This window comes from Panthera leo, chromosome A3 (genome assembly GCF_018350215.1).
Source record: "Panthera leo isolate Ple1 chromosome A3, P.leo_Ple1_pat1.1, whole genome shotgun sequence".
Lineage (NCBI taxonomy): Eukaryota > Metazoa > Chordata > Mammalia > Carnivora > Felidae > Panthera > Panthera leo.
In genome coordinates this window covers 72,380,799-72,957,514 of record NC_056681.1, presented here as the reverse complement: position 1 = coordinate 72,957,514, position 576,716 = coordinate 72,380,799, and the positions used below count along the sequence as shown (strand labels likewise).

Genomic DNA, 576,716 nt, shown 5'->3' with positions numbered 1-576,716 from the left:
TTTTCCTTTTTAAATAAAATCCTCATGTTCTCAGAATTTAAAAAATGTTTTTAACAACAACAACAAAATTCCCAAAAAGAGCTTGGTTAAATAAATAATGATACACACACACACACACACACACACACACACACACACACACACATATATACACAGACACACACATACACATATATACACACACACTCACATACATAAAAAATATGTAGACTCTCAAGCATAAAATAAAAACAATGATATTTTATAGATATATGTAAAATATGGGACAATTATCAGATGAAATAGCAGGTAACAAAATGAGTTTATGATTCTATTTTTTTTTTTTTTTTGAAAACATACCTTTAGCTGGAATAGTATACACCAAAATGTTAAAAGTTAGCACTGGCTGGTGGTATGAAAAGCAATTTAATTTTTCTCATTTTTCTTTAAAAAAAAAAAAACCCCTATTTTTCTTAGTTCCTAAAAAGAACACTTTGATTTTTGAAATGAAAAATTTTAAGTATTTGTACAGGTGGGATCCCAATGTGGTATGCAGTTTCTCGGACAGAGCAGAGCCTGGCAAGATAGTCAGTCCCCTCTTGGATAACAAGGTTCTCTGGCAGGAACATTTTTTGGACTGGGGAGTAGCATCTCCTACGGGTTCCTTGAGCTCTGAACCTGATATTCCTGCCTCATTTTCCCAGATATGGGCAAGGGCTTTGAGCTGATTTTGTCTTTCTCCCTACTTACCAGCCATCAGTGATGCTCCAGGGCTTTCAAACTCTCCGATAAGCACCCAAGGCCCCTGCTTTCCCCCAGTCTCATCCCCTGGAATGACCACATATACCTTCATTCCAGACATTCCCAGATTCAGATGTAACACCCCTCTCTCCTAATCAGCTCAAGATCACCTCCTGCAGGTGTCTTCATTGTACCCCTATGCCCATATCTAGCACAGCATTCTGTACCCCAGACTACAATGCTGGCCCATTCTTGCCCACGTTCTTGACTTTGAGTGGGTTGGGAGGGATGCAAAAGAGTGGTAGAACCAGTAGGCAGGAGGAGAGGGGACTTACTGAGGTATAGTTGACATATAAGAAATACAATGAGTGCTCGCTTCGGCAGCACATATACTAAAATTGGAACAATACAGAGAAGATTAGCATGGCCCCTGCGCAAGGATGACACGCAAATTCATGAAGCGTTCCATATTTTTCCCTCTTGCACTGTTGGTGGGAATGCAAATTGGTGCAGCCACTCTGGAAAACAGTGTGGAGGTTCCTCAGAAAATTAAAAATAGACCTACCCTATGACCCAGCAATAGCACTGCTAGGAATTTACCCAAGGGATACAGGAGTACTGATGCATAGGGGCACTTGTACCCCAATGTTTATAGCAGCACTCTCAACAATAGCCAAATTATGGAAAGAGCCTAAATGTCCATCAACTGACGAATGGATAAAGAAATTGTGGTTTATATACACAATGGAGTACTACAGGGCAATGAGAAAGAACGAAATATGGCCCTCTGTAGCAACGTGGATGGAACTGGAGAGTGTGATGCTAAGTGAAATAAGCCATACAGAGAAAGACAGATACCATATGTTTTCACTCTTATGTGGATCCTGAGAAACTTAACAGAAACCCATGGGGGAGGGGAAGAAAAAAAAAAAAAAGAGGTTAGAGTGGGAGAGAGCCAAAGCATAAGAGACTGTTAAAAACTGAGAACAAACTGAGGGTTGATGGGGGGTGGGAGGGAGGGGAGGGTGGGTGATGGGTATTGAGGAGGGCACCTTTTGGGATGAGCACTGGGTGTTGTATGGAAACCAATTTGACAATAAATTTCATATATTGAAAAAAAAAGAAATACAGTGAATGGCACATATATAAATTACACAGTTTGAGAAGTTTTGGCATATGTATACACCTGTGAAGCCATCACAATCAATGAGCACATCCATCGCTCCAAAAGTTTCCTCATACCCTGCTGTAGTCCATCCTCTTGTCCCACCTCCATGTATTCACACCCCCCCACCCCCCAGACAACCACACATCTGCTTTCTGTCACTATAGATTAGTTTACATATTCTCTAATAATGGGATCACACAGTATGAAATTTTTCTGTCTGCCTTCTTCATAATTACTTTGAGATTCAGCCCTGTTGTTATACACAGCAATACTTTTTTTTTTTTTTTTTTTTTTTATAGCTGGGTAGTATTCCATTGTACAGATACAACACAGTTCATTTACACATTCACCTGTGATGGATATTTGAGTTGTTTCTGGTTTGGGGCTACTACAAATAAAGCTGCTACGAACATTTGTATAACAAGTTTTTGTGGCGATACGTGCTTTCATGTCTCTTGGGTAAATGTCTTAGGAGTGGAACACCTGGGTCATATCATAGGTCATAGTGTAAGTTTTTTAAGAAACTGAATCATGGAGTATTCTAATTTAATTAAAAAAACAAAACAAAACAAAAGACAATGAGCAGACAAGTACCCAAATGCACTAGGGGAATATCCTTTTAAAAGAAAGATAATAAATCCCTTTTATAAGGGATGAGTCATTTTATAATGTGAATAATCATTCTCTGTAACTTTTAAAATTCAGTCTTCACATTTGAAGTCTTTTTTTTAACTTCAAATGAGTCATGCCTATATCAATTACAGTTATACAAAAATTTGCACTCTATCCACTGCCCAATTCCCCTACATTGAGCCTCATTCTTTTCAGGATTTGGATGGCACCATTTAATTGCTTCTTTCTCTGTAATTCTCTACAGTGATGTTGCGAGAAAGAGCATGACACTGTGATTCTATCAGTCTTGAAGAAGGACCCTTTCTTTTTATATGTTCCGAGAAAAGACAGTAACCCACTCATGTGACTTTGGGGAAGTTATGCTAACTTTCTGTGCCTTTGATAGTCACCCTATTCTACTGGGATTCAAAATTAGATGTGAGAGTTAAGGGCCTCTTGTTTAAATGACTATTCTGCAGTAAATACAACTTGAGCTAAAAATAGAAAAAGCAATTCTACGTGGAAACATTCTTAGTCTAGGATCCTCCCCCCAACTTAAACCTATTTAAATTCAGAACAGATAGAAGCATACATTTGTAGAATACAAAAATAAGAGTAATCTGGAACACAGAGGAAATTATAAGAAAACTGCTCCTTGGTTCTATCCAAACTTCAAAAGATTGAGTTTTCACTGGTAAACACTGTATTCAATATTCTGTGGATGCTTTACACTACACAACAATTTTCTAAACAGATTTAAAGGACTCTAAGTATAAAAGCATAATAGAGCTAAACAGTCTGACAACTTTTATTATTTCTATTAACCCTTCTGCTCTAGTTTATACAAACCAATAAATCTCATTCTCATTCCAGATGAAAAGAAAGGAAATTCTACACAGCAGTCAAGTACATTTCTATTGCAGGCTGGGAGTATCTTTGCTTGAGAACTAACACGCATGCCAATGATTCCTCAGCACAAAGACCACTATGATTTTACATAAATGTTACAGAAGCAGGGGAGAGCCTGGGTGGCTCAGTCAGTTAAGCATCCTACTCTTGATTTCGCTCAGGTCACGATCTTGTGGTTGGTGAGATCAAGCCCTGTGTCAGGCTCTGTGCTGCTTGGGATTTTCTCTCTCTCTCTCTCTTTCTCTCTCTCAAGCCCTGTGTCAGGGTCTGCACTGCTTGGGATTTCTCTCTCTCTCTCTCTCTCTCTCTCCCTCCCTCCCTCTCAAAATAAATAAATGAACATTTTTTTTTAATGTTAGGGAAACAAACCGTTCAAGTAACAAAACCCAAATCAAGCTTGCTTAAGCTTAAAGTTGTCTGTCATAGGAGGGAGGAAGTCAAACAGACACCTGCAAGGAGGTCCTGGGAACACATAACCTTAGAACAGGTGTTAAATAAAACTCCTTAGATCTAGGCATTCCCCTCTTAGAAACCTTCAGAAAAATGAGAATTCAGATAAAGGTTTGAATTCAGTGATGCTCATCACAGGGCTTTTTATAGCAGCAAAAAAGGTGAAGACAACCTAAATGCCCAGTAATAAGAGTGCTATATGGGTACTTTACACAGCCATGAAAAAAAATGTTCAAAAAAAATTTTTTAAATGGACACAACTCATGACATAACAAAGGGAACATAATTATATAAAAACAAAAGTATAATTATGTGGTTGTATGTATGTGAGCAAGTATGAATAAACAAGACCAGGAAGAAGGACATTTATCAAAATGTTAACAAGGGATAGAATAGCATCAGGATCACAGGAAAATTCTTAAATGTATTACTTTCCTAATCATAAATTTTTTCTTTAATTATGTATTTCTCAAAACAAATATTTTACAGGGTTGTTGGGTTTTTTTTAAGCCCTTAAAGTACCACATTATTTCTCTGGAAACATCTAAGAACTTAACTATGGTCACCAGCAATATGGAATGCCTGTTTCTGTAAGGGTCTATAAGCAAAGCCTCTAATAAGACAATTTGGATTTAGAAAAGAGAAAAATCAGAAGTCAGCTACTTAAAAATGATTCTTCAAACCACAGAAGTTTCAAGAAAATTACTTTAAATGGTACATGGCTATAAGACACTTAAAATATGATGTTTAAAATTTTACTTTCCATGAGGTTCCTCAGGTACATATTTACTCTAAAAGACTATTCTCACAGGGGCACATGGGTGACTCGGTCAGTTAAGCGTCTGCTGATTTTGGTTCAGGTCATGATCTCACGACTTTGAGATTGAGCTCAGAGTTGGTCTCAGCACTAAGCATGGAACCTCCTTAAGATTCTCTCCTTTTGCTCCTCCCCCACTAACATGCTCTTTTACTCTCTCAGTAAATTTTAAAAAATTAAAAAGTTAAAAATTATTCTTACATAATATGATCAACAATTTCCGATCAGTTCTTCATCAAGAATGTTGACCACCACAGGAGTGCCTGGGTGGCTCAGTCGGATAAGCGTCTGACTTTGGCTCGGGTCATGATCTCACGGTTTGTGAGTTTGAGCCCCGCGTTGGGATCTGTGCTGACAGTTCAGAGCCTGGAGCCTGCTTCGGATTCTGTGTCTCCCTCTCTCTGCTCCTCCCCCACTATGCTCTGTCTCTCTCTGTCTCAAAAATAAATAAACATTAAAAAAAAACAATTAAAAAAAAAATGTTGACCACCACAATAGTTCAAATCATAATATCTACAATTTTCTGATTGTAATCAGAAAATATTTGAAAACTATAAAGAATTGTTAATAATGTGGACAATCTTTAACCACTGAATATAGATTTGGAGACTCTTCATAATGTATGACTACGTGAAGGTAAAACCTCACAGTGACAGACACGATGCCTTGGGGATTCAGTTTTTGCTGTCAGTCAGGTTTATTATTAACAGTTTCTCTGGACCCCCCTAAATATTATGAGCTATCACCCTGACTTTGGTAAAGTCCCTCAGTGTTTCTTGACAGAATTATGGCCTACTCTGCCATTTTGCCCTACAAAAATATATTCTCTTCCATCCTGGAATTTAAGTGAGCTCTGAAAAATACACAGACTTGCCTAAAATCTTTCAAAGCCTCCCACTTCATCTTTGAGGTAAAACCTCATTTCAATGTATGTAAGACCTCTTTCATCTTGCCTCAGCCACATTCAACACAGTCCCTCCATGCCAGCCATAGCAGAACACTTCCCCAAAGCACACTATCTTCTTTCTCCATGGCTGTGTGCATGCTGTTCCCTCGGGTGGGACTTCTCCACCCCCTAATATTTCCAGCTAACACCATTCATTCTTCCAGAGTCATCTCAGGTCATCATCCTTCAGAAAGCTGTCCCTATCCCCTCATATCTGTCACCTACCTAAATAAGACATGTCAATTCTGTGTCCACAGTTATACCAATGACAAGGACTTGTCACTGGTTCCCTATTTCCTCCTCTGAACACTTGTCCCATGAGGGCAGAACTGGTGCCAGCACAGAGCCCAGCAATGGGAAGTATTCAACATTCCAACTGAAGCTCCACGCCCATCTAGGCTACTGAGGGAAAACTAAGATGTGGCAGATTAATCAGAGAATTCAGTTATTTTAAAGTGCTTATTCCCAATCAGAAATTTCTGGAAAACTAACTTCTGAAAGAACTTTCTTGCCACCACTTCAGTAATTTCAAGATTGTTCAGATGTCCTACCTAGTTTCCCTTTTACGTGGCGCTACCTGAATTAAGAGCACGACCAGAGAAGACCCTTTAAATATTTTGGGAATTAAAAGATCTGTTTAGAAAATGTCTGAAAGTTGTTTTCTGTTCTCTGCATCATCAACCAGAAAAGTTAAACAGATTCTTGGGATGGCTCTGTGAGATCAGAATGGATGATGAATGCTAAAGCGTTCCTTGTATTCATATAGAAACACAGTGAGGATTAAAACTATTTCAGGCTCAAAGAATAGATCATAGGTCCTCTCTTTGATCCAGAAAAATCCAACTGATTCAAAACCACAGAGAAAAGATCATTTCAAAGTAAAGAACATTTTCTATAAATAATCCACATACTCAGTAATATTTTGCAAAACATGCCCACTTAGGGATTTCTGTGAATGCTCTTTGCAAAAGCTCTTCATCATTTGAAACATATCAGCTCTCAACTCAGAATTATAACTGCAAAAACCAGTAACTTACATCTCTATATTGCCATGTATTTTTCCAAGTACTTTCAATTACATCATTTTATTTGATCCCATTTTTGGCACTCATTCTATCTCTAGAAAAATGGATTATTACCTTAGCATCTGATGCTAAAAGATGTAAGACGGTAACAATACAAAGGCGTAAGGGTAATAATACTCTTAATTTTTGCCAGTGGAATTAAATACTGTACACAAGTGTGTTTGTTCATGATTAGTGTCTTTACAAATGAGTCCTTTGTAAGATTAATAACTTCATTAAAATTGAAAGTAGGAAAATAATTCACAGAAAGTGTGAAAAATTCTGTTATTTTCCCCCTATACAAAATGTACCATCTGGAGTTATTCTGTAGCCAAAAATATAACAAGAGATAGGACTTTTTTTTTTAATGGTGAAGGGAAGGAGGAAACTATAAATCACAAAGAAGCCACTAGGATGAGATAATGCACAACACTGAAATCTGAGGAAGAGGGTCCCAAGAGATCATCCACACACTCACACTCAGCTTGTGTAACCATGCAGGACATGTGACATGCCACCTTTTATAATGAAGCAAGAAACAGCACTCTGGGATGAGAAGAGGAACAGAATTCAACACGCTGCCAAAAATAAACAATAAAATGAAAAGAAGTAGATTTCGGAAAGAAGGCAGATTCTAGAAAGAGGGTTTGCCTGAAGAAAGCATCATTTAGAAAATCTACATCCTTCGGCATACTACATTTTGCCTCTACCATTTTCTCTTTTCCTTAACCCTACCGCACTTGGATTTTATGTGACCCGTCTGAATAAAAATGATCTAGTCTGATCCCATTCTCTTAACCTCCATCTGCCCTCCCTCCAGAACATGGGAACCCACAATGGAAATTTCACTGGAAATATGAGCTAGCACCACCCTTCTCTCCCACATCTGAGAGTTCAGCTGAGACGGCAAACAACTGGGGAAGGTATTTCTTCAACAGAAGGGATTTTTCGCCTCTCACCTAGTTTTACCCCAAATTCTCAGGCTTTAGTTCCTTAAAGGGCATTCTTCGGCTCTGCAGAAAATAAAGCTTAATTCTCTCCTTCCTGGCCCTGGACTCCTCGGAGTTCACATTTTCCTGCCCTTCACCCTTACCACACCCCGGCAGGCCAGCCTGCTTTAAACAGGGCCTTTCAGCAAGATGCGACACATAATCCATCTCACCAACTGCTGCAAGACTTCTGGTGCCAAAAGGCCATTGAGAAAAAGGCTGCTAAAAACGTATGTGGTAATTCGGTACTGGCAGGTCCTGCTGGATTAGCTCTATTCCAAGTCTGTCTTTCCTGTGTCAGAACTCTCCAATGTTCATGGCTTCTCCCTGTTTTGCTGACATCCTACAGAGAGAGCCTGAATCTAAACTTTCTGCCATGTTGGAAACATTCTATATCTTCACTGTCCAAAACAGTAGCCATGAGACTTATGTGGCTATTGAGCACTTGAAATGTGGCCAGTGTCACTGAGGAACTGAATTTTTAGTTTTAGTTACCTTTAATTAATGTAAATGTAAGTTGCCACATAAGGCTCATGGCTACCCTGCTGGACAGCATACACTAGAGTCGTAATTCTGAGAGCAAAGAGTAATATGCAAACTCGGCTGTATGTTTCAATCACCTGGAGAGCTCTTAAAAGTCCCAGTGCTCATTTTACCACCAGATGATTAAAGCAAATTTTGTTGGGGTGGGACCCAGACATCTGCATTTTTAAAGGCTCCTCAGGTGATGTCAATGTGCTGACAAGAAGGAGTATCACTGCTCTAAAATGCGAAAATTTCTACCATTAATAGCCAATCCTCATCCAACAAAACACTGACAAACACTAAGCTATGTAAACAATTAGGTCAAATATTCTCCCCATCATGCAAATCAATCCCAAGACACGAGGACAAATTTAGAAGAATTCCTTCAAGAGCAAAATCATGTCCAAAAGGAATGGGCTGCTAAAGCAAGCAAGGAGTAGAAAAGGAAAGAGCTCAAAAAGGAAAGTAAAACAAGGAAGGAAAAGAGTTTTTCAAAATAACTATCAGCATCCAGAGCCTGGCTAGCCTGTGTCTTTACATACAAGTAATTTATTTTCTGGAAAGGCACCAATTAGCAACAAAATGCACCTCCAAATCTAGCACTTTGAATAAACAGCTCTAAGTGGATTATTTTTCCTTGGCTAACTCACCCACATACTATCTGCATCTGACAGCAAGCTCTTGCCACTGTTGGTTTTTCTTCAAAGAGTAACCTGACACTTGTGCCTTTTCATGGAGTACATGAAACTTTTTAAATGGCAGTAATTAAAAAGCCAGTATCACTCCAAAACCCATGTCTTCTGGCTCGCTTTTCTCGGGTGGGCACAATGTCAACCTTCACTTGCCATTACTAATTTCATCAAGTGTATCATTAACCTGGTGCAGCTCTGTTTCTGAGGCTTGACTTAACAGAGGCATTATACCCAGAGTATAAAAAAATGCAAACAGTCACTCAAGTTCCCACAGCCTCTAATCTTCCAATCAGCATTTCCCAAAGGCACACAGTGCCCTTCAGGTGGAATGCTGACAGAGTTCCAAGGCTGATGCAAAAAATTCACCAGCATTTTCTAGGCAGCAGTACTGAAAGTCAAAAACAGGAAGAGGCGATTTTAATGGGAAGAATATTTGAAGGTCACTCTTAATGACAATAAGTTGTTCCCTCTACTGAGAGGTGAAATATAAATGATCCAAAATTACATCTTCCCCCACTTTCCCGGATTACTACTAACATAATTCAGTCATAAAACTGAGAACTTGAGTTGACCAAGGATTCAATAATTCACCTTAACCAACAGCCTCCCCTCCAAGGAGAAAGGGCTGGCTTAAGTCCATCCACATTCACAGCCAAGAAGTTCTCACAGAGCAAATGTAATCCCTGCTGCTGTGGCAAACCAGATGATATTCCTTTTCATCTTAGCATTGGTGGGTACCCAGCAGCAGCTCCTTATAACAACTTCTCAACTGTCCATTCCAATGGAGAGTAAAACACATGGGCGTTTTTATATTATAGTTCACACAAAGTTTACAGTAGCAACTGGACTATACTTTTGTATATATATCTGAATGTGGGGTAGACTGAATAGGGTAAAAAGGCTCTTTAGACTATATAACTAGATGGTCAGATAAACAAAGAAAGACAAACTGAAGATGAATTTCAGATAAAAAATTAATTTTTGGTATAAGTAACCCCCAAATATTGCATAAGGCGTATTTATACTAAAAAAGATGTGCTGTTCATCTGGAATTCAAACTTAACTGGGCATTCTGGTTTCTTTGTTTTTCCCAAATCTATCAACCCGACATATCACTGTGCTGGGAAAATCCAGCTTGAGAGAGTCAAGGAAGAGACCTAGTTTTGGCATCCCCGCCCCCCAATCAACTATCCAACCATTCCTATTTCTCAGGGCCAAGTATAAAAACTGTGTCCCTAGTGTGAACACTAATTTGCCACCACCTGATAAACATGTGTCCCAATGTCTTTCCTCCTCTGGACCACAGACGTTAATTATATAACTAAGTGCAAATACCTGGGGATTTGGCATAGTAAAAGTAAATTTTAGTTTCAGGGACTTTATCTGAAGAAAGGCCTCAGATAAATCAAGTAAATTAAGTTTGAGATGGTGCCATAAATAGAAGCAGTCATTAGTAAATGTTATTATTCCATCAATAAAATTAAAAGCAAAATATCCTATGGAGAAATAATATGAAGATACCAGAAAGTAAACTGAATATGTAAGAGGTTGTCATGTGAATTAAGTATCCTAAGTAATAGTTTTTTTAATAGATGACTTTAGTGAACAGTTATTATGTGCCAAGCAACATTCAAAACACTTCACATGTTCTATTGGACTTAATCTGATTCCCCCAAGAAGTGAGAACTATCATCACTCCCATTTTACAGCATGAAGAAACTGAGACACAAAGATGGAATAATTTGATAAGCCTACAATGACCATATTACCTGGTTTGCCTCAGACAATCCGAGTTTATGCATGCTGTCCTGACACAGTTGTTAAGAGGGCCCCCTTCCACTCTCATAAACTACCCAGTTTAGACAATAAATTACCTGGTCACTTACCAAAGACCCACACTCAATAACCAGCAGAGGCAGGCTTCCATCAGGTAGTGTGGCTCCAGAAACAGAACTCAACTACTGTAAGATACCCTCCCAAGTCTTACCTTCCACAGAAGACTGGGATGATGGGATTTATTCTTTTTACTTTCACCCCATCATACCCCAGATTTCCTGCATGCTGACAAATCCATGTGGGTAGAACTGGTTAGACCATGTTTTTCAGAACTGTCCTTTATCCCCTTTTAAATCATTGATAAAATAAAACACAAACCCACTGTGGGCACAGAGAATTCCTGTCAGCCTCTATTCACATCCCTGGGTCTGAAAATTTTTAAACGTATTCAGCTTATCCGAGCAATATTTAACCAAATCCTTTTCTACTTTACAGTGACCTTCACCTTCTTCCAGACTAGCCTGAGCTGCCAGGACACAGGTGTTTGCTATTTCTATTAAGACAAAGGTGGGTATGCTGTATGTGCCGACTTTTAGTTTCATACACAATGGGCTTTCTTTTTTTCCCTAATTCAAAAGCAAACAACTCTCTCATTTTTTTTAATCTATGGTAAAACACTATCTATTTTCCCAATAAATATTTCCCATTAAACATTAATGCTAGTTTGACAGAGTGAAAACAGCAAACATGAGCATTTACTTGTAGCCTCACCATGTATGTATAGTTTTAAAATGGCCCAAGTAAGCAGTGGTGGCAACTTCAGCTCTTACCAACAGGTTGTGTGGCTTCACCTGGCCTCTCTGAGCTGGTCTCCTTCTTTCCCCAAAAGGCATGGACTACTAAGATCCATAGGGTCCTGCCCAGCTCTAAAGCTTCTAATTCTATGTATTCTCTACAATCTTTCTGACCATGAGCTGCAGCCTACAATGGGAAAACATTACTCTACCACAAAATTTCCTAACAGCTGGCTTCCTAGCAGGTCCACAAGATCCACGATGGGGCCACATTACTATTCCCTGAAGGAAATGAACAATCCTCCCTCCAAAGCAGACCTACACCAAGGCTACCTTTACTGAAATTTAACATAAGATCTGAGGTCTTCAAACACAGGGAAGACCTGCCACAGGCAAGGGTCCCGTGAGTAGGCTTGGGAGCAGCCCTGTGGTAAAGAGCGATGGCTCTCATGTTTGTGACACTCCTCGATATATTAAGTTTGACTTCTGTCAGCGCTAGGCCATGTGAAAAATGCTTTTTAATGTTTTTGTGATGGGTCATGAATGCTTTTTCAACAATGATACTAAAATCAACAAAAAGGATAATGGAACCATGGCTCTAAAGAAGATTTTCCCTGCCTCAAATTGTCCCCAGTCACCTTCAAAAGGCAGGTTTACTACTGGCCAGGTCCTGATTACAATGGCAGTGGTAAAGGGGCTGGATGGGCAGCAGGGTGCTACTGAGTTAGCTGAAAGATTTAGAAGCTGTTTCCCATCAGGAAACAATTGCCCTGGGCAATTTTTCACTCACAAAGGAAAAAAACAAAGAAAAGACAAAATGAAAACTCAATTCTCAGCCTGGATTTCATACAATTTCTAACAAAAACTGACTTCATCAATTAAAAAAAAAAAAGACAGAAAGAAAACAAAAAAGCCATAAACTCAAAGGTCTGGAGAGTTGGTCATTATTAAGTTTTACTCATGCATAGTCATGAAACAGGAAGAGCACCTTCTTACCTAAAGTTTTATTACATGAAGTTTACAGCCACATTTAAGTGAAAGCTTCCATATACTGAGATTTGTTACATATGCAGGCATAAAATCCCTGGCAACAAATATCGTGTTTAAATCCAAAGCCTTTTGGTAGAGAAATATGCAATACCTCTCAAGAAAAGTTCTCTCTCTGTTTACCAGAGCTCTCATTTCAGTAGTGTCAAAACTTCTAGAAAATTTGTTATGGAAACTCAGAGGGAACCCACAAGAAATGCTGAAGCCAATAAAAAAATTCTATGCATTTGGGTCATTTGTTCAAACCAACTTAATCTTTTCTAACAACTAAGATGTGTGGTCACGGTTTGTTTACCTTTCTCTTTCCAATGGTAGGCTTGAAACACAACAGAAACTAAATGAAGAAAAAATCATATGGATTCAACACAGGCATATAACCAATAATGACGAAATTTTTAAAAAAGACTGTTTTAAAAAACTGCGGGCCTGCAATTTGATTCATAATAGAAATCAGACTCTTCAAGTAAGCAACTCTTCTAACAATAAAAACAAAGCTTCTTCCTAGTCTATGTAATAAAATGAAACTCTAGTTTTTGCTCTGTTTCATACTAGTGTACCCCAAGTACATTTTATGAAACCTTAAGCCTAAGAGAGACTATAAAAAAAAAAAAAAGAATTCCAAGGTCAGGTAAATTTGGGAAACACCATATATTTATTTCTCTCCCTCTACCTCAGAATACCTATTAGCTTATAAAAGTTCTAACCTGTTACATTTTACTTAGCCTAGCATTCTCTTCATAAATAATACATGTTAACATACTGCAAAGCTAGTGCTTCAAAGAACTTGATGGACAATGTGAAGCCAGACCATAGGACCTACACTGTTACCTAGGTTTGGTCAAAAACTTCTAAACATCACACATACCCAGTCTCTTCTCTTTCTGGTCATATGGATGGATTACATTTGCCTGCTCCCCTTGCAGTTGGGCAAGGTCATGTGACTAGTTCTGGCCAAGGTCTTTTCTATGACCTATCAGCCAGGGTTCTTGAGCTAGAAAATGTGAGGCAGAGCCCCCTGCCATCTTATGATGGACATGTAACATGAATCAGAAATACACACTTTTATGGCTTTGAGCCACTGAGATTTTGGAGATGTTTGTTACTACACACCAATCCTAAACTGCTTGATACACTATGGAAGGGAAATGTCTTAAATAGAGCTATATAAGTTGACTAGATGTGACAAAATAAATACACAGATATATGAGAAGAACGGGCAGATAGACAGCAGAATAAGCTTATAAAAATGAATCTTTATGAAAGCCACTTTGGTCTACTGAATCTTACATTAAGCAATGAAGATGAGGGAGTTAAAACTAAACAACATGGTACGGACGAATTTGAAGTGACCAAATTTAGTTTGTTTGTTGACAAGGGTGGGGAGTGAAGGTGGGCAGTAAGGGACATAGAATCACTTACTGAATGCCAGAAATGTGTACAGACTGACACAGTGATAGTTGGTAGATGATAACTACCATCACCTGGCATCATCATTGGCATCATCTCCCCTTCACACGATACAACCAAAACTCTATTACATAATTTGTCTAAGATCATATTGCTAACAAATGGAACTCATGTAACTACATGTTCCATTCTTTTTACTATACCATTCATCTGAATAAGCAGAAAAATCTAAGTCATGAGATTAAAAAAAAAAAAGTTTGGAGTTTTATTGCCGAGGCACTTTATAAGAATGTGAAAGTACTGTAGAATCAAACTCTGGCCAAATGGTATGTCCTGAGCTTTCAAAGAATAAACAGGATGTTCTTATAATTAACATACTAACTGTTTACAAGGCATGACATGCACTTTTGAAAAAAAGTTTATTTTTTCAAATTATAAAAGTAAGACATGCTTATTGGTGAACATTGGAAAATACAGAAAAGCAATGAAATGAAAACAAAAGTCACAATCCCACCACACTTTACAAAAACTTAAAATGTGGAGTATTTCCTTCTTCTTTGTGTGTGTGTGTGTGTGTGTGTGTGTGTGTGTTGTTCTACATAGTTGAGATCATATCATTTTTTTTTGTTTTTTTATTTAACTTTATTTTTTATTTTTTAAAATTTACATCCAAATTAGTTAGTATATAGTGAAGCAATGATTTCAGTAGATTCCTTAATGCCCCTTACCCATTTAGCCCATCCCCCCTCCCACAACCCCTCCAGCAACCCTCAGTTTGTTCTCCATATTTATGAGTCTCTTTTGTTTTGTCCCCCTCCCTGTTTTCATATTATTTTTTTTCCTTTCTCTTATGTTCATCTGTTTTGTCTCCTAAAGTCCTCATATGAGTGAAATCATATGATTTTTGTCTTTCTCTGACTAATTTCACTTAGCATAATACCCTCCAGTTCCATGCACGTAGTTGCAAGTGGCAAGGGATCATATCATTTATATAAATTTGTGTTTTGCTTTTATTCCTTTATATTAAAAAGCTCTATGTTATGAGAATGTCTTCAATAATATTTTTATCAATATAATAATAACTAATAATTATATATTTGCCACTATTAGACTAATCTCATTATTTATATCCACTTACTTAATCCTCACAAGAACCCTCAAGGTCTGTATCATCATTGCCCCCATCTTACAGATGAGGAAACAGAAGTACAGTAGGGTTAATGACATGCCCAACGTCACAAAGTGAGTCCATGGTAGATCTGGGATTCAGACCCAGGCAGCCCCTGGGTTGGCACTTTTAACCACTACATTGTATTGCCTCCATAATACTTCTTCCACTAACTTACCAATGATGAGTATTTGGTTTATTACCATTTTTTCCCTATAATAATAATGTTACAACAGACATTGTCATGGGCGTTTAAAGCACTATTTTATCTAAGCCTATTCAGACAGCAACTCTTACCATTCCAGCAAGTTGAATTTATTTTCAGCTAGCTGACAACAGCTGTAGAAACATCTAAGATGGCTAGCATTTCATAAACCAACTCACTACTCCATCTACCCCTGGTATGAACTTCCATGTGGTCCTCACCTGTCCACTCCACTGCCATCTGCAGCAGATTTCTGTAATGTTTCCATCTGCCTTCACACTGCACAAAGAGCCAGCTAAAACCCTGTGTCTGTTCTGTGCATCCCCTAACATTTATAAGCAAATTCCGTAAATTTTTGCCTGGAATATTTTGAATGCTAAATATTTGTTCCCAGTCTTATGAGCTTGTGCCAATACAAGGAATAGAAACCCAGAGAGATGACATCCAGTACGCAAGTGTAAAATTAAAATGAAGAATTTTCTAATTGAGACAATAACCTAGGAAAAGGATATTCAAATATTTTACTTTTTGTCTTCTTATAGTGAATGATTGAAGGCTCTTGCAAGATTAAATGATCTGAGTTGAAAACTATCCAAAATAGTTTCGCAAGCAGATCAGATAATGGTGTGTTAAGTAAAAAGAAAACTGGTGGCTCTAGCTCATAGTTCATATCTTCTGAACTCGATTTACCAATCTGCCTATCCAAGAGTATGTTTAAAAAACAAGGAATGTGTAGAAAACAAAAACATAAAACAACTTAGAAATCACAGGCTCAATAAATACATTTTCCAACATATCAACAATAACATACAAAGAACTCATTTGCCATCTAAAAATGAAAAGATCAGCACAGCTAAAGAAGATGTATCCATGCATTTTCCACAGAACATTTTTCCATGTGGTAAAAACGTAAAATGTTTTTTTTTTTACATATTCTAAAAACATACGTAGAAAGATAACCTCAATTCTATTGACCAAAGTCCTGATAAGTATAAAATAAAAATCTCTGTATAAAGGCACTTACATAAGAGCCAGACATAATGCTTCTATACGAGAAGAGGCCCTCTGAAATATGTGTACGATACTGAAAATGACAAAGCAAAATTCATGACTTCTAAATCTAACCACAGCAATACATAAGAAACAAAGCCATGGTGCAAAGTACTCTAAAAAGCTCTAAAATTACTGCAATTAGTCTAAGTCCAAATTTCTAATGGACTTTAGAGGATAATTAAAATATCTGTTAGTAACATCTTTCAAGAAATTCTTAACAGAAATTTGGTTTGTATTTAAGCCCTTCAAGATGAAGTTCACTGTTTTTTTTTTGTCTGTTTGTTTGTTTTTAATGTTTGTTTATTTTGAGGGAGAGAGAGCACAAGCAGGGGAGGGGTAAAAACAGAGGAAGAGAGAAAAATCCCAAGCCAGCTTGAGCTCGACATGGGGCTTGATTTCATGACCCTGGGATCATGACCTGAGCTGAAATTCAGAGTGGGACGCTTACCCAACTGAGCCACTCAGGTGCCCCTCACTGTTTTCATATTATATTTAACATCCAAGTCCTCTCTGTTCTTATTTTATTTCCTCTCAGTAATCTAAATGTTCCTTTTTTTAAAATGTCATCTTCACAGTACCCAAGCTAGTAAGTAAGTTGACTGTATTATCCCCACAGGCAGCCCCCACCTCCACCAAGCCTCATCCTCTGCAGGTGATGATCATGTCACCATCGGGCTCAAACCTGTACAGGACTCCTCCGAAAGACTGCACACCCCAGTCCTTCTTAGTTTACCATCCTGACTTTGAAAAACGAGCCTATCTATTTTTTTTTTTAAATTGAGAGACCAGAATTAGAAAGTAAATCAATTACAAACAAGAATCAAGTGCTGCAGATAAATGGCAAAAACTTTAATACAAACCCAAAAAAGCGATAAACAAAGAAAAAAAGATTCTGCAGGACAGTAACCAATGCCCTTTACTATCCTTCTACAATGTTTTAGTGTTCACACATCAACAATTCATATCCACATATATTTTATGACATAAAATATAGGGCTTTAGTTTTTATCCTTTAGGGCCCAAATTTCTATTCAAACCATGGAGACTACATATTTTGCAGTGAGAGGGATGAGTGGGGCAGAGGAACCTCAATGTGAAGTTTGGGATAAGGCATTACTAATTAGTCCAGATAAAATTACCCAAGATAATATGTTACACAGAAGAATTTTCCTATATACAGGCACAAGATTTTTTTAAGACTGTTGGAACAAAAAGATAAATAATAGTAAACCTTACTAAACTAAAGAGGATAGCAACCATTTCTATTTCTTGGGAATATGTTTACAGGAGTGATTTTGCTCAAGTGAAATGACAAGTTTCAAGATATTTTGTGAACGGTCGCTATTTTAAGGCAGGCCAAGGCCGCATTAGTGCTTGTCATACAGCTTGCTCCCAATCTCCTGGCAGTTCTCCAACACATTCCAACTTCTGATGCACAGCCTTGCTGGAATCACATCCCACTTATCTCTAAAGATACACTAAGTAAGATGTGGCCACATTACACAACCAACCTGCCATTTATTCCCATCAGATCACTTTGCACAATGTCTGACTAAAAAAAAAAAAAAATCAGACCACCATCTGTGTGGATACCGTTTAGTCCAAATGATCCAATGTACAGTTGGTTCCCAAAACAAATATTAGAATACTGATCAAACTGGGGGGGGGGGGGGGGGAATGCTGTACTTCACTGCCCAAAAGAAGGCTGAGTACTCCTCAACTAACGAAGAAGAACGGATATAGAGAGGGAAAAGCAAGATTAAATCTTAAAAAACAAACACCTTAATTACAGATGCTAAAACCCTAGTCATGTTCTCACTGTCTACATTTTGAAGCAGATTATTAATCAGGATATATTTTAAAGGATTATATCAGTATTTAATAAGTCCCATTATTTTCTTTAAAAAACCAGTGTAACCTAGTAATACATCCTCTCAGTCAACATACTCTCTAATTGTTAATATTTGGCCAAAAAAAAAAAAAAAAAAAGTCCTCTTCAAAAACAAACCGGAATGGTTAACCACATGCTGCTACATTCCATTCTTGCTTTAAAAAAATATATTTAATTAGCACATTTGAGCCTCATACTCTGCACAGCTGCACAACATTCCAGGGATAGACCAGCCATCAAGGTACTCTTTACATTAAATATCTACTTACTCTAAAAGTTGAGAAGACTGAGAACCAGTTTTCAAATATGACCCACTAAAGATATATTTATTGCACCTGAACAAAAGTTTTCTTTAACAAGAGTGTAGCCCAACAAAAATGCACACTATAATTAGGAATAAAATATTCATGTAAATATACACTAACAAATTAATTCCTCAGAGCTGGAAATATATATATAAATAAATACTAAACTGACAGATAAGAATAGTCTTATGCAGGAATAAAACAATAAATTAACCTGCTCTCTAATTTTTTTTTTTAATGTTTATTTACTTTTCAGAGAGAGAAATACAGAGCGTGAGCAGGGGAGGACAGAGAGAGAGGGAGACACAGAATCCAAGGCAGGCTCGAGGCTCTGAGCTGTCAGTGCAGAACCCCACACAGGGCTCAAACTCACAAACTGCAAGATCATGACCAGAGCCGAAGTCGGACACTTAACCGACTGAGCCACCCGGGTGCCCCAAATTAACCTGCTCTCTAATTAAACTTTCACCCTTTATGAATTGAACAAGATTCTTAGACCTAAATGAAAGCTGGTATTCTTAAAGTCAGGAACACACTTCAAAAGCAAAATAAGCTTTTCAAAATGAGAAATCATCCTGATTATCACGGAAACTCAGAAATTCCTTTAGCAGTGGGTGTTGATTTAAAAACAGACAAAAACAAACCAAAACAAAACTTACCTTTAAAACAAAGAATAAACCACTAAGTGTGCACTGGCTTCTTTCCTGCTCAATAGCACAGCACACGAATGTCTTTGCTCCAAGGATCATGGTACACCCTTGACTCCGTCCCAGGAGATAAGTTGGGTATTTAAGGACAGCTGGCAACACAGAGTTGTCAACCTTGCTGTGAGAAGGACCAGGCCCCTCTCAGAAAAATTACCCAACTGATACCTCTGACCACCACTCGCTTCCTTAAAAAGTGACAGGTGTACTTATCCATTCAGAGGTCCACATAAGGCCACATCCTAGTCCCCCCCCCCCCCCCCCCCGTCTCCCCGTCACCTGGGGTGCAGGGACCACGTTGAGCACTGTCTCACCTCAGTGCCTCCCCAAGTGCTAGACCCAACATGTGCAGGTGCCTGGAGGTTAAGCTGAAGTACCTACTACAGGTTTCGGACAGCCCAGGCACTATAACCATCAAGCATTTCCCCTGATGAGTTGTGGCCACCCTCAAAAAGAATGATTCCTATCAGGTTGGGAGTTTCTGAAGAATCCCTTATTTGGAGAGAAGAAGTCCATGTAGCACAGCTAAGTTCCAAACCCCAATCTCGGTCCATCCATCACCAAGCCCAGCTGAGTTTTCCTCTACACTGTAAAAGGAAGTACCACTGGCCTTCAGTATTTAAACCCGGGAAGAAGGACAATTGCCACTTTTCCTCAGGGCCCACCACTCCAAACAAGACCAGTAACAACCACAAAGTACCTCATGGAAACTGCTAGAAAGGACTTTCTTTTCCAATGAAAGGGTATTCCACTCATTTCCCTAAGCACATGAAAAAAACTCTTTTAGTACCTTTTTAAGGAAAAGGCCAATACCAGAATTACAGTAACAAAGAAGCACTAACAAGTCACCTCCATCCATCCAATGTCCCAGGGCTTAAATAACTGGCTTGCACAATCCAGTAAGTACGTTGCTTTTTCTCGTTGAAACAGATCTTAGAGCCAGAGACAGTACTTTAAAGAATTCAGCCAATACAAAGACCCTAAGAAGGTCGAGCTCTAGTATACGCTTTCAACAGTTACAGCCAAACCCATCCCAGTAAAATTTATTACCTCTGAAACCAAAATGCTAATAACAATATCCATTCCATTTGTAACATGTTATGGGGTAGCTGTTTTAAAGATTCTCTGAAATCTGAAGATAAAAGTAAAATCAGATGTTGTCCAAAGCATATAGAGATGTCCCTCGAGGGAATTAATGCAACTCTGATGAGAATTCTTTCCAAAACAAAACAGAAAACACACATTATCTAATGAGAACTTAATTTCTGGTATTTTTCCACTATATTTTTTTTCTTTTTCTTTTTCTTTTTCACTGTATTTTTTTCTTCAAAGAAGAAAAGTATCTATAATAAAATTTGGATTTTCTGTTTCTTCACCATTTTTCTTTACTACCCCCACCATTAAAAACAGCTCAGGCAACAGACAGGGTCCATGCCACAGCTTTAAATACGACCAGTAATAGGATTTTATGTTTTGCCATGCTACATGTATCAAGTGATTATTTAAACTGTCAAGACTTGACATCTTTAGCCTGAGATCTGAGAATTTGGCCCTTATTTGTGAGATGAACAAATATATACACAGGGAAAAGAGGTTTAAAGGATAAACACCAAAATGTTAACTGCGTGTTGCTGGAGTCACTGAATATCTAGTGAGTTTAATTTTCTTCTCTGCATTCACTTTTATTTTCCATGATCTACAATAAACATTTATTATTTTGGTAATAAAATATTAAAAAATCTTTATGTTAGATGATTTTATGCTAACTTATAACCTTATGAAAGTATATATTCCTCAGAAGCCACTCAGAAAAAAAATTACACATACTATATATATATTAGCAGACACTGTCAAATATTCAGGGATTCCAAGAAGGTAAAAAAAAGTGAATATTTTAACTCTTACTGACTATTCTACTCACTATAAAAACACTCCCATGCTACTGATTTAAAAATACAATAGAAAATGTTTAAACATCAGAGAACAAAATAAATAAGCGTTGTTTTAGGGAAGAACCCAAGTTTTCCTTCCCCTTTAAATAAAAGGCTAAAAGGGGGAGGGGGAGTAAACCATGATAAGAACATGCATTATCCCACCCCAAAGACTGTAAGCCGGTGAAAAACATTTCAGAAAAATGAACAGCCCTTGAATGTTTAGATTTAGCCTTGAAGCAAACACACTAGAACAAAAGTTATCCCTGAAACTGCTACCCAAGAGGGTAAGGAAACAACAAGAAACTCAGAGCCAGAGACAGTAGCCATAGACGCTGATCTCCTGGAGGATGTTTTTTACCTGCTCCCTTGTGGCCCAATTCCTACATTTTGCCCACACTCTACGGAAGTACTAAAACGCCAAGGCTCTAATAAACTGCATATTTAAATACGGAATGGAAAAATCTTTTCAAAATTTCAATGCTCTTTACATCTTTAGTATTAATACTGCTTTCCTGTAAGTTCTGACAGAAGAAAGTTGAATAGCAAAGGGTATATTTGGCTGATCAGTCATTTTACTTATTAGTTGTTACCCATCTAAAATGAGGCTTATTGGTGGTATTAGGATATTTTTGATAAAGAGCAAGAGTTTATCGTTAGGTACCTCTAAAAATTTGGAAAATGTGGAGATGACATTAGAACTCTTCCACAATCCCATCACCAGCGATAACCACGTTCTAAGCACAGATATATTTAATTATACATATATACTTCCAAAGAATAAATTCTGCTAACATATAGCATTCTGCATTTCATCCTAGTTCATCTGTTGGATAAAAATTTGTAATAATGTTCTAATACAGACTTTACTGAGTAGCCAATGGCTTCAAGTTTATATGTTAACATCAAAAACAAGGATGCTCCATATTCCACATCAGAGATGTCAAATGGCTTTAAAAATCGCTCAGGTGTTTACTTTCATAGTTTAGAGTTTATTAAGAATGGAATTATGACACCTATAAACAAGGGTCAATTTCAAAGTAATCTTGAAATTATAACATCTTACTTTCACATCTCAAAGCACATTTAATCTGAAACCCTCCCCAATCAACCACTTAAAATCGATGGCAGAAAAAAACACAAAACTCGTGGAAGTGAATCAGTTCATTTCTACAAGCTACACTTTACAAAGTACCAATACCGTTGGGATTTGCACCATGAAACAAAAAGTACTATTTCCTTCCAAACATTTCCACCAAAGATGAAGGGCAATGTGATTCATTCCTAAGATTCACCTTCAAAATGTTATCCCCACAAAATTCCCCACTTTCAAAGCCTTAAAATAGCCTTCTGCTTCCGTTCATGGTGGAGATTACTCAATCACACATACATCTCTTTCTCACCTATGTGACAGACAGATGCAATAAATCATATGCATACCTAAGAACTTCCTTTCATACAAAGAAGGAAGGATATTATTAAAATTCATTCCTCTCACTCTTAGCCTACACTACTCCCAAATGGTGAGAAACCATTAATTGGAAGTAATATACATCTGGAGTTATTTTTATTTTAAAATTTTCACTTGGAATTTTATCCATATTTCTGACCAATTCCAAGGAAACATGATGGCCTAATTGTTACATCCCAGCAGTAGCTGGGTTTCTACAAGTGAGAAAAGTATGTCATAGAATTCCAGGGCCCTCTCTTCCCAAGTGTGCATTTTGGAAACACTAAAGAATCCTGGTCTTCCCCACCTTTCTACCTGACCCAGGTTAGTATAGAGTCACATTAGCATGCCATCACATCTGAATGCTCTACTTCCTCTCAGCTCTATACCCTGAAGATACAGATTTACGCATTTTTCCTCTGCCCTTAAAAAAGTGTACAGAAGGACAGATGAGGCAATCCTTTGGAAGTTTAAACTATTCTTTAATAATGATCTATAGGTGGCCACATTTGCTTTTTTTCTTTCCTTTCTTAAAATGAAAAGCTGCTTGCTTTTTTGATCATTTAAAAACAGCCCTCATGGTAGTCTATTATATTTACTGTACTCTTCTCTATTTATAAAATATTTCAAAACTCAAAATGAGAAACATTACATCATTGGAATTTCCTTTCTTGTAAGAAAGGAAATCACCCATCAACCCACCATCCAAAGCAAACCATTAATATTTTAATGTATTTCCTTCCAGTCTTTTATTTAATAAAACAAAACTGGAGTTAAGCCCTATTATATACCCTTGCATAAAGATATTTCCACTGGATATGATATTGTTAGCATTTTCCCATTTCAGTAATATTTTAACAAACCAGTACTATATTGAATTCCAGCCAATCCTGTGCCATAATTTATTTGAGTATGTCCCATTTGCTTTTTCATTATAAATACTGATAAGAAAATCCTTGTTTAGAAACCTCTGTCCTTGGGTGGGGGTGCCTGGGTTAAGAGTCAGTAGGTTAAGAGTCTGACTTGAGACTTGATCTCTTGGTTCATGGGTTCCAGCCCCACGTCCAGCTCTGTGCTGACAACTCAGAGCCTGGAGCCTGCTTCAGATTCTGTTGACTCCCTCTCCCTGCCCCTCCCCCACTCTCACTCTGTCTCTCTCTCTCTCTCTCTCTCAAAAATAAATAAACATTAAAAAAAATTTAAAAAAAAACAACCAACCCTCTGTGCTTGGGGTGCCTGGGTGGCTCAGTTGGTTTAGAGTCTGGCTCAGGTCATGATCTCATGGTTCGTGAGTTCCAGTCCCATGCACGTCAGGCTCTGTGCTGACAGCTCAAAGCCTGGAACCTGGTTTGGATTCGGTGTCTCTCTCTCTCTCTCTCTCTCTGCCCTCCCTCGCCCCCTCTCACACTCTGTCTCTCTCTCTCAAAAAATAAAAATAAAAAAATATTTTTTTTAAAGAACTTAAAAAAAAAACAACTCTGTCCTTATTTTTATTTCTTTCTTTAGGTTACAGAACTGCAAGTGGGATTTCACTCCAAAAAATTATAAACATTTAAGGTTTCTGTTATATATATAACCCAGTGTTTTCTACTAAGTTTGTATTAACCCAAACATTCTCCTGACAGGTAATGCAGAGCTTCTATTTCATGGCATCCCAGAGAGTATTATCTATCTACTAATTAAAGTGGAAAAATTAATCTGATTGTTTTGTGTTTTGTATTATTGGTGAGTTTGAATAATTCAATATAGTTATAGTTATTGAACTATCTGTTCATATCCTTTCCCCTGAATAGTAGCATTTTAGTGTTTCCTTGTTTGTTAAAAGTATTAGTTAGGTTTGCCTTACCTATAATTCAGACATAAGGACAAGTTTAATGTAGATTGAACTTAGCATTATTTATCTGAATGATGGTATTGTTTACCGGGATATATCTTTTTTGAATAAATCAAAATATTTATTTCAAAGAAAGCATAAAATTGAGACAAAATGTCCACGTCTCATGCTAATCAAAGGTACTGTAATGGGCAGTGGATTATCTCACTTAACTTTAATGATCCTTTGTGACAAGTACTGTCAATACCACCACCATGCAGATGGAGATACTGAGGCACACAGACAGGTTAAGGCAGTTTGCCCAAAGTCACTTAGCCTGTAGAAGGAGTCACTAGGTTGTGTAACTCCAGAGCCTGAAACTTGGGACCCTTGCATCCAACAGCCTCCCATCAGCCACACTAGCCCTGATGTGTCTCAACTTCTCCATTATCTCCACTCAGGGTTCTACTGGAACCTCAAATTCAACATGTTTAAAGACAAAACTGATTCTCTTACCAACCAGATTTCCATTCTTTCCTGGGTCTATTTCTCTCATCATCACCAACCATGCTCTTTGTCATCATCCAAATTTGAAATCTTTGTCACCTGAGCTCCTCATCCAGTTAGCTCCACTTCCCATCCATGTACCCTACAAACAGCTGGCACAGGACTGGGCCTTCACAGCCTTTCTCCCTTCTCTCCCCTCCTTCTCATTTCCTTGGCTATCACCATAACCTGCTCCCTTAACCTTCAGACCCCCACAATCACCTATTTCTTGTCTCCCTGCTTTTGGTTTCTTCCTGTTCCACTCTATTCTCAACTCTTCCAGAGTGCTGTGTCACTCCAATATCTTACCATCACAGAATATTAGGGGTATATGGGATCTTAAAAATTAAGCATTAGATCTGATCAACCGGTAGTCACTGCCTGAAGCACTGCACTGAGAAAGTTACTGAGGCTCTATCTCAACTTTGCAGAAAAAGTATCAGGGCTGATTTTCTACGTCTGCCAGGGACAGAGGGAATGATACTCATGTGCCAGGTTTTATCCCCCACTATAATTTCATCTAAGTTTTTCATTTTACAAATTTAGAACTGAGAACAGAAGGGTAAATGGCTTGCCAAAGTCACACACCAGAACATTAAGAGGTCTTTTATCTTCTGTGGATGTATAGAGAGTATATTCTATTCAGTAGAATATACAGTCCTTAGATTCAGGAACTAAATCTTATTTAACATTAAACCAGCCATACCACCATCACTGCAACCCAGTTTCAAGCCCTGGCAAGAGAAGGTACCCAGTAATTATTATCCAGTATCCAATAAGCGTATCAAAAACTAATACTGAAGAGTAATCTTAGAGATGCAGCAAAGGGAAAAGAGTAGTATAAATGCTTCTTGGTAAAAAGAACTATCATACTACTTTCAAGAACGGGAACCTGAGCTGACAAAGAGTTTCTAGTAAGTGGTCTCGTACAACCTGTGCTTATCAATACATAAATTCCATTGGTAAAACAGCCTTTTAAAAAATAAAAGAATAAGCTGTTTAATACCTCTTTTGACATAAAAATATTAAGGTAGTTTGGGGAAAGCATTTAAAAGAAGTTAGTGGCTCATACAGCTTAGGCAGTTTGAAGAGAAAGTAAAGGAACTGTTATTAACTGAATACCTACTATGTTCCTAGCACCATACACTGTGGTCTCACAACTGTATGAGGAAGTATTAACATTTCAATTTTACTGATGAGGAAACTGGTTTCAAGAGTAACGAACTAGCCCAAGGCTAGAACCTAGCTATGGCCACATGAACAATACAGAATAGCATTAGGATCTGAGCCCAGATCTGTTTGACTCCAAAACTCATGCTCTTTCCCAACTGAAAAAAATTTTTCTGCAATAACAAAATTATCCTCATAAACCTTAAAGGACAAAACCTGATTATGACACTACTGAAATTATGAACGACTGTTCATCAAAAGAAACTAAGAAGAATTTTTAAAAACAAACACAAACTGGGAGGCAATTTTTGCAACACATATAATCCACAGGGATTAGGAAGCAATCTACATAAAGAACTCCTACAAAACAGTAAGAAACAAATTTAAAAGATAAACAGGCAAAAGACTTAACAGGGACTTCACAAAAGAAGGAACCCAAATGGCCAATAATATAAATAGATACTTAACCTCAGTAATCAGGGAAATGGCAAATAAAAAGCGCTACGAGACATTTCATAAACATCAACTAGACAACAGTTTAAAGTCTGTTAAATGAAGTAGTGGCCAAGTTGTGGACTAATCATAACACATACATTACTAGTAGGAACACAAACAGTACAACCACTTGGGAAAAATAGTTTGGCATATCTAGTAAGGTTGACAATCCACATACTCTATCATCCAGCAAATTTCATTCCTCAGAGAGGCAGATAATATGTGTATGTATGTTTAAATCTATCTCCTCATATGTATTAAGAGACATGTAGAAGACCCATTCACAGCAGCCTTTTTGTAAGAGCAAAAAACTGGGATCAATCCAAATCTCTATCTACAGTAAAAGGAATAAATAAGTTGTAGTGGAATACTATACAGCAGTAAAAATGAATGAACCACAGCCACAAAATGAATGAATCCCAGGAATAAAATGTTAATCTAAAAGTTCAAGACACAGAAGGGCGCCTGGGTGGCTCAGTCAGTTAAGCGTCCCACTTCGGCTCAGGTCATGATCTCACAGTCTGTGAGTTTGAGACCCGCATCGGGCTCTGTGCTAACAGCTCAGAGCCTGGAGCCTGCTTCAGATTCTGTGTCTCCCTCTCTCTCTGCCCCTCCCCCGCTCATGCTTGTGTCTCTCTGTCTCAGAAATAAATAAACATTAAAAAAATTAAAAATAAATAAATAAATAAAAGTTCACCAGACACAGAGAAATACATGAAGTATCATTCCTTTTACATAAACTTCAAAAACATACTAATATTAAAAAACTTTAAAGGGTAACCCATAAAGAAGAACAAGGGAAGGATAAGCCTAAAACTCAGGACAGTGGTTGCTTCAGATGGGATGACAGAGAATCACTCAAGGGACTATGAATGTACAATGATAAGGTTTTTCCTCTACTAGGTGGTGCTTGTGTGAGTGTCCACTGGTTTATGATTCTGTAACATATCTTTTATGAGCATTATTTTGTATGTACAAATCACTTAATAAAAAACTTCAAGAAGGCAATGGACCAGAGGGGCAGGACAGCGAACATACCAGAAGTAACTGACAACAGAGAACAAGATGTCAGTCAGAAGAGAGCAAAGGGACCAGAGGGGACACCTTGCACTCACTCAGGCAAGCTTTCCAGACTCTAGTTCTGCTGTCTCAAAGCCAAGGCCTTTTTCTCTAGACAGGGAGGGCATATTGTTTACCAGCTTTAGAAGTGTTCTAGAAAAGAACTAAAAAACTTGACTAACCTAAATAAACTACAAAAAGTAAGGGTCTTCCACCTAAAGATTAAAGAACTTTACAATGTACTCCTGTATTAAGTGATTTACAGTCAGTGCATCCCTTTCTTCAATACCACTTAATAACACAAAGGGAAAAACGTGCTGATACTTTAGCAAAAGACAAAAGAAAGATACCAGAAGGAACCTTGTGATACAGAGGTCCCTTAGCTGAAGAAGTAGAGCAGTTTCTCCATTTAACATGCATACAAGTCACTTAGGGGTCTAGTTAAAATGCAAATTCTGATGGGGTGGATCTGGAATGAGACCTCTAAGAATCTGTATTTATAACTCCTGATGTTACTGTTCCACAAACCTTACTACCATACCATATCAATACATTATGAAAACGCCTTTTTGGGTAATGTCTAAAAACAGAAGTATGGGTGCCTCTAACTGGGATAGCTTCATTTTACCCACTAAGATACAGAAATTGATGATACTAATCCTACACTATATAAACTTGGGTACAGGATTACTGTTATCAGAAAAATCAAGAAGGGGTGCCTGGGTGGCTCAGTGGGTTAAGCATCCGACTCTTGATTTCGGCTCAGGTCATGAACTCACAGTTTGTGAGTTTGAGCCTCACATGGGCTCTGCACTGACAGCAGGGAGCCTGCTTGGGATGATCTGTTTCCCTCTCTTTCTGCCCCGCCCCCCCCCATAAAACAAAACATTAAAAAAAAAAAGAAAAAAGAAAAATCAAGAATACTAAACTAGGTCTTTTGCAAAGAAAAGGTGCTTTGGGAGACAGCAAGGACTGAAAATTTACAAGAGAAACCCATGAGGGGTTTTACTCACTTCCACAAACCTATAGAAGTAGTCTTTCCAGAAGACATATTAGTCCCTTCCTAATGGAAAAATGGTTTCCCAGTAGTATTGAAGAAACCAGGACTACCCTAAGGAAAGCCACAGAACATTAGTTAAAGACTGATTATAATGCAGATGTTGGTCAGGGCCCAAAATAATTAAAGGAGCATCACATCACTGTATATATACATGTGTGTGTATAGCTTTAGACTCCTAAGAATATGCTCTTAAAATGAAAAGCTTATTATTTTAACAAAAACCACATCAAATAATATTCACTCATCATGTCTGTTTGTTTAGTAGTAGTAAAATCCTTCCATCTCAAAATAGTACTTCTACACGTAGAGTCATGCTTTCATACAGCACTCAATAACCACTCAGACTCTTCCAAGGAAACGCCAGTGCCAAGTCTCTGCTAAGGATGTGTCACAAGTAGAGAGTGAAGTCTTCTCACTTGCTCCTACAACATCACAGACTGTCGTTACTAGTCTCACCCCAGAGATGCTCTGCACAGAAAGCCTGCATAGCAGGAGATGGCCAAGTGACAGTAGTTTCCTTATGGCCCCAATGCTACTCTCAGATGAAGGGTTTGGTTAGTCCAGAGATGACAGAGTTACAAAGAGCATAACCTAACAGAATTCTGCACCTGGTGTGTACGTCAGAACAGCTAAACCCCCTGTGCCATCAACACAGGATATTTTTTTACAACATAATAAATCCAAAATGTCTGGATAATCCATGGAAACAATACTCCCAACCATCCGTAGGCATCACAATTTTATACAACCAGAGCAACGATGAAATCCAAATTAAAAAAAAATTCTGTATCTTAATGGCCGTCTATTAGAGAAATTCAAAATAATGCACATAAACCACACAATTTAAATTCAGTTCTCCTCTGAAGAGCCCCATAAAATCAAATGCCACTAAGCTGGATTCATTAGAGTTTTTAAAAATAAAAGTAGATACACCCTTGCATTGAAACACTGACCTTCCCTTCCAGTTAGCATACTGAAATTCTCTTTTTCACTTAAACATTTTAGAAGAGCCTGGGGTGACATTTAGATGTATCCCATTTGCCATCGCACACTGAATAAATGAATTGTGGAAGCAGCATTTAGAAGAGAAATTCCCAATGTTCCCAGACTAAACAGATGAGGACACTGGGAATCATCTCCTCTGACCAAATACCAGCCACCGAGGCCTTGGTGGTCTCCCCTTTCTCTTGGTCTCCCTCCCCAGCCACATCTGCAAAAAATATGTATGCAAAAAATACATATAAACAAACACAAGTGCAGTCAGTTACCATGATAATTCCATTAGTCATGACTGTACACTTAACTTGGCTATCTAAATCAATCTGAATACCAACTGACCAACAATCATGACACTCACTTACCTAATAATCCTTAGTAAAGAATCCAAATATGCAACTGTACTTGATTTACAGAAAAAAGCAAATGATGGAAATACAGCAAATACAGGTTAAAGAAACAATTTTTAATCCATCAAAAAATACGTTCCTTTTTAAAACAACTTACTGAATGTTAGTATTTTTAGAAATGTCTCAGAGACGTAAGAACTAAAACACACCAATCATTTCATTTCAAAAAAATGGTTTCCTATAGGAAAGATTCATATTCTTAGTATTAACCAAAGACAGAGGTACTGTAATGTCATCGCTGTGAAGCTCCAATTAATCAACTTTTCACATATGAAGAAATCGATGGATAGCTGGGTTGCAGTCACAGATTATGGGTAATGCACAGAAAACACTGCGACTCCCAATACTGACTGCACCACTGCCTCTGCACACCCCCGGGCCTGTCCTCCCTGCAGCCCCTCCCTACGGCTCAGGTCCCTGGGTCGAAGATCAGATTCCCGTCCGCAACCGCAGGCCGGCTCCCTCAGCCTGCATTGGCGCTGCAGGACGCCCCTTCTTCCCAGCACAGCCCGACAGGCGGGGCGGGAGGGCTCACCCCAAACAGCAGACTCCCCCCTCACTGCTAGGTGACCTGGTCCTCCTGACGCCACATCCAGCTGAAGCAGCATGACAAGGTAGAAGCAGCTCCCAGCCGCGGCCAAGGGCAGCCCCGGGCCTGGGTGGGGCCGGGCGGGGGCCGCAGGCGCCGAGTGGCCGTGCCAAGCCCCGGCAGCGAGAACCAGGGGAGGCTGCGATACTGCTGCATTGTGCTGCATCACGGCGAGGGCACTGGGAGCCATCCATCTTGCCAAAAAAGCACATCCCCGCCCAAATAAACCCCACCGAATCCATTTTTCTCCTCTGCTGAAGCACCGTCACACTCGCCCTCTCCTCGCTCTGTGGCCCTGCTTTTGACTGGAAAAATAATGGACTTGGTTTCGTATACTGACATCCACAACACTCCCCTCCCCATCTGACGGCAGGCACTTGGCATCTCTCCTCTCACAAAAACAAAGAGAAGGCTCCCCCCAAAAAGGAGGGCCGCGGGCGTGGTGTGAGAGATGAAGACGAGAGGGGCTTCCAGCCCACCACCCCAAAGGCCAGCCCGGAGGGTCACCGCGCTGATACAAACCTGTTGAAGAGCCGGTGGCTGGAGCTGAAGGGCGGGCGCCGCCGCCGCTCCGCGCCCCGAGGCGGCTCACGCCCAGCCCTGGGAGAGTGGGGACGGCAGGGAGGGCGGGGGGCGGGCGCCGGGAAGGGCGGGGGGGGGGGGCGCCCGGCCGCCGCCTCCGGTTTAGCTGCAGCGCAGCGCAGCGGGGACCACGCCTGGCCGCATCCCCCGTACCGTTACGCGCACAGCCCGGCCCTGTCAACGCCGCCCCCGCTCCCCACCAGCCCCGGCCGCAGGGAGGGCACCCGAAAATACGCCCCGCGTGCTGCCCACTCCGCACCCACCCCCGCACCAGGGGCCGCTGCGCCCAGCTGGAGGGAGTAGGCGGCGGAGGCAGGGAGGAATCCGCGCCGCTGCGTCCGAAGATGGGGCTGGGCGGCCGCGGTGCGCACGGGGGAGCTGCGTTCGCCTCACTGCGGAGCCTGCCGCCCCTGTCCGCATAGCCCGCGTACTAATAAGCACTGGAGATCAAGGCTCCCCGCGCCGCCCCCGCCCCTGCTCCGCAGTCTCCCTGCCCCCACGCCGCTCCCCAGGCGCAGGGCATTGGCGGGGCAGCGGCGTCCTCCGGGCCTGGGCCCGCGCCCCTCCTCCTGTCCTCCCGCCGCCCAGGAGCCCGCCCGGGAGGCAGCCCCAGTGAGTTGGCATCTTCCAGCCTAGGCCCCCCACCTACCTCCCGAGGATAAGGGGGTGGGGGCGCCGGGGTCCCGTCCTCCTCCCGCTCCTCGGCGGCCGGGCGGGTGGGCCGGGAGGCGACTCCGCGGGGCTGTCCGCGGCTGGGGCCGGGGCTCACAGGACGGGACCGGTGGGCGCTGCTGCGCGGGGCTGCGCGCTCGCTCCGGGCGGAGAGGCGGCCGAGGGAGGGACTGGAGGAATCCGCAGCCTGCACGGCAACAGCTGCACTGATTCCGGGGGCTGGGCGGGAGCGCGGGGCGGGGGGAGGAGGGGAGGGAGCGGGCCGGGAGGGGGCTAGGGGCGGGGAGAGAGAGCGCGCGGGCGCCGGGAGCGCGCACACACACGCGCGCGCACACGCTCTCTCCCGCACACCCTCCACACTCCTCTCCGCTCACCGCTCCTCCCTCCCTCAGTTCCTCCCTCTCCTACCCTCGGCGCCTGTCGGGAGCCCCGCAGCCGCCCACCCAGCGCCTGCAGCGCGCGCCAGCCGAACCTCCGGCGCGTCCACGCACTCCCCAGCTGAGGCTCTCCTCCGGCCCGGCGCCTACCTCGTCATATGCCGCGGGGACCCGCCAGGCTGGCCTGGCCTGGGTGGGCACCGCCGCCGCCGTTACCCGGGCGAAGGGACAATGGGGGCTTTGTCCCCCACAGCCGGCGAGGGCCAATTTCACGTTTAATTTGAGGCTAATTTGATTATCGCTTTAGAAAGGGGCAGCCTAATTTTCTACGTGATTTGTGCAGCCTCTTTTCGCCCGCGATGTTGGCGTTTGGAACGCGCTGGAGAGTGTTGAGAGAGGTTTTAGAGCGTCTTTTGGTTGTTTTGGTTTTAGATATAGGTGGTGATGCCTTATAGGTTCCGCCCAGCCTCATGAAGAGCCACAGTGACCTCTCCGTGGGAAACGTTGGGCGGTGGGGGCAGAGGGTTGTTCCTCGGTGAAATCACGATCTTCCCCCGATTTGTGAGTGCTTCTTCACCGTGTCCCTCAGGGCGGACAGTCCCTACAAGTGGTTTGTCCAACTCCTGCCTCTGGGCGTTCTGGCTCACTCACTTTAACCTAAAACCGGGTGCGTTTCCTGAGCCACCCGTGCGGAGTGGGGTTGTTCAGGCAGCAGGGCAAGCCCCGCGATGGTTTTAGAATTTGTTTTCTTCCCCTACCCAAAAACCCTGAGACGGACACCGGCCGTTAACTCGAGTTTTTGTCAAGTGCTAACGCCTCTTCCCAACCAGCTTGCCCACCCAGTCAGTCCCCAGGCTATGTAGAAATTATGGAACCGCCACTGTTGGGGAGAAAGGATGGTGTCATCACCATGTCCACGAATAGAAACGCTCTTTAGAGAGCAGAGTCGGGGGAAACTGACGTTCTGCCTGCCTTGTAGGTAGCCAACGGCTGCACTGCAAGCTTTCACAAGGAAGAGGGCCCTTCTCCTTTGAATACGCCCAAAGGCTTCTCTCCCTAAAGATCTGACCTCAACCGCTGAATAAAGACAAAAAAAAAAAAAAAAAGGCAATTTAGATCATGCTTCGATCTCAAATCAATAGACCCGAGGCCTGGTGGGTTTATATTTTTGCATGTATTTTTTAAATGAATATATTTTTAAGTAAATGTAAATGAAATTGTTCCAGCAGAGTGAAGATGATTCTTCCTTTTAGCGCTTCACCATCAGTTTGGATGTTTGGATCAATGTTTACTTTTGATATATATGAAAAAAAAAATTGAGAAAGGCAAGTAATTTAATATTTTTCCCAGAGGGTTGATCAACACCGCCAGAAGGTGAACTCTCCAAAGACAGGGTTCTTTTGTCTGTTTGTTCACTGTTTTGCACATAGCAGGCGCTTAGGAGGTGCTCAAAAATATTTGTTGAATTGTACAGAATTAACACGTAAGTGGCTGCCCTCATTAGGTAATACAGGAAATCCACCAGGAAGGAAAGTTGTTTCCCTTTCACTTATTTTGCTCCATAGCCCTCAGCAGTCCCTACCCACAATGTTAATGAAATACCAAAGAAAACAATGGCAATTGTGGAAAATGCCTGTTTAAATTCTTGCAGTGTTACTCTGAAATGGTGACTCTTAACAGCTTCCTTTATCACAGATAACAGTACTTGAATAAATCTCCATTTAATGGATGAGTCACCTCCCCTACCCCATTCCACTCCCACTTAATTTTTAAAAATTTCTTTCAAAAAGGGAGGCCACACACAACCCTAGCAAGGTACTCTAGTAAAGTGCCAATAAGTATTTCAAAAATGTGAAAGGCAAGGATTCAAAGTTTCACTACAAATACCTGAGTTTTCATCAGACTTTCACTATAAGTACCTCACAATTTTGAATTTTTTTGATGGAAAAAAAAATCATCTAGAAGAGCCCAGTGTACCACTGACCAAAAAAAAGTAACAGGACAAATAAAAGAGTCTAAATATGGAGAGATTATTGGTGAAGACCTATATCTCTGTGAAAGGCAATAATCTAGAAAAGGATAAAAAGCCTTAGTAGTGATGGTAACTCAAAAGGATTATTCTCAAATATGTCAGAAGCTGCTTTGTTGAGTTCTTCCTCACAATAGAAATCAAGATGATTTAAAGGAACCTAGAACTCATTGATAATCATGTCTGTAACATACTATACTCTTACTCTCCATTTTTGAAGCCACGTGATTATATATCTTTGTCTCCCATAGAAATAGTACTTTATTCCAAAACTTTTGCAGATACAAATTGTTATTTTAACTTGCCATTCAAAATGTAGACGAAAAGATTGTCTATATATATATGTCACTACAGACTAAATTATGATGTTATAATACACAGTTCCCAAATCTCAGTATAGCACACGAGTTCCAAATCAACGAGTTAATTTATTGCTGATATCAAATCAACTGTGGTTCCAAGAGACCGTCTCTTGGGCGAAGCTGTCTTCTATGTGTCAGCTCAGCATTATAGAATATGTTAATATTATGGTACCTCCATGTCAGTGGGTACTTGCACAATCTCCATTGTAAGGAAAGACTATGATGGAGGGTTAAGTACCAGCAACTAAATACTTCCACCCAGAAATGACGTAAGGTTACCTCCACTCACATTTCATTTGCCAAAGCAAGTCCCATAGCTATACTTGAAACCGGATATTGACAAACAATAGTATTGTCTGCCTGTTTTATTTAGAAAAGAGAGACTGGTGCTTAAAGTATTTCCTTGGTTACATTAAATCAACCCAATTAAAACCCATCTTTTATTGTATTGATAATACCCTAAAATTTGAAATTGAGAACACATTTTGAACATTTGAATAAATGTTTTTCATTTCTATTTACTCCTAAACTTGACTTCCTTTCAACTCTGAACTAGTCTGGAAGTTTCCTCATAGTAGAAATGTTCTATTTGGGGCTTCAGACATATTAATTTAGCACTGGGAAGATGTAAAGACTTACATGTTTGAGCTACCAATATCATGAATTAATAGTTTTTAATATTAAAGCACTAATAACACATTTACTGATGTATGAAATAATTCATTCTCTCATTTATTCAGGAAATATATATACTTTGATCTGTTCTAGACCATGAAATACAGCAATGGGCAAAATAGAAAAAAATCACTGCCTTCATGGATTTTCCTTTCTAGTAGGGGATACAATCAATAAACAAGTAAGATATATGTGGGATAATAAATCTCAATAATCTAAATATGTAGAAATAATATTTATAAAGTGATGAGAATAAGAAGCCTAGCTTTCTATGAAAGTCTCCTCAAATTTTCTATTAATAAAAATAAACGTAAGTAGCAATTGTAAAATGCTTTCAGTTTTTAAAATGCTTTAAAAAATATATTTTTTGTCCTTTTTGTTAGTCCTGTGGGGTAGATATTAATCCCATCTTGTAGATTAGAAAACTGAAGACAACAGCAGGTTAAATAAGTTGCCCAAGGTCACACTGCTATGAAGAGCCACTGGTATCTGCTTAGAAGATAGCATAGCAGAGCTGTGTGCTTGACATTGCATTATTATTAAGAAGCAGTTTTGTTTTGCAAGATGAAAAACTTCTTGAGATTGATGGTTGTAATGTTTGCACAACAATGTGAATGTACTTTATGCCATTGAACTGTACACTTGAAAGGGTTAAAATGGTAAATTTTATGTATTTGTTACCACAAGGTTTAAAAATGTTTAAAAAATGTTTTAAATAATTTTAAATTGAGACCTCTAGAATAATAGAATAACTGCTCTCTTAACTCTTCTTCAGTTAACACATTTGGATTACACAATTCATTTCCTCTGTATTGTGAGCAGATTGACTGATGTCCATAGCACACCAAGCACACTTTGACAGTGGGCTGTATTCTGCTACAACTGTATTTTTCAGTTCCTGCCATCGTGCTATGTACTTACCAAGTCAGTTGAGTTTATTCCCAAATTTATTTATGCCAATTATACTTGTTATAGTTATACCTATTTTACTTAGTAATTATTCTTATTATAATTAAGCATCACATAAGCCAAATAAATATGAGTGTGCAAAGAGACTTATTTCAGCGATAACTAATTTGCATATTTTAAAGTTTATTTGCTTATTTTGAGCAGAGGGATGGGGGAGAAGAGCGTGTGCACATGCACATGAAGGGAGGGCAGAGAGAAAGGGAGAGCGAGAATACCAAGCAGACTCCATGTTATTAACTCAGAGCCCAGTGCAGGGCTTGATCTCATGAAGCCTGAGATCATGACCTAAGCCGAAATCAAAAGTCAGACACTTAACCAAATGAGCCACCCATGTGCCCCTAAGTTGCATATTATTTAAATGTCTGTTAAAGGCTAAAAATACTGCATCAAATTATATGTGGGCAAGATAACACTAAAATTTAGGGAAGAATGGAAATCATAAAAACTTTGAAATGTCTGGAGGCAAGTTGCTTTGCAAGCGTCTCTAAATTCTTAGTCAACTTAAAAGAAATCAAACTATCATATAGTTGTGGCTTATGCAAAAATAAGTGGTCTTTCACTCAGTAAACATGTTGGAGGAAACCTTTTGACTATCAACTGATTAGCAGGTAAATTTAAATTCATGTTTCAAGTAAAGTAAAATTTTATGTCTTTTTCCAGATATAAATCTATTGTTATTTTTTCAAAATGTGCCTCATGGATTAGGCAATGAATTGTTAGATGTGACACCAAAAGCATGACAAACAACAATAAATACAGACAAGTTGGACTTATGGAAATTGTAAGCTTTTGTGCATCAAAGGGTATTACCAAGAAAATGAAAAAGCAATCTAGAAAATAAGAGAAAAGATTTGCAAATTACACATCTAATAAGGGTCTAGTATCCAAAATACATAGAGAACTCTTACAACTCAACAACAAAAAGACAACTCAATTAAAAAATGGGCAAAGGACTCAAATAGAATTTTCTCCAAAGAAGATAATACAAATCGCCTATGAGCACATGAAAATATGTTCAACATCATTAGTCATTAGAGAAATGCAAATCAAAAGTACTATGAAACAGTATTTTACACCCACAAGGATAGCTTTAATTTTTTTTTAATTTTATTTAAGTCCTAGTTAGATAACATGTTGTGTAATAATAATTTGAGGAGTAGAATTTGGTGATTCATCACTTACATATAACACCCAGTGCTCATCCCAACAAGTGCCGTCCTTAATGCTCATCACCCATTTAGGCCATAGCTTTACTTTAAAAAAAGAAAAAGAAAAAGAAAATAACAAGTATGAATGAAAAGAAAATTCAGCAAGATGTAGAGGAATGGAAGCCTCATATATTGCTGGTGGGAATGTAAAATGGTGCAGATGTTGTGGAAAAGAGTTTGGCAGTTCCTCAAATAGTTAAACAGGATCACCACATGATCCAGCGGTTCCATACCCAACTATATGCCCCGAAGTCCAGAAAACAGGTATCACGCAAACACTTGTACACAGATGTTCATAATAGCACTATTCACAATAGTCAAAATGTAGAAACAACCCAAATGTCCAACAATGGATGAATCAAAATATGGTATATACATACAATGGAAGAGTATTCGGCCATAAAAGGAATAAAGCACTGATACATGTATAATGTGGGAAAAAAAGACACAAAAAGTCAATATTATATGATTCCATTTATATGAAATATCCAGAATAGGTAAATCCACAGAGATAGAACACAGATTGGTGGTTGCCAGGGACTGGGAGAGGAGCAGGGGAGTGAATGGGGTATACTTAATTTCATACCTAATTGGTATGAAATTTTATTTTGGGTGATGAAAGTGTTTTAGAATTACGTAGAGGTGGTAGTTACACAACATAATGACTATACTAAATGCTACTGAAATGTCTGTTTTAAAATGGTTAGTTTTAGGTTATCTGGATTTCACCCCAATTAAAAAAATATAATTCAAAAGTGAAAATCTTTTTTATTTCTCATTTAACATTATTTTTCAACAACCAACCAACCACTTGTCCCATCTGGTGAATAGGCTTCTGCATATTCTTTAAAACTTTCCTACAATGCACGACTTGAGAAAGGGTTTGTCACCATGTACCTCTCATATATGTAAGTTGATTATTCCACTTGCCTATTTTCAGACAGCTTGATTCTAATTATCCCACCACAGAAATGTTAAAGGGATTCTGAGTCCGTATTGTTTTGGGAACAAACTAGAAAAAGTTATTGGACCCTCCCTTTGGCATATAGCACTTGAGGATGTAGCAGCAGAAGACCTCTCCATAAAACATCATGCACTTTTTCTTTATTTTCTCAGCCTGCAGTGTCTCATACAATAATAGCCACTAGAAATGTGGCTGGAGTGACAGAGAACTGAATTTCTAATTTTACTTACTTACTTACTTAATTTTTAATATTTGAAGTTTTAATTTCAAGTTTAGTTAGTTGATATACAGTGTAATATTAGTTTCAAGAGTAGAATCTAGTGATTTGTCACTTACATACAATATCCAGTGCTCGTCAATTTTACCTAATTTTAATGAATTGAGATTTAAATTTAAAAATCAGTTCTTGGTTTGAGTTATCAGAAAAATGTTAACTGTATTTGGAACAACTTGGATATTCGAATCTACTTGCTTTAACTGTAAATTTTGTGACGTCTACATACACACCAGGTTCAGGCTTAGTTAAAAAAAAAAAGGAAATAAAATATCTCAATTTTTCAAATATCTGTTATATGTTGCTATGAAATTATCTTGGATATGATGGATTAAATAAAACCTATTTTTAAAATTTATTTTACCATTTATTTTTATTTGTTCAAATATAGCTATTTAAAAATATTTTTAATGTTCATTTATTTTTGAGAGAGAGAGAGAACATGAACCGGGGAGGGGCACAGAGAGATGGAGACACAGAATCTGAAGCAGGCTCCAGGCTTTGAGCTGTCAGCACAGAGTTCAATGTAAGGCTCGAACCTAGGAACCGTGAGATCGTGACCTGAGCTGAAGTCGGATGCTCAACCAACTGAGCTACCCAGGCATCCCCCCAAAATGTTTAAATTACATATGTGGTTCACATTATGTTTCTATTGGACAACTTTGTTCTAGGTATTGTCAATGGGGACTCCAGTTATTGGCATCCTCCCTATTTAGGCTGAGGAAAACTGAAGAAAAGCAACTAGAATTTGGAATATGCTACCAAGTGAGAATCCAAAGTGAGGCCTAATCTCCACCTTCCCGGCTTTCCATAGTGCCTCCATCACAATGGCCTTGGTATGTGTGGGTGGCAAGCCTTGGTGCTCCCTTGTGAGCAGAAGGCAGGCATGGCTAATATTTTCATGACTGGTGTCATTCTTTCAGAAGTCCAAAGATGACCTTGGCAATGACAGAGAGGCATTGCCTAGAGATAACCCCACCCCCCAACGTGACATAGTTTGCCAGCCTATGTAAAGGATTCCAGAAGTGGGCTAGATTCATGCCTAGAATTCATTTGAGAAATTGCAGAAATTCATAGGCTGATGGGTGAGGAACAAAGAGAAGAAAAATCACTTCCCCACAGAGGTCAGAAAAGTTTAACATGCCACTGGTTTGAGGAGAAGTTCTTCTGTCTGGATTGAGTGATTAGATCTTATCCACTTTGCCCCCCAATCATACTTTTGATGTTGGAGTGTCCTCATTTCCCATCCTGGGCCCTCAGATTCTCAGTAGGTGGGGATGCCCAGCCGCAGCATAAATGCTGTGTCTCATGACAATAAAACACTCAGACTATCTGAACATTTGCTGTGGAGGCAATGAAATTCCTTCCTTGCTTGCTTCTCATGGTTGGCAGGCTCTTTTCTTCTCTTGGGTTTTTTCTTTTATACGCAGGCTAGAGTAAACAAGAGTTCAATTTTAATGATAAGCATTTATTTAAGACTGAAACTGGAGCCTGTAAAGAATCACAAAAATGAAGAAATACTGTATTTGCTCGATTTCAGTTAGTATTTCCCCTACATGAGATATGAAGTATAATAATTTTTTGTTATTGTTTTAACACTGTTATTTTTGTCACTCACATACATCTCTAGGCACTCCGCTAAGTACACATACTCATTTTATTTATTACTTGTTTGTTTATTACATGTATTTGTACTTTTATTACTCTATCTTACCAATGAGGAAATTGAGGCACAAAGAGGTTGGGTTACTTGTCTGAGGTCTTACAGCTAGTAAGTGATGAAAACAGAATTCAAACTCAGATCTGACACCAAGTTTCTAAGTTTGTTTCTAAGTCTGAAAAGGGAAATAGGATCTTATGACATTTTACTTACTAGCTTTACACTCAAACATAATGAGTCAAAATATGGGGCCAAAGGCACCCTTCTTTTTTTTTTAACTGAAATTGCTTTAATAAAACTTTAAAAAGACTTTTTTTAGATGAAGGTTGTAAGGAAGTATCTAAGTTTGAGGAAGTTTTAAGCACCTGGATTCTTATATGTTTTTGTTTCAAAGTTCATGCAACTTGAAAGCCATCAGTTCCTTAACAAGTCCTGCCAATATGAAATAAGAAAAGATACTTTAAACAGAAAATCCCCCTGTGTTTGGTGAACAGAGCGGTATTGTTGTTTGCTTTTTTAAGGGGACAGAAGATGGGGGTCGTAGTGGGGGTGTTTGTTTTTATGAGGTCTGCTTTGAAAAGCTCTTCTGAAGCCTTCCCAGGAGTAACCAAGCAGGAGTGCTGGGGTTTGATGCAATATATACTGGCTAAACGTGGGCCTGCCTCAGCTGCAAGTAATTTAATCTCAGGATTCTCTCCAAATGGGACCCTGGACCACAGCAATCTGAGAATGTCATACATTGGATTTCTAATTGCTGCAGGACTCTGTGGTAGAAACAAAAATATTTATAGGTCTAAGTTTCTTAAGGTGGTGGGTTACCTAAATTTGAGAAGAATGTGGGATTTCACCCATTGGGGAGGAAAGTTTACACCATCTGATGGATAGATTTTTTGGGAAAGCTGGAAAAGTTATCTGAAAACATTCCCTGAACTGTGTCATAGCTGGTGGAGTGTAGATGCTATCACTTTAACCATTCCCCCCACTTTTTTTTAAGAATTTATCTCATCTTGGGGTGCCTGGGCAGCTCAGTCAGTTAAGCATCTGACTTTGGCTAAGGTCATGCTCTCACAGCTTGTGAGTTCAAGTCCTGCATCGGGCTCTGTGCTGACAGCTCAGAGCATAGGGCCTGCTTTGGATTCTGTGTCTCCCTCTCTCTCTACCTCTCCCCTGCTCATGTTCTGTCTCTGGCTCTGTCTCTCTCTCAAAAATAAATAAACTTAAAAAAAATTTTTTTTAAAGGATTTATCTAATCGTTTAAAGTAATCTCTACACCCAACATGGGGCTTGAACCCCGCAACCCTGAGATTAAGAGTTGCATGTTTCACTGACTGAGCCCACCAGGCACCCCATCTTTAACCATTCCTAAAAGGAGAATCAGAGCCTTCTCTGAGTCCTCTGATCCTCTGTTCATTTGCCCTCCATGAGGATTTGAGAATTTGCTAGGTTGCCCCCTCCCTTCCTCCTCAATTGAATTCTCCCAGATCCTCCAGGAAGAATAGGGGTGCTTATATTGCAGCCCAAGGCCTTTCCTTTAACTACCAGCTACCTCCCAGGTGGGTGGAGGCCTCTGGCTGCGGAGCATCTGTCTGCATCAGGTGGCATGAACTGTAGAATCAAGGTGGCTGGCTTGAGAAGAAACCTTCAAGAATATCCAAATGGCCAAAATTTCACCTTTCAAATGGCAAGTATGCCACAGGGATTCATATCTCAGTACAAAGCTACAGCAATAAATTAGTACATCATTCCTTAGTTCAACCCTAGCCTCACTGAAAACTGAAAATAAGCAAATAGGATAAACATCTGTTTCTGTTAAACATTGTCACAATCAGAGGTTTCTCTTAACTTTTTCTTCAAATAGGCAATGCATTCGCATAATTAAAAAATCAAAATGGTAGGGGCTCCTGGCTGGCTCAATCAGAAAAGCATCTGACTCTTGATTTGGGGGTCATGAGTTCAAACCCCACATTGGTGTAGAGATTATAAATAAATAAATAAGTAAATGATCAAATGGTGTTAAAAGGAATGCATTGAAATTCTCATTCTCACCCTGTTCCCACCAGTCCCAAACCCCAGACCATTTCCTATAGGTAACCATTTTATTTTTTTAAATGTTTTTATTTATTTTTGAGAAAGAGAGACAGAGACAGAGACAGAGCATGAGTGGGGGGAGAGACAGAGAGAGAGGGAGTAGGCTCCAGGCTCTGAGCTGTCAGCACAGAGCCCAACACAGGGCTTGAGCCCTGACCTGTGAGATCATGACCTGAGCTAAAGTCAGACGCTCAACCGACTGACCCACCCAGGTGCCCCTATAGGTAACCATTTAAAAATTTTTTCTATGTACTCTTCCAGGGCACCTGCCCAGTGTCCGTTTAGGCATACATAACCAAAATCAAATATATATTCTTATAACTTCTCTCCCTTTTCCGTAAAACAAGGAGCATTCTACAAACACTGTTTGCACCTTGCTTTTTTTTTTTTTTTTCACTTAATGCGTCCTAGAGATCTTTCCTTAGTAGCTTTCCTTATGGTAAGCTTCCTTATTCTTTGTTGTTGTTATTAGAGCTGCACAGTATTCCATTTTATGCCACACTTTTTTTATTCGGGTTGTTTCAGTCTGTGTTCTTTTATAAACAGTGCAAGCATTTCTAATCAGACATTTCTGGCTCAAATTTTGTTCCTTCTATTCTCTTGAAATTCTTCAGGCTTACAGAGGGCTGCCCTAGGGGTGCACACTAGACTTACAGAAGGATAGATGTAGAAGAGGCTTTAGAACTGGCCTAATCCAACCCACTGTTTTAAGGGGAAATCAAAGCTCCCATAAAGTGACTTCCCCAGGGTTACAGAGTGGGGCCAGAGTCTAGGTTTACTGCTTCCCTGCCTGAAATTGTACCGGCTAGATCACACGGCTGGATACTGAGTGTGTGTGTGTGCGTGTGCGTGCCTCTAGGAATATAAAACTCATTGAATGCAGTGTCAAACATGGTAAGAGCCAGGAGGAGATTACAAAGCCCCTTTCAGCATCGAATCCCTTGGAGCAGGAAGTCACCTGGTTAGGGAAAATCTGGAAAGGCTTCATCAAGGAGGCAGCATTCGTGGTGGGCCTCAAGGGATGGATAAGATTTCACCAGGGAAAAAAGATGAAAGACAAGAGTTGTGAATATGGGAAAATATCAGGTATCTTTGGGTAGCAAGGCGCCTACTGTGGCTGGAGCACAGTGTATGATTAGAAAATAAGACTACTAGTAGTTTTAATGAGACTAGTGAATGCTTACCCTAGACTAGGTGTTATTCTTATTGCTTTATCAATACTAGCCTTTAAATTTCACAACCCTGTGAAGCAAGTACCAGTTGCTTAAAATTATCCCCATTTTACATGTGGGGACACTGAGGCACAGAGAGATTGATAAGTCAACTTAAGTCAAATGTTACACAGTAAAGTTACATTCTAGAGAGTCCGACTCTAAAGCAGTGTTAACACTTCTCCATGTTCTTAGGAAATGAGACTGGAAAAAGCCCTATTAGAGAGGATACTGGAATGCTTGTTGAAACACAGAAAGATTTATACTGCCTTGTTTGTAAATGGAAGGAGATACATGTTTATTGAGCATACATACCTTAAAAAACATGTGAGATAGATATCATTTTCGATAGAATTCAGATGGGGAAACTAGGGTTCTGAGAGGGAAAGTAACTTGCTAGCTAGCAAGTGGCAAGAGAGCCCCTGAGGCCGGCATGTGAATGAAAACCAGTGCCTGTGCCCAGGCTGACGTTTATCCAAACACAGCCCATAGAATACTAGTGCCTAGCTAGGAGGGGAATGGGGTTTGTGGTCAACTAAACTTGGGAAATGCTAAGATAAACAAAATTAGACCTCAATTTAATTGCAGATTTTAATATACTTTCCATGCTTCATAAATAGAGAGGTAGATGTTGCATCACAGACTTACCATGATTCACTCTGTTCCCACCACTTCCAAGCCCTTTGTTCAAGTCATATTCAGTGGAAATAGTGCTGGGAGGTATACTGGTTTGGGAAAGCCTGAATAGAACATACTGGAGAAAGGAAGGAAAGATGTGTTTCGTGATCAGCTGGGCATACAGGCACTCTTTACAGATCTATAATGTTAAAATATGAAGGGCACATGAATCTTACTTTCTGAGGATGGCACAGAAAATACATTATCTAAACTTCCATATCTCAGAAGACTGGAATGTTTTGTGGGTTTTTTGTTTGTTTGTTTTGTCTTGGTTTAAGTATCAAAATGGGAAAACCTGATTTGATTTCTAAGCTAGAAATCTCCCAATTTCTATTCTAGTTCTTTCACACCCCAAGGTAAAGATGTTGCAGTGTTGGGAACCAAAAAATATATGTAGGGTATGCTTTTTAGGTTATGCCCGTGAACTTAACTTCTGATTAGCTGGTGGTTTAATTTATAATCTGATATTGCTATTGTATTACTATAAAAGAGAGTATGCTCAAAAAGAATACCTTCACCCTTTCCTTCAAATTGCCTCATGAAATGTAAAACTTACATGTATGGCATGAGTAAACCAAGTAAAACCTTTGTCATTAAAAAAGTATTCTGCAGAACACCTGGATGGCTTAATTGGTTAAGCATCTGACTTTGGCTCAGGTCTTGATTTCACAGTTTGCAGTTCATGAGTTCCAGCCCTGTGTCAGGCTCTGTGCTGACAGCTCAGAGCCTGAAGCCTGCTTTGGATTCTGTGTCTCCCTCTCTCTCTGCCCCTCCCCCACTCATGCTCTGTCTCTCTCTCTCTCTCAAAAATCAATAAACAAAAAAAAATTTTTTTTTAAGTATTCTGCAAATCTTAAACACAGTGTGAAAATAATACTCTTTTACCGGCTACAAATTCTGTATGTCAAAGGTCATTTCTGTAGGCAATTGTTATTACATTTGATAAGTTGAATGGAGCTTCCTTTTCAATTCTATGGGTATTTTTTTAATCTGCAGGATGATTATTGGAATGGCCAGAAATGCTATCGGTGCTGATTTTATTACCCCCATAAAATGACCCAGCTCTAAGAACAAGAGGGAGATTTAATAACATCCATTCTTATTTAGAGAGCTGGGGTGTGGGTAAAGGCTTAAATACAACCCTGAGTTCTTGCAAAAACTGGTGGGATCACTGACAGTAGTGTTATTTCATACTTCTGGAGACATTTGACGGGGATCTCTTCAGATACAGACAAGATCGACTTTTGGATATTTTTCCTAAGAAAGTTTTCATAATAACATACTTTGCTGCTGCTGCTGTTGCTCTAAAATTTAATTTTAGTGACTTGAAGCTGTGAGTAAAGTTCAAACTCCCTCTTTTACCACTGCATTCTGATTGGAAGGTAGCTTATTTAGGATAACCATCAGTTCTTTTGCCCGGAGTCTACAGTAAGAGGAACCCAAAGGAAAAACACAAATAAAAAGACGGTATTCACTCATAATCTTTCTTAGGCCAAAATGAACAATATATATATACAAATGCTAGTGAAACAGATTGAAAATAGAACCCCACAAGAAAGTTGAAAATGATGCTAACTAATTGCAATAAAATACAAATCCACCCATAACCTAATTAATATAAATATCTTCTTTCTTTTGCATACCCCATAACATGGACATATACATTGAAATGTGTCTCAAGCACGGGCAACTGGGATCCCCAACCTATGAAACATACCAGCCTTATGAAAATGTTCTCATCTTAGGAACCACTGGATTTGGGATTCTGTACCATTCTAGTGGCTTCTTGGTTTTGGAATTGGGTAGGAAATCTTGGGTGAAAGGAGACTCAAGATCTGCGTCCTGAATTGTAACCTTGGCACCACCCACTCTGTGAGCTCAGACAAATGACTTCATCTCTGGTGCCTGTTTTATTATCTCCCAATTTCTATTCTCGTTCTTTCATATCCAAAGGTGCATGTCATCTGAAGCCTTGGGCACTTTGCATCATAAATCAGAAACAAATCCAGGAGGGAGAAAGAGTGAAGGAGACAAGTACCTGGCTAGGAACACTAAGTTTCTGCACACACTTTGTATTAGGTTTTGTTCATGGTGTTTCATGTTCTGGACCATTCCTTCCACATTTATACATTTTCTCTTGGTCCTTGGAAAACTGAAGTCTCTGTGGAACATTCCATGAATGATCATCAGCATTACGTTCTACTAAAATAACTGGGACCTATTTATAAACCACAGGAAATTGTTCTTGCTCAGGATACTGTCTGAATAAGTAATTTAAAAAGTGGAAAACACTGTCAGTCTTCCATATGTTTTCTCTATTTATTGTTTCCCAAACTGGCCTTGAACATTCCTATCTCTATACCTTTGTTTATGCTATTCTCATAGCTCACATACCTTCCTCACTTATTCAAATCCTCTCCTTCTTTAAGATTCAGCTCAAATATCACTTTTTTCAGGTAGAAATTTCTATAACTTTTGACATGGGTCCTCACCCCCCACAACCCTCAAAACTATGAGTCACTTGTACCCCCAACACATCACTTAGCACTTAAGTCCTACCCTATTTTGTTTTCTTCTTGTTGCCATTACATAAAATTGGGATTTCCAGAGAGACTGTGAACACCTTGAAGAGAAACTCCCACATGAATAAACCAAGATAGCATCTGATACATAGCTAAGAACACAGAAGGTAGGGGCGCCTGGGTGGCTCGGTCGGTTAAGCGTCCGACTTCGGCTCAGGTCATGATCTCACGGTCCGTGGGTTCGAGCCCCGTGTCGGGCTCTGAGCTGACAGCTCACAGCCTGGAGCCTGTTTCAGATTCTGTGTCTCCCTCTCTCTGTGACCCTCCCCTGTTCATGCTCTGTCTCTCTCTGTCTCAAAAATAAATAAACGTTAAAAAAAAATTAAAAAAAAATAATATTAAAAGAACACAGAAGGTGCTTAGTGTTGTGGATATAAGGTGATGGTTTTCAAATGGTCTAAAGCCAAATAAAAGAAAATCACAGAAACCCGACGTGCAAAATAGACAAAAGTTGACCCAGTGTGGTAGAAGTTGGAGTATAGATAGGGACACTGGCATCCCATAAAATGGGCCCCATTCCCTACCCTCCTCTTTGCTCAGATGCTGGAGCATCCCCACAGCTCACACTCCCTTTCTCCCTTGGCCTGTCCATGCCCAGTGTCCCTAGGCTTCTGTGCTGGGAACCTGACCTTCCCAGCACCTTAGTGGCCTCATTCCATTCCCTCCAGGCATAAGCATAGATGTGTCTGAGCTGAGCTGTTAGAACTCTCCAGTGTGCTAATGTTACCTACCCGCTCCAAAATGTTTGCATTCTCATAGAATTTTTCTAAAGAGAGCACCTCAACCACACCCATGGATCCCTAACCAGTCACTTGGAGAACTCAATATGGCTGATCATGGAACAGTCCTTTTGACCACATTCCCTCTTTCCTACTGCCCCAGCATATTCCCTTAGGAATGCCTGTGTGTTTGAAATTCTGGAAGTCCCCAATAGTATTTTCTGTCAACACAAACATACTCTTCCCCATAAGCAAAATTCTCTTTCTCTTTCATATTCTCAATTAATTGGAAGGAAATAGAGCAAAGTTACCGGTAGTAATTTTTTTTAATTGAGGTAAAATTGACATATAGCATTATATTAGTTTCATTTTAATGAAATTATAATGATTTCATGCAAATACATTTTGCAAAGTGATCACCACAATAAGTCTAGTTAATATCTGTCCCTGTTCACAGTTACATTTTTTTTTCTTGTGATGAGAACTTTTAAGATCTATTCTCTTAGCAACTTTCAAATATGTAATACTGTATTACTAACTACAGTCATTCTGGTGGTACATTTTGTGTGTGTGTATTTTTAATGACTGAAACAAAGCAGATTTAAAACCTCAGCTCCTGGAAGAACCATTTGTTCTTGCCCGTCCTGTACCTCTCCTGGAAGTTTACCTTGGCTACTAATCAAGCCTTGCATTTAAGAGCAGGGTCTCTGAAGACATCCTTGTTGACGACAGTTTTGTCCAAGGGGATATGCACAGAGTACTTTATGGGCATGCATGATTGTAGCTATAAACTTTCACAAAAGACTTGATCTTTGACCTCTTGATGATTTCCTTCTTTCCCATGGCAGCTTGTCACTTTGCAGGGATAGCGGTCAATTCTAGCCACCAGAGCATGGCTGTAGGGACAGTCTGAGGTATCAACATCAACATTCTTCATGGTAACTGCTTTGCATCCGGAGTAGTGACTGGCCAGGACCAGCATCACCTTCCCCGGTTTCATGAACTTGCCCATCTTGATGCCATCTAGATGAACTTGCCCATCTTCGAGCCTCTAGAAGAAAGCTCTGGTGGTATTTTAAATGGCACAAGACACATCTCATTCAGAGCACAGAAACAGAATGAAGAGTGGCTGTACCGTCCACTCCTTGGCCTGGCATCATTCCAGCCCATTTGCCCCAGTGCTGGACTGCACTCCTCCAACATTGACCACTATGGCCTCCTGCTCTCTCGGGCTCCACACTCGCATTCTTGCTCCTCCCCTGATTTGCCAAACATGCTTATTGGACTAACAATGGGTTTGTCCTTGACTTTACACCCTGTTGACCTCTTTGATTATGGAGATCCAGTTTTCACTTCAGACCCCAACTCAGACCCTGGTGCTCTTAGTTTTGTTCACTGGCCAGTGGCCTGTCTGGGTCCACAGATCCCGGCAACTTCAACCACTTCAAAACACCAGGCCCTGCCAACCACAGACGGCAGGCCACACTTGCCAGCTGCAATCTGGGGCTATCTTCCAGGAGACCCTCTTGCCTGTGCTACGAGCCCACTTCCATTCAGTTCCAAACCCTTAACTTAGCAACTCCGATCTCAGTAGCCTCCTGACTTCATACTGCATGTGTTCTTCCCACTATTTACACTCAGATTACCTCTACAGACTTTGGCCTTATTCACCTTTACCGCTCCATGTGCCCTCTAAAACCCTTTGGCTTCCCTGCCCCCCCGTACCTGGCCCACTGCAAGGAGAAGTCATAGCCTCACCATCACCAGTGTGGAACATTCCACTGGCCCCTGAGGAGTGGGCATAAGCCAATCAGGAGAATGATTTTCCTGATAAACCAGTCAGAGAGAAGAGCTTTTTGGTGTTCTTAAGTCCACTGTGCAGGTCAGGAGATTATTCTCAGAGAGAGATATGAAATAGGGAATGTAAATCTGGAGTCTTAGTCCAGTTACAAGGAGGTACACACATTTTATAAAGGGAAAGTGATTTAATCTCTCTCCCATCATTTTACCAGATGGGCTGAGTCCTGCTGGGAATGTGCTGCGAGGGAAACGTTTATCAGGAAGAGAAGTAAAGGACCTGGGATTCTTGTTATCCATCTTCCATAAGCAGTCATTTCTTTTTTCTTTTTTTTTTTTCTTTTTTTTTTTTTTTAGGGAGAAAAAAGTGTTGGCCTGAACTCCTCGTGCTTTCTTATGTAATAAAAAAGTCAAGCAAAGGTCATGTCTTGGTTCAGCCTGGACTCGGCAGACTGCCTGCATTATTACAGTGCTGGGAGTCTGAGGCTCTTTGCTCCTTGAGGATTATCATGCAATTCCTCCACAAGTGGTAGGCCTCTTTCTCTGCAGAGGGGGCCCATCTCAGGGCAGGCCATTATGATGTCTACTCTGTTGTTGATGTTCAGCAAGAGTTATATACATCTTAATGGTTTTATAGTAGAAATATTACACTTGGGGGCAAGATTTCCAAAACCAGTTCTCTGACTATGCTAAGTCACTAGCCTATCTGGGTCCCTTTGCTCATTTGTAAAATTATAAAGGTTGATCTCATCAATGAGGTTGATATAACCTTAGAGATACCCTCCAGCTCTGATATTCCCCAACTTTGTAATAAATCCTAGTTGGCATCCAAGCACTGATCAGAACTCTATAAACCAGATAAGATATTCTAGAATTGAATATATTAGTATCCCTCAGGGATCATAGTAATAGAGTCTTTGCTTCAAAAGGAAATCAGCTTTTTCTTCAATAAATAACAAAGATTAGGGGCACCTGGGTGGCTCAGTTGGTAAAGCATCCAACTTTGGCTTAGGGCATGATCTCAGAGTTCGTGGGTTCAAGCCCCACATTTGGCTCTGTGCTGACAGCTCAGAGTCTGGAGCCTGCTTTGGATTCTGTGTCTCCCTCTCTCTGTGCTCCTCCCCTGCTCACACTCTGTCTCTGTCTCTCAAAAATGAATAAACATTTTTTTAAGTTTAAAAAAGTAACAAACATTAAATGAGATAATATATCCATGGGAAATCTAGCATGGAGGGGCACAATACATTTCAGTTAATGGGGCATTTCCTATACTAGCATTTCCCAGAATATAATTCTAGAAAGACTATGCTTTCACTGAGATTCACCAAGGCGACTGTATCCTAAAACGTCCTTTATAATGTTTTTTAATACATTCAGGATCCAATCAAGGATCACATAATTGCATTTAGTTATTGGTTGTCTTTAGTTATTTTTAATCTAGAATAGTCTTTTTTTCATTTTTCATAACATTGATAATTTGAGGAGTCTCGCCTGGTTATCTTGCAGAATATCACACGATCTGGATTTATGTGGTTGTTTCCTCATGTTTAGATTCAGAGTTAACTTGTTTGGCAAGAAAACTGCAGAAGTGATGTTTGTACTGTTATTTTTTAAAACTATTTTTATTTTACCTTTCATCTGTGATCAAATCTGATAGAAATACATAAGGTGGAAATGGAAGGCTCCCCAAAATGCCAGCTCCCGGAAATAACCAGTATTTACATTTTAGTATATATGCCATTACATTTTTTTCCTTCGCATAGAACAAAAATGGAATCATTTTCTACATCATTTTTTGCAACTGGCCCTTTTTCCTTATTACTGTTTCTTGGAACGCTTTCTGTGTGAGTACCTGTAGGTCTATCTCATTCCTTTCAGCGGTTTGTTTCCAGCTTTTAGCTCTTAGGAATGATGCTGCAACCATCATCCATGTACATTTTTGTCTTTGTGTATGTCTGTAAGTTTTTCCATAGATTCTATTCATTAAAGTAAAGCTTCTGGATCAACTTTGACCTTGCAAAACTGCCACCACAAAACATATCAATTAACACACTCAACAAATATGGAGGAAAGTGACTGTTTCCTCACATCTTCTCCTGGTTTTACCACCACCATTTTTTTCTTTTCTTTTTCTTTTTTTTAGAGAGAAAGAGAGAGCACAAGCAGGGGACAGGGGCAGAGGGGGAGACGCAGAGGATCTCAAGCAGACTCCATCCTCAGTGTGGAACCTGACGAGGGGCTCAATCCCATGACCTGAGCCAAAAACAAGAGTTGGATACTCAACCAATTGAGCCACCTAGGTGCCCCACCAACACCCTTTTTGATCTTTGCCAATGGGAAGTGAAACTTGCCTTATCATTATCACTTGAATTTTTAAACTATAAGCAAGGTTAAGTATATTTTTGTATGTCTATTTCCTGTTTTTTAAGGTTCCCTCCCTGCCCCGAATTATCTATATCTATCCTTTGCCTATTTTCCACAGGATTATATTTTTCTTATTGATTTGTAACACTCATTTTTATGTTAAATAAGTTAGCCATTTGTTTTCTGGAGGTGTAATAATTATTTCGTCTAGTTAATTGAAGCACCTAAGTAACACCCTGTGACAGGTGCTCCAAAGAATACGCCCAACTAGAAGAAAGCCATACATAGATCCTTCTCTTTGAACTTTCCATACAATGAATAGGGGCAAAGCACCTACTTGATTCAGATCTCTATGCATAAATATGTCATATGTTTATAACATGTATGCTGGACACTGTGTGTATAATTGGAAAGTGGCTTTTCAAAAAATGTTTTCTCTGTGGTAAATTTCTTTCAAAAAAAAAACTATGTTGAGATTCTTTAAGACAAAATTCTTAAACTACTGGGCTGGGCTGTGGGGGGGTTATAAGGTAGAAGCGGAAATTGTTCTGAAGCTGGAAATAGGGTGCAGATAATGAAATCCAGTGTTTACAGCTGGCCAAATCTTCTCCGCCCCCCCCCCCCCCCCCCCGCCATGGCTAAACACAGTTTGGAAATCATGCCTCTGGAAAGTCTCAAGAAGCTCCGAGAAGAGCATCTTCAGAAGATAGACTGTGTCCACTGAATTTTCTCTCACCTCGAGTTTCTGGGTTATGTTCTGTGGCTTCTCGTTGGCAGTCTGCCGATTGCATTGTCAGATGCACTGCCGGCCCAAGTTCAATCTTCAGAAATCTTTCCAAACGAAAATGACTTCTGGGCCAAAGTTGTTTTTTGTTTTGTTTTGTTTTTGCTTTGTCTTTCCTAACCCAACCAAGTTGGATTCTTTTTCTCACAGTTTGGATCATGTCATTGCATTTTGTAGGAGCAAGATTGTCAGCTTCAGAGACACCTATATTTGGTGATAGTGAGTTATGTTCAGCTTTTTTGCAACATTCTTCTTAATCATCTATCCCAGTTAAGTGGACGTGCTGGCTCTGTGCCTGGTACAAAAATTAAAGATTAGTTAACTGGATTCACTAGGTACATTGCTGCCAGCTCAATTTAGGACACACAATTAACTCTCTTACCTCCTCTAAGTGCCACACTCACTCCTCTGGCCTAAAAGTAACACATTTTTTTTTTCTTGTTCAATACTAGTGACTCCTTCATAGAAAGAGACAAACGAAAAAATAATCTCCAACTTTTGAGACCCCAGAGCTGGATTTGTCAGCAAACTGGAATACGTTCAGTCTCCAATAATAAAACATTTTCATATGTTGCTCATAGGGAGTTAGAATACATTTGCTGGGAATTTGATTTCACACATGTAGGCGGTCTAGGAGGGCAAAAGTGAGATATCCACCCCCAGCCCCCAGCACAGCCAAGAAATAGGAAATGGAGAAATAAACACATACAGCCAAAAAATAGGAAATAGGGAAACAAACACAATTTCTGAGTGTTAAACTATGAAGTCAACACATAATGGCACTGTGCAGACAGACATACATAAAAATCTTCTTAAAGGGGCAGAAATCAATATCTATCCTATGCCTTTAAGGTTAAACTGCTGTGGACTCCAGGATAAACTCACATTGAAAGAAAAAAATGCACATTACTTGTAAAAGGAAACACAGCAATGTTGCATGACAGCTTTTTTGGTGGTTATATAATATAGATATATTAATTTTGTTTCATCATTGCTATTCTTTCCATCTGCCTTTTTTCCCACAGGAGAGACTCACTGGAACAAAAATACTTTCCTTTTTTATTTTTTTAACGTGCTGTAATTGCTAACATAGTGGATCTGCTTCAGGACTGTGATTAAAAACACTCATCTGACTTGGTTGGGACAGAACCTACTATACCTACTTGATTTGTTAAGCTACAGCTGAAATATTTTGATAAGAAAAAAATAGGAAACAGCTCTACAAATAAACAAAGGTATGTCTGCAGTGAAATCAAAACTTTCCCGTCATGAGAAATAAACTCATAACATCTCTTTTCTGAAGCAGAGAAAAGCTGGCATAGAATATGGCTTATTGTGCTACTGATAAGTTCATTTAAAAATTAGGTCTTATGGATGAAGCATATTGACTATCACATCTTTTGGTTCCGCTCCTTAGCAGCTATTCAGTGAACTAGGACTTCATAAACAGAATGTTGAGAAAAATATTTCTGCTGCTTCATGGACACACCCATAACACATTCGACAGTGGTCTCCCACGCCCTGGACTTACACACTCATTCTGTACCACGCAGCAGACAGCAGTCAAGTACATGTTGATTGGATTGTACCACAAGGATATTCATCCTAGCTAATCATCTGTAAGGGAGATTGTTTATCTCCTAAAAATGTCGAATGTCTAGAGATTTTGACTGAATTTTGGCCATCAAGTTTGATGCTCCCCTACGACTGCACCAGTTAGAAGAAAAACCAAACAAACAACTATTGCACTCCTCATTCTTTTGTTTGGAGTTATTGTGCCATGATTACTTAATTTGCTTTTCATACTTTGCAGAGAAATTTAACTAGCTCAGATGTTTAACTCTTGGGGGAAAAAATGGTTACTAGTCACACGTAGCAACTACCTCCCTTGAGAAACGTCACAAGGACGTTACAATTGACTGCTGGGTTTGTTCAGCATAGCATGCAAACCAACTTAACATGTTTACATCCAATATCAAATACTATCTTAAAAACAAAGGCACCACTCAAGCCAATCTAAGCAAGGACCCTCATTTTTAGCACCGTGGCACTTCTCTCCCTCACTCTCACATTTTCAACATGTTAAATTGGTTCTGTTCTTACAATATAGGAGTGCGTGTATGTGTCAGAACCACCAAATGCAAATAAAAGGTGGTCAGGGCACCATTCCATGACCGTCCGTCTGTAGAACTCAAAGCTGTTGACCATAAGGAGAAGGGAATTCCAAAGCAAAGGCCTTGTTGGAAACCATGGCCTCAGGGATTCAGTGGACACTGCTCATAGGCCCTGGGGAATAGCTGTGCAACCACCCCAAACCACAGTGACGCCAATGAACTCGTGGAGTCAAACCCTAACAGCATACCTGAAAGCACAGGGAGAAAAGCATTTCAGCTGAATAGATGGATTCTGAGATGAAAAGCACTTTGGAATAGGCCGTTCCCCAAGACCCCACCCTGAAAAAACCCTCTACTTGCTTTGTCTGAAATTGTCTTACTTCTTTCGTTTAGGGCTTTCTTAAGGCCTTTTTAGATGAAAATAATTTGAGAGAGGTATAATATTGTTCTTAGTATTATGCTAATGCATAATAGCTGCTCTTAGTTACCCATGCCTTTACATGAACAAGGAATAGAATGTTCCTAAGATAAAATGTGCTCCTAGAGCACAGGGACACAGGAAGAACCAGCCTTCTATGGGTCCTTGGGGAGAGGATGCTGCAAAGGTGAGGAGCTGGGGCTTGATGCTTGACGTTTTGCTAATGGCCTCTCTGGTATCCTGCTTAAATTTCACTCCAGGGGACAGTACTGGTATTTAAGCTGCTGTGAAGCAAACGGGGAGTGGGCTGCCTGAGTGCCGAGTAGGAGAAAGAGCTGCTGATCTGCAGAGGCAGCGTTGTGTAGCAGAAAGAAATGGGGATGGTGGTTGGAAAACCATTTTGTAGCTTTCTGTGGCTTGTAGGTTCTTCCTATGTAATCAAGTCCCCTTGCATGGAAGATCAGCCTTTTCTAGGTATTTATAAAATTAACATTTCAAGTTAATTCCCAAACCCAAGCCTGCCAATGCACAGGGCTGGAGAAACTTCCATAAGCAAGAAATGGCAATTGGTGGATCTCAGGAGAGGAGCCAACATCCCTCCCCCATTCCTCACTTGCTGCCACTACTGTGTCTCTGCCCAGAGATTGAAGTTTTGTTTTTCACCTTTCTGAGTGGATCTCAAAGCCTTTGACAGACAAGAATGAGGGTTATCCCAGGACAGGGCTCTTAGTTTGTATTCATCAGATTACACTTGGCCAAAGCAACAGTCTCAGTTGGAAGCAAGAACAGGCTTCATGCTTCCTAAGAAGTCTCGTAGGGATTTTGAAAGCACAGGATGAGACTGGAGTATGAGGCAAGTCTCAAAGTAACTAAAAAATGTGGCATCAGTGTGCCTCCCTGAGACTTACACACTGCATATGTTGTGCGTATTCCTTTAATTCAATAGGCCAGCTGGTGGTAGTGGTGATAGTGTGCAGTAGACAATAAAAACCACCGGCATTTACATAGCATTTATGACACACCAGACACTGTTCTAAGACCCTTAATACATCAATAAATAACAATTCATAAGATGGGTACTATTAGCATCCTCCCATTTGACAGATGAGAAAACTGAGGCACAGAGAGATTAAGTAACTTGCCAGAAGTCACATAACAATAATAGAATGCATTACCTTTTAAATTGTAAAAATAACCGCACTGCTATTGCCTTCATTCTGCAGATCAGGAAACTGAGGCTCAGAGGTCTGATGTAACTTATCTAAGGTCACACAGTGTTGAAGTGCTAGCGTGGCCCACTCCTAACATTTAGGGGCCTTGGAGCAAGCATACAAATTGAGACCCATATTCCATGGCAAAAGCTATACAGCAAGCTTAAAGTTAAATACAATATCTTCTCTTTTCCTGCTTCATAACAACTTGGAAGGCCAGATTCAAATTTAGAATTTTCAGACTTCTTGGTTTGAGCCAGAAAGAGGCAGTGCACAGCGAGCCATGCCCCAGTCCCTGGCCTGGTTCCCTTCTCTTCCCAGCCCCAAAACTCACACACGGATACTTCAGCACACGCTGTACAACTCTTGTCTGTTCTGTCTACAAACAGCTGCCCCTAAGCCACCCTGAAAGCTAGGAGATACATACCCTTGGGAAGGCATGCCTGGGAAGAGGCCTGTGCAGGTCCTGCAAACAGACTTAGGGCCATGAGCACAGGGAATTCTGGTGTCTCAGTACCTGGAGCATGGTCTAGAGAAGATAGGGGCTCTGGTGGGCATGTTCTTTGACCTACTGGACTCTTGCCTCCATGGAGTGGAGCTTGACATGAGGAGGGCCAAGGTAGGGCTCTCTAGACCTCACAGCTCAGAACAGATGCCCCTCTAGTCAGGCTCTGAGAGAAGCACTGGTAGTGGTCACAGGGCTTTAAACCTGTCTGCCTGACCCCAACGTCCTTGCCCTACTGAACCACCATTAATGTCACTCTTCTGCTTCTAACTCCAGTTTTCATGTCACTGGGACCTGAAGTGGTAGGTAGAGGAACAGCATGGGAAGGAAAGAACCCTAAGGTGGGGGGCAGGGGTGCAGCAGATGAAGGGAAGAAGTTCCCCTCACCCGCTCTCACACCCTCCTTTTCCACCCAGCCCTGCCTCTGGCAGCCAGCTAGGACTGCACAGACACTGCCCAGAGCAAATCCAAGTTCCAACCACACCCTTTCCTTGTTTATGAACACAAAGCAAGGGAGAGAAAAGGAACAGCTTTGAACTGTATTCTTTCAAAGATTGTTAATTCTCTCTTAACCTGTTAGATAAGACTTCTGAGCCATTAACTTGCCTAGAGAAAAAGCCCTTTTTCCTCCTTCAGTTATTAGAAGACAGCCAAGGGGCCTGCAGGCCTAGCTGGTCCTGCTCCTGCAGTTACTTCCTGGCACCTGGCATGGGCTATTTACATGGATTTAGGAAGGATCCTGTCAATCTGTCCAGGCTTCTAAATTTAGTTTCCATACATAAATGCAATTTCCTGTGTTAGCTATCATAATTGAAATTTTCCACAGGCTTAATTTTGTGTTGTTGACGCTCAGATGTCATCATTCGCGGTGTCATGCTTCCCTTTTTAAGGAACTACATTAACACCCCCACTAACCCACAGCTCGCAAGCTCCCGACTGCATTCACAGCTAAAACTGCAGCCAGCAAAGGCCGTGGACCCCGACTGCCTGCCGCAGTGCACTCCCCCAGCGGGCCTCAGTTGCACCCTTCTCTCCTTTTCCACAGGCACTGGGGGAGTGAAGACAGACCTCTTGCCAGAATACCAGAGCGTTCATGTCCCAGTCCTGGGACTCAGAAACCCATCCAAACCAGCATGAGGAAAAACAGTATTTTGTCGTGAGGTGTAGGCCACACTCGGCCGGAGAATGCCTCCAGATCTCTCCAGAGGATTGAAAACAGGAACAGGAAAGCTGTCAGGAACTGACCTCTCTTCTCGCCACCCCCACCCGCCTCGATAGTTATTGTATCTTTTCTCTCTCCCTACGGTCCAATTCTCTTTGCTTCTCCACTCCTTGGCACCCCGAACGGCTGGGCAGGAAGCCCCACAGTCCTCTCCTGGAGAGCCAGGCTAACCACAGCTCAATTCCAAACTGAGATAATTTGATTGGCCCTGCTTGAGTCAGATGTCTATGTCTGGTCCAATCAGCTATGGCTCAAGAAGATGGGTGGAGTCAGAGACAGTATGAATAAGCCTGCAGTTCAGGTCCTTAGGATGGAGTAGATGAGAAGTTCTCATTGATGTGGGTGGGCAGATGCCCTGAAGGCAGGTTGGGTCCCCTACCCAGATTGTACCTGTTTAAGATAGATGAGTATCTCTTTACCTTTGCCTTAACTCTTTGAATGATAAGCAGTTAGAGGTCAGGTGTCACTGTTTTTTTTTTTTTTTTTTTTAATTTTTAACGTTTATTTATTACTGAGAGACAGAGAGACAGAGCATGAGCAGGGGAGGGGCTGAGAGACAGGGAGACACAGAATCTGAAGCAGGCTCCAGGCTTTGAGCTGTCAGCACAGAGCCCTACGCGGGGCTCGAACTCACAAACTGTGAGATCATGACCTGAAACAAAGTCGGTCGCTTAACCGACTGAGCCACCCAGGCACCCCCGGGTGTCACATTTATGCGAGTTCTGTTGCACATTGTACATGCTTCTTTACCAGGAATTGTCATGATGGCAATCTCCTCACCATCAGTACCCTTTCTGGCTTTCTGTTGTGGAGCCATTCCTGAAGGCCAAACTCAGAAGTAGAAAGAAATATTGTGGAGAACCCAATATGATCACCACATAGCATTTTGCCTGGTTTAAGCCTGCTTGGAACTTGCATAGAAAAATGACTGTCAATTTGATTCACTTTTTAGGCCCCGAGCCTAATCATAGCATTCATTGCATTTACTTGACCTGTCTAATATGTAAAAACAATAGCCCATTCTACACTCTGAAATATCATAAACCTCTCAGTCCATAAATCCCAGACCAGGATATCTGAGGAATTTTTGGCAGATCCACCCAAGGAATAAGGCCAATCTAGATGTGAGAGGAATTTCTTGAGTTTCAAGCCAACCAAGAACATTAACACTTCACCCATATTTCAGAGGAATGCAATCATTTTGTACAGTTGGACAGTCTTTAGGGAATGGGCAATATTACTATTATACATTTTAAGAAATGTGTATTTGGTTTCCCTGGTATTAATGTTCACGGGGAACAAAGCACTCATTGCAAACTAAATTTGGGGCATGGTATAGTCTATGCTGCCAGATTCGGTTTTTTCTTCTTTCTTTCTTTCTTTCTTTCTTTCTTTCTTTCTTTCTTTCTTTATTACTCTTCTTGATGGAATGACTGAAGAGATATTCTGCACCAAAATCAAGATGTAAGCTAAATTTCATTAATCTCTTTATTAATTCATTTGTTGTTCATTGGACATTTGCTATGTGCTGATCCCTGCACTAGATGCTGTGTATGCAGAGATAAAGGACCCAAGCCTTGCCCTCAACCCACTCACAGTTCATCAGTGAAGAGAGGTGTATAAACCAAAAATGACAGTGCAATGTAGGAGGGGTGATAAGTACATAGAATGTTAAAGGAGGACAAGGAAGGCACTTCTAACTCAGCCTGGGTTGGGTGGGGTGAGGAAAAACTTCCTGGTGGAGAATGAAGTCTAAGTTTTAAAAGGAGTTAACCAGCTAGATGAAATGGGAATGGTATTCAGGAAGGAGGAGAGCATGAAAGAACATGATGCATTGCAGGTATTTGGTGATAGGCTTATTTTGGCTGGGGTAAGGCCAGGATTAGTACAGATAGGGTTGGAAAGGTTGACCTGGGACCAGGTCACAGGGCTTTAGGTCAGGCTAAAGTATTGGGATTTTATTCTTGGGTAAGATGGAGTCTTCACAATATTTCTTTTTTTAGGAAAAAAAATTATTAAAATGTAAAATATATGCAGAAACATGCACATGTGATAAGTGTTCCGCAAGCACATGTGATAAGTTCATGAACTGAACACAGCTAGATACCCAGAAACTTGATCATCATGTAACAAGAACCCCTGTAGGCCCATTTTGTTCCCTTCAAGTTAGTACATCCCTCTCCAAGGAGGCCCACTTGCTTAACTTCTAACACAATGGATTTCTTTTGCCTGTTTTTGAACATTATTTAAGTGGGACTTTACTACATATACTTTTCTGTCTGGCATCTATCAGCCAGCGTTATGTTTCTGAACATCATCCACTCTGACACATGGAGATATAGTTCATTCAATATCATGGTTGTATAATATTCCATCATATGAATTTGCCATAATTTATTTATACTTTCTACTATGTACCAACATGTGAGTTATTTCCTGTATGAGGCTACTATAAGTTGTGCTGCTATGAATACTCTTGCATATGTCTTTTGGTGAGTATATGTATGCATTTCCACTGGATAAAACACTGAGGAGTGGAATATCTGGGCCTTAAGCTTAGCATATACTCAGCTTTATTTGGATTCTGCCAGTTTTACAAAGTGATTGGACTAATTTAAAGTCCCAGTAGCAGCATATAATTCCAGTTGTTCCAGTTTCCAACAATTGATATTGTTCATCCTTTTCATTTTAGCTATTATGGTGTGTATGTGTGTAATTGTTATGGACTGAATTGTGCCTTGCCCACTCCCCACCCCCAGCCTGCTAAATCCATGTGCTGAAGCCCTAACCTTCAACGTAACTGTATTTGGATTTACAACGTTTACAGAAGTAATTACATTTCAATGAGGTCATCAAAGGGTGACCCTAATCTGATAGGACTGGTGTCCATAGAAAAAGGGGAAGAGACACTAGAAAGCTCTCCCTCTGTCTGTGCACACACAGAGAAAAGGCCATGTGAAGACACAGTCAGATGGCCAACTATCTGCAAGCCTGGAAGAGAGTCCGTATCAGAAATAAACCCTGCTGGCACCATAATCTTGAATTTCCAGCCTCCAGAACCGTGGGAAAATAAATATCTATTATTTAAGCCACCTAAGTCTTTGGTATGTTGTTATGGCAGGCCAAGATGACTAATGGAGTATTGGAATCTCATTATAGTTTTAATTTGTATGTTACTCCTCAAAGTGTATTAAATAACAAGAAAGCTACTAGGTTTATACTACAGCTTTAGGACTAAAAATAAGGAGAAATAACAGAAAGCTAAAGGAACAATCTAGGCAAAAATTTATGAGAGCCTGAACAAAGTCAGAGCCAGTGGGTTGGAGAGAAGGAGTTAGGTCAATAAATAGAAAAGAAAAGAATTGGCAAATCATTTAGATGTGGAAAATAAAGAAGAGAGAGGTGCCAATTCAGCATTTTGTCCAAGAGTGGCCCTGGAGTCAAGCTATGTGAATTCAAAACCTGGCCCTATCACTTAGTAGCTGTCTGACCCGAGTTACATATTTTATCATACCAAACTTCCATTACTTCAACTATAAATTAAGGAATTAATAAAAATAACAACTTCTTTCTAGAGTTACTATGAAAACTAAATGAGATAATGTAAAGTACCTATGGGAAAGAAACATATATCATATAATTATATAAATATAATTAATGTATATAATTTATATATTCCTATATAAATATACAAATTTCTATATAAAAATAGAAATTTCTATTTAATATATAAACTTAATATAATATCAATACATTAATGTTTATAATTAACATAATTATAAATTTTCAATTAAAATTAATATTATATATGATTAACACAATTAATAAAGAGCCTATATGATTTAAAATTAGTATAATTACAAATGAGTTACAAAATTAATATATTATAATTTAATAATATAAATTAATTAATATAATTACTTTATAACTTCATAAAGTTAAAACCAGAGGCTACAATTTATTTATTATTAAAATGTATTTATTTATTATTTTTAAACATGCAAGAATTAGAAAATTCTTTTAAAGTTTGATGAGTACTTGTTTTCTATTATTTTCTTTGTGAATACTTATAATCGTGGAATACATATAAATTTAGTTTATTTTGTATCCATTCTAGATGCAATATCTCAGTGAATATGAAAATATGCTTTATTGAGGATGATGACAAGATTCCATTTTTCAGTTTTCTTTGCCCATTTAGCTGATGAAAAGTATAGGAAAATATGTCCAGAAAGTCCTTAAAGTCATAATTAGTCCAGTCGAGGGCAAGGGATTAGTAAATTAAAGGTGTCATTAAATGACAAATATTTTGTTTTGATTTAATTCATGTGAAATAAGTTAAACTATGCAACTGTGTTTTTAAACCATTCTTGCTCAAAGCAGCCTTCTCATTATAGGACAGGGACATAGTAATGAATGAGGAATTTTGACACCAATTTAGTTGTTTGTAAGAATGCGCAGTTACTAACACAAGTGCTTTTGAGAATACAAAGCATTAGATTAGTACCAATGTTTGCTTTATAGTTGAATAAAGAAAAGTAGTAATTACTGTATTTCCATACTGGTTACCATACAATTTAGGTTAAATTTACACATATTCTATATCATGTCATAATAAAGTTGAAACTTCTGTATAAATAAAAGGTGATTTCAATGAATAACTTTAAACACAATGCAAGTTTTGTCTTTTCCTTGACATTAACTCAGAGCAGAGTATGTACTAGGTACTCAGTAAACGTTAGTTAGCTGCCTTCACTACCACCCACCGCCACACCACATTGTCAATATGGAGGTATCTAGGATTACTTCTGTGTAGATTGCAAAAATCCTACACTTCTCCACCACACTGTGTATGTGTATCCACATCACTTGCAATTTGACTTCGCAGCTTTTTCCATCAAAAGGTGTTGGGTATTTCTCCATTCCTTGACTCTGGGCTGGCTTTGTGACTTCTAGCCAATAGAATGCAATGGGAGTGATAGTGTATTAGTTCCCACCTTAGGCCTCCAGAAGCCTTGAGTGGTTTCTGCTTTCTGTATTAGAACTCTGCCCCTCTGCCGTGTGAATACACCTAAGGTGTAACATGTTGGAGGATAGACCATATGGGCCCAGTTGGTGTGGCTGTCCCAGCAGAGACTCCAGACATGTGAAAGAGCCCAGCCAGGACCAGCTGAGTCAGGGTCAGGTTAACAGAAATGCCCAGCTGACTCATAGATTTGTTAGCCAATAATAAATGGCTGTTGTATCAAGCCAGTGTTTGGGGGTGCTTTGTTAGGCAGCTGTAAATAACTGATATAAGTTCCAGAGACATAACTAAGGTAGAGACTCCAGGAGGAAGAACCCATCTGAGGGTAGAAGAGCTCTGTTTCAGACATGTGGAGTTTAAGGTAGCTGGGCAATGCTCTGCAGAGGAGTTGATCAGTACAATCTGACATGGCAGCAGAGATTTAAAAGGATCCAGCATTAAGCGGAAGCAGAAAACCCAGGAACCAGTTATATTTTCTGGGAAGATAGAAAAGAGAGCTGAGGAAAGTACCTCAGGGAAGCTAACATTTAAGGGATGAATAGAGGAAAAACAAAGGAAGAAGGAAGAACCAGAAGAGATGACTCTAATGGAAGAAAGACATGAGACTTTAAAACATTATTACATATTAATTTTATTATGATAAAAAAGAAGGTAAGGAGAAGATCCAGAGCAACTTCCCATAGCTAGATGACTACGTATGAGGGAAGCATGGGATGATCCTGAAAGATCATGAACGAACTCATATGGCATCCCAAGGGGTCTGGATTTTATAATAAAAACTTTTAACAAAGGAGTAACTTGGACAGATTTTTTGTTTGGTTGGGGTTCATTTTGTTTTGTTTTGTTTTGTTTTGTTTTGTTTTGAACTTCACTCTGCAGCCATGTGGTAGATGGGCTAATTGGAGAGAGCAAAGCAGAAGTTATGAACCCTAGTTGGGAAACTGTCAGAGAAATCCATGAGAGAAAGGATGAAGGCTTGAGCTTGAAGACATGGCTGTGAGCATGAAGAGGGAAGAGGGATTCAAGCCAATGTCGGGCAAAAGAATGGATTTGACTTTGTGACTGAATATACACAGTAGGTCAGATGATACACAACCACTCCCCTTTTTCAGGCTTGGATGGTGCAGTAACTGGTCTAATTTGATGGAAATAGATGCAATCCAGGGGAATTCTCTGGCCCTGCTAGCCTGTGACTGTGACATAGTTATTCTTCCTTTATATGCCTAGATTCTTATAGCATAGAGCCTGCACCAGAACCACTTGCTGGGAACCCACTCCTGCCAGAGTGTCCTGGCTGTCATTTCTCAGTGTCACAGAGCGTCTCTCCACTGAGTTACAGAACAAGTCCCTTGGGTGATTCCCCTCTAACCTTCTAATCTTGCTGCTTTGCTGCTGTTGCTACTACTCTTCATGCCCTTCTGAGATCCCTACTCTGCGGGATCAGCTGACTTATGGTGTGACTGCTGCCTGTGGGCCCCCTTCCAGCCTTGAAAATGGGATGGGCCTTCTGAAGACTAGCCAGGTCCAGAATTGCTGCCTCAGTCTGGCGTCTTCAGAAATTGGCCCCGTTTTTGCCTCACGTTCTCAGCCCTCGTGTGGTTGCTAGATCAGGACTTTGGCGTTCTCATTCACTGCTTCCATGTGATAGTAGCAATTCCTCTTCGTGTAGAACAACTCTAGGCTTCTCTGTATCTCAGATTCAATCTCAGCTGGTCTTAGGCCCTAGATCTTTTTCTACTCCAGTTCAAAAACACGCCTCACCTTTCATTTCTTGTCCTAAGAGAAACCACATCAAGGGATGATTGAGCAGAGACATCCACTCTCTGCTGGGAAAAACTGCATCCCCACCCACCAGCATGTGGTTTCATTCCATTGCTCAAAAGATACAACTACACAATAGTTCAAGGTTAGCATACTTTCCCTACCCTGGGTCACTCACTCCTATGCAGGGTTACCTTGATAAACGGGGAATACAGGCAAAGGTTTATAGGAAGATCGTGTGTCTGTTTTGCTCCTGCTGATGCTGAGAAGATGTGACATTTAGGTCAATTTGAATGTGAAACAAGCTCACAAATGGGTGAGTCACACACACAGAGGGATATTTCAGTATGTAGGTGGCAGTGGAAGTGATGGGTGATGGGTGATGTGTGATGGGTGATGGGTGATGGGTGCTGGAGCTGGTTCATACAGCTGGTAAGGGCCAATTCTGTGCATCACTTCCCAGCTCCACAAATGGTTGGTAGCTTGAGATCAGCAGTGATGAGAGAATTTACACCACAGAAATCAGCAAACAGCACACGTTTTTACCCTCCCTGGCAGAGCTGTTCGTTAACGTTTATTGCACGTTGTTGTGGGTTGAGGGTGAAACCATCCAAGGAGGGCAAATATAGTGAGAGAGGAAAAGGCCAGAGAAAGAGTGCTAAGGACATAACATTTAGGGGGTGGACAGAGAAAGAGGAGTTGTAAAATAGAACCAGAAGCATCTAGGATGCAGCAAAAGGTTGTGCTATAGACACTAAGAGAGGGGAGATTATAAAATCATCCTGTGGGCTGTGTGTCTCAAGATGCCCATAAGCAAGGTTGGATTATGTGGTGGAGACCGACTGATCAGAGGTGGTTATTCTTATTTTAAAAAAAATTATTTTAACTGTTTTGAAACCTGTTTTAAGCAAAACATGGTCAAGTCAGTAAGTGGTCACAATTGCTGAAATAACCAGCCAAGGATTTTCAAATCTGGTTATCTTGGTCACTGCGACAATGGAATGGTGTAACAGTTTATTCTTGAGCAACAGACCTATTCAAAACTTCTGTCTGATCAAGTTGTAAACATCAAATGATATTATCTGGGGACTAGAAAAGACCTTCAATATCATCAGTACTCTGATCATCCAGCCAAGAAAACTGTTCAGAGAAGGGTGACCCAGCATGTCAGACTGACACATAGCTGGCTGCTGGTGCAGACTGAATGGATCCCCAACTGCCAGCTTCTCTCACCTGCTGTCCTTACCTCTTCACAGAGACTCTCCCTAGGAGTGAAAGATTAACATAAGTTCAGCTGAGATGAAGCGTTAAGCAAAAATGTCGGCAGTCTTTGCAAACTTTTTTAAAAAATTCAAATGAATCGGGGTCACTGTCTCTTCTTCTTCCTCTTGTGGATGCATCTCCAAAAGTATGCAGGCTTTAAGCCCACGGTGGACTCTGACTGCCATAGCCAAGGGAAACAGGAGAGTCTGGGGGCCATTTAGTTTTCAAGATGATTCCAGGAGGAGCGTGTTGGCAGATGTTCTCTGGATCCAGGAAGCTTGGTACCAACTACCTTAGCTTGTCCTGAGTACCAAGGAAAGGCCTGTTTGCTGCATCAAAAGACAAAGTTTTGAATCTGCTTCGAAATCACAAATATTATGCAATGTTTATTTAAAATATGACAATTTCTACTAGAAATAAATAGGGAAAATAACTTTGGTTTACTGGGAATTCAAATCTATCCACTAATATTATTTTCCAGTTAAGCTCTTCAGGGGAACTGTGGTTCACAGTATCAGCTTACTGAACAGTTTCATTTCCTGATTGCTGTTCAGAAGCTCAGAAGACACCCCCACAACTTCGGGATGATGTGGGAGAACATTCTACTCCTTTCCTTCATCAGAGGGAGTAGGGCTGGGAGGGCCGAGAGCTGTTAATTGAGTTTTCTTACTTTTTGACTTGAGTGGATCAGAGCTAAGGTTCCAAACTGGAACCATTATGATTCCTCACTAGATAGTGAGCCAGTGTGTACCCCTGTTTATTGCCCTCCAGGAGCCTGTTGGTCAATGAAATGCATAGAACACTTAGTCCTTATTGTTATTTGCTTCTTAAGTATGACTGCAGTCACCAGTGCTGCCCTGAATCCTAAATTAATTTCTTAAAATGGCATCTAATGGACTGTGACACATGTCCCAGCTGCCCACACTTTCAGATTCTAGTTGGCTAATGCCCCTTCAGCTCAGAATCTCTCCTCTCATTACAACTTCATTTCCACTCACTGTCCTTTGCATTCTGCATATTCTCTGCAAGCAAATTTTCCTCTTTTCATATGAAGTAGGTCATCTAAGGAAATTATTCACATTTCCTTTTGCAAAATATATTCTCCTTCTCATGTGGGCATTATTCCTAAATAATTTGGTTCAGTAGTACATGTAAATAATGCTTGATATCATCTGCCTCACTTGGTTTTGTTTCTTAGTTTCCTCCGTAAACTACACACTTTTTTCCAGTTGTCTCTGTTACTGGTACCCTTTTATTATATTCTTTAAGCAACATTTATCTTTAAAACCATTTACAGTAAAACGAAAGGAAAGTCTCCTTTGTGTTCTGTGTAACATGACTGATCCTGAATGTCTTGATTATTAGTTCCAGGAGGTGCTACTAATCTCCTTTACATATTATAACTCTGTCGATCCACCAGTGTCTTCTTAATACATCACACACACATATGTGCACACACACCCATGTGCACATGTGTACATATATGTACATAATCATTTATTTATTTAATGCAGATATCTTATTTGGGTTTTTGTTTGTTTTGGTATGTCTGGCTTTATAATTGGTTGATGTATGGGAAAAATTCTAAGTAACATTTCAACGCTAGGTTTCTGAAATCACATGCGCACTAAAATACCCTAATAGAGAATATTTATTAGAGAGTTTTAACTTGGCAAAGACATGTGAAGAAGCAGACTTGGGAAACTTGCCAATGTTTGCTTGTTGATCTTGAACCAATCATTTGTGTCAGTGATTCCCCATGGTGTCAGGGATGATATTTCCAAAGGATAATGGCACGATGAGGGAAATGAAGTCAATAGAGGGAATGCATGAGGAAATGAAGCCAACCTATAGTTTTCACGAAACAAAGTTTATTCAATTTAAAAAAAAACAATGAAGGTGGGGGCACATGGCTGGCTCAGTTGGTGGAGCATGTGACTCTTATACGGGGGTTGTAAGTTCGAGCCCCACATTGGGTGTAGAGATCACTCAAAAATAATAAAATCTTAAAAAACAATAATAAAATAAAATAAAAAGTAAAATACAGTGAAGGTTATGCCTTTTCTGCTCTTTGGAAGTTAAATGTCCTTTATCTTATGGCATGATGGTGACAGTAACAGATGATAATTTTTTCCCTAGTATCTTTACTCAGCAAAATAAAAATAAAATTATTACTCTGTGTTGGTCTCTCACAGGTTTTCTTAGGGAGTATTGTAATCCCAAAGTCTAGAAAGTGAGCAGTTTAATTCCTTGTAATTTTCTGTTTGCTTACTATACCTCTAACACACACACACACACACACACACATCCTCTGCCCTCTTTACTGTCACTATGGCATTTACTATCCCCAGATCAATTTAGAAATTGAAAGTCATGCCTGAACTGGTATCTTCTTCCTTCCCACTTATCATGCAGGCTTTCTGTGATTCTTACTGTCCAGTTTTATGGGAAAACAGATCCCCAGAGATGCATTTGTGCGTGTATATACGCATCCAGTAACAATTTGTCAAGGGCCTGGGTGTTAGTGGAATAGCAGTGACTAAGACGGATGAGTCCCAGCTCCCTCAGGGTTCATTCTCTGTTGAGGTGTGGGGCAGAGCTGTGGGGTAGAGGGGAGAGTAATATGAAACAAATCCTTAGTGACAGAATTCCATATAGTGATAAATATGAGGCTATGGAGCCTTTGCAGGTTATCGTCATGACCACCAGAGTGACTGGAAGGGGTGCTGGGCAAGGGAGGGCCTACTTTAGAGGGGAAGTCAGGGAGAGCTCCACAAGGAAGTGATGTTTGAATGACAATAAGAAGCTCTCCATGAAATGACTAGGAGAAGAGTGCTCCAGTCCCAGGGAACAGCAAGTGCAAAGACCCTGACACAAAATTTGTTTTATGGGTCTAGAGTGAGGGAATAGAAGCAAAAACTCTGTTCTAAACATATTAAGATGATCGTTGGCATCCAAGTGGAGATCTTACATATGAAGCTGGATTTATTAGTTCTGAGTTGGAAGAGTTTGAAGCTGTAGATAAAATTTGGGAAGTATCAGCATATGGATGACATTTAAACCAAGGAGTGGGTAAGAAGATAGGGTCAAGGAATGAATGACCCTTGTGTGAACTGACATTGAGAAATCAAGGAAGAACAGTTAGCAAAGGAAATGGAGAAGGGGCAGCTTGTGAGGTAGGAGGAAATCCAGAGAAATTTAGAGATGAAAGCATTGTAAAAGTGAGGGCCAACTGTACCCAAACCCAATGTCAGTGGTATTTTTTAGATTCAAAAAACACTCTTCATTTATGTTGTTTCAATATACCTGCAGTTATAATACAGGTAAGGGTAGCTCCTTTCACTTGATTCAGGCACCACTTGATTTAAATTAACGCTGGTTCCACGTTCACTTTCTCACTGCTCAGCTCTGCTTGCTGCTTATGCTTCCAGAACAGCCTGGGCCACTGGAGGCTGAGCACCATGCTAAGCTTAGTTACATTCCCCATCCAGAGCCCGACAGAGTTCAGCCCACTGACACAGGGTTCACTCTTAATTACCCTTCAGATTTTGAAGGCTGACATTCCTTTCATGCTGAGAAAAGAGGATATAAAGTTTTCTGGGATGCTGAGTCAGCTCTAGTTCCGAGTTAGAGTCAACCCAGTCTCCCTCTACCTAATCAATACAGATTAAATTTATTTTGCAGAGAATAATTTTGGTTTGCTTTGACTAGGTTAGTGACCTATCAGATTCCCCATCCCATTCCTTGTTTTAGACTGTTGCTGTCTTTAAAGACTGTCTCTTTTTCCTCTATGGGTTTGAAAAAACAGGTAGAGAAGCAGAACATTTAGAAAGCAGCTTCACATAGGGCTTCTCATGTTCCTCTTTGTTGGGGAGATGGCTGCGAAGATAGCCTAGAAACCGCTGAAGCCTTATATTATTTTGTGTTGCATTCGTTATTGCTATTATTCTATTTTTTTAGATCATTTGGGCAAAGGCATATGATGGAACCAAAAAAATGCTGGACTGGAATTTGAGAAAACCAAATTCTGCTCCTAACTCTGGCAAGTCAAAATCTCTTTGATTTTCAGAGTCTCTCAAGGTGAGGGGGCAAGCCTACCTGTATTAGCTGTCTGATAGGTTAAAGCGTAATTTTCAAAAGGGTAAAATCCTATCACTCAGGCAAATATAATAACAATACATGTCAAAGATTTTATTTATCAAGGGGATACATTAAGATGTTAAAACTGGTCAAAAGAACATTGGAGATTATGTGTGTGTTTGTGTGTGTGTGTGTATGTGTGTATACACAATTTATAAAGAAAAGTAAAAGATTGTTAAGTTAGATATGAAACTGATCAATGTCCTGTAATCTTTGTGCTTATCTACTCTATTGGACATAAATTACTTGCATCTTCACAAGACAAAAGTTTTCATGTTAGCCTCTATACCCTCAGAGTTTTAGAGTCAATAGAAAATTAATCTCAGTTTCGCACTGAAAGAAGACCCAGTAATCTTTTCTTCCTATTTTCAAATGTCACATAATCTTTCTGACGAGTATATATGTATATATATTTTTGTATGCTATTATATTATATATTATATTATGATGCTAACCATAATTTTATATATATATATATATATATATATATATATATATGTATATATCAGATTATCAGATATTATATGTATGTATAATGTCAGGTCTTATATACTGTGTGTATATAGATATATAATGCTGGTTAGCATTTCTTCAGCACTTACTACATGCTGGCCAACACTGACATGTATTGCCTCTTTGGATGCTCACCACAAGCCTATGAGGTAGACACTTTTATTATCCTCATCTTGTAAGGGAGAAAAGATTGAGGCTCAGAATGGTTAATTAATCAGCCCAAGGTCACACAGTTCATGAGACAGGGGTGGCAATCAAATTGAGATCCTATTCCAAAATCTTTGCTTGAACTCTTGTTGTTATTATTATGTTAAGGGTCAAAAGAAATAATGAATGTGAAAGTGCTTTCAAGATTGTGAATGTGCTAGAAAATGAAGTGTTATTATTAAATCTCCGTCCCTATTAAAGAATAAGGCAGTAAGAGTTACTTCCGGCTCAGTGCAGAGGGAGATGTGTTAATTATGGAAAAGGTCTATTGCCCTGGGAACACCTCTGAGACTTTATCTTAAATCTGCTCCCTTGAATTGTATAGGTTTTACTTAACTCAGCCTACCTTTTCCTTCCTCCTTTTTTTTAAGTGGATTTCATTGAGACTCTTAGCCCATTCTTTATTACATGCATGGAGATGTGTCCACTCTGAAACCTCTCCTCACTTCTCTTTGTGTTTCTTTTCTCAGCATAGTAAACTGGAAAGGACACAGATCTCAGACCTGGACAGGCCTGAGTCTGAACTTGAGCACCATGAATCACTCAGTGAAGACCTTGGGCAAATTACTTAACCCAGATTGTTGCATAGTCTGTCTGACTGCGCCAGCATCCCTCAGGGCAGTGGGATACCGCTCACTCTGCATGCAAGAGAGGAGCCTGAAGAGTCTGAAATTTCAGGTCCTCCCTGGTGAAAGAGCAGTATTGGTACCCACCTTGAAGGCGGTTTTGAGAACTGATATTTAGTAGGATGTCGGAAATGTTAGTTCTCTTCTTCCCATCTTCTTTCCAATGAAGTTTATTAATTCACCATTCTTCTCTCCTCTGGCCCCATTTGTTCCCTTCTTCTCCTTCCCTTCCTCTCTCCTGTCCATCAATTCTTTCATCTCCTGTCCTCTCCCTCCTTTCCTTTCTCTCCTCATCCTCATCCTCACCATTCCCTTCCCTCCCTCTTTTTGGCCCCACCTCTCCACTCCCCTACGTCCCTCTGTCCTCTCCCATCTCCTCTTGTCCTCTTCTTTCCCATCATCTCCTAAATCTCCCCCTTCCCTTCCCTAAGCTCCTTCCTTACTGGTGCCCCCTCTTCTTTCCTCTCCTTCTCCTTTCTCCCAAGGTCCCTGAGACCAGATGGTTCTTAAATAACGAGGTTGGTCCTTACCTTAACTAATTTAGAGAAACTTTGCTATTCCAATCTAGCAGAACTGCTGGGCCCTCTTTCTGTTCCAACTCTCACTTGATTGATGAGGGAGCTGAGAACAGACAGGTTAAACCCTGCATATCCTAACTTCCGGGTAGTGCTCCCCCTAACACATCTTGACCTGCATCTGCCTCCGCATTTTTGACACAAAGTTGTGGTTCATCCCCATCTTTGCCTCATGCTGTATTGAGGGGACTGGAAGAAATGGGGCAATGACCCATTTCTGTAGTCTGCTCATAAAGAGTGGGGTAAGGTCTCCTAACCTGAGACCATCAAAGAGAATATGTCATGGTGCATAAAACAAAAAGGTTAAACTTCACCATCACATGTGCAGCGTCTTACTTAGCTACTCGGGAAAAAACAGAAAACACAAATTGCAAGCTAATCCCTCAGTGGTCACTTTCACAGAGAACCACAGTTTTTGCATTCAGTGTCCCTGGAAAAGGAACAAAATGCCATCTGGCAGGCGATAAGGCTGGCGAGGAAGAGAGGTGATGAACTTGGTGAAGGTGACCAGAGACCGAGCTACCACACTCACCATGCCGCCTGCAAGTTCCTTAGTGGGAAAATGAAGATGCCCCACCAGAAGGTATGCTTCCTGCCCAGCCCTCATGCTCTTCTCACACTGGTTTTCACTGGTCCCCCTTTCTTGGCTCGAGATATCAAGGAGGGAAGCTGGGAACTGGGGGCTGAAAAGGTTCTCACCTCAAGGAGGAGGTGCTTAAGTTAGGATGATGGGTCTTGAGAACCCCACAGGCAAGGTATGCAACAGTCTCTAGATGCACAAGAGGCTACATTTAATTCCCTTGTGTTATGTCTGAACCTTTAATAGGTGGTAGTTACTGTTTTTCAGTCAGCTCCTCGTCAGAGGAGGGCCTGTATCCACACTGAGGCTGGAGCATTGAATAGATGTTGCTCCTGTTTACCCAGACCCAGGGAGGGCAGCAGTAATTCTGGAGGCTTCTCTCAGGGCAAGGTGAAGAATAGGCAGGTCTATAGGCACAGAAGGTAGATTAACGGTTACTGAAGGCCAGGAGGAATGGGGAGTTTCTTCTTCAGGTGATGAAAATGTCCTTGAATTAGATAGTGGTGATTGTTGCACCGTTCTGTGAATATGTTAAAAGCATTGAATTATGCACTTTAAAATGGGTGATTTTATAGCATGTGAGTTATATTTTAATTTTTAAAATTTGAGGGATAAAAGGGGGCAAAGGTGAATTTCAGAGCAATGTTCAGGGTTGTCAAAGCCAATAGGTGTTCTCCCCTCAGGTATCCTGCCCCTGTATCCTAAATGTTTTTAAGTGTCTTATATACTTTTTCATAATGTTCATTCTTATGGAGGGATAATGGTCCACTGTGTATCATAATTCATAAAGAGATATTTCCAATGTTGGTGATTTCAGAATGTTCCATGTTTTTCTATTAGAGATGTCAAACAAGGTCAATACAGCTCTCTGCACTGTGCCACAAATCTTAGTTTTCCACAAACTTCGTCCTGGAATCTCTGTTCTTATACTGCTGGACAACTCATTGTCCCTATTTTATTTATTTATTATTTTAATGTTTATTTTATTTTTGAGAGAGAAGGAGAGACAGAACGCAAGTGGGGGAGTGGCAGAGAGAGAAGGAAACACAGAATCAGAAGCAGGCTCCAGGCTCTGAGCTGTCATCACAGAGCCTGACATGGGGCTTGAACTCACGAACTGCAAGATCATGACCTGAGCAAAGTCAGACTTTTACCTGACGGAACCATCCAGGTGCCCCACATGGTGCCTATTTTAACTCTCTGTGCCTTTTTGCCTATAGTTTCTCTTTGCCCCCTTAGAAAGCCTCATCATGAAAATCTAGCTCATCTAACTTCCTCTTTGTTTTTATTGCTGGACTTACCGCACTGTTTCGTAATGTGGTTATTTGTCTATTTGCCTGCTTTGCCAGACTGTGAACCCCCTGAGGTCAGATGTAGTGTCTTATTAATTTCTAATTCCCTAGTGCCTCTGGTTGGAATGTGTAAAATATATGTTAACTGAATTTAATTGAATTGCAAAGACTCTGAAGAACTGTGCTGAGGCTGTCTCTTTGCTTCTGTTCACTTATTCTCCTTAGTGTGAATGGCAAAAACTGGATTCACTAGGTTAAAAGCCACGATGTCTCTCCTGACTTGCCACCGTGCTTTCTCAAAGCTGGTACAGATTCGTAGCGCCACCCGAAATGAATACCAACCAGTATCACTGTCACCTTGCCAGCTCATCAATTTAAAAAATGCTAATTTAGTAGGCGTCAAATAACATTTCAAGGTTGCTTTAATTTGCATTTCTTTGGTCACTACCAGGGCTGAAACATTTTCTCAGGTGTGTATTTACTGTTTCTATTTCTCCTCAGGGGGAATTGCTTGTTCATATTCTTTGCCCATTTATCTATCAGAGTAAAGAAATATAGCTAATAAATTTGAATAAGGTCCTTTTATATTTTATTTATGACCCTATAGTCTGTCACATATGGTATCTATTTTTCATATTCTGTATTTTGTTTTCTTATATTTTTGCTGTTTTTCATCATACAGAAGTTTAAAATTTATATACATATTTACCTATCACTTTGTTTATGGTTCCTTTTGAAGCGTCAAGAAAGAAAAAAGTTCTTTCTCACAGATCTGCTCCATCTTTTATTCAACATTCTTTTTTTTTCTTCTAATAAAACAGTTAACTCATTAATTTAGCTGAATTATAGTGAGTCTTAGCTATTTTTAAAATCACTAATTTCTATACCTCTTATCAAATATTTCTTGTATCAGTTATGATTATGCAACTGCCAGTAACAAAAATCCAAATAACAGTGGCTTAAATAGATAGAGGTTTATTTTTCTCACTTTATAAGAAGTCCAGAGGTTGGTAGCTATTTTGAAATATACCTGTGGGATTTTAGTTTACAGAAGTGACCCAGTAATGACACAGAGAGATCCATGTTACTGAAAAAAAAAAATTTATTACTTACATTTCCTGATTGAAGAGGTCACACCATGCCATGCTGGACCACAGAAGGAGCATCAGGTTTTGGTCAGAAGCAGTAGCTATGGAAAGCCTAGGGCAGAATCTTTATGGGGGTTTCTGCAGGGAAGGCAAGGCAGAGCAAACAGCTTAGGAAAAACTAGTTTGAATAATTCTGGTGGGTTTTGGGCTATAAAGGTGGTCTCTCTAGTTGCCTGGTACCTGGCCCTGAGATGATTTAGGACAGGAGAAATATTGGCTTGGTGTGTAAGAATGAAATAAAGGGAGGGGTTGGTGTGTATGTAAGAAGCATACTTCCCAAGTAAGTTGTTTACTATCTTGAGATATTAGCTAGCCCTGGAAGGGCTGTTCTCCCGGGCCAGTAAGTTTTTTTTTTTTTTTTTTTAACGTTTATTTTTGAAGGAGAGAAAGACAGAGTGTGAGCGGGGGAAGGGCAGAGAGAGAGGGAGGCACAGAATCCAAAGCAGGTTCCAGGCTCTGAGCTGTCAGCACAGAGCCTGATGAGGGGCTTGAAACCACAACCTGAGAGATCATGACCTGGGCCGAAGTCAGACGCTTAACTGACTGAGCCACCCAGGCACCCCGAGGCCAGTAAGATTTTTAAGATGTCAGGACAGATATCAGATATAGAAAAGTTTAAAAAAAACAAAACAAGACAAAACAAAGCAAAACACCATGATTGATATACTAGCTTTTGGCCTCATTTCAGTATCTCAGTGATTTGGGGCTAGAGACTAAGATTCTCTTGGCCTTTGCTTCATGCTTATCACCTCATGGTTCCTAGATAGTGCTGAACCTCAAACTATCTCCTCTGTATTTAAAGCAGGAATAATGTTGTATTCAAAGCAGGAAGGAAGGGCAGTGGGAACCACATCAGTTGCCTTTTATCAGGAAAACAAAAATTTTCTCAGAAACCTACCAGCAGACTTTCACTTACGTCTCATCAGTCAGAACTGCATCATGTGGTCACATCCAGCTGTAATGGTGGCTGGGAAAGAATTTAATTCTTCCTGCTTTAATAGTAGAAGACCGCAAAAGAGAAGGTTGAGAAAGACCACTGAATCAGCCAACTAGAAGTGTCTGCCACACACCTTCCTTCTCTCCTTATATTAAAAAAAACTATTTTGCACTAGATTATTTTATTTTACTTTTTGTGAGCAAAGTGATAGAATTTTTTGAGTGAAAGTACATAGAATGAGAGGGGTCCCAACTGGGTTGCTGCCAAGGATTTTTTGTCTCTGACTTTTTATTAGGACTTTATCAGGAACTGGATAACAAGTTTGTGACACTCTCTTCATGGCACCTAGCATGTGCAGGTCTGGAATGCATTTATCCTTTTTTCCAACCCCACCTCCGCACCCCCACAGCTATAGCCTCCCACCTGTGTCTGCAGCTGGAGGCAGGGGGTGAGGTGGACTCCTTGAGGAGTAGGAGGGCTTAGGGCACCTAAGGTGAGCCTTGAAGCCTAGGGTGCAGGCCTGGGTGGAATGAATCAAACTATATATATGTATACATATGCATATGTGCATGTATGTGTATATATGCATGTAAACACATACATATATATGTATACACATACACATATATATAGTTATACTTTGATTTATTCCATGCAAATGCTCCTATAAATTGTTAGGCCTTTTTAAGTCTCCTTATTTGGTTCCACTAATCTGTGATCTATCTGTGATCTATCTAGCACATTATTTTAATCTTTATTATATAGTAGTTTTTAATGGCTGATATTGGTAGAAACTTCCATTGCCTTTCTTTTCTATACTCTCTGTTGATGGTGTTGTTATTATTTTTATGCATACATTTTAGAATAATTTTGTGGATTGAACATAATTATTGGGCTTTCAACCAGAATAGTATTAAATCTATAAATTTAATTAAACTCAAATCCAATCCTATTGGTTGGTTCAGACATCTTAATGTTATTGTCTTTTCACCTTGGAATTGGCTCTATTTCTTCACTTATGTGATCATCTTATCATCTTTTAAATGTTCTAACAAAGTTTTGAAGTTTTCTCTTTAAATGTCACATTATGTAGCTCCTAATCATTTTAAGTTTGAAAATTTGTGAGTGTGATGTGTGTGTGTGTGTGTGTGTGTGTGCCTATAAATCAGATACTTTTTTAAATTATGTTATCACATTGCCAACCTGGCAATTAAGTGTAGGTAGGAGTTGTCTTGTATTTTATGTTTGTCTTGAAAATCAGACTGTCTCATTTAAATGAACTTATAAATTGTAGATAAGGGACTTATCTACTTTTTGATCAAATCTCACCTTCTGTATCAGTTAGTTTGGGTTTGATTGTAAGTAACAGAAAACTCAAACCAAGCTGCCCTAGACAAGAGAGACTCCCATCAATGAGATTAGTTCAGCCACTCTACCAGGTAATGAAGTGTTTAATCTCTTTTTAGCTCTGCTGGGCAACATAGCCTTGCTGCTGAGGCTGCTGGTCCTTGTGGTGATCAGATGGCCAACAGTAACCATTAAGTCTTTGCACTTCCTTATTCATGTCCATTAAAGAAAAGACAGTGTTTCAGGGCACCTGGGTGGCTCAGTCGGTTAAGCATCCCACTTCAGCTCAGGTCATGATCTTACGGTTCATGAGTTCGAGCCCCATGTCAGGCTCTGTGCTGACAGCTCAGAGCCTGGAGCCTGCCTTGGATTCTGTGTCTCGCTCTCTCTCTGCCCCTTCCCTATTTGTACTCTGTCTCTCCCTCTCTCAAAAATAAATACACATGAATTTAAAAAAAATAATTTAAAAAAAAGAAAAGACAGTGTTTCTTTTCCAGACCTTCTTCCGATGCAAACCTCTCTCTTTTCCACATCTTTTCAGTCATATTGCAGATTAGTCCTTGCTTATACCTGAACCAATAATTGGCTAAAAGGATGAACTTATGCTATCAGACTTGAGTTGAGGGTGATGAAATTATTTCCCCCAAAGCATGTGGGCTTCATGTAGAAGGTATAACTATCCCTGGCAGTCCAATCTCCACCACCAAATTAGGGTAGTTACCAAGAGTTGAACAATGAACATTAAGGAGGCAACAATAACGTCCACCACACTTTAGATTATTCCAGGACACCTGCCTTGCTGCCCTAAGTCCAAGTTCCAAGTCTCTCTTATGTTTGCTTTTAACACAGGGGATAATACCACAGTAGACCTGCCTGTTTACTTATGGGACAAGGAAAATAATAATGTACTTATAATTCCCTGGCCATCTTATAAGGAAGAGAATCTTGCTAATGTTTGGAGAACTTTGTTGGACACCTGAGATGTAAGACTTAAGTAGTCTGCATAAGGAAGAAAGATTTATAGAGCAGCTTTCAGGGCAGATGCAGGGACAGGGGCCTGTTCCTAGACTGGGAGACTGGGGGTGTAAAACGGTGGTGGGGTGAGGAGGTTAAGGATTGATATAATATGAGGACAAAGATGCTTATGGAGACTTTTGGAGAGAAATTATGTGTATTGTGAGGTGTAAACAACTTATCCTATTCATATTCATTCTTCAGTAAAATATCTTTCATCTTGGCCTAATAGAGTGAATTTATTTTAGGAGCATGAAGAGAAGGGTTTGCATTCAAAATGGCAGGGTTGAGAATGGGAGCAAGCTTTGGGACATCATGATATTTTGTCTGGACTCCTCCCCAGACTCCAAGTTTTGTGATGGCAGGGACCAGGTCTGTCTTGTTTACCTCTTTGCCTAGCTCAGTGCCTAGTACACAGGAGCTTAGTAAGTATTTGTGAATGAATGAATGAATGAATGAATGAACTAACAAGCCTGATAAAATCAGAGAAACATTTGTCGAGTCCCAAATCTGCCATTTTCTCATTTGTGGAATGGAGAAATATGATAATCACCTCGTAACCTTATCGTGAGATTTAAGTCTAATTTAATAAATGGTAACCAGAATTATAATTATTAGCTCTTCCCAAATTCTACCAGCTAAGCTACAAAGACTAAACATAACAAACACTAACATTTATTGAACATATTCTTTGAGCAAGATCCTTTGGTAAGCACTGCATGTGTATTACTTTAATTTTAATCCTCCCGACAACCCTATAATTATCCAGATGTCAGTTATTCCTCCAGGACATTCCACATGCCCAACATCCGCCAATATCTCTAGTCACTCATAGGCACCAAAATCTAGGAAGGGAAAGAAGGAATGCTTTGCTGATCTGTTATTTGCTACTTGACTCTCTAGAGATGCACAGCTCCATTGTTCTAACAAGATTGGATAGAATGTAAGTGAGTGACAATTTACTTTTAATAGTGAAATGTGATAGATTCATGGTTGTTGTAGCAATGAAGACCGCATGACCTTAGAGGCAGGCAGAGGCTGAGCCTGTGGTCACTAGAAATAGGAAACAGTGAGAATGGATTTGTGAGCACCAGGAATCAGCGATCTTTATTTTCTCACAAGGTCCATTCCTGGAACAGTTGAAAATGCTAAGGGCTAAATTCAGGTTTCTGGATGATACTCAAAGATTGCCCAATGAGAAGGAGAAGGGAGAAAGGGACTTTGTTATAGTTCATATAAGTCCTCTGGGCATATTAACGTTTGGGGATGTTAGTTTTCTCAATTCTAGAATAGGAATAACTATCTGATTCATCCTCTTCTCTCATAGGAGTATTTCAGTATTTAATAAATGATGTTTAGAATTTCTCTATGAAAAAATGCTACAGAGATATAAATTATTTCAATAACTAAATATATATTAGCTCCATGTGTACTCTGAAGAGTTGAAGGAGAGATAATACAGACTCATTTAAGATTAATTTCTCCATGAGGTTCAGATCTGTGTTGTGCCCTGAAGTCTCCTTAATAATACATTTATGACTCTACTTGTGTATAGAATATTAATAAATGTACTGTTAAAATTGTGCATGCTCTGAGATGCAGAATCATGTGCTTGTTGCTGTTCTTAACTCCTTAGATTTCTGTCTTTTCAGAAAATATCAAGTGATCACTTTGACAATAATGTGTAACACTATCATACGAAGTCGTCACTTGCTTTACATGTCAAAGGGACTACTCAAAGCTTAAAGCAGTTGGCAAAGAAATAAGGTAACAAGAAAATATGACTTCAAGAATTTCAAATCTTCTAGACTAAAATAACTCCATTGTGTAGGAAAAGTGTTTTCATCAAAGCAGTCGAAGATTTTAATTGAGAGTGATAATGATGGTCATGATTGTTACTAAGTTTTGGTAGTTAAAAGGAATAAGCTTCAGGGGCACCTGGGTGCCTCAGTTGGTTAAGCATCAGACTCCGGCTGAGGTTATGATCTCGCAGTTCATGGTTTCAAGCCCTGCATTGGGCTCTGTGCTGACAGCTCGGAGCCTGGAGCCTGCTTCGGATTCTGTGTCTCCCTCTCTCTCTGCCCCTCCTCTGTCCACACACTCGCTCTCTCAAAAACAGATAAACATTAAAAAAAAAAAAAAAAACCTTAAAAAAAATAATAATAATAAAAAGGAACAAACTTCAGTTATCTGAAGTAGATCCCCTGACATGGAATGTTCAGTCTCGCCTATAAGCTTTTCTGTAATTGATTCTAAAGAATTTGGCATGGGGAGACCTGTGTTCTGGTCTGTGTCCTGCCACTAATTTGGTGGATGTGGGCGATCTTAAAAAAGTCACCCAATCTTGCTGCATCTCTGTTTTCCTACCTGTCAAGTGAGGAGAATGAAGTAATTAATCTCTATAGTCCTTTCATCTCTAAGATGTTTCAATCATTTCTGGGAAACTTAGTGCTTATCTTTGGAACACTGCTAAGTAACAACCTGAAATGAGAGCTTAACATTAAATGAGACTCACTAGGGTTACAGTAATAGTTAATGCTGACATTATTGAGTGATTTCACGGCACCAGACTCTGTGCCCCATACTTAGTACTTACTATCCATTTAATCCTCAGAACAATTTCGGGAATACCCAAGCACACATCTCAAACAAGGAATTCCAACAGTTTGTGGAACTTCAGTTATCAACCGACTGGTCCTTACTTACATGAAGACTTATCTAAAGTCTGTTGTCACTTTGGAATAAGTCCAGGGAGGGACGGTTGCTGGGATTGTTTTCCATGGCTTTTTATCCACCTTAGGTGTTTGCTTAGGTGTTTACCAAGCACCAGAGTAGATCAATTCTTAGCCTTCATTTTCCTAGACATTTTGGTAGCATTTGACATGGTTGATTGAAACAATTCTTAAAACATTTCCCTCATCCAGCTTCCATGAGCCTGAATCCACCTGGTTCTCCTCCCTTCTCTCTGGCTACTCTTTCTTAGTGACCTTTGCTGGATCCTCCTCATCTTCCCAGTCTCCACTTGTTGAAAGACCTCTTCTCTTTTGCACCTGCACTCACCCTTTTGGTGATCTCATCCAGGCTTGTGGCTTTCATTAGTACCTATATGCTGATCATTCTAAAATTAACCCTCCATCCGGATCTCTGCTCTGAGCTCCAAACAACTATATTCAGCCGTCAACCCAACTTTTTCCCTTGGATACCTGATCTCAAACTTAAAGATCTGGACTTTCAAAGTTCTCCTCCAAACCTGCCCCTTCCCCAGCATTCCAAAATGCAGTAAAAGGCACTATAGATACCCCTAGCGGAGAAACTAGGAGTCCTCCTGGATTCCTCTCTTTCTCTTACATGCTACCTTTAATCCATCAGCAAATTCTATCAGTGCTAGCCTGGAAAAGTATCCAGAATCTGAAGGCTGTTCACTAGCTCTGTCATCTCCCGGCTTAGTCCACATGCTAGCACCCTTACTGAGACTATTGCAGTAATCTCTGACAGAACTCTTAGCTTTCACTCTTGCCTCCAACCTGTTCTCCAAACAGCAGCTTGTATTTCTTTTAAAATGTAGGTCATTGCAAACCCAGGTACCTCCCATATATTGGCACATTCTCACCTTGGCCTGTGAGAGCCTGTGGGATCTGGCTTCCAGGTTTCTCTGCAACCACTTCCCTTGCCACTGCTCCCTCACTTACACACTCTGGCCACACTTGACTTGTTCTGTTTTTTCAACACATCCAGTAGACTCAGGTCTGAGGACATCTTCCCTTTCCCTTCCCTCAGTCAGGCAAACTTTTCCCCCAGAAATTTGTTTCATTTCCCTACTTCATCCAGGTCCCATTCAAACGTCACCTCATCAGAGAAGTCTCCTCTGACCTGCTATATGAGAAAAAGGTTCCCCCTTCTACCAGACACTTTCTATGCTTTTATGCTCCTTTTCATTCTTTGTAATTGGTAACCTCCTTCTCTTGTTAGAGGCTTTGTCTATTGTGTTTAATGCTGCATCACTGTGGTTACAACAATGCTTGGTACATAGCAGGTGCTCAATAAATATTTGTGGAGTGAATGAGTACGTCAACATTATAATTAGAGACGCAAATTTTATGATGTGAATAGATAATCCACTGAAGGAGAAACAACAGTAAGAAAAGACGTTGGCAGCAATCAAAGTAATAATCTGTTCCTCTGACTTTTGAAGGTCTGGTCTTTTTCCTGCCCTGCTTCAGTTGCTTATGAAAAGCCCTCAAGTCCTTGTTTTTAACTTCCTTTCTGCTCCAGTGACATGCTGTTCCTTATTCTGGTCTCAGTGGACTCCCCAGGCCCAGGCTGTATATCTATCTCTCCACCTCTGGCTTCCCGTTTTAGGTTTTCCAGGTCCTGGTGACCTGTGGGGACACTTTTCTTTATTTTCACACCTATGCCAGCACTATCAAAGTTCAACTCATTAGTAAAATAATACATTGTAATTGCTTTACACTCATCATCACAACAATACATATTCAATTTATAATTAGAAAAAAGGCAGAGAATAAAAATTGTACAAAATCTCTCATACGTACTCTTCAGAGGTCCCTTTCAAAAGACTATTAGCATTTTGCTTTAACTTAGCTCTGTGTGGTGTGCCTGGGCGGCTCAGTCTGTTAAGCTTCCAACTCGGCTCAGGTCGCGATCTCATGGTTTGTGAGTTCAAGCCCTGCATTTGGTGAGCTTGAGCCCTGATTCGGGTGAGCCCCACTTCCCTCTCTCTCTTCCTCTCTCTCTCTGTCCCTTGGGGGATTCTCTCTCTCTCCCTTTCTCTACCCCTCACTCACTTGCGCTCTCTCTCTCTCAAAACAAAACAAATAAAACTTAGCTCTGGGTAGGAAGCTATCTTGCCCCAACTATGGTCATGTAAGATCTGCCCTGGCTGGTTTAGTCTTCTGGTCTCCTTGCCAGAAAAAATGGAAATAATGTAACATTTTGTTAGTTGGTGAATCAGCAAAAAACAAAACAAAACAAACACATCTAAATAATGATAGTACCATGCTGGTGAGGTTGTGATTAAATTTACAAATGTACACGTATACAAATATATGTAATATATACATGTATATGTGTAAAATATATACATATCACTAGAAAATTTTAAGCTAAAACAGTCATTCTGCATGAGAGTTTGACAATATCTTATAAGTCATAAAAATATCCGTTGCTTTTTTTGAGGTATATTTGACATATTATATTCATTACAGATATATAGTATAACAATTTGATATTTATATATATTGTAAAATTACCAGCACAGTAAGCCTAGTTAACATCTGTCACCATACATAGTTTAAAAAATTTTTTCTTGTGCTGAGAATTTTTGAGATTTACTCTCTTAGCAATTTTAAAATATGCAATACAGTATTATTAACTACAGTCATCATGCTATACATTACATCCATATGAGTTTAGAGGTTATTTTGCACTTAAAATAATCTGCTAGTTGGGGCACCTGGGTGGCTCAGTGGGTTAAGCGTCTGACTTTGGCTCAGGTCCTGATCTCGCGGTCCTTGAGTTCGAGCCCTGTGTCAGGCTCTGTGCTCACAGCTCAGAGCCTGAAGCCTATTTCAGATTCTGTGTCTCCCTCTCTCTCTGACCCTCCCCTGTTCATGCTCTGTCTCTCTCTGTTTCAAAAATAAATAAATGTTAAAAAAAATTTTTTAAAAATCTGCTAGCAGAAAAACTTACAAAGATGTTATTAGTATATCTATTTTAGCCAAAATATAATAGTATAATCTATTTTAGCCAAAAAATGTAAAATCATCTGAGTTCAATAATGAGGAAAGGGTTAGGTTGTGATATATCTTAAAGAAAAAACTTTCCATTAAAATTATAATTGTAAACAATATATAGAAAAATAGGAAAATTATTACAGTGTAATATTAAATGAAAAAAATATAAAAATAGATTGTAAACAGGTAAAAATATTTAAGAATATGGACTATGGACAGGGAGTGGAAGACAAAACATGTAAGAGAAATCTTTATAACAGAAGGATGGAACGATGAGTGATTTTTTCTTTTTTCAAAGTATTATTTGAATATATTTACTGCAATTACAGTTTTAATGTATTTTTTGTTTTATTACAAAACACAGAGAGCAAATAAACATAAGTAATTGCTGATCCCTAGAAGTTTATACTCTGTGTTAGATGTTTGTGGCCTACTCAGCAGCTGTTCCCAGTCCCCTTTGACCCAGTGCTCGTCATGACCCACTCCTGGCCACTGCAATCCAAAGGGAAGCCTGTTGGACTACAGCTGCAAAAAAGTTTCCTCCCTGATAAAGTCCAACCCACTAAGAAAATCCTTTTCTGCCTTTGTCTTTTTGCTCTGCCTTTTCCCTCTGGAAGTTGTGGCAGCCACCTTGAAACCTCACCAACTCTTTGAGGAGGGCAGGGTAGAATGACTAGACAATACCACTGAGTTACTGAATAAACTCAAGGACAGACCGCCTCAAGACTTTTTGATAACTACGTAATAAATGTCTTTGTGGTCTGAACCACTATTAGGTTTTCTATTACTTGAAGCACAGTGCATTTTAACTGATATAGCCTGACAAAAATAAGACTCTGGCACACAGAGCTATCTAAGTATATGGAAACCACAAAGTGACAGGGAACATTGCAATAAATATACAGAATAATTTAGAGGAATGTTATACTCCTACAGAAGGAAGCAAAAAAACAAAAAACAAAAAACAAAGCAAAACCAATAACCCAATAAGCACTTTTTTTTTTGTTGCCAGTTTCCCTGGATCTGTCAATATTTCTTGGTAGAAAAAATATTAATTTATACTTCTGATTAAAATAAAACAAGCACCCAGATACTTTTTTTTTGGCTTGTAATCTTTTTCAAGTGCGTATGTCTCAGGGAACAGTCTTTTAGGGAGTGATATGGTAGTGTTTTTTTCTCCCTTCCTCCATCCTCTGACTTCTTTTATTATTATAGAATACTACTAAATTATGTAAGATGGAGCTCCCTGGGATTCGAGAATGCACTGCCTGGTGGGGCTGGGGAGGAATGTGATTTCTTTATTGATCTAGTATTGGGAGTCTCTTCAACTCAGGCTCTGTGTCTACTCAATACAAATCTGTTTTTGAAGATGATAATGAGTAATTGAGTTTGCTGAGAAGGAAATTGATTGCTTGAAGCTGGAGAAGTGGGTGACGAAATATCTTATTAAAAATAGACTTTAGAAACACAATTCTAACTTATCCAACTTTTTCTAAATGGTAGGTGACCCTTAGCTTAAATAAAAAGCCAGGAGAATGGATTCTGTGATTATTTTCAGCGAGGTAGTGAATCCTTGACTTGGTATAGACACTGAAATGAAATTTAAATAGCACATAAGTGATGTGAAGACATTTGCTCTGCCCTACAGTGCTCTTAAATGATGATGGGTTGGGGGTGAAATGGCCACAATGTGTTTCATCCCTGCATTGGTGTTGGTTTGGATGCTCTGGCTGTCAGGGGGCAGTGGGAGGAGAGAGGTAAAGGGCCTCCTTCATACTTTGCTTCTTCATGATGTTCCCTCTTGAAGCTGTTTCAGGAGACAGGGATGCTCTCAGTTCAGATGGCAGTTATCTGCAAGTAACAGAAAACCCGTCTTAGAGTGTCTTATACAGATATCTATTTACTTTTTGTTTTTCCACATAACAAGAAACCCAGAAGTAGGCTGATGCTCATTTAATTCAGCTGATCAAGAGTAGCACCAGGCACCTAGTCTCTTTCTATATATCAGTTGCACCATCGTTAATGTGCCAGTTTTCACTTTCATCCTTGACTCCTGATAATGGCCAGATGTTTATACTCTGTAATTAGAATCCAAGGCAGGAAGAAGGGAATGGGAGAGGAGGATGATATTAACTATATATATATATATATATATATATATATATATAATCTGGAAAGCAAAATATTTTGCAGAAAAATTCAGGAGACTTCTTGTTTATGTGTCATTGGTCCAAACTGTGTCACAGGGCCATCCCATGATGCAAGGGGTAGGGGAAAAAATAGCCTGTTACATTGCCAGCCAGAGCAAAATTGGGATTCTGTTAACAAGATGATTCCACAAAAATATAGAAAGAATAGAAACATTCTCTCCTGCTTTGCTAAAGATCATTGGACAGCTTTGGGTTCTTCAAGGGCTCCAGAAGCCATGGTGGAACCTGGTTGGAGACAGTGGCAGAGCCCAGGAAGGAAAGCAGTGTTCATGAAGAGGACACCCTGAGAACAATAACATGACCTCTCTCCTCACCTTTTACTCTCTTCTCCCAATGAAAGCAGTAATGACTCCTCTGATGGCAGATTTTGGAGGAAGGAACTGGGCATACCCTGGTCATTCCTTTGCTTCCTCCTCTCCTTTGGGACTTCCTGATTCTTCTGTTCTTAATCATACAGGAAGCTTAGTGCACAGCCCTTGACCCTGTGGATGAGGAGTAAGATTGTCCAGCTGTGCCTGTGACCAGGGGCAGTGTGGAATAACTGTTGTACAATACAACGATACAATATTGTTGTACAACTAGCTATGTCCTCTAATTTAGCATTTCTCAGTAAGAAAGCCCATAATTTTCATTTTCAGTTATCTGACACTTATGTCTGTCTCTTAATTAGTATTGAACTCAGATGAGTGAAATATAGGTACTATGTATGAACTCCCTAATACCCCCACATGCGTGAGCCTCTAGGTGTTCTCAGACTGGTATGCCGCTGGGACACTCAAAGCTCTAATGATCCACACTGATAACCTGAAAATGGAAGGTACCCTCCAAAGATGTGGTCTCCTTTATTTGAGTAATGTTTGGCTTCCCTTTCTGTGACTTTCTTTTCTGCCAGGATCAGGTAGTTGGCTACTTTTAGACCCAGCTGGACTGATAACTCATACAAAGTGAATCCAACATAAGTTAGCTGAGGTTTAAAGATGATTAAGGCAGTAAGACTGCCTCCAAATTACTTTAAGGATGGATATTTAGAGTTAACAAAAAATAAGTCTTCATTCTTGGATTGAATGAAAAACAAACTCCAGAGGAAAGAAAACAGATTTCTGAAAATATCTTTTTCTTCCCCTCATAAAAAGAACATTGGCAATTCTTCATTGTCAAGCAGCTGTGTTTGGAAACTTCTTATTCATCTAGATTTGGGGTTACTTAAGATCCTGTACAAGTCATGACCCGTATACCTAAATCTGATCCAAAAGAAACTCTCATGTAAAAAAAAAAAAAAAAGAAAAGAAAAGAAAAAGAAAAAGAAAAAGAGAAGGCATTATATTCGGGAAAGTTCAGCCATGAGAACAATAGTGAGAATTTCCTGAAGTGTTTTCTAGATCTTACCAGCTCTCTGTGCCTAAACATGCATGTAACCAAAATGTAGTTTTGTGGCTTCTGGGCAACTCTCATAATTTAAAGCAAAACCATTAAACATCAACAGACCCACCCATGTAGAAGAGTTAAATACATTTTCGCTGTTTGGGTGCCCAACAGGATTACTATTTGCCCTGAAAAGACTTCTTTCCAGGATGTATTAGTCCTGTAATGTGGTAGGGAGGCTAACTGAGCAGATCAGAGGGCCCTGGGGTACCCTGACCTTCCCAGTTCTGATGGAAGACTGGCAGTAGGGCATTCCCAAAGGTGTACCCTGGCCACTCAGGGCTCCAGTAGCCCTTCCTGGTGTTGTGCATGTAAGAGAACCTAAAGCAAAGTTGTTGAAAAATCCTTAAACTGCTCTGAGCAATCAGCTGGAAGCTGATTGCATGGAATGCTATTGGTTTAAATTCCAGATATTTAGGGGCGCCTGGATGGCTCAGTCGGTTGAGCGTCAGACTTCAGCTCAGGTTGTGATCTCATGGTTTGTAAATTTGAGCCCCGCGTCAGGCTCTATGCTGACAGCTCAGAGCCTGGAACTGTTTCGGATTCTGTGTCTCCCTCTCTCTCTGCCCCTGCCCACTTGTGCTCTGTCTCTGTCTCAAAAATATATAAACATTAAAAAAAGTTGAAACTCCAGATGTTTGTCCCAAATAAAAATGTTAAAGTTTAACTGCAGATTTCCCACCCAGGTGAAGCTAATGGACAGGTAACATTGACCTTAACAGTTGTAGCCTGAATCCTTTTTTCCTTTATTCACCAAAATGCACCCAACCAAGTAAAATTAGTGTATCCATCAAGGTTTTATCAGAGAAGCACAATCACTAGGGGTGACCTAATAACAAGGGATTTATTTTCGGGGTTTGACCTTATGCCGTGTGGGAGCTGGTTAAACAGTCTCTGTGAGGCTTTGCTTCTGCCTCTGCCACTGGAACTTGAAGTTAGCAGACAAGCAGCTGAGAAGAAAAGATGGGCGTGAAGGGGGAAACATAGACACACCAGAATAGGTGGGAATGAGGCAGAGACTGCAAGGATGGCTGGACCTCAAATGGCACTCTCGACTACCTTCAAGGCTCCAAGTCTACATAGTGCAGGTACCCTGCAGAAGAAGCCGGCAGCTTCTCTCCCACAGAGAAGAGTGCACCTGGCCATGGAGCCCCAGAAGCTGATGCAGGACAGCCGGAAGCACTATGGCCAGGCCGCAACAGTGGCCTATGCCAACCAGCGGAGCCACTGAATCTGTAAAGACACACGTGAGTGGCACTAGCGCCCCGTGCAGGTACCAACCTTCCAAGCACCAAAAGAAAATGGCTATTTCATTTCTGTCTTCTGAATCTCAAACAAAATTTCTCTTCTGACCCAAGCCAGCTGTGCAAAGAGAACTCTGGGAAATGTAGTTCTAGCTTAGCTAAATTGACATAATACACACGCATCCCAGAGAGGAATAAGGCATCCAGGTAAACTGTAGAAATAGTAGTATCTTGATTATGTTGCTGGATGGAAAGCTGAATATGCTTTATAATCAAGTAGGTCAACTGAGGGCAGGAAAATGGGGCATTTTCACTTTACATGACAAAAGAATCGGAGATGGAGCATATAAAAGCTAAAAGCCCAGCATAAATTACTCAAAATATAAAAAGATACAGAGAAAACAAATAGACACCTTGAATAGAATCAAAGTGTTGGAGGCGTACAAACTGCCCTAGGGAAACAAGATTCCTTGAGAGGGCTCTAGTAGCAACAGCAATATAAGCACCAGCTGAACAGACATTTAGGTCTTCGCTGACATCCGTTTGAATGAGGAGCAGGAATGTGCCAGAGAGTAAATCGGGGGATTTCTGTGCTTATAAAAATCCCAATGAAGGAAAGAGGTCCAGCTCTCCCTGTCAATTCCCAACATCTCTAGAGAAGGCATCTCTGCTAAATCATCCAAAAGGACAAAGTGAGGTAATGTACCATAATCCATGACCTGCCAGCATTGTCACATCCTTAGTTGTTTGGGGGATCCCAAAGATGGATTACTGACTGGGTTCCTGGAATTCTTGACACACACGTGCTTGCACACTCTCTCATCCTCTCTCCTCTCTTTCTGTCACATTTTTCAACCCTCATAATTTTCTCTAGTGGGAAACTGGAGCCTTGAGTCATACCAGATGGATAGAAGGAACCAGCCACTTACTTGTGCAAAGGGACATGGCAGCCTTTAAAATGATCACTGTGATAACTGTTAATGACAGACATTCTGAAATGTTTCAGAGACATTTGGAAGATGTGATTTATCTAGAGAGGCTTATGTTATTTGGAACTGTCACTTTTTCTATATATCATTAGGCAGTGCCTCCTGCTAATTGCATACATACAGTTGCCTTCAAGTGCACTTATCCTTGACCTGCCCACATTATAAATATTTTAGATCTATGTGCTTCTAGTCTGAGAAGATGACTGTGATTCATCCTTTCCTCTCTGGGTTGCAAACCAGGTTGCTCTATACAACTAGAACAGGAAGCCAAGACTCATTATATTTTGGTTTTTATAATAATATTTTAAAGGGAGAAGAATTTTTACTAGCATGAATGCCATAAAGTGTAAATAATGACTGTATATTTGAAAGGGAAATTAATGCCATCAAAACTTAAATTAAGAGGAAAATAAATACATTGTTTAATTGGTAAAAAGATAGGCTTCTGGTTGACCCTACAAAGAAACTAAATGTTTCCCTGGATATCCCACAGTACCCTCAGAATGTTGTTTCTAGAAGTCAACAGAAACTAGGCCTCTACATTTAGAAAGTATGAGTGCAATTTATATCGACTATTTTTTTTTTTTAATTTTTTTTTCAACGTTTTTTTATTTATTTTTGGGACAGAGAGAGACATAGCATGAATGGGGGAGGGGCAGAGAGAGAGGGAGACACAGAATCGGAAACAGGCTCCAGGCTCCGAGCCATCAGCCCAGAGCCTGACGCGGGGCTCGAACTCACGGACCGCGAGATCGTGACCTGGCTGAAGTCGGACGCTTAACCGACTGCGCCACCCAGGCGCCCCTATATCGGCTATTTCAGTTAACTTCTGATTGATCGGAACTGGAAACATTTTCAGAGCACAGAACATGCAACAACTATTGAGCATCTCAGCAACATAAAAAAATATTGAGATAACATTAGTTCATGATTTCTATTACTTACCCAAAGTATTTCATGGATTATTTTAAGATATATGTAGTTCAAGTCAATTTCCCAGAGATCTACATGATGACCCTCCAAAGGTTTGAAAGTTTTGACACTAAAGACAGAATTTTAAATAAGAACCCATAAGGAATGAAGTCTTAGCTGCTTAAGGCTCTAAATTGAAATGGATTAAGTTATTTCCAGTTCCATCTGAAATGATGGTTTCTGACAAGTTCCAAAGAGCTGAACAAACCTGCCATTTTGTCTGAATGATGCTCTCTTTGAGGACAGCTTCCTTCCAGGGGTAGATTGCTCACAGCTCTCTTAGTAGGGGGAGCCTAAAAACATAGGCTGGCTTCAGACAGAATCACTACCTAAAGCCTTAATAAGAGTAATTCAGACCAGCTAATGGCTGCAGCGTGTGGATGTGGTCAGATGAGGGGACCACCCTGTCTCCAGAGGTAACTTCCTAGTGACCTTCTTTCTTACCAAAAAAAAAAAAAAAAAAAAAAAAAAAAAAAAAAAGTTTATTAAAACAGGCATGTCTTCCTTCCCCCTCCACGTTCTTGCTTCCTCCTTACAACCAAACAGGACAAAATGGCTGTGTGAATGAATGCTTTGAATGCTTCCTCCACAACCTTTGACATTACCACCTGGATGAGTGAGGCCTATTGTTTCTTTTCCTCCTTCCCCAGCTTGGCTCTGAAAGGACACTGATGCAGTTACTGATAAATTATTCACTGGGACTCAATGACCAGTCCTTAGTTTAATAGAATGGAACGGATTCCTCTCAGAGTGAAAGCAGGGCCTTTACCACGTTTGTGAAGGATTCAGCCTCTTTCTGGCTGCTACACTGGATCAGGGAAGGCACTCCGGTGCCTCTGTATGCTGGGAGGGCATCGGAGCCTGGAAAAGCCACAAGCGTGTTGTGCGTGTTCTCCCACAGCCTGCTCTCTGGGGTACTCTTGGCCTTGAAGGCTTGACTGGAGAGTTCTTCCTATTCCTATGGTTGCCTTAGGAAAGAGCAGGACAAGGTATAAAACATTTCCAGCACTGCAGAAGGTTTCCTGGATGCACCAGTTTCTAATAGACTCTGGGACCATAACAGACTCTTGATTAACAGAGGCCTCCAGTTTCAGAGAAAATCACAAACCCGTGTGACACCGGTGACCTCCCCTCATCCCCAAGAGAGAACCACCAGCCATTAAGCCCTCATTAAGTGAGCTAGCCCCCCCCCCCCCCACCCCGCTCCTCACCACCAAAAAGAGAGCGGTAGCCCCTGAGAAGGGGCTGGCAGTGTCAGGGCAGGTGTCATCCCCCACACTAAATATACAAACCCATTTCCAAGTCCACTCTGGAGAAGGAAAGAAGAGCTTTGAATCGCTTATGACATTATGAGCTTGGACAAATTTTAATAACTAAAAGTGACGTGAAAGATATCAAATCTGCCTAAAATAACACTAGGGGATGAAATGGACAATTTGAAAGGACATGGTTGAAAGCAGTGATTAAAAAAATATAAAGCCAATTCTGTGGCTCCTGGGTGACTCTGTCAGTTGAGCGTCCAACTTTGGCTCAGGTCATGATCTCACGGTTTGCAGGTTCAAGCCCCACATTGGGCTCTGTGCTGACAGTGCGGAGCCTGCCCTCTCTGTCCCTCCACTGCTCGCATGTGTGTGCCCTCTCTCAAAAATAAATAAGCATTATCTATATATCTATATCTATATCTATATCTGTATCTATATCTATATCTATATCTATATCTATAAAGAGCCATTTCCTTCTTCAAGGTAAGGCTCCTCAAATAAACTGGTTACCTAAAATGCATAATAATCTGGTTTCTGCAAATTTTAAGTATAGAGCTAAAGCAACACCACGGAGAAGAAGAGAATGGCCAAAAACCTCGAATATTTCTAGTTTTCTCTCTCCTGAAGATGTTTCACCCGTCCATGAAAAAGAACACCTTGACAGCCTGAGGTTTGAGCACTGGGCAAGGAGTCAAGAGACCAGAGCTCTGGGTCCTGCAAAGGCAAACAAAGTTGCAGGCTTGGACAAGCCCCACTGCCTCTCGAGTCTCGGTTTTCTCATCCATCAGACGCCCTGCAGCACCGGCTCCCCAGCTGTTTCCAATTTCCCCTCAACTTGCTCATGAATGACTCATAACCTGGTCTTTTATAGGGGCCAGAACATTTGAAACACATCAAATATAGGTTAAATACAATTCAAACAGTTAATCCACATAAAACACCAATTATGTAAGTAAAGAGGTTCCTTCACTCCAGGGTTTGTGTGTTGCTCTGGAGGTCGGATTAAATCTCGTGCACATTCCAAAGCGGAGTTACTAAGTGGACGTTGATGATGCAGCAGGAGCCTGATACTGTGGCTGTGAGATGGATCACCTGGGACCCTCAAGTCTCTGCCCCCATCAGCAAGTGGATGCAGGCAGCCAGCCTCATGCTTCTCCAGCACAGCTGTTTTGCCATCGCAGTATTAAAGGGAGAGAAGAACTACATCAAAGCTCCAAGCAAACGATGTAGTTGTGGCTTTTTTCCCCAGAAAAAGTTTTTAAAAAGTTAGTTATTAAATATTTCAAATGTATAATAAGATATAGATAAAAGTATAACAGTACACATTTACCTTGTCCAGGTTTTAAGATCATTAACATGTGGCTACATGTCCTTAGATTTAAAAAAACGGAAGGAAGGAAGGAAGGAAAACATTTTAGTTGGAGTCAGAGATGCCTCCCCAACCTTGACTGAGGAGATCCTGCCTCTTCCCAAAGGTAATAACATTTTTATTCATGTGCCTTTTTCCTGCTCATGTTTTTATACTTTTTCTACATGTATGTTCATAAATATATGCACATATATAATTGTGTGTTTTCACATTTTACATAAAGGGTATCCTACAGAACGTGACATTTTGTAATTTTCACTTTCATTTAGCATTACATTTTAATCTGTGCTGAAATATGTAGATGTTTATTCATTGTAACTGGGTATACTATTTCATCATATCATGAATCGTATGATGATGAAACCACAACCTGCTGTTCCCCCATCAGAGGATATTAGCCCTTCTAATCCTCACATGACATTCACATTACAAACAGTGCTGCAGTGGACACCCTTGTATATCTGTCTGTCTTCTTCTGTACCTATCTGAGTGGCCAGTACCTGAAGGGGAAATTGATTCCTAGAAGGGTGTAAGCATCTTGTACATCAGTAGATACTGCAAAACTGCTCTAAGTGGCTTTGCAAATGGACACCCCATCAGTAAGATAGGAACTCTCGTTGCTCAACATTCTTGCTAACATTTGGTATTACCAAGCTTGGATTTTAGTCATTCTGTTAAGTGTGAAATGGTATCTGTCTCATTTGTGATTATAACCAGCATTTCCCTGATTACTAGAGATGTGGAAGATTTTTTTCATGTTTATGGGACTTTAGAGGTTTGTCCTTTATTTATTTTTAAAAGTTTATTATTTTGAGAGAGCGAGAAAGCACAAGTGGGGGAGGGGCAGAGCAAGAGAGAGCGAGAGAGAGAATCCCAGGCAGGCTCCCTGCTGCCAGCGCAGAGCCTGATGTGGGGCTTGAACTCACAAACCGTGAGATCATGACCTGAGCCAAAACCAAGTGCCGGAGGCTTAACAAGCTGAGCCACCCAGGCACCCCAAGTTTTCTCTTTTACTAACTTTCTATTCTTTGCTCATTTTTCCATTGGGTTGTTGCCTTTTTTCTTACAGGTTTGTATTTCCTTCTGTTGAGATACTAATCCTTTCTTGGTTGAAAATAGGAGCTGCAAAATATGCAAAATACCTGCTTTTGCTGGTGGATGTGCCTGTCTCTCTGGATAAGAGTGTAACAACTGACACTTGAGCTTGGACTTGGGGATGGAGAGGAGGAATCAGCTTTTCATTTGACTCTGCTTTGTGGCTCTTAATTGCAGGCAAAAGTATTCTTAGGCCCAGCCTAGCTCACTACAGTAGTGCAGTGAGATTGGGGGCTGAAGCTCCTGAGAAAGTTAGTTGTTTTGTTTTCTTCTCTGAGCACCTCGTAGGAACCGATGGCTATCTAGGAAGGGCTTAGGATCCTAATGATCCTAGACCTGTGTTTCTCATGGCTACCTGCACATTCAAATCTCCTGGGGAACTTGCAAAAATAATATGGATAACTTGGCCTTACCCCTGAAACAATTAAATAAGAATTTCTGAGGATGGATCCTAGGCATCCCCATTTTATTTGTTTATTATTTTAAAAAAAAAATCTTTTAATGTTTATTTATATCTGAAGGAGAGAGAGAGACAGTGTGAGTGGTGAGGGGCAGAGGGAGACACAGAATGCAAAGTAGGCTCCAGACTCCAAGCTATCAGCACAGAGCCTGACATGGGGCTTGAACTCACAAACTGCAAGATCATGAGCTGAGCTGAAGTCAGAAGCCCAAGCGACTGAGCCACCCAGGTGCCTCCAGGCAGTAACCTTTTAAAACTTTCCAAGTGATTGTAATGGGCAGCCAGGGTACCGAACCACTGCCTTCAACAAATACCACCTTAACCACGGCCTGTTGTTACTTTCAACACTTTGAAGTTTAAGTCAAGACACCTATCCTCATTAAGAATTATTAATTAGCTCTGGGGAGAGGTTAAGAGTTCTCTAAGCAGATAGGAAATAACTATTAACACATGTATTTTTAAAAGGCCAAGAGACTGATTACTATGTGACACAAAAAGCTTTTAAATCACATGCAGTGCTGAGGTCAGTAAGCTAGGGAGTTCTGTACTCCCCCTTCCTTACCCGGTGTATTATTTGATCTCTATTATGGTCTCCTTGGAAGACAAAGATGTTCAGTCTGTAACATTTTTGCAGCTGGAACAGTGGTCCCTGGAGCCTGAAGCCTTCATTTTATTCTGAGGGTTGTGACGTTGACCCTGCAGGATTTATAGTATTTTTCTGTCCTGACTATCCTTTCTCTATTTTCCAGTTAATCCCTCTACTCAGAATCTTCTCTGCTATGTTGTGCTGAATTTTAGTTTTACAAAGGATCCCTTCAGCGTTGATTACCTTAGATCCTATTCTCCAGGGCACCTGGGAGCTTCCCTCGGCTGCAAAGCCTTCTTTAGGGCCAAACATCTCTAGCACACGTAACAGGGAAGAACAGAGGTTCTTGGAAGATGCTGGGTCTCTGTGGACAAATTTTCCAGGTTTCCCTTTGAGGTTGCTTTGTTCCTCTCTCCAGGGAAGAAGGACAAGATTTCCTTTGGGCATTGACAGACTGTTCAGATGCAATCCCAGGGATCTTTGAGGTAAATGAGCAGAAGGTAACTGGGCTGTTTTCAAAAGGGCATGTGTCTAAACTCAAAAGGAAATGTCTGCTGAAAGGAACCACTAGATGCTTGTTTTCTCTAATGATTAGAAACTACTGATGAATTATGGAAGGCCCAAAATTTCACATCGTTCCTTCCCTCTATGCCCCCAGGGTGACACTGACTTATGGTTCATTCTTCACCACTCTTACCTCAACATTCAATGACAACCATGCTTTTTAGTCTCTTTCCTTGCAACTGAGGGCATGAGTCTTTTCCTTCATCTTGTTTTCCACTTCATCTCTTAATTTTTTCTTGAAAAAAGGTTACTCTTTTTCTCATGCTAATTGTTTGTTTTGAAACTCGGTTTCTTTTAAAACCTTTTGTGAGGGGTCCCTGGGTGGCTTAGTCAGTTGGGCGTCCGACTTCGGCTCAGGTCATGATCTCTGGTTCTTGAGTTCAAGCCCCGCATGGGGCTCTGTGCTGACAGCTCAGAGCCTGGAAAGCGTGTTTCAGATTCTGTGTTTCCCTCTCTCTCTGCCCCTCTCCCACTTGCACTCTGTCTCTCAAAAATAAATAAACGTAAAAAAATTTTTTTTAAGTATTTAAAGCCATTTTTTAGTACTCCCATCAAAAGGTTTACCCCCACTCTCTAACCTTCAGTGTTCACTCAGGAGGGCAGATCTGGAAGGGGACAACAAGGCAATTTACTTTGTCTTTATAAAACTTCCTTATCTTTAATTTCTTAAAATGGGCACATATGACTTCTGTTAAAAATCTTAGAAAGTACATTTAGTCACAAGTAAAACAGAAAAAAGTGCACCCTTTGTCAGAATTTATGCAACCCCATAATATTCACATTATGTGATAAATTTATATATTCTACATACACACAAATGTAGATGCATAAATATAAATATGTTAGCATTTATAAAGCAGTGAAGACACCATCCAGACCATAGTCAATAAACTAAAACAAATAGATGTGCCGTCATTCATCAAAATGAAAGATTTTTGTCTCTAAGTGAAAGGAAATTCCGAGTTAAGGGTGAAAACACAGTGCTTGGCCCAGCCTTGCTCTGCTGATGGGTAACTGCTGAGGTTTCCTTTGTTCTCATGTGAGAAACTGGAATGAGTTAAAGGCAAGGAGCATGCTGAGCTTGAACTCCTTCCATAGTTTCAAAGTGACACAAGGCATGATTTAAAGCCAGACAGCCTGCCCAGGTTTTTAGTTCTTAGTGGAAGCTGTCTGTCTTTGATGGATTACATGGGACTGGGGTTTCTGAACACCTATTGTGACTGACCCAGGGCTGAATGCAGCCAGGCAGATGGTTTGCTGCATTCCCATAGGTTTTCCAGTTCCAGTCAAAGCCCTTGGATTTGAGTAGCCATGGGATTGACCTAGGACATGTTGGCTGGTCCTGGACCTCGTATCCACAGATAGGGCCCCAAAGTGTCTAGGCTGTTTCCATACCAGACCAGGGCACCCGAACCTTGAGTATGATAGTCGGCTCTGGGTACTGACTATGACTTTTGTCCTCCATAGACTAGGGTTGGGCTCTAAGCTAAGTTCCATTAGGAGGAGGAGGCAAGGTCAACCAGGAGTTCTCATAGCCCAGATAGCCTGAGACAGACAGAATCCTAGTCAAACTCCTGTCCAGCAGGTAGGTCCAGCCAGACCTGTTCTGACTGTAGCACTAAAGGTTTAGCCAACCCTGGGTCAGCTTTGGTTTTGGCCCAGTTGAGTTGGTGTCAATGCTGCTCTTCCAACTCAAAGTTTTCTTTGAAAGCAACCAAAAATAAGAGAGAATTACGCTTGGAATATATTTTTTACACATATGTGTTTTTGATCATAGTACTTTGTAGCCGCAGTTCTTTTTTAGTTGTTAGAAAAAAGAAAAAAGTCTAAATCCTGAACAAACAGGGGTGCCTGGGTCACTCAGTCAGTTAAGCGTCCAACTTTGGCTCAAGTCATGATCTTAGGGCATCCAACACCACATCAGGCTCTCTGCTGTCAGGGCAGAATCTGCTTTGCATCCTCTCCCCCCTTCCCCCCCCCCCCCACCCCTCCGTTGCTTATGTACACGTGCTCTCCCTCTCTCTCAAAAACAACAACAACAACAATAATAATAACAATAATAGAACATTTAAATCCTAAACAGACAACTGCATTAAGTGGTTACAATGGTGGTTTGAAATGATGCTTTCAGTAATTTTTTTTTTTTTTTAAGTGTAACTTGTTTTCTTTGGCATAGAAAATTCCACAGGGACTTGTGAAAAATTATAGGGGCTTCTTTGTGTTCTTAGGCATTAATTCAAAGAATTGTTGATGGATCAATAATGATACAACTAAACTTCTGAGAGAATTCATCCTACTGGGGTTTCTTTAAGTTTAAAGGAAAATATTTTGTGAGGCTTACTTGGATGGGGGAGAATTAAGTGTGGATTCATGATTGTTTAGGGAGGGATAGTTTGGGAACTTTCCTAATGACCCCATTCCAAGTGAGGAGCCAAGTCCAGCCCCTGGGACCACACACTCACATCCTTCCGGCTATTCTAGCTGTGGGGGGAAGTCCAGAAGCACCTCCTGTCCTGGGACAACTGGTTAGGGTGGAGACCAGTCAGAAATATAAAGCGAAAGTACCAGAAACTCTTGCTGTTCATGTCCTGAGCCTAAATTCTTACTTGACTCATTTAACCTCCTTTAGCCCCCTGAATTGATGCCCTTGGAGAACCTGACTTTCCCAAAAGGATAGGGGTTTATTTATAATTATCATATGACCAAATCCACCGTACTGGAAATTCATCATATGCATGCTTAATATATAAAATAGCTCAACGGTTCAGATTCATTCCCATTTCATTTCAGCTTTCCCCAAACCTATCCTGGCCAAAATATTGTAATATTTAGAAATGGCCTGGGCACTTCTGTTTTTATTAAGAACAGACGTGCTTATAGTTGGAAAGTCTTTTCTCTCACTGTCTGTGTCCACCTGATAGCATAGCAGAGATTCAACAAATACTTACTAAATAAATGGATAAAGAACAAAAGCTAGTTTGGTTCCATTTCGAAGCATTTATCAGGTACCTTGTATGTCCAGGAAGAATGAACACAAATACCTGCTCCCAAATCGGGCCAATCCCAACCTCACACTTGGTGTGTCATCCAAATAACTAAGAGATGATCCCCCTCCTATTGAATCACATGTTCTCTGAGCACAACTTGACGGTGAATTTCTACATATACAATGGGGTCAACATATCTATAGCAGAGTTTCTCAACCTGGACACTATTGACGTTTTTGACTAGAAAATTCTTTGTGGTGGGGACTGCCCTGTGCCCTGTGGGGTATTTAACAACTTCTCTGGAGGCTGGTAGGACCCACCCACCACCAAAAATGTTTCTAGGCATTGCCAAATTTCCTGTGGGGGAAACAAATCACCCTGGGTTAGAAACCATGAATCCCTGTAAAAGAGTAGTATGTGGTTATGCCATCTTAAACAATACTAAAATTACAGAAAAACCCAATAACGCATTTTTTTGGTGTCGTTCAGTGAAGGTGTTTTGTAATATTCTTCTCTAAGGAACACACACTGAGTGGACTATTCTCTGAGAAACAAGTCTTTTGTTTATGGGAACAATAAGTGTTGTTTTAGGGCAGAGATTTATAGTTAAAAAACCAAACTAAAAATAGTATTTTATTTCTTTGAACGAGAATAATAGAAAAATGAAGACCCAAATAGTCAAACCCTCACCCTCGTGGACTCTGACACTTACAAAAGTAAAATGAATAAGTACACACAATAAAAAGTTAATATAAGAAGTAAAAGTGGAAAACAAATGTCTCCCCCTTCCCCAATGCCCCTAACTCTCCCTAGAGCTAGCCACTTTAAACATTTTTTATTTCAGAAAAAAAAAAATTACAATAAGGAGGGTTTAAGCTCACCTTTGGGAGGTTAGAATAGATACAGGTATAAACTTGGAAACAGGGCAGTGACTTGAAGCTAATACCAATTCCGAACAAATCAGAAAGGAAGACCTGGGCTTTGAGACTATTCATTATTTATCTACCCTCCCTAGGAAGGGATAGTCTTCTTCTTCCCAGGCTGCACTGGCTGTGTGCTTTAGAAATTAAGCTGTTTTAGTTTAAATCTGATAGGGTTTTCACTCCTAGAGCAAGCTCGCTGAGACTGGTTTCTGGCAGGGAGTTGTGTCCCCATCTTTGTTAAGGCTGACCTGCTGTGATTGTGCCAGGGACTCATTTACGGCCTTTTTTCCCTCGGTACACAGGGCACCCACTCTTTCACTGCATTAGCGTGTTGTTCCGAACAGAACAATTCAGCCTTTGTCATCGTGCTGAGGTTCCCCCGCCAGGCCTCGTGAATGGACACAGGTTTCTAGAGAAATGGGCACCCATCGGTACAGTTGTTCCTGTCTTCTCCTTAAAGGTGCCTGTGGATTCCAGTAACTTTCTCTGAGTCGGCTCTTCAGAAAGTCCTGAATTTGTTTGATGTTCTGAAACACTTTGGGCTCTTTATCTAAAAATGTAGACATGATGAAGAATTTCCTAGCATTCTCTAAGCACGCTTTTCATCCAGTGAATGAATCTCTTTATGTGTTCTAGCCACTAACACCCTAAAGTTCAGATGCATACAAGTAAAAGGGGGCATTTGTATGAGGATGACAAGATTTCAGGACAACAGATTTTTTTTTGACTATTTGTGAACTTTTGTGACATTTCCCCTGTTAATATATTACCAATTGTTCATTCACATTTTCATGCAGTCACAGACATTAATTAAACAATGACTGTATGCAGGAAGACTGTGTTGGGCACTGTGTGGGATACAGGGGTACATGGGAGGGAGCAGAGCAGAGTGGTCCAGAGCTCTGAGTTTGGGAATCAGAACACTCTTTGGCTTTTCCTCTTCTGGGCCATGTGACCTTGAGCAAGTCACTTAACCTCTCTGTGTCAGATTCCACATCTGAAAAATTATTATAAGAATTAATTAATACATGCTTGCAAAGCACATACTGCCAAGCATCTTCCAACTGCTTGTTTGTTCATGGGAAAAAAACATTTATGTCAATAATTATAGCCTGTGTGGTAAGGAACAATAAATGCTATGAGAAGGCAAAAGGAGGGTGTATTCACACAGTAAGTAGCATTAGCTACTGTAATTAACAAGCTGTGCACCTGTGGTTTAGCACAGTAGGCATGGTTTTTCCAGGCTACCTTTGTTCCAAGTGACTCGGAGGCCCTGGCTCCTTCCATCTGTGGCCTTCTAGAGCCTCATAATCATTCACTTCAAGGTACACAAGTAGGAAAAAGGAGAGTATGTGTGAAATACTGCTTGGGATGTGTTGTGGCGAGGCCTATTAGTTACCTCCTGTTGTGAAACACAGGGCCCCAAACCTAGCAATTTAAAAGAAGCCCTAGTTTCTGCAGGTCAGGAATTCTATAGCAGCTTAGTTGGGTGGTTCTAGCTTTGGGTCTCATGAGGGTGGAGTTAAGATTTGGCTGGGCTGCAGTCATCTGAAGGCTTGAATGAGATAGGAGAATCCTCTTCCAAGAGGGCTTATTCACATGCCTGTTGGCAGAAGGTCTCCCTTCTTGGCTGGCTGTTGGCAGGATGCCATGTGGACCTCTCCCCTGGACTGTTTGAGTGTTATTACAACATGGTAGCTGGCTTCGCCCAGAGCCAGTGATCTGAGAGGGAGAGCAAGGAGAAAGCTCTAATGCCTTTCTATGATCCAGTCCCAGAAGCTGTGTGCTGCCATTCCTGCTATATTTGCTCATTAGAAGAGGGTCACTAAAGCGTGCCTGGGTGGCTCAGTTGGTTGAGCGTCCAACTCCAGCCCAGGTCATGATCTCACGGTTGATGAGTTTAAGCCCTGTGTTCGGCTCTGTGCTGACAGCTCAGAGCCTGGAGCCTGCCTCGGATTCTGTGTCACCCCCTCTCTCGCTTATGCTCTGTCTCAAAAATAAATAAAAATTTAAAAAAAAATTTAAGAAGAGGGTCACTAAATCCAATCCACATCATGAGAAGTAGAGTTAAGCTCCAATTCTAGGAAGGAGGGGTATCAAATGTATATTGAGCCCAGAGCTCCAAAAGCCCTTCGAGTGTTCTAAATGATAAGAGTAGATAAGAGTGTCTTTGGTTATTTAACAGAAGCCTCTTTCAACCATACCTCAGTTTATTTGAATGAGGTGACTTTTGGAAAGACCTGAGGGTAAGGAGAATCAGCCTGTGGTCAGAGGGCTGGAATTTTCAGCCCCACTGCCTACAGCTTTCAGTGAGAGACTAGAGGTTGAGTTCATTGCCAATCATGCCTAAAATGATAAAGCTTCCATAAAAATCCTCAAAATTGTCAGTACAGAGAGCTTCCTGGCTGGTTGAACGCATCCATGCGGTAGGAGGGTGGTGCACCCCAGCTCCATAGGGAGAGAAGACCCTTCTGGATCCCCCCCTATGAATCTCTTCATCTGGCTGTTTGTCTCTGTCCTTTACCATATCCTTTATAATATGATACACTGGTAAATGTAAGCAGGTGTTTGCCCGAGTTCCGTGAGTCATTCTAGCAAATTACCAAACCTTTGGAGGGGATTGTGGGAATCCCAATTTATAGCCAGTTGGTTATATGTGCAAGTGATAACCTGGGATGTACTATTGGCATCTGGACTGAGAAGACAGTCTTGTGGAACAGAGCCTTTAACTTGTGGGAGCTGAATGCTAATTACTGGATAGTGTCAGAACTGGGTTGGACAGGATGCCCAGCTCATGTTGGAGAATCAGTTGGTGTAGGGTACAAAACCACACACATACCTGGTCACATAAGTGAGTAGAGCAGTGGAGGAAAACACCACTGGAAAAGAAAAAGGGGTTTCCTCTCATAGCTTCTAATTCCTTCATGGATCCTCATTAGCTATGTACCTTTGGGCAGTTTACTTTGTCTCTATCAGCCTTGGTTTCTTCATCTGTACAATGGGAACAATAATATCTCTTTTCATGGGTGTTAAGAGGATTTTAGAAAATGTGTAAAATACTTAGGGCAGTAAATGGTGGCTCCAATGATCAATGGAGTTTCTTCATGGTGAATAAAGAAATAGTCATAGAAAGTTTTAACAACACGCTCAAAATAAGATAGGGGCTTAATTAGAAACTGGACTAGAACCAGTATGAACATAGGCATAGAGATCTAAAAATAAGACCTGGGTCTGGAATAGAGGTAGCAGAAGAAGCCACCTGAGCACAGAGGGACAGGGCAACACCAGCCCTTGAAGCAGGAGAGGAACTTGAGCTGATCTAGTAAAGAGAAGGATAGGGTCATAAATTCTTGGGCAAGGAGGCGTTTTATGCAAACATATTCTGAGATTCAGTTACAAATAGATGAATGATATAATTAATACAATAGACTTTGAATCAGGAATAGGAATACACTCATTCAGCCACCAAGCTCAGTGGTGAAATATCTACTAAAACGCACCCAGAGACTTTCATCATTCTCAACTTGTAGTCAGGGAAACAGGGAGACTAAAAAAGATATCACCAAAGAAACACTGTTTTGAAAATATCTGTACAAGAAAGAGGAGAACCAGCTATGTATTCTGTGCCCATGTTCCCATGGTAGCATGTATCTGTTTGGAGCACCTGTCCCATAAAGCACAGGTGTAATTGTGTGTGTGTGTGTGTGTGTGTGTGTGTGTATGTATGTGTGTGTATCAAGGGCAGGTGTGGAGAATTCATACCAAACTCATGTGATGTTGCAGTTGTGGGAGAGATATAAGCACATGGTCCCCCTGTGGCATCCACAGGTGGATGAGAAATTCCCAGGAGCTTTTTGAGCTTTTAGCTTTTATGGAAAATGATCTGTGGAATAGCGTCTCAGAAGTCATTTTGGTCAATATAGAAAATATCACCTGGGGGTGCCTGGGTGGCTCAGTTAGTTAAGTTTCCAACTTCAGCTCAGGTCGTGGACTCATGGTTTGTGGGTTCGAGCCTCATGTCAGGCTCTGTGCAGACAGCTCAGAGCCTGGAGCCTGCTTTGAATTCTGTGTCTCCCTCTCTCTGCCCCTCCCCTGCTCGCTCGCTCTCTCTCTCTCTCTCTCTCTCTCTCTCTCAAAAATAAGGTAAAAGGCAACCAACAGAATGGGAACAGATATTTGCAAATGACATATCAGATAAAGGGTATCCAAAATCTATAAAGAACTTATTAAACTCAACACCCAAAAAACAAATAATCCAGTGAAGAAATGGGCAAAAGACGTGAATAGACACTTCTCCAAAGAAGACATCCAGATGGCCAACCGACACATGAAAAAATGCTCCACATCACTCATCATCAGGGAAATACAAATCAAAACCACCATGAGATACCACCTTACACCTGTCAGAATGGCTAACAGTAACATCTCAGGCAACAACAGATGTTGGCGAGGATGCGGAGAAAGAGGATCTCTTTTGCATTGTTGGTAGGGAATGCAAGCTGGTACAGCCACTCTGGAAAACAGTATGGAGATTCCTCAAAAAATTAAAAATAGAACTACTCTATGACCCAGCAATTGCACGACTAGACATTTATCCAAGGGATACAGGTGTGCTGTTTCGAAGGGCACATGCACCCCAATGTTTATAGCAGCACAATCAACAATAGCCAAAGTATGGAAAGAGCCCAAATGTCCATCGATGGATGAATGGATAAAGAAGATGTGGCATATACATACACACACACACACACACACACACACACACACACACAATGGAGTATTCCTCGGCAATCAAAAAGAATGAAATCTCACCATTTGCAACGATGTGGATGGAACTGGAGGGTATTATGCTAAGTGAAATTAGTCAGAGAAAGACAAAAATCATATGACTTAACTCATATGAGGACTTTGAGACAAAACAGATGAACATGAGGGAAGGGAAACAAAAATAATATAAAAACACGAAGGGAGACAAAACAGAAGAGACTCATAAAAATGGAGAACAAACTGAGGGTTACTGGAGGGGTTGTGGGAGGGGGGATGGCCTAAATGGGTAAGGGGCACTAAGAAATCTACTCCTGAAACCATTGTTGCACTATATGCTAACTAATTTAGATGTAAATTTTAAAAAATAAAAAAATTAAAATAATAATAAACAAACATTAAAAAAAGAAAAAAAAAAAGAAAGTATCACCTGGAACTTGGGATCTCAACTTTGTGCCTCCTGCAAATAGAGAGGCACCCTGTGTAGTAGTGGGGTAGTCAGTGTAAGGTTGTGGAAAGAACTGAAGACATGTGGCCAGATGGACTTGGATCAGAATTCAGCCTTAGTACTAACTCACTGTGGGGCCTTTGGCAATTTGTATCTGAGACTCTCCTCTGAAAGAAAATGGTGTGAGAATCAAAGGAGCCATCTTAAATTAAAGGAGCTGGTACCTGGCCTGTAGGAACCACCTAACACACTCCTTTCTCATGTCTCTCTCCTCTTCTGAATAAGAGACTATTAAACTTCAGAGTACATAAGAGTCACCCAGGAAATGCAGGCCTTCCTCCCACCTAAGAATCTGATCCAATACCTTTAGAGGGGGGCCAGGAATCTGCATGTTTACCTGGGGCCACAGGGGATATGATGAGGTGATCCAACAACCATATCCTAGAAGAGAAAAGAACTAGAGAAACATAAGAAACAAAGGATAAACTGTCAAGTGAACACCAAGGGTTCCTTCCTGGCTATTTTTATTAACCAGGGGATGAGGAGGGGATTGTTGGGGGAAAGCCACATCACTTTCCAGAAAAGCCTGTCACTCTGACCCCAGGGCAACAAGCCACATTTATAGAAAAAGCTTGTCATTTTAAAAAAAATGCTTATTTATTTATTTCTGAGAGAGAGAGAGAGAGAGAACCTGTGCATGTGCCTGTTGGGGAGAGGTAGAGAGAGAGAATCCCAAGCAGGCTCCATGCTGTCAGCCCAGAGCCTGATGCAGGGCTTAATCCCACAGAACTGTGAGGTCATGACCTGAGCAGAAACCAAGAATTGGACGCTTAACCAGTCGGTTAAGTACCAGACTGTACCACACAGGTGCCCTGCAAGAGCTTCATTTTTAAATTGAAACAATGCAATCTCCTTGTGTAAGTCCAGATAAGGAGATGGGATCACAGAAGCCATGCTTTGCCCAAATCCATAGCTTCTGTTCATTTACTGCTTCATTGTTTCACTTATTCTTCATGAATTGACTGCCTGTTATATGAAGCTTGCATGAAAGTACAGGACCTGCTCTCTGCCCTCAAAAACAGGAGACGTTAAAAAAGGACAATTTGAGTATCTACAAAGACAACAGTACAGAATGTGACAAAAGTACAGACTGAGCGGTAGAGATAACGTGTTCTGTAGCTGTGGGAATTCACGGGATGGGAATCCAAGAATGGTTTACTGGAGCCTTTGGGAACTGGGCTGGGGCTTGAAAAGAGAGTTTGATTTGGACAGAGAGTGAGCAGAAGGCATTCCAGCTTTCCCCCTTCATTGAGTACTTCTTTTTAATTTATTGTGTGGGAAATCATTACATATCCTTCACATACCCTCCTGCATACCCTCTGTTTGTAAATGTGTTACTAGTTTTGTCGTTGTTGTTCAAACTAGTAATTCTTCCCTTCACTGTTGATGATACTGTTTTCTGGGAAAACTGAATGCTCTTTTCTTCTACCCTAGACAAGTTTTTGGTAAATTCACTTGCATATTTCCTGAAATACATTAAAATTTTTTTTAATGTTTATTTATTTTTGAGAGGGGGACAGGGGCAGGGGCAGAAAGAGAAAGGGAGACACAGAATCCAAAGCAGGCTGTCAGCACAGAGACCAACACAGGGCTTGAACTCGCAAACTGCGAGATCATGACCTGAGCCAAAGTCCGACGCTTAACCAACTGAGCCACCTAGGTGCCCCTTCCTGAAATACATTTTATAATAAATTTCTGCTGTTCTAAAAAAAAAATCTATTAACACATATAAAACATGTGACTTGATCAGTTAATTAGGGAAGAACTCAAATTGCTTTAATACAGAGTTTTTCTGTTGAAAATCTGTTGACAAACTCTGTTCAGGCTCATCTAGGTGCAGGCCTAGAACCCTGGATAAGCTCACGTGGCTGCAGAGCCATATGAGGGTGAGATTGTCATCAAGAATGAAGAGCACTGGTTATACATCCAACCCAGATGACCCAGAGGAATATTTTCACCACAAACCCAGGACGATTCTATCTGTAGAAACTGCCACACAGTGGCAACCTGAATTAGTGGACTAAACTACAGACCGTTGCCAGGCACCAGGATGATAAAGTCAGTGTTTCTTCCAACCTGATTTCCAAATCAGGTGAAAAGAAAAGGAGTCAGTTTCAGCCTGCTGTGTCCTGAAGCTGCCTGGTTCTGCAGGTCTCTCTAAATAGCTCCAATCGATTACCTGGGATCTGTGGAGATGCTCGTTAAAGAGAAAGGGTCCTAATATGTATTAAGCTCCTGTTAGATGCCGAGTGCTGTATATATGTCAGTCCTTAAACCTCACATCTGCTTTATGTTTAAATACGTTCTCTACCTGCTTGATCTTTTTATACCATAGGTAATATTATTAAATCATTAAATTAAGATCCAAAGATTAATTAAATGGTACATTGATGCAGAACACTACTGGTTTATTTGACGCGAATGTCCATGCCTTTCTTCTTCTGTACTATCCAGCCCCAACACCAAGCCGAAGGAGCTGTGAAAACAGACACATGCATCAACAGAGCACTGCCTGTCAACATACTGGCACATGGGTTGTTGAAAACACAGGGAGATCTGGGTATCCATTAAGGAAATAATGACTGTGATTTTTCCAGGAAAAAGAATATCCATAACATCTTGCACTGTGGTAGTCTCAGGGGTGGGCTGGAGCCAGTTTGTATTGGCTTAAAAGAGCCAGTTGTTAAATTTTCAGGAATTTTGTGAGTTGTTAAACTTGGCCATTATTAGATACTAAACTACATAAATTTTTGATTAAATAAGATATTAAAAATGAATGCCATAAATACAACTCACTTCCTCGTTATTTTATTACATTTTACCATTACCTCTGCTCTTAAGGTAAAAATGATATATGATGGTACGCTATTGTGTGCATGTCTTCTCAGTACTCAGCAACATTCTGATGGGATCTTGAACTCCATCTTGGATGTTGTAACTACACTAAGAAAATTAATAAATATTACAAACCAGGGTGTAGTTTCTCCAAGAGAGCTGGTTGTTCAACATTTACCAACCCACCACTGGGCAGTATCCATACAAGTGTTGTCATGAATTCCCTTTATAAGAAAATAAACAGTCCACAAGGACTAATGAATACCTTCTGTAAGCCCAAAGTGCTATCCACACAATAGAGAGTTGTCCAGGAGAGTGGAAGTCAGGAAAACAAATTCTGTTGGAGTGTTAGTAAAGTGAGTAGTATAGATTCCTTACATCAAAAGAATGCTTGGCCATTCACAAAATTGTGACACAAACTCTAGTGTGAGCTTCACACTGATCCTGTGGTCGAAAAAAAAAAAAATCTAATTTGTTGAGCTTACAATGCTCAGCTAATAGAAGCCCTGCAGTGGCCTAACGCTTTTTCCAGAATGCTCAGCTTCTCGGGCTTCAGTGCTATTGGCCAAGCAGTGGCAGCCCTAGCTGGTGAAGTGCGTGAACACACGTTCACAGCAGGTTTCAGGATGTGGTTTGTGGATGGCTTGTTTTCACTAGGTTAGTAGGACTCCTGATTCTGGGTACTGCCAGCCCATTGCCCCAGTGAGTGTCCAGTGGTTTATTCTAGGTTACCTTCACCAAAGGTTAGATTTACCTCCATGGTAGTAAGATGTCTGGAAATGAGTAAGACAGAATAATTTGTAGAGGGTCAGAAATGAAAATCATGGCCTTACATGTAAAATCATATACATCTATTTTAGTGCCAACAGAAGGGGCCATAAAATAAACTTGAAATTTTATGGTAAATATGGTCTTTCAGGTATCTTCAAAGCTTAGTGGGTTGATACTCATGACAGAAATATAGTTAAGATTTAATTGGATATGATTTCTTTTCTTCCATCATCTTCCCTAAAAATTTAGAAACTGATTTATGTTACTGTAAAAATTTTAAACAATATGCAGGGGCACCTGGGTGGCTCAGTTGGTTAAGTGTCCAACTCTTGATTTCAGCTCAGGTCATGATCTCGTGGTTTGTGAGTTCGAGCTCCACATGGGGCTCTGTGCTGGCAGTGTGGAGTCTGCTTGGGATTCTCTGTCTCTCCCTTTCTCCCTGTTCTTCCCCTGCTTGTGCTCTCTCTCTCTCTCCCTCAAAATAAATAAACTTAAAAAAAATTTAAACAATATGCAAGGATGTAAAGCCAAAATGGGAGTTGCTTCTTTATCCCTGCTCTCCAGGGATAATCACACTATGGTTCATATTCTTCTAGAATTGTATCTACACACACACACACACACACACACACACACACACACACACCCCTCTACATGATTTGAAAATTTTTAGTTAAAAAAATGAATCATACCATCTGTAAGTAGTCTTGTGACTTGCTGTGTTCATAATATATCTTAGAGAAGATCTAGACCGTATTTTGAATGTATAATAAAGAATTCCATTGTGCAGGTATACCATAATGTATTTAAAAAGTTCCCCATTGAAGAACATAGAGATGTTCTTCAATTACTTACAACTAAAATAATGCAGTAAATAAACATTCATATAAATATGTTCTTGCTTAATCGTACAGCTGTTTCTGTAGGATAGTTATCAAGGAATAAAATTATAGGGTAAAAATGTATGTGCATTTACAATTTGGTAAGTTTTGTCAAATTGCCTTTCAAAAGAGTTGTACTTCTTTATACTCCCACAGTAAAGTACCTGTTTCCCCACTGATTCTTTCCAACATTTTATGTGAACAACCTTAAATTTTAGTCCATCTCAAGTGAATAGCTGTATCCTTTTATTTTGCAATTATGTGACATAATTGTGCTTGTTTTTTTAAATTTTTTTAAATGTTTTATTTATTTTGGGGGGAGAGAGAGACAGAGCGTGAGCAGGGGAGGGGCAGAAAGAGAGGGAGTCACGGAATCCGAAGCAGGCTCCAGGCTCTGAGCTGTCAGCACAGAGACCAATGCAGGGCTTGAACCCATGAACTGTGAGATTGTGACCTGAGCCGAAGTCAGACGCTTAACAGACTGAGCCACCCAGGCGTCCCTGCTTGTTTTTGTATTTTTTCTTTGAATTGTCTATTCATGCCCTTTGCCCATTTTCCTATTTTTATTGACTTAATTTGATTTATGTAAGCTCTTTATATAGAACATTTGATATCTTTATGTATTAAGGCTATTAATATTTGTAGCACTAAAATATTTTCTTGTATTTATTTTTTAACTTGACCAAAGCTCTATTTTGGGCCATATTTATATTTTGCATTCTTGTGTAGATAATTCTGATCTGTTCCTTCATAGCTGCTCTTTGGGGTATTGTTTTGGATATTCAGAGATGTTGACAAGGTAACTAGAAAGCCTTAAGAATAAGCCTTGAAAATTTGACTAAATGTCATATAAGACAGCATTTTAAAAATACTAGATATTCTATTATATGTGGAAGCAAAGCAAAAATACTTTTCCAATAAGTTTAATAAATTGTTTTTACAGGCCAGGGAAGTAAATGCAAGTACAAAGCTGTCCTGAGCCTTCTTTCTGTGAGTGGCAAACACACATGCACTGGAGTAAGGGAGCCTGACAGGAAATGGGAAAGGTGTCTTGACATGTACTTTTCGTCATTTGCTCTGGATCTGAAATTTAACACTTGATCATTCTGTTCTTATTTTCCATGTAAAAAGAAAAGAAAGGATTAGAAATCTGTCAAGTGCCCTGTGTTTGAAAAGTGACCACTATTTTCAAGCTCAGGCCTATCTAACCTTCTCTTTGGAATACATATTTTGGAAAATGTGTATAAGAATATTCCTAAAAAGGGACCAAAACTGGTTGATGTTTAAGTTCTTTAAATAGAGACCGATTGCGCTGTAACTTTGGAAGGAATTAGTTATTCCCTAAGAAACTTAGGGTATACTTACTGGTTTTCTAAGCATTATTTTACCTTTACTTTAAATATCAAAATCTTTGCGCTCCTTTTGCCCTGAGACAGCTTTTCTTTTTACTTTAAATGCCATCAGTAGCCAAAGGAACTATGGATGTCCAACCAATTATTAAATATCATTCTTCAACCAGATAACTCAAATTTAATTACTCAGGATAACTTGTTTTCAGTAGGACTTCCCAGTGCATTGGTATATGATTGCTTAAAATAGCTCATAATAGAGTGAGAGAAAAGAAAAAAAGACTTCCATAGAAGAATAACAGTGTAGAGCAAAGAGTGCTCAGCTAAACCAGTTACTTTGGAGAGCACTGAGTATGAGAGAAAACAACCTTGCAGGAGGATGTTGCACAGTAAAACACAGGCTACAGTGATTGGGAAGGAGGCAAGAAACTCTACCTCTGATCTTCAGTGTCGCCCTGCTATTGCCTTGGCAATGGCAATAAAGAAAGTGAACTTGCTATCTAACATGCAGAAATAAACATGACTTCCTGGCCATTCATGAGACTTAATGTGGAGACTCACAAGAAAAATGGAAGAATAAATTTTGCCCAACAGGAAGAGACTATGAGGGAGATAAATATATGAGTAGAAATCCAAAAAGTTGGACCATGCATGCTGGAGAATATCTGAGTACAGAAAAGAGGAAAGAGGATCACAAGCAGCACAGAGATGGGTAGTACCCTAGTCCATTTAACTTACTGGGTGACTTCATCTATTTGATCCTTACTCCAGGTCTCCTTCAGTCCAAAGGCATAGATCACATGCTGTGCTAACCTCTGTCTTCATTCATTGGGGAGACACCTACATTTTTGAGGGGGGCGGTGACCTGTTGGCAGCTGTATTTTTTAAAACGAATTTTAAGACACAACCTCTGAGCATTAAATCCCAAGAGGAGCATCTTTCTTTTTAGAAAATGTTTATTTATTTTTGAGACAGAATGAATCCAAGAACAGGGGACGGGCAGAGAGAGAAGGGGATAGAATCCCAAGCAGGCTCCATTCTGTCACCATGGAGCCGGATAAGGGGCTTGATCCCATGGATCATGAGATCATGACCTGAGCCAAAATCAAGAGTCAGACGCTCAACCGACTGAGCCATCCAGGCGCCCTGGCAGCTGTATTTTCAGAAGACAAATTATATTAGGGTGAAGATTATTCTCTGAATTAAGGTAGCAGCAGTATAAATCCTAAAAACATTGACAGAGTACATCTTGTGTTCCAGGCAGGCTACACAGTAGACCCTAGAGATGCAGAGTATAGAGATAGACAAGTACGTGCTGCAAAAGTGACATGCAAACAGGGTAACAATGGGATATTCAGCTAGGAACAATTTGTTCTGCTTGGGGTTGGTGGAGGTGGACCTTCAGAAAATGTGAAATGGGGGAGGTGTGAAGGTGTGGGCCGTCCAGACAGAGGGAACCGCATAGATAAAGACCCAGAAGCACTAATGTGTTTGGAATGTTCTGGAAAGAGCAAGTATCTCCAGGTGTGAGCACAGGGCATTGGGCTGGAGGCATGGCTGGTTGGAGGGAGGCTGCCAGACTGGGGAGTAAGTCCTTCTGACAGCAGTGAGAGGTCTTTAGAGAGTTTTCCACAGGGTTGAGCTGCATGAGACTGAGGTGAAACTGCAGAGACCAGTGCCAACAGTGAATGAACAGGATATGAGAAGCGAAGGCTGACAGGCCAGTTAGGAGACCATTGCCTGTAGATGAGTGGAGTGGTGTGGTCTTGAACCAAGGAAGGCAGAGGCAGTGGAAATAGGAAACAGGAAACAGATGGAAGAACTAGAATTTGGTGACTGATTGGAGATAGGACACAAAAGTTTTTAACCCATTGGGTGACCTATGATGCCATTAACTTAAAGGCAGAAATATGCAAGGGGGAACATAGGAGTCAGGCAGGAGTCTCATTTGGGACATAATGAGTGTTCCAGTTATCTATTGCAAGACAATAAACAACCCCAAACTTAGTGGCAAACAACAATAACCATTTTGTGATGGAATGGGAATGGCTCAACTCTACTCTTCAGTCTGGGGCCTCTGCTGAAAGAAAGACAAATGCTGACCATAGAATAGCCGGAGCTGCAGGAGCCTCTTCCGAGTTGACTTTTTCACTCATGAATCTAGCACCTTGGTGGAGAAAACTAGAAGGCTGGGCTCAGCCAGGACCGCTGGTTGGAATGTCTACCTGTGGCCTTCTCTGTATGGTAGCGTTGGGGAAGTCCAACTTCTTACATGCTGGCTTCGTGTACCAGTAAACCATGGCCTTTTATGACCTAGCCTTGGAAGTCTGATGTCATCGCTTCTGCCTTGGTCTACTGGTCCTAACAGTCACAAGGTCATGCAGATTCAAGGGGAGGGGACACAGACTCCTCCTCTCAGTGGGAGAGAAAGTTTGAAGTCATGTTTCGAACCACCAAAATCAGTTAGAATAAAAACAAGAGGACAAATTGAGACACAAATAAATGATACAGATCCTGGCAACTGATTGGATATTAGGTCAAGGAGGAAGGAAACCTCAAGGATGAATATACACATTGAAATTTCCCACATTATAATTTTATTACTCGGTGTCAGAGGGCAGACTTGGAATCAGACTACGTGAGTTTCAATACCAGCTCCACTGCTTATTAACAGTTTGGTCATAGGCAAGTTACTTAATATCTCTGCCCCTTTTTCCTTAGCTGTTACCCCATTTTAATGGGTATGGTGATAGTAACCTACTTCAAAGTGTTGGTGAGGATCACAGTTAAGAAACATGAACTCGATTTAACAGTACCAGCCAAATAGCACTCTCAATACATATTAGCAGCCATTATTGTTTGCAAAGCATTCCACATGCATTACCTCATGTATTCCTCACTAGGACCCTGTGATGAAGCTGTTTGCATTATCTCCATTTCACAGATGAAGAACCGTGACCCTGAGAGGTTAGGTAACATTCTCACGGTCACACAGCCCGGAAGTGGCAGAGATGGGAAACATGCCTTCCTGCTTCCCTAGACTGAGCTCTTCCCAGAGCAGCTCTGCAGCTCCCAAGGCAGACGCATGCATAGGCCCCTCCTGCGCTCACCCACACCGTGGGATTAGCTTCCTGGCAAGCTGCTGTGTTTCTGGCACTGGTGTCGTCCTCCAGGGAGATGCCTTTGAGGCGGCCTCGGCCCTCGCCCACTATCGGCATGTCTGAAATTTACTAGAAGCAAGATTCCTACAACTGTGACAGCAGGTGTGACTCCCGCAGGCACCCGCCTCCCTGCTTGAAATCTGCAGACTGTTGCATTTGCTCTGGGATGGGCATGGGGTGGGGTGGGGTATGGTCTTTTCCCTAAAGCTGATTGGAACCCGGGATTGGACAGGTTAGTGCAACCTCTGCTCCCCAGGGACTGAGCAGATGCCAGGCCCAGATGTTTCTGTCCCCCTTCCTGGCCAGAAGGAGAGGCCCACAGGGCTGTGGGGGGAGTGTTGAATAAGGACAGGCTTGCCTTTCCTGGAAAAATCCAAGGCAAGCCAGCTGCCTGGTGAAGGCTGTCAGGTCCCCAGCAGTGGTACCTGCAGGGTGGCGTCTCTCACCCCCTGGGTGCTCTGGCCGAGCGCAGTACTTTCCCCAATCTCACCCTGCCCCGTCTTTGCATTTGGGGGGCTCAAAATGAAATCAGAAAAAGTTCAGAATGGTGACAGATTTTTCTCTTCCTCCTTGAACAACCTACAACATTGGCACATCTGTGAGAAAATGAATCTATCAACTCATCAGAGACCCTGAAACTGTCTGGAAAAGCATAACCATGTCCGCTGCTTTCTGTTAAAGGGCACCCTCTGGGCCCTGAGGAATTGTTCCTGAATTACAAAGGAGGAACAGATCAAATGCTTGTCATAACACACTGTAGAAAATAAGGAGTAACCAGAAGTTCCCATTCATCTAAGGAATCTTTGAAAATCCTGTCTTGGGTGGAGTGACATTTGGTAACAATAAAAACAGTTCAGTAAGGGCGGGCAGCCCTGTTACGGCTAAAGCTGACTGGCAGACTATCCCTCCAGGGATTGTGTCTCACCTCTCAAAGCTTCCAGGAAGTTCCCAAGAATGTCAGGAACCCTGTCTGGCCTTGGTGGGTCCCAGCCCACCCCCCATCCAGGCTTGCTCTCCACCCACATCACAAGAGAAGGGGCCTCCTTCATAGAATTTTCTTCTTAAGACCAGGTGACTCCTTCTGCTTTTCCCACAGTTGAAGCTGACCAGGGTCAGCGTAGGGAGAGTCACCAGGCAGAACTACCCACAAATTTGTGTGCGTCCAACAAGTTACCTGGTTCCTGCCCGGATCGGATTCTCTGGCTAGAATCCTGGATGGTAAAACCTAAAAACATCACATGAGCTCTGCAGTGACAGATCTGAGTTAACACACTTGCTACTCTTCTTTACATCGGTTTTCTAAAAAAGCACTAAAATAGGGGTGCTTGGGCGGCTCAGTGGGTTCAGCATCTGACTTTGGCTCAGGTCATGATCTCACATTTCACAAGTTTGAGCCCCAAATCAGGCTCTCTGCTGTTAGCACAGAGCCCTCTTCAGATCCTCTGCCCCCCCTTTCCCTCTCCCTCTGCCCCTCATGCTCTCTCTCAAAAATGAATAACCACTAAAAAAATTTTTTTTAATAAAAAGCACTAAAATAACAGCTAATATTTGTAATGTGCTGTTAAAGGATATATGTAAAGTACGCTTTATAATTAACATCTCATGATTTCCATAACATCCTTGTAGACATGGTAGGGAATTTTATTTCCTTTCCTTCTTCTTTCTCTGGAAATGTAATTTTCACTCTTTTTTTTTTTTTTTTTTTTAAGATAGCTGGCAGCCCTGAAATATAACATAGGATTTTTTTTAATGTTTATTTTATTTTTGAGAGAGAGACAGACAGAGTGTGAATGGGGGAGGGGCAGAGAGAGAGGGAAACACAGGATCCGCAGCAGGCTCTGGGCTCTGAGCTGTTAGCACAGAGACCAGCACAGACTGAGATCATGACCTGAGCCCAAGTCAACCCTTAACCAACCAAGGCACCCAGGTGCCCCTAATATAGGATTAAAGTAGGATAGGATTACTCAGTGTTTTGTACTGTGTGAATGTACTGACAACCGTGTTAGAAGCAAGATGAAGAAGAGAAAACCCCACCGGACTGCCCTGCAGTGGGATGCCCTTCATTGCCATCAATTAATGAATTCTTTTAACAACTCTGGCAACTTTGGTGTTATTAAAAAAAACAAAATTCATCTGTGTAAGTTTAAAGATCAAATTTGGCTTTCTTCAATAATTTATGAATCGAGCATCATTCCATCCAGCAGATAGAAAGGAGCAATTTTGAGCTGCAGAAAAGGTTTTTAAAAGCAGAGAGGGAACAGGAGAAATGAAATTAATAGCAAAGAGTGTATTGTTTCAGGCAAAGTCACCCTAGTAGGGGGAACAGACAGGGTCTCTCAGTGGGTTACCTCCTCCAGGTTGGCTGGTTAAAGGTCACATTCCTTAGGGGATTGAAACTGTAGTTAGGTTAGATAGTGAGTCTTGGTTTGCTGACATGGGCCTTAACATAAGTGACTCCATCTTGGGCCTGTGGTTTTCTTTTTAACAGTGTGATTAGAAATGCCAGCACCATACTGATTTGCTTAGCAAGGAAATTTTTAATATATATATATGAGCAAATAAATGCATTCAGTAGTATTCTTTTTCCTCCCTCAGAACAGTGCTTCACTGTAACCCAAGAAATTGTCCTAATTGAAACAACCATTTTTATTGGCCTATTAAAAATTTCACAGGTGGTGCTTCTGGGTCATTGTTGGTTAAGTATCTGACTTCAGCTCACATCATGATCTCACAGTCCATGGGTTCAAACCCTGCATTGGGCTCTGTGCTGACAGCTCAGAGACTGGAGCCTGCTTTGGAATCTGTGTCTCCCTCTCTCTCTGCCCCTCCCCTGCTCATGCTCTGTCTCTCTGCATCTCTCAAAAATAAATAAACGTTAAAAATTTTTTTTCAATAAAAACATTTTTTTCCACAGGATCAGGACTTCAAAGATAAGAAAAGGAACTCCACATCTTGTCACTTTACACATTTTAAAGCACTTTCAAATAAATTTTTGTTTCTAGTTTGATCCTTAAAATCACTAGTGACTTAGAGTGAGTGTAAATGTTCTTGGATTACAAAGCTGATATTTATGTGGATGAGGTGACCTGTTCCAAGACCTATCTTGGAGTTAGAAACCAGATTTTCCAGCATTTGGCTCAGGTTTGGTCCAAGCTGCCTCCGTAGAGATTTTCAGGATTTTTTTTTTTTTTTTTTTGTCTCCTGAGTAGGGATTACTGATAGGTGTAGGAGTCAAGATGTCTGTATATCTTGGATCATTTCGCTTCAGACAGTAATACAGACACAAACCCTACGCAAATTTTTGAAAGTTTTATCTATGTCAGTTTCATCTTTTTGGTAAACTACAGATATAAGTTCTTATTATGAGAGGAATATTATACTGTGACCCAGAATGGTGGTTAAAGTTCTTGTGGCCAGATGGGTGCCATATGCATAAGGTGCACAGCACCATAGGTGAACAAGGGCCGTTAGAGCAAGTGGGGAGCTCCTGGGGAAGCTGGGACGTTGTTTGAGAGGTTTTGGACAATCCAAATCCAAGATTTGGAAATCTTGGATTCAAGATGTCCTAAAAGTTGGGCTGGACTTGATTGAACTGCCCTACTGGGGCAGAGTTGCAATCAGATTCCCAAGTGAGGCAAGGGTGCACCAGAGAAGGGTGTACCACAGCTAAGGAAACACCCAGGCTGGATCTTGGTGCTCTCCTGACCAGGTTCTGCATGTGGGACACAAAGGATGTGATAGCCATGAAGTGATAACCCACTTCAGGGGAAATCCCCTTGCCCTGGTCTCCTTCCTGGTCTGGAGGACAATGTCTCTAAGAGGGCTGTTATGAAGAGATGGAGAGCTTCTTAAGAGGACACACACACTTGGGGCCTAAGGTCTGGATCTGGCAGCCGTGTATTTGAAATGTTTCCGAGGTGCCTGGCTGGCCCAGTCAGTGGAGCGGGTGACTCTCTATCACAGGGTTGTAAGATCAAGCCCCATGTTGGGTGTAGAGATTACTTAAAAATAAAATATTTAATACAATAAAAGGTTTCTGAATTATGATATCTTTATTTTTTTTTAATTTTTTTTAACATTTATTTATTTTTGAGACAGAGAGAGACAGAGCATGAATGGGGGAGGGGCAGAGAGAGAGGGAGACACAGAATCGGAAGCAGGCTCCAGGCTCTGAGCCATCAGCCCAGAGCCCGACATGGGGCTCGAACTCATGGACCATGAGATCGTGACATGAGCTGAAGTCGGACGCTTAACCGACTGAGTGACCCAGGCGCCCCTGAATTATTATATCTTTAGAAGGGGCCTGGACTCCATAGTTTTCTATAGGTTCAAGTACTGCCTATTGTCTTATTTTTAATAACTTTATTGAGATATACAGTTGGCCCTTGAACAACATGGGTCTGTACTGCGTGTGTCTACATATATGCAGGTTTTCTGGGTAAATATGATACGGTACTGTAAATCTTTTCCTTATGACTTTCTTAATAACATTTACTTTTCTCTAGCTTACTTTATTGTAAGAATACAATATATAATACATAACATACTAAATATGTGTTAATCTACTGTCTGTTATCAGTAAGGTTTCTATCAACAGTATGCTATTGGTTAAGATTTGGGGGAGTCAAGGGGAGCTTGGGTGGCTCAGTTGGTTAGGTGTCCGACATCAGCTCAGGTCATCATCTTGTGGTTCATGGGTTTGAGCCCCACTTCGGAGTCTGTGCAGATAGCTCAGAGCCTGGAGCCTGCTTTGGATCCTGTGTCTCTCTGTCTCTGTCTATGTCTCTCTCTCTCTCTCAAAAATAAATAAACCTTAAAAAAGATTTAGGGGAGTCAAAAGTATACATGGATTTTAGACTGTGTGTGGGGGGGTTCAGCATCCCAATCCCCTGCATTGTTCAAAAGTCAAGTGTAATTGACATGCAATAAAAATTTGCTATTTTAAAGTGTAGAATTTGGTGGTTCTTATTATTAGGCTGTATGTTGTCACCACTACCTAATTGCAGAATGCTTTCATCACCTCAGAAAGAAACCTTGTACCCATTATCACTCCTCATTCTCCCTCTGCCACTCCTAGCCCCTGACAACCACTAATCTGCATGGGTTTCTGTGGATTTGCCTGTTTTGGACATTTTCTATACCTGGAATCATACAACTTGTCTTTTGTGTCTGGCTTCTTTTACTTAGCATAATATAGTTTCAATGTCCATACTGCTGCATAATCTTCCATTGTATGGGTACACTGCATTTTGTTGATTCATATATAAACTGGGGGCATTTGGATTGTATCTGCTTTCTGCCTGTTATAAATAATGCTGCTATGATTATTTGTGTATACATTTTTGTGTGGACACGTTTTCTGTTTTCTCGGGTGTCTTCCTACAAGTGGGATTACTGGGTTGTATGGTATCCCACATACAATTTGATTTTGATTTTGCCATCCCAATGGGTATGAAGTCATTTTTCATTGTGGTTTTCATTTGCATTACCCTAACACCCCTTGATGTTGAGAATTGTTCATGTGTTTATTGACCATTTGTATTGTTTCTTATGAGAAAAGTTTATTCAAATCCTTTTCCATCTTTAATGTGGTATTTTTTTTTAATTGTCGAGTTTCTGAGTTGTTTATGTTTTGGATACAAGTCTCTTAAGTGATTTGCAAATATTTTCTCCAGTGGGTTGAATTTTAACTTTTTTAATAGTGCTCTCTGAAGCACAAATTTTAAAGTTTTGATAAAGCCCAAATTTACCTATGTTTTCTTTAGTTTCTCGTGGTTTTGGCATTATGCAAATCATTGCCTAATCCAAGGTGATAAAAATTTATGCCTATATTTTATTTTTAAGAGTTTTTGTTTGTTTGTTTGTTTGTTTGTTTTAGTTTACACTCTGATGTTTAGGTTGGTGATTCATTTTGAGTTAATTTTTGTTAAAAGTAAAGAAGGGTCCATCTTTATTCTTTTGCATGTAGTTATCTAGTTGTCTAGTGCCATTTGTTGAAAAGACTATTCTTTCCCCATTGAATCGTCTTGGCACCCTTGTTGAAAATCAGTTGGCCACAGGTGAATGAGTTTATTTCTGGACTCTCCAATCTCCACTGATCTTCATGTCTATTTTTATGCCAGTACCACTCTACCTTGATTCACGGTAGCCTTGTAGTAAATTTTGAAACCAGAAAGTGTTAGTCCTCCAACTTTGTTCTCCTTCAAGCATGTTTGGCTATTTGGGGCCCCTTGCATTTCAGTATGAATTGTAGGATCAGCTTCAATTTCTGCAAAAAAGGCACCTGGGATTTTGAAAGATACTGTGTTGATTCTGTCAATCAGTTTAGGGAGTATTGCCAATTTAACATTATTTGTTCCAATTCATGAACATGCTCTGTTTTTTGATTTATTTAGATCTTATTTACTTTCTTTCAACAATATTTTGTAGTTTTCAGTGCAAAAGTCTGACACTTTTTGCCTCACTTATTCCTAAGCATTTTATCCTTTTAGGGAGTGGGATGGAAATTGGGCAAGTTAAAATACCACAAAGCTTACTGTTCTAACAGAGATTCAGTCATTTTTAGTGAATAAATACTCTTCCAATTGTTGTAAGCCCTTGGTTAACTTCCAGAATTTTAAAGTTGATTTCAACGATATTTGTCAGTGTTCTCATTTGTTTTATGGAGGAGTAGATTTTTGGAAGTCTTTATTCTGATGTGACAGAAATCAGAACTCCTCATTGTTTATAACACTGCCTTTCTTAGGTTACCTTCTGGTCTCTGAGGACATTTGAGATATATAGGCAAGTGACTGGCAAACAAAGAGGTATGACACAGAAGTTCATTGGGCTACAGGGCATCCTGGTGGATGTCATATATTAACAGATATATTGGGCCAAAATTCCCATCACTGAGGTCACAGGCAGAGTCGTAAAACTGAGGTGTTGTAAGTTGTTCCTCAGTGAATTAGAAGTGAGACAGCAATGAAGTGTCTAATAATAGGGCACATTTTTCATGTTTCTTGGTGGAAGCTCAAACCAAGAGGTATATTGTGAAATCCCAAATCTAGGAATGACAAATGCATTTTAAGTGTCAACTTTAATCAATCATAATACTAACCTGGAGCTCAGTGTAAAGAAGATTCTGTGATCATGGGGCATCTGGGTGGCTCAGTTAGTTGAGCAGCTGGCTCTTGATTTCAGCTCAGGTCATGATCTCATGGTTTGTGGGTTCCGGCCCTGTGTTGGGTTCTGCATTAATAGCACAGGGCCTGCTTGGAATTCTCTCTCTCCCTCTCTTTATGCTCCTCCCCCATGTACATGTGTTTGCTCTCTTTCTCAAAAATAAATAAACATTTTAAAAATATATATTTAAAAACAGAAAATTCTGTGATCATATGTAGCCTTAGTGCCAATCACTGCATTGGTCAGGTTCAGCCAGGAAATAGTGGCCACTCAAATGGGGTGAATGAGGAGTTTTAATAAAGGGATTATTTAAGACTCTGTGGCAAAGTTAAAGGAAGTCTGTGAGGGACGCTGCTCTACACAGGCCAGAAATTGTGATTTCCACTCCAAGGCCTACAGAATGTTCCAAAGGATTGATTGAAGAAATGAGAATTTCAGTGATTGATCTAGAGTTCTTCTTTTGGCCATTTTTTGGTACCATATGTGAGATTACTTGTTGTAAAATCAATACTCTGTCCTTAAAAATTTCAGAAGTTGTAATTTAAAATGCTTGGGAACATTTTTATAGCAAAATGAATATAACTTATTACTAACTTTTATCAAATATTTAAACTTTCTCTAATACAGTGAGAGATTCCATACTACTAAGGATTTTCACTGTAGACATCATTATCTTGCTTAATTCTCACAGCAGATGAATCCATATTGCAAGGTTTGAGAGTCCCCAAGACCACCCTGACTTCTGACATCAAATTTGAGGGTTGTCAAGACCACCTTCACATTCAATAATTTGCTGGAAGGACTCATAGAACTCACTAAAAGCTCTTATACTCATAGTTACGGTTTATTACAGTGAGAGGACACATGATAAAATCAGTAGAGAAAAGAGGCACATGAGGCAGTGTCCAGGAGAATTCCAAGCAAGAGCTTCCATTTGTCCTCTCCCAAAGTTGTTGTGGAGTTGTGAGCAGTACTAACTTCTCTGAGTAATGTGTGATGATACACATGGATTATTGCCACTAGGATGTTTTGCTGAGTTTTGGTATCCATAGTTTTTATTGAGCTTGGTCATATAGTCAAGGTTAACTGCCTACCTGGCTGACCTTAGTCTCTCGCCCCTCCAAAGGTCCAAGTAATACTGTGTGGCCCAAGATCACTCCCCACCACCAAAAATTACATCGTTAGCACAGACCTTCTGACATGGCCCAGGGTCCCAGGTAAACAAAGACACTTTTGTCAAGCAGAATATTCCAAGGTCTTAGAAGTTACTTCACAGGGGTCAAGGGCAAAAGCCAGACCTCTCTTTGGGCAAGGTTCATCCTTTACTACATAAGCATGTACTAAGGTTATAGAAGCCTAATATAAAAACAGAATGCCTATAGACAGGCAGACATCTGATAGGGATTTTCCTTTTGTCTTCATAGCTCAGTGATATTTTTAAGTGTATATAAGAATTACTGTGTACAGAATTTTATGTACTGGACATCATGGACTGTATAGGGGACTTTCATGGGAACTTTGGCTTTATAGGCTGCCTCTTAAAAATACCTTCTCATTATCCCCAACTCCTTCCACAGAAACACATAAGCTCTTGCTGCTATAAAAAAAGAAAAGCAAAAGCAAACAAACAATAGCACCCTAAAAAAATGGTTTTTACAGAAGAACTTAATTTGGAAATTTGGTTTCTGTTAGTGCTACAATTAAGATTCTAGACATGAGGGGTACAGGGTGGCTCACTTGGTTAAGTGTCCAACGCTTGGGTTTGGCTCAGGTCATGATCTCTCAGTTTTGTGAGTTTAAGCCCCCTGTTGGGCTCTGCACTGGTAGCATGAAACCTGCTTGGGATCCTCTCTCTCTCTTTCTCTGCCCATCCCCTACTTGTGCTATCTCTGTCTCTTTCAAAATAAATAAATAAACTTAAAAAAAAAATTCTAGCCATGAAAACTGTGCTAGGTCATACATTTTTTTCAATTCATTTGCTTAGGATTGTGAAACCAATTACTGGGAACTCTGGGGACCATTTTGGGGGTATCTCTTTCTGATGCAAAGTTGACTAAAGAATGAGGAAATTGTATGAAATTGGCATTCTCAATCTACAGAATCAACAAGTTGACAGAGCAATTTGAAGAAAATTTTTATAATAGTTATTATTACAAGTAAGTAAAATGTAACATGTTTTTTCTATTTCTCCCAAAATTCACTCCTTCAGAATTGTTCAGTATGGTTATCCATCTTTGATTTTGGTGGGCATGTAACAGTACTGGGCTCTGCCTTCTTGGCTGAAATACTGTAGATGACTTTGATATAATTCATCAACAAAAAGCATTCTCTCCAGAAACCTTAATAAGTTAGCAATGAGTTTCTGTGGTGGGTTTGTTTTTTTTTTTCTTCCTTTTTGACATTTTGACTTACAGTATTTCCTTCACAGGAGCCATGTTTGAGGAAAACAGTGATTCTCACTAATGGCTACATGCAGCCTGTCCTTACAACATGAATCCAGATAACCAACAAAATATCCTAATACCAATAAATATTTGTTTTGCATGACACACTAGTAATTAACTTTGCAAATTTGCTTTTTTGAAAAAAAAAAAAATCTTTGTTGCACAATAGATCACTAGTTGCCAGACTATGATTTCACACACTAGGAAAATTACCAAAATTTGGGGGGAATTGACATAAAGTCATCAGATATTTTCTCTTGCCAAATACAGACACTACAAGGGGAAAAAATCCCCTAGAATCTATTGTCAGAATTATTTCATGAAAGAATGTTTTTGTGTTAATAGGTAAGTTAATCAATATTATTTGCTGATTTAGTTTCCTTGTTTTTCTGCTTATATCCTACTTTTTCTGTCCAAGTTCCATACCAAGCTTTTGTGTGTCATCCTTGTGCACAGGCCATGCAAACCTTCTCTGGATCATTCCAATTTTAGTAGATGTGCTGCTGAAGTGAACACTGTATTGATCTTTTAAAGGACATCTTTCAGGGGCGCCTGGGTGGCTCAGTGGGTTGAGCATCCAAATCTTGGTTTCGGCTCAGGTCATGATCTCACAGCTTCATGGGTTAGAAGCCCCATGTCGGGCTCTGCGCTGGCAGCTTGGGGCCTGCTTGGGATTCTCTTTCTCTCTCTGTGTCTCTCTCCCTCCCTCCTCCCTTTGCCCCTCCCCCATTCACACTTACTTCTCTCTCAAAATAAATAAACTTCAAAAAAAAGACATCTTTAAAAACAAAATAAAATAAATGACATCTTTCAGTAGTAATTTCATTGAAGATGAGCAATTAAAACCATGGCATCTGAAGCAGAATGCCTGTGCTTGAATCCCAGTTTGGTCGGATACTAGCTGTGTGACCTTGGGCATGTTACTTAGCCTCCCTGTATCTTAGTTACATCATCTCTAATATAGCAATATTAATAGTATCTACCTCAGAGGGCTGTTGCAAAGATTATGAGTTAAAATATATAAAGCGCTTAGAACAGTGCCTTGTAAAGTTGTGTTATATAAGTACTTGCTATTATTGCCAAACTGTGTATGTCTTACAATGTCCATATTTTGTCCTCATTCTTGAATTATAGTTCAGTTAAGCATGGGATTCTATGTTGAGCAGTATTGCCTTCCACCATTTTCAAGGTATTACTCCATTTTCTTCTTGCGTCTCTCATTGTGGATGAGAAGTTTGTCTTTTCTTATGGGTAACAATCACTTTTCTCTCTGATTTGCTTTTAAAGTTTTTCTCTGTACATTTGTGGTTTTATTATTCTATGTCCATGTGTGGATTTAATTTCCTTTTTTCTAGCTCAAAATTCATTTTGCCTCTTCAAATTGAAGATTCACATCTTTCTTTAATTGTAGAAAATTCTCAACCATTGATTGCATTAGTTATGAATAGATTCTGCCATAAGTGACCTTAAAAAACAACTCTAAATCAAAGTGGTTCATACGAGATGGAAATTTATTTCTTTTTCACACATATTAGGCTATCCAGGTGGTATTTGATGGTGTCAGGGGCTCAGGGACTCTTCTGTTTTATTCTACCATTCATTCTCAGTAAGTAGATTCTCTAATCAAACTTAAACAATACCATTAGTGTTTTAGCTACTAAGAAGGAAAAGGTGGAGAGAAAAATCTTACCTCCTCCCTTTAAGGACATTTCTGGAAGTTGTACATGCTGTTTTGGCTACATCCCAGAACAGAGTCATATGGCTAATCTAGGTATAGGGGAAACTGGGAAATATTGTCTTTATACTGGACAGCCAAGTTCTCAGCTAAAAGTTGGTGATTCAATGAAAAAGGCAGAGAGGCAGATTGGTTACTGAGAACAGGTAGTCTCTATCATAGCCATTTTTATTGCAGATTTCTCTCATATTCCCTCTATTGTGTCCTTCTGGAACACTTAGTAATGTTCTATTCTCTGTGCCTCTTTCTTTTTAATATTTCTTTTTATCTTTTTGTGTTTCATTCTGTGAGATTTCTTCAACTGTCTTCCAACTTTGTTTTAAGCTATGTTTAGTCTACTGAGCTTTTTGTTTTTTATCTACTGAGTTAAGTTTTAAAAAATGATATATACTTTTTACCTTTAGATTTTTATAGCTTTTTTCCCCTGAAATATGCCTCTTATTTTTTTGTGCTGTTCTGGTTTTTCTGTATAGTTTTTATTTTTTATGTCCTGAATCATTTAAGCTTAGTAATTTTATAGTCTCTTTGCTCTCTTGTCTGTAATCCTTGGGGGATGAATTCTGCTGACTCCCTCCCCTGGAAGATGGGTACATTTTTTCCATCTTAGGTATTGCTTTCCATCCTGTACCCAGGATTGTAAAGTGTGACAATGGGGCAGTATTATGTTTGTCTGTTGTCTATACTTGGGTCCTTCACGTTTCTCTGATTCTTCTGGTTCTTTGGTTCTCAGGTTTTCTGTTGCAACCTTGGTTTGGGTTTTCTGCGCTATTACTCATGAATACACGCTTGGCTCCCATTTTTTGCACGACTTAGTTTAGGAGGTGTGTTTTCTGGGTGATAATCAGTTTATTTTACCCCCTACCTTGCAGTCTAATCAGAAAGAGAGATTCTAGAGTCTTTTTCACAGCAGCAAAACTCTTCTGGAATCCTGGCTCTATGCTCAACTCCAGTTCCACTGCATGTGGGGCCTTAACCCCCATTGCCACTCCTAAGGTCAAATTTGATTCCACCTCTCTGGTTGCCTTACTTCTTGATCACCACTTTTTAGCATTCTCCTTATTTCTGGAACTTGAGGATTTCTGTCTTGTTTTAGTGCTTAGTTACGTACTTCAAAGCTTTTTGTAATACCTTATCAAGGCTTTGTCTATGCAGGAATAATGAAGTCTTCCCACATCAACTTAGTCCATCCTAGTGATAAGAAGTCTAATAAAGAGCATTTTAAATCCCAAAAAGCAATAAAGTGATAATCTCTTAATAAAAATTTTGAAATATTTGCTTTGATACTCCTTACACTGTCCTTGTTTTTCCATTTGTAATGGGCCAGCACTGCTCTGTGCATTGACATTTGGGGATGAATGGACAGAGCACTGGGAGGCTTAGGTTCTGGCCCTGGCTTTGCTGCTTGTTAACTGCAAACTGGGGGAAACTCCTTCAGTTCTCTGAACCTATTATTAGCTGTAAGATTGATATACATGTTATCATTTGCCCTGTTTCCATCTGATTATTATAAAGATCCAATGAGATAATAGATTGGAAAATGCTTTAAACCTTAAAATACATATAATTAATAGCAATGTTAAGGACTGAAAGCCTTTGGCACATTCGCTAAGATATTTAAAAAATAGTAAATTTTATGAAGAACCATGTTTGTTTGTTTTTTTCCTCTCTTTGGTAAACAGAAAAAACAACCCTCTATCCTGGTAAAAGCTTTAATTCCATGAAAATACCTAATAAAAGAACTGTTTGAAAGCATTCAAATATTCTTGTGAAATTTAAGAGCACTATTTGTAGCAACAGGCACTTATAACTTTAATAGACTATGGAATTCATTGTGGAGAGACACACCCCAGCGGTTAAAAAAAAAAAAAAAAGAGAGAGAACTGAACCTGGGAATCATCAGTGCATTTTGTTGTTATATGTTTTCTCAAACAATGGATACTAAAAGTTCAATTATTATTTTGTAAAGAACCATAAGCTTTTTGAAATGCAGAAACACGTCCCTATACTTGAAAACATTGAGAACCACTAATCTAGCCTATGATAGTAGTCCACTAACTGGGCTATTTGACCCCAGACCCTCGATATCGCACTAAAACACATTCCCTAAGACAGAAGTACTATATCGGTCCTCAGTGATGTCTGCCAGTCAATTGTGAGGTCTATTGCAGAGAATTTATAATTTCTTACTGATTAAAGTACTAAGTTTGCAAATGATTTACTTAATATCAGAGACTGATTCAAGATGGCAGACTGATCATACACATCTACCACTTACTGCTCACTAAATCTCATAAAATATATGTAAATAGATACTGATAATAAAATACAGTCTAATATCATTGGAAACCAGGGAAACCTATTATCAGAAGAAATATGTTTGTGTTAAATTCTGAAAGAAATTACCAGAGAACAAATGCTTGGAGGAATAAAACTAAATGAAAGAAAAACCCAACACATGTGGAGATGACTGAGGTCGAGGTAGGTTGGACAGAACTACACACTTAGAGCCATTGGATATTAAGAAGTGGAAGGAGCTCAGGAGCATTTATCAATTTGAAAAATTAGGAACTGCATGTGGAGCAGCAAATCAGTAACCCTTACCTGTTCTGCATGCGCAAAGCGCTGGGCTGCTGTGGATGAATTGAATCATACGCTGGGGCTGGAAAAGCAGACCAGTGCTCAAGTAGCTACTGACCTCCAGGAGGATCAAAGATACTATCACACAAATCATCCTCAGATCCTGTCTGACTGCAATATCCCAACCCTGTCTTAAAGTCAGACTGCAGTAGACAAAAAGAGTTGACACTGACAGAGATCTGGGAGTCACATAATCAAAGAAGAGTATACAAGCAAAAATCACCAAAAATTTGAGAAAAAAAACCAAACAAACTACAATACAAAGAAGGTGAGGCATCATGCTTAACAAAAATTAACAGAATTAAGAGAACAGAAAAAGACGTTAAGCTTAATTACAATATTTTAAGAGTATCATATTCATAATATAGGAAGAGTCTTATGTATTCAGGAGGCATTTCTAGATCTTGGAAATTAAAAAATAAAATACTTATTAAAAAGTGTTTTTCAGTAGATGGCCTGATATAACAATTGACATGGCTGAAAAGCAATTTATTTCGTATACAGTTAGTGTGAAGGGATGCTTGCATTCTTAGTGGTAAAGTACCATGAAAAGGATAATGAGAGGGGTGCCTGGGTAGCTCAGTCAGTTAGGCATCCGATTTTGGCTCAGGTCATGATCTCGCAGTTTGTGAGTTCGAGCCTAGCTTCGGGCTCTATGCTGACAGCTCAGAGCCAGGAACCTGCTTTGGATTCCATGTCTCCCCTTCTTTCTGCCCCTCCCCCGCTCACATTCTGTCTCTCTCGGTTTCTCAATAATAAATAAAGGTTAAAGAGTTAAAAAAAAAAAAAAGAAGGATAATGAGAGAAAAGATAAAAGGGATAGAAGATAAATCCAAGTGTTCCATCATTCGGCTAGTAGCTGTTCTAGAAGGAGAGAAGAGAGAAAATGGAGGGGATGGAAATAACAGAAAAGGCTACAGAGTAAAATTTTCCAGAGTGAAAGAAAGACAAGTATCTTCAAATTGAAAGTGTCTTACCCCTATGTTTATAGCAGCACTCTCAACAATAGCCAAATTGTGGAAAGAGCCTAAATGTCCATCAACTGACGAATGTATAAAGAAATTGTGGTTTATATACACAGTGGAGTACTACGTGGCAATGAGAAAGAATGAAATATGGCTCTTTGTAGCAACGTGGATGGAACTGGAGAGTGTGATGCTAAGTGAAATAAGCCATACAGAGAAAGACAGATACCATATGTTTTCACTCTTATGTGGATCCTGAGAAACTTAACAGAAACCCATGGGGGAGGGGAAGGAAAAAAAAAAAAGAGGTTAAAGTGGGAGAGAGCCAAAGCATAAGAGACTCTTAAAAACTGAGAACTAAGGGTTGATGGGGGGTGGGAGGGAGGGGAGGGTAGGTGATGGGCATTGAAGAGGGCATCTTTTGGGATGAGCACTGGGTGTTGAATGGAAACCAATTTGACAATAAATTTCATATGTTAAAAAAAAATTGAAAGTGTCTTAATTCTATTAGCTCTAGTTTTGTTTTAACCATTCTCTTTGTTTTACTGCAGAGTCTTAGTCAGTTGGGTTTCCTTTTTGTGTGTGATTTGCGATTTTTGTTTGTGACCTTCCCTTCAGTGGGGACTGTTTCATCTGTGGTTTGTAGAAATATCTCTCCAGGAGGGTTTTGTATTTACTTTAGTCAGACAGCTCAGTGGTAGCACCAGCAGGACTAATTTTTATGTAAATTTGGTGTCCTATGAAAGGTACTGTATGTGAGTTCATATTTCATACTGGAATATGGTACACACGAGGTTTTACTTTCTCACAAAGATTTTAACTATCTATAGCTGTAGGAAGAGGCAAACTTTCTTGCATCTGCTTGGTCATATGAGTGAAATTCTTCCAGTCTGTCTTGTACCAGTTGGCCAGCTGTTTGAGGGCTGTAGCTTTATGTGGGTTTCAATCTCAACTCTGTACTTTGGAGGCCATACGTTCCATCTCTGTTCCAATATGAATTAAAATTCAAGTGCGTAGCATTTAACACCTCTCTCTCCATCTTTGCTATCAAACCCCACCCCTGCCCTTTCCCTACACATATACTTAAGCTTATATTCTTTTTGCTCCAGTTCTGTGGTATATCTATACTATTGAAGTCTATCCATCTATTAAAATAATGACATACTCTACACGTGTTGACAAAAGATCTTCAAGAAATATATTGATACACAAATAAGCAAGTTCTCTATTTTGGAACATGAGGGTTTCTCTGTTTTGTGCACTTGGCTACATATGTGTTTGTTTCATTTTATTTAGCATTTCAAGGTGTTTGTAATGAGAGGGGTTCACTATTACCCTTAATCTGCTATATTGCAAGAACAGAAAGTCCCCAATACACAAATACAGAATAATGGCATCCATTCATTTGAAGTCTATTAAAATTTCTTTAGTGGAGGAGAAATGGATAAAGATACACCTATATATTTTTTTGTCAACACTACAGATAACAGTGTGAAGCTGATATATTGCCATGGAAATTTGCTGGGCTTATAAATACTCCTTTAGCACAGATATTCCACCTACTTCCACTTGTGTGCAATAGAACATAGCTTCTGATAGATACATTTTGGCACACCAAATGTGCCAAATACAAGAGCTGGTAGAATTAACTACGCCGAACTCATCTAAAAAGCAAAGATTGAGTTAGTGCTAGAAATGTTCTAAGTAAAATAGGAAACAATGTAAGAAATATTTTTATATTCTAGGTACCCAAATGTCTTTGAATTAATTGTGTGTGTGTGTGTGTGTGTGTGTGTGTGTAACTAGTACCAGGAGAAATGTTTTTAGATTTTTCACACTCTTAATTGTATATAGAGGGACTAAAAGTTTAAGAATAAAGAGGAAAATTTAAGGTTATAGGAGAACATTATCCTTAAATGGAAATTTTAATTATAGTAATAGTGATGATGTAATTACATTGGTCACTTACCGATCAGTGTGCATAATCTCATGCTCACTAACCCTTGAGAAGTTGCTATTATCCTGATTTTACAGACAAGGAAACTGAAGTCTAGAGAGGTTAAGTAATTCACCCAAGGTCACACAAGTCATACATGGTGGAACCAAAATCCAACCCTGCTTTGATCCCAGAGAATGACTATCTCATAGGGCCTCTCCTTTAAAAGTATTATATTTGTCAGTTATGTTCATTTTTATGCAAACCAAAATTGTTTTGTTTATAAATAATATAGCACAAAAATATGTCTCATAGCCCACCACTCATTAGAGACCACTCTTAAATTCTGGTGTATTTTAATTGTCTTTTTTTTTCATTTTCCCATTTATGTGAATTGAATTTCTTTAGTTTATTGATAAGAGAAAAAGCAACTGTGAGGGCTTGTATGGTGATTCTGAAATTTGTCTACATTCCAAGGATTAGATTTTCATCTGAAGAAGGTAATTTATCCTGATTTATTCTGGCTTTTTATTGGTGGATTTAAAGGATCATGCCTGGGGAGAAGAGCATTTACTGCAGTTATTTGGAAGGTGTCTGCAGGCTTCTCTCTTCTCTCAGGACTTCTGGGGCATGCCTTGGCTGCCCCTCTGACGTCTGTTTCTGATAAGTGAGTTTCAGTCTCTAACAGCTCTGGGGAATTTTGTCGGCAGAGACCTGGTGAGATCATTTTGCTTTCCGCTGAGTTTCCTTTCTCTGTTTTTTTGGACTGTTCTGATGAGCATGACCCCGGAGCGTTCCGTAATACCTCTGTTCCCGTAGGAACTATTGGCCTACTCCCTGGTTTTATCTCTGTCTGCACAAAAGCTCCATGTCGCTGGAAAGGAAAACAAAGTTGACATTAACCAGGGCACGCAAGTTGCTGGAAGATGCAGCTGGGAACTCAGTTCATGTGTTAGCTCAAGTCCTGGCAAGGCAGGTACTTCTTTCTCTGCCTCTTCATTGGCTGTCACTTGACTCCAAAACCCAAGACAGCGGCATAATCATTATTAGTGAAACTTTTAAATCACTTATAACATAGGGCATGCCAGAAAATAAACGAGAAAGGAAACACAGAAAGTCAAAGAAGCAGAATCTCATTTCTCATTCTCAACAGTTCTATCAGTTGGATTGTTTAAGACCAGTCATATCAAATTCATTTCTTGCTCTATAGGGCAACTTGTGGTTCATAGACCTAAGGGTTTGTGACTGTATCCCAAATGCCTGTTAGTTTTCAACAAAAGACTTAAGGTGAAATATGAAAACAAACATTTGCAGTTGGAAAAAAATCCAGCAACTATTACATTGCTGTTTGGCTTTGTAAATCTTACATGCATTCCCCTGCCACACCCACATGAGCATATCCAAAAGCTTATCAAACTGCTTTGATATTACCTCAAGTGAATGATTACAATAATTTAAACCAAACTCCAAAGACTGTGATCCAAAATTCTGACATCATTCCTTAGTTTTAACCATGGCATGTTGTTAAGATCTTATCCTATCAGCCATGCTAGTTTGTTTAAATAGACTTTTAGAAAGATGGTTATGACTTGAGAAGGCTTAACATTCTGCCATAAATCTGTCCCATCCTAAAATATTAAATAATTGATTCTGAATACTCACCTTTCCCGGGATGGGCTCATTGGGACTTTTCCTAGAATCGTATTGATGTAAATAAGAGATGTGTTCTATAAAATTCTTTTGAAGTTCTGCTGATGCTTCAGGAGAGGCAAGTGGAACTGAGCGAAAAAAAAGATTGTGTGAAGTCAGGACAAAAATTAGATTTGTATGTGGAAATATAATCAATATTCATAATCATGCTTTATCAACAATTGTAATAAAAGTAAATTCTTTTAGGTATGGATAAATATAATGGATGCATCATCCTTTCTCCATGAAAAGAACCAAATCAAAACAATCAACTTACCCCATATGTGAATTATTAAATTCTAAAACTAATATTAAATATTACTACTAAAATTCTAAAACTAATATTAATGCAATAATGGCTTTGAAAGTCTGTTAGAGGGGCCCTTGGGTGACTCAGTCAGTTAAGCATCTGACTTCAGCTCAGGTCATGATCTCATGGTTTGTGAGTTCAAGACCCACATTTGGATCTGCGCTGAAGTGCAGAACCTGCCTGGAATTCTCTCTCTCTCCCTTGCTCTCTGCCCCTCCCCCGCCAAAGTAAATAAATAAAACTTAAAAAAAAAAGTCTTTTAGATATGCTTCTTGCCCAGATACCAACCAAAATTTTAGGAAAAGTGTAAGAACAAATCATTTGTCAACTTATATTTTTACTACTGGAAAGGCTATGAGAAATTTATGCAGTTGTTGTTCCCAACTTAGCACTAACAGAATGAACTGGAAAACCCCAGGGCTGCTGTAGTGGTAGCTGAACACGTGATTCTTTTCATTTCCCATTGACAGACATTCTGAAAACTTGTAAGAGTGTTAAACCTTTTAAAAATCACTTTTAAATAATCTTTCTAGCTGGGTGAATGGTATATAGGGGGTTCATTATATTGGTCTCTCTCTATTTTACATTTTTAATAACTCTTAAAATTCATTTTATTTTTACTTTTAGCACACAAGGTTATAAAAGGGTCACAGCAACTCTCAGTTTAGTGAGGTAAAATTATGTCAAGGAAAAATTAAAAATTTCTCCCTTTTATAAAAAATTGATACATAAGAGTCTATGTACACCTACCACATCTCTGGAATAACATTCAAGAAACTGATAAAGTGATAGCTACAGGGGGAGGGAATTAGGTGACTCGGGGACAGATGGGGATTCACTTTCACTGTATATACTTTTGTGCTATTTGAATTTTGTATCATATGCATGTGTGTTAACTGTTAAAAAATGAAATTTAATTTTTTAAAAATCTTGCCTTTAAAATTAGGGAGAATATATAAGAAGGAGAAATATGTTAGTAAATTCATACTTATTAAGCATTCATGAATTCAATTCAGAATTCAGACATTGATATAAACTAACTTTACTAGCAGGAATGAGGAGTCTTTAAGTATTTACATATTACATTATATGAAATGGCAATCTTTCCTCATTACCAGGGAAAAACTGCTAACTGATAATATTTTCTTGATTTCTTTTTTTTTTAAGTTTAGTTTTGAGAGAGAGAGAGAGAGAGAGAGAGAGAGAGAGAGAGAGAGCATGAATGGGGAGGAGCAGAGAGTGAGGGAGAGAAAGAATCCCAAGCAGGCTCCCCACTGTCAGCACGGAGCCCAACGCAGGGCTTAATCCCATGAACCATGAAATCACATCTTGAGCTGAAATCAAAAGTCAGATGCTCAACCCACTGAGCCAGCCAGGTGCCCCAATTTTCTTGATTTTTAATTGAAGTAAGTTACTCAAAATGCATTTCTTCTTAATCATTACCTTTTTTTTTTTTTAGGATTTGTTAGTGCACTAAGGAACAGCAGGTGCCAAAGAGTTATTAAAAATGTGTGGGCAACTATGACATTGAGAAAATTCTAACCATAACTTACACATATTTTTTTCTACCAGTTGGGAAAAGACTACCAGGTTTTGGGTGAATGCCATGGTCCAGCTCACAGAACATTAGTGTTTTTAGAAACATAGTTTGATAACTTCTTGAAAAAAATGAAACAGCTCTAAATTCAGTGATTCATCTGGTGGGGTTAATGGAGTGTCCAAAGCATGGGCTTTGGGATATGATAGACATGTTCTTAAATTCTAGCCCTACCACATTTCCTAGTGGTGTACAAATCACTTACCTTCACTGAAATTCAATTCCCTCCTCTCTAAAATGCAGATAATAATATGATTCCAGAACTGAAAGATGCTGGATCAAATTAGAGAGGGTCTTGCATCTTGATGAAAGAGGAAACCATGAAAGGGAGAAGAAGCAGGACTGATGAACTATCAACTCTGAGAAACCCAAAGGCTTTAGTGGACTGGTGTGAAGGGTTGGTGGCAGCTTGGGCTGGATGGTAGGAAGGTCAGGTTTGGGTAAGAGAGAATAAGTGGGGAAGAGGTCTCAAAACCTGCTCTTGACTTCCCCCCACATTGCCTTGGGAAGATCATTGCTTGCCTCAGGGGCAAGAAACTGGTGGCAACTACCTAGCCATCTGTTGTCAACTTAGTAACATTCGAACAGGACAGAAATCCCTCCAGGTAAGGAGCTGACGAAAATGGGTGCATGCTGTCCTCTTAGGCGTTTGTTCTGCTACCATTCCCCAGAAACCATCAGTACTGGTAGGGTTGAAAACATTAAGAGATTGTCTTTTCTTGTGATGCCTCTTTATAAGAGTTTAAAGTAAGGGGGGGGGGGAGGTGTGGTGTTCTGACTAGAGAACTGGCCTAGTACAGGGACAGCAAATGGAAATGGTCAAAATTGGTTTTATGGGGTCTGACACTCTCCAGCTTCACCCTCCTTTTCTTTCCTTTAAATTCACTGGGAGGCACACAAAGCCAGACCCTAGTCCTTAGACTTTCCTCCCACAGGGCTGTTGACCCCTTGAGGAACATGACCTAAGATAAACTAGACAGACATTATAAAGAAAGACAACAAAATTTAAAACATATATTATGTGAGGCAGAGTAATTGGAACTGGTTCTCCAAGAATTTAAAATAAGCATAAAAAATATCCTCAAAGACACAGAAGGTATTATTAATATGAAGCAAGAAGAGGTCAATAAAAAGAATCATGTAAATATCAGAAATCAAAGAAAATGTAATAGCTAAATTAAAAAAGATGTGATCAATAAAGACTCATGAACTAGAAAGACAAACTCTCCCAAAGGTAGCAGCAAAGGATAAAGAAATTAAAATATAAAAGAATGGATGGTAGAATTCAGGAGACCTAAGTAAAGAAACAGAGGGAAGGAAATGGTTAAAGAAATAATGATGATAGGGGTACCTGGATGGCTCAGTCAGTGCAGCATGTGACTCTTGATCTCAGGTCATGAGTTCAAGCCCCACATTGGAGCCTATTTTTAAAAAATGATAAATATCCAAGAATTAAAGAAAGACCAAAGACCTCAGGTTGAAAGGGCTCACAAATTACCAAGCAGGGTGGCAGGTCCAGGAGTAAGTTGAGGCAAGTGAGACCCATGGGATGTAAAATTGAAGGAGGCATTTGCATAGTCCTGGGACTGAGTCCCTCATCAAGTTTTGCTCCCTGGGTCTCTCATTTGCCTCACTCTCCTCCCAATCCTGTAGGGTACATAAGGAAAAACTCACATCCAAGACCCTTTATAGAGAAATATAAGGTTATCTGGGGCAAAGAAAATTCTAAATGCTTTGAAAAAGAGAAGTAGATTACTTACAAAGGAGGAAAAAGCAGATCTATATTAAAATTCACAGCAACAATCTTGGACACAAGATAATAATTAATATTTTTAAAATGTTAAAGGGAAAAGAATTTCAAGCCTAGAATTTTTATATCCAACCAACCAGTCATTCAACTGTGAAGCCAAAATAAAAAAATATTGGGAGGCAAGTAAGTCCTCAGACTATTTCCCCATAAAACAGATCAACCTCAAAAAATTCCAAGAGGAAGAACTCAAATAAGAATAGAAATAAATCAAGGAGAGTACATAAGATAGAAGAAAATAACAAATTTTTTTATTTCTTTAAAAAGACATGGACTAAATAACAAAAAAAATAAGTATACCCATAACAACTCAGAACTAAAATTCTACTGTTTATTAACATATTAATGGAGATACTGGAGAATATTTTATATATATATATATGAAAAAAGTAGTAAAATGATTGCAGAAGAAGAGTAAAAACTGTCATTATTTGTAGGTAACATGATTACCTGAATAGATAAACCACTAGAATCAACAAAGTATGAGAGTAAGAATAGGGGAAGGTAAGCAGTTAAGTGTATAAAAATCAAAACCATAATCTACTAGATAAGAAAACAAAAAATATGTTCTCTGTGGGAACAAAAACTGAACAATATCAAGGTTTTAGAAACTAACAACTAACTTGCAAGACATCCACAGAGAAAAAAAATTTAACTCTCTTAAAGACATAAAAATAGAACTGAATAGGGGTGCCTGGGTGGCTCAGTTGGTTAAGTGTCCAACTTCGGCTCAGGTCATGATCTCACAGTTCGTGAGTTCAAGCCCTGCATGGGGCTTTGTGCTGACAGCTCAGAGCCTGGAGCCTGCTTTGGAGTCTGTGTCTCCCTCTCTTTCTGCTCCTCCCCTGCTTGTGCATCCTCTCTCTCTCTCTCAAAAATAAATAAACATTAAAAAAAATTTTTTTAGAAAGTCTGAATAGACTTTCCCATTCTGTTAGATAGGATGAGATAGTAGGTTACTATAAATGTGACCATTTTCCTAAATTACTCTATAATGTCAACACAACCCAATCAAAATTCTACCTGGATAGTTTGAAGAATGTCATAAATTCCAAAGTTTAAATGGAAAAATAAAAGTCCATAAATAGGTCAATTTTGAAAAGGAAAAGCAAAGAATGGGTATTTTCCTGATCATATATTAAGACAAGCTAAAAATTCAGAAAATTAAAATACATTAGTACTGATCCAAGTCCTAAAAATTAACCAAAGGAACATAATGGAGAGCTCAGAGGCAGACCCATAAGAGAACCATAACATACAAGTAAGGAAGTCCAAAGCAACAAGGAAAACATGGATTGCTTAGTAGATGGCATCCAGGATACTTCTCCATGGAGAAAAATAGAATATCTCCTCTATTTAACACTGTTTAACATTTTTAACATAAAGACAGACTCTAGGATTAAAGACATATTTATGGAAGGTAAAATTATAAAAGCAAGGAAGAAAATGTAGAATATTTTTGTGACTTAAAGATAGGAAAACTCTTCATAAATACCCAATGCACAATCCAGAGGTGAAAAGTTGATAAAACTTGATTACATCGAGGTTTAGGACTCCTGTTCAGTGAACAGCATGCCAGACAAAAATAATAAATAGTGGAAACATTTTTAACCCAAACACTGAAAGGTATAGGACATCAGTGGGAATGGCAGAATAAGAGCCTTTGAAAAGCTGCTCCTCCATAATAGCAATGAGAACTCTGACAAAAAGAATCAAAATAAACTTCTCAGAACTCTGGAAATTATGGGCATCTGTGTGGCTCAGTTGGTTAAGCTTCTGACTCTGGATTTCAGCTGAGGTCATGATCTCATGGTTCGTGGGTTTGAGCCCCACAACAGACTCTGCACTGACAGTGCAGAACCTGCTTGGGATTCAATCTCTCCACCCCTCCCCTGCATGCACTCTCTCTCTCTCAAAATAAATAAATAAACTTAAGATGAAAAAACTCTAGATATTAACCAAAAGCTCACAACAACCCAAGGAGTATTTATTTAAGAAAAGTGACATTTTAACTTACCCAGTTTTCGTGCTTCTCTCCCCACCTCTACAGAACCCTTACAAACAAAGAGCCTTGCAATGACAGCGAAACAATATTTAAAAATTAAAGGCTTAAGGAAAGAAATATTTTTCATTTGTAATATTAAATCTGGGATATTAATTTAAATCATAAGTAACTATAAATAACTCTTTCTATATACAAAGTCCCCTTTTAAATATTAAAAATCTTATCCTGAAACATATTACTCTCAAAGGATTAACAATTGGATTTCCTGCAGATTTGATGTAACAATAGGATCCAGAAGACAATGGAATAATATCCTCCAAGTACAAAAGGTAAATAACCACAAACCCAAAATTGTATACCCAGCTCTACTTTCGCTCATTAGAGTGAGGGCAATTTAAAGACATTTTCTGACAAAAGAAGAGTGAAGAGTTGGCTACTCCTACACTATCATGGGAAGAACAATTTAGGGATGTTGTGGTGGTCTGTTATATAGATAGCCATAGTTTATTGGTCTCCCATTACTCATATCCTGGTACAGTCCCCTTCTTGTGGATGTGGGCTGGACTTGAGATTAGGTTTAACCAACAGGACGTGGCAAAAGTAACACTCTGCCAGTTCTAGGCATAAACCTTAAGAAAGCCTTTCAGCTTCTGTTTCTGCATTTTTGAAAACCTTGAGCTGCTATGTAAGAAGTTCAGCTACCCTACTGGAGAACCCACATGGAGAGACCACATGTAGAAAGGGAGGCCTGGTCATTCCAGCTCCTAACTGAATCTAGTCCTTAGATGACCTGCCAACTTAATGCAGCCACAGCAGTGCCCACCACCAAGATGAGCCAAAGAATTGCCCAGCTGAGCCTAGCCCAGATTACAGAATCATGAGTAAATAAAATGATGGTTGTCTGAGACAACTAAATTTGGGGGTGACTTGTTATGCAATTAAGCAACAGAAATACTTCAGAAGGAAGTCAATTAAGTCAATTATAATGACTTATCTTTTAAGTAGTGATCTAGAACCTCTCAGAATCTCAAAAATAACAACTTAAAAAAAAAACACTTCTTTATGGGGACTAATAAATAAAGGGAGAGGAAAGGAATCTGAGCTATCAGAGAAATTCCTTACCCAGACGTTATATCTATTAAAATTAGACATAACTACCATATGCATTTATGCATATATATGAGACTTTTAAACAAACCAACAATAGTAAAGAACATCCAAGTAGGAAAACATCAAAGAAGATATTCAAGTTCTTAGTGGTTATTCTACTTCAGAATTCAAATTGAACCCAAAGTAATTACTTAAAAGAAGCCTTGTTATATGAGGATTACGAAACATAAGGCAAAGTCCATGAAGAATGTTTGAAATCCCCTCTCTGTTTCTTGGAAACTTGATCTAATTAAAATAGAAAATTTCTAAACAAGGATCCACAAAACAAGTTGGTGTCTAGCCGTCTATATTTTATCAACAAAGCCAGGATTTATTCAAACACACAACTTAATCCTTGTATTGGTGGGAATGTAGCAGCTTTTACTTTGAGAAATCTTAACTTTTTGTGTCTGCTTAAAAAACATTCATCAGTAATATTTTTCTATCAGAAACTCCATTCTTCTAAATGGTATTTATTTTGATCTTATATAAAAATATTATTAATGTAAAAAATAACACTATAGATGTTCAAAATACAGTGAAAAAAACTTGAATGTATCTATGGCAAGAAATCATTAAGCTACACCTTGGGACAAATAAAGCAACACAAAATAAATCCTACTTTAGAAAATTATTTTTAATGATAATCTGAATTTCAATTAAGAAAAACATTAAAATAGCAAACGGTTGATAAACAGCCAAAGTTTCATTTAAGTGTAAATGACTTCCTTCACAAATTATATCAGCCTTTCCAATTTATAAAGTTTTATTACAAAAAACCCAAAGTGAACACTTATTCTTACAGGGACTCAGATATGATGGAGCATAGCCATTTGTTGAAATGACCATGGATGGCGGCCAGGAAATTGTGTGGTAGTACAAGAATAAAGGGCACTTTCATTATCAGCACAAGATGACATTGCTGAAATGCCAAAGACCAAGCGTAATTAAGTGGGCTGATGGAACAGAATGACCAGGAGATGACTTTTAATTGGTATTATGCATGTTTACATACACATTTTCTATGTCTGTATGCGTTTATATATACATATATATATGCATATATATACATGCATATATATACATATATATATGCAAATCTGGATTATACAAACTGGTATATATACACATTTTAAAATGCTAAACTAAAATATTTTCTTTTAAAAACCCTTTTCACTAGTACCCAAACACCATCTAAAATATGAATAAATTGCAGGCCTATATTATAGTGTGTATGTTAGTTTAAATTACAGTATGTCTTTAGTTTAATCTGTTGAATAGTATGTAATTATCATTAATTAATAAACATTTGTTGTGTCTGGGTATCGTACTATGATCTGGGAAACAGTAAAGAATTTGGCAATGAGAAATACCAATAAAAGAACTGAGAAACAGAAGAATGAGGAGTAGGAGGGGGGTGGTGAAGGGAGAGGGAGGGTGGGGAAAGGGAAAAGAGAGACTTCCACACCTGTTTTCAAAGCTAAATTCCAACTGAACACATAACTTAGTACAATGCAAAATTAATAATAGAAATAGCTTCCTTTGTTGTCTAGTATGTACCAACATAGCACATAGTACGTTGTGGTAGGCGCTTCACATATTTTTATTTCTCATAACAATCCTGCAAAGTAGGGATTATTATTCCCACTTCATGAACTGAGTAAATAAAATGATGAAATTTAAGTAATGAGTCTACAACTAAACTACTGTAAGTGCTAAATCAGTATTAAATTCTAAGAGAGTGAGTGTTGGATGATGATAAAGTGACCATGATTTCCAGTTAAACATGGCAAATTCAAAATGTGCATTTCCCCCTATTTCCTCCCCAAACACCAGTACAATGATAGTAGAGACATTTAAAGAGCTTCAATCCTTCGAAAAAAAGAGAACCAAAGAAGAACAAAGATCTTAACAAATTTGGAAGCCGGAAAGCAGATGGTTAAGTGGCAATTAACTTGAGTAGACCACAAAAAGCTGGAAACTAAGTACTTATGGGGATGGGGTGGGGTCCCAGTAAGGCTCAGAAAATGCAGGTATTAGATATTTCAAGGGCAGGGATCACGGGATGTGGTACAAGGTGAAGTTGCAAAGAGAGGACTATCTGAGAAATTTCCAGATTTTTTGTTCCCCTCTCCAGGGAGAGATTTGGAGGATTCCACTCTGGGAAAATAGACTGGCTTGGCAGAACAGAACCACAGGTACTGACATTGGGGGCATCTCTTATGAAATGGCTGGGCCTTGCCTGGTCATTCTAGAACAAAGCCTAGCTCTCTGGTGACATCTTCTACCATGTCCCATACTGAACCAGAGTAGAAGCAACCACTCCTTATGAGAAAGAACAGGACTTGACTGGTTACTTAACCAAAAAAGTTAAAACAAAGACTCCTAGAAAATTATAAATACCAAACTTAGATACTAGTTATTCTCACCAGTTCATTCACCACATTTTTGTTGGAATGCCAATGCATTTCCTTTGCAGAAGTATCCATTGACTGGAATTGAACTTTGTGTTTCTGTCACAAACCACATCGCTAATATATCCTTTCTAGTTTGTTTCTTTAAAACAGATTGGAAAGTTAAAGACACATTTGAAATGAAATGTGTACAGAATCCTTTAAGATTTTAAAAAATTCACTCCAGCTCCTCTTATTTATAGTGATTTTGTCTACACCTAATTAGCACTTGCAAAAGTTAGGGACCTTTTGGCAAGCCTTTCCAAAGTATTCAACTTTGAGTGTTTTATAGAAAGTCTTCTAGTACTCAGATTTTGATTTATAAGAATATTAAATTATGGAAATACAATAACAAGTACACAGGCATAAATTGGTTTAGAAACAACCATGACTCTTAGAGAACATTTTCTGCCTCCTTGGCCTGAGTTACATGCCCCTTCTCAAAATCCCCCATCATGATGTCATGAGCAATAGGAGACAGACTGATTCCATAGATTAGACTGACAGGTAGGCCATGGTGAGGAATTTGAAATTGATTCTACAAACCATGAGAAGTAACTGGAGGATCTAAGGGAGGAAAGTGATATCATGAGTGTTTTTAAAAGATCCTTCTAACAATGGTGTGGAAAACATTTTGGAGGAGAAAGAGAGGAAGCGGGGAAACAGAAGCTGTACGACATTGGTAAGATTTGGAGTGTATTTTGGAGATGGAGGTGTCAAGATTTGCTGATGGATTGGATAGAGTAGAGAGTTTGGGGATGACTCCTAGGTTATCAAAACTTGAGGGGGAATAGAAGTGGGATTTATTGAAAAGATAGGTTTGAAGGGAGAAAATGAATGATTCTATTCTAGCCATCGTAAGTTTGAAAGGAGATGAGCTATCCAAGAAAGGATGTTAGGTGGGTGGCTAGATAGGAGTTCAAAGTTCAGCAGAAAGGCCAGAGCTAGAGAGATAAATTTGTTCTAGTTCTTTTGACTTCAACCTTAAACTTCTGTTCCTTGATTCACCTGTTTAGGATAGTATCTTGAATACTCATGTTAAATAAGATATTAGCACCTTTCTCTTATACTTCCCATCTTCTATCAACTGGATATGTGCTTTTCTTGGTAAGGCTAATAACACAATTCTGTTCTGTAACCACATTTAGTATTTCCATATTCTGTCTATATGATGCTAAAAGCTGAAAACTATGAAATAGTGTTTATGATATAATTATGTGAATTTTGTTCACTTAAGGGCCAAATATTGAGCTAGGACTACATTTCTTTCTCAGTGCGTTCAATACCTGGTGCCACTTGAAAAAGAATGGTTGTAGTATCAGTGTGAAATAAATCCTCTTTCCTAAGGAAAAAAATCTTTTCCCCTGAAAACTTTGAAGACCTAAATTCTGTTGTGCTTTTGCATCAGTGCTGCTTAATTCCATACTTATTTCTTAGATGGTGACTTATTTTTCTTTCTCTTTATGGGAACGGATAGAATCTTCTTTTTATAGTTGTTGCTTTTCAATTTCATAACAGTGTATAGTTTGTATCTTTTTCCTCTTCATACTTGGAAGCACTCTCTAGACTCTTCCAATGCCTCTCTTTTATATGGGGAAATTTTCCTATTGAGTCCAAATTGAATTCCAAATTGAGTTCAAATAGCAGTTATTTGCTATGTAACCTTCGACAATTTATCTAAACCCTGTGCTTGCTTTCTTCTCTGAAAATTGAGAGTATTAATAATATTACCATACTAATATATTCCAGAGGGCTGGTATGAGAATTGAATGAGGAAATACTTAGAAAGTTCCATAAAGTGCCTGGCAAATGGGAAGTACTCAATGAATATTATGTGTTGATAATTATCTCCACTTTCATTTTTTATTCTTTGCTTTTCTGGAGCTCCAGAAAAGTTGGACCTCCCAGACTGATACTCCATTTTACTTTTATTCTCTCATATTTTTCTTATTTTGTTGTTGTTGCTGTGGTTGTTTTATGCTCTGTGATAATTCCTTGACTTTACCCTGTAAACATTAAAAGAATAATTTTGCATAATTGTACTTTGGCTGTCCATTCTTAAACTAAGACTAGGATAGGAGATCAACTTGAATTACAAAAAAAAATAACTGGTGTGGTAGTTGACATCTGGCTTAGACATTGGGCTCAACTAGTCTTAATGTTGGCATAGAGAAGAGTGTTCACGACTGGAGTGGTTATTTAAAAGACAGACTTTTGGGGTTCCTGGATGGCTGAGTTGATTAAGTATCCAACTTAGGCTCAGGTCATGATCTCACAGTTTGTGGATTTGAGCCCCGCGTCAGCTCTGTGCAGATAGCACAGATCCTCGGAGCCTGCTTCGGATTCTGTGTCTCCCTCTCTCTCTCTGCTCCTCTCCCACTCATGCTCTGTCTCTTCTCAAAAATAAATAAAAACATTTAAATTTTTAAAAAATAAATAAATAAAAGATAGACTTTTAAGTAACCCTTGGACTGTCCCCTTCCCCCTTCATTCTTGCCTTCTGCTATGCCTGTTGACTGAGCCTACAGCTACTTTGGGGTTTTGTCAGGCAGATTGGCTCTTTGCTGCATTTCCCTCTATATTTTCTAAGCTATTGCTTCTTTGCTCTCTTTAATCTATCAGCAAGTTTTCATTCCTTCCCACACCACAGAAAGTTCTTCTTTCCATTCTCTTCATCTTTATGGGTTGATTGCTTTGTTGTCATTGAATAGACTCTTGGGAGGTGGGAGACTTAGATTTTTGTGTTCAGTCTGCCATCTTGAATCACAAGTGAAAACTTCATTACCTTTCTAAAGGACAGACCATGTTACAGATTATCTAACAGTTCTCTCCATTAACTACTACCCTTGAGGTGGAAATCATGCTGAATATGACTATTTTCCAATATCCTGACCTTCAGTCTATCTGCCCTTTGTATCTTAACTACACTGGCCAGATCACAGAGGCTAAAATAGGCCTGTTGACTACTAAAAGTAATCCTTTGTTGTCTACTGTCATGTTCAGAAAATTATTTGAAGTTTAGCTTATGAACTTTTATATTGTTTTGACTTGGTCTTGCATTTCTTTAACATTTACTAAATCTACTTCAGCAGTAGAGATGACTAAGACATATGGTAGGAAACAGATACCACTTGACTAAATGTGAAAGATTTAGGTTATTGTTATGATACTGTCAGGTAAATAACTTTTATATCTGACAATGTTTTAGTGGTCCATGTTAATAGTATTTCCTACAATGTGTGGTGGGATACCTGTGAAATAATCTCTTGGAAAAAGAGTGAGGTGGTCAGTAAGTGGGGAAAACATAGCATTCTTTATTCTTTTTCTTGGAATGAATGCATTATGCTTATGTTTACAATAAGAGTTTTAAGAGTTCTGTGGTTTAAAAAGATCTGTTCAACTTTATAAATTTAGTTTTTGCCTCCACAGCAGTCATCTCTACACGTGTTGGGTTTTTCTTTCATTTAGTTTTGTTCAGGAGGTGCCAGTACATGTAATGCATTTTAATTTGAGAGCAGAATAACCTCAGAGAGTGGGAAAGAGGTTTTATCATAGCTAACCTTACCTATTCCACAAGAAGGCTTTTGCAACTTGCTGTGTTTGACTGGCAAAACCAATGGACATGTTGGTTTTTGAAAGTCACTCCTCTGGGTGCTCTTAGTGTCATAAGGTGGTTGGAAGGGGTGTTCCATTCCTTTACTGTGCGACCACCAGTCACCCTTTAAGGGAAAAAAATTGGAAACACAAAATTGGATACTGTAGAACATTTTCATGTGCTGCTTGATATCTGTGAATATTTAGTAATTCAATCCAATAAGCTTTTGGATATTCTAGTACGAAATGGAATTCTGAAATCTAGGAATAAGTATATTTTTTCAAGGACTTAAATTTTTAAATGGTACTTAAAAGTGAATTATCATGTACTTTTAGCTAAAATATAGCTACTAAATTCTTAAGGTACTTTCTATCAACAGATGGAGTGGTAAAAATCAACCAAGTAGTTATATTTCTATATGTTGTACTACCATTTTATTATATATATGTATATACATGTGTATATATGATTTAATCTAAAAATTATGTTCTATACTTTTCATTATGAAAGTACAAATAATGTATTATCATCTAAGATGGTGGTTTTCATAGTTTTTAGTCTGTGATCAACAGCATGAAATATACCTCATATCATATAAGAGCACACAATGCATACACATACATAAAACTAAGTTTTACAAGACAACACTTATTCTTACTATATGCTTGACTATTTCTCTATTTTATCGTTTGTCTCTTCTATTTCATTTCACAATGCTAGTTGCAACCCACATTGATTTATAATTCACTAATGCCTCAGTTTGAAAAAAACTTTGTTCAAAGGAAAAATACCTCCAATGTTACTGAATTTTTGATGGTAAAACCTGCCTTAGGTACCCAGGAAAGGGAGAATTGATCGATTCTCCATTAGTACATATTACAATCTGATCTCTTAGAAGTTGTGAAAACAGTGAGGGGAACCGTTACTCCACTTAATGCTAACTAAATATGTATTTTTTAAATCTAGTTGATCAGTTAGACCCGAGACAACCTTGAGAGAAAACAACTGTGACAACCAGGAGTTCTTGGATATTATTAGACAACAAAAGTAACTTTGGGTATAATCAGACACCTACCTTGGGCTTTGAGGAAAGAGATCAGGCTTTTAAAAAATCAACCATGATGTTATAGTCAGAGGCTTTAAAAATATGATTCAAGGGGGATGAATATGAGATTCAAATAAGTAAAATTCTGACAGTGCAATTGAAGCTACATTGATATAAAAAGTAAGAGGCATTTGAAAACATCTATCTGGCTCCATAGGGAGTCAGCTCCCAGCTTAGTTTCTAAAAAGACAGGCATGTGTAAAAGAGGTACACAGTATCAAATTTTAAAAAATAATAATTTCATGGAGTCAACTTGTCAGGAGATTGTCAAGAAGCTTAGATAGAAGAAATTCATGAAATATGCTAAAGGCAGCAAAAAATAGGGTTTTCTGTGAGAAAAAAAATCTGTTACATCAAAAAAATCACAGAAGGACTAAGAATTTGGAGAAGAGTACACAGTTCAGAGCTGAAAGTCAGAGCTACTCAACTTTAGGTTCTTCGTTAAGTGAATTATCCTCAAACTGAAAAAGACAGGATGAACGGGGACCTAAGAGGGAACTGAGCCCTGACTAATTAAAGAGAGAGCTAGACCTCCCTTGGCAACTTTAAATGAGTGCCAGTTTTTAGGCCAATAACAAATTGTAACCAGGGGTAATGAATAAGATTGCAGAGATCAAAGAAATTTAGGAAGTAGGGAATTTTGGAGACTAGAAGAGATGGGCTAATACCTCATTTTTCAGAAAGAGCTGAAAGGTGAATTATCAAAATTAAGACTACTTGATGTCGATCCTGGGAATTCTAGAACAGATTACTAAACAGATGGTGTCTTCTCACTATCTGGCTGAAAATAGTCACATCTAACTGTTGTCAGAATGCCTGCTTCTTGCAGCCCTCCTCCACTGCACAATTATCATAGTGCTTATTATGCCCCGAGGTCTAAAATTTATAGGCCTTCTCTCCCTTAGCCTTGTCACGATTCTGCAAGTAGATATACCCACTTTACAGATGAGAAAACTTTTGGGAGATTAACTTCCCCAAAGTGTATCCCTAGCAGGCAGCACAGCTGTCCAAGTCAGACCCCTGCCCCCATCTCTGCATGCCTCTAACTTCTGTGCTACACTGCTTTATCAAATCTTCTGTAGAGGGGTGCCTGGGTGGCTCAGTCAGTAGAGCATGCAACTCTTGATTTTGGCACGGGTCATGATCCGAGGGTCGTGGGATCAAGCCCTGCATAGGGCTCTGTGCTGAGAATGGAACCTGCTTAAGATTCTCCCTCTGCCCCTCCATTGCACGTGCACTCTAATGCGCTCCCTCTCTCTCGCTCTAAAAAAAAAAAAAAAAAGCTGTAGCATGCAAAGCCAGATAAGCACACACCTACCTAACTTATTTGAGAAGTGACAATGTAACAATAAAGAGATTTTAAGTAAGTATCTTGAGAAAGATCTTCTGTAAAAAGGTTTTAAGGAGCACACTGTGTATTATCTTCTTTTGTTGATCAGGAATTTATTTTACTAACACCCAGGTTACTGGATAACTGACTCTGGGAAAAACAAACTGCTAGGACATGCCTGGAAGCATTCAATCATTTCTTGAACAAGAGTATAATGCAAAAGTTCTCCTTAAAGCATGAACTTTAGAACTTTGCCAAAATGGTCTCTTTAGTTTCACAAAATATAAAGCAAAGAATGAACAATGGCTCCCAAAGTGTGACTGATGATTTGAAGACCTCAGAGTTGGTGGAGGTATTCTGATTAGTGTCATAAATTGGATGAATCTTCACTTCAGCAGAAGGAAATCCTACAGTTCAAAAAAAATGCTGTTTTTCTCTTTTCTATTTCTGGAGAGCCTGCCCTTTGCCTGAAAAGTCTGGTTTGTTCCTGGAAGAGAGAGAGTGTGTATGGGCCCATGCACATGTGCATACCATTTTGGTCCAACATTTGCTCATAAGAGATTATAAGATTAAAGGGATAGGTGGAAGCTTGTTTTTTTTCCCCCCTTTGCCTCACGCTGAAGTAAAAGACTAATAAAAATTTACTGCTCTGTGGACCATCACTTGAAATGGATGGTGAGGGGTTGACATGAGTTATTTATGATGAAACAAGGCAAACCAGGAAAAATCCTCTACTGTGATTGCTTTGTCTGAACTTCAGGGGTCAGTCCATCTTTTGTGGATTGCGGAAGGGGTTTTGCCTAACAGGATAGCTGCTGTCAGTTCAAAACTTTGAATACAGAGAAAGGAGGATGTCTTCCCTTCTAGCCCAAGGCCTGCCTCCTTTGCCGCCCCAGGATCATAGTCATTGGAGCTCCATGGTAAGGAGACATCTGGAGATTCCTGAGGAGAGGGCTCCCATTAATCTCCACCCCTGGAAGGCCTTTTGGCCATTACACTGTGAGCTCCTTAGCCACATTGGAAACCAATGTGGGACAATCTTTGTTATATTACTGCTATCCCTAAGCCTTCAGAAGTGCATTAGGAGACACTAATTACTTTTCATTCTTTGGGAAATTAAGGGAGAATCTTTGGGGAAGAAGCAGTAAAAGCAATGGGGGCACCCTGGAGAAGCCGGTTAAGAGAATGCAAGAGGTGGGGAGCAGACCTCCACGGCAGCAGTGTGGCAAAGATGGCTGCTCATAAGAGATCACAAAATCGCGCTTCATGGGTTCCTAGGGAAATGCAGACTTCTGACAGCAGCTTTTAGAGAATCACACGCTTTCTTGGTAGAGTTCAATGGCTTTAACAAAATGAAGTGCTATGGGAAACACTGGGAGTTACACCGTAGCTATGCTCTTCTCCATTTTGCTGTGGAGACCCAGAGTGCTGACAATACCTCTTTTTAAGCAGGTCATGTCACCGATAAAAGTTATTCCTGAATTGTGTTTTTGGGATACCAGTTCTGTTAGCGTATTAATAGGTGTTATAAACAAGATTCCAAAGTTAGATAAATTAGGGAAATATTGGGAGAAGTAAAGTTAAATAAGTTTATCACAGGATTTCTTAGAGCCTTTATGTACAAATGTGATTTGTAAAGTTTTAAGATCTAAAAATTCAGCTTTTCCAAAATGTATTTGACTTTGGAATTTTATTTTGTTGAGTACATAGGCAGGGCTAATGCTCTGAAACATAAACTTTGAAAATAATAACTAGCATAATCTCTTAAAATACCAATACATATATTTTTAATGTTTATCTTTTGAGAGACAGAGACAGAGCGTGAGCGGGGGGAGGGAAAGACAGAGAGGGAGACACAGAATCTGAAGCAGGCTCCAGGCTGTTAGCTGTCAGCACAGAGCCCGACGTGGGGCTCGAACTCCAGAACTGTGAGATCATGACCTGAGCCGAAGTCGGACGCTTAACTGACTGAGCTACCAAGGGCCACTAAAATACCAATATTTAAAAACACAAGACCACCAAACTGTTTTCTTTGAAAGTGATTGAGCCACAGCTCCTTTTTACTTTTTCTGGCAGCTCCAATTTTATGTCCCTAGGTCGAACTGTGTGATTGTTTCATTTAAATATCTTGTAAATAAGTAAAATCAACCAACCTGGTGTTAGGTTCGTAAGATATTATCTTAGCAAAATACATAAGACAGCAGTCCATTTAAACATTAGGCAACTTTATTTTCTTCATCTTTGTTTTAAAGCCAGTACTACTACGAACCAGTTAATTAAAAACAAACAAAAAACAGCTAACCTTTAAGAAGAAACTTGTCATCTTAAATAAAGGAACAAAGTGTACAGATCTGTGAAACGAGCATTACTCAAGTATGTGGAATTGAGTACACTTAAGGTTCTTGTTCTGTTTTTTAAATAGGACCATTGCCTTCACTCCATGCCCAAATCACATTCACTCTTAATTCTGGGATGCACCTTCATTCTTCCTTTGTACCTCCTCACTCATACCCAGGAGCAGTCTTTCCTATGAATCCTCTTCCTTCCTTTAACGCTACCTCTACCCTCTCTTACAGGCCTCTGACTCATGTAGCCTTTAGCACCAAATAACAAGAATCCTAATACTCTGCTACTCTGTTGCCCAATCTTGACAGCAGCTTCCAAGACACCTACAAACTAGGAGTAAGAGAAAAGTAGTTGGATTAATTTTTGAGATTTTTACATTTTATATCTCTCTTCTCAAACTGACTTCTTTTCTTAGTACCTCCAAGGTAAGGATGGGTTCAGTTAACAGCTGGGTTTTAATTCAGCCCTGAATAAAAAAGCTCAGGAGAGTCTTTCATTAACTTTATAAGAAACATGGGAACTTCACTAACCTGGATTTACGCACTAGACTTATTTCCCCAGTGTAGGCCTGGACTATCAATATCTTTAAATCCCAAATTGCTTGTTTATAAAACAAAATAGCCTTAAAACTGCCCATGTAAAGATTTACTACATGACATTAAAGCATATTTGACTACAGAAATTCCTGCCCCAAGAAGATCTCCCATTCACATACAGTGTCCTGGCATGCCATGTATTTTATGACAAGAATATTTGATGTTACAGAGGTGAAGACAGGTCATTAAAAGAAATCTCCATTTAAGTTGTAAGTTAAATCACAACTGCATATAAACTTAAATGACAAAAGGAACTTTGCAGGTATGATGTTTAGCTTTCCCAAATTAAACATTTTGGGAAGAGGACATTATCAGGATTATCTAGGTGGGCCCTATGTAATCACAAGGATCTTTGGAAGAAGGAGGCAGGAGAATCAGAGAGATTTGAAGATGCCATGCTACTGGCTTTGAAGAGGAAGGGGCCACGAGCCAAGGAATGCAGGCAGCTTCTAGAAGCTGGAAAAGGCAAGGAACTGGATTTTCCCTTAGGTCTTCCAGAAGGAACCGGCCCTGCTTATAGCCAATGAGACTAAATTTGGACTTCTGAGCTCAAGAAATGTTGAGAATAAACTGGTGTTGCTTTAAACTAGTGTTTAAATTTGTGGTAATCTGTAACATCAGTAACAGAAACTAATACAAAAAATTATACCTCAACAAGCCTAACTTTAAAGAAAAAAGATAATGGAATATATTTAGTATAACAGTGAATAAAAGTGTGTTTTGACTAAACCAATAGTCCAGGGTCAGAAACACAACTGTAACATTGTAATGTATCTCAGATATCTTCATTTACTTCTTTGTGTTATGTTATCCAATAGTACCTCTTAGAAACTATCACACAGATTAAAGTATATAACTTATATAAACACTTAGCTCATCCCTAGCACTTCATACACTTTAAATAAATGGTAGCTATTATTTTATACAGAGTATCATGGGAAATTTTTATCTTAGAATATGTGACACAAATACAATATTATTGATTTCTTCAGTATCTGCCAAGCACTACTAAGTAGCTATAATCTGACCCAATCTAGAAAAACAATTATTTGGATTCCTTCCTTATTTATATATTGTTTGTATGTGACAGTTATCTGTAAGAATAGTCCCAGGTTACTGCTTTTAACTACTGGATTATAAGAAGTATTAGTCTGAGCTATGTCACATCCTTTACGTAGTCTGTGACTAAATTATCCTGCAAAACAGCTTCTGAATCTAAATCTGTATTTGTATATAAGGAACATCCATCCAACCTGTTTTTCTGGCCCTTTTTGGGGATCTATGTAAGGAACTGGTTCATTCAATGTTCTTGCATTTGTATGAATGAATTTTGCATAATATACACGTCCTCTCCCGACACATGGTTTTGAACATTGTACACTTTTCCCGGGTTTTTCGTCATATTTGATTTCTTCTTTTTTTTCAGTTACATACTCTATACCAGCATCTTCTATTTTTTTATGCTGTCTGAAAAACAGAATTAAATAGTAAATAATTTATCCCAGTGAGCATTTCCATACTGTGTCGTAACTGTATAAAATAAAATTTAAATATATTTCGAGTATCAGTCAAGACAACTTAGGTTTTATTAATAGTTATAAGGGAGTATTAAAATATGGACGGGTATCTTTTCATTTCAGTTCATGTAAGAGATAAAGGGATTTGTGTTATTAATGATTATTCATAACAATATACCAGTGCAGCATACAGACTTGGATTTGCTTGGAGTAAAGAATGAATAGTGATTTGATAACGTTACAGATCATGTTTGCAGTTTCATTCATGTAGCTAAGTTACATGCTAATCTTAATTCATCTTCTTTAAAAGTTACTTAGTAAAAATCAGTTACCCAGACAAGGACAGCTTTTTAACTTTAAAAGTTCACTTGGCAAACCTATAAAAGCTACAAATGACCACTATAATTTATCTTTTCAGGAAAAGAGCACTGTATAGAGATCAGATCAGTCAATTCAATCTCATCACTTTTTGCTTTTAATAACTACACTGGTACCAAAAAAATGAACGTTATTGAATTTTTAAATGTTAAAAAATGTTTAGAAAGAATTTATAGAATTTTTCTCCTTTGAAATAAAGAGTGATAGACATTATAAAAGGCAGTAATTTAAAATCTCACATACTGGGAAAATAAATGGTAAGGATGAAATAGATGAATGTGAATACTTTTTTACATAAAAGCATTTAAACTCAAAGCCCTGACCCATGGAAGATGAATAAATAGGATTCCAAAATTACAGAGAAAGTCAGTAATTCTGCTTAGTCTTGGCCCTTAAAATATAACCTCTACCTTAACTTCAAACCAAGGCTGGGTCCATCTTTTCAATTAAAATCCCCAGATGAAGAGGCACTTGGGTGGCTCAGTTGGTTGAACCTCGGACTCTTGATTTCAGCTCAGGTTATGACCTCACAGTTGGTGGGACTGAGCCCCGGGTGGGGCTGCATGCTGACAGTGCAGAGCCTGCTTGGGATTCTCTCTCTCTGTCTCTGTCTCTCTCTCTCTCTCAAAAATAAATAAACTAAAAAACAAAAACAAAACACCAAATAGCTTTGCATTGCATTTACAGTGAATATTACTTCCTTATCATAGCTCTGAGGCCATGTGACCCAGCTCCCCAACTAATCTCTTCAAAGGCACTCAGACCTCTCTCCCCTCTCTTCTCCAGACGGCCCGCCTACTTTCAGTTCTTGGAAGCACAAGTTTTCCCCCCTCAGGGCATTTGCACACACTCTCCCCTCTGCCTGGGCAGCTCTTTCCCAGCTCCCTGCAGGACTGGTCCATTATCAATCAGGTCTCAGCTTATGAGCCATCTCCTCAGAGGATTTTCCTAGATTTCCTGCTTCCTGCCCTATGTAGTCTCTATTTTAGTACTTTCTTTCATAACACAATTTATAATTTATGTACCTAGATTTTTATTTGTTTGTGGTAAGCACTATAAATATCCTTTACTAGTCAGTAAGCTCCATGAAGGTGAAAAGACTGTTTCATTCATCATTACATAGCCACCTATGAGGGGAAGCATCCTGTTCATCACAGGTAAATGGACTGCCATGATAATATTTGCATATTTTTGGTGCATCTGTATTTTGTTTTATTTTTGATGTTTATTTATTTATTTTGAGAGAGAGAGAAGGAGATAGAATTCCAAGCAGGCTCAGAGCCTGACTCGGCTTGATTCTAGGAACCAAGTGATCATGACCTGAGCCAAAACCAAGAGTCCGATGCTTAACCGAATGAGCCACCCAGGCGCCCCAACTGGAATTGTTTTTCAGTCTGGCTGAGTGTAGCTGTATACTCCCAACCCCCACTCCAATACACATACAAACAATATTCAGCACCCTTGGATTCTAGTTCCCTGAATCCCAACAAAAATTGCCCTCTTTAAAGGGTCTGGAAAAATTGATTACTGATAAAGTGTAAATAATTTATAAGGCTTTTTCTATTACCTTTCCAGAGACAGAAGTATTTGTTTAAAGGTCATGATTGATTTATTATAGACTTCTGATGTCAGTTTTTTCTATCTGCTTCTCATGGTTGTAACTCAGCAGTACACCTGTATTGCCATCAGGTCCTTGAACAAAGGACTGTGGCTACATGCTTACATATGTATGCATTCGTTCAATTAAAGTATTTGTGATGTGAGTAGCTATAGATTAACACATAAACATGAACTATATGATTTTGTAGTAATTTCTTACCAGAAGGAAACACAAAAACACTAATGGGCAGTGAAGAAAGACCTGGGTTGGAATCCCAACTCTGCCATTTACTATCTGAGCTTTGGTTTCCTCATTTGCATGGTAAGGGAAAGAATACCTATTATGAGAGATGTGACAATAACGTTGAATAAGTCATTCTTTCAACAGGTATTTATTGACTTATGTGCTGTTCACAGCACCGAGGATAAAGGAATAACAAAACAAAACTTCCTGCCCTCACAGAGCTTACATTCTAGTGAGGGAAGGCAGATGAGAAAGCAAATAAGTAAAACATACAGTCTTTTAGATGGCATTAAGTGCTAAGGACACCAATAAAGCAGGGAATGGGGAAAAGGAGTGTATGTATGTGGGAGAGAGCCTGCATTTTTAGACAGGGTGGAGGCTGCATTATGAAGGTGGCAACTGAAAAAAGGAAAGAGGGGAACAAGCTAAGAGGATATTTGAGGAAGAGCATTCTAGCAGAGTGAACTGTAATTGCCAAAATACTGCAGCAGAAGCACCTGTCCTTCTCGAAGGTGGTGCTTCTCGAAGTGTGGTCTCAGGAGTAGCTGTATTGACATAAATTGTTACCTTGTTAGAAGTACAAATTCACTGGCCCCATCCCAACCTGAGGCAGGTTTCCTGGGAAACTGTTTTAACCAGCTCTCCAGGAGATTCTTATATAGGTTAAAGTTTGGGAACCATTGTTTAGTGACAAACATAGAGCAAATACTCCTGGCTCCATGTCATATTAAGCTGTAACACCTTGGTCAATAGTTTTCAGAATCTATGGTACATCAGAATCACCTGGAGGTCTTGTTAAAATCCAGATTGTTGTGCTCAACCCCAAATTTCAGATTCAGTAAGTCTGTGGTGGGGAGCCTGCAAGGATATACTTTAAAAATTTTTTTTAAATGTTTTTATTTATTTTTGAGACAGAGCATGAGCAGGAGAGGGGCAGAGAGAGAGGGAGACACAGAATCCGAAGCAGGCTCCAGGCTCTGAGCTGTCAGCACACAGCCCAATGTGGGGCTCGAATTCACAGACGGTTGAGATCATGACCTGAGCCGAAGTCAGACGCTTAACGACTGAGCCACCCAGGTGCCCCTAGGATATGCATTTCTAATCGCTTCTCAGTTGATGCTGATGTGGCTGGAGGACCACACTTGAGAATCACTGCAGATGACAGCATGGAGGCCTATGTGCTGGAGCAGACTGGAGTCAGAGGATAAGCAGCAGAGAAGACCAAATAAAGGAAGAGGGGCAGTTGTGCAGGTCCCATAGGCTACAGCAGAGGCCTTAGCTTTCACTCTGCAATGGCCAATGGAGAAGAGTGATCTAACTTGCGTTGTAAGAAAGACCAGACTACTGTGTTGAGGACGCTGCAGAGGCAAGGAGAGCAGCAGAGACATTACAACATCCCGGTAAGAGATGCTAGCAGTAGTTGGGCCAGGGTGGGGATGATAGTGGAGGTGGTGGATTCTGGATATATCTTAAAGATAAAGCCTACAGGATTTGCTAATAATTTAGTTGTGGGGTATGAGAAGGAGTGGATGATTCGACAGGACTTGAAGAATTTTAGGCTAGGTAATGCATGTAAGGTGCCTGACACACAGTGGGTGCCCAGTAAACAGCGTGTTTTAAAAAGTATCACTGTCAGCGCTCAACTACTAGAAAGGAGAGGTAGGATGGAAGAGGAAAAGCTTTGATGGCCTGAGAACCACCCCCCCCCCCCCCTTCGGGTCTCACTTCACCGTCCCCTAAGGAGGGAAATATTTTTTGTAAGGGGAAATAGAAAACCAAACCCCAGCACTTACTGCCGCTTATCCTCCTTTCCCTCCATGGGCTCCCACGGCCTGACACGAGGCAGCGAGGAGCCTCACGCGAAGATCAGGCACTAAGCCCTGCTAGGAAAGAGGTGCGTGGAGAGCCGCCACTGTGACTCCCGCGTTGCTAAGCGACGGCGGCCTCCAGGCTCTAGGCCTCCGAAAGCGGCGTGGGGGCGGAGCCGGAGCGCGCAGGCGCAATAACCCGGCTCGGCTCCGCAAACTAGCGGGAGAGACTGCTTGGCTCGGTGGGGGCTGCTGGCGGGATCTCTGGGCGGCCTTTCCGGACACGCCCCAGGCAGGACGTTTTGTATTTGAACTTGGTCTTTGCTATCGGGCCGAGCAGGGTGTTTAGTAAGGCCCACCCTGTCCTTGGGGATCGGGAAGGGCGGTTCCCAGAGCCTCCCCGTGGCCCTTGGCTCTGGTGCCGGAGACTGCACCGCCTGCGTCCCCGCCGAGCCCCGCAGGAGGCCTCCCCGGCGTTGCCCACGTCTGCCGGAGCTGGCTCCAAAAGTGCACGCAGGCAGGGGAGAAACTTGTTTACGTGAACCGTTAAATACTGTGCAAGTCATGATTCGCTGTTGTGGGCTGACTAGTCTTTGCTTGAGAAAGCTTGGCTGTCGCTCTTCTCCGTGATTTCTGGCAAATCTTCCTTCACCGACCCGGCAGCAAGCATTAAAACAGAGCAAGGGAACACTCATCTCCTGCAAATGAGGCTCCCCGCGGTGTATGCATCTGCTCCAGCCTGAGTGGGGTTCAGAATCAGGCGGAGGGGGCTGTAGGCTATGGCAGCAGGTTGGATTAGGGATGAGTAGCACTTATCCAAAAAGAGCAAGTTCCTGGGAAGAGCAGTTGATGACTTGGGTCCACCTTCTGGCCCCGGATTTTCTTACCTCATTTCACCATTGCTTCCCAGTTTCCACTACCAGAGCCAAAAGTCTTTGGCATCAGTCATGGTAACTCTTGCATTTGCCTGGATAATGGGAAAAGAAGAAGCTTTATTCAGTTGAATTCGGCTGTATAACTAGGGTATGCATACGCCTATGTTTTGTAACCCAGAGCCAGTATTAGTGAGTATGTATTTAGTTTACATTTACCTGGAGTAACGTAGAGAGAGCCGAGTTTGGTTCCTGGACTCATTTGTACATATGTGAGTTTAAGTCCTTCCTATGAGGAAGAATATATGAATAGAAGTTTGATAGCTAGTTATCTACCCACCTACAATGGTAACAATAGTGAAGTGTGTAAATACGGGTATGTGTGTTTGGGAAGTAAGAACTGGTGGGTAAATAAATGAGAAGAGTGGGTTGAAAACCCAAAAGTGGGGTAACTAACTGAGCTCCTGCTTGGGAGCCAGGCGTTTGTTGGGCACTGTATTAAACACCACACACTTACGGGGTTTTATTCTAACCATCAAACTCTGGGAGCATAGGCCTTAGTTCACTGTTTGAATCCTATTCCACCAGTTTGGTAGCTGTTTCAGTTGGGCAAATGACCTAATCTCTCTGAGCCTCAATTCCCTTGCCCACAAAATGAAAATATTCTTAAGGTTGTTCTGAGGTGTGGATGATTCAATACAGGCAGAGTACTGACAGGAGGACCAGGCTCCCAGTCAATCCTTGGTCATTATTAGCTAGGGTTTTGATTGAGCAATTTGATGTGAATATGCTACCACATGTCTTTAAAACTCAGTCAACTCTTTCATCATTCCCTCTAATTTTTATTCCTTTTCTTCAAGCTCCTAAAACCACCCACTTTTGAGTGAGTTGGACAATCCCAACTGCTTGCTGTGAAGAAATGAGGAATTTCTCACCTTGTCCCTTTCAAAACAACAAATTCACCTGCATCCATACAAGCTGACAGTTGTTGGGTTCTGTTTTGAGTTGTGTAGTATGAGTCTAAAATCTAAATATATTTATGTCAATCTCTTTCCATTAAGCAGTTCATATATGTGTAGATTTATTGAGGGATATAAGAAGCATTTTTAAAAGATAATTGTGCTTACCACAGAGAAGTCACAATCTAGTTAGGAACACAAGACATACATACTGGAAAAATTGTGAACAGCAATGATACATGATAGTATGGAACTGATAGTCACAAGTCTCAAATTTCAGTACTGAGGATAACACAGTATTATAAAAATGTGCCAGTAATTTTTTTTAAAAGTGCTAATTACTTACTGGCACATCTTTTGCAGGGCACTGCAAAATAATGTGGATTTTATAATAATTATTGTCTTTTTAATGTAGAAAAAGCACTGGGCTACTAGTTTTTTCTCCTAGTAACTAGCTATTTTGACCCAGGAGAAACACTTAAACCTGCCTGCTGTAGATTCTTACTTGTAAAACAGAGGTAGTCAGATTAGATAATCTTTATGATCGCCTCCAGTTATAAAATGCAGTGATTCTTCAGGGAAATTTATGTCTGAAAATCAATGAACACACTAGCTTCAGTAATACATGTAATTTTCTCATTTATGTTAGGTAGTTTGGATTCTTGTCAGCGAAGTAATTCAAAGTGGCTTACTAATATTGTTCAAGTTAAAAATACCAGTGCTATTTGAGCTAGAACACCATATGTGAGGAAACACAATAGGATAGAAATTGCTCATCCAAAATGTTATAGATGCAGAAAATTGTCAACACTTTTTTTCGAACCCTAGGAGAATGCCAAAAATAATGAAGGTACAGTTGTATAACCTGATAGGAAAGGAGGGTCCACCTTCCTCTCATTTCATCCTTCAGTGATGGGATACCGGTGAGGATCTCAGAATATGGCATAAAACCATATCCACCTCTACTTTTAGTTTTTTTAAAGATAGTTTATTTGCCTCATATATATGTATTGTAAAGATTAAATGAGAAAATAACACACGGAGAATTTACCCTGGAACATAGTAAGCACCCATTATGAGTTGGCTGTTAGTATTCTCCCTATTTTTATAATTAGTAGGGTAGAGGTTTCATCAAGTACATGCATCATGATTATCTTGATTTCATTACCTTAGACTAAGAATTTTATCATACCAAAATATACATTAATTTGGGGTAATGGAAGTGAGAAATGTTAATGTTAGGTTTGTGTATCTTTGAAAATGAATAGATTCAAATGACTTACAGATAGGAAAGGAACGCTGAGTTTTCCTCTGGTCTGAATTCAAAACTAATTGATTTATATTGTACTTTTGAGAGAGAGCTTATAAAACAACCATGAGATGTTACATGTGTTGAAAGGTAAAAGTCTCTAGTATAAATCATATAGAACACTCTGATATAAGTGATCCTGGGTATATGCATGAATATGTTTATATACATAGAATGTGTACATAAAAATATCTCTTGAAATAACAAAAACAATTAGATAGCCGGCTTACTCCAAAATCATTGTTAAAAATCATGAGTTTGGAAATCTACCTGATTGAAGGAAGAAATCTATATTTTATGAGTGTGGAGCATTCCAGTCACCTCTATAATTTCATAATTCACGGCTTATTTTGAAATAACCCACCTATGGTATCTTTTATAGAAGCTGTACAACCAAAGAGTGAGTAAAGAGCTGGTCCCAGGCAGCCTTTAGTAAAGGGTGGTGTTGATGCTAGAGTGATGTCCTCAGTAGAGTGCTCAGGTAGTAAAGATTGGTTGAAAGAATAGCTACGGACATAGGGACCTGGGTGGCTCAGTCAGATAAACATCCGACTTGGTTTCAGCTCAGATCATGGTCTCATGGCTTCGTGTGTTCATGCCCCATGTTGGGATTCTCTCCCTCCCTCCCTCTCTAGCTGCCCTCCCCCCACTCTTGTTGTCTCTATCTCTCTCAAAATAAATAAACGTTAAAAATAAAAAAAAAAAATAGCTATAGACACATTATGTCCTGAGAAAGCAAAGCAAAATGAAACCTGGTTGAGGTGTTACTATTCTCAAAAAGTTAGGAATCCCTAGTCTAAGCTGTCTAGTTTTGATGGTTTTCTGTGTCCTAGCTTATTTTGGAGGCAACTGTCCTTGTGCTCTATGAAGAATTCCAGAGATGCAATCACCTTCCTTGCAAGTCATTATTACATTTTATTATCTAGTTACTGAGCAATCCAACATATATTCCACACCTTGCATGTTCTGGCCTGTTCTGACTGGACCATGAGATTTTAGTTTAGAAAAGTACCTTGCAAATAACAGGTTCTATCAATGAAATTGATGCAGAAAAATCTTCCTTGTATCCTACAAAATACATTGTATGACTTTGAACTTTTCAGTGTTTTTTATGGACATAGTAATTGTTCAACAAACTCCTTAGAGAATCTCCAGCTTTTAAAAATGGTAATTAAAGCTAACTTGTAAGCCAAGAAACTTAAGTTCTTCAATTTCTTTCTGCCCAATAAAATCTACCTTTGATCCCTTCAATGATACAAATTACTATTCTCTATACTTAGTAGAGGAGAACTAATACCTATTAAAATTCAGGGCAGAGTTTAAGTCCCAGCTCTGTATTTTTTTTTAAGTTTATTTATTTATTTGAGAGAGATGGAAACTGCGAGAGTGGGGTAGGAACTTAGATAGGGAGAAACAGAGAATCCCAAGTAGGCTCCATGCTGCCAGCACAGAGCCCAATGTGGGCCTCAAACTCATGAAACAGTGAGATCATGACCTGAGCCGAAACCAAGAGTAGGACATGTAACCAACTGAGCCACCCAGATGCCCCATGTCCTAACTCTGTTTTTAAAGCTCTGTGATTCTGGGTAAGTTATTTAAATCCCTTGAGCTTTAGATTTGGACTATGTCTCTTATTAATCTTTAAAAAAATAAATGAATAAGACACCAAAAGATTAGGGATAAAAGAACTTACCTTGTAGGGCTATTATACTAAAGTGTAGAGCTTGCACAAAGTAGGCACCCAATATGTATTGTTTCCTACCACCCTCCCCTGGCCTTACCTATGGTGGAAGCTCCCCCCACACTGTGGGAAAGTGACATAGCAAGGATTTGTTTTCAGATCAGTCTCTTTTTTATTTATTTATTTATTTTATTTTTTTTATTTTTGGACCAGTCTCTCTTTTTTATATCCCATTGCCTCTACACATAGTTTCTCTACCTCTTGTTTAAGTCATAGCCATAAAAACGGGCCATAAAATTCAAAATAGGGTCTTCCTAAGGTCACTATGGTGTGGGAATGGGTAAAAATAACTAGAAAGAATTAAACTAGCGGATGTTTCAGGAATGGAAGCCTTCAAAACAGGAAGGCTGTGATAGGGGAGGAGAACATTCAGAGATGGAGGGAATGGGGTGTGTGAAAAGTGAAAGTTTGCACAATCTACTTGTGAAACGTTGCCATACACAGTGTATTGTCACAAACATCCTGCAGTTAGGGCTGATGTTGAGGTGCCAGAGTTGGTAAAACAGAAACCGTAGCAATCCAAGAATACGCACACAATCACCAGTCACCACAGCTCCTGGTGCCACAATGTCAGACTGTGGTGAGGAACTGGTAAACACTGGTAATTATTTTTATATGGATGGGTAGACCCATGATAAATTTTAAAATGCTCTTCTTCTTTAACACAAGTGAAGAGTTAGGAGATAAGCTTCCATTTAAAGAAAAATGGGAACTTTGACCTAAAAGTTGGAATATACCTAAAAAGAAACCACAGGTGAGGCTTTAAATAGAAAAGTACAACACTTTTAATTAATAAGGGTAGTTTACCTCAAATACATCCTAGGCCCATCTTTTTTATATGACATGGCAAATCAATATTTCACGGGTGCTTGCTTTTAAACTATTATTCTAACCTATCCTTTTTCCCTTATGTAATTATACTGGTATTATGTGCTCCAAGTTATAGTTAATTATTTTGGTATTCATACGATTTTCAAGAGTTTGGAAACTTAGCTTTTTTTTTTTTTTTTTAATCATCTTAGGGTAAGCAGGGAGCAGGCTAGCAACCTTCCTGATTTAAATTTCCTTTATTTATTTATTTTTTTTTTGCTTTCTCTGCCAGTGTTGTTCTGAGGCTTTAAGAATGAGTTGTAGGATTTAAGATTGAGGAAAAGATATCTTACAGGATTTCCTATATTTTAAGAGCAGGAAGGCAGCATTAGAAAGAATCCTGGTATTACTGCAATTTTTTTGCCATGAAGAGAATAGGTAGGGAAATACCATAGTCCTTACATTATCATGGCTAGTTAGCATCGCGGGCACCACAAGGAAGCCTTGTGAGCCACCATTGAAGGTAACAAGCTACCACAATGAGCAAGGGCCTGGCTCCCCTGTCAGAAGTCCAGGGGACAAGTCTGACCTCTCTGTGCCTTTGTCCGGACACTGGGCTACCAACATTTCTCCTCTCGGCTCCGGCAGGGCTAAAGGAGCAGTTGTACACCAAAGGGCTTTGCTAAACTCCTCTTCCTTAAGTGCAATGGTTGGACCATGCTAGTGTCCTAACCTCACCCTCATGGAGTGCATTGCATGGGACAAAGCAACTCCCCACATATTAAGTACAGTTTGTATCAGCAGCCACTTTGGTAACAGACTCTCCTGCTAGTCTTTCCTTTTGGTTTTTGTTCATATTTTAGCTCCTGCTTGCTTGTTCGGCCTGCTATTAATCTTTATTTTAAGTTATATTTCATCTGTATTAAGACTGTGAAACTGAGAAGCTCAGCCATAAGATCATCTGCTCAAGGGGCGCCTGGGTAGCTCAGTCGGTTAAGAGTCCAACTCTTGATCTTGGCTCAGGTCATGATCTCATAGTCATGAGATGGTGAGATCCAGCCCCACATGGGGCTTAGGGCTCAACGTAGAGCCTTCTTGGGATTCTCTCTCTCTGCTTCTCTCTCTGCCCCTCCCCTGCTCACAAACACATACTCTCTTAAAATAAATTAATAAACATTAAAAAAAAAGATTATCTGCTCCAAACTTCTATTTCTCTCTCTGAAGATGGGCCTGACTTGTGTAAAAGATAGGACTTTGCTTTGACTGCAATATAGTTTGATTAGATTGGGTGAGAACAGAAAGTTTTGCTAATGGGAAAACAGAATTATTTTAAATATATTATTTCCTTAATGAATGTTTGAGGTTATATAAAATAAAATATATAGGAGCCATAAAATTTTATGTTGCCTGTACTTCATCGGGTTATATACCAAAGTTACTATTTTCCTTCTATCATTTTCTACTCATGTCAGAGTTGTGATTTTTCCCCCCTTAGGATTACTACTCTTTAAACTTTCTCTTTTTTTACCTTCTCAAAGAAAATTTTTTATACTTTTTAACTTATATCCATTATGGTCCTTTCTTCTGAAATGAGTATAGATAGAATGGAAATTCTACTTCTTTTTTGATACTCTTTTTGTCTCATTCAGTATTTACAGGAATTTACCATAATGGTCACAAACTGTGCCCTGATGTTGGGACCATTTCTTAATGACTTGACTTTGCATAAGTTTTGTCTTTCTTTTTTTTTTTTTAATTTTTTTAATTTTATTTTTTATTATAAAATTTATTATCAAATTGGTTTCCATACAACACCCAGTGCTCATCCCAACAGGTGCCCTCCTCAATATCCATCACCCACCCACCCCTCCCTCCGAACCCCCATAAGCCTCAGTTCCCAGTTTTTAGGAGTCTCTTATGTTTTTGCTCCCACCCTCTCTAACCATTTTTTTCCTTCCCCTCCCCCATGGTCTTCTGTTAAGTTCCTCAGGATCCACATAAGAGTGAAAACATATGGAATCTGTCCTTCTCTGTATGACTTATTTCACTTAGCATCACACTCTCCAGTTCCATCCACGTTGCTACAAAAGGCCATATTTAATTCTTTCTCATTGCCACATAGTATTCCATTGTGTATATAAACCACAATTTCTTTATCCATTCATCAGTTGATGGACATTTAGGCAATTCCATAATTTAGCTATTGTTGAGAGTGCTGCTATAAACATTGGGGTACAAGTGCCCCTATGCATCAGTACTCCTGTATCCCTTGGGTAAATTCCTAGCAGTGCTACTGCTGGGTCATAGGGTAGGTCTATTTTTAATTTTTTGAGGAATCTCCACACTGTTTTCCAGAGCGGCTGCACCAGTTTGCATTCCCACCAACAGTGCAAGAGGGTTCCCGTTTCTCCACATCCTCTCCAGCATCTATAGTCTCCTGTTTTGTTCATTTTAGCCACTCTGACTGGTGTGAGGTGATACCTGAGTGTGGTTTTGATTTGTATTTCCCTGATGAGCGACATTGAGCATCTTTTCATGTGCCTGTTGGCCATCTGGATGTCTTCTTTAGAGAAGTGTCTATTCATGTTTTCTGCCCATTTCTTCACTGGGTTATTTGTTTTTCGGGTGTGGAGTTTGGTGAGCTCTTTATAGATTTTGTATACTAGCCCTTTGTCCGATATGTCATTTGCAAATATCTTTTCCCATTCCGTTGGTTGCCTTTTAGTTTTGTTGGTTATTTCCTTTGCTGTGCAGAAACTTTTTATCTTCGTGAGGTCCCAATAGTTCATTTTTGCTTTTAATTCCCTTGCCTTTGGGGATGTGTCAAGTAAGAAATTGCTGTGGCTGAGGTCAGAGAGGTTTTTCCCTGCTTTCTCCTCTAGGGTTTTGATGGTTTCCTGTCTCACATTCAGGTCCTTTATCCATTTTGAGTTTATTTTTGTGAATAGTGTAAGAAAGTGGTCTAGTCTCATCCTTCTGCATGTTGCTGTCCAGTTCTCCCAGCACCATTTGTTAAAGAGACTGTCTTTTTTCCATTGGATATTCTTTCCTGCTTTGTCAAAGATGAGTTGGCCATACTTTTGTGGGTCTAGTTCTGGGGTTTCTATTCTATTCCATTGGTCTATGTGTTTGTTTTTGTGCCAATACCATGCTGTCCTGATGTTTACAGCTTTGTAGTAGAGGCTAAAGTCTGGATTGTGATGCCTCCTGCTTTGGTCTTCTTCTTCAAAATTACTTTGGCTATTCGGGGCCTTTTGTGGTTCCATATGAATTTTAGGATTGCTTGTTCTAGCTTCGAGAAGAATGCTGGTGCATTTTTGATTGGGATGGCATTGAATGTGTAGATAGCTTTGGGTAGTATTGACATTTTGACAATATTTATTCTTCCAATCCATGAGCACGGAATGTTTTTCCATTTCTTTATATCTTCTTCAATTTCCTTCATGAGCTTTCTATAGTTTTCAGTATACAGATCTTTTACATTTTTGGTTAGGTTTATTCCTAGGTATTTTATGCTTCTGGGTGCAATTATGAATGGGATCAGTTTCTTTATTTGTCTTTCTGTTGCTTCATTGTTAGCGTATAAGAATGCAACTGATTTCTGTACATTGATTTTGTATTCTGCGACTTTGCTGAATTCATGTATCAGTTCTAGCAGACTTTTGGTGGAGTCTGTCAGGTTTTCCATGTATAATATCCTGTCATCTGCAAAAAGTGAAAGCTTGACTTCATCTTTGCCAATTTTGATGCCTTTGATTTCCTTTTGTTGTCTGATTGCTGATGCTAGAACTTCCAACACTATGTTAAACAACAGCGGTGAGAGTGGACATCCCTGTCATGTTCCTGATCTCAGGGAGAAAGCTCTCAGTTTTTCCCCATTGAGAATATTAGCTGTGGGCTTTTCATAAATGGCTTTTATGATGTTTAGTATGTTCCTTCTATCACGACTTTCTCAAGGGTTTTTATTAAGAAAGGATGCTGAATTTTGTCAAATGCCTTTTCTGCATCGATTGACAGGATCATATGGTTCTTATCTTTTCTTTTATTAATGTGATGTATCACATTGATTGATTTGCGAATGTTGAACCAGCCCTGCATCCCAGGAATGAATCCCACTTGATCATGGTGAATAATTCTTTTTATAAGCTGTTGAATTCAATGTGCTAGTATCTTACTGAGAATTTTTACATCCATATTCATCAGGGATATTGGCCTGTAGTTCTCTTTTTTTTACTGGGTCTCTGTCTGGTTTAGGAATCAAAGTAATGCTGGCTTCATAGAATGAGTCTGGAAGTTTTCCTTCCCTTTCTATTTTTTGGAACAGCTTGAGAAGGATAGGTATTATCTCTGCTTTAAATGTCTGGTAGAATTCCCTTGGGAAGCCATCTGGTCCTGGACTCTTATTTGTTGGGAGATTTTTGATAACTGATTCAATTTCTTCACTGGTTATGGGTCTGTTCAAGCTTTCTATTTCTTTCTGTTTGAATTTTGGAGGTGTGTGGGTGTTTAGGAATTTGTCCATTTCTTCCCGGTTGTCCAGTTTGTTGGCATATAATTTTTCATCGTATTCCCTGATAATTGCTTGTATCTCTGAGGGATTGGTTGTAATAATTCCATTTTCATTCATGATTTTATCTATTTGGGTCATCTCCCTTTTCTTTTTGAGAAGCCTGGCTAGAGGTTTATCAATTTTGTTTATTTTTTCAAAAACCCAACTCTTGGTTTCATTGATTTGCTCTACAGTTTTTTTAGATTCCATATTGTTTATTTCTCCTCTGATCTTTATTATTTCTCTTCTTCTACTGGGTTTGGGGTGTCTTTGCTGTTCTGCTTCTATTTCCTTTAGGTGTGCTGTTAGATTTTGTATTTGGGATTTTTCTTGTTTCTGGAGATAGGCCTGGATTGCAATGTATTTTCCTCTCAGGACTGCCTTTGCTGCATCCGAAAGTGTTTGGATTGTTGTATTTTCATTTTCATTTGTTTCCATATATTTTTTAATTTCTTCTCTAATTGCCTGGTTGACCCATTCATTCTTTAGTAGGGCGTTCTTTAACCTCCATGCTTTTTGAAGTTTTCCAGACTTTTTCTTGTGGTTGATTTCAAGCTTCATCTCATTGTGGTCTGAAAATATGCATGGTATGATCTCAATTCTTGTATACTTATGAAGGGCTGTTTTGTGACCCAGTATGTGATCTATCTTGGAGAAGGTTCCACGTGCACTCGAGAAGAACGTATATTCTGTTGCTTTGGGATGCAGAGTTCTAAATATATCTGTGAAGTCCATCTGATCCAGTGTATCATTCAGGGCCCTTGTTTCTTTATTGACTGTGTGTCTAGATGATCTATCCATTTCTGTAAGTGGGGTGTTAAAGTCCCCTGCAATGACCACATTCTTATCAATAAGGTTGCTTATGTTTATGAGTAATTGTTTTATATATCTGGGGCTCCCGTATTCAGCGCATAGACATTTATAATTGTTAGCTCTTCCTGATGTATAGACCTGTAATTATTATATAATGCCCTTCTTCATCTCTTGTTACAGCCTTTAATTTAAAGTCTAGTTTGTCTGATATAAGTATGGCTACTCCAGCTTTCTTTTGACTTCCAGTAGCATGATAGATAGTTCTCCATCTCCTCACTTTCAATCTGAAGGTGTCCTCAGGTCTAAAATGAGTCTCTTGTAGACAGCAAATAGATGAGGCTTGTTTTTTTATACATTCTGATACCCTATGTCTTTTGGTTGGTGCATTTAGTCCATTTACATTCAGTGTTATTATAGAAAGATATGGGTTTAGAATCATTGTGATGTCTGTAGGTTTCATGCTTGCAGTGATGTCTCTGGTACTTTTTCTCATAGGATTCCCCCCTTAGGATCTCTTGTAGGGCTGGTTTAGTGGTGATGAATTCGTTCAGTTTTTGTTTGTTTGGGAAGACCTTTATCTCTCCTTCTATTCTAAATGACAGACTTGTTGGATAAAGGATTCTCGGCTGCATTTTTTTTTCTGTTCATCACATTGAAGATTTCCTGCCATTCCTTTCTGGCCTGCCAAGTTTCAGTAGACAGATCCATCACGAGTCTTATTGGTCTCCCTTTATATGTTAGACCATGTTTATCCCTAGCTGCTTTCAGAATTCTCTCTTTATCCTTGTATTTTGCCAGTTTCACTGTGATATGTTGTACAGAAGATTGATTCAAGTTACGTCTGAAGGGAGTTCTCTGTGCCTCTTGGATTTCAATGCCTTTTTCCTTCCCCAGTTCAGGGAAGTTCTCAGCTATTATTTCTTCAGCACCTTTCCCTCTCTCTTCCTCCTCTGGAATCCCAATTATGCATGTATTATTTCATTTAATTATGTCACTTAGTTCTCTAAGTCTCCCCTTATACTCCTGAATTTTTTTTAATCTCTCTTTTTCTCAGCTTCTTCTTTTTCCATAATTTTATCTTCTAATTCACCTATTCTCTCCTCTGCCTCTTCAATCCGAGCTGTGGTCACCTCCATTTTATTTTTCAGCTCATTTATAGCATTTTTTAGCTCCTCCTGACTGTTTCTTAGTCCCTTGATCTCTGTAGTGATAGATTCTCTGCTGCCCTCTATACTTTTTTTCAAGCCCAGTGATTAATTTTATGACTATTATTTTAAATTCATTTTCTGCTATATTGCTTAAATCGTTTTTGATCAGTTCATTAGCTGTTGCTACTTCCTGGGGTTTCTTTTAAGGAGAATTCTTCCGTTTCGTCATTTTGGATAGTCCCTGTGGTGGCTCCAAACTGCAGGGCACTTCCCCTGTGCTATCCGGAGTGACTTGTGTTGGTGGGTGGGGCCGAAGTCAGAACTGATGTCTGCCCCCAGCCCACTGCTTGAGCCACAGTCAGACTGGTGTGACCTTATCTTCCCCTCTCCTGGGGCAGGACTCACTGTGGAGTGGTGTGGCCTGTCTGGGCTACTTGCACACTGCCAGGCTTGTGCTGCTTTGATGGGATCTGGCATATTAGCTGGGGTGGATTGGCAAGGTGCACAGGGACGGGAGGGGCAGGTTCACTTCGCTTTTCCTTCGGTGATCCACTTCCAGAGGGGCCCTGCGGCACCGGGAGGAAGTCAGACCCGTCAGAGGGATGGATCCGCAGAAGCACAGCGTTGGGTGTTTGCATGGTGCAAGCAAGTTCCCTGATGGGAACTGGTTCCCTTTGGGATTTTGGCTGGGGGATGGGAGAGGGAGATGGCACTTCCCAGCGCCTTTGTTCCCTGCCAAGCTGGGCTCAACAACTCTCCCTCCTGTTGGTTGTCCTCTAGCCCTCCTGCTCTCCGAGCAGAGCTGTTGACTTATAACTTTCCAGATGTTAAGTCCCGTTGGCTGTCAGAACTCACCCAGTCTGGCCCCTCCACTTTTGCAAGCCAGACTCTGGGGCTCTGCCTTGCCGGGTGGGCTGGCTGCCCCTCTACTGCCCTGGCTCCCTCCTGCCAGTCCGTGTAGCACGCACCCCCTCTCTGCCCTTCCTACCCTCTTCCGTGGGCCTCTCATCTACGCTTGGCTCCAGAGAGTCAAGTTTTGTCTTTCTAAACCTAAATTTCCTTATCGTAAAGTGGTAATAATTATCATGCCTGCTTTCCTCATTGTGTTCTTGTGAGGCTGAAATAAGATGGTCCATAGTGTACTGCCTGCCACCTGGCAGGTGCTCAGCCACTTGTCATCTGGCAGCATTGCCATCAGAAAATAAATGACTTAAACGTTGGGATTTTCTCATATTCCTTTCTGTGCACCCAGCCCCAGGCACAGTGCTTGGCATCAGTAGATGTTTCCTGAATAAATGACAGAAATGTCCACTAAGTTTTATGTGGTCCCGTTCTTTCTCTGCCAGCCCGCTGGCTTCTCCCTGCTTCTGGAATTTTTCATGGAGAGTTATGGATATCAGAGACTGGAATCCTGGAGTGTCCCAAGACCTTAGTGTTTATGTAAGAAAGGTTTCATTTTTTTTAAATCAGACTGCCTATTTTCAGCAAGGGCAAGGGTATTTTTCAACCCCCTTTTGGCTTTGGACTTGACATGCTCACAAGGCATGGATCTCTGTCTTCACACTGAGCCTACTGATCTCACAGCTCCACAGTTTGGATCCTCTGGTCCAAACAGTATATTTTACCACAAAATCATTCTCATTTCTGCTTTACTCTGTTTGCAGATACAGTTAACTTACCTGAACTGTGTTCACTCCTGTTTGGAAGAAGGAACTTCCTTTCTCCTTTGTTCGTGGTTTAAAAGGAAACCATTGCTCCACTTCTGGCATCCCTCTCTCCACCCACTTTCATTATGCTGGAGAACAAACTTGCTCAGTGGACTGTTAGAACTGGACTTACCAGTGGGTAGGATCATTGTGTTAAAGGTCATTGCTCAGGGATGGTGGACTTCCTGTCTCCAGGAATTGGACAAACTAGACAGGGTCTATCTCAGCTGGCCTGGCCATTTTAACACTCTGTTATACCTGCAGCTGGATGGAGCTGATGGCCCAGTCATCCATAATCATGCAGCTATTTGGAGAGGGTATAGAATTCAAGAGAAATCCCAGGGGAAGTAAGAGGGCTCACTTTGCCCTCCTACTCTAAGTCAGTTTCTGTAATCTAGCTTGTAGTCTTTTTTTTTTTTTATCCCATTGTTGAACCGGGTCCTTGTGCAGTTAATGAAAGTATTACTATGTTTGCTATTTGGCTATCATTTCTTGTCTATATCCTTCTCTGGCAGAGAATCCAAAGGTAAGACCAAAGCCATGTGCAAAACCAAATCCTTAACATCATTCTCCATTCAGACCAACCTACTTCACCAAAACGTTTTAGACAGCCACTGTAAGGATCTTTTTCTAAAGACATTTTGCAGTAGTAAGAGAGGTAGCTTATTCTAATCCCCTCCTATTTGTGCTGTTGATGAGGGAGATATTGCTGCCCCACAGTTATGGGTGTGGTTGAATACATGACACCTGACATTGGACAGATGACACTAGCAACAGTTCGCTAGTCACACTCATAGCCAAGGGGATGGACACCAACCCATGCAGGGCCACACAGGGTTGCAACAAGCACAAAATGTACAACCAGAGGCTGTGGGAGGCAGGCGAGATGAGGTCACCCCTGGTTTCCACTGAGGAATGTGATTGGCTTGCTTGGATAATTTTGCAGGCTAGCAGGGACCAAAAACTTGCTACTCAGGGATAAGCCAGAAGTGCATCTGGTCCCTTGGAAGGAGGGTTGTTTGGCTAGGGGACTTTCCCATGGGAGCAGAGTGGGAAAGACACTTTGCAGTTAGGCCATTTAAGGCCCTCCTGATTTAACCAGGTATCAAGGCAGCGCTTAATACTGGGCCTTAATTTTTTAAGATTTGCCCTGCACAGACCACACTAACAAAATATCATTCATTCATTACCTTGGAACTTTACCATAGATGTGTGTTTGTGAAGTTCTTATTTCCCAGTCAAATTGTGAGCTACTCAGGGACAGCCAGCACTTAAAAAAAACAGTGCATATTATAGTTTGGAAAAACATGATTTGCAGTAAAATGACCCGTTCTATCTTATATCAAAGTGATATTTTCAAATTTAGTCCTCTGAATACCATTTAATACACTCAAGTTTTGTCTTTGGACGTGATTAATTTTTTAAATGTAGCAAAACTTTTAGTACCACAGGATGTGCTAGGTAGAATTTAAACTTGTGTCAGTGAAGAGTTTGAACTCATGGCTGGCAACGTTGCCCACATACACATATACTGCTGAATTAAAGCCCTGTGATGTGCCAGGGATTGACAGCTCTACACATTTAGAGTTACCCGCGTTTGCTGACATTCTAGAAGAGCTAATGTGGTTTTTTTCCACTCTGTTTTCAAACAATGGGTAAAACAATAAAACGAATGGAACATTGGCATTCTTTCTAAAATCAGAGTTAAGCTAAGGCCTAACTACCAGAATGCTGATGTCTCAACTGTATTATTTGGGCTGCATATTTTAGGCACTAATGGGGCCCATTAAGAGGTCTAATTGTTGCTACACTGAAGCACTGTTGGGAAGGAGGAAATGTGAGGAGGTCAGGTTGTAGACATTGAAAGAATTTACAGTATATCCCCTCAATTTTTTAAAAAGCTAATACTACATCTTTTATTTATCTCAGGTTGAGTCCATTAAACTGATTTCATTTTCTACTTTATTAAAATATTTGTTAAATTCTCCGCAACTATAAACACAAAGCTCTTTCCCTTCTGTTATATACAATTAGACAAGTGAATGAAAGTTTCACAACTTAACTGATTTTTTTATTGTCAGCGTAGTCCATTATGTCTCTGAGATAGAATGCCTTTCTTATGCTACTTACAAATAATCCTGTCTAGATCCCTCACCATGCAGAGGAAATGTTGTTGTTAAGAAACTATTCATTTCACTTGCACATGAAAATTTGAAACTAATTTCCTTAAATTCAAATGAGATGGGGCGCCTGGGTGGCTCAGTCGGTTAAGCGTCCGACTTCGGCTCGGGTCGTGATCTTGCGGTCCGTGAGTTCAAGCCCCGCGTCAGGCTCTGTGCTGACTGCTCAGAGCCTGGAGCCTGCTTCGGATTCTGTGTCTCCCTCTCTCTCTGACCCTCCCCCATTCATGCTCTGTCTCTCTCTGTCTCAAAAATAAATAAACGTTAAAAAAAAATCTTTAAAAACAAACAAACAAACAAAAAAAACAAATGAGATTTCCATTTTGCTCAACTCTTTGTTGGTGTAGAAATTCCTATCCAGAGATGAACACTGCTTTGAAGGATCAAGTGCTAACTCAGTTTCTCTACTATTAGAGTTTGATTCTAAAACTTTTCTGGTGAAATCACTTCTTATAATTCCAAGTTAGGTATTAGGAATTTGATGTACACATGTTTTCAATAGGTTTTTTCCCTATTACAAAAGAAATACATGCTTATTATAGAAAAAGTTGGTAAACATATACATTAAGCACGATTTGACCTGCTAGAGACAACCACTGTTAAATTTCAGTGGATTTGTTTCCATTTTTCCCTCATTAGTCTAGAGCTGTGCTGTCTAATATGGTAGCCACCAGCCAAGTGTAGCTGTGTCTCCCTAAACTCCATTCTGTCTCTTCTCTTCAGTAAGGCCTCCAAACACTTCCTGCCCCCACACTCTGGAAATTGCCTCTAGGCAGAAAATAATGGGACTTACAGGGCTCACTTCATTTGTTCTCCTTTCCTTGGGATCACGGCCCTGCACTGCCTGTTCTCCTGTCTCTGAAAACACTTGTTGCATATATTTTGTGCAGTGTCCTAGTTGTTTACCATGGAAGGCTAAGTTTAGTGCTTGTCACTACATCATGAATGATAGTGGAAGTTTTTATTTTATGTGTCTCATAATCAGCATATGCTTAGATTATGGGAGGAGTGTTTATAGGGGAATTTAAAACACTTTTTACATATTTTCATGAAGCCGTCGTCTTCTGTTTAAGCCCTTGAGGAACTATTTCTTTTTCTGTGTCTAATTCAACAAACACTCTTGAGCACTTACTATGGCCATGTGTTGTCCTAGGTGCTTCAGATACAGCAGGGTACAAACTTAAATACATTCCTGTCCTAATGTAGCTTACACTGGGATAAGACAATAAATTAGTAAAATAGGGATTATTAGTTAGATGGTGATAAGCACCATGGAGAAAGAAGTAGCTAAGGAGTTAAAGGAGTGTGTTTGACAATTTAAGTAGGTGACCAGGGAAGGGCTCCTTGATGAAGTGACATTTACCCAGAGACCTGGAGTGATACCTGTGGATCCAAGAGAAAAGCATTTAAGTCAGAGAAAATAGGGGTGGAAGGACCTGAATGTAGAGGATACCTGGGACTATCAAGCAACAATAAGGAGTTCCATGAGGCTGGAACAGGTGAGCAAGAGGAAGAGCAGTAGGAGATGAAATCAAAGACATAAGGGGAGGCCAGATTATAGATGATTGTAATACAATTGTGGCTTTGACTTAGAGTAAAATAGCCTGCAATCAGAAGGTTTTAAACCAAAGAGTGACATGTTCTAAATTTTTTTTTCAAGGCAAAATCAAGAGTCCTGAGCCACCCAGTTTAAATTTCTGTTTTAATAGTATTGCTAAATACTGTGTCAAGTACAGGGTGAGGAAGGAAGAAGCAGGGAGTTTGGTTAGGAGACTATTAGAGGAACAACGGGGACTAGGATCACTATCCTGGAGGTAGTGAGAAGTGGTTGGATTTGAGCACATATTTTTTAGCTCTTTGTTATGGAAAATATAAATAAAGGAAATGATAAAGAATGGTCTAATGATCTATGTGCCCACTTTAGTAGTTGTCAGCTCATGTTCAATCTTGCTTTATCTATACCTCCAGCCACTTTCTACCCCTCCCTTCCTCCTACTGTATTATGTTTTTCTAATGTTTATTGATTTCTTTTGAGAGAGAGAGAGCAGGAGGGGAGGGGGAAGTGTTTGCAAAGCCTGCCTGATTGTCAAAATCACCTGGGGGTATTTTTAAACATGCAGATTCAGGAACAAAAGCCAAGAAGATTCTGGTTCAGTAGGTCTGGGTATGAACCACCTAGTAATATGTGTATTTAAAAGGCTTCCTAGGTAATTCTGATAATCAGCTGGTATTAGCAACCACAGCTCTACATCATTAATGAAATTTGCCAGTTTTAATAATTCCAGAATAGATAGCAATTCCCCTATTCCCTTCTGGGTTTCCTGTAGTCTGTCCATAGCTTAAGTGTGTCTGTATGTGTATGTTGCCTGCTCTTCAGAATATGATTTTTACATCTCAGCTAATTTCCCATAATCCATATTTTTTATTTTAATCCGCATATCTCCCCCTCCCCCACAATAGCTCCCTGCTCTTTTCAAAGATAAATTTTCATTATATGCTATCAATGATAAAAGCAGATGTTCCCTGAAAATATTTTTCTATTATAAATAACTTTTAGAGGTGTGTACTTCGCCTGATTCTAAAGGATAATGTTCCATTTACCTTAACTATGGTGCTTTTTTCGTAAATTTTAAGGCTAATTTGGTTTACTGTTCATCTTTTAATGAGAAGAATTTGATTACATATTGGTATTTGCCCACAGAGGGTAGGTATCCTTTTCAAGTCTAAAGCCCTAGAATGGTTGGACTCTTCTAATCCAGTATTTTGTAATTTTGCTATGAGATTTCTAGGAGCTTTAATTTTTTTAATTATGGAATACACATATGAAAAGATATACTTAAAAATTTATAAAGTTGAAATCATTTTCAAGTGAACACTTAGGAAGCTACCTGGCCTCACTTCCATGCTTTAAGTAAAGGGACCACCCAGCATGCTACAAACTGTGTCCTTCTCTTTCTGATGTGCTATGACTGAAAAGTTAAATTATCCCAGTTAATAGAGAAAGAATGGTAGTTCAGAGTAGATCAGAGAACAGAAAGTTTGATTATGCTTCTGCTACCTCAGAAAATAGTACCCAAAACGTAGGATTGTGTTCCATTTGTTCTGGTTGTTGTAGATAATGCATCTCAAAAATAATAGGATGTTGTGTCTACCTGTTCATGCCAATTTCCTGGTTAAGCATTGCAAGCATGTTGTTAATCCAGATTACTGTGTACTGAATTCAGTAGAAATTCTGTCTTGATGCTTGCAAATGACTGAATGACTGACTATAATCCTTGCTTTTAATACTTGTTTTGAAACAGAAACTCTATTTCCAATACAATTAATCTCTTGCATGTTCTCTTTCCGTATGCATTTTTAGTATTTGTAAAAAAATGAGAAGGGAAGGGAATAAAAGCAGCAGCCACCATATGGGAGGCTTATAGCCACTGCTACTTGCAGTGTCCATTGTGCCAACATGGAAAATAAAACTAAAAAAAGAAAAACCTAGTTTGAGTATAAAAGAAGCATCTTGGACATCCAACCAATAATGTATACAGACCTTTAAGCAGCAAAGAGAGAATAAATCATGTCTCTACAATGGGGAAAAATCCACTTTCTGTAGAAAAATCTGCCAGTGAGCTCACACACTAAGACTTGAGACTTTCAAGTCTGATAATTCTAAAATTTTATTAAATTTTTATCAGACTTTGGTTTTATTCAAAAACAATTTGAATCAATTAAGAAAAGGAAAATTATCTCTTAGACATAATTCTAAATATCAGGTTAAAAATCTCTAAGCTATGCTTATAAAATGCATTTTAATTAAGCCACTAGTTATATACTTGTGTTTCCTCTTGCATATTTTTCATTTTGGCACATAGAAACAAAAGACAACAGAAATCGATTTCAGAAATATTTTAGTCACCATGGACCTTTGTGGAGACCACTATGAAAAATAATTTATTTCCAATAGTACTTTTCATAACTTCCACATTTCAATGGAAATAGTTAAAGGTAGAGTATATGTAACACAGTGGCTTGATGGAAGTAGTCAAGAGAACAAGAAATGAATTTGAGTTTAACATGTATAGAAACTTAGAAAAGAAGACCCCAGATACTAAATTCATAGTCGTTTTGTTGTTGGTGTTGTTGTTGTTTGTTTTTGTTTTACTTGAGAGAGAATTCTTCTCAGCAGATGTCTTGCGAATAATCCTAATGCTTGAAAGAGAGGAGAGCAGGGCTGCTTTGATTGGAGCAGATATGAGGACCCTCAACTAACCATCTTTCGCATGGCCGTTCTGTACCTCTCTCTGCACCACCTCCTGGGTGGCTTCTGGCTTACAGGAATCCTGCAAAAAGTCTTGATTTAGTTTAGATTCTTGACTTTGCAAATGACCTAGGCATACAATTAATGGATGGATTGGACCCAGAATACAGGTCTTTTGATTCCTATTTCTTGCTGCACAGAGTTGCCTATTGTCAGTTCCTGCAATTTGTTCCAGATATAAAAATCTTGTCCCTCTATGTAGTGAACAATTCTTTGATATCCAAATTAACAGAGGCCAGAGAGAGCTACCGTGAAATATATTCATGATCTATATACCTTCCAAATACAGGCTAATTTTTGGAAGTAGATTCTGGTTTTCTATTGTCTTTTCTGTTGTAATTATGAGCTTAGCGATAGGTACTTCTGAAAAATTCCTTCAATAGACAAAGTTAAAAATATCTAGTCATAAAAATAGTGACCAGTTTCCAGCACAAACTAGTGGGTGTTGCTATATCTCCTGACAACCCCCCCCAACACACAAACCAGCCACCTGTTAGCTCTGTTCCTTCAGTGCTTCTCTGCTCTTTGTTAACATAAGTAGCTACCTCTGAAGCACAAGGATCCCTCAGGCAGTATATTCCCTTGAACTTAGAGATTCCCTGTGTCAGATGAAACTTCAATTGCTTCTTCTCAAGCTTAGAAGCACATACTCTTCCTAAGGAAAAGTCTCATATATCTCTCACAGCGTAGTTGCTTCTATTCACCCTACCTGGTGAAGGGTCTATCTTTTGCATATTCCCTCCAGTCAAGAAGACTTCCCTGAGCTTTACTTCATGAGCTAGCTTTTTAAAAGATAGGCATTTTCGGGGCACGGGGTGGCTCAGTCAGTTAAGCATAACTCTTGATTTCTGCTCAGGTCATGATCTCATGGTTCATGGGTTTGAGCCCGCATTGGGCTCTGCACTGACAGCATGGAGCCTGCTTGGTTTTCTCTCTCTCTCTCTCTCTCTCTGTCTCTCTCTCTCTCTCCCTCTCTCTCTGCCCCTTCCCTACTTGTGCTCTCTCTGTCTCAAAATAAATAAACTTAAAAAAAATAAAAGGAATTTTTATATGAATTTAGAAAATAGTATTTAATAGGTTTTTACAGATCATACCCCTGATTCTGATGCGTGTTTCCTGAAGAGGGTGTGGGCATGTGAAGTGTTGTAACACTTACTGGTTGATAGTCACTGAAGTAGATACCCATCTTCTGCTTAATTTTTTTTCTTGATTTTTAAAATGTCTAATTCTGACTAAACTTGTCAAGGTTTATCTAAAATACATAAATTTAAAATTCCCTGTGTGCATTCACTGTGAAATTTGATATAATCAAGTTTACTGGTAAGATGTGTTCTCTGGTATCCATAATACATTTTTACAACTGTTTGACCTTTTTTCCCTCTTGCTTTCTACCCATTCACAAACACTACTTTTAATCATTATTTACAACATTTTTCATCCTGTGATGGAATTTCATTATGTGTTAATCATCAAGTAACCTTGACTAATGTGATTCACTTTGTGCAGTTAGAAGATTGTGCCAGTAAGGTATGATTTTCTTATAAAGACAGTTGGGAAGGGAACCACCAGATTATAGTAAGGAAATAAAAAGTGACATATTGGTGTCACTTCTGAGATGGTATTTTTCTAAAATCACTTAGCCTTTCTATGTGTAAAGAGATACCGATTTTGTTTCAAACTTGAGTGTGCAAGAAATGTCTATTTTATTTTCTGTAAATCAAAGCAAATCTCTTTCAAGCCCCATCCTGTCTGACCGGTGGGAGGTTAATTCTCAGTCATCCCTGGGATTGTCTGCGCACTTCCAGAAGGACCACAGAAAGGGTTTCATGCAGAGAGAACATTCAGGAAAGACTTCTCTGGCTTCTAGTCCATTCCAGTTGCCAGGACTATTGTCTGAGCCACCATGGTCCCCTGTAGCAGGATGCTTTGTGGCATTTTTGGGGACAGGAATCTTGCTGGTACCAGGAGTCCCTGGGCCTGGGACCCCTCTTCTCTGAGTGTTCAAGCTGCCCCCTTCTCAGGTGTAGCCATCCTGCACAGGCGCTGCTGGGGAGAAAGGCACAGGTCTCCATCTCTTAGGAAACCCAAGGTCTTTGGTACCTTCTCAAAGTCTTGAATAATCTCTTCCTCTTGGCTCTTGCCAGTTCTGCTTCTCTTTTACCTGCTAAAAGCCTAGTGTTAATCTTTGTCCTCCACTCATAGCATCATATGCCCTCTTTAAAATTCAATCTTGGGAGAGAAGTTGTCTCCAGGACACTAGCACCAAAAGCTTCCCTGAGCTTAGGGAATACAAAGGCTTTTCTCCCTTCTTTCAACCAGGAGTAGGGAAATAAGAGAAAAATTCAAATGACTATCACAATAGATCCTCCTGTATAATATTTGACATGTATAATGCTTAAGATGATGATGACATTAGAATAATAGGAAAGTTGTTTTATTCCTTTAAGTGTGTTTGGAAAGTTTTAAAAAATATCTTGGTCATTCCCTGATTTTGTGTTGTCTTGTGTATGGTAGATATCAATATTATTATTATCCACAGAGTTAACGTTTCAAAGGAATGATGTCAGTCTCGCCTCATTTTCTTTTCTCAATTCTACTCTTGGAGCAGGTAAAAGAAAGAGGCCTGAAGTCTTTGTCCATGCCATTGAGAGTAGCAGTTGAGATTGGTTCTACAGACAGAATGGTAGTTTCTAATGTGGATTCCTAGGGGATGTGAAATTGTCCAAGGCAGACAAGATGCAGGAGGCAAAGTGAGACCAAGCATGCAGGGCTCCAAGGACCTCCATGCCCATTTCAGTCATACTAGTGGGCTTTTTTACTTACTTTAGGTATTAAATTCCGTGTAAAATTTTGTTTTAATGAAGGATTCCATTGGTACAAAAATTAGGAGATCACTGAAGGACATACACATGTATATGCCTACAACATTTGAAGTCCCCTAGTATTTTGAGTTAAAGATCTTTTTTCAATAATTCTATGGCATAGAAATGAACCTTCTCCTTAAAATATCCTGTTGCTTAATTACCATTTACATGTGAAAATCCCTAAATGATAAGTCAAGTTCAAGGGATAGTATGATTTACTTGGACTGTCGGTTCCTTTTCTGGTTAACAGGACAAACCATTGTACATAGTTGTTGACATAAATCTTGCTGTTTGTAGTAGTGAAATTGTGGGTTCTTAACAGTTACCATCACTCACCTGCTCACTACACAGAACAATAAAGGTCATAGATGGCATTAGGTTACTCCAACCAAAATATTGAATGTCTCAACCAGAATTTAAAAAATTCTTTATTGATATTATTTTGTGGTTATACTGATCATCATATACATTTATATCTAACTACCGGTTCTTATTAAACAAACGACTCAAATTTAATAAATTATTATTCAGGAGGTTTTTAGAATTCAGACAACAATGCTTAATTTTTAAATGGTTAAGCTTTATTTTATACCTAGCCAAATAACGCTTGCTATAATATTCACTAAAGATTCCACGAGACAAGTTTAAATATTCATATTAAATATTTTGTAATGACCTTTACAATACTATGTTTTTGCGTCTTAAAAACATAGTCGAGTAAAACTATTTTAGTGTCAGACCTTTTTAGTAACATATATTCTGTTGTAGCTTTCAGAACAGAAAGTTCTTTTTTTTACCCTACTCTGCTACTATTATTCTAGTACATAGACTTGAGAATATATGGTGTTTGTTGTGTAATATAAGCATTAAAATTTTTATTTCTCTTCTGTTAGTATCGAATACTAAAATTTGAGTAGTCAAGTTGAGAGATGGTTTTTTCATTAGAAAAGTTTGTGCGGTCAATGCGAGAACTAGGACTTCCAACCTTGCTCAGCCAGGACATCCTACAAAAAATAAACAAATGAATAACAATTAGCACTCAAAGCATCTTTGGACTATCCAAAATTATCCCGCCACAGGTTACAATGGGAGTTTACTTTTACTAAGTAACTTTTGCATCTAATGTGAAATATAATTTTTTATATTGTATACATCATGTATCAGAGTACCAGAAAGTTTAACACATAATTAAATAGGAACAAAGAAAAGCTTATAGCAAATTAAGCCCAGTAAACTCCTGATGATTTCATATTTTCCCTGTTTTAAAGCATTCAAAGCCATTAAAACCTAGCTCTTGTATGTAAAAGGATAATATTTTTACAAAGAAGTAAATAATAAAAACAATTCACCATTGTTTTTTCTCATTACTCAGCACATGGTAGGTGTGTGTACATATGTATATGTACATATCTGCCATGTGCTAAAAGAAAAAATGAAAAAAAGTGTAAAGAATGTGATTTTCCATAAACATTTTAGATGAGGAGTGCCTGGTTGGCTCAGTCAATACAGTATGCAACTCTTGATCTCAGGGTTGTAAGTGCAAACCCTACTTTGGGTATAGAGATTACATTAAAAACTAAGATCTTTTTAAAAATTTTTAAAAATTTTTTCTTTTAATTATTTTTGAAAGAGAGAGAGAGCATGAGCAAGGAAAGGACAGAGAGAGAGGGAGACACAGAATCTGAAAGCAGGCGCCGGGTTCTGAGCTGTCAAGCACAGAGACGGATGTGGGGATCTAACCCAAAACTGTGAGATCATGATCTGAACCAAAGTCAGATGCTTAAACTGACTGAGCCACCCAGGCACCCCTTAAAAAAATAAAATCTTAAAAAATTAAAATAAAATTAGCTGAACATTTTCTGATCTATTCAAAAACGATTTCTTAATACATATATTATCAAAATGGCCACGTTAAAGAGACAAGTTAAATGCTCTGAAACTATTTTTCAGCTTCTATGGTGCAATGGTTTTTATTTATTAGCAATATATAGGTGTTTAATTTATGCATTTGGGAACTTATCTGCAATGCTTCCTTATATAATTCAGGCTTAGTTTAATATTGTTGACCCCAGAGATATTACTGTTAAAGATTTTCCAGAATCTTTCTACCTATTAATAATTAGTTGGGATGACAGATTACATAGGACTACAGGTAAACAACCTGAAGCAGTTTTATATAAGCACTGGCTGTTACCCAGCTGTTGCTGTAGAAACAGTCCACAAGTTTGCCCATATCCCCAAAATTCTTTCAAGTTGTGAGGCTAGTACCACATACAGCTGTGTACTATCATATGTAACACTCTCCTGTAACCTTGAATTAAAAAATATTTTCTATGCTAAAGTGGTCCGATAAGCTGGAAATTACTCTTAATCAGTCTAGAGAAGAATGCCAATGATTCAAATTGCCATTGAATTATTTAACCCTTTCTTTGATTCTTGTGACAGTTTTACTAGGTGAATTTTCATGTTTCTCCTTTCTCAGAAGCTAAGCCCAGTAACACACCTTATTTTCTTCAACTCATTTAGTTAAAATCTTCAAAGTTGAAATTGCACATGTTGAAGAACAAAATTTAGTTATTTAGAAAAGGAGCCACTGGCTTCAATTTTACTACTATCTCCTTGAAATCTTTTAGAAAACAAAGGCCAGAAATAATAAAAGCGAAAGTATATTAAGCACTATTTGCTCAGTGCTGTGCTAAGTTCTTTATATAGACTCTAACCCTGTAAGTTATAGTCCATCATTACTCCCAAGGTATGGATGAGGAAAGAGAGAAGAGTTAAGTAATTTGCCCAGGGTAGTAGCAGTGGTGGTGATGACAAACGGTCAGATTCTGGCTGTGATTTGCTGACAGATTGGACATGATGTGAGGGAGAGAGGACTGAAGGATGACCCCAGAGTTACTGGTGAGAAACTATTTGGTAATGGTTGTGATTCACTGAAATGGAGAGACCGTGTGAAGAGCAGATTGGGGAAAGATTAGAAGTTCAGTTTTGAGTAGCCAAATTATGGAAAGAGCCCACATGTCCATCAACTGATGAATGGATAAAGATGTGGTATATAAGCACAATAGAATATTACTCAGCCATTAAAAAGAACAAAATCTTGCCATTGGCAATGACATGGATTGAGCTAGAGAGTATAATGCTAAGTGAAATAAGTCAGTCAGGGAAAAACAGATACCGTATGATTTCATTCATGTGGAATTTAAGAAACAAAACAGAATGTAGGAGAAGGGGGGAGGAAGAGAGGGAAGCAAACCATAATACTCAACTATAGAGAACAAACAGGGTTGATGGAGGGAGGTGGGTGGGGGATGGGCTAAATGGATGATGGGTATTAAGGAGGGTACTTGTGTTGATCACCGAGTGTTATATGTAAGTGATAAATCACTAAATTATACCTCTGAAACCAATATTACACTGTATGTTAACTAACTAGGATTTAATAAAAACTTGAAAAATAAAATCATATTTCCTAAAAAAAAAAAGTTCAATTTTGGAAAGTTGACTTTGAGATATCTATTAGACATCTACATGAGATGTTGAGCAGGCAGTTGGATCTTTGAGTCTGGCTGGAGGAGATAAAGTTGGAATTTGTCTGCAGGTAGTACTGAAAGCCATAAGATTGGATGGCATCACTGAGAAAAAGCATATAGAAAAGGAAAGAGGTACAGGGACTGTGTCTTAGGACACCCCAAAGTTAAGAGCTCAGGAAGCAGAGGAAAAACCAGCAAAGAAGAGAAGAAAGCATCTAGGGGGTAGAAGCAAAACTGGAAGGGCATCCTATCCTAGGAGGCAAATGAAACCCTCCACAAATGGATCAACTGGGTCCCTGCTGCTGGCAGGTCAAGTAAGGTGAGGACTGAGAATTGACCATTGCATTTGGCAACACGCTGGTCACTGATGACCTCGATAAGTATAGTTTTCGTAGAGTTAAAGCTGTATTTCAATGGGCTCAAGAGAGAATGAGTGGAGAACAATTAGAACCAGTGAATCCAGGACAAGTACTAGTGGGCCTATGAGTTGCAATGACTAATCCACCTAGGATGAAAACTCAGTGTATTTAGCTAGTTGAGAGCCTGACTACCTACTTGTAGCTGGTCTTCAACACCATTAAGAAGTTCACCAGCCACAAGTAGGGCCAAGGATAAATCTATGCCACTGCTAGGGGCAGAATGGTCATGCTGTTAGGTGATTCAGCTATGGGTTTGTATCAGATGCAGGAGGGCCACTTTGTGTCATGGCTCCAAGCATGCCACCCCTACTGCTAGGAGCAATCTTGCCTGACCTGCCTACTTACTGAAGAGTGTTCTGGTCACCTATCACTTGGCAAGCCCTGAGACTTCACTCATGTGCTGCTCCTGCAGTCAGCCCTTTATAGGTGTGGCTCAGATCTGGGAGATGGCAGAACTGCGAGATCTCCTAGCTCAAGTGTTTTAATTTCACCTTTTTGTTTCAAGAAGGTTTAAAAACCACATAATCAAACAGTATCAGTTAATTCAGTTCAGTAAATATTTAAGTAGCATTGTAAGCAAGGTGATATCCTTGATAATGGAATGCATTACAGATATCTAAAATGAAGTTTCTTTACTATCCAAAATATATAAATAACTTATAAAACTCAACACCCAAAAAATGAATAGACATTTTTCCTAAGAAGATATACAGATGGCCAGTGGACCCTTGAAAAGATGCTCAATGTCACTCATCATCCAGGAAATTCAAATCAAAACTACAATGCAATACCACCTCACACCTGTCAGAATGGCCAAAATGAGTAACACAAGAAACGACAGGTGCTGGTGAGATGTGGAGAAAGGGGAACCCCTCTTAGACTGTTGGTAGGAATGCAAACCAGTGCAGCCACTCTGGCAAACAGTATGGAGGTTCCTCAGAAAGTTAAAAATAGAACTACCCTAGGATCCAATAGTTGCACTACTAGGTATTTATCCAAAGGACACAAAAATACTAATTTGCAGGATAAATGCTCGCCAATGTTCATACCAGCACTATCCACAATGGCCAAATTATGGAAACAGCCCAAGTGTCCGTTGATTGATGAATGGATAAAGAGGATGTGGTATATGTACAATGGAATATTAGCCACAAAACAAGAACAAAATCATGCCATTTGCAACAATGTGGATGGAGCTAGAGAGTATTATGCTCAAAATAAGTCAGAGAAAGACAAATACCATACGGTTTCACTCATATATAGAATTTAAGAAACAAAACAAGCAAAGGGGGAAAAAAGAGGCAAACCAAGAAACTATAGAGAACAAACTGATGGTTGCTAGATGGGAGGTGGGGGGATGGTTGAAATAGGGGATGGGGATTAAGAATGGCACTTGTTGTGATGAGTAGCAGGTATCGGTTTTAAGTGTTGAATCACCAAACTGTACACCTGAAATTAATATTACACTGTATGTTGACCAATGGAATTTAAATAAAAACTTGGAAAACACAAAATCTGTGAAACTGGCTGCCAAGAGAAGCCAAAGGAGACATGATGACTAATGCAGTATCCTGGATGGGATTCTGGACCAAGAAAAGGACATTAGTGGAAAAACTAGTGAAAGATAAATAAAGTATGGAGTTTGGTTAAAAATAAAGGAATAAAATGAAATTTCTTCCCTCAGTAACTCACAATCTAACAGAAGAGTTTGGAGAATAATAAAAATTACTATAAAGTAATTCAGAATGTGATGTGCAATGTGATTTTAATGTAAAGGCAGAGGAAATGGTTGGGGTTAATTTCTGGTCAAGGTACTCAGGGACATCCTTGTGATGCCAATGGCACTGGAACTAAATTATAAAGAAAATCATATTGAAAATTTCAAATCTTAGGATAGGGAATGCCAGCTTAAGCTTGACAGGAAACTAAGAAGCATAGGGAAAAAAATGCATAATGTTAACCAATTAAAAATGTAAAACTTTAGAGAATGGTCAAAAAAAATGTCTTAAGCAAAGCCATAACAAAGAACAAACCGGAAAACTTACCTGCAATTTTCTTACTCTACAAAGAGCACTTAAAAACCAATACATAAAAGATAGCCATTCCATGGAAAAATGGACAAAGAATGTAAACATAAGAAATATAAATGGCCAATAAATATGTGAAATATTCTCTTACTCATAATTTTAAAATTATAAATCAAACAAGAACAAGATACCATCTGTTACTTATGAAATGGCAAAGATTTGAAAAATTGATTATATCTAGTAGTGATAGTTTAGAGGCACTTTTCTAGATTGATGGGAATGCAACTCTGTACAGCTTTTTAAAAGGGCAACTTGGAACTACCTATCAAAATTTTAAATGTCCATGACTTACAGACGTGCTGTCATAGAGAGGGGGCCCTGGGATGCGACTCCGAGATGGAGATTAGTTTGTAGGGATTGCTCTTGGGTTCAAGAACCATGGGAGGCAAAGAAAGTAGACAGCATTGGCCTGAGGGGGAAGTTGGGTGAGATGTAGTCTCAGTGAAGACCTCGGCCAACACACAGGAGCTCTGAATTAGGGAAGACCCTTCAGGGCTGTCCCAAGGTACAGTGAGAGGGCTGGGTCTTTATATCCCACCCCTCCCCCCATTAGCCAGTCATTACAGAAGAGCTGCCCAGAGAAGGGGTGACTGTTTGTGTTATGACTTCCTTTTGCTGGGGCAACTTCTGAAGAGGGCTGACAGTTGAGGGCCACCTTCCACCAACACTCCTGGCACCTGGAGAATAAGCCCACATATTCTCACAAGTGGGCAGCCAGAATGAATAGAAGATGCAAGATAGAAGTAGTAATTAGTGGGACAAGGGCTCAGGGCAGGTTCGTAAGCAGACTCGTTACATTTAGAAGACAGGACAAATCTTATCTGTACAGAAGACAGTGGGTCAAAACACACACACACACACAATTTGATATGAAGAGGCATTTACATAAGATAGCCTGAGGTAAGGTAATTTACTGAGAATTACTGGAGGTGAGGTAGGGTTGAGGAATTTAAGTGAAAATGGTGTTAATAATTGCTATGGGAGGGGCACCTGAGTGGCTCAGTGGGTTAAGGTCTGATTCTGAATTTTGGCTCAGGTCATGATCTCACAGTTCGTGAGTTCGAGTCCCACATCAGGCTCTGTGCTGACAGTCTGGAGTGGAGACTGGGATTCTCTTTCTCTCCTTCTCTCTCTACCCGTTCCCTGCTTGCTCTCTCAAAATTAAAAAAAAAAAAAATTAAAAAAATTAATAATTGTTATGAGAGTTAATTGCTGAAGAGCAAGGGGAGCCCTTGAGGATGAATAGATGGCCAGGAATGGAACATGTGCCTGTCTGCACTGCGCTGAGCTCTACTTCCTTAGACATCTGTCCTCTAAGCACAGTGGAAACAATAGGGCCAGGGATCAGTGCTTGGGCCAAAGGCTTCTCCATAGGGACATCCCATCTTAGGGGCAGAGTAACAATTCAATCCGATGTTTCCTGGAGTGAGCAATGGAAGGTAGGACATCCCCCAACCTGGAGTGGACTTCTCCTTAGCCAGCTGCGGAGCTGTGGTCTTAGGTTTACTGGAGTACGGTGAATGAGCCATTTCATGGCGGAGCTTCTGATTTTGGTACCTTTGTACCTCTTCTCTTAAATTGGGCAGATCCTCCACAGAAGGTATGTCCAATATCCACCTAGAGTCTATAAATTTGGCTATGTGTGTTCTGGGAAGAAGGGTAAGACCTCAGTATTTAGTGTGTAATTTTCACTGAATATCTGTTATCAGCACTTGATCTTTTTTCAGCTGTGCCTCTAAGACCCTCTCCAGAGCTTGAAATTCTGGCTTCCACCTGGGTGGGTGGTGCAGCCACTCCCCTGTAAGGGATGGGAGATAAAAGCTTATTAAACAAATTTTAAATCCTTGTATTTTTGACCCCACATTTCTGCCCACTTCTGCCCACTGCCTTGGGGAGTTTCCACTGTGTTAAAAGGGCCATTTCTCTGCTTCTCCCACTGGACACTTACCATTCAGATCAGTGTGACCATTAGCTCATTTGCTTTCTAATTTCCCAAGTTTTGTTGCCTTGTTTTCCAAAGTATTGAAGCTTTCTCTCTCATTCTTTGTTCTTCTGGGTGTTTAAACCTTTTTTAAAAAATCAATTTTACTCATACTTAAGTGGGGCTTAAATGGGAGAAGTAAATGCATATGTTCAAAATGTAACATCTTTAATTGGAAGTATGGCTTTTTCCTTTATGTTTAAATCTTCAATCCATCTGGAATTATATGATTGCATTATATGAAAAAGAGATCTTAATTTTGAATGGTTAGATATTTTCCCCAGCACAACTGTTATCAGAGACTGAATCTACGTATATGCCTGAATCTTTTTCTAGACATTCTATTTGACTTCACTGATAGCTTTGGTTAATCCCTAAACCATTACCAAACTATTTTATTTTTAATAAAATTTGTTAAATTGGCTTCCATACAAACCCAGTATTCATCCTAACAAGTGCCCTCCCCAATGCTCATCACTCACTTTCCTCTCTCCCCCCACCCCCCATCAACCCTGTTTGTTCTCTGTGTTTAAGAGTCTCTTATGGTCTGCCCCCCTTCCCTCTCTGTAACATTTTTCCCCATTACCTTCCCCCATGGTCTTCTGTTCAGTTTGTCAAGATCCACATATGAATGAAAACATATGATATCTTTCTCTGACTTATTTCACTGAGCATAATACCCTCCAGTTCCATCCATGTTGCTGCAAATGGCATGATTTTATTCTTTCTCATTGCCAAGTAGTATTTCATTGTATATATAAACCACATCTTCTTTATCCATTCATCAGTTGATGGATATTTAGGCTCTTTCCATAACTTGGCTATTGTTGAAAGCGCTGCTATAAACATTGGGGTACATATACCCCTATGCATAACACTCCTGTATCCTTTAGATAAATTCTTAGTTGTGCTATTGCTGGGTCACAGAGTACCTCTATTTTTAATTTTTTGCGGAACCTCCACACTGTTTTCCAGAGGGGTTGCACCAGTTTGCATTCCCACCAACAGTGCAAGAGGGTTCCCATTTCTCCACATCCTCACCAGCATCCAGTTTCCTGATTTGTTCATTTTAGCCACTCTGACAGGCGTGAGGTGTTATTTCAGTGTGGCTTTGATTTGTATTTGCCTGATGATGAGTGACGTTGAGCATTGTTTTTGTGTCTGTTGGCCATCTGGATGTCTTCTTTGGAAAACTGTCTATTCATGTCTTCTGCCCATTTCTTTACTGGATTTTTTTTTTCCAGGTGTGGAGTTTGGTGAGTTCTTTATAGATTTTGGATACAAACCATTTATCCAATATGTGATTTGCAAATATCTTTTCCCATTCTGTCAGTTGCCTTTTAGTTTTATTGATTGTTTTCTTGATCAACAAGACCTATTGATGAGGTCACAATAGTTTATTTTTGCTTTTCATTCTCTTGTCTTTGGAGATGTATCGAGTAAGAAATTGCTGCAGCTGAGGTCAAAAAGGTTGTTGCCTGTTTTCTGCTCTAGGGTTTTGATGGTTTCCTGTCTCACATTCAGGTCTTTCATCCATTTTGAGTATATTTTTTTGTATGGTGTAAGAAAGTGGTCTAGTTTCATTCTTCTGCATGTTGCTGTCCAATTCTCCCAGCACCATTTTTTAAAGAGACCATCTTTTTTCCATTGGATACTCTTTCCTGTTTTGTCAAAGATTAGCTGGCCATACGTTTATGGGTCCAATTCTGGAGTCTCCATTCTATACCATTGGTCTATGTATCTGTTTTTGTGCTAATACCATACTGTCTTGATGATTACAGCTTTGCAGTAGAAGCTAAAGTCTGGGATTGTGATGCCTCCCACTTTGGTTTTCTACTTCAGTATTACTTTGACTATTTGGCGTCTTGTGTGGTTCCACACAAATTTTAGGATTGTTCGTTCTAGCTTTGAGAATGCCGGTGCAATTTAGATTGGGATTGCATTGAATGCGTAGATTGCTTTGGGTAGTATTGACATTTTAACAATATTTATTCTTCCCATCCATGAGCATGGAATGTTTTTCTGTTTCTTTGTGTCTTCTTCAGTTTCCTTCATAAGCTTTCTATACTTTTCAGCATACAGATCTTTTACATCTTTGGTTAGGTTTATTCCTAGATATTTTATGGTTCTTGGTGCAGTTGTAAATGGAATCAGTTTCTTTCTCTGTTGCTTCATTATTGGTGTATAAAAATGCAACCGACTTCTGTACATTGATTTTTGTTCCCTGTGACTTTGCTGACTTCATGTATGAGTTCTAGCAGACTTTGGGTGGAGTCTGTCGGGTTTTCTGTATACAGTATCATGTCATCTGTGAAAAGTGAAAGTTTGACTTCTTCTTTGCCAGTTTTGATGCCTTTTATTTCCTTTTGTTGTCTGATTGCTGATGCTAGCACTTCCAACACTATGTTAAACAACAGCGGTGAGAGTGGACATCCCTGTTGTGTTCCTGATCTCAGGGGGAAAGCTCTCAGTTTTTCCCCATTGAGGATGATATTAGCTGTGGGCTTTTCATAAATGGATTTCATGATGTTTAAGTATTTCCTTCTATTCTTTCTTAAGGGTTTTTATTAAAAAAAGGATGCTGGATTTTGTCAAATGCTTTTTCTGCATATATTAACAGGATCATATGGTTCTTTTATTAATGTGATGTATCACATTAATTGATTTGCGAATATTTCCTGCAGCCCAGGAATGAATCCCACTTGATCATGGTGAATAATTCTTTTTATATGCTGTTGAGTTTGATTTGCTAGTATCTTGTTGAGAATTTTTGCATCCATGTTCATCAGGGATATTGGCCTGTAGTTCTCCTTTTATGTTGGGTCTCTGTCTGGTTTGAGAATCAAAGTAATGCTGGCTTTGTAGGATGAGTCCAGAAGTTTTCCCTCCTTTTCTATTTTTTGGAACAGCTTGAGAAGGATAGGTATGAATGCTGCTTTAAATGTCTGGTAGAATTCCCCAGAGAAGCCATCTGGCCCTGGACTCTTATTTGTTGGGAGATTTTTGATAACTGATTCAATTTCTACACTAGTTATGGGTCTGTTCAAATTTTTTATTTCTTCCCGTTTGAGTTTTGGTAGTGTATAGGTGTTTAGGAATTTGTCCATTTCTTCCAGGTTGTCCAGTTTGTTGGCATATAATTTTTCATAGTATTCCCTGATAATTGCTTGTATTTCTGAGGGATTGGTTGTAATAATTCCATTTTCATTCATGATTTTATTTGGGTCATCTCCCTTTTGTTTTTGAGAAGTCTGGCTAGAGGTTTATCAATTTTGTTTATTTTTTTGAAAAACCAACTCTTAGTTTGATTTGTTCTGTTTTGGTTTTTTTTTTTTTTTTTTTTTTTTTTTTTTTTATTCTCAATTGTTTATTTCTCCTCTGATCTTTATTATTTCTCTTCTGCTGGATTTGGGGTTCCTTTGCTGTTCTGCTTCTATTTCCTTTAGGTGTGCTGTTAGATTTTGTATTTGGGATTTTTCTTGTTTTTTGAGATAGGCCTAGAATACCAAACTATTTTAATTCTTATAGCTTTAGAATATATTTTAATGCCCAGCAGTCTCTGTTACCCCCCAACCTCATTATTCCAATTGTCATTGTTTATCATGAAGTCTATTAGATTTTAGCATAATTTTGTCCAGTCCAAATCCCCTTATAAATCTTAAAATACCCTTGTAAATTTTAAAATAATTCGGAAAGAATGGACATTCTAACATTTAATCTTATCAAGAGTAACAGATTTTCCCTATTTCTGTTCTTTACATTTCTCCTCAAAATTTTGTAGTTTACTTAATTCAGGTTCTTAATTAAATACCGATAAGTTAATACTTAGATATATTTTATTTTTCTTGCTATTTTGAACAAGATGCTTTTTAATCATCATGTTTTTAAACTGGTACATAGGGAAACTAGTGATCTCTTCATTGGAATCAGATGCCTTACTGAAGTTCCTTAGAATAGTTTTCTTTGGGGTTCCGAGATAAACCACCCTATGTACTTCTCCAGAATTCATTGTTAGTCAGTTTTTATCACATTAATTGGATAATTTCAAATTGCTCCTTATTGTAGGCTATCTAGTCACATTTTTGTTGGTACTAAGCCTTTGAAAGAATTGCTTTAGTACATAAAGAAAGAATCATGAACAGTGTTCACTGAGTCAAGGGGCCAGTATGATCAGAGTACATTGCTCTGGCTAAAGCATATTTTACCTATTAGGTCAGTAGACTCAATAAATACTGAATGGATGGATGGTTGGATGGATGAGTGAATTATATTTGCTTGAGAGACACTGAAGTATAATATTTATGCTATAAATCTGAATCTGCTCTATGTGTGTATATCTTTCAGGTATTTTTATTTAAGTAACATGATACACTGGTAGGCTTTTAAAGCCTTTTTTTTTTTAAATAAGAAGGTTCAACTAATACAAATGGAAGAATAAGAATGGAAAGTGGAAAATTCTGTTAACAGAAGTCATGTTACTTGATAAACATGTCCTCCCTTCACTCTAATATATTTTAAATGCTGTGTGTAGAGATTTTGAAAATTAAAATATTTCTGTGAAGTCAATTCTTTTACCAAAATCATGTTGCCTTTAACAATTACAAAGTAATACGAGGACATTTCATTATAGATGCATTTGTTACATGTTTCATGAGGATTATACATGGTTATAAAAATAATTTTTATGGAGTGGCAAAAGACAATGATCTTGCATGTGTTTTAAGTATTCTTCAGGTCATCTTTGCATGGAAAAAAAGAATAAAAAACAGTGCTGATAAATGTTAGATGACCAGGGGAAAATTCCATTCGTTTACTAAATTAACTATGTTGTATTTTTCTGTTCCTACTCAGGCAGTCACCAACTATTGGTCCCCTCAAGGGTTTCCACAGCATTCTGATTCTTTGGTGCAGATGGCACACATTTGGCTATCCAGTATAGTAAAAGCCACACATTTATGGCCTCAGCAGCCAGCAAAGAGGCCAGCTGTGACTTTCTAAAACACACTTAGTTATTTCCCCTCCCAGAGACCCTTCTCTGACTGCCTCTATCTAAAAAGGACCCGCCCAACTATTGTGTGCATCATGGGAAGTATCACATTCTGTAATTTCTATGTTTATGTAATTCTTGATGTGTTCGTTACATGCCTCCTCCATATTAGAATGCAAATTCTATGAAGGCAGAGGAGGAATCTGACTATTGCATCCCAAACATCTAGCATGATGCCTGATGACAGGGGGCACTCAGTAAATACAACACATCCTGAATGAACCCATCTTTGTCATTTGCCTGCCTTCTTTGGGTCTACAGCTTCCATGCATGAGAAAAGGGGCACATTTCTAAGGTTTTCCACAGTTCACACACAGAAGGGAGCCCTGGGCATGAACTTTTTAACTTTTTAATTTTATCTCCCATGAAATAACCCTCCCCCCATTTTTTACACACTTTGAAAGGTAAACAAATAGTTGCTCTTATTACAGAAAAGTGATAAAATTCATGTCAGTAACAAGTAAGGACTATGTTCATCCTCACAGAGGAAACTGGAGGCCTATGGGTCTGACCTAATAACCTGAATGCAAGCACGTGAACCAAGTTTATTTGTGGAATCAGTTCACTTATTTTTGCCAGCCCCCAAATTTTACTGCAGTTCTTGTGATTTTAAGCTTATTCATTGTATACATTAGCATAGTAACTGACTTCACCCAGCGTTTAGGGTGATTATTACAACACCCCTGGAGGTCCAAGTCCATCTTGCAGACCAAGTCACATGACATGCCACCATTTCAATCAAGTTCAGGGCACAGTTGGTTGTATATGCTCAGATGAGTTTTAATTATCAAAAATCCTTAGACATTGTTCTTGGAATCTCAAAGCTGTATAAACACCTATTGTAGTTGTATTTATTCAGGGTTTTAAAGCTTTTTAAAAAGAAGAGTCCTTTCTTCCAACATAATCTTGCATGAAAGCTTAATGCTTATAGAAGTGAGGTGCTTCTCTGAAGCAAGGGAATGGTTGGGGGTGAGGTTCAGAACCTCCCCCTCAGGCCTCTGTTTCCTGGCTATACCTTGAGTACCTCTGGGGAATCCCAAGGGCTCCAAAGAGCTCAATTTAAAAATTGCCCTATTAACCTATCACTGAGCAAGGATATATGGGATGGAATGTATGGAGAATCCATAATAAGTAGAAGTGGAAACCAACATAGGACTGTCTCTTCTATTACTCAAGTCATTGAGTGTTTCCTACAAAATGTACTAAGTTCCTGAAGTGATAGGAAAAATTCCATTTAATATCCTTATTGAAACAAAGAGGTAGAATTAAAGCACTAGAAAGCCAACACTATTAATAATTCATAGCAGTTCTATTTCCTGGGACTGAAGTGGGGCGGCATAATCCTTTCGGACATCTCTGCAGCACCAGTGTAAAACATAGACCAAAGCAAGAAAGCAGACAGTAAGAAGAGACAGTTAATGAATTAAGAGCTAATATGATGCATAGTGGAAAATATTGAGTTGCCTGCCCATTTGAAGCTTTTAAAGTATCATCAATAATGGAAGGATGGCACATATTTTTGCTATTCTCCTTTCTTAAGCATGTTTCTTACTCAGTTACATGTGGACAAATACTACCATAGACTTCACTAGTTTAAAAAATTTTTAACATTTATTTATGAGACAGAGACAGAGCACAAGTGGGGAAGGGGCAGAGAGAAGGAGAGAGGGAGGTACAGAATCTGAAGCAGGCTCCAAGCTCTGGGCTGTCAGCACAGAGTCTGACACAGGGCTTGAACCCATGAACCCTAAGATCATGACATGAGCCAAAGTCGGAGAATTAACCGACTAAGGCAGCCAGGTGCCCCATCAATAGGAGCTTTTTAATGGTATTAAAAAAAATTTTTTTTAACGTTTATTGATTATTTTTGTGTGAGAGAGAGACAGAGTGCGAGCAGGGGAGGGGCAGAGACAGAGAGAAGACGACACAGAATTTGAAGCAGGCTCCAGGCTCTGAGCTGTCAGCACAGAGTCTGACACAGGGCTCCAACTCTCAGATGGTGAGATCATGACCAGAGCCAAAGTCGGATGCTTAACCAACTGAGCTACCCAGGTGCCCCTTTAATGGTATTTTAATAGACCGTTGACCCTCGAACAATATGAATTTGAACTGCATAGGTCCACTTACACGTGGATTTTGTACAGCACAGTACAATAAATGTGTTTTCTCTTATTTTAATAACATTTCTAGCTTATTTTAAGAATATAGTATATAATACATCTAACATACAAAACATGTGTTCACCAACTGTTGATGTTATTGGCAAAGCTTCTGGTCAATAGTAAGAATTAGCGGTTACATTTTTGGGGAGTCCAATGCTATATGTGGATTTCCAAGCACATAGAGGGTTGGTACCCCTACCACTGCATTGTTGAAGTGTCAACTGTAATGTCTAAACTTCTGCCATATTGTAGCTCATGATCAGTGAAGAGTTCAGTGATTATCAAGGGAATCCTAGCACTTTCATAATTAACCTGAAGCCAAATTACTCTTCTTTAAAATGGAGATAACCCTCACCTTACTGAGTCACTGAATGGATTAAAAAGAATGTATATAAATTGCCCAGTACAACATCTGACACACAGTAAGCTCTTAATAGCAGCTCTTACAGTGTAATTGTTCTCTGTCTTTGCCAAAGATGGTGGACTGGCTCTTAAGCAAGCTCTGTGACCGGCAAAGTCACACTCTTCCTGTGGAATTCACTCATAAAACCTGGAGTTACTGCTCAGCATGTCATTCAATCTCCTCAATTGGGAGAGTCTGGGAGAGCTACCCAGGCTATGCCCAGGATTCTGAAAAACAGCCAACTGGATCAAAGGGCCTGGGAGCAGAGGAGGCAGAAGAAGCAAAGGCAGTCACTTCTCTGTCATACCACAGTTTCGGGTCAGCAAAGTGACAGATACTCTCTCCTGTTTAGTGGAAAGAAAAGACAGAGTGGCACAGTGGTAATGGAGGTGGACTTTGGATCAGTTCTGCTTGAGTGCAAATCCAGCTGCCACTTCCCCGCTGGTCACAGTGGACAAGTACCTTCAATTCTAAATGTCTCATTTGTAAAATGGAGAGTATGTCACCTGACCCAGAGGTGTTATGAAGATGAAAGGAGACAATCTGTAAATTGTTTCAGACAGTATGTAGAAAGTAGTAAACATTCAAAATTTAGCTGTTTTCTTAGGGTACCATAGTAGGTAATGAAAACCATCTTAGCTATTTTAGAATGCATTTAATATAGGGCATTGGGTCCTTGCAAAATCACTATGAGTCATAGACTGGAAGAACATATTTAGATGGGGCCTGTTGGAGCAACTCTGTAGAATTGGCTGCTCAAATATGAAATGTTAAAACTGTGATTCTCCTGAAAATATAAACGTAAGTGTCAAAGATTTCTATTTGACACACGAAGTAATGACAGAACCTGGTTCAAAGGAGAACATATGTAGACATATGTGTGTATATACATTCATGCAATCAGGGATGCTGAACTCAACTGGCTAATAGATATGAAACTGGTTTAAATGCTACAGGGCAGGACTGTCCAACACTGCTGTATTATGAGCATCGTGTACAATTCAAAATCTTGAATCTTGTACCATATTAAAGTAAAAATAGGTGAAATTAATTTATCATTTAGCCCAATATGTCTAAAATACTTCAGTATATAATCCATATAAACAATAAATGAACAAAATGATAGAGTTTACATACCTTTTATATTGAGGCTTTGAATTCTGGTATTTTACACTTACGACATATCTCAATTCAAAGTGGCTACATTACAAGTGCTCAATAATTGCATATGGCTAGTGACTCCCATATTATTAGAGTTTTAGGGCAATAAAAAGAATGTTTGGGATTATCTTTTCTTTAGGGCAAAAGTCAATTATATATCTACCAGAAAAAAAGGTAACTTGCTTTGCTATGAACAAGGAGTATTATTAGCATTTCTTTGGTTTGCAACAAGTAAATTTCTACCTTAGAGTTGTCAAGTAGTGTAGTTAGTAGAAAATCAAAGGGGCATATCTGTAACATCAGAAAATTGCTGAAAGTTCCCAAAACAATACCCAGAACTTTCGTGAAAGTTCCCTAATCTCCATTGCTAAGCCTTGGACAATTTTTTGTGTGTGATAGGCCCATGAAGGGAGCTGCTGGGAATCAGGAGACTGTCACTGAAATAATTGCACTAATGGACATGCTACCCTAGCCACAGTCCAGGCATCAGGAAGTCTCACCAGGATTACTGGCTCCAGCATCACGTAATAGCAGCTAGATCCTCACACTAGCTAAGTGGATGATTCAGGCATTTCTGCTGCTTCTCTTTCCACCTATATCAATTTCAAATTCAGATTTCACATGAGGACTTCTGATGGATGAAACCTACATCACATTGGAGTCTCTAGCTGTGAAGGAGTGAGGGAAACACGGTTCCTGGCTCTCCAGGGTCTGCAGTAAAGGAAAAGCACCAGAAAGACTATGGAACCAAGAGTGAGCAAGGCAATATACCGTGTTTACCGCTGCTGTCATTCAGTTGACAAGAACTTGATGAACTTCTCCATTATGGGATACAGAGGATAAGTACTTTTTTTTTCTGGTCTGCATGACAGCAACATTTTTGTGGGCTCTCTCATATCTAGGGTTCCTCTAAGCACTACAACAGAACTAAGGAACACTAACACTGAAGAGTCAGGTGAAAAAGGAGAAGCAGATGGAGGACAGGTAGAAGGAATGAACAAAGAACAGGGAGGTGTCCAAAAAGTATGGTGTTAAAGAAAACAAAGGGCACAGAGTATTTTAAGAAGGAGGGAGAAGTCAACTTCCAAATGCTGGTAAGACTCTAAGAAAAACATGAGCTGAAATGTACTTTGGGGACCTTAGCAAGATCAGCTTTGGTGATGTGCTGGGGGTGGAAGCCACATTAAAGTGGTTTCAGGAGTGAGGGGGAAGTGAAGAAATGCCGACAGCAAGAATAGATCAATCTTTTGAGCTGTCTGACTCTGAAGAGAGGAGAGACACAGAGGAGCTTTATACATCTTTAAGGCTCTGTTTTTGGCAAGCAAGCAGGCCTCGATTCTGAATTTGATGCCTTCCAATATTTATGAGCGCTTTGTCTCAGAAGAACAATATTTGAGGAGGATTGTTTTACTAACACACAGTCTAGGGCGTTTTCTATTCCAGATATGTTAAAATCTACTCCTACATGAAGCCAAATGAAAAGTGAGTTGGCCAGACTCCCCTGTGTTTTCACCTCTCCCCCTGACCTCTCTACTTCCCCCCAAAATGCTCACGAGGCAAATTGAATTTTGGGGGGTGATGTCATTAGTTGATGGAGGGCTACTAGATAGAACCAAGCTGTGATCCACCCAGAGCAGAGGTAGTTATTTTATACTTTTTTAAAAAGCCTTGTTCCTGGCTCTCTTTTATGTCCCCACCCTTGTTTTTTGCCCTTTTTCACTCTTTTGTTATAGTTTTACATATTCTGACAAGTCACTTTAAATTACGTTGGGAACAAAGTGAGGTATCAACACATAACACTGAGGGTTTCTTTTTTCTTCTTGCTGATACTGTTTCTTTGATTTTATAAAGGAGATTACTGCAAAGGAGGGTAGAGATTTATTTATGGAGTTTTGCTTTACAGCCAACTTTACTAGATACTTTTTTCATTAAAGCAAGGCATGCAATGTTCTGAGGTCATAAAGAGTGAGTGAGGAGATGGATTAAATGTGTGATGGACCTTAAGAAGGGCACTTATTGGGATGAGCACTGGGTGTTACATCTAAGTGTGAATCACTGGGTTATTCTCCTGGAGTTAACATACTACACTGTTTGTTAACTAACTTGAACCTAGATAGATAGACCATTAGGCTGTCTTTTAACGGTATCACCTGTGACACCATATTGCATTACATGTTCTTAACCCTAGAGATGTGGGCTTTCAGAATGCCTTTAAAGATGTGCCCAGAAGTCAAAATATTGAAACTTTTCTTTATTGGGATGTTTCATAATCAGGGAAATGGTGTATGGTCCGAACCTCTTAGGGTTAAAAAAATTCTTTTCAGATTTTCATTTTCCCCTAAGGAAGGTGTTTTATCTTTAAATCCAAGTAGGTGACTCAGTTCATAGGGGGAGGCTCATGATAGGATAAAAATGCCATTGAAATGTCAGTTCATAAGTGGTCACCTGCAAGTGGGACTTGGATATTATACCCTGAATATTTTTTCAGCACTAATGTGTTCAATGCACATAAGTTTTAGTCTGTTTTAAGTGATTCAGAAAAAAGCCATTCCCTTTCAAAATGTTTTCCTTTTTGTATTCATAAAAATAGATGCCAATTTCCTTTTACAAAAATAAAGAACAAAATAGAAGGTGAAGAAAAAATACATATCCTAATATTAATGTTTTTTTACAGATAGTAAAAAATAGTCATTGCTTAATCCCAATGAATGCTTTAGCCTAAATTTTAAAAACTAAAATTGCATGTATTATTGTCACCCCCAAAACAAAAAATTCAAATAGTGTGTGCTTGTTAACTGACTTTAAACTTGTTGTATTTTTCACAAAGAAATTTCATAAATAGCTTTATGAATCTTATAAAAATGAAAGGATATCATCAATTTATTCAAGTTGCCTAGCTAGTGGGAAGTGACAAGGTGAAATAAGAATGGGATTACAGGCTGAGAGGAGGAAGGGAGAAACACTTAATGGAAGAGACTGAAAGACAGGTAATGATCCTGCCCTAAAGTAAAATTCTCCATAATTTTAATATTGCATTCTAAGATGTGTTCAGTTTCTGACACCATTAATAAAATGATCAAAGACTGTCTAGTCACCAGAATCAAAATGCAATTTAATTATATTCTCTCTGTTTTGAATTGATAGCTTCTTAGAAAGAAGATGGCTGTCACATTTAGTTTTCCAAATGACTTTTATATGAAGCTGCTCAAACTAGGCATATAAACCCAACTCACCAGAGAGATGTGCTTGCATTTAAAGAGAATTAAAAGCCTAAGGTTTCAGGACTTAAAATCATGAAGCTGAAGTCAGAAGATAGGTCCTACCGTGGAAGAAAGTGGCCTCCCTGACATTGGGTCTAGAAAGTGCTCTGTGAGCCTGGCAATCATCCAGATGAGGACTAATGTTTGGGAGCCTCTTATAATTGGACACTCTTTCCTGCTACAGCTAAACTTGGATCAAAGAAAGAAAGAAATTAGCTAGCAGCTTCCTGTAGAATCCGATGAGGCATCATTACCTTGGTGGAGATGCCAACAGTCTTCAGTGGTCTAGGAAATTGATCCTAAAAGCTTTCTCTGAAATGATCAAGTTTAGGAGCACAAATAAATGCTAGCCAAATTCATAGATCAATTTATAAAACAGAATGCCGCATAGTCATTTATATTGGGCACTGTATTTGTCAAATGTATCATCCACTTGTGCAAGAATTTTCCTACTTGAGCTTGCTGAAATGGAATTACATTAGATTGCTTTCTCCAGTCTAGGCATATTTTGGCCTAGAGAATCTGCACTGAGAGTACTTTCTTCCCTAGGTAACAGTGAAGAAGTGGTGATAATGGATAGCCTTTTTAAGAACTCTTCATCACCCCTGGTTTTCACTTAACGCATCATTGCCTCAGACAGGTTAATAAGGCTGCGGATTTCTTTACGGTTACTTTGTTCCTGTCCTGAGCATATTCTCTGGCCACCTGGATTATGCTGAAACAGTCTAGTCTGTTCTTGTTTCTAGGGCAAAGAGAAGGAAAAACCTATCACTTTTTTTTTTAAACTTACCACTTATTGTACCATATTTATAAACTACATCTTAAGGCAGTTTTCTTTGAAAGAGATAATTTTGTTTGTTTCAATTTTGGAAGGCAACATCTCTGCTATTCTCCTTAGATTCGGAAAAGGTAGGAGAAGTGAAACCCTTTCTGAACAGTGGCCACAGACATGGTAGGTGACTACAAGCATGCCTCTTTACCACAGAGAGAATTCTTCAGAAAAGGGAATGCACTGAAGTGTCAGAATGTTCTCCATGGCAATCAAGCAATAATACTCTCGTGGCAACATATAGCATAGGTGTGCTGGGTCAGAAAATGTTTCTGTGACCAGGGGTACTACTCAAACTACCCTCAAACTTAGAGACTCGAAGCAATATTTATCCTGCTATAAGTCTACAATTTGGGCAGAGAGAGCTCATCTCTGCCACACTCCATCAAGAACACTGAAATAACGGGAAGGCTTAGTCACTCACACGTATGGCAGGCTATCCTTGGAAAACTCCATGAGCTAACATCTAGAACAGCCAGGGCTCCTTAGGCATCTCTCTCCAGCACGGTGGCTTCAAAGTAGCCAGACTTCTCACACTTGTATCAGCTCAGGAATCCAAAAGCAATGTGTCAGAGAGCAGCGTGTGGAAGCTGCATTGTCTATTCTAACCTAGTCTTGGTATAGGTTCAAGTGTCCCCTGAGCAGCATTCTATCTGACAGAACCCAGTCCCCAAGGATAGCCCATATTTAGGGGGAGAGGAATTAGGACCCGACTTAAGTGAGAGGAATGGCAAAGAAATTGTGAGCTTGCTTTAAAATTATCACAATAGGGGCTCCTGGGTGGCTCAGTTGGTTGAGTATCCAACTTCGGCTCAGGTCATGATCTCACAGGCAGGGAGTTCCAGCCCCACATTAGGTTCTGTGCTGACAGCTCAGAGCCTGGAGCCTGCTTTGGATGCTGTCTCCCTCTCTCTCTGCCCCTCCCCAGCTCACGCTCTGTTTGGCCTCTCAAAAATGAATAAGCGTTTAAAAAATTAAAGTATCACAATAACTTTATATAGCTGAAGAATTACAGGAGAATACACCGTTAATTTATTTATTCATTCATTCAGCAAATATTGTGTTTGTACCGTAAACTAACTTAACATAGACTTTTTAAAAGATTCTAAATATTCTAGCCTGAGACAACTCAAATTTGGACATGATTTTATGCATCAAGAAGGATGTATTTTATTTTAGGCCTGTCATATGAAAGTACTCAAACCAGTACAAAATGTCAGATGATGACAATTCATCCATTTGGAAAGGAGTATAATCTTAGCAGCAAAAATGGGTTTTTATTAGAACTCATTAAAAACCCAAGAAACAGAGGCACCTGGGTGGCTGAGTCGGTTAAGCATCCAACTCTTGATCATGAGCTCATCATTTGTGGGATTGAGCCCCTCCTTGGCTCCACACTGTTAGCATGGAGCCTGCTTAGGATTCTCTCTCTCTCCCTCTCTCTGCCCCTTCCCTGCTCATGTGTTCTCTCTCTCTCTCAAAAATAAACTTTAAAAAATAAAACCAGAGAAAATAGAAGTATGAATCTTCATTAGATACAAATACATTCTAAAAAAATTATTTGTTGAATCAATTTGTGTAAAAGCAAATCATCTTTTCTAACTTTATACTTTTAGTGATTAATACGTAAGAAAAGTTTTCCTTGACTTCCTAAACATTCCAAATTGCCTAGTATGTGAAAGGAGGATTGCTCTCTGATAGACAAGAGATAAAATACAGAATACATAGGTGAATATATTGGATACGATAGGTTCAGCTGAGAGGCACAGTGGAAGTGGCTTGAACAAGGAAGGTCTTCACTTGTCCATCATGGAAGGAAGCCTGGAGACAGGTAGCTCAGGACTGGTGTGACAGCTCCATGAATGTCAGAGACCCTTTCACCTTACCACTCAGCTACTTCTGGGAAGTTGTCCTCATTTTCCTCACCCAAGATAGACACTAAAACTCCAACCATCACCTTTTGTTTTCTAGACAGTAGAATGGAAGAAGGGCAAACAAAGGGAAAAAGAAGGTGTCCCTAAGGTAAAGTGCCTGAAGGTGTAGTTTGTAAATATGGTACAATAAGTGAATGTTGTCCAGAAGCAGCCACAATACTTCTGATTACATTTTATTGGCCAGAACCCTCCTACAAAAGAGTTTTGGAAATGTAGGCAAGGTTAATGTTATTCTGAGTGGCCACTGGTCTAGCCAAAGTCACCAGCATTTCAGCGGAAGAAGGGGAGGGTGGTTCCTAGAGGGCAGCTAGCAGTCCCAGCCACAGGGTGGAAATCATGTGTTCTATTTTGCACTTTAAGCATGAGATGCCTCTTAAACACTCAAGTAAACAACAGTGTATACAACTCTGGAATGTAGGGGAGATACTGAAAACCTGGGGTTAAAAATCGGGAACTCGTTGGCCTACAGATGATGTTAAATACCTTGGGGCTAGACGGCAACATGTGGGGAATGAATGGAGACAGAGAAAAGAAGTGGCCAGCCAGAGAGGGCGCCGGCAGAATAGGCTGAGAGGACATCATGAAAGAGACAGGTGAAGAGCCAGGACACTCTGGCATCCTAGAAACCCAGTGAAGAAAGAAGCTCAACAAGACCAGAGTCTCCACAGTCTCACAGGCTGCTGGGAGTTTGAGTCTCCAAGCCTGAGAACTGATGACTGAATTTGGCAAGAAGGAGATCATGGAGATGGGATGTGCCAGGCTACAGTGCAGAGGTGGAGAACAGAGCCTGTGGGGAGGGGCTGGAGGGGAACCAGGAGACGGAGGAAGTAGAAACAATCAATAGTTCCAGGAGATATAAAGGGCAGAAGCTGGAGAGGAATATGGCATCCAGAGAAACCCTTAAAAAAATGATGGTGGGTATTAGAATATATATATATCTGCTTATGGGAATGAACTATAAGAAAAGCAGAAGGTGATGATGTGGGAAAAGTGTTAATTTCAGCACAAAACCAGGGTCCAGTATACAAGCAGAGAGGCCAAAACAGTGTATAAAAAAGGTACACATAGAGCCTGGAGAAGAGAGTAAGATCAGAGATAATGAGAGAGAAATCAAGGAAAAATATGTGGTGAAGGGAGTCTGGCAGTGGAATCAAAGAGCAAATACTCAACAAAGAAGATTTATCTCAATCCAGATTCACCACCTGGGATTGACTGGTGGTGGCTGCCCAGGGATCTGTGTTGAGCAGATGGGTAGAATCCTTATCCAGCTCACTGGGGGACAGTGCAGTGACTGGTGATGGGTTCCCCAATGTTCTCGCCTCAAACACTTAGTAGCCTACTTTTGAAAGTGGTTTTTTTTCCAAAATAATCTCTATACCCAACATGGGGCTCAAGGACCCCAAGATCAAGAGCTAGCTGCATGCTCCACCAACTAAGCCAGCTAGACCCCCTTAGTAGCTTACTTTTGACATCTTGGACTTTAATGAGTCCAACTCTGACTTTTAATTATGTAGTTTTTCACAAAGTTTAATCATTCTACAAGTACTGTTACAATCTTTTCCACCTAATAATATGAACAGAATTTGCTTTTATGTTAATGGATCAATATCTACATCATCTTTTTAAATGTTCCTCAAGTCTGGCACTATGTGGGTGGACCCACATCCTATGGTTGGAAATTTAAGTTGTTCCAAGTTCAAAAATAAATATTTGTACAACTCCTTCTTCTAGATTACACTGACCTTATGATCTGGAAGGCATTGTGAAGTAGTGGTTTAAAAGCATGGGCTGTTGAGTCAGAGCGGAAGCCCTCTGGGATTCAAATGACTGCTACCTTAGTTCCTAGCAGTGTTATCTCTCTGTGTCTCAGTGTCTTTATCTGTAAAATGGGGTTAATGGTATTTCCACTAGATAGAGGTGATACAAAGATGAAAGGAGATAATACATATAAAGCACAAACATCGTGCTTAGGGCATGGAAAGCATGCAGTAAAGGTTAGTATACTGAAGCAGGTTTATGTCGGTCCACCTCTATCCTATCCTCACAGCACCCAACCCAGATGCTGGCAAGGAGAAGATGTTCAATAAACCTGCTGAATGAGTGGGTTGTACACAAGATCTGAAGTAACAGTATTAAAAGGTTATAATCCTAGTCACAAAGATAGGACTAAATTGTAGACTCCTGAGCCAAGATATACAAAGTTAACAGAGGGTTTATATGTAAGAATTATTCGGATAATTTTTTCTTTTTATTTTCATTCATTCATTCACTCAGTAGGACAAAACCTAAAATACACCATTTATCATTGGATTGAAAATGCCACTGTGAAAAATACAAAAAGATTTCTGATCATTGGTGGTGCTGTTTCACAATGTTGTTGTCTTAAATATGTTTGTTAGAAATCATCATACTTGTATTCCTTCAGCAGCTAATTAAAGCAGTAATATCTGCTCGTCAGAAAAATTTCAGTCTGACAGGATACAAAGTAAACTGGAAGCAGGAAGTGAAAGCTCCCCTTCACCACCTCCCAGCCCCACTCAGATGTCGCTACCCTCTGAAGTATATTCCTTGACCGTTTCCTATGCACATACAAATACAAACATACAAAAAACTCCACGTGCATGTACCCAATGCAGGGAATCGTCATCATCTGATTTTAAGCCACAAAACTGCTGTTCTATTTTCATATTAAAAACAAAACCAACCAACCAACCAACAAAGCAAAACAATAGCAGCTTTGAAGCCACTTCTATCTGAAAAGATTGTCACTGTTCTGGGGTTCTGATCTGCTAAACGTTCGTTTCTGGTGGTATGCCTGGGAGTGACGGACTCAGTGCTGTTGGTTAATCACTAACAAGCAAGTCAAGTGTTTCGGTTCTGTTAAATAGAAACTGTTCTCTTTTTTAAAAAAAAGATTTTTTTAAGTTTATTTTGAGAGAGAGCAAGAGTGCATGCAAGCAGAGGAGTGGCAGAGAGAGAGGGAAAGAGAGAATCCTAAGCAGGCTCTACATTGCTAGTGCACAGTCAAATGTAGGGCTTAAACTCACAGTGAGATCATGACCTGAGCTGAAGTCAAGAGTCAAATGCTTAATGGACTGAGCCACCCAGCTGCCCCAAGAAACATTCATAAGAGTACATCTCTTTCTTAAATATTCATAAGAGAATATGGGGCAGGGGGTAGAGACACCAGACCAGACCGAAGACCAAATCAGGTAGAATTGTGCTCCAGTTCAGAATTAACCTCCGGGATCTTGAAAACGAACCACAGACAGGGTGATCTGCCTACCATGGAGCAAAGTAAAGGTTGGAGCAGACAGAGGATACAAGGGAGGATTGAGAGACGGTTGACAATTGCCACAATTCCCATCACCAAAATCCCCAACATGAACACTGATCTTTAGTTTCCCATCATCACTGATGGTAGGATTTGCTGGTCATTTATTGTTGGGGTTGTTTTGTTTTCTAATCACCACCCCCAACAAACATGGGAGTGTAACTCACCTTGGGATTTATAGATGTATCCTAAAGCAATTTGTGAAGGATTTGGAGAACTTGGATATTCTTCCATTGTTCTTTCACAAGAAATTGTGATTTACTATGTAAGTCAAACTTTGAAGGCAAAAATACTCAGATTAACATAAATTTCATTTCCAAGAGAAGTAGGATCTCCTGGGTAATCAATTATGAATAAAACCACATAAAATGAGTAGCAACAGTCAGTTCAGCTCCTTTGTGAAGGAGACAGGATATAAATAAGTAAACATATAAATGAAAAAATGAAAATAAACAGTAATGAAGTTTACTAATTATGTTGCTTGCTTCTGTTATAACTCATTCATTCTAAGGAAGAAAATAATTAGTGGGTAGAATATCATTAGTATTTTTAGAACTCTTGTTCAGATGTATCCAATTGAATTTGTGTAATGAGGAAAAATGGAACTTGGTAAAACATTTTCAATAATCATGTAGTTTCTATGTCACTTCAATCTGTATTCAACTCCTTAGGAAATGCTTCCACAATCAAGCTCTCCTTCCTGGTTCTCTCACCAGGAGTTATGCCACTATGACTTTGAGGAGCATCTGGGTGACTCTGTCGGTTAAGTGTCTGCCTTCAGCTCAGGTCTTGATCTCACAGTTTGGAAGTTCAAGCCTGTGCTGACAGCTCAGAGCCTGGAGCCTGCTTCAGATTTGTGTCTCCCTCTCTCTCTGCCCATCCCCTGGTCACACTCTGTTTCTCTCAAAAATAAAAATTAAAAAAAAATTTTTTAAAGACTATGACTTCAATTTTGTCTTTTTAATTTTACTTCATGATACCACAGCCCACAACTAACTTGTACATCACAGAAAATTGAGCGCAAGAGTTTCACCAAACTCTAGCTGTGATCATTTCTGCATATAATGTCTTCACCATCTAGTTCCCAGAAGATGAGGAATCTTAACCAACTGAAATTGGATCTGGTCCCCAAAGTCATCCCATACTTACTTTTCCTGGGCATTATTAGGCTAATAACCCCTACCTCTCAGCCTACTGATCGAGACACTGGTATCTACAAAACATCCATCGACAGTGCCCTGTACATGTGCACTATAGTAGGACCTCAGATTCACTTTGTATACGGGGCTTAATTTGATGAGCTGAATTCAAAAAGTTACCTGGATATGATGTAGCAATCATATTCCTGGGTATTTTTACTAAAGACCTGAAATAGAGATCTCAAAGACATTAGCACTCCCACCTTCATTACAGCATCATTCACCCTAGTCAGGATATGGAAACAACCCAGATGTCTGTTGATGCATGAATGGATAAAGATGGAGGGATGAATGGGTAAAGAAAATGTGGTATATACGTACAATGGAATATCAGTTAGCCTTAAAAAGAAGGAAATTCTACCATATTTAACAACATGGGTAAACGCTGAATACATTATACTAAGTGAAATAAGTCAGTCACAGAAAGACTAATACTGCACCATTCCACTTACATGAGGTATCTAAAATATAGTTAAATCCATACAGTCAAAAAGTGGAATGATGGTGGTCAGGATCTGGAGGGAGGAAGAAATGGGGAGTTGCCAATCAACTCCCATAAAGTTTCAGTGAAGCAAGATGAATATGTTCTAGAGATATGTTGTACAACATTGTACCTATCGTCAATAATACTATACCATATACACTTAAGAGGTTAGCTCTCATGTTAAGTGTTCTTACATACACACGTGATCTGACATTCAAAGCATCAGAATATATATACCCAATTGTCAGAAGGGACTTGTGCCCTGTTTTCTGAGCTGCAGTGACAAGCTTAATTATAACTGGATTCTAACACTAAGTCACTAAGACTAATCTTAGGTACTGAATTAAGGTAATAAACTGGAGTTAATAATACAAAGAGTAATCTATTTTAGATTTTGTTACTTTCAAAATGTTTTTAATTATGTTACTTCATTTGGGGTGCCTGGGTGACTCAGTTAGTTAAGCATCTGACTTTGGTTCAGGTCATGGTCTCGTGGTTCATGGGTTCAAGATCTGAGTTGGGCCCTGTGCTAACAGTGCAGAGTCTGCTTGGGATTCTCTTTCTCTGTCTACCTCCACCCATACCCTGCTGGCACTTTAACTCTTACTCTCTCTCTGTCAAAATAAATAAAAACTTAAAGAGGAAATTTAAATTTAAACCTCCAACATCTAAAATATTATTTCCATTTACGTATGAAGAGACCTAGGCTCATACAGATAAATTCTTCTCCCTCTTGGTGATGTCTCCTTTTCCACCTTTTATATACTTTCCCCTCTATGATCCTGATGCCTGGTAGATTCTCTTTAAACAATTAGCCAAAAATGCCAACCATGTAATGGAATGTAAACTCACTTTCCAATAACCATCTAATTTCTCCCTTTTTTCTCTCAAATTTCTCTTTAGCATCTTAAGAGTGAAATCTATGCAACATCTCTTCTCCACCCCTCATTAACTTTTCAACCCACTGAATCTGGCTTTGAAGCCCACCCCTCCACTAAAATTGCTCTCAACAAAGTTATCAGAGACCTCCAAATCACTAAATCCAAAGCATTATATACATTTTTGCTCTTTTTTTTTTTTACTTGACATTTCTTCTCCTCTCCGCCCTAGGCTTCTGGGACACCACACTTTTGTCTTCCTCCCACATCTCCTTGTGATCCTTCTCAGGGAGAGTTCCTCTTACTTTGTTCAATCTTTACTTTTCCTGATCTTTATTTCAGCGTCTGCTCCTAATCCTTCTGCTTGCTCTCTTAATCTCTATCTACTCTTTCAGTGACTTCATCTAAACCCAGATTTAACACCAAAGCTCCAGATTCATATACCCCTCTGCCTACTGAGTGTCCCCACTTGACTGTACCATATCTACCTCCAGCCACTCCCTTTACTCTCTGACCACACACACCTCCCTCACCCAATGTGCTCTTCCTCCCACATTCTGAAACTTGACAGAACTGGGGGAGTCATAGACTCTCAACATCCCTGCACAATCAACACGTCCAGTTGATCCTAGTGGTCTTTCATCTCTCTTGTTCATTTTTATTGCCCTTGACTTACATCAGGTTCTTGTCTCTTTGCCAGGAATACAGGTCAAGATTGGCTCTGAGGCTTGGGGCCATTACTTAGCAGGTGCAGTGAAAAGATTTGAGATTTGTCACCTTCGTTTAAAAATTTTTTTTTAAGTTTATTTATTTTGAGAGAGAGAGACAGCATGAGCAGGGGAGAGGTAGAGACAGGGAGGGGAGAGAGAGAGAGAGAGAGAGAGAGAGAGAGAGAGAATCCCAAGCAGCCTCTGCACATCAGCCCAATGCAGGGCTCGAACTAAGGAAACCATGAGATCATGACCTGAGATGAAACTGAGAGTCAGATATTTAACTGACTGAGCCACCCAGGTGCCCCAGTATGTTACCTTCCTATCACAGTGTTTGGCTTTGGACATCTCCTATTGCTGGAAGACTAGGGATGGGGAAGTGCTTGCTCAGGGATAGAAAATTATAAATCACAACGTTTGCATTTTATCTTCACAGTAGTTGAAGTTTATTTAAAAATAGCCACAAAAGCAGATGAGGTACCAAAGGAATAAGTGAACAATTGGAGGTATTGATGAACAAATAGTTGTTAGAGATCTATTCTGTCATCTACGTTAGGCATCTGGGTTACCAAGACTAATATGGCATGGTTTCTATCTGCAACAAAATCATACTCTAGTGGAAAAGCACATTAGGTGGTGGAGGAGGGAGTGATGTCCTGCCTCAGGAGGAAGAGTAGAGCTTCCAGAAGATATGAAAATGCTCTCGCTCTTACAGAAACCTTAAGGGAGTGTAACCCTGGATGGATCCTGACAGTGGGGATTTGGGGAATTCAGCCAGCTGTTTTCTCAACTTACACAACCTATGTGATTCCCACTCTCTACATCTCTAAAACAAAAAGGCTGGTATAAATAAGAGGTTGGCAAACCTTTTTTATAAAGAGCCAGAGAGTAATGTTTTAGGCTTTGTGGTCCATATAGTCTGTCACAACTACTCAACTCGCTCTTGGAATGTAAAAGCAGCTATAGACAATACATAAACAGATGGGCCTGGCTGTATTCCAGTACAACTTGATTTACAAGAACAGGCCGGGGGCTGGATTTGGCCTATGGGATGTAGTTTCCCTACGCTTTGTCTCCATTACCTCTAAGATGCTTTCTAAATTTACCATTCTATTGGTTCCTGAAACAGTAGTTCTCAAAAACTTGATATACTTCATGATTTTTAAATGTACTTTGTTGTGGCTGGTTAGCTCAGTAAGTTTAAATTGGCATTAAAAGTAAGATTTGGAGTCTGATTTATTGTGGGTCAATTAGCTTCGCTGTTCCATGACCACAAACCACACTGGGAAATTCAACAGATTCATGGTCCTGCCTGGATCCAGGTAGAGCAATGTGACAAATGCCATACTCTCCTGCTTTTTTAAAAAAATTTTTTTGATGTTTGTTTATTTTTAAGAGAGAGAGACAAGAGTGTGAGCAGGGGTGGGCAGGAGGGTGGGCAGAGAGAAAGGGAGACACAGAATCTGAAACAGGCTCCGGGCTCTGAGCTATCAGCACAGAGCCCAACACAGGGCTCGAACCCACAAACTATGAGATCATGACCTACTCGAAGTCAGATGCTTAACTGACTGAGCCACCCAGGTGCCCCATCCTTTCCTGCTTCTAAGAACAAATGCCCCAATGATGGTGTGGCAGCATCCTTTTTACACATGTACCAGCACCACTGAGTTCATTTCAAAAAAGCAACTACTTTTCTTTTTCTAAAAAAGTTTAGAGTGTGTGTGCAAGCATGGGAGAGGGGAAGAAAGGCAGAGAGAGAATCTCCAGCAGGGTTCATGCTCAGTGCAGAGCCCAACACAGGGCTCAATCCCACAACTGTGGGACCATGACCTGAGCCAAAATCAAGAGTTGGATGCTCAAATGACTGAGCCCCCCAGGCGTCCTAAAGAGCAACTTATTGTCAAAGAAAGTTGTCAACGTAAAAGCAGGCTTTGGGAATCTATAGGTCAAAAGAAATGTCTCATCACCTTTTAATTAAACCAAATTGGTTTTTATGGCTACTCAACAAAAGAAAAACATGCTGCTATGCACATAAGCTAAAGCAGAATCACCAAATTACATGGCACAGAAATCACCAAATTACATGGCACCAAATTACATGGCAAATTCCTTCCTTTCCTTTGCTAGACATCACTAATTAATTCTAGTGCTTTCCCGCACAGAGCCTAGCTGTGTTCTCATAACTCTTCCAAACACACTGAACCAGGAAGCTACACTGAGTAGCTTGGCATCACCATGCTAGATAAAGCTTCTTGTCATACTGCAACAAGTTACTGTGCCTTATGTTTCCTATCATTTTCCATTCCTACCACCAAATTACTCGTTAAAAAGATGTACGTACAACCTTGAATATAGCAGCTATAAAATTCAACAATACAAAATTGAAGGTAGTATAAATTTCATTTAGCAGCTAAGAGTATAAATCAGTTAAAACCTTTTATGGAGAAAAACTGGACATTGTTTATTATAATCATACTAGTTGGGTACTTGGGGATTTGTTATATTATTCTTTCTGGTCTTTATTTTTAAGTGCCTAATGAAGATAAAAATATCATGGTAGTGATATAGTACATAAAAGTAAAATCTAAGTTAACTAATAGTACACAACCGAAATAATTCAATGCGGCCTTGTTGTACAAAGTTTTGTGCTTTTGCTAATTTAGCATATTAAATTACAAAAGTTTACTACTGAAACCATTTTACTAGTTTCTTAATATGCATACTAAAGGATTTATAGAAGTTTATAAATGCATGAAATATTTCTGGAAAAATAAATAGAAACTACCTACCTTAAGTATCTGCTTCTGGCTTACTTTTCACTGAATATCCCATTGTTCCTTTTGAGTTTTTGTACGTGTTGCATGTGTTGCCTAATTAGATAAATAAAATGTGACTCACTGATTCCACTCCTAAAAAAATGTATCCTGAGGTAATAACTGAGGAGTGGGTAAAGATTTTACCTCAAGAATGTTCACTGTATATAACAAGAAAATAGTTCAAGGAATCTAAATATCTAATAATTAGGAATTGGTTAAATAAGTTACTGTATTTTCATATAAAGGAATGCAGAAGATGAATTTTTACTTATAAAGATGTTTGTAATATGGTGCTGTTTTTTTTTAAAGCAAGTTACACAAGAAGATTTGTATTATGACCTTAGTTTTATAAGAAAATATATACAGACAGAAAAATATTTGAAGGAGGCACATCAAAATGATAATATAAACCATCTCCTGAAATAGGGATAGTTTTCTTTCTTCCTTTTTTTCAAATTTCTCCAACAAATATCAACTTTAAATAAAAGATTATTGATAGAGAGCAATCTTAACACAGAGAGAAACATAAAATTTGGCTTTTGTGATCAAAGCCAAAGTCATTACAAAAATACTGAAATTTTATTGACAATGTCTCTTGTAGAGGGTAGTGACATCCAGAGTTAGACACTACCTGATATTTCACCAAAGATATCAAGTCTTTTCAGTGGATTTAGTAACTCCAACATGGTAATGTAAGGAATGATTTTCCCCCTGTATGAAAAAGAAATCTTATAATATTGACAACTGTTAGACTAATACATATAGGTTGTGTAATAAACAAAGGGGAATGGTGGCTGAAATACCTGAACGTGGAGACACCAGACATTTTGAGTGGGAGACTGATATGGATTCAATAGGTTGTTGTGGCCATGGCTGGCTGGTAAAGGGTCTTGTGCAGCATGCTAAGGATTTGGACATTTTCTGTAAAGACATGGGCCAACTTGTGTTTCAGAATGAAAACTCAGTGTCCATAGAGGGAGTCAAAATTAAAAACAGAGTACAAGTGGAGTGTTTATATTTGCAGTTTCTTTAATTTCTCCTAACAAGGATAGAAAGAACACACTGCAAGTTATTTGTTTCAGAAAAAAATATATGATATGTAAACACAAAACCCATAGCAATTGCTATGTCAACAACTATAATATACATAGTTAGGGATAAGTTTAATGTTGCATTTTATTGTTTGACTAAATATAAATAAGAAATTATATTAAATTGGAACTTATTTTGTCCTTAACACTCTACACTAGGCAAATCAAGCACAGCTTGGATGTTCATTATAAATCAATACGTGCTGACATTCCAAGTTCACCTAAATGGAATGCACTTAGTATGTTAGATTCTATCAATCTGTTTAACCATTTCTCAGAGATTAATATTCCTTACAAAAAGAACCGTTAAATACAAAGGCAATCCCTACTCTGAGAGGTATCAGTTTCTTCCCGTGAGACCCCCTGGAAGCACATCCCTGTGGTTGCCAAAAAAAAGCACTAGAAAATTTCCCAGTTCCATCTTATTCCAAGACTTTAGGGACAATGTTAAAAAATGGTTTTCTTTCCTGATCTACTACCAGAGGCTAGAAATAGTCAAGTGATACTAGCTTCCTTTCAAAATTAAAAACCGTTGAAACCACACTTAAGAGCGTTTTACCTCTAGCAATTAGTCGTCCAGAGCTAGTGCTCAGTCTCCTGTGGGTGGGAGTGACACAGTGAGGCACATGACAGATTAGGAGGGCCAAGGAGTCAGATGTTACCAGAGAAGCGTACTTGGATTGGGTTCACGTTATTCAGGCCCTCTTTTAGAGAATATGGTTAAACTCCTACAATTCAAGGGCTTGTATGAAATTTAACTTGAATAAATACAGAGGACCTGTCCCATCACAGTCAGCCAGGGGAGCCGGATCATTTTAAGTCAAAGGCAAAATATTAAGACCAAGTTTATTTAGGTGGAAAGGCTTTATTCTTCTTTCATATCTCACCTTGCACCGAACTGTAAAACACCACTAGGAACCCTGAAACACAGTCTAGAGAATTCAGGACCACCTCAGCTCTGGTTGCCATGGCATTTTCTACAACTGAGCCTAGTGCCTTCTCTTGCAAACTGAAATAACACAGAGAAGGTAAAAAATATCTACACTGAATAAGCTATTACCAAAATTTAATTAATGTGTTTACCTTTTCCTATTCTGGGACAATAAAGCTAAGAACTATTAAAAAGTGATAAACAAAACAACAAAAACCTGAAAGGAAAGACATTTGTGCCTTTACTGCCTGTTATTCAGGTTGCACTTGAACACAGATATTTTGGCTAACAAAGGGTAAGGAAATAAAGGATAAGGAAAGCACCGCTGATGGTCTTTACCAGGGCAGCACTGACCTGCTGCTGTGGTCTGCGTCATTCTCCTTTATAGCCATGTTACAAAAGCCCTTCTTGGTTTATGTCAGGTTTTCTCTCCCTGCAAATACTGTGGCTCAAGAAAAAAGTTTGACTCATTAGCTTTTCCTCCCTATGCTTCCTTTTATATGAAAACTTAGTTAAAACCTATTTGACATTCTAAATAATTTTCAACAAAAAATGTTTAATTTCTCCCAGATATTTCTTTTAGTTTCAGAGAACAATAATGTTATAGTCTCAATATAATGCTGGTCTTTGTGAAGCTCAGGAGACAAAGCCAGATGCTTGTGCATGCGGCAAATTCCTGTTTTCATCCCCCAAATAACCTTTTTTTTTAAAGTTTGTTTATTTATTTTGAGAGAGACAGAGAGAGAATCCCAAGCAGGCTCCACGCTGTCAGCACAGAGCCCGACACGGGGCTTGAACTCATGAAACTGCAAGAACATGACCTGAGCAGAAACCAAGAGTCCAACGCTTAACCAGATGAGCCATTCAGGTGCCCCCCCAAAATAACCTTTTTAACTAGTGTCAGTACAAGTCTTCCCTCCCTACCCTTTTTGGCTGGGGATGGCAGAGAGAGCAGGAAGGCTATTGGGATAGCTGCTCAAAAGTTTTTGGATGTAAAGATTTAGAAATGTCAACTAGTGTCTTCAATGAGACTTTATTTTATATATATATATCTATATATGTATATATATAGATATATATATAGATATAGATATATATAGATATATAGATAGATAGATAGATAATAATTATATAATTTTCAATTATAATTATATAGTTATTATATATAATTTTTTTAGAGACAGTGAGCAAGAATGAGGAGCAGAGAGAGCATCTTAAGTAGGCTCCACACTCAGCATGGAGCCTGACATGGGGCTCAATCCCATGACCCTGGGATCATGACCTGAGTTAAAATCAAGAGTCGGCCACTCAACTGACTGAGCCTCCCAGGCACCCCTTCAATGAAATTTTAAGTTTAAAACTAGTAATTACAAAATCCACAGATTGTATGCCTCCCAAGAGCTGTGTATCCTCCTTTGGATTTTTTTTTTTTTTTTGGCATAAAAAGAGAATATTAACGCAGAAGTGATTATATCTTCTGAGGGTGCACTAAAAAGACAGGAACTTAAGACTTAGTAGTTCTCAATCATATGCCCAAACAGAGATGTTAAGGCATACTCCCCACAGTTTGTCATTTATTCAATGACATTTACCCAAAACTGGCTTTGGATAGGCTCTAATTTGGTTAAATTTGAATAGTCACAATTTTTTTTCATATTGTTGTTGTAAGAGCAGCACAAAGAGCAAACCCAAACAGCTTTATGAGAGAAAAGTCTACCTTCCACAGCTCCCACCTTGATCCTTCCTAGGCTTCCAGCCTTCCTAACGTCAATTCTTTGTTCTTTTCAGATGAAAACAAGATGACCCTGGCTAAGCATCTTCTTGTGAAGAGACTAATGACAAACGCAGCCTTTATAAAAGATTCCACGGTTGAAATGTAAAATATTTTTTGCCCCTTATGTCCCAGCATTGAAAATGTCCTGTGAGAAAAGCACTAAGATTATTTCATTTGACTGATTGATCATTCATTCATCCTGTCTAGTATTCACTAGACACTTGTTACATGCAAAGCAATAACACTGATTCAAGATTGTGGAAAGTACAGTCTCTGACTTTGAGAAATTTGCCATCTTGAAGAGAAGTAAATGCATTTATCAACAGGGTTGTTGTCCAGCCTGTAAAAACTGGACCATTTGTCTGACTCTTTCATTGTACAGATGAGGAAATTACAGTACTGAGAGGTGAAATGAACCTCCTGAACCACATCATGGGTGTAGACATCACTGGGAGAATGGAGAAAGCACTGGCTATTGAGCAAGCCACTGACTCCATCACTCACTATTTATATGACTTTGGAGAAATTACTCAACTCACTGAGCTAAACCAGACCTCAAAGGGCTAATGGGGGAAGAGGAGAGGGTGTGCAGGACTGGTGAGCAGGGGAACACAGACTTCCTTCAGGACTGTTTTCATACAAGTTTACTGTGACCCAGAAGCAGGAAGTGTGAAGTGTATTTACAAGATAAGGATGAAAGTGAGCTGATGCAGCTTCTCCATGCCTCCCTACTTCCTCACAGACCCTTAACTAAAGGTGGTCAATACAGCCCTCAGGGAGTGATAAACCTGCCAGGTCAAGAACTCCAGGTTACAGGCCCACAGCCTCTCATACACAGACCTCCACAGTTGGGTACTTGGGTGTTCCATTTCTTACTGCTTGTTTGGGCCTAGCATAGGCCAGCTTTGTCCTACTACACTTGCAAAACTTTAGGTTCCTCATTTCTGATATTTAATTATATATATACTCTGTAGGCTTATTCTAAGACTTAGGCAAGATGGCCTATGTAAAGTGCCTAGCAGGGTGCCTGACCCAGACAAGGTGCTTCATAGATGGCTTTCTTAGTTGAGGAGATGAAAGTAGAATTCAAATTTCTGGACTCTCCAGCCTAATGCTCTTTCAATACACAAAGAATGACAACTCCATTTAGTGTGTATTTACTTTGTGCCAATGGAATGTTATATTAAAGGGTGAGATAAAACTATGGTTATTTGCAGAAAGCATCACATATCTAGAAATCTGTTTAAATTTATTGGCCTATATGAGTTTATCAGAGTGACTAGGTTTATAATGAATTTACCAAAATTAGGAGCTTTCTTTATGATGTTAAGTGCCAGCTCAGTAATATAATAACAAGGGAAGAAATTCCATTAAAAATAGCAAAATGTCGGGGCACCTGAGTGGCTCAGTTGGTTAAGGGTCCAACTTTGGCTCAGGCATTATCTCACAGTTCATGGTTTCCAGCCCTATGTTGGGCTCTGTGCTGACAGCTCGGAGCCTGGAGCCTGCTTCAGATTCTGTGTCTCCTTCTTTCTCTACCCCTCTCCCACTCATGCTCTCTTTGTCTCTTTCTCAAAAAATAAAAAATAAAAAAATCTTTTTTAAAAAATAGCAAAATAAAACAAACAGGAGGGAGGATAAACTTAGAATCGCCTAGAACACTTATAAAGAAAATTGCATGGGGCACTGAAGTGGTTCAGTCAGTTAAGCATCTAACTCTTGATTTCGGCTCAGGCCATGATCTCATGGTTCATGAGTTTGAGTCCCACATCAGGCTCTGTGTGGACAGTGTGGAGCCTGCTTGGGATTCTCTCTCCTCCTCTCTCTCTCAGCTCTTTCCCCATTTGTGCTCCCTCTCTCTTTCTCAAGATAAAATAAACCTTTTTTAAAAAAAAATTACAATGGATTTTACGAGCCATATGCAAAGAAAACTACAAAGCTCTTCTGGAATGTATAAAACAAGATGAACAAATTGAGATATATACCATATTATCATGTAGGAAAACCAATTTCAGCAAGTACAGTTATTTAATATTTGTTAAATATTAAAATTCCACACTAACAAAGAAACCATGAATATAATGCTGATCTAGGTCCTAGGAAATCTGAAACAAAGCATACTGCTTAAATTATTAAATAATCAAGGCAGTGTGGACCATACAGAAATGAATCTAGTTTACAAGTATCATAAAATTGGGGGAAATAGTAATTATTTAATGTTTGCCTAATTATACTTTAGTAACTCCCAGAATAACTGGTTAACCAACACAAAGCAAAACATGATTTGGATCAGCTCTTATACTACACACCAGAGTAAGCCCCTAGTGGATTAGAGAGTCAAATATTTGCTTTAACTCTTAGCAAAGCTAGGAAAACAAAGAATAAAATATTTATGAAATCTTTAGAGGGATATTATCTTTGAAGAGTTTATTACAATAACGGAATTGTAAAGGAAAAAATAAATGGCTCCAAAAATCAAGCAAGAAAATAATATAAAATAAATATAAAATAAAAAACTAACTCAATTAAGAGAAACATGATTGGGAAACATTTGTATTGATAATGATAAAAAAGAAGTTGGCATACATAATTAAGAACTTATTCAAATCTTCAAAAACTAAAACCTCAAGAGATAAATGGTCAATGTATATAAACATACAATTCACTTATGAAGAAATGTATGTATATTATATATATTAACAAGTATATAATGAATATATGATCGAATATATACTTGCATTATATTAAAAATACATAATGTACAATTAATATTCTCAGAAGGATATTTATAAAAGCAAAAACTGAAAACAAGCCAAATACCCGATATAAATTATACTTTATAAACTCAACAGAGTACTATATAGGCATTAGAGGTACAATTATAAAAATTGGAAAAAATTGTTCCTATTTAATGATGGAGGGGAGCCCAGTAATAATTCCACTTACTGTGCATACTGAAGAAGACAAAACTCAAAGTCACTATTGACGTGGAATAGTGGAATCGTGGATAATATTTTTCTGTAAATAAAATGGGGGAGGAAGCAGGAAGCAACTATACTAGTAGTTGAACAATAGTAGTTGTTGAACATTATGGATTCTAACACCTACTATATTTTTCACCATATAGATGAAAGCAAAGAGTAGAAGAGAACAGGAACATCAGTGTCAAATGGCAAGTTATTAGGTTTCCTAGAGGAAGGATCTTTCACTGTACCAGAACCTTACAGAAACCATGTTTTCAAAAGGTGCTGGAGAATGCAAGCATCACATCTTGAAAATCAAGTGTATGCGATTTTTGCCACACCTTTGTCTATGGAACCTTGTTCTGGGCTCTTGGTATCCTGTTTGTCTTCTTCCTTCCAGATACTTTATTTTTACCGTAATACTTTTTTCAAAAGTTTGCCTGGATTTAGACAAATAAATTCACATGTAAAAAATTAAGACATTTCTTCTAACTCCTAATACATTTTGATTTCTTTTTATTGTCCTTTATCTTCTCCTTTACTGGATTTCATATAACAGACATAATTTGGATTATGAGTTAATAACCAGGAATAACAGACATGGGTTTCAATCCTGACTCAACTGTATGACTTTGGGCAAATTAATCATTTTTAATCCTTGGATAACTTCATCTATAAGATGGAAATAATAATACTCCATTGGGTAATTATGAGGTTTAAACTAAAGGAGTGAATTCATGTAATATACTAGCTATGGTATCTACTTCTAACATTAAACCCTCAGGTAATGACATATGAATATTCCACTTGAAATTGTATTCAAAATTTCAACTACTTAGAAAAAGAAAAACAACCTTAAAATGGTTCTTCTACTTCCTTCAATACATTTGGTAGATCACATTTCCTTACAGAGAGTCACAGTTCAATGAAAGAGAAATTCCCATATTTTTCTGTCCTGTACTTGCTTTTTTTTGTTTGTTTAATTTTTTATTTGAGAGAGAGAGGGGGAGAGAATGGGGGAGAGGGCAAGAGGGAAAGAGAGAATCTTAAGCAAGCTCCATGTTCAGCATGGAACCCAACACAGGGCTTGATCCCAAGACTCTGGGATCATGGCCTGAGCTGAAATCAAGAGTCAAATGCTCAACCGAATGAGCCACCCAGGTGCCCCCTGTGTTTGCCTTTTTAAAGAGGCCCTGATTTCTTTATAAAATGGAATCATGTGTAAATAAATAGATATACCAAGTTCCCTTAGTCACAGCACCCAAATGAAAACTGTCATTTACTGGAGAAAAGGCAAAGAGGAAAAATGCATCTATTCAGTCCTGGCTTTCTGACTTAAATAGTCTAGCAACCTCATTTCAACTACTGAAGGCTGCAGAATGATCAAAATCAAAACCCACAACTGTTGGATAGAGTTCATATTTAAAATTTTGCAAATGAAAACGAATCTCAGTTGAAAAGTGACTCAGATAGGGAGAAAGGGGTGTTTTTAAGAGATTAAATGTTGTGGTTCAGACTCAGAAAAACCATCGTTGGCCAAAAAGCAAGGCTTTCATATTGTGTCTTCATCAACATCAGTGACTGCAGTGTAGGTTTTCTGGAGGTGTGTTTTTTAAACACTCCTTGAAATCCATAAGTATAATATGAGCATTACTTGGACTTTATTTGAATTTATTTGAATTTCAACAGCTACCAGCAGATGTGCTTAGAAGGAATAGGCCCCCAATTCCCAAATAGCACAGTATTTCACATCTATTTTAGACTCTGAAATGAGATTCCAGGAAGATGGTTCTGAACCTTTCTCCCAGCTGCAGAAATACCTCCTCTTGTTACCCTGCTGACCTACACCAAGGGAAGCCACTTGAAAAGATGTTCTTTTGCCAACAATCATGTTACCATTGTAACCCACAAATGGAAAAATAAACTGTTGGCTCCTCTTCAGAAAACCTATTCTCACATTGCCCAGAACCAGGTAGATAAATAAAACCATAGCGTTCTTTTCATTCCTTTCTCATTTTCCAAAATGATCTTGTTATTTTTATAACCTCAGCAAGCTTATAAAATGGGGCTTATCTACCAACAGTGAAGTCATATTAACGTTTTTCAAGGTAAAGGGTTCCAGAACTATCTCCCTCCCCTGTTCCTTGGGACTTCACTCTATCGGCACACTCACACCAATTTGCTCTCCCTCCTGCCCTCCCCACCCCTCACTTCAGGATGTACAAGCCCTTCTCATTGGAAAATAAAAACCTCTAACCTGAATTCTTCTCTACCTATTGCCCTATCTTATTTCTTTCCTTCACAACCAAGCTTCCGGAGCTAACAAATCCCTATTAAGTCAAGTGGAAACTCTAGGACTTTGCTTTCAGACATAATAGCAACAACTTTATTGGGTGCCTGTCTATCCCAGGCACTCTTATAGGCATTAAAATTGTTTTACTTGATTACAAAAATGCAGGACTAATCCATGTTCATTCTAACAAGTGAAACAATACAGAAACAGATAAAGACAAAATCAACCTCATCCCCATCCCCAACCCTCCACCACCTGAGCTCCTTATCTTATTTGACACAACCACCACGAGAAAATTGAGGCCTAGAAAGTCTCAGGATGTACCCTGCAGTGTTTAAGAGGAAGAACTTAGGGATCTGACTGCCTGATTCCTGATTTTGCCATTTACTAAGTGTCCACGAGCAAATTACTTCTTATTTCTGCACCTCAGTCATCATATCTGTAAAATGGGGCTAATGACAGTGCCTAGTGCAGAGGGTTCAGTGAAAATGTAATGCACCAAAACACAAAAACATTGTTATTTCTAAAGAAAAAAACTGATTAAAAAAAGAGATTGTTTCAAAATGACAGCTGAGAAGAAAACAGGCATTAGAACAAAATTCTGTTCACCATTCTGTAACTAGTACAGAGTCTAAAAGAGTCTTTTCAAGCAGCTGGAAAAGTTGGCTCAAAAAATATGCTCCTGTAATGATGACACCGTGATGCACTTTGTTTTTCAAGGTCATGCTATTTTTTTTAAAAAAGATCCCATGTTTCAAATTTTCATAAATGAATTTTATTGATTTTGCTATAGTATCAACTTCCTTACATTTAATCATTAGTTTCATCCCAATTAAGTTAAAATGATTATGTTTAGCATTTAGATATTACAAACATATTTTATGTAATGTTTTATACCACTTTTTTCAATTTTTTAAGTGGCTCTTTACATCTGTAGGCTGATCACAGTCACCCCTGCTATCTGGCTCCACCACACCAGACCAGCACCCTACAGAGACTTTCAGCCCCTCATGGTTTTATCAGGCACCATCATGCATATTTGCTCTTTCTGAGTGCTGTATTCCTAGCACATGATTAAATCACAATTATTGACTTTCCCAGGGTAAATCATTACCCACTCTCTGGTAACTAAAATATTTTCATTCCACTTCTATTTATATACTTTTTCCAAGAGGCTGTAGAGAGATGACTGCAGCTGTAAAGCTACTTGGTTAATCACTCAAAGCCTCTTTTTCACCAATTCCTTCTGCAAACAGTTTCATGGGCTTTCTATGGGAAACTGAGGAAAGTAACAAAGTGTGTATCTCCTTCTCATGTCTACCAGCATTCTTTCTTGTCTTAAGTAAGTAACACCAGATTGAGGTCCTTAACGTTCTACCCTGGGTGGCCCAGCCCAAGGAACCATGGCTCTGCGTGCCAAATTATACAAACATACTTGCTTAAAGAATTTAAGTCAAGAGAGATCCCTTTCAAAGCAAGGAAGAACTGCTCAACAGGATTTGAAGAGTCAAAGGGAATTAAGACTACACAATTCACAGGCTCTCTTCATTCATCTTATATTAAGTTTATCCATTAAAAGATCATGTTTTTTTTTTTTTTTTTTTCTGTTTCCCAGAGAATTTAAACACTTCACAATTCTATGCTGTGAAGAATTGTGGCTACTATGGACTTCTCCCAAGAAGCCATCCTTCTTTCTTTCCTCATTTTTCTTTTCTTTCTTCCTTTTTTCTTTCTCTATCTCTCCCCCCTTCCCTCTTCCTCTCTTTTCACATTTCTATTTCTGCTTCTGGTTGACTAGACAGTTCATATATTTTGTATTATCTTTCTTTATTTCCCCTTTCTAAAATATATATATATTCCCCCTTTCTAAAATATATGTGTATATAATATATATGTTCCCCCTTTCTAAAATATGTAATATATATATATATATCCCTTTCTAAAATATATATATATATACACACATATATAAATCTAAAAAATATTTAAGTATATATTTGTTATGTATATATTATATATATTATATATATTATATTGCACATATATAAATATATATACACATACATATAGCCAGAATGTTTCAAGCCCCAACTTAAAATCCTATTTTGTTCTCTTCAGTAGTTTCTAGTCCATCCTCTAGGACTCAAACAGAATGAAAGACCCTAAGAGAAATTACCATTCACCCTAAACCCAGTATGGTCACCATTCACTTTCTAATTAAAAAAAAAACAAAAACACATTCCTTATTTTTTATCGGCTCCTTTATGTGTAACCTTCTTCTAGGCACTCTGAGAAAAATAGTGAAATACAGGGTCTGTGACATTAATATGAAATTCTAAAAGTATCTGCTTTCCCACTAACTGATTTCAGCAAAGGTGGCATTGCTATGTAATTAACCTTGGCCCTAGAATACAGGCCCAGCTTTAAATCTCCTGTCATCACTTTAGATCGCCTAATGCCCTGCGTTCATGCCCAGGTCATGATCCCCAGGTCATACCCCCCTCATTTCTTAATGATTTTAGCTCCTGGCTCTTTCTCACTGCTCTCTGGCCTTATCTTTCCATCATTTCAATATACACATCAGTGATCCTTCACACCCTGGCCTCGTGGTTCACTGACCTCCCCACCTGGAATGACCTCATCCTCAATCTGCCTCATCTGAGCCCCATTTGGAAGGATAAGTAAGATTCTGACCAATCCTCTGTGTTCCACTCCCCAACCTCTGTGGCATCCCTCCAGCGCACTCTGGTACTTGGCCCAACAACACCTCAATTCCCTGGGTCTTCCAGTCCATTGATCAGGCCACCTGTTCACTGCCCCTCATCCCTGTATGTCCTCTATTCCTGCAGCTTCAATTCTAAGATCGATTATTGTCATCATTTTCTTGCTCTTCTTCTTCAGCTCTAAATCTAACTCTGCTTACTCATGCTGCGCCTGTACACTGAATGTGGCTGAAGAAAAATTCCCAACCATGCTGACGTAACTCACTTCAAATCCATGACCTTGAGAGCTCTCTTCTCAGAATCCCACTGCCTCTTGCCTCATCCTTTTAATAATCTTGCTTTCTGCCTTACTTATAACACTGAAGAAATCAGAAGAGAACTTCATAGATTCCACCACTTCTACCCACTGACCAGCATACATACCCTTATCCTTTGCCTTCCTGCAGTTCCTACAGGTGAACTTACTGTGCTCCCATCGACAGCCAAGTCCTCCTCCTTCTCCACTTAGGCTCCAGATTCCATCTGATCTCATCTATTCAAGGGCATCCATCGAAAGATTCTCCTTCCTCTCTCCTACATCATTTTTTGCTCCCTACCAAATCATTGACATCAGCACGTACACATACTTCCTTTTCCCCCATTTTAAAAACACTTTCATTGACCTACTTTCTCCACCAGCTATCACCCCCCCTTCTGTAGACCACAACTCCTCAAGAGTCGTGTATACTTGCTACCTTCACTTTCTCCCTTCACATTTCCTCTTAAACCCATTATAGCTAAGCTGTCACCCTCCCACGCTTCCAAAACTGTTCTTGTCAAGTGATGACCCCATTTCTTTATTTCCTTTTGGAGCAAATTCTTCAAAAGAATTGTCAATGTTCACTGTCTCAAATTTCTTTTCTCTCATTCCCCTTAAAACCCACTCCAGCCCCCTCACTCCACTGAAAGTGCTCTTCCTGAGTCACCAGTGATTCTTTTTGCTGTAAAATCCAATGGTCAATTCTCAGACTTCATTTTACTTGACCTGTCATCACCATGTCACACATGTAAACACAGTTGAACACTTCCCTTTATGCATCAGGCTGCCAGCACATTGCACACTCTCATTCCCTCCTACCTCAGTGGTCTCTCCTTAGTCTTATTCTCCCTGACCTTATAATTTTGGAGGCCCCAGGGCTTAGTATATCAATACTCACACCCTTGGTGATTTAATCTAGCTCTCTGGCTTTAAATATCATGTATGCTGTTTATTCCCAAATCTGTATCCCAGTCACAGACCTGAGTTTCAGATTTCTAATGCTTACTATCTCAACTGTTGTCTAACAGTCATTTTAAACTCCACTCATCTAAAAGTAAACTTCTGATTCTTCTGTAGAGATCTGCTCCATCATGATCTTCCCCTTCTCTGCTTCTGGCAACTCTATCTTACCAGCTACTCAGGTCAAAATCCATGGAGTCATTTTTGACTTCTTTGTCTCATTTCCCCTACCCAATTTATCATGAAACCATGCTGGCATTACCATCATACTACATCCACCATCCACCTCCATTGCTACCACTTGGTCTGAGAAATTTCTTCCACCTGGACTACTTTGGATAGCCTTCTAAAAGATCTCCCTGCATCTACCACTGCCCCCATCCAGTCTATTCTTCACCCAGGACCTAAAACAATCCATGCAAAACCTAAGCCAGATTTTGAGTCCTCTGTTCAAATTTCTGAAGTGGCTTTCCATCTCACTAAGAGCAGAAGCCACAAGTCTTACAATATCCTATGAGACCCTACTTGATTTGGCCTCTCTCATCCACTCTGCTCCAGTCACAGTGATCTCCTTGTTATTCTTTGAATGCCCTAGGCATGCTCCTGTCTTACAGCCTCTGCTTAGCTCTTCTCTCTTCTTAGAATGCTCTTCTCTATAATATCCTCTAGCTAACTCTCTCGTCTTTGAATCTTTGCCAAAATCTTACCATTTCAATGAGGCTTCCTCTGACCACCCCTTTTAAAATTATTGTTCCCCACTCCCTACTCCTAGAACCCTCATTCCCCTTATTCAATTCTTGTTTCTTTTCCATAGTACTCATCACTTCCTATTATGTTTTACTGTTTAAGTGTTATTTATTGTCTTTCTCCTCTGTTAGAAACTCCAAAAGGAAAGAAATCTTTGTTCTGTTTGCCAATATACACCAAGGGCCTAGAAGTGTGCCAGGCATAGCACAGGCACACAATAAATATTTAATGTTTAATAGACTATGTATTTAATAGACTATGTAGGTATAGTAGTATTTGTCTCAACATCATTTCAGCCTCATGCTATTTTGTGCAAAGATTACTTTGAAACTCTTGATTCAACTTATTGTTTCTACATCTGTTTAGGTTTTCTACTGCCTTTCAGTCAGTGTCAATGAAATACATTCTGTGAAATAATATATTTCATCCAGGTTTGAAAATGCATTGGCATAATGTTTTCCAACATGCCCTCTGATAGTTCTCTAAATCACTACTGTGACTATTTTTCATTCCAAATACTGTTTACGTAGTCTCTTCCTCCTTTTATTGTTAATCTTTGGTTGATATTCTATTGTTTTTCATTTTTCTCCTCTAATGTTCCTCATTTACTTTTTCTCTTTCTTTGGCCTAACTCTGCTAATTTTACACATTACTCAGGTTATACTCTTTGATGAGTGATATAATGCTCACCAGGACTTCTAGTTTCCTTTTTCCTAGACGATAGCACTTACCTGACCTTGTGAAGCTAGGCAAGGCCATCTGACTAGCTCTGGCTAATGACATATGCCATTTTTGATGGAAACATTTAAAAACCCATGCATGGGGAGGTGATGGTCTTCTCAATAAACAGGGTCTGGTCAATTCAATATTTATATGGAAAAATGAATCTTGATTCCTAACACATCATTCACAATAACCAATTTCAGATCAACTGTAGGTATAAAAGTGAAAGATCCTGGACAGGGAAGATTTCTTAAACAGAAAATAAAAATCACTAATCTAAAAGGGGAAAGTGATAAATTGGAATATGTTACAATTTAAAACTTCCGTTCATCCAAAGACATAGTTAAAATAGAGGAAAGCAACTAAGAAAGGGAGGAGACATTTGCAATACACCGGTTTCTAAAGAGACTTGTATCTATAATGCATAAAGGATTCCTACAAATCAATATGAAAAATACAGAATACGCAACAGAAAAATGGGGAGAAGACTCGGACACCTCGTAAGGAGAGGATATCAAAACACATGAAAAGTTTCTTTGTTACACAGGAGGTAAATGCAACTTAAAACCAGCATGTGATAACATCACACACACACTAGCGAGGCAGAAATAAAAAGGATGGCACAGGTTATGGAAATGGACTATCATGAGACTGACCCATGAAGGGCCTAGAAGCAGCCTCTGAGTAAATGAAAGCAACATGAAAAATGGCTTTTAGTGTAAAGAGCCACATGGTCCTAGTGGGGACAAGGGCCTAGAAATCTATTGCACATGGAGGCTGGGGTCTGAAGTGATGGCTCGGGCAAAGGCCAAGAAAACAGACTGAAATGTGTGCCATCTTCTGAGGAGGAGTGGGTGAGGAAGAGAGGGCTGGAGTGGTGGTGGTGAAGCCAGGAGGTGAAGAAATGGAAGCAGTGGAGGAAAACAAAGTGGTAAATTAGGTGAAAGTCAAGGGAGGTCCCTGGTCCCTGAATGTGGCTCTCCACATGAGCTCCGTGGAGGCCAGCCAGCCAGAAATGGACACGGAAGGCTCAGGCTGACAGAGCCATACTGCAGGTGGAGCACAAATTTGGGAAGGTATGGCAACACTACCTAGAGCAGAGGAACTACATCATTCAGAATATCCCCAGGTTCTGGGTCAGGGCCTTTTGGAACCACCCACAGCGGTCCACCCCGATTAGAGGCCAAGAAGCATAGATGTTTAAGTACATAACCAATATGGAGGTGAAGGGCTTCAGATACCCTAGGATGGGCTGCAAGTTCAAGTTTTTCTTTCTAAGAAACCCATAGTGCAGAAACAAGCTCACTGTCAAGGAATATGAGGTGAGAACTCCCAGCCAAGTGATGTCTCTTGCCACTCCAATCAAGACGTCATAAGAATCAAGACTTCATCTGCAGCTTCATTGCCTGGTTTTCAGACCACAACCTCCCAGAGTCTGACAGAATTGCTGAGATTATCAAAGAGGACCTCTGGCCAAATCCACTTGAATACTACCTATTGCATGAAAGAGCCCATAAAGCTAGACTTGGCCAGATAAGGAAGCCAGTAGAGATCTCCTTGAGTTCCAAAGTGGTTAACCTCACCCTTGAAAATACTCCCATACAAGATCCCCTACCATTTCCTGCTGGACCTGTGCTTTGGCAACAGCACTGGGTATGCCCATTACTCTTTATGTGCTGACCTTTCAGCATCTTCCTTCCTTTGAACATTCGTTCTCTCAACTTTAACATTAGACCTTCATGGCAGTTCCATATTAACATCACAGGCTATGTGGCATGGTTCACACTCTTCTAAGCCAAACAAATGATATTATAAATTGCACTGCTTTTATCTACACTGCTTGTTTGTTCCCAGGGCCTCTAGCCTGGTCACTACCACCTGGATTTCTAGCTATGTTCAGGAGCCTGTTTTACTCACTTTGCTCATCATCTGTGGACAATTGCTGGGCATTAATAAAACCCAGGGAAAACAGCAGTGTGCCACTTGGTCTATGTGATTTATGCAACTCCATTGCTCTTCCTGCCCTTCTGGTCACTGACTGCTGCCTATACCCACCCCCTCAGGCTGTTGCCTGCTGGATGGACATTTTCCAGACCATTGTCAGCTCCACTTTCTGATTTTAGATAAACACTGATCTCCAGAACTGGTGGTGGGTCCACGTTTCCTGCCAGCCCATGAAAGACCTTTCTATTCCTCCCCTACAAGACTCCAATTCCTTACCACCACAACCACCACTCAGGAAACCTACAGGCTGTCAGGCAAGTGGTTGAGGTGATGAGTTAGACCCTATTCACATAACGAGGATAATGATAATGTCCTTGGTGATAAAGTACCAGGCTTTCTCAGCCTCACCCAGGGAATTCATATAAAATCTAGGGACTGTAAGTTGCCTCCATTCTTCACCTTCAACATGATTAAGTGTCACAGGTGCCACGGTGAGTGTACGCTTTGTCTTCTCTTTCTCATTTCCTTCTCTTTGTCTCTTTCTCTCATATCTCTCCTACCTCTTTTTAAAAGTGGTAGCCTCACCCTCAACAAAAACATTAAAAAAAAAAATGTGTCAGCTCAGACACATCTGCAAAAGCAGCCTCTTTAGTTTAATCTAGCTCTCTTTTCTTCTCCAGAGACAGAACGGGAGTCCTGTCAAGAAGACTACCACAGCTCTTACTGCCCCTCTGCACGCTTCCAGCCCCTCCTTCCCTTAGCAATGCCTATAGGGTTTAAGGGAAGACCAGTCTAGATGGAAAGAAAGGTGTTTCCTGTTCAAAGTGGATGAAAGAACCAAAGAGGTTGTGATGGGTGCCCCATGCAGGGAAAACTGAACTAAAGGCCAGCAGCAGAAACTGCCAGTGAAATGCAGGGCCTAGAATTAAGACTGGGTTGACTGAGAACCTGCAAGGAAGGGATGCTTGCTCTGTGAGTGGTGACAGAAGGGCTACTTTTCTCAGGACTGGGATGGGAGAATTGCAGGTGGCTGAAGTGTTAGCTCTGTTACCTATCCAAGGGCTTTTTAAAGAAAAACAATGCCATGTTGGGTGTTTTCTCTCTTGTTTTCATGTGACCTTATTTATGTGAAAGATTAACTACTGTGCCCTTAATTTCACTCATATTTAGTAAAATCCTGTTACTTTCTCTGCTTCTGCTTACTGGGAAGATTCAGTCATATAGATATGTTTTGCTTTCAATTGAGGGAACACTTGGAAGAATATATATCTATTTCCTGTATAATATGGAGAATTCTGTGAATATCCACAACAGTTTTCACCTTGTTTCTGTTAAAACTGTATCTTTAGAAATACAATTTGAATAACTTGGTCTCGTCAGAGGCTGAAGACTTCAGAGATTGTCGTCTTCATGGGAAAATTACCTACAAAAAATTTGTGGCCCTGATTATCTTGACAATTTACCCTGGTAACAACCTAGCAAATGATAGATCGCTTTTCCTAAGCAGCAAAAATACTTGTGAGATTGCTCTGTAAAACTGGAAGGGTACCATTGGCCTATTTATTTGTACATGTTATGGCAAAATGAAAGCATGTCAGTCTGAAAAAAAAAAAACAGATAAACTAAAAAGATGGAAAATAACAAGTGTGGAAAAGTACACAGAGAAACCACAATGGTGGAAGAGTAGCCTGATACAAAAATTTTAGACAATTGTTTGGCAGTATCTATGCACACCCTCTGATCCAGTTCTGGGAATATACCCAACAGAAATGCATACATGTATTCACAAAGACGTGCAAAGAAGTGTTTATAACAGCACAATACTAATAGCTAACACTGGGAACTGCCCCAATGTTCATCACTGGCAGAAAAAATAAACACAGTTTAAATATTCACACCATGGAATACTGTGAGAAATAAAGAACTGTGCCTACATGTAATAACATGAATGGATCTCACAAACATGATGTTGGATAAAAGAAGCCAGACTCAAGAGTATGTGCTATATAATTCCATTTATAGTTGAAGTTTAACAACAAGTAATCCTAATCTATGGTGATAGAAGTCAGCATAGTAATCACTATGAAGAACAGTGAAGATTCTGGTATTTTACCCTACTTACAAACTTAGCATGTTAGCGTGCTTAGTTAATGGATGCTGAGTCAGAGACAAAGGACGTTACAATTCAATAGCCAGCTTCAGTGCTTGCACCAGTTGCTTGAGCCCTAATTCTTATTCTGCAGCATGAAGAAAGCCAAGTGACCCCTGCCCACACAGTGGGCTGCAGAGGAGAGGAACCCTGGGCTTAGGGAAAGTGAATCCTTTATAATGGGAATTAAGCATGTATGCCCTTTGCTTTGAAGGCCAACATTATCTTTACTACATAGAATACCAAGTAAACCTGTACTTTGTTCTATAGGAGACAATCTCTATTTTTTCAAGGCTGTAAGCAAACCTGCCCTTTGCTCTGGAGGGAAACACTATTTCTGTCTTCCAAGGCTGTTCTCAGATATCCTTAAAAAGATACTCTGAACAGAGTGGCCAAAATGAACAAATCAGGAGACTATAGATACTGGAGAGGATGTGGAGAAACGGGAACCCTCTTGCACTGTTGGTGGGAATGCAAATTGGTGCAGCCACTCTGGGAAACAGTGTGGAGGTTCCTCAAAATATTAAAAATAGACCTACCCTATGACCCAGCAATAGCACTGCTAGGAATTTGCCCAAGGGATACAGGAGTACTGATGCATAGGGGCACTTGTACCCCAATGTTTATAGCAGCACTCTCAACAATAGCCAAATTATGGAAAGAGCCTAAATGTCCATCAACTGACGAATGGATAAAAAAAATTGTGGTTTATATACACAATGGAGTACTATGTGGCAACGAGAAAGAATGAAATATGGCCCTTTGTAGCAACATGGATGGAACTGGAGAGTGTCATGCTAAGTGAAATAAGCCATACAGAGAAAGACAGATACCATATGGTTTCACGCTTATGTGGATCCTGAGAAACTTAACAGAAACCCATGGGGGAGGGGAAGGAAAAAAAAGAGGTTAGAGTGGAAGAGAACCAAAGCATAAGAGACTCTTAAAAACTGAGAACAAACTGAGGGTTGATGGGGGGGTGGGAGGGAGGGGAGGGTGGGTGATGGGTATTGAGGAGGGCACCTTTTGGGATGAGTACTGGGTGTTGTATGGAAACCAATTTGACAATAAACTTCATATATTGGAAAAAAAAAAAAAGATACTCTGAACAAAGGCAGTGTTTCTGCTTCCAAGAGTGCAGAAACATCAGAACCCATGATAATTATCTCCCAACAGTTTGGGAGTAGGGGGAAGGGGTGTGAGTACCTACTGACTGGAAGGGACTATGATGGTGGATTCTAAAGGACTGGTCATGTTCTGTGTCTTGATCTGAGTGTATTCAATTTTTGAAACATCATTGAGTTGTATACCTATGAAACACACTTTTGTATGTGTATATTATTTTAATAAAATATACTTGAGAAAAAAAAAATAAAAAATAAACAAAGGAAAATAAAACAACAAAACCACCACCAACAAAAAAAACTTCATCATTTTCTGGAAACTCTGCTAGAAAATGATTAGCCAATTCAAAAGTATATTTCAGATCCTTCTGGGTGGGTCATGAGTCCATATGTGAGAATTCTAATAGGATCATTTACTGTGTTGTATTCAAATGGCTGAATCCCATTTTCTAAGAAAAAAATGTTCAATTATCTGGGTATGGGCCATCAACTTTTAGTATTTTTATTGTTCCTGCTCATTTTGTCAACTGACCTTTATCAGACTTTTTCAGTTGTAAATAGTTCATTTATCATGGATTGTGACAATTTTCTTTTCTCCATCATGATAAGTGTACTCTTTAATCCCCATCACCTATTTTACCCCCCTCCAACCTACCTCCCCACTGGTAATCATATAACCCCTCTGGTTCTCTAGAGTTAAGAGTCTGTTTCTTGGTTTGTCTTTCTTTTTTTTCCTTTACGTGTTTATTTTGTGTTTTAAATTCCACATACGAATAAAATCATATGGTATTTGTCTTTCTCTGACTCATTTTGCTAATAAATACTCTCCAGCTCCATCCATGTCATTGCAAATGGTAAGATTCACTCTTTTTATGCTGAATAATATTCTATTGTATATATGTACTACATCTTCTTTATCCATTCATCAGTTGAAGGACATTTGGGCTGCTTCCATAATTTGGCTATTGTAAATAATGCTGCAATAAACATAGGGGTGCACATATCCCTTAGAATTAGTGTTTTTATATTTTTGAGGTAAATACCCAGCAGTCTAATTACTAGATCATAGGATAGTTGTGTTTTAACATTTTTTTATGTTTATTTTTGAGAAAGAGAGAGAGAGAAAGCATGCATAGGAGGGGCAGAGAGATGGGGAGGTGGACAGAGGATCTGAAGCAGGCTCCGTGCTAACAGCAGAGAGGCGGATGTGGGGCTTGAATTCACAAACAATGGGATCATGACCTGAGCCAAAGGCAGATGCTTACCCAACCGAGCCACCCAGGTGCCCTAGTTCTGTTTTAACTTTTTGAGAAATTTCCATACTATTTTCCCCAGTGGCTGCGCTAGTTTGCATTCTCACCAACAGTGCAAGAAGGTTCCTTTTTCTCCACATCCTTCTCAACACATCCTGTTGTTTGTGTTTTTGATTTTAGCCATTCTGACAGGTGTGAGGTGGTATCTCGTAGTTTCATTTGCATTTTCCTGATGATGAGTGATGTTGCACATCTTTTCACATGTCTGTTGACCATCCCTATGTCTTCTTTGGAGAAATGTCTGTTCATGTCTTCTGCCCATTTTAAATTGGATTATTTTTTGGATACTGAGTTATATAATTTTTTTCTGTATTTAGATACTAACCCTTTATCAGATTTGTCATTTGCAAATATCTTCTCCCATTCAATAGGCTGCCTTCTAGTTTTGTTGTTTCTTTCACTGTGCAGAAGAAGCTTTCTACTTCGATAGTATCCCAATAGTTTTGTTTTGTTTTGTTTTTGCTTTTATTTCCCTTGCATCAGGAGACATATCTAGAAAGATGTTGCTACAGCCAGTGTCAGAGACACTAATTACTGCCTGTGCTCTCTCTTCAAGGACTTTGATGGCTTCTTGTCTTACATTTAGGTCTTTCATCCATTTTGAGTTTATTTTTGTGTGTGGTATAAGAAAGTGGTCCAGTTTCATTCTCTGAACATAGCTGTCCAGTTTTCCCAATACCATGTGTTGAAGAGTGTCTTTTTCCCATTGTTTACTCTTTCTTCCTTTATCAAGGATTAATTGATCACATAATTATGGGTTTATTTTTGAGTTTTCTATTCTGTTCCATTGATATATGTCTATTTTTATGCCAGTACCATACTTTTTAAATTATTACTGCTTTGTAATATAACTTTAACTATGGAATTGTGTTACCTCCAGTTTTTTTCTTTTTTAATATTGCTTTGGCTATTCAGAGTCTTTTGTGGTTCCATACAAATTTTAGGATTATTTGTTCCAGTTCTGTGAAAAATGTTATTTTGGTAGAGATTGCATTAAATCTGTGTAATGCTTTGGGTAGTATAGACATTTTAACACCATTCTTCCAATCCATGAGCATGTGTCATTTCTTTGTGTCATCTTCAATTTCTTTCATCAGTGTTTTATCGTTTTCAGAGTACAGGTCTTTCATCTCTTTGGTTAAGTTTCTTCTTAGATATTTTATTGGTTTTGGTGGAATTTTAAATGGGATTGTTTTCTTAATTCCACGTTCTGCTGCTTCATTATTAGTGTATAGGAATGCAGATTTCTGTACATTGATTTTTGTATCCTGTGATTTTACTGAATTCTTTTGTCAGTTCTAGTAGTTTCTTGGTGAGATCTTCATGGTTTTCTACTTATAGTATCATGTCATCTGCAAAGAGTAAAAGTTTGACTTCTTCCATACCAGTTTGGATGCTTTTCTTTTTGTTGCTTGATTGCTGTGGCTAGGACTTCCAGCACTATGTTGAATAAAAGTGGTGAAAGTAGACATCCTTGCCTTGTTACTGAGCTTAGGGGAAAAGTTCTCAACTTTCCCCCATTGAGTATGATGTTCACTGTGGGTTTTTCATATAAGGACTTTATTATGTTGAGGTATGTTTCCTCTAGACCTACTTTGTTGAGGGTTTTTATCATAAGTGGATGTTGTACTTTGTTGTCAAATGATTTTCCTCCATCTAGTGAAATGATCATATTTTTTTTTATCCTTTCTCTTATTGATGAGATGTATCACACTGATTTGAGAATGTTGAACCACTCTTGTATCCTGGGAATAAATCCCACTTGATCATGGTGAATGATTTTTTAAATTTGTTAGTTTGTGTTTACTAGCACTTTGTTGAGAATTTCTTCATCTATGTTCATCAGAGATAGTGGCCTATAGTTCTCTTTTTTTTGTGGTGTCTTTATCTGGTTTTTATATCAGGGTGATACTGACCTCAAAGAATGAATTTGGAAATTTTCCTTCCTCTGGTACTTTTTGTAATAGCTTGGGAAGGATATGTATTAACTTTTCTTTAAATGTTTGATAGAATTTGCCTGTGAATCCATCTTATCCTGGACTTCTGTTTTTGGGGAGTTTTTTGATTAGTGATTCAATTTCATAGCTGGTAATCAATCTCTTCAAATTTTCTATTTCTTCCTGATTCAGTTTTGGTAGGTTATATGTTTCTAGAAATTTATCCAATTCTTCTAGGTTGTCCAATTTGTTGGCATATAATTTTTTAATAATACTCTCTTAAAATTGTTAATATTTCTGCTGTTGGTTATTTCTCCTCTTTCATTTGTGATTTTGTTTACTTGGGTCCTTTGTTTTTTCTTATGAGGTGATAATTCATTTTTTTTTTAATATATGAAATTTATTGTCAAATTGGTTTCCATACAACACCCAGTGCTCATCCCAAAAGATGCCCTCTTCAATGCCCACCATCTACCCTCCCCTCCCTCCCACCCCCCATCAACCCTCAGTTTGTTCTCAGCTTTTAAGAGTCTCTTATGCTTTGGCTCTCTCCCACTCTAACCTCTTTTTCTTTTTCCTTCGCCTGAATCAGTTATCAAAAATCTCCCAACAAATAAGAGTCCAGGACCAGATGGCTTCCCTGGGGAATTCTACCAGACCTTTAAAGCAGAGATAATACCTATCCTTCTCAAGCTATTCCAAAAAATAGAAAAGGAAGGAAAACTTCCAGACTCATTCTATGAAGACAGTATTACTTGGATTCCTAAACCAGAGACCCAGTAAAAAAAGAGAACTACAGGCCAATATCCCTGATGAATATGGGTGCAAAAATTCTCAATAAGATACTAGCAAATCGAATTCAACAGCTTATAAAAAGAATTATTCACCATGATCAAGTGGGATTCATTCCTGGGATGCAGGGCTGGTTCAACATTCACAAATCAATCAACGTGATACACCACATTAATAAAAGAAAAGATACGAAACATATGATCCTGTCAATCGATGCAGAAAAAGCATTTGACAAAATTCAGCATCCTTTCTTAATAAAAACCCTCGAGAAAATCGGGATAGAAGGAACATACTTAAACATCATAAAAGCCATTTATGAAAAGCCCACAGTTAATATCATCCTCAATGGGGAAAAACTGAGAGCTTTCTCCCTGAGATCAGGAACACGACAGGGGTGTCCACTCTCACCGCTGTTGTTTAACATAGTGTTGGAAGTGCTAGCATCAGCAATCAGACAACAAAAGGAAATCAAAGGCATCAAAATTGGTAAAGATGAAGTCAAGCTTTCATTTTCAAAGCTAAGCTCTTCCAGCCAAATAAATAAAATCCATGTATAATTTAGTTCTATTGTTCAGCAAGGATGATGCTATTCTGAAGATGGGCCCTATTATATACTTGCTTGTTCAGATGGTTTTTATCAAAGTTTCATATTCTTTCTTTCCAGGCTTCCCTAATTGAGGTATAAATATTTCATTTGATAATTAAGGGTTAAAAACAATTTCAAAGCCACACCTTTGGCACATACCATAGAAGACTGCCATTAATAACAACAAAATCTTCTGTTAAACATATAAAGAAAAATTTGGCTTGGTTTTTGAGCAAAATCTTTCCATTTCTGTATATAGCAAGGATATTTGGGGATAATGAAAATTCAGTGTTGAAGATGTAGCAGGTTTCTTTTTTACATAAAGGTATGAAAACATTTAATAATGCACAAAATTAACTCAGTGCTTTTGAAGCATAAAGTAGATTTAATTAGGCTTTTTACAGTTCTTACTATCAAATTCATAGCACACATTATAGTTTTAAGTGGCACCCATATGGACAGCTTGCCCTATGTTTTCCAATGGCAAAATTTTCTCTTTGCTGTTATTAGCTAGAAGTATAAGACATATAGGAAACTTTGATTCACATAAAGGAGTCCAAAATTCAACTTTAGTCTGTCTTACCAAGATCGATAGGGATGGGAAAGGTGTGTGGTGCGATTTTTGAATTTAGTATTCAACCAGAATCCAGAGCATCAAACTAATACTGCACTGAACTACAGGTTGGGGCACCTGGATTCCAGGGGGCCTTGCTCTAAATTGTAGGCAAACCATTTGATTCCAAACATACAGTTTTCCCTTTTTTTTTTTTTAGTTTATTTATTTATTTATTTATTTTATTTAGAGAGAGAGAGAGAGAGCGCACACACAAACAGGGGAGGGGCAGAGACAGAGAGAGAGAATCCCAAGCAGGCTCTGCACTGGCAGAACAGAGCCAATGTGGGACTCAGTCCCACAAACCGTAAGATCATGACCTGAGCTGAAACCAAAAGCTGGACGCTCAACCCAATCAGCCATCCAGATGCCCCTTCCTCAGCTTTTTAATAACAAATTTGAAACAATTTCATCTAAATCTGAAGCTTTACCTACTCTTTAAAAACAAGTTTTCCACAAAGTTCAGTGCCTGGCTTGCTTTCTCTGTACTTTTCCTAACTGAACCTAGCCACTGTCATAGCTTCTGCCATCACCTTTGAGAAAAGGACTCTGAAACCGGAATCTCTAGCCCTTATGCCAGATCAGGGTCTGACATGTCCATTTGCACAATGTTTTCAGAACTGCTCTCTTCTTTCCCTGTTTCACTGCAACATCTCTTATCTACATTACTGGAAATCTCCATACTGCCCCTCCTAAATCTGATCTTTCTTTTTCCAACATTCACACTGTTGACAAAGTGACCAAATCCTTTTTGTCCATTTATCATCGTCAGCACACCAATACCTGCAGAACAAAGTCTCAACACCCCATTAGTGCATTCAAGGTCAGTTACCATGAAGCCCCCATCCAATAACCTTGCTGGAGCCCACTCACATGGGACTCTGCTATACCTCAAGCAGCCCATGTACTATCCTGCTTCTATGCCTTTCCCTCATCTTGGATTTTCTTCCCCATATCCTTACCTATGGAAATCCTACCCTTCTTTCTGATTCAATTCAAATGCCATCTCTTCCAAATAATATCACAACCCCCCCACCTCCTGCAGCATACAGTCTGTAGTATTGAATTCATTCAAGCTTATACTGTAAGTTGGTTTTATCTTTATATATGTTAGCTGGTTTTATCAGTCTGTTACTCAATTTTGAGTTATTTAAGGGCCAAGATCATGTTTTAGTTATCTCTTTCTTGTGTGGTGAATAAGACACAGTCCTGTCCTCAAGTAGCCTAGAGTCCGGCACAGGAGACAATTTACCGTGTGAGAAATGCTAAAATACATACAAGCATAGAATGCTATGGGACCACGTAAGAGGAGTAATTCCCCCAGCTGAGGCTAAGGGCTATCAGGGAAGGCTTACATTATTATAACAAGTGGCTTTTAAGTTCCTTTGTAAGCACCATACTAGACTGTAAGCTTCTTCAGAGTAAGGATTTGTCTTTTCAACTTTGTATCCCTAGGGATACATATTTTATGTCTAACACAAAATAGACACTCCAAAATTATGTAATGAACGTATAAATAAAAGGTGTCCAAGTCATTTACAGTTCGAAGTGTGTAGAGTGAATCATATTAGTCTTTTGTGCTTTTTGCTTCTATTTATCAGATGGCCAACAAATAGTAATTGGCTAATGAAAACCTCATTAAAAAGTTAATAACCTATTTTTAGACTTGAGGTTTTAGGTAACTGTTAATTGGCACAGCTACCCAAATAATTCCTAAGAAAAAAGAGCCCGGGCAGAGATTTCAGTCAAACCCTTGCAAATACCTTAATTCTAAGTCTCAGAAAGGAGTACATGTGGATGAATGAGCTGTTTTGAAATCATAGATCCAAGTTGTGTCCAAACTGTGATATTTGCTCCTTAATCTCTAAATTCATCTGAGTTAAAAGAACAACAACACACACAAACAACAACAACAACAGGTTTTGTTACAGCCCGTAACAAAAGATTGCACTAATAGTAGCTTTCATTTATTAAGTCCCTACATCATGGTACCACTGTGCTAAGCACTTTAGGTGCATTATTCTCTTAATTCCCATACAACTCTCCAAGGTATTCCTGCCCCCTTTTGCAAATGAGGAAAATGAGACTTAGTTGAGATACTTGGGTCTAGTCACTCAGCCAGGCAGTAGTAAAGCCAGGATTCAAACCCAATCTGACTTCAGAGTTTCTTAACTGTATATGGGTAGAAATATTATGTTTTGTTTTACAGTAGAAAATTATTATTCAAAACAAATTGCCAATGGCTTAGATTTTTCTCATTTGTATACAAAACTTTTTAGTATATAAAACTCTTTACTGATTTTTAAAAATTAATGAAAGTTACAACAAAGGATAAGTGCAAAATCAGAAATACAGTACTAATACACAATTATTTTTCCTTTAATGATCATCAATATATTATGACCTAATTTCTTTTGAGATCTGAATATCATCATCAAATGTCTTTAAGATACAATGGCATTTGTGACATACCTACTGTTGGTTCAAATCACTTTGTTAAGGCACCATCACAGCTAAAGCCTATTTTTAGGTGTTCAGGTGGCTCCAATCATCTTTCTGTCCCAAAGTAACCAGCAGCATTTGGAAGACAATGCACTTTGTCCAGGAAGACCAAATAACAGAGGTCTTTTTGGGTGGGGAAGGGATTATGTCACTGTCTAGAAATCTTTGATAAACTTGGCTCCTCAGCAATGGCAGGCTGGGGAAAGCAGGCACAGCCAAGCAACACATGTGAGGTCTCATAAATGTGATGGAAAGAGAAGGATAAAATGGAAAAATCTTAAAGGAGAAAGCACAATGGAAGAAAAAAATAGTCATATGAGAAATTTTCAATGTAAGTTGTGTATCCCCAAAAAAACACTGGTGTGAGACCTAAGAGACAGTGATTTTTAGTTCCAGCTTATTTTCCAATCTAATTTTGGGACTTCTGGGAGGAAGTATAATCTCCCTGTGGTTGGAATTTATTACTCATTATGGGAGGGAGGTGTACTAGAAAGTCTTTAAGTTTCCTTTTAAAGCTTTGATTCTATCATGCTAGAGAGGGTGCAGATATACATTCCTGTGGCTTTACTACTACTTAGAAATATGGTTGAACTTAAGTAGAAATAAATGGGTATCTTAACTTGATCAAATATACCATGGCCCCAAAGTGACCACCATGCTTACTGGGGCAAACAGTAAAGGTATTCCCACCTGAGTTAGGAATAAAGGACATTCACATGTCACCATGATTGCTTAACAGTACTGGATGTTGGACAACACAATAAGAGAAAGTAAGTAGAGGTACTGCAATTTAGAGGAGGAAATAAAAGTATCACCATTTGTTACTATTGTGGGAAACCAGAGATATTCAACTGATAAAGTACTATCAACAAGAAAAATTAATAAGGTAGCATTATATAAAATTACTATAGAGATATCAGTAGATTTCAGATGAACAATTATAACAAATTAGAAGCAGAAATGGAGGGGAAAAAACAAAGAAGGAATGGAGGAAGGCTCCATTTACAATAGCAATGGTTAAGGATGAAATACCAAAAAAAAAATAACTTTAGAAATATGTAAGATTTATAAATACAATTTTAAAGCACTCCTGAAGGCCACAAAGACGTGTAGAAAAAGAATGGCATGACCAGTTCTTAGATAGGAAGTCTCAAAGTGATCAATTCCTCTTACCCAAATTTTAAAAGTTACTCTAATTACAATAAACAAGGCCAAAAATTGAGGAAGGGTGGGAGAGACACAAATTCTAAAGTTCATTAAAAAACAACAATTTGGGGGCGCCTGGGTGGCTCAGTCGGTTGAGTGTCCGACATCGGCTCAGGTCACGATCTCGCAGTCTGTGAGTGTGAGTTCGAGCCCCGTGTCAGGCTCTGAGCTAACAGCTCAGAGCCTGGAGCCTGCTTCAGATTCTATATCTCCCTCTGTCTCTGCCCCTCCCCTGCTCACGCTCTGTCTCTCTGTCAAAAATAAATAAACATTAAAAAAAATTTTTTTTTAAAAAGCAACAATTTGAAGGAAACTCCAAAAAGAGGCAAAATGAGGGGATGTATTCCTAATACTCATAAATTAACATAAAGCTGCAATAATTAAAAGTGTGGTCTTGACACAATAATGAACAGATCAATAGATTGCAACAGGAAATATAGAAATAGACCCCACTACATACAGAATTTGGTGTAGGATAAACATGGTACCTGAAATCACTGAGGAAAAGACCAACAACTCAAACACTGTCTCTAAAAACTGGAGAGATTTTTTTAATAAAATGAAGTTGGATTAATGCTTCACAATGTACACCATGTAAATTCCAAAGAAGATTTAAATCTTAGAAAATCATAAAAAACTAGAAGAACATAAGAGAAATTCCTTATTAACTTAGTGTGGGGAGGCCTTTCTATTAATTAAAATCTGGAGACATTAAGGAAAAGATTGATACATACATAGAGGGTAACAGTGATAAATAAACGTAGTTCATGAAAAAAAATCTACATGGTCAACATCCATTCATGATAAAACTCTTACTTAATGAGGCACAGAAGGAATATATTTCAACATAATGAAGGTCATATATGACAAGCCCACAGCTAACATCATACTCAATGTTGAAAAGGATGAAAGTTTTTGCTCTAATATCAGGAAAAAAACAAAGGCATAGACTCTCACCTCTCCTATTCAACACAGTGCTACAAGTACTAGCTAGGGCATTGGGTGGGGGGTGGGGGGGAAGAAGAGACGAAAAAGAAATAAAAAGTATGAGAATTGGAAAAGAAGTAAAAATGTCTCTATTTGCTGATGGCATGATTTTATATATAGGAAATTCCTAGGGTTTTCTGGGTGGCTCAGTTGGTTAAGCATCCAACATTTGATTTCATGACACTCAGGTCATGATCTCAGAGTTCATGCAACCGAGCCCTGTGTTGGGATCTATACTGACAGCAAGGAGCCTGCTTGGGATTCTCTCTTTCCCTCTTTCATTGCCCTTCCCCCCACTCATGCCCATGCTTTCAAAAGTAAATAAACACTAAAAAAAAAAGAAAAAGAAAATCCTAAAGACTCAACCCCAAAATTGTTAGATCTAATCAATGAGTTCAGTCATGTTTCAGGATACAAAATTAACATACAAAAATCACTAGCATTTCTACACACTAACAACAAAATTTCTGAAGAAATAAAGAAATCAATCCATTTACAATAGCATCAAAAACAAAATACTTAGGAACAAATTTAAGGAGGTGAAAGATGTCAATGAATGCTAAAAACTGTAAGATAATGATGAAAGAAATCGAAGAAGACATAAATAAATGGAAAGGTATCCTGTATCCACGGATTGGAAGAATATTGTTAAAATATCAATGCTGTCAAAAGCAATCTATAGATTCAATGCAATCTCCATCTTGAGTCCAATGGCAGTTTTTCAGAAGTAAAAAAAAAAAAAAAAATTACTCCTAAAATTTTTATGGAAGCAAAAAAGACCCCTGATAGCCAAAGAAGTCCTGAGAAAGAAGAACAAAGCAGGAGGCATTAAACTCCCGATTTCAAGCTGTACTATAAAGCTATAGTAATCAAAACAGTATGCTACTGGCATAAAAAGAAATACACCAATGAAACAGAATCAAGAGCCCAGAAGTAACCCCAAGCAAACATAGTCAACTAATATTTGACAGGCAAGCCAAAAATACTCAGTGGAGAAAAGACAGTGTCTTCAATAAATGGTGCTAGGATCACTGGATATTCACATGTAAAAGAATGAAACTGGACACATATCTTTTTTTTCCCAATTTTTGTTTATTTTTAACTTACATCCAAGTTAGTCAGCATGTAGTGCAATAATGATTTCAGGAGTAGATTCCAGCAATTCATCCCCTGTGTGTAACACCCAGTGCTCATCCCAACAAGTGAATTCCTTAATGCCCCTGACCCATTTAGCCCATACCTCCACCCAAAGCCTCTCCAGAAATCCTCAGTTTGTTCTCTGTATTTAAGAGTCTCTTATGTTTGTCTCCATCCCTGTTTTTATATTCTTTTTGCTTACCTTCCCTTATGTTCATCTCTTTTGTATCTTAAATTCCACAAGAGTGAGGTCATATGATATTTGTCTTTCTTTGATTTATTTCGCTTACCATAATAACCTCTAGGTCCATCCATGCAGTTGCAAATGGCAAGATTTCATTCTTTTTGATTGCCGAGTAATACTCCATTGTTTGTGTGTGTGTGTGTACACATGCACACACACACACACACACACACACATCTTCTTCATCCATTCATCTGTCAATGGACATTTGGGCTCTTTCCATAATTTGGTTATTGCCAACAGTGCTGCTAGAAACATTGGGGTGCATGTGTATCCCTTGGATATATACCTAGTAGTGCAATTGCTGGGTCATAGGGTAGTTCTATTCTTAATTTTTTGAGGAACCTCCATACTGTTTTCTAGAGTGGCTGCACCAGTTTGCATTCCCACTAGCAGTGCAAAAGAGATCCTGTTTCTCTGCATCCTCGCCAATAACTGTTGTTGCCTGAGTTGTTAATGTTACCCATTCTGACTGGTGTGAGGTGGTATCTCATTGTGCTTTTGATTTGTATGCCCCTAATGATGAGTGATGTTGAGCATTTTTTCATGTGTCCATTAGCCATCTGGATGTCTTCTTCAGAAATGTGTCCATTTACGTCTTTTGCCCATTTCAACAACGGATTATTTGTTTTTTGGGTGTTGAGTTTGAGAAGTTCTTTATAGATTTTGGATACTAACCCTATGTCATTTTCACTTCTCCCATTCTGTTGGTTGCCTTTTAGTTTTGCTGATTGTTTCCTTCACTGTGCAGAAGCTTTTTATCTTGATGAGGTCCCAATAGTTCATTTTTGCTTTTGTTTCCCTTGCCTCCAGAGACATGTTTAGTAACAAGTTACTGCAGCCGAGGTCAAAGAGGTTTTTGCCTGCTTTCTCTTCTAGGATTTTGATGGCTTCCCGTCTTATGTTTAGGTCTTTCATCCATTTTGAGTTTATTTTTGCGTACGGTCTAAGAAAGTGGTCCAGGTTCCTTTTTCTGCAAGTTGCTGTCCAGTTTTGTCAACATCATTTGCTGAAGAGACTGTCTTTATTCCATTGGATATTCTTTCCTGCTTTGTCAAAGATTGGTTGGCCATATGTTTGTGGGTCCATTTCAGGGTTCTGTATTCTGTTCCATTGATCTGAGTGTCTGTTCTTGTGCCAGTACCATAATGTCTTGATGATTACAGTTTTGTAATACATCTTGAATGAAACTGGACCCATATCTTACACGACTCACAAAAATTAATTCAAAATGGATTAAAGACCAGGGGAACCTGGGTGGCTCAGTAGGTTGAGCATCTGATTTCAGCTCAGGTCATGATCTCGCAGTTTGTGAGTTCAAGCCCCATATCAGGCTTGCAGTTGTCAGCACAGAACCCACTTTAGATCCTCTGTCCCCTCTCTCTCTGCCCCTCCCTTTCTCATGCTCTCTCTCAAAAATAAGCAACAACAAAAAAAAATTTTTTTAATGGATTAAAAAGACTTAGGTTTAAGACCTGAAGCCATAAAACTCCTAGAAGAAAATATACAGACAAAACTCCTGGTGATGATTTTTTGGATATGACACCTGAAGCACAAGCAACAAAATAAAAAATAGAAGTGGGACTACATCAAATTAAAAAGCTTCTGCACAGCAAAAGAAAGCATCAACAAAGTGAAAAGGCAACCTACAGAATGAGAAAAAATATTTGCAAGCCGTATATGTGATAAGGGGTTAATATCCAAAACATATACAAAAGTCATACAACTCAATAGCAAAAAACAAATGACCCAATTAAAAAATAGGTAAAGGCGAAAAACAAATAACCCAGTCAAGAAATGGGCAGAAAACATGAATAGACACTTCTCTAAAGAAGACATCCAGATGGCCCACAGGCACATGAAAAGATGCTCAACGTCACTCCTCATCAGGAAAATACACATCAAAACCACACTCAGATATCACCTCACGCCAGTCAGAGTGGCCAAAATGAACAAATCAGGAGACTATAGATGCTGGAGACGATGTGGAGAAATGGGAACCCTCTCACACTGTTGGTGGGAATGCAAAGTGGTGCAGCCACTCTGGAAAACAGTGTGGAGGTTCCTCAAAATATTAAAAATAGACCTACCCTATGACCCAGCAATAGCACTGCTAGGAATTTGCCCAAGGGATACAGGAGTGCTGATGCATAGGGGCACTTGTACCCCCAATGTTTATAGCAGCACTCTCAACAATAGCCAAATTATGGAAAGAGCCTAAATGTCCATCAACTGATGAATGGATAAAAAAATTGTGGTTTATATACACAATGGAGTACTACGTGGCAATGACAAAGAATGAAACATGGCCCTTTGTAGCAACATGGATGGAACTGGAGAGTGTGATGCTAAGTGAAATAAGCCATACAGAGAAAGACAGATACCATATGTTTTCACTCTTATGCGGGTCCTGAGAAACTTAACAGAAACCCATGGGGGAGGGGAAGGAAAAAAAAAGGAGGTCAGAGTGGGAGAGAGCCAAAGCATAAGAGACTCTTAAAAACTGAGAACAAACTGAGGGTTGATGGGGGGTGGGAGGGAGGGGAGGGTGGGTGATGGGTATTGAGGAGGGCACCTTTTGGGATGAGCACTGGGTGTTGTATGGAAACCAATTTGACAATAAACGTCATATATTGAAAAAAATAAAAAATAAAAAAATAAAAAAAATAAAAAATGGGTAAAGGACCTAAGCAGACATTTCTCCAAATCCAAAGAAGATAAACATGTATTTGAAATGATACTCAACATCACTAGTCATTAGGGAAGTGCAAATTAAAACCATGATAAGGTATCTCACCTCACACCTGTTAGAATGGCCATCAAGAAAGTGACAAGAGATAACAAATGCTGGTGTGGACATGGAAAAAAGGCAATCCTTGTGCACTGTTGGTGCGATTGTAGACTGGTATAGCCACCAGGGAAAAGCGTATGGAGGATGCTCAAAAAGTTAAAAATACAAGTACCATATGATCCAGCAATTCCACACTGGTGAATATATTCAAAGGTAATGAAAATACTAACTTGAAAACATACCTGCACCATCTTTCTAGCAGTATTACTTAAAATAGCCAAGACATGGAAACAATCCAAGCAACCACTGATGGATAAATGAATAAATGTATGTGCTATATACATGCAATGGAAGATTACTCAGACATTAAAAAAAAATTCCATGAGGACTTCTGGGGCACGTGGGTGCTCTTTCAGTTAAGCGTCAGACTATTGATTTCAGCTCAGGCATGATCCCAGGTTCATGGGATGGAGCCTTGTATCAGGCTCAGCACTGAACGTGGAGCCTACTTGGGAGTCTGTTTTTCTTCCCCCCTCTCTGTTCCTCCCATTTGCACGCGCGCGCGCACACACACACACACACACACACACCTCTCTCTCTTTCAAAATAAACATTTAAAATAAATTAAAAACATTAGGACATCCCACCATTTGTGACAATATAGACGGACCTTGAAGGTCTTTTGCTAAGTGAAGTAAATCAGAGAAGGCCAAAACCTATATGATCCCACTTTAATGTGAAATCTAAAAATAAAAAACAAACCCATATAAAAAGAGACAAGACTTATGGTTATGAGAAGAACAGGCAGAAAAGGGGGCTTGATTAGAGCAAAGTAGTCAGAAGGCACAAAATTTCAGTTTTAAGATAAGTAAGTACCAGGGACGTAATATACATCATGACGACTACAGCTAACACCACTGTGTGATATGTAAGAAAGTTAAAAGAGTAAATCCTTAAAGTTCTCATCACAAGGAGGTTTTTTCCCCCCTCTATTCTTTTCCTCATTATTTTCTTTTTGTCATCTATATATGAGAGGATGGAGCTTGGCAGAACCTGCTGTTGCAGTCATTCCAAAGTGTGTGTATGTGAACCATTATGCTGTGTGCCTTAAACTTACAGTGATGTATGTCCTTTATTTCTCAGTGAAGCTGGAATAAAGACTTTAAAAACCTACATGATAAAAAAAATCCATAAGCAAGTCACAAGAAAAATAACCAACTGGGAATGCATAATTTCATATCAAGCAAATTCCTAGAAGAGTGAGAAAGGATGTACACCCTAGAGCTGCAAATCACTAATCCAGGGATTTGCCAAAGAAGGATGCTAACTTCAGTTTATGTATTTATTTCACCCAAGGTGCCAAATAAATGTTCATTCTGTCACATATAATTCTATTTTCCATTTTAATGGAGGAAGCCAATAACCACAATGCCACCAGGGCAAGATTAGTAAGACGAGCCTACTACACCTGTCTCACAGGACATCAGTGATGGGCAAGGTCACCTTGCAATTACTACATTCTGGAAGGATTTTCTAGTAACAAGCCTGGTCATTTCCATCTTGTTTGATGCTGTGTTTTAACAGCTGCAGACTGCAGTGACTGCACCATGCAAGTCACTTCTGTAGTGGTGTGCATGAGTTTGCACAGATTAACTTGAATTTATGGAAGTGGCACAGCTGATGTTACCTTCACCAGGTAGGCCATGTAGTCATGGCCTCTGCACCTTTATTGGGCCTATTACAAATACACAGCCAGTTTTTCCCATATACTACTACTACTTCATCTGAAATGTTTTTATATTCTTAATAGCAATGCATTTGATGAGTAAATCTGGTACTATTGAAATATGGTTTCTCTCTCAAACAAGAAGTTTAACTGATCATTCAAGAGAAGAATATGATTATGTCTGAGTCTCTTGACATACATAAATCTTTGTCTTCATAGAGGGGGTGGGGAAAAGCTTTTGCAGTCTCTTCCAGTGTTTGCTTCAGACAGAAGCAACCCAAAAACATCACAGATTTCAACTGAAGAGGTTTGAGGGAAATCCCAGGATTATTACACCTATAATCCTTTCAGTGAGTTTTTTTCAAATTAAGCCTACCTCCTGAGCACCTGAGTGCATACTTGAAAAATGGTCTGTTAGTGGAAGGTTTCTTTTTTAGGTTCAGTTTCACACAAAGCAGCTGGAAATTTCAAAGCAGTCCATGAACATACTTGTGTCATAAGAAGGCTATTTCCATGGAAATTGGGATAAGGGTCAACCAGAATATATTATAAATAGTATCTTCCCATGTGATGCCTAAATTAGAGATCAAATCAACTTGTAATTATTGAATTGACTTAATTAACAGATATTTTTCATGACTTGCCATTCACAGGCATGTGGGGAGGGGATAGGGTGCTCCACTTGGGTATGCCTTGCTCAAAGGGTGAAAAGAATACATTCTTTGGACCATGTCAATGGCACTTGCTCTCCAACTAACCAAAGGAAAAGAATGCAAATCAAGACTGATAGAGAAAGTGGATCACAGAGTCACATGTAAGAGGTAAAATGATAAAACTCCTAGAAGAAAAATAATAGTAAATTGTCATGACTTTGGGTTAGGCAGTAGTTTCTTAGATATAATATGAAAATCACAAGTGAAAGGAGGGAACCAAGATGGTGGAGCAGCATGGAAGTATTTTGTGTGTCTCGTGTCCATGAAATACAGCCAGACCAATACTAAACCATCCTGCACACCTAGAAAACTGGTCTGAGGATTAACACAACAATCCGCACATCCTGAACCACAGCATTCAGCAGGTACATGGCACAGAGAGGTGAACTTGAGGAGAGAGAAGCCACGGAGGGCAGGGAGGTGCTTATGCTTGTGAAGAGAGGATGGAGATAGTGGGGAGAATACAGGAAAAACACCCCTCCCCAAAAGTAGCTAGGGAGAAAGTGGAAAATTGGAAACAGCTACAGGGACTGAACTAAAAAAGGGAGAAGGGAGAAAGGAGAGTATAAATTCCATTACTACTGTAAACAGGGGGAGCACAAAGTCTGCAAATCCACAGCTTGATACCTGGCAGTGCTCTGGTGGGAAGGGCAAATCCCCAGGAAGAGAGTGGGATCCAGGAGGTGCTTGGGCCACATGGGGAGAAGTGGTTCCACTGCTGGAAGGACATTTGGTAGAGGCTATGAGGCCACCTGGGCCCAGCAGACCCCAGAGAACAGCCACATTCCCTCGTGCTGGAACAAGGTCGTTGGGGGTGAAGCCTGGTGCCAGATGTGTGTTGTGATTTTCCATAATCCCTGAAATGCTGCTTCTACACTATCTTGTGAACTTTTTCTGGGGCAGGCTGGCACCTGGCCACTGTCTCTGGGAATTGGCAGCAGCACAGTAACACGAACTTTCCTGGGTGTGGCCGGCATTCGCCCATTGCTCAGTGAGACCCTCCACAGAGGGGTGGAACAGGTCAAAGCTGCAGTCCCTCAGAAATAAGGGGCTGGGGAAAACAGCTGCATCTGAGACAAAACTCAGGAGAAAGGTACTGCCTGAGGCTCAGTCACAGACAGTGTAAAAGCAGCCAGTGGATGAAAGCTGAAGACAAAGGATGGGTGCACAATTGCTAATCGGGGAGAACAGAGTTCCAATACTAGAGACTAGGTAGCTGGGTGACCCCATTTTCACCACTGCTGTGCATGCGCATATGCACCTACAAGCGCCACAACAATCCACCCCAGTAGGCTAGCAGTGCCATCTAGTGGAGAATGGAGTCGTTACACTAAGCCCCGCCCAACTGGGACAACCTCCCTCCTCAAGAACAGAAGTCTCACCACCTGCTTATTTTATGGACTATAAAGCGCTTCATAGTCTGACTTCTAGGAGAAAACGAAGTAATTTCAGTCATAATACAGTCTGTTAACAGGTCCATCTATTCATTTTTTTTCTTTTTCACTTTTCTTGTTCTTGAATATAGAAAGAAAAAATTCATCCTTATTTTCAATTTTTTTTTTAAATATTTTTAATTTTTTTTCTCTACTATATTTTTTACTTTTGTGTAAATTTTTTCAAATTCTATTTTACTTCCATCATTTTATTTTAGTCTACTTCAGTGTATTAATTTTTTCAAGTTTTCAAACAATTTTCTTTTTTTTCTTTTTCTTGAATACAGAAAGAAAAAATTCATTTTTATTTTTAATTTTTATTAAAAATATTTTTCTTTAATTCTTTTTCTACTGTATTTTTTACGTTTGTGTAAATTTTTTCAAATTCTAGTTTACTTCCATCATTTCATTTTAGTCTACTTCAGTATATTCATTTTTTCAAATTTTCAAGCTATTTCCTTTTTTTTTTCTTCTTTCCCCTTTTTTCCCTAATATATCAAGCCACTTTCAACACCCAGACCAAAACACACCTAGGATCTGGCATCATCTATTCGATTTGTGTGTGTGCATGTTTAATTTCTTAATTTTAATGTTTATTTTAATTTTTTTAATTTTAATTTTTTCTACCTCATTAATTCCTTTTCTCCCTTCAAAATGATGAAACGAAAGAATTTACCCCACAAGAAAGGGCAGGAAGAAATGACAGCCAGGGACTTAACCAACACAGATACAAGCAAGATGTCTGAACCAGAATTTAGAATCATGATAATAAGAATACTAGCTGGAGTTGAAAATAGATTAGAATCCCTTTCTGCGGAAATAAAAGAAGTAAAAACTAATCAGAATGAAACAAAAAATGCTATTAACTGAGCTGCAATCACAAATGGATGCCACAGCAGCAAGGATGGATGGGGCAGAACAGAGAATCAGTGATATAGAGAACAAACTTATGGAGAATAATGAAGCAGAAAAAAAGAGGGAGATTAAGGCAAAAGAGCATGATTTCAGAATTAGAGAAATCAGTGACTCATTAAAAAGGAACAACATCAGAATCATAGGGGTCCCAGAAGAAGAAGAGACAAATAGGAGTAGAAGGGTTAAGTGAGCAAATCATAGCAGAAAACTTTCCTAACCTGGGGAAAGACACAGACATCAAAATCCAGGAAGCACAGAGGACTCCCATTAGAGTCAACAAAAACTGACCAATCAACAAGGCATATCATAGTCAAATTCACAAAATACTCAGGCAAGGAGAGAATCATGAAGATAGCAAGGGAAAAAAAATCCTTAACCTAAAAGGGAAGAAAGATCAGGTTTGCAGCAGCCCTATCCACATAAACTTGGCAGGCCAGAAAGGAGAGGCAGGATATATTCAACGTGTTGAATCAGAAAATTATGCAGCCAAGAATTTTTATCCAGCAAGGCTGTCATTCAAAATAGAAGTAAAGATAAAAAGTTTCCCAGACAAACAAAAATTAAAGGAATTTGTGACCACTAAACCACCCCTGCAAGAAATTTTAAGGGGGACTCTCTGAGGGGGGGAAAGACGAATACACACACACACACACATACATATATACATACATATATATATGTATGTACATATACATATATATATGTATGTATATATGTATGCATGTATGTATATATAAATACATACATACATACCAAAAGTAACAAATATTAGAAAGGACCAGAGAACACCACCAGAAACTCCAACTCTACAAGCAACATAATGGCAATAAATTCTTATCTTTCAGTATTCACTCTAAACATCAATGGACTCAATGCTCCAATCAAAAGACATAGGGTAAGAGAATGGATAAGAAAACAAGATCCATCTATATGCTATTTACAAGAGACCCACTTTAGGCCTAAAGACACCTTGACACCTTCAGATTGAAAGTAAGGGAATGGAGAACCATCTATCATGCTAAAGGTCAACAAAAGAAAGCCAGAATAGCCATACTTATATCAGACAATCTAGACCTTAAAATAAAAACTATATCAAGAGATGAAGAATGGCATTATATCAATAATTAAGGGGTCTATCCACCAAGAAGACCTAACAATTGTAAACATTTATGCACCAAATGTGATAGCACCCAAATATATACACCAATTAATCACAAACATAAAGAAACTCATTGATACTAATACCATAATAGGAGACTTCAACACCCCACTCACGGCAATGGACAGATCATCTAGTCAAAAAATCAACAAGGAAACAATGGGTTTGAATGACATACTGGACCAGGTGGACTTAACAGATATATTCAGAACATTTCATCCTAAAGCAGCAGAATATACATTCTTCTCCAGTGCACATGGAACATTCTCCAGAATAGACCACATACTGGAACACAAATCAGCCCTCAGCAAGTACAAAAAGATCGAGATCATACCATGCATATTTTTAGACCACAACACTATGAAAGTTGAAATCAACCACAAGAAAAAATTTGGAAAGGTAACCAATACTTGGAGACTGAAGAACATCCTACAAAGAATGAGTGGGCTAACCAAGAAGTTAAAGTGGAAATTAAAAAGTATACGGAAGCCAATGAAAATGATAACACCACAACCCAAAACCTCTGGGATGCAGCAACAGTGGTCATAAGAGGAAAGTATATAGCAATCCAAGCCTTCCTAAAGAAGGAAGAAAGATCTCAGATACACAACCTAATCTTACACCTTAAGGAGCTGCAAAAAGAACAGCAAATGAAACCCAAAACCAGCAGAAGACAGGAAATAAAGATTAGAGCAGAAATTAATGCTATCAAAACCAAAAAACCAGTAGAACAGATCAATGAAACCAGAAGCTGGTTCTTTGAAAGAATTAACAAAATTGATAAACCACTAGCCAGTTTGATCAAAAAGAAAAAGGAAAGGACCCAAATAAATAAAATCAAGAATGAAAGAGGAGAGATCACAACCAACACAGCAAAAATAAAAACAATAAGAGAATATTATGAGCAGTTATATGCCAATGAAATGGGCAATCTGGAAGAAATGGACAAATTCCTTGAAACATTTACCCTACCAAAACTGAAACAGGAAGAAATAGAAAATTTGAACAGACCCATAACCAGTAAGGAAATCAAATTACTAATCAAAAATCTCCCAATAAAAGAGAGTCCAGGGCCCGATGGCTTTCCAGGGGAATTCTACCAAACATTTAAGGAAGAGTTAACACCTATTCTCTTGAAGCTCTTCGAAAATATAGAAATGGAAGGAAAACTTCCAAACTCATTCCATGAAGCCAGCATTACCTTGATCCCAAAACCAGACAGAGACCCTACTAAAAAGGAGAACTATAGACCAATCTCCCTGATGAACATGGATGCAAAAATCCTCAACAAGACATTAGCCAATAGGCTCCAGCAATACATTAAAAAAATTATTCACCACAACCAAGTGGGATTTATACCTGGGATGCAGGGCTGGTTCAATATCCACAAAACAATTTACGTGATTTATCACATCAATAAAATAAAGGATGATCCTCTCAATAGATACAGAGAAAGCATTTGACAAAATACAGCATCCTTTCTTGATAAAACCCTCAAGAAAGTACGGATAGAAGGAGCATACCTCAAGATCATAAAAGCCATATATGAACAACCCAACACTAATATCATCCTCAATGGGGAAAAAGTAAGATCTTTCCCCCTAAGGTCAGGAACAAGACCACTCTCCCCACTGTTATTCAACATAGTATTGGAAGTCAGCCTCTGCAATCAGACAACACAAAGAAATAAAAGGCATCTGAATTGGCCAGGAGGAGGTCAAACTTTCACTCTTCCCAGGTGACAGGATACTCTATATGGAAAACCCAAAAGATTCCACCAAAAAACTGCTAGAACTTATTCATGAATTCAGCAAAGTTGCAGGATATAAAATCAATGCACAGAAATCAGTGGCATTCCTATACTCCAACAATAAAGCAACAGAAAGAGAAATCAAGGAATTGATCCCATTTACAGTTGCACCAAAAACCATAAAATACCTAGGAATAAATCTAACCAAAGAGGTAAAAAATCTATACACTGAAAACTATAGACAGTTTATGAAAGAAATCGAAGAAGACACAAACAAATGGAAAAAGATTCCATGCTCCTGGAAAGGAAGAACAAATATTGTTAACATGTCGATACTACTCAAAGCAATCTACATATTCAATGCAATCCCTATCAAAACAACACCAGCATTCTTCACAGAACTAGAACAAATAACCTTAAATTTGTATGGAACCAGAAAAGACCCCGAATAGCCAAAACAATTTTGAAGAAGAAAACCAAAGCAGGAGGCATCACAATCCTGGACTTCAAGCTATACTACAAAGCTGTAATCATCAAGATGGTACAGCACTGGCACAAGAACAGACACTCAGATCAAGGGAACAGAACAGAGAACCCAGAAATGGACCCACAAACATATGGCCAACTAATCTTTGACAAAGCAGGAAAGAATATCCAATGGAATAAAGACAGTCTCTTCAGCAAGTGGTGCTGGGAAAACTGGACAGCGACTTGCAGAAGAATGAACCTGGACCACTTTCTTACACCATACACAAAAATAAACTCAAAATGGATGAAAGACCTCAATGTAAGACAGGAAGCCATCAAAATCCTCGAAGAGAAAGCAGGCAAAAACCTCTTTGACCTCGGCCTCAATAACTTCTTACTCAACACGTCTCCGGAGGCAAGGGAAACAAAAGCAAAAATGAACTACTGGGACCTCATCAAAATAAAAAGCCTCTGCACAGTGAAGGAAACAATCAGCAAAACTAAAAGGCAACCAATGCAATGGGAGAAAATATTTGCAAATGACATATCAGATAAAGGGCTAGTATCCAAGATCTATAAAGAACTTCCCAAACTCAACACCCAGAAAACAAATAATCCAGTGAAGAAATGGGCAAAAGACATGAATAGACACTTCTCCAAAGAAGACATCCAGATGGCCAACTCACACCTGAAAAAATGCTCAACTTCACTCATCATCAGGGAAATACAAATCAAAACCACCATGAGATACCACCTTATACTTGTCAGAATGGCTAATATTCACAACTCAGGCACCAAAAGATGTTGGCGAGGATGCGGAGAAAGAGGATCTCTTTTGCATTGTTGGTGGGAATGCAAGCTGGTGCAGCCACTCTGGAAACCAGTATGGAGGTTCCTCAAAAAACTAAACATAGAACTACCCTACAACCCAGCAATTGCACTACTAGGTATTTATCCAAGGGATACAGGTGTGCTGTTTCCAAGGGACACATGCACCCCCCATGTTTATAGCAGCACTATCAACAATAGCCAAAGTATGGAAAGAGCCTAAATGTCCATCGATGGATGAATGGATAAGGAAGATGTGGTATATATTTACAATGGAGTATTACTCGGCAATCAAAAAGAATGAAATCTTGCCATTTGCAACTATGTGGATGGAACTGGAGGGTATTATGCTAAGTGAAATTAGTCAGAGAAAGACAAAAATCATGTGACTTCACTGATATGAGGACTTTAAGAGACAAAACAGATGAACATGAGGGAAGGGAAACAAAAATAATATAAAAACAGGGAGGGGGACCAAAAAAAGACTGATAGATTAAAAATCAAAACTTTGGGGTGCCTGGGTGGCTCAGTTGTTTAAGCATCCAACTCTTGATTTTGGCTCAGGTCATGATCTCACAGTTAGGGGCTTTGAGCCCCATGTCAGGCTCTGCACTGACAGTGTGAAGCATGCTTCCAATTCTCTATCTTCCTCCCTCTCTGCACCTACCCACCCTCTCTCAAGATAAATAAACTAAAAATTTTTAAAAATAATAAAAATAAAAATAAAGGCTTTACCAAGAAAGGTGGAATGATAGAAAACCTCTTAACTTCAAGGAGCATAAAAGTTCATTCCCTCAGCCTAAACATTTTCGTTCTAGAATTACTAAAATTAAATCAAGCACTAGACCTAAGTTACATGTCTAAGGTGAAAGGGACCTTATTTTGCAGCCTGAGCCACTGAAGCCAGAAATAGATATTCAAGGTCAAGCTGTGAGGCAACAAGGAGCCCAAGGTGCGGCCCCCAGGTTGTCTGTCCCCAACATCACGTCATGGCCCTCCTCACTCCATCTTCTGGAGAGCTGTTCATCTCAACTACACCCTTTGTAATACAAACCTAAGGCCAGGGAATTTTCACTTGCCATGGGTATGATGAGGCAGGAGGTGCTGCAATGTCAAAGTTCTAATGACCTATAACAACAGGAAAACTAGAAATTGGAGAAAGTTCTAAATGTCTTTGGGTGGGGTACCGGAGCTCCGACTACAGACATTTCCAAGTTATTAGTCAGAGAAAGAAACGTCTCCAGAGTAGAGTGAGTTCTCCAGGCCACAACAGTTTGATGTATTACTTTCTAGAAAAGGCCTTTTTCTTTTTTGATTCTTTGCCTCCAAAAATGTTTCTGTACACATGCAGACTGATGCCTGAATGAGGTATGTTGTCTACTCCCAATTAATACACTGCTGTTTACCTTATTGATCATTCTCTTCTTAGTTACAAGATTGTGGCTTCATTTTTCACCTAAAATTTGGTTTCTAGAAATTCAGCACTGAGGTCACAGTGACACTCCCTCCCCCCACTCCAGCCACGTCTGTGGGCAGTCTCAGTCCAACCCACCTGCATTACAGTAACCCCAGAGCCCTCTCAAGCATCCACTTGGTGCTCTTGTGCAAGAGCACACATTTGACTTCATTCTGAGAAGAAATCCCCACCTCTAATGACAGAACTCTTGGCCCACTGGAGTCACACTTCCTTCTAGGAAACTCTCTTCATTGCTGAATATATGTGTAATTTTTGTTATATACCCTTTATACTAAGGGATTGTTTTTAGAGTACTTTTCACAAAGAAGAATCCTAAAAATAAATGAATAAATTCATATGTAAACATATGACATTTAGAAATGTTTACCAGTTTCTTCTTCCCTATCCCACCATGAAAACAGCATAGTTGGCCTTTCAGTGAGCTGTGACTAAGCCTATCTATTTAGAGTTCCTCCACCATACCACTGTCTTAGGTCACCATTAAATTTTAGTTCAGCTGCAGTAAGGCCATGTCCCTTATAACCTTGGTGGCTTAGACAACCCCCTGGTGTTTCTTAGTCATTATAAGTTCAGTATTTCTCATAGGGACATATGGCATGGCCCCCTTTCTCCTCTTGTTACTATCAGATACTAACAATCCTATTTCAAGGATGAGGAATATGAGGAGCTGTGGGGTGGTGGATGCTTTCCTTAACCTTTCTGGAAAGCATTTATTTACATCATTAGCTTCATTCTAGAATAGGAAAATACATGGGCGGTGCAAGGAGGCTCTGAGTTGATGACTTTATTAGTTCCATTTCTGTTTCTAGGCTGGCTAAGTTTGTTTTAAGATGCCTAAAAGAACAAGACAGAGACCATTCTTGCTCTCTTTATAGGCAGTGACATGTTACATTATGGCATCTTTTCTTTCAGGCAGGATCCCTTCGAGACATTCCTGGAAAAGCAGCATAGTCCCTGAACATTAGGAAGGCATGCTGACCTCAGGCAACCTGGCAAAATACTGTGGGCAGCAGCGAGACAGAAAAGCCTTACTGTTAGGGGAGTCTAGTCTCTCTCGACAACTAGCTTTGATCTACAATATAGATTCTTTCTGAGTACCTATAACAACAGCACATCATGTCTAAGTCTAGGCGTTATAGGAAGATTTAAGGTTTATTTAGGGGAAGAAATTTACAAAGACATTCAGAAATCAGAGTTATGTTTTTTTTGCCCATAAGAAATGTTCTATTCATGTGAGTCCCTAAATAGCTTCACAATAAATAGGTATCTCTATAGACTACAAATGAACTAGACAAAGCAATAACCAGGTCCTGGCCAATTAAGCCTTTATACTTAAAAGCATTCATAGTATTTCACAAAAATGATAAATTTTTCTATGCAATCACAATAATTTTATACTTGAAAAATACTCAAGTAGTCTTGAATGTACATATTCATTATTTCACTGGAAAATAATGCATCTTATTTGGTAGGTGCTGTAAAATGAACTGTATACTCCCAAAATTTGTATGTTGAAGCCCTAACTCCAATGTGATATATTTGGAGATGGGGGCCTCAGGAGATAATTGGGTTTAGATGAGGTCATGAGCATGGGATTCAATTGATGGGATTAGTGCCCTTATAAGAAGAGAAAGTGACACCAGCACACATATTCTCTGCTTTGTGAGGACACAGCAAGAACACAGCCATCAGCAGACCAGGAAAATGATCCTCACCAAAGCTGACCATGTTTCTAGCGTCCACAACTATGACAAAATAAATCTCTCGTTTATGCCACCTAGTCTATGGTATTTGTTATGGCAGTCCAAACTAATACAGGTTTTATTGTTTAAATTAAAATAAAATGTTAAAAATTTAAAGCACATGGGACACATGTCTAAACTCAATTATGAGATACCAGTTAATTTAAATTAGTGAAAGCAATATTTCAAACATAGTGAAGTTTAATTTTGATATTTTAGGTAACAATGATGGATAGAAATATAATCAATGATACTATATGTATAAAAGAATAAAGCATAGATAATAAAATGTAAATGCCTTGCTTAGTTTCTCTTTGTTTTCTTCACTTTCTATACAGAACTCTATCTTCCTATATGCATTATCTATTAATCATTCATCCACCCATTCATCCATCCACAAGTATTCATTGAATACCTAGCTCTCCTTCAGGCAGAGTTCTAGTGATTGGGATATAGTTGTAAGTAAATAAGTCTCTTTCTCATTACATTTTATGTTCTAATGGAGGGAGGCAGAGAATAAGCAAACAAATGTTAAATACATAATGTGTCCTATTATAATAAGTGCAATGAAGAAACAAAACCAGGTACAGTGTAAGAGTACAATGTGGGAAAGGAGGAATCTGAGTAATCATTTCAAAAAAGTGATCAGGGTAAGCCTCTGATAAGACCACATTTGAGCAGATACCTGAATCATGTATGGGAATGAGTCTTGGAAATATCTGGAAAACAGTGTTTCATGCTAAGAAAAGAATATTTTCAAAATCCCTGAGGCAGGAGCATGCTTGGCTTGTGAGAGAAACAGCAAGGTGGTTAGAGACAAGTGACTAAGAGCTTGGCTGGGGACAGAGTTAAATAGGTTGCCAAGGGATCTATTCATACATGCCCAGAAAGTTAGATAATGATAAAGTCCCCAGAGGAGAGTGAAGAAAGAATGAGGAAGAAGGAATATTTGAGAAGATAATGGTTAAGATTTCCCCAAAGTTGGCAAAAAGTCATAGACGCAGGTAGCTCTCTAAACATAAAGCAAGATAAATAAAAAGAAAAGCACGCATGACACATTACAGTAAAGCTGTTGAAAATCAAAGTTAAAGAGAGAATATTAAAACAAAGAAAAAAACTTCAAAGGAGCAAATATTAGACTGACAGCTGATTTCTCAAAAGAATCTAGAAAATGCAGAAGAAAATGTGATCTTCAAAATGCTAAAACAGTGAAGTTAACCCTCAATAATGCAGTAAAAACCAGACATTTTTCAGGGAAGAAATGTAGAGAATTTTCCACCAACAGACTTTTTTTTTCAAAGTAAGTTCTACACCCAGTGTGGGGCTCAAACTCACCACCCCAACATCAAGAGTCACATGCTCTACCACCTGAGCCAGTCAGGTGCCCCCCAGCAGGTTACTTTAAAGACAACAGTAAAGGGTATATTGAGCTCCCACATGGGAGCTCAAAGGTGCTGGAAGGAATCCAAAAACAATGGAAAGGAAAAACATGTGAATTAATCTAAATGAATTGTAACTGAATATAGCAGTAATTATAATAATATATCAGGGATTTTAAGTACATATAAAATGAAAATACAGAATAGCTTATAAACCATATTTGTACCAAAGAAGACTTTAAGGCAAAAACCATTATTAGAAAGGTTTATAAAGGTTTAAGCTTTTCAATAAAAGACAATAATTCTACATTTTTATGCATGTAACACTGCCCAAAACTTTTAAATAAACATTGACAAAACAAAATAGAGCAACAACAACAAAAAAAAAAATCACAGACCAATTTTAAGATACCTCCTTCAGGTACCTCAGACAAAATAATATCTACAAATATGTAAGATCTGAACAACAAAATTTACGTATTTGATCTAATAGTCACACCTACAACACTGTCCCCCAAAACCACAGAAAACACGTTGCTTTCAAATATACATAGACTATTATAAAAATCAACCATATGTGAAAGCAAATTGCTACAAATTCTAACAAATTCAATTCATATAAGGCACATTTTTTGAGCACTAAGAAATTAGACTAGAAATTTCTAATAAAAATATTCTTAGAAAATCTATAATGCTTGCAAATTAAGAAATATATTTCCTAATAACCCATGGGTCAAAGAAGAAATCACAATGGAAATCAGAACCTACTTTGAAGTCAATGTTCATGAAAATTTATGAGATGCATTACAAGTATTTTAAGAGGAAAATGTGTGGTCCCAAATACATATATTAGAGAAAAAGAAAAGCGGAAAGGCATTTAGCTAAACATCCATAATAAAAAGTTATATGGGATGCCTAGGTGGCTCAGTCGGTTAAACGTGACTCTTTCGGTTTCCGCTCAGGTCATGATCTCATGGTTTGTGAGTTCGAGCCCCACATAGAGCTCTGTGATGACAGTGTGGAGCCTGCTTGACATTCTCTCTCTCCCTCTTTCTCTCTCTGCCCCTGCCCCGCTCACTCTGTCTTTCCCTCAAAAATAAACTTAAAAAGTTATAAAAGAAAGAAAATAAAAGGATACAAATAAAAGATAAAAAGAGTAATAAGTAAAATAAAAAACACACAAGAGAGAATATCTGCAAAAATAAAAACTGTTTTTTTGATGGGGTGCCTGGGTGGGTCAGTTGGTTAAGTATCTGACTCTTGATCTCTGTTCAGGTCATGATCTCACAGGTTCACGGGTTTTGAGCCCTGTGTCAGGCTCCACCCTGATAGCGAAGGACCTGTTTGGGATTCATATTCTCTCTCTCTCTCTCTCTCTCTCTCTCTCTCCCGCTGCCCCTCCTGTGCTAGTGAGTGTGTGCACTCACTATCAAAATAAATAAGCTTTAAAAAAAACTGTTTTTTGAAATGACAAATAAGCTTATAAACCAACCCCCTCTACCACCATCATGGAGAATAATAAATAAATGCAAAGTGTGCTTAAATAACTAATCAGAAATAAAAAAGGGGAATCAGTATAGAGCTTACAGATATTAAAAGATAAAATATTTGAACAACTTTACATCAATAAATTGTGCATTTGTAAAAAAAAAGTCAACCTTTATTGTACACACTACAATGTATCTATTTCATAAGAGTCAAGAAAACACGCATCTTATAAAAACTGACAGCAAGAGAAGAAACAAAATGTGAACAGCTCTAGGTCTATTTTGTTTAATTTTTTTTCATGTATTTTTTAAGCTTTTATTTTAATTCAAGTTACTTAACACGCAGTGTTCTGTTACAGGTGCTCAATATAGTGACTCAACACTTCCATGTATTACCCTCTGCTCATCACAACAAGTGCACTTCTTAATTCTCATCACCTATTCCACCCTTTCCTCTGCCCCCCTCCTCTCTGATAACCGTCAGTTTGCTTTCTGTAACTAAGAGTTTGTTTCTTGATTTGTCTTTTTCCTCCCTTTGCTCCTTTGTTTTGTTTCTTAAATTCCCCAAGAGTGAAATCATAGTATTTGTCTTTCTGTGACTGACTTATTTCATTTAGCATTATACTCTCTAGCTCTGCCCATATCATTATGAATGGGATCTATTTTTAAAGTGAATAATTAAAAACTTTTCCACAAAGAAAACTGTAGGTCCAGTTGGTTTCTCTCGTTGGTTCAAACCAAATATTTAAGAAAAAAAAATAACATCTCTTTTATATAAGTTTTTCCAGTGAATAGAATAGAAAACACTCTCTAGTTCATTTTATGAGGCCAGCAAAACCTTAATGCCAAAGTATGACAAGGGTATTGTTAGAAAAGTTATGGTCCAATTGCAATTATAAACAGGATTTTTGCATCTAAGCACAGCATTGGATTAAATGAATACAGAAATATTTAAGAGAGAGAGCTAATACATAATGATCCAGTCGGGTTTATTTCAGAAAAGCAAGTTTAGCTTAACATTCAAAACTTGAGTCAATAACGCAGCTCATCTATAGTGACAGCAGATGGTCACCTATAGTGAGAGCAACAGATCCGTGTTTGCCTGGGAGTCTTTGAGAAGGGGCAGATGTGAGGGAAGGGACTGGAGCAACGGGTTAGGAAGGGCATAAGGAAATTTTTGGAGAGGGATAAATATGTTCATTATTTTGATTTCAGTGATGCTCTCAGGAGTATATACAAATGTAAAAAAATGATCCAACTATGTAACTATATATATTTATATAACACACACACACACACACACACCCCACTGGAATATTACTCGGCCATAAAAAAGAATGAAATCTTGCCACCTGCAATGCCATGGATGGAACTAGAGGGTATTATGCTAAGTGAAGTCAGTCAGAGGACGACAAATACCATATGATTTCATTTATATGTGGAATTTAAGAAATGGAACAGATGAACATAGGGGAAAAAAAGAGAGGCAAACCATAAAACAGACTCCTAATTGTAGAGGATAAACTGAGCTCGAGGGGAGATGGGTGGGAGGATGGGTTAAATGGGTGATGGGTATTAAGGTGGGCACTTGTGATGAGTACTGTTAAAAAATCAAAATTAATAAAATGAGTTGACCCTTTTAAAAAATCAATCAGTAATGTATCACATTAAGAGAATAAAGAAAATACACACGAGCATCTCAGCAGGAATGAAAAGCACTTGATAAAAATCAACCTCCATTCATGATTTTTTAAAACTCTTAGTTAACAAAGTTATATCCTTAAACTGATAAAGGATATCTTTTAAAGAAAATCTTATAGCAACACATCATAGTTCAAGCTAAAGTGTTTAAAGCTTTCCATGTGATTCTGGGAACAAGACAAAGGTGTCTTCCCAGTACCACTTCACCTCTTGCTCCATTATGCCCCTCCTTGATTTGGGTGACACTGACCACAGCCTCAGGTATAGGTCTGAGCTAAGCAGCTGAACAGATTCCTCTTGTCCAGTGATTAATCCAGAGAAGAGAAGGGAGAAGCCACTCAATGCACTCCAATCCCCTACTCCGAATCACTGTGTGAAAGGCAACACAAGATCTAAATTGGTCCACTCAAAGGAAGACAAGAGTTTTTGTCTGGGAGAAAAGAACCTCTCATTCCAGTGGAGAGCATGGTATAAAGATGTCCTGTCAGGGGCTGCTGCAGCCATTTCTAACACAATAAGGGGAGCCATGGGGGAAGACAGAGTAAAAAGAATCACAAAGAAACAAAACACAGTAAAGAATTATTCAGTTGTGTGTGTGTGCGAAAAATTCCCCCCCCCCCACCTTTTTTTTTTTTTTTTTTTTTTTGAGTCAGATTGGTTCTGCTTTTCTATTATTTGCATCCCAAAGCCTCCTGATACAGTTTGGTTACGTAATGTACCATAATTAGTTCAAATCAATAGAGAGAATAAGGCAGACAAAAGTCAAAAGAATATATGCTCTCAGAGAAAATACACACAGTTTAAAGTCTTGGTACAAAGTCAGAAATGAAAAATTTCTTTAAAGAATGGCTGTTCTGATTAAATGGCATAATATATGGAAATCATTTAGCACAGTGCTAGACATCCACCAAGTTATCACGACTAACTTCAGAGAGCTAATGGGGAGTGCCCAGGGAGGCAGGAAATAGTCTTTTATATCAAAAATATTTTCTTGGGGCACTTGGGTGGCTCAATTGTTTGAGTGTCCAACTTTGGCTCAGGTCCTGATCTCATGGTTTGTAAGTTCAACCCCCTCACTGGGCTCACTGCTGTCAGCACAGAGCCCACTTCAGATCCTCTGTCCCCATCTCTCTCTGACCCTCCCCTGTTTTCCCTCTCTCTTTCTCTCTCTCTCCATCCCTCTCCCTCTCTCTCAAAAATGAATAAACATTAAAAGAATTTTTCTTAAAATTTGAAATAATTTGACTGGATAGTCTTAAAGTTCAGGTGCCAATGAGGGATAACCACTTTTACTGGAAACCTACATTGGCAACTTTATATACATTAGTTTTTTCATAAGGAATTCTTCCTCCCCCCTGGCCCCTCCCCCTCGCAAGATAGGTATTATTTCCAGCGGACATATCAAGAAACAAAGGCAGAGACATGAACCAATTTAGCAGCTCATTAAATGGTGATACCTGCTTTCACCATAGTCCCAACTCAAGCCCATACTCATGCTCCATTCAGGCTGGCTCTAATGGGGGATGAAACTCTAAGATGCACATTAATTCTATCAACTTAGAGAATGTACATCACAGAAAGTCACTGCAATTCCTGGATGCATCCTATATTTTAACATTTCTTTTGTACATCTCAGACCTGGTTCATACTAACAAAGGTATTTACTGAACAGATCACAACAAATACACAGATCAAGAGCAATATTTTCAAGGGGCGTCTGGGTGGCTCAGTCGGTTAAGCGTCTGACTTCGGCTCAGGTAACAATCATGGTTCAGAGTTCAAGCCCCGCGTGGGGCTGTGTGCTGACAGCTCAGAGCCTGGAGCCTGTTTCAGATTCTGTGTCTCCCTCTCTCTCTGCCCCTACCCCACTCATGCTGTCTCTGTCCCTCTCTCAAAAATGAACATACATTTAAAAAATTTTTAAAAAAAAAGAGCACGATTTTCAAGTAGAAACCACCCCATATTATGGCAGTCATCTAGAAAATGGTTTCCTAGTAAAAATGAAATTAAGCTGGGTTCTTAAAAACATCTTGGGGAGATTTTTAACAGCCCTTACAACTAGATCTAGGAAATCATGAGCTTTATAAAGAATAGATAATTGTACAGTCTTTAGAGCTATTATAAGATAAAATATGGACACAGTTGGATAAACACCAAAGGAAAGAAAAAATAAAATTGCTTTTTTTCCAGAGAATAGAGGATGGGAGTAGCAAATGAAAACTACTTAAACAATTCTCATAAGTATTGCTATCTTGAATGTTTACTTGACCTTTTAAGGAGACAAACCATATCTATTCTCCAAAAGTTATTTTAAGTCAGTATAAAAAAATGACATGAATTATTAACTAATTTCATATCTAATTATTCTAGTAACCTCCCAAATGTCTTAGCATACTCCACCACCCATGCATCACATAACATACTATGTTTTTTTTTGTAATAGGAGAATAGCAACTTATATGGGGGGAGATCATGTGTGAAAGGATGCTACTTAAGTTTGTAATTATAGTATGAACATGCATCGCCGTATTCCACAGTCTTTGCGTATCTCCTGTCACTGCCACATGATCTCCCACAGAAGCAGGGGCTGCCAAGAGGAAGAAATGAGAGAGGGAAATGAGAACTAGCCTCTTCCCTGGAACTCTCACTCACTCAGGTTAGTTTGTCATGGCTGACCTGGCTCCTGTCCTTGCTTCTCTTTCCCTCTGAGCTCAATCTATTAAATTGACCTGACCTACAGCTATGCATCTGACTCTGGGGCCAACACCAGCTTTCAGCAGGTGAGATAGGGTGAGAAATCCTCCTGCCCCTGCCCTGAATTCTTGTTCCTCTGATTTTGCTCCGATTTTATTCTAGTTCCCTTGTGACTGGGTTCTTCCCCTTGTATTCCAGATTCCCATGGTTGGGTTTCTTACTGTGAAGTCTCAATCTCTTTATAAGGGGTCCCTAATACTTCATGGGAGATTCCCACAATACTCAGTGCCTGTTGGACTGGCCTTAAAAAAAAAATTACCTTGATATTTGTGCCACTTGCTAAGTAATTTAGAACTTGGCCTCTGTCTGGGCCATATTCCACCAGATCTAAACCACCCCCTTCCCTAGCAACAAATGTGGTGGATTATCTACTTTTCACATTGATGTGAGGCAATATAGCATACTAGTTAAGGCAGTGGTTTTGGCAATCAGATTCCCTGGGTGTGAAAGCTAGCACAGCTATGTATGACCTTGAGTAAGATTCTTAATCTCTGTATATCTTGATTTCTTCATTTCCTAAATGGAGATAAAGACAGCACCTACCTCACACACAAATTATCTGTAGATGTAGCTAATAATGAACACTCCATAAATATTAGCTGTTATTATTATGGTTCCTATCTACCCATCTATGAAATGATAGTAATTCAGCCTATCTTTAGGTCTTGCTTAATCAAGACCTGCCTGATACCCTAGGTCTATTTGTGATCTGCTTCCATACTTGCATGTAAATTCCTTCTTCTTAATTTATGGTAAATGTGATCATTTTCCCAAAAGAAAGTAGTAAGGGATTGAAATCCCTTATGTTCCTTTATAATCCCTCTATATTCCTTTCCTTTCAAAGGAAAAGGAGCTATTGTTTACCCAGCCTTAACTTGTTCATACTGCTCTTTATCTATGAGAGGCTTACCTCTATAGCCATTCTGTCATCATGGCTTATCTTGAAGAGCCACTGGAGTTTAGCTTTCTGAGCAGATCATGTTCAAATTTTGTAAAAATCAAGTCAAAATGGTGGTAGGTTTGAGTACTGACCTGTTCCATTCCTACAAGGTCTTAACCCTACAATTTTTTTATTTTTTTTTAATGTTTATCCATCATTGAGAGACACAGCGTGAGCAAGGGAGGGGTAGAGAGAGGGCGAGACACAGAATCGAAGTAGGCTCCAGGCTCCGAGCTGTCAGCACAGAGCCCGACACGGGGCTCAAACGCACAAACCAGGAGATCACGACCTGAGCCAAAGTCAGTCGCCCAACCAACTGAGCCACCCAGATACCACTTAACCCTAGAATTTTTAAGCTGTGACCTGAGGATGGGATCTGAAAATACACATGTATGAACCTTTGCATCTGATTTCATTGTTCCAAATACATTTTATAAAAATTATACAAGTACTTATTAATTATGAATAATAAAGATTAAATAATATAGCATTCATTTACATGATTCTGCTCTTATTCTATGCAATGTTGGTACCACTATTCATACACGTAACAATACTTTGGGTTGATAAAGTCTTAAAATATCACTACTGCTGATATTTTAAGGCTTTACCACAAGGAGTGGTACATGTATGACACCTTCAGATATAGGGAAGCCAGAATTAGTGTGCATATTTCATAAACTGAATAAAAGAAAAAGTGATTTACTCCAAACTCTTTTAAGAAAGAGTTAAATAAGAAACCCAGTCCTTCAACATCTAATACTTCACTAAACTGTTTTTGGAAAAAACAAAATGTATTACTCATTCTTTGAAAAAAGATACTCTAAACATATAGAGGTATTAAGGCTGGATGTAAAATCAAATACATCTGGGGTGCCTGGATGGCTCAGTTGGTTAAGCGTCCGACTTCAGCTCAGGTCATGATCTCACAGTTTGTGAGTTCGAGCCTTGTGTCAGGCTCTGTGGTGACGTCTCAGAGCCTGGAGCCTGCTTCAGGTTCTGTGTCTCCCTGTCTCTCTGCCCCTCCCCCGCTCATGCTCTGTCTCTCAAAAATAAAGCATTAAAAAATTAATAAAATAAAATTGAATACATCCTAATACTAACTGTCCGGTTTGGAACCCTGAAGCAGTCTACCAGATTCAGCTCATTTTCAATATTTACATATAATGGCTTACAGACAGATCTTCAAATTCTCTGTACCTTCATCACAATAACAAACTCTTACCCAATTTCATAGATTTGGGCAGCTTTACATTATTCCAGCCAAATGTATTGATAAAAGTCCTAAATCAGTTTAGAAAAATGTTATCCTATTTCTTTAAGCATCAGAATGACTGTGCTTCTAAGGGTCAGCCTGTTCTGAAACTCTAAACTAGAATCACATTTTACACTGTGCTTGTGTAGTTACTGTTAAGTGCAGATTCATGGTAAGGGAGCAGTGAGGGATAAAAGGAGGGGACTAGCCACTGCCAAATCTAAAGCTGGGGCACGAACATCAATCATAGAAGACTCCGTGTTCCACTCTTAGGGCTGAGCTCTGTCATCTCTTCCAGCATTTACTTCTCCTCTCTCTTGTTTCACTTAGGGGTTTATTGCTCCAATGCATCCCGTGAGCCATGGCCTATGAATTCCCCTGTCACTTTTCAGGAGTAGATCAGAGAAGTACATTTCACCAGGGTCTAAAATGAACACTTCTTTCTTACCACAAATGGCTCAACTCTTCTGGACATCAACACATTATTGGAGGTTCTATACTATAAATTCTTTGTCCTTCTTAATCCTGCCCTTTCTTATTGCCTACAGCCAGTGATAACAGACTATCGGAGCAAACTGGGGTTTCACAAATGCACAAAAAATTCCAGGTGCTCAACATCTTTATAAGATGGGTCCAGACTTATCCAAGAGAATCCATTTTTACTCACTTAGGTATTTAAATATTTTTTCTTTTGAATTTTGAATGTGGGGTTGGCTACCATCTCCCAAACAATTCAACACATCATGTGAATTTATGATAACTGTGAATATGTGGGCCACACTGGTGCCACTGTGGGATTTGTAACGTAAATACAAACAATTAAGAATAGCATGTTTATGGAGTGCCTGGGTGGCTTGGTTGAGTGTCGGACTTCAGCTCAGGTCATGATCTCATAGCTCGTGAATTCCAGCCCCGCATCGGTCTCTATGCTGACAGCTCAGAGCCTGGAGCCTGCTTCAGATCCTGTGTCTCCCTCCCTCTCTCTCTCCCCTTAACCCACTCACATTCTGTCTCTGTCTCTCTCAAAAATAAACAAACATTAAAAAAAAAAACAGCATGTTTATACAAGACTTAATTTTCTCACAAACTTTCCCATATTTTCTCTAAATATTTAAGTTAAAGTAGGCATCAAAGTAGCAATTCTACTGGAGTAAAAGAGCAGTTAAATATAGTATGAGAATTTAACACCAGGTTACTCCCTGAGATCTTCTGTAGTTTTTAATCCTAGGTTTGCTTTCTTACACTGCTTGGCATCTTCTGGAATGTCACCCTTTCCTGTTGTTGTATACTCTGAAAGTGAATGCTTATTTTATTATTTGTCTGAGAAAGAAATAAATTGGAAAGAAATCCTTAAGGCATTCCAGAGCCAAAAACAATTACAACTAACTGGGAATCTTTGTCATTGGTTTTTCATTAGCATGAATAACAGGTTATCCACTTTTTTCCTTTAAAAACTGTCAAAGGTAAAGATCACTAGCAATTTGACTTTTGAATACAAAAGATTAAGGTAAAATGATACCCAAAGATTTAGTGTCCCATAAGAACACAAGCAACAGAGTAAAACCTCATTGTGACAGTGTCCTTGAAAACTGACAAGAGCATATAAGCAACATGAAACATGACAAAACTGTAAAGACACTAGTCCTATCATTTCTCATCTATTAAATGAAAAAAAAAGCATACTCAGGAACGATGCTAATCTCTGTATCATTCCTATTTTAACATACGTGCTGCCGAGGCAAACACAAATCAAAACCACAATGAGATACCACCTGACACCTGTCAAAATGGCTAAACTCAAAAAGACAAGAAATAAATGTTGGTCAGGATGTGGAGAAAAGGGAACCCTCATGCACTATTGGTGGGAACATAAATTGGTGCAGCCACTGTAGAAAACAGTAAAAACTTAAAAAAAGAATTACCATATGGTCCATTAATCCTACTACTGGGTATCTGTCTACCCAAAGTAAATGAAAACCCTAATTTGAAAAAATACACGTTCAGGTTGCCTGGATGGCTCAATCTGTTAAGCGTTTGACTTCAGCTCATGATCTCCAGTTCCTGAGTTCGAGCCCTGCATCAGGCTCCATGCTGTCAGCTGGGAGCCTGGAGTCATGGGGGATTCTGTATCTCTCTTTCTCTCTCTCTCTCTCTCTCTCTCTCTCTCTCTCTCTCTCTCTGCCCCTTCCCTGTTTGCATGCTCTCTCTCTCTCTCTCAAAAATATTAAAATTTTTTTGAAAAGATATATGCACCTTTATGTTCACTGCAGTATTATCTACAATAGCCAAGATAAGGGTCCATCATCAGATGAATACATAAGGGAGATACTGCCATACTAGATAAAGAAAATATTTGATATAATGGATACTCAAATTTTTAAAATATTTTTAAAGAAAAATTATGATTATAGAATTCTGTTTGTAACCAACCTTTTTCAACACCCTTAATTTTTGTCTTTTCTGTATTATTTAAACAGGTAAAAATATGGTGTATTATTTATTTTTCTTTATTTAATCACAGTTTACACACAATGTTACAATAGTTTCAGGTATACAATGTAATGATTCCACAAGTTTATATCTTATGCTATGCTTTGCCATAAGCATAGCTTAAATTACTGTTTAATGATGGGGGGAAAAAAACACACAAGACCCAGTCACAATAACCAGTTCTTTTCTGCTCCAATCACTCTGTCTAGCCTTCTCCCAGCTCACCCCTGCTAGTGGGTTGGAAACTGCCGGAGAGCAAGATATATATTTTGTCATTGTGGGTATCCTTGGCAACTACCATAGTGCCCAGCCCATTGTAAAACACTTAAGTATTACTGAAATGATTGGAATTGGCATTCACTAGGGCCAGTTAAAGAGCCCTGCCATTGCTGTGCCCCAGGTTGGGGGTTTCCTTCCTGCCATCATTAAAGCATATAGAATTTGTATCCATTTTCAACCACACTGAGGGAATGAATTTAAAAGCAACCTTGCTTCTTCTACTCCATCTTGCCTATATCTGTGCTCCACCAATGTAATCACCAATGTCTATAGGTACTGTGCAATAAAAAGCACTTTCACATATATTGTTTTTATCTGACCCTTACAACCTTTCAAGGTAGGCAACACGTAAGGAGTTTTAAAACACGTTTAGTGTTTAAACACTATTTAAAACACATAAGGAATAAGAGGTTTAGGAAGGTTAAAGAATTTAATCATGGTCACACAAAGGTCAAATGTTATTTTGCAATCTTACTATTAAGACCACACTAATAATAAGAGCATGTTAACACCAATGTTCCAATGGGGAATCTTAAGACATTCCGCTTCAAACGCATCTCACTTCTCGGATCTGCCCCATCTTTTACTCACCCTCTTTTATTACTATGCATGTGTTTGAAACATGCCCCAATGCGATGCTTTAATACAGAAAATGATGTTAAGTAAAAAACAGTACCACTATAATCATGAAATTTAAAAAAACAAAAACAAAAACATGAGTTTCTCAAAAAATCCTTAAGGCCAGTATCTTTGGTAAGGTTTTATTTAAAGGAATTAATGTCTGCCAAATTACTAGGAAAATTGTTTCCTAAATTAAAAATGAACCAATTAATATTATATTTGAGATGAATGAGAATTAAAGTGTTTTTAGTCAACTGGTTTCTAGATTTCTCCCATTAAAAATAATTCTGACAGGAATTAAATTTTTAGTGGCCAATCATACAAGACAGGACAGTAATCTGGGCTTATCCAGAAGCAGAAAGCAGTTCTCCAACCATATCTAAGACAGTATTGTAGAAGCACTTCAGACTCTTTAAATGTATACCAACAGCCAAATTCTAGGCCTAAACAAACTAAGCTCTCAAACTCTTAAAATTCACTCTGAATAGCTAATAGGAAAAGTGGTCTGAAAAAAGGACAGAAAAAGCTTTTTTCAGATTTATTCTGTAATTTTTGTAAATCACATTTTTGGAAAGAGGTAGGAAGTAAGTAAAATTCTAAATATAGGCTTTTTCTTAGTTATGTAAAGTATTTTATTTCTAACCTAAAAAAAGTAGCTCTTATATTAGATGGTTTCAGTTCTCACCATTTAAGGTTAGTTGAACGAAATTGTTGATGTTGAAAATTCAGTGAAATTCAAATCAAAATTGAGCTAAATGGGGGCTGTCAGACTGATGAGACTAATTCCAACTTTTGCGTTTTTCCCAAGAAAATATATTTTTGCTTTTAAGGAGATAGAGACAGGGAAAGCATGCACTGATACTCCAGTTTGGGGATAGAGAGGATTCCCAGAGTTATCAGGTGCCTAGAACATCAAGGCTTTAAAGGAAGGTAAAGATACTATGCATGAGAGAAAAGAATTTAGAGAAGAACAGGGCATTGCAATTAGGGGCAAGGCTGAGAGGGGAAGAATGGTGTAAGACCTTGGGTTTTGTATGGGGATCCTTATTAATGTCCATAAAATGCTTGGTGAAGGCATGCGCTGCAGGAACTGGAAACGACAAAGCTCGACACCCAGAATGAGACGGCAGATCAAGGTGGCCTCCAGAGACACAGGAGGGGGACCATAAGAGTATAAGACCTGGGAATTAGAAAATTATGGGGAGAACTTCAGACTGGCAATGGAAGTAACACAAGTGGGGGCTACGCTAATTTCTCATTTCTCAACACTAAGGCAATTCCAGGTAATACCTGGTTTACATAGCAAATAATGGTTAGGGGCAGCACACCAACAAATATTAGGTAAACCCATTTGTAAATTCTATCTTTTCTCCTACTTCCACCCTTCCAAACATGAACAATACAATGACAACAGTAGTTTGATCTTTGTTTTTCTTTTTAATGTTTATTGATTTTTCAGAGAGTGATATAGCACCAGTGGGGGAGGGGCAGAGAAAGAGGGAGACACAATCTGAAGCAGGCTCCAGGCTCTGAGCTGTTAGCACAGATCCCAACACAGGGTTTGGACCCACAAACCATGAAATCATGACCTGAGCCAAAGTCAGCCGCTTAAACTACTGAGACACCCAGGCACCCCAATAGTTTGATCTTTGAAGTTCGACCTCAAGTTAAATCCTAGCTCTGCCATTTCCTAGCTGTTAGACTTGAACTAATCACTTAACTTTCTGAGTCTCAGTTCCTTCGTTGAATAAAAATGAATGCAGGACACATCTTGCAATATGGCATATAATAAGTGCTCAATAAATATGGGTTTACTGAATGACAAGTTTGCCAGGAGAAAAAGATGTGATGTTAACACCAAGCACATGTGTGGCCAGGCCCTGAACAAATGTTAGCCATGCCTCCTATGTCATTCCATTTTGTGATTATTTGAAGTGCCAGCCACATTTATAAAAGAAAGAGAGGGAGAAAGGGAGAGGGTGGTAGGTAGGGAGGGAGAAAGGAAGTTCTTTGACAACTAATTCATCAAGTTCCATTTCAGGCATTTTACTCAAAATTTGCAATGGCCAGTAGCCAAGAAATACTCTCAATTACTGTTATGTGTTATTACTTTCCAACAAAAAAGCAGGGAACTGATAGTTTATCCATGTATAATTATGCTTTTTCTTAATGAAAATATGAAGACCTATTTTTTATCAACTGTACTAGTCAGCTATTACCACAATGATCCTACAGAATAAAACATCCCAAATTCATTGGCTTACAATAAGCATTTATTCTCGTGTTCATGTCCGTATGTGAACTGAAGTTTGGCTGGTCTAGGCAGGGCTTGGTTGGGTGGCTCTGCCTCAGACTGTGGGTTGGGCTCAGGTTCATTCTACCTGTGTTCATTCTGGAACCAAGCTGAAGAAGGGGCAACAACTGCCCAGGAAAAGCTCTTCTCAAGGGATACTACCAGTGTGCAAAACCAAAGCCAAACCATGCAAACATACTTAAGGCTTTATGTCACATCCATCAATATTCCATTGACCAAAGTAAGTCTCATGGCCAAACCTATTATCAGTGGAATGGGACTGAACAATCAGAAAGTACCCAATAGTGAACACTAAAATCTTAAGTAGTTGGGTATAATTGCATTATATGTCTATGTATACATGGAGTTGAATTTATACTAATGAATCTCTAAAAGAACTTATGGTAATTAAGAGGAAATTCTAGAGAGATGAGGCATTAATGAAGATAATTTCTGATACTCCAATTACTAAAAAAAAATGATGTAACTCAAGCTTGAGATGCTCATCTATAATGATGTAGGAAATAACTTGAGCATATGTTTTACGTGTTTCAATTGAATCAGACTGTCTTATTCAAAATGCTATGTCAAACCACCAAAAGTAATTGATTACACTATTAAAAGAGAAGATAAATCTTTAGTATTTTGTGAGATTTACAGTTGAATAAATATTTGTTACTTCGTAAAATTTTTAAGTGCGTCTGTGGAAAGTTCTAATATATCTTGCTTATTTAAAAGACGTTTTCCAGGGCTCCTGGATGGCTCAGTTGTTGAGCGTCCGACTGCAGCTCAGGTCACGATCTCATGTGAGTTTGAGCCCCTGGTAAGGCCCTGTGCCGACAGTTCAGAGCCTAGAGCCTGCTTTGGATTCTGTGTCTCCCTCTCTGTGCTCTCTCCTCTCTCTCTCAAAAATAAACAAACATTAAAAAAAATTTTTTAAAGACACTTTGCAAAATGTATTTATTGATTTAAAAAGGAAACATTAGGGGCGCCTGGGTGGCTCAGTTGGCTGAGTGTCTGACTTCGGCTCAAGTCAGGATATCACAGTCTGTGAGTTCAAGCCCCACATCAGACTCAGTGCTGACAGCTCAGAGCCTGTAGCCTGCTTCAGATTCTGTGTCTCCCTCTCTCTATCTCTGCCCTTTCCCCACTCACACTCTGTCTCCCTCTCTCAAAAATAAACATTAAAAAAAATTTTTTTAATAAAAAGGAAACATTAGGTCAACATAAGTGCTTTGAAGTTTACGCATTTTCAACAATCTTAAAATTCTAGATTGAGAAAATAGCAGACATCAAAAATTACATTTAGTCAAAGAGAACCAATCTGTTTTCAATCATCATTTTACAAATTATTCAGTGCAAGCTTAGAGAAATGATTTTAATTAAGGAAGATTACACTTGGGTATTAATATGATAAAATATGCTGACATAATATTTAAAATCTATGTGGTGATAACAGAAACAAAGAATTCCTTAGCAATTTAAAAAAAAACAAGTTTAACAGAAAATCCGATTTCTAGAGTTCCACTGGTCTGTACCTGGAGACTTCAAATGTAACAATATTAGTTATCTATGTTAGGTATTGAAGACACCTTAGGACCAACTGCTTTGGTCAAAAGTATTATAAACTATCTTAACTACTGGATAGGAGAGATCTCGTATATTAATTCCAGTGAATGAATCTGTAAATTATTCCTTCAAGCTTTCTCTAACATTAACATTTCTATTATCATACCTATTCTATTGTCATTTATTTTCTACTTCCCCCTATTATTCCTCCTTTCAGATACCTCCAATACATCTGATGTGAACAAGTCTCAAATCCAAACTCCTCCCGGTGGCACCCCAAATCCTCCATTGTGTTATCCAAACCTATTTCCTACTGCCCCGTAACATGAGTTCATAACTCTTGCTAAGCTGGTCCAGTGATTCAAAAACATAGTTAAGGTCTATTATCCCTCACTTGCAAAACAGATAACCTGTGCCTCTGTATAATATTTAACTCATCTTTTTTTTTTTAACCTTTTATTTATTTTTGAGACAGGGAGAGACAGAGCATGAACAGGGGAGGGTCAGAGAGAGGGAGACACAGAATCTGAAACGGGCTCCAGGCTCTGAGCGGTCAGCACAGAGCCCGACGCAGGGCTTGAACTCACGGACCTCGAGATCATGACCTGAGCAGAAGTCGGCCGCTCAACCGACTGAGCCACCCAGGCGCCCCGACTCATCTTTTTTTTTTTAACCCATCTTTTAAGACTCTGCTCAAGTTCTACCTCTTACACACAAGATTTCTTATCAACTCCACCTTTCAGAGAGCTCTTGCACCTCTAATCTTTGTTAGCACTTACTATCTGATGTGTATATGAAGTTTATCATGTAATTGTCTTGACTTGAACTTCTCACATTATCTTATCCCTTTGTAGATTCTAATGGCTCTAAGTGTACATTCCATGTCCAAGATAAATACTCCAGGCTGCCCATCCAAGATTCATTCTCCTTTTCTTCCTTATGAACAGAATTCAAATTTTGGGGGGTAACAACATTCCTAGTTAAAAACACTCAACTTCCCCAATTCCTGGCAGATGGAAATGCCCCTGTGACCAAATTCCTGACCAAAGAAATAAGAGATGTCTATTTTTAGAGACATCTAGAAAAGCTACTGTTCTGATAGAAAGGAATGACAACATAAATGATGCTTGGAGATGGAAGACCCTCATATGATCATAAGGACAAAATGTGACATGTTTTATATGTCCATAACGTTAAGAGCAGAATAAGTCTGGGGCATTCATGACATCATGACACCACTGTACCAACTGTATCAGCCCTAGACTGTATACCTCCAGACTTACTGAGAATAACTCCTATTCCATTAAGCTAGTCTAGTTGGATTTCCATTACATAGAGCAAAATGTCAATCCAAAGTAATCAGTCAGAACACTTTTTATGAATATTTTAAATAATTACCCCTAAATTGCTCAATGCTTAGCACTGTGCTAGTACACAAAAAAATGCAAAAACACATATGATCTGTAGTCTGCAAAGATTATCAATTGAAGAAAAGACATGCACAACATAAATGATTAATACAACTTGTGTATCAGTCATTTAATAAATACTTGCTGAGCGTATGTTTATATATGTAGCATACCAGCAGATGAAAAGTATATCAGTCAAGGACTATTTCCAAGAGATTATAAGAGATACATACATCCATTTTAGTATTTATAATATCTTTTGTAAAACCTACCAATAGATATAGGTATGTATTTGATGTGTCTTCATAAATAGCCATAAGAAAATGTGCAGGACTAAGCACCATAAAAATAAATGACAAATCCTAGTTTCAAGGAAGACGAAACTTTTAATCAATGGCATCAAAACAGGGTTCTTTCATACAGAAGGTCCATTTGTGAAGTACTCTGAAGAATGGAGGAGATAGAGGTCTGTGGAAATGAGGGTGGGGTGAAGAAGTGTCTGGGTATTAGGGGACAAGAAATAGAGAAAACTAAAAAAAAAACGTAAGGTTTTGGGGTAGGATAATGATGGAAATACTAACAGAAATAAAGAACAAAGAAGAAGGTACATGTTTGGGAGGATAAGTAACATGTTGAGTTTAGGACAATACCCAGTCTTGGTAAAAAAATAAATAGACGGAAAACAAGCTTTTCTTTAATCCTCATCCAGCTATATTCTATTCTCTATTCCCTTCCACATCCAGCTAAAAGCATCTCACTTTTACCTCATCACCTTTACTCTAAGCTGGCTTTAATATCTTAAAATATGCATCTGAAATAAATACTTAACAAAATTAACAGTCAAAGTCTAGAGATGTGCTGTTGAATGTGGTTGAAATTTCAATTATTTTTAAATCAAATAAAGTAAAATTAAGTTTTTAAATTTCAGTTTTCTCATTAGCCACAGGTTGAGTTCTCAAATGGCCACCTGTATGACACATTAGGAGAATAATCCCATAGTTACAGAAAGTTCTACTGGACAGTGACAACCTAGAGTCTTTCTTTTCGAAGTCAGTAATTAAGCAAGGAAGCCCACTTATTACAATTTTCAACACTTTCCTAGACTAGGTTTGAACCTACACCATGGGTCAAGAAGGAGAAATGAGATCTAAATGGTAAGAAATGACTGTCTCTATGAAAAACCTAGAAAAATAAAATAAAAATCTATTAGAAATAACTATTTTCAAAATGGAATATAAAACAAGTATGTTCAAATTTATATGTTTTTGTGCTAACAAATATTTTTTCTCAGAAAGAGCAAAAGGTCCTATTTACAACACCAACAAAGAATAAAGTATTTTGCAATAAACTTAACAAGAATGTGGAATAACTATATGAGTAAAACTTAAAAAGGTCATTAGGAAGTAAAAAACAAAAAAGATGAGTAAATATGGATATCTATGTTATTCTAGATTTACTGAGAAATGATTAACATATAATATTGTATATGTTTAAAGGCCCATGATGTGATGATTTGACATATATATATTATATATATATAGTGATATGATCACCACAATAAGGTTAATTAATACATCCATTACCTCACATAGTTGTTTTTTGTGTGTGATGAAAACATTTTAGATCTACTCTTAGCAACTTTCAATTATAAACTATAATACCATTAACTATAGTCACCACATTTTACACAGCATGGGATATTATAAATATGTTAATCTCTCCAAATTAAGCTTTACATTTAGCATAATTCCAATTAAAAACTCAAGTTGCAAACATTTTTGTATCTTGACAAATTATTCTCAAATGTATCTGGAAGATAACCCACTGTTAGACTAACCAAGAAACTTTAAGAGGTTTTGCTCTAACAGACATCAATCGAAGAAAAAAATAAAACAAAAATAATAAACAAAAATTAAAACACACCCGGATCTTACACAGGAAGAAAATACATCAAGAAAATTAAATGTAAATGCCTCAGAACAGTACTGATTATTCATATGGATCATTCTTTATGAACAAACTGGCAGCTCAAATTAGTGGAGAGATGAATTATTTAACAAAGGATTTTAGGAAAAAAGTCAGCTTTCTGTCTCGTAACATGGGAGACAAATTCTATATTGGTTAAAGTTTTTAGTGTTAAAACAGAAACCAACGAAGTACAAGAAAAAAAAAAAACATGTCTTAGTAATTTTTTTAACTTGTATTTAGAGGGACTTCCTGAGCATGATCGCAAAAGCAGAAACCATGACAAGACTGAGAGATTGGACTCATAAAAATGTCAATCTTCTGTATGGTGCAACCAACCCCCCACCTAAACGATTATAATTTTCTTAATGATGAGTTTTGTTAAATAATGTATGTACATATGTATATATGTATTTATTTTCTACATCAGTACAGTGGAATGTCACACAGCCTTTATTAATAATTGGGAGATGTATTTATTGACATGGAAAGATATTAACAAAAAAGATTATACCTATGTGTGGTATGCTTCCAGATAGTCATAAGTTTATATAAATGTACAATTAAACATCTGGAAGAAGAGACACCAAAATCATAATATTCACTATCTCTAGATAGAGATTAAAATTTAAAGGTACCCGTTTCAATACTATCTTCTATTTTTTCTAGAAGTAAATACATATTACCTTGGTAATAAGAAGTGTTTTTGGGGGGCACCTGGGTGGCTCAGTGGGTTAAGTGTCCAACTCTTGATTTCGGCTCAGATTATGATCTCACAGTTTGTGAGTTTAAGCCCCACATCAGGCTCTGCACTGACAGAGTAGAGTTTGCTTTGATTCTTTGTCTCCCTTTCTCTCCACCCCTCACCCGCTCCCACATGCTCACTCTCACTCTCAAAAATAAACATTAAAAAAAAATTTTAAGAAGTATTTTTAAATTCTTGTGGTGAAAATAGCCAAGACATTAAAAAAAGAAAGAAAGAAAAATAACTTCTATTAAACTGTGGTTATTTCTAGGAAGCAGGATTACACTTGATTAATATTTTCTTCTTCTCAGACTTTTTGAATGTTTTTGTACAAGGATATATTTACTCTTTCAATAAAAATGAAGTAAATTTGATTTATCAAATATATCTGGCTACTGGGCAGCTACTGATTACACGCTACTTTATAAAAGGAAACTTCCTCAGTCAATAGGTGAAGTGCCCAATAACGAATGGACGTGACATCCCGTTTCACATTTTGTGTCCAGGTCACATATAATAAGCTGTGTGTACAAGGTCAGAAATTAAGCCATTTTCTTTGTATTCTTTTAGTGTTCTCACTCCTCTTTTGATGCTGGCAGCAGGAAAGCTGGTGGTAAAGGCCTGAAAGACAGACTACTACTACTATCATAACTGGGTCATTCTAGCCCCAGTAAGGCATAAAAAATGCATTCTTATTCAACAGTGCAGGCAAAGGGAGATTACATCTGAAGATCCAGGGTGACAGGTGAATTCAAACTAAAATTAAAAAGCAAAGCAAAGTAGAAATTCTATGTACGATTTTACGTATGTTCTAGGACAACTGCTTCCTGTAATGTTAAAGTCAATCTATCCACTTGGTTATCCAAAGATCATGCTCCCCCTAAGTATATTAGCCAGAGGACCTAGCTAATTTTCCACAAGATTCCTGCATGTCCAAACATAAAGGTTCCAACAATACAGAGATCAGTAAGACAAACTCTCCAGCTTCAAATGATAAACCATCTAGGAGCGCCTGGGTGGCTCAGTCAGTTAAGCGTCCAACTTCAGCTCAGGTCATGATCTCGCATTTTGTGGCTTTGAGCCCAGCGTTGGGCCCTGTGCTGACAGCTCAGGGCTGGGAGCCTGCTTCAGATTTTGTGTCTCCCTCTCTCTCTACCCCTCCCATGTTCACGCTCTGTGTTTTTTTCCTCTCTCAAAAATTAAACATTAAAAAAAATTTTCTTTAATTTTTTTAAATGATAAACCATCTAATAGGTGCCTCTCCTGAAAAACTACACGGCCACACCATCACCACTACTACTATACCAAATTCATCCATCCATCCATTCATTCTTCATTAGTTTGTTCATTCATTCACCTACAATGAATACCTATGTGCCTGCCAAACACCATGGCAGGCAGTGGGTGCAGCTTACAATCAGCCTCTTATCAAATGTAAACATATTATGCTCCTGATTGAAATCCTGCCAGATCTAAATTAGCTAAAAGTAAATTCAAAAAAGAAGAAAAAATGCAGAGATACTGGCATCATAAAGAATACAGGTTTGCTCTGAATTTTCAAGTACGGATCATGCTCTACCCTTTTGGTCCATTAGAGATGGAAATAATGAGTCGTACAAGAGAGAAGGCCCTGTAATGCAATCCATAGAGAAATGGCAGGTGTCAGATATCTGAAACATGGAAAAAGTAGGAGAAAAACACTGAAGAGACTAGGGTTAAATTTATTCTTTGGTAAATGAATCGCTTCTATTTTTTTTTATTTAAAAAAATACTTAACGTTTATTTATTATTCAGAGATAGAACATGAGCATGGGAGGGACAGAGAGAGGGAGACAGAATCCAAAGCAGGCTTCAGGCTCTGAGCTGTCAGCACAGAGCCCGACGGTGGGCTTGAACTACAAACCATGAGATCATGACCTGAGTCAAAGTCAGATGCTGAGCCAACTGAGCCACCCAGGTGCCCTGAATCACTTCTATTATTTAGAAATTAAAAGCAACCAGTAACACATGAAAATGTGAACATTATAGTTCTCAAAGTAAAATAAAGTTATATACTGAAACATAAAACTAACAACACTTTCCAGAGCCAGCACTGGACATAGAAGACACCAAAGCCAAGCTTCATGGTCAGTGTTTCAGCCCAGCTAAACAGATCTGGATGTTCACAGCCTCAGCAGAGCAAAGGCTACAAGCAGTTAGAGTTATCTCTTAAAACCTAGGACATATCCAAATTGTTTAATATATATATATGTTTAATATATATATATATATCTCCCATTGTCAGGTCTTAGACATGAGATTTAAATATGGTAGTGCTATGCTTTAACAGTGGATCTAAAACTGAGAACCTATTCACAAATCTATTTAAACATAAATTTGTATTTGGAGCCCCAAGTCTTTTTTTAGTAACACTGAACTGCTGAGTACCCCCTGGCAGCATCTCTCAAACTAAGATCTATGGCTATAGTATTAAAGGTCTTCAAATTCTTGATGATGTTTTAAAAAATACTTGTCTTTAATTTTATAATTTTTTAAAAAGGAATATAAAGATAGTCTGCATCTTTTGGATGATCCCCATGCAAGTGCATACTGCCATAAGATCTTTATGCAGTAGTTTGTATGTACAAGGGGGTTTATGTCAATGACATCAGGGAAAGCTGTATGCCTGAAAGGTCTCAGGGTCCAAATAAGCAGAGTAGTGAGAGAGCCCAGTATCATCTTTGTGCCAACCTGTGTCCATTTATTGGAAGTATGGTCCTAAGTATGTAAAATTTTTTCCATTGCTAATTCCATTGCAACAATTACATCACATATCTATTTAATGAAGATGTCAATTAGGCTAACTTTATCGTCAAGTGATGAGGCTTTACAGAGTTGCCAAGTACTGTATCTTTAATGTGCTGTTCCAAGACTACTCACTGGCAGAGTTTTACTCAAGATGAAGCTTGATTAGCTTAACTTCCAATTACAGACTTACAGGTATTAACATTCTTTGAACAACATACTTACATAAACAGGCATTTGTTGAGTATTACCAGAATCCAAATACAGAAACAGATGAACCACACAACTAGGCCTGTGGTGATATCTTTCTGTTATAACTCCCCAAATCAACAGCTATTTCAGCAAAGCAGCATCACCCATCCCATTAAATCCATGGGGATTTGCATTTAACTGCAATGCTCATTTGAACTCTAATGGCATCATAGTCTGATTTATATTTAATATACTATATGAAACTCAAACAAATTTACATTAAGAGCTGTAAGCATAGGGGCACCTGGTTGGCTTAGTCAGTTAAGCATTCGACTTCAGTTCAGGTCATGATTTTGGCAGTCCATGGGTTTGAGCCCCACCTTGGGCTCTGCACTGACAGCTCAGAGCCTGGAGCCTACTTCAGATTCTGTGTCTATCTGTCTCTCTCTCTCTCTCTCTCCCCCTTCCCCGCTTGTGCTCTCTCACAAAAATAAACTTAAAAAAAGGGTTACAAGCATAAAATATATTGTAGTTTTAAATTTGTGTATATTGGGGCGCCTGGGTGGCGCAGTCGGTTAAGCGTCCGACTTCAGCCAGGACACGATCTCGCGGTCCGTGAGTTCGAGCCCCGCGTCAGGCTCTGGGCTGATGGCTCGGAGCCTGGAGCCTGTTTCCGATTCTGTGTCTCCCTCTCTCTCTGCCCCTCCCCCGTTCATGCTCTGTCTCTCTCTGTCCCAAAAATAAATAAAAACGTTGAAAAAAAAATTTAAAAAAATAAAATAAATAAATAAATAAATAAATTTGTGTATATTAAATAGCATAATGAACAATATAAGTAAAATAAGCAATTTAATGTAATAATTTCAGTCAGCACTGGAATTTCACAGGGATTTTATTTTTTTCTTCAATAAGGTAGGACAAATCCTTCTGCTTGAGGAACTCTGCTTTATGGCACATTAGTCTTCTCCAGGATTTAAGAGAAAAGGAAGCACATTACCATGGTTCTCTGTTGGCAGCTTAAATTTTAGTTCTTTATTTCAAAGTCAGTTTCTCTGTGTCCTTGCTTCTGCTTTATTACCCAACTTCAAAGCTCAAAGTAACTTTGCAGGCCATCTAGAGATGGCCAGAAATGGTAGGACACAATCAGGAAAAGGAGTCCTTTTGTAACAGTCACTGTACTAAAATGTAATTGCTTTCATTTTTATCTCAGCTGTTAGTTTCTGCAGAGACAGGACAGTGTCGAAGCCTATCACAACTGGCAGGCTTAATAAATGTTTGCCAAATGACGGAATAAGCCATTCCAGGTTATCTTCTCAATTCCTCTTACTCCAGTCTGACTCCAAGAAAATGCATCAGAACAAAGTCTTAATATAGTTATTTTAACTATATAAGAAACACTCTACAAGAAATGTACCTGATGTTGACTGATCAGTCACACAACCTCTGTAGGAGGCTCTCCAAATGATCATTGACAATCCTAAGATGACACTAACAGTTATATTCAAATTTTCCAAAGAAAAGAAGCATGAACAACATTATCTCCCTTCCACAATAATCATTAACTATGAAGTAATGAACATATCAACCCAGAACAAGAGTCCAAAAGCCAAGAGGGAATTAAAATAAGCTATATAGTAAAAGGCAGGATTAAAAATGTTGTAAAATATATTTTTAATTTACTGGTTCACAAAAGTGAACAGACTCCCTACCTCCTCCCAGATATATTTTAAGAAAACGGATTTTTTAAGAAAAAACTTTCTGGGTGGTACTAACCTAGAAGCCAGCAAACATTCCTAGCTTCATTCTTAAGAACTGATGAAATACATCTGCAAAAATAAACAGCTTGAAAAAGCTGAGCTTGCCAAAAAAAAAAAAAAAGTGCTTTTGTCATTTCCTTAATAGTTTTCTTTAATAAAGGAGAAATCCAAGTAAAAGCTAATAAACTTTATATTAGGGATTGCCTCAGTGAACATACATGTCCTCCACATACACACACAATCACAGAATAAAGTGTGACAACACAGTCTGATAAATGGCTAATCCTATAAAATTTTATTTATGACAGAATATCACTCAGTACTATATGCAAATAACAATTTTCTCCTTAATATTTTTCTATAACCAGAACCTATACAAGCCCTGGAAAAAAATCTCCCTTTCCTTCCAAAGTTTAAACCTAAATTCTTATCAGCAGGTGGTCCCATGAGTTAAGTCAATCACTAAGCCCCTATTTCAGTTTGTGCTCCTGTAGCAAAGAGGCTTTGGAGCTAAGAAAGTCATTTCTGTTGTATCCCGCTATTCTGGACAAAAATTAATTTCCTGTCCAACCCTAGGGGTCACATGACACTAAGTTAATGAAAAGTCACGTACAGATCAAGCTCCAACAATTAAACACACACACACACACACACACACACACACACACACACACACACTTCCCATTCACCATTCTAAGATTTAAACAAAAAACTATAATCATCTTAGGGAAAAAACATAGTTGAAGACTGTTACATAAACTGAAAATAAGAAACCCAAGATTAAGGACAGTATAGTAGATTGCAATTTATACCTTAGTACTCCAAAGATGAGTGGGGGACATGAAACATAAATCAGCATCAGGACGGAGGGGGCAAAAGGAGGGAGGGAGAGAGAGGGAAGACAGCAGAGAGGCAGAACCACTTTAGAACTGTACGGAAAAGTATCAATACATTTTTTTTTTTTTTAACTTCAGAGACAAAAAAAAAAAAAAATTAGAGGGTGGAGTGCCACCTCCAACCAGATCACATGAGGTCAAAGGAAAAGCAAGCTCAGCATCTCCTTGAGCTGGAAGAGCTAGAAGCGTACACAAACCACAGAAGGAATAGAACCAAGAAGATACATTTTATGGATCTGTGTGAGGTCCTGGAACATTCTGTGTTGTAACAATTTTAGGATTTCAGAAATTCCACAGGATTGCCAATTGATTAGACTTCTATCTTTTGGCCAGTACTCTAACTGTGTGCTCAAGATTGCCCAATATTGAATTCACACAAAGAACTTGAAAGCTCAGTTTCAAAAAACAGACTGAAACAATACGATTATAGAAGACTGACCCCTCCCCCCAAAAGGGAAAAAATCCCAATTGATAAGAAGTATGGTTTGTGATTTATATGTTTCATGTCCCCCACTCAACTTGAGTACTAAGGTACAAATTGCTATCTTTATTACTGCAAAGTTGTATCAAATATTGAATCCAAGCTACCTGAAGACCTAGTTACCATTATCTTTAATTTAGGTTCATCTCTACATAAATAAAAACATATGTAAGATGCCCAGTGATCATTAATTTTATGTGTCAACTTGGTTAGACTCCACAGCGCTTGGTTGTTTGGTCAAATACTAGTCTAGATGTTGCTGTAAAGGTATTTTAAAGATCTTATTAACATTTATAATCAGAAGACTTTAAGTAAAGCAGATTATTCTCCATTATGTGGGTGAGCATCATCCCATCAGTTATAAGACCTTTACAGCAAAAACTGAGGTATCCAAGAGAAAAAGAAATCCTGTCTCCAGACTACAACTTAGAAATTCTGCCTGAGTTTCCAGCCTTCTGACTAAGAGCAGCAATATCAACTCCTACCTGAATTTCCAGCCTAGAAGCATATTTTACAGATTTCAGATTTGCCAGCTCCCAAAATAGTAAATCAATTTCTATATTTGTATAGAAATATATATATATATATATATATATATATATATATATATAGAAATATATACACGTGTGTGTATAATACCTGCATTTCCAGCCTGGAAGCATATTTGGCAGATTTCAGACTTGCCAGCTCCCATAATAGTAAATCAATTTCTATATTTGTATACATATGTAGTACATGTGTGTGTATAATAGTATACTAGTATATTATATGTATGTGTGTGTGTATGTAACCATACACACACACACACACACACACACACACACACACACACACACACTATTGGTTCTGCTTCCCTGGAGAACTGATTAATACAATGCCCAAAACTCTAACAAAATATGAATCTATTTCATTTTTCCTAACATTATTCAAATTTTCTAACTAGCAGTCAAGATTGGTTATCATCAAATTTTCAGGGTTTTCAAATCACTGAAAGAACCTGCATTAATAAAGAGAGAACCTACAAATGTTCCCTCTATGGCTTCTAGCTTTTATTACACTTATGGAATACTACGTGGCAACGAGAAAGAATGAAATATGGCCTTTTGTAGCAACGTGGATGGAACTGGAGAGTGTTATGCTAAGTGAAATAAGTCATACAGAGAAAGACAGATACCACATGTTTTCACTCTTATGTGGATCCTGAGAAACTTAACAGAAACCCATGGGGGAGGGGAAAAAAAAAAAGAGGTTAGAGTGGGAGGGAGCCAAACCATAAGAGACTCTTAAAAACTGAGAACAAACTGAGGGTTGATGGGGGGTGGGAGGGAGAGGAGGGTGGGTGATGGGTATTGAGGAGGGTACCTTTTGGGATGAGTACTGGGTGTTGTATGGAAACCAATTTGACAACAAATTTCATATTTAAAAAAATAAAAAATAAAACTGTCTTGCAAAGCTGTTCATAAAAAAAAATAAATTCATTCTAAAATAAAAATAAAAATAAAAAATAAAAAATAAAAAATAAAACAGATTGCACCCCCTAGAGGGGAACCTTTAGTTTGCATTTCTAAATTATATTTTGGAACAATTAAGTCAATTTCATTTCTACAATTATGGAAAAAATTACAGATTTGATTAAACTAAAGTGAAGTGGGTTGATACACCTGTTTCAGGGAAACAAAAAAGAGTCATCGATAACCATGAAGAATTTATATAATGCTAATAGGCACCTGGTATAAATAAAAGATGACATCTCTGAAAACTATGAGTCTTAGGTCTGTCAAAGCATAAAGGATAAATTATCTTGTTTTCAAAGTACCTTTTAGTGTATTAGTTTTGTATCAAACACAATAGAGATATCACTAATTATACCTTCAGCAAAGTGACAGCAATCTAATTAAATGAAAACACATAACATGTTTTAGGTAGAAACATTTTAGAAACATCATAGACTTGGGGAAGAAAAAAACATTTTAACTGAGTAGGAAAACAGTCCCAGGTCATTCTCTGGGTGCATCCAGCAATGACAGTAAACAACAGATCTGCAATTCATGACATGTGCCTCTAATTCATAATGTCATCCATTACAAATATTTAAGCAAACTATTTGCAAACAAGTAAATTACAATAAGATCTTGGGCCCAAGTTCCCAAACTTTAAACCCAAATGCCTTCAAGATTAGGGGGGTGAACAGAAATGTGCGAAGTGTGAGGTGTAAGAGAGGGGTGAGGAGGCAGGGAGTGCATGCCCCATCAAAAAGATAAGTTTATATTAAAGTGACACAATAACAACTTTATTCCTTCCCAACAGAATGCCTCAGCCCTGGGTGGAATTCAACAAATAGCTGCCAGTTTGTGATCTTTGAAGTAAACACAGTAAATTAGAACAGTATATACATGAGTTAGTGAAAGAATAGAGCCATAAATATCTAGAAAATATACTCTAAAAAGGGGTGCCTGTTTGCTAAGTACATGACTCAGGATTATTGGTATCTATTTAACCCTAAAGCAAAGCCTGCATCATTTGAAAAGTACAAAATTGGCTGCAGATGAGTATCCCTGACCCAATTATGTGAGTCACTTTGGTAAATCAGTATATGTTAAAAACTCTAGGAAGATAATCTGTACAGATTACAGGCACTAGGGAGACAGTTAAACTTTGGGGAACAGAAGAGAATTTCAGGAGAAGGGATTTAGGCAAGGAATGAAGTTATCGAAAGAGATTACTAGAAAGGAGATACCTGGTGAAGTAAATCTAAGTCTCTATAGAAAGAATGTTGAGGAGATGGATCCCCACTATCTCCTGAGCCCTTGTGAGGAGATGAAAGCATCCCAGGCAATAGTGGTAGGACTGCTGCCTCATCTGGGAAGAGAGATCAACTAGAGGCATCTCAAGAAAGGGGAGGAGGGTGGGTGGGTGGTAGGAGTGGGTGCAAAGAGGAGATATGCAACCAGTATCATAAGAAGATAGGCAAAGGTTTTGTAAGAAACCAAGGATTAAAAAAAAAAAAAAAAAAAAAAAAAAAAAAAGCAGGCCTGTCTGTCAAGAGCTGAGTCTTCACTTTCTCAAAAATCTGCTTCTCGGGGGGCCTGGGTGGCTCAGTCAGTTAAGCGTCCTACTTCGGCTCAGGTCATGATCTCGCGGTATGTGAGTTCGAGCCCCGCATCGGGCTCTGTGCTGACTGCTCAGAGCCTGGAGCCTGTTTCAGATTCTGTGTCTCCCTCTCTCTCTCTGACCCTCCGCCGTTCATGCTCTGTCTCTCTGTCTCAAAAATAAATAAATGTTAAAAAAAAAAAAAAATCTGCTTCTCTCTGGGCATTATCTTTTCAATGCAAACTGGTTTCCTTTGCTTCTATATCTTGCCTTTGACCAAAATGTCCTCTCCAGGCCCAGGTGCAGTCTCACAGTTTTTGAGTTTAGCTCCCACAGGTTATTGGCAATATCCACCATGGCCAAGAGACTTCACTCACCACACGTAAACGTGATTGGGAGAGAACACTCCCCTGGAAATAAAAAGGCAAAAAAACTTCATAGACGTCTCAGGGACTTAGCAGTTTGGGCTAGAAAAATCAGAATAGACAGAATAGGCATCTTCAACCAATTCCACGTTAATGGAAGAAACAATACAGATGTGTTAAGAATGTTTAAGGGGATACACACAGAAAAATTATAAAAATTTCAGGTGGACGGGCTAAAGGAAACATGAATTCTGAGGTCAAAATTCCAATGGAGGAAGTAAAATGCCTAGTACTGAAAACCAAACTAGTCAATGGGAAGATGACATAAAGGAACTATCACATGATGAAGCAAAAATTACAAAGAAGTGTAAATTATTGGTGAAAATATAAAAGCCATGGGGGACCAATCCAGAATTTCCAGAAGAGAAAAAAGAACAGAAGCAATGAGCAAATAAGAAAACGTTTTTGAGCTGAAGGAAGAATTGAGTTTTCAGATCAAAGAAGTTCACCAAATGCCAAGCAGTTATAAGGGAGGCAGGGAGGTGGGGAGTCACACAAATGACATATTATGGTGAAGTTTTTGAACTCTAAGAATAAATTAAGTTTACAGACTTCGAGAAAGAACAGAATACTTACAAAGATCAAATAATCAGACTGCCAATGGATCTCTCATACACCATACTGGACCCTAAAGATGTGTATAGACTTTAAAGAAGGACTGCATTACAAGAACACTGTCTCCAGACAGTAGACAGTATATAACATTAATGAGAGAAATTTAAGATTTACAATGATTCAGGAAATAGATCACTCATTTGCCCTTTTTTGAAGGAAACAGGGTACTAAAAGAGTACTCCAGGTTTAACATATAAAAAAATTAGTCAGCATAATATCCCATATTATTAGAAAGAAAAAACAAACCATGTGGCCAGTTAAACAGATGCAGGGAAAAAAAATATTGTGACAAATTCTAGCACTCTTTCATGATTAAATACCACTCAACAAACTAGGAAGAGAAGGCAGCTTCTTCAACCTAACAAAGGACATCCATGAGACACCCACAGCTAACATCGTACTTAATGGTGAAAGCTTGAAACTTGTCCCTTTAAGAAGACAAGGATGTCCCATCCCAACACTTGTGTTCAACACTGTACTAGAGGTTCTGGCAAGGTTAATTAGGCAAGAAACAAAAATAAAATGCATCTAGACTGAACAGGAAGAAGTGAAACTATCTCTATTTGCAGATGACATCATTTTATATATAGAAAATCGTAAGGAACTGGGGCACCTGGGTGGCTCAGTCAGTTACATGTCTGACTCTTGATTGCAGCTCAGGTCATGACCTCATGGTTAATGGAATCCCAATACACTGACAGTGCAGAGCCTGCTTGGGATTCTCTCCCTCTCTCTGCCCCTCCATCACTCATGCTCTCTTTCTCGCTCTCAAAATAAATAAACTTTAAAAAAGTGAAAATCATATCACATCCAGTAAAAAACTATTATAACTAGTAAACGGACCCAGTAAGGTCAGAGGATGAAAGATCAAACAAAAAATCAATTGTTTTTCTATATACTAGCAGTGAAAAATGTGATAATAAAATTAAAATAGTTACAATCACAACAGAATCAAAAGGAATGAAATACTTAGGAATAAATGTAATAAATGAAATGCAAGACTATGCACTAGAAACTACAAAGTATTGTTGAAAGAAATTAAGGAAGACCTAAATAAATGGAAAGACATCCCATGTTCATGGATTAAAAGACTTAATATTAAGATGTCAATGCTCCCAAAATTAAATCTGTAGTTTCAATAAAATCCCTATTAATGGCACAAAAACAGACACATAGACCAATGGAATAGAATAGAAACCCCAGAACTAGACCCACAAACGTATGGCCAACTAATCTTTGACAAGGCAGGAAAGAACATCCAATGGAAAAAAGACAGTCTCTTTAACAAATGGTGCTGGGAGAACTGGACAGCAACATGCAGAAGGTTGAAACTAGACCACTTTCTCACACTATTCACAAAAATAAACTCAAAATGGATAAAGGACCTGAATGTGAGACAGGAAACCATCAAAACCCTAGAGGAGAAAGCAGGAAAAGACCTCTCTGACCTCAGCCATAGCAATCTCTTACTCGACACATCCCCAAAGGCAAGGGAATTAAAAGCAAAAATGAATTACTGGGACCTTATGAAGATAAAAAGCTTCTGCACAGCAAAGGAAACAACCAACAAAACTAAAAGGCAACCAACGGAATGGGAAAAGATATTTGCAAATGACATATCGGACAAAGGGCTAGTATCCAAAATCTATAAAGAGCTCACCAAACTCCACACCCGAAAAACAAATAACCCAGTGAAGAAATGGGCAGAAAACATGAATAGACACTTCTCTAAAGAAGACATCCAGATGGCCAACAGGCACATGAAAAGATGCTCAACGTCGCTCCTCATCAGGGAAATAGAAATCAAAACCACACTCAGGTATCACCTCACACCAGTCAGAGTGGCCAAAATGAACAAATCAGGAGACTATAGATGCTGGAGAGGATGTGGAGAAACGGGAACCCTCTTGCACTGTTGGTGGGAATGCAAATTGGTGCAGCCACTCTGGGAAACAGTGTGGAGGTTCCTCAAAATATTAAAAATAGACCTACCCTATGACCCAGCAATAGCACTGCTAGGAATTTATCCAAGGGATACAGGAGTACTGATGCATAGGGGCTCTTGTACCCCAATGTTTACAGCAGGACTCTCAACAATAGCCAAATTATGGAAAGAGCTTAAGTGTCCATCAACTGATGAATGGATAAAGAAATTGTGGTTTATATACACAGTGGAGTACTACAGGGCAATGAGAAAGAACGAAATATGGCCCTTTGTAGCAACATGGATGGAACTGGAGAGTGTGATGCTAAGTGAAACAAGCCATACAGAGAAAGACAGATACCATATGTTTTCACTGTTATGTGGATCCTGAGAAACTTGACAGAAACCCATGGGGGAGGGGAAGGAAAAAAAAAAAAAGAAGTTAGAGTGGGAGAGAGCCAAAGCATGAGAGACTCTTAAAAGCTGAGAACAAACTGAGGGTTGATGGGGGGTGGGAGGGAGGGGAGGGTGGGTAATGGGTATTGGGGAGGGCACCTTTTGGGATGAGCACTGGGTGTTGTATGGAAACCATGTTAACAATAAATTTCATATATTGAAAAAAAAATTTAAAAAAAATCCCTATTAAAATTCCAGCTTCTTTTTGCATAAATGGACAAACTGATCCTAAAATTCACAATGAATTTCCAGGGACTATGAAGAGCCAAAATAATAATAATAATGATAATAACAATAATAATAAAAATAAAAACCTTGAAAAGACTTAAGTTGGATGACTCACACTTTCCAACTTCAATAGTCTAACAAATGATGCTGAGAAAACTGAATACCTAGAATTAAGGTAAAACTGAATACCTAGAATACCTAGAATACTCAAAGAATTAAGCTGAATCCCTAACTTTATACCCTATGTAAAAATTAACTCAAAATGAATAAAAGGCTTAAATATAAGAGATTAAAATATAAAACTGGAAGCTCTTGGTTGTCTCAGTCGGTAGAAGAATGTGACACTTGATCTCACGGTTGCCCCATATTGAGGGCAGAGTTTACTTAAAAAATAAAAAATAAAATATTTAAAATATATATTCAAAACTCTTAGAAGAAAAAACTTGGTGTAAATCTTCCCGATTTTGGAATAAACAAGGTTTCACATATGTAACACCAGAAGCACAAGCAAAGAAAGAAAGACATTATCAAATTAAAAATTACTGTTTCAGAGCACACTATCAAGAAAATCAAAGGAGCCCACGGAAAGAGAAAATATTTTTGCAAACTCTGTATCTGATAGGGGTCTAATATCTAGAATACCATATATAAAAATTCTTACAACTTAACAAAAAGACAAATAACCTCATTTTTTTAAATGGGCAAAAAATGTGGCTAGGCATTTCCTCAAAGTCGTTGTACAAGTGGCTAATACATGAAAAATGTTAACATAATTAGCCAGCAGGGAAATGAAAATCAAAACCACAATGACATACCAGTTCATACCCACTAGGACACCTATTAAAAAAAAAAAAAAAAAAAAACAAGAACAAGTGTTTTTGAAGATGTGAAGAAATCAGAACTCTCATACATTGCTTTGTTAAATGGTGCAGCCACTTTGGGAAACAGTTCAGCAGCTCCTCAAAATGTTAAAACATAGGGTTACCAAGTTAGCAGTTCCAATCCTAGGAATACACTCAAGAAAACTAAAAACTTAAGTCCACACAAAACCATGCACACGAATGTTTATTGCACCATTATTCATAATAGCCTAAAGTAGAAACAACCCAAATGTGAATGAATAAAAAATGGTAAAGCCACACAATGAATATTACTCAGCCATAAAAAGGAATGAAGTATTGATTCATGCTGCAACATGGATGAATCCAGAAAGAAACCAGACACCATATTGGCTCATATTGTAGGATACTATTTGCAGTAAATGTTCAGAATAGGCAAACCATAGGGACAGAGCATAGGTTAGTGGTTGCCAGCATTTGAGTGTACAGGGGAAGGCAGAGTGGCCACTAATAGGTTTCTTTTGCGGCTGATGAAAATATTCTGGAATTAGATAGTCATGATGCTTGCAGAATTTTGTGAATATACTAATAACCAACAAGTTGTTTTCTCTAAGCAGCAGAAGAGGAAATCAAAGATTTGAAGCATGAAAAAGATTTAATGCATAGTTGCTGGCTTAAAGATGGAGTGGATCATATGATTCCACTCACACGTGAAATTTAAAAAAACAAAAACAAGCAAAGAAAAAAAGAGACACACACACAAACCAAAAAACAACCTCTTAACTACAGACAACAAACTGAGGGCTACCAGAGGAGAGGAATGGGGGGATGGGTGAAATAGGTGATGGGGATTAAGGAGTGTACTTATGAGGAGTATTGGGTGATGTGTGGAACTGTTCAATCACTGTATTGTACACCTGAAACTAATATAACATTGTATGCTAACTACATTGGAATTAAAATTTTTTAAAAGGTGGAGTGGATCATATCACTCCTAAGAGCTGAAAGCGACCCCCAGAAAAATGCCAGCAAAAAAGTGAGGATCTCAGTCCTACAATCACGAGAAACTAGATTCTGCCCAAAACCTGAAAGCACTTGGAGGTAGATTTTTCCACGGTGCGTGAAGAGTGACAGGAACCTGGTTTCCAGCTTGGTGATACCTTGACCAGAGAACCCAGCAATGCCATGTCAGACATGTGACCTCCACGACTGTGAGCTGGGTGTTGTTTTAAACCACTAAATTTGTAGAAAGCTGTTACATATTGATAGAAAACTAACAGACTCCTCCTCCAACAGTGGCTGGATCTTGGTAAATGTCAGTCACCACTTTTATCAGTGAAAGGAAGACAGGTTAATGCCCCTGGGGGTAACCAATGGGAGAGTCAGTAGAGAAGTCTCTCAGTCTCTTCCCAACCTAGTGAACAGGATAAGAAAATAATTCTGAGATGCATTCTTCCTAGCTCCCCCAGGGTCCTGAGAGGTAAAGTGCCCCTGGTGGCCCAGGGGTAACCGGATCCCAGCTCAACATCAATTGCTTATCAGCTGTTTTTTCTTCTGTTTCACTCTCCCTTCTCTGTCACTGCTTCCTGGGATTGCCTCCCAAATAAATCAGTCACACCCAAGCCAGGTCTTAGGCTCTGCAGGGCAATCAAAGCTAAAATAACCTCCAAGCCTCATTATCCTCATCTGTAATATGGGGGTAATACTACCTAACATCATTAATACTTTAATGCAGTGCTGTTAAGAGGACTTTACATCCAGTGATAAATGTAGTACTCTCATCACAGTGCCTGGCACACAGTAAAAATTCAACCAATTCTACTTTGTTCATAGCAAAACAGCTAGTGACAAAGTAAAATGTACAATGGCATGTTTTTACAGGAAACCAAACAGGTAATTTTAAATAAATGTGAGGCTATCTTACAGCACAGTGTTTCTTGATGGGGACAATTTTGCCCTCCCGGGGACATGTGGCAATGTGTGGAGACAGTTGTGATTGTCACAAGTAGGAGCTGTTACTGGCATCTAGTGGATAGAGGCCAGGGATGCTGCTTAACATCTTATAGCACATGACAGCCCCCTCACAATAAAGAATTATCTGGCCAAAATGTCAACAGTGCCAAGGTTGAGAAACACTGTCTAGCACAATATCCTGATTACAATAGGAACCTCTTAAATATTTAATGTAATTCATCAAACCTCTAAAAAAAATTTTTTTAAATAATCCTATCACAAGAATAAAATTAAGTGTTAACATAATGTCTATGTTGACCACATAAAGAAAACCTAATGAAACATACCTCCATGGCTCACTTGGGAAGAAAGGACACATCTTAACAATAAAGTGGGTTAAATATCAAGGAGTGGCAGAAATTTCTAGATACCCATATAATACACATTTAGCCTTTCTTCCTTAGTAAGAGAACCCCAATTTTCATTGACATGCCAATATGCCCAGCTCAAAGAATTTATTCACCATCCTTTTTTGTGACTATGTCACTGAAAGAGGCTCCCCCCAAAATACTTTTAAGCCAGGAAGCATGCCTTTATGCCTTTGCTCCTTCTTCCTTCTTGCTGCCTGGGCTGTGGATGTTAGAGCTGAGCTGTGGGGGCCATCCTGCAAATGTGAGGAACCCTGGAGGATGGAGTCTATGATCCTTATGATTAAGGAACTGCCAAGTCAGTCTTGAATTACTTGTCTCTGGACTTTTCTTACCCAAGGAGGAAAAAAAAACAAAAAAAATTTTTTACATGGGTTTTCTGTGACATGTAGCTAAGCCTATTCCTAACACTTACTCAAGAGATTAAACCTACAAACCATAGTCACGAAAGATGACTGAATGTCAAAGAAGCTATATTTGAAATATCATCTCTCAGTTAATTATCATGCCAAACAAAGAAGTCTAAGCACCTGAGAAGGTCTGCTGTGGTACAAGAGGGTGACTGAATCTGTCCGTGGTGTGCATAGCCGTCCATGTTGGAAGCACTTCAGGAATCAACAACAATATTCTCAAAGAAGCTAATAAGACTACCAGAAGAGAATCATCAACCTGTAGACAGCTGCATACAATGTTCAGTGAAGATCAAAATCTGCTACTGAAAATTTAACTAAGAAGAAAACAGTGATACAATTTAGCCAGAATTTTAAGGTCTCTATTCAGACCTAGTTTGGGGAGGTCCCCCAAACAAGCAGAATGCATATGATTCTTTTTCTGCTTCTACTTGCATATTAATTATCAGTGAACACAACTTCCTGGGATACCTGGGTGGCTCAGTTGGTTAAGAATCTGACTCTTGATTTCTACTCAGGTCATGATCTCGCAATTCATGGGATCAAGCCCTGCATCTGGCATCCTGGTAGCATGCAGCCTGCTTGGGATTGTCTCTCTCCCTCTCTCTGCCCCTCCCTGACTCATGTTCCCTCTCTCTTTCCCTCTCTTTCTCTGCCCCTCCTCCCATGCATGCGTGATCTTGCACACTCTCTCGCTCTCAAAATAAATAAACCTCCCCCCAAAAAAGAAAGTACAACTTCCTAAAATAGCTCCTAGAGTTTTCACTAGTGTTACTAACTCAGAATATTAACAGTTTAAGTAATACCACAGTTGAGTGAGCACCCACTATGTGGATGGCATTTTAATACGATATAAAGGCTTACAAAAGATAAATCATTTCTAACCTAAATATTTTCATATCTAGTTAGAAATATCAAACAAACATCACACAACAAAATCGATTGTAAATTACAGAGCAACAGGAAAAGAAAAAATGTTAGCTTATAAATAGACTATAGGAAAGAAAACAACGAAATTAAATGCTATGGAAAATTAGAGGCATTGGCATTGATAGTACTACTCTATACATAGGATATGAACTCTATCTTTATATATTATTATAGTAATATGGACTTCCTGATAAGAGAAAAAAATCAATGCATTTAAGATTTGAATCGAATGCCTCATGGATGAAGAGTCTGGGTTGAACAAAAGATTTAACTCAATAAAAATGTACAGTTAATTTTTTTCATCCTTAATTATTGATGTCTTACTTCCTATAGAATTGACCAAAACCCATTATACACCATGCTCAAAAGAAAATGCCTATGGGGTGAAAGGTAATCAGTCTTGTGGTTTCATATATCATGTATATTTAAAACTCTGGTTTTTAATCTTTTTGGACACAGTACAAATAACAGCAAAAGAAAGTAATGTTTTACTCTAATTTTTAAGCAAGTGTTAAATGGAAATATTTCTATTTTCTCCAAATTCATAAGGTCAGCTATTTTCTAATCCATTACTATTTATCACTTGCAGATAGAAAGACAACAACCCAATTACAAAACACACAAATTGCTGCCATTGTTCCACCAGGATGTGCTGTTTATGTAATAATAGTTGTTGATCATTCCAGGCTACATTCCAGCCTATATTATAGGCTAAAATATATGAGGTTAATTTTTACTGGTAGAAGTTCACATAATTATCATTAAGTGAAAAATTGGCCTTTTGAGTAATACAAGAACACACCTTCCAGGAAACAAACAGAAAACAAATTTTGATTTATTGCATACATTTTCTCTTTGAGCACTCATTGTGAGTGTGCAGGTTTCAGGAACTAAGTGCACAGCAAACTCAGAGTGGAGGCCCCCTGGAGACTCTTCCCAGTCCTACCATCTATAAATGGCATCAAGTTGAACAAGTTCCTTCACCTTCCCTAAATTGCCCTTTCCTTAACAGTTAAAGTTTGATAATTACCATTTAAAGAGCTAATGTAAAAATTAAGATAAGTATATTCATTTAACAGATACATAAGCATTCAGCAAATGGTACCTTTTATTTCTATATTGCTATTACCTTCTATGTTGCTACAATAAAGCTTAAAAGTGCACCTTCATAAACAAGGAATACAGACCGTTCCTCCTCCTTTTTAAAGGACAGCAAGGACCTCATTAAGTCTTAAAACAATTTAAACCAAGTCCTTCTCTGACAACCAAATGTTGATTATGGGAAAGGCTTTGATCTGTTCTGTTGTGATGTTTAAGTTACATCTGGGTGCTCGATGGGTTAAATGTCTGACTTTGACTCAGGTCATGATCTCACAGTTCCTGAGCTTGAGCCTCGCATCAGGATCTGTGCTGACAGCTCAGAGCCTGGATGGAGCCTGCTTCAGATTCTGTGTGTCCTCTCTTTTTGACCCTTCCCCACTCACATTCTGTCTCTTTCTCTCAAAAATAAACATTAAAAAAATTAAGTTACAACTGTTTTATTTTTCAAACATTCTTCAAAGTAAGTACTAATTGAAACCCAGCTTTCTTCTTCTATTTTAAAAATACTCTAATCTTTCATTTTTTTTAAGAGGCAAAACACAACTAAGTGGCACCAACATCTCTTTACTCATAACGCAACTTCCCAGGTTTTTGTTGGAGTCAGAACCTTACATCTATAACCTTAAATGTTATCTGCATTTGTATTTTGAGCAGTGCTCAGAACTCTGGATTTTACAGACCAGTTTTGTTTTTTGTTTTAATTTTGAAAAGCACCATTCTGTTGACTAGTTTTCACCTTTCAAATGTTTAAAAAATTAAAAATAGGGATAATAGGACTATTTTATTAAATAGAATAAAAATAAGGATACTGGGAAAATATTTAAATTATCACCTACTATCTAAAGCGTTTAATTCAAGAAAGTATATTTTGACACCATACGAGGAAGGACATACTTTCAGAATAAGGAAAAACCCTATGGAAGTATGTCCTTCCTCTTTATACTGTCAAAAAGTTCTTTCCCAATAAGCTGGCCACTCTCTATTGATGTATAGATGTACACACACTCATTCAGATATTGTGCTAGTATTCCTTTTGATCTTTACCAATCTGATGGTTGGAAGAAGTTCTCTAAAATTGAATTTCTATAACTACTAGGGACATTTCACTTTTTGCACATATTTGCTGATCAATAATTTTTGTGAACTACCTGGCCATTTTTTTCTATTGCGATTTTTTCAGGTGTTTTATTCAAGTATTTAATATTATCTTTTACTTACAACATATATTCATATATATTCAATTCTATTTTAACATTTTACTTTTCGACCATAAATTTTGTTTATGGTGTCCCTTGGCATACAAAGTTCTAAATATTTGAAGTCTACCCTGCATATCCTTTATATTTTATTTGCCTCTCAGTTTATAAGGCCCTCACTAACTCCAATGTAGACATTTGGTAGTTTTTTAATGTTTTCATCTTTTACATTCAACTCAATCTAGATAGGATTTACCTGTTAGAAGGAAGGAAGCTAATGTTTTTCTAAATAGTTATCAATGGCCTCAGCATTGTTTATTAAATAATCAATCTTCATCATATTTAGGAAGTGCACATATTAGTAAGTGCACTTCTACTTCACTGACCTAATATATTTGGATTAGTATTACACTGCTAAGACTACTACGGGATTTAAAATTTTTCATTCCTCCAGATGAGTTTTAAAGCCATTTTGTCATTTCATTTAAAAAGCATCCATGGGAGATGATGATTACTGTATTGGTTAAGATGCCCTGGTAATGAAAACACTGAAAGCCCAATTCAAAGAGGCTAAAACAAGGAATTGATTGGCTTTCATAACTGAATCAAAAAGCAGATCAAATTCCAGTGGTGCTTGAAACAATGGCCCATTAATGTCATAAATAACCCAGTGTCTCCATCTCTCAGTCTCCAGCTCTCTCCCCATGATGTCACGTTCATCTTCAACTCTGTTTCCTTGTGGATGTAGGATGGCTGCCAAAAGCAACCCGGACCACTGCATCCTCAGTCACAGCTAGCTGAAGACCAGGAGGCACCAGGAAACAGTTTTTGGTGCGCCATCACCTGAATCCTGTCATCAACCCATTGTTTCTTGGGTTGTTTTTGTTTGTTTCTGTTTTTTAATCAATCACAACTAAGAAAAACAGGATTAAAATTATTTCCTTAGATTAATAAGGGGCACCCACACTACAATTAGAATTGCCTTAGGGGTAGGGCACCTGGGTGGCTCAGTCGGTTAAGCATCCAACTCTTAATTTCGTCTCAGGTCATGATCCCAGGGTCATGGGTTTGAGCCCCATGTCAGGCAGTGTGGAGCCTGCTTAAGATTCTCCCTCTCCCTCAGCCCCCATCTCCCACTCATGCTCTCTCTAAAATAAAAAAATAAATAATAAATTGCTTTAAATGCGTTAATTTAAAAACTTTATGTTTTTACTCTATTTTTGGGAGAGAGAGAGCATGCACAGAGGGGGGGGCAGAGAGAGAAGGAGACAGAGAATGTGAAGCAGGCTTCAGGCTCTGAGCTGTTAGCACAGACCCTGTTGTGGGGCTCGAACTCACAGACTATAAGATCATGATCCAAGCTGAAGTTGGATGCTTAACTGACTGAGCCACCCAGGCACCCCTAAATGCATTAATTTTAAACGAACTGATAATTTATAATTTTGAGACTTTTATCCAAAGACATTTGCTATCCAAACAGCACCCCATTTATTCAAGTATGTTGCTTTTGTAACATGTATTTTAGTAAGGACTTGTAATTTTCTTCATATACATACTATACGTGTATATGTATATATATGACTTCCTGAGTCTACCTAAATTTTATTTAGTGTTCTATCATGAATGGGATCTTACATTATGTTATATTTTCTGCCAAGCTGTATCAAAGTTCACTGGTTTATATACTTGCCAAATCCCGAGATTACTGCCCTCAGACCCAGCAAAAGAGCGCCTGCCCTGGCCTCACACTCAACAGCCCCCCCCCCCCAAAAAAAGACACAAATACACTTATTAAACAATGCATGAGTGCCTGTGTTACTCAGGAAGTGACACTTAGAGGTGACAAATGTAACCCACAACGCTGAAAATCCACTCTTATGACTAACACTATTCAGGTCCCTGGAAAAGCTTTCTCCACAGTTCTTGCCCTATGTCCTCAAAATTAAAAAAAATAAAATCAACTTTTACTAAATATTCCTCAACTGTGACTTTTGAGACAGACCCTGCTCCTAATTAAGAATAGTTTTATTTTCATGAAAACCTAAGATTAAATTATAATAAGGTTAAATTTTCACATGATTAAATGTTAAATCTTGATTTAAATGACTTAATTTTTAGATATTTGTTAATTATAATTTGTAGTGCATCTTTGAATATTAACATGATTCTAACTATTTTAAAGCATAAATAACGTTTTTAGAAAATATATTTGAAGATGTAATCTTTCAAATGTTTGCAATTGCTTTAATTTACATATTTGATGAAATATTCAAATTGGATACATCTGAAATATAATTACATTTTTAAATATTAAAAAACATTCTTTTTAATGTTTATTTACTTTTGAGAGAGAGACAGAGCACAAGCAGGGGAGGGGCAGAGAGAGAGAGACAAAGAATCCGAAGCAGGCTCCAGGCTCTGAGCCATCAGCACAGAGCCCAAAGCAGGGCTTGAAACTACAAACCTGGAGATCCTGACCTGAAGTCAGATGCTTAACCAACTAAGCCACCCAGGTAGCCCTACATTTTTAAATATTTTACATCAGTACTATGACTCGAACAAAAATTAAGTGAAATTCTTGATCATAACATTATGAAACATAAACAAGGGAAATCTTTGTAGAATAAATTATGAGTTATATATTATTTTACATTAGTACTTATCCTAAAATTCTGACCCATGATCACAACACCCAGGTTTGCAAGATAATAATTTAACATAATCATTTATATATATACATTTTATGTTTACTTATTTTGAGAGAGAGAGAGATCATGCGGGTGTGCACAAGCAGGGGAAGGGCAGAGAGAAGGAGAGACAGAATTCCAAGTAGGTTCTGCACCATCAACACAGAGCCTGATGCAGGGCTTTAACTCCCACACCATGAGATCATGAGCCGAGGTCAAGAGTCAGAGGGTTAATGGACTGTGCCACTCAGGCACCCCATCATTTTTATATTTTGCTAACTTCTAGTCATGTAGACAGCATAGTTTACAATTTTGACTCATGTTTTTAATTTTGTTCTACTGGAAGGTTTATCAAGGTAGGGAGGTAAAACATTTTATTTAACAGCTTAATTTAAAATTCAACATATAAACCTTTGGTTTATGAGCCTCCATTTTCCCTCTCACCCACAGTCTAGCAACAATTAGGGGAGGGCATGGTCTGAAATTTTATGTGGCCTATTCATGGCTGGGTCAGGGATCAAATGATATCAGGGTAAGATGGCCTTGACAATCCTGTCACCTCCTGACTCTGTAGTCCTAGCAGAAGGTGGGCTCTTTCAGCATTTCTTATTAATCCTGCTGGGATCATATGCTCCTCCCCCAGATCTATCATGGAACCCAAAGAATGTGGTGCCATGACAAGACCAGCAACATCTCATACCCTCCCCTGTATCTGGGAGTTGGCAGGATTATATGGAGTGGATAAAAGTGATCCTTTCAAGAAAAAATGCTGGCAGTAAACAAAATTAAGTCCCTCACATTAGAACCTAAGGTAGATACTTAATTTTACAAATACATTTTGCATTTCCTTCTTAATGAACTCATATTAATTCCAATTGTTTTTCTATTGGTTTTTGTGGATTTTCTAGGCAAACAAGGATATAAAATAGTGATAATCCTGTCTCCTGCTTCACAAATTTGTTACTTATTTTCCTTCTATTGTTTTACCTTAAACTCTCAAATCAGGATTCAATGGTGGTGGATAGCAGATATCCCTATCTTATTCATACCTTGATTTGGATTTGCCTTTAGTATCTCATCATTAAAATGCCATTCTGACGTTGGCTTAAAATATTCTTTGTCCTTTTCATATGATGTCCTTCCAGAGCTATATGGCCAGTTCTGCCTGGCAAGTTCTGGGAATCTGGGTCTGCACCAATGTGGACATCACCACTCTATACAAACAAGCCAAAACAAAAAAACCACAATTCCGAACTGGATAAATTAACTGCTCAAAATTAAGAGTCCCTGCCAGTTGTAGGACTTTGCATGACTGAACCTGTTCCACTCCTCCAAGCCTGAGACCATCCAGAAGCAAGCCTGTCCAGGCACCAAATGGTGGACACAAGTGTTACCTTCTATTTTTCTATTTCCTTTGTTATTTTTAGTGGAGGAACAGAAGTTTATGATTGGCACATAAATAAGCATTTGGTGAGAAGACTCACCAGATTTTAAGATTTATGGCCTATGTTTTATGCAGTTTGTGTACATGTTTATTTGATTTCACAACCACAACAAATTCTAATGTAAAATGTGCCTACCAATGGGTGAAACGCTGTCACTAGTAGTCGGGACAATCAGTGGTGAGAAACTGCTTTGTCAGTCACAGACAAATGAGGTCATCAAGTGATCTTGGACAAGACAGGGATGGTGTCTGTTTCATTTGCCATTATATATCACCATGGAGTGGTGCACAGAAGTGCTCAGCAAATTAGTGATGAATTTAAGTGATTCAAAGATGTATAGAACAGTTTTCTAAAGTTAGACCATTGGAAAATGGGTGTTACTAAATTCAAATTACATATAACTTAAAGAGTTTAACAAGGAATATTTGTTGCCTGACAGAAAATGGTGCTCACCATGTGAGGAAATTTCTCTAACTCTTCAACTACTTTAAGCAGTAGGCATCATTATCCTCAGGCTGTCCAGGTGTTCTGAGGAATTAAGGGATTTGCAGAAGGTCCTGAAGCCAGGTCTTCATTTGATTCCCTCATTCCACTCTTGGGTGCTAGCTTCTATGAAAAATGAGTTTGGATTGGTCCCTGACCATCCAATCTAAAGTGCTTTGCCTCATTTACCCTCCATCATCCTATGTATCTCCTTCTTGTCACTATTTATGATTATCTTACTTGCTTACATCCTAATTACCCAACTCCCTTGATGTCAGAGTATGTGAGCAGATAATTTACCCAGCTTGTTCACAACTAAATCATGGTGCCTACAACATACTAGGTGCTCAGTATTTACTGAATGCAATGAATAAATGAGTGAATGAATGAATGCACTCAAGTGATTTTTGTGAAACTAGAGAAAGGTTAACCTAAGTAGAGAGAACTTACAGAAAGTCACCTAGTGAGGTAGAGAGCTAGAATTTAAGAGCACATGGTTACTTTGTCCCATATTCCGTGATTAAAACCCTCTCTCACTGTTTTCAAATATGGTGTTATTCATACACAAGCTACATCATCAAATTCTATTCTTTCAAATCCTTTCCACTAAATGCTTTGTATTTTTTCTAGAATTATCAACACACAAGGAATATAAAAAGATCACTTGCTCCATTATCTAGTATCCAAACAAAGCCTGGCCCAGAAAACAGAAAAGAACATCACAGTCAAGAACAAGTGTCGATTCCATCCATCAGTTCAACTGTTTTAAGAGCCCGTAGCTAAGGACCTTGAAGTGGTAGGTTTGGGCCACAGCCTTGCTTTATTCTGTGGGAGCTACAGAGTACAGTGAGTCAAACATCTTGAAAATACACTTCTTTTGTCACTAGTATTTGTCATTGTAAACACTACATAAAATGAGATGAATTAGAGTAAATCTCTTGTCACTATGTGATAAACAACTCAAGCTATAAGCTCTAACCATAATATAGCAAACATTTGAAAAGATGTTTATTGGGAGTTTTTCATGGCACCATAAACGCTTTGATGTATCATGATAAAAATCACTATAAAACTGTATATACACTCCAACAATAGGGAACTAGTTAAAGAAACACTGCTAAGTCTACATGACAGAATTTTCATAGCCAATGAAAATCATGTTGTAGAAAAATATTTAAGAAGTGGGAAATGCTTTCCGCTCATCAGTCATTGTCCTTCCAGGGAAGAGAATGCACCCTCAAATGGGGTGACCAAGCCAAAGGACTGGGCAAGGATGAAAGAAACCAATAGAAAAGGTAAAGCTCCCAGGGCTGGCAACACTGGAGACCTGCTGGTGTTGTTTGGTCATCTGTATATGCCTACAAAGCTTAGAACAGGTATTTCTCTTCCCTTGTAATTCTTACTGGGATGCAGATGTATGTGAAAGAAGGTTGGTGCCCTTGGCTACACATTCCATTGAATGGTGTAAGGACTGAGGTCATAGGCGATTGTTACAAAGTCTATTATCACCTCATATAATCCATGTGAGAGTAAGTAGATGCCAGTTAGTTCAACTTTAAATGCTGAGGATGGTCAGGTAACTTGCTATCAAGCATCACAGTCCAGACCAGTCAATTTATTCTTTTTGGTGAATAATGACAGCTATTGGAGGGGTGATATAGTTAGCTACTGTCACAAACTTGCTACCAGTAATACAAACAGTTTTCAGGCAAAATTCAGGCACACATACAGGTTTTTATTAAGCATACATTAGCAAGACATAAATGTTATAAAAAAGACAACATTCCCCAAGCAGCTTCTACAAATCCCTCTGCCATTCAGATCACTCTATGACACTTTGCTAACTAGCTGCTATTTTATCAAGAACACGTTTTTATTAGTCAATTATTGACTTGTTAATTGGCATGACAAATGTTCAAAATGAATTACCACTGGTGGAATTAAAGGCATTCACAACACGTGGATTAGCTCAAATGCCTTAGAAACACTCCCCAATCTTTGTCCAAATATAGTATAAAAACACAAGGACTTTTAATTTGTACTACTAGGGATGACATGAGGGGTTTGATTCTGTAACTGGTCCCATATGAACTACTGGTTTCAGAGGAGTGTGACTACACCGTCTTTTTTGCCCCGAGAACGTAGTATCTGTCTTTAATAAATTTTGTGTATACAGTAAAGTCAAAGCACTTAACAAAAACAGAGCACTGGATTTATAGACACTTGGAATGAACTCCTTTGGACTACTTGCTAATGAATGCCTAATAAAAACCTGTCTATGTGCTTCAATTTTGCCTGAAAACTGCTGTTACTATTACTGGTAGCAAGTTTGTGAGAGTAGCTAACCATACCACTCCTCCGATAGCTGTCATTATTCACCAAAAAAAAGTAAGAGTCAGGTATGTCTAAATTGACTGAGACTCAATTTGCAACAAGTATTATTGCTAGGCAGGCCAAATCCAGAGGACATTGAAAGAGCGGATAGTATTCTTATCCTTCCAGAACAATCAGTTTATTCAGAATTGATTTACAAGAATACTTCATTCTATTGTTTAGAGTAAATACATGGATTTCTTCATTCAAAACTTCCTCCCTTTCATTTTACTTTATTAATTCATTTATTATAATAAACTTGTAGTAAGTGTTGGCTCATCAATGTTCTTCATCAGAGGTCAGGAAACTAGCCTGAGGGCAAAACCTGACCTGCCATCCTTGTGTATATAACTCACAATCAAGCATGGTTTTTATGAATTAACAAGATTAGGACTGCAGCATGATGTGTAACACCCAACTTATAGAAGCAGCCCAAGTGCCCATCGATAGATGAATGATAAAGCTGTGAAATATATAATGGAATATTACTCAGACATAAAAAAAGAGAAGGAAATCTTGCCATTTGCAACAATATGGATGGATCTAATGCTAAGTGAAGTAAGTCAGAAAAAGACACGTACCATGTGATTTCACACATATGTGAAATTTAAGAAACCATAAACAAAAGGGGGCACCTGAGGGGCTCAGTGGTTAAAAGTCTGACTCAATTTTGGCTAAGGTCATGGTCTCACAGTTGGTAGGTTTTTGCCCCACATCACACTCTGTGCTGACAGTGCAGAGCCTGCTTGGATATCTATCTCTCTCTCTCTCTCTCTCTCTCTCTCTCTCTCTCCTTCTCCCTCTGCTCCTCCCCTGCTCGTTCTCTTCTCAAAATAAATAAATAAACATTTTTTTTTTTTAATTTTAAAAAAGCCGGAGCACCTGGGTGGCTCAGTCGGTTGAGCATCCAACTTCTGCTCAGGTCATGATCTCACGGTTTGTGGGTTTGAGCCCCACATCAGGCTCTGTGCTGACAGCTTGCTCAGAGCCTGCAGCCTGCTTCAGATTCTGTGTCTACTTCTCTCTCTCTGCCCCTCCCCTGCTCATGCTCTGTCTCTCAAAAATAAATGTTAAAATTTTTTTTTTAATTTTTTTTAAAAAGCCAAACAAATCAATGAAGAATAAAAGACAAACCAAAAAATAGACTCTTAACTACAGAGAACAAACTAATGGTTACCAGAGGGGAAGTAGGTGGGGAGGTGGGTGAAATAGGTGAAGGGGATTAAGGGTACATTTAACATGAGGAGCACTGAGGAATGTATAGAATTGTTGAATCACTATACTATATACCAGAAACTAATATAACACCATAAGTTAACTATACTGGAATTAAACATATATGTATATATTGGGAAGCCAAGTGCTTATTTGGACTATTTTATTAGAGCATATATTAAAAAATAAGTACATAAAGCTATCCAAAAATAAAGGTTAATAAAAAAGACTAATAATCATGACATATAAAAATTATGTGAAGTTCAGATTTCAGTGTCCATAAATAAAGTTTTATTGGGACACAGCTTCATTCATTTGTTTACATATCATCTATGGCTACTCTTGAACTATGAGCACAGAATTGAGTCGTTGTGACAGAGACTATTTAGCTCATGAGGACTAAGATACATGTTATCTAGTCCTTTACAGAAAAAAAAATTGCTAAACCCTTTCCCTTGATGATGGGGATACACCATTGAACCAATCAGAACACAGGCTAAATTCTCATGGAGCTTAGATTCTGGAAGGAGGTAGAGAAGGAAAAAAAAAAAAAAAAAACACACACACAAAAACATCCAATGCACTTAGATAAGGAGGTGAAAATAAGGCTGTGTGACATAGAGTGACACGAGGCCTACTTAGATGGGGTGTCCCACAAACCTCACTGAGAAAGGGACACTGAATGAAGAACTAAATGACAAGGAGGTAGCTGTGTGGAGATGGGACCCTCCAAGCTTGCAGTATTAGGGGACCAAGAAGATGGTCAATGGAGCAGGTGAATGACCAATGGGGAGAAGGTGATACAAGAGTGTATGTACTGCTCATGCCTCTACAGATGGTCAGGAGAGTAACAATTGGTGAGAGCCTCTGAAGAGTCATTAGCAACCAACCACCACCTTCCCATCAAAAGGGCAGACAGGCTAAGAATTTGCACCCTTTCCCTCCATTCACACTCCCAAAAGAGGCAGGAACTCATCTGCCCAATTACCTTTCCTTCTACTTTTCATCTCTAAAGCATCCGGAGAAGACGTGAGCAACTCAGTGGAAATCAGTCAAGATAACACGTCAACCTTGCAAAGTGTGAGGTCCATGAGCTAGCAACCACAGACAGAGAGCTGAGGGGTGATGGCAGCCCAGTTCCTCACTCCCTCACCCTCACTGTTCCTAATGCGTATGTGGAAGTGAACTTTGTCTCCACACCCATTCACGGACAATGGGTTATACACACTGTTGTGTGTTGAGGATTTGAGAAGAAATTTAACCCAGGCCATCACTTCAGTTGCTACAAATGTATTCACAAATAAAAGCACGTGACCACACAACTTCGGTGTGAAAAGCTTTACTTAAAACATGAAGATTTTTGTGTTATCCCTTTGCAAACATACATATATAGGGTATGGTTAGAGGGAATATGAATTTTTCAAACCAATATTCCTATTAGTACAAAGAACTCAGCAGTTTTAAGAAAAACAAGCTTCTCAAAAGAAGCAATGTAATTAGAAATGTATTAAAGCTTAAAAAGCTGTTTTTAACTTGTTTCCTAAGAAACCAAAAATAGAATTGACAAGTATAACTTCCAAAGAAGCTTAGCCCTACTTACTCTATTATTAAATTTTCCAGTTCAGATTTTTAGAATCATTAACTTAAGCGGTGAAGAAATCTCTTACATGAAATAAAATTAAGCCCCCCAGTTAATTTTGTTTGTAATCCCTCTACTCATGAAAACTGACCTTCATGAACAAAGAAACTGCCACCATTGCTTTCCAACAGGGTAATAATGTATTTAGCAACCAATAACACATTGCAATTCTTACATAACCACAAGTGACACCACTACAGTCTGCTAAATTTATGCAAAAAAAAAAAAAAAAAAAATTCCTGGCAGCTAAAGTTACTTATTTTTTGTAAATTCAGTCATCAGAAATGACAACTCTCAGAAAATAGGTAACAATTAACTCATCCTTGTACAGTATTTCCTATTCCACTTGCTATCTTCAGTGTGGGGAGGAAACTAGTGACTGGAAACTCGACTCCTATATTTATTTTTACAGTTCTTTTAAGTAGTTTCATGACACTGAAAGGGTCCATATTGGAGGCTGGACAGAGCAGACATGAATGGAGGCCAGCAGGAAACCTTGGGAATATGGGATCAGCCCATAAGCCTCTGAAGTCAGTAAGCTCAGCCTCATGCACCCAACTCTACTCCCTTAACAAGCTGTAGGAAGATGAGCAGTAAAAGGTTAACCATGAGCAAGAACCCTCCTCTCACCCTTGACTGCATAACTATGTTCCAGTCTATGAGTTCAGAGTCTTCAGATAGAGTCAAGAGACAAAGACATCCTCTTGTCCTTTTTCCAAAAACAAAGAAAATAGACATCCTCTCGTCCTTGAGCTTATCCAAATCCTAACCTTTCTCTCTCAAATCCCTACTCACAAGCCCTGCCCTGAAGATTTTTCAAAATTTAGCTAGACATGTGAACATGCTTCCACCCATCACAGAGATTAAGTCTGTTCTGTGATAAAAAGTGCTTTGGGGCACCTGGGTGGCTCAGTCGGTTAAGTATCTGACTCTTGATTTTGGCTCAGATCATGATTTCATGGTTTGTGAGTTTGAGGCCTGCATAAGGCTCTTTGCTGACAGTGCAGAGCAACTGCTTGGCAATCTCTCCACCCACCCCCCTCCCCCCCCATCCTGTCCCGTCCCATCCCGTCCCTCCCCTGCTCACTCTCTCTCTCAAAAATAAACTTCAAAAAAAAGTGTTCTTAATAAAATAGAAGTGCTGCTTCAGATTCTGTGTCTCCCTCTCTCTCTGCCCCTCCCCCACTCGCTTACATGCTCTCTCTCTCTCTCTCAAAAATAACCGTTAAGATAAACTTTTAAGGGGCACCTGGATGGCTCAGTCAGTTAAGCCTCCAACTTCAGCTCAGGTCATGATCTTACAGTTCCTGAGTTCAAGCCCTGCATCGAGCTCAATGCTAACAGCTCAGAGCCTGGAGCCTGCTTCGGATTCTGTCTCCCTTTCTCTCTCTGCCCCTCCCCCACTCACTGGCACGATCTCACGCTCTCAAAAATAGAGATTAAAAAAATAACATAACATAAAATAGAAGTGGATTCTGGGGTAAAAGTTTCTCAACTATCTATAAATGACAATCAAATATCATTAAGTATCACTCAATTCTAAAAAGGAGACAAATCCAGACCTGGACTCCTCACTGGAGGCTGATTCATGGAAGGATGAAGAGAGCTGAAGCCCTTCCCAGGCTTGAAAAGAAAAGGAGAAGCGAGGCAAATCACAGGCACCTGCAAGGGCACCTACCCCGCCGAACGCCAAGTGCTCCTAAGCATACTCTTGGAGAATATAACACTCACCTAGGAATGAACATAGAGAGCTCGCAGTATAGAAACCGACTGCTGATTAGCTTAACCTGAAGTCAGATGCAGCCACACTGAGGGCATGAGGGAAGGGAAGGGGGGGTGGAAGGAGTAGGAGAGTTACCTCTTCATGTATCCTAAGAGAAAGTCAACAGAGTGCCTAAAATGATTTAAGACAAACCGTTTTTATTATTTAGAAATTCAAAGGAATGCCCACAATCAATAAAAACAGTTGCTGAGAAGATGGGATGGTTTGAAGACAGGAAGCTGCTATTTGATATTTTTAGCACTTTTTGACTTTTAAAACAAGGGCAGCTATTATTTTATTTTAAAAAAATTAACTTATAAAAACACAAGGCAGTAGTTTTTTTTAGGGGAAAAAAACTATTAATTTTTGGAGGCCTTTCCTGTGAGCTATTTGTCAAAAATGTCTAGAGTAGCATGGATACAGCTGGTAGATCATAGCTAGTCTGAAGTCAACTTCCTAGAGGTTGAAGACTATTAATTTTTCTGATGTAAGAGTCACATAAAAGTATATTTATGTGTATTTAGGTCAGCGATGCCCATAGATTAGAAATGGAAGTGGCAGACTGGGGGAGAAGGGAAAGGCTCTCATGGCCATGCCTCCAAATTTACAGAAAGTGATAAAAGCCAGGAAGACCTGGGATGCCTGGGTGGCTCAGTAGGTTAAGGGTCTGACTCTTGACTTTGGCTCAGGTCATGATCTCGTGGTTTTGAGTTCGAGCCCCGTATGGGGCTCTGGGCTGACAGCATGGAACCTGCTTCTAATTCTCCTTCTCCATTCCCTGCCCCTCCCCACTCTTGCTCTCTTTCAAAAATAAATACATACTAAAACAAAAACCAAACAAGCCAGGAAGACCAAACAAGCCAGGAAGACCCAAAGTCAAGAAGAAAACCATAGAAGAACTAAAGAACTCAAGAACACAGTGGCCATCTGGCATTGGCACAAATGACACTACACACATTCACTGGCCCTGGAAGAGTCATTGCTGAAATGATAGACTAGAGCCGTTCAGGCAAGGCTAACATCTGCAAAATAACTCCCAAGTGGGGGTGGGGGGATGGTGATAAGGGATAAATTAACACACTTTAGCACTTTAGAAAGAAGAGTATCTAAAATGGTTTAAAGTAAATAGAATTCTGCAACATTTCCTAATTGGCTCTTGAGGCAGCAAAGTCAAGCTTTACAAATCCAAACAGGTTTAAAGGGATGGAAACTAGTGCCAAAAAAAAAAAAAAAAAAAAAAAAAAGGCTTTGGCTCATCTTACCCATGTTACACCTTGGTTGCCCATTTTATATGCCATTTAATTGAATGTGTGCAATACAAATTTTGCCTTTAACATCCTTACCTATCCAGAAAATTCCAACACTTAAGATTTTATTTCTAATAGTTACAGATACAGTCAGACTACAACTAATGTATTATCTATAATAATCATCCTCCCTGGTACTAGTGTCTTATCATCCATGTTATATTTTCCTGACAGGTTTTATGTTCATTTTCACGGTTCTTCTTTATTAAATGGAGTTTCTTACTTTAATTCAATGATTATCATATATTTTTAAATAACTGCAGATAGATCATCGATTCTACATCTGTCTAAATATTATCCTAGTAAAATGTGTCAAGTTTTATTAATAACACTTCCCTTGGTAATATCCCATTACTTTTTACGGTCCCTAATTCACCATTCATGTTGCTTTTTTCCTTTAGTGGACATTCTGATGTAGCAGATTTGACAGCGGTTTTGTCTGGGGCATGTTCGGATGGAGCCAAGAGCAAAGTGGACAGTTATGAGAGGTGTACACAAAAATATAAAAACGCTTTATTATAAATTATAGTAATAGTAGGGGTGCAGAAATAGGATGGCTTGTGGCTCTGGAATGGCACAGAGACCAGGAAAAGGACAGTTTGTTTCATATAGAATATGGTAATTTTTACAGATGGCTTATTTTTTTTAATATTTTTGAGAGAGAGAGAGAGAGAGAGAGAGAGAGAGAGACAGACAGAGAACAAGCAGAGAAGGCGCAGAGAGAGAGGGAGACATAGAATCCGAAGCAGGCTGCAGGTTCCGAGCTGTCAGCACAGAGCCTCATGTAGGTCTCTAACCCACAAACCGCGAGATCATGACCTCCAAAGTCAGACACTTACCCGACGCCACCGAGGTGCCCCCAAATTGGCTTGTTATTTAGAACTTACCCAAGTATTCCATACTCAAAACAACGCATTAGGGGCACTGTGCGGTCTGAACTATTCCCCTGTTGTCATGCGTACCTAAGGTTCATTCCTGGACACTGTAGTTTGGCCCATGCCACCTTGTCTTTTGTGGAGCCCCCTCCTTTCATTCATCCTCTTAATATCCAAATTCTACCCACCCCCAGAGCCCAGACTCCATAGTTTCCACCTCCTCTGCCAATAGCTATCCTTTGGTCTTCTGAGTGGCTACCACACTTCTTTGCCATTTGACAGAATATTCCCTATATTGGTAATTAACTTTCACAGGCCTAAGTTTTATTTCCTCAGGTAGATGGTAATCTGCTCAAGATCAAGGAGTTTATCTTTTTTCCTAATTTCCTAAAGTGCCAAGTGCAAAGCTTCACATGGCAGGTGCTCAATATATAAGAGCACTCAATGACTGATTCCAATTATGTGTGAACCACTTCTCTTAGGCTCAATTTATTTTGTCTGAAAAGAGTGAACTTCAGAAATTTCTCTCTAGCCTCATCATGCCATGAACGAAGTAGTTTCCTCAATTAAAAAAAATGTAATCTTCAAGTGTGCCTATTGTTTAGAAAAGAGGGTCTCAGAGACGGATTCTGGGTAACAATATCCTCTTGTAACATGTAATAAGGATGAGTCACTTTAAACTAGACCAGAGATCATTATATTCTAGAAATTGCCTCTTCACAGTGATTGATAAGGGGAAACCATAGACTTTAGGTGTACTGAATCAGAAGTATATCCTGATCAATCATAGATGACTCTGTGGGCTTTAGTCAATACCCTAGTCATTATCTTCCCTACTCAAAATGTAATCCACAGACAAGAAAAATGCACATCAGCTGGGAGCTTGTTAGATATGCAGAGTAATAGGCTCCACCTCAAACTTACTCAATGAGAATTTTATCTTTTAACAAAATCCCTAGGTGATTTAAAAAGCAGTGGAGTGGGTCGCCTGGGTGGCTCGGTCGGTTAAGCGTCCGGCTTCGGCTCAGGTCATGATCTCGTGGTCCGTGAGTTTGAGCCCCGTGTCAGGCTCTGTGCTGACAGCTCAGAGCCTGGAGCCTGTTTCAGATTCTGTGTCTCCCTCTCTCTGACACTCCCCCGTTCATGTTCTGTCTCAAAAATAAATAAATGTTTAAAAAAATAAAAAGCAGTGGAGAACCTCTAAACGAGCATAGCTGATTGCACAGGACTTTTTGGATGCAGACGTCAATGAGTATGGGATTTTCATCCTTTCAAAATAGTCTTTACCAGTGGCTCAACACAGATTCCTGGACACTCTACCCCCAGGGTTTCTGGTTCAGTAGGTCTGGAGTGGGATCCAAGAATAAGCATTTCCAACAAATTTCCAGATTATGCCATTGGTGATGCTGCCAGTCCAGGAACCACAGCCACAGGGTTACACTGTCCAAATATGACAGGCCACCTATTCTGGGAATTTTGCTTCGAGTGTACTCCCAGTAGAAGGGAGAATAGTGAGCGAGTAGACAGGGAAGACAAAGAAGGGACAGCAAAATATTTCATTTTTGTTACAGAAAGGTAGTTAACACTCCTTTGTACACAATCAGGTAAAAATAGGCTGAAGAAATTACTATATCAACACCTGTGCTCTCCACAAAGTCTAGCAGCAAAAGGAACCCCATCTTATATAAATTCTATTTCAACATTGAGACTTGTAAGAAACAAAAACCATGGGAAACATCCCCTTCATTAGACATTAAGTGACAACAATACAGATTTAAGATGAATTTGAAATGACTCTTTGACGCCTGGATTTGTATTTTTAGGTCAAGCAAGGAAGTAAAAGGACTTATGAGTTTTTATCAACATGGCTCTAAAACAAGTAGAAAAAGAAAATTGAGAAGTGTTGAGAATATGTACACATTTTTAAATGTCTTAAAAAAATCCAAATTTTTTTTTTAAAAAGACTGTCAAAATTGTAAATAGAACAAGATTCATATAAACCAAAGAGCTCCACCTAGAGTCTGAAGACAGGTTCTCATTACTTAGATCCTCAAATGATGAAGCACTATTTACCCATATCTTACATATATATATATATATATATATATATATATATATACACACTACTTTCCATTGATGTTGAAAAAATATTTTCACAAAATCTTTATAAAAAGGGTAACTTTCTCAAGTGTGAAATAATGTTAATTGAAAGGAGAAAATAAATTTTTCTAATCCTGTCTGTAACCTATTTTTCCCCTCTACTATTTTATAATTTAAAAACCATTCTCTTAAAGCAAGTTATTAAAAAGTGGGAATAGTGTTCATCACAGCACAGAGAAGACAGCTTTAAAAAATGCCTCTTGGGACACCTGGGTGGCTCAGTCGGTTAAGCGTCCGACTTCGGCTCAGGTCATGCTTTCCTGGTTCCCAAGTTCAAGCCTCACATTGGGCTCTGTGCTGACAACTCAGAGCCTGGAGCCTGTTTCAGATTCTGTGTCTGCTTCTTTCTCTGACCCTCCCCTGCTCCTGTTCTCTCTCAAAAATAAATAAATGTTAAAAAATAAAAAATAAAAAATGTCTCTTACCTGAACTTGCTGTATGACCTTGAGCAAGATGACTTCCAGCCCTAAGTTTTTTCATCAATAGGGGTTACGCAAAATCGGTGGTTCTCAGCCCTGGCTGCACATGGGAACCCTTTGGGACCAACAGAGATAAATTGATGCCTGGTTCCCAGCCCCAGAGATTTTGATTTAGTGAGTTGCTCTGACGTGGGGCCCAACCTCATTGACTTAAAAACAAAACAAAACAAAAAGCTGCCCAGGTGATTCTAACATGCAGCTGTGGCTGCATCAGACCAGATGGTCAAGCTCTTCACCTCAAGTATCTACCTAGCTAGGTAGTGGTTCTCAAGCTTCAGGTGCTTTGAGTCACCTGAAGAGCTCGTTAAAACACGGACTGCTGAACCCACCCCAGGGATTCTGATTCAGTAGGGGCCCAAGAATTTCCATTTCTAACAAGTTGCCACATCATGCTACAGGTCCAGGGTCATGTTCTAGATGATGACTTCAAAATGACATTCTCCAAATTCCGAGTTATTTTTACTCTACCCTAACGAACCACAGTATATTGTTAATTAGCCTCCCTGACTCTAGTCACTCTTCCACCAGTTCCTACACCAGGCTACCAAACTCACTTAATATCCTAATCTACAAATCCTGCCAGTCCCTCACCTGAGACTCTTCAGTGGTTCCCCAGCGCTAATATAGACCGGACAAATTAACCTGACACTAAAGGCTTTTCGTAGTTTGACCCGGAACTACCTTCCTTTCTTTTTTCTTCCTTTATTTATGGAGAGAGGGAGAGAGCACTCTTGAGCGGGGCGGAGGGTGTGAATCCCAAGCAGGTCCATCAGTACAGAGCCTGACACAGGGCTCGAACTCATGAACCGCGAGATCATGACCTGAGCCGAAACCAAGAGTTGAACGCCTGACTGAGCCATGCAAGCACCTTCCAAACTACCTTTCTAGCCTCAATTTCTAATAGTCCCTGTCATCTGCCTATGCTCCAGTCACTTGTCCCCAAATGCACAAAGGAGGCTATTTCAGCTCAGTGCCTTTGTACCAAACACTCCTTTCTCTTGCAATGTCCTTACTCAACCTTCTTTTCCTGACATAGGTGTCACCCAACCTTCATTCTGTGTGCCAGGTACTCTGCTAGGCATTGGGAGTTCAAGGGAGAATAGGACAATCGTTTCCCATAAGGAGTCTTGAGGAATTTAATTAGGACAACACGTCCCAATTATCCCTTCTCCCTCACTATATCATATTTTTTACTTTCTATATATCATGTTTTGTCATCTTAAAACACCTTCTAGCTGGGGGTTGGGGGAGACTGCTGCTCCTGGGGATTAGCCAATTCTCAAGAGGTAGGTGTGGTCAGCCTTGAGTACACCTTTAATATGCAAATTTACCAATCCAGACCCCTACACCTCCTCTATCCTACCCAGGCACCCCAGGAGGCAATATTGGTTTCCCTAAACACCCCAGGGCCAGCTAAAACTCAAAGCCTTCTGGAATTATTCAAACTAGCCAATCCTGAACTGTTCACCATGCCCTGTCTTGCCTTTCCCTCTGAAACCCTAATAGCAGGCTCTGGCTTAACCTTCCCCTTACTCCCTCCTGCTGGTGTTTTCCCTGTGACCCCGGGTAGCAGGCCATACCTTCTGTCTCTAGGATCTGTAAATACAGTAAACTTGTGTTTTCCCTAAGCTCCTCTGTCTTCTCTTATGGCTGCACCTGGCTAAGCTTCTCATAAAAGAACACAAAACATTTACCTTTCCGTACCAGTTGCTGAAAAAGTTGATACAGCTAGAGATGGCCAATAGCACAAACACGCAAGTGTACCACAGGCTTCTGGGAAAGTTTGCTTCCAAGACAAAAAAGAATAGACCCAGAGCCATCCCTTCCTTCAGCCTTCAACGTGGGTGATGATGGAAGCTGGGGCGGTCACTTTACACCCGTGAGGAAAAGAGCAAGAGAAGCCTTCAGACCAGAACCCTGACAGCGATAAGGAATGAGGCACCTGACTACGATATCCCCCACCCCGCCCTCCAGCCTCCTTTATATCTGCGAAGAACCAACCCCTGCTCCTCTGAGCCACCTGTTGATCAGGTTACCAGTCACTTACAACTGAAAGCATTCTCTCCAGGTGGAGGTGGGGGATGATACTAAGCAAGTAATTGTTCCTAACAGCTCTAATAAGTGCCATGAAGAAACAGAGCGTGGAGTGAGAGGGTTTCACAGAGTGAGTGGGAGAAAAATCAGAAAGACTTGGAGATAAAAATACGCATCCGTGCCAGGCAGAGGGAGCGGCTTCTGTACAAGTCCTAACGGAGGAAGAGTATGGTGTGGTGGAGGGACTAAAGCCCGCGAGAGGACAGTGAGAGGCAGAAGATGCAGGAAGACAGACAAGGCAGGAGGGGGCGCACATGCGCCTGGCGCCACCCCACCCTCCCCTTGTTTCCCCACCTCCACTCCCCCACCCCAGCGCTCCATTCCTAGGGCCCACCCATCTTCTTCCCCAGTTAAACTGGACTTGTCACAAAACCTTTAACCATCTTTGTACCCCCAGCACCTAGCAGAGAGACATGGGAAGACACGTAATATCTGCTGAATAAAAATCATGACAGAATATTTTTATTAAAAATTATCCCCAAAGCATTGATCCAATAAGGGGCCTGATTCATAACCATTTTTTGAGGCCCCTTTCTGCAATTAAGTCCCACCACCCATGCAGGTACTCCTTCTTCACATGATTGACTGAGATGCTTGTTCCAATAGAACCTTAATAGGGTTAAAATATTAGGTGAACTTCAATAAGTCTCACAGCTCTATAATTTCCTGATTTTGAGGATTTTCTAAAATCACTAGGATCTTGGCTTTAATACCCCAGCAAAAGAGAAACAGAAGCAGAGAGAAATAGTTCCATTATGAATCAAAACCATATCTGTATTTTTTAGAGTGGGTTTATAGATGACTTTATTTCATTTCCATTTATTTCTTAATTTTTATAATTGTCTTGATTCACTTAAATTACCTAAATCTATACAACTATGTACTTACAAAAGTACATAGAAGAAAACCTCCTCATCTATGAGTCCTTAGTTTATTCAGTATTTATCTGAAAAATACTTCATGGTTTTTATCATTAAAACTGAACCACCAGTTTACATTTTAAAAGGCATGTAGCTTGGGGCACCTGGGTAGCTTAGTTGGTTAAGGATCCGACTTGGGCTCAGGTCCTGATCTCAAGGTTAGTGAGTTTGAGCCCCACTTTGGGCTCTGTGCTGACAGCTCAGAGCCTGGAGCCTGCTTCAGATTCTGTGTCTCCCTCTCTTTCTCTTCCCTCCCCCACCCCCAAGAATAAATGTTAAAAAAATAAAAATAAATAAAAAGTACATAGCCTTTGTTTGACTCATGTCTAGGAGTTAACACTTAAGAAAATACAGTATAGGGGAGCGCCTGGGTGGCTCAGTTGAGCATCCAACTTTGGCTCAAGTCATGATCTCACGGTTCGAGGGTTCAAGCCCCACATTAGGCTCTGTGCTGACAGCTCAGAGCCTGGAGCCTGCTTCAGATTCTGTGTCTTCCTCTCTTTCTCTGCCTCTCCCCTGCTCGAGCTGTCTTTGTCTCTCTCCTCTCTCTCAAAAATAAATATTAAGAGAATTTTTTTAAATACAACATAGGATAAGCACACGATGTCAGCGTTGTGGTGGGGAGGGCAGCGGAGAGCAGTATATTATTGGTTAGAATTGTTGGCATAGGGCAGTAATAAAAAGTAAACCAATTTTAGTTGGTTTTCTCATTTTCAGGTTCCCTACACATATGTACCCTTATTGCCTGTACCAGGCAGATGCTCCCACTGCCCTGCCTGGTGCCAAGCTGCTTGTCCCTGTCCCCACCACACCCCCAGACTCCATCCACAGACAGCCTCCTTTTCACCATGCAGTTCTCAGTTCAGATGTCACCTCAATGGAAACCTCTTCCCTGGCCATCCCATCTGAGGCAGGAAAACCACCACTACTCCTTTCACAGCATTTACTACTATCTGAAAACATCTAGTTTACCTATTGTTTCTTTATCACGGGTCTCCCCGCAAAAGAAATTGAGCATCATCTCTGGCTCATGGCTGAATCCCAGCACCTGGAACTGCCTGGTATACCTATGTAGTAGGTACCAAACAAATAATTGTAGAATAAATGAAAAAGATATACACACATAAATATGGATGCTCACTGCAAACAAGATTCATAAAAGCAAAAAACTGCAGGGACACCTGGGTGGCTCAGTCAGTTAAGCATCCGACTTCAGCATCAGGTCATGATCTTGTGGTTCGTGAGTTCGAGCCCCGTGTCGGGCTGTGTGCTGACAGCTCAGAACCTGGGGCCTGCTTCAGATTCTGTGTCTCCCTCTCTCTCTATGCCCCTCCCCCACTCACTCTCTGTATGTCTCTCAAAAATAAATAAACATTTTTTAAAAAGCAAAAAAATGCAACAATATGAATGCCCAGCAATAGATGAATGATTAAATTAGGATAGATCCATACAGTAGAATACTCTGCAGTGATTTAAAAAGAACATTTGCTGCCATGAAAAGATATTCATGGTATTGTAACAGTGTTGTATGGTGACAGATGGTAGCTACACTTGTGGTGAGCACAGCATAAGTATAGACTTGTCAAATCACTATGATGTACACCTGAAACCAATGTAACAGTGTATGTCAACTACACTTCAGTTTAAAAAAAAAAAGATATCCACAATACACAATACTGTGAAATGTTTAAAAGTTGCAGAACAATACGTATACCATGATCATGATCCCATCTTTGCTAATGATAAAGAGATAAATGTAACCATATGGGCATATATAGTTGTGGGTTTTACAATAACAGGATTATACCGTATGTATTTTTAACATATACACATGTTTCTACACACATAAGAAAAAATGTGTAAGACTATGATATTAGAAAGACAGGCAAGGCCTACATCTTTTAGCCCATATAATTCCATATCATTTGAATTTTTGGAACACTTGTAAACCTTCTGCAAATTAAAAAAAATAACAGTTTTATTTTGTAGTGGGTAGACTGAAATAGGTTTCAAGCTGTTGAAAATTGAGATATCTTTTTAAAAAATATTTTATGCTCACATTTTCTTATCTAAGTTAACTTTAAAATATGTAAAAATAAATACTTTAAAAGTATATTTTATTTATTTTATTTTATTTTATTTATATTTTAAAAAGTAATTAATCTCATGACTGCCAAAACTTGGAAGCAACCAAGATGTCTTTCAATAACTGAATGGATAAACTTACTGTGGTACATCCATACAGTGGAATACAATTCATCAGTAAAAAGAAATGAGCCAAACCCATAAAATGTATAACACCAAGAGTGAACCCTAAGGTCAATGGTGAACCTTGTGTGATTACAGTGTGTCAACACAGGTCCATCCTTGATTTAAAAAAAAACAACAAACATTCTGGTGAGTGATACTGATAAGGGGAGAAGTTATGCATGTGTCGGGGAGGGCATACACAGGAAATTCTTATGCCTTCCTCTCAATTTTATCATAAACCTAAAACTGCTCTAAAAAAGCAAAGTCTTAAAAAAAAGCTTTAAAAACTCAACATTTCTGTACTTTAAAATTTAAACTATACAATTATCATCTAAAATCTGTTTTTTGAAATAAATTCCAACCCACCACACACACCCCCACCCGCCCCCACCCACACACACACACCAAAAGGAGGGAGAAAGGGAGGAACTCTCAAGCCATGAAAAGACGCAGAGGAATCTTGAAAGCATATTTCCAAATGAAAGAAGCCCATCTGAAAAGGCTGAATACTATGTAATTCCAGCTATATGCCATTGTGGAAAAACTATGGACGCAGTGAAAACATGACTGATTGGCAGGGGTTAGGAGAGTGGGAGGGAGGAATAAACAGGTTGGAACACAGGATTTTTAGGGCAGTAGACGTATTGTGTATGATACTATAATGGTGGACATGTGTCATTCTACATTTGTCAAATCCCACAAAACCTACAACACAAAGAATGAACTCCAGTGTAAACTATAGGCTTTAGTTCATAATAGTGTATCAATATTGGCTCATCAATTGTAACAAATGTGCTACACCAATGTAAGATGTTCATAATATAGAGGCAAATGGGGGTGGGGTGGGGGCAGAGGTGAGGGGATATATGGGAACTCTACTTTCCGACACAATTTTTCTGTAAACCTAAAACTTCTCTTAAAAATAAAATCTATTGGGGCGCCTGGGTGGCTCAGTCGGTTAAGCGTCCGACTTCGGCTTAGGTCACGATCTCACTGCCCGTGAGTTGGAGCCCCGCGTCGGGCTCTGTGCTTACTGCTCAGAACCTGGAGCCTGTTTCAGATTCTGTGTCTCCCTCTCTCTCTGACCCTCCCCCATTCATGCTCTGTCTCTCCCTGTCTCAAAAATAAATAAAACGTTAAAAAAAATTAAAAAAATAAAATAAAATCTATTAATGTTTTAAAAGTTCATTACTGCTGCATTATATGTTTCTTAAATATTATTATCTTACTAAATTCACATATCTAAAATGTAAACTTTAAAGCAAAAACCAGGGATTTAAGTAGTTTTCATACAGATGCTATATTCCAAAGGAAAATAAATGACTTGGTATTTGGGGTCTAAAACCTGATGTGAGAACTCCAGCTCCCCTGTAGGTATTTTGTTATGTTTTTAATTTTCCACTGGAATGATTTATATCAGTCAGGTCACACTAAAATTTTTTTCCCAAAATTACAGCTCCTCAATGAATTTCTGTCTCTTAGAAAATGTCCAAGTCTTCTGTATTTCAATAGAACATGCAATGGAAAACACACCCACACCTATACTCACACAGAACCAAGGAAACTTTCTTAATAATCCCATGTATTTGTAGAAAAAACTTTGATGATAAGGCATAAAAAATATTAGTTAAGTGCCTTGAGATTCTCAGATGAAAAAGGAAAAATTGGTTATTCTGGTTGCATAGAAATTCATTCCACTAATGGTCTGCCTGAGAACAGTTTTTTTTTTTTTTTTTTTTTTTATTTTAAATAACTTTGGGGCGCCTGGGTGGCTCAGTCCATTAAGTGTCCGACTTCGGCTCAGGTCATGATCTCACAGTCTGTGGGTTCGAGCCCCACGTCAGGCTCTGCGCTGACACTCAGAGCCTGGAGCCTGTTTCGGTTTCTGTGTCTCCCTCCCTCTCTGCTCCTCCCCTGCTCACGCTCTGTCTCTCTGTCTCGCAAAAATAAATAACAGGTGAAAAAAAATTTTTAATTTTAAATAACTTTTAATCTGACACTACCTGTTCACAAAATCCATTGCTTCATTCCAATCCACTGCTGTAACAACTAGAAATTCAAAACAATGGCATTTCATAGTTAAAGCAGAACGTTGTTAAAATTCCTATTTCACACAAATGCTAAATATCTGTGGAAGAGATAAACACGACTATATTGATGAACATGTCTCTATTCTACTTCTAACTCTTAATATATGGACACATTTTAAATACATGTATATTGTCAACTCTGCATAGAACCATAGAATCTCAGTTGGACAGGACCTATGAGGTCACCTACACTGACTTACCATCCAATGAGTTAGATCTTCTACCACACCCTTGACTTGTCTGATATCTACACCATCAGTTGGTACTCTTTCTATAAAGGGACAGAGAGTAAATATTTGAGGCTTTGTGGTCATCCAGTCTCTGTTACAGTTGCTAACTCTGCCAATGTAACACAGAAGCAACAGAAGACAAAACATGAATGAATGGGCTGTGATCCAATAAATCTTTATTTACAAAACAGGCAATAGGCCAGATCTGGCCTGAAAGCCATGGTATGCCAATCCCTGATGCAGACCACTCCTAGTTATTGATAAAATTCCATTAGATACATTAGATACCTTTACAGGAAAATTCTTTGTCAAAGTGAATTGAAATAAACAAATTCACCCATTACTATAACCAAAATTATCACTTTCTAGAACAACATAAAAGACTTATCTTTTCCCATGTATCAGCCCTTCAAATACTTGAAGTAAACTATCATGATTTCCTCAAGTATTCTTTTCTCCAGTCTAAATACCTTCAATGTCTTCAAGCATTACCTATAATTGTGATATAGTTTTCCAGACCACGTAACCATTTGATCACTCTCTTGAGTACATTCTCCAGCCCATCAATGATGCTTTCAAGTGCAAACTACACATACATGACATATGGTTTTAAAAATATATAGCAATCAAGATGTAATTTTAATTTTAGAATTTGGCTGTGTCTACATGCAAATGTTTTTAGTTTTTTGTGTTTTGAGGGCTTTTTTCCCCCAGAATTCCCATTTAGTTTTTAAGAAAAATATATTTTGTACAGATTTAGTCAAAAGTTTATGCCCAGCTGTGCACTGACAGCATGAAGCCTGCTTGGGATTCTCTCTCTGTCCCTTTCCCACTCATGTGTTCTCTCTCAAAATAAATAAGTAAACTTAGGAAAAAAAAATTTGTGCTCAGAATTATAACTCTATACATTAATTTTAAATGGTTACCAATGGGAAAAGTAGCTTTAATGAAACGAAACAATAGACTTAGGGACAACTGGGTAGCTCAGTTCATTAAGCGTCTGAGCCTTGATTTCAGCTCAGGTCATGATCTCACAGTTTATGAGATGGAGCCCCGAGTTGGGCTCTATGCTGACAGTGTGTAGAGCCTGCTTGGGATTCTCTCTCTCCCTCTCTGACTTTTCATTGCTCTTTCTTAAAATAAATAAGTAAACTTTAAAATAAAAATAAAACAATAGACTCAAATGGTTTCAAAAATGTTGGCGAAATATGTATCAAAAAATGTTGGCGAATCTTACCACCACAATTGGAATCACATAGTGCAATTTGCAAAAGAAAGCCATCAGTCATTCTTTCTGACCAAATGAAACACAGAAGGGGAAGAAAATACACACATCTGCAGCATGTCCTGGGATCTCCTGGCACCTTTCCAAAGAGCTGCTACAATCGTAGCCAAGCCACCTCTAAATGATGTTGCCTGTTGAATTCCACATTTCAATAACTTCGGATGAAAGCACACTCATGTTTTTAAAAGACAACTTAATTCTGATTTTCTTATGTCATAGCACTCTTAAATAAATAAAGTTTTTTAACAACCAGAAGAAAATAAGGCAATATTTATTTAACCATAAATATACCACATGTAGTCTGACCTTGCCACCTATTTCTGTAACTTCTCTTTACCGTGGTTTAATTTTTTGATAATTCAGTACTTTAACCAATACTGCACACAGTACATGCTAGAGGAATGAATTCACTCTCTACCATCTATTTTTATTTGTAATGGCATCCCAATTTATAATGTTGGTGAAGCTTGATTTACATTCTCTGCTGCATGCTTCCTGTTTACCTATCATCAAGAAAGCTCTCCCTGGTAATCCCATCCATGTATATAACTTCAAACACTATCCACAGAGGGACAACCACCAAATTTATTTCTCTAGCCCAGTTTCTCTGCAGGCATGACCCATATATCCAAGAGCCTAGTGGCATTTCCACCTGGCTAGTCCAACTGCCACTAGAACCCCATGTGCAGAGATGGAGTCCTATGGGTCACCTAATGAGAGCAAACGTTTATTTGTTCTTTATTCTGGGCCAGGCTCTATGCTAAGTGCTTTCTGTGGATTTTCTCACGTAAGCTTCACGGTGCAATTAAACATGGCACGCTCATGTCCTTTTACATGAAACCCCATTAAAATGATAGCATCGGGTCACCTTGGTGGCTTAGTCAGTTAAGCATCTGACTTCGGCGTGGGTCATGATCTCGCAGTTCGTGAGTTCAAGCCCCACATCAGGCTCTGTGCTGTCAGTGCAGAGCCTGCTTCAGATGTTCTGTTTCTCTCTCTCTCAAAAATAAATAAAACATTTTAAAAATAAAATAAAATAATAGAATCAAAATACAAAAAATGTAGCAGACATCATTCATTGCCTACCCACTACCCATTATCCTCCCCTTCTTTCTGGCCAAGAGAACACCAATTTTATTCAGGGAATCAATATGCCAAACCAATTTCCCAGTCTTCTTTGTAGCAAGGAATATTTATATGACCCTATACAAGCCAGTGAAATACCCGCAGATGTAAGCTTGGGCAAGTTTGGGGAAAGCAACACAACCATTATCCCTTCTTGCCTTCTTCATGTCTTAATTATGGATATTCTGTACAGCTGCACTTTCCCTTTTTCTGATCACAAAGGAAAGGCTGAGCAAATCTCAGAAACATTGACCCTGATACTACCAAGCTACTGAACCAAGGCCAGTAACCATCTACCTCCAGACTTCTTGTTACCAAGAAAAATGAACCCATTTGGTTTATCCTTTCTAAGTTCTGGTTTTCTATTAACTTGCAGCTGAAAATAGTTCCAGCTGATACGGAACTATAACCTGAGCAAGAGGTTTCAACAAATTAGAAGGAAAGTGGATGGAGGATAAGTAACTAAACAGAAAAACCAAAGATGCTTCGGCCTAAGTGCCTGCAGAACCAAAAACAAGGAGAAGCTAGTCAGCTTACCTCATGACGCCACAGAAGACTTGGGATCTGGAGGCACCAGGAAGGAAAGACAGGACCTACAGATTTAACATTTGGGAGGTTTCCCAACAAAAACATCATCTCTCCCTCAGAATTTATGGAAAATTTCCTTAAAAGTCTGTTTATTCTTGGGGCGCTTGGTGGCTCAGTTGGTTACGTGTCCAACTTCGGCTCAGGTCATGACCTCGCAGTTCATGGGTTCGAACCCTGCACTGGGCTCTGTGCTGACAGAGCCTGGAGCCTGCTTCAGATTCTGCCCCTCCTCTGCCCCTCCTCTGCTTGCATTCTGTCTCCCTCTCAAAAATAAATAAACATTAAAAAAATTTTTTAAGTCTGTTTATTCTTGGCTGTCTGTTCATATTTATGAATAAAAGAAGAGGAAAGAGAAACAGTGCAAAAAGCAGAAGGAAACAAAATGAAAAAACGCACACACAATACCATCAGGGAAATCTGAAGAAAACAAGGACAAGACTCTATGAAGCAGACACAACAGAATTAATCGGAAAGTTGGAAGACAAAATTGAGAAAGTTTCCAGATAGTAAAGTTTGGAAGCTAGCACAGAAAAAGAAAGAAAAGAGAAGAGAAGAGAAGAGAAGAGAAGAGAAGAGAAGAGAAGAGAAGAAAAGAAAAAAGAAAAATCAAAGAATCATGTCCATAAGCAAGTTTCAGAAGAGGACAACCAAAAAGAGAGCGGGAAAGAAATCTTCAAAGACACAGAAATTCTCCTCCTCCCAGAGCCCAGCATTTCAAATGAAATTAAAACATGCGCTCTGGCAGAGGACTGAAACACAGAAAAAGAGGGATACACTGAATATCTAAAACATTTTCTGAGGAAAATAAACAGATATATTTTCCAATCCCTGGTATGAGAAAGACATCAAATCTCTGGGCAGTCTCACAAGAAGTCATGGAGCTATGCCTTCAAAATTCTGGGTGGGTGATGATTTGGGGGCTTGGGATTTTAAAACTCGAACAATCCATCAAGTATGAGTGTAAATGAAGGCGGTTAAGGGTTCAAACTTTTTGTCTCTCTCGTATCTTTCCTTGTGAAGCTAGTGGAGATTTAGGCTTCAACAAACAAAGGAATAAGTCCAGGAAGATAAAAATATGATTGAGAAAACAGGAACCCACTACACAGGAAAGGGACAAAGGGAAGCATGAGAATGACAGCTGTCCAGCAGGCACAGACCCAGACTGGGGAGAAGACAAGCCTCAGGGAAAGTGTAACAGACTTTTCACTCTGACATTTGGAGATAGATCTGCTGTAGAGTTTAGAAAAATATATTGATGGGTATATAGAGTTTCTGTTAGAGAAAAATGGTAAAAGTCTTAGAGACTTAGAGAAAGACTTAGGGAAAACTCTTTCAACAATGTGAAACTGCTATTTTGTGGCTCAAAATTTTGTCAAACATCGGTAGTTTCATATTGCTCAACCTAACTTACAGGTACATGATATGATGTAGGAAATTCGCTTTAATACTCTAACAATGAGAAAAGTAAAAGAAAAGTTGGAGGAATATGGGAAATAAGAATGCCATAAATTGTTATTGAAACCAGGTAACAGACACATGATGCTCATTGCCCCATTCTCTCTATCCATGGATCTGCTTGAAAATCCCGTAATAAAAAGCAATTTAAAAAGGACAGTACCAAAATGTGCTGAATTTCAATAATTTTTCAGACAGCTGAAGGAAGTTCCACTGAGCAACAGTCAGATGAAATCTGGTTAAAGAACCACTGGACACAGAAAAAAAAGTCAGTGCAAGAGCCTATCTACACTAGAACTTCACTCACAGTGGGGCAGGAAACATCACAGATGTCTCACATCCCCCTTCCATCCCTTCCTTTCTGCACTGACTCTGCTGATTCCAGGACTGAATTGTGCAACAAAACACGGCTCCTGCAAGCTGTTATAATTCCTTACACCCACAATTAAATAAGACAACCGTTTCTCACTGCCCATCAATTTCCTCCCAGCTCATTTCTCATTTTGTCTGAACTTAGGTTCGGGATTCATCCTTCTATTCACACTCTTGTAAATGCCCTCAAACCCTGCTCTCTCACTTCTGCTCCTTATAGCTGGCAACAACCAAGCCCTGGATGAACCCCACTTCATGCCTCTACTGCATACATATCCAGAGAACTAAGTATTACGGGAGAAATTCACCTAAACCAACTGACAGGCTTAATGTTATATTTATTATCACAAACTGTAAACTGGCAATTTTACTATCATTGCCATTTTAAAAGCAGCAAAATTATTTTCAAGAAGCAAGGTGTAAAACTGACAGCCAATTTCACAACAAAACAATGCATGTTAGACATTGTAATGTTATCCACAGGGTACTGGAAAAAATAACTGCTATGTCAGAGTTCTACATGAAACAAAGATATTTTTCAAGAATGAAGGTAAAATAAAAACACATACAGACAAACCAAAACTGAAGTAACACATCACCAGCTGCCCAAATGAAGGAAAATACTAAACAACATTTTTTGGCAGAATGGAAATATTCCTACACAGAAGCTCGGAGAATTAGGAAGGAAAAAAATAACAAAACAAATGGCAAATATATAGAATACCCCCCAAAATACTGACTTTTAAAAAATAATTTCTTATGAGTTTTAAAATAGGTCATTAAAATTAGCATCTAGGGGCGCCTGGGTGGCTCAGTCGGTTGATGGTCTGACTTCAGCTCAGGTCATAATCTCACGGCTGGTGGGTTGGAGCCCCACATGGGGCTCTGTGCTGACAGCTCAAAGAGTGGAGCCTCCAGATTCTGTGACTCCCTCCTCTCTCTGCCCTCCCCTGCTCTCACTGTGTCTCTCCCTCTCTATCTCTCTCAAAAATAAATAAACATTAAAAAAATTAGCATCTAAATAAATAGTGAGTTAAATGAACTTAAATAAATAGCAAGTTAAATGCTAGAGATGTTGCATTAGGAAAAGAGTAAAGAGATAAATTAATATCAAATTTTGAGCAGTTATGGTTGTATGTTGTATCTCTAGGAACTAGTAAAAGAAACAAAAGAATATACAACTTTTAACAGACAAAAAAAGTGGAATAATAAAAAATAATCAATTTAAATAAAGGCTAGAAAGAAGAAAAGGAAAACAGAACTAATAAGACAAGGGGGAAAATACAGTGAGATACACATTTAATTCTAAACATGAATGATTCCATTAAACTTAAATGGATAAATATACTAATTTAAAAACATGAGATACACATATAAAATATATTGAAATACACTTGAAACTAATATAACATTGTCCATCAACTACTTCAATAAAAACAAACAAAAGCACACAATGAGAAAGAAACATTGAAATTAAAATAATGAAAAGATACTCTATGCAAACATATATATAAATAAAGTGTACATATCTCTGTTAATACCAGATAAAGTAACTTTAAGGCAAAAAACATTATTAAAGATAGAGAAGGACACTGGATATTTTAAAAAAACACATACCCAGAATGTCATTTGTTATTATTTGAAGAGGAACCAAAAATGAACTTATAGACTATCCAGAAAGCAATGAAAAGAACACTTTTTACCCAACCTATGTAACAAACAAAAGCTGTATTTAAGGACAAATGCTTAATCATCTTCATCACTGACTTAAAAAGACTAAAATTAGGGGCACCTGGGTGGCTCATTTGGTTAAGCATCTAACTCTTGATTTCAGCTCAGGTCATGATCTCCCAGTTTTGTGAGTTTAAACCCCACTTCAGGCTCCAGCCTGACAGCATGAAGCCTGCTTGAGATTCTCTCTCCCATTCTCTCTGCCCCTTCCCCACTCACACTCTCTCTCTCTTAAAATAAATAAACTTTTCAAAAAATATCTTATTAAAAAAGAAAAAAAAAAGACTAAACCTAAAGGGAACTACAATTCATGATGAAGACTTAAAGAAAGATCAACAAAGAAATAAAGAGGGAATTAGTAAAGATGAAAGTTGAAATTAATGACTGGAGAACCAAAAAAAAAAAAAAAAAAAGGAGAAATGATTAATAAATCCAAAATGTTGTTTTAATTTTTTTAAATGTGTATTTATTTTTGAGAGAGAGACAGAGCACGAGCAGGGGAGGGGGAGAGGGAGACACATTATCCGAAGCAGCACAGAGCCCTATGCGGGGCTCTAACCCACAAACTGCGAGATCATTATCTGAGCCGAAGTCCGACTCTTAGCCGACTGAGCCACCCAGACGCCCGCAAAATGTTTTTTTTAATATATCAACACATAAATCCTTTCTAAACCCAATTAAGGAAAAAGAAGAGAATCAAATTATATAAGATTAGGAAAATTTCAAAGAACATATAACCGCAAATACAAAAGAGATTTTTAAAATATAAAATCCATGACAAGCAATTTGAAAACCTAGAAAACCTGGATAATTTCTTAGGAAAACATAAATGAATCTAGGAAAAGTGGAAAATTCAAACAACTAATTACAATACGCTAGATTGGGGGACGCCTGGGTGGCTCAGTCTCTTGAGCAACTGACTCGATTTCGGCTCAGGTCACCATCCTAGGATCATGGTATAGAGCCCTAAGTCAGGCTCCACATTGAGTGTGGAGTTTGCTTGGGATTATCTCTCTCTCTCCCTCTCCCTCTGCCCCTCTACCCTAATGGTGCATGCTATCTCTAAAATTAAAAAAAATAATAATAACAATAACATAAAGAAAAACAACCAAAAACAAAAACAATTGGTAGCCCACCATTGAGAAGGTACAAGGATCAAGTGATTTCATAACTTGTTTCAGCTAACTTAATAACAGAAATTCCAATATTATTCAAGTTATTCCAGAATGAAGGAAAAAATGGAAAATTTCCTAATACATTTTATGAAGCCAACAAAATTTTAACACTAAAACATAATATAGTAAAGAAAATTTTTTAAAAGAAACCATAATCCCTCTTATAAATATAGATGCAAAAATTCTAAATAAAATATTAACAAGTAATATTCAGCTATGATTCAAAAGAATAACACTCTGTGACCAATCAGAGTTTAATTCAAGGAATGCAAAGTGAAATTCAATGTGATAAAGTACATTTAATGAAAATCAACAGCAAACTATTCTACTTGGTGAAACAAAACCATTTCAAATACAATCAGACAGGGATGCCCACTATTGCTATTATTCAACATTGTCTTGATGGGTCTGGCAAATGAAATGAAAAAAAAAACCACATTATTTTTTGCTAATTACAGACTTGTGTACTTAAAAAACCCAATAACTATAGTTTAACCCTCCCCCCCAAAAAACTTAGTAGAATTAATGAGAATATTTGATAAGGTAACTCTGATGTAAGATAAATATACAAAAGTCCTTAGGCTTTCCCTATTATAGCATGGGAAACAGAAATGGGAAAAATATTCCATACACAGTCATGAAAAAGGCAATAAAATATTGTTATGAAATGAATGTGTCCCCCCCACCCACCCAAATTCACATGTTGATGCCTAATCCCCAATGTGATGGTATTTGGAGGTGAGGCTTTGGGGAGATAGTTAGATCATGAGGATGAGGGCAGACACCTCATGAATGGGATTGGTGCCCTTATAACAAGAGACCAGAAAGCTGACGGGCTCTCTTTCTGCCGTATGAGGACAGAATGAGAAGTTGGTAATCTACAACCCAGCCAGGGCTCTCACCAGAATTTGACAATGCTGGCACTCTAATCTCAGACTTCCAGCCTTCAGAACTGTGAGAAATAAAGTTCTGTTGCTTATAAACCACCAAGTCTACAGGACTTTGCTACAGTAGCCCAAACTAACACAAAGACTTAGGAATAAAGTCAGCAAGGAAATCACAAAATCTTAATGATGATAGCCATAAAACCATACCAAAGGATAAATTTAAAAATCTGAGAAAATGAAAAGACATCCATATTCTTAGATGGGAAAATTTAATAACAGTTCTCTTAATGTCATAAAAGTGTGGAATTAATAAAATATGGACTCCTAAAGAGAAAAGGAACATTAGGTAAAAGCTAAAAAAATCTGAATAAACTATGAACTTTAGTTAATACTAATACATCACTACTGGTTCATTAATTGTAACATAAGTATCGTACTAATATAAAATTTTAATGGGGGAAAGTGGGTGAGAAGTACATGGAAACTCTTGGTAGTATCTTCACAATTTTTCTGTAAATCTAAAACTTGTAAAAGATAAAGTTGGGGCTTTTTTAAGATTTTATTTTTAAGTAATCTCTACACCCAATGTGGGGTTCTCACATCCCTGAGATCAAGAGTTGCATGCTCCACTGACTGAGTCAGCCAGGCACCCCTAAAGTTTATTTTAAAAAGCATATTTGTAAGACAATCAGGGAAGTTTAAAAAAAAAAACAAATATAGTTTCAATTAAATGGATAAAAGTATCTTAAAGTTTAGAGAGAAAATAAATGCCCAAGAAAGCAAATAAATGAATAAAAAAAAATAGTGAAGGGAAATAACCTATAAAGCCAGCATAATTAAATCAATATGGAGTATTAGTCTAGGAATAGGTAAACAGATCTATTAAGGAAAGAGAACAAAACCCAGAATCCAGAAACAGAATCCAGTTTACATGTGATTTTAATACATGATAAAAATGTATTTCAATTTGATGGAGAAAGAGCGATTATTTAAAAATAGTGCTGGCACAACTGGCTGTTACATCATGGTAGAAAATAGTCCCCAGTCTCATATTCTAAATAAAAAACAAATTCCAGATGGAATAAATGCTTAACATAATAAATAAAGCATCAAAAAGGTAGAAGGAAACCTAGGGAACAACATTTATGATCTGTTTCTTAACCAGAAAGAAAAGATAACTATATGTGAGTTTATAAAAATTAAAAACAATTCACGTCGCAAAAAAAAAAAAACAACTATCATAAATAAACAAAACTAATGAATAGGCAAAGGATAGAATTGGGAAAATACTTGCAAAAGAGATCACAGATAATGAGTTAGTAATCATTACCAATATACAAAAAGCTCTTAAACATTGGCAAGAGGCAAGCAGCCCCACAGACAAATGGGTAAAGGATGTGAAAGGGAGTTAGTTCATGAGAACAAACCCACATAGCCACAAGCATGAAGATGCTCAAAATAACCAGTAATTAGAGAAATGCAAATTACAGTGAAAAAATACCATATCACTCTACACCCAATCAGATCAAAGAAAAATTAGACAGCAATAATACCAATTGCCCACAGGACGAAGAGAAAAAAATGTAAATTGTTTACAGCTGTTTTGAAAAGCAGTCTGACAAATATTTTTAAATTAATAGTACACAGATACATCAACCAACAAACTGCACTTCTGGGATTCTATCTCCCAAAAATAAAATCACCAATAAAATGTTTATTATAGCATTGCTCTTAATGGAAAAAAAAAAAAAAGAGAGAGAGAAACAAAATGAATTTTCAGAAATAAGGTAATAAAAAATGGTGCACTAACACTGTCAATTATTAAGTGGCCGTTGAAAAGAATGAATTGAAGCTCTACCATCTGACTTGGACAGATTTTCTGGGATGTATTTTTGTTTTGCTTTGATTTTTTAATTTTTTTTAATGTTTATTTATTTTTGAGAGAAAGAGTGCAAGTGGGCGAGGGGCAGAGAGAAAGGGAGACACAAAATCTGAAACAGGCTCCAGGCTCCAAGCTGTCAGCACAGAGCCTGACTTGGGGCTCGAACTCACAAACTGTGAGATCATGACCTGAGCTGAAGTCCGACACTTAACGGACCGAGCCACCCAGGTGTCCCTGTTTTGTTTTGTTTTTTAATTTCAGTATAATTGACATACGGTGTTATATTAGTCTTAGGTGTACAATATAGTGATTCATCGATTCTGTACATTACTCAGTGCTCATCATGAGTGTAATCTTAATCCCCTTCACCTATTCCACCCATCCCCTTACCCGCCTCCCCTCTGGTAACCATCTGTTTGTTCTTTACAGTTAAGAGTCTGGTTTTTGGTTTGTCTCTTTTTTCTTTGTTCATTTGTTTTGTTTCTTAAATTCCACACATGAGTGAAATCATATGGTATTTGTCTTTCTCTGACTTATTTGGCCTAGCATTATACTTTCTAGGTCCATCCATGTTGTTGCAAATGGCAAGATTTCATTCTTTTTTATGGCTGAGTGATATTCCATTATATATATACGACACACTCTTTATCCATTCATCTGCCAATGGACACTGGGGCTGTTTCCATAATTTGGTTATTATAAATAATGCTGCAATAAACACAAGGGTATATATATATATATATATATATATATATATATATTTTTTTTTTTTTTTTTTTTTTTTTTTAATTAGTGTTTTCATTTTCTTTGGGTAAATACCCAGTAGTGGATCAGATGTATATGAGAAAGTGAATATGGAGACAAACATGGGAGGAAACCCACCCAGTTGCCAATATAGATTACTTGTAGAACTGAGAAGGAAAAGTGGGTGTGCAGGGGTTGAAAAGGAAAATTGGGTAGCATGTATGATATGATTATATTTATGTTAAGGATATTAATCAAAAATGGCTACAACATGGATTAGGATATAACATGATAGGCATGAGAGTCAATCCTCCATGCAGCCTGCATTCTCAATACCTCATAGTCATTTGGCACTTTCTCATCCATTGAACTGTTTACAATAGAAGTCTCAGAATTTTTTCTTGTATGCTTGTGTGGCAATCCTACTGATAATTATTGTTTTTCATTAACTGTTAAAATAATTTTATGAAACTAAAATTGTAGACCCCACTTTCCAAGTTGGGGTACAGTTTTACACAAACACAAAGTGTGTACTTATACATAAAGAAGTTAGGAAAAATAAGGAGTCAGTGGTTATATATTTACTGATTGATGAATGTCTATAAAATGAAAAAACTAGTTACAGAAGAATATGCATCAAGTATTCTATTTCAGTAAAAACAACAAAACCCTAAATAAATGCTTAAATAGTTTTAAGTGAAAGAGAAAGCTTCAGAAAATATTCACAAAGTCACAGGCACAGGTGCCATCAAGGGGAGGGAAGTCGAGGGGAATGGGGCAGATTACTAGCTTAATTTTTTTTTATCTTTCAGCATCTTACTACTTCACTTATTACAATAATCAAAAAAGTATTAGCCTTGAAATCTAAAAACATTAAGTAATGAGAACAAAAATAAATTGCAAACAATAAAATGAATTAAACTGGGTATGATAAGATCCATTGTGTAGATTAAACGAGAAAACCTATGTGAAGTGTTTAGCATATTGTCTAACATTGCAAATACTCAATAAATGTTAGCTCTTTTTTATTAGGAAAAAAAAAAGACTACAAAGAGTAGTGGAACTTACAAAAAAAGAAGGCTTTTGAATGTGACAGGGCACTTTTTTCTATGTTACTGAATCTGATCTCTTTTGGAATACAAGGATTCATTATCATAACCATATAGCTCACAGAATACACTTTCATCGACAGCAAAAATAAAATTACAATTACATAAATAATATACTTAATAAAAAGGAGAGGGCAGCCTTTTTGCCTTGAAGTCTACTTTAAGAACTTTAAGAACCATCCAAAGGCACTATGCTTCTTCACAACTACTTTGGATAAGAGATATGTGGGCCCAGGATGCTTCTCCCAGGTTAGAAGAGACAGAACTCAATTCAAATAGACTAGAGAGTGACACTATTGTTCTTTTTGAGGGCCTGCCCAAGTGGGAAATCCATTCCTACATGTACAAATTCCATTCCCAGATCTGAGGACATCCTTGCTAGTATGCCTAAAAACATGTGAGTTGAGTTATATCCACAAACTGAATTTGGTCCATCAATACTATTCTTACTGTCCAATGAAGCATTAAAAAAAGTTCATAAATTGCATAAATGCATTATTAGTCTTGCTACTTACATGGAGTTGACTTTCTCTTCGGGGCCTTGCACTTGGCCTGTCACAGTCCCTTTGCTGGTATTCTTCACCCAGCCAACCACTCCTATTTTCCTAGCCTCATCTTCTGTGTACTGGTTTCAGGAGAAAATATGAGAAACAAAATCCAACATCAAAAACTGACTGATAATTTTCTTTCCTAAAATATAGTCTATGCCAAAAATTGTGTAGCTGACCTACAATCATACCTCTGTTCTCAAGAATCCTCACTTAAGTGATATTTTTTAGTAAACTCCTCTTTCAGTAAAGACAAGCACATTATAAAACAACAAACTGATAGCGGGAATTACTTCAGAAAACAGTTTCCGTGATGTGTTTTGGGATCCATAAAATTCAGTTGCATAGCCCCCATGCCTACTAAAAGTGAATTACATTGTCTGGTTCCAAAAGATGATCACTCCGAGATTTTCAATCACTGAGGAAAAATACGGAGTTATGATCAATACAAAGAATTCAGTTAAAAGATTCTGATGTCTTCCATTGGCTATGGACTTGCCACACACACGTTGTTAATTGTCTATAGATAAGTTTATTTCTCCTATTATTCTTAACAGTTTTTAAAAATTCCTTTCCTCAGTTCCAAATTCAGTTATGCTACTGGCAAATGAAAACCTAGCAACATTTTGATTTTGAACTATTTTAACTATATCATACTAAATTCTTGTAGGTCTCATCTACTGGAAATTTTTAAAAACATGGTCTTCTGTTTGGAGGTCATAGTGACCAAGAATCTATACACTCTACATCCCCAATTAAATGAAGCAATACAACCCAAGATGGTTATAGCCAGAATTTATGTTGGAGCCAGTTCTGAAAATAATAATGAAAAGGGACAGAATCTGAACTGTGGGGGGAGGGACTATCTCAAAACAAGGAGACTTTACTGGTTGGGAACATGTTAGAGCCCTCAAAGGTTAAGAACAGAGAGCTAATAACCTAGTGACTGCCAGCTCAAATAGTAGGTAAAAACACATGCACATTTAACTTTTAGGAAAGGAGTATATTAACAAAATTAAAAAATGTGAAGCAATAAGGAGTCTTAACTTCTAAAAACCGAGAACCACTTCCTTATGCAACATGAGCATTTTTCATTTTGCAATTCAAGATACAGACATTTGCCTGGAGGGGGTTCTTCGATCCAGAACAAGGGGAAGATCCCATACTTTATATTCTATATACCTAACCAAAACATTTAATTTGATTATCCCAGTAGAAGTACTTTTGAAATTCATACAAAACATTAACTAAAAACGAGGCAGGCTGAAATGTTTTTAATAGACTACTTTTAAAAGACAGCTTTAATCAACAACTTCAAGCAGTAATTTGGAAGACATACAAATACTTCATTTGCTGTCAAGGATGGAGAATAAGCAGTAGGCTAGCACTAAGTAGAAAACTGCTCTATGTCTGTGAATAGAAATAACAGTAGGGAGAAAATGGCAAAAAAAAAAAAAAAAAAAATAGTAAACAGACTTACTGACTTACCATTCTGAAGCAAACACCTGTATTAAAAAAAGATGAAAAGAAATGTCAGTTTGTCTACCTTTAAAAAAAGGTACATATTTCCTGACTTAATTTTTATCTAGTCCATTAAATAGTAAGTAAATGAAATGAACAAAACCTTTTACATCTGAACATATTCAGAAAGTATTTTTAAAAATCGTTTTCTTTTAAAATAAAAACGAAAAAGGAAGACTATTTTTGGAGAAAGATAGTAATATTCTGAAACCAAAGAATCATGAAATGCCACACTACATACTCATTCCATTTAAAAAAAGTAAACAAAACAAAATACTGATCACAAGGATAGTTGAGTATATTTGGCATAAATTTATACATCCTCAGCTTTTAGAATTTCTTCTTTAAGTGCAAGGACTAAATTCAAGTTAGAATGTAATAAAGACATTTCTGTTTCCATTTTAATTCCACATTCTGGAAAAGGCAAAACTACGGGGATGGGAAACTGACGAGCTGTTGCCAAGGGCTGAAGGAAGAAGGGGTGCTGTAAAGGGGCAAGAAGGAACTTTCTGGGGTGAAGGCACTGCTCTGCATCTCATCTGTGGTGAGGGTTACAGATCTGTATGCATTTTTCAAAACTCATTCAACTGTACGCTAAAAAGGGTGAATGCTACTGAATTTAAATTATACCTCAACTGAAAAAAATATTTTTTAATACATTGGGAAATCATAAGCGATAGATCAAACCAATATTCAAAGAGGCCACAAGATAGTGCTTCCACCTACAGCAACTGAGCCTGCTTTAAAAGAGATAGAAGGGATCAATGGCTTAGATAATCTTATGTATTTTGTAAGCAGATTTATAATAACAGGGGGCATCACTTGTTTCCTGACAATAGCATATTGTGGTATCAAATGAAAATGAAGGAAAAGCATAGTAAAGCAATAAAGACAGGATACATCACAAATGGAATTTTTATAGGGCTATAAAACATAGTTTAAAAGATACATACAAAGTGAAGAGAAATGATGAGTGGCAAGTATTGATCTGAAGGGGAATCAGAAAGGCAATTTGTTAGATAGAGGGAGGGAAAGAGAGTAGCTTGCAGACATAAAAGGAACTGGCAGAACTTTCAAAGAGAAACTTGAGCTAAACCAGGCCATGTAGAAGAGAGGGACAAAATAGGAGAGAAAACAGGCAGCACTGGTGAAAAGTGTGCAGTTGTTTTATCCTAAGCATGAGCAGATCCCAAAAGACGCTGACCAAGAAGACTTGAAGGTTTTGGTCCAGGCTGTGTTGAGGATATTCCTCCGAGGTCCTTCTCAGTGAGCAACCCCCACCAATGTCAGCATTATGAAAAGAAAGCCAGGCAACTGAAGTAACCAGAAATGGAAAACAGCTGGCCCGGCTCTTTGCTATTCAAAGAGTATTCCAATGCCCTGCAGCGCCAGCAGAACCTGAGTTTTTTAGACAATCAAATCTCAGGCCCCTCCCCAGACCTACAGAAACAGAAGCTCTGCAGGTGGAGTCCAAGAATCTGGTTTTAACATGCTCTCCAGGTGATTCTCATGCCCACTAAAGTTTAGAACCGATGGTTGGCATACCTCAAAGAAAGGCCTGGGAAAGGTTTGAAAAGAATTTTTATTTCCGATCAAGAATTGCATCATAAAGGGGAAAAGTCTCATAGGGTCCTGCAGATCAGATGCATTTCCCAGTGACGCTGTTCATGTTGGTAATAAATCATGACCTTGCAAAGCAATGTTGCTTCACCTATCTTACAAGTCAGCAGCACTACATGAAAGAAGCTACAGACAATGAAAAGGCAAAAACACCTCCCCTGGTGTCAGAGAGGCCCAGGTCTCCTTAGACTGTCACTTAGCTAAATATCCAAAAACATGTCATTGCACTCCCTTTACAAATTATTTCTAGCCCCAAACTTCACTTAAGACTCACTAAAATAACAATAATAATAATAATAGTTCTGATTCAACTGTTTCTAGAAAAATGGGTAATGGTGTTTTCATGCCCTAGTCCAAATTATCATAATCTCTCAACAGCCCCCTTAACTAGCCTCTGTGCTTCTAGTTCTGCTGTCCTACAGTCTAGTCTCTATAAAACACCTAAGGTGATTGTCTTAAGTAAAGTCAAATCACTTTCATCCCCAGCTTAAAACCCTGTACTGACTCCCCATTACACTCAACATAAAAGGTATCCTGGTTGCCACAGCCTCCAGACTCCCTCTGATGAGTCTGTCTACCTCTTATTTTAGGACTCCTTTCGTGGCACACTCCATTTCAGCCGAATTTGCCTCCTTTGTGCTCCTCAACATGCCAAACATATTCCTGCCTCACAGTCTTTGCGTGCATCATTCCCTCTGCCTAAAATGCTCTTTCCTCTGATCTTCTCACTATTCAAGTCTCTGCACAGATATCATCTCCTTAGAAATATGTCCCCTGACCAATTCACCTAAAACAGCAATGCACCCCATGTTTCCTGTATAGGCATAGTACTGATTACATATGACATTACAATGCATTTATTTGCTTTTTTAAAAATTTCCTGAGGCGCCTGCGTGGCTCAGTCGGTTAAGCGTCCGACTTCGGCTCAGGTCATGATCTCACGGTCTGTGGGTTCGAGTCCCGCGTTGGGCTCTGTGCTGACGGCTCAGAGCCTGGAGCCTGTTTCAGATTCTGTGTCTCCCTCTCTCTCTGACCCTCCCCCGTTCATGCTCTGTCTCTCTCTGTCTCAAAAATAAATAAACATTTAAAAAAAAATTAAAAAAAAAAATTTCCTGTCTTCACTGTAAGTTCTGTTCTGTCTTGTTCACCACTGTGTTCCCAGAACCTAGACCAGGACTTGGCACATAGTTGTTGAATAAATGAATGAAAGACAAACCAGCTGATACATACTTAAGTGAAATATTTAACTCTCCTGTAATAATTTGCTATTAATATTGCAAATACACATATCAGCATATTGATTAGACTTTATTTCAAAGTGATGATAAATTTACTGCATTCCAGAGTTGAAAAGAATTTCAAGAATTCTGTGTTGATTCTAGCAGAACATTACCTAAATGATAATACATAGCGCTGTGAAAATTAGTAATGGGAAATTTCACTAAAATGGATTCAGGAGGTTTCAGCAGGGGGAGCTCTCATGCCCTACCACTGGTAGTCATTTGCAGACCCAACAGGAAAGGAGAGACTTGACCTTACAGGTACTGGACCATGCAAGTGGATACTACTTTACTACTCCAGCCCAAGAAAGAAACATTTCCTCAGCACCACCCCTGTCCCATCCAGGGCAACAGCTCAGCCAATGAGAAGCACCATAGTTGTAGCTCCCAGTTTACCCTAGTGGACTTTCTGTTTAACAGCTTTCCCAACGTACCCATTTTCTCCTTAAAAAAATCATGTGTTCCTTTGTTGCCCAGGCTCATCTAAGGTTGTGACCCAGCTTGTTTGTCCTGACTTATAATTCTCTTTTATTCCTAAATAAATCCATTTTTGCTGGCAAAATAACTGGCAGTTTTAAAGTTAACATTACCTGTATACATACATAGTATATATGATACAAAGGATAGCGAGAAGCCACTAGATAATGCCTAGGTTGACCAAAAAAAAAAAAAAAAAAAAAAAAAAAAAAAAACGAATACAACCACAAGAATGGAAAAGAAAGAAAATTTGGTCATCTTATAGAACTTAGAGGATTTGAGATGGGAGACTGGAGGAAGATCTGGTGGTGATTTTTTTTTTATATTTCTATTTTTTAAAAATTTCCTTAATGTTTATTTATTTTTGAGAGAGAGAGAGAGAGCACACGTGCGCGTGCAGGAGGTGGGGAGGGGCAGAGAAAGAGGGAGACACAGAATCTGAAGCAGGCTCCAGGCTCTGAGCTGTCAGCACAGAGCCTGATGGGGGTTCAAACCCAAGAGCTGTGAGATCATGACCTGAGCCGAAGTCAAACCCTTAGCCAACTGAGCCATCTAGGTGCACTGCTGGTAGTATTTTTAACTGTGAGTGATAAGGGCACACACATATTTATTGAACAAATCCTAAAATGCTAGAACTAAAGAACTGCCATTTAAGTGTAAGAGACATAACTTTAGGCTAAGTTCATATTGCTTCACAAACTGGGTCAAAAATGGAAGTGTTGCCCATTACTTTAGGCAGTGACAGATGGACAAAAAAAAAAAAAACAAACAAAAACAAAAAAAAAACCATAAGACTGAAATAAATCTTTCATGTGTGAAAGATTTAATGTGTACTTAACAGAAATTTAGCTTGTCTTGGTTTCTGATCTAATGTTTTGAGGTTGAAACCATGGAGATCAAAGACTCTGTAATATGTCCTTCTGTGTCCCTACTTGGGAAAGAATACAGAATGTAATAATTATTCGGTTAAATTTATTTAATATATGAACATCTGTGGCAGACACTGCCAGCTGCTTACACAAAATCCATCTTTCTCTTCTACCTTTCTAACAGACTCTGATTTTACTTGGGGCAGCAACATGCCTTTCTGTATTTCCCATCTTCCTTGAAAGAGGAGTGGCCCTGAGATGTGAGACAGATTGCTGCTTGAGGATTTCAGGAAAGCTCATTGACAGGACTGACTCAGCCAGGGGTTTTGCCCGTATAGCCTTTCCTCTCTCTTCCTGACTGTAGAATGAATATCATGATGGAGCTATAGCAGCCTTCTTGAAACCATGAGGGAAAGGACAAGGACATTATAGTGGCCTTGACCCTGACCCGGCCCCTGAGGGAAGGGACAGGTGAGGAATGGGGAACTACTGATAAAGGGAATTATGAGAGAGGGATCCTTTTTTGGGGTGGCAGAAATGTTCTGGAACTAGATAGTGGTGATGGGTACAAAAATATTCAGACTATTGGAAAAATCACTGTATATTTAGTATGCTATGAACACTTTAAAAGGGTGAATTTAATATTATGTGAATTATATCTCAATCTGTCTCTATCCGTAGAACAAGAGCAGTCATTCGCCAACTCTGGTCACCATACAACATCCCTGACTCTACCTATCACTCCACAACAAAACGCTCTGGGGAACAGATCATCTTGACATACTGCAGCCAGAACTCTTGTTGAGCTCTCTCCAGATTTGATGACCTGTGTCTAGAGGAGAAAGCTTCTTCACCCCTGTAATAGCTCCTTCTTAGAGAAGGAATATCTATTAGTGTGACACTCCTGACCATTCTACCCTGTCCCTACTCCTCACACACAGACTTATCTAAGTGTTACATTTGGAAGAAGAAACAAGCATTGCCCAGGTGCTTTCTCTTCTTCCTTCTCTAGGGAGTACATTATGCTTGGGGATCATCACTTCTGCTTTGCTTGTCAGGGGAGCCCTGCCTATGCCTGGGTGAGTGTGTTTAATTCTGCAGAAAAGATTATTACAAAGTCCACTTACCTGAAGATTTCTGCTTTACTCTCTGTCTTATTTGTCAACAACTCACATAATGAAGAGAGGTGTTATCCAATGGGCCCCTTAACCATAACCCTCCTTTTAAAGGCTTACAAGGAATGTGCATCAAGAGGTGGCAGGACATCCAACCCATTAACTTTGTGAAGCAGTGAACCATGCGAGAATTAACCATTCAAACCTCCATAATCCACTTTGAATTTCCTCAGAATCTTTCTGAGTCCTGATCCCTGGTTTGAAGCACGCTGTGCAACAGAGGGAGGTCCATAAAGAAAGAAAAAGCCAATGTGGAGATAGATTTTCTGCAGTTTTACAGCACTAGCTGGAACACAGCACTCTTGGGACAGGGCCTGTGTTGGAAGAGATGCTTCTATGGGCTCCCATGGCCTCTCTGCACCCCTTCCACCTCACTTGTTAAAGAGAAGGGAAGCTGATATGACACATGCAGCATTTTTTTGTTGTTGTTTTGTTTTGTTTTGTTTTTTTTTGTTTCAGACACACTGCTCTGGAAACTGGGACAGACATCAGCCCCTTCGGTTATGAAAGACTCCAAACACAATATGCTGCTGAGTCGAGGCTCGATTGGCTGTGATGACGGTGGAAAGATGTGTCAGTGAGAAACTCTGAGGTTAATATTTGCAAAGTGAATCTTACTTTAAATTCACAAAGACACACTGCTATTTAAAGAAACCATGATGAATTTTAAGCATCAGCATCCTTTCATGTAAAATCAAATTTTCATATTGTAACGTACCCCTTCATCCTGGGATATGACTGCATGTGTCAATTTTAAATGCAGGAAGTCATCCAGTCACTACCTTACAAAGCAGCCCTTACTGATGTTAAACATCTTTATTTTTCAGAAGACCTTCCTTTAACCTTTCACCTTCCATCCAGGGTTTGTCCCCTGGAGCCACACACCATGGCATCTTTCACATTGTTGAAATAGCTGTCACACTACTGTTTCTTCTGCAGGCCAACTATCCCCAAGCACTTCAATTTAATTGAAGACACTTTTGAAGTCCTGGCCATAAGCACAGCCATAGGGGCTATAAAAACAAGCCACCAGCTTGACCTTGAAAATACTATCCTTTTTGATTAGTGAGAGGCACAGATATGTGTACACAAATAAGTGTAGTTGGAAGCAGAATGGATTAAAGAGAAGTAAAAACAAGAAGTAGAACGGGACTATAAATGAAATGCTATAGGAAGAAAGATGAGCAAGGGAATTAGAGTTAACCATATTTATGTTTCTTGGCTTTAGGGACTCAAATTTTCAACCTCTAGGACACAACTTCTTCCTGTCTACATAAGGAAAAATGTGTACATCCAAATCATGTGGTGTCTGGCAAAACTATGTAATAACCCATTCCAATTTTTATGTTAAGCAGTCTTAAAGAAAATTACGTATTTCTGTAGTTATATAAGCTACTCCTATTCTAAATCTGCGTTAATATTGTCAAAAATAAACTGTTGAACTTCTAAAGCACAGGTAAACCAACAGATTGCCACAATCCATTTCTACAACTGTCATTAGTGTTCACCAAAGAGCTGGTAAAGCCTCTATACACAGCTTAATCAATTTCCCTCCCAAGTTTTCAGATTATGTTACAGTTTCAGATATAACTGTAATTAAAGATTTATAGCAACATTTTAAACCATGCCATAGTTACAAATGCTCTAAAAACAGTCCCCTGCTCCCCATCTCTGCTTCCATAGCTCCCACTGCAACAGAAATTGGTGGCAAAAAAAAAAAAAAAAAGAGCTTCTTGAGACATGGAGATTAAAAAGTAGAGGATGGGAAGGGAGCAGGGAAAAGTAGCTTAACAGTGGAGAAACCTGACAAACACTTATCTCAGCCAGGTGATGGAGGCTGAGATACATACATAAATAGTAGGCACCCTTGATATGGTGTGATGAAAATGGCACTTGACCTCTGGTCTTCCACTCATCCATAACCCCAGTCTTATTATGAGAAAAATACCAGACACATTGTACTGGGGAGCTCCCTACAAAGTACCTAACCCCAAAGTACACCTCAAGACTGCCAAAATCACTGAAAACAAGGCAAGTCTATGAAACTGTCAAAGCTTAAAGAAATCTATGGAGACAAGATAACTAAATGTAAAATGATATCCTGAATGAATCCTGGAACAGAAAGAAGACGTTAGGTAAAACTTTAAAAATCTGAAGAAAATATAGGCTTTAGTTAATAATGATGTACCAATATTGGTTCACCAGTTGTGACAAATGTACCATACTAATATAAGATGTTAATTAAAGAAACTGAGGAGCACCTAGGTGACTCAGTTGGTTAAGTGCCCAACTTTCGCTCAGGACATGATCTCACAATTCGTGAGTTTGAGGCCACATCATGCTCGCTGCTGTCAGCATCAAGCCTGCTTTGGATCCTCTGTCTCCCTCTCTCTGCCCTTCCTTGTGCAGTCTCTCTCTCTCTCTCTCTCTCTCAAAAATAAATAAACAGGGGCACCTGGGTGGCTCAGTCGGTTGGGCGTCCGACTTCAGCTCAGGTAATGACCTCATGGTCTGTGGGTTCAGGCCCCACATCAGTCTCTGTGCTGACAGCTCAGAGCCTGGAGCCTGCTTCGGATTCTGTGTCTTCCTCTCTCTCTGACCCTCCCCCGTTCATGCTCTGTCTCTCTCTGTCTCAAAAATAAATAAACGTTTAAAAAAATTAAAAATAAATAAATAAACAAACAAACATTTGAGGGGCCAAGATGGCAGAGCAGCATGGAAGCTTTTTTTTGGCCTCTCTTGTCCCTGAAATGCAGCTATAAACAAACAAACATTTGAGGGGCCAAGATGGCAGAGCAGCATGGAAGCTTTTTTTTGGCCTCTCTTGTCCCTGAAATGCAGCTAGATCAAAACTAAACCATCTTTCACACCTAGAAAACTGATTTGAGGATTCACACAACAATCTGTACAACTAGAACCACAGAACTTGGCAGATATGTGGTGTGAAGAGGTGAACTGGGGGAGAGAGAAGCCACAGAGGGTAGGGAGCTGTTTTTGCTTGCAGAAAGAGGACAGAGACAGTGGGAGAGTACAGGAAAAGCATTCCCTCTCAAAGCAGCTGGAGAGAAAGAGAAAGAGTGGAAACAACAGCAAGAGACTGAACAAGAAAGGGAGAAAGGAAAAAGAGGGTTTAAATGCCTTTAAGACTCTATAAACAGGGGAGCACAGAGTCTGAAACTCTGCAGCTCACTACCTGGTGGAGCTCCGGTGGGAAGGGCGAATCCCCAGGAGCAGACAGTGAGGTCCTCAGAGTCCTCAGGGCACAAGGGGAGAGGCAGTTCCTCCACTGGGAGGACATTTGGTAGAGGCTGTGGGGCCTCCCCACAGGCAAAGTTCCCAGTGGACCCTGGAGAACAGCCATGTTCACTGGTGTTGGAACAAGGACATTAAGGGTGAAGCCTGGTGCCAGATGTGTGTTGTGATTTACCATAATCCCTGAAAATGCTGCTGCTGCACGATCATGTGAACTTTTTCTGGGGCACACTGGCACCCAGCTTCAGTCTCTGAGCATCTATAGCAGCATGGTCTCACAAATGTACCAGAGTGCAGGCTGGGACACAGCCATTGCTCAGCAAGACCCTTCCCCAGGGGGTCTGAGAAGGTCAAAGGTGCAGTGCCCTCAGAAGTGAGGAGTTGGGAAACACAGCCCCATCTGAGGTAAAACTTTGGAGGGAGGTACCACCTGGCAGGCTGATGGCTTGGTAAAGGACAATGTAGAAGCAGGGAGTGGACAGAAGCTGGAGACAAAGGAAGGGTGCTTGATTGCCAGCCCCTGAGAGCACAGAGTTCTGATACTAGAGACTGAGTAGCTGGGTGACACCATTTTCACCCCTCCTGTGCATGCGTATGCATGCCTACATGGGCCACAATGATCCACCCCAGTAAACTAAGCAGTGCCATCTAGTGGGGGATGGAGCCATTATACCAAGCCCTATATAACTTGGCCAACTGCACTCTAGAGGAACACCACAAGTCTCTCCACCTGCTTAGTTTACAGACTATAAAGGGCTTCATAGCTTGACTTCTAGGGGAAACTGGGTATAATTTCAATCATATTTCATTCTGTTTGCTTGTTCATCTATTCAGTTTTTTTTCTTTTCTTATTCTTGAATAAAGAGAAAAATTTTATTTTTATTTTGTTTTTATAAAAAGGATTTTTAATTTTTTCTACTATATTTTTTACTTCTTTGTAAATTTTTTAAATTCTATTTTACTTTCATCACTTCATTTTATTCTATATTGTTGTATTCATTTCTTTTATTTTCAAATGTTTTCCTTTTTTTTCCTTTTCTTTTCTTTCCCATTTTTCCTATGAAGCTTCTTTCAACAACCAGACCAAAACACACCTAAAATCTAGCATCCATTATTTGATTTTTTTGTGTGCTGTTTTTAGTTTTTTAATTTTTATTTTTTTTCTTTTATTAATTCTTTCTCTTCCTTCAAAATGAAGAAACAAAGGAATTCACCCAAAAGAAAGGACAGGAAGAAGTGACAGCCAGGGACTTAATCAACACAGATACAAGCAAAATGTCTGAACCAGAATTTAGAATCATGGTAATAAGAATAATAGCTGGGGGGCAGAAGGGGGGCATCTGGGTGGCTCAGTCGGTTAAGCATCTGACTTTGGCTCAGGTCATGATCTCACGGTTCTTGAGTTTGAGCCCCACATCGGGCTCTATGCTGACAGCTTAGAGCCTGGAGTCTGTTTCAGATTCTGTATCTCCCTCTCTCTCTGCCCCTCCCCCGCTCACACACACACACACACACACACACACTCTCTCTCTCTCTCTCTCTCTCTCTCTCAAAAATAAATAAATAAATAAACATTAAAAAAATTTTTTAAAATAATAATAGCTGGGGTTGAAAGAAAAGCATAGAATCCCTTTCTGTGGAGATAAAAGAAATAAAATCTAGTCAGGATGAAATTAAAAATGCTATCACTGAGATGCAATCTTGAATGGATGCCATGGTGGCAAGGATGGATGAAGGAGAGCAGCGAATCCGTGATAGAGAAAACAAACTTATGGAGAATAATGAAGCAGAAAAAAAGAGGGAAAGTAAGGCAAAAAAGCATGATATAAGAATTAGAGAACTCAGTGACTCATTAAAAAGGAATAACATCCTAATCATAAGGGTCCCAGAAGAGGAAGAGAGAAAAAGGAGTAGAAAGTTTATGTGAACAAGTCATAGTGGAAAACTTTCCTAACCTGGGGAAAGACATGAACATCAAAATCCAGGAAGCACAAAGAACTCCCATTAGATTCAACAAAAAACCAACCATCAAAAAGGCATATCATAGTCAAATTCACAAAATACTCAGGCAAGGAAAGAATCATGAAAGCAGCAAGGGAAAAAAAAAGTCCTTAACCTACAAGGAAAGACAGATCAAGTTTGAAGCAGACCTATGCACAGAAACTTGGCAGGCCAGAAGGGAGTGGCAGGATATATCCAACGTGCTGAATCAGAAAAATATGCAGCCAAGAATTCTTTATCCAGCAAGGCTATCGTGCAAAATAGAAGGAGAGACAAAGAGTTTCCCAGACAAACAAAAACTAAAGGAGTTCATGACCACTAAACCAGCCCTGCAAGCATTTTAAGGAGGGACCTCTGAGGGGAGAAAAGATGGGGAAAAAAAAGACCAAAAGCAACAAACACTAGAAAGGACCAGAGACCACCACCAGAAACTCCAACTCTACAGGGAACATCATGGCAATAAATTCATATCTTTCAGTACTCACTTTAAACATCAATGGACTAAACACTCCAATCAAAAGACACAGGGTAACAGAATAGATAAGAAAACAAGATCCATCTATATGCTGTTTACAAGAGACCCATTTTACACCTACAGATACATGCAGATTGAAAGTAAGGAGATGGAGAACCATCTATGATGCTAATGGCCACCAAAAGAAACCTGAAGTAGCCATACTTATATCAGACAATCTAGATTTTAAAATAAAGACTGTAACAAGAGAGGAAGAAGGTCATCATATCATAATTAAGGGGTCTATCCACCAAGATCTAATAGTTGTAAACATTTACGCCCCCAACATGGAAGAACCCAACTAATCACAAACATACAGAAACTTTTTGATGATAATACCATAATAGTAGGGGACTTCAACACCCCACTTACAGTAATGGACAGATCATCTAAACAGAAAATCAACAAGGAAACAATGGCTTTGAATTACACACTGTACCAGATGAACTTAACAGATATATTCAGGACATTTCACCCTAAAGCAGAATACACATTCATCTTGAGTGCACAAGGAACATTCTCCAGAATAGATCACATATTGGGGCACAAATCAGCCCTCAACAAGCACAAAAAGATCAAGATCATACCATGCATATTTTCAGACTACAACACTATGAAACTTGAAATCAACCACACAAAAAAAATTTGGAAAGACAACAAATACTTGAAGACTAAAGAACATTCTGCTAAAGAATGAATGGGCTAACCAAGAAGATAAAGAGAAAATTAAAAAGTACAAGGAAGGGGCGCCTGGGTGGCTCGGTCGGTTAAGCGGCCGACTTTGGCTCAGGTCATGATCTCGCGGTCCGTGAGTTCGAGCCCCGCGTCAGGCTCTGTGCTGACTGCTCAGAGCCTGGAGCCTGTTTCAGATTCTGTGTCTCTCTCTCTGCCCCTCCCCTGTTCATGCTCTGTCTCTCTCTGTCTCAAAAATAAATAAACGTTAAAAAAAATTAAAAAAAAAAAAGTACAAGGAAGCCAATGAAAATGATAACACCACAGCCCAAAACCTCAGGAACACAGCAAAGGTGGCCAAAAGAGGGAAGTATACAGCAATCCAAGCTTTCCTAAAGAAGGAAGAAAGGTATCAGATACACAACCTAATCTTACATCTTAAAGAGCTGGAAAAAGAACAGCAAATAAGACCCAAAACCATCAAAAGATGGGAAATAATAAAGAATAAAACAAAAATCAATGCTATCGACACCAAAATAAAAACAGTAGAATGGATCAATGAAACCAGGAGCTGGTTCTTTGAAAAAATTAACAAAATTGATAACTTAGCTAGTTTGATCAAAAAGAAAAAGGAAAGGACCCAAATAAATAAAATCAAGAATGAAACAGGAGGGGCACCTGGGTGGCTCAGTCAGTTAAGCATCCGACTTCAGTTCAGGTCATGATCTCATAGTCTGTGAGTTCAAGCCCCACATCAGGCTCTATGCTGACGGCTTGGAGCCTACTTCCAATTCTGTGTCTCCCTCTCTCTGCCCCTCACCCACTCACACCTCTGTCTCTCTCATTCTCTCAAAAGTAAATAAACATTAAAATAATTTGTTTAATAAATAAATAATGAAAGAGAGATCATAACCAACACAGCAGAAATACAACCAATAATATGAGAATATTGTAAGCAATTATACACCAATAAATTGGGCAATCTGGAAGAAATGGACAAATTCCTAGAAACATATACACTACCAAAACTTAAACAAGAAGAAATAGAAAATTTGAACAGACCCATAACCAGTAAATAAATCAAATTAATAACCAAATATCTCCCAAAAAATAAGAGTCCAGGGCCAGATGGCTTTCCAGGGAAATTCTACCAAACATTTAAAGAAAAGTTAACACCTATTCTTTTGAAGCTGTTCCAAAAAACAGAAATGGAAGGAAAACTTCCAAACTCATTCATAAGCCAGCTTCATAAGCCAGCATTACCTTGATTCCAAGACCAGACAAAGACCCCACTACAAAGCAGAACTATATACCAATTTTCCTGATGAACACGGATGCAAAAATCCTCAACAAGATACTAGCCAACTGGATCCAATTAGACATTAAAAGAATTACTCACCATGACCAAGTGGGATTTATACCTGGGATGCAGGGCTGGTTCAATATCCACAAAACAATAATGTGATACAACACATCAATAAAAGAAAGGACAAGAACCATATGATCCTCTCAATAGATGCAGAGAAAGCATTTGACAAAATATAGCATCTTTCTTGATAAAAACCCTCAAGAAAGTAGTGATAGAAGGATCATAACTCAAGATGATAAAAGCCATATATGAAAGACCCACTACTAATATCATCCTCAATGGGGAAAACTGAAAGCTTTCCCCCTAAGGTCAGGAACACGACAGGGATGTCCACTGTCGCCATTGTTATTCAACATAGTGTTGGAAGTCCTAGCCTCAAAAATCAGATAACACAAGAAATAAAAGGCATCCAAATTGGCAAGGAGGAAGTCAAACTTTCACTCTTCACAGATGACATGAAACTCTATATGGAAAACCCTAAAATTCCACCAAAAAACTGCTCGAACTGATTCATGAATTCACCAAAGTCATAGGATATAAAATCAATGTACAGAAATAGGTTGCATTCCTATACACCAATAATGAAGCAACAGAAAGAGAAATCAAGGAATTGATCCCATTTACCACTGCACCAAAAATCATAAAATACCTAAGAATAAACCTATCCAAAGAGGTGAAAAATCTATACACTGAAAACTATGGCAAGTTTATGAAAGAAATTGAAGAAGACATTAAAAAAATGGAAAAACATTCCATGCTCATGGATTGGAAGGACAAATATTATTAAAATAATACTACCCAAAGCAATCTACATATTCAATGCAATCCCTAACAAAATAATACCAGCATTCTTCAGAGAGCTAGAACAAACAATCTTAAAATTTGTATGGAACCAGAAAACACCATGAACACCCAAGAACCTTGAGAAAGAAATACAAGCTGGAGGCATCAAAATCCTGAACTTCAAGATGTAATACAAAGCTGTAATCATCAAGACAGTATGGTACTGGCACAAAAACAGACACTCAGATCAATAGAACAGAATAGAGAACCCAGAAAAGGACCCACAAATATATGGCCAACTAATCTTTGACAAAGCAGGAAAGAATATCCAATGGAATAAAGATAGTCTCTTCAGTAAGTGGTGCTGGGAAAACTGGACAGCAACATGCAGAAAAGTAAACCTGAATCACTTTCTTACACCATACACAAAAATAAACTCAAAATGGATGAAAGACCTCAATGTAAGACAGGAAGCCCAAAATCCTAGAGAAGAAAGCAGACAAAAACCTCTTTGACCTCAGCTGCAGCAACTTCTTACTCAACAAATCTCCAGAGGCAAGGGAAACAAAAGCAAAAATGAACTATTGGGACCTCATCAAAATACAAAGCTTCTGCACAGTGAAGGAAACAATCAGCAAAACTAAAAGGCAACCAACGCAATGGGAGAAGACAATCAATCTTCTGACTTATCTGACATATCAGATAAAGGGTTAGTATCCAAAATCTATAAAGAATTTATCAAACTCAACACCCAAAAAACAAATAATCAAGTGAAGAAATGGGCAAAAGACATGAATAGACACTTCTCCAAAGAAGACATCCAGATGGCCAACTGACACATGAAAAAAATGCTCAATATCACTCATCGGCAGGCAAATACAAATCAAAACCACAATGAGACAACATCGCACACCTGTCAGAACAGCTAACATTAACAACTCAGGCAAGAACAGATGTTGGCGAGGATGTGAGAAAGAGGATCTCTTTTGCATTGTTGGGAATGCAAGCTGGTGCAGCCACTCTGAAAAACAGTATGGAGGTTCCTCAAAAAACTAAAAATAGAACTACCCTACACCCAGGAATTGCACTACTAGGTATTTATCCAAGGAATACAGGTGTGCCGTTTCAAATGTTGATAGCAGTGCTATTGACAATAGTATGTAAAGAGCCCAAATGTCCATCAAAAGATGAATGGATAAAGAAGATGTGGGATGTGTGTGTGTGTGTGTGCACACACATATATATACATATTTACATATGCGCATGCTCACACACACACACACACACACACAGAGGAATATTACTCAGCAATCAAAAAGAATGAAAACTTGTCATTTGCAACTGCATGGATGGAACTAGAGGGTATTATGCTAAGTGAAATTAGTCAGTCAGAGAAAGACAAATATTATGACTTCACTCATATGTGGAATTTAAGATACAAAACAGATGAACCTAAGGGACAAGAAGCAAAAATAATATAAAAACAGGGAGGGCGACAAAACATAAGAGACTCTTAAATACAGAGAACAAACTGATGGTTGCTGTAAGGCTTGTGGGTGGAGAGATGGGTTAAATGGGTAAGGGGCATTAGGGAGGACATTTGCTGGGATGAGCACTGGCCATTATACATAGGGGATGGATCACTGGAATCTACTCCTGAAATCATTATTGCACTATATGCTAACTAACTTGGATGTAAATTAAAAATAAAAAATAACAATAAATTTAAAATTAAAATTTTAAAAATTTAAAAATTAATAAAATAAATAAATAATAAATAAACATTTTAGAAAGGAAGGAAGGAACAAAGGAAGGAAGTAACTGAATCCCTATAGTATCTTCTAACTTATCTATAAATTTCAAACTATTCTAAAACAAAAGATTTATTTTTAAAAAAGGTAGAGGAAGAGAAGCAGCAATGGAAAGCAACAGCACCCAAAGGCTCTATATGTAGACTTTGCAGATCCACCTGAGAAGTGAATCCACTATTGGTAATAATATCTCTATGAGTGTATTTTCCTGAATTTCAAACAACCAAGTTATAAACTAATTCTTAGAATATGATGTTTGTAAATTTTGCTGTATTTGAGAGTAAGGCAGAACACCTTTGACCTCTAGAATGTTTTGAGTGCCTTTTGTCACCAAGTTAAATTCAAACTTTTTTTATTGTTTATTTATTTTGAGAGAGAGATAGTGTGGGGGAGGAGCAGAGAGAGAGGGAGAAAGAGAGAGAGAGAGAGGGAGAGAGGGAGAGAGAGAGAGAATTACAGGCACTGACAGCATAGAGCCCGATGCACGGCTCAAACCCATCAACCACAAGATCATGACCTGAGCCGAAATCAAGAGTTGGACACTTAAACAACTGAGCCACCCAGGTGCTCCTTAAATTCAAACATTCTGAACAGGCATATAACAAACCTTGATTTTCATTGGAAAATATTTTCTGTCCATAAACTCCATTAAGCCAGTTTAATTCATTGATCAATTTTCCATCAGGACAGGATAATTAAATCATTTTCCATATTTTCCATATTCATTTTGATATCATTGAAACCATCTTCATTGGGAATATTTTCCATTTAAGTATTTTACTGACAATTTTATTTATCAATCTAAATTGTGTCCATATAAAATGTTCCCAATCATTGCTTCTTCCATTGTAAATTTATTTTTATAGCTATTATTTCCAGCAAGTCAGCTTTCACTAAGATTTTATTATTCCATACTTTTAAATTAAAATTTAATCTTAAAATGTTTCCTTTAGGGGCACCTGGGTGGCTCAGTTGGTTAAGTGTCCGACTTCAGCTCAGGTCATGATCTTGCAGTCTGTGAGTTCAAGCTTCGTGTCGGGCTCTGTGCTGACAGCTCAGAGCCTGGAGCCTGCCTCAGATTCTGTGTCTCCCTCTCACTCTGCCCCTCCCCTGCCCACACTCTGTCTCTCTCTCTCTCTCTCAAAAATAAATAAACATTTAAAAAAATAATAAAATGTTTCCTCTAATTATTATCCATTTTATATTAAAATTAAATTTTGTTTTTATTATTATCAATAATTTCTATATAAGCATTATGACTTAGACAAAAGGCTAATGGCTTGTATTTATTTCTTACATAATCTGTAAGAAAACTGTGGGTTTTGTGAGACAAAGATATAGACTAATATAAAGAAATAGTGGCAGTGTCAGCAAGCAACAGAGACAGAGTCAAAGATCTGACTGTTTATGGACCAGGTCAAACTTCCTTGGAGCCAAAAGTCCTCAGGGTCATAAGCCATAAAAATGTCCTCAGGGTCATCCAGACTGGTCCAAATGGCTGAGTCTAAATGTCCTGTATCAGTATATATATATGTATGTGTTTGGTGCATAAGTTAGGAAGAGGCAAAATAAAGGTGGAAAAGGTATTGAAAGGAGAATCAATGAGTTATAGCGATTAAGAACATGGGCTTGGGTATCAGAATGTCAAGGTACAAATCCTATCACCACCACTTAATTTGCTCTGTAACCTGGGAAAGTTACTTCTCTATGCCTCAATTTTTCTACCTGATACATGAGGAAAATGTTGAGGTCACAGGGTTCAGGATTAAATGAGATAATATATGTAAAATATTGAGTACAGAACTTGGCACATCCTAGGTTCCAGCAAATGTCAGTGTATATGTGTGCAAATATCTGACTCTGAATTTGTCACATATACTATGCTTTGATAAACCAATAGTATGCATGTACTCTTCCATTTAACATACCACAAACTATAGGAGTTAACCCTAGAGATGATTTTTTAAACCCCACTCTTCATGTGTAGTTGATCTTTACATGCCATATACAATTGATCATTATATACCACATAACCACCACATACACAAAAGTACAATTATATTGTTAAAATCAAGAGAAATACATTATGCATTAACACAAAACACTGCATAATGGAAACATGCAGGTTTTAGAATTTGAGAAATGCAGGATCAAATCCCATTTATCAACTCAGGATTTGTCTAAGTTAGTGAACCTCTCTGTATCTGTTTTCTCACTGTGCAAACGGGAATAAGACATATTTCTCACAAAACTGTGATAAGGATTAAGTTAACAATAGTAAGATACTCAGCACATGGAACATACCCTATAAATGTCACACCTGCGCATGTGCACACACGCACACACACATGCACACACACACACACTCCTTAATTAGTGCCATTTCTGTCCAAATGACCAAATATTTTGTCATAAAATACTTTCATATTTTATGTCCTGTGTTTCAAATGACTTATTCTGGCAGTTTCCAACCCAGAATACCAGACCCCTGGGCATACACAAAGACCTACTATAGGTACAAGGCCTTAGATAATTTTAAGAAAATCAGTTTCCAGATCTTCAACATCCACATGTATTCTTTCCTCGTGTTGGCCTGTCTGAGAAAGCACCTGTGCTCTGGGGTGGTTCTCCTTTCCTACAGCCCTTTGCACAAACATCTCTGAAAGGAAATCCCTTAATCTCATTCTGTGCATCACCCCAAAGCATAAAAACCTCTAGAGTACCAAAATAGAGTACAGTTTCTTTAATCAAGTTTCCATAAACACCTCCAGCTTTCTCCTTAAGAAATAAGTCTCCAGTACAGATTTTCCTTTTAAATTGAATAACATTTATCATGTTTTTAAGTATAGTTTTATTATTTACATGAACTGTATTCTATTAGTAATCATAATAGCAACTCAAGCCAGAAGAAAAAAAATTATAAAGCTTTATGATCATAGGAAATTCAGAAAATATATTTAAATGTATATGTGCATATATACACATACATACTGTACATACATATTGCAAAAAAGCTTGATAGGGTGATCAATAACAAACTCTCAAACATAACAATGGGATAAAATTCTGTGGGGGAAGTGGAATGGAAATCAAACTCAAAGAGGAAAAGGTATGATGTAAAATTTTCCAACGCTAAAAAAACTTTAAATGATGGCAATTATTAAATCACTAACTTATTTATATTCCATTGGATAAATTCCTGAGTGACTTAACATTTTAATTTTGAACTAAAAATAGTAAAAATCAGCCAAATATTACATCCTTTGCAACTAAATTTTTGATGAAACAAAAACTAGATAACTGAATTCTGTTAAGAGCTACACAGAAGGGGGAGAAAGGGTAATCTGGCAAAGCGAACCCTCAAACATCAAGTGTCCCTTCTGAAATTCAAGCCCAATTTCAGTGACTTGAAACGAAGACCACTAGTTCAAATGCCCTCTCTTCATTTCCTACCCAACTTTATTCTTTCCCACCCCGCCCGCCCCCCAACCCCGCACCACCTCACTCCGCGGGCTCGGAAAGCCCAGCAGTCCCCTTTCTACCCCCCCTCGACCCCTCCTCACACCCACAGCGTTCTCTGCTCTCCCTCTCCTCTCCCACCCCAGGTCTTCGGCGCATGCGCGCTTGGATGCAGTCCCATCCGCGGCTGCTGTGTCATGGCCGAGCGGAAGTCCCGGCCACAGCGGGGAGGGAGGCGGGGGCGTCCTTAAGATGGGAGGCACTTTTCTTAGCTTTCTCCCCTTCTGCCCAGAACACCTCTTTGATCTCCCACTGTCGCGGGGAGGTGGGGGCCGTCCCCTACCCTGCACTCTGCCGAACACCTCGTAGTCCACGGATTTGAGTCGCCTGGCGGCAGACATGGCGGCGAGTCCTCTGCCGAGGAGCCGGAGTGGGGTTCGGGACGCGGCGACTGCGGCGGCCAGGAAAGGGAGGGGGCACATGGGACCTCTCGGCGTACCCCGCGCCTGTCACCAGCCCGGGACGCGAGCGCGCCGGGGTCACGCGTCGGAAGGTGGCAAATGAGACTGCGGGTACTGGGATCGGGGGCAGCTAAGGACGCTGGACGGGAAGACCGTTCGGTCCCTGGCCGCGAGGCCTCCCTCTTTGCCCTCCCCTGCCTTATGGAACCTGACTGGCTTCCCCGCCGGTTCCATGTTCCCTGCGATTTAATTAACCTCCGGGCTCGTTTCTCAGTGTTGGTAAATAAAAGCCGGATGCTGTGCCCAGATGTCAATAGTTTGATAACCAAACGTGATTGCTTTTGAAATGAAATATCTGCCAGCTTGTTGATTGAGGGCACTTGGTTATTGAGTTAATTCTTATTAAATGTTTGGGCGACTGCCAAGTCTATTTGGCGATTTTGAGCCAATTCTTAAGGTAATGTGTGCACATTTTCATCTCTTCTGTTGAGTCAGAAAGGTTTGGGACCTGAATCCATATTCAAGTGGATTGTGGTATTTTCTGGGATAAGAAACTTGAAAAATCTAACTTCTTTTATGCTGGTGGAAACGGAGAGTGGGGGGGAAATCTTCTTGCCTGCCGTTCACTCATAGCTTTTTTTATGGTCTTATTGTTGAGCGACATCCCAATTGCCTACAAGGTTAAGGCAGTTTGTACTTAGAGAATGCACTTTATGGTGAGCTGTTATGAAGTCTTAATTTAAAGCAACCCACCACTGCGAAGAATCTGGATACAGCTATTGATAATCTGCTGCCTTCTAGAATTCCAAATTTTTTTACTTGTGAGAATTTGCATTTCTCAACATAATTTGTTGGCTTCAATACCTTTACATATTTCTCTGCATCTGGCCACAGAGTTAAAATAATCTTCTACAATATGATTCAATATTATGTGCCAATTCTAGTAGAGAACACCAAAAATCATCTAAAAGTTGGTTAGAATTTGGTTAAAACATTTTAAAGTAAAATTCCAGTATTCTGGAAGTGCTAATCCAGGTAATTTTATGTAATGAAGACCCTGGCTTATTACAGAGACCTGACAATTATGTCTACCTCTCTTCCCCGTGTTTATTCCATGCCCACTCTAGAATCTACATAGATCCTACACCATTCTTTTCAATGATGTCTCTATAGAGTTTCTACATTGCAATGTAAACAAAACTGAAGGCCTTCAGCCTTCACTAACCTCTTATTACCTGCTTATCCCCATTCATAAATTATTCTGTAGTTTATAGGTAACCTACTGTCAAGGCACTTTGAATTATTCTGCTCTCTGAACATACCTTGACCTTTAAAAAAAAATCTTTAGGGGCACCTGAGTGGTTCAGTCAATTGAACATGGGACCCTGGGTTTCAGCTCAGGTCATGATTTCACAGTTCGTTGAGTTCGAGACCTACATAGGGCTCCATGCTGACATGCCAAGCCTGTCTCCCTCTCTCTCTGCCCCTCCCCTGCTCATTATGTCTCTCTCTCAAAATAAATAATTTAACTAAAAAAAAAAAAAGTTTTGTAAATCTTTGCTCTTGGATCTACTTTATTTAGACTACTTCCTCTAATTCCCAAATCTCCCCCTATTCCTTTTAGTTGCCTGTGCAAGTGCTTACCAGATTTCATCCTAATTATTAGTGTCTTCTTCACTAGCACAGTGCCTTCTAAGAAGTAAAACTCAAATTGGGTTGAGATCCTGTCACTACCACTAATCCTGTCACTGATAAGCTTGACATTTTCTTTTTCTTAATCTTGGACTTTCCCCCACATTTACCCAAGAGTGCCCCTGCCAATTATTATGTAGCTTTATTGTAATTTTAGAATGCTATAGCAACAATTGACATTTGCTTAGCTAAAAAATTTACTGTGTCCGCCAACTACAGAACATTAGCAAACAGACATTTTTTCAGCATGGATTGCCAATAATATGTGATACTAAGACTGTAAAAATTTTAAGCAAATATCACTAATAATTAAGCTAATTTTAAATAATAGAAACATCTTTGTATAGAGAAATTTTTTTCAGTAGGAAAAAATAATCTATAACCCTAACACAATCTTTATCATTTGTGGGTTCTCTTATACATATATTCTAAGTAAAGTCATAATACAAATTCAACCTTTATTTTTTCTTTTTCGATATTATAGTCTTTCCAATGAATATTTTACTAGTTTCATGATACTCTGTTAAATGGGTATAACCATAAATTTACCTAAGTCCCTATTACACACTCAGATTGCTTCTAATTTGTCATTACCATAAAAAATATTGTGAAGGAAATATTCATGGACATAGCTTTCTTCCCATATTTTTAAATTATTTAGAAGTTTGATTACCCAAACTGTTTAAATATGTAATTTTCTTGATACATATTGCCAAGTGGTTTTCCAAAGGGCTGCACCAATTTAAATATACCACTACCAACGCTACATGAGTATATGACTGTTTGATTTCTGACACAAACAAATGTAAGCAGGTGCTTCACATACAATAAATGACTCAATTAGAAGAAAAGTTTTCATTTTGGAACCTGAGCAATAGACTTGAGGTAACTAGGCTTTGTGTTACTGATTGAAATTAAAACCTAGGTCATGATTTCAAGGTTTGTGAGATCGAGCCTCGCATCAGGCTCTGTGCTGACATCTCAGAGTCTGGAGCCTGCTTTGAATTCCATGTGTCCCTCTTTTTCTGCCCCTCTCCTGCTTGCTCTCTCTCTCTCTATTTCAAAACTAAACATTAAAAAAAAATTTTTTTTAATGACCAGGCCACAGAACTTATAAAATAGGGACAGACAATATAGTCTCTGTACCCAAATGATGTTTGAACTGAGTAGGTCTCATCTATAAATCTCTGTATCATCACCATGAAGGGTCAGTTGAAAGTTATTCCTAGAGTGATTTCTCAGAAATTTGATATTAAGGTATAATTAATTTCAGGCACAACCAAAATTACTTAATCTATCAACGTATTTCTACCACTGAAATAGTTTTGTAATCATTATGTTAAAAGAGAAAGAGTGAACAAAATATAAACTATTAACTTCCACAGTTGAAGAGGCCTGAACAAACCAATTCCGTGATTCCCTCATGGAAGGAATACTTTACAGACAAAGAAATGGTTAGATAATTAGTACTAAACTGGATTCAAGATCATTAGACACCAGACTGTTAGTCACATGAAGAAGTAGCTAGTTTCCCAGAAGAGGCTGTAATCTCATAATTTATCAGAAAATTTCTTAAGCATTTTATCAGGAAAGCATATTTCTTCTCAGAAGGAAATTCTGTCCCAGGTTTGAACCAATTTTTCTTTATCACAGTCCAATTTGATATTCAAAGCTCAGAAGTACATTTACCATTAAAGTCATTTCCCTCTCCTAGCTTGGTACTGTTAGGCTAGGCATGGTTGATTCCTCCCCTTGCCTTAGTTTCTCTCTGCCTAGATGAGAATTGGAAAGAACTTGTACTTTTGGAATTCAGTGTGGGCTCTCCAGGATTGGTAGATATTCAAAGCTGATTAGTTCTTTTGAAGGAATCTTTCTGGGGGGATTCAGAGCTTTTCCCCACCAGGAATTCCTGACCTTTGCTGTCTTGGTAAATGATGTCTATACTTTGCCTAGGGGCACACATCCCCATTCCAACTTCTGTATTGAATACTACACCTCCAACCCCTTTCTGCTTAGACTAGCCCCCAACAAGAAGGCTATGTGGGCTGGGATCCCTTTTAAAATAAACACAGGACCAGATTTCTCCTTTCCATTACATCTAATTGTGGGGACTCATACCCCTGTCCTACCACTGATAGAAGGTGCAGTTTGCTCTGAATGTGACCACCTCTGTCTGCTCTCTTGGAGGCATCATTCAAGTATTTCCAGCCACAGCCTTTCCTCTTTACTTTCTGCAGTCATGGGTCAAATGCCAGTCCCTTCTAGCTCCAACGAGTAAATGCCAAGCTCTCAAAAGAAGGGGTTCTTTTAAAGACCCCTTTAAAGACCCCTTTCACCAGGTAGTGAAGGGAAAACACCTGTTTTTTCTCTCCCTTGGTGGGACCTGGGAGAAGAGAGAAAGCCACAGCTCTCCAATAACTTTCCTGGAAGAAATCCTGTCTCGAGCCCGAGGTGGGTGTTGGGCTAAGGCTCTTAAAGCCAGTTTTCAATACCCCTTTTACATGACATGGTAGTCCAGTACCTCATCTTGAAATGTGGGTATAACTAGTGCTTTGTTTTCAGTCTCAGGTCTCAGCTAAAACTGAGACAAAAGTCCCATTTTCCAAATCAACAGAATTCAATATACAAACCCTGTTAGGATCGTGATTTTGAAAGTTCAACAAGACATTTTTGAGACCAAACACAGGTTGACTATTAAATATTATAGGATTATCTTTGTTATATATAATCATGACATTGTGGTGTATTTTTTAAAGGCCTTACCAATTAGAGGTGTATACTGAAATCTTTTAGGGTGTTATGAAATGATATTTGGGACTTGCTTTCAAATCCTCCAGGATTGGGGGTAGGACAGTTTAGAGAGAATAAACTTAGTAAATTGGTGATGGTAATTGCAAGTAAGTCATGGGTATATGGGGATTCATTATACTGTTCTCTAATTTTGTGTGTGTTTGAAATTCTTAGGTAAAGTTTTAAAATAAAATATAAAATTTTTAAAAAGTCCCTCTCATTCTACAAAATATGTGATCAATAATCTTCAAAACTGTCAAAGTTATGAAAAACAGTGAAATCCTGAGAAATGACCAAGAGGAGCCTAAGGAGACATGATGGTTAAAGGTAATGTGTATTAAGGATGGAATTCTGGAACAGAAAAAATTTTCGGTAAAAACTGAGGACATCTGAATAAAGTGTGGACTTTAGTGAAACAGTAAGGTATCAATAATTGGGTCATTAACTGTGACAAATGTACCATCTTAATGTAAGATATTAATAATAAGAGAAACTGGGTATAGGGTATAGGAGAACTCTCTGTACCATTTTAGTAATAGTTTTATAAATCTAAAACTGTTCTAAAATTAAAAATTTACTTTTCAAAAGTCCATTTTAATATCCTGTTATATATTTTCATAATAACATTTGAAAATAATTTCTCACTGTAGTGAATAACAAAATCATTAGTTTAATTTTTTTAATGTTTATTGATTTATTTTGAGGGAGAGCATGTGTGCATATGTGAGCTGGGGGGTTGGGGGGCGCAGATAGAGAGGAGAGAGAGAATCCCAAGCCCACGAACTGTGAGATCATGACCTGAGCCAAAACCAAGAGCCAAAAACAGTCAGCTCAACCGACTGAGCCACTCAGGGGCCCCTAGTTTCAATAAATCGGTACATGATTTAAATTTTTCGTAAATTCCTAAGTCAAGCTAAGATAGAACTGAACAGTTGACCTCAAAGCACTAAAGCTGGTCTTAACCAGTATAAAGAAGCACAAACAGATAATTAAATATAATAATACCTCAACTAATGAAAAGAATGTGTTACAGAAACATAGTTCATTTCCAGAAGAAAATATATAAAATGCATGAGAAAGTTTGAGATGTGAAGAAACAGTATGGAAAAATACCATTATGCTTAGCACCAAGTGCTTTAGAAAACAGGAAATATGCATCTGTATGTCTTGACTAAAGAAAGGATACAGTTAAGATTAGATAAAGAAAAAACTAATCACCACTACTGCTGCTTGGACACATTACAGAGGCAACAAATGGCAAAGCCAGTTTATGTACAGAGTGTGCCCAGGCTCTGAGTCTTAGCTATAGCACCAAGATCAGGAAGGGGAAAAAGCGGACGAACACTAGCTCAGAAAAAAAGTAGGCAGCCCAGGCCCTTCCCTTCCTAATACTTCTCAACCACAGACTTCAGCCAGTCTCAGATTTGCTTTTCCTATGAAAGCAAGGAGCCTATCTGGGGACATTCTTTCTAATTCCTCCTTGGTGTGCACACACATACACATACACACATGCATGCATGCGCGCTTATTGCCTGAAAGGCATAAAATCACATTTACCCTCAGATCTGGGCTAGTGACATCAAGGGTTCTCCTGTCTTTAAAACATATCTAATGGGGCGCCTGGGTGGCTCAGTTGATTGAGTGTCTGGCTTCGGCTCAGGTCATGATCTCACAGTTTGTGGGTTCGAGCCCTGCATCAGGCTCTGTGCTGACAGCTTACAACCTAGAGCCTGCTTCTGATTCTGTGTCTCCCTCTCTCTCTACTCCTCCTCTGCTCATGCTCTGTCTGTCTGTCTGTCTCTCTCTCTCTCCTTCAAAAATAAATAAAAACATTAAAAAAAATTTTTTTTAATAAATAAATAAAACATGCCTATTTTGGGTGCCTGGGTGACTCAGTTGGTTAAGCGTCCAACTCTTGGTTTTGGCTCAGGTCATGGTCTCAAGGTTCATGGGTTCGGGCCCCTCGCCCTGCTCTGCACTGACAGTGCAGAGCCTGCTTGCGATTCTCTCTCTGCTCCCCGCCCCCCACCAGTCTCACTCTCTCAAAATAAATAAATAAACTTGAAAAAAAATATTGAAAAAAATAAAACAAATCTGTTTCATGATGCCTTGGTGGATAACTGAGTTGGTATACAACATCCATTCCAATCTTTCTAGCTTGCTTTCCTGTTTTGTAGAGCTGGAAAGTTTAAAGTTACATCCATCCCATAGACATTCTTGGAATTGGGATTCCTTACATGCTAGAGGATCAACCATCAGAAGTACAATGCTAGATGCGGAGCAAGGGCATGAATGAGAGACAGAGGCCATCTGCTGCTGGTTCTGTGATGAGCACAATCATAGAGGAATTTTAGTTTTTCTGTGGCATCGTCACATAACTGCAGCTTCTTGGACACCAGGAGGCAAGCAGGGAGCAGGACATTCATTTCACTAGTTAATATCATAGCAAGTGTGGCAGGTTCCAGAGTCTCAGTTCCCTGGATGTGGCAGTTTCCTGACTGTACCAGCTTCCTGATAGTGGCAGGGGAGATAGTTCTAAAGCCAGCAGCTTCTCAATTCAGCACATTTCCTGACTGCAGAAGAATCTACTTAGTAACTCCCTTGGTGGCCCAGTGCTGCAGTGAGAGTCAATCCTGAAATGTCAGCCTCAAAGTGGTTTTCAATCCTGTCTGCACATTAGAATCTCCAGGGGAGCTTACTAATTATACACATACACATGTCCAAAGGTTTTGATTCAGTATGTCTGCAGTGGATTCCAGAATCTATATTCTCAAAAGCAATCCAGATGCTTGGGGTACAAAGCTAAGGCTGAGAACGACTGGCCCAGAGACTCTTTCTTTAGGCCCCTCAGCAACTCCATAAGCCATTTAATCTCAATATTAAATCCATTTCTGTTTAAACTGTCTATAATGAATTATTTTTTCTGTAATTGAACCATGACCAATGCAATGCCTGGGGACAAAATCTTCACAATAGGAGTAGATCAAAGTTTAAGCATAATGTAAGTTCAAATATGCCACCCCCCTCCTGTCAATAAAGCAGCATTAAAATTTTTAGTGCTTACAAAGAGAAGAAACAAAAATTATAAGAAGAAACAAGCCAGGAATGGTAATAAAACTAAGCCTGGAGTGTTGAAATATAACTTGCTATTGAGATATAATAGCACAAAGGCAACCTATATTATATTCTATAAATTAGTTGCAGCATACTTATTTATTTTGATTGTCTACTTGCTTATTTTGAAAGAAAATTAGTGAAATAATAAATTTAAAAGAACCCTTTCAGAGCCCGAATTGTTTAAGTGAACTATGATTTCTGGTGTGTTGCTGCCACCTACCATCTGTCCAAGGCAAGGCAGGTCATGTGGATATGCTATTCAGTCTTTCAGGAATGTTAATAGCAGCTAAGTTCTCTCATTTCAGTGTCACACTTCTAAAATAATTTTAGGAGCATGCTAAACCCCTAAATGATAAGCAGTAAGTGTTTTGGGTGCTCTTTACTCAACATATCACTTAAATATGAAAGTATCTTGACTATTAGATATGGATGTTACAGGAAAAACAAAACTTACAAGAAAATTCAAGCTGAAAAGTTAAAGCTGAAAGTTAAAGCTGATTGAATTCCTACTATGTACTAGACAGGCATTGTGGCTTACAGTATACTCGTCTACGGCAACCTTTAAGTTTTTCTAATATTTACTTATATTTGAGAGAGAGAGAGCGAGAGCAGGGAAGGGAAAGACACACACACACACACACACACACACACACACACACACACACACACACAGAATCCTAAGCAGGCTCCAGGCTCGAGCTGTCAGCACAAGCCTGATGTGGGGCTCAAACTCACCAACCATGAGATCACGACCTGAGCCAAAATCCAGAGTCGGACAATTAACTGATTGAGCCACCCAGGCACCCCTCTGTTTAATTCTTCTGTTGTCCTAAAACTGCTATAAGAAGTAAGGAGCATAGGGGCGTCTGGGTGGCTCAGTCGGTTGAGCGTCCGACTTCAACTCAGGTCACGATCTCGCAGTCCGTAGGTTCGAGCCCCGCATCGGGCTCTGGGCTGATGGCTCAGAGCCTGGAGCCTGCTTCGGATTCTGTGTCTCCCTCTCTCTCTACCCCTCCCCCGTTCATGCTTTGTCTCTCTCTGTCTCAAAAATAAATAAACGTTAAAAAAAATTAAAAAAAAAAAGAAGTAAGGAGCATAATTTAAAAAGAAAGAAAGAATTACACATGCATTACCCAGCAGTTATGCAATTATAAATTTCTCCCAAGGAAAAAATTGGGCAGGGAGTCAAAGATATAAATAAAACAATTGTCACTGCAAGTTGTTACAGTAAAAAATTGGAATTGGAATCTACTCAAATATCTATCAGTTTTTAAATTTAAATAAACAATTCTTACACAGTCTTAGAGAATGATGATGCTGATCAGGGCTTCTTATCAAGAATTCAAGATAGGCTTCAGAGGTTCAAATGCTGACCCTCTCATGGAGTCACTTGTGAGTTCTTTGGATGTCCTGTGAGGCCCTCTCACCACAAAGCTCTCTGATATGGGGAATGCTATTAAAGTGACCAGTGGTACTTTGAAATTCCCTTGCCCTTGGGGGGGTTGCCTTCTTTGGACACTTGCTTCCAAGAAGGCTTAAACCCAAGTAGCTTGCATTCTTTGAAAACTTTCAAGAGCCTCCTAGGACCTACAAAGTCCAAACTTCCTGGCACGGTATTCTTGACATTACATTATGTGGTTTGAGTTGACTGTTCCATACCCATTTCTCATTCACAAGGGATTATTTATTTGTTTGTTTATTTATTTGGAAAAAAACTAGGTACTTTCCTGTATTGTTGTCCCTTACAAATATATATTGTTGTCCCTTACAAATAGTCTGATGATGGAATGATCAATCCAAACCACAGTTTCAAATATCATTCTTGGCATGCACACCAAATATAACACAAATTAAAATGTGGCATGATTTTGTGCAATTGGTGTAGTGTAAAAAAGGAAAATCTATTTTAATGTGACACTGCAGGACATTCTTTGGTACACTGGTTCTAACATTGACCATATAAAGAGGAAATCAAAAGGTATATTTTGGCTCTGCAGTGAATTAAACCTGAGAAGACACAGTAATGTAAATGGGCATTTGTTTTTTACAATTTTAGAATAAACTCATAGACAAATCACAGAAGACAAAATTGTGATTACAGAAAAGAATGTGTTAGCCACCCAAAAAATTTAAAGCTAGATTTGCTGCCAGGGCACCTGGGTGACTCAGTCAGTTAAGTGTCCGACTTTGACTCAGGTCATGATCCTGCACTCTATGGGTTTGAGCCCCGCATCAGGCCCTGTGCTGGCAGCTCAGAGCTTGGAGCCTGCTTCAAATTCTTTGTCTCCCTCTCTCTCTGCTCATCCTCTTCTTATGCTCTATCTCTCTCAAAAATAAGTAAACATAAAAATTTTTTTTAAAAAACCAAAAAACTAGACTTGCTGCCAACAGAGTTTGGGAAGTAAAAGGGAAGAAGAACAGGTGAAGGGTACCATCCAAGCAAGAACATCCTTAATGAGAGATGGTCTTCTAGTTGATGGAATGGTAGATAGAGGTTCAAGAATGTTGTCGGAAATTAAAGAGGTGAAAGAAACCAAGATTCGTGACAAAATTATGTCGGAAGAAGAGAGGCAGCGGCGGAGAGAGGCAGGGCAAGCGAGCTAAATTTGCACACATCATGATATCTAAATCAAGAAATGCTCATTCTGAGACATCAAGGTAATCACGAAAAGAACTAAAAACAGAAACTACTAAAAGTAGTTACCTCCAGAGACCAAGGTAAAGGACACCACAAGGAAGCAATCAATCAAATCCAGAATATGGGACATTCTGCAAGATGACTGACCTAGATTCTCTAACAAATCGATGGCATGGGGGAAGAAATGAGCTACAGAATAAATGAAATTTAGGAGACAAAACAATCAAATTCAACGTGGAGCTCACATTTGAGATCCTTATTAGAATGATTTTGAAACAATTAAGAAACTTTTGATTATGAACTGGGTATAAGATGATGGTATAAAAAAATCAATAATATTTTTAGGTATAATAATGGCATAGAGGTTACATTTTAAAATACTTTTGTAGTTAGAAGCATCATGAAGTATTTCTACATAAAATAACATGATACCTTGGCTTTGCTTTTAAAATACTCCAGTGCCAATCCCCCATACCCCCCAAAATATAGCAGAATAGAGAAATAAGACTGGCCAAACATTGATAATTGTGGAAGCTGGAGTCATGGGGTTCACTGTACCATTCTCTCTGCTTGTATGTATGTATGTATGTATGTTTGAAATTTTCCAAAATAACAGGCTGCTTTATTTATTTATTTATTTATTTATTTATTTATATCTTAAAAGCAGATGTCTTTGAGGAGTATGATAGGATTTGGGGAACAATGGAGCAAGCAAAATTGTTTTATGTTTTTGATCTATTCAATAAATATTCATTGAATCCCTGCAATGTATGAAGCACCATTTAGGCACTTTTGGGAGAGATAAAGAACATATCAAAATTCCTGTCCTACTAAAGCTCAGATTCCTGTGAGAAGGAAGAAACAAACAAAAATTACATACAGGGGACACCTGGCTGGCTCAATCCAAGGAGCATGCAAATATTGATCTCAGGGTCATGAGTTTGAGCCCACATTGGATGTAGAGATTACTAAAAAAAAAAAAAAAACAAAACAAAACCTTGCAGACAGAATAATTAAGTTTTAATATGTTACAAGTGGATAAGTGCTATGAGGAAAGAATAAAATAGGGTAAGAGAGATGAAGAGTAAGGCCAAGTTTACAGTTTTAAATAACATGGTCAGGAAAGGGCTCTTTGAAAAATTTAACACTTGGGGGGTCCTGGGTGGCTCAGTCCACTGAGTGACCGGCTCGTGATTTAGGCTTGGGTTGTGGTCTCACAGTTTGTGAGATGGAACCCCACATCGGGCTCTACACTGACAGTGAACCTGTTTCTCTTTGCTCCTCCCCTACTCATGCTCTCTCTCTTTCTCTCTCTTTCTCCCAAAATAAATAAATAACATGAAAAATCTTTTAAAAGTGTAACATTTGAACAAAGACTTGAAGGAGTTGATGGAGATTATAAACCCTTCTGAATTGTTGCCTTTTAATTATGTCCATGGTTTAGCCTGATAAAAAGAATTGAAGATTTCTTTAAAAATAAAATAAAATCCCCCTGCTCCTCACTGCTCCTTCTCTACCTAACAAAATCTTCTTTTTTTTTAATGTTATTTATTTATTTTGACAGAGAGAGAATCCCAGACAGACTCCATGATGTCAGCACAGAGCCTGACCCACAGAGCTCCATCTAGTGAACTGTGAGATCATGACGTGAGCTGAAATCAGGAGTCTAATGCTTAGCCAACTGAGCCACCCAGGCACCCCTCAAAATCCTCTTTTATTCTTCAGGCCAATTTCAAGAGATCAACCTTCATGAGGTCTTTCATCCACTGTCAGAATTAACTGCTCTTTTGTGTTCTCTTGTACATGGCTAGTCACAGGTATTTCATTCCCCTGTATCATAGGGTCTTTTATGTCTTTACGAAGCATTTTCACTTTCATTATTTTATTCACACCTCATGATAATCTTGAGTAGTTTTTATTTCAAGATCATTATTATTCCCACTTATCAGATGAGAAAACTAGGGCTCTCAAGAAGTGACCTAACCCAGATTAGTCAGACACAAAGAGTTCAAATTCCAGACCACATCCTCTGTATGCAAACATTACTTCTTGACCTCACTCCACTGCCTCTCCATAATTAGTTGCTTCTAAAGTTCCTTTTTTTATGTTAAAATTAGATTTGAATCAAAGTACTCTTTGCCTGTGATATGAAATTAGGTAGTTCAGAAAACCTTAACAGGAAAAGCAAGCCTCCCACCTAATCAATCCCCAGGGATTTTTAAAGGACAATTTTTTTTTCCAGCATTTCTATTTTTAATTCTTCTAGTGGTTCTAAGTGTTAACTCTAGACATTATGCTTACACCTTTATACCTTGATCTTATCGCCTTTAGATATTTGCTGACTTTCTCCTTATTTGCTGACTTTCTCCTATGAAAAGTGAGGATTTTGCTCATTTGCATTGCCCTAACGTCTCAGGTTAGGTTCCCCAGGACACAGACACTGAGTCAGACTTGTGCACAGAATGCTTTGGTGACAACCCAGGAGGAGTGAAAGTGGCAAGATTGCGGGGAGAGGTGAGGGGGGAGGTAACCTGCTGTGCCGCTGCAACAGAAGCCTCTGCCCATTTCAGGAGCTCTGGGGCAGGAAAGTTGTCAGCAATCAATACTTCCAGCCACTGGAGAATGAGCAGCTTGGTCCTGAGGTGGGTGGGGATGTGAGCAGAGCAGCATGGTGTCCACCACAGCTCACCCCTACAGTGCTCTGATCCACTTCCTTAGAGTAAACTCACTCTATTTTCAGTTATCTCCTTCAGATTTATGGTTGGTTCCTTTATTTGGAGAATGTTGGTGAGTTGGATTACATCCCTTGCCTCTTCTGCAAGTGCTCTCAAAATCACGTCTGAGACACACCATTTCTACTGCCAATTCCAGATTCCCCTTGCTCTCAGCTAGCACTTGTGCTGGTCTAAGTGGCTTAGCTGGAATGGTGGGGAGAATCCTTGATCTTCATCCCTGAGGGGTCTGAGTCTAATGAGCCAGGTCTACTCAGGTTAGGTTGGCTACATTGACTACTTACCATCAAAACTGGGCAGGTGGGAAAGGAGGGATGCCCTGATCAGCCAGGTGTCCAACGTATTCTTCTCTGTCCTCCATAAAGCTGATATCTCATTCTCTCCTGATGCCCATTATTCCTTCCTTATTCCTTCCCTACCCTATGTGGTTTCCTTCTCTATTCTTCTCTTTCACACATCTCACATACTGAGAAGTGCCTATGAGACAGCTCTAATCTATTGTCCCCTAGGACCATAAATTCAACATCTTCAAAACTAAATTGATTTTTCTATCACCCACTAAACCTGTTCTTCCTCTTTCATCCATCCAGCCCCTGTGTTGGAAAACCTGGTCCATAACCTCCACCTCCCTCACCCTATCTATCTACCAAGTTCTGTAAATTCTATCTCCTACACAGCTTTTAAAGCCATTCTCTTTCTCCCTCCCCATGGTCACTATTCTCATTCAAGGACTCATCATTTGTCACCTGGACTATTACAAAAACCTCTCAACTGCTCTTCCTTTCTCCAGTCTCCCCCATAGCCTCCCACCCACATCACACCACATCTTTCTAAAAGATATGCCATTTTGCTACTTAAAACTCTTTTCATGTTTAGGCTGTTTACAACTTGGCCCCTTCCTACTCCTCCATTCACTCCCCCTCCATCCTCTTCCACACCTACTTGTTACTTGTAGCTGCCCAAAGGTGACAGAACCCCTTCAGACCCTTACCTCTATACACTTTTCCTCTTGTCAGACTCCACTTTTCTTCTGGGATTTATTTCACTCCATCCATGACTCTTCCTGAAAGGTAAGATTCGGTGCTTCTCTCCCAGTGGTCACATTGCAATTCTTCCATACCTTTACTTATTTACTTGTTTACTTACTTATTTAAAGTTTATTTATTTATTTTGAGAGAGCACACGAGTGAGTGGGGGAGGGGCAGAGAGAGAGAATCCCAAGCAGACTCTGCACCATCAGCACAGAGCCCAATGTGGAACTTGATCCCACAAACAATGAGATCATGACCAGAGCTGAAATCAAGAGTCAAATGTTTAACCAACTCAACAACCCAGGTGCCCTCTTTCATACCTTTATTAGAACATTCATCACATTATGTTCACTTATTTGCCTTAGACACACAAATACATGTGGCTGAAATGTATAAAAAATTGCAATGGTCTTGTATTATATTCATTTGTGATCACAACGTACTATGTTACTTTCAGAGTTCCTAGAAACAGTAGATACTACCAAAAAAAATGTTGCATGAAAAAATGAAATATACAAATGTTGTTTACAGCATGTTGCACCTGACCCACCATCAGCAATTGAGCATATACTTCACATTGTTTCCCAACAGTGTTGACTGATGTTTGCTGACAGGGCCATATTCTCTGGCCTGACCTCAAGATGACTGCCAAGATTTTATGTTCATAGCCTAAGAATGAATAATTCTAACTGTTTTCCCCGGGCGGTGAACCAATGGCTGTCATCTGTTTTAGGGAATGGACCGCAAAAACTAAAACAAAACAAAGCAGGCAGACCGAAGGAACATTGGAGAAGGATCATCTCAACTGTGAGGGCTTACTTATCTATTACTTATTTATCCAGTATCTAGCACAATGGCTGAAATATAGTAGGCATTCAATAAATATTTGTTGAATGACTAGAGAAAGAAGAGGAAGGGGAACAAATGATGCCCCTGAGGGGGATAGAGAAGTTGTAGAAACCTATCGGTATGATTGGAGGGAGAGAGATGAACTCAGCTTTTAGGCAATTAAGCTGTAAGTTGTTTACCCAGCTGGACACATCCTAAAGATATAAAAAGAAAGAGAAATGAAGAAATCCAGAATTGGAAATGTATTTATTTAAAATCAGGAGAGCAAGATGTGCTCCCAAAAGATAAAAGGTCCACAGAAGTAACCATTTTTCTGTATATTTTTAGCTCTTCTGTTATTTACCTTCATGATACTAAATAACATATTTATACTGCTATCTTGTTAATTTTTTTTCAATTTTAGAAATTACATATTGACTTCCTAACTACTATGGAAGATGACGATTTAGTTTTCTTCCTGTGCACCCCATGCCAGTATACACATTCTTCCCCCATTCTCCAATATATTACATACGTACTAAATCAATACTCAGTGTTTATTTTACTCATTTATTCACCCAATAAATACTCCTTTGAATTTCTTTGAGAACTTTAATCATAAATAATAATAACATAATAATAATAATATCATATATTAATAAATAAATAAATAATAATAACATAGTTGTTATATAATAACATAAATTATATATAAATAATAATAACATAGTTTCAATCATTCCAGGCTGCCTTTTCTGGGTGTTGCCTTTTGAGAAACATTAGCACAGTTCCTCTTCCAATTTTAAATCAGTCAAATTATGTCAGTTCTTATTCTGTCCAAGGCATGTGAGGGAAATCAAAATGTCTAAAACAGAATTGGGGCACCTGGCCGACTCAGTCAGTAAAGCATATGACTCTTCATCTCAGGGTTGGAAGTTTGAGCCTCACACTGAGTGTAGAGGTTACTTTAAAATAATAAAAAAAATCTGGGGCACCTGGGTGGCTCAGTCGGTTGAGCGTCCAACTTCTGCTCAGGTCATGATCTCACAGCTCGTGGGTTCGAGCCCCGCGTTGTGCTCTGTTCTGACAGCTCGGAGCCTGGAGACTGCTTCAGATTCTGTGTCTCCCTCTCTCTCTGCCCCTCCTCCACTCATGGTCTCTCTCTCTCTCTCTCTCTCTCTCAAAAATAAATAAACATTAAAAAAATAATAATAATAAACCTTAAAAAAATAAAAATAAAACAGAATCCTTACCCTCAAAACATCAAAATTTAAATGGTCAAATCATGCAAATACACACAAAAAGTTAATAAGTTAATGCCTCCTGAGTGATGTAGCCTAGTATATCCCCAGGAGTCAGAAGAAAATGTCCCTGCATATTGGCTTAGCCCAGGACGATGCTGTAGAGAAGGTGGGATAGTGTTATGAGGAATCCATCAAGATGCAAAAGTAGGTAGGGCAAATGGCAAAGAGGAAGAGGAAGAACACTCCAGGCAGGAGGAAATCATTAGCAGGAAGGGAGGAAACACTGTTTTCAGGATGCCAAGTAGCCCAGTTTGAATGCAAAAGAGTTTCATGGACAAGAGTGGCAGAAGAGAAGGGAGCAAGGACAGCCGAGAGCAGAGTGTAAATAGGTTTGAATATCAACAAGAGAATTCCTGACATTTCCCAATCTTGTGGCTTTATTAAAAGATACTAAGTGAGGCGCCTGGGTGGCTCAAACAGTCGATCATGATCTCGTGGTTCGTGGGTTCAAGTCCCGCATTTGGCCCTCTGCTCTCAGCACAGAGCTGTTTTCAGATCCTCTGTCCCTCACTCTCTACTGTTCCCCCGCTTGTGCTCTCTGTCTCTCTCAAAAATAAATAAACTTAAAAAAAAAGATATTAAGCAATGATGCAATGATGCAGGGATGTACAAAGTTTTTATAATTACAATTCAGTGAAAAAAATACTGAATTATGATTTGAGGAACATATTAAAGTGATATAGTAAGGTTAAATTCTTACATTAAGAAATAGTGATAACTCTAGTAATGTTACTTAAGGTACATGAACCATTTAGAGTAGTGTATTGGCTCTTTCCGTATTCTGGCAATTGAGGTAAACACTGGGAAGTAAAGACAAATAAGAACCAGTCCTTTGTTGCAAGGAGTTGTTCTAGCGATAAGACAAATAGTCTCAACCCCTTTTTGCATCATTCCAGGGCATTGCTAGTATTCTTTAGAAACATCTGAGAATTGTTAGAGTGGAAGTTCTGTTAACTTTCAATCAATATATCTTACTTTCTCAACTATTGATTAACACTCAGAATGTATGACTTGTGGGGTGCAGGACTTCAGAACAACACCACTGCAGACAAAATAAAAAGTTACATCGTGACCACTGGAGCTGAGCAGCAGGGATGTGTGTGATCAAACACAACTTTAACTTCTGTCTTTCATGTGCTCTTCATGATGTATTAAGTAGGGACAACCTTTCCCCTGATCTGAAATGAAAATGGTGGCAGACGCCATAACTTTTCAGCTCAATCTTAATTAACAGATCATTCACTGTCACTTTAAGTGACTGTCACTTTAAGTCACAGTCTTAATTCATAATTAGAATGTCCAGTCCAAGATGTTGAACAGAATTCTGAACTTGATTTAAAGTGATTCTTCTCAGAGCGTCTGGCTGGCTCAGTCAGGAGAGCTTGCAACTCTTGATCTTGGGGTCTTGAGTTCGAGCCCCATGTTGGGTGTAGAGATAGGTAGGTAGGTAGGTAGATGGATAGATAGATAGATAGATAGATAGATAGATAAAAAAATAAAAGTGATTCTTCTCTCTACCCAGCTCAGCCCATTTGCAGACTGGAAGCTTGCAGTGTGAGAGGGGGCTGTGGTTTCTCCCTCCACCTTCACCCCAACCTCATTTTCCAGGCCAATCTCATATTAAGGGAGCAGGGAGGGTGGAGTAGGAAGAGAGACTATGTGCTCTCTAGTGCTGGGAGACATCTACTAGGTTGGCTCTCTGAGGAGTCATTTGCATGGACTTCTCAAAGACACCCTCCCACAGCCCCCTCCCATAGTAGCAGGGGCAGACAATATCTTGTGACTCATTCCACAGAAATCCAGCTTGCCTCCTGCTTCTTGAAGCTGAGATCCCTCTGCTTCTCTAGATAGTCTTATTGGACATGATGGAAGATAAGCCTATGCTGGCTTTCTCTACCTGCAAGCAATTCTGATCCATGCCCTGACAATTTCAGGAGTGTAACCTAGTTCCAACCTAGCAGCAATCTTCCAGCTCCACCAAAGCAATTGGCTAGTCTGTTCTCACCTTGCTGGAGAGGAGTCAGACCCCAATCCATAACAACTCCCAACTGTAGGGGTCACATATTATAACTGTCCTAAGAGTCTAACACAGGCACCCCTTACTTGGTGAGGAAGGGTATGTTTCACAGCACAGTCTTCTCCAAAGATCTCCTCCTCCAAAAAGTTTTCCCATATTTCCACAATCTATCCACTTTTTCCCCCCACTACTTTTTATATCCTTGATCTAAGAGTCTTGGGAAAATTTCCCTTGTAAATTCTAGATATGGGAATCTGTCTCTGGCATTTCACATCTATTTTATCTTGGTATTCTGGTTGCAACTTCAGTTCTAATATCCTGACACCTATCCATCCGCCCATCCATTTATCCACTGTTTACCTACCCATTTGTCTTAGGCAACACTTTTAAGGAAGAGTTGGGGGCAATAGTGAAGTGCAAGAAAATAGCAAAAAGTATTGAAGAATGAAATTAGCATGGCAATGCCAATGAGATTAGGAAAATAGCATTAGTGAATACCAGGGTACACTTTGGTTTCTAAAACATAAGTGTCTTGAAATGACTATAAGTGTGTTTTCTTAAGTTGGACTTTCCCATGGATTAATATTATACTTTTTAAATGCCTCATTTGCGTTGAAGATTTATATCTAAATCACATTGGCTCTCAAGACTATAACTGGCCTTTCCTACCATACCTTACATACGATAGTGTATACAGAATTTGCCTCTGAGAAAACAATTGTTTCTAGATTGTCATTTAATAGCAACAGAATTTGATAGAAAACTTAATGTATGATAGTTTTAAATAGCTCTCCTGGAGCTAAAAGCTCCAGCTAAAACGCGTTCCTTTTTCTACATATCCTCTCCAACACTTGTTTCTTGAGTTTTTGATTTTAGCTATTCTTACAGGTGTGAGGTGATATCGCATTGTAGTTTTGATTTGCATTTCCCAGATCATGAGTGATGTTGAGCATCTTTTCCATCCAGTCTGGATGCTTCTTTGGAGAAATGTCTGTTCATTTATTCTGCCCATCTTCTCATTGAATTATTTGTTTTTTGTGTGTTGAGTTATATACATTCTTTATATATTTTGGATACTAACCCTTTATTGGATATCTAATTTGCGAATGTATTCATTTTCCCATTCTGTAAGTTCTCTTAGTTTTGTTGGTTGTTTCCTTTGAGGTTCAGAAGCTTTTTATTTTGATGGAGTCCCAATAATTTATTTTTTCTTTTATTCCCCTTGCCTGAGGAAATATATCTAGAAAAATGTTTCTATGACTGATATCAGAGAGATAACTGCCTGTGCTCCCTTCTAGGATTTTTATGGTTTCAGTTCTCACATTTAAGTCCTTAATCCATTTTGAGTTTATTTTTGTGTATGGTTAAACCATACACTGAAAGTGGTCCAGTTTCATTCTTTTGCATGTACCTGTCCAATTTTCCCAACAGCATTTGTTGAAAAATCTTTTTCGCATTACATATTCTTTCCTCCTTTATTGAAGATTAATTGACCATGTAATTATGAGTTTATTTCTGGGCTTTCTATTCTGTTCCATTGGTCTATATTATCTATTTTTATGCACGTACCATATTGTTCTTATCACTACAGCTTTGAATATAACTTGAAGTCTGAAAGAATGATACCTCCAGTTTCTTTTTCTTTTTCAAGATTGTTTTGGCTATCTGGGGTCTTTTGTGGTTCCATACAAATTTTAGGATTGCTTGTTCTAGTTTATTCTTTGGATAATACTTTGTGCTTAACCCTCCACCTCCCACAATCACTTGTAAGACCAGTGAGCCAATGGAACAGCATCCTAGACTCTCCCTCTGCTACCTGAAGTCCTGCCCATAGTAAGTCTTTTGCCCACTTACTTTCTAGTTTTTAGAGGAACAATACATGAACTAACAAATGCCTAGACCACCAGGTTCCCAGTGTAAGAATGTCAGCCTCCCAGCTCTGCAGAAAATATAAACGTGATTCAAAGAAACCTCTAGAGAAACTTCACTAGAGGTCAGGGACTACATATTCTTTTTATATATCTTTTTCCCAACATTTTTTTTAGAAAAATTTCAAACCTGCCAAAAAGTGAAAATAAAAATGGTACAATTAACACCCATACATTCTTCACTGAGATCAAATAATTGTAACTTTTGGTGCATTTGCTTGTATCTGCCCACCCTCTGCCTCTCTCCTTTTTTTCCTCTTTTTCCATATATGTGTTTTTGAAAGTAAGTTTCAGACATCAGAAAATTACACCCCTAAATAGTTCACATGCCTCATCTAAAAATAAGAATATTCACCTACATAATCACAATACCATTACCACCATCCAAGAAAATTGACATAAATTTAATAGTGTCATTTGATATACAGTCTATATTTAAAATTTCCCAGGCAGGGATTCCTTGGCCACCAGACTTCAAGGTCCTTTCTTACTCCGGCTGGACATGTTTGGCAGGAAAGGGGCAGCGCAAGGCAGGAAACTGTGTGAGGAAGCCCCCAGAACCTGGAGCCCATTTTTGTTGATTCTCATGGTGTTCTTTCCTAATAAGTAATATCATTAAATGGTTAGGAATAATCAAACGTCTCGCTTAAATGATTGTGATTTTCACTTGTACTTTTAGCAAACCCATTAAAGGAAAATCAAATCTACATTATTAATAAGTTCAGAAACAAACTGAATACTAAGATTTGGATCTAATCCTTGGACAGTCCTTAAATGGGTATAATATTCTCTAGCCTCTTAAGGATGTTGGCATAGAAATCACTCTCATAGTTTCACAGCAGAGGAGGCTTATGCTTTCAGGATCACCTTTCACCTAGAATGTAGAATTTGGTTTCGGATTTGTTTGTTTGTTTTTGTTTTTGTTTTTGTTTTTAATTTTTTTTAACGTTTATTTATTTTTGAGACAGAGACAGAGCATGAACAGGGGAGGGTCAGAGAAAGAGGGAGACACAGAATCTGAAACAGGCTCCAGGCTCTGAGCTGTCAGCACAGAACCCGACGTGGGGCTCGACCCCACAGACCACGAGATCATGACCTGAGCCGAAGTCGGACGCTTAACGGACTGAGCCACCCAGGCGCCCCAAGTTTGTTTGTTTTTTTAAGGTGTTTTTGCCCTGGATCTAGGAGGCTATGAGAGCATATTCTGTCCAGATTGTGCTTTCTTTTTGTGTGTGAATGTGGAGGTCCTATGATTATAAGCAGGACCCTAGAGCCTCATGCCTGCTTCTTCACAGCAGGCCAGACTCTCTTAATTTGCCAGTGTAGAAAGTCATTCTCTATAACATGTATTTGTTTCCTTTCATCCTCCTAGCTCCAAGCAGGCAGTGCACAGAGCCCAGTGCAGGGCTCAAACTCATGAAATTGTGAAATCATTACCACTGACCACTTCACCAATGGCTGTTCTCTATAAACTTAGCACTTTGATTTCTCTTCAAAGTAAAACCCCATTAGGAATTGTCCCAGTTGAATATTCTAGATCAGCTATGGGGTTTTAAATCTTAACAGCTAAAAAAAAACCAAAAAACAAAAAAGAAAAGAAAACATAATTGAGCAAAGAAAAATAGGTGTGCTGTCATCAGAGCTTCAGATGTAATGGAAAATGAAGATAATGTGTCAGCTTCCCATGGCTTACCATTGCTGTGGTTTCTGTCTGGGAAGGTAATGTACTTATTGATTAGTCCTCAAGAGAGACATCATTTGCAAACTGACCCTTGGCTTTTGACAGCAGACAACACTTGTGTTAGCTTCAATAACCAGATGAACAGATCCTGTTGCTGGGAAGGCATGGGAAGCTGTTGCCTTGACAACAGCACGCAAGTCTCTGGTTTCATCTATAAATTCCCTGACAAGACACTGATTACTTATCAGTCTTATATATGAACTTGGGTTTTACTTAGAAGACAAGAAATGTTAACCTATAACTCAATTACTGAAAATTTGTCAGTACCTGAAAATTTTACCTAGATTCAGGCTGCAAATACATAAAACAAGCTTAAAGACATGAAATGCCATGATAATTTAGAATGTTAGGTTTAAAACTTGATTATTGGTGGGGGGCGCCTGGGTGACTCAGTCGGTTGAGCATCTGACTTAGGCTCAGGTCATGATCTCGCAGTCTGTGAGTTCGAGCCCTGCATCAGGCTCTGTGCTGACAGCTCAGAGCCTGGAGCCTGCTTCCGATTGTGTGTCTCCCTCTCTCTCTGCTCCTCCCTTGCTCTAGCTCTGTCTCTGTCTCTCTCTCAAAAATAAATAAATATCTAAAAAAATTTATAAAAGAGGCGCCTGGGTGGCTCAGATGGTTAAGCATCTTACTTCAGCTCAGGTCATGATCTCACAGCTTGTGGGTTTGAGCCCCATGTCAGGCTCTGCGCTGACAGCTCAGAGCCTGGAACGTGCTTTGGATTCTGGGTCTCCTTCTCTTTCTACACCTCCTCCCACTTGCACTCTGTCTCTCTCTCTCTCAAAATAAATAAACTTAATAAAAAAATTTTTTTTAATTTATTATGAAAACTTGATTCTTGGGGGCAAAGCATTCTATTTTTTTTTTAATTTTTTTTTAACCTTTATTTATTTTTGGGACAGAGAGAGACAGAGCATGAATGGGGGAGGGTCAGAGAGAGGGAGATACAGAATCTGAAACAGGCTCCAGGCTCTGAGCTGTCAGCACAGAGCCCGACGCGGGGCTCGAACTCACGGACCGTGAGATCATGACCTGAGCCGAAGTCGGATGCTTAACCGACTGAGCCACCCAGGCGCCCCCAAAGCATTCTATTTTAATAATAAAGTACTTTTACTATGAAAGAATTGTATATGTGTACAAATTATGTATTCTGTCTTAAGATAGGAATAAGGAAAACAGATTCAGTTCCATCATTAGAGATCCCTTAAGGCTATATCCCTGTATCTAATTACTGTGATATACCTGTTGGATCAGGGTTAGGACTCGGAGAAGAGCTTCAGGCCAGGGCAAGGCAGGGTTTGAATGTTGGGAAGGGTTTCTGATACTCTTGTGATCCCATCCATGAAGGAAGTAGACACTTGAAAAGTACTTGTGCATTAGGGCTTGCTTTCTCTTACAAATCCTGGAAGAGTAACCACCCTATGAAGAAGCTCAAGTGAACTTCCTGCAAGATGGGACACATGTGGCCTAATCTTTCCTGTTGCCTCAGCTGAGTGTAGCGTTGGTGGTATAGTGGTGAGCACAGCTGCCATCCTGTTGCCTCAGCTGATAACCAGCTAACCACTAGTCACCAGAGAGTCCATCCCAGATTATCCAGCGATCAGTCAACCTGCCAGCTGCCTGCCAGTTTTACACACATCAGTGAGTAAAATCAGCTGAGTTGAGTCATGACAGGGGAACCTGATCAGATCATCAGATGTGTGCAAGTGTAAGACAAAACAGAAATTCTCTCCTGTCAGGTTTATACTGGATGACGCAGTATATATGATTAAAAATGCACCAGGCTTTTTTTCTTTTATGACGGGAATCATTTGCGATAGAATTTATCAGAATTCCGGAGCTTCTAGAGCACAAACTATAGCAGTACAATAAACAGAAGTGAGGGAAGACATGTGTATATAGCTGCTCTAAGTAGCCCTCACTGATATAGTGAGGGTAGCATAAAATTCATAATCTGCCACTACAGGGAAGACATTGAGGACAATTGGTAACTACAGGTGATCAACTCAAAATGTACTGAGTTTTGCACTTTGAGATGTAAGATTTAACACTATCATTGTTCAAGATAATTTGAAGTATCCTGAAATCTTATAAGTCATACATGAAATGCAGTGGAGGGTTTCCCAAATTTGACAAGTGTGTCCACTTTGTATGACATTACAAAAATGCTGTAAAACTTAAATAGATCTTTTTAGGTTATCAAAACAAAGCAAATTTGGATCATGGAAGAGGAAACAACAGATTGACTTCAAGATTACAAAATCTCTCTAATGCTGTTGTCTTACAAAGAGGACATCAAAGAAAATGCCTCCCCAAAAATAGGAGCAAGAAGTACCATAAAGATATGTCAAGCAGGAAATAAAACAAAAATATTGTTGATTTGTGGTATGTGTCAGCTTTTCAAAATTCATGGTTTGGTGTGAGTTTTTGTCTCATTCTAATTAAATATTCACATTTGCACTTAATTTTACATTTGTACTCGTATTTTTTTCTTAAAGGGAACTCTCAAAATCGTATAAGCTTTGAAGTCATTCCAAACCTAAACCTGGATCAGCCCATGGTCAGATTTCAAGGTTAGTTTCATGGGAATCATTTGACATAGTGTCAACACTATCATCAAGGTTTTCCTTCCTTCCATCTCTCTACTCTGACATCTATGTTGTTTGCATCATCTTTTTTTTTAAATTTTTATTATTTATTTTAAAAGAGTGTGAGAGCAGGCAAGGGGCAGAGAGAGAGAGAGAAAGAGAGAGAAAATCCCAAGCAGGCTCCACATCCTCAGTGCAGAGCGTGACATGGGGCTCGATCCCATGAACTGTGAGATCATGACCTGAGCTGACATCAAGAGTCAGACGCTGAACTGACTGAGCCACCCCCGTGCCCTATGGTGTTAGCATCATCTTGATTCTGGCTTCCTTCACTGTGACCAAATGACTGTAGTAGTTCTAATTTCCCATCTGTATTCCACTTCATCCAGGAAAGTGACAGACTTCATTGTTCTCTCAAAAAAACGAGACACCTTAAAGCAGAAGTCCCTAGTTATTAGCCTGAATTGGTCACCTGCCCTTTCCTGAACCACTGATTGACTTAGGCTTGGATTACCTGAACAAGAAACTCTCTGTATCAAGGAGAGGGAATTATTGAAAGGGGTCATTCCCCAAGTTTCCTGACTGGTGCACGGTGAAGGTGAAAAGGATGTTGGAGAGACAAATACAATGTCCAGAGGAAGGAAGATATGAGAAGAGTGTAATGGTTACTAATTGGCTTCACTGCCATCTCCCTAGAACACACCATGAACTCGATTCTATGTTATATGTCAGATGAGGTTTCCCTCAAGATGAATAAGAACTAGATACTTCCCAGCCTGTCCTCATGAGACAGGTTCTTCATTTTAAAAGACCATTTGAGGGACACCTGGGTGGCTCGGTTGAGCATCTGACTCTTGATTTTTCATGAGTTTGAGCCCTGCCCTGGGCTCTGTGCACTGCCTGCTTGGAGCCTGCTTAGGATTCTCCCTTTCTCTCTGTCTCTCTGCCCCTCCCCCACTCATGCTCTCTCTGTCTCTCTCAAAATAAATAAACTTAAAAAAATAAAAATAAATAAAAGACCATTTGAGGTTTGGGATGTTTGATTTTGATACTACTATAAAGTGAGTTTAGAAATTACAACAACAAAAAAACCAACAAAACAAACAAACAAACAAACAAAAGAGGTTAGAGTGGGAGAGAGCCAAAGCATAAGAGACTCTTAAAAACTGAGAACAAACTGAGGGTTGATGAGGGGCTGGATTCCATGACCCCAGGATCATGACCTGAGCCAAACCAAGAGTCGGATGCTCAACTGACAGTCACCTAGGCACACCATGGGTAGATGATTTGGATAGAGTATGGGACTAAGCAACAGGAGACCTGGCTTCTAGTCCTGTCACTACTAGTAGAATGACCTCCTCCAAGCCACCATCCTGCAATCTGCAAAATAAGGGAATGAGATCAGATACATTATTTTTTCATTGGTAATCATAGAAGTGATAAATGCATATATTCTTCATATCAATTTTTAATATTACACGCATAAGTTTGAAGTCCCCTTTGAATTTCCCCATTTTCTCCATCCCAGTTCTCTTTTCGTCTCTCCATTATTATCTCTTTGGTATATCTCCCCCCAGAATTCTTTCCTCACATTTATATAAATTCCCTACCAGGTTTAATATTTTACATATAAAAAACAAGCAGCCTTTGTGCTTAGCCTTTTATGCAAAAAATAAGAGTTTAACTTGTGTTTAAATGTATGTTTCCAGATGGGAACATTTTCATTTCTAGGCCCTAGTGAATGTTTAAGAAGCAATGTTGCATCTAAAAGCAAAACACTTTTTAAAATGCAAAACTCACAATATCTGCTATAAGGAACTCACAAAATACATATGTTAATATAAAGGAGAAATGTTAACATGAATGAAATTTTAAACCCTTAGTTGTGTAAAAGTTTAGGAAAAAGGGAACTTCTAGAAATAGATACCATGTCATTTATTTTATTTTATTTTATTTTACTTTATTTTATTATTTTAGTTTAGTTTACTTATTTATTTCTAGTAAAAGTGGGGAAGGGTCAGAGAGAGAGAGAGAATCCCAAGCAAGCTCCATGCTGTCAGTGCAGAGCCTGACACAGGGCTCAGTCCCACGAACCACGAGATCATAACCTGAGCTGAATCAAGAGTCAGCTGCTTAACCAACAAAGCCACCCAGGTGCCCCACTATGTCATTTTATTATTAGGAATTATTTTTACCACCCCCATTATTAACTCAATTAATAGCCTAATTAGTCTGAAGCACACACTGCCCACTGAACTTTTACTGTATACAGCAAGCTATATCTAGAACTGCTTTTTAGATAAATTTACAATGCCATTTCCTAAAGTTTTCCAGTCTCTGGGACCAATAGGCCTTTGTGTTAATTTTCTGTGTCAACTTGACTGGGTCAGTGTCCAGATATGTGGTCAAACATTATTCTGGATGTTTCTGTGAGAGTTATTTTGGATGAAATTAAGATTTAAACTGGTGAGACGTCTCAGTGGCTCAGTTGGCTAGGCGTCCAACTTTGGCTCAGATCATGATCTCGTGTTTCTTGAGCTCGGACCCCGCAGAGGGCTCTGTGCTTATAGCCAAAGCCTGGAGCCTGCTTTGGATTCTATGTCTCCCTCTCTCTCTGTCCCTCCCTTGCTCACACTCTGTCTCTCTCTCTCAAAAATAAATAAAGATTAAAAAAAAATAAAGATTTAAAATGATGGATGTTGTGTAAAGCAGATTACTCTCCATAATGTGGGTGAGTCTCATCCAAACAGTTGAAGGCCTGGATACAACAAAAGACTGACCTCATCTGAGCAAGAGGGAATTATTCAATGGATAGCCTTCGGATATGGACTGCAATTTCTGCTTATCACCTGGGTCTCCAGCCTGCTGGCCCATCCTGCAGATTTTGGACTTTCCAGACTCCATAATCATGCGAGCCAATTCCTTACATTCAATCAATCAATCAACCAATGTCATTGGTTCTGTTTCTTTGGAGAACCCTAATACAGCTCCTTCCCTCTTCCACCCTCTCTATATAATTTGTATATAATGCTCTTATCATACAATTCACCATTTTATTTTATTTTATTTTATTTTATTTTATTTTATTTTATTTATTTTTGAGAGAGAGAGAGAGAGAGAGGGAGCATGTGTGCGTACACATGCCCACAGCAGGGGAGGGGCAGAGAGAGAGAGAGAGAGAGGATCTTAAGCAGTCTCCATGCCCAGTGGGGAGCCTGCAGCAGGGCTTGATCTCATGACCTTGAGATCATGACCTGAGCTGAAATCAAGAGTCAGACACTTAAATGACTGAGCCACCCAGGTGACCCTAATTCACCCATTTAAAGTGTACAATTAAATAATTTTTAGTATATTCACAGAACTGTGCAACCATCACCATAATCAATTTTAGAACATGTTCAACACCCTTTAAAGGAACTCCATACACATTAGCACTCACTTTCCATTTACCTCTTCCTTCCCCAGTCCTAAGCAACCACTAATCTAGCTTTTATATCAATAGCTTTACCCATTCTTGACATTTCATATAAATAGAATCATACAGCATGTGGCCTCTAGTTCGCTTCTAGTGGCTTCTTTCCTCATTCATTATGTTTTCAAGATTTGTCTATGTTGATGCACATGTCAATACTGCATTCCTTTCATTGCTCAATAATATTTCATGGATGTCTATATTACATTTTATTTATACATTCATTAGTTGATACACATTTGGATTATTTCCATTTTGGGGTTATTATGGGGTTACTATAATACTGCTATGAACATTCATATACAAGTTTTATATGAACATATGTTTTCATTTCTTTTGTGTATATATCTAGGATTAGAATTGCTGAGTCATATGGTAACTCTTTATTTAACTTTTTGAGAAACTGTCAGACTGTTTCCAGAAGAGTTGCACCATTTTACATTCCCACTTAGCAATGTATGAGGGCTCTAATTTCTCCACATTGACACCAATTGTTATTGCTATTGTCTGTCATTTTGATTGTAGCCAACCTACTGGGTGTGATCACTGTAGTTTTGATTTTTATTTTCCTGAAGACTAATAACATTGAACATCTTTCCATGTATTTATTGGCCATCTGTATTTCTTCTCTGGAGAAATAGCTATTCAGATATTTTGCTCACTTTTTCATTGGGTTATTTGCCTTTTTATTATTGAGTTGTGATAGTTCTTTACATATTCTAAATATAAGTTCCTTATCAGATAAAAAATTTACAAAAATTTTCTCCCATTCCATAAGTTGTCTTTCATTTTCTTGGTAGTGTTCTTTGAAACGCAACTTTTCTTTTTTCATGAAGCCCAATGTACTTATTTTTTTTCTGTTGTTGCTTGTGGTTTTGGTGTCATATTTAAAATCCCATTGCTTATTCTAAAGTCACAAATATTCACATTTATATTTTCTATCAGTGCTTTATACTTTTAGTTTTGATAACTAAGTCTTTGATCCATTTTGAATTAGTTTTTATATATGGTGTGATATAGGGATCCAGCTTCATTCTTTCATATGTGGACATACAGTTGTCCCAGAACCATTTGTTGAAAAGACTGTTCTTCCCCCAGTGAATTGTTCTGGAAGTGTTTTCAAAAATCAATTGGCCATAAATGTAAGAGTCTATGAAGTCTCAATTCTATTCCATTGATCCATATGTGTTGCTTTTTACCAGTACCACATTGTCTAGAGTTAAGTCCAAAAATCAGGAAGTGTGTGTCCTTCAAATTTGGTCTTTTTCAAGACTGATTGGGTCCTAGCATTTCCACATGAACTTTTCTTTTTTAAGTATTTATTAATTAATGTATTTACTTATTAGTAATCTCTATACCCAACAAGGGGCTCAGACTCATTACCCCAAGATCAAGAGTCACATGCTCTTCCAACTGAGCCGGCCAGGTGGCCCTCCACATGAACTTTTATTTTTTTTTTTTTTTATTTATTTATTTTTTTTATTTATTTTTGGGACAGAGAGAGACAGAGCATGAACGGGGGAGGGGCAGAGAGAGAGGGAGACACAGAATCGGAAACAGGCTCCAGGCTCCGAGCCATCAGCCCAGAGCCTGACGCGGGGCTCGAACTCACGGACCGCGAGATCGTGACCTGGCTGAAGTCGGACGCTTAACCGACTGCGCCACCCAGGCGCCCCTTAAATCAGCTTCAATTCTCATATTTCTGTAGATTAATTTGTAATGTATCTTAACAATATTAAATCTTCTGATCCATGAACATGGGTTATCTTTCCATTTATTAGGTCTCCTTTAATTTCCTCCAACAATGTTTTGTAGTTTTCAGAGCATAAGTTTGCATTTATTGATAGTTTGCAATTTTTGTTAAATTTATTCCTAAGTAGTTTATTCTTTTTTATTCTATTTTAAGTTGAACTGTTTTCTTAATTTCATTTTTAGATTCTTAATTGCTAGTGTATAGAAATGTACTTGATTTTTGTGTATTGACATTGTATCCTGCAAACTTGCTGAACTAAAATAGACTTAATAGATTTAATAGTTTTTTAATAGATTCCTTTGGATTTTTCTACATACAATGTTTTATCATCTGTAAATTGAGATTTCTAACTTCTTCCTTTCCAATCTGGATGCTTCTCATTTCTTTTTCTTGCCTACTCATCCTGGCTTGAGCCTCCAGTACAATGTTGAATAAAAGTAGTGAGAGCAAACACCCTTGTTTTGTTTCTAATTTTAAGGTAAAGCTTTCAGTTTTTCACCGATTAAGTATGATATTAGCTGTGGGGTTTGGTAGATGCCTTTTATTAGGATGAGAAAATTCCCTTCCTGTCCTAGTTTATTGAGTGTTTTTATCATAAAGGCATGTTGGATTTGCCAAGCAAAGAATAGCTTTTGAAAGTAACATGATATTTTATTTTCACTTAGGTATCACTTAAAATTAGAGTATAGTTTGTAAAGTAACTAGAGTTTTTAAAAAAGGGGTTTCTCTAGAACACAGAGGGCTTACCTCGTGAAGTCTTCACCAATTCTGGAACAGTATATGTTAAATCACATTGGCCCTGAGAATACATAAAAGAACTAAGTGGAGAAAGATGGTGGCTTGTAGAAGCAAAATATATAATGAAGAAGAGCAGAAGCTAGTGTACTCTGATTCAATGTAAGGTTCATTCTCATGAAACCACTTAACTTACATGTGACTTCAATTTAAATCTTTGTAATGATTTAACTCATATTAGTATTTCAGAATCCTCATCACAAGACATTTTGCTGATTATGACGGAACACTTGCAGGTTCTAAATGTGTGTTTTATTAAGAAGTAAAACATCTTGACCTTTAACTTATCCCCATACGTATTCTAAATTATTCCTAGCACAATTCCTATCTTTTATTAAAATCTGCATATTTCAGTGATCAGTTTTTGAAACACATAACATGGTAACTACAATTATGCCAGTCACATAGCTTGATTCAAGTGGGAGCATCTGGGTGGCTCAGTCAGTTAAGCATCTGACTTCGGCTCAGGTCATGATCTCACAGTTTGTGAGTTTGAGCCCTGTGTCGGGCTCTGTGCTGACAGCACAGAGCCCACAGCACTCAAGCCCACTTCAAGTTCTGTGTCTCCCTCTCTCTCTGCCCCTCCCCTGTTCACACTGTCTCTCACTCTGTCTCAAAAATAAACATTAAAAACAAACAAACAAAGAAACCCCAAAACCTTAGTGGCCTACATGCACGTTCATCAACTAGTCACCTTTAGTGTGCAACGCATGAATCTTTCCATTTATCCCAAATTTTGCTTTATTTGGGCAGTGGGAGATGTTTATACAAGTTCTTGGGAAAGGGGAAGGTAGGGAACGTCAGGCTAATTAACCTCATATATGATAAAACTGAATCACAATATGTGCTGCTTTGGTTATAGATAAACTTCATCCCTCTCATTACTGTCAATGGGCATATTTTGATGCTGATCATTTACTATCAAGGAATCTATAGCTTGGCAATGGCAAACACAGCAAAATGAAATACCCAAGCAGAATTTAGCTGATTTCCAGTTTCTGAAACTCCATGTGACTCTGGCACAGAGAAATCTTGGCAATCCCTATACTCCTTACACAAATACAACTCATGTTAATTAACAAAGAGACAAAAAGTCACCTATTTGTTTATAACAAAATAAATTACACTATGGCTTATTAAAAATTGCCATTTTGCATAATTCCTTAGCTAATAAGAAAAACCACCATTAAATACCATATTAATTTCCTCATTTTGCTTCTTTTAAGCATTTCATAGATATTCCTGTCAAGGTTTAAAAGACTACACCTGATCTCCAGTATGTGCCATAGATCAATACTTGGTTAATTGTTTTCACCAATTCAACTGTTTTCTTCCACAAAACAAAACAATAAGAAAACACTCTTTCATTAGAAATATATTCTTCAACGTTTTTTATTTATTTTTTTTGGGACAGAGAGAGACAGAGCATGAACGGGGGAGGGGCAGAGAGAGAGGGAGACACAGAATCGGAAACAGGCTCCAGGCTCCAAGCCATCAGCCCAGAGCCTGACGCGGGGCTCGAACTCACAGACCGCGAGATCGTGACCTGGCTGAAGTCGGACGCTTAACCGACTGCGCCACCCAGGCGCCCCGAGAAATATATTCTTACTTACTAAAACGGGCCAGTCTTGCTTAAATACGCCCTGTCTACATGGCTATACTTTGTGCTTTCTTTACATATTATAAATAATATTTTATCAATTAAACCAAACAAGGATATTTAAAATAAAATTTCACATTGAAAAAATAAAATAGAATAGAATAAAATTTCATTACACCACCTAAAATGCCTGTATCAATAAATACATGTACAGCAGCCTCTTTCTCAAATGGCCTGTGTAAGAATATTTATTTTATTAGCAATAACTAAATAACATGTCATTTAGGATACTTTGAGCACAATGCAACAGAAAAGAACTAGTGCTACCTTTACCAAAAACAAAAAGGAAAGATTTATTATAAGGACATAGACATCTCATAGAATCTAACGTCAGGAATTCAACCAGGCTCCAGAAAAGAACCAGAAATAAGAAACGAAGAGCCATCAGAATGCAGGTGGTTCTCTCTGGACCTAGTTTATCCTCTTCTTCCTACAGAATAGCCTTCTCTTCTTGATCCACATGGAAGGAAAACAACAGCCATGCCCAAACTCCTAAATACATATGTATCAGGGCCAGACTGACTCTTTTTCTTTATTCAAATTCCTAGAAGAAAAATCTTAATGGCCCAAAGTACCCTTCCCTCCACCTGTGGCCTGTGGCCAGAGGTGGGCATCCTGCTGCTTTGCAACCCATCCTTGGGAGCAAGGAAGTATTCAAGGGGTTCTTTGTAAGCTAGGAAGGCATACCAAATAGTGTCTACTACAATGGATAAGACTATGCAAGCCCAATGCCTCTCTCAAATTCAACAAAACAATGTCATCCCTCCTCTCTTGGAATGAAAAGACCAAAGAAGCAGAGAAAAACCCAAATATTAAAGAAATCAATATCTCTCCACATAGAAATATCAGTCACAGTATAAGAATAAGCTATGCCAGCTTATCCAAAACACATTCAACTGGACAAATTTCAAGCCAAAAAACACCTGCAAAATGAAATGTCCCACCAAATAACATGCATTCACTCCGCTTCCCTCAATGCTTTGCTTAAATCCTATGGGTTATACAAATAGAGATCAAAGTATTTCATGCTTAAGATAACCAAAGCACTTATACTTATAATAAAACAATTTGTGCTTACAGCCTGTATTTGGAAAGGGCAAACAACTTATATTTAACTTTAGAGAATCACTAGATAGTCAATTATGTGTTTTAAGTTTTACTTTCCTCTGAGGGCTGGCTAGTCCACCGTGTAGACATATCAATAAGTGTGGGACAACGTGCATAAAAAAAATCACTTTATTTATTTTTTTAATAACTTTGTTTACAGTTTATTTATTCATTCTGAGAGAGAGAGAAACAGAGCATGGGGGGAAGGGCAAAGAGAGAAGAGAGAGAATCCCAAGCAGGCTCTGCGCTGTGCTATTACCGCAGAGCCCTATGTGGGGCTAGAACGCATGAACTGTGAGATCATGACCTGAGCCAAAACCAAGAGTCAGACACCCAACTGATTGGGCCACCCAGGTACCCCCAAAAGTAAATCACCTTAAAAAATCACTTTCAGATATAAATTCAAAGTTGAGATGCTTTAAAAAAAATTTTAGGTGTAGTTATCACAGATTTTCCCCCTTAGTAATGAATAATTTGCTAGACTGAGTTCTAGGAATACCTGAAACCCAATTTTTTTACTAGCAGGTAACAATTCATATTAAGTAGGCTCTCTCTCTAAATATATTCTCCTAGTCTCATCTTTCAACATTATCTGCTAAATTTAACCACAGATGCTTTTTTTTCCATAAATGGTCTTAAGCAAAGCTATTCTAAAGAGGGGAAATGAACAATGCAAGATAGAATTAAATCCTGATTTTATTTCTTATTTTTCTCTCTGACACTGAAGAACTTATTTCAGCTTCTTGTTCTGTAAATTTTATACAATTGCAATACCTCACAGTGCTGTCTTAAGAAAAAAATAAAATGTGAAGACTGAGAAAAATTTAAAATTGCCATGATGGTTGGTATTGCTGTTTGTAACATTGCTCTGCTTCTAGGAACACAGACATCATTTGCCCTAGACTTGACTTTCAAAATATTCAAAATTCAGGGCCTCAAATAAGTTAATAATATCTGTATTTGTATAATGCTTTATAGTTGATAAATGTTCATTTGATACTTATAAATGTTACATAATGAAGGTGCTACCATATAAGGAGACAGAGGCTCTGAGATGTCAAGTGATTTGCCTGAGTTCACACAACTGGTAATAAATCTAGGATTCAAAGCTGGGATTCAAACCCTATCTTTTGACTCAAGATCCATTATTTTCCCTTTATTGTAGTGGAGCTTATCTGATGTTTTAAAAAGCTTCTGATCCCAGGGGCACCTGGCTGCCTCAGTCAATACAGCACACGACTCTTGATCTCAGGGCTGTGAGTCTGACCCCGATGTTGCAGGTAGAATTTACTTAATAAAAAAGTAAGAAGCTTTTGATCCTATTTCTCATCCTAATTTATAGGACCCATATGGAAGAATCCATTGAAAAGTGTTAGATCAACTTTCCTGGACTGATGAGAGATTCTGATGTCTTCTTTTAACCAGCTAAATTTTCAATCCTTTTAACTACTTCTTTAAATCTTCACTCTACTTATTCATGAACTTATTTATCTATGCGTTTACATCTATGAGAACACATAACATGATGTGTTCAATTCCAAAACAGTATAATACATTCTGGATTGATACCAGTTGAGGGAACACAGAATTAAGGGGAGGAACAAATTATGAGTCAGACGATTTTGTGGCACAGTGATTTGGCATGGGCCCAGTAACACATATCTGGGTTCAGATTAGGAGTTCTAAATGTGGACCTCAGTTCCCTTAAGTGTAAAGTGGAGTCCACAATATCTATTTAACATGGTTAAGGTGAAAATTAAATAAATATATGGTGTTGGGGGGGAGTGTATAAATATATATTTATTAGTGGTTGACAGAGAAATTGATATAAAATAAGTGCACAATAAATAGAAATTTTATTATTTTGGTGGGGAAGGTTGTAAATAAGTCAGGTTTAGAAGAGGTATTAAACATGGCTTGATCCCCATTGAGGAGGCTGTGAACACCAGTAAGAAACACTAGTTCCTCAATTTCCAGATGTCAGGTCACAGTATAAGTGCTGATGCTAGTGGACTTTAGGCAATAACTCATTCAACCAAGGATGTACAAACAAGCCCAGAAGGGCATTTAAGCAATGTCCCTAAACAGAAAACAAAATTGAGAGTTTTCTCATGAATGGAGACGCTGCATATCACTTTCTAGCTACCACCTGTTCAATGTTTTATTCACCAGTTATGTGTAAGAAGCAGAGCCCATGCACAACAGATGGCAGCCTAATTCTGGCTTCTCTAAAAAGGTTTTCCTCCTACTCATAACAGCCCAAGGATATGTTGATGTGAGTGCTGCAGATGATGAATCCTCAGTACTGAATACTACTTAACAGTGTGACTCAGAGACCAACTGTGTTTCTCCTCATTGGTGATAGCCAAGCACTGAAACACGGTCTAAATTCAGAGTCTGGATCTGAAGACAATTTATGTGCAACTCATTATCCAACTCCAACAAGTTTATGCATATATAGAAAGCATAGAAAGATGAAAAAATAATTTTGACCAGACATTAAGCCCTTGGTAGGGATCAAGGCTTTAAACAAAATAGTTGAATCTGTGGAATCAACACTGGTTCAGGAAGCAGAAAAGTGAGGACTACCTTTAATGTCTCTGTTTTCCTTAACCTTCCCCACATTCAATCACAGAAGCTCACTTGCTAAACAATCCTCATGTCCATGTACTTCTCTCTGTCTCCACTGCAATCGCCCTTTTGGTCTAAACTAAATACATTTAATCTCTTCAGTGCAGTCTGAAAGATTTTTCCAACATGCAAACTTGATCTGTCACTGACCCCATTCTATTCCTGCTGCTTTAAAGCTTTAAATAGCTTCCCTTTATTTCTATGGTAAAGGTCAAAACATTTAGCATGGCTATCAAGGCACAAAGTTCTTAGTTACCACAGTGTGCTTAGTTATCAGGTTTCTTAGTTACCAACAACGGAAATTGTTTCTGGCTGATTTAAAGAGCAAAGAAATTTATTAAGAAGTATTGCCACTTGGAAGAAATTGACGCCAGCCCATCAGGCAACAAAGAAATTAATAAAAGGATGTGAGCTGCCCAGAAGGCTGAGGGCCAAGCTGAGGAAATGGATGCCACAGCTGGCACAGCCAACACCCTGGAAAGCACTGCTGGAGTCACAGCCATACCTGCCAAGACACGAAGAAAATTCTTCACTACTCTGCTTCTAGCTCCAGATCCAAAAACGGGGTGGGTGCTTTTGATTGGCTGTGAATACACCTAGCCACCTGGAGCTGAGTTTCTAGAATGGGAAGCCAGCCAACCTCCGAACAACACTGCTAAAGTGGGGCGCTCCCCAAACACAAGAAGGAGGAGTCTCACATGCTGAGCAACCAAAGCAAAGAAGAAAAAAGAAAGAAAGAGCATGACAACCTATGACCTAGGATTTGGCCCTTGCCTCCCCCTCCAACATCATCTCACTCCGCCTTTCTCCCTATCTCCAGCTGTGCAGTCCTTTCTTCAAACACGTCCACTCCTGGGCTCTTCCCTTTGCCTACAGTGCTCCCTTCTCCATCGACAGCTCCACACCTCACTTTTGTGCAGGCTCATGGATCAGTCCAGGTGCTGCTAGGAAAAGGACACCACAAACACGGATGAGTTCAGTGAGGGCACTATTTACAGAGACACGGTCCTGTGAAAGGAAGCCAGCCTATGCCCTGCCCTAGCAAGAGCAAGAGGCCCTATCACTCCACACCTGAAGGAGAAAAGGATGGGGGGTTATTAGAACCCAGAAGGAATGGCTGTGCCCTTCAGCAAAGAAAGAAGTCAGTCTATACTGTCAGGGAGGGAGAATAAATATTCTGACCTCACTCTACTTCCACCCTCTAACCTCCGGCTGATGCCTCTAATTGGACAAACCCAACCTGAGACCAGAGGGACAAGTTGCCTGTTGATGGAGATTACAGAACTACCTCTTGGAGCACAGAGCATGACCAGAAAGATGGAAGGTACATCTGGAAAAAAATGCAGGGTGTTCAATGTCCTTTGTTTTAGGTTCCTTTCCTTAACAGTACTTACTCTATTTTTAAAGATATTACCAACTTATCTCTAATTTTAACTATATAACCATAAGTGGTTTCTAAATTTATTATTAACATTAAAAATTAGGACTAAACCACTGTTTCCCCAGGAACTAGCATAATGCCTGACATGTAGACAGGCCTCAAGAAATATTTCTTGAATTAATGAAAGTATCTTCAATATGGAATATTGTGCCTTCATCAGTCTAATTCTTGAGGCTTTCATAACTAGAATAGGGAAATCATGCCTTCCTACTTCCTTGTTAGCCAGGCTCTTTCCCAGTTTCTTCTTTGTTCACCTAGTAAAATGGCCTATAATTGTAAAATCTCTGAGATCCTGCCTAGACTGAACTAAAATTTATTTTTATTTTGACCAAACTTTCTCCCGCTATTTTTTCTAGGTAATTTATTGAGAGCTTATTCTATGGCATCTATTTAGAAAGCTACCTGCCTTTCTCAGGCTTCGTGATAAACAGAAAGTTTAAAGCACAATGCACAGCACACATTTCAGCTCAAACCTTTTGCCTTTGTGCTGTATTAAAATATGCCTTGAAACAGGGATAATGCCATATGATGAATAACATATGGTACATGACCATCCCTATTCATATATGGAAAATATGCTAATGATATCCTGTACAAGAAGTAAAAGTGGAACCAGATTTACTTTTCCTATATATGTTTATCTGGATTAAACATCTGAAAATACTGATTTCTAATGCCACAGAGGGAGTTATTTGGAGACTGAGCAGAGATGGCTGGTGTGCAAGGCCAGTTACAAAATAATCCACTGGAGGGAGATAGGAGTAATCCATGATCTGGCTGGTCAGAGAAAAAGTAATGTTGAGGGCTAAGAAGAGATGTTTAGGGAACATCAAGAGAGGTTCCCCAGGTCAGAAGAACTCACACCTACTAGATGTGGGAAACAGACTCATCTTCCCCCAATATTACTTTCACTAGCACATCATCTTGTTTTTACTGGCCAGAGCTTTATCAGGCCCAATGCCCGCCCCCTTTTTAAAAAAATTTTTTTAATGTTTCTTTTTATTTTTGAGAAAAAGAGAGAGAGACAGAGCACAAGCAGGGGAAGGGCAGAGAGAGAGGGAGACACTGAATCTGAAGCAGGCTCCAGGCTTCAAGGTGCCAGCACAGAGCCCGATGTGGGGCTTGAACCACAAACTGTGAAATCATGACCTGAGCTGAAGTCTGACACTTAACTGACTGAACCACCCAGGTGCCCTCAATGCCTTCTTTGTGTAACAAACATTTAATAATGCCTCCTCTGCTAGCCTGAAATGAAATTCATAGATAATATAATTTACACAAAACATTTTTAAAACCAGTGTAGGGGCGCCTGGGTGGCGCAGTCGGTTAAGCGTCCGACTTCAGCCAGGTCAGGATCTCGCGGTCTGTGAGTTCGAGCCCCGCATCAGGCTCTGGGCTGATGGCTCGGAGCCTGGAGCCTGTTTCCAATTCTGTGTCTTCCTCTCTCTCTGCCCCTCCCCCGTTCATGCTCTGTCTCTCTGTCCCAAAAATAAATAAAAAACGTTGAAAAAAAAAATTTTAAAACCAGTGTAATGACCTAATTATAAAATAAAAGATAAATAAAGTACACTTACAATAAAATAATGTATAACTCAGAATGTAAATTCTTAGGCACTCAGATTCTGCCTATGGGTAGAATCATTGTGAATGCAACAACCACAAATGCATATCATGTTGTACTGGAGACTCAAACACCATGAACAGTGTTATTGTCAGAGACACGCATTTTCAAAATAGTGAGTACCTCTTGCATTCCCCAGAAAACAGTGTGCAATCTTTTCTTGTACGTACATAATATGTACATTCCAGGACAATTCCGCGATCTTAAAAATATGTAAAAACTACATAAAACTTCATATAAAATGGTGTTGGGTTCTAGGCAAAGAAAATTGTAAGTTTTACACCTACATGAAAGTCCTGTAGGATGTTCAAAAGTCTCTTTCAATTCAAAAAACACATTTTTTGATGTATGGGTTTGTCTTGTACATTGCAGAACATCTCTGGCCCCAGCCCACTAAATGCCAGCACATCCTCCAATCATTTTAACAGGCCAAAACAGGTCAACAAATTTTCAAGATGTCCCAAGGGTGTATAGTGTCTCCTCTATTGAGAACTGGAGGACTCAGTAATCAGTTTTCTGACTATGATAGAATCACTGTGATGCTATCAGTATGTGACATTCTAAACCTTCCTTTGGCTGGTACAATTCTTTCCAGCAGGCCCAGAAACAATATCCTTCTACCTTAAGAAGAAGGAAAAAAAAAAAAAAAAAAAAAAAAAAAGCTTATGAGAAGGATACTGGAGCAGCTCACTCAATTGGAGAAGGAGCTGAACAAGAAAGCCTCAGTGTATCACTTAGGATTAAGTTCCACTAAACATGATAGAAAACAGTGGCTTAATGAAAACAGAATTTTAATTCTCTCTCACATAACCTGAGCCTGAAGGCAAAATGTCCAGAATTTGTATAGCAGCCCTGCTATATACCATGAAGTTCCCTGGAACCCAGGCTCATTGGACCATTCTTAACATGAGTCCCTTGTCCTCATAGTCCAAGATGATAGCAGACCACAAGAAAGGATAAAGAACCAGGAAAATCCCAATTATCTCCTTAGGAAGGTTCTCAGAAGCTTCCACAAGACAATTCTACTTATACTTCATTGCCCAAAACTTAGTCACAGGGCCATGCCTAGCTTTAGGAAGGCTGAAAGGTATTTATTCTGGGCATTCATAAGACTAGCTGAAAATTCTATTACTAAAGAAGAGAAAAGAACAGATATTGGATGACAAAGTAACAATCAGTACCCTGCTTGCAGGGGGAAGGAATCAAGGCAGCTCTGGGGTTCCAGCTGACAGCATTGTATGTGCATATTCAATGCTGGCAGCAGCAGAGATTTATGACCATGTTGCACTGTAATCCAGGGGTGTTCTTGGCTGTTTAGCTTTCCTTGATGTGGTGGGCTGAATAATGGCTCCTGAAAATCTACCTCGTATTCCCTGGAAACTGTGAATACATTACCTTACATGGTAGAAGGAACTTTGAAGATGTAATCAAATCAAGGTTCTTGAGATGCAGAGATTATCCAGGACTATCTGAATGGGTGTACTGTAATCACAAGAGTATAGAAAGGAGGCAGGAGATCAGAGAGAAAAAATGTGTCAACAAAACCAGGAGACTGTAGGGAAACAAGGAGGGAGCAGCCTCTAGAAGCTGAAAAGAGTTAAGGAAACAGATTTTTCCCTGAAGCCTCCAGAAGGAGCAGATCTTGATTTTACACTTCTGACATCCAGAACTATAATAAAATAAATGTGTGTTGTTTTAAACTACTACATTTGTAGTAATTTGTTACAGCAACAGTGGTAAACTAATACACTGGTAACTGATTATTTTCCAAACCTGATTCTAAAACCATCTCATAAAATTTCATGAATCACCTAGTTTACTGCTATCAAATCCCTTTCTTACGCTAGTTTCCAGGCTAGCACAATCATGTGCCATCCCTCCAGGGGTTACCCATAAAATAAAATAAAATTAAATTAATTAAATTAAATTAAATTAAAACTCAGCACCATCAGCAATATTTGGTCTCTATTTGCCCCTGCTAAGGAGTCATGTTCTCATGATAGTAAAACCAATTTTCCAGATTAGATCACATGCCCATTCCTGTGGTCAGGGGCTGAGGTCCTGTGACTGGCAGCCCCACCAGAATCACATGGATTAGAGAAAAGGCAGTTTGCTCAAAGTAATAAAGCACGTATTTTTACCAGGGGAGGGAAGAAAATAATGCTGGCCAATCAAAACCAACACATTTTTATTAATTTAATATTTCACAGACACAAAAGACATCTCCATATCCATGAGCCAGATTGTCAACATCAAAAACCAGTAAGGGACTTCCAATTAAATATGGCAGATAAACTAGATGTGTTTGTCTCCTTTTTTTAATTTTGGAAATCCCACCAAAAAAAAAAAAAAATGGGACAAACCTCAGGGGCAGATAGGAAATGAACATCAGCAGAGGAAAAACAACACATTTTTGAAAGCTAGGAAACAGATGGAAGAATGGTAACAGATATTGCCGAGCAAAAGAAGCTAAACCCTAAATAAGCAAAGAGGTGGATACCAAGAAGCAGGCAGCCAATTTGCCCTACAGACATTCAGAAAGGTTAAGGACTTAGAAACATGAGTATTTCCTGTGCATAAAAAGAAGCATTTCATGTCTCATTATTAAATATGTGGATAGAGAATTTAATAAAATTCTGTCTTGTAACTAAAATATATTTGAACAAATAAATTAGTATACCCAACTTACCTCTGGAGAATATTGTTAGATTATTAAAATATAAGTAGATAACCAATGACTACAAGATATTTGAGGAAAACCTCCAACATCAACAATAAAGCCCAGAGGCAACAAAGATAACACAAAGAACAAAACAAATCTTTATTAAAAATTATAGTTGATATCATCAGAGAGATAAAAGGTATTATATTCATTAAACAAGAGGAGGACAGTTGTTTTAAAACAGGAATAATCAGAACAAGAAAAATAAAATTAAATGGAAATTAATGGAAATTAAAAATATGGTCTTGAAATAAAAACAGTCAAAAGAAGTGTTAGAAGATAAAAGCAAAGAAATCTAGAAAAGTAAATCAAAAGATAAAAAAGATGGACAATAGGAGGGGAAAAATAAGATGCTTAAAGTATCTTTCCAGAATGCCCAACATCAGATTGATAGGATTTTTGGAAAGAGAAAATGGGGGAAAAAACTGATGGGAAAAAATCATTAAATAAATCAAACAAGAAAATATCCCAGAGCTGAAAAACATGAAATTTAGCCATGCAATTTCAGATAAAAAGTCCACTAACTACCCAGCCCAATGAATAAAAAAAGACTTACATCGAATTACAGAATAAAATTTCAGGATGCTAGGAATACATTTAATGGAGCGCCTGAGTGGCTAGTCAGTTAAGCATCTGACTTCAGCTCAGGGCATGATCTTGCAGTTTGTGAGATCGAGGCCCACATCAGGCTCTGCATTGATCTAGCAAAGCCTGCTTGGGGTTCTCTTGCTCCCTTTCTCTCTGCCCCTCCCCCACTCTCTGTCTCACTCTCTAAATAAATAAATAAATAAATAAATAAATAAATAAATAAACTTTAAAAAAGCTAAAACTTCTAGAGGGTTGGGGGAGGGGGTAATCACAGAAAAAGGATCAGGAATCAGAATAGGCATCAAACTTCTTGACAACAATGGAGCTCAGAAAACAACAAGGGGATTCGTCTCCAGTTCTGAGAGGAAGTTATTTTCATCCTAGAATTCTATTCCTATGCTTAAGTAACAATCAACTATGAGGGTAAATATCCAAAGATGCCCATGCACTCTTTCTTAGGAAGCTATTGAAGGATGGGTCCCAGCAAAATGAGGGACCTGACCAAAAAATATATATACATATATGGAAGCTAGGAAACATAGAATGTCACACATAAAACTAGTAAAGATGGTCAGTTCTGGGATGACAATCCAGGCATCAACCAGTCCAGATAAGAGCAAGAGGACAGAAATAATCGATAGATTATCTGAAATGTTAAATGTAGTATTGATAAGCATCTGAAAACCTAATGAAACATTTGGTAAGATTGACAGAAAACTGATAAAATGAAAAACCAGCCAATTCTTAACTCTAAAGAAAAGTTGTACAATGAAGAAAAAGTAGTCAAATATACTTACTTGGCTTACCAATGACCAACACTTAACATAATAATGTAAATATTAAATATTGAATTAGCTAGACATTAGATTAGATGATATTAAGAGGATAGGGGAAGGGAAGTATGTGTGTGGAGTTAATAGACAAAGCCTAAAATTTATAAACCAAGAAATAGCAGTATAGATATAGGCATAATATAATCAGGAAAACTGCCAAAGAATTCAAAGCCTCAGCTGTGGAGAGGGAGAAAGCACTGCTTTTTTTTTTTTTTTTTTTTAAATATATATAAGCTTTGTAGTATTATTTAATATTTTGTCTAAACTTAATTTTAAAAAATTTATACTGCGGCCACCTGGAAGCCTCAGTTGTTGGAACATGCAACTCTTGATCTCAGGGTTGTGAGTTCAAGCCCCATGTTGGATTTAGATATTATTTTAAAATAAAATCTAAAAACATAAAAAATAAAATAAAATCTTAAAAAAAATTTTATACTGTATCCCTCCAAAGAAAAGAACCAATGAGAACAAATCCACAGATTATTCATGTGTTAGCTTGTATTGGGCATTAATGCCAACACCCTGTCTGGTTCAAATTATCTTCAGATTTCAACATTTGCTGAATTTAGAAAAAGCTCATTGCTCCATATGCCCTGTCTCCTTCAAAGATCAGTATTTGAATTTCTAAAGAATTACTCACAGTGGGTAAAACGTTCTCTCTTATTTCCTGTATGTGATCAGTGAATATCCCAAAGCATGCCGTATTTTATAACATTTGTTTTCTGAATATTCATTTATTCTCCATATTAACAACTACCCCTCTGTTTGGCATTTGATAACCAAATGAAAAGCCTCTCTTGCTCTGCTCTGCCTTGACTTGGCTCTCCCTCATTCCCCTCAAAGACTTTGACTCCATTATGTCATTCAGGGCCTTCTCTGCTCTCGCTCTCTCTCTCTCTCTCTCTCTTTTTTTTTTTAGTCTCTGTGCTGACAGCAGAGATCCTGATGTGGGGCACCAACTCACAAACCACGAGATCATGACCTGAGCCAAAGTTGGACATTTAACCAAGTGAGACACTCAGGAGGTGCTCCCCTAACTCCTAATTTATGTAAGTAATTCTTATGTTTCACCTTCTAAATTGCCAAAGTGTTCCATAAATAACAGTATTGTCTATATTTTTGCAAACAACAAATACATATGCATTACAGTAAAGAAGTTTATAAATTCAGAACCTATTAACAATCTAGAGTAAATATACTTTTAGCATAATAAAATGTACTTTCCTGATAGAACAAAATCTGTCAGTGACTGTGTAACAGTAAACAATGATCTCACAATTGAATTAATCAAACATAGGTTTAATATTCATTTCTTTTTTAAAAAACAATATTCATGGGGCACCTGGGTGGCTCAGTTGGTTAAGTATCCAATTTCAGCTCAGGTCATGATCTCGTGGTTCAAGAGTTCAAGCCCTGCGTGTGGCTCTGTGCTGACAGCTCAGAGCCTGGAGTCTGCTTCAGATTCTGTGTCTACCTCTCTCTGCCCCTCCCCTACTCTCTATCTCTCTCTCCCCAAAATAAATAAACATTAAAATTTTTTTAATAAAAAAATATTCATTTCTATATATGGGCATTTTCTCCTCAAAGTGTTTCTGACAGGTTCTGCCATACTGAGAATAACTTATATACCAAAGCCTCTGAGAAACTGGAAAGGGACATATTCAATAAAATTCAGTATTTACGTTAAAGACTCCCTTTAGCTAATTAGTGATTTTAGGAAAGCATTAGAGGGGCAAATAAAATGTTCTCCATCCATGATTCTTCATTCATGATTATGACTCAGTCAAAAATAAACTCTGGTACTTGTATGGATTTCTAGCTGGGAAAAAAATGAGATGCATAGCTGGAAAACAAAATGTGAAAACAGTAAGAAAAATTTCATAACTGGGCACCTGGTGACTCAGTTGGCTAAGTGGCTGACCTACCTTGGCTCAGGTCATGATCTCGTGGGTTCGTGAGTTCCAGTCCCTCATCGGGCTGTGTGCTGACAGCTTGGAACCTGGAACCTGCTTCGGATCCTGTGTCTCCCTTTCTCTCTGCCCCTCCCCCACTCTGTCTCTCTTTTGTTTCTCAAAAATAAATAAACGTTAAAAAAATTATTTTTAAATCCATCACCAGGAAACCCCAAGGGGCTAGTCAGTGTACTTTATGGTTCAAGTCGAAATTCATATATCCTTCCCAGGCACCCATATACTTGGGGGTGGGGGAACACACTAGAAACCTATTTTGCCTGACTTGGATAATAGCTGTCATTTCCATTTAATTTTAATTCAATTTAAAATTAATTTTAATTTAATTTTAAGGGTGATTTTGGTAAATTACTTGTCATACACCATTCTCTTGTTTTCTTTTTTTTAATGTTTATTTATTTTTGACAGAGAGAGAGAGAAAGAGCAAGCACAAATGAGGAGGAGGCAGAGAGGGAAGGAGACACAGAACCCTAAGCAGGCTCCAGGCTCCAAGCTGTCAGCACAGAGCCTAATGTAGGCTCATGAACCATGAGATCATGATCTGAGCCCAAGTCAGACACTTAACCGACTGAGCCATGCAGGCTCCCTTGTTTTCTTAATGCAGGAATCAACAGATGATAGAGCAGAATAGACCAGATAAGCAGAAATGCTTTTTGGGAAAAAGAATACATAACTTGAAATCAGAAACTGTCCCAGAAAATCCAGAACATGTCACTGAAATATGCACCATTATAAACACAGGGAAAGACACCATTTAGTCAAAGAATACAAGGTTCCATTTAAAGCTCATTTAGCCATCTAGAATTCAACTTCATTTTCTAGGCAAAAAAAATTTTTTAAGAGAAATAGAAATGTATGTAGTACAGGTAATTATGCTTCTATTATCCGCAACAAACATGTGCTCTTGCTAATGGATGCAGTCTAACCTAAATTTGTCTACTGATGTCGACAAACCTGTGGAAAGAATGTATGCTTTTTTTTTCAATTGTATCCTTGACCATGGACAAAGAAGTCAGAAGCATTGCCTGTGTTACCAGGCCATGAGTGGTGATGTCCTCTAAGTTGCCTATCAGATCAACAGAAGACTAGTTCCACCAGCAGCTTGCCTGGTTCCACTCTCTAATTAAATACACTATTTCTTTTCAAAGCAGGGCCTCATTCTGTGGTCAGGCTCCTGAAAGAGGGCCAGCTCTTTTCCCTGTTCCCTGAAGAACTTTCTCAGATGAATACCTCTCTTGAAGTCAGTTGCATTAATCCAAAAAGAGTACACATTTTGGAATCAGAGGGATCTGAATTCAGATTATTTGCTTAACTTCTCTAGACCTCTGTTCCTATATATATAAAATGACAGAAATAAGAATATCTACACTTTACATATGGGGGTACTATACCTGAGGGTACTAAATCTACATTAAAAGCCTGTGTGTTTATCACAAGACATGTTATAAAATCATATTTAATTTTAGTTTGTGCCCACTCTTTTTCTACTTGACTTCAGAATTAGACTCATGTCTGGAACACTTAAAAGCTCTTGCTCTCTCCACCAGACTAGACCTCTGGGTGCATATAATTTGTTGAACAACAGATATGCTTAACATATCTTGGGCTATTATGTAATATATGTAGGAAAAGAATGGCTAGAAGAATAGGTTTTGGAGTCAGATAGACCTGAGTTCAAATTCAGCCTCCACCAGAACGATAAACGTATGTCCTTGAGGAGGTCAGTTAATCTCCCTGAGCCTCTATTTTTCTTTTATAAAATAGAATAGTACATTTTCAACCTACCTAGCAAATATTTTTGAGGTATTGAAATTGGATAATATATATCAAAATTCTTTATAAACAATAGAATGTTCTGCAAAACAATAGAATGTGATTGCTTTATTATCATCATTGTTATTATAAATAATACTTAATTTTTACAATTTCTGACAGATGATTTAGAAAAAAGAAATTATCTCATTCAAGAAAAGCTAGTTATAGCACAGTCAGCTCTTTCCTATACTGAAGAAAAGACAAATTTAATAAATATTTAAGTAAAGAATACTAGTCCAAGAGTTAGAATACAGCTTCTAGTCTACATGCAAACACTGACAATTTCTTGGACAAATCTTCCCAATTTATTTAGCTTGGTTTTCTTGTCTCAAAATAATTCCTACCTCACTATGAGGACAAATATAGAAAAACAATGGGAGAGTAGCCAAATCCTTTAAACAAGCCTCCTGTATTCAGATGAGTTTTTTGTTCCTTCCTTCTTTAGGTAAGTGGTTGTGAGCTATCGTCTGACCTTGGTTATACACCTTGTTTTATGAGCAAGACTGCTATCTTATACAATCATCAGAGATTTATAGATGTGGTCCAGTTAACCAAGGAGATCTTTAAGGAATACTGGAGGATCTCAGCTTCACTCTTTAACTAGAGCATGGTTAACAAATACTGGTATGTTAGAAAGACTGTTGAGGGGCACCTGGCTGGCTCAGTTGGTTAAGCATCCAACTCTTGATTTCGGCTCAGGTCATGATCTCACGGTAGTGAGATGGAACCCTGCGTTGGGCTCTGTACTGGCAGCTCAGAGCCTGCTTGAGATTCTCTCTCTCCCACTCTCTCTCTCTGCCCCTCCCCCTACCACACACGTGGATGTTCTCTAAATAAACAAATAAACAAACAAACATTGAAACAAAAGAAGACTGGGACACCTAGGTGGCTCAGGCGGTTAAGGGTCCTACTTTGGCTCAGGTCACATTCTCAAGATTAGTGGGTTCCAGTTCCATGTCAGACTCTGTGCTGACAGCTCAGAGCCTGAAGCCTGCTTCGATTCTGTGTCTCCCTCCCTCTGACTATCCCCCATTCGTGCTCTCTCTCTCTCTCTCTCTCTCTCTCTCTCAAGAATAAACATTTAAAAAAGAAGAAGAAGAAGACTATTCAAACCACAACCAGGTAAAAATCTAAAAACTATGCAGAATAAGAGAAACAGAACATTCAAGAAATCTAAGATTAGTCAGAATCTCACAGAATCTCAGCAGAATCTCATAAGAACTTCAAACTTCCTTTTCAGACTCAGGAAATTTTCTTTAAAAGAAAAAGTTAGATGGGGAACTTGGCTGGTGAGGTTGATAGAGCATGCAACTCTTAATCTCAGGATCATGAGTTCGAGCCCTATGTGGAGACTACTTAAAACTTAAAAAAATATATTAAAAGAAAAAGTTAAAAATGCATTATTGGCAAGAATCAGAAAGAAGCAAAGAAAGAATCTTCCCCCTTTTTTTCTGTATTAAAACACGTCTCACTTAGAAACTATGTGGCTATTATGCCATTTTTAAGTGGGAAGCTCAATGAAAAAAGCTGTATTTTACATCTCAGTACAAGTAATACTGTTTCCAGAATAACTCCTCTGACTTCACTATAGGCAGATGTCTGAGAAACGTTTTGAACCTTTACCAGCTCCAGGTTATGACATGTACTCAGCAGCTGTCCCTTCATCATACAGGAAACTCCCCTTTCTCAGAACTCTACCTGAGCTACAAGCCAGGACCTAGGGCCTGGGGTCTGAGTTACTGTTAGGGCTTCTCTACTGACTAGATCCTCTACCCAGAGCCTGGGCCAGTATTATCATCAAGTTTCCTGACAGTAAATTGCTTTCATCTCTTTCTTGAAATGAGATTTAACAAAAGACCAAGAACACCTGTGCCCTCTCCCAATGAAAATAGATTTTAATTAGTCACAGCCAAATCAAGAGCAGAAACCACAGAGTAATTTAAATAGGGGAAGTTTAATATAAAGAATTACTGAGCAATGATAGGAGGGTAACTATAAAGATGGAATGAGAGCTGTGAGGGGAAATGAAGAACTAAGGGAAAGAACCATAAAGAGAAAAGTGTGGGGGTGCCTGGGTGGCTCAGTCGGTTAAATGTCCAACTCTTGGTTTCGGCTCAGGTCATGATTTTGCTGTTCGTGGGTTCAAGCCCTATGTTGGGCTCTGTGCTGGCAGTGCAGAGCCTACTTGGGATTCTCTCTGTCCATCTCTCTCTCTGCCCTTCCTGTGCTCTCTCTCTCTCTCTCTCAAAATTAAGTAAATAAACACTTAAAAAACACAAGAAAACAAGAAAAACTTGAAGGAGGTCAAACTTCAAAGCTCATTAAAGAAGGTGTGATCACAGCCCACTTGATGGCAGAGAATTTGCCTAGGCCAGGGATGGCCCAGAGAGGTGCCAGGAAAGCAGAAACAACCCTCTGGACACAGGTCAGCCAGAGCTGGTGGGCAGGCTGGGCATGCAGAGGGAAACAGGTAGAGAGAGAGGCAGAGTACAGAGGGTCACTGCAGGTGTGAGTCCTGGAATGTATGGTGTCCATGGCAGGACAGTCATGGGACACAGGTGAGGTAAAGCTAATGGGGAATGAGGGAGACATGCAAAGAGTGAGATGACCTTCCACTGTGGGCAATGCTGGGGTTGGGACCTGCAGAGGCTTCCACCTCTGCATAGAGTTTGAACCAGAGTAGTTCTGAGCCACTGAATAGGACAAGGCTGAACATCCGGTTCATTAGACAGCCATCCTGATGGGGCCCCGGCATGCCCATGCAGAGCAGCGACCCCAGCTGAGTTGAAAGCTGTGCTGTCTGCTGCTTCCAGCCATACTGCTGCTGTTTAAGACAAGATCTGAAGAAGTCACATAGCAAAAGTTACACCCTACAGGCACTTAGCACTGGACCGAGCAGTGAAAAAGGAAGCATCCTCTCAATAAGCCTAAGAAGCCATCAGAACCAAGAAGAAAAACCTTGTTCTCCTTCAGTGTCTCTCTCTCCAGCACCCTCTACCAATAAAACATTGTGACAGCTGCCAAAGGAAAAAATATTTAAAGGGCCCAGACCCATTCTAATGGATTAGTCCATGAAGGGAACCGAGAAGCAATAAATTGATAATCAGCACGTTCTCTTGCTGAAGACCTCCAGTCTTCAGATGCCCAAGTTAATTACTCTATCTGATGTCAGATAATTACTGTATCTGACAGTCAGATGCCCAAGCTAATTATCCTATCTGCTGTCACCTAGAATTTATCTTGTCCCCGTGTGCCACCTGCTTCCATCAGCTTCCCAATAACTCTCATCTCACCCATCCCTATGGGCACTTAACAGGGGATCTCTCAGAAATAGCTCTACTGTCTCATAATTGTGAACTAGTGGAGCCCTCTGGAACCAGTGGAAGATACAGTATTGCATAGCTCCTTAAAGGAATCTGATAGCACATTCAAAAGTTGAATTAGAGGGGTGCCTGGGTGGCTCAGTCAGTTAAGCATCTGACTTCGGTTCAGGTCATAATCTTGTGGTTTGTGGGTTTTAGCCCCACATCAGGCTATGTGCTGACAGCTCAGAGACTGGAGCCTGCTTCAGATTCTGTGTGTCCCTCTCTCTCTGCCTCTCCCCCACTCATGCTCTGTCTCTCAAAAATAATAAACGTTGAAAAAAAGTTGAATTAGAAATTAGACTATTTTATGGATAAAGGACCTGAATGTGAGACAGGAAACCATCAAAACCTTAGAGGAGAAAGCAGGAAAAGACCTCTCTGACCTCAGCCGTAGCAATCTCTTACTCGGCACATCCCCAAAGGCAAGGGAATTAAAAGCAAAAGTGAATTACTGGGACCTTATGAAGATAAAAAGCTTCTGCACAGCAAAGGAAACAACCAACAAAACTAAAACGCAACCAACGGAATGGGAAAAGATATTTGCAAATGACATATCGGACAAAGGGCTAGTATCCAAAATCTATAAAGAGCTCATCAAACTCCACACCCGAAAAACAAATAACCCAGTGAAGAAATGGGCAGAAAACATGAATAGACACTTCTCTAAAGAAGACATCCGGATGGCCAACAGGCACATGAAAAGATGTTCAACATCACTCCTTATCAGGGAAATACAAATCAAAACCACACTCAGATATCACCTCACGCCAGTCAGAGTGGCCAAAATGAAGAAATCAGGAGACTATAGATGCTGGAGAGGATGTGGAGAAACAGGAACCCTCTTGCACTATTGGTGGGAATGCAAATTGGTGCAGCCGCTCTGGAAAGCAGTGTGGAGGTTCCTCAGAAAATTAAAAATAGACCTACCCTATGACCCAGCAATAGCACTGCTAGGAATTTACCCAAGGGATACAGGAGTACTGATGCATAGGGGCACTTGTACCCCAATGTTTATAGCAGCACTCTCAACAATAGCCAAATTATGGAAAGAGCCTAAATGTCCATCAACTGATGAATGGATAAAGAAATTGTGGTTTATATACACAATGGCGTACTACGTGGCAATGAGAAAAAATGAAATATGGCCTTTTGTAGCAACGTGGATGGAACTGGAGAGTGTGATGCTAAGTGAAATAAGCCATACAGAGAAAGACAGATACCATATGGTTTCACTCTTATGTGGATCCTGAGAAACGTAACAGAAACCCATGGGGGAGGGGAAGGAAAAAAAAAAAAAGAAGTTAGAGTGGGAGAGAACCAAAGCATAAGAGACTGTTAAAAACTGAGAACAAACTGAGGGTTGATGGGGGGTGGGAGGGAGGGCAGGGTGGGTGATGGGTATTGAGGAGGGCACCTTTTGGGATGAGCACTGGGTGTTTTATGGAAACCAATTTGACAGTAAATTTCATATATTAAAAAATAAAAAATAAAAAAAAATAAATGTATTTTTAAGGTCAACCAATCAAAAAAAATAATAATAAATAAATAAAATTCTCTATCTAAAAAAAAAAAGAAAAAAAAGAAATTAGACTATTTTAACTATGAATAGCAATTGTAAATAATGTGATTTTCATGGTCTACAAATTGTTTTAAGTTTCTTTGAAACATTTTTGAAGATGAGGAAGAAAACTTTTCATATTAACACAATAAAATCATTCTACTATTTAAAAAAGAAACTAGGCAATTTTTAGAGTTATAGGATTGTTCTACAGGGCACTGGGGTAGTATACACATAATTGCATTTTTCAAAACACATACAGCTATATATTACAAAGAAGGAACTTTAATGTATGCAAATTTTTAAAAAATCAGCTGGGATATTAGAAGATCCTAGAATGGAATGCAGAATGTGAAAAATGAATCTAACTATATGCATGACATAACCTTTCTGAAAGGGGCGGGGAAAGAGCTGACCTAAAATAACTGGAAAGTGGTATCATGACTGGAAACAATAAAGCTAAAGATAAAACATAAAGGTAAAAAGAATTGTATATAAATACTGTAGTCTAAAAATTGGTTTCTTATAGGGATACAGGTTAATAATTCTAAAAGTACCTCACATCTATACTAGGGCGGGAAAAAACAATTTTAAAAAATTGATAATAGGAGGCAGGTTCTTCACAGTTAAAGGAAAAAGTTACAAATAAACAAGGGGAGAAGCTAGAAAAAATACTGTAATACCAACTTAGAGCTGCAGACATCAGTACGAGCTCATGTTTCATTTAACATACAATGGATAGAGGGTAGATAGGTATAGATATGTGTATATACATAGGAATACATGCATACATTCCCTCACTGTGTCCACTGAGAAAGACTAAAAGCACGGTCTTCCTTTCCCACCAACAGCAATGAGCACACCTGTGTCCAGATCTTGGTTTCTTTCTTTTTTTTTTTTTAACTTTTTTTTTTTTTAACGTTTATTTATTTTTGAGACAGAGAGAGACAGAGCATGAACGGGGGAGGGTCAGAGAGAGGGAGACACAGAATCTGAAACAGGCTCCACGCTCTGAGCTGTCAGCACAGAGCCCGACGCGGGGCTTGAACTCACGGACCGCGAGATCATGACCTGAGCCGAAGTCGGACGCTTAACCGACTGAGCCACCCAGGCGCCCTCAGAGCTTGGTTTCTAAAAACCATTCTCCAGTAGAAGGAACCAGAGCTACTTGGAGAGATGGCGGATTCTAGGGCTCAGGCAAGGAAAATACAAGATGAGCTTGGAGAAAATTAAGTATAGTGCCAGAAAGTGAGGAAGCGCTCAGATAACAAAAGTGACACATGAGCCATTCTGAAAGAGCTCCTAAAAGCCAAAGCTGGAAAATTTTGAACAAGAGTATGATTTGGAGCTGTGAAGATGAATTTTTAAAAAATATATATTATTACAAGAGTGGAAAGTGGCTGTTTCTTGGGGAGTAAGAAGCAGGAGAAAGGCAGAAACTGTTGTTTTTTGTCAAATGCCTTGGAATATAATTTGATGCTTTAAACCACGTCCATATTGGCTTATATAGCTTTGAAAGGAAAAAAAAACACACATAAAAAATAAGAAGAATGTGGGGCTAACAAAGGAGGATTTTGACAAGAGAGGGTTTGTTTAGTTGGTTGGTTTGGTTTCTCTGCTTTATTAAAATGAAAGACAGTAGTTTATGTGGGATAGAAAACCAATAGAGGGAAAAAATAAAACTATGGGGATAAAAAGAAACAATTTAGGAGCACCTGGGAGGCTCAGTCAGTTAAGTGTCCGCCTCTTGGTTTCAGCTCAAGTCATGATCTCCCAGGTTTATGAACATTGGGCTCTGTGCTAACAGCAGGGAGCCTGCTTGGGATTCTCTCTCCCTCTCTCTCCACCCCTCCCTTTCTCGAATGTGAATGTTCTTTCTCTCTCTCAAAATAAATAAATAAAGTTAGGGGGGAAAAATTTATAAAGGCAAATATCTGAGGAGGCAAGGCAATCTTGTAATTTGTTGGGAAGATTTACAAAGGACCAAGGACAGCACTAAATTCACTATTTCTAACCTACCTCAGGACAGAGGTCAACCCATCTGTAATCTCCAAAAACCTCTGTCCTGGTCCCCTCTTGTTTCTTGAGCCCTGAGTTGCACCCACCCTTGCCTGGTGTGGGGTGCTCTCTCATAAATTGCAAAGGTGCACTCAACTGTCAATTTCAAGTCTGTCACTTCCTTTTCTAAGTGTCAATTTACAAGTGGCAACGATTTGGCAGATTTAGGCACTGAAGTCCCCTAAATAAACACAATACATGTGAATGTACTTAACGCCACTGAAACTATACACTTAAAAGTGGTTGTGACTGGGGGGCCCTGGCTGGCTCATTTGGTAGATTATGCGACTCTTGATCTCAGGGTTGTGAGTTTGAACCCCATATTGGCTGTGGAGATTACTTAAATAAATATTTTTTAAAAATGGCTGTGATGGTAAATTTTATGTTATATAGTTCTACTATAATAAAAACATTTTTTTAAGTAGTATACAAAATTAGGGAGAGTCATCTCCAAATCCATAATGCTGCATTTATCAGATTATGTTGAATGATGGAGTAAAGCCCAAAGTTAAAATGTTTAGAAAGTGATGGGAGAGCAATTTTACCTTCACATGTAACCATGGAACTAGCCTTGGTTGGGAGAAAGAATTCACTTCCCATATCACATGGGCAATTTTGTCTTCCTAGCAACTGGAGAGTTTTCTTTCAGAATTATGACTCAACTCTTTGGAGGAAAGTTCCTTATCACAATATGGTAGCCGAGGTATTTCCACTAACTGGAATACTCGTGACATATTTAATACATTAAAACCTTTTTTTAAAAAATCCATTTCACATTTAAAAAATTTGTTCTAAACTTCAGAAATAATTTTAAAAGGGCACATACTGCCAAAGACTACTTTTAATTATAGTAATAAGCAAGGAATTAATAGGGGGTATTCAGTCAAATGGAAGAAAATGCTTCCACTTGGCCTTACTTCCACATTTCATTCCTCACTCAGCCCAAACTATATTCTAATACAATACAATCAATTTACTCATGACAAGGTAATAATTAATTTGTAGTCCTAGCAAAATGGGTCTGGTGATTTTTTTTTGACTTGCACCTCCTTTGGTTGAGAACATTGCATTAAATAACTGTATGGCAAATAAAATGACTTGGCAGGCCCACACAGCGAAGGAAGTATTTTCAATAGCAAGTTGCCTTTATATGGGCGTATTTCTACATTCTAAAATAATGTCTCCATTATCTTGGTTAGAGTTAAACTCTTTAAATCTATAAGAAATATGTGATGAAGGAGTGTGTGTGATGATTCACAGATCTGAAATAACACCTACTCTCCTTTGGTTCTGGCACAAAATGTGTCAGTGAAGCCTGCAATTAAGAAAATTATCTTGGCCTGTCTTGCCACAGGGATGGTGACATCAATACACACACAACCAGAACACAATGTGTTAGAAAGAATGAGTTTAGAAAACAATTCTACCCCAGCACTGCTTGGTGCCTTGGTGCCTTTGCAATGTCCTCCAGATCTTTGTCATTAATAATAACACTAATAATATCGACTGAATACTGTCATATTGCTTTTTTTTTTTTGTCTTCACAACATATTGTTTCTTTTAGTCTTTCTTTAGTCTTCTGTTCATCTTCTACCTATTTAGGAGATGGTACCATTATGGCTCCTATTTTACAGATTAAGAGGTTGAATAAGTAGCCCAAGATCATAAAGCTAGCTACTGGTGGAGCTTGGATTTGAACCAAATCCTCTGAGAGAGATTTAGAGGTTCTCTCTCTTCACCAGAACTGGTTACATAATTTGAAGGGCCCAGTATAAAATGAAAATGTGGGGCCCCTGTTCAAAAATTGTTAATAATTTCAAAATGGTGACAGCAGGGCATCAAACCAAGTGTGGAGCCGTTGTAAACACAGGTTACATACCCATGAAGCTTGCCCTCCTCTTAACCATATGACTTTCCTCCATCATGTCCTTTGTCTCCATACCTCAGCCTAATTCACTACCTATTTGTTCCAAACCACAAGTCCACTGTAAGGGATCTTGCAGAGATTCATGAGAGACACATATCCAGTCTGGAGAAAAACAACACGTATTTCTCAGTCAATTCTTTTACTTGCTGAGATCTCACATTATGCTCAACAGCAGAAAATATCCCATAATTTTCTAAGTTTTGAAGATCAAGCCTTCTCTTTGGTTGGTCTCTAAAACCTCCCTTTTAGTCTGTTTCTGTCTTTAAAAAAGTCACTTTGCCATTTCCCACTGCAATTTTAAGCATATAACATCATGGTGTCATGCACTGCTTTTTCCCACTGTGATTATTTGCAGCTGCTTCAACCTAATGATGGGAAAAGGCCTCAGATCCTTATAATTGTAGGGTCCTGATTAATGAACACTTTACCTCTCTGGATCTTCTTTTGAAGATCTTTCCAAACCTTTCACTTGGCACCTTCATTCAAATGGAATGTCTGGAGCTTGGTGGATGGCATGTTTTCGTGTAAACCTTCTACTGTCCAGCACACATCCTGAGAACAAAGGAAGTCTGTTTGCAGTGTGTATGGAGGAACAGGGACATGCACTTTACATTTTCAGGAACAGCAGTGGGTTGTGTGTGTTTATCTAGGATGGGTAGAGTTTGGAGGTGGAAGGCTAGAAGACAGAGAAAGCATGATCTCCGCCCCTGGCAAACATATCCACCTAATTTGATGTCTAACCCCAGACTCTCCCATCCTCACATAACTTCACTATGATTTCCTTTTCCACAAGAAATCTTGGCTGTTCCTATCTTTAATTTCTTTCTAATATGGGGTAAGGCAGATGGAAGCAGCCCCCAACTGAGATTCTTCATACTTTAAGATTTAAATGTGGGCTCCTGAGATTGATGCCTCCCTACCGCTTATGCCTAAGATTGGATGAGATTGTAGATAATTTGTGAATTTGCCATGGAAAAGATAAGGCACAATCAAATATCTAGAACAGTAGTTGTTAGGATGCCTCAATGGCTCAGTCAGTTAAGCATCTGACTTCAGCTCAGGTCATGATCTCATGTTTCTCTCTCTCTCCCTCTCACCCTGCTCCTCCCTCTCCCTTTCTCTCAAAGTAAATAAATAAACTCAAAAAAATAGAACGGTAGTTGTCAATCATAAAAGACCCCTATCCCTTTTTATAACGAAACACCTCCTTCACTGTCCTGAAATGAAATTCATCTGTGATACAACCTACCATCACACAGAAAAACCTTCTTAAAATTAACATAAATGTTCTATGTGCGACATAAAGAAGAAATAAAATTAGAGTTAGGGTCTATGTTCAAATAACTATAAATAGGTTTTTCACCCACATCATTGCCCTGAAGGACATGTGAAAGACAGGCAGGATAATCTCTTTGTTCTATGGAACTGTCCCACACATCTGTCAATCCTGGCTCCTAGCCACCAAATACCAGTTAGCATGCCTTCACATTCAATCACAAATGTACCCATGATTCCCAGAACACCTCCTAAATGATGGGACTGTCCCTGTAGAGAACCACTGTTGTGACTAGAAGTGCCTGTGTATTGGGTTCCTTTGGATTCTCCCTTGGTTAGGATTTCCAGCTAACAGGGAAAGATATGCTTGCCATTCTCCCAGGCTAAGAGTTCTAGGGCTGGCAAGCCTAAATTTCGACCAACGTTGCATCTTCGACTTGTACACAACTATTTTTAGGCCACTAGTTTTAATATAGTGCACATACACACTCCATAGTCACCAAGGTCTCTGACCATGTTGGGATGAGCACTGGGTGTTGTATGGAAACCAATTTGACAATAAATTTCATATTAAAAAAAAAAAGGAAATGTTCAAGCAACAACAACAAAGAGAAATGTTTAAATAATTGGTATAATACATATATCTTTTGAATAATTGTTTATAATAAAGAAATTGATATCAAAAAAAAAAGAATAACAAGGCTTTGGTCAGGGAGGGGCCATACTACATATATAAAGTGAAGGAGAAAGAACATTTATTTTGTGCCATATTTAAAATCTAGGGAGAGGACAATGATGAGTTTGTCAGTGTGGTAGGTTGCTAAGAAAGGCTGGTTGGACTTGTACCTTGGTTCTCTCTGACCCTGAGCTCAGATTAAAGGAAGCATTATAAACACTTTTTCCCTAGTCACAGACAGGTACTAATATTTGCCTCGTTTCTGCCTGCTGGCTACAAAATTGGAGGCAAACAGGGACCCAAAGGAAATAAGAGTCCCCTCACCATCATGCCTCTTGATATACACTCCTAATGAGGATTCCAAACATTTTTCAGGCACTTATAAAGATGCTGAGTTCTGGCCAAAAAGAAAAAGGAAAAACAAAACAAAACAAAACAAAAAAAACAACATATGTTTGTGGAAACTTCTGTGAGTCACTCTCTAGCATTTACCAGAGGACAGTGTTTTGCTGCCAGAATAAACTAATATTTGAATAGAAGATGAATTCTAAACAATCTAAGGGAAAACTTAAGTAACAAAATCCCTCTTCACCATGACCTATGACATAATATCTGCCCCTCTTCAATTATTCTCATCCAACATGTTTACTAACTTAACCCCATGCCTGGTTTCTGGACTGTACAGTTCTTACATGGGCCATTAAGAATCAAGTGTGTTAGGGGCGCCTGGGTGACTCAGTCGGTTGAGCGTCTGACTCTTGATTTCAGCTCAGGTCATGATCTTTCGGGCCACGAGTTCGAGCCCTGTACCGGACTGTGCATTGACAGTAGGAGCCTGCTTGGGACTCTCTCTCTCCCCGTCTCTCCCACTTGAATGTGTGCACCCTCTCTCAAAATAAATAAATGAACTTAAAAGAAAAAAAAAAGGGGCGCTTGCATGGCTCACTCGGTTGAACGTCCAACTTCAGCTCAGGTCATGATCTCACATCCGTGAGTTGGAGCCCCACGTCAGGCTCTGTGCTGACAGCTCAGAGCCTGGAGCCTGCTTTAGATTCTGTGTCTCCCTCTCTCTCTGCCCCTCCCCTGCTCATGCTTTGTCTCTCTCTGTCTCTCAAAATGAATAAACGTTTAAAAATTTTTTTTAAAAAATCACGTATGATAAATCGATGGATAGAAGAGAAAAAACATTCCAAATGGGGACAGGCACCTGGGTGGCTCAGTCAGTTACGCATCTGACTAATTTTGGCTCAGGTCATGATCTCAAGGCTGGTGAGATGGAGCCCCACTTCAGGCTTCTTCTGATTCTCTTTCTCCCTCTCTCTCTGCTCCTCCCCTGCTTGCAAGTGCTCTCTTTCTCTCTCTCTCTCAAAACAAATAAACTTAAAAAAAATAAAAGCAAGAAAGAAATTATTTCTAAAAATGGGGAACAATTCATTCACACATGCATGCATTCTTTTTTTACTCAGATTAAATTCATTTATATTACATTACATGTGCCCTCAGCTCCCTTGACCCCTATGACACTTCGAGATACTCACTTGATTAAACAATGACCCTTGGGGCTCCCGCATGGCTCAATCATTTGAGCGTCTGACTCTTGACTTTGGCTCAGGTCATGATCCCAGGGTCATGGGATCAAGCCCTGAGTCAGGCTCTGCACTTAGCATGGAGCCTGCTTAAGATTCTCTCTCTTCCTCTGCTCCTCAGCCCCTCTCCCCTGCTCACATGCTCTCTCTCTCTTTCTCTCTCTCAAAAACAAAAACAAAAAATAATGACCCTTATTAAAGGTACTGTTTCCCATAGTGCCTTCTGTGCATGCTAAATGTGGCTGGCAAAGAACCAAACTATGCTGAGAGATCCCACTTGAATTATGATCATAAATCTCAAATAGACCCTTAATGCTGCCAGCAATCAAACTGTTTCCCTAGTCCTTTTAGTCTCCCACTCACCCAGGATATATTTTATACCTTCTCTGTTCTGCAAACCTCACATACCCACTCACCGCCCATTTTCATTCCCTGTCGATGGCCTTGCTTTTGATTTCACTAAGAAAATAGAATGAATCAGAAGAGAGCCCCCACAAACACCCACTACCCGCATCAGTGCCACATCCTGGGTTTCTTTCCTATGGAAGTAAGCACTTTGTGCCCCTAGAAAAGGCCACTTTCTCTCCTTGTACACTAGATACCACTTACTCTCACCTACTCAAGGAGATCACTCTAGTAATTATCTTCTCAATTCTTTCTTTTTACTGGATCTTTTCCATCAACTTACAGACATTATTTCTCCCACCTTTGAAAAACCTTCTCTTAACCCCAACTTCTTCCTCCAGCTACTACTCTCATTTCTTTCTTCCTACAGGTTGTCTATATTCACCATCTCTAATATCTTCCCATTTTCTCTTAAACCTAATCCAATCAGATATTTATCCAATCTGCTTCAATTAAACTGCCCTTATCAAGGTCACCTTGACTTCCCTGTGGCAATATCCAATGGCCAAGTCTCCATCTTCACCTTAATTGATCAATGAGCAGAATATGATCACCCTCTCATTCTTGAGTCACTTTTCCACCTGGCTTTGGAAGCTGACTTAACCTAGTTTTCCTCTTATCTCCCTGGCAGTTCTTTCCAGTCTTCTTTGTTAGATTCTCTTCATCTTTTTGATATCCAAAACTTGAAGTATTCCAAGATCCAGTCCTTGGACCTCTTCCCCTTTCTATCTTCACTCACTTATTTGGTCTCATCCAGTCTCATGGCTTTAAATACCATTTATTGTAGCTGTGTCCAGCCTGCATTCCCTGAACTCCAGGCTCACATATCCAGCTGCCTCTTTAATATCTCCACTGGGATGATTAATAGACATCTCAAATTTAACAAGTCCAAAACTGAACTCATGATATCTTCCTGCCACCCTACCACCAAACGGTTTCTCTTCTACTCTTCCCCAGTTTCTCAAGCCAAAACCTTGAGGTTTTGATCCTTGATGCCTCTCTTTCTGTCACACTCCAGATCTGATCTGTCAGCTTAACCTTCAACATGTGTCCAGAATGTGGCCACTTCTCACTATTTCTACTACTACCACTGCTATCACTCACCTAAATTAGTTGCAGGAGCTTCCCAACTGTCTCCAGCTTCCATCTTTGACACTATTCAGACCCTACTCAGCGCAGAAGCCAGAGTGATACTGATAAAACACAAATCAAAGAAGGTCACTCCTCTGCTCAAAAACACTCCAATGATGCTTTTAGTAAAAGCTTAATTCCTAAAACTCCTTTAAAGTCCTACATGCTTTGTTTCCTGTTCATTCCCTCTCCAACTTCATCCCTTGCTTTTTCCTTCCTTGCCTGCCTCATTCAGGCAGCATTCTCCCCATCTTTTGCTGTTCCTTGGCCTTTCCAGGGACCCCCAGACCTTTGTATTCACTGTTCCTGGGATGTTCTTCCTTCAGACATGACTCGTTCATCTCCCTTCCTCAGATGTTACCTTCTCAGTGAGCCCTTCCCTGTTTACCCTCTGTGATTGTCCATTTATGTATCAACTTGACTAGACCCCAGGATGCCCAGGCGTTTGGTCACATGTTATTCCGGATGTATCTGTGAGGATGGTTCTGAATGAGATGAACATCTGAATCAGTAGATTGACTAAGCAGACTGGCCTACCAAATATGGAGGGGCCTCATCCTATTAATTAAAGACCTGAATAGAACAAAAAGGCTGGAGTAACAAGGAACTTTGCCTGCCTGACTGTGGAACTTGTCTTCTGCCCTTGGACTGGAACTTGCATCATCAGCTCTCCTGGTTCTCAGGCTTTCAGACTCAGGCTGGAACTATACTACTGGTCTGCTACATCTCCAGCTTTCCAACTGCAGATCTTGGAACTTCTCTGCCCCATAATCATGTGAGCCAATTCCTTATAATAAAACTATATATATATATATATATATATATATATATATATATATAACACACACACACAAATCATGACCCCCAGCCCTTCCACCATGTGAGGCCCCAGCTATGAACCAGGAAGTAGGCCCTCACCATCCCACCACCACCACTCTCCCCACTGAATCTTCAGACTCCTCATCTTAGACTTCCAGCCTCCAGAACTGTGAGAAATAAATCTCCATTGTTTATAAGCTAAAAATAAAACAAAATAAAATTGCAACCCCTAAGTACCTCCCTGTTTTATTTTTTTCCTGTAAAATTTATTGCCATCTACCAAAACATAGATTTATTTTACTTACCCTCCCCACTTTTTTTTTTCTTATATCTACCAACCAGATTATGAGTTCCACAAGGGAAGGGTTTATGTCACTTTCATTCACTGCTGTATCCTAGCACCTAGAAGAGTACCTGAGATATATGGAGTATTGGATAACTATTTATTGAATGAATGAATGCCTAACCTATGCAAAACATCAGCTTTAGGTAGTAGTGAAATAGAGATGAATAAAGTTAAATTACTTAATGTTATACTTCAGGTTCCTCATTTATAAAATGGGGGTAATAATATACCTCATGGGACAGTTATGGGAATGAAATGACTGAATATTTATGGAATGTTTGGAATAGTGCCCAGTATAGTATTAAAGTAAGTGCAATATTAAGTAAACTAAATTTTCATATATATTTATATCCCTGCCCTCAAGAAGCTTGCATATAACAGAAAGGACATCTACAAAAACTACAAAGTGTGCAATGGTAGCACAGAAGTTGGGAAGGGTCAATATACCCTTAGGGTCAAGGAAGCCTTCACAGAGAAAGTGATATTTAATATGAATCTTGGAGAATAAAGAGGTGTTTACTAGGTCAACAAGAAGGGCGTTCCAATCTGTGGACATAGAATAAATGTTTGAACCAGGTGGTTCAGAAGTAAGAATAAATCTGACCTCCCACCTTCCAGGAAGTAATGATCCAGGGTTGTCTCAATAAATCTAGCTTGTTTTTCCTACTTTATGCTTTAATTTGTCTTATGTAAGGGAAGGCACTGGAAACACTAAATATTAAGTTGTGGTCATTTCATTGTGTGGCAGAGAAAGTTTTGGAGATTATTACACCCTGGGGAAATGTTTGCCCCAATCTGCTTAATGTACTTGATGAAAAGAATCTGCTTAACTCTAAATCACCTTAATATTCTTGAAAGAATCTTCAGGTTTCTTACAGTAATTAATATGTCTATCATCTTATCTGCTGATAATGATCACAGGTAACCATTTTGCTTAAGTGTTACATTAGGATCATTTGTTTAAAAAGCACCCTGATTTCAATTTTACCATGTTTTATTCACTTATTTCATTAATTAACTAAAATTAGGCTGTATTTATTATTACAATGTCAGAGTATTATTAGTAATTATTTTAAAAATAAAACAACCTTAGTGTCTATTAAATTATCTCCCAAGAGACAAGATTACATCACATACCTTTGATAAAGTCCTTTTTAAAAGAAAAAGATTTTATTTTTGAGTAATCGCTACCCCCAACATGAGGCTCAAACATACAACCTCAAGATCAAGAGTCATACACTCTGACTGAGCCAGCCAGGGATCCCTCTTTGATTAAGTCCTTTTAAGTGAATGATCTAGAAATCAGTGAAGAAGGACCTCTGGAAGGGCAAGGAAATGCATTTCCCTCTGAAGCCTCTAGGAAAAATACAGCATTGCTGACACTTCGATTCCAGCCCAGTAAGACTCATTGTGGATTCCTGACCTCCAGAACTGCAAGAGAACAAATTTGCACTATTCAAAGACATTGGGAAGAGTGATAATTCATCGTAGCACCAAAAGGAAATTAATACTGAGTCTGAGGCATCTGTATTAGTTAGAATTAGGTTCAGCTATAAGGAGTAGAACTCCCTAAATATCAGTAGCTTGAACAAGGTATACTTGAGCAAGTTATGATCTCTCATAAGTCCAGATTCAACAATCCAAGACTTATATAGCAAATCCACCATTACCAGATACCCAGGCTTCCTCTATCTTGTTCTGCCATCCTCAACACATGGTTTCAACATCATGGTTCAAGATAGCTGCTTAATCTCCAGCCATCACATACACCTTCTAACCAAAAGGAAGAAAGAGAAAATAGAGGAAAGCATGCCTTTTCTATATAAAAAACAAAGTTATTGAAAATTGTACACACCATTCAGCTTGTATCTCATAGACAAGTACTTGGCAATATGGCCACACCTAGTTTTAAAGGAAGCTAGGAAGTATAGTCCTTATTCTGGGTGAATTTGTGCCCAGTGAAAAGTAAAGGGTCCTATTCCCAGGGAAAAAGAAGAGAAGAAATAATAAGAACTACTTATAATAACTGTTACAGCATCAATCTCAGCTGAAATTATATTACAAACAGAATCAAAATCCTCAGTAATCCATTGGCTGTCACCCCTGCATCCATCTCCATCAGAACCAGACACATTCAAGCTAAGACTTTTCCTTTACTTTGCACTTGGATGAGTACTGCCGGTTTTGCTTATATGTTTCTTTATCTAAGAATTAAAGGCCAATCAATACCTTTTTGACTGATATCTTTAGATCTATAATATATTATCAGTCAGGTTATTGGTATTTTGCTGGCTCAAATCAGTCTGTTTCTTTCATGTAATTATACATTTTTCTGCTATGATCCTACAGTTTATTTTCAGAGGACATTCTTATTTCCTCATTCACAAATCCTTGGAAGTCCTTTTCCATGGCCTCAAAGGACAAAAACAAATTACAAAGACATCTGCCATCAGGTTAAAGCCTGGTGCCCACAGATAAGTTTCACTCTTTTCTATGCTCACTGATCGTGGTCAGCCATTCCAATCCTAGAATTGTCTAAAATTTATCCCAAATGGAGCAAATTGTGACCATGTAGCTGAGTAAAAATTCAATACCACTACTTGAAAGATAACTGTGCAATTTGATCTTGAAATTATTTTTGGCTAGAGTCAGGGCTGGTGTAATGAGTGGGTGAAGACAATATCTATGCTTATTGAATTACAGCACGGTAGGCAAAATTAATACCCCTATTGTGCTGATGAAGAAATTGTGGCCTAGAGAAAGCAAGCAGTTTCTCCAAGGTCTGGGATCTTAAACATTTCACTATTGATATAACTTGAGAAATATGGGGAATGTCTCTGCTGTAAAATATTTCCCCATTAGTTTTCAGGATGCTTGAAATTTAAAACATTCTTTTGGTCTGGAAAGCAAATATACTGGAAAATAAAGCCAACTCTTTACAGAATCCAGAAGGGAAAAATCCTTATGTTCTTTATATCGCCATGACCAATATCTTACTTCATGAAGGCCACCATCATTTCTCACCTGAGTTCCTACAGTAGCCATCCAGCTGGTCTCCAGATTCCCAGATGGCTCCTTCCAATCTGTTCTCCACATTACAGCCAGAAGGATCTTCCCAAAATGCAGATCTGATCATGTTACTCCCTGCTTAAATGCTTACAGACACTCTTCATTGACTTCAGCATAGTCTACAGCAGTAGTTGTCAACTTTATTTGGCAAAATTTTATATAACAAATAATTTTCATCATCATCCCCTCATTATTCTGAAAGCTAATCCCTAGAGAAAATAAAGGGTCTACATACACAATTTTAAAAATAATTTTAACACTCAAACTTTAATATAAAGGAGAAATAAAAATAACCTAAACAACATTAGGTCACTTTTAAAAAATGCTTGGCCATGATTACATTAGAAGCAAAAAACTACAAATTTTGAAACGGTGGAGACAGCACTGACCTTCCCCATCCCCACTCCCTACAGACAAGCACTGGTCCAAACTCTTTAATGTGACCTGTAATGTTTTTGTGCTCTGGACTCCCTTCATCTCTCCAGCCAACATTCTCACTAATCAGCTTGCCTTGGGCTTGAATCCTCATAAACTACCTGACTATCCAATTCATACAATGGTTTCTCACTTATTGGTCTTTGAGCAAGAAGTCACTTTCTTGGCCTGGAACTCTTCTTTATCCTCTCTCCAGCTTTACCTGGCTAGTTCCTTTTCATTCATGCCTCTGCTTAGAACTGATTCCTCTAGAAAGCCTCCCCTGACACACCAATAAGATGTGGCATACCTCCAGAGCATCCTGAAATTTCCTCTATTACAGCATACATCACACTACATTGCAATTTTCTCTTTACCTCTCCAGGCACTCCCTGAACAATGAGTTTTTTTGAGAACATAGACTACTTGTGGTCACTGTTATGGCACACAAGGTTGGCACAGAATTGGCATTCATAATGGCTTATTAAAGAAAAAGGAAGTTGGAGAGCATCAAAATTTAACTTGGTTAAACTGTTTTATATTTATACTGAAGGACACAATGAAGTTAGGAGTATTACAGTAAGCTATAATGTTTTAGAAACACATTACTTTAGAAAGATGTATAAATGTCAAAAATACAAAATGCATTTTGAAAAAAATAAAATGTAATAAACCTGACAAACATTCCACCAGCCAGGTTATTAAGGTCAACATCAACAGTGATAAGTCATGTTGATAGTATGTACTCTTGATGGGATATGATGAAATGGCACTTTACCTATGTGGTTTTCCTCCCTGAAACCCATAATCCCAGTCTAAACAAAAGAAAAACATCAGACAAATCCCAATTAAGGGGCATTTTACAAAATACCTGATGTGTACTCCTCAAAACTGTCAAGGTCATCAAAAACAAAAAAAGTCTGAGAAGCTGTCATAACCATGAGGAGCTATTAAAGAGATGTAATTATAGGGGCATCTGGGTGGCTCATTTGGTTAGACATCCGACTTTGGCTCAGGTCATGATCTCACAGTTTGTGAGTTCAAGCCCTGCATCAGGCTCTGTGCTGACAGCTTGGAGCCTGGAGCCTGCTTCAAATTCTGTGTCTCCCTGTCTCTCTGCCCATTCCCTGTTCATGCTGTCTCTCAAAAATAAATAAACATTAAAAATAAATAAATAAAAATAAAAATATATAATAACTAAATGTAATCTGATATCCTAGATGAGATTCTGAAACACAAAAAGGCAAAACCTAAGGAAATTTTAATAAAATATGGACTTTTGTTAATAATAATGTAGTAATATTTCATCAATTATAATAAATGTACCAGGCTAATATAAGATATTAATAATAGGAGAAACTAGGTGCAAGGGCATAAGGGAACAAAATCTTTGCAATTTTTCTGTAAATCAAAAATTATTCTAAAACAAAAAGGTTTGCATTTTTATGGGCTAACCATTTTTTAAATTTTTTCTCAAATGTTTATTATTTTTTGAGAGAGAGAGAGACAGAGTGCAAGCAGGGGAGGGGCAGAGAGAGAGACGGAGACAGTCTCTAAAGCAGGCTCAAATGTGGGGCTCAAACCTATGAACTGTGAGATCATGACCTGAGCCAAAGTCAGATGTTTAACTGCTTGAGCCACCCACGCCACCCCTATGGGCAAAACACTTAAAAATAGACACAGCATCCAGAAAAAAAAAGTGTATAAATGCAACAAGTCCATGAAAATATTATAAACATCTTCAATCATAAGGCAGACGCAAATGAAGCCATAATGTAATACCACTACAAACACATCAGAATGGTTAAAATGTAAAAGACTGGGAAAGTCAAGTGTTTGTGTGGATATAGAGCAACCGAAATTCTCAAACATTGATTATGGGAATGATACAGTTGCTCTAAAAACAAATGAGCAATTTCTCACAAGTTAAACACCCTTTCCACAGATCCAGCAATTCCACTCCTAGGTAATTACCCAAGGATAATAAAATATGTACTCTCACACATACATACATACAATGTAAAATGGTATCATCAATCACAAAGATAACAAAAGTAAAAAAGCATTGTCACTTGGAAAATCCTGAAAATCCTGAAATAATGTTCTTAGGTTAGGCGTGCTAAAATATTTAGGGGTAAAGTGTCATGATGTCCACAACTTATTCTCACATGACTCAGCAAAAGAAAAAAGGAAGGAATAATTTTAGAAGGAAGGAAGGAAGGAAGGAAGCAAGGAAGGAAGGAAGGAAAGTAGGAAGGAAGGAAAGAAGGAAGGAAGGAGGGTAGAGAGGGAGGGAGGAGAGGGAACAGCAAGTGTGGCAAAAATTTTAAAAATTGGTGAATCAAGATGAAGATCAAGGGAACTGGTAAATCAAGGGAACACCTGGGTGGCTCAGTTGGCTGAGCCTCCGACTCTTGATTTTGGTTCAGGTCATGATCTCAGGGTTGTGAGATCAAGCTCTGCATTGGGCTCTGTGCTGGTGGAGTGGGGCCTGCTTGGGATTTTCTCTGTCTCTGTCTCTATCTCTGTCTCTGCTCTCTCTCTCTCTCAAATAAATAAACTTTAAAAAAAGAGAGAGAACTGGTGAAACAAGATGAAGGAAGTGAGGGAGGGAGGAGAGAAAGCAGTAAAACTTGTAAATGGTAAAATGCTAAAAATTGGTGAATCAAGATGAAGAGATGAATGAGTCATATTATTTTTATGACTTTCCTATACTATACATTTGAAATTAGCAGAATAGAAAGTTGTGGGGGAAAGCAAGGTCAGTAATAGCACTGGTAAGTTGATATGAATTTCTCTATTGGTCAAGTTTTTTTTTTTTTTTATTTTGCTCAGTGGCTGGAGGTTAGCCAAAGTATTTATGTTGCCTGAGCACTTAAATGTGACTATCTTCACAGAACAGTCTGTGAAATATAACATGTTTTTTAAACTATGAAATATTTATTAAAAGTTTCTCAGATAGTTCAACTAAATTTAGGATTATATGTTTAACACCAGCAGAACTCAGATGTTAAAAACAAAGTTCTATCAAACAACTTCTTTTGTACTCCATGACTCCAGGTCATGTTTAATTTATTTTTCCAGCTGTTTTAGAATCATATAGACATTTTTATTCAGAATCAACCTTAAAAGAAGGTAGAGTAGGCAATAAAGATAAGCTAACCAATTTTTGATTTAAAAGAATGATCCCTTGGGAGCCTGTATGTGTATTTCAACAATGGTACTGTTGCTCAAACATTTTTCAGACTCCCACTCTGGTGTTTCAGAGCCTATTTGTGAATCTCCTAATAAAATCAGTATGGTTATTTTAAATACACCCACATTTTATTTAGGACAAAATGACATGTGAACATGTGATCATTCAACTTATTTGCCATTCTTGAACTCACACGATAGTTGGTATTTTTAAAAAATCATGTCTACCTTAACGAAGTAAAAATTGCCAAAATAAATGCTATTAAAAAAAGAGTTTCATGTCTGTAAAATTAGAAACAAATAAGAGCTCTTATTTTAGGCCAGAGGTAGACAAATATTCTCTGTAAAGTTTCAAACAGTAAACATTTCAGGCTCTGTTGGTCGCATGGATTCTGTCACAACAAATCAGCTCTTGTACTGTAGTATGAAAGTAGCCTTAGACAGTACTTAAATGAATGAGCTTACCTGCATTCCAATAAAATTTTAGTTACAAAACCAGTTTTTGGAACACATTTGGCCTGAAGGCCCCTGTTTACAGACCCGAGTTTTAGGTAATAATAGATAACTGACATAAATGCAGTTGATCCTTGAACAACATGGGGCTTATGGGTGCCCATCCCTGGGCAGTCAAAAATCTGTATATAATTTCTGACTCCCCCAAAACTTAACTACTAATAGCCTATTATTGACCAGAAACTTAACTGATAACATAGTTAATTAAGACATATTTTGTATTACATGTGTTATACATTGTATTCTTACAATAAAGTTAGCTACAGAAAATGTTATTAGGAAACATTATTAGGTGTCATAAGGGGCACCTGGATGGCTCAGTCCATTAAGCATCTGACTCTGGATTTTGGTAGACTCCATTCTTCAGGAAGTAATTGGAGGTCAGCTTACTCAGTATCAACATAATCTTTGTTTAAAAGGGAGAAAAACACATAAATATAAAACACAGCATACACACAAAAAACTCAATATCAAGGGGCACCTAGGTGGCTCAGTTGGTTAAGTGACTTCGGCTCATGTCATGATCTCATGGTTCATAAGTTCAAGCCCCACATCAGGCTTTTCGCTGACAATGCAGAGCCTGTGTGAGATTCTCTCTCCCTCTCTCTCTGCCCCTCCTATGTTTGTGCCCTCTCTCTCTCTCTCTCTCTCTCTGAGTGAATAAACTCAAAAATTTTAAAAGAAAAAAAAACATCAATGTCAAAATGATAATGTGACCAATTAATAGTGAGTAAAATATTAGTTTGTTCAAAACAATCAAAGAGAATACAAGGTGAAAGCAATCTACAGAGTACTTCTAGCATTTTTATTAATTTCATCACCACATGAAAACAAAACATATTTCTTTGTCATTCACAAATAGTATTTTTTTTATTTTAATTTTTTTTTTTTTAATTTTAGAGAAAGAGTGTAAGAGTGGGGAAGAAGGGCAGAAGGAGAGAGAAAGAGAATCCCAAGCAGGATCTGCAGTCAGCACAGAGCCCGATGCAGAGCTCAATCTCACCAAACGTGAAATCATGACCTGAGCCAAAATCCAGAGTCAGATGCTTAACCTACTGAATTAGCCAGGTGACCTGGCATTCACAAATTTTAAAAAATAAAACTAAAAATATTTTCTCAGACAGTGATTGATGTTTGCAAATGCTTGAAATAAAGAGCAAGAACCATAAACAATTCTATTTAAACAAAGGGTGCAAAGTCTTTGTTCATTTAAAAACATTTATTAGAACTAATGATTACAATTTTCACATCTTCAGAGGAAAAGAGATCTGAAATGTGGCCTGCACTAACATTTCATACTTACTGGACTATTTTCCCATTTTGATGTTTCCCCACTACACTAGTTGTTCTCAGATGTAATCTTTGAATGCATCAATATCATCTGGGAATCTGTTAGAAATGCAAATTCTTACCTCAGACTTCCTGAATAAGAAACTCTGGGAGTGGGGCCCAGAGACAACCATCCAGGGGATACTGACGCACACACAGGTTTGAGAACTACTGGTCTACATCTAGGCAGATGTTTATGTAGCTACCAAAAAAGAGAAAGAGCCATACTCTTCAGTTGTTAGGTCCCAGCACAGGCCCATCTCAAATCTCCTTCCCTTTACCAGCTTGGATCTAAAGGAGGGGAGAGTGAAAATGGCTTACAGATGGGAGCCCACTCATAACTGGTACTCTTCTTGCTCATCACCAATCACCTAACCCACATGTAGACTTAACATAGTAGTACACGAGGCATCTACACTTTCTCACTCAGCTAAAACTCAAGGACTAAGAATGCATACTGGGGACAGGGAGGAATACTATTTTTCATAAGAAGAATTACAAAGCAACTGACTCCTAAACCGTGTGTATATATAACATCAATTGCAATAATATCTTTTTTGAATTTTTAAAAATGTTTATTTATTTTTTAGAGAGATAGAGACAGAAGTGTGAGCAGGGGAGGGGCAGAGAGGGAGACATAGAATCTGAAGCAGGCTCCAGGCTCCGAGCTGTTGAGCTGTCAGCACAGAGCCCGACACAGGGCTCCAACTCACAGTGAGATCATGACCTGAGCTGAAGTCGGACGCTTAACTGACTGACTGATCCACCAAGGTGCCCCTATCTTAGGCATATTTTTAAGAGATCCATTAGAACCTTTACTTTTATGAAATTCATTTATATATGACATGTTTTTATATAATTATGGGGGATAAAATGTCCCTGAAGTAACTGCACTCTCAGAATGTGATGAAAATTCACCTCCAAATACAGAAGCACATGAACCCATTGCTTTCAGTTTCTTTCTGCTTGGCTTTAACTTCTGCCTGATCAAAGAAATTAGAACTCTATAAATTAACAATTTATAGAATTAAAACAATTTTTTAAAATAATTATGGATGTAACTAACGAATGAAAATCCTACTTTATGCACTGTGTTATAATAAGCATTAGTGGTTGAGGAGGTTATAAATTAAAATAAAATTAAAAACAAAATTAAAATAAAATTTTTAAAAAGGTACTGGAATAGCCAGTTAAGAGGTTCAGAGCATTAGTGGTTGAGGAGGTTATAAATTAAAATAAAATTAAAAACAAAATTAAAATAAAATTTTTAAAAAGGTACTGGAATAGCCAGTTAAGAGGTTCAGAGGCTAAAACAACAAGGGAACCAAGGTCAGCAGCAGGACCCTCCAAACAGATGTGGAAATTGAATGGATATTTTTTAATGTTTATCTATTTATTTTTTGAGAGACAGAAGGGGAGAGGAAGAAGGAGAGAGAGAATTCCAAACAGGCTCTGTGCTGTTAGCACAGAGCTCAACCTGGGCTCCATCTCAAGAACCATGAGGTCATGACCAGAGTTGAAATAAGAGTCAGACACTTAACCAACTGAGCCACCCAGATGTCCCAAAACTGAATGGGTTTTTGAAGGATGGATGTGTAGGGAGATGGGAATGAAAGTTCCAGATAGGCATATGCCATGAGCAAAGACTATGAATACTTTGCATATATGAAGAATAATAGAGTAGACCAATTTAGCTGGAGTAGGAAATCCATACAGGAAAAATTCAGTAGATTAGGTCCATTTCACTAAATGTACTATGTACATTTACTTAAATGTCAGGCTGGGGCATTTGACTTGTTCTGAGAGCAATGAAGAACTATTTAAAATTCTAGGGACATGATGAAAGCAGTATTTTAGGAAGATTGATTTGACTAAATGTGTAGAGTAGATTACAGTTGAGCTTCTCAAGTTGTAAAATGCATATGAAATCACCTGGGATCCCATTAAAATGCAGATTCTGATTCAGTAGGTCTGGGGTGTAGGCTAAGATTCTAACACAATGCCAGTGATTCCCAGACTATTGGTCCTCAGACAGCACTTTGAATAGTGGAGGATTAGGGTATGGTTCTAAATTCAAGATATCCCCTGTGGTCTAATATTGAAGTAGGAAGAGAAAGCATGCCATAAGGAAAATAACTTTTTTTTTTAATACAAAAAGATATAGCTAGAAAGCTGATAAATAAATTACAAAATACTAAAATTATTCTATTTGCCTTATAAGAAGGCAAGAAAGAAAGAACCAAAGAACAACAATGGGTTGGAAAAATAGAAAGTAGTCAAACCATAATAATAATCACATGCAGTGAAATAGATTAGAGTCACACATATATAGTTAACTGATTTTCTGACAAAGTCTCAGAGACAATTGGGTGGAATCTTCTCAATAAATGGTACTGAAACAATTGGATATTCATGTGCCCCATCCCCCCCAAAAAAGAACCTTGCACTATGTTGAAAAATTAACCAAACATTAATCGTGGACCTAAATGTAAAATGTAATAAAACTATAAAACTTCTACAAGAAAGCTTAGCAGCAAATCTTTGTGACTTCAGTTTAAACAAAGATTTCTTTGCTTACAACACCAAATGCACTATTCATTAAAACACACACACACACACACACACACACACACACACACACACACACACACACAAATGGATTAATTTGGCTTCATCAAAATTCAAAACTTATCTTTCAAAGACACCTTTAAGAAAATGAAAATACAATCCACAAACTAGGTGAGAATATCTGCAAATCACGTATCTGATAAAGGATTTGAATCCAGAATTTACAAAGAACTCTCAAAATTCAACGAGAAATACAACCACCCAACAAAAAGAAGGGGCAAATTAAAAAAAAATAATAATAACTTTTTTACAAATTTATGATGCTAGTCTGTTTACCTGTTTGCAAGAATAGACATTTCTCATTCAAGCAGCTAAAAAGAAAGTGAGGGCTATAAAAAAAAGAACATAAGAGTGGCATCTGGGTGGCTCAGTTGGTTAAGCATCTGACTCTTGATTTCTGCTCAGGTCATGAGAGCATGGTTCATGAGATCAAGTGCCAGGGCAGGCTCTGTGCCAACAGCAAGGAGCTTCCTTGTGATTCTCTCTCTTCCTTCTCTCTCTGGCCCTCCCCCCAATCGTGCAAGCCCTCTAGCTTGGTCTCTCTCAAAAATAAATAAATAAACAACAACAACAACAAAAAGAGCCTAAGAGAATCTTACAGAAACAAATGCAAAAAGTATGGTACAATGCCCCCCTGGGGAAATGGAAAGGAACCAGACACTGCTCTCTCAGCCTCTCTGCTACATGCTCTCCCATCTTCTCATGCTTCCTTCTTACTCATCTTCAGTTTGCCCATTAGGACTCTCACTCCTGACTCTGAATAACTTTCAGTTGAAGTGCCCACCACCATCTTACTGCAGGCTTGTAAGTCTCGGTTCAAGTTCTCAGGAGAGAACCAGCTTGGACCAGTCTTTGGATTGGTCATGAAGGTCAGGAGTCCATCTCTGGTTCAATCATCTATTACCTAGACAGAATCTTTCTTATAAGATTTCGGGGTCTATAAGTGAAATGAAGATGGACAGTTGGGCATGGTAAACAAATAGATGAAAAAATCTGTCAAAATGACAGGTGGGAAGACTCTCAGGTTCAGCTGAGGTCTCTATTGTTTGCATAACATATGTCAAGTACTTCCCTTGCTCTAAAGGCATGTGCTTTTCTGAGCATGTTAAAACATTGAGAAACCAAAAAAAAAAAAAAAAAAAAAAAAAAAATTGAGAAACCAGTTCTGTCAGCCCTAAGGTATCTTCCTCCAGAGTATATGAGTTGATGAAAAATTCACTGAGGTTGAAGAAGCAGGTGGTGAGGTCTTTTCCCTGTGTTGTTTTGCATTCCCTTCCCCTAGCCCACACGCATGAGACAACATGGGAGTGCTTGTGCCTCACATGAAAGATTTTCAAGAGAATCACTTGTAGAGCTTGAAATTTGGGGGTATGTGGGGATTGTTGTCTCACTTTGAAAATGCTAAAAGGAAAAGGCTGTGGCTACATCAGCCAGAGACGGAAGAGCCAAGGGAGTGAAGGGCAGGAGAGAGGGATGCAGTCCCGGGAGTGAGCTGCCCTCAAGCTGATGTGGAGGTGGGTGGGACTTGAACACAGTACAATCCTACAGGAAGAAACTAGCCTGGATTTAAAGGGTTCCTGCCCCTTTAAGGAGCAATACTATCTCAAATGTGTAACTTCCAATGTGGATTAGATTTTTCCCTATCTAAGAATTATCTGAGGGGTGCCTGGGTGGCTCAGTTGGTTAAGCGTCCAACTCTTGGTTTTGGTTCAGGTCACAGTCTCATGGCTTTGTGGGTTGGAGCCCTGCTGTGCTGACAGCCTGCTTGGGATTCTCTCTCTCTCCCTCTCTCTGCCTCTCCCCCACTCACACTGTCTCTCTCTCAAAATAAATAAACTTAAAAAAAAAAAAAAGAGAATTATCTTAAATTATGATTGCTGACCAAGATTTTGTAGGGAAGGCTGAATCTTCAGAGCTGGTTTAAATGGAGAATGGGGATGGGGGAGGGGAGTCTTGCCTGCACCCTTCAAGTCCCAACAGCTTCTTTATTTTTTTCATTTTTTATTTTTCCTAATAAGATAAAGCCCACTGCTTTATTCTGGTTATTTGTACATTCCAGCAACTTTTGGGGGGAAGGGAAAGAAACTACAAAGAAAGACACAGACATATGGGGGGAAATATACTATAAACCGTTGTTTTCATTTTTGGTTAAAGAAAAAAAAACTTTATAATCAATATCCCACTCATAAGATAGAAAAAACTTGATGTTTTTAATGTGGCATTTGTGTCTATCTTCTCATTTCATATGTACAGTTTATTTGGGTACTACTACTATCCACTGGCAGAATACCTAAAAGCAAACACAAATATCAGAAAGGAAAAAGCATTAACACGAGGAAGCTCAAGAAGATGGGTTCAAAAGGGTGCGCCGCCCACTGGGCACCAGGCCAGGCAGGTCAGTCGAAGCAGACTACGTTCACGAAAGCCCTGTGGCTCTTCTCCAACTCCTGCAACAGCTCATCAGTCTAATTCTTCATGTTTTCCATGTGCTGAATGCACCGGCATAGTTCACAGATGAACGCCCCAGGGTGGCCTCTCCATGGCTGCCCTGGATGTCCACATTTCACACTGGCTAGCAGGTCTCCTGCTCTCTGGAATTGAGATCTTCAACCATCTGGTGGGTTGGTCACTCTCTCTTCACAGGTGAGGATCAGATCAAACAGATCTTTACAGTTCTGGAGACTTTCTGGCCAGGACTTGATTCTCTTACTTCTGTCCAACATATGTAAAATGCTATTCTGTCCTTCCTAAGGAGATCATTGTGCATCTGATCATACACAGTTTCAAAATTCTAAGTATCTGGCTTGTCATGTGTCATTCCTGAAAACCTGACATGAGTTCCTGTTCCAAAGAACAGGACACTGACTTCCCATTTGCTGAGGATGTTGTGCGCCTCCATGCTCCGTTCTGGTTTCTCCAGCACACCAACACCACCTGCAGCAGCAAACACTGCAAGGCGGCAGTCACATGCACTTGATGTACCCCCTGGCAGGTTCTTTAAACCAATGTTGCAGTAAATGCAAAATTATGTCACCCCAATGGTGGTTGTGGTCTAGCAGCCTAAAAACAGAACTTGGAATTAAAGATTTGTTAGTTTTTCAGCTTCAATTTCTTTCTTGATATAAAACTGTGTTTCATGTGGGATTTAGAACCCAACACAAAGCATGATAGAAATGATAATGAAGTAGATCTTTAGGAAAGGGCTTTATGAATCAAGAAAGAATGACAAATCAGGGAAAGAAGGAGCTATATATTCTTCCATAAAAGTGACACGAGATTTCCTAATGAAAATTTATGACAGACTGAAGAATGGAGAAGCTAGCCTAATGGTATCCTGTACTTTGAGATCATCAAGTAAAGGCAATCCTGCAGCCTCAATTTAGCTTAACTAAACTATGTGAAGATAAGCACTACCTCAGCCCCACGTTACCTTCGGCAAGGGAGCCCAGAAGCTGAAGAGGAAGGTCTGCCATACAAACGAAAAGGCTTTTATTCCCTGTGCCCTGCCCTCTAGGATTCCACTATGCTTCTCAAAGAAAGATTCTATTGTAACCACAGATTCATATCCAGTGCCCTCACTTGCATGTCATTTTGTTTTGTATACATTTCTCATTTCTCATGCTGACTGCTAAGTTAATTCATTCAATTTTTTTTGTTTTCTTCTTGCAGAGCCTTCTCTGTGTCCGGCACCATTCAATAAGCTCCTCATGGAACTTATATTTGAGTGTGTGGCAGTGCAGGTAATAAACAATACATCCATTAAAGTATATCAGATGATAGTAAATGTTTTATTAAACAAAAAATGGCAGGGGAAATGAATAGAGATTGTGGGGAGATGAATTTAAAATAGGGGATCAGAGAAGGCCTCTTGAGAAGGCCATGATTTGAACAAAGACTTGAAGGTAGAAGCATCTAGGAATATTCAAGGAACAGCAAGAAGTTAGGATAGCTGGAGGAGAGGGAGGGGGGAGGGAGGGATCGGGTGGGAGAGGAAAGAAGGGCCAGATCACATGGGAACTCTTAGCTACTATGAGGACTTTGGCTTTTACTCTGAATGAGATGGGAAGCCATTCAAGGGCTAAAGAGTGACATGACTTGACTGATGTTTCAATAGGACCATTCTGGATAAAGATGATAGGGGATGGAATGCCAGGGTCAGGCAATCACCTGGGAGGCTCTTGAAACAGCCCAGGCCAGAGATGATAAAGGCAAGGACTGTGGGTCAGAGTGGCAGCCCTTGGAGGAAATGAGGACGGGAGGAATAAGCAGATTCTGATAAGTAACTCCCTGAATGCCATAGTAAGGTGTTGGGCTTGTATTTGGCAGAGGCAAAACAGAGAGGCAAATGCAAAACAAATTTAAATTCATTAACTAACCTATCAAGGGGAAATTGACTATTGCAGGAGTATTTTAAATCAGTAAAGTCTACTGGTGCTTTTCAAGTATAAACCTTTCAGGTATAGATATTCTGGAAACCAGAAGAGCCTTGAAACCATTTAAAACTTATATAAGATTCTTTGAAAGCATTTATGAATTTGACAAAATATCTTACTCAAGGAAAAAATCCCCTAGAAGGAAAAAAACCAAAAACAAAACAGATATTAGATTTTCTTTTTAAAAGCCACACCAAAGGAGATATAAATAGAAAAAAGCTGAAAATACACCTAGATGTCACAATGTGCCAGATTGTCATCTGATATTTCCAATAAACATCTAATACCAAAAGTACCAAAACTCAGTGCTAAATTACACAAACCATTTAGAACAAGTAAAGGGCAATCAGTGGAAATAAAAAAGGACTCAAAGCAAAGTATGGCATTAAATGTATGTGACTTGAAAAGGGATTAAGAACCGCACAGCAGGGGCCTCGCTCTATTATGATAACAGAGATAGAGACAGACAGACAACTACAAAAAATGCTATGTATTCATGAAGTATAACCTAATACAAATTTGAGAATGGAATAATACAAAGCAGGAGACATTTTTGAAATGTCATCAAACAGTGCCAGTGAATATTATTTCTGCCAGGGAACAGCAAGAGAGAATGTTTTATTCAAGAGTATCCAAGGAAATAAAAGTTATATTTAAATGGGACATTTCTCACTACATCAAAAATTTTTAATGAAAAATAGAAAAGCAGCTTCTGGGGATAAAAGTGTTATATTTTTGTTCTGGGAATAAAAGTGTTATACACATATGTTCTCATGATAAATGATTATAGGTATCCCCTGCTTTTTGAAAGTTCACGTTATGCCACTTTGCTCTTGTGAAAGACCTCCACTGGTACCTATTTGTGCTAACTGAAAGAAATCCAAAGAGGATTTTCGCTTTGAATAAAAAAGGTGAGAAGCGCAAAGAGTGTTCTGTGTTGGTTTTGCAGCAGAACAAATTTATGTGATAGAGGCAGTTGCATACCTAGAGCAGCAAGAGCAGCACCACCCAGCTCCTTCCTGGGAACTACATTCAGCGTCTCAGCACCAAGACGGCATAGCTTTGAACTGTGTCTATGAGCGTCTGTGCTTTATCTTGATTTATGTTGTACATCCATTAGCAACATGTGTTCTAAGGCCTCAAAAAAGCCTAAGAGGTTACTTTTTGGGTCTGGGAATGCTAAAAAAAAAATTCCATATAAAATAATGGTAATTGCTTCTTCCCTTTGCGTCATTTCAGCTTATGAAAAGTTTCATAGGGATATTCTACTTTCAAATAGAGGGGGGAAACCTGTACTTAGTATTTAATAGCTCGATTCTCAGTGTTAAAATGAGACAGGCCAAACAGAGGTTTAACAATTTATTTTACTTTGTCACCAGGCAGGCATGATTATTAGCAGTGCAACGTGTTTTTAGCCTTTTGTTTTTTCCTTATCTTTCTCCTAAGTAAAATAAAGGAGGGTAGTTCTCTCCAAAGTGATAGAAGAGAGAGAGTGAGTGATTCCAATAAATTACATACTCTCCTTTGATATTTAGGACAAATATCTATACCACTCTCTTTTCCCTATCATATTTGTCTATCCCTTAAGTACCCTGAAAGCTTCTGGAACATTGCAGTTTCTCTCCAATTACATCACCCCTGACAACTTCAACATCCCTGTCCATGACGTTTTGACAACCTGACCTTGTGTTTTCTCAGCCTGATTGACTTCTTGCCACCTACCTTCTGTGCATCTTGAATCTGCTCAACCTCTCACAATTTAAACAAATGTCCATCCCCAGCCATCACCTCTCATCTCATCATTTCTTCCGTTCTACTGAAGCTGGTATTTGTCCTCAGAGTAACATAAATTCCATCAATCCTCATCTAGTACTGCTATGGTTAAGGCTAGAGATTGTAGAGTCAGTCTGTCTAGGTTTAAATCCTGACCCGCTCTTCCCTAGCCGAGTGACCAGAGACAAATTACTTAATCCCTTTATGCCCTAAATTTCTCACAGGCTTCCTGTGAAGGTTAAATGAGATAATCCACATAAACCTGGCACACACTAAATCCATGATGAACATTAGCCAGTGGTATCAGTATTCTAATTCGCTTCACTTGTCCTTTGTGAAGCCTGGTCACTGTAGTGATCTTGGTTTTCTCCCGCTCTGGTTAGTACTAGTCCCTTCCATTGTTCACGTTTTTCATCTCAGCTCCTGGATTAATTTAAACCTTGACTGCTTCCTAAATCTAATTGGACTCTAACTCTAGACCACTGGGGACACTCAGGAATTTTTTTTTATAATTAATCTCTTCTTGAGTCCTTATTCCATTCCCCACAACAGCTACTCTAAACCACCTCTATTTTCCTAAAGTCCCCAGATCTTGTCCCGCCTGAAATATTTTTATGACATAAGGTTGTCTCCTACTTGCCCAAGAAGACAGAGGCCACCCTATTACAGAGAAAGCTTCTCCTATACTTCAGTTTTTTCCCATGAAGAAGGAACCCAATGAATGTAACTCCTGGCTTCTCTGCCTCTGTATTCACTTTCCCTTCAGGGAAGTGGAATAACTCACTTGACTGTTAAGTTTATGCAGAATAAATCAGCATTCTCTAAGTAGCCTTTAGATCCCTCGGCAGCCAGCAGGCCCACACAGCCCAGACCAATCATTCTCTCACTGGCCATAGGATGCACAGGAGACCAGCTGCCTCTAGAGGACCTAGGGAAATCTGTAGTTTGAAAAGGGAGTATAGCTCTTAAGTCAGAAGACCTCCCAAAGGACAGATGTTGAGGAATATTAAAAAATCAAAACAAAAAACTGGGAATTTAGAGGAGCTATATAAATTCAGAGGTATGAGTGGACTTCAGAACATTTTAACTTTGGCAGTTGTATGGGCTTTTAACAGCTACAGTCTGGGACAAATGCTGGGAAGGATATGGAGCAACAGGAATGCTCATGCATTACTGGTGGGAATACAAAACGGTATAGCCATTTTGGTAGACAACCTGATAGTTTCTTACTAAATTAAACATACTCTTTAGCATACAATCCAGCAGTCACACTTGATATTTATCCAAAGGGACTGAAAGCTTATGTTCATACAAAAATGTGTACGTGGATGTTTAGAGCAGCTTTATTCATAAATTAAGCAAGATCTATTTCAGTCGGTAAATGGATAAACAAACTGTGACACATCCAGTCAACAGAATATTATTAGGCACTAAAAAGAAATAAGCTATCAAGCCATCAAAAGGACATGGTGGAATATTAAATGCATAATACTGAATGAAAGAATCCCATCCTAAAAGGGCTACATGTTGTATGACTCCAACTATATGACATTCTGAAAGAGGCAAAATTATGGAGAAAGTAAAAAGATAAGTGGTTGCCAGGAGTTGAGGAAGGAGGGGTGCAGAGGCAGGGCAGATAATTTTTGAGATACTATACTGGTGGATAGATGTCATTACATATTTGTTCAAACCTATAAAATATATAACACCAAGAGTGAACCCTAAGGTAAACCATGGACTTTTGGTGATAATGATACCTTGATGTAGGTTCATCCTTTGTAAAAAATGTACCACTCTGATGCAGGATGTTGATAGTGGGGCAGGTTGTACATGTGTGGGGTTAAAGGATATGCAGGAACTCTTCTCTGCACTTTCCACTCAATTTTTCTGTGAACTTAAAATCACTCTAAAAAATAAAGTCTATTCAACAACAACAACAACACCTATGCTAAGGAGGTTTCATTGTCTAACAGAGGGTATTTTTGAAAATACAGATTCTTACACTTCATCTCAGAACTACTAAATCATTTCTGTAGGAAGAGGATATAGAATCAGTATTTTTTTGCATGCAGTTGTTAAATAATAATAAGCACCCAGGTAATTATTTTGATCAGACAAATTTGGGAAACATTGGTTTAGGCTCTTCTATACCTGAAAGCAGTTACAGCAACTGATGGCCAAGGATTACAACTGTTGGCTCCGAAGATAAAAGCAGTGTTAGGGAACAGAGTTCACTCTAAATGCAGCTCAAGGCATTGGTATTCTTCCATGTTCCCTTTGTAGTTAGAATGCTACATAGCATATTTGGATCAACTGAATGTGAATGGAAGTGATGTGAGTGAAAGAGACATGTGCTACTCTTGGGCAGAAGTTTTTTAGAGACAGGGCATAACTTGTTACATTCCCTTGTCCTGCTATGTGGACCATGGAAAAACTTGTGAAGATTGTGACATCCTAGTTCCTTAAGTGAATACAGTGTGAACAGAACTCCCTGCCAATCCACAATGGATGTGTAGTATAAGTGAAAAATAAACTGTTGTTGTCTTAAGCCACTAACATTTTTAAAAAATGTTTATTTATTTATTTTGAGGGAGCATGTGGGCAGCAGGGAGGGGGCAGAGAGAGAAGGAGGGAATCCTAAGCAGGCTCCGCGCTGTCAGCACAGAGCCTGATGTGGGGCTCAATCCCACAAACTGTGAGATTGTGACCTGAGCTGAAATCAAGAGTCAGATGCTTAATCAAATGAGCCACCCAGGTGCTCCTTAAGCCACTCACATTTTGAAGTTCTTTGTTCCTGTAGCATAACATACCCTATCCTGACTGATAGAGTCTTCAAACTCTACAAATTTTTTAATTAAATTTTTAAATGTTTATTTATTTTTGAGAGAGAGAGAGAGAGAGAGAGAGAGAGAGAGAGAGAGAGAGAAAACACAGGCAGGGGAGGGGTAGAGAGAGGTAGGGACAGAGGATCCAAAGCAGGCTCTGTGCTGACAGCAGAGAGCCCGATATGGGGCTGGAACGTGTGAACCTTGAGATCATGACCTGTGCTGAAGGTGGATGCTTAACCAACTGAGCCATCCAGGTGACCAAAACTGTACAAATTTCTAAGATTCACTAGAGAACAGTATCTCAAATGCTAGTCTGAGACAGGAATTAATATGAATAGCAAATTATCCACCCTAGAAATGGAAAATTCAGTGTGCCAAATTTAACAGCTCCTAATTACATTTATGTTCACAGAACATCAATTACTGAGTCTTGTATCAAATCACCTATCTTGGTAAAGCTAATACTCAGAATCTCTCTGACTCCAGAGTCTTTTACATGGTATTTAACAACACCAATAAATGTGCTTTGAGAACAAAATTTTGCCCGGAATGACAACACCAGTGACTGGGGAATAGCTTTTTCTAAATCTGATGGGAGTGGGAACAGGAATGCAATAATTTTGTATGTCTTATTGACTCTTTTGATTCTCTAGAAACTCAGTAAGAGACTTGATACTAAACTAATAAAATGTTTGACTAAGCTACAACTGTTTACAAAAAATCCCAACCCTATTTAAGTCTTGCAAAACTCTTCTATGGCACAAAAACAGACACTCACATCAATGGAACAGAATAGAGAACCCAGAAATGGACCCACAAATATATGGCCAACTAATCTTTGACAAAGCAGGAAAGAATATCCAATGGAATAAAGACAGTCTCTTCAGCAAGTGGTGCTGGGAAAACTGGACAGCGACATGCAGAAGAATGAACCTGGACCACTTTCTTACACCATACACAAAAATAAACTCAAAATGGATGAAAGACCTCAATGTAAGACAGGAAGCCATCAAAATCCTTGAGGAGAAAGCAGGCAAAAACTTCTTTGATCTTGGCCACAGCAACTTCTTACTCAAAACGTCTCCAGAGGCAAGGGAAAGAAAAGCAAATATTAACTACTGGGACCTCATCAAAATAAAAAGCTTCTGTACAGCAAAGGAAACAATCAGCAAAACTAAAAGGCAACTGACAGAATGGGAAAAGATATTTGCAAATGACCTATCAGATAAAGGGTTAGTACCCAAAATCTACAATGAACTTATCAAACTCAACACCCCAAAAAAACAAATAATCCAGTGAAGAAATGGGCAAAAGATATGAATAGACACTTCTCCAAGGAAGACATCCAGATGGCCAACCGACACATGAAAAAATGCTCCACATCACTCATCATCAGGGAAATACAAATCAAAACCACAATGAGATACCACCTCACACCTGTCAGAATGGCTAACATTAACAACTCAGGCAACAACAGATGTTGGCAAGGATGCAGAGAAAGAGGATCTCTTTTGCATTGTTGGTGGGAATGAAAGCTGGTGCAGCCACTCTGGAAAACAGTATGGAGGTTCCTCAAAAAATTAAAAATAGAACTACCCTATGACCCAGCAATTGCACTACTAGGCATTTATCCAAGGGATACAGGTGTGCTGTTTCAAAGGGACACATGCACCCCCATGTTTATAGAAGCACTATCAACAATAGCTAAAGTATGGAAAGAGCCCAAATGTCCCTCAATGGATGAATGGATAAAGAAGATGTGGTATATATACACAATGGAGTATTACTCGGCAATCATAAAGAAATCTTACCATTTGCAACTACGTGGATTGAACTGGAGGGTATTATGCTAAATGAAATTAGTCAGGGAAAGACAAAAATCATATGACTTCACTCATATGAGGACTTCAAGAGACAAAACAGATGAATATAAGGGAAGGGAAACAAAAATAATATAAAAACAGGGAGGGGGACAAAACAGAAGAGACTCATAAATATGGAGAACAAACTGAGGGTTACTGGAGGGGTTGTGGGATGGGGGATGGGCTAAATGGGTAAGGGGCACTAAGGAATCTACTCCTGAAATCATTGTTGCACTATATGCTAACTAATTTGGATGTAAATTTAAAAAAATAAAAAATAAAAAATTAGGAAAAAAAAGAACTAATAAAAAAAAACTCTTCTAAGATTGAATGAAATATGAAACAGAAAGGATGAATTCTGGACATTACATTTCTTTGAAGTTGAAATTTCAAAGGCAAGAGAATTTGAGCTTAATCACTGATTTCTTTAGACTTAAATTGTCAAGGAGTTTTATTTTTTTTTTATTAAAAAAAATTTTTTTTAATGTTTATTTATTTTTGAGAAAGACAGAGACAGAATGCAAGTGGGTTAGGGGCGGAGAGAGAGGGAGACACAGAATCCGAAGCAGGCTGCAGGCTCTGAGCTGTCAGCACAGAGCCCAATGTGGGGCTCGAACCCACAGAGCTGTGAGATCATGACCTGAGCCAAAGTCAGGCGCTCAACCGACTGAGTCACCCAGGTGCCCCTTAAATTGTCAAGGAGTTTTAATCTTTAGACTTTTATTTTTCCTGAGAATGGGAATTTGATAATGGGAGGGAGTTTTTGCTGAAATTTGAAGGGTCTCCATGTTGACTATATTTTATTATTGAAGTACCTCAATAGTGCTATGTAATCTCATTGTAAGCCCTCTTATATGTGAGATTGGACAATACTACTGAATATAATTGGTAAGGAAAATAGAGGAATGGATTTTCAGATTTGGAGTTTCTATAATCAATATACTATTTGTGGTAGTTATAAAACATGGCCTGTTTTATGTCTTGTCCTAGCAGCTTCTCTCATGTAGGGCTCCTGGAAGGGAGCTTAGGTTGGTTGTGAAAGTACATACGGCTTATACTATTCTAGCACCATCCCATAGGCCCTAAACCATGCTAGCACCATCTGATCTTCCCACAGTTCCCTTGGTTTACCTGAAAAATTGAGCCCACAAAACTTCTCTTCAATTTTAACTGCTACCCTTAGATGAAACTTTAATACACCAAGTAGGATTCCTTTTTGGGGGCATCTTTGTGTAATTTGTGTTTTGTTCTGTTTTGTTTTGACTTTCTCTGCCTCCTATCACATGTGAATCTTGCTGCTCTCATGATGTGTCCCCACCTGTGTATATTTGGAGGTTCATACCTTGCTACCTAAATGTGCTATTGATGTTGTTCATGGGTTTGAGATTTTGCTAACTTGCTCTGTTTTTGTAGGAAGCTATGAGGATATTTAAAAACCATTCCACTTTCAACTTCACAAAATGCTCTTTGCTTTTTTTGTGATCCTTTCATGTAGCAAAGATAATTATATATGTTCACCAAATCTCTTTTCATATTTCTTCTATATTCCCTGTCCATCCCCCCAACACCCTCCCCAAATGAAGCATGACCCAGGGACTAGTCCTGCCTAGTGAAACATGAATGGAAATAACAAGTGTCACTTCACAGTGGTGGCAGTGAGACCCCTCTGCACCACTCCTTCATCTCTCTCTTCCCCTTTGGTCATTAGCATACAGCCTAAGGACTGAAGCAGCCAGCCTCAATGGTCTCAGCAAAGAAGATAACAATCTAGAGTAGAGTTTGCACTAGTGAGAAATGAACGTTTAAGTCTTCTGCCACTACTCTCTTGGAGTTGCTGCTATAGCACAAACCCAGACTACCCAGACTTCACCTCTTCCTTGTAAATATGCTCAAGTATCTCCTATCCCCCATCCCCCAAAAACAAACTTTCCCCTAGTCCTTAAATTATCATATATCTCCCTCTCATTCACTGATACATTTCTGGAAGTAAAATCTATATTTGCTACATCCACTTCCTCACCACCCACTCACTGCTTAATTCCTGGGGATCTCGCTTCTGCTTCTTCATTCTTCAGAAACTATTTTGAGATTACCAATGATTTCCTACTTCCCAAATCACATTCAATCCTGCTCAACCTCTCTTCTACCAAGGCCCCAAACTCTAGTCAAGTGGTATCAAATCTTTTTGTGATCAAAGACTCCTTTGAAAATCAGATAAAAGTTAGGGATCTTAAGGGAAAAAAAAGCTATGGATCTTATTCTCAGAAAAATCGTGTGTGTCTGTGTGTGTGTGTGTGTGTGTGTGTGTATATATATATATATATATATATATATATATATACACACACATATATATTTCCCGAGGTATTTTCCTATACCACCCTACCCTAAAGTTTTGTCTCTCCTCCACTTTTGGCATTTCTGTAGTGGCTTCTTATACTAACTATTCTCTCATGCATCTCTCTCTTCATTCAATCATGGAGTACTTGTGAAGTAAAAAAACAATATTGTGTTCCTCTTATCCCAAACGACATGACAGGATAGTTGGGAAAGAGACATGTTTACATTAAAACTTGAGCAATAAAATAGGGAAGAATATGAAAAAGTGGGAGAAATATTGAACTATTTATGAAGAAGGGTCTGATACTGCTTTCTGTAAGAGAGGGAGTATAAACTGGACCTTGAAAGACAGGCTGGACTTTTGGGTAAGTAGATAGAAGGAAGAATTGTGTGTCAAACAGAATAGAAGGCATTATGTGAACAACAAGAAACATGTAAATATAAATGAAATGTTGAAGAGATCATAAGTAGGTCCAACAGGGAATGACCAGAAAGGATACAAAGGTAGATAAAAACAGAATGCTAGAGGGGCATCTGGGTGGCTCAGTTAGTTAAGCGTCCAACTTCAGCTCAGGTCATAATCTCACAGCTCTTGAGTTCAAGGCCTTTGTCGAGGTCTGTGCTAACAGCTCAGAGCTTGGAGCCTGCTTCAGATTCTGTCTCTCTCTCTCTCTCTCTCTCTCTCTCTCTGCCCCTCACCCACTCATGCTCTGTCTCTCTCTCTCTTTCTCAAAAATAAATATTTTAAAAAAAAATTTAAACAAAAAAACAAAAACAGAATGCTAGGTTGAAACCACTCCGGTGTTAGCCTTAAGGCTTTATTCTGGGAATAATAGGGAGACATTGAATATTTTTGAGCAAAGGACTGCCAGGATAAAAATGATCTTTTAGGAGATTAATCTGTTTAGAGTACCTAACAGAGAAATGAGGGACTGGCCCAAAGGAGTTAAGGTCAGGGACTGTGCAATAATCCACGGTTTGTACTTCTGAACTACAGAACTGAACTGTTTGAGAAGAGTATCTTAGTAAAAGGGGCACAACTGATGTAGGAGGCATGAAGACGTGTGGCTTGGATCTCCCTTCACCTGTTAGAATGCAGGCCGCTAAGAGCCTCCAGCTGCAGCCCCTTCAGGACCTCACACAGCAGTATCCAAGCTGAGGTCATCATCTTCCCGTGCAGCCCCCACCAATGACTGATCATGACAGCACTACTAGGGCCTAGCCATTTCTACCTAACACAGGACTTCTCTGGAACTCCCCACTAGGTTGGCTGAGACTTTGCTAGGTGGACATCAAAGTTTGAGGCTCTCCCCATCCAATCCTGTTTCCTTGCCACTTTTTCACCGGTGTCAGATCAGCACCCAGGTCTGAGGGCTCTCCCTACTCAGTCCTCCTTCTTCCACCTTTCTCTCTCATAGGTGTTATATCCCACTCCCCAGATTATATAAAAATACTTTGGAAATACATGAAAAGCTCACATTATAAAATTCATACAAGTAAAAATTAAATTGGTAGCACTGAATTAATTGTGTCTAGGAAAGGCATAATCTAAGTTTAATTATCGCATGCACTAGCAAACTAAGAAATATGGTTAACAGTGATTTACAGATTGAAAAAAACACCAAGGTCACTGCAGGCTTGAACAAATTTTCTGCATGCTGAAATCTTTTCTCTGATTTAACCTAAGATTAAGTAAGAGACTAAAGTAGCCATTTGAACATATCGTTATTTAGAGGAACCAATTTATTTTAAAAAGAATCGTTTCATCTCACAACTAAAGTAATAATGGGATAACGGGAGCAGCAGGGTGGCTGAGACAAGTGTTTCAGAGGGGGTTCAGCAAATAGGAGAGTCCGTACACATACTAAAACAATATCTGTCAGGTAGAAAACATTCTTGAAGCTGCCTTTGAATATACTCTGTGTTCATGAGACACTTCTGTGAAAATGGAAAGATATTCCCACCATGGCAGGATCGAAAAAAAAAAAAAAAAAAAAAAAAAAAAAATATATATATATATATATATATGTATGTATGTAACTGCCACATAATACACTAACTTGATAATCAGGATCTAACGGAAACTCTATACGACAGACCATCTCACACAATCAGCTAAACATAACCACTCTTCCTGTTTTGTTTGAAGGGGGAAGTTATAACGTAATGTTAGAGGTGTATTTTTTGATGTGTGTTAGGCTGAGAAGATTAGATGGCCATTCAGTTTCAACTGTTCAGTGGTAATTTCGGAATGAAATTGTTACAGTAAAGTAGTTTTGAGCTAATAAAGAACTGTTTGATTGAAGGCCCAATCATTTCCTTCCTATTTTTAACTGCTATCCAATACAACAGTTTCCTTTTGAAGCACATCTTAGTAGAGGTTGAAACACCTCAATGACATCAATTCAAATTATTGCCACTCACAAATAAAACATTTTACATAATTCCACAGTCCTCCTAAACCTCTAGTATGTCCTCTCTCCTGTCAGCTTCCCATTTTATACATTCTCTTTCCCAAATCATTTTCCTCCTTACTCTACAAATTCCCAACTTTCTTATACCTTTTCCTTACACCTTTCACATCATTTCCACAACTCTCTACTCTCAACTGAGGACACTGCCTCATACTTGTCTGAGAAAATAAAAGCCATCATAAGTTGCTCATTTGGGGGGGGGGGGGGGGGCGGGCTACAGGCCATGGTGGCCTTGCAGCCCCACAAGGAGGGCCCTTCTCCCTCTGCTCTGCCATGCCTTCACTGGCCCACCTGTCAGCTCTCGCCCAAAGCATGCAGGGATGCAGTGCTGAGCCAAGAAAATCTTATCATAATTGGAGACGGACCCCTATATAAAAATTCAAACCTTTTACCTGTTCACTTTTCTATCCATGAAAATGACTGTTGGAACAAAAACTAAGAAAATTAAGATAAGAAACACAAGAATAGAGCCAACGGTTCAGGGAAAAACACAATTTGACATAAGCAAAAAGAAGAATTTATTTACTCAAGACTAAAAGCTAAAGGCCTGGAACTGAGAACCAGATCATGTCAAAAAACAATAATAGATGCAGAAGAGATGGCTGACTTTTATAAGGAACTTTTAAACGAAAATCTTCAGAAGCACATGTATTATAAACAGAGACTGGTATAAGCATAATTTTGCCATCACCTTCTTCATGGGAAAAGTGGCCCTGGAGAGGGTTTGGAACAAGCATAGACTGAAACAAAAGAAGACCAGCATTTAGTACCCACCCTCGCCCACACACCAGTGTCTCAGGAGAAGCAGCTGCTTTGGGAGTTCAGTTTGCCAGGGCTCTAAAAACTTGTAAGTGAACTGAGTTCCGCAGCTTCTTTCTTTATGGGGCCCCCTTGGCTTATGTCAGCACCAGGGTAGATAGACAGGGAGAATGAGGGTCCCAGCGAGCTGTGGGCCATGTGACTCTGTCCTGACTGTGGATTCCAAGTTGGCCCTGGGTCACGGACATGATACTAAATAAAGCCCAAGCACTGTGTACCCATTAGAAAAAAAGGGGGAGGGGGGGGAGGGCACCTGGGTGGCTCAGTTGGTTAAGTGACCGACTCTTAATTTTGGCTCAGGTCATGATCTTGTGGTTCGTGGGTTCAAGCCCCGCAGTGCAGGGCCTGCTTGGGATTCTCTATCGCTCTCTCCCTCTCTCTCTCTGCCCCTCCCCCGCTCGCTCTCTGTCAAAAATAAATAAATATTACCAAAAAAAATTTTTTTAAGAAAAAAAAGAAGTTGCTCATTTTGGGATTTCCAAATCTGTATATCTCCTTCTTCCCTCCTGTTTCAATGTAGGGAGTATCTCTCTTCCTATTATTTCACTCCTGCTGTGGATCCAATCCCTCACCCTCCACAATCTCACCTCTCCTTTCTAATGAATAATTCTGATCCTAATACAAACATGTGCTAGTATCTGACATAGTAAAAAGCCTTTTATTGACTTCTATCATCTTTATACTACCTTTCCTTCTTTTGCTTCCTCTCACAGAAAACTTCTCTATTCCCTCACCAGGTCACTCTTGAATCTTCTCCAATCCAGCTTCTCTGTCCTACCATGCCTCTGGCATTGTGTGTGTCAAGGTCAATAATGACCTCTATACTGTCAAATCCATTGGCTACTTTGGTCCTTATCTTACCTGATTCTTGAGTAGCATCTCTCTCCCTGGAAACTTTCTCCTCTTTTAGCTTCTATGATGCCATTCTGTGCAGAAGAGAGTTAACATAGCAGACATGAGATTGCTATCCTTTGAAAGGGCTTGCAAGGTTGGCCCTTGGCTAGCGTTTGAAAACTTGATTTTCAGTAGTATTCCTTTTTTCCCTAACTGATAATAACGGTTCACTGTGCCTAGACAGAGGGTGCCTACATGATCAGAACCCAAATAAAATTCTTGGGCACTATGTCTCTAATGGGCTTCCTTGTACAGAAACATCACAGACATATCAGTGTGTTTTCACTGACAGGGGAAGAGTGTGCTCTATTTGACCCCTTACAAAATAAAAAGGGCATTAAGGAAACCTACTCATGGATTCTTCCAGACTCCACCTGTGTCTTTCCCCCTTATGATCTGCCAGTATGTATTTACTATAGTACTGTGATAAATCTCAACCATGAGTACAACCACATGCTGATTCCAGGGAACCTCCTAGTGAATATCCAAATGCAGAGCTGGTCTTCATCACTCTGTCCTTGTTTTCCTTTTCTCATACTCCTTTATTGGTTTCTCCTGCTCTGTCCCCCTTGGAGCCTCAAGGTTTTACTCTCTTCTCTCTATATACTGTTTTTTAAACAATTTTATTTGATACTTTAACATTAAATAAAATATCATCCATATGCTGACAACTTCCAAATTTATATCTCCAGTCTAATTCCTACCACTAACTCTAGAAACTTATATCCAAAAGCCTTCTTGAATCTTCACTTAGGATCTTGTAGGCAAACTTAGTATGGCCAGTACAGAATTCATGACTGCTTCTTCCTAAACCTGGTACCCTCTCTGTTTTCCCCATCTCAGTGATGACTTTACCTATGTGCTATTATTACCAAAGACAGAAATGTGGGGGTGACCTATGACTCTTCCCTTTCTCTCACACCACATTCTATCATCAAATTTTATTAGGTTCACCTTCAAAATATCTCAAATCTGACCACTTTTCACTATCTCACCTTGATACAAGTCATCATCATCTTTCACTGGACTGCTGAAATAGCTTCCTAATTAGTCTCTCTACTTCCCATTCTTTTCTTACCCCTGTATGATCTATTCTCCATTCAGAGTCAGAGAAATCCTTGAAAGTTCAAATCAAATTATGTCATTTTCCTGAATAAAAACTTGTCTATTGGTTTCCATTGCACTCAGAGTAAGTCTAAATTCTTGGCCCACTTATTAGGTTAGAAGTAAAAGTAGGTGCTCTTGCATTAAACAAACAAAAACAAACAAACAAAACTTGGCTTGATCAAGAAACAAAGAAAGCCAGAGTACCTAGAACAGAATGAGTGAGGGGAGATCAAGATATAAGATGAAACATTAAGACAGAAAGTGGTCTTTGCTTGCAGGCCTTGTTGTTTGCAGGCCTTGTTGTTTAGTATTTATTCCACAAATTTGTGCTGACATACAGAAACAAAAGTCACAATAATGTTCTCTAATGAACTGATCATTTATGAGTCCCAACTCAAATATTTTTCCATACAAAACACTAGCACTTATTTTCCCTACGCTATCTCACTCAGTGCCCCTCAGTTGACATCCTTATTGGTTTGAACTTTGAGACTGTGGCAATATCCCCAAGTATCAATCAAGTACAAATCAAATGAATCAAAAGAATTTAACTGCACAATTTGCTACAAGTACAAGATTACATGAAGTTGATGAAAGTGATGTTAAAGAATTCTTTAAATCACACACAAGGCTGTTGGCAAGTGAGACTGCAGTTATACCAGTTAACAATAGGAGCAGAGAAAATAAAAAATGCCTGTTTCAAAAAAGAATAATTTGAATATCAAGCAATTAAGGGAAGGCACTAGGAAAATTGATGAGGCTTTTAATAATTTTGGTAAAAATGACTTTCTGCCTATTAAGAGAGTGAAAAAAGGAGGCCACAGAATAGGAGAAAATACTTGCAAGTTACATATATGGTACAGGATTTATTCCCAGAATATACAAGGACCTCTCAAAACTTAGTAAGAAAACAAGTAAGGCTCCAAAAAATTGGAAAAAAAGATGTTAATAAGCACTTTGCCAGGAAAGACACATGATTGCTAAATTAGCACTCAAAAAGATATTCATCATTATTGGGCATTAGGAAAATGCATATTGGAAGCACAATGAGATACTATTACACTCCTCCTAGAAAGGCTAAAGTTAAAAAGACTGACCATACCAAGCAGGCAAGGATGTGGAACAACTACAAGTCTTGTACACTACAGGTAAAAATGTAAAATGGCAGAACCACATTGGAAAATAGCTTACAGTTTCATATACTTACCATATGATCCAGCCTATCTTCTCCCAGGTATTTGCCCGTGAGAGACAGAAATATGTGCCCACACAAAGACATACACATTGATATTCATAGCAGTTTTATTTGTATTAACCAGAAACTGTAAACAACCAAAATGTCCATCAACAGATGAATGGATAAGCAAATTGTGGTATATTTAAAAAATGGAACACTAATCAGCAGTTGCTTGAGAGAAAACTATAGAATCATACCAACAACATGATGAAGATCAAGTGTGGTCACTTGATCAGCAAAAGCAGCAGCAGCTGGGAACTTTTTAGAAAAGCAAATTCACAGGCCCCACTCCAGATCTACTAAATCAGAAACTCTGAGGGTGGGAGCTCTCCAAACCACAGCTTTAGACTAATTTGCTAAAAGTATCAGTGAAGGTTTTTGATGTCAACTATGTTTACTATCAGTAACCAACTCTGGCTAACTTAAATTGAAGATAAATTTATTGGCAAATATCAAGTAACTCTCAGAATTGGTAAGAAATGGTAAGAAAGATTCTTAGGGAATCAAGGAACCAAGGGAGTGAGGGTAACAGAAATAATCTGGTTAAGGCGCTGTTGCCGCCAACAACATATGCCATCTCTTCTATTTGACATAGTGGTCACTGTAGGCAGTTGCTGCTCCTGACAACACAACCATGGATGCCACATTGCCTATCTATCAGAGATCCAATATCATCCATCATCCCTTCATCTTAGTATCACTTGCTCAAGATTTAAAGTACATACTGGCAAAATCCAGATCACGAGGCTGTCAGGGGGATGGGTAGAGGGTGAATCTCACCCATTAGGCTTCTAAAGTTAGAAGGAGGAGGCTACTTCTCACTAAGACCTAGATGATGAGAGGATTTCCCAAATCTAGCAAATGGGTTCAGATGCTGAGTAGTCAAAAACAATTACAGATGCCCACTATTCAAAGTGTTCTGAATAAAGTAAATTAGGTGTATTTTTAGCAGGACCACTTTCTAGTAGAATTAGTCAAATGTATTCTTTGTATTACTAATTATGGACTTAAGAAGGATCCATAAAACTTACTCTTTGTTCTGGGGGTTAAGTCTTTTCATTCAAGTATTGGCTCACAGTGGATCGTAAGAGTGGATGGTGCTAGCATGTGCCTTTCCACTGCATGTTTGAATAAAGACTAACATGAAATGACTGTATTAAATAATGCTACCTTGACTAGACTTTTGGTAGTTAGTCTTCAAGTGTTGTTATTTAAAACTAAATTAATTGGACATTCATTGGCAAAAATATGAACCTTGATCTAAATGTCACACCTCATACAAAAAATTAACTCAAATGGACCGTGGACTTCAATGCAAAACATAAAACTTAAAAAACAACAACAGCAACTTTGAATCTAGGACTAGGCAGAATTTCTTAGAACTGACACCAAAAGCTTGAACCACAAAAGGAAAAATTGACAAATTAGACCTCATCAAAATTAAAAACTTACTCTGCAAAAGACTCTATCAAAAGGATAAAAAGATAAGCTACAAACAAGGAGAAAATATTTGTAAACCACATATCTGACAAAGGAATAGCACCTGGAATATATAAAGAACTCACAAAATTCAACAGTAAAAAAACCTAGCAGGCAAAAAACATGAGCAGACATTTTACCCAAGAAGACATACAAGTAGCAAATAAGCACATGAAAATAAGGTCAACACCATTAGCCATTAGGGAAATGCAAATTAAATCCACAATGAGATAGCACCATATAAACAGTTTGGGATTATTTTATTTATAAAACTAAACAATGTGACCCAGCATGACCTGGCAATTAAACTCTTAGACTTTTATCCCAGAGAAATTAAAACTTATGTTTACACAAAAATTTGTAGATGAATGTTCACAGCAACTTTACTAGGAATAGCCAAAAACAAACTATGGTACATCCATACTAGGGAATGTTATTCAGCTATAAAAAGAAACAAACTATGGCACATGCAACAACTTGGATAAATCCCAAGGGAATTATCTGAGAGAAAAGAGGCAATCCCAACAGGTTATACCCTGTATGATTCCATTTATAGAACAGTCTTGAAACCATAAAATTGTAGAAATAGAGAACAGATTAGTAATTTCTAAGGGTTAGAGACATGAAAGGGGTCAGAGATGCGAATGTGAGTATAAAGGGCAAAAGCAGGGATCATTGTCGTGATGGAAATGTTCGTATCTTGCTTGACTGTATCAGTCTAAATATCCTGATTATGATACTGTACTACAGATGATACCAATTTTGGGAACCTGGGTAAAAGGCACAAGGGATATCTTTATTTCTTACAACTACATGTGAATCTATGATTATCTCAAAACAAAAGGATTTAAAAAACAAAACAAGGCAAAAACTGCATTCTAGTACTTAGGTTCTGAGTCCAGAAAGGCAGCCCACTCACTATGGGTAGGGATGAGCTAACAACACTACTATCGTTATTGTTAATACATATAGATCCATGACTGTTTGTAATCTGGTTTCAGTTTACCTTCTTGTCTCTTCTCTTGCCTTATGCACATTTTCTGTGCTCCTACCATACTGTACTCAATGTTCCTTGGCCTAATTAGGCCCAGTGAAAACTCCATATACTTTCCACATACTTCTGCCTCTGCCTACAGTATACCTATCCACTGGACTTCATGACTTCAATACCCTAATGTCACCAATGCAGCTTCCTGTAAGTATCTGGTTACAGCCCAAAGCACTGAATTCATATATCTGAAATAGCTTTCAGTATAAAATCCAAAATTCTTAACCCAACTTACAAGATACTACATGACCTAACTCTGCTTACCCTCTCTGCCATTATTATCCTCTCTCTCTGTACACATTGGTCTTTCTGAGCTTCTCAAACAAGCTAAGTTCTTCCCCTACCTCAAGCCTTGGCTCAGACTGTTCTCCTGGCTAGATCCTTCCTAATCATCCTTTTCCCCAACTCATTTGTCAACTGCTACTTCTTCAAAGAAATCTTTCCAGGCCTCCCGGTCTAGGCCAGGTCCCCCTATTCTACACAATCAGAGCACCCCTTATCCTATTAAAGCATTTAACAAAATCATAATTAAAATACCTGTAAAAGGAAATGTTTAATGTCTGACTGCTCTGCCAGTCAGTGAGCTCCATATTAGTAATCATATAGAAAATTGATCTTTTAGGAAAAATATTTTATATTAAATTTTAAGTTGTTTATTCTTTCTACCATATAAATCCATTTGTCTCTTTTAACTTGTTTACATTTATTGTCTCTTTCTCTCTCTCTCTCTCTCTCTCTCTCACATACACATAGAGCCTTGTATGAATGGTTTGTGGAAATTACAGAAATTGTGGAAATGTTTAGATTAAAGCACTACTGGAACAGGAACAACAGAAGCCTCAGGATAAGATGATCACTTGACAGAAGTAGTTTACCAGAGCAAAAGTTTAGATCTGGGAATTGCTATAAAAACATAAGTCCCCATTCTCCAAAACTGGCAGGCAGAACTAATGGGTGAGGCACTGAATTTTTCAGTCTATGGAAGGCAGTCTGAATTAGTTTTATCTAGAGATTTTAAGAGGTAGTAAGATCCCAGGTGACATTTAGTTACAATTTTATCTGTTTACTTGACTGTCAACCCACTAGATAGTGAACTCCTTGAGGACAAGTACTGTGTCATTCATCTTATGATCTCAAACTTGGCACTCAGGAGGCACTTAATAATGTTTATTGAATTAATGAATATATAATTCACCCTGGAGAATTAGGGATTTGATATATTACCCCTCTTATGAGTCTGTAAATTTCAAAAGAGATTGTGTTTAGTACAAAGAAACAGATTGTAAAGGGTAGCATTTCAAGCATCAGATATAGTGTGAGTGTCTTGCTGGCTCTTCAAATTATTCATGCAGACAATTCCATGCTGTGCTTAGGAGCAGGGGGTAGGTGGAAAGAGCATATATCCTCTTTGTGCATTAGTTATTATCTCTCCACTGCCTCTACTGTTAACTTTTTCAACTACCATTAAATACAATACATCTCTTTACTATATTTGATTATGAAGGAAGATGTGTCCTCCTATATTATCCATAGCTTGTCAAAAAGAAGAAACATAAAGAGCTTCAGTTGTGTTGAAAAACTCCTAGTATTTAAATATCAAATAGGCATTTTCTAAATAATAACATAATAATTTTTAATCCTTTAATAAATATGCCTTGATAGATAGGCATCACCAGTGACCACCTATGTGATATGAGGATTCTAAAAAAGCTCTGAATCATCCATGATCATTCCCCTTTGCTCCAAATGATGTCTAATACTTCAGAGCTAGAAGTTCATTCCTTAAGGGTCTCCAGTTCCAGTAACATGGCATCCTGAGTAATGCAGAAACCCTAATATAGAAAAGCTGCATTAAACATAACAAGTGATAACAATAGATGAGTTCACACACAGAAAAAAATCTCCAGATGACAGAAACAAAAAAGAAAGGAAAGCCAGAGTGATAAGTGTGTGACTTAACTCTGCATCAATTTTGGGGCAATGTTACTGAATCTTGAAACAGCAAGTGACTTGCACTTTAATATCTACTCAGGGAAAGAAGTTGAAGCCTTGAACCTAAGGGAGTTGGAAGTCAAATATTGCATAGTAATAAAACTCTCCAAGGGCTGAATTCTCAGGCCTGTAACTTGCATAGGACAGAAATCCAAATTTATATTTGAGAAGTTTACATAGCTGAGAAATTAACATAAATATTTATTGGTACTGAGCCTGTGATATTTTTGTGGGTCTGGTGCAAACAAACAAACCAACAAAATGCTCTGGGTCACATGGGATTTCCACAGAGAAAAAAAGCCATGTGAAGATAATTTCATAAAATAAAAAATTATAAAACTGAAGCAAATGATCCACCATGAACAAAAGTCAACAAACATATAGCATCCCCAAAAGTCTGAAATAACAGGGGTGTCTGGCTGGCTCAGTCAGAGGAGCATGTGACTCTTGATCTTAGGGTTGTGAGTTTGAGCCCCATGTTGGGTATAGAGATTACTTAAATAAAGTTTAAAAAACTTTTAAAAATCTGAAATAACAGAAAGGACTGTTTGAATACAATTGTCTAAAATAATTAAATACACATGTCAAAATGATGAAAAGAGTCATTGGAACCATAAAGAACAAAAGCCAATGAAAATAGAATAGTAGATTTGGAAAAGAACTAAATAGAACTTGTAAAATTAAAAATATAATCGTTGGAATTAGAAGCTCAATAGATAAGTTAAACAGATCAGATAAAGATAAACAAAGAATTCTATGAGTTAGAAATAGGTCTGATAGTTATCCAGAATGAGTAAGGAGACAAAGACTTGCAAAATGAAAGTAACAAATATGGAGAGGAGCATAAGAAGATTTAACATACGTCTAATGGGAATTCTACAAAGAAAGAAGGGGAAAAAATTGTGAAAAGATAATAGCCAAAAATTTTTATGATTGATGAGTGACATGGATCTTTTAAGAAATACAAATCCCCTGCAAGATAAATAAAAAGAAACCTACATCCAGCTACATCATAGTAAAATGGCAAAATGCCTAACAAAGAGGAAAACTATAAAGTAGTAATCACAGAAGAATTCATTCCTTTAGCTGTGATTTTCTCTTTACTAAAAAAATGAATTCTAAATACACTCTAATGAAGGAAAGTAGCTACTATGGCCAGATGAGAAGGGCTTTGGGATGAAAAAAATCAAAACTTAAAAAACATATAGGAACAGGAAAAAACCTCTCATTTCTCAGGTCCAATATTCTTGTGCCTTTAGGAACTGAAATACAGCAGAAGTTTGGATATTTGATTACATTAGAATGAATCATTCTAATATAATTCAAATACTTCTAAAGATTATGCTCTGACCACATAAATTCAATATACTCTCAGGCTCAAATGTATCATATACAGAATAAGGCAGGGAAGGCAGGAAATTAACAACCTGTCATTTTTGTTCACTGCTACTAAGTGGATTATCAAGCAGTGAACCAAAGGCATAAATATTTGATTGGTAATTATCCCCATTAATTCCTCCAACCTGAGGAGAAACCTCTGCCTTCAGAATATTTTCCATGAAGGGCTATTGCACTTTCCAAGAAAGGAGATTTTAGTCTGTTTCCTGGAGGGGTCTGATAAGAAGCCAATGTCTCCCTCAGGGTCTGAATGAAAGCATAATGTGCTGTTATCTTTTGGCAGAGGATCCGGAGCTCTAAAAGATAAAAAATGCTTGGGAGTTGGTCTCAGAAGAGAAAATTAACCCCAGACTTTGGATGACTATCTCAAATGATAAGTGGACTAAGTCCCCCAGAGAGATTTAAGGTTTCTCAACTTTCTCACCTGAATAGGTTTCACTCACTAGTGTTTTCCATTAAAGTTCACATAGAATAACAGAAAGAGACTTCATCTTTTTTGTTCCAATAATTCTTTGGACCTTTCCAGTTTAGACATCCATTCCCAGGGAAACTGACATCATCAGGAACTGCTTCTTTGAAATCTTAAGTCCAAACATTCCTGTTCTTCCAGATCCCTTGTTCAGGCTAATCCTTTCATATTGCTCCTGTACCTCATTAGGATCCCAGTACCTTGACCTCTCTATTAACCCTCTTCTCTTTCATTTAGACTTCAACCAATTTTGACATTAACCACTCTCTTTTAAATATTCTCAACCCAAGGATCCTACTTAGGAAAGAGAATTCAATGAGATATTGTGGGTAAAGCGCCGGCTGAGAGAAGGGCTCAACAAAGGGTAGCTAACACCATTACCATCGCCACCACCAACATACATTCTTATTCTTTTGTCACTGTATCATACCAGACTCCACGGCACACAATCTGGGGCTGCTAAACATTATTGGGAAAAATCACTAAAGTGTTCAGACAGATGGCAGTAAATTCATGCTTCCAGACTTAACTGACAAATAATTCTGTTTCTCTAATGAGTTTTCTGAATTTTGAGACTACTATAAACATTCTCTAGTCTCCTCCAATCTCCTTCCCCCCACTTCTTCCCATTGTTCTCATTCTCTCATTACACAGAAAAACAAAAAAGAAACTATCAGAAAGAACTTCTCCAACCTAGCCACCCAAAACTGCAAACCTTTCTGCATTTGCACCTATCCTCCCCTGCCTTCCTCCTCTGACAATGAAGCACAGTCTGGCTTATTGCTAAAGGCCAATGACTCCATATTCTCTCCCACTCTCTGTCATGCTCGCCCACGTAACTTCAACCTTTCTCCATTGGCTCCTTCTCATTATTATTTAAAACATATCCCACCTTCAAAAATTCCTTTTTATTCCAGCTACCTCCTTATCTCTCTCCTTTTCTTCCCACCCAAACTTTTAAAAAAGGTTGTCTGCTTTTGCTGCCTCTATTTATTTACTTCCTATTTATCCAGTGTCATTGTGATCTGGTTTCCATTTGTACACTCCACTGAAACTGTTACCTGCTGTATCAACAACTCCTATAAACTCTACTCAGTTCTCATTTCATTTAACAGCTCAAATCACTTTTGGTACACTGATTACTTCCTCCATCTGAAACACTCCATCTTTAGGGAGGCCCCTTTCCTAGAACTCCTCCTATTTCTCTGACAGCTTCTCATGACCATTCTTTGTGGTCTCTCTCCTCTTTCTCTACACATCCCTAAATATGGTACCCGAGAGGCTGGTCAAGGACCCTACTCTTTTCATACTGTTAACCTAATTACACAACAGCCATTAGACTGAGGTGGCTCTAATGTCCTTGCCCAAATTCTGTGTAAATGCCTCAAGGTTATGAAATCTAAACGCTAAGGACAACCAATCATAAACAGCCAACTGGGCTTTAAGGTATAGCCAATCAAATAGTTTCCTTTCTTTGTCTCCACACCTTCTCTACATAAATCTTTCCCTTGGCTCCTCTCTGGGCTCCAAACTTCTGCTTTTACTCTGCCCAATTTCGATAGATTTTTGCTCAATCTTAAAATTCTTAAAACTCTTAAAATTCTTAAACTCTTAAAATTCTTAATATGCCTGTTATCTGTTAGTAAGTCTCTGTCTCATTCCCTTCAGTCCTACCTATATGCTAATCAATATTTCAGTTTAGATCATCCCCTTGATCCATACATCAAAGTACTTTTCCATCCCTTAGGCATTCGGTCTCCAAATCTGTTTCTGTTGTGTTCTCTATCTCAGTGAAGGAGTTTACTATCCATCTTCCCAAACCACAAATCTGAAATCATCCTGTCTCTTCCCATTGTTTCACTCTTCATATTCAGTCAGCTACCAAGTCCAGGCCATTTTACTTGCTGCAGTAGCTCTCAAATCATTCCACTGACATCATTATGTCACAACTTCTTAAGAGTTCCTCCAGTTTCCAGTGGTGTCTATTTTAATCCATTCTCCACATAAAGCCAGAATGATTCTTGGAAAATGTAAGTTATATCACACCACTCCTATGCTTAAAATGTTTCAGAGTTTTTGTTGCTTTTAGGATTAATGCTCTAAAAACTCCCTAGCATTTTTCTAGGTTTCAATCCTGCACTCCCCTCTTGCAAGCAATCTGCAGCCATTCTGAACTTCCTTGAATTCCTAGAGTGCATGCTTGTGGCCTCTAAGCTGTTGCTGTACCTTGTCCTCCTTTTCCTAACCAACTCTGCCCTCAACTCCCTTAAACCTCAACTTTATCACTTCTAGGAAACTACCTGACACCCCTACAGTTTGAAATTCTCTTTAGGTGTTCCCAAGGCATCCTGTACTTATCCAGTAATTAAGAGTATTGTCTTGTAATTGCTTGTTCCCTAGACTAAAGCTCAGGTAGATTGTAAAACCCTAGAGGGCAGAAATCACGTGCTCTTCCCATTTCAAGGGCCTAAAAGGAGCGTCTGACACACAAAATAGCAGTTCAATTAATATTTGTTGAATAACAATTCACCTTTTTGGAATGAGAGCGGCCAGAAAAATACCCGAAAGAGGGGACTTAAAGGAGACAGAGTAAAAAAATCTATAATTAACAAGTGAGATGGATACAGAGTACCTAGGTTTTTCCACACACTCGGCGTGGGGGACTAGGCCCACCGCCTTGGCGGAGAGCACCGCGACTACGGGCTCCCGAGGACAGCCACAGGGACCGCGCAACCCCAGGCGAGGAAGGACAATAGCCTGGAATTCGGCTTCGTGTTTCCGGTGGGGCAGGCTCGCGCTCGGCCGGTGAGGCCCGGGGGTGGGGGCTCCGAGCCCGGCCCACGGCGAGAAAGGCGCGGCCCGCTGGGCTCCCGCTGCCGCCACCACCGCCGCCACCTCCTCCGACGCCGTCGCTCCGCCCCGCCCCGGAAGTGACTTGAGGCCCGTCCGGAACCTGCGGGCCCGGCTGCTGCAGCGTCACCAGCCGAGCCGGTGCGGGGCGGGCAGAGCGGCCGCTGCCGCCGCCAACGAACTGGGATCGCGCGGGGACCAGCAGCGCGCCGGCCAGCGCAGGGGGCCCAGCGGTCGGGCCGAGGGCTACGGGCTGCCGACCGCCGCGGGGCGACGACGACGCGGAGGAGGCGGAGCCCGGAGAGGGGTGGGGGCCGGGGAGGGTTAGGGTGGGAGGGGGTGGGGGGGGTGTCCCTAGGCTCATGGAGCCGGCCGAGCGGGCGGGCGGCGGGGATCCCCCGGAGCCCGGCGGGCGTCCCGGCCCGGACTCGCGGGGCTTCGTCCCGCAAAAGGAGATCGTCTACAACAAGCTGCTGCCCTATGCCGAGCGGCTGGACGCCGAGTCCGACTTGCAGCTGGCCCAGATCAAAAGCAACCTGGGCCGGGCCGTGCAGCTCCAAGAGCTGTGGCCCGGGGGCCTCTTCTGGACCAGGAAACTCTCCACGTAAGTGTGTTCGGGTCTGCAGGGTGGGTGCGTGGGCAAAGGGGGGCAAAGGCTCAGTGGGAAAGCGTCCGGGGCAAGGGCAGCGGCGGCTCTTTGTCCACACGGGACCGCTGGACACAGCTCTGCCCCGACTCGACCCTCCGGTGGTCTCCGAGCCGTAGTCGGAGAATCGCTACAGGAAGCCTGGGAAGCACTCAAGTCCGCTCCCTGCCACTTTACTGCGGGACCTCCTCTGTCCTCACCAGCCTTGTAGGTCCTCCCTAGCTGCTTCTCCCCAAGGGTTTAGGTTGTTGTCTTGCGACCTACGGCATCTTGGGGAGCCGGAGGGCACCCGGCCCTCAGGGAGAGATGAAGGGTCCCTCAAGGGTCCTGAACCTTTGCCCATGGGGGATGTGGAAGGAGAGGATTCGTCTATGGGGGAGTAACTCGACTTTTCCTGGTGCTTCCTCCGGTTTTTCCTCTACGGTCTCCGCCTCTTTATAGCCCTCAATTCAGGTCTCGTAACTTTCTGAATGGGAAGGAGGCCGTAGGGAACTTGTAGGTTCTGCTTTTTTGGGCCTGCTCAGTCTTTGTGAGTTTGATTGAATAGATTGGTTCAAAATCAGCTCTTAGCGCTTTCTTGAGCTGTATACTAGACAGTTAATGTTGAGAGTGTTGAGTCTTAGAACGTCGGGAAACTGTATGTTTCTCCAGTTGTGACATTTCCTTTGGAAATGTGCGACCCTAAGGAAAATAGAAGAGAGCTGTCAGATTGTCCAGGGCGTTATTAGTACAGGGCTTGCGTTAATTTTTGAGTCGCTCAGATGAATATAGATGACCTAAAAATCAGTTTCAGGAGTTATGTTATTGTTCGATTACTGTTTCTTTTTTTTTTTTTTTTTTTTTTTTGCACAAACTCTCCTTAAGCTATAGTGCCACTGAAATTGGGGGGGGGGGGGCAGCAAGTAAAAATACGGTCTGGGGGGGAAAGGTTAGGCACTTTATTTGCTAGATGGGTATCCTCGTTGTGAGAGAAGAATTTTTTAAGAAAGTTGTGCTGTATCTTCTTTGGTTAACTGTACACAAAATCTGGTAACATTGTATGTTCATGAATGTGGGTATGGATGGATAAACACACAAGACATAAGTCACTTATCCACTGTTTACCCAAATCTGCTGAGTGAACTGGGTGATGACTCAGGGTTTTGTAATGCAATAGTCTTGTCTACATTTCCTCACAGGATGATTCTTATCTGCCAATTATTAGGGAGCCTCTGACAAATTTCTCATCTCCACTTGGTGCAGTGGTGGTGGGAATAATTACCTTTTTAATTAAAAAGCAAAACTTAAACACTTAATTTTCCCTTTTCAAAGAGTGACCATAAAATGTCAAGGTTAACAGCTCTCCTCTTGAAGAGTGTAAAGAAGTTTGTGTATTTAGGATTCTTAGGAGACTCTGGGAAAAAAGAAATGCAACAGGGAAAAGAACCACTTTTAGTCAAAACAGCAATGTTCTATGTTTTATAACTGATTGAAATCAAATGATTTTTCATGTGAGCTTCTATGTGTTTGTCTTACTCAGGCACAGTAAAACTACTTTGTCAGTTCCAGTAATTCCCCATTTTAATCACTCTTATTAGATTTGCCAGAGAATAACCATTTTGGGGGACACAGCTTCTTTTAGATGCACAATATATACCAATGTGTGAATGCTTACCTGGTTTGGATTTCTGAATCTAGAATCTTCACAGGCATAGTTAAGCATTGTTTTCTGACATACTTATTACTCAGCTTGGCAAATTAGCACCTAGAGTTTGATTATTTTTGGCTTATTATGTGTAAGTAGCTTTTACCTGGAAATGGCTAAAAATACAGTGGAGACAGTCCTTGGTGTTGAGGGCAAGATTGCAGTTGAGAAAGCTTACTAGCCTGTGAAACTCAAACCATTTATGTCGAAGTAACTAGCAAGAAATGCTGTCAGGATTTTATTTTGGAACAAACTGATTCTAAGGATTGCAGTATGAGACATTCTGAACTTGGTGGGACATTTTGTGATCTTGGGTGTATTTTTTTCTCCTAAGTCATGTTAAGGTGACCTGTTTATAGTTGCACTTGTTGTTTTTTAATAAGCCTTGTGTTGCACAAGTTTACATCTAAATGATGCCAAAACATGTGATGATAGCTGGCAATTACCTGAGCAGTGATCATATTTAGTACTTTGCAGAAGAATGGAAAGTAGTAATGAAAACAAAATCTAACTTCTACCAGTAGTAGCTCTGTGACGGTGGGAAAGTGACTTTAATTCATGTACATTAGTATTCTTGTGAAAAATGAAGGGGTTGGACTAAATAATTCCTGGGAGACAGCCCTGGTGTGGTATTTTATGATTTTATTTTTTATCCTGTAGAGCCTCAAATAAGCCAATGTGTATCTTTCTGCAAGGACTGTTTGAGCAGCTTGTAAAGCACTGGGAATAGTTGCATAGATCAAGCACATTCCTAAAGAAGACCAGAGTGTAAATGCTGTTCAGAGGCACTGGGACTGGATCCCGGACCAGAAGTATACACCCCTAATCAGGGCATCACAGGTCTGTGTGGGATAGAGTTCTGGTTTGGGGATATTCAGGCTCCCTTTTTTTTTTTTTACTTTTTACCTCACCTTAGTACTTATTGTCATTCTGTTTCCATCCATTTCAAGACTTGTGGGTCTATGTAGTATCTCTGTGAGAAAGGTTATTTCTGTGTATTTTAAAAATTGGCCTGTGATAAAATACAAGCTCTCTTGCATGAACAAGTTAAAGTATTAGAACTGCCTGTTAAAGAGACATTGTGTGACATAATATCACAGGGACAGTTTTTAAGAAGCAAGGAAACAAATTGGAGAAGAGAGGCTCAAACCTAATAATGGTCACAGAAAAGACTGCTCCTGGACACTAAGTGAAAGGTATTGGTGGATAACTGGTATGGCCCATGATGGAGTTGAATAAAGGTAATCTTGAAACTTGCTTTTTTTCTCCCTTTGTCCTTTGGACCTTTCACGTGAGGCGGTGGAGGTCTAGTTTGAAGATGTCAGTTTCTCTTTACCTGGCCTTTCCGTGAACATTATCATCTTGGTCTTTCTTAACCTCTCTGAAGCTTTAGAGTCCTCTTGGAAAGTGTGATAGACTCTTAGTGGTTTTTCAAACTTAAAACTTAGCCATGGACTGTTGTATAAAAGCAAAATCAGAAGCACAATATTGGGGTCTTTGGGAAGAATGCAGTTGCAACAATTTTTTTTTTCGTTTTAACACTTCACTGACCATAGAAGCCCCTGAAGCCTGCTCAGGGATCCAAAAATCACTGAGTTAGTGCTAAAGGGCCTTTCTAGCTCTGTGTTCCTTTAAGTTGGTCTAGAGGAAGGAAAACAAGTGAATGGGCTACTATTTCCTATAAGTTTACCTGTAATTACATTATGGATGTAATTCTTTAGTGTTTCCTTTTTTCAATCAGAATTTTGATTCTCGTGAAGGATGTGGGCTTACTGTATTATGAAGGACATTTAAATGTTTTTACCAAGATGTTTTATTTTTAATTTTTTTTTAATGATTATTTATTATTGAGAGAGACAGACAGAGCATGAGCAGGGGATGGGCAGAGAGAGGAGGAGACACAGAATCCAAAGTAGGCTCCAGGCTCTGAGCTGTCAGCACAGAGCCCGACGTGGGGCTCGAATTCACGAACCCTGAGATCATGACCTGAGCCAAAGTCAGATGCTTAACCAACTGAGCCACCCAGGCGCCCCCCCCCCCCCCCCCCCGCCCACATTTAAATGTGTTTTTTTTGTTGTTAGAGTGAAATGTTAACTTCTGTGCTGTTTTATTATTATGATATGACCATTATATTGAGAAATCATTTCATTTGCTAATTAAACTGTAACTTCCTTGTTTAATTATGTAGGCTTCTAAAATAGGAATTGGATTATCCCAGTTGAAACCACATAATGTATTTAATTAGATTATATAACCACCGGAAACCTAAGTTTAGTCAAGATAAGAATTATCAAATACACTGAACTCCTTTTATGGAAAGTAATAATCTGACCACAAGAGCACCCAAATTTGTATCATCTCTTTGTTAAGGGAGAAAGTGGAAAATGCTAACTGCTGAATCTCAGTTATCTATTAACACAATGAACTTATTTAGGGTATCTAATGTTTGCGTGTTGAAATTGTGAAGTACACAATAAATAGAAGTGCCTGTTTTTAATAAAAAATCTTAAAGTCTTGACACATTACCACATTCATCAGTGAAAACCAGTTGGGAAAGTAGTAGAGAAGGTTTGCCATTGTTACTATGTGACAACACTCCGAACAAGAACCAAAGTTTCTTTGTAAAGTTGATTTAAAAGTTGATTTTCCATAGAAAGACAAAGTAAATGAATTAAATGATTTTGGGAATATGAATTTTTCTGACAAAGTTATGTAACAGTGCAATAAACTATCCTTCTTTTTTTTTTTAATGAACAAACTATTTTTTAGAGCAGTTTTAGGTTCAAAGCAAAATTGAGCACAAAGTTCATATATATATGAAGCCCTTCCCATTTTTCAAATACCTCTTTAGTTTCTTTCTTTCTTTCTTTCTTTTCTTTCTTTCTTTCTTTCTTTCTTTCTTTCTTTCTTTCTTTCTTTCTTTCGGCTCCATGCCCAATGCTGGGCTTGAACTCATGACCCTGAGATTAAGAGGCACATCCTCTACTGACTGAGCCAATCAGGTGCCCCTCAAGGACCTCTCTTACTCATTCTTTTAAAACACTTCATCAGTTTTTTCTCCTCTAGTTAACAGGATGTTATTGCCAGAATCTCATTTGTCAATATATGTGATTTGAATAGTTCTCTAACCCATCTTCCAATTATCAACTCATGGCCAATCATGTTCCTTCCATACCCACCCACCCCCATTATTTTTGAACATATTACTTCATTCATAGGTGCTTCCAGGATGTATCTCTAAGGGAAAAGGGGTTAAACCAAAAAAGTCAATACTGATGCCATTATCTAAGCTAAAAACATGAATGATGATCCATTATCACTTTGGTCAACCTCATGAAGTTCTACTTTGCAAAATTTGTGATTTTACTTGTGAGTTTCCATTTGGATTGTTTTGTCTAAGGCTTATTGCAAATAGACCCCATGGACAGAAATTTAAAATACAGCTTATTAATGAACATTTGTGTGTTATGACATCTTAACTTCGAAGGCATAGAATCAACCCTGGAGCAACAAGGACTCCCTTGAATTATCTCCCTTTTAAAAACAAAGACACTGAGGTTCTTATTAGCTAATACATAGTTTGATGTAAAGTAGTAGAAGCAGGAATCTTTGAACAAGTTATTTTCTGAGTGCTCTTTGTGGGCCAGGCACTGTTTTTGGCACTTGGGATATGTTAGTGAGTGAAAGATTTCTGCCCTCTTGGGAAGTTCCAGTGTGCTCTTTTTCTTAGCACACCTTTTTGTTCGTTAAGGACAGCCTAGGCAAGGTGTAGCTCCGTCAACAAATTTGGGGGAAGAAAATATGAATTCTAAGTGCATTACTTAAAAAAAAATCTTATGTTTTAATGCCCTAAATGGAGGCACTGAGGAGCACAGTTAGAAAAAAAAAAAAAAAATCTAGTAAAACAGAACCATTCATTGTTCTTCAGAAATCTGAATGTATCATTTAAAAATAATTTTCCCAGGGCCCCCTTGGTGGCTCAATCGGTTGAACAGCTGACTTTGGCTCAGGTCGTGAACTCAGGTTTAGGGAGTTCCAGCCCCACGTCAGGCTCCTCAGAGCCTGGAGCCTGCTTCGAATTCTTTGTCTCTCTCTCCCTCTCCCTCTGCCCCTCCCCTGCTCATACTCTCTCTGTCTCTGTCTCTCTCTCAAAAATAAATGAAGATTAAAAAAAATTTTTTTAAACAATGTTCCTAAGTCGTCTCGCTGCAGTGTTATAAAATTGTCTTAGAAAGACATGTTCTTAAGTGAAATGGAGGCGACTTGTTTGTTTTTAAGGGGTGCTTATTTATTTAGTGGTAAATAAGGGCACAACCTCCAAACCAGTTTTCTCATTGTGGAACCTGGGAGTTAATTTTTCTGTTAAATGAGGCTCATTTGTAGTGAATCTTCCTCTCACTGCACATCTTTTTTGTACAAAATCCAAATCTGTGTTTCTCTCTAACCTTTGTAGAAAATTAGATCAAAATCTCATACAGTATGAATGGCAAGCTGAGAACATGGTAATAAAAGCAACAGCAAGCAAACAACAACAACAAAACCTTTATATTCATTGACACAGCCAGTGGAATGTTAAAAGCACATACTATAAATATTCATTCCCATTTGGAATCTTGAGGTTGGCTACTTCCATATTCGGCCTACACTCAGCATTTCTTCCCTTTTAGCACACTCCCTCTTGATCCCTTGTTCATGCTTTTGTAGTCTGTGTGCATATTTTCCCTCTACTGTGAGCTTTCTGGAGGTCAATGTCCTCCATGCTTAACACCTTTCCTCCACTCCCAGCATTTAGTACTGCAGTGTATACATTCATAGGTACTCAATAATATTATAATTTACTTTTTTATTCTTTGTAAACTAAAGCATTATGAAATTCTAAGAAACTTTTACAGTCAAATGGAGAAAACAAACCTGGGATGAGGTCTATTTTAATACTCTATTCAAAAGAAAGTAGTATATATTTAATAAAAGAAGTGGAGGAAAGGAGCATTTTGGTTAAATAAAAGAATGGTGTGTTTCATAATCCAAAGTGGGGGTCAGGGAGAATAGGTTTCATCGGTGAGTTTGAGACTTTCATTTAAAAATAAATCTAGGGGCGCCTGGGTGGCTCAGTCAGTTGAGTGTCCAACTTCGGGTCAGGTCATGATCTAATGGTTTGTGGGTTTGAGCCCCATGTTAGGCTCTGCACTGACAGCTCAGAGCCTGGAGCCTGCTCTGGATTCTGTGTCTCCCTCTCTTTTTCCGTCCCATCCTCTGCTTGTGCATACTCTCTCTTTGTCTCAAAAGTAAACATTAGGAAAAATAAAAATAAATCTATAATAATTTTTATGCCTGAATATTTAGTATTAAGGGGCACCTGGCTGGCTCAGCCAGTAGAGCATGAGACTCTTGAGCTTGGGATTGTGAGTTTGAACCCTGTGTTGGGTGTGGAGATTACTTAAAAAAATAAAATATTGGGGTACCTGGGTGGCTCAGTTGGTTAAGCACCCAATTTCAGCTCAGGTCATGTTCTCATGGTTCGCAGGTTTGAGCCCCACCTCAGGCTCTCTGCTGTCAGCACAGAGCCAGCTTTGGATCCTCTGTCTCCCCTCTCTCTCTGCCCCTCTCCGCTCATGCACCCATGCATGCATTTTCTCAAAAATTACATTAAAAAATAAAATCTTAGAAAATATATTTAGTATAAAATAATTTAGGGTACAGTAATACAGTTTTTTGATAGGTGAACCATACAGTTTTGGGTAATGGTAATCACCTTTTAGGCTGGTTTGACTTTTTTTCAGAATACATAGACCCTAACTGGGTACCTGGGTGGCTCAGTTGGTTAAGTTTCCAACTCTTGGTTTTAGCTGAGGTCATGATCTCACAGTTTGTGAAATTGAGTCTCATGTCAGACTTTGCACTGACAGTGTGGAGCCTGCCTGGGATTCATTCTCTCTCTCTCTCTCTCTCTCTCTCCCTCCCCCTCTCTCCCCCTGTCCCTCTGTCCCTCCTCTGCTCATGCTCGCCCTCTCTCTCTCTTTCAAAATAAATAAATACACATTTAAAAAAATATATAGAACCTAAACTTTAGAGTTTAAAAATATAGTGAAGGGGCCCCTGGCTGGCTCAGTTGGAAGGGCATGCTACTCCTGATCTCAGGGTTGTAAGTTCAAGCCCTACATTAGGGGTAGAGATTACCAAAAAATAAATAAATAAAAACTTAAAAAAAAATTGAAATATACTAAAGGCCTTTTCCCTTACCAAGAAAAAACTAACACCATTGCAGCTATGAAATGGGTTTGAGAATAGTATTGTAGTTCAAATAAGGCAGAAATTACTTAAGAATTATTAAAAAATGGTTTAGGGGCACCTGGGTGGCTCAGTCGGTTACGTGTCCGACTTTGGCTCAGGTCATGATCTCACAGTCCGTGAGTTTGAGCCCCATGTTGGGCTCTGTGCTGACAGCTCAGAGCCTGGAGCCTGCTTTGAATTCTGTGTCTCCCTGTCTCTCTGCCCCTCCTCCACTCATGTGCACGCACGTGCCCTCTCTCTCTCTCTCTCTCTCTCTCAAAAAAAAAATAAACATTAAAATTTATTAAAAAGTGGTTTATAATCTCCTAATGGTAGACACTCTAAATGGAATGTTTACTAAAACATTTTGGGGCTTTTCAGCATAGATATTTCATCTTGTTTTCTGACAAATTTCTTTAAAAAAATTTTTTTTTTAATTTTTTTTTTTAACATTTATTTATTTTTGAGACAGAGAGAGATAGAGCATGAATGGGGGAGGGTCAGAGAGAGAGGGAGACACAGAATCTGAAACAGGCTCCAGGCTCTGAGCTGTCAGCACAGAGCCCGACGCGGGGCTCGAACCGACGAACTACGAGATCATGAGCTGAGCTGAAGTCAGATGCTTAGCCGACTGAGCCACCCAGACGCCCCTAAAAAAATTTTTTTTAATGTTTATTGATTTCTGAGAGGGAGACAGAGCACGAACATGGTATGGGGCAGAGAGAGAGAGAGTCACAGAATCTGAAGCAGGCTCCAGGTTCTGAGCTGTCAGCACAGAGCTCCATGTGGGGCTTGAACCCACAAAGCGTGAGATAATGACCTGAGCTGAAGTCGGCCACCCAATTGACTGAGCCACCCAGGTGCCCCTGACAAATTTTTTTTTTAAGCCAAGAATGGAGTAGAAGTTTTTAGAGTAAGAAATTTTATGAACGCAAGCTTTTGCAGTTGAGTGTTTATATTTTAGGCTGATTCCTAAAGAGTGTTTTTTATGTTTTTAATTTTTTTAGAGAGAGAGCGTGCACAAGTGGGGGAGAGGGTCTGAGGGGGGTAGAGAGAATCTTAGTTCCACACTCAGCTCGAAGCCCGATGTGGGGTTTGATCCCATGACCCTGGGATCTTGACCTGAGCTGAAATCAGGAGTCGGTTGCTCAGTTGACTCAGCCACCCAGGCACCCCAGATTCCTGAAGAGTTTAGTCAGAATCGTTTCTCTTTTGAGGGAAAATGGGTTACTTCCAGAGATACCAATAAATAAGATGTTGTCAAATTTCTGTCAACATGTGTCAAGCAGAGGTCCCTATTTTTTATACGGCAGGAAAAAAGTTATTTAACAAATTCAGGAATGATTTAAAATGTGATATTTCTTTTTAAATTATAATTACATAAACAATTATCTTAAAAGGTTTTCACTTTGTGGGCTTTTTTTTAGTTTGTATGGTATCACAATTTTTTAAATCTACATTTTGATTTATTAATGCTTATAGAGAATTTTTCACTTGTGGGTTATAACCATAGAGTTGTGAAATCAATTTAGGTCTTAAGAGTTTTTTGGTTTTTTGTTGTTGTTTTGGGCCGTTTTGTTTCTTTTCTAGTGAACTGCATTAGAATTATTAGTGTAAATTTAGAGGAATAAAGGTGAATGTTCATGACCTTAATTTGTTATATATATGTTTATGTGTATATCCTGGGTTATAGATGATGGCAGGTTGTGGCCCCCAAAATATGAAAGCTATTAATTTTACAGGTTTCTTTCTGTGATTCAGGTCGTATCATCAACAACTACGCCTTGAGCTATAAAGGTATAAGGGATGAAAATGAAAAGTTACAACAGTTCAAAAATTAAACTGAGGGATCTTATAAGAGAGAATTAATTAATAGATTGTTGAATGAGAGGTACAGATACTACCTATCATATATTGAGGCCTCAGAACGTGCCAGCACTATGCTAATAACTTTACATTCATTTTTTCATTTAATTTTCACAAACAACCCTCTGAATTGTAGGTATGTTTGTTACCCCAGTTTTACCTTTGAAGAAATGAGGCTTAGTGAGGTAATATATTGGCTGGTTTGCCTGAAGACCACAGGGCTCTTGCTCTTAACCATGTGTTCTAGAGGAAAGAAACCCCCAGGCTGTATACCTGGGAAAGGGGAAGTGCACCTGAACCTTGAGGTGGGATTTGGTTAGATAAGGAGGAATTTTGAAAAAGCTTTTTAATGTAGGGGAACAGAGATATGAGCAAATTAACCATATAACTGGTAAAGTCTATATTCAGAGCATCATATTGAAATAATCAGTTATCTGTCTCCTTCTAGGCTGTATGCTCCAAGACCATTTGTTACTTTAATGTTTCCATTCCCTGTTGCCATGTCTGGCTCTTAAATATTGTTCAGTAAAGTCTTTCAACATATGAATGCCCCTTATCCATGCCTCCAGAGAGAAGCAACTGGGAAAAGAATAGAGGCATCATTATTAGGTATTAATAGTGGATGACTATATTATTCCAGAAGTTGTCAATTTTAATATATCATAAAGAATATAACTGCGAAATACAATCTGCTGAAACTTCAGTGACTATTGTTTAGCCTGGCGTATAGATGGGGATAAAGAGAAGTGTATACTTCAGCTTTTCTTGTCCATTTAAAACCTTCCATCCATCAGAAGTACTATACTTGGTAAAGATAATAGGCCTGTTTTTTAGTGTGTTTTGGAAACCTACTCAATGTTTTAAAGTCATTTTGTTTAATTAGGTAAAATATTTATTGTTTGAAGTGTATTTTTTCTTTTCAAAAATAGATTAGCTCTAGTGAGCTGTTTTTAGTTACATAAGCCAGTATATTTCTCAAGATATATTCATATCTTGAGTCAAAGAAATGTTTTTCAGAATGTCTTGTTTCATTCTTTGGTTAGAGTCGAAGGTTATATATGATATATGTATAGGAGCCAGAAATACAATAATGAATAAAGAAACACATATATAACTACTCTAAGAAGTAAAATGTGGAAAATAGGTTTGGTACAAGCTATTAAGGGACAGAGAACAGAGATAGCACTTTTGGTTGGGAATGAAGGAGCACTTCATGAAAAGAAGTCTTAAAGGATAGACAGGCTATCCTTTGAATATGAACAAATAATTATGTAGTAAACAAATATCCTAAGATGTATGTAGCCTCATTAATTGAAACAGATTATTTTAGTATTATGTTTTTAATGATTTAAATATATTTTAAACCATACATTGTGCTCCAGTCAGTCTGCTAAGGTGCAGTGAGTGGTTCTCAAATGTAGTAAAATGTCTGGGAAACGTAAGAACAACTGGTACCTGGGTCCCCATTGTAGATCAGTTAAGTCAGAATGACTTCCTTGTACATTAATCAATTACCTATCACCATAGCCTTGTGAGGAAATCCAGGTTTTACTAATACAGGAATTAAATGACTTGCCCTAGGGACTGACCTGGAGCAGTTTGAATTCTCTGCAAACTTGTAAAATCATGCTGCGCCTGCTGGCTTGGCTACTGTGTTGAAATCAGTAACTATTCTGTCTATTCAGAGTAGATAATAATGTTGGGAGTTGCAAAGCAATCTAGAGCATGGAAATGTAGGGTGTTCTCTACTTTAGATAACACCTAATTTGCCTTTCTTCCTTATCAGCAGACACTTGGAATTGATATCCTTTATTGTTGTTTGTTTCTGATAGTGTATCCCTTTTCTTGATCCTCAGCTTGACCTCTCTGGAAGTGAAATGGGAGAATAAGGAACATTCTCTTGGTTGTGTCTTTTTGCCACAGTATGCTGTTCTTGGCTCTGTTCCTCTCCCTAGAGCCATCTCCTGTGCCTCTTCCTGCCTCTTTCCCCAAATGCTCAGATTTTCTTGACCTTGGGTTGCTTATTTACAGTGATGACAGCTTTCTAATCTTTGAAGATTCACATCCGTGGTCACTTACATGTGATGAAACATTGGCTTAAAAAAAAAAATCACAAAATTCTAATACTACTTCATTTATCCCCCCCTTCTGTTTAGTTTTCCAGTATGTGTTTCCTCACATCTGATTGTGAGTTCATAGTGTAAAGGAACAAAGTATATGAATCATATTCTTGTCCTGTGTATGTCTTTTGCTCTAGAAATGCTTTTTGAATACATGGGTAGTTGAGTGAAAAGAGAAGGAGAGGTGGATTTCTGAGAAAACGCTTTATTTTTTCTGTTCACTCACTGTTCCTACCAATGAGAAGCTATATCTGCATTTTTAATATTATACGTAATAATGAAAGACTTAGTCCTGGAATAAAGTCAGAGTAATAAATTCCTGATCCTCTAGTGTTCTCTGCAAATTTTGCCTTTTTTATTTTTTATTTTTTCAATTTGATGCTGTCTTAGGAACAGAAGATAGTAAAGTGGGGAGGGAGGTTGGGTTTTTTTGTATTATTTTGTTTTCTGGTTAGAGGGAAGAATGTTTCAGGTATTTCATTGGTCATGGTTATTTTATTTGCTTTAAAATACTTGTCAGTTAGTCCTCGCTGTCGGGTATTAAGACATAGTTTAGAAAATTCTTATGTCTCACCATTTATTCAGATATTTTACATTTTAGTACAGTTTTATTGTTTTAGAATGTACTTCTTGCACATTTCTTTTAGAGAAATTTCTAATGAATCTTTTCGTTGATATTATGAGAATGGAACAGTTTTCCTTCATTCATCATTATTTTTAATCTGGGTGCCATACAGGAAGGCTACTGATTTCAAAAGACATATTCTGTGTATTTTCTTATGTAGTGTAAAAGTAGTTTTTTGTTGCTAGTTTTGGATGTCTTGGGGAAAATCCTAGTATTGACAACATCTTCTTCTACTGTTCCTGAAACAGTTGCCCCTATTTGTGTTTCCTAGGTTACTTTTTTAATCTCTACATTCAGAATAATGCTAAATAATAATAGTAAGAATAGTCATTATTGCCCTGAATCTGTCTGGTTTTAAATGTTTTAGACTTTTAAAGGTGGTTTTTTGCAAAAAGAAAAAAAAAGTTTTTTGCTTTTAAAGGAAGCGCCTCTTAGAGGGGGCATGCCTCAAGTCTGATATTAACCTTTAAGACTGTGTATTTTTAAGTAATTTGGTTTCAAACACTTTGCTAGTATTTTCTAATTTATATTTTATTATAATCAGACTATTTGGCCAGAATAATGTCCATATTAGAATTAAGTGAGTTTTTCTTTGTGGCCTAGTTTATGACCAGTTCTATAAGTGTTCCACAGAGAGGGAAAAGAGGGCACAGTTTCTGTAATCTCACAATTCTTATTTGTCTTTAAAAGTCAGCTGTATTAATTACATGATTTTAATTACATTCAAAGTCTGATTGAAATGTTAAAGACATCCAGTCATTGATTTTGTTGCTGCTCTTCAGCACTTAAAGTTTTATTTTCCTCTTCAAGACTAGGTAGTAGGGTGTATTGTATACTTTTTTCAGAAGATGCATAATCCCTGGTTTTCTTTTTGTGATGTTAGTAACCATCCTACATTCTTTAGAGAATGCAAAATGCTTATTAGCTGAATTTCTCAAAAGAACTTTTCCTCCTGAACTATTGTTTACCCTGCGGTGCAATTCCTATAGGAACCAGGATAAATGTGACATTGGTTCTCTTTATTTACCAGCTTTTAAGATAATGATTTTGTTCCCTAGCATTCTTCAAATGCTCTGAGTTTTCTTTTGTTTGTATCTATATTTTTAGTAACATTATATTTAAACATTCATGGTAGTTAATTATCCTGATTCATGCTCTCTGGTGTCATTTTTTGGCTATTGAGAACTGTACAATTTGACTCCTGTTCTCTTTTAGATAAGGCTTTAAGGGGCACCTGGGTTAGGCATCCGACTTCGCCTCAGGTCATGATTGCACCATTTGAGTTCCAGTCCCGCATCTATGCTGACAGCTCAGAGCCTGGAGCCTGCTTCTGATTCTTTGTCTCCCTCTCTCGCTGCCCCTCCCCAGCTCATACTTTGTCTCTCTCAAAAATAAACAAACATTAAAAAAAATTTTCAGTAGGACTTTAATATTAAGTCTTTGATAAGAGGGCTGTTTTTATTAAGAGAAATGTAGAAATGCAGAAATATTGATTGCCTGATTTTAAACATTGTATTTTATAACAGAAATTTGATATGAATGTTTTGACATGTTAATTATAAAAATAATGCCTTTTTATTTTATAAAATTTGAATAAACAAAGGTATATAGAAGAGCATGAAAAACACTCAGTTGTACCACTCAGAGGTAACATGTTATAGTGTTTATCTTTTCATCTTAACGTATGATTATATGTTTTTATTTAGTTGTATTCATATGTATTTTGTATCCTGCTTTTTTTATATGACATTTCATTTCACATCCACTAAATTTAACAAACTGTTCTCTTATGTTGGATTTCCAGTTTTTGGGGTTTTTTTCCAGGAAGATTATTGCAGGTGTACGTAGAAAAACTTTGGTATTTTGACTATGATATTCTGGATTTTTACTTAGGATATATTGCTAGATGTAGGATTTTTAAAAAGTCATCCATAAATACTTTTAAGTGTTCTAAAGGAACCTAGTTAAACTCTGGCCTTTAAATTTTAAAGTTAAAATTCCATTTTTTGCCTTTTGAGGAGGACTACCTGAAATAAAGCATTTATTTAAGGTTAAATGTTATTGCTGAATGTCTCACGTGTTTTATAATTACAATTAGTCTTTTTAAACTATAATTACAAATAGTCTTTTTAAAAAAAATTTTTTTAACATTTATTTTTGAGAGAGAGAGAGAAACAGAGCACAAGGAGGGGAGGGACAGAGAGAGAGGGAGACACAGAATCCAATGCAGGCTCCAGGCTCTGAGCTGTCAGCACAGAGCCTGATGCAGGGCTCAAACTCATGAGCTGTGATATCATGACCTGAGCTGATCAGGTCTTAACCAACTGAGCTTAACCAACTGAGCCACCCAGATGTCCCTATAATTACAAGTAGTCTTAATGTTGCTCTGAAATGATGTTAATTTCACTTGATAGGTAGATGTAGTTAGAACCTTAGAAACCCAGTGATTGCCTTGAAGAAAAATAACTAGTGAATGACAAAACTTGTATTGAAAATGAGTATTTTTAGCTTCTAGCAACCTCTGAATCTTAGTTCATTTCAATAATGTATAATTTTATATTTATACTATCTTCAGGATGTATAGTAGAAAAAAACTTTGATAGTATTGAACATCTTATTAATTACTCTTCCTGGTATGCTGCTGTCTTTCTTTACTCAAGATTAAAAGTTAAAGCATTTGATTAATACACTATAAGATTGTGAGGAGGAAGCAGTTAAAAAATGTGTTTGTGGGGTACCTGAGTAGCTTAGTCCGTTGAGCAGCTGACTCTTGATTTTGGCTTAGGTCACAATCCCAGGGTCCTGGGATTGAGCGCTGTGTCAGGCTGTGTGCTGAGCATGGTGCCTGCTTAAGATTCTTTCTCTGCCCCCACCCCTCTCCCCTGCTTACACATTCTCTCTCTCTAAAAAAAAAAAAAAAAAAAAAATTTGAAGTACTTTTGTATTATCTTTAACTGTCCGTCCCCCCCCCCCACCCCCCGTGAGAGGGTGGAACATAATGACTTGTCGTCTGTATATTCTGGATAGTTTAAAAAATATTCTGTTCAAAAGATCAATCTTGACTGTTACCAAGGTTTTCAACTATTTTGAGACATCTAATAGTAATTTTTAGTTCTAAAATTTAATGTGAAAATTAATTGGAAAAAGAATAGACCATCTCTTAATATGGTTTAAAGTAGGATTTTTGAACATAAATACACAGAAAAACCAACTAAATTTCCTTTCCTTTTTTTTTTCTTTTTTTCTTACAGTTTTATTGCATTTCACACTCCTGTATATTTAATGGACTAGATTTAAGATGGAAGTCAGGAGTATACATTTTAAACAATCTAATGTGTAAGAAAACTAAGTAATGTCAGGCAATTTTTTGGGGGTGGCTGTACCATTTTATACACCCACCAGTAACATATGAAAGGTCTGGTTGTTCCACATTCTCACCCAAACCAGATATTATTAGGCTTTTTAATTTTAGCCAGTCTGGTGGGTGTAGTGGTACCTTACTGTGGTTTTAATTTGCTTTTACTGAGGAGTAAGGGTGTTGAGTACCTTTACATTTGCTTATTAGTCGTCTGGATGTTGTCTTCTGAGAAGCGCCTACCCGAGTCTTCTGCCTTTTTTATTGGGTTGTGTCTTTTTCTTACTGATTTGAAGGAGTTCTTATGTAATTTGGATATGAATACTTTGTCAGATGTATGTATTCCAAATATTTCATTGGGCTTTTCACTTTTAATAGTGTTTCATTGTGAATAGAATTTCTCAATTTTAATGAATACCAGTTATTAATTTTCATGTAGTACTTCTTGTGTTCTTCAGAAGAAATTTTCTTGGACTGCATTTTGAAAAATGCTGAGACAAGAACCATTTTCTGGCTGACAAGAACTATTTCCTGGTTGACAGGGAAAATAAAAGGTTTCTTTCTGAGTAATCCCCCTAACATCTCTCGTTTTGTCAGCAGTTCTACCTCCTCTAGGAATCCCCCTGTCTCTTTTCAGCATATTAAATTTGGGGCTCTGAATTTTACGTTCCTAATGTTAATAAGCACATAGTTGTCTTTCTACTGCGGTAAATGCAGTGGGCTGTAGCTAACTTCTTTCAGTGACTTAGGGCAGTATTTCCCAATTTTTCCACAGAAGTATCCTAGCCTCAGAGGAGAGTGAATGCAGGACCTCAGAGGTATCTAGCGTCCTGGCCAGACCTGAAGTAGCCACTGAAAGCAAGGGACGTCTTTGAACTCTTCTGTGTGTGCTGCTTTAGGAATATATTTAGGAATATAGCTTTCGTTTGAAAGTAGCATTTAATTGATTCTACCTTTCATTCCAAAATTTAAAGTGACATTGAGGGAGGCTGCAGGAGGTTATACCATGTTTATTCAGCTTTGAAGTATTTCAGGTAGCCCCAGGCTTAGGGTTTTTAGATATTGCCTTTACTAATCTGTTTACCAGTCCAGTGTGGTTAAGAAACTTGCACAGTAATTACTGGTAGAGGCAAAACAGTATCTCAGGTCTCATTGCTCTGCGTCCCATACTACTATCTGATCAACAGAGTACTAAGGTGAAATCATGGGATTATACCTTGAAACAACAGAAAAGAGCTGAATGAATAAATAAATACACAATAGTCTGAGAAAATGAAAAAGTGTGTTTTTAGTGGACCAAGAATTTTGAGGAATTTCTGGGAGAGAAAAGCAGTTAGATATTTTATTTTATTTTATTTTATTTTATTTTATATATTAAATTTTATTTAAATCCAAGTTAGTTGACATAAAGCATAATAATGATTTCAGGAATAGAATTTAGTGATTCATCGCTTACATATAACACTCAGTGCTCATCCCAACAAGTTCCCTCCTTAGTACCTATCATCCATTTAGGCCATCAACCCACTCCCCTTCCCTCCAGCAACCCTAGTTTTCTGTATTTAAGAGTCTATTATGGTTTTCCTCCCTGTTTTTATCTTATTTTTCCTTCCCTAGATATCCTAATTTTAGAAGTTAAGTGTAAATTCAATTTGATCTTAGCTATCAGAGAAGTGCTAGAGATCATATAAGGAGTATTAATGTCATGTTTTCTGTTCATTTATATATTTGTCTGTAAAGTGGTCTTCCTCAAAGGATTTTATGATTTTTAACTGTCCAGTCATTTGTTCTAAGTAAGTTTTTGATTACTTAAGTTTTTGTTACTTAGGCATCCCTAAAATATTCTGTAGTCATCCTTGCTTTTGGGGATGTTTTTTCCTTAAATTTGCTTGTAGTTGATGCTTTTGATGGCCTTGGTTCCCTAAAGTTAAAAGTACTGAAAATGTGTAACTTTGAGGTAAAATACTGTATTATTTTGGGTAGTAACTTAATTTTATTATAATTATGAGTTAACTCAGGAACACATAGTGTAAGTTATGTAACTTGCTGTTTTGTTACAGGATTCTAAGCAAACTATTATGTATTCTTCAAAGATTCTGTGGTTAAACAGTAAACTTCTATTATCTGTACTCTCTTGTTCTATTTTTTATATTGTGATATGCTGTTTTTAAATACTTTTAGGAGTTATAAGCTGATGATTCTCTTGAATGTGCCCTTGCTTAATAAAGGGAAGGGGACAGAGAAACTCCTTTCAAGGTTACTTATGACCACAGGCCAGTTAAGAACAAACAACAATAAGACAGTAGTGTTTTTAATTGGTCATTGAATGTTGATGAGAATTCAGTCATCATTATAAGCCTTTTGTTAATTATTATTGGGTAGTCTCTTAATTAAATACAGAATAATTCTTCCTACATAACAGTAAGTATAAAATGCTTAACATCAAGGACATTTGAAATTAAGGTATCACTATATATATATATGTTTTTTTTTGTTTGTTTGTTTTGTTTTTTTTTTTTAAGTTTATTTATTTTGAGAGCGAGAGAAAGCCTGAGTCAAGGAGGGGCATAGAGAGGGAAAGAGAGAATCCCAAACAGGTCTGCACTGTCAGCACAGAGCCCAACACAGGGCTTGAACCCACAAACTATGAGATCATGAACTGAGCCAAAGTCGAACGTTTAACTGGCTGAGCCACCCAGGTGCCCCACATATTTTCTTTATTGTGGCAAAAAGAGATAATTTTATCCTCTTAACAGTTTTTAAGTATATAGTACAGTATCATTAACTATATGTATGTTGTTGTACAACGGATCTCCAGAACTTTTTCATCATGTCTCCTGTACCCACTGAATAACTCCATTTCCCTGTGTGCCCCACCTCCACTTGTTCCTGGCAACTACCATTCTGTTTGTTTCAGTGAGTTTCATTGTTTTAGATACTGCATATATGTGGAATCATGCAGTGTTTGTCTTTTATGATTGGCTAATTTTACTTAGCATAATGTCCTCAAGGTTCCTCCATGTTGTAGCATATGACAGAAATCTCTTTTTAAAAGGCTTTATAATCCATTGTGTGTGTACGCGTGTGTATTCCACATTATCCTTATTTATTCATCCATCAGTGGACATTTACATTGTTTCTACACTTTGACTATTATGAAAAATGCTACTGTGAATATGGATGTGTCACCACACTTATTTTTGAAGGCTGTATTGATTTTTTTTTTTTTTTGCAGATATATTCGACTTTATGGGAGAAAATTTAGCAAAGAAGATCATGTTCTTTTTATCAAGTTATTGTATGAGCTGGTATCAATTCCAAAACTGGAAATCAGCATGATGCAGGGATTTGCCCGTCTCTTGATCAACTTGTTAAAGTAAGTAAATTTCCTATGGTTTCTGCTAACATTTTTTGGTTTGTTTCTTCAAGGTTTTAGGGAATGAGAGCTAAGTGTTCTTTGGTAAGAAGACCCAAGTCCCAAATTTCCAGTTAACAAAAAGATTGCAGAAAACTCTATCATAAGTTTGAGCTATATGTGTTAATTAATTAAAATTCCATCTCCTCGATGAAGCCTTCTGTTTTGTAGCAGACACTGAACTATATGTTACCTGATGTTTGTTTAAACTAGTTCTCTTATATATGTTGTAAGATCCTTGAGAAGACATGGATCATTTATTCTTTTCTTATTCCTGGAAACCCAGAACAATGCTGGAAACATTAAGTACTCCATCAATGACATGGAAAAATAAGAAATTCATTGGCAATAATGGTGGCACAAATGTAAATGCCCCTTTTTACCTGGTGCTCTTTGAGATGTGAGCAGCAGTAAGAATCTGGTGCATTGTTCTTCCTACTGCTGCGTTCTACCAATGAGTTGCCATGGATGGGGAAAAGCAAGGCCCACCAGGATGACAGCAACATTTAACGACTGTCCTTGTGTGGTAGCGGTAATATACAAACAACTGCACGTGAATATATGCATATATGTTTACTTTTTTTTTTTTTTTTAATTAGGAAAAAGGAACTTCTTTCAAGAGATGATTTGGAGTTACCTTGGAGACCACTTTATGACATGGTGGAAAGAATATTATATTCCAAGACAGAGCACCTGGGATTAAATTGGTTTCCTAAGTAAGTATTTCCTTCAAGTACTTCTTTGGGAGCACTTGGGCCTTTTAGGATTTGGTCATAATTGATAAATAATTGGGTTATTTGAGATAAGCAAATACACATTTCAATGTGCTCATTACTATGAAACTTAACTCCTAAAACAATTTATTGCCTTCTTTAAACTATATCTGAAGTTGCAGTTATGAATTTCCCACCAGGATATCTGATCACTAATATTACCATGCTGAGCAAAGAAAACAGATTTTTGTTTGAAATCTTGAATTTTGTCATTGAAAGTAATACACATTTGGTATTCTTTATTATATATCCACATGTATTTTAATACTGCAAATAAAACAAATGCCTTGAGAAGAGGAGGTTGGCATATTCCAGGAGACACCCACATCACAATTAGAGAACCATTAGTTTCAGTGACTGTTCGTGAATGTAAGCTATTCGGATGCACGACTTCTTGATTTAGACATACTAGGATTATGAACCTCTGACTAATTCTGCCTTCTTGTACATGCCTCCTAGCTCTTCCAGATCTCTAATTTTGGTGTGTTCTGTATTTTATTCTGAATTTATGGAGTACAATATGATGATCTGTCCTTTTTGGTTAATTAATAGTGATTTTAGATTTGATCTAGCTCTTTTCTCAGTCTTAGCATGTTTGGCTTAAAGTACTCAAACTATTTGTGATTGAGGTTTATTTTTTAGGAAAATTTCTACAGTTTTCTTCAATTTATTTTTTCTCTACTGTTTGTCATACACATATGTACTCATTTCCGGAAGAACACCATTTTATACACTTGTATTATTTTCCTCTTTCTTTTTTATAAATTAAGCCTTTAAAGATTTGTTTCTGTTGTTTCTCTCAATTCTAGGCATGTTTTAATTATTTCATGACTTCTTATAGTCTCCCCCTTTCAGTTCATTTAATCCACCACTCAGCTTCACCACTCAGCAGTCTTTGTTACACCCTTACATAGAATTTTCTGAAAAATGACCACAGATGGTAGATTTTAAAAGATTTTCAGGTCATAAATAAATAGCGAAATGATGTAAATGAAAAGAAGTTTTGAAAAATGACTATAGGTGATCCTGAACTTAGGCCCTAATTGGTTTTTGGACGGTGGTCACAAACAGAGTGGTAAGAAATCATTTCTTTCCTAAAGATTTCATGGGTTAAAACAAGGAAACCCATTTCAACCATAAAATGAACACAATTCACCATGAAACTAAGTGGTACATCATTCAAATATATTTTTATAAATATTTATTATGAAAACCCAAAATTTAGCATAAAAGCTTTATTATAAAGGTTCCTTTTGAGTATTTCTGCTGGAGGAAATATGGCACGGACTAGATTGACTGGGTCTTCTTAAAATAAGAGGCCATTTAGGCTTTCACTAGAATCAGCAATTTCAGGGAACTTTAAATGATGTTCAAAATCAGTTATCTTTTTGAAAATTTTCAGGCTGATTGTTCGGCTGCCTCAGAAAAATCTTTGGTAAATGATAGAGGAGAGAAGGCTATTTATTTCTTCAGTAATTCTTTCTTCTGGCTCCTGGGTGACTCAGTTAAGCATCCAACTTTGGCTCAGGTCATAATGTCATGGTTTGTGGATTCAAGCCCTGCATCCGGCTCTGTGCTGACAGCTTGGAGCCTGGAGCTTGCTTCAGATTGTGTCTCCTTCTTTCTCTCTCTCTGCCTCTCCCCTGCTTGTGCTCTTTCTCACAAAAATAAATAAACATTAAAAAAAAAAAAAAAATTCTTCAGTAAGTCCTTCCTGCAGTAAGTACTTCCTGCCCTGAGGTGTACCTTTTCAAAGACAGCTGCTTCCTTTTAAGTCTTGTGTGGTCGCTAATACTTATCTATGGCTTGCTTTCCTGGAAGTTTTGTCAGAACTTATCACACTTAGTATCAGTCAGTGCTTATAGTTCCTCCCCTGCATCTTGATACTGTAGTTATTATTACCATATCTTTTCCTGAATCTTCCCATCATCTTTGCTCTCATGGAAACCTTCTTCCTTAAAAGTTTCACCATGAGGGCTGTATGGGTGGCTCAGTCGTTTAAGCACCCAACTCTTGGTTTTGGCTCAGGTCACGACCTCACGGTTTGTGAGTTCAAGCCCTGCATCGTGCTCTGTGCTGATAATGTGGAGCCTGCTTGGGACTCGCTCTTTCTTCCTCTTTCTGCCCTCCTCTGTTTGCGTGCACTCTCTCTCAAAATAAATAAATAAACTTAAAAAAAGAAGTTTCACCATGAGTGTTCTTGGTCTTTTAAAGAAACATCATGTATTTGTTGAAATCTTTGCTTGGTTTAAAGCAGGCAGCATCCACTTTTGTGTTCTGTAGTTAACTATTCTAAAATGAAATTCATAAGTAATATGACTTACCTATACTCTTTATCTGTACTCAATGACAAAAATCAATATAAATAATTTGTTAACCATAAAATGATTCCCATAATGGGAAGGTAGTTTATTATAAAACAATATGTGTTTTGAATATGCATGCAATATTACACGAAAAGACACAATATAGTATTGAGATTTTGCACCTACTTATAATGAGTAAGTTTGAATTTAAAAGCAAGAACATCAAAACGTTTTGTATAAGAAGTACAAGAGAATAAAAGCAGCATTATGAATGGACATTAAAGTAAAAACTAGCACTAGGATAAAGAATAACAAATAGGACTTACTTAAATATGACAAGAGAGAAGTAGCTTTAATTTCAGAGTACTGAGCTGGGGAAAAAGAAAGTATGATATTCTTACAGATAAGCTGGCCTTATTATATAGTGTCACAATAATTCTTTATGTAATGATATGGAATAGTGTACTTATTTGGTATCACAAAACATTATTCTTGAACATTATTACATTTGAAAGAAATAGAGGCAAAGGATGAATTTGGAAAAGAAATATTGATAAGCTATAGAGAATTTGTGCAGTGGGCTTCCAGTGACAGTATCAGTAAGATTGAAAACTAACAAGCAGTGCTAAAGTAAATTAATAAATAATGTCAGTATATAATTTTTGCAACATAAATTGCTTTATGTGCCATACCAAAAAGGATGACAATAACATAAGCATTTAAAGTGTTTATTTCTTTTTGAGAGATAATATGAAGCTTTTTAACAGCAAAATTACTAATGAAATTCTGTGATGCCATGTTTTATATCTGCTAATTGCCAATGTAATGACAGTTGGTTCTAAACTGTTAAAATAGTCTTCAATCTTAGTTGCATATTTCACTCTTCATGCGTATAGCATTGGCAGATCGAGTGTTGCGGTTGGAATTGCTAAGATAGTGTGATTTTTGGGGGGAGAGGGCGGGGAGTAATGAATAACCCTAGGTAAAGTTTTCAAGAAATCAAAATACTTACTTCAATTTATATGTTTATTATATTCCTAGAAGATTCAGTGTCTGTTAAAACTTTACAAAAAATAATTAATGGTTAAAAACAGTTTACTTTTTACTTTACAGTTTACTTTTTTTAACTGGGTGGCTCAGTTGGTTACGTGTCCAATGCTTGATCTCGACTCAGGTCATGATTTCAGGGTTTGTGAGATGAAGTCCCACATCGGGTTCTGTGCTGACAGCGCTTAGCCTGCTTAGGAGTCTCTCTGCCCTCTCTCTCTATCCCTCCCCTGCTCTCTCTGGCTCACTCTCTCTCAAAATAAATAAATAAACTAAAAAAAAAAAAAAAATCCCGGTTTTTTAGTTTCCAAACCAGTGTTTTTTTTCCTGGACCAGTACTTTTCAAACTGTCCACTTAATACCTCCTCTTCCCTTGAGGCTTTGAGGTGTCTCTTAAAGTGGTCTAGTGTGAGAAATTTCTTGGAAATTTCACATGTTATTTTAAACATTGATATTGGTATTAGGCTTATAAATAATGTTTTCAGGGGCACCTGGCTGGCTCAGTCAGTAGAACATGTGACTCTTGGTCTCGGGGTTGTGAGTCTGAACCCCATGTTGGGTGTAGAGATTACATAAAATTAGAATCATTTTTAAAAAGTAGTATTTTCATAAGTAAAAATTCCTCCAATCTATATCTTGACTAAAATTGATGCCCCTGGAAGATGAACCATATTTGTTCTGTGGTTTGGATTGCTCACACCCAGGGGCTGTGTGTGCCATTGAATGGAGTACATATTGTGCATTCTTTTTTTGTTTTTTTTTTTCCCCCCGATGTGTTTTTATTTTTGAAAGAGAGAGACATAGCGGGAGTAGGAGGTGGGCAGAGAGAGGGGGAGACACAGAATCTGAAGCAGGCTCCAGGCTCTGAGCTGTCAGCACAGAGCCCAATGCGGACCTCGAGCCCACGGACTGTGAGATCATGACCCAAGCTGAAGTCAGACACTCAACCGACTGAGTCACCCAGGCGCCCCTGGAGTACACATTGTGAAGTGCAGCTCTGTGATGCAGACACTTTTTAAAAATGGTAATGTGTTGTTCCAATTTAAAGGGATCACAAGAATACTAAGGATCTGGCACCACTTTTGAGGGGGATTTTGCTTGGTGAGAGGCAACTGTAGGACAAAATTAGAAACCTAATGTCTCTGTAAAAAAAAGTAGAAGGAATTGTACTTAAAACACTTTTCAGGACTATAATTCTTTATTCACTTTCTCCAACTTTCTATAATCTTTTTACTGTTACCATCAGATATTTACCACCTTTTGAAAGGAATACCTATATACCTATATAGTTATAAAACCTCACCTTTGAAGGATTATCAACCTCTTTGGTTCTTGGACTTTGTTCATCACATTTGCCTTAATCTTAAAATCAGAAATCTAGTAGTCTTAGTTCTTAAGCAGAAATATTAGAGAAACCAGTTGGAGAGCTATACAGCACTACTTTTTAGTTTCTGCTTCTTAGAGCTGTTCTATATCCTCTGGATTTCTAATAGGGAATCATTTAAAACATTTTAAAATTTCGTTTTTTTAATTAAGCTTCTGTTCAGTGTACTAGTATAGCAAGTGTTTATAGTCCAGGGATAATGTTATGACTTCACAAACATTTTATTTCAGAAAACCCCTGAAAACCCTTTAATATGGCATGCTTTTGGAATTGGTATTTTTGCTTTGAGTATTTTCATCTTAGCTGTATTCTGACTCATTTTGAAACAGTTTTGTCAGCTGACTGCATGTGTTCATACTATTTTTAGAATACTATTTTTGTAATCAAAAGTGAAAGGTTGCTTCATTTGTTAACTGTCTTTCAAGTCTTAAACTCATGTGCCTTATGTGTTTTTCTTTATTGAAACTACTGCTAAGGGTGCCACGCATGTCAATAGGATTTTAAAAGCGGGTTCTATTTTTTGGAGCAAGGATTATTCAGCTTTCTTCTTTCCCTTCCCCTTTTCCCTTATCTTTCTCCCTCTTCTCTTTGACTCTCCCTTTATTCCTTCTGTTGTTCTGACTTTATGCTTCAGGGGCAAGAGACCATTTTCATTCTTCTCTGTTTCTCATTTCTACTGGAGAAACAAATTGTAGGATTTTGTTATTTGATAAATCAAAATTGGAAAGGAATTAGGTAGTTTGAACTTGATAATAGTAATGTAAGAATCACTTAATGATTATATTACAAAAGAAGCATTTGAACCTTAGGAGCCTAGTTTTATTTTATAAAATAGTGTCTCCCCCACTTAATTGGGGTAGCATCTTGCAAGTTACTAATAAAGGCTGTTGCTGCTAACAAGGTATGGAGGAATTATGCATAAATCAGCTTTTACAAATGGGCACAGACAATTCATATTTGAGTAGATAAATGTGTGTAAATTTGTTTAGTCTTGTCACCATCAGTTTGATTTTTGTGAGTTGTTCGGTGTTAAAAGGCTTACATATTTGCATCATGAGCAGTTTGGGCCTAGATAACTCATTTACTTTTTTTAAAATATATTTTTAAGATCTATTTTTCTTTCATATAGATCATTCTCTAAGGGGATCGTAGAGTATTAAACATTTCTTTTTTTTTTTTAGTATGTTTTTTAAAGTTTATTTGAGAGAGAAAGAGAGTGCATGGAGGCAGGGGGAAGGGGGAAGAGCAGAAAGAGAGGAAGAGAGAGAATCCCAAGCAGGCTCTCTGAGCTATCAGCACAGATCCCAGAGGGGCTGGATCTCATGAACTGTGAGATCATGACCTGAGCTGAAATCAAGAGTCAGATGCTCAACTGACTGAGCCACCTAGGCATCCTGAAATATTTTCATTTTTCATATTAATCTGCTTCTGAAGAAACTTGATTATTTCCCTTTTTGGTGCTTGTTCTTGATGGCTTTTGTTTCTCAATTAATCTGACAAAGGACTGTTTGATTTGGTGCTCTTATCCCCAAGATACAGCTAAATCCTCTGTTCCCCCTTCAACACATGGAAATGACATGTTCTTACTCTGCTGGAAGTTTCTTGACACATGTGGCTATATTTATAAACTTAAGTTATTATCTGCAGCTCAAGAATGATCTCTAGCTACAGAATTTAACGTGATAATAAAATGATGAGAGCGATTTCTTTGAGGCCCTGTTGAAATTTAAAATAGTTTATGGTTATTTTGTTAATAAGCAGTAATTATTAATAAGGTAAATGTAGTGATCATTTACTTATTTGAGTCAGAGTGCATGAGTGGGGGAGGAGCAGAGAGAGACTCTTAGGCAGGCTCCATGCCCAGTGTGGAGCCCAGCTTGGGGCTTGATCCCACAACTGTGAGATCATGACCTGAGCCGAAATCAAAACTCAGATGCTTAACCCACCGAGCCACCCAGGCATCTAGATGTAGTGATTTATTAACATGGTATTTGAGGAATATTCTATTTGCTCTTTTAAAAATACTATTTTTACTTTTATTTGGAAATGAGAGAATAAATGGTTGATTTTATTTTATTAATGACTTTGGTAGTGTGTTCCCAAAAGTTGTATCTGTGTTACAATGATTTTTCTTTAGAAGCATTTAAAAATATTTAGTTCACACTGATTAGGCTTATCATCACTTTCAGGAATTATGCATGTTCTTTTTACTTATGTGGTCAGGATTATTACAACTTATTAGTACTAGCCATGAGGCAGACTTCTTTCTTTAAGTATTTATACCTTTCTTATGGTATTATCTTGGCCCTCATTTTGTGTGAAGTGGCTGTGAAAAATGAGTACTGACTCATGAAACTATGCAATATTAGATTTTTGAAAGATTAGCTGTGAGATGAATAGTGTTTGACTGATGGTTGTATTTGTTTAGATTTAGAGAAAGCAGGTAAAACTGAGTTTTTTAGGTTAAGTGAAGTACATTCTTCTTTTTTTTTTTTTAAGTTTATTTATTTGGAGAGAGGGCATGTGCATGAGTGGGGATGGAGCAGAGAGTGAGGGAGAGAGGATCCCAAGCAGTCTCCATGCTGTCAGTGCAGAGTCAGACATGTGGCTCGATCCCATGAACCTCAAGATTATGACCTGAGCCAAAATCAAGAGTCAGACTCTCAACCAACTGAGCCACTCAGGTGCCCCAGGGAAGTACATTCTTAAGAAAGAAAATATATAGGCAATTACGGTTGAATTATAAGGAGGTTAAGGCATAGGTGTGTAGAATAAGCCAGTGTTATAATTTCCCAGTTCATTTATTAAAAAGCAAATACGATAATTCTGAAGCTAAATTTTAGTTCAAGAATTGTCATGTGAAGCTAAAAATACCTCTGGCTATGGACATTCCACACTACTTTCAACTTGAATATATCATTTGCTGTACATTTCTCTGGTTTAAAAGTGAATATTGTTCTGATAATTAGGTAAGGCCAAGGAGGTAGGAAACCTTAACCGCTAGGTTTATGTAAGTCCCCTATCTCAGTAACCAGTGTAACTGGAAACTAAGGTTTTTGGCTTTCCTCAAGCTTCTCTGCTACATATTTGGCACTTAACTTTATTAATGTCCTAAATAATCATAAAGAGTGAGGAAATTGTGGTCCATAGAGGAAAATTCATACAGTCATTGGTTGAAACTGGGATAAGAGCTCAAGAACTGGGACCAGAACCTTACTTTCTGCCCTAATAAATAGGGTGGGAATTGGGGAAGAATTTCCTATTTTGATGTGGTCTCCTAAATCATAAATTAACAGTTGTTCAAGAGGCAGTAGAGTAAATGTAAAAACAAAAAGAGCACAAAATTTTAGTTTTTAAGGAGATTGAAAATATAATTTGTTTTGGCTAGTAAGAAATAATAATTATAGTTAATACTTTTTGTGTTTAATTCTGGGCCAGGTAACTGTCTTCTTTATAATACCTCATTGAGTTTTTATAACAGCCTTCCGAGTGGTAGGTATTATTACTATTATATAGCTGGAAAAACTGTGGCTGTAATACTGAACTGATAGTAAGAGACAGAACTGGTAATCAAATTTAGATCTGTCTGACTCTAAAGCGCAAGTTGTGAACCATTGCATGGTATACTATGGCTTTCTTTTCAACTTAGCATGCTTTTTCTAAGAGAAAATAGGTTATGAGAAAACTCATCCAAAGCTTATTCCTTCTGTTAGAGCCCTTTTGATTAAAAAAAAAAAAAAAGTGTTTTGAATTGTAATCACTTTAATATTATAAACTCCAGCATTTGGGAAAGTACATAGTGATTATTCACTCCCTCTAAAAATTAGTGAAATATAGTCTAGTAGCATCTAGCCTTAACCTTTTATTTTATTTTTAAACAGAAACATTGTTCCCTTCATCTTGAGAGATTACAAGAATCACAAAAGGTCACTATACAGATATCACAGGTTAGAGAGATTGTACCCTTTTCTGGATAAAGAGCATGAATCCATTGGCACAGGCCTTATATATATAAAGAGGGGTTGAAATTGATTTTATTTAGAGAAACTAAAGCACATTCCCACATACCCTATTCCTCTAATGAAGTGAAGTGACAGCTATCAAGTATTATAATTAACCTCCTTCTGAAGACTGAAGGGAACTGGAGAGAGCAGGTAGCTATGTAGGCTTTTATGACTTGCTTTTGAGAATCATTTTTGATGTTATTTGAAAGTTTGGTGGAATAGAAAAATTACCAGTGAAAATAACAGGTTTTCTGTGTTGTACTCTCAAATGAGTTGCCACAGAAACAGTAAAATAAATGTAAAGTTAACATGAACACAAACTTTAGGAACTGGTAGAATTACAAATCTTCTGCTTATTTCCTTGGACAGACACTTTACCATTTTAGAATTATCTTTTTAAGATCTACATTTGAGTTGATGCACTAGGAGGTAGGTGTTTCTTTAAACCTTGGCTATAATTTATTTCTAAATGGAGTTCTTCAGTCCAGACTAAAAGAAGATCCAAAGATCTGTGCTTTTTGTTGCTCTGATAGAAAATGTCCATTGAGTATTGTAAAATAATAAATATAAATATGCATAAATATATATGAACCATAGCCTTGGTATAAATACTTTGGAAATGCCCGGAAATAAAAATCATAGTCGTGGTCTTCTGGGAGTTTAAATGTAGTTGGAGAGTTTACCTGTTTTTTTTAACCAGGCAAACTTAGATACTCTCTAAACTAATAATTCTGTGTTTCTCAATTGCTTAGGGTTTTTTTTGTGAGAGAAGGTAGAATCTTTCCCTAATACTCAAAGAAAATGTTCTATGTCTTTCTCGCCATATGGTCCTCCTTTTTATTTTAGAATGATCTCATGTGTTGTAGCCTGGTTTCCTCTTCAGTTAATTTTTTTCTGAGTAGTTTTGAAACTAAAGAGGATTTCTACAGCTTCTAGTAATGAAATGATAGTTTTCTCTCTTGGTTGTATAATTGATTACTTGTGCTGAGTTTGGTTTGTGTTACCCCTTGGAATTTCTTTATAGATGAGTTCTTAAGCTTTCAGAGAAGTTGGATAGACTTCTGGACTTAAGAATTTCAAGAAGCTTAATGAGAAAATGTCAGGTGGAAGCACTGCCTGAAAGTTTCCCCTTCCCCCCATAATTTTTTTCTTTGACGTTTGGGGACTTGTTTTATTTACTTGTACACTTCATCCTGTAAATAGTCACACATTAATTTTATAATTCCAGTCCAAAATTACCTTGTGCCCTTTGTTTTGCTTATTTGCATTATACCTCTTTTGACAGTAGTCTAATTAATTTAAATATTCCATTCTGTCCATGTGTGTTTAAATGACTACACATTGGCCTTTTCATTAAAACAAACATTTCTTATGAATCCATATAGAAATATTTAAGTAGCTGGTCAAAAAGATGGCTGTTGCTATTTTCGATAATTGTTAGTAACCTTGTAGGGTTATAGAATTCTCACCACTTGGTTATAGAAAACTAGTTTCTGGCGGTTGCTGATATGAGCACACCAGATTTTGTCTGCTTTTTGTGTTTCCATGTAAAAGCACTTTAATTAAAATAAAAATTAGTATTTGAAGTTTTAAGCCGCTGAGCATACTTCTTGATGTGTTGTTAAGTACGGTCATTGCTGCCTACTTTGTAAGGATTGAAAATGATTTGTCCTTTTCCCAGTTTTCTTCCCTTTAGTTTACAACAGAGAATGAGCAAACTGAGGGCAAAGGAAAGAGTAGGTTACAGAGTTTAGATACTTAATCCTAATAGTTCTGTCTGTATGAAAGAGGAGCAGTTATTGCACATACACAGATAATATTTAAACGTATGAACATATCTTCGAGATATTTATTAATTGGATTAGATGTATTCTTAAAATACAGCAACCTAATTTATCAAATGGCTTTCTTCCCCCCCAGTTCTGTAGAAAATGTTCTCAAAACACTCGTGAAAAGCTGCCGACCGTAAGTAGCTTCTCATTTTATGAAACCTCTTGTTATTTCTTTGGGCTTTTTCCCATTCTTAGTGTGCTTTGAAGAGAAAATTGAAGGTATAAATAGTTTCTAACACTGTGATGTTAGTCACTGGGCACAACATATCATTTTCAACTCTTGAACTAAATTATTTAGCTTTCATTTATAAATTTAGAAGTTTTTAAGTGATGTGGGTGTTCCCCATTATAAAGTAAGATTGCCATAATTTATGTATAATTGTCTTTATTTGAAAGATTTTCCTAGAGTATCATTACTCAGATCAAAAATATTTTCCAAAATGCGTATTGTAGGTATTGCATCAAAATGTGAGTAATAATGAAAAGGTGTTCAGACATTTTTTTAAGTATTTTTAAAAATTTTAATGTTTTTTATCCATTTTTTGAGAGAGAGAGAGAAAGAGACTGGGCGCAAGTCGGGGAGGGACAGACAGGGAGACACAAAATCTGAAGTAGGCTCCAGGCTCTGAGCTGTCAGCACAGAGCTCGACGTGGGCTCAAACTCACGAACCCTGAGATCATGATCTGAGCCGAAGTTGGACACTTAACCAACTGAGCCACCCAGGCACCTCTGTGTATTTTTTAAAGTAAAAGACATTTTTTTAAAGTTCTCTTTCAGTGGAACATACAGAAATATTCCATATTCTTATATTTAAAGATGAATATGGGTTGAATTTAGTTTTAATCAACTAAAGTCCAAGTCTGTGGACTTGAAGTGTTTTTTATCAGGGTGTTCTTAGACTGCTTATCCTGATAAGTATGGATGCAGTGAATTCTTTTGACTAGAAATCCGTATTTTGCCATATTCTTATGAGTTAAAGTTATAAATGATTTTATAAATCAGATATTTATTGCTGACCTACCATCCTACTCAGTCTTGGGCAAATGCATTTTTAAGATATGGTCTCCCTTTTAAGATTGAGGCTTAAGATTTAACCTGAGTCATAAGCCACCAATGAGCAGTGTCATTTTGAGCAAGGCACTTACCTCTTAGTCTATGTTTCCTAACTGGATACTTGGTCATCACTGGGGTACTTAGTGGTTTTTAAGTTCTTAGGTAATTCATAGAACACCCAAGCTTTTATGTTGGATTACTAAACTAACAGTTGACCCTGAAAGATTAGAAAGGAGAATTGGTGTATGAGATCTTTAAAGGCAGGATGTATTTTGTGTGTGTTTGTGCGTGTGTGTGTGTGTGTGTGTGTGTGTTCTAACCTGTAGCACAGTGACCTGGCACATAGATGCTTGATGAACCCAAAGAAGTATTACTAAAGTGTAGTTTTATTTTTCACATAAAGGAATGAAGTGTGATTCTAATACAGGTGGACAAAAGATATAATAGGATTAATAATGTGACTTGTAGGGCAAACCTACAGGTGTATTTGAAAGGGTTTCCTAACTTTTTTGGCCATACTCAAATCGAATTACTCATATACTTTTTTTGTTGTTGTTATTTTAAATCCCTTAATGGATATTTAGTAATTATACATGGGTCCTCTTTTTCCATTTACCTTTGTTTTGTGTATGAATGCACACGTCAGATTTTAATTTTGTGAATCTTCTCTACTCCAAGGGCTCTCCTGCCCATTTCCTAGACTTGTAAAATATTAGTACCTGCAGGACCAGACCGTCTAGTCTAACCTGCTCTTGTATTACAAGAGAGCTCTGTGGTACAGTGAAAGGAAATGGTTTGTCCGGTGTTCTCTTTCTCATGTCACTGATTATCCATATATATAGACTGGATTTTCTGACTAAATTTTTTTCTTGTTGCTATTACATAGCACACAGGAAGGGAAAAACTGCAAGAAACATGTATGTTTATATTTATAGGTTATTTAGAGTGGCAAAATGTGTTTATGTTAACTTGACATTTGTAGTGTGTGTGCGCTATGCCTTATAAAATCCATCCCCCCTCCCCCTTTTTTTGTCAGTCACACGTTGATGTTGTAGAACGTTTTTTTAAAGCACTGATTAGGTAAATGAAAACCTTCTTTTTTATTAGATACTTTCCAGCAGATGCCACAGCTGAGATGCTAGAAGAATGGCGGCCTTTAATGTGCCCTTTTGACGTAACAATGCAAAAGGCCATCACTTACTTTGAAATATTTCTTCCTACCTCCCTTCCTCCAGAACTTCATCATAAAGGTTTTAAGTAAGTATATACATATCTTAACAAATTATAGAATAGAGCAAGAAATAGAGATGTATAAACAGACCAGTAAAGCAATTATAAGTAAACAAAAATTTACTAATTCAGCCATTATGTTGATTATACTTGAAGTGTGTGAAGGGTGAAACAATTAAACATAAGATTGTAAATGAAGAGAGAATAATGCTTGTATGTCAAACAAGTAAGATGAGGGCTTTTCCTGGCTGGCTCAGTTGGTAGAGCACGTGACTATTACTGATCTCAGGGTTGTGAGTTTGAGTCCATGTTGGGGGTAGAGCTTACTTAAAAATAAAATCTTAAAAAAACAAAAAAGGAAAGATGTGGGCTTTAATTTAAGAAAGCAAGAGAGAAAGAATAAAAAATGCAAAAAGGAGTAGAAAGTATCAGTAAATAAGCAGTGATAAAAATGTTAAATTGTGTGGAGTTCAGGAAAAGGAAAAGTGTTTTTATAAAACTTGGTTTTATCCATCACTTGTAGTTTTTCTTGGGCCTTTCCTATAATTTTTTTTCTTTACTTGTTCTAGTCTTAGCACTGCTTTTAAGAATTTTTTTTTTTTCTGGGGTGGCTCAGTTAAGCGTCCAATTCTTGATCTCAGCTCAGGTCTTGATCTAAGGGTCATGAGTTCAAGACCCGCTATGTTCTGTGATGAGCATGAAGCCTACTTTAAAAAAAAAAAGAGAACTTTTTTTCTAGATGACTATAGGTATAAAACAAGTGCTAGAATGAAGAAATTTAGACTGTGCTTTTATGGAAAAAAGAAAAGGTATAAAAAAAAGACTGGAAGGAAATAGGTATTATTACTGTGTTGTGGATTCATGCTTACTCCCCAGCCCCCCCCCCCATATTTTCTATGGTGAGATGCCAAATCTTTTATTTCTTTCAAATCAGAAATTTTGTATTTAGCTGTATATTGATGAAATGTTAATTCTCATCCAGAAATTCTAAAAGCATTTCTTTGACCTTTGTAAAGATTGGTGAATAATATTGCAGCACTTTCTTGCCTTGACATTCTCTTCTGTTTAATCTGAGATAATTCCCCCCACAATAATTTAGTTCTACCTAACACTTCGTGACTCATTCTTTTAGGGAACACTTATTATAGTGGTACTTAATAGCATAATTACTAATTGGCTTATTAAAAAACAGAATGCAAGGGAGAGTTGCAAGAATAGGTAGTAATAGGAAAATATTAAAGGAGAAAGGGAGGAAGGAGACACTTGTAAACAGTGTTAGATAGGGGTGGTCAGTAATTATTTAACAATGAAGTAGGGGGTTGATGAGATTACTCTTTTGGCATAAGTGTATTGGAAGCGGAATATTCAGAAAAAATAGTTATTTGTTCCATTAAGTTTGTACATTGAGTATTATTTTTTCTAGGTTGTATAGTTATCAGTAAGAATAATAGATTAAAAAAATACAAAGGATACCTGGCTTTGAACCACTTTCTATAAATCACTTGCTATTCATAACACCATTTTTCTTCTTCAGACTTTGGTTTGATGAATTAATTGGCCTTTGGGTTTCAGTGCAAAATCTCCCACAGTGGGAGGGGGTGAGTATCCTATTTTTTTCCTTCTGACAGTATATATCAGATCATTTGATAAGTAACTTCACTTCCTTAGAATTGGCTCTTGGCAGTGTTGTAATTATTTTTTGTTTGTTTTTAAATTCTGTTCGCTGTTTTCTAACAGAAACAGACACTTGTTTATTTTGTTTTTATCAATATCTAGAAGCATGTGCATGTATTATGAAATGTAAGACTCTGCTTTTGTACCTTCACTGGCATGTTGTTAGAAACATTGTGGATGTTCTCTTTATCCTTATTAGATTAAAATGTCTTCTGTTTGCATTGTGAATGATGCTTTGTCATTTCCCTTTTAATAAGCATTTCAACTACAGTTGATTTAAGATGGTGACAATCAAAACTGAAATTTGGAGATTTTTAAAAAATGAGCCATAAACCATGTATTAAGTTGTGTTAATGATAATAGCTGAGAACAACAAATGGATAAGGGGTGTGACTGACACTTATTAATAACAACAAGTGTACTTACTTAATTGTCTTTCTTTTTTTACTTTCAGCAACTAGTAAATCTCTTTGCTCGATTGGCTACAGATAATATAGGGTACATAGATTGGGATCCATATGTACCAAAGGTAATTAACATTTGAACATACAACATACAATAGCACTGATAGCACTTTTTGTGTCTTTAAGAAGTGTGTTTTGTATGCTATTGCTAAAATTTTTTTGACCACTAGTAAAAACATAAAGTTTTCCGGGATAGACCATTTATTTTCAAAAATTAATTGGTTCATATTAAGGTATCAGAAATGTATGATTTTTGTCTTGCCTACGCAGGACATGAAATAGAAGTTTCAGAGTGAGTAATTTAGGAAGTACAAAGTGTATTATTCAGGGTCTTAATTCATACCTTCCAACAAATTTTGGGTATTGTATTTGATTGCTATTCTAGAGTGTTCTCCACTTTTTACGTCACATTTTCCTCGAGCAAATAAAGCTAGAGTGTCTCTAGGTGCAGTGTTCTTAACACTGCAGCTTCTGTTTTGTTTCAGCTGCCATAAATCCAAGAGGGCCTGCACGGGGTGTACAGGTGATTCTGATCCACACCTTGACTGTAGAGCAGGGAGGCAGAGCAGCAAACATTAAACTTACTGTTTACCTCTGCTTGTGCTGTCCAGTAGAAACTAAAGAGAAAAAGTCATTTTCTTCTCCCTTTGGGCTCCCTATCTGTTCCTAATGACAGGTTTTAAATATAAATTATTAAAATGCAAATTCTTGGGGAAAAAATCAAATCCGTGTTAGAATTTTGAAAGGGAAAATAACTCACTAGAAGACAAGTATTTGCATTTATATCTCACTTGTTTGTTTATGGGTTCATGGATACAGCTGCTTCAGATTCATACTCCTGTGACCTGAGTGTCATTTAAGAAAAAGCAAATAGGGGTGCCTGGCTGGCTTAGTTGTTAGAGCATGTAGCTCTTGACCCTCAGGGTCATGAGTTTGAGTTCTGTGTTGGGTGTAGCTATTACTTAAATAAATAAACTTAAAATAATAAAACATTTTAAAAAGTAGATCTTCTATGAAATTTTTATGGAATATAGCAGTATATAAAACTGCCAAACAGTATGTAATTTTGCTTAAAAACTGATCCAGTGAGAATATATGCACCAACACTAATATATATCACTTCAGTTATTTAAGGAGTTACTTGATACCTATAAATATTTATTCTTAATTCTTTTTTTCTTTTGAAAGATATTTACGAGAATTCTGAGAAGCTTGAACCTCCCAGTGGGAAGCAGTCAAGTGTTAGTCCCAAGATTTTTAACAAATGCGTATGATATAGGACATGCTGTAATATGGATCACCGCCATGATGGTTTGTAACACATTAGTTCTTCTAAATTTTGTGTTAACCATGTAAAAATTCTGTATAATCACATAAGCCTGTATTAGTATCGTAGTTGGTCATTTGATTCTTCGATATTTTCTGATGTAGTAAGCTAATGTTTCTCAGACCCAGAATGTAGTCATAACACACCATTTATAAATCTCTCTAGCCAATGAATCCTAAAAATAGAGTCAGGGTTTAGAGTTTTGAGAGATTCAGAATGTCTAACAATCTCACAGATGAAAGGTCAAGTTGATAATGATAAATGTGGGATTAGAACCTGGGGTTTTGCATATGCTCAGTACTAATGCATTCAGTGTTGAAGATGGCACTGAACACAAAGCTAATTAAATAAAGTAATCTTGGTGAAGGGAGAAGTATGGAGGATTACTTTACTGACATCCTTGAAGGAAAGTAAAAATATATCCACATGCTTGGATTTCAGTATCCTCTTCCAAATAAGAATATTAAAACAATTTCATACTATAATTTTCTGGATTGTCATTCATTCTCCTTCTACAGCTCTCTCTTTTTAAAATTATTATTTTGTGTTTGATATTTTCCCCAGGTTATGTTGTTTCATTGTTGTTTTTTCTGTGGATAAGGCAGGATGGTTGTGAGAAGTTTAGTTCTTACATTTTATTTTTAGATTAAAAAGAGAAATTCAGGGGCATCTAGGTGGCTCAGTCAGTTAAGCATTGACTTTGGCTCAGGTCATGATCTCACAGCTCAAGGGATAGAGTCCTGCGTCAGGCTCTGTGCTGATGGCTCAGAGCCTGGAGCCTGCTTCAGATTCTTTGTCTCCTCTCTCTCTCTGCCCCATCCCTGTTTGCTTGCTCTCTCTCAAAAATAAATGAACATTAAAATTGAAAAACGAAATTCATTCTCCCCCCGTTTTTGCAATTTCATTATTAAATAGGAAAATCCTATTTTCTTTCTAATACTCCAAATGAGCAAAAACATCTGGATGTTTACTATGTTATATCAGCAATTTTTTTTTAGGAGCGACAGAATTATATCATGATTAGTATCAACCTTATTTTAGTTCATGTTGCTCTTCTTTCTCATACAGTTTTTCCCATTGACGTCTTTATTTTGTGTTATATATGAATATTGAATATAATAAAAAATGCTAATTATTATGCTAGGATTTTGAAATTTTTGTTGGGTTTTTTTTTTTTTTTTTTTTTTTTTTTGCTATGGAATTATTATGGTCTCTTTAGTAGTTGACCTACTCTAAATTGGGAACATGAACGTGGATTTCATTTCAGCAGGAAGACATGTTCCTCATGTAACTGGACAGTCTACCTTAGGTCTAGGCTGTTTCTTGAAAGATCATCTTGAGAGAGAGAAGGTTTTAAGACCAAGCTGTAGTTCTTTTTCCTCAGGGCTGTTCAACTTGATAAGATTGAATACTAACTTTTTTCCTCATTTTTCCCCCAGATCATGTTGTTGTTTGGTGTGTTTGGGTAATAGATTGAGAAAAACTATTTTTCCTTTGAGTCAAAATGTGGTCAAGGGCACCTGGGTGGTTCAGTCGGTTAAGCTTCCGACTTTGGCTCAGGTCATGATTTCACAGTTCGTGGGTTTGAGCCCTGTGTCGGGCTCTGTGCTGACAGCTCAGAGCCTGGAGCCTGCTTTGAATTATCTGTCTCTCCCTCTCGCTCTGCCCCTTTCCTGCCCATACTCTGTCTGTCTGTCCGTCTCTCTCTGTCTCTCTCAAAATAAATTTTAAATGTGGTCACATACCACAGGTTTAATCATTTGAAACATTTAGGAGTAATAATAAAATATTTGAATCCATTTATGTAAATCTCACATCTTCATTTCCTGCAATAAGAAATTCACTTCTCAAATCATTTAAGGAATGCTTTTTATGCCTGATGTTAGCACTCTTGGTTATTTTAAGACTCTCTTACTGACAAAAGTTTTTTCACTGCAGAAGAGTAAAATATGCTGATACCCTAAATTGAAAGATGTCTTTGTAGTTACCTAATTTGGTTTCAGTAGGTTGCCCTTACTTTTAGTAGAGTGTTTTGAATTGAGGATTGTGGGAAGTTTACTAGCAAATTGTTTTTGGCTTTTATTTGGAGGTAGAATTGGTTTTTCTCATCAAGATGGATGTGCACCATGTTGGAGAGTTATATGTAGGCTTGGCCTATTGATCCCTTCAATTTTCCAGGGTACTGAGGGTACTGATATTTTTATTCTTTTATCTGAATAGGGTGGACCAAGTAAGCTAGTACAGAAACACTTGGCTGGTTTGTTTAACAGCATCACATCTTTTTACCACCCTTCAAATAATGGGCGCTGGCTGGTGAGTATGTTCATTTTTTTATTGTAGGGTTTGGAACTTTTTAAAGTTATGGTCACACATAACTATTGCCTATTATGCAACCTATAATACTATTTCTGTCCTTCATATAAGTCTTCATAACTTTTGGCTATATGTAGCTGATTAAGTTCAGACTAAGATACTGTGTTTATAGAACATAAAAATAAGATAATACTGGTCCAGTAACTGGTGACAAAATGTCACATTCTGGTAATAGAAAGTACAGTCAGTGTGGTTTTTGGTTTTGGATTTTGTTTTCTTTCCACATTGCCTGGTTAGAATAGTTTTTCATGTAATGGAAGGTTCATCTGGTGCTAGAAAATAAAATTGACATTTGAGGGGCGCCTGGGTGTCTCAGTCGGTTAAGTGTCCTGCCTCAGGTCATGATCTCACTGTCAGTGAGTTCGAGCCTAAGAGATCTCTGCATCAGGCTCTGTGACGACAACATGGAGCCTGCTTGGGATTCTCTGTCTCCTGTCTGCCCCTCCCCTTCTCGTGCTTGCTCTCTCTCAAAAATAAACTTTATTTAAAAAAAAATAAAATTGACATTTAAAACAAATATTTATTATTATCAGTAATTAATTGATAAAGTATTTTATTCTATCTAGTTATGCTATGCTATGCAGGTGTTTGTAATAGATTGTAAGAGCTGTTATTTTAAGAAATTTTACTTGGACTATAGAAAGGAACCATAACTATCTGTGTGGGAAATCAAACCTACCTTGGACTTTGTGCTTCTGTGTCCCCAGAACAAGTTAATGAAACTACTTCAGCGGTTGCCAAACAGTGTTGTTAGAAGATTGCATCGTGAAAGATACAAGAAGCCTTCTTGGTTAACTCCTGTGCCTGATAGCCATAAGCTTACTGATCAAGATGTTACAGACTTTGTACGATGCATTATTCAACCTGTCCTCTTGGCTATGTTTAGCAAAACTGGTAGTTTAGAAGCAGCACAGGCTCTGCAGAATCTTGCACTCATGAGACCTGAGTTAGTAATACCCCCTGTACTTGAAAGGTAAGTGTAGCTTTACATGTTTGGTTGAAGCCTTGGCCGGCCGTTCTGGTTATCTCTTCCCTCTACTCTGCTGTTCTACTTAGTTGTCTTTTCTGTGGCTTCTCTTTTGCTCTCTTGCTACTTATTCCTGTTCCTAGAGGAGAAGCAAGGCATTTTAACCTAATGATTGGTAGCTTGATAAAGGTTTACTGAAGAGAAAAGAAAATCGATACTAAATGGATAAAATATTTTTGAATTATTGGCAAATTTTAGTTTCTGAAGTTTGTGCTTAATAAAGTAAGGGTGCCGGGTGGGCTCAGTCTATGGAGCATGTGACTCTTGATCTCGGGGTTGTGAGTTTCAGCCCCATGTTAAGTATAGAGGTTACTTAAAAATAAAATTGTTTTAGGAAGCAAGCAAGCAAATAAGCAAGCTCTGACTGCTTTTACATCAAAATGTGAGTGTCACTAAATATTGAGAACGTGGCAGTGAAAGTGATTTTGGATTTCTTTTATTTCTTAGAAGCAGTGATACAGAAGAAAATTTGACTATCTTTATTATTTTCATGTACTATATAGTCTTATATGTATTATTTCCACAATGTAGACTTTATTTTGTATGTTGAAATAGTAACAAGTTTTCTGTTTGCCTAGTCACTGTCACATTATAGGCCTTCTGAACTTCTATAATAATACTTAAGCTTTCTGTTAATTCCTCTGCTGTCTGAACTTGAGCTTTATGATTTCTCTTTTAATGTCTTACTCAAAAAAAAAAAAAAATACTAGTTTTTTAGGGCTAAGAAGGGTCTAACAGTTTGAGTTCCATAAAATAGATTTGTGCAAGGTCCTTTAGTGATAATGTACATGACAGCCTATTATCTTACTTACCATTGAAATAGCATAATTGGGCACATTTGCTTGGAGACGGGTATCCTGTTAAAGATCTTGGGGTGCCTGGGCGGCTCAGTTGATTGAACGTCTGACTTAGGCTCAGGTCATGATTTCACGAGTTCATTTCATGATATATCCTGAGTTTGAGCCCCACGTTGGCCTCTGTGCTGTCCGTGCAGAGCCCGCCTCAGATCCTGCGTCAGGTCCTCTGTCCCACCCCCCTTTTCATCCTTCTCCTGCTTGCGCTTTCTCTCTCTCTCAAAAAGAAACATTAAAAAGATAAAAAAAAAGATCTTGACCAAAATAGGTCTCCATTATTTATAAATTGCCATAAATATTCAAGTTGTCCCCATTGCCATAAATATTCAAGTTTTACCTCATTTTCCAAACCTCTTGGTTTGGCCCTGTCCCCATTGCCATAAATACTCAAGTTTTACCTCATTTTCCAAACCTCTCCCTTTTTTGTGTGCACTTTGGGGGCACTGAAACTGTCCCAGTACATATAATTTAATTAGGAAATTGAATGGGGAAATTAGGCGCTTTCTACTCTGTCCCAACCCCCAATATTCTCTGCACTCTGGCCTCCATGTGGTAGCGACACTAACAGTTCAGTGGCAGTTCCCTTGATGTCTCTTGTTGAGGAGAGACATACCTTTAAGGAGGGACTTCAGCTGTTTGCATAGCTAAAATTTTGAAGATGGGAATATTTTGATATTTGTTTTGGCTTATTTCATTGTTTTCCAGCTGATTAATTATGTAGTGAGATACATTTTTAATAGAAGGAACAAAGTTTATATACAAGTAAAATTATTCCAACACGTTTTTCTTTAGTTTTCACTTTTTGGACAAATTTAATAGCATATTGAGTGATACATGCTTGGCCAAGAGACATATAAGAGACATATTTTCAAGTTTTCTTTTATAAAAGCAAAAGTCCTTTAAAAAGTAAAAATGTAGAAAATAAATTTTAGGCATTTGATTTTAGATCTCCTCTGTTAAAGAGTTGGTTTGTTTTCTTCATCTTTTAAAGTAAGCATAGGTTTGTTAGTTTTTTTTACCCCTGTTCCAAATCCTCTTTTTTTCTACTTACGATGAAATTTCCTTTATTATTTACTTTTTCTGTATAAGAGAAATTTAAAATGACTGCATTTTAGACTCCCCCCCCCCACCCCCCACAAGATAGATTCTCAAAAATGAAATCACTTGTCAAAGTGAATGTTCTTGCCTTGTATTTTACTTGATGATCAAAGACTGTATTTGTATTATTCTCCCTTGTTTATGCACTCTAGTGTCAGGAATCTTCTACTATGTTTCTAGAGCAGATTTCCAATTTTAAAATACCAGTCTTCTAAAAAGTATAAAATAAGAGAAATTTCAGGGTTTTAGTAAAGATTGTTTTTCGAATAAAAGGGAAGAGTGGGATAATTATCACTTGCTCTTCCTGAATTCTGATAGTCACTGACCATTAGATTAGATGCATTCCTATTGACATAGGGAAGTAGATTCAGCTGACTGAAATAATGCCAGATCTTGCCAGTTTATGTTCTTTTTCACTGTGAAATATGCATGGAGAGCCATGGTGAGGTGGCAGGGAATTGGGGAAACATGTACCTTTCCTTCATGTGTGTGATTCTGTTAACTTATACTCACTCAAAAGATTCTGCTAGCTACCAGCCTTAAAGCCAACATGTAGTTTATGAATTTGGGAGATTTAATGTATTGTGCCTTTTTGTCTGTGATGGAATCTTTTTTTTTTTTTTTAATTCTGTTTTCAACTGTAGAACGTATCCTGCACTAGAGACTTTAACAGAACCTCACCAGCTCACAGCTACTTTAAGTTGTGTAATTGGAGTAGCCCGCAGTTTGGTATCAGGGGGCAAATGGTTTCCTGAAGGTCCAACACACATGCTACCTCTGTTGATGAGAGCATTGCCTGGGGTGGATCCAAATGACTTCAGTAAATGCATGGTAAGCATATTTATCATTCTGTTTTGTGTCTGAGTTCTAATTGTGTGAGTTGGCATCCTGTTAAGTTTTGTTTAGAACATAGTTCAGTGTAAAATTTGTTAATGCTAAAAGGATTATATCTGTAGATGCCCAAGTTTAGATCTGTGGATGGTTAGTTGAGCTATATGTCATCCTTCAGAAGTAATGTGCCATAATCTGGATACATTTAATGGTCACAGGATTTTTTCAACGCTTGCTATATATTTACTATTTTCTTTAAGTAGAGATATTAAAAATCAGCATGTGATCATTTGTACTTCCCTTCATCTACACTGATGACAAGGGCATGGTAACAGTTGCTGGGTGCAAAATGTCAGATCCTGTTTATACACACCTCTCCTGACTTAGAATTTTGGCTCACCTTCCCTCTTCCCTGATCTGTAGCTTTTGCTTAAGCATTTCCTTTTTATCCTTAGTTAATGTTGCATCTTTGGGTGGGGGCAAAGTTAACTTTTGATTGACAGAGAGTTGGAGAATGTTGTGCTTAAACATAATAAATAACTATGAAAGTAAATTTAATGTAACTTCATTACTAAAGTAACAGCTCCTTAATTATGAGGAATCTTAAAATGTTCAAATCTAAGTAAAAAATTTCCTGGAATATTACTGTGGTATTTCCCTTAAGATAATATTTGGGTACTTTTTTATTGTAGCTTATGGTATACTTGTATTTTTGAATTAGAATTACATAATTACTGTTAAATTTTTTGCATCTTCCCACAGATCACATTCCAGTTTATAGCAACATTTTCCACTCTGGTGCCTTTAGTAGATTGTTCATCTGTACTACAAGAAAGAAGTGACCTCACAGAAGTAAGGATGCTTACTGGTTGTAGAAAGATTGTTAACTGAGGTGTAACTCTTATGTAAATGCATAGTAATATTTTTTTTTATTTTTTTTTTAATGTTTATTAATTTTTGACAGAGAGAGAGAGAGACAGAGCATGAGTGGGGGAGGGGCAGAGAGAGGAAAACACAGAATCTGAAGCAGGCTCCAGGCTCTGAGCTGTCAGCACAGAGCCCGACGTGGGGCTCAAACTCACAGACCGTGAGATCATGACCTGAGCCCAAGTCAGACGCCCTACCAACTGAACCACCCAGGCACCCCACATAGTAAAATTTGATAGTTTAAATACCAACAGTTTCAGATTACTGTTTTGTGGGGCTCCGGGTGGCTCACATTGGTTTAGCATCTGACTCCATTTCAGCTCAGATTGTGATCTCATGGTTTGGATTCTATGTCTCTCCCTTTCTTTCTCTGCCCCTATGCCTGCCACTCAAAATAAATAAACATTAAGATTACTATTTTGTGATTAGAATGGTATAAATGGAAGGCCAGGTCATTGGTAAGATAATCTGCAGAGCACCCACCAAATGCTGTAGGTCAAAAATAGGCTTTTTTTTTATTTGTTTATTTTTGAGAGAGAGACAGACATTGTGAGTGGGGAAGGGGCAGAGAAAGAGGGAGACACAGAATCCGAAGCAGGCTCCAGGCTCTAAACTGTCAGCACAGAGCCACACAAGGGGCTCGAACCCATGAACCATGAGTTCATGACCTGAGATGAAGTCAGATGCTTAACCGACTGGAGCTACACAGGAGCCCCAGAAAATGGGCTATTTTTGTAAACAATTAACATCTGGAGGTGCATTTCAATTTTTTGTCACTTTTAATTTTCTGTTAAGCAAAGCAAAGGTAGTGGTGGGTTTTTTAAATTTTGGTTTGGTTTTAGCTTAGGAATAAATGTATTGAGGGGATTGACATCTAATGAACAGACATTTTTTTCATTACTGACTGATTCTTCTAGAACTATTTTCTTTATTGTAGGCATGTTTCTACTTGAATTTTGTCATTTGAATATTCAAGTCGTAAGATAATTCTTTACACATACACTAGAAGTTTAAAAACTGTAGTTATTGAGAAAGATGGCTATTTGACTTCTATTTTGGGCCCTTATAAAATAATGCTAATTGCTGCTTATTTTGGTTCCCAGAAAGGAGTAGGTTGGGTTTTTCTAAATTGGTATGTGGTACTGGTACTGTTTCTCATCGTACTCAGTATAATAATGTAGTGTTAAATCTATTTTGTGGGCCATAATTGAGTTTTATTAGTTCTGAGAAAAAAATCAAAGGCTATTTTTAATTTTTCTCCGCGTTGAAATGTCATAGGTGGAACGAGAACTTTGTTCAGCCACAGCTGAATTTGAGGATTTCGTCTTACAATTTATGGACAGGTGAGTATGTGCTCCAGACCCGCTCTCTATTAGACATTGAAAGAAATGACTATCCTGTCCAAACAACTTCAGTCTCTCTGCATAACTACTGTCCTGGGACCGAGCTTCTGAAGTTATAAAAGGGCAAGTGATATGTGAACCTGCACAAATTGCATAGCTGTCATTCGAATAGTCATGACAATGGAGGGTTATCTAATTATCATCAAAAATGTTAAAACTAGTTTTTAGTTGCTAAAATTATCCTTTCTTTGGATTATTTAGATGTTTTGGACTTATAGAAAGTAGCACATTGGAGCAAACAAGAGAAGAGACAGAAACTGAGAAAATGACTCATTTGGAGAGTTTGGTCGAATTAGGTCTGTCTTCTACGTTTAGTACAATCCTCACACAATGTTCCAAAGAAATATTTATGGTAAGAGTCTCATTGCTGCAAAAAATTAAATCCCAATCTTGTTTTCTTTGTTGTTTTAAAAATTGAGCTTCAAGTTACTTTAAATATTATATCATGCCATTTATCCTTGGTTTCATACTAAAATTTGAAAAAGATGAACAGTTGATTCTCATTATATTTGCAAATTTCATATTTGCAAATTCATCTGCTTGCTAGAAAATTTGTTTGTAATCCCAAAATCTGTACTCACGGTGCTCTTGTGCAGATGTGTAAATTTGGCAAAAATTATGAGTTGCACGTTTTCACGGCTGAGGTTGAATAATGTAACACACTTTGCCTTCTTGTTTCAGCTGTAATACTGTAGCAAGCTTTGTGTCTATTTATTTATTTTAGAGTTTATTTATTTTTGAGAGAGATAGAATGTGAGCAAGGGAGGGGCAGAGAGGGAGAATCCCAAGCAGGCTCCACGTGGTCAGTGCACAGAGCCCAACATAGGGCTCGAACTCAAAAAACCATGAGATCATAACCTGAGCCGAAATCAAGAGTCGGGTGCTTAACCAGCTCAGCCACCCGGGCACCCTGGCAAGTTTTATGTCTATTTAGTGCCAGGTTTTCACATTTTGTGCTTTTTGTTGGGGATTTTGTGGTTTAAAATGGCCCCCAGGAGTAGTATTGCAGCACTGTCTACTGTTCTAAGCGTAAGAGAGTTATGATGTGCCTCACAGAAAATAGCATGTTTTAGATGAGCTTTATTCAGGCATGGGTTACAGTGCCATTGGCTGACTTCACTGTCAGTGAATCAACAATATATATTAAATACACATAAAGCAAAATTATATATTTATCAGTTGATGAAAACCAGAGACTTGTTAGTACTTAATCCTGCATTTCCTCTAGGAACAGTGATTCAGTATTTGCTACATCAGTGCTCAAAACAACTTTATAGAATATATTAGATATAACAAGAATTGACTGCATTTTTTTAATCAATTAAATATTGTTTGGGAGGAAAGTTTTGGAAATTGTTTATGCCATCACATGATAGAAATTAAATCCCAAGTATAAAAATCTGGCAAACTGTAGGGGTGCCTGGTTGGCTCAGTTGGTTGAATGTCTGACTTGGTATCAGCTCAGGTCATGATCTCAGGGTTGAGAGCTACCAGTGCAGAGCCTGCTTGGGAGTCTCTCTTTCTGCCCTTCCCCCTGCTTGCACTCTTTCTCTCTCTCTCTGTCTCAAAATAAATGAATGAACTTAAAAAAAAAAAATCCCACAAACTATAATGAATGGGAGTTTGTGTGTCCTCCCAAGACATTCTGTAAACATTCACTTATTCAGTATTGGTTGACATGTTAATGTATAGTGTGGTCTTTAAGACCAGACTTTACTTCCGTTCATGTTTCATCTCCCTTCATCTGAGATTATGACTGTTCAATGTATTTATCTTGGGTAAAAGCTAAACTGCTTTACAGATGCATGAAATATTTACTGAGATATGTTAGTATAGAAATTAATGTAAATTTTCTCATTTAACCAAAATCTTTTGAAAGGAGTTGTGGATTAACGATCCTGAAAATTGTAAATGTCAAGAGTCCATTCTTTCATTCGGCACTTCTGTGATATGATTGTAAAATTGCTTTCTGTGATGTGATTGTAAAAAAGCAGGATTCAAAACCTGCTTCCAGGTCTTTTAGAGTAGAGATAAATATTTATAGTTTGTAGCATTGTCAGAATGACAAAGTCTAAATATTAAGTACTCCAAAAACTTCCCTTTGTTATGTTGGATTAGCCAGCAAGATAATTTGCATTTGCTTCCAACAGCTGTAGTTTTGTGTTTAATGTTTCTGTAGGAAATAAAATCTTGTGTCTGAAATGTTTTGTTCATGTTAGGGTTTTGTGCAAAGATTGTTCATAGATCTTGATGTTATATTGAATTATTTTTGTAATTCAGATGGTTAAATTTCCTACGTGGTTTTTTTTATAGTTTGAATCTCATTTTTCTTTTATGGTTCATAAGATGTTTAGTTTTCTTAAAAATGCTCATAAGACATTTTCATTTCTTACATATCTTAATAGGTCGCCCTTCAGAAAGTTTTTAATTTTTCTATTTCACATATATTTGAAACAAGAGTAGCAGGCCGCATGGTGGCTGACATGTGCCGTGCTGCTGTAAAGGTGAGTTTGGTTTTTTTTGGATGAATTAATGCATCAGTAACTAGCAGGTTTATATGGTTACTTATTTTTAGACATGTTTGTTATAACTTAAAATATATCATTCTTTCAGTAGCAGCTTACAACCCTTATTTGCCTCTGAAAATAGTGTTAGGGTATACTTTGTGAGTGTTGAATATTCGTGGCCTTCCAGAAAACTTACTTATACAAATTTGTTTTCAGTGCTGCCCAGAGGAGTCTTTGAAGTTATTTGTTCCTCACTGCTGCAGTGTTATAACTCAGCTTACAATGAGTAAGTCATAAGGTTACTATTCTGTATTTGCAATTTTAGGTGATTTTTTTTTTGTTTTTTTGTTTCTAGAACTCTGTTGATGAAAACAGATTCTGTAAGCTAAGCAATAATTAAATTAAATCTTGTAGTTTGGGACAGGGATTACTCAAATTAAGGTATCATCCAGGTGACATCTTAGAAATTTTACTTTGTTAAATTAATATTTTCATATATACAAGAACCATTCAGAAGTTGCCATAAAAAAATATCAGTTATTTTGTGAGAACTGGAGGAGGAGGAGTCCTGACTGATGTGTTTATTTTCTTGCAAATTGAGTTTTTACCTTTTCTGGAGCAAGTTCAGCCACATGAGGAAGGAATGAAAGTCTCTCAAAAAGAGAGTCTCCTCAGCTGTTAGAGACACTAAAGACAAATATTGAAATATGATGCATTTAAGTTGGATACATGGTTCTCTTTCCTTGATACTGTTTTGCTATTTTTAGACGATGATGTGTTAAATGAAGAAGAGCTAGATAAGGAGTTGCTGTGGAATCTTCAACTTTTGTCTGAGGTATTGTAAGTCTTTGGATTAAGGAAATAGTAGTATGTAAATGTTGGCTTGGTTTTAGAATTTCAATGTTTTTTAATTGACATAAAAATATGAAAAATCTTAAGTTTTAGAAATTTCTTGATATGGCTACAAAATCAGATAATGTCATTTTCTTGTTATCAAAAGAGTGATATTTGTTGATGACTTTCCACGTGCAGCATTCTGCTTTTTACTGATTAATTCTGATATTAGTAACTTTCATTGAAAATTTTACCATTTTGGCAATTCTTTTTTTTTTTTCTTCCCCCTGTCTACATTCTAAATTTGGCTCTCAGTGAGACTTCATTTTCCTTTATGGGTTAGTTCACTGGGTAGCGAACAGAGAACTACAATTAAGTTTTGTCTCTTTGAGGAGATAGACCTTTTTTTTCCTTATGAATTGTATCTACATTTAATTAACTTTCTAATTAGTTCTCATTAATATATAAGGAAAGCATATACATACATACATATATGTATGTAAAACTAGTTTGTTTGCAGATTTCTTATCGTGTCTAATCAGTTATCAGTAGATTTTACATCTTTAAAAATTTTTTTTTAGTTAATATATGTATTATTTAATTTACATCCAAGTTAGTTAGCATATAGTGCAACAATGATTTCAGGAGTAGATTTTTTAATGCCCCTTACCCATTTAGCCCATCTCCCCGCCACAACCCCTTCAGTAACCCTCTGTTTGTTCTCTATATTTAAAAAAAAAATTTTTTAATGTTTATTTATATTTGAGAGAGAGAGAATCCGAAGCAGGCTCCGGCTCTTAGATCAGCACAGAGCCTGATGTGGGGCTTGAACTCACAAGCTGTGAGATCTTGACCTGAGCTGAAGTCGGACACCTAACCGATTGAGCCACCCAGGTGCCCTGTTCTCTATATTTAAGAATCTCTTATGTTTTATCCCCCTCCCTGTTTTTATATTATTTTTGCTTCCCTTCCCTTATGTTCATCTGTTTAGTATCTTAAATTCCTCATATGAGTGAAGTCATATATTTGTCTTTATCTGACTAATTTCACTTAGCATAATACCCTCCAGCTCTATCCACGTAGTTGCAAATGGCAAGATTCCATTCTTTTTGATTGCCGAGTAATACTCGTGTGTGTGTGCGCGCGTGCACATCTTCTTTATCCATTCATCCATCGATGGACATTTGGGCTGTTTCCATCCTTTGGATATTGTCGACAGCGCTGCATTGGGGTGTATATGTTCCCCTTTGAAACAGCGCACCTGTATCCCATGGATAAATACAGTTGCAGTTGCTGGGTCATAGGGTAGTTCTATTTTTAATTATTTGAGGAACCGAAGAAATAAACTGTTTGGGAAAGGATGGTACTATGGCACATGAGAGCCTGAATTCAGAGAATGTGTTTTGATCTTAAAAAAGCATTGTTAGCTGCTATTTTGATATTTGCATTTTACTGGTCCCATATGATTTTCCCTTTTCCTATTTTTCTGATCTTTTTGTAAAGTAGCCTACGTTAATGTTTAAAATAACATACATATATGTTTCCATAGGGGAATAATATAGGTGTTTTGCCAATTTTCACCCTTATGTGTTTTTCATGTAATAAACTTTACTTCTGGGGTGCCTGGGTGGCTTAGTCAGTTGAGCTTCTGACTTCAGCTCAGGTCATGATCTCAGGGTCTGTGAGTTCGAGCCCCGCGTCGGGCTCTGTGCTGACAGCTCAGAGCCTAGAGCCTGCTTCAGATTCTGTGTCTCCCTCTCTCTCTGACCCTCCCGCACTCGTGCTCTGTCTTTCTCTGTCTCAAAAATAAATAAACTTTATTTCTCTAGACCAAAAAAAAAAAAAAAAAAGAATTGTTAGAATATACTTAAAATGACAGTCCTAAAATGAATTAAAGTCATTTGAAGAGACACTGTTACTATTTTAGGCTACTTTAGTAGCTAAACATTGTCCATTGCATTAATTATTGATTCTTAATCTTTTCACCAAAATGTCTTGAACTATTTTCTTCCTCTTTTAGATTACTCGAGTGGATGGGAAGAAATTGCTTCTTTATAGGGAGCAGCTTGTAAAGATTCTCCAAAGAACCCTGCACCTGACCTGTAAGCAGGGTTACACTCTGTCTTGTAACCTTCTACACCACCTTCTTCGCTCTACGACACTCATCTACCCTACAGAGTACTGCAGTGTGCCAGGTGGCTTCGACAAGCCTCCTTCTGAATACTTTCCTATAAAGGCAGGTGTTGTCAGTAATCAAGATTTCAAGTACATATTGGGCTATTTTTCTAAGGATTCAAAGTGTGGGAGTTTTTCTTGTGTATAAAGGTATCACTTCTTTAAAGTAGATTATTAAGTTTATTATTGGAATTTTTAAACTTGGAAAGTGCAACATAGCCCTGGAACGGCCTAGTTTTCTTCTTTTTTGTTTGTATATGAAGTGAGTTGGTATGCTATTTGTAACCTCTATATTCCATATAATTTTATTGAGGAACTCAGTAGACTCACAGAAACTCACTATTGCTCTTAGAGTTGAGTGGCTCTTCAGGGAGACCTTCTGGAGTGATAATGAAGGGGGGTAAGATGTTTTCATGCCCTTTTTTGTGCATTTTTTGCTACCTTAGGTTTGGATTACTTCCACATTTTCTGGAAGACCTTTTATGTTACATATGTATGTTCTTTTTTCAACTTCTCAACTTGCTGAACAAATGCTATTTTTTTCTAGGACTGGGGTAAACCAGGGGACTTGTGGAATCTGGGCATCCAGTGGCATGTTCCTTCTTCAGAGGAAGTGGCTTTTGCATTCTATCTGTTGGACTCTTTTCTTCAGCCTGAGCTCATCAAACTCCAGCACTGTGGTGATGGCAAACTTGAAATGTCTAGGTTAGTTTTCTTTCATAACCAGGAACTGTTACATAGTTGCAGATTAAAATCTTTGTGCTTTTCCTTTCTCTGTAGCGTACCCGAATGATTTATTTTCAGTGTGTGTTTATATCTGCCATAAATGCAATTAGAGAACTATTTAATATAGGGCAGTATAACAAATTCCTTCATGATTTTTAAGCCTTTTAAATAGAAAAACTTGGTTTTTTTTTTTTCTAGTTTGCTTTTTGTGACTTCTACTTAGCAGTTTAGCTTGAGCATTTTTTGGGAAGTGTATGGAAATGCCTATTTTTCTAGATTCAGATTAGATGTTTTTTTAGTTTTTTTCCTGTAATTCATATTATTGACATTAACATTACTTAGTGAAATATCTGAGACGTTTTTCTTTTCCAAGAGGCTTTAACAAGGAACAATTATTTAAGATCATTAGACTTTTATAGTTTAAATCTTTGAAAGTTCCTAAAATAATATTAAGAAAGTTACTATGTGTCAAATACCAGGAAATTTTAATAAGCAAATCCAGTAGGAATGGAGAAGGAAAGAAGTACAGTTGATGACTGAACTGCTTTTTGGAGTAAATGTTTAGTCCATTTTTGAAAGATGAACTATGTTGGGAGATCTTCTATAACACTGTTTTTTTTTCCCTTTTTGTTAGTGGTAGTGATCTTTGGGTGAATAGGTGATTGCATTCAGAATTGATTCACAAAGGGTAATCACTTGTTGTTACTTGTGATTATTTAGAGCTTGTTTAATTATAAGCAGGTCTGTATTACCAGTAAATACTTATTTCATTACCTTGTATTATTAAGTGGGCCTTAAGACATTTTTTCACCTTAATATTGTATATCCCCACTTAAGGTTCTTGTACTCCACCCTAGACTCTAGAAGGCCTCTTGTTAGAAGGGGGTTTGGAGTCTTCTAAAATATGAGGATACCTTTTGTCTTTTCCAGAGATGATATTCTACAGAGTCTGACTATAGTGCACAACTGTTTAATTGGGTCAGGAAACCTCCTACCTCCACTGAAAGGAGAGCCAGTTACTAACTTGTAAGTAAAAATAACCACTTTACATATTTTGCTGTTTTGCCATTTGGCATGATTTTAAGTCTTAGTCAAATAACGAGTCACTGGTTTTGTTATTGGTGTTGTTTCTGTATCACTTGAACCGTTTTGTCATTGTTAGGCCAAAAATACCTGAGGCAGAATTTAGGTCTATAAACTTTAAGGCTTTATTCAGTTTTTCATGTGATACCAGTGTAGGATAATTTTCATTGTTAATCGGTTTAAAAATATTGATACTAAGTTCATCCTGTAGTTTCTGAGTTAAGATAAATGCTCTTTAAAAAAAAATTCCTTTTTTTTGGTCAGCAATCACTGTTCATTAAGGATTTTACTGGAAAAATCTGCGTGTTTTTACATAAAAATTTGTTGAGTGTTATTTTGAGCCTTTAAATTCTACTAAGTTGCTTTTCTGATTTTAAGTGCTTTTCAGACTATAACTATTATGAATGAATGTCTTTTTTTAGTCCATTGTTAGTGCAACCATTTAAGTTGAAAAAATTGAGTTTAAATGAAATCAGCAATATCTAACTCTAGCTCAGTTATTAAGTAGATAGATGCTAGTTTCAGATCTAGTTTCATTATACTGCCTTAGATCATTTTCTCTCAACATCAACATCTCCTTGCTGAGCAAGTTCATGAAAATCCCATAAAAACAAGTAAGTAACGCCTGCCCCTCAAAAAACACAAAGGGAGGAATTTGTTGATTTGCAACAAAATTCTTAAAACACTTCAAGGAGTGGTTTTAAAACATGGCTTGCTTGTGTTTCACATATTTTGTATAATCATTGCTTGGAGTCCTGCTTTCTCATGATTCCCATTTAATTTCCTTTAAAAACTGTTGCTAGGCATTGAACTTTAGATTGCTAATTAGATTTAAGAGGGAGAAGTAGGGTCATCTCAGGTAAGGAAATGTGTTTTGAGTTTGTCTAGGAATTTGCTGAGTTCTTCTAAAGCACTTTTGGTTTTCATCAGTATTATAGTTTGATCTAAGGGCAGTTTTACCAAAATTCATTTTTGTTAAGAGAGATTGATTTTAAACAGTATTTAAAAATGAGAGACCTATGGAAATGGTTTTGATTTTCCTGATGATCTTAGCAGTATGTAATATAGTAAGAATTTAACTCTTATGGCATGCTAAAAACCTACTTCATATATAACAGATTTATTACATCAGTAAATTGAGTTCTTCTATAACATGTTGACATTGAGAAATATGATAGTTTAATCCAATAATTTATCTAAGAGCAAAAGCATGTATCTTCTGTATATATGATTAGCAGATTTTTAGTATTGAGTTATCCTGAGGATGCACTGCTGAAGGGTCCAGTCGAGAGACTGACAGGTTTCTGTGCAGTTCATATCAGTATGCACATGTGCCATGTGCACTGTGATAGGGAATCAGAGGAAGGTCTTTATCCTTTGAACTAAGTGCACATCAGGACAGAAGTTCCATATTTTGGTTATGATAAAACCAATTAGGTTTGTATATAATGAAATGCATTTTCAATAAAGAGAAGAATACCTTGTTGTTAACATTTTATGAATGCCATGGAATAGAAATAAGTAGACTGTTTGCCTATATTATTAGACATGATAAGCCTTAAAATGGGTCTTGAGCATCTTTATAGGTTTTTCCCAGAAAAATTGAGAAGGAAAGATAATTAAACTGGAAAGTTTTGTGTTTCAGAATTATCACTTCCAGAGTGAAATTTTAATACCCTAAAAGATAATGAAGTAATAAAAAATTTATATTTAGTATAAATATGAAATGCTTTCTGGTATATTTAATAATACTTAATAATGAAATAAAATACAGAACGAAACTTAATTTGTTTTAATCATTGAGTGATATACATTTTTAGGGCCCTTTATATATATATGTAATAGTTACATACATGTAGGCAGGAATAATGATTATACAAAGTAGAATCAAAGATTAATGAGCAGCCCTTGGCCTTTCAATTGCCAGAAGAGGGGGTTTATAAAGTCTTACAAAGGCTTTTAAATAATTCTTAACAGAATCCTTCCCTTTAAAACCAATTTCTATCTGGTGTCTCCTTCATCTGAAATTTTAATTTATTTTGACAGCATAGGACTTTTTACATTTATTTTCTTTAACATTTCAACTTTTTTTGCACATAGCAAATTAGTTGTCACTGAAGTATCATAAAGTTAGCTTTATAAATTTTAAAAATTCTTATTCTAATATAGGTAATTGTTAAGATTTCTTAAATGTAAATTGATTTGAAAAAACTAATCAGGGTGCCTGGCTAGCTCAGTCAGAGGAACATGCTGACTCTTGATCTCAGGGTCATAAGTGTGAGCCCCATGTTGGGTGTAGAAATTACTTAAATAAATAAAACTTAAAAAAAAAAAAGAAAAAGAAAAAACTAGTCAAATAATTTCAGTTGATGATGCCATTGTTTTGTGATAATAAACCACACTGCCTAGTGTGAAGGAAGAATATCTCTAGCATAATTCTTGGAGATTATAGCAGCAAGTCTCTATAAGAAACAGAGTCAAATATACCAGGTAGGGGAGAAAAGGAAAGGTATAATTGTGATGAATTAGTTAGATGCCTAAGATGCCTGAGGAAATCACTCTTGTTAATAACAAACACTTTGGCTGTGGTATTGTGGGACATGGTGTATTTTCTGAAATACCAGACCAGTTTTTGGAAGCACCTACCAACCCAATTCTTCCTTTAAAATTAATCTTATATTTTTCTTATATAAAACTCAGTTAGGTAAAACGGTCCGGCTACTTAATTTTTTTCATCAGATCTTTCATTATTAAATTAGTTTTGCACGTGGACTAGTAGTATTTGTCTTCTAGAAAATTGCAATAATGAGAAACTGGGAACTTGGTTCAGTTCTGAGTTTTCCTGATCTTAGTTCCTGATAGAATATATGGCATAGTCTTAGAATCCCATTGTTCAGGTAAATGGCTGCTAGATGTGAAAACCAGTTTTCTGTGCATTGTATTAGAGACTGACAAAACATAAAATCTTAGGTGACTTGATTGTCCTAGGTATAAAGTAAATGATATACCTAATGGTATCTTCATCGTACTTTTTGGCCTTTGGCAGTGTAGGGTTACTAAATATCTTATATTTATTATAAATTTTACTGTTTCAAAGGATGGGTAAAAGGTCCCTTGAGAGTAATGAAGGGTAAATTTCTTTAGAGCAATTTGAATTTTGGGCAGTTTTGTCAGGTACCAAGGTTGCTGAATTAATCTTCAAATGGAACCTCTCTATTTTGCTGTTGGAACCTTTAGTTAATGACTTAATAGAAATATGTGTGGTATAGTTTATACTTCTAGTTCTACCTTTATAGATGTGGAAGTTGGATTATATCTTTGCAGGGTCACACAGGAATGTTGGACATTTGCCTTTAATCCTCAAATCGTCATTAATTTCTCCTTTTGCAGTCCACTCTTTATAATCTTTTAGGTCTAACCAGCTATCACAGGATGCAAAAAACTAACATCTATAAAAACAGGGTTACTCAAGGTAGAGGAGTCACCATTTTTCATCTGAGATATTTCTTCTTTACTTTGTGCCCCCTTTCCTCTGATAGATCTGTTAAGTCATTCTTAGTTAAACCATTCTTAGGATCTCAGCTTTTACTAACTTCTCAGTCAAAGAAAACTTCATATTTAAGTTGAGACCATTTCATTAATATGTGAAAGGATGTGTTGTTCTGCGATGAGGGGCAGGGCTAGCTAACCTCTCTTGGCACCTCCAGGAAACTACCCAGCTCTGCTGGGGGAGCTGCACACAGGAAAGGAAACAGTTACTACTCCACGGTGAGTAACCCTGTTTTCTCCTTATTTCACCTTCTGACTGTTTTCATTGATTTTTAAAAGCTTATGTGTCAGACGTGGAAATAGCTCTTTTGCTCAGAGTTAATTTTAAACCTAGCAACCTTTAATTCCCATGGTAGAGTAAGAGCCAGCTTTTCATTTGTGTTCATAGCTATTACTGATGCCTAGGACTGAAATGGACAACAGAACACAGAAATGGGCCAATGTTTCTTGTGAAACACTTTATAACCTTGAAAGGGAAAAAAAAAATCTTTGTGTATTAGTGGCTTGGTTTTTATACTTTTTATGTTTGCTTCCATGATGGGGGGGGATTGTTGGGAAGAGTAGGCTGTTCTTTCACCTACAGAAAAAAATTATTGTTTGTACTTGTTTCATGACAGTTCACCTAGCCTTCATTTGCATATCTGATAAGCATTGTGTATTTTGTTTTTCTTTTATTAGTCATTTCTTCCTTTTTCACCACCCTCTCTCCCACCAGTGATTGTTTTCATAGTTCTACTCTAATCCGATCTGGAGAAGATTACCATCTAGTGGTACAAATAACATGGCTGTTGAAAATTTCTGGGTTTTTTTTTTTTTTTTTTTTTTTTTCTTTTTTAGTGGCACAAATGTTGAACGCATTTTCTTACAAATGAGGTGGTGACCTTGTGCTGTCTAGTGCTTTGAAGCTGATTTAACTTTATTATTGTTGTGTAAATGGTATTATTTATAATATGTTGTGTTGGAATTTTTGTCAGACTTTTATTTGGTTCTTGAGGTCAAATTATGATTGTTTGTAAAATGCACCAAGAAGAAAAGAATGAATTTCATGTGGGTTGGGGGTAGTGATGGTATTTGATTTAAATTATACATATTGCTACTATAGCTTTAAATCAGAACGCACATCCGTAAGTGCTATTGTCACTTTAAATATGCTCCTCCTCTAAGATTGTGTAAGTAACTAAAAATGGCAAGAGCAGTTTTCAGTGTCAAAGTACAGGGCAGTACATATATACTTAGTGTGGCCACAAGAAGATACAATCACAGTATTACTTGGGTAGTGGATAGAGATTTCTTTTAGGTAATTATTCTTCTAAAGACCAGAGGAAATATTTTGTATAAATATGTATTTACACTTCTGAGAAACATTTAGTATAAAACCTGTCAATCCAATCAGAGTTTCATTAATTTGTTAGAGAAGAAGAGATCTATTAAAACAGAATCTTAGGTAAAGAAAGGTAAAAGGAATTTGTGATGGATCAGAACAAATAAAGCTGAAATACATGTCTGACCAGATGCTTTTTGTACACTTAAGATAGGAAAGATGTGTTTTAATTCAGGTTTCAAAAATAAAAGCCTAAGCTGATTTTATTTAAATGTACTTCTTAATATTTCAAAATTCCATACAGGTTGAGATATTTTAAAACACTTGTAATCAGTGATAATATTTCTTCAGATTTTCTAGTAGGGTAACAGTTCAGAATGACACAGGAATTTTAAAGGTTAGCATCAGGGCTCTTACATGAGACTTGTTTATGAATGTGATTATACTGCCGTTACTAGAGTCAGAAATGCATACAAGCAAAACATTGCAAATTCCCAACTGATAGTCTTTTTTTGTTTGTTTGTTAGTTTGTTTGATAGTTAGGGTTATTGCTTTTTTATGTTATTTGTAAGAAGAATTTTATGACTAGTTAAAATGCATGCTTGGTTCAATATTATTTGGTATTAGGTACAGACAGGTAAGGTACAAAAGCATTCTTACTTTACAAAGCTACTGATGTTTATATAGCAGCAGTGAGGAGACATCAGCTCTCATGTGATTGCTTATGGCAAACATTTCCTGTGCTGTAACAGGAAAGGAAGGATGGGGGGTGGGGGATGGTCTTATGTTTTATGCTTGTTGCCTGAGCACAGTCTTTTTCTCTTTGGTGGTGAAATCTAATTTCAGTAGAGATGTTGGACTCCTTCATTGTAAGGGAATCTGATTTTAGTTTTAACTGACTGGATTTTGGATACATACATATTATTTAATCATACACAATTTTACAGAATGTTCCAGTTTGCAAGATGTTGCCAAAGGTTGAAGCTTTATAGGATGAAAACACAAATTTTATGAATCTGAATTTGAACTTGAGTCTCTGAAAAGCAAATTCATATTTTATGTTATAAGATATAACCCTTCTGGGGTCCCTGGGTGGCTCACTCAGTTGAGCGTCTGACTCCTGATATTGGTTCAGGTCACGATCTCATGGTTCGTGAGTACAAGCCCCACACTGCGCTCTGCGCTGACATTGTGGAGCCTGCTGAAAATTCTCTCCCTCTGCTTCCCCACTTGCGCTAGTGTGCACTCTCTCCCCCTCTCTCAAAAATAAACGTTAAAAAAATAAAAGACAAATTTAAAAAGTATATAATCGTGATTTATTAGGCTTGGTTTGAAACACAAACAGTATTGCTAGTGAGGAACGTAGTAAAATAATTGGCAGTTTATTAATCTTAATATTATTGCCCACTTAAATCCCAGAATTCATAATTACCAAATATTAAGATAGAGATAACTTGCTTAATTCAAGTTTAAAAAAATACAATATAGACAGGGGTGTGTTGATTTAAGATTAGTTTTTTTCTTCATGACAAGTGATGTGTAGTTCATGAATGAGGAGTAATCACTATAAGATTTCTGTTTATTACTAATTAGCTTTGTGTTGGATATGCTTACCCCATGTTCCCTTGGCATTTGTGCCTATGCTCTTCCTCTTAGAAAGTATTATCTTTTTGTTTATAAAAAGTCATTGAATTGATACGTATTTTGTAATAAAATGTTGAAAATAATTTTCATTGAAGAAAATTTAGATTTCAGATATAAAGATTATATTCCCTAGTAAAATCTGTTCTTACATACCTTAACAGTGGCTTTTAATTGTCTGATGAGTTTAAGTAGCTAGGTCTGGTTCTGGTAACATAATTCTTTGTGGCAGGTCTTTATTTAGGAAACGCAGTGTTTTTCTATCTGATAGTTTTTCAAAAGAAGTAGTGGCATTTTACTGCAGGTGTTAGGAGAGATCAGTGTGGGTGGTTTTAAGGGGAAGGGTAATGATTATTTAAAGAAGCTTGTCAGCTGTATATTCTTTAGTAAAACTTGAGTTTTTGGTGTCTAGTTTTAACCTTTATTATACCATTATAAAGCCTACTTTTCTTTGGATAAATGTATAAATGTTTATCATCAGATTTAAGCTTTTACACTTGAATATTAAATATTGTTATGTTTATTTGGGTGGTGAATTTTCCCCCATAAAGTCATTAATTTAATTAACATTTTCTTTAAGATGAATTAATATTGTCCTTACTGAAACAGATAGCATTAATCTTCAGAAGGATAGAGTAAAGAGTTGAAGTATTGAAGATGAGAAATGTGTTTATTAAAAAAGCATCATCTTTGTTTGGATTTAAACATTCTAGCAATGACACTTTTCCCTTTCATCCTTCTTATTGGTATTATTAATAAATGCAAGCACTCTTGTTTTTATACAGGGTACCAAGTATGGTGTCCTTGGAAGAGACAAAGTTGTATACTGGACTTGAATACGGTATGTAAATTCTGATCTGAATAAATTTTATGGGGAGAATTTTGGTCAGTTACTCTGTAATAATTAACATGGAATAATTTGTAGTTAGAATTTTCCTAGTCTCTTTTCCATATAAAATGAATATTAGTTAACTATAATAGCTGTCTTTGCTTTTCCTAGAGAAACTGGAAATTTATTTATACAAGAAAAGTCAATAAAAGATAAACGTTTGGATGCTTTCTTATTTATTTGTGAGAGGGAGTGGGGAAGGGCCAGAGAAAGAGGGAGAAAGAATCCCAACCAGGTTCCGTGCTGTCAGGACAGAGCCCAACACAGGGCTCAATCCCGTGAACCATGAGATCATGACCTGAGCCAAAGTCAAGAGTTGAATGCTTAACTGACTGAGCCACCCAGGCTCCCCAATATTTGGATGCTTTCTGTGTGCAAAGGCAGTTTTTCATATCTAGTCATGTGCATTTATGTTGAGAATTGATTTAGAACTGATACTTTATATTTGATGTGAATGTAGGAATGGTACATCCTTTATTCTAACGATCTTTGTGTCTTCCTGTCATAGTGAATTAAATTTCATATAAGTATGTAAAACGTGTTAATTTAATGTTCTGAATCTAACATTAATAGAAATTTAGCACATTTCCTTATTGCTAGATTAACAGTGGAATTAATTGCTAAGGTGTAATTTTTGTTTGCTTGATTTGGGTTACCCCTAACCAATTAGAGAATCCTGCGCATTTATGATCACTACTTAGTGGCTAGAGCCTTTGAAATATTGGCAAAGTGGTTTTTTTCTCCTTCCTCCTTTACTGCCCAATAAAGTTTTATAAGCAGGTCTTTGTAAATGTGAAGGTTTTAAAAGTTACTCTGGATCATGCCTAGACACTAATCCAACTGTGATAAAAGGCAGACCCATTTGGTTTTTTTCCTTGATACATTATTTATTCTTGACATAAACTTGATAGAAGCTTCAACATTCTGGGGAGCATTCGGTGTGTCTAAAATGCCTTGTCTCATTTTCTAAAAAATAGATCTATCCAGAGAGAACCACCGAGAAGCAATTGCTAGGGTCATAAGGAAACTTCTCAGTAAGTACATGTATGCTTTTAACTTATTTTTACTAATAAATATTTAGGCATTTTGTAGCATATGTGCTTTTACTTTATTTAAATTCTAAAGAGAATATAACTAATAGATTCCTGTTATATCAATATTCTTGTAGTAATTCCAAATATTTTAAACAAAATCCTTCTTCTTTTATTATAGACCACATACTTAACAATTCAGAGGATGATACCAAGTCTTTGTTTCTTATCATAAAGGTACAGTTATCCTTTAGTAGGTGCATGATTATTAATGTGACTAGGTTTGACATGATCACTTGTAAATGTAAAATTTAAAATTCTTTGACACAGGTTATTGGAGACCTTTTGCAGTTCCAAGGATCTCACAAGCATGAATTTGACTCTCGTTGGAAAAGCTTTAACCTAGTAAAGAAATCAATGGAAAATCGGGTCAGTATTTTCACCTACAAACTCTGAATTAATTTTTTAAAATGTGTATAATATTGATGTAGCCACTTGATCTAACGATTGCTCAACATACGGATGAAGTTTCCCTATGCGTAAAAATAGTAGATTTTCAAATATTGTATCGTTGTATAATCAGAAGGATCGTAGAAAAATGTTTTCCTGATATAAACTCTTCTGTGAATTTCCATGAGTCTCTGAACTCTTATTGGGTATTTGGAGTGTGATAACTTGGCAGGCTGCTGTGTAACAAGTTGAGGGAATAAAAGATAGGAGGAATTGTCCACAGGCATGAATTTAAAGCATCTCATTTTATGGAGATCTCAGAAAAATATGTCTTATGTTATTTTTGCACTCCAGACCTCAGTACAAGCTTTTCGAGAATTTGGAAGAAAGAATACTTAAGCCAGCCCTTTGACGTTGACAGCAGTGTTCTTCTGTGGGAGACTTTTATTGAATTTGAGTCTAAAAAGGTTGTAGGAGTGTGTTACTTAGGCAAAGGTTGCTACGTACATTATTAGAAGGAATGGCATGTAAAATAGGGCAGGGAGGGGCGCCTGGGTGGCTCAGTCGGTTGAGCGTCCGACTTTGGCTCAGGTCATGATCTCACGGTCCCGTCCATGAGTTCAAGCCCCGCGTCAGGCTCTGTGCTGACCGCTCAGAGCCTGGAGCCTGTTTCGGATTCTGTGTCTCCCTCTCTCTCTGACCCTCCCCCATTCATGCTCTGTCTCTCTCTCTGTCTCAAAAATAAATAAATGTTAAAAAAATAAAAAAATTAAAAAAAATAAAAATAAAAAAAAAATAGGGCAGGGAGACAAACAAACATGGCATGCTTTGGAGAACAGTGGCTAGTGAACAGAATGGCATGAGGTAACAAGGTCGTTTATAGTTTCATCCCAAGAAAGTGCTTCAGTTTTATATTCAGCATTGGGGGAGTCATTAAAATTTCTCAGGTAGATCTGATTTGAATATTGGAAAGACCAGTCTTTGATCAATCAAAATTAAAATGAATTCAATGAACTTTGAAGAGCTCTGTCATCACTGTGAAAAATAAGCAATAGGAAATTGAGACTGTAAGCAGGGAGGGCAGTTAAACTATTATAAACAGTCCAGATGGAAGAACACAACCTGAATCAAGTCAGTGGCATTGGGATGCAAATAAGGTGTTTTGAAAAAGAAGAAATTGTGGGGACTTAATGACTAGTGAGAAGAAGGTATGAAAGAGGAGCAATCTTTGAGTTCCAGCCATTTGCCATTGGTGAGCAGGTGGAAGGTAGGGTGGTAGGGGAGAACATAAAAGATAATTCTTAGAAAAATAACAGATACTAATTTCTGTAGTAAACATACACAGTTAACCTGGAAAGGCTATGTATAAATGTAACAGGGTCAAGCAGTTTTCTTAGTAGTCTGATTTTATACTTTTCAGTATTTGACTGAATAAGGGCCAGCTTAGTTCCTTTCCCACGCATGGATCCATTAATAAACTACCAGAGAAAAACACAGTGTTGGATGACCCATTTAAAGGGGATATTTCTTCAAAAGGGGCGGGGGGCGGGGTAATATTTCTCCTATTAGCCATAAAATTAACTGAAATAGTATCTTTGAATATAAGCCTGATCACTTAGAATAAATGAAATTCCTCTATTACCCACCAGCCCACCATGGACCTTTACTGCACTAATTTTTCTATAAAGGATTCAAGGGAAGCCACTGGTGTGGAACTTCCAGACAATGTTGAAGTGTCTTCTACTTTGTTTTTTAGCTCCATGGGAAAAAACAACATATCAGAGCACTGTTGATTGACAGAGTAATGTTGCAGCATGAGGTAAATCTCTTTAAAATCATGACGACGTTTTTAAATGACAGTTTTCCAGATGAATGTCATTATTTGTGTTACTTCATAGTTAAATGAACTTTTTACCTTTTAGTAAAAAACTTTGGGGTTTGATTTTACACTGTTTAATTTTCATAGCTACGAACACTGACTGTTGAGGGTTGTGAATATAAAAGGATACATCAAGATATGATCAGAGATCTACTTCGTTTATCTACAAGTTCATACAGTCAGGTAAAGCCAGTCAACTCGACCTCCCCCTCCCATTTTATTACAGGGCAATCTGAATATCCCCATTTCAAATCCAAGGAGGTTTAAGTAATTTATTGGCATAGAAAACACCTTTCAAATTGCAAATATTCTCAAGCTAATTTTAGTAGTCTTTTTTAAATAATGTTGATTTTTACAGTTCGTTATTGCTTCTTTAAAATTTCTTTAAAAATGTAAAGTTAGTAGATTGTGTAATGTTGCTCCCACTTAATCAGATCACATGATGAAGGCCAGTCTGGGAAGGTGGTATAATTCCTCCTAGGTGTTATGCTTGGGTTTCAGCAACCTGCTGCCATCTGAATTATGGGGTCCATCCTTTCAGGTAGCCTAGGACCAAGAGATTATCTCTAAGCAGAGACAACTGGAAAAACCAAAATTCACGAACAGCTAATCACTCTGTCTTTATAAAATAATGTAAATTAGGAAACTAGTCTCTAACTCAAAGATTGCACCTCAAGTAATGTTTAAAAGAGTTTGAAATACGTACATTGTGTCACTTTTACTATAGTTAGTTATTATTTGTTACTATTTGGTTTGTGGGTTATAAACTTATACTGAATCTTCTGTTTGGGTTCAAGAAAGTCTTTATGTTTCTCTGTGTAGACAGGAGAGAAAATCTTAACTCTTCTCATCAAAAGTAAGTCAGAAGAGAAAGTTGACTAGTCTGCTGATTATGTTAAGGAATAAGCACATATCAGCTCTATTCAGTCTCTCCTTTATCAAAAATATCTGAACCTGTGTAACCTAAACCATGGATGTGGTTGGTGGTAATATGCATTCCTTTTAGTAAAAAGATAGTCCTTTACTTGTTTTTGCTAAGGTATGTGCTTGGATGTATTTTTCTGTTACTACACCAATATTTAAGTTATTTTTGATAATTCATTTAGAAACATTTTGTAGTTTGTCTACCATTTAATAAACATCCTCTGTACTTTCTTCAGGTCAGAAATAAGGCTCAGCAAACGTTTTTTGCTGCCTTGGGCGCATACAACTTCTGTTGCAGAGATATAATTCCCTTGGTTTTGGAGTTCTTACGGCCCGATAGACAAGATGTCACACAACAGCAATTCAAGGTATAAGGTTTTCTGTTTTACTTTAGCCTGAAAATTTTCAGATATACAGAAAGTTGAAAGAATTATACAGTAAACATCCATATGTCCACCACTCAGATTCTGTATTTAACATTTTGCTGCGTTTGTCTTATCACATATCTCTCTATATCCATCCTTTTTTTTTTTTTTATGTCAAAGTAAATTGAAGACATCCATAGCCTTCACCTTTAAACATACAGTTGTTTTTTCTCCCTAATAGTTGACTTACCTATGTTTATGATTGTTGTTACGGTGGAGAAAATGCAGGCTGCTATTTGAGTTGAGCACCAGTGGTAAATAGCCTGGCTGGCCTGTAGGAGAGGCAGGTGAAAGACCAAAAGGTGTAGGGTAATGAGACCAGCGTGTTGGAAGGCCTGAGACCGGAAGAAACCTAGTGAGTTTGAGTAACTGAGTCAAAGCTCGTATGATTGGAGCAGAGGGGGAAGGGAACGACATAAGATAAGGAAAATAGTATATCCCACAGGAGTACAATAGAGTATAGATGAAATATAACGATTGCTTATACTGTTAGAAGTAGGTTGATTGAACATGATTTAGGAGAGAGAATTGATAAGACTTGGTAGTTGAATATGAAGGTAGTGAACTGAAAGGAGGTATCGTAATTATACAGGTTCTAGATTGTACAGCTGGTTATTGGGTCATCAGAGAGAGAACAGGAAGACTAGATGATGAATTTGTTTGAACAAGTTATATTTGAAGTGTTTCCTGTAAACTAAGAGTCATTATCAAATAGGCAGGCAGACCTCATTTCTCCACAACACACCATTTCAGCATGTGTTGATGACAGTGAAACCTTTGGGCACGGGTAAGAGAGCCAAGGAGGAGAGTGAGAAGAGAAGAGGACCAGGGTAACAATAGTATTGAGAAAACTCCATTAGAACCCCAAGAAGAAGAGGTAACCAAGGAAGGAAAGATCCGAAAGATACTAAGAAGCGAGAGGTTGCAGAAGCCACGGGGAGATCTTTCCCTGAGAGAAGAGAGACTCAGCAGATCATTTGCTTTCCGGAGGGAGTTAAGATTACAGCTTTACGTGTTCCTTGATGTTGGCTTATAATACCAGTCAACAAACCATAGCTTGGGCTCAGTTGGTAGCTTTGATAAGTAAAGTTGCATTGGAACACAGTCATGTCATGTCTGTGGCTGCTTTCACACTACAATGGCATAGTTGTGACAGAGACCATATGGCCAACTATTTACTGTTAACCCCTTAGAGAAAAAGTTTGCTGACCTCTGATGTAGATGTAGCATTCAGGAGTACTGTGGAATGTCTAACTCGTAGAGTGGTACATTGTCCACCATGTTGGGAGCAGCTTAAAGGGACAAAATCAGGTAGATCAAGTAAGACCAAGAGTGAAAAATGTCTATTAGGTCAGTAAAACCAAATTACCAGTGACCTATGAGAACCTGTAAAGAGGAGTAGAGCACATGGTGGGTAATAAGCCAGATCAGAATGGAGTTAGGATGAATGTTCAGAAAATAACATAATAGCTCTTTTCATGAAAATGGGGTATCTTTGAAAAGGGTACCTCGTGTCATCAGAATCATTCTGATTAATTCAGCGTCTGTGAGTAAAAAGTACACAGTATAATTAAGTAACCTAGTTTTTATATACTTAAAATACATCACAACCAGATTTTAGAAATTATTCCAGACATGCCCTAAAGTGCTAAGAGTGGCATATTTTATGGTCTCCGTGATATAATTGTAGTAGAAGAGAATTGGAACGGAAGCTCTATCTTTAAAAACAACAGCTTTACATTTCTGTGTTATCTTACTAATAGCTATTCTTTGAGCTAATCCTCTACTACATGATTTAGGGAAAATATTACTGAATGCGAATTAAAGGTCAAGTTCAAGTTTCTAAAAGTAACATGTTAAGTGTGTGAACCTATTTTACCAACCAGTATCAGACACTTAAATAGTAGTAAATTTAAAAACAACTCATAGGTGAATTGGCTACAGCTAAACGGTGCTCTTACTTCCCATATTAATTATTTTTTCCTGCAGGGTGCCTTGTATTGTCTCCTTGGAAATCACAGTGGTGTATGTTTGGCAAACCTTCATGATTGGGACTGTATTGTACAAACGTGGCCAGCAATTGTTTCTTCTGGGCTTAGCAAAGCGATGTCCCTGGAAAAACCATCAATAGTGAGACTATTTGATGATCTTGCAGAAAAGATACATCGGCAATATGAAACAATTGGCTTGGACTTCTCAGTAAGCAAAAACCATTTTTTTAATTCAGATTTTAGTGGAAATTAACATTTGCTTTCTGTTTCCTTTTTGTACTCAGTAATCATTATGGTAGGTAGCAGGGTGGAGTGTGAATTTGGAGCATGGCCAGGAGACAGGTAGGACGTTTTTCTTCCAAGAGGCAACAAAAGGTTATTACACTGTTGAATTTACCATTATTCTTTGTATATGCATGGGCTCGTTTTTTCAGAGTTGATTATATTTTAGAAGGTCACTCTTAATAGTCAAAGTCACATAAGTTTGATCAGAGGGTTCATCATTTATAGTGATGAAAATTAAAATTGGATGATTTGACACCTGAGGAAGGCTATCAATTTCAGTGGTGCTCATATGGAGAGATATAGCAGGTACATATGTATACACCCATCATAACTGAGGGTGGATAAAAGTGGTGTGAGTGCAGATGAATTGCCTTCTTCTCTAAAGTAATTGTGTTTGACATCCATCCTTTGGTTTGAAAACCACTGCTCTAGGGGCGCCTGGGTGGCTCAGTAGGTTGAGAGACTGACTTTGACTCAGGTCATGATCTCATGGTTTGTGAGTTCGAGCCCCGTGTCGGGCTCTGTGCTGGCAGCTCAGAGCCTGGAGCCTGCTTCTGATTCTGTGTCTCCCTCTCTCTCTGCCCCTCCCTCACTCAGGGTGTGTCTCTGTCTGTCTCAGAAATAAACATTAAAAAAAATTAAAAAAAAAAAAAAAAGAAAACCACTGCTCTAAACATATTTCTTTCCTGTAAAACATAGTCTTGTTATTTGCAGCTGTCATTAGATTATGTGTTTTTCTTTTTTTTTTAAGATTTTATTTTTTTAAGTAATCTCTGCACCCAGCGTGGGCTCAAACTCAAAACACGGAGATCAAGAGTTGTGTGCTCTACTGGTTGAGCCAGCTAGGCTCCCCAGCTTATGCTTTCTTTAAAAAAAGTTTTGGGTTTTTTTTTTTTTTAATACATAATTTACATAACAAAAATACACCGTTTTAACTTAACACAATAGCATACTGTATATTCACAACAGTATATTCTCAGGGCTCTGCAACCATCACTACTCTCATTTCAGAACACTGTCATCACTCAGAAAGAAACCCTGTACCCAGGAGTAGTCACTGCTCTTCCCCCAGCATTCCTAGTCCTTGGAGATCACTAATATGGAGTCCCTGGAGATCATTTATATGAAAATGGAATCATACGATAGGTGGCCTTTCATATCTGGCTTCTCTCTCTGAGCATAACGTTGTCAAGATTTGTCCATGTTGTAGCATGTATCAGTACCTCACTTTTCCCCCTCGCTTTTCTTTTTTGTAAGATCCCGAAGTCCTGTGTTGAAATAGCAGAATTACTTCAACAATCAAAAAACCCCTCTTCCAACCAGATAATGCTTAGTTCAGAAGAAATTAAAGAAGGACTTAAACGCCAACAAGAAAAGAATGCTGATGCCCTGAGGTAATTATGAATGCCTATTTTATCCAGATAGATGGCATTAAAGACAGCTGGTTTTAAGTATTTCTGAAATATAGATGCACCATGAATACCTCATGAAATTTACACATTGATTCTAAAAAAATACAGACTGTTAGGAAATAATTCTTGTGAAGGTCCCTGTGTTACTTTTAGCTATAGAAGTGGAAAACACCATCTTAAAATTATCTCAAAAGACTGGTTTTAGATTTCTGGAACCCAAGCAGTTCAGTGCTTCAGTGATAGCATTCAAGCGGGAGCCTTTCTAGCTTGATTTTTGTCTTTGCCTTATGGTTGTGCGTATTAATTTTTTTCTAACATGCCTACGTAAGAATAAACTATTATAGCCTACCTTGTGTATACCTAGAGTACCATATAGGTAGACCACTTCTAACATTGATTACTACTCACAGGTTTACTTCTGAATATCTGTTGGGAACAGTTGTACCTAGAGCTTTGTGTTGTTTTCTCTCTGCTGTTCGTGGTCTTTTCCCACCATCTCTCTTCACCCATCTGCTTTCATTCTGGCTTGAGTCTCACCATGCCTTTTATAATCTGGTGATAGCATGTAAGAGAATGGTGAATTTGGCTAGAATTTGAATTATGTTACATTATTTGATGATCGTCTTAGTGCTGTATTAAAACAATACCTCACCTGAATTTTTTTTTTTTTATTTTTTTTAAGGAACTATGAAAATTTGGTAAACACTTTATTAGATGGTGTGGAGCAAAGAAATCTGTAAGTGCAAAATTTTTTTTTTTTAATGTTTAATTTTGAGAGAGAGAGAGAGAGTGCGCAAAGGCAGGAAGGAGCAGAGAGAGAGGGAGACACAGAATCTAAAGCAGGCTGCAGGCTCCGAGCTGTCAGCACAGAGCTCGATGCAGGGCTCGAACCCACGAAACCATGAGATCATGACCTGAGCCGAAGTTGGACGCTTAACCGACTGAGCCACCCAGGCACCCGCCAGTTTTTTTTTTTTTTTAATGTTTATTTATTTTAGAATGAGCACGCACTTGTGAGGGGGGCAGGGGCAGAGAGAGGAAGACAGAATCCCAAGCAGGCTCTGAGCTGTCAGCACAGAACCCAATGCCGGGCTTGAACTCATGAACCAGTGAGATCATGATTGAGCCAAAATCAGGGGTCAGATGTACTGAGCCACCTAGGTGCCTACAAAATTTCTTCTTCTTTTCTTTTAAGTTCTCAAAGCTTTTACCTTAAATACTGTAGGAGGTTTCTTCCCTGAAAGCAGTGAATGACTGTGTCAGAAAAAATAACAGTCTGATTCATGAATTGAAAGAAAAGTAACAGGTGAACTTTGGGGCTAGTGATAGGAGTGGTGTTCATCACTATACTTATTTTAATTCTTAGGATACTTAAAATTACAATGTTTCAAATACAGTTTAAAAACGGTTTTAGGAGTGATATGTTTTGTGATTTTTTTTTTTTTCTCTCTTCTTTTTAGGCCTTGGAAATTTGAACATATAGGCATTGGGCTTCTGTCTCTACTCTTGAGAGATGACCGAGTGTTACCTCTTCGTGCCATACGTTTTTTTGTTGAGAATCTCAACCATGATGCGATTGTAGTCCGAAAGGTACTCTATTGTAACTGTAGTCTTGGGTTTGAGAATTTTTACCTCACCTGAAGCTCTTAAAGTCTTCCCAAGACACTTTGCCTTGAAGTGTATTGATTTGAAATTTATCATTGTTGGTTCAGGGATGATAATTATTTAAAAAAAAAAAAAAATTAACATTTATTTATTTTTGAGAGAAAGAGAGCATGAGGGGGAGAGAGACAGAGAGAGAGGGAGACACAGAATCAGAAGCAGGCTCCAGGCTCTAAGCTGTCAGCACAGAGCCTGACGCAGGGCTCGAACTCACGAACCGTGAGATCATGACCTGAGCCGAAGTTGGACATTCAACCGACTGAGCCACACAGGCGCCCCGGGGATGATAATTTTTTATCCAACAAATATATGAGGACATGTTCAGGCAATGTGCATTTCAACACTGGGGATATAGTAGGGAACAAATTTATAGATTCATGAGAAATACTGATTTTGAAAAATTAATGACAGGTATGAAGTCTTACAGGAAGGGAAAGATACCTGAGGATACAACTTTTTGGTTTTATTCACAAAGTATTAGAGGTGGAGTATATAATGGGGCTGACCCAGCCAGGTGCATTAGAGAAAGACCTTCAAGAAGAAATGTCTCGGCTAAGATTTGAAGTATGAGCAGATATTGGTTTAACAAAGAAAGTATGGAAGTTTCCTAGGCAGACTAGCACAGGTGAAAGTAAGAACGTTCAGTGACTCATTCCCACTCACATTTAGCACTCACATGGCTGTGCTGCCAGATGTCAACAGATGAGGCATTTACCTGCTTTTGAAAGAAGCAGAATCCAGCCTCTGCTTTGATCAAGACAGGCAGCTAACTATTCAAGAGATTTTATTTTATTTTTATTTATTTTTTTTTTTTAATTTTTTTTTAACGTTTATTTATTTTTGAGACAGAGACAGAGCATGAACGGGGGAGGGTCAGAGAGAGGGAGACACAGAATCCGAAACAGGCTCCAGGCTCTGAGCTGTCAGCACAGAACCCGACGTGGGGCTTGAACTCACGGACTGTGAGATCATGACCTGAGCCGAAGTCGGCCGCTCAACCGACTGAGCCACCCAGGCGCCCCTATTCAAGAGATTTTAAAATGTTGATACATGTACCTTACCTGTTTCTTTTTAGATGGCAATCTCAGCTGTGGCTGGTATTCTTAAGCAGCTCAAAAGAACCCACAAAAAGCTGACCATCAATCCTTATGAAATGGGTAAGTACTACCAAATGTAATTAATATGCTGTCTCTCTCTCTCTCTCAAAATATATAAATAAGCTTTAAAAAAAAAAAAAAAAAAAGATGGATTCTGGGGCACCTGGCTGCCTCAGTAGGAAGAACATGTGACTCTTGATCTTGGGGTTATGAGTTCGAGCCCCACCTTGGGTGTAAAGATTACTACAAAAAGAAATAAATACACCTTAAAAAAAATAGATGGACTCTATATCTTCATAATAATATGTACCTTTTGCATACTGTCCACAAACATGTTATCTACTTATTTATCTAACCAACCAGGCAGTTATACTAGTTATTTATCAAACTGTGTTTCACAGACTTAAAATAACATTAATTACCAAATACCATTATCATTAATGTATCACTATGTTAAGTGTTTCTCTGTGGGTGGTAGGATTAGAGGCAAGGTTAATTTTTTTCTTTATTCCTTACTATATTATCAGATTTTCTGAATAGTAATCTAATGAGAATGGTGCGCAGAAAAAATAATGAATTAACTTGGTTTTAGAAAGAAAGATGTCATTTCTACTCCTCTGGCTACCACATTTTTTCTATCCCTGAGAGCTTCTGTGACATTCGGACAGCTGTCTTTAGTCCTCTCCCACCCCATCTTTGGGAGGGGAGTGTATTTATGCACCACCATCTTTTTGGGGGAACACTGTAAAGTGGTGTTTACTAAACGTGGGAAAGACTTTCATTACACTCCCTACTACTAATCTTGTTTTATCCTCATTTGACACATGTTTGTAGGTCCCATAGTAAATGAATATTTAATGGGTCCAAAAAATGTGCATGTATAGAAAGAATGTCAAACTACACATGGTAAAATGTTACAATTTGGGGCATCTGGGTGAAGAATATATGGGGATTCTTTGAGCTCTTTAAGCGTGAAAATAATTCAAATCTAAAAGGTTTTAACAAAATTAATCCTTTAAATTTTGGTAAAAGGGCTGAAGTATGTATCATACTTAATCCTCTACCCCCCCCCCCCCCCCCCCGTAATTATCCCATTAATGGGTAATGCCTCCTATATATGTGGTCTTGCCTTGAGCGAAGTTTGGTAATCTTGTTATGAAGACAGAGTCACACTAGTAGTATTGATTAAAAGTTGAGAATCATTATTGCATGCATTTTTATTCATTTTATTTTATTTTTAAGTTTATCAGATGTAATTGTCTCTTTCTTAAGGTGGATATTCTAAACCTACCCAAATTCTTGCTGGTGATAGGCCTGATAATCATTGGTTGCATTATGATAGCAAAAGTATACCGAGAACCAAAAAAGAATGGGAGTCAAGCTGCTTTGTGGAAAAAACTCACTGGGGATACTACACCTGGCCGCAGTAAGTGGCAGCTTGCCATGTACATCGTTAAACAGCTTATCTAGGATATAATTTGTTTTATCATTTTGGATGTTTGGAGAGATTCAGAGGCACTTAAAGCAGGTAGAGGTACATGCCACCAAAAACACACAATCTCTTTCTTTTTTCTTCTTCCTTCTTCTTTTTCTTTTGCTCCTACTAATGCTATGTATGCCTCAGTCCTGCCTTTTTCTTTATCTTTCCACTGAAACCCTTAGCCTTCTTAGTCCCACCCTTATGCATCTAAGGAGTTGTTAATAGCTGCTCTAAATTATATTCTTACCAATCACTATTACATATGCCTGAACCAGCCCAGAGAAATACTTATTCTTATTGTTGGCTCCAAGGACTTAATGTCACACAGTGACCAGATAGATTTTTAAGGCCAAGATTGTTAGCGATGTACTTATACCCCCAAACTTAGCATCTGATTTAGAGTTCATTAAAAGTGCCTTCTAATGCTCTCTATGAAGCTCTACTATTTTTTCTATATGTATTACAAAATCAACTCTTACTGTGTAGGAATATGGTTGTTTATGCTGGTGTGGAAGAGCAGCCTAAGCTGGGTAGAAGCAGGGAAGATTTGACAGAGGTAAGCATTCCATTTTTACTGTGTGTAAACACTTACCCAGTTCACATGAATCTTACTTTGGGCTTCTGATTTGTTTTCAAACTGAGTTCAGTGTATTTCAGGATATCACTAGGTAAACACTGATAAACATGTACTCCCCATTCTGTTAGGGCCTATTGACAAAAGTCTTTGTATTTAAGGTTACTCTCGTGTTACTACCCCAGTTTACCTGGGTACTGCTTTATATAGTTATCTGCATGTTGCTTGTATCAGTTCTGTGTGGTAAGAAGCTTCTTGAGGGCAAAGATAATGCCTGGTTTTTAGGTGGGTTTTTGTTTATTTGTTTGGCTTTTAATTTTTTATTGCATATAAATGCTGGATACTCAGTAATTAGATGTTTGCAGATTTAAGTTGAAACCCCTTTGTTTTCATAAAGCTTATTTCTCCACCATTTTGAAAGTTGGTTAAAGACTTGTAAGTTAATGTGTTTCTCAAGTAAGTTAATGATGTAGCTTTTTTTTTTTTTTTTTTTTTTTTTTTTTTAAGTAAGCACTGTGTTTAATGTGAGGTTTGAACTCATGATCCTGAGATCAAGAGTCCCAGGCTTTACTGACTGAGCCAGGCAGGTGCCCCTAGCTTTTATTTTATAATTCAACAAAGTTTACCTTTTAACTTGTGATGTTTTATAAATAATGGAAATAATTTGTTGGGGTCTGGTTTATAGTTTGGGGGGTTTTCCTAAATTATACACCAGAAGGCACAATAGCTCTGTCTTCATTTCACAAGCAGCCTGATTATGGAATTCAAACTTGAAGGTCTGAAGGAAAAGTAAACTATTACGGATTTAGCATTTCTAGCTGATGATATTATTTTGGTTGTAGAAAGCCTCTATGAGAAGTAAAAACTCTTTACAACAAAAATAACAGCCTACTGTTGATAATTAAAACTTTACAATTGAATTTTGATGTTTCAGAATCCTGTTTTTAAATAGATCTTAAACCCTGAATGTTGTGTTTTTTTTTTTTTTAACTTTATAGGCTGAACAGATTATATTTGATCATTTTTCTGATCCTAAATTTGTTGAACAGTTAATTACTTTTCTATCTTTAGAAGACAGAAAAGGAAAAGATAAGTTTAATCCTCGCCGTTTTTGCCTCTTTAAGGTAAATGTGTTATTTAATATCCTTCTTCATAAAGCTTAGTGACTATCAGTTTGTTGGTTCATAAGTTTTAAAGTCACAGTTGAGTTTGGCCATCTGCCGTCTTCATCTAAAATGGCTCTGGAAGGGGCGCCTGGGTGGCTCAGTCGGTTGAGCGTCCGACTTCAGCTCAGGTCACGATCTCGTGGTCCGTGAGTTCGAGCCCCGCGTCAGGCTCTGGGCTGATGGCCCGGAGCCTGGAGCCTGCTTCCGATTCTGTGTCTCCGTCTCTCTCTGCCCCTCCCCCGTTCATGCTCTGTCTCTCTCTGTCTCAAAAATAAATAAATATTAAAAAAAATTTTTTTAAATGGCTCTGGAAGTTACCCCAGTCATAGTGATCTTAGCTTAAAGTCTAGGAGTTTTTAAGAAAAGCCTTTAATATTTATCTCTAATATTTGTAATTAGCAGCCTAAGGAGAAACCCACAAGACTATATGCATTTGATGTTCATTTGAGTTTTTTGAGGTGTGTGATACTTTTAAGGTCAGAAAAGTTAGTGATTTTGATTTCATTCATTATATTTTAATGCGGTATGTAAAGTAACAGTTTTTATTTTAATTTCTAGACATTGGTAAAGCATTTCTACACTTGATGTTAGCCAAAAGGCTGAGAAGCGATTGTTAAAGCATTTCTAAAGGGAAGAACACTTGGGGTTTTATAACCACAGTAGTAATGTAAATAAACACAAGCATATTATCATTATAATGGAGTCATTTGAACACTGAAGAACTTTTTGTTGTTGTTGTTTTTATAGGGCATATTCAGAAATTTTGATGATGCGTTTCTGCCAATTCTGAAGCCCCATTTAGAACGTTTGGTTGCAGATTCACATGAAAGCACCCAGCGATGTGTTGCAGAAATTATAGCTGGTTTAATCAGAGGTTCTAAGCATTGGACATTTGAAAAGGTGATGTATTTGTGCAGCACATTCCCTGTTAAAGCTGTAATACCCACTTATGTAGCAGTTCCCAACACAGTAAATATTAATACTGAAAATATGAAGCGTTCAAATTCCATATTGCTTTTGAGTATAGATCACAAACTAGTGGTGTAAGGGCAACATTCATTATCTTTTGGAATTTGAATTATTTGCCATCACTAGGGGAAGAACCCTAAATAAAGATTTCAATTACTCTTGAAAAATGGGAAGATCCTGATACTGGTCCTATGTTATTGCATTGCGTCATGTGTGCCGGGCATGGGCTTCTCCCCTTATGAGGCGTTCTCTAGCTTCTCATTAATTCCTTTCTCTTAGGGGCTCCTGGGCAGCTCAGTCAGTTAAGTGTCCAACTTGATTTCAGCTCAGGTCATGATCCCAGGGTTGTTGGATCCAGGCCCACATTGGGCTCTGCACTGAGAGCGTGGAGTCTGCTTCAGATTCTCTCCTTCTCTCTCTGCCTCTCCCTGGCTTGCGAGTGCACATTCGCGCACACATACTTCCTCTCTCTCAAGAGTAATAAATAAACATTTTTTAAAAAAATCCTTTCTCTTAGCCTTCTTGCTCATCTCTGCATCACTCATTTAGTCTTACAGTCTGAGTCTGACATCCTTTTTTTAAGTATCCCTCTTTTTAATTGATAGATTTAGTTTTATACACCTACCCTAAGGTCAGTTTCTTAGCAAGATGGACTAGATTGAAAATATCCAGAATGCCAAAATACAAGGCAGGCCACCATTTCCTCAAGGAAGAGACGCAGCTGCTGGTTTTGGCAGACTTAATTACGCATACTTTTTGGAATTTGTAATATTGCCTTTTTCTTGTTCACATATCATGGAACAGTTTTATTTAAACATGTCATACATATCCTTGTCATCCTGTCTCTGTCATTTTGTAGTTACCTCTTTTCCAGAGCACATCTCCTTTCTTTATTAGTTGTTCACGGTACAGCTTTCCCCGCCCTCCCACCGCCACCTCAATGCCTGATGCTACCACTGGAAATTTTATCCCAATCCCTCCCTCCCCATTTGTCCTATGTAGGTCCTTTTGACTAAAGTGCAGTCCCTGGACCTACAGCATGGGCATCACTCTGGAGCTTGTTAGAAAAGTAGGATCTCAGGTCTCACCTTGATCTAATGAATCAGAATCTGCATTTTATCAAGATCTCAAGGTGATTTGTATTCTCAGTAACCTGTGAGAAGCATCTATACACATGTATTTGCAGTCTCTGTATAAGAGCACTTTTAAAAGGCTTTTTATAGTAATCTAAAACTTGGAACTTGAAGATTATACTTCAGGCTAATACTGAATTGTATTAAAAAGTCGTTGCTTCTCATATTAGGACTTAATCAAGTGACCTCGATAAGTATACGAAACTTAGAAAAAAGAGGTTTTGTTTCAGTCCAGTGTACTATGTTACTCAAGATTTTTAAAAGGAAGCTTTTCAGTAGTATGAGATATTGTAAGGAACCATAAAAGGTGTCTCCTCTTTTCTGAATAGTTCACTTTTATACATGGGTATTTATGATGATAACATGGTGAAGTTACTTTTCCTGGATTATGGGTGTTCTAAGAAATAATTTAAATAAGTATCAGATCATGTGTCTGTGTGTATTTCTAGGTAGGGAAAGATGGTTGAAAAGAAATGTTCTGAGTATGTCATTAACTTTTCTCCATGTATTTCGTTTTGAGTAGGTGGAGAAGCTTTGGGAGCTTCTTTGCCCTCTGCTTAGAACAGCACTGTCCAACATTACAGTAGAAACTTACAATGACTGGGGAACTTGTATAGCGACATCCTGTGTAAGTTCTGCTTCTTTTTGTGTCTAACTGATCTATTCAAACTATTTCATGCCCTTTCTTAAAACCTGTGAAATCTCATTATATCTCCTGAGTCTTGAAATTTTTCTTCATGTTTTTGTCATCTAACATAATTAAAGATGGCTGTTTAGCCTTTCAAATAAACCTTGAGTGATAATTCTTAAGTGATTATTAATTACATCTTCTTTGTCATGGTAACGCATTCTTAGATTAAATGGCAAATTGTATCATATATCTGGAAATGTGACTTACATATACTAAAAGCCAGATGATACAAGGTTATATAGATGTTACTTTCCACACTAAATATGTCCCTAGCTTGTAAACTTTGATTTAAAGACAATCCATTTAGCTAAGAACAGTTTTCTTACTATTAGTCTTTCTAACATGAGCTATATTTGGATTTGACTAACCTATGAGTTTTAGTTTGATTTTCTCCCCTCATACTTGTATTTATTTATAATACTGCTAAAATAACAGGATCCAGGGGCACCTGGGAGGCTCAGTGGTTAAGCGTCCACCTACTGGTTTCAGCTTAGGTCATGATCTCACAGTTCGTGGGTTTGAACCCTGCGTCAGGCTCCGTGCTGACAGTATAGGGCCTGCTTGGGATTCTCTCTTTCTGCCCTTTCCCTGCTCATGTACATGCTCGCTCGCTCTCTCTCTCTCTCTCTCTCTCAAATAAATAAACTTAAAAAGAAAATTTTTTAAACTAACAGGATCTGGTATATATAGAAAATTGTAGGACCCCTCTTTTTATTGTTATTTTATGTTTTCAACACAGGAAAGCAGAGATCCCCGGAAACTTCATTGGCTCTTTGAGCTACTGTTGGAATCACCATTGAGTGGTGAAGGAGGATCCTTTGTAGATGCATGGTAAATAAAAAGAAAACTTACAAGGTTAACAAAAGATTTTGCAACAAAAGATAACAGCTTTGCTCTTGATGTGTAAATGGAAGTGAACTGTCTATACTCCTAAAGGCTAGATGATGTAACTGTTTTCTTGTGAGAGATGAATGATCCAGTTCAGTACAACTTATGACACTAAGTAGAGTTATTTCTCCAGCTGGGAAGAAGTAGAAATGGAGGCAACCTGAGCAATTCAAACAAAATTTAGATTCAGCCATCTCCGCTGTCAGATCTTTTCTTTTGGGGCCGCTTTTTTATGCCATGACAACACTAACTTCTTCATCACATCCTCTCTTTTTTCACTCTTTCTTATTAGGAAAGAACAGAGTAATCCTTTCAAGGAAAAGTATTCTTGGTGTGGGATATAAGGAGCTGGAAAAAATTAGTAGACTAGAGAAGGAAATCTAGGTAATCTTGTTAACAAGAATAACAATTTGTTGCTATTACTATTTAATGGGGAATATTCTGATGCTTAGAAATCAATTCATATTCTCAAGTCAGTATTTCTTTTGATTATGTAGTAGTGGAGATGAAATGAGAATACAGAGAAAATGATGCAGTAAAAGTAATAAAATCTTCATAAAGGTGCTGTTTTGAATTGTCCATTTTATTATTTATTAGGTAAGAAAATGAAACAATTTGAAGTAGGGTCTAGACTCCATTAATCTATACTGTCATATGGAAAGGCAGGGACAGGGTCTAACACGACTGTCCTGTGCTTTAATTCTAGTCGACTCTATGTGCTGCAAGGTGGCCTTGCCCAGCAAGAGTGGAGAGTGCCGGAGCTATTGCACAGACTACTGAAGTACTTGGAACCCAAACTCACCCAGGTTTACAAAAATGTTAGGGAAAGAATAGGAAGGTAGGTATTATTTTCTCTGTGGTATGGTATACTTCTTGAGTTCTTTTTTTAAATTAAATTTTAGCGTCTCATAGTACTGGTTATGTTATATTGAATTCCATGGTACTCTTTTTCAAGTTGTGTTATGTATTGTGTTTGGGACACTAGACAGGAGGCCATCATGTAAAACATGACAGCAGTGAGCTCATAAGCCAGAGGTGAGCATTTGACTGGTTCTCAGTGCCTCCAAATTCTAGGCACAGCACGAGAGACTTTCTCACAGGAGTCATCATTCAAATATTTATTTTGCTTGGGTCATCGCTTTTGAACCTTAGTTTTATTGATAATGTGGGATTTCTTCTCATTGTACATATTTCATTTCACAGTGTGCTGACCTACATATTTATGATAGATGTTTCTTTGCCAAACACGGCACCAACAGCATCCCCTCGGGTCCCTGAGTTTACCGCTCGAATTCTAGACAAACTGAAACCCCTCATGGATGTGGATGAAGAAATTCAGAACCATGTTATGGAAGAAAATGGAATTGGTGAAGAAGATGAACGAACTCAAGGCATTAAACTCTTGAAAACTAGTGAGTGGCTAAAATTAATAGAAACTCACTTAAAAACAGACAATTTATAACTGGGGGTGGGGGGAACAGAACAAAACAGACATTTATTTAGATCATCCTTTTGTCGTCCCCCTTATTTTTACCTTGGTAAAACATACATAATATAAAATTTACAGTTTGGTGGCATCAAATACATTCACGTTGTTGTACAACCATTGCCTTAGTCCATTTCCATTACTTCATCTTGCAGAACTGAAGCTCTGCACCCTATATTCCTATCTGTAAATTCTTGTTCCCACCCTCCCGTTGCCCTGGCAGCCACCATTCCACTCGGTCTCTGAATTTGCCTATTCTAGGTACTTCATATAAGTGGAATCATACAATATTTGTCCTTTTATGCCTGTTTTTTTTTAACTTTGCATAGTGTTTTCAGTATTTATCCATTTATCTGTTGAGGGACATGTAGGCTATTTGTGCCTTTTGGCTACTGTGAATAATGCTGCTGTGAGCAGTATTGTATGGGTATCTGTTTTGAGTCCCTGTTTTCAATTCTTTGAGATATTGGAAGTGGAATTGCTGGACCATATGGTAATTCTATGTTTGACTTAATTTTTAAGAGCAACCAAGCTCTTTTCTTCTGGCTGCACCTTTTTCTATTCCTACCAGCAAGCACTGCAAGAGGGTTGCATTTTTTTCATGCTCATGCCAATACTTGTTTTCTGTTTTTGTGACTTATAACTATCCAGATGAATGTGAAAAAGATAACCCTGTGGTTTTGATGTGTTTCCCTAATGATCAGTAGTTAAACATCTTTTTATTTGCTAGTTCCCCCCCCCCCTTTTTTTTTTTTAATCTTTGGAGAAATGTCTCTTCAAGTCCTTTGCTCATGTTTGGACTAGGTTATTAATTTTGTTATTGAGTTGGAGACCTTTATATATTCTGGATATCAACCCCTTATCTCATAATATGATTTGCAAATATTTTCTCAATCAGTGGTTTGTCTTTTTACTGTCTAATATTAGTATCCTTTGATGTACAAAAGTTTTTAATTTTGATGTTTTTAATTTATCTATTTTCCCTTTTGTTGTCTTTGTTTTTGGTATCATATCCAAGAAATCATTGCCAAATCCAATGTCATGAAGTTTTTCCTTTAAGTTTTTTTTAAGAGTTTTGTACTTATAGTTCTTAAGTTTAGATCTTTAATCCACTCTGAGTTAATTTTTGTATATGGTGTAAGGTGAGGGTCAACTTCATTCTTTTGTTGATGGGTACCCAGTTTCCTGGCACCATTTGTTGAAAAGACTCATTTCTTTATTGAATATGGCACTCTTACTGAAAATTAGCCATATGTGTGAGGGCTTCTAGACTCTCTAGTTTATTCCACTGGTCTATATGTCTGTCCTTATGTCAGTGCCACACTATTTTGAATACTGTAGTTACTAGTAAGTTTTGAAATCTGGAAGTGCGAATCCTCTAACTTTGTTCTTTTTCAAAATTGTCTTGGTTATCGGAGGTGTCTTGTTATTTTTATATTTAAAATTTTTTCAAGCATCCTAAGTATAAACAACTAACTTAGTTATCACTTTTACTGCATGAAAATTAATGAAGGCTAGTTTTAATTTGTAGTTGGTGTTGCTACTTAGTAGGTTATTAATAATTTTGCTGATTCATTTTTTGAAAGTGGCTTTGGTACCCTAGTTGGTTGACACCCATTATTGTGGTTCCTGTCATCATGCTGATTAGTGAGTGTCTAATTTATGAAGTAACGTAGATGATCTCTTTCTTAGTATTGAAGAGTTAGTTACCGGAGTTATCAGAGTGACTCTCTGACACCAGCACTACAATATTATTCTACTTTTTGCTCTCTGACTATATAGCAAAGACTGATTCTGTGTGTGTTTTCAAATAGTATTGAAATGGCTGATGGCTAGTGCCGGAAGATCCTTCTCTACAGCTGTCACAGAACAACTTCAACTTCTACCTTTGTTTTTTAAGGTAAGTTTATGGCTGAAATTAAGAATGCATCACCCTCTGTTAACTAACTGGAATCTAAATAACAACTTGGAAAGGAGGGGGAAAAAAAGAATGCATCCCCTTCTGACCTTCACCGGGAATTTATATTTTATATTTATCATCTGATAGCTTATAGTTTTATAGACTGTGTAGGAGCTGGTTGGATCTCTAAGAACTGGAACAGTTGCAGGGAAATCATGAGGTGATGGTAGTTTAATACTTGTTGAAATAATCTTTTTAGCATTTGGTAAGCCTAGGATCTTGACAGATACGTGAAGAGTTCATAGACAGTACTGTTTTACCGATAACCAATTTCTAAGTAATAGTTTGGGAAAATATTCGTAAATTAAAAAAAAAAAGACACAATGAAGTTTTTGAATGTAGCTATTTCTGATTTTTTTTATTTAGTGTATAATCTGAAGTTTTATTAAATATTTTACATACAGTATATCGTATTTATTTTACAGTGTTCAATGGGACTATAATAGCTTGTAACAAATATCTGCCAGAAGTAACTTGTTTCTGGTAATCCTATAATGACATTGACAAAAGGATAACCTGAGGTGGTTCTAATTACTCATCTAGTCGGATGATGAAGCTAATAAACTAAGGTTGCAGACTGATACATTGGCTGCCACAGTTGTAGTCCACAGTCACATGTGGTTAGGAAACAGTCTGGTATCACTGCACATTTGGAACTGTTGGGACAGACATCACTACTACTTGACAGTTACTGTTCAATATAGTTACCATTTCAGCAGGAACGTTCTTGTTACTGTTTCTCAGCAAGTATAATGCTAAACTTCTGTTTTGCCACAGTATACTTTGTCTTTGGGAAATTGCAAAAAATAGAGCTCTACATAGTAATTTTCAAAAGATTCACCACTAAAATACTTCTAAGAATTCTGTGTAGGGCCTAAAGCCCATGAGCACCTCTGGGATCTTTTGGGATAGAAGAATGGACAGTAGCTATTAGTGTATATAGGTCCATGTTACTTGTAAGTCATTGGGGTACATAGAGTTTTTCTTTAGGTCAGTGGTGCTTAAACTTGTCTCCACTGCCACATAAGCAGTGGATATAGAACATGATCTCATAGGGTCTTACATGCGTAATGGTGCAGTGAATTTGGGGATAGCTGGAGTTCTACCCCTTTCTTTCACTTAGAAAGAAAAGAAAGAAAGAAAGGAAGAAAGAAAGAAAGAAAGAAAGAAAGAAAGAAAGAAAGAAAGAAAGAAAGAAAAATGGGGAGGGAGGAAGGAGAGCAGAGCCTGGCTGGCTCATTTGGAAGGGCATGTTACTCTTGATCTCAGGGTTGTGAGTTTCAGCCCCACGTTAGGGGTAGAATTAAAAAAAAAAAATCAGTAAGGAGGTGTATGAGAGTGAGGTTTGATAGAAGGATATTTTGAATCCATGTGACATTTATAAAACTGAAATCATCAGAAAGCTGTATTGTATGAATTGCTTGTGACAGGCCTAACATTTCACCTGCATCTTCAGATGTTGAGATTGAAAATCTGCTTTAGGTCATCATGGTGAGTGGGGTCTGGGGTACAAAGACACTATATAGCACACAAATGAGCAGTTTGCATGCACATCAGCTTTGTAGAGTGAAGATGAAGAAAGGAGTCTGAAAGCACATTGTTGCTTATTAAACTGTGGGAGGCACTCAGAAATGGTAGGAGATGAGATCAGAAATTCTGTTTTGGACATACTTGAGATGCTTCTTAGATTCTAAATGAAGTGTTATATATCTCATCCCGCAAAAAACAGTTGTGTAGCAATTCAAAAAACAAAAAACCTTGAAATCTATATCAAAGTGGAAGTTTCTATTATTTGCCTATTCTAGTTGAAGAGTCTGCATACCGCTAAAGGTTAAAGGAGGAGGATTTTCAAACAGGAATAGTTTACACAACATTGGCTTTAGACTTAAAAAAAGAGACCTACTTTAAAATCCTGTTTGTGAGAGGTGCAATTTTGTGATCTTGCACAAGCTACTGAACTTGTAAGACTGACTCCTTATATATAAAGTGAGGGATAATACCACTATCCCTCACAGAGTTGTTGCAAGGATGAAATGAGACAATGCCTGTAAAGCAGAGAGCACGGTGTCAGATACTTGTCTATATTGTAATTATTGTAGATTATTTTTGTTAATAGTCTTTAAGTGCTTTTTATTTTGTTTATTTTTAATTTTTTTTAGTATTTATTTTTGTGAGAGAGAGAGAGCAAGGGAGGGACAGAGCGAGAGGGAGACACAGAATCCAAAGCAGGCTCCAGGCTCTGAGCTGTCAGCACAGACCCCAATGTTGTGAGTTCAAACGAACTCACAGAACTTACGAGCTGTAAGATCATGACCTGAGCTGAAGTCAGACGCTTAACTGACTAAGCCACCCAGGCGCCCCTAACCGTATTTTAGTTTGGAATAATAAAGAGTTCTGATGACTACAATCAGGGAGGAAGAGACGATGTATTATATATCTTATTTCAGACTTCACTAAGGGCTCATCAAAACTCACCACTGTACAATAATAGTTTTGCATATACCAAACTTAGAGAAAAATTTACAGATGTTGTACAAAGTTATATGCCATTGGGGTGACTGGGTGGCTCAGTCAGAAAATAGATCACTTAGAAATATCTAGGCAGTTCAGTACCTGGGGACCTAGGTAACAGAATTTAACAGCCTCCTCAAGATGCTGTCTCCTTGCATTTCTCTCTTCAAGATTTCAGATGTCCAGGAGCACCTAGGTGGCTCAGTCAGTTGAGCGTCCAACTTCAGCTCAGGTCATGATCTCACGGTTTGTGAGTTCGAGCCCCACATTGGGCTCTGCGCTGACAGCTTGGAGCCTGGAGCCTGCTTCAGATTCTGTGTCTCCTTCTCTCTCTGCTCCTCCCCGCCCCTCACACTCTGTCTCTCTCTCCTTCAAAAATAAACAAACATTTAAAAAAAAAAATTAAAAAAAAAAAAAAAGATTTCAGATGTCCAGAAAAAGTCTCATTGGCCGGGCTTGGGTCTCTTGCTACACTTTGGCTAAGCTGTATGATCCCTTGATCGACAGACCTACCAGAATGACAGAAAAGGATGCTTTTCCAAAGTTAATCAAACTGTTGTTATCAGCAGGAGGGATGAATAAATTGGCAAAGAAATGCACATATTTATGCTACAAATAGACCATAAAACACCCTTCTTACTTCGTATCTTAAGGAAAACCCAAATCACTGTATGTCAGTCTGTTCTGTAGTGTGACCAGAAAGGAAAAGATAATAAGTAGCATTACCCGAAGAAAGCCCCTAAATTTCATGGGCACATTTTTCCCCAAACTTTTTATTTCAAAATAATAATGATGCACAGGAAGTTACAAAGATAGTTCAAAGAGGTCTCACATACTCTTCACTCAATTTTCTCTAGTAGTTACATTTTTTTTAAACTGCAGTGCATTCTCAAAATCAGAAAATTGAAATCGTTTAACCAATTTATATGTGTATAAGTCTATGTCATACCCCCTTCGGTCCCAGATGAACATTCGCAAACTTTAAGGTTGTCTGAATCTTCGTGTTTCTATAACTACACATATGGTAGTTAGAACATTAAGACAGTGTACACATGTGTGCTTTTAAAAGTCATATCTAGAAAGAAAAATAATGCTTTTAAGAAAATATTAAAGTTGAAAATTTTAAAGTTGAAGTGAGTTGGTATGATTCAGGCAAACTTACCTATAGAGCAGTTGCTGATAAAGAAATGTAGATGTTGTTTCTTGAGATCAACTAAGAAGAAAGTACTCTTGCGGAGATGGCCTGGCTCAGTTGGTAGAGCCTGTGACTCTGGATCTTGGGGGTCATGAGTTTGAGCCCCATAGTGGGTACAAAGGTTACTTAAACAAATATATAAATACTTTTTTTAAAAAGTGTTGGAGGGGGAGTACTCTTCCAAACTTAGAGGCTTTATTTGTAACTGAAAAGGTTTTCGTTCCACAAACAGGATGTTGTTCATAGAGAAAATCCCTGCAAAGTAAAATATCTAAGAGATTTGGGGGTGCCTGCCTGGTTCAGTCAGAAGAGCATGTGACTCTTGATCTCAAGGTTGTGAGTTCTACCCCACATTGGGAGTAGAGATTACTTAAATAAATAAAAACTTGAAAAATTATATCTAAGAGATTTTTATCTCACTGGCATATAAAAGTAGTCTATTCCAAATGAATTGTTATCCTATGCTGATAATTAATAATGTTAATTTGCTGCTTTGGAACATGATATTCTTTATAGTGAAGTTTATCCATTGGACTTCAGGATTTTACTGGTTTTAGTAGAACATTTTAGTCTGTTCTCAACATGAGAACATTATGTCCTAATTTTATTCATAAAACAAATTTTTTTCATGAATGGTAGGAAGAGAGAGTACTGATTCAATAGGTGAGTGAGTCACCTTAAATTTTTCTGGTGGTAATGGTAGGCCTGACAGCAAATGAGTATCTTCTTTTTTATACTACAGTTCAACTAACCAAACTCTAAACCACCTCATTTTTATTGTGGAGGAGTTAAATGACAAAGGAAAACAACTCCATCTACATGGCCTGGAGATTTGTACTGTTGGGTATTTGTAATAATTTTTACACTGAATTTGTTTGGTGTGTATCTTTTTATACCTTTGTGAACACACCTGTACCATACACCAGTTTGGTTGGTGTGTGTATGGGTTTGTTGTACAAAAACTAGAACTAGTTCAAGCTGCAAATTGATAAGGACCATCTTTTCACATAACTGCGTCTCTTTATAATGACGACTGTATTACCGTTTAATCAGTTTTCTGTGGATGGTCACTGGTTATTCCCAGCTTTTGGCTGTTAAAAAAACAGTGATAATAGTCTTTTGCAAATATGAGTATTTTTGTAGGATAATTGCTGTGTATGTAATTGCTGTGTATGAAATTGCTGTGTAAAAGGTCTGTTTGCGTTGGTAATTTTAGTGGATACTGCCCTCCAAAGAGCCTGTCTTACCTCTTTCCCACAAACCCTGATGTTTCTTAAATCTTTGATGGTCAAATAAAAATTATTGTTCTTGGGGTGCCTGGTTGGCATGCAGCTCTTAATCTCAGGGTTGTGACTTCAAGCCCCACTTTGGACATGGATCCTACTTTAAATAAATAAATAATTAAAAATAAAATCACTGTACCTCTTTAGTGAGACTGCCTCCTTGTACATTGGCTCTTTTTATTTTTCTGCCAGCTATCTGTATTTTGCCAGTTTTCTTTTGTGTTATAAAGGTGTTCCATTTTTCTAAGTTTCTTTATTTTTAATGATGTTTTGAAGTTTGCTAGTCCAAGATTATTTTTTTAAACAACTCTTGTCTTATTTTTATGGTATTATCTTTTGAATTTAAATTTGCAGTATAAGATAGAAAATTGATATGATTACTTTTATATAAAGTATTGATGTAAAGGTACAGCTTACTTTTCAAGATAATCTATCTTTTCTCGATTGATTTGAGATGGAATCTGATATGCTGGTTTTAGTAAAGTCTGCTAAGGGAAATTAACATGGTGAATTAGTATACTGTACTTGGAGGTTTAGTTGTTAAAGAAAAATTATTCTGATACCTGTTAAAATCATAAGGAAGACTTTATTTAGGTCTGTTGCGATAGATGTCAAGACTGAGTAGGGGAAAGAGACTGGGCTCCAAGCCTAATACAGCAGACACTTTCGGATATTTAGCCAACAACACGAATGGGAGGAGGTGTCAGTGGATAGTATACTAAGAGGAGACGTCAAGGGCAGGGGATTCCTGCTAAATTGACTTGACAGGATTCTTGCTGAAAAGCAGCCCATGACGATCAGATACCAAAGGTGGAGGTCAGGAATTGGATCACATACAGAGGGTGAGGTCTTCTCTAAAAACAGACTTGTCAGGATTCTTGCTACAACTGGACTCAGCAGGCCCAAGGACTAAAAGAGAGCTCAGAGTAACCTGGCTAAAGCTGGATAAATAAGGATAGTTAAAGTAAAGGCATGGTTAAGTTCCCATTTGTTATGGGTATGCAAAGAAATTTGGGAATACTAAACTTTGAATATTTCACCTAAATTGATTTCCTTAGTGTTTTAGAGAAAAATAATTTTTTCCCCATATTAAAGCTATACTTTCAGAAGAAACAAGAGAGGTGCCTGGGTGATTCAGTCGGTTAAGTGTCTGACTTTGGCTCAGGTCCTGATCTCAAGTTTGTGAGTTCAAGCCCTGCATCCAGCTCCCTGCTGTCAGTGTGGAGCCTTCAGATCCTGTCTCTCCTCTCGGCCCCTCCTCCATGCACACACGTGTGCGCGCGCTCTCTCTCTCTCTCTCTCTCTCTCTTTTTCTCAAAAATAAATAAATTTTGAAAAAAGAAAATATACTTACGCTGTTTTAGAGGACACTTATTTAAGGGTTGGGGACAAAGAAGGCTACCTAAGTGTACTTTATTTTACCAATTTGTCTTTGGAGACTTAAAAATACTTTTTATGATCAGAAAACAAAATTAAACGAAAATTCCCTTTACAAAAAGCGAAATGAAATGAATCTCACCTCACTATGTAACTGGTTGTAAGGACAAATACACAGAGTGGTGACTTTTAAAACAGAAAATCAGGGTGCCTGGGTGGCTCCAGTCAGTTAAGCGTCTGACTCTTGATAATGGCTCAGGTCATGATTTCACGGTTCATGAGATCCAGTCCCGCATTAGGCTCTGCGTGCTCTCTCGCTCTCTCTCAAAATAAATAAACTTAAAAAAAATCATGCATGCCTTGTGAGAAGTGCATCCTCTAATATTGGAATGAAGCTATTATGTTTGTTATTTAATGAAGAGCAAATAATAATTGTCAATAGTGTTAAAAAAAAATTCAACAGAATAAATTTGAAGATCTTACTGGGTTTGTTTGTCCAGTGATCATGAATGGGGACAGTACCCCTTTAGCAAATAGAAAGGAGCTTCAAGGAACTCTACAAAATAGAAGGTTTTTTTAAAAGGCTGTAAGGGAATGGGACAAGGAAGGGCATAAACAAAAAGGACTCTTTCCAACAAGGTCATCTTTCTGTAGGGGAGGGGCAGAGGTCTGTCTTGGAGTTTACTATTACTGTCACTGATAAGGTAATTCCAAATTACCTGGGTGATGGTCATATTCCTGGGTGTGACTTAACTGAAAACTACAGTTAAGTCTTGGTTTGCAGGGTTGGGGGCAATTGACATCATTTTGAGCCTGTTCCTTTTTTAGCAATAGGAACTGAAATTTTTAGCATGAGTGACAAGAGATATAAAAATACAGCTGTTTAGTAATATCGCAGTCATCCTAAATTTGAAAACATCAGTATGATCTCATGATCTGTTTCTCTTTAGAAAATATGCTTATTTCCTAGCAATGTCCACAAAAATTCATAACCACTAATCAGCCTAGTAGTGATCACTACTCGTAGTGCCCAGATTATGGTTTCTAGGTATCATTTCCCATTAGAAGAATCAGGGCTCCTTGGAGAAATAGCTTATTTCAGGTTTGGACCAGAAATGTACAGGATAGATCTCCTTCATCTTATAGCAGAAACCAAGGATGTTACAGTTATGTTAAAGGACTCAGGAGCCATTTCGAGCACCACTAAGATTAAAACCATTAAATTTGTTGAAATTCATTAGTTCATAATGACATTTAAAAAAAATTCATTGTTCACATTTGGAGAATAGGAAGGAAACATTATTCTGAAGGAGGGAAGGCTTTTCTCTATGAAGAAGAGATGAGTGTCAGCATTTTGCAAACCTTTTTATAATGGTTCATCACAAAGAATACTGACCATAAGTGAAGGAAGTACACACCATTTATTTTGTACTCAAACAGTTAAACTTGAAAAAAATCATGCTGGAGCCAATGAATGCCACCACAGGGATGCAATCAGAGAAGGCCATTTATAGGGGACAATACAAAACTAAGGAGCCAGGCCTTCCTCCACTTTGTTTTAAAACCGGGGGGGGGGGGGGGGGGGGGGGGGGGGGGGGGGGGGTAGGGCAGGGCACCTGGGTGGCTCAGTCGTTTAAACATATAACTTCAGGTCAGGTTATGATCTCGTGGTTCCTGAGTTTGAGCCCCACATCAGTCTCTGTGCTAACAGCTCAGAGCCTAAAGCCTGCTTGGGGTTCTGTGTCTCCCTCTTTCTCTGCCCCTCCACCCCACCTCAAAAATAAACATTTAAAAAATAAGAGAAAAGGCAAGGACTTTTAAAAGAGGATGGAGAGAATTTAGAGATTTTTTAAAATACATTTTTTTCACAGAATCTTTTACATTTAAGAGCCACATGAACCAAATGCAGTGTGTGGTCATTATATTGAACCAGATTCCAAACAGCCAGTTGCAGTAACACATGTACAAAATAATTGGGGGAAATTTGAACACTACTGTACACTTTATATTTTAACTATAATGAATTTTAGTGGGTGATGTCATTCCAGGTTTGTTTTTAATAAGTTATTTTTATCTTTTAGAGATCTATAATAAAATATTCGTGGGTGAAGTATGTCTGGGATTTGCTTCAGATAATTGGGGGGTGTTGTCAAAAATGAGAGGGTTACCTGTGAGTTTGTTATTGTTGAAGAGGTAATTGATTTTATGGAGACTCTTTGTACTATTCCCTAGTTTTTGTATATACCTGAAAATTTGCGTAGAAGTTTACTTTTAAAAGTAAAATGTGATTTCTTTTATGTAAGGATGCCTTTGTACTTCTTGGCTGTTATTTTCAATTATGTGTTTGTCTTTTTTATTGTTCTCTAGATTGCCCCAGTGGAAAATGACAATAGCTATGATGAACTGAAAAGAGATGCAAAGTTATGTTTGTCACTAATGTCTCAGGGGTTGCTTTACCCTCATCAAGTGCCTTTGGTACTTCAGGTGCTAAAACAAGTAAGAGTGTATAACAAATATTTATATGATTTTGTTAGAACTTGGTATATCATTCTAAGAATTTCACAGAGTCCGCTGTAGTGCACATAAAACCTGAAATTTGTTTTTCATTTTGAATTTTCTTTTAGTATGAGGGAAGACATATATTGACCAAAGAAACAGACCTAGATTCTGTACCTGCCTTTGCCACCAACTTCTGTGACCTTGGGGGCAATCACTCAACCCCAGATTTTCTATATACACAAAGAACTACTTATTGAAGCACCTTAGATACAATGTGCTTATGAGTGAGGGGGGTGGTCATTCCCTTTCATCAATATCCCCTTTATTTTATGCACTTGTATTTCCCAGTTTCTGGTTAAAAATGATGATAATAATAATAATAATAATGTGCAACTCTTAGAGGAGTCAGAGCATTAATTATAAATAATTTTCTTCAAGAGTTGACTTTTGAATGTGTTCCTTTCCCTTTACTTTCAACCATTCTAAATAACTAACTTTACCTGAAATAGTTTATGCAACCTTTTATTTAGAAGGATATAGGACACGAGCTTGCTCTAACTATACTTGTAAAAGTAGAGTTGTAGTAGATTATATTATTTGCGTGTACTTTCTGTCATTTTTGTTCTTGGTAGCACTGTTTGCATTGTTTCTACTTCTTCTCATTTACAGACAGCAAGAAGCAGTTCTTGGCATGCTAGATACACAGTACTGACCTACCTCCAGACCATGGTATTTTATAACCTCTTTATTTTCCTTAACAATGAAGATGCAGTTAAAGACATCAGGTGGCTGGTTATAAGTCTTTTGGAGGATGAGCAACTAGAGGTAAAGTTTGAGATACAGCAAATCAAATGTAATACATTTAAAGAAGGCATCATGCCCTACCCCCTCTTTAATAAGTATGCACTGATTGATTTTCTTAAAGTGTAAATTATTAAAAGTAACTTTCATTTTAACATACTCTGTGTGATTGGTTTTGATACCCTAATCATGACTTCCTGTCGTACAAATGGAAACAAACATTGGGCACGTACTTGTTCTGGCATCTCTTTGAACGTGGACAGATAACATTTTTGAACCAAAGTTTTCTTATATGTGAAATTGCAGGTGATAATATTTTCCTTACTAACTTAAGAGCTAATAGGAATGTCCATGAAGGCAATTTCAAGAGAATAAAAATCCAGACACAAATGCTATTATCCAGTAGACTTAAAATAGGATTGTTGCCCCTTTTTATTTTTCTTGGTAGAGAAATTAAAGGTAGCTTTTGAGGTGAGGTTACATTAACATTTTGTACAAAAAGATAAATCTCTTAGTTAAAATAGCCACATGTAAGAAAAGCGTGTTGTAGTAAATACGGAATAAGATACAACTTTTGAAATTGGCCTTAGGTAAAGAAAATTCATTGAAATTTTTGTGAAATTTGTACTTTTTTAATTTTATGGGCTTTATGGGTTTTCTGTATGGTAGAACACTCCCAGTAATTATATATTCTATTTGAGAGCACTGAAAATAGATCATATCAGTAGGAAACTAGGAATGGAAATTTTTCTACCTTCCTAATGAGCCTATTCATTTTGTAGTACAGCTTTCTTGTTTTCTGGGAGCCAATATCGTCTAGTCCCTTAGATACTCACAGTTGGTTATGACAACCACAACAGACTTCAATGTAAATATTTACAGTTATCCATAACTTTTTAACTTGTATTTTTTAGTAACTTGAATGGAAATGAAAAGGTGGAAATCTTGAAATCAGTATTTCCTAATTTTAAATATTACAGTAATCACATTAAATTGCATTTACTGTTTGGCTGGACCTTGTAGAACATTTTCATAATTATTTTTATATTCCATGTAGTAGGCTTAAGCATAACTGCTACTATAAGTATAACTATGCCATTCATTAAAACTACCTTTCTTTTTTTTTCCTAAAGATTTTTTTTTAAGTAATCTCTCAACCCAGTGTGGGGCTCAGACTCACAGCCCCAAGATCAAGAGTCGTGTTTTCCACCCACTGACTGAGCCAGCCGGGCACCTCTGTCATATTTTTTAAAACAAAATATTGAGTATCAGTAATAATTAGTGACAGCTACTCATAATACTGAAAAAACGTTTTAATAATCTAAATGAGGAATGTTTAAAGAAAACTATTGATTTAAAGGAAAACTTTTAGGGGTGCCTGGCTGGCTCATTTAGTAGAGCATGCGACTCGATTTCAGGGTCGTGAGTTCAAGCCCCATGTTGGGTGTAGAGCCTACTTTAAAAAAAGAATGTGTAATGATGATGACAGGGTTGTCAAGATATATAATGAGTATTCCACATTAGTCTTCTGTCATAGTATGTTAGCACTGGCTCTTTGAAAAGCAGCTGATAGCCACAAAATTCACAGTAAAATTGTTCATACATTGGAATTTAGTAATCCCAATTTTTAGGATCCAACTTAAGAAAACACATAACAATATGGAAAAAAATTATATACATAAGTTAAGAATATTTTTAGCACAATAGAAGTTGAAAGCATTCTAATCAATAGTTGGATATAAAAATGAATCATGGTATTAAAAGAAATAATGCAACCGAATATGAAGTAGTAAAACATTTTATAATGTAATTCATTTAATAGTGTAATGAAAATGTTAAGTATGCAAAAACTTTCAACACTAAAACATTTAAGACAAAACCTTTTGAAGCAATAAATAGCAAAATATTCAGGTTTTTTTTTTTCAAATCATTATTTCCTGTCTTTATGAATATTTAGCAGGAATTTTGTGATATATCTGAGAAGATAGCATTTTACTGCTTTTTTGTTTTCAACAAAACTTGAGTTCCCATTCCACTTTGAAATGATACGCTCTGCATTTAGCACTTCTGAAAACGTTTGTAGTCTGACATAAGCTTGTGAGATTCCTAAGAAGTAAATTGCACAGAAGTAGCTACAATATATTCCCATTGCAGAAATTGTCCTGTATCTCTGTTACCAATGAAAACAACAATAGCAGTAGATTTTAGAGATCTGGACTCCAGGAAAACTTTGTTTTAATGTTAGGCTCTGGCACTGCTTTTGAACAGTTATAGCCCTGATAAGAAGAACTGTCAGTCAATGGGAAAATGCTTTATGGAGAAATTTAATTTTGTATGTTACTCTTCTGCAACCCTAATGCTTTCATCCGTTTTGAGGTCACAGACCCCTTGAGGATCTGATGAAGTCTCCATTAAGAAATAGCATGTGAGAGTATTTACACAATTTGCAAACAAATGCCAGGGAAAGCCCCCAGCCCAGTTCCCGCAACCACCCTCCCTAGCATTCCACTTGATTTAGGATCTCAACTCTAAAAGAAGTGATTATCTCTACAGGTTCGAGAAATGGCTGCTACCACCTTAAGTGGTCTGTTACAATGTAATTTCCTGACCATGGACAGTCCTATGCAGATTCATTTTGAGCAACTTTGCAAAACAAAACTACCGAAGAAAAGAAAGCGAGACCCTGGTTTTGTAGGAGATACAATTCCTTCTGCAGGTAACTGTGCTGGTAGAAAAATACCCATATCCTTTGGGAAATTAACCAGGCTTACTTAACAAATATTTACTGAATACTTGTATATACCTGGGTACTGGAAATAGTTGTCCCTGCTTTTTTTTTTTTTTTTTTTTTTTTTTAATAATTTTTTTTAATGTTTATTTTTGAGAGAGGGAGCACAAGTGGGGGAGGGGCAGGGAGAGAGAGAGACAGAATCTGAAGCAGGCTCCCTGGCACGGGGCTCAAACTCATGAACTGCAAGATCATGACCTGAGCTGCAGTCGGATGCTTGATTGAGCCACCCAGGCGCCCCAGGTTGTCCCTGCTTTTAATGAGCTTTGCCTATTAAGGCAAGACCTGGAATTTAAAAGCAAAAATTGAGATAAGTACAAAGGGATCTGAGGATGCCTGGGTAGTTCAGTCGGTAAAGTGTCTGACTCTTGATTTTGACTCAGGTCGTGATGGCATCTCACCATTGTGAGATCAAGCCCCAAGTTGGGCTTGGTGCTGGTTGTGGAGCCTGTTTAAGATTCATCCTCTCTCTCTCTCTCTCTCTCTCTCTCTCTCTCTCTCTCAAAAAAAAAATAAATAAATAATAATAATAATAATAATAATAATAATAATAAAAACAAAGAAACCTATACACCGCTGCATGCAACTATTAAATTAATCAGGTCTACCCACCTACATGAATTAGTTATTTTGGAGAAGCTAAAATATTTTTTAGATTTTATTGCTTAGGTATAAATGTACTAAGAAAATACAAAGTAAAAACAGCCTTGCTTTTATTTGGAAAGGGGTCTATTCACTACTTCACTAGCCATTTGTTGGGAGGGTAAGAAGAGTCCTCTCAGAGTAGAAGTTTCTACTCTAACAGAGCATAAAGATAAACAGTCTGTTTAAGAATCAGATCTGATTACCATGTCACATTTAAAGAGACATTTAAACATGATTGTGGGGCGCTTAGCTGGCTTGGTCGGTGGAGCGTGTGATTCTTGATCTCAGGGTTGTAAATTCAAGCTCCATGTTGGGTATAGAGAGTATTTAAAAATAAAATCTTTAAAAAAACCATGGTTGGAAAGAACTATCTGACATTGCGACTGCTAACTACATAGTCACAGGAAGAATGAAAAATATATAGAAAGATTCTTAATAAGTAGGAGGCTTATCAGATTTATGGGACATGCCTGGAATGTGAAGCTCCTAAGTGCTGATTACAGGAGAGTCTTAATTATGTCATATAGTTACCTAATAGCAATTTCCAATAAAATGCCAATGTATGTTCTAGTGGCTTTGCTTGAGAACTATATATGTATATATTTTTTAATTATTTATTTTGAGAGAGAGAAAGAGAGAGAGGGTATGAGTAGGGGAGGGGCAAAGAGAGAGAGAATCCCAAGTAGGCTCTGCACTGTCTGCACAGAGCCCCATGCAGGGCTTGATCTCATGAGATCATGACCTGAGGGTAAGTCGGATGTTTAACTGACTGAGCCATCCAGGCACACCTGAGAGCCGTGTGTGTGTGTGTGTGTGTGTGTGTGTGTGTGTGTGTGTGTGTGTGTTTTAATGTTTACTTTTGAGAGACAGTGTACAAGCAGGGGAGGGGCCGGGGGGGTGGTGGTACAGAGGATCTGAAGCAGGCTCCAAGCTGACAGCAGACAGCCCAACGTGGGGCTCAAACTCACTAGCCGAGAGATCATGACCTGAGCCAAAGTCAAATGCTTAACCGACTGAGCCGCCCAGGCATCCTGAAAACCACTAGTTTAATTGAAAACTAATTTCATTTCACTGTAACACATGCAGTAGAGTCCTGTAAATATTGGAACATACATTGGTGTTTTTTTTGCAGAGTTGGTCAAACGTCATGCTGGGGTGCTAGGACTCGGTGCGTGTGTTCTTTCTAGTCCTTATGATGTTCCCACCTGGATGCCCCAGCTCCTTATGAATCTCAGTGCACATCTAAATGATCCGCAGCCTATTGAGGTAAAATGCTTTCTTGTTAGTTTCTTTGCATGCATATTATATCAGTGATGTTTTGTAAGAAATCATTTATGCTGATAATTTCCTATTCACTCTGGACCTTCAGCTATGATAAAACTGCTGCTGCCACTACCTCTGCCAGGGCTAAGCCTGCTCATCAGTGATTATTAAAATCTTGCAGAGGCCTTGCTTTTGTGTATATTTGAGATCTTTTGGTAGCAAGGAAAATACTATAGCTTCTGTCTCTCCCAGTTCAGTGGAAGTAAAATACTGTCAATGTTGTCTGGATAGTTAATCTTTATACTTCACTAACATTTTATACCTAGGAAGTATCTAACTGGGAGCTAATATTAAACAGGAAATTGTGATGGTAGTATTCATGAATAACTATGTACCTAAATAGCTGAAAAGGTCAATGGCTTTGTCCTTTTCACCTTGGTAAATAAATGTAGATGTATATTCAAACTGGTTTAATAATGCGGTGTAAGTTCCAGGGGCTTGTCCTAAAGTGCAGCTCGTAGTTTTAAAGAAGTGAGCTTGGTGGCTTTGCCAAGTTCCATTTGGCTTGTTAGTTTTGCAGCACTCAGTTAAGTGTGAGATCTGAAGTCTAGAGGGATCTTTACTTAGTTATTCTAAACACTAACTAGGATAACTAAACACATATCTATCCTAAACACGTAACTATCCTAAACTAGTTATCCTAGTTTTTCAGAGGTTAAAATAAAATGTGTGTGGGTTGCCTACTCTACAGATGACTGTAAAAAAGACCTTATCCAATTTCCGAAGGACGCACCATGACAACTGGCAAGAACACAAACAGCAATTCACAGATGACCAGCTGCTTGTTCTCACCGATCTCCTCGTGTCACCATGCTATTATGCATAGAAGGGTGAGTCAGCAAAATTGAGATTAAAGAAGTCTGGCATCCCCAGGCAGATGTCATTGGTTTGGTGATTGGGAAGTAGGTGTTCCTAAGTTTTTTCCTTTTTCTGACATTCTTAGATGTCACTGTTTAGATTTAAAATATATATATGACTTTTGCTATCACCAGTGGAAGTAAGTTTCCAGAAAATTCTTCCTTGTTTCTCTGCTTCGGGTATTAAGCAGAGAATTGATGTGACTGCTTTTGGACCTTTATAAATGAGAAGGCTCAGTAGCCTGGGAATGGTTAGTTAAGAGAAATTGTGTTCTTACTTGCCTCCTGCGTGAGGCCTAGGCACTCTGGGTTGCCCCAAGGACCTTAGGTACTGTACAATTATGAGAACATTTCATCTATATTCTTAAGTTTTTTGTTTTTTGTTTTTTGTTTTCATCCTGAATTAAAGATGAGAACCTAGAAACCTTTCCACTGGGATAAGAAGAATAAAGAAAATGTCACTTCTTGCATGTTCTGTTCTCTAACTGAAATTTTTTTCCTCCCTGATACAGATGAGTAGTCCTCCCTTCAAGCTCTTTTCATCAAAAATTCCAGATCCTCAGGTACCATCTGTGGTGGCTCTCTGCAGGTTTTTAAACCCCACCTCTGCTGAGCTCTCATCGGTTTGGTGGTTTCTGTGTTTAGTCTCATTAGTCTACGTTCCACAGGCTCTCAGCTGCCATTTGATTACCTAACTTGTCTGGAAGTATCTCCAGAATACTGAACACTTTTTCTTTGAGGCATCTGACAAAGCCACAGTGTCTCAGACTAGAAATAATTACCCAATATGATCATGGCATCCAAGAACAAACAGAGTCTAGGAAATCATTAAGAAACAATTTACTTGTAATGGAGAATACCTGTCTGTAATACAGGTCCTGTCATTTCACTCATCTCAAATTATTTTGAATTTTTTCCAAATGGCTGTCGGGTGTAGATGGTAGTAGGGCTACGGGCCATAAATCAAAGCCTGAGAGCCCTGGGTCTGGAGAGCCATGAGGAGGGAAGTAAAAGAGAGCCAAGTTTGGAGCCTAACCAAGGACCTGATGGATCACTCAACCAAGACACAGAAGTGAAGTCTTTGTCCATGTTCTTCCCACAGACTGGAGTTTTTGGTGCTGATAGAGCAGTTGCTGAAAAACTGGGGGTTTGGTGAATAAATTTTTGATTGATTGTTGTGCGTGTATACAATGTGTGATTTTGAAAATAAACAACAACAACAACAACAAAAACCCTGACTGATTGATTTTTACCTGTATTCTTTGCATATACTATTGGACCCTCTTTGAAAACTGTTATACATCACCTAATGGAAAACTGCTGTGTATGTGGAAATTTCGTAATTTTCTTTCTTTTTTGTTTTTTTTCTTTTTTTTTTTTTTGCCTGCAGAATCGTTGAGAGACTGAGTCTTTATATTTAATTGACTTGTTTAATAAATGTTATATAGATGTAAAAGACTGTATAAACTGTAGAGATAGCATTGGCAAGACTTTGTACAGATGCAACCTTTTACACAGCACCTGTGTGTAATTAATTTGTAAAGATTCACATGTAGCTCTTTATTATAGTAAATTTTGGCTTTTGTACCAATTGAATGCTATTTTTTGTGTTTTTAAATTATTTTCTCTATCTTTTCATGTTACAAAAGCTGAGGTATGGGGTTTTTGTTTGAGTTCACTTATCGTTAGAATGTCTGGATTTTTATGTAACTTTTTTGTGTGCATCCTTAAATGCAAACACCACATGTTTGCCTGTGACAAGTTTATAGAATGCAAGGTATCTTCTAGGTTAAAGTAATTCACAAGTTGGTGAATGTCATCTTGGAACACACCCTGTACAGTCTTCCTTAAAGGAACACTACAGTATATTTTTTAGTATCTACTTGCTGAATGACTCGATACAGACCTAAGCACAGCAGAGGTCCCGGTATAGTATTGAATTGTCAGCATACACAGGCCTAATCCCTGTATAGAGTAGTGCCAAACTGATGATTTCAATTGTGTAACTAGTTTAAAACCCAATAAATGGATTGTTTTTAACATCTGGCTTTTGTCTTCATTAAGAAGAGAAGACAGTTTTCTAGGCAGTGACTCTCATGGATTCCTTTTCCATCCATAGATCTGTATCCATAAATTCATGCCCTCTAACCAAAATGAATTACCTAGATGAATTACTGTACTAGACCTATCTAGTACAGTAGCTAATAGCTACATATGGCTATTTACATATAAATAAAATTTCATTTCTTCAGCCTCTATGGCCACTTGTGGCTAGTAGTTTACCTTACTGAGTAGCACAGATTAATGTTTTTATCACAGAAAGTTCTGTTGGACAGCACTGGTCTGGTCTAGATCATTGATGATCTAGATGTGTCTAAGAATGTGTCTAAGAATCACATGGGGATTTTGTTAAAATGTGAATTTTAATTCATGCTGCTAGCTCATGATATTGATGCCTGGCCCTCACACTTTGAATGGTGAGGCCTTACATTATATTAACCACTTGAGATTTTTCTAAACCAGCTGCATGAAACTATGCCTTAGCAAGGTTCCTAAAGTAGGAACTTTATTATTTTTTTCAATATATGAAATTTATTGTCAAATTGGTTTCCATACAACACCCAGTGCTGATCCCAAAAGGTGCCCTCCTCAATACCCATCACCCACCCTGCCCTCCCTCCCACCCCCCATCAACCCTCAGTTTGTTCTCAGTTTTTAAGAGTCTCTCATGCTTTGGCTCTCTTCCACTCTAACCTCTTTTTTTTTTTTTTTCCCTTTCCCTCCCCCATGGGTTTCTGTTAAGTTTCTCAGGATCCACATAAGAGTGAAAACATACGGTATCTGTCTTTCTCTGTATGGCTTATTTCACTTAGCATCACACTCTCCAGTTCCATCCACGTTGCTACAAAGGGCCATATTTCATTCTTTCTCATTGCCACGTAGTACTCCATTGTGTATATAAACCACAATTTCTTTATCCATTCATCAGTTGATGGACATTTAGGCTCTTTCCATAATTTGGCTATTGTTGAGAGTGCTACTATAAACATTGGGGTACAAGTGCCCCTGTGCATCAGTACTCCTGTATCCCTTGGGTAAATTCCTAGCAGTGCTATTGCTGGGTCATAGGGTAGGTCCATTTTTAATTTTTTGAGGAACCTCCACACTGTTTTCCAGAGTGGCTGCACCAGTTTGCATTCCCACCAACAGTGCAAGAGGGTTCCCATTTCTCCACATCCTCTCCAGCATCTATAGTCTCCTGATTTGTTCATTTTGGCCACTCTGACTGGCGTGAGGTGATATCTGAGTGTGGTTTTGATTTGTATTTCCCTGATGAGGAGCGACGTTGAGCATCTTTTCATGTGCCTGTTGGCCATCTGGATGTCTTCTTTAGAGAAGTGTCTATTCATGTTTTCTGCCCATTTCTTCACTGGGTTATTTGTTTTTCGGGTGTGGAGTTTGGTGAGCTCTTTATAGATTTTGGATACTAGCCCTTTGTCCGATATGTCATTTGCAAATATCTTTTCCCATTCCATTGGTCGCCTTTTAGTTTTGTTGGTTGTTTTCTTTGCTGTGCAGAAGCTTTTTATCTTCATAAGGTCCCAGTAATTCATTTTTGCTTTTAATTCCCTTGCTTTGGAGATGTGTCGAGTAAGAGATTGCTACGGCTGAGGTCAGAGAGGTCTTTTCCTGCTTTCTCCTCTAGGGTTTTGATGGTTTCCTGTCTCACATTCAGGTCCTTTATCCATTTTGAGTTTATTTTTGTGTGAGAAAGTGGTCTAGTTTCAACCTTCTGCATGTTGCTGTCCAGTTCTCCCAGCACCATTTGTTAAAGAGACTGTCTTTTTTCCATTGGATGTTCTTTCCTGCTTTGTCAAAGATGAGTTGGCCATACGTTTGTGGGTCTAGTTCTGGGGTTTCTATTCTATTCCATTGGTCTGTGTGTCTGTTTTTGTGCCAATACCATGCTGTCTTGATGATTACAGCTTTGTAGTAGAGGCTAAAGTCTGGGATTGTGATGCCTCCTGCTTTGGTCTTCTTCAAAATTACTTTGGCTATTCAGGGCCTTTTGTGGTTCCATACGAATTTTAGGATTGCTTGTTCTAGTTTCGAGAAGAATGCTGCTGCAGTTTTGATTGGGATTGCATTGAATGTGTAGATAGCTTTGGGTAGTATTGACATTTTGACAATATTTATTCTTCCAATCCATGAGCAGGGAATGTCTTTCCATTTCTTTATATCTTCTTCAATTACCTTCATAAGCTTTCTATAGTGTTGAGCATACAGATCTTTTACATCTTTGGTTAGATTTATTCCTAGGTATTTTATGCTTCTTGGTGCAATTGTGAATGGGATCAGTTTCTTTATGTCTTTCTGTTGCTTCATTATTGGTGTATAAGAATGCAACTGATTTCTGTACATTGATTTTGTATCCTGAGACTTTGCTGAATTCATGTATCAGTTCTAGCAGACTTTTGGTGGAGTCTATCGGATTTTCCATATATAGTATCATGTCATCTGCAAAAAGTGAAAGCTTGACTTCATCTTTGCCAATTTTGATGCCTTTGATTTCCTTTTGTTGTCTGATTGCTGATGCTAGAACTTCCAACACTATGCTAAACAACAGTGGTGAGAGTGGACACCCCTGTCGTGTTCCTGATCTCAGGGAAAAGGCTCTCAGTTTTTCCCCATTGAGGATGATGTTAGCTGTGGGCTTTTCATAAATGGCTTTTATGATGTTTAAGTATGTTCCTTCTATCCCAACTTCCTGAAGGGTTTTTATTAAGAAAGGGTGCTGAATTTTGTCAAAAGCCTTTTCTGCATCGATTGACAGGATCATATGGTTCTTATCTTTTCTTTTATTAATGTGATGTATCACGTTGATTGATTTGCGAATGTTGAACCAGCCCTGCATCCCAGGAATGAATCCCACTTGATCATGGTGAATAATTCTTTTTATATGCTGTTGAATTCGATTTGCTAGTATCTTATTTGAGAATTTTTGCATCCATATTCATCAGGGATATTGGCCTGTAGTTCTCTTTTTTTACTGGGTCTCTGTCTGGTTTAGGAATCAAAGTAATACTGGCTTCATAGAATGAGTCTGGAAGTTTTCCTTCCCTTTCTATAAAGTAGGAACTTTAAAAAATAAAAGTTCTGGGCACCCACTGTGGCATCCTGAATCAGAATTTCTCTGGTTGGACACAGGCGTCAATATCTTTTAAAATCACCATAATGGGGGCACCTGGGTGGCTCAGTCGGTTAAGCGGTCGACTTCAGCTCAGGTCATGATCTCGCGGTCCGTGAGTTCGAGCCCCGCGTAGGGCTCTGTGCTGACAGCTCAGAGCCTGGAGCCTGTTTCAGATTCTGTGTCTCCCTCTCTCTGACCCTCCCCCATTCGTGCTCTGTCTGTCTCAAAAATAAATGTTAAAAAAAATAATTAAAAAAAAATAAAATCGCCATAATGTTTCAGTTGTGCATCAGAATTGAAAACCTCTTGTGAAGATTCTTATGGCCTGCCATAGACCTAAAAACAGGATTTTTTTTTTTAATTTTTTAACCTTCATTTATTTTTGAGAGAGAGACAGAGTGTGAGCAGGGGAGGAGCAGGGACAGAGGGAGACACAGAATCTGAAGCAGCCTCCAGGCCCTGAGCTGTCAGCGCAGAGCCGGTGGTGGGGCTCGAAGCCACCAGCCGTGAGATCATGACCCGAGCCAAAGTCGGACGCTCAACCGACTGAGCCGCCCAGGCACCCCCAAAACAGGATTTTTTAATCTGAGTGTCCAACATTTGCCCTGTGTCATGATAAAAGGTATAGGTGTTGCTTATTACCTTGATACCCCAGTCTGGTTATACTGTGAATTATCTAATTCCTTACATTTTCTACCAGTGGCCTCAAGAATGAAAGGAATGGGGAGACAAAAGGGCAGGTGGCTACTGTTTTTTTTTTGGGGGGGGGGGCATTGTTGGTTTTTGAGAGACAGCACAGGTGGGGGAGGGGCAGAGAGAAAGGGAGACACAGAATCCCAAGCAGGCTCCAGGCTCCGGGTGGGTTAGCACAGAGCCCAATTTGGGGCTGGAGCCCACAAACCAGGAGATCATGATCTGAAACTGTTGTCTAAGGTAGTTCCTAAATGTATGGTGCACAGAGCAGGAACGGTGTTAAGGGAGGCAAAAGCAGACCAAAGTTGAGAAGTCACTGCGGTTTCGGAGTGGAAGAGAGTGAAGGTAGGTTTCTAGGTGGGGAAGGGGTTGAGTGGTGAAAAGTGAGGTTTTAATGGCTAATAATCTAGTTGTTTATGGATCCTTTGAAAAAGTCTTCGGGGCGCCTGGGTGGCTCAGTCGGTTGAGCCTCCGACTCTTAATTTTCAGGTCCAGTCATGATCCCGGGGTCATGGGATCCAGCGCCATATTGCGCTCAGAGTGGAGATACTCTCCCTCTTTGCGTCCGCTTGTGTGCACGTGCTCGCTGTCTCTCAATAAAAACAAAGACTTTGTAAATTGTGTTTCAAAATTTAAGAAAATTTACCCACCTAGTCTCTTAATGTGAAGGAATGAAAGTTTCGGTGAAAAAAATAATAGGATGAGAAAGCAGTTTTCAAATACTCTGCTACTTGGTATTGTCAAGCCCTTTATGTATGTATGTATGTATGTATGTATGTATGTATGTATGTATATTTTTGAGAGAGAGCACGAGCAGGGCTGAGAGAGGAGACACAGAATCCAAAAAAGGCTCCAGGCTCTGAGCTGTCAGCAGAGATTGATGTGGGGGCTCAAACTCACCAACTGTGAGATCAACCTGACCTCCACCCAGGTCCCCCCTATGTGTTTTCTTAAAGTTTTTTGGGGGGATTTTGTGTGTGTGTGTGTGTGTGTGTTTTTAATGTTTACTTAGCCAAGCCCTTTAGATTGCAAAACTGTGATTAGTAGTGTGGCCAGAGAGGATTACTGAGGAATTTGGTTTTACTGAAAAATCAACTTTTTCTACATTGTCTTCATAGTTTTGTGCACAAAGACCATTGTCTTGTTACTATAATTGCTTTGAATATTTTCCCCCATTGTTGAACATCAAGGTTTTCAGTTTTCTTTACTACAAATTATATTGCAATGAATATTTTCATAACTTCATGCTTAAAACTTTTTTCAAGTATTTCCTCAGGATACATTGTAAGGAGTACATTTTGATGTCAAAAATCTAGACATTGTAATTGCTGTGATATATTTTCCTTCACCTGCACATGTATCAGTTTGTATTGCCAATAATGGTACTAGAATGATGGTTTCCCTGCAAATGGATAGCCCATTCATACTTTAACATAGTCCTGTTAGTGCATTTGCAGATTTTCGGTTTTTTACTACTGAGCTTCTGTTCATTTGGCACTGTTGGCTGGTACATTTTATAGCCATAAGTCTAGTAGCTTTAGCCTTGCTGATGGTACTAATTAGTTCCTGATTTCCTCTTTAGAATCCTTTACAACTTGGGAATTTTTTTTTTCAGTATAATTTCTCGCAAAGGTGTAATTGATGGCCGCATTCCAGCCCAAACCTATTATAATCTCCTTTTCTATGGCCAGATGCCTGGAAATCAGCTGGCAGTTATTTATTCAGTAGCTAATTCATATGGAGAGGACTATAACTTTGGTTAGAATTCTCACTCGAAATACTAACGGGTCTTTTTTTGATTGCTTATTTCTCTGGCCAAAGTTCATCATAGCTGACAACATAGAACTGCATTACAAGTGGTTGGGGAGTGGAGTAGAGTATTATGTGGGAATTAATTGGAAATTTCTGTGAAGTTATTTCTGAACAATTCTTAATAGCATAGTCAACTCTTGGACTGAATGTCTACTTCATAAATTATCCAGTTCTGTTGTTTTTCTCTTGATGAAATTTCAGGATACTGGGGAAGATGTTCACCTAAATCAAATTCTTTAGTACTTGTTAGTACCAAACGGTTTCTGTTTAAAAAGATAAACTGCTAGCCAAAATAGAGACTTCAGTAGCAGTATTCTAAGTTTACCTTGAACCAAGTTTTCTGGGTTTCTGGCACCAGGATGAAGGAAAGGGCATTCAAGTAGTGTTCTCTGTTTCTACATAGTACCCCCTGGGGTGAGAAAAGTAGTAAGTTTCTAATGACCCAGGTTGGGACACAAGGAGTAAGGGTTTATCAGGCTTTACTTTGTACCCAGAATGGCAAACATACTTCGGAATGCTGCTTATGGCTCAGACTAAAGTTAAACCCATTTTATGAGTTCATTATTTTGGACATGTTATGGACTTAAGAAAGGGGGGGGGGGGGTGTAGAGAATACGGGGACAATCGGTTTCTGTGTTGCTTATTAAAATTAGCTGCACACGTAGCACCACTGCATTAAATAAGGTACACGATTTCTTGGCGTGGTTATTTCATTTGCAGGGGTGGTCTCCACTTGCGTTTGGTTTCCCAGTGGTTACTCCCCTTGCTGAGTTCCCTCAGTAAATTCCTTAATACTCTGAGGTAGCTGAGAGAACGGGGAAAAACTGCGTGGCTCTTTGCCATTAAGTGAAAGCTGGTTTGATTTTAAATTGTTATAACGACTTCATTTGCAAACTCCGTCTCAAAGTACCGAACTGGACGACAATGCCAGTTGAATGCAGGAGGCAGAGTGTTCGCTGCAGCGCCGACCAGAGCCAGGAGGCCGTCTCGGAAGCACCGGGCCGCGAGGAGAGCGCCGCCAGCCTCCCGGCCCACGCTCTGCACCGGCTCAGGCCATCGGGGCCCCCAACGTTCCCTGCCCCGGCCCAGCCCACGGGCCCCCGCTTCCTCCGCGCGCCAGCCCTCGCCCGCCTTGGAGCGCGGCTCCCTGCGCGGGCAGCGGCGCAGCGTGGGGGGCGGAGGGCGGGGCGGCCCCCGGACACGAGGGGGCCCGCGAGGCAGCGAGGGCGCGGGGGGCAGACGGGGGCCGCTGCCCGAGTGTCCGGCGGAGGGGGCGGCGCCCTCGGCGTCTCCGTGACTGCGCCTCCCGCGCCCCCGGCTCGGCGGCTCCCGGGATGCGCGGAGGCGGCGGCGGCGGCGATGGCGATGATGCCTGTAGCCCAGCCTGGTCCCGGGCGGCGGGCGGAGCTGGGGTCCGGGCTGCGAGATGGAGGAGGAGGGGGGCGGCGCTGCGGCCACCGGGCAGGTGAGAGGCCGCGGGCCCCGGAGGAGGACGACGCGCGGGGGCCGGGAGGGCCGGGCCCCGGGAAGACGGCGGGTTAGGGCGGCGCGAGGCTGCGCTGGTCCAGGCCCGGCCGCCGCGCACCTGCCCTCCTGGCGCGGCCTGCGGGGAAGCTATCTCGCCCCTGCCTAGCCTGCTCCCGGGCTCCGCCGGGTTGCGGAGCCCTTTCCCCACCGCCCATTCCTGGCCGGAGCCCTCCGCACCCCACCAGCCCTCTGCCCATTCTCTTACAAGCTTGCTGGCCTGAACTAGGCCCTCCTCACCACAACCTTCCCCACCCCAGGGAGCGCCTGCCCATCTCCAGTCCCTAGCTGGGGCCCACCTCCCTTCCCGGCAGCCTCCCAGCGCACCCCCAGACTGGGGGCTCTCCATAGCCTCCCCGTCTCCCTCATCCGCTGACCCTGCCCCAGCCTGTCAGCTGCTCAGGGCTTCAAGAGGTAGTTCACCTGGGGAGAAAGAGCGGGTCCTCCGAAATCAGATAAATCTGCCTTGAATCTAGTGACCTTGGGCAAGTCATCTAACTTCCCTGAGGTTTTCCTGATCTGTACAAATACAGTGGGTCTAATAATAGTACAGAACTTTGCTCTCTGTGAGAGACCGTGAAGATGCTGTCCTCGAAGAATTTAAGGCATTATGACAAATTTATATGAGAAAAAAAAATGAATTGGAAGAATCCAGGCCAGGTGCTAACTTGTAAAAGCTCATACAAAATGCTTTCATACGTACTAAAGTATTAAGTTAGCACAGTAGATTATCAGAGACTCTTCACACAGCTTAATGAGAAATCATTGCTATGGTAAAAAAATTTTCGTTTAACCAGTCCTTGCTTCGGATCCCCCCTCCTTAGTTGTAACAAGATGCACACGGATGTGAATTCATTCTGTCCAACTGTGGCTAAAATGCCTGCGTAAGACCGGTGCTCTAACTTAAAATTTTTCTGATTTTCTGACTTTCATCATTTACTTATGGTCCCAGAAATAAAGTAGCTGGTATGCTTGCACTGAAAAGAACATTGGTAATTTTTAATATTTAGGAGTAACAAATTTCATTTACCCCCTCCTCAAATCACTGAGTTTTATAGTGCTACCATAATAACTTCATTCCAAATTGTGATTCCAGCCTCCTCTTTCTTAAAAGTCACAGAAGTGGGCTTGCTTTTCCTTTGTTTCCTTTATTGCTCCTAAGGTTTCTCTGCAAAAACCTTTATTTCTGTTATGTTTTTCCTTTTCTTCCCAGCCTCACATTCCCTTCTTTTTTTTCCCCCCTAACTATCTGGGAATGATTTATAATTACTTTATACCAGAAGTGTAATTATCAACCTTGCCAAAGAGTTACACAGAAGTGTGTGTGTGTGTGTGTGTGTGTGTGTGTGTCCCTATTTTGGGCTCCAGGAACTTTGAGTCCAGAAGGGATTGTGATACCTACTTCATAGGTCTATACTGAGAGTGAAATAAAGTGTGATAGCTTATGTAGAGCTGCTGATGTGTATGATAATGACCCAAGAAGTGATAGCTGCTATGATTATCTTCTAGGCAGCCAACCTCCCTTGATTTCTTTCTTGTTATGTTGAGTTGAACATTGAGTTGAGCGTGGTGGTGACAAATGTCAGCTTAGGTTCAAATCCATGCCTTACCACTTTAAGGTGGGAGCACTGTCTCCAACTCAAGTTTCCTTATCTGTAAAACAGGGATATGTTATACTGTCTCAGGGTTGCTGTGAAGATTCGAGAAATTAATATCATGGAGCCTTGAAAACAGTGCCTGACATATCATAAGCACTTGATAAAGTTAACATACTAATAATGACACTGACAATTATATCCCTGACCTAGAATTTTCTTTTTTTAAAAAAACCTACTGATGGGGCGCCTGGGTGGCTCAGTCAGGTAAGCATCTGACTTCAGCTCAGGTCATGATCTCACAGTTCGTGGGTTCGAGCCCCGCATCGGGCCCTGTGCTGACAGCTCAGAGCCTGAAGCCTACTTAGGATTCTGTGTCTCCCTCTCTCTACCCCTCCCCCTCACACTCTGTCTCTCTCAAAAATGAATAAACGTTAAAAAAAAATCTTTGAAAGAAAAACCTACTGAAAAATGTTAAATTGATTGAAAAAATTATAACTGTGCAGAAAGTGGACGTTGGTCCTCAACTACTCCAAATCTTTTTTTTTTTTTCCTCCTGCCTCTTATCCTTGACCAATATTGGTGCTTCATCATCCCATTTTCCCTTTGACAGTTCCCTTTCCAGATGTCTCCTAGCCTGTGATCTTCATAATTTCCATCACCCCTCTTCCTTCGTTTTTAACCACTCACTCGGTATTTCTCTGGACATGAGTTCCAAATGCTTTCATTCCAAATTCCTGCTTCCCTCTTCGCTCCTGTTTGCTCCCCTACCTCCAAAGAGGAAACCCTTCTGGGCATCTCTCTGCCTTTCTGCCTCCTCAAGTTGAGTTTTCTACTTCTCTTTTCATCAGCTAACTCCAGTCGTCCAATTAACAATGCAAAAACAAGTAGCAAAAGGTTGTCTTTTTCTTACCTCATAGCTGTCAAAAAGGATTCAGAAACAGGCACCCGGTCTGTAAGTGAAAACAATAAAGCCATCCATTATTATGTTTTAATTCTAATCATCAAGAAACAAGTGGTTGGGATTTATATTTTTGTCTCATGGAAGTTTTATAAGGAAAGTATAAGAAAGCTGGTTTCCCTTGCCAGTGAAGAAATTCATCATATTGTCATGGTCTGTACTATTTGACCATTGAGAAGAAAAAAGAGGCCATCTTCTTCCTTCGTGAAGGACATTTGTTAGGTAGATGGATCTCCTCAGGACTGAAATTTGTCTCATACTCACTGGCACAGCCATACCTACTACTGAATGCTGAGACATTTCTGTATCAGGAGGTTCATAGCTGCTGCTTGGAGCCCCGAGTAATCCTTCATGGACCAGTCCCCTCTTCCTCTGTGCCCCATGATCCATGAACCAAAGGGTTAATCCCAGGCACAGCTAGAGGCCTCTGGAACCCAGTTGGAGCTCATGGTTAAATATTTGGAACATAACGCCAGGACGACCCCAGTGCCATTGCTTATCCCTAAATGCTGGATTAAAGCAAATACCTTTGAGTTGTCAAGAGCATTGCGCCAGTCTCCAAGGAACAACTTCAGCTGTCCCGCTGGAAGCGTCTTTCATAGCAGAGTGGGCACCAGGCCACACAGGGCTTTGAGATTTGGAACAACGGAAGATTTCTGTGAGTGTACTTTAAATCTCATTGCAAAACAAAGTCGAAAATAAAAAGCAAGAAGAAAAAGAAGTTTTCTTATAAAGCAGAAGCTGGGTCTTGCTCATCTTTCTACCCACAGCACCTAGCATAAAGCTGGCATACAGTCTGCACATGATAAATGTAAACTGAGTAAATGAAGGCATGAATGGGCATGTGCCTCCTGTTTGATCATGACGATATTGCTGTTGGAATAACAATTCACCTTTGTATAGAAGGTTAGAGTTTACAAAAGGGTGCTTTGTACCTTTTAAATCTCAAATACAATGCTTTCATTTTCCCCTCTCAAATGTAGTCCTACACAAAGTTTTTTTCCAGTGAAAGGGAGGGAGATGGCCAAGAAATTACCAGCAGGGAGAAAAAATTATAAACAATGGAAAATAAAGCGTGTTCCTAGGGAAAGAAATAGTACTTGTTAGTGATTTGTGGGAGTTCTATAAGGGGCCACAATATACTTCAGCAATGCCATCTGACTTGTAATCTAAACACATGCTGTGAGACCTACTCCCATAATCTCACCCTGTCTGCCCCTCCATCCCTGCCCTGCTCCTGACCCCCAGCAAACTCCTCACCATCACTCCCTACAGCTGCTCTCAGCCTCCACCCCAGGTTGGGATTAGCTTCCCCTTCTCTGACTTCCACAGCACCTGCTGTCATCTAATTGACCACATTAGGCTGTAAGTACATAGTGATCTCTTTGGTGGAGAGGTTACGTCCTTGGGTCTCCAGTGTCTGGCACCAGAGTGTTTTTAAAAGTAACATTTGCATACCCTTCAATCAGAAACTCAAGGGGTGGGGCCCAGGAATCTGCTTTTTTTTTTTTTTTTTTTTAAGTCCCCAGGTGATGCTTAAACTATTTCAAAAACCACTGTGCCATGAAACCTGACATTAGCCCAAGGAATATATTTTGAGGTGTTTGTGTCTTTTCTGTGTTGGACTTTGAGCAGAGAAATGTTTTTTTGTATGCATCAGTCAGAGCTAAAACAAATTTTAGTACTCTTGTAAAAAATCATGCGATCGCTCTACTCCATTAATTTCTTTCTGTTTCTGGGTGTGCATTTTTGTGTGCAGGGTTTTCTGCTCTGGGCCTCTTTTGCCCCATACCGCTCGCCTGTGAGTTGAGGCCCTGACTCCCTTCCCACAGAAGGGAGAGTCCCTTCTCTCTGAAGATGAACTCCACGGACCACCTTCAGGACGCTCCCAACACCACCTTGCTCCACGTGCGTCACTCCCATGGAGGAAACAGCACCACACTACAGGAGGGCCTCCAGGACCTCATCCACACCGCCACCTTGGTAACCTGCACTTTTCTACTCGCAGTCATCTTCTGCCTGGGCTCTTATGGCAACTTCATTGTCTTCTTGTCCTTCTTTGACCCAGCTTTCAGGAAATTCAGAACCAACTTTGATTTCATGATCCTGAACCTGTCCTTCTGTGACCTCTTCATCTGTGGAGTGACAGCCCCCATGTTCACCTTTGTGTTGTTCTTCAGCTCAGCCAGTAGTATCCCAGATGCTTTCTGCTTCACCTTCCATCTCACCAGTTCAGGCTTCATAATCATGTCCCTCAAGACCGTGGCAGTGATTGCCCTGCACCGGCTCCGCATGGTGTTGGGGAAGCAGCCCAATCGCACAGCCTCCTTTCCCTGCACCCTGCTCCTCACTCTGCTTCTCTGGGCCACCAGTTTCACTCTTGCCACCTTGGGCACCCTGAAAACCAGCAAGTCCCACCTCTGCCTTCCCATGTCCAGTCTGATGGCCGGAGAAGGGAGAGCCATTTTGTCTCTGTATGTGATTGACTTCACCTGTTGTGTCGCTGTGGTATCTGTCTCTTATATCATGATCGCTCAGACGCTGCGGAAAAATGCCCAAGTCAGAAAGTGCCCCCCTGTGATCACAGTAGATGCTTCCAGACCACAGCCTTTCATGGGGGCCCCTGGAAAGGGGGGTGGAGATCCCATCCAGTGCACCGTGCCGGCTCTCTACAGGAACCAGAATTACAACAAACTGCAGCACGTTCAGACCCATGGATACACCAAGAGTCTTAACCAGATGCCAACTCCGGGGGCCAGCCGGCTCCAGCTGGTCTCTGCTGTCAATCTCTCCACGGCTAAGGATTCCAAAGCGGTGGTCACCTGTGTGATTATAGTGCTCTCCGTCCTTGTGTGCTGTCTTCCACTGGGGATTTCCTTAGTGCAGGTGGTCCTTTCCAGCAATGGGAGCTTCATTCTTTACCAGTTTGAACTCTTTGGATTTACCCTTATATTTTTCAAATCAGGATTAAACCCTTTTATATATTCTCGGAACAGCTCAGGGCTGAGGAGGAAAGTGCTCTGGTGCCTCCAGTATGTGGGCCTGGGTTTTTTCTGCTGCAAACAGAAGACTCGACTTCGAGCCATGGGAAAGGGGAACCTGGAAATCAACAGAAACAAATCCTCCCATCATGAAACAAACTCTGCCTACATGTTGTCTCCAAAGCCCCAGAAGAAATTTGTGGACCAGGCTTGTGGCCCAAGTCATTCAAAGGAAAGTGTGGTCAGTCCCAAGATCTCTGCTGGACACCAGCACTACGGTCAGAGCAGCTCCACCCCCATCAACACTCGGATTGAACCCTACTACAGCATTTACAACAGCAGCCCCTCCCAGGAGGAGAGCAGTCCGCATAACTTGCAGCCAGTAAACTCTTTTGGATTTGCTAGTTCATATATTGCCATGCACTATCACACCACTAATGACTTAATGCAAGAATATGACAGCACGTCGGCCAAGCAGATTCCAGTGCCCTCTGTTTAGGCTCGTGGAGGCTGGAGACTCTTGCAGAAACTGTTTTTGTTTCTGATACTATTTGATTTTTTCCCCCATTTCTGTGAGACCCGTGGTAGATGAAAACTTCAAGATCCAGCGGAACAGTTGGCAGTTCTGATTTTCTTCTGTCTGAAGTATCAGCATCTATTGATTTGCTTTGTGGTTTCTTGACCTTTTAAGATTTGATGCAAAAATTTATTATTTAAATTTTTTACCCTGACCTGCGCTCCAATCTTTTGTACTAAACGTTTAAATAGATGCCAGGAATGATCACGCTAATGTATTGAAGGAGAATGGACTGATTACGATCATTTGAGTCAGTGTTCGGGGCCTTCAAAGTATACCTGAGTTGGATTTTTTTTAAACAATATGAAGGTATGATCTTCACTGAGGCGAATTTTTTATTAATTGTACTGTAAATTTTGATTCTGTAATGTGTTGAAATGGGGAGCAATACACTTTTCTGGTAGCAGGCTTATTTGAATAAATAATACATTGTCAAAGCAGAAAATCAGAAATATATTATCTATAATTACCTTTACCCAAGACACACAGGCATTAAGTACTTTCCTTTCATAAGACAGTCAGCCAAGAATACAGTATTATGATTATTACCATTTCTTATTATAGACATTATTATTTTGTGTGAGTTGATTAGCTATAAAGCTTTTTAAAAAGAAATCTGTTTTTGCTTGCTGAAAACGCCTTATTCTATTTTGGCATGACCTTACCCGAGAGCCCTTGGTGAAGAGGACCGACCTGTAGTGGAGGAATGTGATTTCTGGGTGCATGGACACTAACGGTGGTCATCTCAATCAGGGTGTGGTGATGTGGGAAGCAATCTGAACTGCCATTGTGTGTTAGAAGATCTTTATCATTGCTTAAGAAGCTGTAAGAATGACAATGGGAGTATTTCGTTTGACTCGTTTCTTCTCTGTAAGGATGGTTTGTTAACAACCTAACAGAGTATCCCAGGTTTGGAAATCTTTTTTTTTTTTTTTTTGTCCTTGTTTATGTATCACTATGGTAGAAAAATTCTTAAGACAATCTGTTTTCAAACTAATCGTGTTATTTCTCTCCCATTAATCTTGGACATGGGCAGTAAAGGAAAACTAGATGAAGTATTTCTATACCTTATGCTAATTTTATTACATACCCTGTGATTCCTAGCATAACAACTGTAAATTCATATTTTTATGTAAAAACATTTTCATTATAGAGTTAGCATTTGAACTCGCTGCAGTTTTGGAACTATAGCTGCCAAACTCCAGACGAGCATCAAGATCCAAAACCTATCTTTAGAGGAAAATTGTTATAGTCAAGAACTGTTATTGCAGATTGGAAGGAACTTTGTTGTTTTGAAAGGTATCCAGTTTATAGCTCCCTCTCCAGGCCTTTCCCAAATACAAGATTCCTTGGGGAAGGGGGGTTGGGACATAGAACAGATGCTCATCTGGAACTCTGTGCAGCCTTGTCCAACACCTCTCGCCTTCCAGCACCCACCAGCCATTCTATTTCTGAGATCTGAGTATGAGATATGGGTTTTACTTTGTTTTTAAATACGCCTTTTAGAACTTTGTCCTTCCCTTCCTTCTCTCCCTTTCTTCCTTTATTTTTGTTATTAGATTTTATAACAGAAGAGAAAATCTCTACTCTGTCACATTTTTTCTTGTTTGTAATTGAATGCTATTTTTGAAAATCACTATAACCTATTTCAGTTATGCTTTTATATGTTTAATACAACACTGTTTTCATTTATTAATATTCCCACAAGATTAAGTAATATACTAACCAGGTAATATATTACCCTTTTTAAAAAGCACTAAGAAATCCAATATCCTTTCCCAAGGTCATTTGAAGAATTGTGGAAAATTAGGAATGAGACTTTTGTCTTAATTTAGAACTGGGTATTTATTCCAATAAGCCAAACAGCTTTATAATTAATAACATTAATCAAGAAGACACTTCTTGATTAAGACTTTTTAAGGTATGTATCTCTTTTTTGGCTAGGCATTTCCAGTGTGATTCAATAAAAGATTTTTTAAAAGTAATTTCTACTTGTAAAATTTAAAATGTCAGGTTTTCTTGTGTAACCTTTGAGTTTGAGATGACCCATCTTTGGGAAGTAAAAGTTATAATAATATAAAGAAAAATAAGCATGTGCATATGAGGTGTTCTTTCTCTGTATGCTCATCAAGAAATTATTGATTTAACTTGCATGAAATACATGTTGGGCTAGATTCTTAGCCTTCTCCACATGTATCTCTGTATCTATGTGGAGATACAGAGATAGATAAAACTTATCTCTTCACAAGTTACATATATATCTATTTATAAAAATAGATATATATATAACTTCTCTATAAGGGCTAACCTGAGAACTAAAAATAATGAGAACTCAGTTGAATGTGACTAATTATTAGCAGGGTATATTAATTAGTTCTCTTGATGCTTTACTGTGATGCAAAGTATGTGATGTATTTCAAACATTTTATAACTGTTCTGATGTTAACCTTTAGGCCAGATTTGTATTTCTGATGCTTTTAATGTTCTTTTAAAAAAATAATGTTTGGAAAATAAAAGTATTGAAAATCCTAACATTTCTGAACATCAGATTGTAGTACTATGACTTTCCTGTCCAATCATTTGAAAACTATCAGAGAAAAGTAGTGATGATTATTGCACAATGGATAACAATGTGTTAACCCTCAGCATTCTCTTCCTTAAGAGATGAAATACTTGTGGGTTTTTGTTTTTGTTTTTTTTAAGTCAGCTCTATGCCCAACCTTGGGCTGGAACCCCTACATGATCAAGAGTCAAGATCAATAGTCGCATGCTCCCCTGACTGAGCTAGCCAGGCATCCTGAGTCCTCAGGATCTCTTTAATGGTTCCAGATAGTTCTCTGGCTCATGGTCAGTGCTGCATCTGTCAGGCAATGTTGACAGTCTCATCAAAAGTGGTATTTCCCCTGTACTTAATGTTTTTCTGCCTCTTTCTATCTCTTAGCAATTTCTTGAGGGCTTTGATAATCAGGGCAGAAGCAGAAGGTACCACTTCAATTTGGGCCTGTATGGTGTTGTTGTTGTTGTTGTTTTTTTGTTTGTTTGTTTTTTTATGGGAAGATCATGATTCCCAGGCATCCCTTGAAGTAGGTGGGTCACTTTAGGGGTGACTTTTACCCACTCAAAAATTTGTCTCGTCTCACATTAGCAGTGAAGATTCAGGCATCACCCCGAATCGTTATTTTTTTTTACTCATAAGTTTAAGGCATAGGGCCTGTCTGTTCTGAATGGTCAATTTCACTGTAATCTTCAGACCCTTCCAATCACTCGTTCCCTTGATGATGTCAGCACCAACCATTTTTGGAGACAGACCCAGGGAGCCTGTCTTCTGGGCCAGGGCAGACGTGGCAACAACTTCCCCACAATGTATATGACTTGGTCTTGTTGGGGTCGAACTTAGGTGGCATGGTGAAGGTGGCTGGTGTTAGGTGAACCCAGATTCAGGATGACCTAAGACAGCTGCACCTTTGCCTCCTTCCAGCTGAAAGCCAAAAGCAAAAGTGCATTTCTTAGAATTGGTGGTATATATGGTGTGTATAAGCTAAAGGAAAACACAGTTATGGTCCCTTGATAAACAATTGAAGGACCCTTCTTTGAAACTAATATTGTGAGTAGTTTCTTGGTTAGCAACTCTACATCCAGGAGCAAAGCCCTCACAAGATCCCAGGTGATAATTCTTTTCTGAAGTGGGGAGGCAGCAGAAACGGAAGGGCACTGACAAAGAAATAGCAGCATGAAGTCTTGCAGAGTTAAGGCCCAGAACCCTTCTTAAACAGTTCAGTTTTGGGGTCCTAAAAATGAGCATCTGTAAACCTGTTCCCAGTTTCATTTTCTTTCTTTTTTTTTTTTTTTAAGTTTTATTTGTTTATTTAGAGAAAGAGTGAGCATGAGCAGGGGAGGAGCAGAGAGAGGGAGAGAGAGAGAGAATCCTATGCAAGAGAATCCGTGCTGACAGCACGGAGCGTGATGCAGGGCTCGAACTCACAAACAGTGAAATCATGACCTGAGCTGAAATCCAGAGTTGGACACTTCACCAAATGAGCCACCCAGGTGCCCCTCTATATTTTTCATTTTCAAGTTAGTCACACCTCATTTCGAAGATCATTACTTGAGGCAACAAGTAACACTTCTTGGGTGCTGGCAGTCTTGGGTTCCTCTCCAGATCTGACTTGTTATTATAGCTCATTCTTAAGTAATAGTCTGTAATCTGGCCAGGCCAGGTTACAGAGTCTCCCCTTTCAAGGCCACCCTCTTCATTCACAGTTCAGGGGTAGCATACATGACTCCCAGGGAGACATGCGTTTTCTCTCATATCCACTAAAAGCAGTTGTTTTTCTTTTCCATTAATGAAAGAAGCCAATGGTCCCTACAGAGACACTTGCTCCACTGCCCTCCTACTGGAGTTGAAGGAAGGCCAAGAGTTAGTGAAGATTCCAGGCCTATGGAATTGTAAGAGCGGCAGGCAGGCTGCCCGGAAAAGGCTCACCTCCCATCAGAGATCCAGGCTTTAGAGAGGCCAGGCCTGGACTGAGCTTACAACCCAAAACAGCAAGCCCCACCAGAACGTGGTGTAGAGAGGACTCTACTGAGGCAGGTATCTGCAGGATGAGCTTTGGTGGGCTCGTTCCAGCCATACTGGCCCAAATATGATGAGATGCAGGATATCCCAAGTCACCTGTAGGAACGAAAATGATGGCCACTGAA

The 576,716-nt window shown here is 38.5% G+C and overlaps 6 protein-coding genes, 3 non-coding genes and 2 pseudogenes across 17 annotated transcripts in view; 4 read left to right on the top strand and 7 right to left on the bottom strand.

The window, feature by feature from the left end:
* Window positions 1–32,192, bottom strand: part of SPTBN1 (spectrin beta, non-erythrocytic 1) — a 198,457-nt gene extending 166,265 nt beyond the window's left edge. Inside the window, exon 1 of the mRNA XM_042932280.1 lies at window positions 31,993–32,192. The gene's annotated coding sequence lies outside the window, so the exon portion shown is untranslated. The remainder of the gene's footprint in view (window positions 1–31,992) is intronic.
* Window positions 1,089–1,195, top strand: LOC122216792. Its single transcript, XR_006201118.1, has one exon. It is a non-coding gene; the product is annotated as a U6 spliceosomal RNA (small nuclear RNA).
* A 16,220-nt stretch (window positions 32,193–48,412) lies between the features above and the next one.
* LOC122215029 lies at window positions 48,413–48,823 on the bottom strand (annotated as a pseudogene).
* A 75,954-nt stretch (window positions 48,824–124,777) lies between these two features.
* LOC122216715 lies at window positions 124,778–124,884 on the bottom strand. Its single transcript, XR_006201068.1, has one exon. It is a non-coding gene; the product is annotated as a U6 spliceosomal RNA (small nuclear RNA).
* A 7,083-nt stretch (window positions 124,885–131,967) lies between these two features.
* Window positions 131,968–157,263, bottom strand: CA3H2orf73 (chromosome A3 C2orf73 homolog). Its single transcript, XM_042932272.1, has 5 exons — window positions 157,155–157,263; window positions 152,877–153,090; window positions 146,217–146,370; window positions 133,304–133,419; window positions 131,968–132,515 (listed from the first exon to the last, which is right to left on the bottom strand). Exons 1-5 carry the CDS (start codon window positions 157,178–157,180, stop codon window positions 132,147–132,149), a joined length of 879 nt encoding a protein of 292 aa, XP_042788206.1. The 5' UTR covers window positions 157,181–157,263; the 3' UTR covers window positions 131,968–132,146.
* A 23,619-nt stretch (window positions 157,264–180,882) lies between these two features.
* Window positions 180,883–459,673, bottom strand: ACYP2 (acylphosphatase 2). Of its 7 annotated transcripts, none has more exons than XM_042932275.1 (6): window positions 459,368–459,673; window positions 413,625–413,748; window positions 387,853–387,904; window positions 337,699–337,715; window positions 336,178–336,287; window positions 180,883–181,433 (listed from the first exon to the last, which is right to left on the bottom strand). In XM_042932275.1, exons 2-6 carry the CDS (start codon window positions 413,676–413,678, stop codon window positions 181,319–181,321), a joined length of 348 nt encoding a protein of 115 aa, XP_042788209.1. In that variant the 5' UTR covers window positions 413,679–413,748; window positions 459,368–459,673; the 3' UTR covers window positions 180,883–181,318. The 7 variants fall into 7 exon arrangements, with proteins under 7 accessions (XP_042788209.1, XP_042788211.1, XP_042788212.1 ...); XM_042932277.1 differs by lacking the exon at window positions 413,625–413,748 and adding an exon at window positions 447,973–448,037 and having other exon boundaries at window positions 459,368–459,555; XM_042932278.1 differs by lacking the exons at window positions 413,625–413,748; window positions 459,368–459,673 and adding exons at window positions 447,973–448,037; window positions 450,320–450,342.
* TSPYL6 (TSPY like 6) lies at window positions 227,831–319,706 on the top strand. Its single transcript, XM_042930049.1, is given in 8 exon segments — window positions 227,831–227,852; window positions 227,855–227,987; window positions 227,989–228,195; window positions 228,197–228,529; window positions 228,531–228,825; window positions 230,466–230,583; window positions 314,367–314,661; window positions 319,457–319,706. Coding segments are annotated over 8 exon segments (1,653 nt in total).
* Window positions 432,658–444,986, bottom strand: LOC122214795 (annotated as a pseudogene).
* A 274-nt stretch (window positions 459,674–459,947) lies between the features above and the next one.
* PSME4 (proteasome activator subunit 4) lies at window positions 459,948–558,721 on the top strand. Of its 3 annotated transcripts, none has more exons than XM_042932269.1 (48): window positions 459,948–460,189; window positions 479,387–479,527; window positions 480,166–480,282; window positions 488,958–489,023; window positions 491,001–491,045; window positions 493,074–493,223; window positions 494,731–494,794; window positions 495,325–495,399; window positions 496,523–496,645; window positions 498,882–498,974; window positions 499,742–500,007; window positions 502,658–502,844; window positions 503,607–503,696; window positions 505,050–505,114; window positions 505,376–505,526; window positions 507,580–507,678; window positions 507,898–507,967; window positions 508,449–508,516; window positions 510,536–510,751; window positions 511,238–511,395; window positions 512,347–512,442; window positions 519,796–519,851; window positions 520,877–520,933; window positions 521,112–521,167; window positions 521,261–521,359; window positions 523,137–523,199; window positions 523,347–523,442; window positions 524,420–524,551; window positions 526,598–526,807; window positions 528,142–528,278; window positions 528,979–529,032; window positions 529,757–529,886; window positions 531,034–531,115; window positions 532,328–532,481; window positions 533,022–533,091; window positions 534,108–534,233; window positions 535,023–535,175; window positions 536,901–537,005; window positions 537,808–537,899; window positions 538,663–538,794; window positions 539,160–539,368; window positions 541,257–541,342; window positions 550,136–550,264; window positions 550,937–551,092; window positions 553,622–553,784; window positions 555,634–555,767; window positions 556,516–556,654; window positions 557,194–558,721. In XM_042932269.1, the coding sequence occupies exons 1-47, from the start codon at window positions 459,948–459,950 to the stop codon at window positions 556,648–556,650; spliced, it is 5,598 nt and encodes a 1,865-aa protein (XP_042788203.1). In that variant the 3' UTR covers window positions 556,651–556,654; window positions 557,194–558,721. The 3 variants fall into 3 exon arrangements, with proteins under 3 accessions (XP_042788203.1, XP_042788204.1, XP_042788205.1); XM_042932271.1 differs by lacking the exon at window positions 459,948–460,189 and adding an exon at window positions 462,576–462,755; XM_042932270.1 differs by lacking the exon at window positions 488,958–489,023.
* A 7,024-nt stretch (window positions 558,722–565,745) lies between these two features.
* GPR75 (G protein-coupled receptor 75) lies at window positions 565,746–573,557 on the top strand. Its single transcript, XM_042932256.1, has 2 exons — window positions 565,746–565,842; window positions 570,217–573,557. The coding sequence occupies exon 2, from the start codon at window positions 570,315–570,317 to the stop codon at window positions 571,935–571,937; it is 1,623 nt and encodes a 540-aa protein (XP_042788190.1). The 5' UTR covers window positions 565,746–565,842; window positions 570,217–570,314; the 3' UTR covers window positions 571,938–573,557.
* Window positions 573,558–575,065: 1,508 nt separating this feature from the next.
* LOC122216782 lies at window positions 575,066–575,221 on the bottom strand. The gene has a single exon (XR_006201112.1). It is a non-coding gene; the product is annotated as a U12 minor spliceosomal RNA (small nuclear RNA).
* Window positions 575,222–576,716: the final 1,495 nt, after the last annotated feature.

Bases quoted from the DNA above. Each gene is read 5' to 3' on its own strand.
- GPR75 (XM_042932256.1), top strand. From the start codon at position 570,315: ATGAACTCCACGGACCACCTTCAGGACGCTCCCAACACCACCTTGCTC.
- PSME4 (XM_042932269.1), top strand. From the start codon at position 459,948: ATGGAGCCGGCCGAGCGGGCGGGCGGCGGGGATCCCCCGGAGCCCGGC. The intron at 511,396-512,346 runs GTTAGTTTTCTT...TGTCTTTTCCAG, and splicing joins GGCAAACTTGAAATGTCTAG to AGATGATATTCTACAGAGTC. The intron at 524,552-526,597 runs GTATAAGGTTTT...TTTTTCCTGCAG, and splicing joins TCACACAACAGCAATTCAAG to GGTGCCTTGTATTGTCTCCT.
- ACYP2 (XM_042932273.1), bottom strand. From the start codon at position 357,495: ATGTGCCCCCTCCCTTTCCTGGCCGCCGCAGTCGCCGCGTCCCGAACC. The intron at 181,434-336,177 runs GTAAGTAGCAAG...TATTTTTTGTAG, and splicing joins GAAGAGAAAGTCAACTCCAT to GATGTCCTGGCTGAGCAAGG.
- CA3H2orf73 (XM_042932272.1), bottom strand. From the start codon at position 157,180: ATGGAGGGAAAGGAGGATAAGCGGCA. The intron at 153,091-157,154 runs GTAAGTGCTGGG...TCTGTTTTTCAG, and splicing joins GGAAAGGAGGATAAGCGGCA to ACAGCATAAAAAAATAGAAG. The intron at 146,371-152,876 runs GTTGGATGGATG...TTTCCCTTAAAG, and splicing joins AAAAAGGGCCAGAAAAACAG to GGTGACTGGTGGTCGCACAG.